Source organism: Phalacrocorax aristotelis, chromosome 17 (assembly GCF_949628215.1).
Source record: "Phalacrocorax aristotelis chromosome 17, bGulAri2.1, whole genome shotgun sequence".
NCBI classification, from domain to species: Eukaryota; Metazoa; Chordata; class Aves; order Suliformes; family Phalacrocoracidae; genus Phalacrocorax; species Phalacrocorax aristotelis.
The window spans coordinates 13027742-13604457 of record NC_134292.1 but is presented as its reverse complement, the minus strand read 5'-3'; the positions used below and the strand labels follow the sequence as shown (position 1 = coordinate 13604457).

The window sequence follows — 576716 nt, the reverse complement described above, 5'->3', positions numbered from 1 at the left end:
ACTCTGGGCTTCTCTTCATTTGCAGGTCTTCCCTTAGTGCCAGCGCTTTCCAAAATGTCTTTCCGTTGCCATTTATCATGTCTTAAAAATGTCTAGTATGTTTTTACATTGTCACTAAGGTTTTTTTCATTATTATTGTCCTTACATTTTTATTGATATGTTATCAAAATATGTAGATAGAAGTAAAGTTTACATTACTGCTGCCTATATAAAGATACATACGATCGACTATTCAATTAAATTGCCGTTTTAATTCTTCATCCCTAGTTTTTTTGTTTTTTCCTTCCTCTTCGTAATCCCCATAACTATTTCAAGCTTCTGCCTGTGTATATTTTTTTCTGGTCATTGTCCTAGATTTTGATTACACCTTCCCTTGCCTTTGTGCCCTTGCTTTTCAAATTTTCTTCCTGCCTTTCTGCATTACTTCAACCTTGCTCATTTTTAATATTTCCTTGTTTCCTCAACCTAACGGCTGCCAAAATTCTCCTCCTACTTGGAGACCATTGCCTCTCTTCATGTTTTATAACTCTCTTGCCTCCAGTAGTCCCTTGGCTTTTTCGTTTTCATTTGGCTGGACCAACTTTCTTAACTGTTTCTCTTGATTTCCCTAAGCCCTCTCACTTCTTCAGTTTCTTCTTTTACCCTGCCGCAAGTCTCTGCCGCTCTCTTTTCTTTCACATTCAAGCTGGATTTCTATTTATTAAATGGCATCACTTGACAAATTCTCTTTCTCCACCTCTTCTGGGTTGCTGGCCCTATTTTGCAATTTTTCTCTTCGGTGCCGTAATCCCCCACGCCTCTGAATTGTCTTTTTTCCTGTGCCCACTCTCATTCCCTTCGCTATATTTCTGTCCCCTTCACTCTGGGCTTTTCTTCATTTGCAGGTCTTCCCTTAGTGCCAGCGCTTTCCAAAATGTCTTTCCGTTGCCATTTATCATGTCTTAAAAATGTCTAGTATGTTTTTACATTGTCACTAAGGTTTTTTTCATTATTATTGTCCTTACATTTTTATTGATATGTTATCAAAATATGTAGAGAGAAATATAGTTTACATTACTGCTACATATATAAAGATACATACGATCGACTATTCAATTAAATTGCCGTTTTAATTCTTCATCCCTAGGTTTTTTGTTTTTTCCTTCCTCTTCGTAATCCCCATAACTATTTCAAGCTTCTGCCTGTGTATATTTTTTTCTGGTCATTGTCTTAGATTTTGATTACACCTTCCCTTGCCTTTGTGCCCTTGCTTTTCAAATTTTCTTCCTGCCTTTCTGCATTACTTCAACCTTGCTCATTTTTAATATTTCCTTGTTTCCTCAACCTAACGGCTGCCAAAAATCTCCTCCTACTTGGAGACCATTGCCTCTCTTCATGTTTTATAACTCTCTTGCCTCTAGTAGTGCCTTTGCTTTTTCGTTTTCATTTGGCTGGACCAACTTTCTTAACTGTTTCTCTTGATTTCCCTAAGCCCTCTCACTTCTTCAGTTTCTTATATTACCCTGCCCGCGCCGTGAGTTTGTGCCGCTCTCTTTTCTTTCACATTACAGAAGCATTTCTCATTATTAAGCGCCATTGCTTTACAAATTGTCTTTCTCCACCTCCTCTGGGTTGCTGTCCATATTTCTAAATATTCCTCTTTGTTGCCATAATTCCTCTCAGTTTTGAATTCGGTTATTTCCTGTGCCCACTCTCATTCCCTTCGCTACATTTCTGTCCCCTTCGGTATCGGGTTTTGTTAATTTGCAGGTCTTCCCTTAGTGCCAGCGCTTTCCAAAATGTCTATCTGTATCCATTTATCATTCAGAAAGATGTCTAATATGTCTTTACGTTTTCACTAAGTTTTTATTTACTATTATTGTCCTTATATTTGTATTGATAAGTTATCAAAAGATATAGATAGAATTGTGGTTTACAGTACTCAGTTTATTACTTACATAAATCAAAATAAATGTGATCGACTATTCAATTAAATTGCCGTTTTAATTCTCCCTACCTAGTTTTACAAAGCTTTCCTTCCTCTCCCTAATCCCCACCGCTATTTCCATCTTCTGCCTGTGTACCCTTTTCCCCGGTCACAGTCTTCCATTTTTCATTACACCTTCCCTTGCCTTCGTGCCCTTGCTTTTAAACGTCCCTTCCTGCCTTTCGGCATTACTTCACCCTTGCAAATCTTTATTTTTTGCCTTATTTCCTTCACCCACTTGGCTGCCAAAATTCTCCTCCTACTTGGAGACCATTGCCTCTCTTCATGTTTTATAACTGTCTTGCCTCCAGTAGTGCCTTTGCTTTTTCGTTTTTATTTGGCTGGCCCAACTTTCTTAACTGTTTCTCTTGATTTCCCTAAGCCCTCTCACTTCTTCAGTTTCTTCTTTTACCCTGCCGCAAGTCTCTGCCGCTCTCTTTTCTTTCACATTCAAGCTGGATTTCTATTTATTAAATGGCATCACTTGACAAATTCTCTTTCTCCACCTCTTCTGGGTTGCTGGCCCTATTTTGCAATTTTTCTCTTCGGTGCTGTAATCCCCCACACCTCTGAATTGTCTTTTTTCCTGTGCCCACTCTCATTCCCTTCGCTATATTTCTGTCCCCTTAACTCTGGGCTTCTCTTCATTTGCAGGTCTTCCCTTAGTGCCAGCGCTTTCCAAAATGTCTTTCCGTTGCCATTTATCATGTCTTAAAAATGTCTAGTATGTTTTTACATTGTCACTAAGGTTTTTTTCATTATTATTGTCCTTATATTTTTATTGATATGTTATCAAAATATGTAGATAGAAATACAGTTTACATTACTGCTGCCTATATAAAGATACATACGATCGACTATTCAATTAAATTGCCGTTTTAATTCTTCATCCCTAGGTTTTTTGTTTTTTCCTTCCTCTTCGTAATCCCCATAACTATTTCAAGCTTCTGCCTGTGTATATTTTTTTTCTGGTCATTGTCCTAGATTTTGATTACACCTTCCCTTGCCTTTGTGCCCTTGCTTTTCAAATTTTCTTCCTGCCTTTCTGCATTACTTCAACCTTGCTCATTTTTAATATTTCCTTGTTTCCTCAACCTAACGGCTGCCAAAATTCTCCTCCTACTTGGAGACCATTGCCTCTCTTCATGTTTTATAACTGTCTTGCCTCCAGTAGTCCCTTGGCTTTTTCGTTTTTATTTGGCTGGCCCAACTTTCTTAACTGTTTCTCTTGATTTCCCTAAGCCCTCTCACTTCTTCAGTTTCTTCTTTTACCCTGCCGCAAGTCTCTGCCGCTCTCTTTTCTTTCACATTCAAGCTGGATTTCTATTTATTAAATGGCATCACTTGACAAATTCTCTTTCTCCACCTCTTCTGGGTTGCTGGCCCTATTTTGCAATTTTTCTCTTCGGTGCCGTAATCCCCCACGCCTCTGAATTGTCTTTTTTCCTGTGCCCACTCTCATTCCCTTCGCTATATTTCTGTCCCCTTCACTCTGGGCTTTTCTTCATTTGCAGGTCTTCCCTTAGTGCCAGCGCTTTCCAAAATGTCTTTCCGTTGCCATTTATCATGTCTTAAAAATGTCTAGTATGTTTTTACATTGTCACTAAGGTTTTTTTCATTATTATTGTCCTTACATTTTTATTGATATGTTATCAAAATATGTAGAGAGAAATATAGTTTACATTACTGCTACATATATAAAGATACATACGATCGACTATTCAATTAAATTGCCGTTTTAATTCTTCATCCCTAGGTTTTTTGTTTTTTCCTTCCTCTTCGTAATCCCCATAACTATTTCAAGCTTCTGCCTGTGTATATTTTTTTCTGGTCATTGTCTTAGATTTTGATTACACCTTCCCTTGCCTTTGTGCCCTTGCTTTTCAAATTTTCTTCCTGCCTTTCTGCATTACTTCAACCTTGCTCATTTTTAATATTTCCTTGTTTCCTCAACCTAACGGCTGCCAAAAATCTCCTCCTACTTGGAGACCATTGCCTCTCTTCATGTTTTATAACTCTCTTGCCTCTAGTAGTGCCTTTGCTTTTTCGTTTTCATTTGGCTGGACCAACTTTCTTAACTGTTTCTCTTGATTTCCCTAAGCCCTCTCACTTCTTCAGTTTCTTATATTACCCTGCCCGCGCCGTGAGTTTGTGCCGCTCTCTTTTCTTTCACATTACAGAAGCATTTCTCATTATTAAGCGCCATTGCTTTACAAATTGTCTTTCTCCACCTCCTCTGGGTTGCTGTCCATATTTCTAAATATTCCTCTTTGTTGCCATAATTCCTCTCAGTTTTGAATTTGGTTATTTCCTGCGCCCACTCTCATTCCCTTCGCTACATTTCTGTCCCCTTCGGTATCGGGTTTTGTTAATTTGCAGGTCTTCCCTTAGTGCCAGCGCTTTCCAAAAATATCTATCTGTATCCATTTATCATTCAGAAAGATGTCTAATATGTCTTTACGTTTTCACTAAGTTTTTATTTATTATTATTGTCCTTATATTTGTATTGATAAGTTATCAAAAGATATAGATAGAATTGTGGTTTACAGTACTCAGTTTATTACTTACATAAATCAAAATAAATGTGATCGACTATTCAATTAAATTGCCGTTTTAATTCTCCCTACCTAGTTTTACAAAGCTTTCCTTCCTCTCCCTAATCCCCACCGCTATTTCGTTCTTCTGCCTGTGTACCTTTTTCCCCGGTCACAGTCTTCCATTTTTCATTACACCTTCCCTTGCCTTCGTGCCCTTGCTTTTAAACGTTCCTTCCTGCCTTTCAGCATTACTTCACCCTTGCAAATCTTTATTTTTTGCCTTATTTCCTTCACCCACTTGGCTGCCAAAATTCTCCTCCTACTTGGAGACCATTGCCTCTCTTCATGTTTTATAACTGTCTTGCCTCCAGTAGTGCCTTTGCTTTTTCGTTTTCATTTGGCTGGACCAACTTTCTTAACTGTTTCTCTTGATTTCCCTAAGCCCTCTCACTTCTTCAGTTTCTTCTTTTACCCTGCCGCAAGTCTCTGCCGCTCTCTTTTCTTTCACATTCAAGCTGGATTTCTATTTATTAAATGGCATCACTTGACAAATTCTCTTTCTCCACCTCTTCTGGGTTGCTGGCCCTATTTTGCAATTTTTCTCTTCGGTGCCGTAATCCCCCACACCTCTGAATTGTCTTTTTTCCTGTGCCCACTCTCATTCCCTTCGCTATATTTCTGTCCCCTTCACTCTGGGCTTCTCTTCATTTGCAGGTCTTCCCTTAGTGCCAGCGCTTTCCAAAATGTCTTTCCGTTGCCATTTATCATGTCTTAAAAATGTCTAGTATGTTTTTACATTGTCACTAAGGTTTTTTTCATTATTATTGTCCTTACATTTTTATTGATATGTTATCAAAATATGTAGATAGAAGTAAAGTTTACATTACTGCTGCCTATATAAAGATACATACGATCGACTATTCAATTAAATTGCCGTTTTAATTCTTCATCCCTAGGTTTTTTGTTTTTTCCTTCCTCTTCGTAATCCCCATAACTATTTCAAGCTTCTGCCTGTGTATATTTTTTTCTGGTCATTGTCCTAGATTTTGATTACACCTTCCCTTGCCTTTGTGCCCTTGCTTTTCAAATTTTCTTCCTGCCTTTCTGCATTACTTCAACCTTGCTCATTTTTAATATTTCCTTGTTTCCTCAACCTAACGGCTGCCAAAATTCTCCTCCTACTTGGAGACCATTGCCTCTCTTCATGTTTTATAACTCTCTTGCCTCCAGTAGTCCCTTGGCTTTTTCGTTTTCATTTGGCTGGACCAACTTTCTTAACTGTTTCTCTTGATTTCCCTAAGCCCTCTCACTTCTTCAGTTTCTTATATTACCCTGCCCGCGCCGTGAGTTTGTGCCGCTCTCTTTTCTTTCACATTACAGAAGCATTTCTCATTATTAAGCGCCATTGCTTTACAAATTGTCTTTCTCCACCTCCTCTGGGTTGCTGTCCATATTTCTAAATATTCCTCTTTGTTGCCATAATTCCTCTCAGTTTTGAATTTGGTTATTTCCTGCGCCCACTCTCATTCCCTTCGCTACATTTCTGTCCCCTTCGGTATCGGGTTTTGTTAATTTGCAGGTCTTCCCTTAGTGCCAGCGCTTTCCAAAAATATCTATCTGTATCCATTTATCATTCAGAAAGATGTCTAATATGTCTTTACGTTTTCACTAAGTTTTTATTTATTATTATTGTCCTTATATTTGTATTGATAAGTTATCAAAAGATATAGATAGAATTGTGGTTTACAGTACTCAGTTTATTACTTACATAAATCAAAATAAATGTGATCGACTATTCAATTAAATTGCCGTTTTAATTCTCCCTACCTAGTTTTACAAAGCTTTCCTTCCTCTCCCTAATCCCCACCGCTATTTCGTTCTTCTGCCTGTGTACCTTTTTCCCCGGTCACAGTCTTCCATTTTTCATTACACCTTCCCTTGCCTTCGTGCCCTTGCTTTTAAACGTTCCTTCCTGCCTTTCAGCATTACTTCACCCTTGCAAATCTTTATTTTTTGCCTTATTTCCTTCACCCACTTGGCTGCCAAAATTCTCCTCCTACTTGGAGACCATTGCCTCTCTTCATGTTTTATAACTGTCTTGCCTCCAGTAGTGCCTTTGCTTTTTCGTTTTCATTTGGCTGGACCAACTTTCTTAACTGTTTCTCTTGATTTCCCTAAGCCCTCTCACTTCTTCAGTTTCTTCTTTTACCCTGCCGCAAGTCTGTGCCGCTCTCTTTTCTTTCACATTCAAGCTGGATTTCTATTTATTAAATGGCATCACTTGACAAATTCTCTTTCTCCACCTCTTCTGGGTTGCTGGCCCTATTTTGCAATTTTTCTCTTCGGTGCCGTAATCCCCCACACCTCTGAATTGTCTTTTTTCCTGTGCCCACTCTCATTCCCTTCGCTATATTTCTGTCCCCTTCACTCTGGGCTTCTCTTCATTTGCAGGTCTTCCCTTAGTGCCAGCGCTTTCCAAAATGTCTTTCCGTTGCCATTTATCATGTCTTAAAAATGTCTAGTATGTTTTTACATTGTCACTAAGGTTTTTTTCATTATTATTGTCCTTACATTTTTATTGATATGTTATCAAAATATGTAGATAGAAGTAAAGTTTACATTACTGCTGCCTATATAAAGATACATACGATCGACTATTCAATTAAATTGCCGTTTTAATTCTTCATCCCTAGTTTTTTTGTTTTTTCCTTCCTCTTCGTAATCCCCATAACTATTTCAAGCTTCTGCCTGTGTATATTTTTTTCTGGTCATTGTCCTAGATTTTGATTACACCTTCCCTTGCCTTTGTGCCCTTGCTTTTCAAATTTTCTTCCTGCCTTTCTGCATTACTTCAACCTTGCTCATTTTTAATATTTCCTTGTTTCCTCAACCTAACGGCTGCCAAAATTCTCCTCCTACTTGGAGACCATTGCCTCTCTTCATGTTTTATAACTCTCTTGCCTCCAGTAGTCCCTTGGCTTTTTCGTTTTCATTTGGCTGGACCAACTTTCTTAACTGTTTCTCTTGATTTCCCTAAGCCCTCTCACTTCTTCAGTTTCTTCTTTTACCCTGCCGCAAGTCTCTGCCGCTCTCTTTTCTTTCACATTCAAGCTGGATTTCTATTTATTAAATGGCATCACTTGACAAATTCTCTTTCTCCACCTCTTCTGGGTTGCTGGCCCTATTTTGCAATTTTTCTCTTCGGTGCCGTAATCCCCCACGCCTCTGAATTGTCTTTTTTCCTGTGCCCACTCTCATTCCCTTCGCTATATTTCTGTCCCCTTCACTCTGGGCTTTTCTTCATTTGCAGGTCTTCCCTTAGTGCCAGCGCTTTCCAAAATGTCTTTCCGTTGCCATTTATCATGTCTTAAAAATGTCTAGTATGTTTTTACATTGTCACTAAGGTTTTTTTCATTATTATTGTCCTTACATTTTTATTGATATGTTATCAAAATATGTAGAGAGAAATATAGTTTACATTACTGCTACATATATAAAGATACATACGATCGACTATTCAATTAAATTGCCGTTTTAATTCTTCATCCCTAGGTTTTTTGTTTTTTCCTTCCTCTTCGTAATCCCCATAACTATTTCAAGCTTCTGCCTGTGTATATTTTTTTCTGGTCATTGTCTTAGATTTTGATTACACCTTCCCTTGCCTTTGTGCCCTTGCTTTTCAAATTTTCTTCCTGCCTTTCTGCATTACTTCAACCTTGCTCATTTTTAATATTTCCTTGTTTCCTCAACCTAACGGCTGCCAAAAATCTCCTCCTACTTGGAGACCATTGCCTCTCTTCATGTTTTATAACTCTCTTGCCTCTAGTAGTGCCTTTGCTTTTTCGTTTTCATTTGGCTGGACCAACTTTCTTAACTGTTTCTCTTGATTTCCCTAAGCCCTCTCACTTCTTCAGTTTCTTATATTACCCTGCCCGCGCCGTGAGTTTGTGCCGCTCTCTTTTCTTTCACATTACAGAAGCATTTCTCATTATTAAGCGCCATTGCTTTACAAATTGTCTTTCTCCACCTCCTCTGGGTTGCTGTCCATATTTCTAAATATTCCTCTTTGTTGCCATAATTCCTCTCAGTTTTGAATTCGGTTATTTCCTGTGCCCACTCTCATTCCCTTCGCTACATTTCTGTCCCCTTCACTCTCGGGTTTTGTTAATTTGCAGGTCTTCCCTTAGTGCCAGCGCTTTCCAAAATGTCTATCTGTATCCATTTATCATTCAGAAAGATGTCTAATATGTCTTTACGTTTTCACTAAGTTTTTATTTACTATTATTGTCCTTATATTTGTATTGATAAGTTATCAAAAGATATAGATAGAATTGTGGTTTACAGTACTCAGTTTATTACTTACATAAATCAAAATAAATGTGATCGACTATTCAATTAAATTGCCGTTTTAATTCTCCCTACCTAGTTTTACAAAGCTTTCCTTCCTCTCCCTAATCCCCACCGCTATTTCCATCTTCTGCCTGTGTACCCTTTTCCCCGGTCACAGTCTTCCATTTTTCATTACACCTTCCCTTGCCTTCGTGCCCTTGCTTTTAAACGTCCCTTCCTGCCTTTCGGCATTACTTCACCCTTGCAAATCTTTATTTTTTGCCTTATTTCCTTCACCCACTTGGCTGCCAAAATTCTCCTCCTACTTGGAGACCATTGCCTCTCTTCATGTTTTATAACTGTCTTGCCTCCAGTAGTGCCTTTGCTTTTTCGTTTTTATTTGGCTGGCCCAACTTTCTTAACTGTTTCTCTTGATTTCCCTAAGCCCTCTCACTTCTTCAGTTTCTTCTTTTACCCTGCCGCAAGTCTCTGCCGCTCTCTTTTCTTTCACATTCAAGCTGGATTTCTATTTATTAAATGGCATCACTTGACAAATTCTCTTTCTCCACCTCTTCTGGGTTGCTGGCCCTATTTTGCAATTTTTCTCTTCGGTGCCGTAATCCCCCACACCTCTGAATTGTCTTTTTTCCTGTGCCCACTCTCATTCCCTTCGCTATATTTCTGTCCCCTTCACTCTGGGCTTCTCTTCATTTGCAGGTCTTCCCTTAGTGCCAGCGCTTTCCAAAATGTCTTTCCGTTGCCATTTATCATGTCTTAAAAATGTCTAGTATGTTTTTACATTGTCACTAAGGTTTTTTTCATTATTATTGTCCTTACATTTTTATTGATATGTTATCAAAATATGTAGATAGAAGTAAAGTTTACATTACTGCTGCCTATATAAAGATACATACGATCGACTATTCAATTAAATTGCCGTTTTAATTCTTCATCCCTAGTTTTTTTGTTTTTTCCTTCCTCTTCGTAATCCCCATAACTATTTCAAGCTTCTGCCTGTGTATATTTTTTTCTGGTCATTGTCCTAGATTTTGATTACACCTTCCCTTGCCTTTGTGCCCTTGCTTTTCAAATTTTCTTCCTGCCTTTCTGCATTACTTCAACCTTGCTCATTTTTAATATTTCCTTGTTTCCTCAACCTAACGGCTGCCAAAATTCTCCTCCTACTTGGAGACCATTGCCTCTCTTCATGTTTTATAACTCTCTTGCCTCCAGTAGTCCCTTGGCTTTTTCGTTTTCATTTGGCTGGACCAACTTTCTTAACTGTTTCTCTTGATTTCCCTAAGCCCTCTCACTTCTTCAGTTTCTTCTTTTACCCTGCCGCAAGTCTCTGCCGCTCTCTTTTCTTTCACATTCAAGCTGGATTTCTATTTATTAAATGGCATCACTTGACAAATTCTCTTTCTCCACCTCTTCTGGGTTGCTGGCCCTATTTTGCAATTTTTCTCTTCGGTGCCGTAATCCCCCACGCCTCTGAATTGTCTTTTTTCCTGTGCCCACTCTCATTCCCTTCGCTATATTTCTGTCCCCTTCACTCTGGGCTTTTCTTCATTTGCAGGTCTTCCCTTAGTGCCAGCGCTTTCCAAAATGTCTTTCCGTTGCCATTTATCATGTCTTAAAAATGTCTAGTATGTTTTTACATTGTCACTAAGGTTTTTTTCATTATTATTGTCCTTACATTTTTATTGATATGTTATCAAAATATGTAGAGAGAAATATAGTTTACATTACTGCTACATATATAAAGATACATACGATCGACTATTCAATTAAATTGCCGTTTTAATTCTTCATCCCTAGGTTTTTTGTTTTTTCCTTCCTCTTCGTAATCCCCATAACTATTTCAAGCTTCTGCCTGTGTATATTTTTTTCTGGTCATTGTCTTAGATTTTGATTACACCTTCCCTTGCCTTTGTGCCCTTGCTTTTCAAATTTTCTTCCTGCCTTTCTGCATTACTTCAACCTTGCTCATTTTTAATATTTCCTTGTTTCCTCAACCTAACGGCTGCCAAAAATCTCCTCCTACTTGGAGACCATTGCCTCTCTTCATGTTTTATAACTCTCTTGCCTCTAGTAGTGCCTTTGCTTTTTCGTTTTCATTTGGCTGGACCAACTTTCTTAACTGTTTCTCTTGATTTCCCTAAGCCCTCTCACTTCTTCAGTTTCTTATATTACCCTGCCCGCGCCGTGAGTTTGTGCCGCTCTCTTTTCTTTCACATTACAGAAGCATTTCTCATTATTAAGCGCCATTGCTTTACAAATTGTCTTTCTCCACCTCCTCTGGGTTGCTGTCCATATTTCTAAATATTCCTCTTTGTTGCCATAATTCCTCTCAGTTTTGAATTCGGTTATTTCCTGTGCCCACTCTCATTCCCTTCGCTACATTTCTGTCCCCTTCGGTATCGGGTTTTGTTAATTTGCAGGTCTTCCCTTAGTGCCAGCGCTTTCCAAAATGTCTATCTGTATCCATTTATCATTCAGAAAGATGTCTAATATGTCTTTACGTTTTCACTAAGTTTTTATTTACTATTATTGTCCTTATATTTGTATTGATAAGTTATCAAAAGATATAGATAGAATTGTGGTTTACAGTACTCAGTTTATTACTTACATAAATCAAAATAAATGTGATCGACTATTCAATTAAATTGCCGTTTTAATTCTCCCTACCTAGTTTTACAAAGCTTTCCTTCCTCTCCCTAATCCCCACCGCTATTTCCATCTTCTGCCTGTGTACCCTTTTCCCCGGTCACAGTCTTCCATTTTTCATTACACCTTCCCTTGCCTTCGTGCCCTTGCTTTTAAACGTCCCTTCCTGCCTTTCGGCATTACTTCACCCTTGCAAATCTTTATTTTTTGCCTTATTTCCTTCACCCACTTGGCTGCCAAAATTCTCCTCCTACTTGGAGACCATTGCCTCTCTTCATGTTTTATAACTGTCTTGCCTCCAGTAGTGCCTTTGCTTTTTCGTTTTTATTTGGCTGGCCCAACTTTCTTAACTGTTTCTCTTGATTTCCCTAAGCCCTCTCACTTCTTCAGTTTCTTCTTTTACCCTGCCGCAAGTCTCTGCCGCTCTCTTTTCTTTCACATTCAAGCTGGATTTCTATTTATTAAATGGCATCACTTGACAAATTCTCTTTCTCCACCTCTTCTGGGTTGCTGGCCCTATTTTGCAATTTTTCTCTTCGGTGCTGTAATCCCCCACACCTCTGAATTGTCTTTTTTCCTGTGCCCACTCTCATTCCCTTCGCTATATTTCTGTCCCCTTAACTCTGGGCTTCTCTTCATTTGCAGGTCTTCCCTTAGTGCCAGCGCTTTCCAAAATGTCTTTCCGTTGCCATTTATCATGTCTTAAAAATGTCTAGTATGTTTTTACATTGTCACTAAGGTTTTTTTCATTATTATTGTCCTTATATTTTTATTGATATGTTATCAAAATATGTAGATAGAAATACAGTTTACATTACTGCTGCCTATATAAAGATACATACGATCGACTATTCAATTAAATTGCCGTTTTAATTCTTCATCCCTAGGTTTTTTGTTTTTTCCTTCCTCTTCGTAATCCCCATAACTATTTCAAGCTTCTGCCTGTGTATATTTTTTTTCTGGTCATTGTCCTAGATTTTGATTACACCTTCCCTTGCCTTTGTGCCCTTGCTTTTCAAATTTTCTTCCTGCCTTTCTGCATTACTTCAACCTTGCTCATTTTTAATATTTCCTTGTTTCCTCAACCTAACGGCTGCCAAAATTCTCCTCCTACTTGGAGACCATTGCCTCTCTTCATGTTTTATAACTGTCTTGCCTCCAGTAGTCCCTTGGCTTTTTCGTTTTTATTTGGCTGGCCCAACTTTCTTAACTGTTTCTCTTGATTTCCCTAAGCCCTCTCACTTCTTCAGTTTCTTCTTTTACCCTGCCGCAAGTCTCTGCCGCTCTCTTTTCTTTCACATTCAAGCTGGATTTCTATTTATTAAATGGCATCACTTGACAAATTCTCTTTCTCCACCTCTTCTGGGTTGCTGGCCCTATTTTGCAATTTTTCTCTTCGGTGCCGTAATCCCCCACGCCTCTGAATTGTCTTTTTTCCTGTGCCCACTCTCATTCCCTTCGCTATATTTCTGTCCCCTTCACTCTGGGCTTTTCTTCATTTGCAGGTCTTCCCTTAGTGCCAGCGCTTTCCAAAATGTCTTTCCGTTGCCATTTATCATGTCTTAAAAATGTCTAGTATGTTTTTACATTGTCACTAAGGTTTTTTTCATTATTATTGTCCTTACATTCTTATTGATATGTTATCAAAATATGTAGAGAGAAATATAGTTTACATTACTGCTACATATATAAAGATACATACGATCGACTATTCAATTAAATTGCCGTTTTAATTCTTCATCCCTAGGTTTTTTGTTTTTTCCTTCCTCTTCGTAATCCCCATAACTATTTCAAGCTTCTGCCTGTGTATATTTTTTTCTGGTCATTGTCTTAGATTTTGATTACACCTTCCCTTGCCTTTGTGCCCTTGCTTTTCAAATTTTCTTCCTGCCTTTCTGCATTACTTCAACCTTGCTCATTTTTAATATTTCCTTGTTTCCTCAACCTAACGTCTGCCAAAAATCTCCTCCTACTTGGAGACCATTGCCTCTCTTCATGTTTTATAACTCTCTTGCCTCTAGTAGTGCCTTTGCTTTTTCGTTTTCATTTGGCTGGACCAACTTTCTTAACTGTTTCTCTTGATTTCCCTAAGCCCTCTCACTTCTTCAGTTTCTTATATTACCCTGCCCGCGCCGTGAGTTTGTGCCGCTCTCTTTTCTTTCACATTACAGAAGCATTTCTCATTATTAAGCGCCATTGCTTTACAAATTGTCTTTCTCCACCTCCTCTGGGTTGCTGTCCATATTTCTAAATATTCCTCTTTGTTGCCATAATTCCTCTCAGTTTTGAATTCGGTTATTTCCTGCGCCCACTCTCATTCCCTTCGCTACATTTCTGTCCCCTTCGGTATCGGGTTTTGTTAATTTGCAGGTCTTCCCTTAGTGCCAGCGCTTTCCAAAAATATCTATCTGTATCCATTTATCATTCAGAAAGATGTCTAATATGTCTTTACGTTTTCACTAAGTTTTTATTTATTATTATTGTCCTTATATTTGTATTGATAAGTTATCAAAAGATATAGATAGAATTGTGGTTTACAGTACTCAGTTTATTACTTACATAAATCAAAATAAATGTGATCGACTATTCAATTAAATTGCCGTTTTAATTCTCCCTACCTAGTTTTACAAAGCTTTCCTTCCTCTCCCTAATCCCCACCGCTATTTCGTTCTTCTGCCTGTGTACCTTTTTCCCCGGTCACAGTCTTCCATTTTTCATTACACCTTCCCTTGCCTTCGTGCCCTTGCTTTTAAACGTTCCTTCCTGCCTTTCGGCATTACTTCACCCTTGCAAATCTTTATTTTTTGCCTTATTTCCTTCACCCACTTGGCTGCCAAAATTCTCCTCCTACTTGGAGACCATTGCCTCTCTTCATGTTTTATAACTGTCTTGCCTCCAGTAGTGACTTTGCTTTTTCGTTTTCATTTGGCTGGCCCAACTTTCTTAACTGTTTCTCTTGATTTCCCTAAGCCCTCTCACTTCTTCAGTTTCTTCTTTTACCCTGCCGCAAGTCTGTGCCGCTCTCTTTTCTTTCACATTCAAGCTGGATTTCTATTTATTAAATGGCATCACTTGACAAATTCTCTTTCTCCACCTCTTCTGGGTTGCTGGCCCTATTTTGCAATTTTTCTCTTCGGTGCCGTAATCCCCCACGCCTCTGAATTGTCTTTTTTCCTGTGCCCACTCTCATTCCCTTCGCTATATTTCTGTCCCCTTCACTCTGGGCTTCTCTTCATTTGCAGGTCTTCCCTTAGTGCCAGCGCTTTCCAAAATGTCTTTCCGTTGCCATTTATCATGTCTTAAAAATGTCTAGTATGTTTTTACATTGTCACTAAGGTTTTTTTCATTATTACTGTCCTTACATTTTTATTGATATGTTATCAAAATATGTAGATAGAAGTAAAGTTTACATTACTGCTGCCTATATAAAGATACATACGATCGACTATTCAATTAAATTGCCGTTTTAATTCTTCATCCCTAGTTTTTTTGTTTTTTCCTTCCTCTTCGTAATCCCCATAACTATTTCAAGCTTCTGCCTGTGTATATTTTTTTCTGGTCATTGTCTTAGATTTTGATTACACCTTCCCTTGCCTTTGTGCCCTTGCTTTTCAAATTTTCTTCCTGCCTTTCTGCATTACTTCAACCTTGCTCATTTTTAATATTTCCTTGTTTCCTCAACCTAACGGCTGCCAAAATTCTCCTCCTACTTGGAGACCATTGCCTCTCTTCATGTTTTATAACTCTCTTGCCTCCATTAGTGCCTTTGCTTTTTCGTTTTCATTTGGCTGGACCAACTTTCTTAACTGTTTCTCTTGATTTCCCTAAGCCCTCTCACTTCTTCAGTTTCTTATATTACCCTGCCCGCGCCGTGAGTTTGTGCCGCTCTCTTTTCTTTCACATTACAGAAGCATTTCTCATTATTAAGCGCCATTGCTTTACAAATTGTCTTTCTCCACCTCCTCTGGGTTGCTGTCCATATTTCTAAATATTCCTCTTTGTTGCCATAATTCCTCTCAGTTTTGAATTCGGTCATTTCCTGCGCCAACTCTCATTCCCTTCACTACATTTCTGTCCCCTTCACTCTCGGGTTTTGTTAATTTGCAGGTCTTCCCTTAGTGCCAGCGCTTTCCAAAAATGTCTATCTGTATCCATTTATCATTCAGAAAGATGTCTAATATGTCTTTACGTTTTCACTAAGATTTATTTATTATTATTGTCCTTATATTTGTATTGATAAGTTATCAAAAGATATAGATAGAATTGTGGTTTACAGTACTCAGTTTATTACTTACATAAATCAAAATAAATGTGATCGACTATTCAATTAAATTGCCGTTTTAATTCTCCCTACCTAGTTTTACAAAGCTTTCCTTCCTCTCCCTAATCCCCACCGCTATTTCGTTCTTCTGCCTGTGTACCTTTTTCCCCGGTCACAGTCTTCCATTTTTCATTACACCTTCCCTTGCCTTCGTGCCCTTGCTTTTAAACGTTCCTTCCTGCCTTTCGGCATTACTTCACCCTTGCAAATCTTTATTTTTTGCCTTATTTCCTTCACCCACTTGGCTGCCAAAATTCTCCTCCTACTTGGAGACCATTGCCTCTCTTCATGTTTTATAACTGTCTTGCCTCTAGTAGTGCCTTTGCTTTTTCGTTTTCATTTGGCTGGCCCAACTTTCTTAACTGTTTCTCTTGATTTCCCTAAGCCCTCTCACTTCTTCAGTTTCTTCTTTTACCCTGCCGCAAGTCTCTGCCGCTCTCTTTTCTTTCACATTCAAGCTGGATTTCTATTTATTAAATGGCATCACTTGACAAATTCTCTTTCTCCACCTCTTCTGTGTTGCTGGCCCTATTTTGCAATTTTTCTCTTCGGTGCCGTAATCCCCCACGCCTCTGAATTGTCTTTTTTCCTGTGCCCACTCTCATTCCCTTCGCTATATTTCTGTCCCCTTCACTCTGGGCTTTTCTTCATTTGCAGGTCTTCCCTTAGTGCCAGCGCTTTCCAAAATGTCTTTCCGTTGCCATTTATCATGTCTTAAAAATGTCTAGTATGTTTTTACATTGTCACTAAGGTTTTTTTCATTATTATTGTCCTTACATTTTTATTGATATGTTATCAAAATATGTAGAGAGAAATATAGTTTACATTACTGCTACATATATAAAGATACATACGATCGACTATTCAATTAAATTGCCGTTTTAATTCTTCATCCCTAGGTTTTTTGTTTTTTCCTTCCTCTTCGTAATCCCCATAACTATTTCAAGCTTCTGCCTGTGTATATTTTTTTCTGGTCATTGTCTTAGATTTTGATTACACCTTCCCTTGCCTTTGTGCCCTTGCTTTTCAAATTTTCTTCCTGCCTTTCTGCATTACTTCAACCTTGCTCATTTTTAATATTTCCTTGTTTCCTCAACCTAACGGCTGCCAAAAATCTCCTCCTACTTGGAGACCATTGCCTCTCTTCATGTTTTATAACTCTCTTGCCTCTAGTAGTGCCTTTGCTTTTTCGTTTTCATTTGGCTGGACCAACTTTCTTAACTGTTTCTCTTGATTTCCCTAAGCCCTCTCACTTCTTCAGTTTCTTATATTACCCTGCCCGCGCCGTGAGTTTGTGCCGCTCTCTTTTCTTTCACATTACAGAAGCATTTCTCATTATTAAGCGCCATTGCTTTACAAATTGTCTTTCTCCACCTCCTCTGGGTTGCTGTCCATATTTCTAAATATTCCTCTTTGTTGCCATAATTCCTCTCAGTTTTGAATTCGGTTATTTCCTGTGCCCACTCTCATTCCCTTCGCTACATTTCTGTCCCCTTCGGTCTCGGGTTTTGTTAATTTGCAGGTCTTCCCTTAGTGCCAGCGCTTTCCAAAAATATCTATCTGTATCCATTTATCATTCAGAAAGATGTCTAATATGTCTTTACGTTTTCACTAAGTTTTTATTTATTATTATTGTCCTTATATTTGTATTGATAAGTTATCAAAAGATATAGATAGAATTGTGGTTTACAGTACTCAGTTTATTACTTACATAAATCAAAATAAATGTGATCGACTATTCAATTAAATTGCCGTTTTAATTCTCCCTACCTAGTTTTACAAAGCTTTCCTTCCTCTCCCTAATCCCCACCGCTATTTCGTTCTTCTGCCTGTGTACCTTTTTCCCCGGTCACAGTCTTCCGTTTTTCATTACACCTTCCCTTGCCTTCGTGCCCTTGCTTTTAAACGTTCCTTCCTGCCTTTCGGCATTACTTCACCCTTGCAAATCTTTATTTTTTGCCTTATTTCCTTCACCCACTTGGCTGCCAAAATTCTCCTCCTACTTGGAGACCATTGCCTCTCTTCATGTTTTATAACTGTCTTGCCTCCAGTAGTGCCTTTGCTTTTTCGTTTTCATTTGGCTGGCCCAACTTTCTTAACTGTTTCTCTTGATTTCCCTAAGCCCTCTCACTTCTTCAGTTTCTTCTTTTACCCTGCCGCAAGTCTGTGCCGCTCTCTTTTCTTTCACATTCAAGCTGGATTTCTATTTATTAAATGGCATCACTTGACAAATTCTCTTTCTCCACCTCTTCTGGGTTGCTGGCCCTATTTTGCAATTTTTCTCTTCGGTGCCGTAATCCCCCACACCTCTGAATTGTCTTTTTTCCTGTGCCCACTCTCATTCCCTTCGCTATATTTCTGTCCCCTTCACTCTGGGCTTCTCTTCATTTGCAGGTCTTCCCTTAGTGCCAGCGCTTTCCAAAATGTCTTTCCGTTGCCATTTATCATGTCTTAAAAATGTCTAGTATGTTTTTACATTGTCACTAAGGTTTTTTTCATTATTATTGTCCTTATATTTTTATTGATATGTTATCAAAATATGTAGATAGAAATACAGTTTACATTACTGCTGCCTATATAAAGATACATACGATCGACTATTCAATTAAATTGCCGTTTTAATTCTTCATCCCTAGGTTTTTTGTTTTTTCCTTCCTCTTCGTAATCCCCATAACTATTTCAAGCTTCTGCCTGTGTATATTTTTTTTCTGGTCATTGTCCTAGATTTTGATTACACCTTCCCTTGCCTTTGTGCCCTTGCTTTTCAAATTTTCTTCCTGCCTTTCTGCATTACTTCAACCTTGCTCATTTTTAATATTTCCTTGTTTCCTCAACCTAACGGCTGCCAAAATTCTCCTCCTACTTGGAGACCATTGCCTCTCTTCATGTTTTATAACTGTCTTGCCTCCAGTAGTCCCTTGGCTTTTTCGTTTTTATTTGGCTGGCCCAAATTTCTTAACTGTTTCTCTTGATTTCCCTAAGCCCTCTCACTTCTTCAGTTTCTTATATTACCCTGCCCGCGCCGTTGCACCGCTCTCTTTTCTTTCACATTACAGAAGCATTTCTCATTATTAAGCGCCATTGCTTTACAAATTGTCTTTCTCCACCTCCTCTGGGTTGCTGTCCATATTTCTAAATATTCCTCTTTGTTGCCATAATTCCTCTCAGTTTTGAATTCGGTTATTTGCTGTGCCCACTCTCATTCCCTTCGCTATGTTTCTGTCCCCTTCGGTCTCGGGTTTTGTTAATTTGCAGGTCTTCCCTTAGTGCCAGCGCTTTCCAAAATGTCTATCTGTATCCATTTATCATTCAGAAAGATGTCTAATATGTCTTTACGTTTTCACTAAGTTTTTATTTACTATTATTGTCCTTATATTTGTATTGATAAGTTATCAAAAGATATAGATAGAATTGTGGTTTACAGTACTCAGTTTATTACTTACATAAATCAAAATAAATGTGATCGACTATTCAATTAAATTGCCGTTTTAATTCTCCCTACCTAGTTTTACAAAGCTTTCCTTCCTCTCCCTAATCCCCACCGCTATTTCCATCTTCTGCCTGTGTACCCTTTTCCCCGGTCACAGTCTTCCATTTTTCATTACACCTTCCCTTGCCTTCGTGCCCTTGCTTTTAAACGTCCCTTCCTGCCTTTCGGCATTACTTCACCCTTGCAAATCTTTATTTTTTGCCTTATTTCCTTCACCCACTTGGCTGCCAAAATTCTCCTCCTACTTGGAGACCATTGCCTCTCTTCATGTTTTATAACTGTCTTGCCTCCAGTAGTGCCTTTGCTTTTTCGTTTTCATTTGGCTGGCCCAACTTTCTTAACTGTTTCTCTTGATTTCCCTAAGCCCTCTCACTTCTTCAGTTTCTTCTTTTACCCTGCCGCAAGTCTCTGCCGCTCTCTTTTCTTTCACATTCAAGCTGGATTTCTATTTATTAAATGGCATCACTTGACAAATTCTCTTTCTCCACCTCTTCTGGGTTGCTGGCCCTATTTTGCAATTTTTCTCTTCGGTGCCGTAATCCCCCACACCTCTGAATTGTCTTTTTTCCTGTGCCCACTCTCATTCCCTTCGCTATATTTCTGTCCCCTTAACTCTGGGCTTCTCTTCATTTGCAGGTCTTCCCTTAGTGCCAGCGCTTTCCAAAATGTCTTTCCGTTGCCATTTATCATGTCTTAAAAATGTCTAGTATGTTTTTACATTGTCACTAAGGTTTTTTTCATTATTATTGTCCTTATATTTTTATTGATATGTTATCAAAATATGTAGATAGAAATACAGTTTACATTACTGCTGCCTATATAAAGATACATACGATCGACTATTCAATTAAATTGCCGTTTTAATTCTTCATCCCTAGGTTTTTTGTTTTTTCCTTCCTCTTCGTAATCCCCATAACTATTTCAAGCTTCTGCCTGTGTATATTTTTTTTCTGGTCATTGTCCTAGATTTTGATTACACCTTCCCTTGCCTTTGTGCCCTTGCTTTTCAAATTTTCTTCCTGCCTTTCTGCATTACTTCAACCTTGCTCATTTTTAATATTTCCTTGTTTCCTCAACCTAACGGCTGCCAAAATTCTCCTCCTACTTGGAGACCATTGCCTCTCTTCATGTTTTATAACTGTCTTGCCTCCAGTAGTCCCTTGGCTTTTTCGTTTTTATTTGGCTGGCCCAAATTTCTTAACTGTTTCTCTTGATTTCCCTAAGCCCTCTCACTTCTTCAGTTTCTTATATTACCCTGCCCGCGCCGTTGCACCGCTCTCTTTTCTTTCACATTACAGAAGCATTTCTCATTATTAAGCGCCATTGCTTTACAAATTGTCTTTCTCCACCTCCTCTGGGTTGCTGTCCATATTTCTAAATATTCCTCTTTGTTGCCATAATTCCTCTCAGTTTTGAATTCGGTTATTTCCTGTGCCCACTCTCATTCCCTTCGCTACATTTCTGTCCCCTTCGGTATCGGGTTTTGTTAATTTGCAGGTCTTCCCTTAGTGCCAGCGCTTTCCAAAAATATCTATCTGTATCCATTTATCATTCAGAAAGATGTCTAATATGTCTTTACGTTTTCACTAAGTTTTTATTTATTATTATTGTCCTTATATTTGTATTGATAAGTTATCAAAAGATATAGATAGAATTGTGGTTTACAGTACTCAGTTTATTACTTACATAAATCAAAATAAATGTGATCGACTATTCAATTAAATTGCCGTTTTAATTCTCCCTACCTAGTTTTACAAAGCTTTCCTTCCTCTCCCTAATCCCCACCGCTATTTCGTTCTTCTGCCTGTGTACCTTTTTCCCCGGTCACAGTCTTCCATTTTTCATTACACCTTCCCTTGCCTTCGTGCCCTTGCTTTTAAACGTTCCTTCCTGCCTTTCGGCATTACTTCACCCTTGCAAATCTTTATTTTTTGCCTTATTTCCTTCACCCACTTGGCTGCCAAAATTCTCCTCCTACTTGGAGACCATTGCCTCTCTTCATGTTTTATAACTGTCTTGCCTCCAGTAGTGCCTTTGCTTTTTCGTTTTCATTTGGCTGGCCCAACTTTCTTAACTGTTTCTCTTGATTTCCCTAAGCCCTCTCACTTCTTCAGTTTCTTCTTTTACCCTGCCGCAAGTCTCTGCCGCTCTCTTTTCTTTCACATTCAAGCTGGATTTCTATTTATTAAATGGCATCACTTGACAAATTCTCTTTCTCCACCTCTTCTGGGTTGCTGGCCCTATTTTGCAATTTTTCTCTTCGGTGCCGTAATCCCCCACACCTCTGAATTGTCTTTTTTCCTGTGCCCACTCTCATTCCCTTCGCTATATTTCTGTCCCCTTCACTCTGGGCTTCTCTTCATTTGCAGGTCTTCCCTTAGTGCCAGCGCTTTCCAAAATGTCTTTCCGTTGCCATTTATCATGTCTTAAAAATGTCTAGTATGTTTTTACATTGTCACTAAGGTTTTTTTCATTATTATTGTCCTTATATTTTTATTGATATGTTATCAAAATATGTAGATAGAAATACAGTTTACATTACTGCTGCCTATATAAAGATACATACGATCGACTATTCAATTAAATTGCCGTTTTAATTCTTCATCCCTAGGTTTTTTGTTTTTTCCTTCCTCTTCGTAATCCCCATAACTATTTCAAGCTTCTGCCTGTGTATATTTTTTTTCTGGTCATTGTCCTAGATTTTGATTACACCTTCCCTTGCCTTTGTGCCCTTGCTTTTCAAATTTTCTTCCTGCCTTTCTGCATTACTTCAACCTTGCTCATTTTTAATATTTCCTTGTTTCCTCAACCTAACGGCTGCCAAAATTCTCCTCCTACTTGGAGACCATTGCCTCTCTTCATGTTTTATAACTGTCTTGCCTCCAGTAGTCCCTTGGCTTTTTCGTTTTTATTTGGCTGGCCCAAATTTCTTAACTGTTTCTCTTGATTTCCCTAAGCCCTCTCACTTCTTCAGTTTCTTATATTACCCTGCCCGCGCCGTTGCACCGCTCTCTTTTCTTTCACATTACAGAAGCATTTCTCATTATTAAGCGCCATTGCTTTACAAATTGTCTTTCTCCACCTCCTCTGGGTTGCTGTCCATATTTCTAAATATTCCTCCTTGTTGCCATAATTCCTCTCAGTTTTGAATTCGGTTATTTGCTGTGCCCACTCTCATTCCCTTCGCTACATTTCTGTCCCCTTCGGTCTCGGGTTTTGTTAATTTGCAGGTCTTCCCTTAGTGCCAGCGCTTTCCAAAATGTCTATCTGTATCCATTTATCATTCAGAAAGATGTCTAATATGTCTTTACGTTTTCACTAAGTTTTTATTTACTATTATTGTCCTTATATTTGTATTGATAAGTTATCAAAAGATATAGATAGAATTGTGGTTTACAGTACTCAGTTTATTACTTACATAAATCAAAATAAATGTGATCGACTATTCAATTAAATTGCCGTTTTAATTCTCCCTACCTAGTTTTACAAAGCTTTCCTTCCTCTCCCTAATCCCCACCGCTATTTCCATCTTCTGCCTGTGTACCCTTTTCCCCGGTCCCAGTCTTCCATTTTTCATTACACCTTCCCTTGCCTTCGTGCCCTTGCTTTTAAACGTTCCTTCCTGCCTTTCGGCATTACTTCACCCTTGCAAATCTTTATTTTTTGCCTTATTTCCTTCACCCACTTGGCTGCCAAAATTCTCCTCCTACTTGGAGACCATTGCCTCTCTTCATGTTTTATAACTGTCTTGCCTCCAGTAGTGCCTTTGCTTTTTCGTTTTTATTTGGCTGGCCCAACTTTCTTAACTGTTTCTCTTGATTTCCCTAAGCCCTCTCACTTCTTCAGTTTCTTCTTTTACCCTGCCGCAAGTCTGTGCCGCTCTCTTTTCTTTCACATTCAAGCTGGATTTCTATTTATTAAATGGCATCACTTGACAAATTCTCTTTCTCCACCTCTTCTGGGTTGCTGGCCCTATTTTGCAATTTTTCTCTTCGGTGCCGTAATCCCCCACACCTCTGAATTGTCTTTTTTCCTGTGCCCACTCTCATTCCCTTCGCTATATTTCTGTCCCCTTAACTCTGGGCTTCTCTTCATTTGCAGGTCTTCCCTTAGTGCCAGCGCTTTCCAAAATGTCTTTCCGTTGCCATTTATCATGTCTTAAAAATGTCTAGTATGTTTTTACATTGTCACTAAGGTTTTTTTCATTATTATTGTCCTTATATTTTTATTGATATGTTATCAAAATATGTAGATAGAAATACAGTTTACATTACTGCTGCCTATATAAGGATACATACGATCGACTATTCAATTAAATTGCCGTTTTAATTCTTCATCCCTAGGTTTTTTGTTTTTTCCTTCCTCTTCGTAATCCCCATAACTATTTCAAGCTTCTGCCTGTGTATATTTTTTTTCTGGTCATTGTCCTAGATTTTGATTACACCTTCCCTTGCCTTTGTGCCCTTGCTTTTGAAATTTTCTTCCTGCCTTTCTGCATTACTTCAACCTTGCTCATTTTTAATATTTCCTTGTTTCCTCAACCTAACGGCTGCCAAAATTCTCCTCCTACTTGGAGACCATTGCCTCTCTTCATGTTTTATAACTGTCTTGCCTCCAGTAGTCCCTTGGCTTTTTCGTTTTTATTTGGCTGGCCCAAATTTCTTAACTGTTTCTCTTGATTTCCCTAAGCCCTCTCACTTCTTCAGTTTCTTATATTACCCTGCCCGCGCCGTTGCACCGCTCTCTTTTCTTTCACATTACAGAAGCATTTCTCATTATTAAGCGCCATTGCTTTACAAATTGTCTTTCTCCACCTCCTCTGGGTTGCTGTCCATATTTCTAAATATTCCTCTTTGTTGCCATAATTCCTCTCAGTTTTGAATTCGGTTATTTCCTGCACCCACTCTCATTCCCTTCGCTACATTTCTGTCCCCTTCGGTATCGGGTTTTGTTAATTTGCAGGTCTTCCCTTAGTGCCAGCGCTTTCCAAAATGTCTATCTGTATCCATTTATCATTCAGAAAGATTTCTAATATGTCATTACGTTTTCACTAAGTTGTTATTTATTATTATTGTCCTTATATTTGTATTGATAAGTTATCAAAAGATATAGATAGAATTGTGGTTTACAGTACTCAGTTTATTACTTACATAAATCAAAATAAATGTGATCTAATATTCAATTAAATTGCCGTTTTAATTCTCCCTACCTAGTTTTACAAAGCTTTCCTTCCTCTCCCTAATCCCCACCGCTATTTCCATCTTCTGCCTGTGTACCTTTTTCCCCGGTCCCAGTCTTCCATTTTTCATTACACCTTCCCTTGCCTTCGTGCCCTTGCTTTTAAACGTTCCTTCCTGCCTTTCGGCATTACTTCACCCTTGCAAACCTTTATTTTTTGCCTTATTTCCTTCACCCACTTGGCTGCCAAAATTCTCCTCCTACTTGGAGACCATTGCCTCTCTTCATGTTTTATAACTGTCTTGCCTCCAGTAGTGCCTTTGCTTTTTCGTTTTCATTTGGCTGGACCAACTTTCTTAACTGTTTCTCTTGATTTCCCTAAGCCCTCTCACTTCTTCAGTTTCTTCTTTTACCCTGCCGCAAGTCTCTGCCGCTCTCTTTTCTTTCACATTCAAGCTGGATTTCTATTTATTAAATGGCATCACTTGACAAATTCTCTTTCTCCACCTCTTCTGGGTTGCTGGCCCTATTTTGCAATTTTTCTCTTCGGTGCCGTAATCCCCCACACCTCTGAATTGTCTTTTTTCCTGTGCCCACTCTCATTCCCTTCGCTATATTTCTGTCCCCTTCACTCTGGGCTTCTCTTCATTTGCAGGTCTTCCCTTAGTGCCAGCGCTTTCCAAAATGTCTTTCCGTTGCCATTTATCATGTCTTAAAAATGTCTAGTATGTTTTTACATTGTCACTAAGGTTTTTTTCATTATTATTGTCCTTATATTTTTATTGATATGTTATCAAAATATGTAGATAGAAATACAGTTTACATTACTGCTGCCTATATAAAGATACATACGATCGACTATTCAATTAAATTGCCGTTTTAATTCTTCATCCCTAGGTTTTTTGTTTTTTCCTTCCTCTTCGTAATCCCCATAACTATTTCAAGCTTCTGCCTGTGTATATTTTTTTTCTGGTCATTGTCCTAGATTTTGATTACACCTTCCCTTGCCTTTGTGCCCTTGCTTTTGAAATTTTCTTCCTGCCTTTCTGCATTACTTCAACCTTGCTCATTTTTAATATTTCCTTGTTTCCTCAACCTAACGGCTGCCAAAATTCTCCTCCTACTTGGAGACCATTGCCTCTCTTCATGTTTTATAACTGTCTTGCCTCCAGTAGTCCCTTGGCTTTTTCGTTTTTATTTGGCTGGCCCAAATTTCTTAACTGTTTCTCTTGATTTCCCTAAGCCCTCTCACTTCTTCAGTTTCTTATATTACCCTGCCCGCGCCGTTGCACCGCTCTCTTTTCTTTCACATTACAGAAGCATTTCTCATTATTAAGTGCCATTGCTTTACAAATTGTCTTTCTCCACCTCCTCTGGGTTGCTGTCCATATTTCTAAATATTCCTCCTTGTTGCCATAATTCCTCTCAGTTTTGAATTCGGTTATTTGCTGTGCCCACTCTCATTCCCTTCGCTACATTTCTGTCCCCTTCGGTCTCGGGTTTTGTTAATTTGCAGGTCTTCCCTTAGTGCCAGCGCTTTCCAAAATGTCTATCTGTATCCATTTATCATTCAGAAAGATGTCTAATATGTCTTTACGTTTTCACTAAGTTTTTATTTACTATTATTGTCCTTATATTTGTATTGATAAGTTATCAAAAGATATAGATAGAATTGTGGTTTACAGTACTCAGTTTATTACTTACATAAATCAAAATAAATGTGATCGACTATTCAATTAAATTGCCGTTTTAATTCTCCCTACCTAGTTTTACAAAGCTTTCCTTCCTCTCCCTAATCCCCACCGCTATTTCCATCTTCTGCCTGTGTACCCTTTTCCCCGGTCCCAGTCTTCCATTTTTCATTACACCTTCCCTTGCCTTCGTGCCCTTGCTTTTAAACGTTCCTTCCTGCCTTTCGGCATTACTTCAACCTTGCTCATTTTTAATATTTCCTTGTTTCCTCAACCTAACGGCTGCCAAAATTCTCCTCCTACTTGGAGACCATTGCCTCTCTTCATGTTTTATAACTGTCTTGCCTCCAGTAGTCCCTTGGCTTTTTCGTTTTTATTTGGCTGGCCCAAATTTCTTAACTGTTTCTCTTGATTTCCCTAAGCCCTCTCACTTCTTCAGTTTCTTCTTTTACCCTGCCGCAAGTCTCTGCCGCTCTCTTTTCTTTCACATTCAAGCTGGATTTCTATTTATTAAATGGCATCACTTGACAAATTCTCTTTCTCCACCTCTTCTGGGTTGCTGGCCCTATTTTGCAATTTTTCTCTTCGGTGCCGTAATCCCCCACACCTCTGAATTGTCTTTTTTCCTGTGCCCACTCTCATTCCCTTCGCTATATTTCTGTCCCCTTAACTCTGGGCTTCTCTTCATTTGCAGGTCTTCCCTTAGTGCCAGCGCTTTCCAAAATGTCTTTCCGTTGCCATTTATCATGTCTTAAAAATGTCTAGTATGTTTTTACATTGTCACTAAGGTTTTTTTCATTATTATTGTCCTTATATTTTTATTGATATGTTATCAAAATATGTAGATAGAAATACAGTTTACATTACTGCTGCCTATATAAAGATACATACGATCGACTATTCAATTAAATTGCCGTTTTAATTCTTCATCCCTAGGTTTTTTGTTTTTTCCTTCCTCTTCGTAATCCCCATAACTATTTCAAGCTTCTGCCTGTGTATATTTTTTTTCTGGTCATTGTCCTAGATTTTGATTACACCTTCCCTTGCCTTTGTGCCCTTGCTTTTCAAATTTTCTTCCTGCCTTTCTGCATTACTTCAACCTTGCTCATTTTTAATATTTCCTTGTTTCCTCAACCTAACGGCTGCCAAAATTCTCCTCCTACTTGGAGACCATTGCCTCTCTTCATGTTTTATAACTGTCTTGCCTCCAGTAGTCCCTTGGCTTTTTCGTTTTTATTTGGCTGGCCCAAATTTCTTAACTGTTTCTCTTGATTTCCCTAAGCCCTCTCACTTCTTCAGTTTCTTATATTACCCTGCCCGCGCCGTTGCACCGCTCTCTTTTCTTTCACATTACAGAAGCATTTCTCATTATTAAGCGCCATTGCTTTACAAATTGTCTTTCTCCACCTCCTCTGGGTTGCTGTCCATATTTCTAAATATTCCTCTTTGTTGCCATAATTCCTCTCAGTTTTGAATTCGGTTATTTCCTGCACCCACTCTCATTCCCTTCGCTACATTTCTGTCCCCTTCGGTATCGGGTTTTGTTAATTTGCAGGTCTTCCCTTAGTGCCAGCGCTTTCCAAAATGTCTATCTGTATCCATTTATCATTCAGAAAGATTTCTAATATGTCATTACGTTTTCACTAAGTTGTTATTTATTATTATTGTCCTTATATTTGTATTGATAAGTTATCAAAATATATAGATAGAATTGTGGTTTACAGTACTCAGTTTATTACTTACATAAATCAAAATAAATGTGATCGACTATTCAATTAAATTGCCGTTTTAATTCTCCCTACCTAGTTTTACAAAGCTTTCCTTCCTCTCCCTAATCCCCACCGCTATTTCCATCTTCTGCCTGTGTACCTTTTTCCCCGGTCCCAGTCTTCCATTTTTCATTACACCTTCCCTTGCCTTCGTGCCCTTGCTTTTAAACGTTCCTTCCTGCCTTTCGGCATTACTTCACCCTTGCAAACCTTTATTTTTTGCCTTATTTCCTTCACCCACTTGGCTGCCAAAATTCTCCTCCTACTTGGAGACCATTGCCTCTCTTCATGTTTTATAACTGTCTTGCCTCCAGTAGTGCCTTTGCTTTTTCGTTTTCATTTGGCTGGACCAACTTTCTTAACTGTTTCTCTTGATTTCCCTAAGCCCTCTCACTTCTTCAGTTTCTTCTTTTACCCTGCCGCAAGTCTCTGCCGCTCTCTTTTCTTTCACATTCAAGCTGGATTTCTATTTATTAAATGGCATCACTTGACAAATTCTCTTTCTCCACCTCTTCTGGGTTGCTGGCCCTATTTTGCAATTTTTCTCTTCGGTGCCGTAATCCCCCACACCTCTGAATTGTCTTTTTTCCTGTGCCCACTCTCATTCCCTTCGCTATATTTCTGTCCCCTTCACTCTGGGCTTCTCTTCATTTGCAGGTCTTCCCTTAGTGCCAGCGCTTTCCAAAATGTCTTTCCGTTGCCATTTATCATGTCTTAAAAATGTCTAGTATGTTTTTACATTGTCACTAAGGTTTTTTTCATTATTATTGTCCTTATATTTTTATTGATATGTTATCAAAATATGTAGATAGAAATACAGTTTACATTACTGCTGCCTATATAAAGATACATACGATCGACTATTCAATTAAATTGCCGTTTTAATTCTTCATCCCTAGGTTTTTTGTTTTTTCCTTCCTCTTCGTAATCCCCATAACTATTTCAAGCTTCTGCCTGTGTATATTTTTTTTCTGGTCATTGTCCTAGATTTTGATTACACCTTCCCTTGCCTTTGTGCCCTTGCTTTTGAAATTTTCTTCCTGCCTTTCTGCATTACTTCAACCTTGCTCATTTTTAATATTTCCTTGTTTCCTCAACCTAACGGCTGCCAAAATTCTCCTCCTACTTGGAGACCATTGCCTCTCTTCATGTTTTATAACTGTCTTGCCTCCAGTAGTCCCTTGGCTTTTTCGTTTTTATTTGGCTGGCCCAAATTTCTTAACTGTTTCTCTTGATTTCCCTAAGCCCTCTCACTTCTTCAGTTTCTTATATTACCCTGCCCGCGCCGTTGCACCGCTCTCTTTTCTTTCACATTACAGAAGCATTTCTCATTATTAAGTGCCATTGCTTTACAAATTGTCTTTCTCCACCTCCTCTGGGTTGCTGTCCATATTTCTAAATATTCCTCCTTGTTGCCATAATTCCTCTCAGTTTTGAATTCGGTTATTTGCTGTGCCCACTCTCATTCCCTTCGCTACATTTCTGTCCCCTTCGGTCTCGGGTTTTGTTAATTTGCAGGTCTTCCCTTAGTGCCAGCGCTTTCCAAAATGTCTATCTGTATCCATTTATCATTCAGAAAGATGTCTAATATGTCTTTACGTTTTCACTAAGTTTTTATTTACTATTATTGTCCTTATATTTGTATTGATAAGTTATCAAAAGATATAGATAGAATTGTGGTTTACAGTACTCAGTTTATTACTTACATAAATCAAAATAAATGTGATCGACTATTCAATTAAATTGCCGTTTTAATTCTCCCTACCTAGTTTTACAAAGCTTTCCTTCCTCTCCCTAATCCCCACCGCTATTTCCATCTTCTGCCTGTGTACCCTTTTCCCCGGTCCCAGTCTTCCATTTTTCATTACACCTTCCCTTGCCTTCGTGCCCTTGCTTTTAAACGTTCCTTCCTGCCTTTCGGCATTACTTCAACCTTGCTCATTTTTAATATTTCCTTGTTTCCTCAACCTAACGGCTGCCAAAATTCTCCTCCTACTTGGAGACCATTGCCTCTCTTCATGTTTTATAACTGTCTTGCCTCCAGTAGTCCCTTGGCTTTTTCGTTTTTATTTGGCTGGCCCAAATTTCTTAACTGTTTCTCTTGATTTCCCTAAGCCCTCTCACTTCTTCAGTTTCTTCTTTTACCCTGCCGCAAGTCTCTGCCGCTCTCTTTTCTTTCACATTCAAGCTGGATTTCTATTTATTAAATGGCATCACTTGACAAATTCTCTTTCTCCACCTCTTCTGGGTTGCTGGCCCTATTTTGCAATTTTTCTCTTCGGTGCCGTAATCCCCCACACCTCTGAATTGTCTTTTTTCCTGTGCCCACTCTCATTCCCTTCGCTATATTTCTGTCCCCTTAACTCTGGGCTTCTCTTCATTTGCAGGTCTTCCCTTAGTGCCAGCGCTTTCCAAAATGTCTTTCCGTTGCCATTTATCATGTCTTAAAAATGTCTAGTATGTTTTTACATTGTCACTAAGGTTTTTTTCATTATTATTGTCCTTATATTTTTATTGATATGTTATCAAAATATGTAGATAGAAATACAGTTTACATTACTGCTGCCTATATAAAGATACATACGATCGACTATTCAATTAAATTGCCGTTTTAATTCTTCATCCCTAGGTTTTTTGTTTTTTCCTTCCTCTTCGTAATCCCCATAACTATTTCAAGCTTCTGCCTGTGTATATTTTTTTTCTGGTCATTGTCCTAGATTTTGATTACACCTTCCCTTGCCTTTGTGCCCTTGCTTTTCAAATTTTCTTCCTGCCTTTCTGCATTACTTCAACCTTGCTCATTTTTAATATTTCCTTGTTTCCTCAACCTAACGGCTGCCAAAATTCTCCTCCTACTTGGAGACCATTGCCTCTCTTCATGTTTTATAACTGTCTTGCCTCCAGTAGTCCCTTGGCTTTTTCGTTTTTATTTGGCTGGCCCAAATTTCTTAACTGTTTCTCTTGATTTCCCTAAGCCCTCTCACTTCTTCAGTTTCTTATATTACCCTGCCCGCGCCGTTGCACCGCTCTCTTTTCTTTCACATTACAGAAGCATTTCTCATTATTAAGCGCCATTGCTTTACAAATTGTCTTTCTCCACCTCCTCTGGGTTGCTGTCCATATTTCTAAATATTCCTCTTTGTTGCCATAATTCCTCTCAGTTTTGAATTCGGTTATTTCCTGCACCCACTCTCATTCCCTTCGCTACATTTCTGTCCCCTTCGGTATCGGGTTTTGTTAATTTGCAGGTCTTCCCTTAGTGCCAGCGCTTTCCAAAATGTCTATCTGTATCCATTTATCATTCAGAAAGATTTCTAATATGTCATTACGTTTTCACTAAGTTGTTATTTATTATTATTGTCCTTATATTTGTATTGATAAGTTATCAAAATATATAGATAGAATTGTGGTTTACAGTACTCAGTTTATTACTTACATAAATCAAAATAAATGTGATCGACTATTCAATTAAATTGCCGTTTTAATTCTCCCTACCTAGTTTTACAAAGCTTTCCTTCCTCTCCCTAATCCCCACCGCTATTTCCATCTTCTGCCTGTGTACCTTTTTCCCCGGTCCCAGTCTTCCATTTTTCATTACACCTTCCCTTGCCTTCGTGCCCTTCTTTTAAACGTTCCTTCCTGCCTTTCGGCATTACTTCACCCTTGCAAACCTTTATTTTTTGCCTTATTTCCTTCACCCACTTGGCTGCCAAAATTCTCCTCCTACTTGGAGACCATTGCCTCTCTTCATGTTTTATAACTGTCTTGCCTCCAGTAGTGCCTTTGCTTTTTCGTTTTTATTTGGCTGGCCCAACTTTCTTAACTGTTTCTCTTGATTTCCCTAAGCCCTCTCACTTCTTCAGTTTCTTCTTTTACCCTGCCGCAAGTCTCTGCCGCTCTCTTTTCTTTCACATTCAAGCTGGATTTCTATTTATTAAATGGCATCACTTGACAAATTCTCTTTCTCCACCTCTTCTGGGTTGCTGGCCCTATTTTGCAATTTTTCTCTTCGGTGCCGTAATCCCCCACGCCTCTGAATTGTCTTTTTTCCTGTGCCCACTCTCATTCCCTTCGCTATATTTCTGTCCCCTTCACTCTGGGCTTTTCTTCATTTGCAGGTCTTCCCTTAGTGCCAGCGCTTTCCAAAATGTCTTTCCGTTGCCATTTATCATGTCTTAAAAATGTCTAGTATGTTTTTACATTGTCACTAAGGTTTTTTTCATTATTATTGTCCTTATATTTTTATTGATATGTTATCAAAATATGTAGAGAGAAATATAGTTTACATTACTGCTACATATATAAAGATACATACGATCGACTATTCAATTAAATTGCCGTTTTAATTCTTCATCCCTAGGTTTTTTGTTTTTTCCTTCCTCTTCGTAATCCCCATAACTATTTCAAGCTTCTGCCTGTGTATATTTTTTTCTGGTCATTGTCTTAGATTTTGATTACACCTTCCCTTGCCTTTGTGCCCTTGCTTTTCAAATTTTCTTCCTGCCTTTCTGCATTACTTCAACCTTGCTCATTTTTAATATTTCCTTGTTTCCTCAACCTAACGTCTGCCAAAAATCTCCTCCTACTTGGAGACCATTGCCTCTCTTCATGTTTTATAACTCTCTTGCCTCTAGTAGTGCCTTTGCTTTTTCGTTTTCATTTGGCTGGACCAACTTTCTTAACTGTTTCTCTTGATTTCCCTAAGCCCTCTCACTTCTTCAGTTTCTTATATTACCCTGCCCGCGCCGTGAGTTTGTGCCGCTCTCTTTTCTTTCACATTACAGAAGCATTTCTCATTATTAAGCGCCATTGCTTTACAAATTGTCTTTCTCCACCTCCTCTGGGTTGCTGTCCATATTTCTAAATATTCCTCTTTGTTGCCATAATTCCTCTCAGTTTTGAATTCGGTTATTTCCTGTGCCCACTCTCATTCCCTTCGCTACATTTCTGTCCCCTTCGGTATCGGGTTTTGTTAATTTGCAGGTCTTCCCTTAGTGCCAGCGCTTTCCAAAAATATCTATCTGTATCCATTTATCATTCAGAAAGATGTCTAATATGTCTTTACGTTTTCACTAAGTTTTTATTTATTATTATTGTCCTTATATTTGTATTGATAAGTTATCAAAAGATATAGATAGAATTGTGGTTTACAGTACTCAGTTTATTACTTACATAAATCAAAATAAATGTGATCGACTATTCAATTAAATTGCCGTTTTAATTCTCCCTACCTAGTTTTACAAAGCTTTCCTTCCTCTCCCTAATCCCCACCGCTATTTCCATCTTCTGCCTGTGTACCTTTTTCCCCGGTCACAGTCTTCCATTTTTCATTACACCTTCCCTTGCCTTCGTGCCCTTGCTTTTAAACGTTCCTTCCTGCCTTTCGGCATTACTTCACCCTTGCAAATCTTTATTTTTTGCCTTATTTCCTTCACCCACTTGGCTGCCAAAATTCTCCTCCTACTTGGAGACCATTGCCTCTCTTCATGTTTTATAACTGTCTTGCCTCCAGTAGTGCCTTTGCTTTTTCGTTTTCATTTGGCTGGCCCAACTTTCTTAACTGTTTCTCTTGATTTCCCTAAGCCCTCTCACTTCTTCAGTTTCTTCTTTTACCCTGCCGCAAGTCTCTGCCGCTCTCTTTTCTTTCACATTCAAGCTGGATTTCTATTTATTAAATGGCATCACTTGACAAATTCTCTTTCTCCACCTCTTCTGGGTTGCTGGCCCTATTTTGCAATTTTTCTCTTCGGTGCCGTAATCCCCCACACCTCTGAATTGTCTTTTTTCCTGTGCCCACTCTCATTCCCTTCGCTATATTTCTGTCCCCTTCACTCTGGGCTTCTCTTCATTTGCAGGTCTTCCCTTAGTGCCAGCGCTTTCCAAAATGTCTTTCCGTTGCCATTTATCATGTCTTAAAAATGTCTAGTATGTTTTTACATTGTCACTAAGGTTTTTTTCATTATTATTGTCCTTATATTTTTATTGATATGTTATCAAAATATGTAGATAGAAATACAGTTTACATTACTGCTACATATATAAAGATACATACGATCGACTATTCAATTAAATTGCCGTTTTAATTCTTCATCCCTAGGTTTTTTGTTTTTTCCTTCCTCTTCGTAATCCCCATAACTATTTCAAGCTTCTGCCTGTGTATATTTTTTTTCTGGTCATTGTCCTAGATTTTGATTACACCTTCCCTTGCCTTTGTGCCCTTGCTTTTGAAATTTTCTTCCTGCCTTTCTGCATTACTTCAACCTTGCTCATTTTTAATATTTCCTTGTTTCCTCAACCTAACGGCTGCCAAAATTCTCCTCCTACTTGGAGACCATTGCCTCTCTTCATGTTTTATAACTGTCTTGCCTCCAGTAGTCCCTTGGCTTTTTCGTTTTTATTTGGCTGGCCCAAATTTCTTAACTGTTTCTCTTGATTTCCCTAAGCCCTCTCACTTCTTCAGTTTCTTATATTACCCTGCCCGCGCCGTTGCACCGCTCTCTTTTCTTTCACATTACAGAAGCATTTCTCATTATTAAGTGCCATTGCTTTACAAATTGTCTTTCTCCACCTCCTCTGGGTTGCTGTCCATATTTCTAAATATTCCTCCTTGTTGCCATAATTCCTCTCAGTTTTGAATTCGGTTATTTGCTGTGCCCACTCTCATTCCCTTCGCTACATTTCTGTCCCCTTCGGTCTCGGGTTTTGTTAATTTGCAGGTCTTCCCTTAGTGCCAGCGCTTTCCAAAATGTCTATCTGTATCCATTTATCATTCAGAAAGATGTCTAATATGTCTTTACGTTTTCACTAAGTTTTTATTTACTATTATTGTCCTTATATTTGTATTGATAAGTTATCAAAAGATATAGATAGAATTGTGGTTTACAGTACTCAGTTTATTACTTACATAAATCAAAATAAATGTGATCGACTATTCAATTAAATTGCCGTTTTAATTCTCCCTACCTAGTTTTACAAAGCTTTCCTTCCTCTCCCTAATCCCCACCGCTATTTCCATCTTCTGCCTGTGTACCTTTTTCCCCGGTCCCAGTCTTCCATTTTTCATTACACCTTCCCTTGCCTTCGTGCCCTTGCTTTTAAACGTTCCTTCCTGCCTTTCGGCATTACTTCACCCTTGCAAACCTTTATTTTTTGCCTTATTTCCTTCACCCACTTGGCTGCCAAAATTCTCCTCCTACTTGGAGACCATTGCCTCTCTTCATGTTTTATAACTGTCTTGCCTCCAGTAGTGCCTTTGCTTTTTCGTTTTTATTTGGCTGGACCAACTTTCTTAACTGTTTCTCTTGATTTCCCTAAGCCCTCTCACTTCTTCAGTTTCTTCTTTTACCCTGCCGCAAGTCTCTGCCGCTCTCTTTTCTTTCACATTCAAGCTGGATTTCTATTTATTAAATGGCATCACTTGACAAATTCTCTTTCTCCACCTCTTCTGGGTTGCTGGCCCTATTTTGCAATTTTTCTCTTCGGTGCCGTAATCCCCCACGCCTCTGAATTGTCTTTTTTCCTGTGCCCACTCTCATTCCCTTCGCTATATTTCTGTCCCCTTCACTCTGGGCTTTTCTTCATTTGCAGGTCTTCCCTTAGTGCCAGCGCTTTCCAAAATGTCTTTCCGTTGCCATTTATCATGTCTTAAAAATGTCTAGTATGTTTTTACATTGTCACTAAGGTTTTTTTCATTATTATTGTCCTTACATTCTTATTGATATGTTATCAAAATATGTAGAGAGAAATATAGTTTACATTACTGCTACATATATAAAGATACATACGATCGACTATTCAATTAAATTGCCGTTTTAATTCTTCATCCCTAGGTTTTTTGTTTTTTCCTTCCTCTTCGTAATCCCCATAACTATTTCAAGCTTCTGCCTGTGTATATTTTTTTCTGGTCATTGTCTTAGATTTTGATTACACCTTCCCTTGCCTTTGTGCCCTTGCTTTTCAAATTTTCTTCCTGCCTTTCTGCATTACTTCAACCTTGCTCATTTTTAATATTTCCTTGTTTCCTCAACCTAACGTCTGCCAAAAATCTCCTCCTACTTGGAGACCATTGCCTCTCTTCATGTTTTATAACTCTCTTGCCTCTAGTAGTGCCTTTGCTTTTTCGTTTTCATTTGGCTGGACCAACTTTCTTAACTGTTTCTCTTGATTTCCCTAAGCCCTCTCACTTCTTCAGTTTCTTATATTACCCTGCCCGCGCCGTGAGTTTGTGCCGCTCTCTTTTCTTTCACATTACAGAAGCATTTCTCATTATTAAGCGCCATTGCTTTACAAATTGTCTTTCTCCACCTCCTCTGGGTTGCTGTCCATATTTCTAAATATTCCTCTTTGTTGCCATAATTCCTCTCAGTTTTGAATTCGGTTATTTCCTGTGCCCACTCTCATTCCCTTCGCTACATTTCTGTCCCCTTCGGTATCGGGTTTTGTTAATTTGCAGGTCTTCCCTTAGTGCCAGCGCTTTCCAAAAATATCTATCTGTATCCATTTATCATTCAGAAAGATGTCTAATATGTCTTTACGTTTTCACTAAGTTTTTATTTATTATTATTGTCCTTATATTTGTATTGATAAGTTATCAAAAGATATAGATAGAATTGTGGTTTACAGTACTCAGTTTATTACTTACATAAATCAAAATAAATGTGATCGACTATTCAATTAAATTGCCGTTTTAATTCTCCCTACCTAGTTTTACAAAGCTTTCCTTCCTCTCCCTAATCCCCACCGCTATTTCGTTCTTCTGCCTGTGTACCTTTTTCCCCGGTCCCAGTCTTCCATTTTTCATTACACCTTCCCTTGCCTTCGTGCCCTTGCTTTTAAACGTTCCTTCCTGCCTTTCGGCATTACTTCACCCTTGCAAATCTTTATTTTTTGCCTTATTTCCTTCACCCACTTGGCTGCCAAAATTCTCCTCCTACTTGGAGACCATTGCCTCTCTTCATGTTTTATAACTGTCTTGCCTCCAGTAGTGCCTTTGCTTTTTCGTTTTCATTTGGCTGGCCCAACTTTCTTAACTGTTTCTCTTGATTTCCCTAAGCCCTCTCACTTCTTCAGTTTCTTCTTTTACCCTGCCGCAAGTCTCTGCCGCTCTCTTTTCTTTCACATTCAAGCTGGATTTCTATTTATTAAATGGCATCACTTGACAAATTCTCTTTCTCCACCTCTTCTGGGTTGCTGGCCCTATTTTGCAATTTTTCTCTTCGGTGCCGTAATCCCCCACACCTCTGAATTGTCTTTTTTCCTGTGCCCACTCTCATTCCCTTCGCTATATTTCTGTCCCCTTCACTCTGGGCTTCTCTTCATTTGCAGGTCTTCCCTTAGTGCCAGCGCTTTCCAAAATGTCTTTCCGTTGCCATTTATCATGTCTTAAAAATGTCTAGTATGTTTTTACATTGTCACTAAGGTTTTTTTCATTATTATTGTCCTTATATTTTTATTGATATGTTATCAAAATATGTAGATAGAAATACAGTTTACATTACTGCTGCCTATATAAAGATACATACGATCGACTATTCAATTAAATTGCCGTTTTAATTCTTCATCCCTAGGTTTTTTGTTTTTTCCTTCCTCTTCGTAATCCCCATAACTATTTCAAGCTTCTGCCTGTGTATATTTTTTTTCTGGTCATTGTCCTAGATTTTGATTACACCTTCCCTTGCCTTTGTGCCCTTGCTTTTGAAATTTTCTTCCTGCCTTTCTGCATTACTTCAACCTTGCTCATTTTTAATATTTCCTTGTTTCCTCAACCTAACGGCTGCCAAAATTCTCCTCCTACTTGGAGACCATTGCCTCTCTTCATGTTTTATAACTGTCTTGCCTCCAGTAGTCCCTTGGCTTTTTCGTTTTTATTTGGCTGGCCCAAATTTCTTAACTGTTTCTCTTGATTTCCCTAAGCCCTCTCACTTCTTCAGTTTCTTATATTACCCTGCCCGCGCCGTTGCACCGCTCTCTTTTCTTTCACATTACAGAAGCATTTCTCATTATTAAGTGCCATTGCTTTACAAATTGTCTTTCTCCACCTCCTCTGGGTTGCTGTCCATATTTCTAAATATTCCTCCTTGTTGCCATAATTCCTCTCAGTTTTGAATTCGGTTATTTGCTGTGCCCACTCTCATTCCCTTCGCTACATTTCTGTCCCCTTCGGTCTCGGGTTTTGTTAATTTGCAGGTCTTCCCTTAGTGCCAGCGCTTTCCAAAATGTCTATCTGTATCCATTTATCATTCAGAAAGATGTCTAATATGTCTTTACGTTTTCACTAAGTTTTTATTTACTATTATTGTCCTTATATTTGTATTGATAAGTTATCAAAAGATATAGATAGAATTGTGGTTTACAGTACTCAGTTTATTACTTACATAAATCAAAATAAATGTGATCGACTATTCAATTAAATTGCCGTTTTAATTCTCCCTACCTAGTTTTACAAAGCTTTCCTTCCTCTCCCTAATCCCCACCGCTATTTCCATCTTCTGCCTGTGTACCCTTTTCCCCGGTCCCAGTCTTCCATTTTTCATTACACCTTCCCTTGCCTTCGTGCCCTTGCTTTTAAACGTTCCTTCCTGCCTTTCGGCATTACTTCACCCTTGCAAATCTTTATTTTTTGCCTTATTTCCTTCACCCACTTGGCTGCCAAAATTCTCCTCCTACTTGGAGACCATTGCCTCTCTTCATGTTTTATAACTGTCTTGCCTCCAGTAGTGCCTTTGCTTTTTCGTTTTTATTTGGCTGGCCCAACTTTCTTAACTGTTTCTCTTGATTTCCCTAAGCCCTCTCACTTCTTCAGTTTCTTCTTTTACCCTGCCGCAAGTCTGTGCCGCTCTCTTTTCTTTCACATTCAAGCTGGATTTCTATTTATTAAATGGCATCACTTGACAAATTCTCTTTCTCCACCTCTTCTGGGTTGCTGGCCCTATTTTGCAATTTTTCTCTTCGGTGCCGTAATCCCCCACACCTCTGAATTGTCTTTTTTCCTGTGCCCACTCTCATTCCCTTCGCTATATTTCTGTCCCCTTAACTCTGGGCTTCTCTTCATTTGCAGGTCTTCCCTTAGTGCCAGCGCTTTCCAAAATGTCTTTCCGTTGCCATTTATCATGTCTTAAAAATGTCTAGTATGTTTTTACATTGTCACTAAGGTTTTTTTCATTATTATTGTCCTTATATTTTTATTGATATGTTATCAAAATATGTAGATAGAAATACAGTTTACATTACTGCTGCCTATATAAGGATACATACGATCGACTATTCAATTAAATTGCCGTTTTAATTCTTCATCCCTAGGTTTTTTGTTTTTTCCTTCCTCTTCGTAATCCCCATAACTATTTCAAGCTTCTGCCTGTGTATATTTTTTTTCTGGTCATTGTCCTAGATTTTGATTACACCTTCCCTTGCCTTTGTGCCCTTGCTTTTGAAATTTTCTTCCTGCCTTTCTGCATTACTTCAACCTTGCTCATTTTTAATATTTCCTTGTTTCCTCAACCTAACGGCTGCCAAAATTCTCCTCCTACTTGGAGACCATTGCCTCTCTTCATGTTTTATAACTGTCTTGCCTCCAGTAGTCCCTTGGCTTTTTCGTTTTTATTTGGCTGGCCCAAATTTCTTAACTGTTTCTCTTGATTTCCCTAAGCCCTCTCACTTCTTCAGTTTCTTATATTACCCTGCCCGCGCCGTTGCACCGCTCTCTTTTCTTTCACATTACAGAAGCATTTCTCATTATTAAGCGCCATTGCTTTACAAATTGTCTTTCTCCACCTCCTCTGGGTTGCTGTCCATATTTCTAAATATTCCTCTTTGTTGCCATAATTCCTCTCAGTTTTGAATTCGGTTATTTCCTGCACCCACTCTCATTCCCTTCGCTACATTTCTGTCCCCTTCGGTATCGGGTTTTGTTAATTTGCAGGTCTTCCCTTAGTGCCAGCGCTTTCCAAAATGTCTATCTGTATCCATTTATCATTCAGAAAGATTTCTAATATGTCATTACGTTTTCACTAAGTTGTTATTTATTATTATTGTCCTTATATTTGTATTGATAAGTTATCAAAATATATAGATAGAATTGTGGTTTACAGTACTCAGTTTATTACTTACATAAATCAAAATAAATGTGATCTAATATTCAATTAAATTGCCGTTTTAATTCTCCCTACCTAGTTTTACAAAGCTTTCCTTCCTCTCCCTAATCCCCACCGCTATTTCCATCTTCTGCCTGTGTACCTTTTTCCCCGGTCCCAGTCTTCCATTTTTCATTACACCTTCCCTTGCCTTCGTGCCCTTGCTTTTAAACGTTCCTTCCTGCCTTTCGGCATTACTTCACCCTTGCAAACCTTTATTTTTTGCCTTATTTCCTTCACCCACTTGGCTGCCAAAATTCTCCTCCTACTTGGAGACCATTGCCTCTCTTCATGTTTTATAACTGTCTTGCCTCCAGTAGTGCCTTTGCTTTTTCGTTTTCATTTGGCTGGACCAACTTTCTTAACTGTTTCTCTTGATTTCCCTAAGCCCTCTCACTTCTTCAGTTTCTTCTTTTACCCTGCCGCAAGTCTCTGCCGCTCTCTTTTCTTTCACATTCAAGCTGGATTTCTATTTATTAAATGGCATCACTTGACAAATTCTCTTTCTCCACCTCTTCTGGGTTGCTGGCCCTATTTTGCAATTTTTCTCTTCGGTGCCGTAATCCCCCACACCTCTGAATTGTCTTTTTTCCTGTGCCCACTCTCATTCCCTTCGCTATATTTCTGTCCCCTTCACTCTGGGCTTCTCTTCATTTGCAGGTCTTCCCTTAGTGCCAGCGCTTTCCAAAATGTCTTTCCGTTGCCATTTATCATGTCTTAAAAATGTCTAGTATGTTTTTACATTGTCACTAAGGTTTTTTTCATTATTATTGTCCTTATATTTTTATTGATATGTTATCAAAATATGTAGAGAGAAATACAGTTTACATTACTGCTGCCTATATAAAGATACATACGATCGACTATTCAATTAAATTGCCGTTTTAATTCTTCATCCCTAGGTTTTTTGTTTTTTCCTTCCTCTTCGTAATCCCCATAACTATTTCAAGCTTCTGCCTGTGTATATTTTTTTTCTGGTCATTGTCCTAGATTTTGATTACACCTTCCCTTGCCTTTGTGCCCTTGCTTTTGAAATTTTCTTCCTGCCTTTCTGCATTACTTCAACCTTGCTCATTTTTAATATTTCCTTGTTTCCTCAACCTAACGGCTGCCAAAATTCTCCTCCTACTTGGAGACCATTGCCTCTCTTCATGTTTTATAACTGTCTTGCCTCCAGTAGTCCCTTGGCTTTTTCGTTTTTATTTGGCTGGCCCAAATTTCTTAACTGTTTCTCTTGATTTCCCTAAGCCCTCTCACTTCTTCAGTTTCTTATATTACCCTGCCCGCGCCGTTGCACCGCTCTCTTTTCTTTCACATTACAGAAGCATTTCTCATTATTAAGTGCCATTGCTTTACAAATTGTCTTTCTCCACCTCCTCTGGGTTGCTGTCCATATTTCTAAATATTCCTCCTTGTTGCCATAATTCCTCTCAGTTTTGAATTCGGTTATTTGCTGTGCCCACTCTCATTCCCTTCGCTACATTTCTGTCCCCTTCGGTCTCGGGTTTTGTTAATTTGCAGGTCTTCCCTTAGTGCCAGCGCTTTCCAAAATGTCTATCTGTATCCATTTATCATTCAGAAAGATGTCTAATATGTCTTTACGTTTTCACTAAGTTTTTATTTACTATTATTGTCCTTATATTTGTATTGATAAGTTATCAAAAGATATAGATAGAATTGTGGTTTACAGTACTCAGTTTATTACTTACATAAATCAAAATAAATGTGATCGACTATTCAATTAAATTGCCGTTTTAATTCTCCCTACCTAGTTTTACAAAGCTTTCCTTCCTCTCCCTAATCCCCACCGCTATTTCCATCTTCTGCCTGTGTACCCTTTTCCCCGGTCCCAGTCTTCCATTTTTCATTACACCTTCCCTTGCCTTCGTGCCCTTGCTTTTAAACGTTCCTTCCTGCCTTTCGGCATTACTTCAACCTTGCTCATTTTTAATATTTCCTTGTTTCCTCAACCTAACGGCTGCCAAAATTCTCCTCCTACTTGGAGACCATTGCCTCTCTTCATGTTTTATAACTGTCTTGCCTCCAGTAGTCCCTTGGCTTTTTCGTTTTTATTTGGCTGGCCCAAATTTCTTAACTGTTTCTCTTGATTTCCCTAAGCCCTCTCACTTCTTCAGTTTCTTCTTTTACCCTGCCGCAAGTCTCTGCCGCTCTCTTTTCTTTCACATTCAAGCTGGATTTCTATTTATTAAATGGCATCACTTGACAAATTCTCTTTCTCCACCTCTTCTGGGTTGCTGGCCCTATTTTGCAATTTTTCTCTTCGGTGCCGTAATCCCCCACACCTCTGAATTGTCTTTTTTCCTGTGCCCACTCTCATTCCCTTCGCTATATTTCTGTCCCCTTAACTCTGGGCTTCTCTTCATTTGCAGGTCTTCCCTTAGTGCCAGCGCTTTCCAAAATGTCTTTCCGTTGCCATTTATCATGTCTTAAAAATGTCTAGTATGTTTTTACATTGTCACTAAGGTTTTTTTCATTATTATTGTCCTTATATTTTTATTGATATGTTATCAAAATATGTAGATAGAAATACAGTTTACATTACTGCTGCCTATATAAGGATACATACGATCGACTATTCAATTAAATTGCCGTTTTAATTCTTCATCCCTAGGTTTTTTGTTTTTTCCTTCCTCTTCGTAATCCCCATAACTATTTCAAGCTTCTGCCTGTGTATATTTTTTTTCTGGTCATTGTCCTAGATTTTGATTACACCTTCCCTTGCCTTTGTGCCCTTGCTTTTGAAATTTTCTTCCTGCCTTTCTGCATTACTTCAACCTTGCTCATTTTTAATATTTCCTTGTTTCCTCAACCTAACGGCTGCCAAAATTCTCCTCCTATTTGGAGACCATTGCCTCTCTTCATGTTTTATAACTGTCTTGCCTCCAGTAGTGCCTTGGCTTTCTCGTTTTTATTTGGCTGGACCAACTTTCTTAACTGTTTCTCTTGATTTCCCTAAGCCCTCTCACTTCTTCAGTTTCTTATATTACCCTGCCCGCGCCGTTGCACCGCTCTCTTTTCTTTCACATTACAGAAGCATTTCTCATTATTAAGTGCCATTGCTTTACAAATTGTCTTTCTCCACCTCCTCTGGGTTGCTGTCCATATTTCTAAATATTCCTCCTTGTTGCCATAATTCCTCTCAGTTTTGAATTCGGTTATTTGCTGTGCCCACTCTCATTCCCTTCGCTACATTTCTGTCCCCTTCGGTCTCGGGTTTTGTTAATTTGCAGGTCTTCCCTTAGTGCCAGCGCTTTCCAAAATGTCTATCTGTATCCATTTATCATTCAGAAAGATGTCTAATATGTCTTTACGTTTTCACTAAGTTTTTATTTACTATTATTGTCCTTATATTTGTATTGATAAGTTATCAAAAGATATAGATAGAATTGTGGTTTACAGTACTCAGTTTATTACTTACATAAATCAAAATAAATGTGATCGACTATTCAATTAAATTGCCGTTTTAATTCTCCCTACCTAGTTTTACAAAGCTTTCCTTCCTCTCCCTAATCCCCACCGCTATTTCCATCTTCTGCCTGTGTACCCTTTTCCCCGGTCCCAGTCTTCCATTTTTCATTACACCTTCCCTTGCCTTCGTGCCCTTGCTTTTAAACGTTCCTTCCTGCCTTTCGGCATTACTTCACCCTTGCAAATCTTTATTTTTTGCCTTATTTCCTTCACCCACTTGGCTGCCAAAATTCTCCTCCTACTTGGAGACCATTGCCTCTCTTCATGTTTTATAACTGTCTTGCCTCCAGTAGTGCCTTTGCTTTTTCGTTTTTATTTGGCTGGCCCAACTTTCTTAACTGTTTCTCTTGATTTCCCTAAGCCCTCTCACTTCTTCAGTTTCTTCTTTTACCCTGCCGCAAGTCTCTGCCGCTCTCTTTTCTTTCACATTCAAGCTGGATTTCTATTTATTAAATGACATCACTTGACAAATTCTCTTTCTCCACCTCTTCTGGGTTGCTGGCCCTATTTTGCAATTTTTCTCTTCGGTGCCGTAATCCCCCACACCTCTGAATTGTCTTTTTTCCTGTGCCCACTCTCATTCCCTTCGCTATATTTCTGTCCCCTTAACTCTGGGCTTCTCTTCATTTGCAGGTCTTCCCTTAGTGCCAGCGCTTTCCAAAATGTCTTTCCGTTGCCATTTATCATGTCTTAAAAATGTCTAGTATGTTTTTACATTGTCACTAAGGTTTTTTTCATTATTATTGTCCTTATATTTTTATTGATATGTTATCAAAATATGTAGATAGAAATACAGTTTACATTACTGCTGCCTATATAAGGATACATACGATCGACTATTCAATTAAATTGCCGTTTTAATTCTTCATCCCTAGGTTTTTTGTTTTTTCCTTCCTCTTCGTAATCCCCATAACTATTTCAAGCTTCTGCCTGTGTATATTTTTTTTCTGGTCATTGTCCTAGATTTTGATTACACCTTCCCTTGCCTTTGTGCCCTTGCTTTTGAAATTTTCTTCCTGCCTTTCTGCATTACTTCAACCTTGCTCATTTTTAATATTTCCTTGTTTCCTCAACCTAACGGCTGCCAAAATTCTCCTCCTACTTGGAGACCATTGCCTCTCTTCATGTTTTATAACTGTCTTGCCTCCAGTAGTCCCTTGGCTTTTTCGTTTTTATTTGGCTGGCCCAAATTTCTTAACTGTTTCTCTTGATTTCCCTAAGCCCTCTCACTTCTTCAGTTTCTTATATTACCCTGCCCGCGCCGTTGCACCGCTCTCTTTTCTTTCACATTACAGAAGCATTTCTCATTATTAAGCGCCATCGCTTTACAAATTGTCTTTCTCCACCTCCTCTGGGTTGCTGTCCATATTTCTAAATATTCCTCTTTGTTGCCATAATTCCTCTCAGTTTTGAATTCGGTTATTTCCTGCACCCACTCTCATTCCCTTCGCTACATTTCTGTCCCCTTCGGTATCGGGTTTTGTTAATTTGCAGGTCTTCCCTTAGTGCCAGCGCTTTCCAAAATGTCTATCTGTATCCATTTATCATTCAGAAAGATTTCTAATATGTCATTACGTTTTCACTAAGTTGTTATTTATTATTATTGTCCTTATATTTGTATTGATAAGTTATCAAAATATATAGATAGAATTGTGGTTTACAGTACTCAGTTTATTACTTACATAAATCAAAATAAATGTGATCGACTATTCAATTAAATTGCCGTTTTAATTCTCCCTACCTAGTTTTACAAAGCTTTCCTTCCTCTCCCTAATCCCCACCGCTATTTCGTTCTTCTGCCTGTGTACCTTTTTCCCCGGTCACAGTCTTCCATTTTTCATTACACCTTCCCTTGCCTTCGTGCCCTTGCTTTTAAACGTTCCTTCCTGCCTTTCGGCATTACTTCACCCTTGCAAACCTTTATTTTTTGCCTTATTTCCTTCACCCACTTGGCTGCCAAAATTCTCCTCCTACTTGGAGACCATTGCCTCTCTTCATGTTTTATAACTGTCTTGCCTCCAGTAGTGCCTTTGCTTTTTCGTTTTTATTTGGCTGGCCCAACTTTCTTAACTGTTTCTCTTGATTTCCCTAAGCCCTCTCACTTCTTCAGTTTCTTCTTTTACCCTGCCGCAAGTCTCTGCCGCTCTCTTTTCTTTCACATTCAAGCTGGATTTCTATTTATTAAATGGCATCACTTGACAAATTCTCTTTCTCCACCTCTTCTGGGTTGCTGGCCCTATTTTGCAATTTTTCTCTTCGGTGCCGTAATCCCCCACGCCTCTGAATTGTCTTTTTTCCTGTGCCCACTCTCATTCCCTTCGCTATATTTCTGTCCCCTTCACTCTGGGCTTTTCTTCATTTGCAGGTCTTCCCTTAGTGCCAGCGCTTTCCAAAATGTCTTTCCGTTGCCATTTATCATGTCTTAAAAATGTCTAGTATGTTTTTACATTGTCACTAAGGTTTTTTTCATTATTATTGTCCTTACATTCTTATTGATATGTTATCAAAATATGTAGAGAGAAATATAGTTTACATTACTGCTACATATATAAAGATACATACGATCGACTATTCAATTAAATTGCCGTTTTAATTCTTCATCCCTAGGTTTTTTGTTTTTTCCTTCCTCTTCGTAATCCCCATAACTATTTCAAGCTTCTGCCTGTGTATATTTTTTTCTGGTCATTGTCTTAGATTTTGATTACACCTTCCCTTGCCTTTGTGCCCTTGCTTTTCAAATTTTCTTCCTGCCTTTCTGCATTACTTCAACCTTGCTCATTTTTAATATTTCCTTGTTTCCTCAACCTAACGTCTGCCAAAAATCTCCTCCTACTTGGAGACCATTGCCTCTCTTCATGTTTTATAACTCTCTTGCCTCTAGTAGTGCCTTTGCTTTTTCGTTTTCATTTGGCTGGACCAACTTTCTTAACTGTTTCTCTTGATTTCCCTAAGCCCTCTCACTTCTTCAGTTTCTTATATTACCCTGCCCGCGCCGTGAGTTTGTGCCGCTCTCTTTTCTTTCACATTACAGAAGCATTTCTCATTATTAAGCGCCATTGCTTTACAAATTGTCTTTCTCCACCTCCTCTGGGTTGCTGTCCATATTTCTAAATATTCCTCTTTGTTGCCATAATTCCTCTCAGTTTTGAATTCGGTTATTTCCTGTGCCCACTCTCATTCCCTTCGCTACATTTCTGTCCCCTTCACTCTCGGGTTTTGTTAATTTGCAGGTCTTCCCTTAGTGCCAGCGCTTTCCAAAAATATCTATCTGTATCCATTTATCATTCAGAAAGATTTCTAATATGTCATTACGTTTTCACTAAGTTGTTATTTATTATTATTGTCCTTATATTTGTATTGATAAGTTATCAAAAGATATAGATAGAATTGTGGTTTACAGTACTCAGTTTATTACTTACATAAATCAAAATAAATGTGATCGACTATTCAATTAAATTGCCGTTTTAATTCTCCCTACCTAGTTTTACAAAGCTTTCCTTCCTCTCCCTAATCCCCACCGCTATTTCGTTCTTCTGCCTGTGTACCTTTTTCCCCGGTCACAGTCTTCCATTTTTCATTACACCTTCCCTTGCCTTCGTGCCCTTGCTTTTAAACGTTCCTTCCTGCCTTTCGGCATTACTTCACCCTTGCAAATCTTTATTTTTTGCCTTATTTCCTTCACCCACTTGGCTGCCAAAATTCTCCTCCTACTTGGAGACCATTGCCTCTCTTCATGTTTTATAACTGTCTTGCCTCCAGTAGTGCCTTTGCTTTTTCGTTTTCATTTGGCTGGCCCAACTTTCTTAACTGTTTCTCTTGATTTCCCTAAGCCCTCTCACTTCTTCAGTTTCTTCTTTTACCCTGCCGCAAGTCTGTGCCGCTCTCTTTTCTTTCACATTCAAGCTGGATTTCTATTTATTAAATGGCATCACTTGACAAATTCTCTTTCTCCACCTCTTCTGGGTTGCTGGCCCTATTTTGCAATTTTTCTCTTCGGTGCCGTAATCCCCCACGCCTCTGAATTGTCTTTTTTCCTGTGCCCACTCTCATTCCCTTCGCTATATTTCTGTCCCCTTCACTCTGGGCTTCTCTTCATTTGCAGGTCTTCCCTTAGTGCCAGCGCTTTCCAAAATGTCTTTCCGTTGCCATTTATCATGTCTTAAAAATGTCTAGTATGTTTTTACATTGTCACTAAGGTTTTTTTCATTATTATTGTCCTTATATTTTTATTGATATGTTATCAAAATATGTAGATAGAAATACAGTTTACATTACTGCTGCCTATATAAAGATACATACGATCGACTATTCAATTAAATTGCCGTTTTAATTCTTCATCCCTAGGTTTTTTGTTTTTTCCTTCCTCTTCGTAATCCCCATAACTATTTCAAGCTTCTGCCTGTGTATATTTTTTTTCTGGTCATTGTCCTAGATTTTGATTACACCTTCCCTTGCCTTTGTGCCCTTGCTTTTGAAATTTTCTTCCTGCCTTTCTGCATTACTTCAACCTTGCTCATTTTTAATATTTCCTTGTTTCCTCAACCTAACGGCTGCCAAAATTCTCCTCCTACTTGGAGACCATTGCCTCTCTTCATGTTTTATAACTGTCTTGCCTCCAGTAGTCCCTTGGCTTTTTCGTTTTTATTTGGCTGGCCCAAATTTCTTAACTGTTTCTCTTGATTTCCCTAAGCCCTCTCACTTCTTCAGTTTCTTATATTACCCTGCCCGCGCCGTTGCACCGCTCTCTTTTCTTTCACATTACAGAAGCATTTCTCATTATTAAGTGCCATTGCTTTACAAATTGTCTTTCTCCACCTCCTCTGGGTTGCTGTCCATATTTCTAAATATTCCTCTTTGTTGCCATAATTCCTCTCAGTTTTGAATTCGGTTATTTGCTGTGCCCACTCTCATTCCCTTCGCTACATTTCTGTCCCCTTCGGTCTCGGGTTTTGTTAATTTGCAGGTCTTCCCTTAGTGCCAGCGCTTTCCAAAATGTCTATCTGTATCCATTTATCATTCAGAAAGATGTCTAATATGTCTTTACGTTTTCACTAAGTTTTTATTTACTATTATTGTCCTTATATTTGTATTGATAAGTTATCAAAAGATATAGATAGAATTGTGGTTTACAGTACTCAGTTTATTACTTACATAAATCAAAATAAATGTGATCGACTATTCAATTAAATTGCCGTTTTAATTCTCCCTACCTAGTTTTACAAAGCTTTCCTTCCTCTCCCTAATCCCCACCGCTATTTCCATCTTCTGCCTGTGTACCCTTTTCCCCGGTCCCAGTCTTCCATTTTTCATTACACCTTCCCTTGCCTTCGTGCCCTTGCTTTTAAACGTTCCTTCCTGCCTTTCGGCATTACTTCACCCTTGCAAATCTTTATTTTTTGCCTTATTTCCTTCACCCACTTGGCTGCCAAAATTCTCCTCCTACTTGGAGACCATTGCCTCTCTTCATGTTTTATAACTGTCTTGCCTCCAGTAGTGCCTTTGCTTTTTCGTTTTTATTTGGCTGGCCCAACTTTCTTAACTGTTTCTCTTGATTTCCCTAAGCCCTCTCACTTCTTCAGTTTCTTCTTTTACCCTGCCGCAAGTCTCTGCCGCTCTCTTTTCTTTCACATTCAAGCTGGATTTCTATTTATTAAATGGCATCACTTGACAAATTCTCTTTCTCCACCTCTTCTGGGTTGCTGGCCCTATTTTGCAATTTTTCTCTTCGGTGCCGTAATCCCCCACACCTCTGAATTGTCTTTTTTCCTGTGCCCACTCTCATTCCCTTCGCTATATTTCTGTCCCCTTCACTCTGGGCTTCTCTTCATTTGCAGGTCTTCCCTTAGTGCCAGCGCTTTCCAAAATGTCTTTCCGTTGCCATTTATCATGTCTTAAAAATGTCTAGTATGTTTTTACATTGTCACTAAGGTTTTTTTCATTATTATTGTCCTTATATTTTTATTGATATGTTATCAAAATATGTAGATAGAAATACAGTTTACATTACTGCTGCCTATATAAAGATACATACGATCGACTATTCAATTAAATTGCCGTTTTAATTCTTCATCCCTAGGTTTTTTGTTTTTTCCTTCCTCTTCGTAATCCCCATAACTATTTCAAGCTTCTGCCTGTGTATATTTTTTTTCTGGTCATTGTCCTAGATTTTGATTACACCTTCCCTTGCCTTTGTGCCCTTGCTTTTCAAATTTTCTTCCTGCCTTTCTGCATTACTTCAACCTTGCTCATTTTTAATATTTCCTTGTTTCCTCAACCTAACGGCTGCCAAAATTCTCCTCCTACTTGGAGACCATTGCCTCTCTTCATGTTTTATAACTGTCTTGCCTCCAGTAGTCCCTTGGCTTTTTCGTTTTTATTTGGCTGGCCCAAATTTCTTAACTGTTTCTCTTGATTTCCCTAAGCCCTCTCACTTCTTCAGTTTCTTATATTACCCTGCCCGCGCCGTTGCACCGCTCTCTTTTCTTTCACATTACAGAAGCATTTCTCATTATTAAGCGCCATTGCTTTACAAATTGTCTTTCTCCACCTCCTCTGGGTTGCTGTCCATATTTCTAAATATTCCTCTTTGTTGCCATAATTCCTCTCAGTTTTGAATTCGGTTATTTCCTGCACCCACTCTCATTCCCTTCGCTACATTTCTGTCCCCTTCGGTATCGGGTTTTGTTAATTTGCAGGTCTTCCCTTAGTGCCAGCGCTTTCCAAAATGTCTATCTGTATCCATTTATCATTCAGAAAGATTTCTAATATGTCATTACGTTTTCACTAAGTTGTTATTTATTATTATTGTCCTTATATTTGTATTGATAAGTTATCAAAATATATAGATAGAATTGTGGTTTACAGTACTCAGTTTATTACTTACATAAATCAAAATAAATGTGATCTAATATTCAATTAAATTGCCGTTTTAATTCTCCCTACCTAGTTTTACAAAGCTTTCCTTCCTCTCCCTAATCCCCACCGCTATTTCCATCTTCTGCCTGTGTACCTTTTTCCCCGGTCCCAGTCTTCCATTTTTCATTACACCTTCCCTTGCCTTCGTGCCCTTGCTTTTAAACGTTCCTTCCTGCCTTTCGGCATTACTTCACCCTTGCAAACCTTTATTTTTTGCCTTATTTCCTTCACCCACTTGGCTGCCAAAATTCTCCTCCTACTTGGAGACCATTGCCTCTCTTCATGTTTTATAACTGTCTTGCCTCCAGTAGTGCCTTTGCTTTTTCGTTTTCATTTGGCTGGACCAACTTTCTTAACTGTTTCTCTTGATTTCCCTAAGCCCTCTCACTTCTTCAGTTTCTTCTTTTACCCTGCCGCAAGTCTGTGCCGCTCTCTTTTCTTTCACATTCAAGCTGGATTTCTATTTATTAAATGGCATCACTTGACAAATTCTCTTTCTCCACCTCTTCTGGGTTGCTGGCCCTATTTTGCAATTTTTCTCTTCGGTGCCGTAATCCCCCACACCTCTGAATTGTCTTTTTTCCTGTGCCCACTCTCATTCCCTTCGCTATATTTCTGTCCCCTTCACTCTGGGCTTCTCTTCATTTGCAGGTCTTCCCTTAGTGCCAGCGCTTTCCAAAATGTCTTTCCGTTGCCATTTATCATGTCTTAAAAATGTCTAGTATGTTTTTACATTGTCACTAAGGTTTTTTTCATTATTATTGTCCTTATATTTTTATTGATATGTTATCAAAATATGTAGAGAGAAATATAGTTTACATTACTGCTACATATATAAAGATACATACGATCGACTATTCAATTAAATTGCCGTTTTAATTCTTCATCCCTAGTTTTTTTGTTTTTTCCTTCCTCTTCGTAATCCCCATAACTATTTCAAGCTTCTGCCTGTGTATATTTTTTTTCTGGTCATTGTCCTAGATTTTGATTACACCTTCCCTTGCCTTTGTGCCCTTGCTTTTGAAATTTTCTTCCTGCCTTTCTGCATTACTTCAACCTTGCTCATTTTTAATATTTCCTTGTTTCCTCAACCTAACGGCTGCCAAAATTCTCCTCCTACTTGGAGACCATTGCCTCTCTTCATGTTTTATAACTGTCTTGCCTCCAGTAGTGCCTTTGCTTTTTCAATTTACTTGGCTGGACCAACTTTCTTAACTGTTTCTCTTGATTTCCCTAAGCCCTCTCACTTCTTCAGTTTCTTATATTACCCTGCCCGCGCCGTTGCACCGCTCTCTTTTCTTTCACATTACAGGAGCATTTCTCATTATTAAGCACCATCGCTTTACAAATTGTCTTTCTCCACCTCCTCTGGGTTGCTGTCCATATTTCTAAATATTCCTCTTTGTTGCCATAATTCCTCTCAGTTTTGAATTCGGTTATTTCCTGCACCCACTCTCATTCCCTTCGCTACATTTCTGTCCCCTTCACTCTCGGGTTTTGTTAATTTGCAGGTCTACCCTTAGTGCCAGCGCTTTCCAAAATGTCTATCTGTATCCATTTATCATTCAGAAAGATTTCTAATATGTCATTACGTTTTCACTAAGTTGTTATTTATTATTATTGTCCTTATATTTGTATTGATAAGTTATCAAAATATATAGATAGAATTGTGGTTTACAGTACTCAGTTTATTACTTACATAAATCAAAATAAATGTGATCGACTATTCAATTAAATTGCCGTTTTAATTCTCCCTACCTAGTTTTACAAAGCTTTCCTTCCTCTCCCTAATCCCCACCGCTATTTCGTTCTTCTGCCTGTGTACCTTTTTCCCCGGTCCCAGTCTTCCATTTTTCATTACACCTTCCCTTGCCTTCGTGCCCTTGCTTTTAAACGTTCCTTCCTGCCTTTCGGCATTACTTCACCCTTGCAAACCTTTATTTTTTGCCTTATTTCCTTCACCCACTTGGCTGCCAAAATTCTCCTCCTACTTGGAGACCATTGCCTCTCTTCATGTTTTATAACTGTCTTGCCTCCAGTAGTGCCTTTGCTTTTTCGTTTTTATTTGGCTGGCCCAACTTTCTTAACTCTTTCTCTTGATTTCCCTAAGCCCTCTCACTTCTTCAGTTTCTTCTTTTACCCTGCCGCAAGTCTGTGCCGCTCTCTTTTCTTTCACATTCAAGCTGGATTTCTATTTATTAAATGGCATCACTTGACAAATTCTCTTTCTCCACCTCTTCTGGGTTGCTGGCCCTATTTTGCAATTTTTCTCTTCGGTGCCGTAATCCCCCACACCTCTGAATTGCCTTTTTTCCTGTGCCCACTCTCATTCCCTTCGCTATATTTCTGTCCCATTCACTCTGGGCTTCTCTTCATTTGCAGGTCTTCCCTTAGTTGCCAGCGCTTTCCAAAATGTCTTTCCGTTGCCATTTATCATGTCTTAAAAATGTCTAGTATGTTTTTACATTGTCACTAAGGTTTTTTTCATTATTATTGTCCTTATATTTTTATTGATATGTTATCAAAATATGTAGAGAGAAATATAGTTTACATTACTGCTACATATATAAAGATACATACGATCGACTATTCAATTAAATTGCCGTTTTAATTCTTCATCCCTAGGTTTTTTGTTTTTTCCTTCCTCTTCGTAATCCCCATAACTATTTCAAGCTTCTGCCTGTGTATATTTTTTTTCTGGTCATTGTCTTAGATTTTGATTACACCTTCCCTTGCCTTTGTGCCCTTGCTTTTGAAATTTTCTTCCTGCCTTTCTGCATTACTTCAACCTTGCTCATTTTTAATATTTCCTTGTTTCCTCAACCTAATGGCTGCCAAAATTCTCCTCCTACTTGGAGACCATTGCCTCTCTTCATGTTTTATAACTGTCTTGCCTCCAGTAGTGCCTTTGCTTTTTCGTTTTCATTTGGCTGGCCCAACTTTCTTAACTGTTTCTCTTGATTTCCCTAAGCCCTCTCACTTCTTCAGTTTCTTCTTTTACCCTGCCGCAAGTCTGTGCCGCTCTCTTTTCTTTCACATTCAAGCTGGATTTCTATTTATTAAATGGCATCACTTGACAAATTCTCTTTCTCCACCTCTTCTGGGTTGCTGGCCCTATTTTGCAATTTTTCTCTTCGGTGCCGTAATCCCCCACGCCTCTGAATTGTCTTTTTTCCTGTGCCCACTCTCATTCCCTTCGCTATATTTCTGTCCCCTTCACTCTGGGCTTCTCTTCATTTGCAGGTCTTCCCTTAGTGCCAGCGCTTTCCAAAATGTCTTTCCGTTGCCATTTATCATGTCTTAAAAATGTCTAGTATGTTTTTACATTGTCACTAAGGTTTTTTTCATTATTATTGTCCTTATATTTTTATTGATATGTTATCAAAATATGTAGAGAGAAATATAGTTTACATTACTGCTACATATATAAAGATACATACGATCGACTATTCAATTAAATTGCCGTTTTAATTCTTCATCCCTAGTTTTTTTGTTTTTTCCTTCCTCTTCGTAATCCCCATAACTATTTCAAGCTTCTGCCTGTGTATAATTTTTTCTGGTCATTGTCTTAGATTTTGATTACACCTTCCCTTGCCTTTGTGCCCTTGCTTTTCAAATTTTCTTCCTGCCTTTCTGCATTACTTCAACCTTGCTCATTTTTAATATTTCCTTGTTTCCTCAACCTAACGGCTGCCAAAATTCTCCTCCTACTTGGAGACCATTGCCTCTCTTCATGTTTTATAACTGTCTTGCCTCCAGTAGTGCCTTTGCTTTTTCAATTTACTTGGCTGGACCAACTTTCTTAACTGTTTCTCTTGATTTCCCTAAGCCCTCTCACTTCTTCAGTTTCTTATATTACCCTGCCCGCGCCGTTGCACCGCTCTCTTTTCTTTCACATTACAGGAGCATTTCTCATTATTAAGCACCATCGCTTTACAAATTGTCTTTCTCCACCTCCTCTGGGTTGCTGTCCATATTTCTAAATATTCCTCTTTGTTGCCATAATTCCTCTCAGTTTTGAATTCGGTTATTTCCTGCACCCACTCTCATTCCCTTCGCTACATTTCTGTCCCCTTCACTCTCGGGTTTTGTTAATTTGCAGGTCTACCCTTAGTGCCAGCGCTTTCCAAAATGTCTATCTGTATCCATTTATCATTCAGAAAGATTTCTAATATGTCATTACGTTTTCACTAAGTTGTTATTTATTATTATTGTCCTTATATTTGTATTGATAAGTTATCAAAATATATAGATAGAATTGTGGTTTACAGTACTCAGTTTATTACTTACATAAATCAAAATAAATGTGATCGACTATTCAATTAAATTGCCGTTTTAATTCTCCCTACCTAGTTTTACAAAGCTTTCCTTCCTCTCCCTAATCCCCACCGCTATTTCGTTCTTCTGCCTGTGTACCTTTTTCCCCGGTCCCAGTCTTCCATTTTTCATTACACCTTCCCTTGCCTTCGTGCCCTTGCTTTTAAACGTTCCTTCCTGCCTTTCGGCATTACTTCACCCTTGCAAACCTTTATTTTTTGCCTTATTTCCTTCACCCACTTGGCTGCCAAAATTCTCCTCCTACTTGGAGACCATTGCCTCTCTTCATGTTTTATAACTGTCTTGCCTCCAGTAGTGCCTTTGCTTTTTCGTTTTTATTTGGCTGGCCCAACTTTCTTAACTCTTTCTCTTGATTTCCCTAAGCCCTCTCACTTCTTCAGTTTCTTCTTTTACCCTGCCGCAAGTCTGTGCCGCTCTCTTTTCTTTCACATTCAAGCTGGATTTCTATTTATTAAATGGCATCACTTGACAAATTCTCTTTCTCCACCTCTTCTGGGTTGCTGGCCCTATTTTGCAATTTTTCTCTTCGGTGCCGTAATCCCCCACACCTCTGAATTGCCTTTTTTCCTGTGCCCACTCTCATTCCCTTCGCTATATTTCTGTCCCATTCACTCTGGGCTTCTCTTCATTTGCAGGTCTTCCCTTAGTTGCCAGCGCTTTCCAAAATGTCTTTCCGTTGCCATTTATCATGTCTTAAAAATGTCTAGTATGTTTTTACATTGTCACTAAGGTTTTTTTCATTATTATTGTCCTTATATTTTTATTGATATGTTATCAAAATATGTAGAGAGAAATATAGTTTACATTACTGCTACATATATAAAGATACATACGATCGACTATTCAATTAAATTGCCGTTTTAATTCTTCATCCCTAGGTTTTTTGTTTTTTCCTTCCTCTTCGTAATCCCCATAACTATTTCAAGCTTCTGCCTGTGTATATTTTTTTTCTGGTCATTGTCTTAGATTTTGATTACACCTTCCCTTGCCTTTGTGCCCTTGCTTTTGAAATTTTCTTCCTGCCTTTCTGCATTACTTCAACCTTGCTCATTTTTAATATTTCCTTGTTTCCTCAACCTAATGGCTGCCAAAATTCTCCTCCTACTTGGAGACCATTGCCTCTCTTCATGTTTTATAACTGTCTTGCCTCCAGTAGTGCCTTTGCTTTTTCGTTTTCATTTGGCTGGCCCAACTTTCTTAACTGTTTCTCTTGATTTCCCTAAGCCCTCTCACTTCTTCAGTTTCTTCTTTTACCCTGCCGCAAGTCTGTGCCGCTCTCTTTTCTTTCACATTCAAGCTGGATTTCTATTTATTAAATGGCATCACTTGACAAATTCTCTTTCTCCACCTCTTCTGGGTTGCTGGCCCTATTTTGCAATTTTTCTCTTCGGTGCCGTAATCCCCCACGCCTCTGAATTGTCTTTTTTCCTGTGCCCACTCTCATTCCCTTCGCTATATTTCTGTCCCCTTCACTCTGGGCTTCTCTTCATTTGCAGGTCTTCCCTTAGTGCCAGCGCTTTCCAAAATGTCTTTCCGTTGCCATTTATCATGTCTTAAAAATGTCTAGTATGTTTTTACATTGTCACTAAGGTTTTTTTCATTATTATTGTCCTTATATTTTTATTGATATGTTATCAAAATATGTAGAGAGAAATATAGTTTACATTACTGCTACATATATAAAGATACATACGATCGACTATTCAATTAAATTGCCGTTTTAATTCTTCATCCCTAGTTTTTTTGTTTTTTCCTTCCTCTTCGTAATCCCCATAACTATTTCAAGCTTCTGCCTGTGTATAATTTTTTCTGGTCATTGTCTTAGATTTTGATTACACCTTCCCTTGCCTTTGTGCCCTTGCTTTTCAAATTTTCTTCCTGCCTTTCTGCATTACTTCAACCTTGCTCATTTTTAATATTTCCTTGTTTCCTCAACTTAACGGCTGCCAAAATTCTCCTCCTACTTGGAGACCATTGCCTCTCTTCATGTTTTATAACTGTCTTGCCTCCAGTAGTGCCTTGGCTTTTTCATTTTCATTTGGCTGGACCAACTTTCTTAACTGTTTCTCTTGATTTCCCTAAGCCCTCTCACTTCTTCAGTTTCTTATATTACCCTGCCCGCGCCGTTGCACCGCTCTCTTTTCTTTCACATTACAGAAGCATTTCTCATTATTAAGCGCCATCGCTTTACAAATTGTCTTTCTCCACCTCCTCTGGGTTGCTGTCCATATTTCTAAATATTCCTCTTTGTTGCCATAATTCCTCTCAGTTTTGAATTCGGTTATTTCCTGCACCCACTCTCATTCCCTTCGCTATGTTTCTGTCCCCTTCGGTCTCGGGTTTTGTTAATTTGCAGGTCTTCCCTTAGTGCCAGCGCTTTCCAAAATGTCTATCTGTATCCATTTATCATTCAGAAAGATTTCTAATATGTCATTACGTTTTCACTAAGTTGTTATTTATTATTATTGTCCTTATATTTGTATTGATAAGTTATCAAAATATATAGATAGAATTGTGGTTTACAGTACTCAGTTTATTACTTACATAAATCAAAATAAATGTGATCGACTATTCAATTAAATTGCCGTTTTAATTCTCCCTACCTAGTTTTACAAAGCTTTCCTTCCTCTCCCTAATCCCCACCGCTATTTCGTTCTTCTGCCTGTGTACCTTTTTCCCCGGTCCCAGTCTTCCATTTTTCATTACACCTTCCCTTGCCTTCGTGCCCTTGCTTTTAAACGTTCCTTCCTGCCTTTCGGCATTACTTCACCCTTGCAAACCTTTATTTTTTGCCTTATTTCCTTCACCCACTTGGCTGCCAAAATTCTCCTCCTACTTGGAGACCATTGCCTCTCTTCATGTTTTATAACTGTCTTGCCTCCAGTAGTGCCTTTGCTTTTTCGTTTTTATTTGGCTGGCCCAACTTTCTTAACTCTTTCTCTTGATTTCCCTAAGCCCTCTCACTTCTTCAGTTTCTTCTTTTACCCTGCCGCAAGTCTGTGCCGCTCTCTTTTCTTTCACATTCAAGCTGGATTTCTATTTATTAAATGGCATCACTTGACAAATTCTCTTTCTCCACCTCTTCTGGGTTGCTGGCCCTATTTTGCAATTTTTCTCTTCGGTGCCGTAATCCCCCACACCTCTGAATTGCCTTTTTTCCTGTGCCCACTCTCATTCCCTTCGCTATATTTCTGTCCCCTTCACTCTGGGCTTCTCTTCATTTGCAGGTCTTCCCTTAGTTGCCAGCGCTTTCCAAAATGTCTTTCCGTTGCCATTTATCATGTCTTAAAAATGTCTAGTATGTTTTTACATTGTCACTAAGGTTTTTTTCATTATTATTGTCCTTACATTTTTATTGATATGTTATCAAAATATGTAGAGAGAAATATAGTTTACATTACTGCTACATATATAAAGATACATACGATCGACTATTCAATTAAATTGCCGTTTTAATTCTTCATCCCTAGGTTTTTTGTTTTTTCCTTCCTCTTCGTAATCCCCATAACTATTTCAAGCTTCTGCCTGTGTATATTTTTTTTCTGGTCATTGTCTTAGATTTTGATTACACCTTCCCTTGCCTTTGTGCCCTTGCTTTTGAAATTTTCTTCCTGCCTTTCTGCATTACTTCAACCTTGCTCATTTTTAATATTTCCTTGTTTCCTCAACCTAATGGCTGCCAAAATTCTCCTCCTACTTGGAGACCATTGCCTCTCTTCATGTTTTATAACTGTCTTGCCTCCAGTAGTGCCTTTGCTTTTTCGTTTTCATTTGGCTGGCCCAACTTTCTTAACTGTTTCTCTTGATTTCCCTAAGCCCTCTCACTTCTTCAGTTTCTTCTTTTACCCTGCCGCAAGTCTGTGCCGCTCTCTTTTCTTTCACATTCAAGCTGGATTTCTATTTATTAAATGGCATCACTTGACAAATTCTCTTTCTCCACCTCTTCTGGGTTGCTGGCCCTATTTTGCAATTTTTCTCTTCGGTGCCGTAATCCCCCACGCCTCTGAATTGTCTTTTTTCCTGTGCCCACTCTCATTCCCTTCGCTATATTTCTGTCCCCTTCACTCTGGGCTTCTCTTCATTTGCAGGTCTTCCCTTAGTTGCCAGCGCTTTCCAAAATGTCTTTCCGTTGCCATTTATCATGTCTTAAAAATGTCTAGTATGTTTTTACATTGTCACTAAGGTTTTTTTCATTATTATTGTCCTTATATTTTTATTGATATGTTATCAAAATATGTAGAGAGAAATATAGTTTACATTACTGCTACATATATAAAGATACATACGATCGACTATTCAATTAAATTGCCGTTTTAATTCTTCATCCCTAGTTTTTTTGTTTTTTCCTTCCTCTTCGTAATCCCCATAACTATTTCAAGCTTCTGCCTGTGTATAATTTTTTCTGGTCATTGTCTTAGATTTTGATTACACCTTCCCTTGCCTTTGTGCCCTTGCTTTTCAAATTTTCTTCCTGCCTTTCTGCATTACTTCAACCTTGCTCATTTTTAATATTTCCTTGTTTCCTCAACTTAACGGCTGCCAAAATTCTCCTCCTACTTGGAGACCATTGCCTCTCTTCATGTTTTATAACTGTCTTGCCTCCAGTAGTGCCTTGGCTTTTTCATTTTCATTTGGCTGGACCAACTTTCTTAACTGTTTCTCTTGATTTCCCTAAGCCCTCTCACTTCTTCAGTTTCTTATATTACCCTGCCCGCGCCGTTGCACCGCTCTCTTTTCTTTCACATTACAGAAGCATTTCTCATTATTAAGCGCCATCGCTTTACAAATTGTCTTTCTCCACCTCCTCTGGGTTGCTGTCCATATTTCTAAATATTCCTCTTTGTTGCCATAATTCCTCTCAGTTTTGAATTCGGTTATTTCCTGCACCCACTCTCATTCCCTTTGCTACATTTCTGTCCCCTTCACTCTCGGGTTTTGTTAATTTGCAGGTCTTCCCTTAGTGCCAGCGCTTTCCAAAATGTCTATCTGTATCCATTTATCATTCAGAAAGATTTCTAATATGTCATTACGTTTTCACTAAGTTGTTATTTATTATTATTGTCCTTATATTTGTATTGATAAGTTATCAAAATATATAGATAGAATTGTGGTTTACAGTACTCAGTTTATTACTTACATAAATCAAAATAAATGTGATCGACTATTCAATTAAATTGCCGTTTTAATTCTCCCTACCTAGTTTTACAAAGCTTTCCTTCCTCTCCCTAATCCCCACCGCTATTTCCATCTTCTGCCTGTGTACCTTTTTCCCTGGTCACAGTCTTCCATTTTTCATTACACCTTCCCTTGCCTTCGTGCCCTTGCTTTTAAACGTTCCTTCCTGCCTTTCGGCATTACTTCACCCTTGCAAACCTTTATTTTTTGCCTTATTTCCTTCACCCACTTGGCTGCCAAAATTCTCCTCCTACTTGGAGACCATTGCCTCTCTTCATGTTTTATAACTGTCTTGCCTCCAGTAGTGCCTTTGCTTTTTCGTTTTTATTTGGCTGGCCCAACTTTCTTAACTGTTTCTCTTGATTTCCCTAAGCCCTCTCACTTCTTCAGTTTCTTCTTTTACCCTGCCGCAAGTCTCTGCCGCTCTCTTTTCTTTCACATTCAAGCTGGATTTCTATTTATTAAATGGCATCACTTGACAAATTCTCTTTCTCCACCTCTTCTGGGTTGCTGGCCCTATTTTGCAATTTTTCTCTTCGGTGCCGTAATCCCCCACGCCTCTGAATTGTCTTTTTTCCTGTGCCCACTCTCATTCCCTTCGCTATATTTCTGTCCCCTTCACTCTGGGCTTCTCTTCATTTGCAGGTCTTCCCTTAGTTGCCAGCGCTTTCCAAAATGTCTTTCCGTTGCCATTTATCATGTCTTAAAAATGTCTAGTATGTTTTTACATTGTCACTAAGGTTTTTTTCATTATTATTGTCCTTACATTTTTATTGATATGTTATCAAAATATGTAGAGAGAAATATAGTTTACATTACTGCTACATATATAAAGATACATACGATCGACTATTCAATTAAATTGCCGTTTTAATTCTTCATCCCTAGGTTTTTTGTTTTTTCCTTCCTCTTCGTAATCCCCATAACTATTTCAAGCTTCTGCCTGTGTATATTTTTTTTCTGGTCATTGTCCTAGATTTTGATTACACCTTCCCTTGCCTTTGTGCCCTTGCTTTTCAAATTTTCTTCCTGCCTTTCTGCATTACTTCAACCTTGCTCATTTTTAATATTTCCTTGTTTCCTCAACCTAACGGCTGCCAAAATTCTCCTCCTACTTGGAGACCATTGCCTCTCTTCATGTTTTATAACTGTCTTGCCTCCAGTAGTCCCTTGGCTTTTTCAATTTACTTGGCTGGACCAACTTTCTTAACTGTTTCTCTTGATTTCCCTAAGCCCTCTCACTTCTTCAGTTTCTTATATTACCCTGCCCGCGCCGTTGCACCGCTCTCTTTTCTTTCACATTACAGAAGCATTTCTCATTATTAAGCGCCATCGCTTTACAAATTGTCTTTCTCCACCTCCTCTGGGTTGCTGTCCATATTTCTAAATATTCCTCTTTGTTGCCATAATTCCTCTCAGTTTTGAATTCGGTTATTTCCTGCACCCACTCTCATTCCCTTCGCTACATTTCTGTCCCCTTCACTCTCGGGTTTTGTTAATTTGCAGGTCTTCCCTTAGTGCCAGCGCTTTCCAAAATGTCTATCTGTATCCATTTATCATTCAGAAAGATTTCTAATATGTCATTACGTTTTCACTAAGTTGTTATTTATTATTATTGTCCTTATATTTGTATTGATAAGTTATCAAAATATATAGATAGAATTGTGGTTTACAGTACTCAGTTTATTACTTACATAAATCAAAATAAATGTGATCGACTATTCAATTAAATTGCCGTTTTAATTCTCCCTACCTAGTTTTACAAAGCTTTCCTTCCTCTCCCTAATCCCCACCGCTATTTCCATCTTCTGCCTGTGTACCTTTTTCCCCGGTCACAGTCTTCCATTTTTCATTACACCTTCCCTTGCCTTCGTGCCCTTGCTTTTAAACGTTCCTTCCTGCCTTTCGGCATTACTTCACCCTTGCAAATCTTTATTTTTTGCCTTATTTCCTTCACCCACTTGGCTGCCAAAATTCTCCTCCTACTTGGAGACCATTGCCTCTCTTCATGTTTTATAACTGTCTTGCCTCCAGTAGTGCCTTTGCTTTTTCGTTTTCATTTGGCTGGCCCAACTTTCTTAACTGTTTCTCTTGATTTCCCTAAGCCCTCTCACTTCTTCAGTTTCTTCTTTTACCCTGCCGCAAGTCTGTGCCACTCCCTTTTCTTTCACATTCAAGCTGGATTTCTATTTATTAAATGGCATCACTTGACAAATTCTCTTTCTCCACCTCTTCTGGGTTGCTGGCCCTATTTTGCAATTTTTCTCTTCGGTGCCGTAATCCCCCACGCCTCTGAATTGTCTTTTTTCCTGTGCCCACTCTCATTCCCTTCGCTATATTTCTGTCCCCTTCACTCTGGGCTTCTCTTCATTTGCAGGTCTTCCCTTAGTTGCCAGCGCTTTCCAAAATGTCTTTCCGTTGCCATTTATCATGTCTTAAAAATGTCTAGTATGTTTTTACATTGTCACTAAGGTTTTTTTCATTATTATTGTCCTTATATTTTTATTGATATGTTATCAAAATATGTAGAGAGAAATATAGTTTACATTACTGCTACATATATAAAGATACATACGATCGACTATTCAATTAAATTGCCGTTTTAATTCTTCATCCCTAGGTTTTTTGTTTTTTCCTTCCTCTTCGTAATCCCCATAACTATTTCAAGCTTCTGCCTGTGTATATTTTTTTTCTGGTCATTGTCCTAGATTTTGATTACACCTTCCCTTGCCTTTGTGCCCTTGCTTTTCAAATTTTCTTCCTGCCTTTCTGCATTACTTCAACCTTGCTCATTTTTAATATTTCCTTGTTTCCTCAACCTAACGGCTGCCAAAATTCTCCTCCTACTTGGAGACCATTGCCTCTCTTCATGTTTTATAACTGTCTTGCCTCCAGTAGTGCCTTGGCTTTCTCGTTTTTATTTGGCTGGACCAACTTTCTTAACTGTTTCTCTTGATTTCCCTAAGCCCTCTCACTTCTTCAGTTTCTTATATTACCCTGCCCGCGCCGTTGCACCGCTCTCTTTTCTTTCACATTACAGAAGCATTTCTCATTATTAAGCGCCATCGCTTTACAAATTGTCTTTCTCCACCTCCTCTGGGTTGCTGTCCATATTTCTAAATATTCCTCTTTGTTGCCATAATTCCTCTCAGTTTTGAATTCGGTCATTTCCTGCACCCACTCTCATTCCCTTCGCTACATTTCTGTCCCCTTCACTCTCGGGTTTTGTTAATTTGCAGGTCTTCCCTTAGTGCCAGCGCTTTCCAAAATGTCTATCTGTATCCATTTATCATTCAGAAAGATTTCTAATATGTCATTACGTTTTCACTAAGTTGTTATTTATTATTATTGTCCTTATATTTGTATTGATAAGTTATCAAAATATATAGATAGAATTGTGGTTTACAGTACTCAGTTTATTACTTACATAAATCAAAATAAATGTGATCTAATATTCAATTAAATTGCCGTTTTAATTCTCCCTACCTAGTTTTACAAAGCTTTCCTTCCTCTCCCTAATCCCCACCGCTATTTCCATCTTCTGCCTGTGTACCTTTTTCCCCGGTCACAGTCTTCCATTTTTCATTACACCTTCCCTTGCCTTCGTGCCCTTGCTTTTAAACGTTCCTTCCTGCCTTTCGGCATTACTTCACCCTTGCAAACCTTTATTTTTTGCCTTATTTCCTTCACCCACTTGGCTGCCAAAATTCTCCTCCTACTTGGAGACCATTGCCTCTCTTCATGTTTTATAACTGTCTTGCCTCCAGTAGTGCCTTTGCTTTTTCGTTTTTATTTGGCCGGCCCAACTTTCTTAACTGTTTCTCTTGATTTCCCTAAGCCCTCTCACTTCTTCAGTTTCTTCTTTTACCCTGCCGCAAGTCTGTGCCGCTCTCTTTTCTTTCACATTCAAGCTGGATTTCTATTTATTAAATGGCATCACTTGACAAATTCTCTTTCTCCACCTCTTCTGGGTTGCTGGCCCTATTTTGCAATTTTTCTCTTCGGTGCCGTAATCCCCCACGCCTCTGAATTGTCTTTTTTCCTGTGCCCACTCTCATTCCCTTCGCTATATTTCTGTCCCCTTCACTCTGGGCTTCTCTTCATTTGCAGGTCTTCCCTTAGTTGCCAGCGCTTTCCAAAATGTCTTTCCGTTGCCATTTATCATGTCTTAAAAATGTCTAGTATGTTTTTACATTGTCACTAAGGTTTTTTTCATTATTATTGTCCTTACATTTTTATTGATATGTTATCAAAATATGTAGAGAGAAATATAGTTTACATTACTGCTACATATATAAAGATACATACGATCGACTATTCAATTAAATTGCCGTTTTAATTCTTCATCCCTAGGTTTTTTGTTTTTTCCTTCCTCTTCGTAATCCCCATAACTATTTCAAGCTTCTGCCTGTGTATATTTTTTTTCTGGTCATTGTCCTAGATTTTGATTACACCTTCCCTTGCCTTTGTGCCCTTGCTTTTCAAATTTTCTTCCTGCCTTTCTGCATTACTTCAACCTTGCTCATTTTTAATATTTCCTTGTTTCCTCAACCTAACGGCTGCCAAAATTCTCCTCCTACTTGGAGACCATTGCCTCTCTTCATGTTTTATAACTGTCTTGCCTCCAGTAGTCCCTTGGCTTTTTCAATTTACTTGGCTGGACCAACTTTCTTAACTGTTTCTCTTGATTTCCCTAAGCCCTCTCACTTCTTCAGTTTCTTATATTACCCTGCCCGCGCCGTTGCACCGCTCTCTTTTCTTTCACATTACAGAAGCATTTCTCATTATTAAGCGCCATCGCTTTACAAATTGTCTTTCTCCACCTCCTCTGGGTTGCTGTCCATATTTCTAAATATTCCTCTTTGTTGCCATAATTCCTCTCAGTTTTGAATTCGGTTATTTCCTGCACCCACTCTCATTCCCTTCGCTACATTTCTGTCCCCTTCACTCTCGGGTTTTGTTAATTTGCAGGTCTTCCCTTAGTGCCAGCGCTTTCCAAAATGTCTATCTGTATCCATTTATCATTCAGAAAGATTTCTAATATGTCATTACGTTTTCACTAAGTTGTTATTTATTATTATTGTCCTTATATTTGTATTGATAAGTTATCAAAATATATAGATAGAATTGTGGTTTACAGTACTCAGTTTATTACTTACATAAATCAAAATAAATGTGATCGACTATTCAATTAAATTGCCGTTTTAATTCTCCCTACCTAGTTTTACAAAGCTTTCCTTCCTCTCCCTAATCCCCACCGCTATTTCCATCTTCTGCCTGTGTACCTTTTTCCCCGGTCACAGTCTTCCATTTTTCATTACACCTTCCCTTGCCTTCGTGCCCTTGCTTTTAAACGTTCCTTCCTGCCTTTCGGCATTACTTCACCCTTGCAAATCTTTATTTTTTGCCTTATTTCCTTCACCCACTTGGCTGCCAAAATTCTCCTCCTACTTGGAGACCATTGCCTCTCTTCATGTTTTATAACTGTCTTGCCTCCAGTAGTGCCTTTGCTTTTTCGTTTTCATTTGGCTGGCCCAACTTTCTTAACTGTTTCTCTTGATTTCCCTAAGCCCTCTCACTTCTTCAGTTTCTTCTTTTACCCTGCCGCAAGTCTGTGCCACTCCCTTTTCTTTCACATTCAAGCTGGATTTCTATTTATTAAATGGCATCACTTGACAAATTCTCTTTCTCCACCTCTTCTGGGTTGCTGGCCCTATTTTGCAATTTTTCTCTTCGGTGCCGTAATCCCCCACGCCTCTGAATTGTCTTTTTTCCTGTGCCCACTCTCATTCCCTTCGCTATATTTCTGTCCCCTTCACTCTGGGCTTCTCTTCATTTGCAGGTCTTCCCTTAGTTGCCAGCGCTTTCCAAAATGTCTTTCCGTTGCCATTTATCATGTCTTAAAAATGTCTAGTATGTTTTTACATTGTCACTAAGGTTTTTTTCATTATTATTGTCCTTATATTTTTATTGATATGTTATCAAAATATGTAGAGAGAAATATAGTTTACATTACTGCTACATATATAAAGATACATACGATCGACTATTCAATTAAATTGCCGTTTTAATTCTTCATCCCTAGGTTTTTTGTTTTTTCCTTCCTCTTCGTAATCCCCATAACTATTTCAAGCTTCTGCCTGTGTATATTTTTTTTCTGGTCATTGTCCTAGATTTTGATTACACCTTCCCTTGCCTTTGTGCCCTTGCTTTTCAAATTTTCTTCCTGCCTTTCTGCATTACTTCAACCTTGCTCATTTTTAATATTTCCTTGTTTCCTCAACCTAACGGCTGCCAAAATTCTCCTCCTACTTGGAGACCATTGCCTCTCTTCATGTTTTATAACTGTCTTGCCTCCAGTAGTGCCTTGGCTTTCTCGTTTTTATTTGGCTGGACCAACTTTCTTAACTGTTTCTCTTGATTTCCCTAAGTCCTCTCACTTCTTCAGTTTCTTATATTACCCTGCCCGCGCCGTTGCACCGCTCTCTTTTCTTTCACATTACAGAAGCATTTCTCATTATTAAGCGCCATCGCTTTACAAATTGTCTTTCTCCACCTCCTCTGGGTTGCTGTCCATATTTCTAAATATTCCTCTTTGTTGCCATAATTCCTCTCAGTTTTGAATTCGGTTATTTCCTGCACCCACTCTCATTCCCTTCGCTATGTTTCTGTCCCCTTCGGTCTCGGGTTTTGTTAATTTGCAGGTCTTCCCTTAGTGCCAGCACTTTCCAAAATGTCTTTCCGTATCCAGTTATCATTCAGAAAGATGTCTAATATGTCTTTACGTTTTCACTAAGTTATTTATTATTATTGTCCTTATATTTGTATTGATAAGTTATCAAAATATATAGATAGAATTGTGGTTTACAGTACTCAGTTTATTACTTACATAAATCAAAATAAATGTGATCGACTATTCAATTAAATTGCCGTTTTAATTCTCCCTACCTAGTTTTACAAAGCTTTCCTTCCTCTCCCTAATCCCCACCGCTATTTCCATCTTCTGCCTGTGTACCTTTTTCCCCGGTCACAGTCTTCCATTTTTCATTACACCTTCCCTTGCCTTCGTGCCCTTGCTTTTAAACGTTCCTTCCTGCCTTTCGGCATTACTTCACCCTTGCAAATCTTTATTTTTTGCCTTATTTCCTTCACCCACTTGGCTGCCAAAATTCTCCTCCTACTTGGAGACCATTGCCTCTCTTCATGTTTTATAACTGTCTTGCCTCCAGTAGTGCCTTTGCTTTTTCGTTTTCATTTGGCTGGCCCAACTTTCTTAACTGTTTCTCTTGATTTCCCTAAGCCCTCTCACTTCTTCAGTTTCTTCTTTTACCCTGCCGCAAGTCTGTGCCACTCCCTTTTCTTTCACATTCAAGCTGGATTTCTATTTATTAAATGGCATCACTTGACAAATTCTCTTTCTCCACCTCTTCTGGGTTGCTGGCCCTATTTTGCAATTTTTCTCTTCGGTGCCGTAATCCCCCACGCCTCTGAATTGTCTTTTTTCCTGTGCCCACTCTCATTCCCTTCGCTATATTTCTGTCCCCTTCACTCTGGGCTTCTCTTCATTTGCAGGTCTTCCCTTAGTTGCCAGCGCTTTCCAAAATGTCTTTCCGTTGCCATTTATCATGTCTTAAAAATGTCTAGTATGTTTTTACATTGTCACTAAGGTTTTTTTCATTATTATTGTCCTTATATTTTTATTGATATGTTATCAAAATATGTAGAGAGAAATATAGTTTACATTACTGCTACATATATAAAGATACATACGATCGACTATTCAATTAAATTGCCGTTTTAATTCTTCATCCCTAGGTTTTTTGTTTTTTCCTTCCTCTTCGTAATCCCCATAACTATTTCAAGCTTCTGCCTGTGTATATTTTTTTTCTGGTCATTGTCCTAGATTTTGATTACACCTTCCCTTGCCTTTGTGCCCTTGCTTTTCAAATTTTCTTCCTGCCTTTCTGCATTACTTCAACCTTGCTCATTTTTAATATTTCCTTGTTTCCTCAACCTAACGGCTGCCAAAATTCTCCTCCTACTTGGAGACCATTGCCTCTCTTCATGTTTTATAACTGTCTTGCCTCCAGTAGTGCCTTGGCTTTCTCGTTTTTATTTGGCTGGACCAACTTTCTTAACTGTTTCTCTTGATTTCCCTAAGCCCTCTCACTTCTTCAGTTTCTTATATTACCCTGCCCGCGCCGTTGCACCGCTCTCTTTTCTTTCACATTACAGAAGCATTTCTCATTATTAAGCGCCATCGCTTTACAAATTGTCTTTCTCCACCTCCTCTGGGTTGCTGTCCATATTTCTAAATATTCCTCTTTGTTGCCATAATTCCTCTCAGTTTTGAATTCGGTCATTTCCTGCACCCACTCTCATTCCCTTCGCTACATTTCTGTCCCCTTCACTCTCGGGTTTTGTTAATTTGCAGGTCTTCCCTTAGTGCCAGCGCTTTCCAAAATGTCTATCTGTATCCATTTATCATTCAGAAAGATTTCTAATATGTCATTACGTTTTCACTAAGTTGTTATTTATTATTATTGTCCTTATATTTGTATTGATAAGTTATCAAAATATATAGATAGAATTGTGGTTTACAGTACTCAGTTTATTACTTACATAAATCAAAATAAATGTGATCTAATATTCAATTAAATTGCCGTTTTAATTCTCCCTACCTAGTTTTACAAAGCTTTCCTTCCTCTCCCTAATCCCCACCGCTATTTCCATCTTCTGCCTGTGTACCTTTTTCCCCGGTCACAGTCTTCCATTTTTCATTACACCTTCCCTTGCCTTCGTGCCCTTGCTTTTAAACGTTCCTTCCTGCCTTTCGGCATTACTTCACCCTTGCAAACCTTTATTTTTTGCCTTATTTCCTTCACCCACTTGGCTGCCAAAATTCTCCTCCTACTTGGAGACCATTGCCTCTCTTCATGTTTTATAACTGTCTTGCCTCCAGTAGTGCCTTTGCTTTTTCGTTTTTATTTGGCCGGCCCAACTTTCTTAACTGTTTCTCTTGATTTCCCTAAGCCCTCTCACTTCTTCAGTTTCTTCTTTTACCCTGCCGCAAGTCTGTGCCGCTCTCTTTTCTTTCACATTCAAGCTGGATTTCTATTTATTAAATGGCATCACTTGACAAATTCTCTTTCTCCACCTCTTCTGGGTTGCTGGCCCTATTTTGCAATTTTTCTCTTCGGTGCCGTAATCCCCCACGCCTCTGAATTGTCTTTTTTCCTGTGCCCACTCTCATTCCCTTCGCTATATTTCTGTCCCCTTCACTCTGGGCTTCTCTTCATTTGCAGGTCTTCCCTTAGTTGCCAGCGCTTTCCAAAATGTCTTTCCGTTGCCATTTATCATGTCTTAAAAATGTCTAGTATGTTTTTACATTGTCACTAAGGTTTTTTTCATTATTATTGTCCTTATATTTTTATTGATATGTTATCAAAATATGTAGAGAGAAATATAGTTTACATTACTGCTACATATATAAAGATACATACGATCGACTATTCAATTAAATTGCCGTTTTAATTCTTCATCCCTAGGTTTTTTGTTTTTTCCTTCCTCTTCGTAATCCCCATAACTATTTCAAGCTTCTGCCTGTGTATATTTTTTTTCTGGTCATTGTCCTAGATTTTGATTACACCTTCCCTTGCCTTTGTGCCCTTGCTTTTCAAATTTTCTTCCTGCCTTTCTGCATTACTTCAACCTTGCTCATTTTTAATATTTCCTTGTTTCCTCAACCTAACGGCTGCCAAAATTCTCCTCCTACTTGGAGACCATTGCCTCTCTTCATGTTTTATAACTGTCTTGCCTCCAGTAGTGCCTTGGCTTTCTCGTTTTTATTTGGCTGGACCAACTTTCTTAACTGTTTCTCTTGATTTCCCTAAGCCCTCTCACTTCTTCAGTTTCTTATATTACCCTGCCCGCGCCGTTGCACCGCTCTCTTTTCTTTCACATTACAGAAGCATTTCTCATTATTAAGCGCCATCGCTTTACAAATTGTCTTTCTCCACCTCCTCTGGGTTGCTGTCCATATTTCTAAATATTCCTCTTTGTTGCCATAATTCCTCTCAGTTTTGAATTCGGTCATTTCCTGCACCCACTCTCATTCCCTTCGCTACATTTCTGTCCCCTTCACTCTCGGGTTTTGTTAATTTGCAGGTCTTCCCTTAGTGCCAGCGCTTTCCAAAATGTCTATCTGTATCCATTTATCATTCAGAAAGATTTCTAATATGTCATTACGTTTTCACTAAGTTGTTATTTATTATTATTGTCCTTATATTTGTATTGATAAGTTATCAAAATATATAGATAGAATTGTGGTTTACAGTACTCAGTTTATTACTTACATAAATCAAAATAAATGTGATCTAATATTCAATTAAATTGCCGTTTTAATTCTCCCTACCTAGTTTTACAAAGCTTTCCTTCCTCTCCCTAATCCCCACCGCTATTTCCATCTTCTGCCTGTGTACCTTTTTCCCCGGTCACAGTCTTCCATTTTTCATTACACCTTCCCTTGCCTTCGTGCCCTTGCTTTTAAACGTTCCTTCCTGCCTTTCGGCATTACTTCACCCTTGCAAACCTTTATTTTTTGCCTTATTTCCTTCACCCACTTGGCTGCCAAAATTCTCCTCCTACTTGGAGACCATTGCCTCTCTTCATGTTTTATAACTGTCTTGCCTCCAGTAGTGCCTTTGCTTTTTCGTTTTCATTTGGCCGGCCCAACTTTCTTAACTGTTTCTCTTGATTTCCCTAAGCCCTCTCACTTCTTCAGTTTCTTCTTTTACCCTGCCGCAAGTCTGTGCCGCTCTCTTTTCTTTCACATTCAAGCTGGATTTCTATTTATTAAATGGCATCACTTGACAAATTCTCTTTCTCCACCTCTTCTGGGTTGCTGGCCCTATTTTGCAATTTTTCTCTTCGGTGCCGTAATCCCCCACGCCTCTGAATTGTCTTTTTTCCTGTGCCCACTCTCATTCCCTTCGCTATATTTCTGTCCCCTTCACTCTGGGCTTCTCTTCATTTGCAGGTCTTCCCTTAGTTGCCAGCGCTTTCCAAAATGTCTTTCCGTTGCCATTTATCATGTCTTAAAAATGTCTAGTATGTTTTTACATTGTCACTAAGGTTTTTTTCATTATTATTGTCCTTATATTTTTATTGATATGTTATCAAAATATGTAGAGAGAAATATAGTTTACATTACTGCTACATATATAAAGATACATACGATCGACTATTCAATTAAATTGCCGTTTTAATTCTTCATCCCTAGGTTTTTTGTTTTTTCCTTCCTCTTCGTAATCCCCATAACTATTTCAAGCTTCTGCCTGTGTATATTTTTTTTCTGGTCATTGTCCTAGATTTTGATTACACCTTCCCTTGCCTTTGTGCCCTTGCTTTTCAAATTTTCTTCCTGCCTTTCTGCATTACTTCAACCTTGCTCATTTTTAATATTTCCTTGTTTCCTCAACCTAACGGCTGCCAAAATTCTCCTCCTACTTGGAGACCATTGCCTCTCTTCATGTTTTATAACTGTCTTGCCTCCAGTAGTGCCTTGGCTTTCTCGTTTTTATTTGGCTGGACCAACTTTCTTAACTGTTTCTCTTGATTTCCCTAAGTCCTCTCACTTCTTCAGTTTCTTATATTACCCTGCCCGCGCCGTTGCACCGCTCTCTTTTCTTTCACATTACAGAAGCATTTCTCATTATTAAGCGCCATCGCTTTACAAATTGTCTTTCTCCACCTCCTCTGGGTTGCTGTCCATATTTCTAAATATTCCTCTTTGTTGCCATAATTCCTCTCAGTTTTGAATTCGGTTATTTCCTGCACCCACTCTCATTCCCTTCGCTATGTTTCTGTCCCCTTCGGTCTCGGGTTTTGTTAATTTGCAGGTCTTCCCTTAGTGCCAGCACTTTCCAAAATGTCTTTCCGTATCCAGTTATCATTCAGAAAGATGTCTAATATGTCTTTACGTTTTCACTAAGTTATTTATTATTATTGTCCTTATATTTGTATTGATAAGTTATCAAAATATATAGATAGAATTGTGGTTTACAGTACTCAGTTTATTACTTACATAAATCAAAATAAATGTGATCTAATATTCAATTAAATTGCCGTTTTAATTCTCCCTACCTAGTTTTACAAAGCTTTCCTTCCTCTCCCTAATCCCCACCGCTATTTCGTTCTTCTGCCTGTGTACCTTTTTCCCCGGTCACAGTCTTCCATTTTTCATTACACCTTCCCTTGCCTTCGTGCCCTTGCTTTTAAACGTTCCTTCCTGCCTTTCGGCATTACTTCACCCTTGCAAATCTTTATTTTTTGCCTTATTTCCTTCACCCACTTGGCTGCCAAAATTCTCCTCCTACTTGGAGACCATTGCCTCTCTTCATGTTTTATAACTGTCTTGCCTCCAGTAGTGCCTTTGCTTTTTCGTTTTCATTTGGCTGGCCCAACTTTCTTAACTGTTTCTCTTGATTTCCCTAAGCCCTCTCACTTCTTCAGTTTCTTCTTTTACCCTGCCGCAAGTCTGTGCCGCTCTCTTTTCTTTCACATTCAAGCTGGATTTCTATTTATTAAATGGCATCACTTGACAAATTCTCTTTCTCCACCTCTTCTGGGTTGCTGGCCCTATTTTGCAATTTTTCTCTTCGGTGCCGTCATCCCCCACACCTCTGAATTGTCTTTTTTCCTGTGCCCACTCTCATTCCCTTCGCTATATTTCTGTCCCCTTCACTCTGGGCTTCTCTTCATTTGCAGGTCTTCCCTTAGTTGCCAGCGCTTTCCAAAATGTCTTTCCGTTGCCATTTATCATGTCTTAAAAATGTCTAGTATGTTTTTACATTGTCACTAAGGTTTTTTTCATTATTATTGTCCTTATATTTTTATTGATATGTTATCAAAATATGTAGATAGAAATATAGTTTACATTACTGCTGCCTATATAAAGATACATATGATCGACTATTCAATTAAATTGCCGTTTTAATTCTTCATCCCTAGGTTTTTTGTTTTTTCCTTCCTCTTCGTAATCCCCATAACTATTTCAAGCTTCTGCCTGTGTATATTTTTTTTCTGGTCATTGTCCTAGATTTTGATTACACCTTCCCTTGCCTTTGTGCCCTTGCTTTTCAAATTTTCTTCCTGCCTTTCTGCATTACTTCAACCTTGCTCATTTTTAATATTTCCTTGTTTCCTCAACCTAACGGCTGCCAAAATTCTCCTCCTACTTGGAGACCATTGCCTCTCTTCATGTTTTATAACTGTCTTGCCTCCAGTAGTGCCTTGGCTTTCTCGTTTTTATTTGGCTGGACCAACTTTCTTAACTGTTTCTCTTGATTTCCCTAAGCCCTCTCACTTCTTCAGTTTCTTATATTACCCTGCCCGCGCCGTTGCACCGCTCTCTTTTCTTTCACATTACAGAAGCATTTCTCATTATTAAGCGCCATCGCTTTACAAATTGTCTTTCTCCACCTCCTCTGGGTTGCTGTCCATATTTCTAAATATTCCTCTTTGTTGCCATAATTCCTCTCAGTTTTGAATTCGGTTATTTCCTGCACCCACTCTCATTCCCTTCGCTATGTTTCTGTCCCCTTCGGTCTCGGGTTTTGTTAATTTGCAGGTCTTCCCTTAGTGCCAGCACTTTCCAAAATGTCTTTCCGTATCCAGTTATCATTCAGAAAGATGTCTAATATGTCTTTACGTTTTCACTAAGTTATTTATTATTATTGTCCTTATATTTGTATTGATAAGTTATCAAAATATATAGATAGAATTGTGGTTTACAGTACTCAGTTTATTACTTACATAAATCAAAATAAATGTGATCTAATATTCAATTAAATTGCCGTTTTAATTCTCCCTACCTAGTTTTACAAAGCTTTCCTTCCTCTCCCTAATCCCCACCGCTATTTCGTTCTTCTGCCTGTGTACCTTTTTCCCCGGTCACAGTCTTCCATTTTTCATTACACCTTCCCTTGCCTTCGTGCCCTTGCTTTTAAACGTTCCTTCCTGCCTTTCGGCATTACTTCACCCTTGCAAATCTTTATTTTTTGCCTTATTTCCTTCACCCACTTGGCTGCCAAAATTCTCCTCCTACTTGGAGACCATTGCCTCTCTTCATGTTTTATAACTGTCTTGCCTCCAGTAGTGCCTTTGCTTTTTCGTTTTCATTTGGCTGGCCCAACTTTCTTAACTGTTTCTCTTGATTTCCCTAAGCCCTCTCACTTCTTCAGTTTCTTCTTTTACCCTGCCGCAAGTCTGTGCCGCTCTCTTTTCTTTCACATTCAAGCTGGATTTCTATTTATTAAATGGCATCACTTGACAAATTCTCTTTCTCCACCTCTTCTGGGTTGCTGGCCCTATTTTGCAATTTTTCTCTTCGGTGCCGTAATCCCCCACACCTCTGAATTGTCTTTTTTCCTGTGCCCACTCTCATTCCCTTCGCTATATTTCTGTCCCCTTCACTCTGGGCTTCTCTTCATTTGCAGGTCTTCCCTTAGTTGCCAGCGCTTTCCAAAATGTCTTTCCGTTGCCATTTATCATGTCTTAAAAATGTCTAGTATGTTTTTACATTGTCACTAAGGTTTTTTTCATTATTATTGTCCTTATATTTTTATTGATATGTTATCAAAATATGTAGAGAGAAATATAGTTTACATTACTGCTACATATATAAAGATACATACGATCGACTATTCAATTAAATTGCCGTTTTAATTCTTCATCCCTAGGTTTTTTGTTTTTTCCTTCCTCTTCGTAATCCCCATAACTATTTCAAGCTTCTGCCTGTGTATATTTTTTTTCTGGTCATTGTCCTAGATTTTGATTACACCTTCCCTTGCCTTTGTGCCCTTGCTTTTCAAATTTTCTTCCTGCCTTTCTGCATTACTTCAACCTTGCTCATTTTTAATATTTCCTTGTTTCCTCAACCTAACGGCTGCCAAAATTCTCCTCCTACTTGGAGACCATTGCCTCTCTTCATGTTTTATAACTCTCTTGCCTCCAGTAGTCCCTTGGCTTTCTCGTTTTTATTTGGCTGGACCAACTTTCTTAACTGTTTCTCTTGATTTCCCTAAGTCCTCTCACTTCTTCAGTTTCTTATATTACCCTGCCCGCGCCGTTGCACCGCTCTCTTTTCTTTCACATTACAGAAGCATTTCTCATTATTAAGCGCCATCGCTTTACAAATTGTCTTTCTCCACCTCCTCTGGGTTGCTGTCCATATTTCTAAATATTCCTCTTTGTTGCCATAATTCCTCTCAGTTTTGAATTCGGTTATTTCCTGCACCCACTCTCATTCCCTTCGCTATGTTTCTGTCCCCTTCGGTCTCGGGTTTTGTTAATTTGCAGGTCTTCCCTTAGTGCCAGCGCTTTCCAAAATGTCTATCTGTATCCATTTATCATTCAGAAAGATTTCTAATATGTCATTACGTTTTCACTAAGTTGTTATTTATTATTATTGTCCTTATATTTGTATTGATATGTTATCAAAATATATAGATAGAATTATGGTTTACAGTACTCAGTTTATTACTTACATAAATCAAAATAAATGTGATCTAATATTCAATTAAATTGCCGTTTTAATTCTCCCTACCTAGTTTTACAAAGCTTTCCTTCCTCTCCCTAATCCCCACCGCTATTTCGTTCTTCTGCCTGTGTACCTTTTTCCCCGGTCCCAGTCTTCCATTTTTCATTACACCTTCCCTTGCCTTCGTGCCCTTGCTTTTAAACGTTCCTTCCTGCCTTTCGGCATTACTTCACCCTTGCAAACCTTTATTTTTTGCCTTATTTCCTTCACCCACTTGGCTGCCAAAATTCTCCTCCTACTTGGAGACCATTGCCTCTCTTCATGTTTTATAACTGTCTTGCCTCCAGTAGTGCCTTTGCTTTTTCGTTTTCATTTGGCTGGCCCAACTTTCTTAACTGTTTCTCTTGATTTCCCTAAGCCCTCTCACTTCTTCAGTTTCTTCTTTTACCCTGCCGCAAGTCTGTGCCGCTCTCTTTTCTTTCACATTCAAGCTGGATTTCTATTTATTAAATGGCATCACTTGACAAATTCTCTTTCTCCACCTCTTCTGGGTTGCTGGCCCTATTTTGCAATTTTTCTCTTCGGTGCCATAATCCCCCACACCTCTGAATTGTCTTTTTTCCTGTGCCCACTCTCATTCCCTTCGCTATATTTCTGTCCCCTTCACTCTGGGCTTCTCTTCATTTGCAGGTCTTCCCTTAGTTGCCAGCGCTTTCCAAAATGTCTTTCCGTTGCCATTTATCATGTCTTAAAAATGTCTAGTATGTTTTTACATTGTCACTAAGGTTTTTTTCATTATTATTGTCCTTATATTTTTATTGATATGTTATCAAAATATGTAGAGAGAAATATAGTTTACATTACTGCTACATATATAAAGATACATACGATCGACTATTCAATTAAATTGCCGTTTTAATTCTTCATCCCTAGGTTTTTTGTTTTTTCCTTCCTCTTCGTAATCCCCATAACTATTTCAAGCTTCTGCCTGTGTATATTTTTTTTCTGGTCATTGTCCTAGATTTTGATTACACCTTCCCTTGCCTTTGTGCCCTTGCTTTTCAAATTTTCTTCCTGCCTTTCTGCATTACTTCAACCTTGCTCATTTTTAATATTTCCTTGTTTCCTCAACCTAACGGCTGCCAAAATTCTCCTCCTACTTGGAGACCATTGCCTCTCTTCATGTTTTATAACTGTCTTGCCTCCAGTAGTGCCTTGGCTTTCTCGTTTTTATTTGGCTGGACCAACTTTCTTAACTGTTTCTCTTGATTTCCCTAAGTCCTCTCACTTCTTCAGTTTCTTATATTACCCTGCCCGCGCCGTTGCACCGCTCTCTTTTCTTTCACATTACAGAAGCATTTCTCATTATTAAGCGCCATCGCTTTACAAATTGTCTTTCTCCACCTCCTCTGGGTTGCTGTCCATATTTCTAAATATTCCTCTTTGTTGCCATAATTCCTCTCAGTTTTGAATTCGGTTATTTCCTGCACCCACTCTCATTCCCTTCGCTATGTTTCTGTCCCCTTCGGTCTCGGGTTTTGTTAATTTGCAGGTCTTCCCTTAGTGCCAGCACTTTCCAAAATGTCTTTCCGTATCCAGTTATCATTCAGAAAGATGTCTAATATGTCTTTACGTTTTCACTAAGTTATTTATTATTATTGTCCTTATATTTGTATTGATAAGTTATCAAAATATATAGATAGAATTATGGTTTACAGTACTCAGTTTATTACTTACATAAATCAAAATAAATGTGATCTAATATTCAATTAAATTGCCGTTTTAATTCTCCCTACCTAGTTTTACAAAGCTTTCCTTCCTCTCCCTAATCCCCACCGCTATTTCGTTCTTCTGCCTGTGTACCTTTTTCCCCGGTCACAGTCTTCCATTTTTCATTACACCTTCCCTTGCCTTCGTGCCCTTGCTTTTAAACGTTCCTTCCTGCCTTTCGGCATTACTTCACCCTTGCAAATCTTTATTTTTTGCCTTATTTCCTTCACCCACTTGGCTGCCAAAATTCTCCTCCTACTTGGAGACCATTGCCTCTCTTCATGTTTTATAACTGTCTTGCCTCCAGTAGTGCCTTTGCTTTTTCGTTTTCATTTGGCTGGCCCAACTTTCTTAACTGTTTCTCTTGATTTCCCTAAGCCCTCTCACTTCTTCAGTTTCTTCTTTTACCCTGCCGCAAGTCTGTGCCGCTCTCTTTTCTTTCACATTCAAGCTGGATTTCTATTTATTAAATGGCATCACTTGACAAATTCTCTTTCTCCACCTCTTCTGGGTTGCTGGCCCTATTTTGCAATTTTTCTCTTCGGTGCCGTAATCCCCCACACCTCTGAATTGTCTTTTTTCCTGTGCCCACTCTCATTCCCTTCACTATATTTCTGTCCCCTTCACTCTGGGCTTCTCTTCATTTGCAGGTCTTCCCTTAGTTGCCAGCGCTTTCCAAAATGTCTTTCCGTTGCCATTTATCATGTCTTAAAAATGTCTAGTATGTTTTTACATTGTCACTAAGGTTTTTTTCATTATTATTGTCCTTATATTTTTATTGATATGTTATCAAAATATGTAGATAGAAATACAGTTTACATTACTGCTGCCTATATAAAGATACATACGATCGACTATTCAATTAAATTGCCGTTTTAATTCTTCATCCCTAGGTTTTTTGTTTTTTCCTTCCTCTTCGTAATCCCCATAACTATTTCAAGCTTCTGCCTGTGTATATTTTTTTTCTGGTCATTGTCCTAGATTTTGATTACACCTTCCCTTGCCTTTGTGCCCTTGCTTTTCAAATTTTCTTCCTGCCTTTCTGCATTACTTCAACCTTGCTCATTTTTAATATTTCCTTGTTTCCTCAACCTAACGGCTGCCAAAATTCTCCTCCTACTTGGAGAACATTGCCTCTCTTCATGTTTTATAACTGTCTTGCCTCCAGTAGTGCCTTGGCTTTTTCAATTTACTTGGCTGGACCAACTTTCTTAACTGTTTCTCTTGATTTCCCTAAGTCCTCTCACTTCTTCAGTTTCTTATATTACCCTGCCCGCGCCGTTGCACCGCTCTCTTTTCTTTCACATTACAGAAGCATTTCTCATTATTAAGCGCCATCGCTTTACAAATTGTCTTTCTCCACCTCCTCTGGGTTGCTGTCCATATTTCTAAATATTCCTCTTTGTTGCCATAATTCCTCTCAGTTTTGAATTCGGTTATTTCCTGCACCCACTCTCATTCCCTTCGCTATGTTTCTGTCCCCTTCGGTCTCGGGTTTTGTTAATTTGCAGGTCTTCCCTTAGTGCCAGCGCTTTCCAAAATGTCTATCTGTATCCATTTATCATTCAGAAAGATTTCTAATATGTCATTACGTTTTCACTAAGTTGTTATTTATTATTATTGTCCTTATATTTGTATTGATATGTTATCAAAATATATAGATAGAATTATGGTTTACAGTACTCAGTTTATTACTTACATAAATCAAAATAAATGTGATCTAATATTCAATTAAATTGCCGTTTTAATTCTCCCTACCTAGTTTTACAAAGCTTTCCTTCCTCTCCCTAATCCCCACCGCTATTTCGTTCTTCTGCCTGTGTACCTTTTTCCCCGGTCCCAGTCTTCCATTTTTCATTACACCTTCCCTTGCCTTCGTGCCCTTGCTTTTAAACGTTCCTTCCTGCCTTTCGGCATTACTTCACCCTTGCAAACCTTTATTTTTTGCCTTATTTCCTTCACCCACTTGGCTGCCAAAATTCTCCTCCTACTTGGAGACCATTGCCTCTCTTCATGTTTTATAACTGTCTTGCCTCCAGTAGTGCCTTTGCTTTTTCGTTTTCATTTGGCTGGCCCAACTTTCTTAACTGTTTCTCTTGATTTCCCTAAGCCCTCTCACTTCTTCAGTTTCTTCTTTTACCCTGCCGCAAGTCTGTGCCGCTCTCTTTTCTTTCACATTCAAGCTGGATTTCTATTTATTAAATGGCATCACTTGACAAATTCTCTTTCTCCACCTCTTCTGGGTTGCTGGCCCTATTTTGCAATTTTTCTCTTCGGTGCCATAATCCCCCACACCTCTGAATTGTCTTTTTTCCTGTGCCCACTCTCATTCCCTTCGCTATATTTCTGTCCCCTTCACTCTGGGCTTCTCTTCATTTGCAGGTCTTCCCTTAGTTGCCAGCGCTTTCCAAAATGTCTTTCCGTTGCCATTTATCATGTCTTAAAAATGTCTAGTATGTTTTTACATTGTCACTAAGGTTTTTTTCATTATTATTGTCCTTATATTTTTATTGATATGTTATCAAAATATGTAGAGAGAAATATAGTTTACATTACTGCTACATATATAAAGATACATACGATCGACTATTCAATTAAATTGCCGTTTTAATTCTTCATCCCTAGGTTTTTTGTTTTTTCCTTCCTCTTCGTAATCCCCATAACTATTTCAAGCTTCTGCCTGTGTATATTTTTTTTCTGGTCATTGTCCTAGATTTTGATTACACCTTCCCTTGCCTTTGTGCCCTTGCTTTTCAAATTTTCTTCCTGCCTTTCTGCATTACTTCAACCTTGCTCATTTTTAATATTTCCTTGTTTCCTCAACCTAACGGCTGCCAAAATTCTCCTCCTACTTGGAGACCATTGCCTCTCTTCATGTTTTATAACTGTCTTGCCTCCAGTAGTGCCTTGGCTTTCTCGTTTTTATTTGGCTGGACCAACTTTCTTAACTGTTTCTCTTGATTTCCCTAAGTCCTCTCACTTCTTCAGTTTCTTATATTACCCTGCCCGCGCCGTTGCACCGCTCTCTTTTCTTTCACATTACAGAAGCATTTCTCATTATTAAGCGCCATCGCTTTACAAATTGTCTTTCTCCACCTCCTCTGGGTTGCTGTCCATATTTCTAAATATTCCTCTTTGTTGCCATAATTCCTCTCAGTTTTGAATTCGGTTATTTCCTGCACCCACTCTCATTCCCTTCGCTATGTTTCTGTCCCCTTCGGTCTCGGGTTTTGTTAATTTGCAGGTCTTCCCTTAGTGCCAGCACTTTCCAAAATGTCTTTCCGTATCCAGTTATCATTCAGAAAGATGTCTAATATGTCTTTACGTTTTCACTAAGTTATTTATTATTATTGTCCTTATATTTGTATTGATAAGTTATCAAAATATATAGATAGAATTATGGTTTACAGTACTCAGTTTATTACTTACATAAATCAAAATAAATGTGATCTAATATTCAATTAAATTGCCGTTTTAATTCTCCCTACCTAGTTTTACAAAGCTTTCCTTCCTCTCCCTAATCCCCACCGCTATTTCGTTCTTCTGCCTGTGTACCTTTTTCCCCGGTCACAGTCTTCCATTTTTCATTACACCTTCCCTTGCCTTCGTGCCCTTGCTTTTAAACGTTCCTTCCTGCCTTTCGGCATTACTTCACCCTTGCAAATCTTTATTTTTTGCCTTATTTCCTTCACCCACTTGGCTGCCAAAATTCTCCTCCTACTTGGAGACCATTGCCTCTCTTCATGTTTTATAACTGTCTTGCCTCCAGTAGTGCCTTTGCTTTTTCGTTTTCATTTGGCTGGCCCAACTTTCTTAACTGTTTCTCTTGATTTCCCTAAGCCCTCTCACTTCTTCAGTTTCTTCTTTTACCCTGCCGCAAGTCTGTGCCGCTCTCTTTTCTTTCACATTCAAGCTGGATTTCTATTTATTAAATGGCATCACTTGACAAATTCTCTTTCTCCACCTCTTCTGGGTTGCTGGCCCTATTTTGCAATTTTTCTCTTCGGTGCCGTAATCCCCCACACCTCTGAATTGTCTTTTTTCCTGTGCCCACTCTCATTCCCTTCACTATATTTCTGTCCCCTTCACTCTGGGCTTCTCTTCATTTGCAGGTCTTCCCTTAGTTGCCAGCGCTTTCCAAAATGTCTTTCCGTTGCCATTTATCATGTCTTAAAAATGTCTAGTATGTTTTTACATTGTCACTAAGGTTTTTTTCATTATTATTGTCCTTATATTTTTATTGATATGTTATCAAAATATGTAGATAGAAATACAGTTTACATTACTGCTGCCTATATAAAGATACATACGATCGACTATTCAATTAAATTGCCGTTTTAATTCTTCATCCCTAGGTTTTTTGTTTTTTCCTTCCTCTTCGTAATCCCCATAACTATTTCAAGCTTCTGCCTGTGTATATTTTTTTTCTGGTCATTGTCCTAGATTTTGATTACACCTTCCCTTGCCTTTGTGCCCTTGCTTTTCAAATTTTCTTCCTGCCTTTCTGCATTACTTCAACCTTGCTCATTTTTAATATTTCCTTGTTTCCTCAACCTAACGGCTGCCAAAATTCTCCTCCTACTTGGAGAACATTGCCTCTCTTCATGTTTTATAACTGTCTTGCCTCCAGTAGTGCCTTGGCTTTTTCAATTTACTTGGCTGGACCAACTTTCTTAACTGTTTCTCTTGATTTCCCTAAGTCCTCTCACTTCTTCAGTTTCTTATATTACCCTGCCCGCGCCGTTGCACCGCTCTCTTTTCTTTCACATTACAGAAGCATTTCTCATTATTAAGCGCCATCGCTTTACAAATTGTCTTTCTCCACCTCCTCTGGGTTGCTGTCCATATTTCTAAATATTCCTCTTTGTTGCCATAATTCCTCTCAGTTTTGAATTCGGTCATTTCCTGCACCCACTCTCATTCCCTTCGCTATGTTTCTGTCCCCTTCGGTCTCGGGTTTTGTTAATTTGCAGGTCTTCCCTTAGTGCCAGCGCTTTCCAAAATGTCTATCTGTATCCATTTATCATTCAGAAAGATTTCTAATATGTCATTACGTTTTCACTAAGTTGTTATTTATTATTATTGTCCTTATATTTGTATTGATAAGTTATCAAAATATATAGATAGAATTGTGGTTTACAGTACTCAGTTTATTACTTACATAAATCAAAATAAATGTGATCGACTATTCAATTAAATTGCCGTTTTAATTCTCCCTACCTAGTTTTACAAAGCTTTCCTTCCTCTCCCTAATCCCCACCGCTATTTCCATCTTCTGCCTGTGTACCTTTTTCCCCGGTCACAGTCTTCCATTTTTCATTACACCTTCCCTTGCCTTCGTGCCCTTGCTTTTAAACGTTCCTTCCTGCCTTTCGGCATTACTTCACCCTTGCAAACCTTTATTTTTTGCCTTATTTCCTTCACCCACTTGGCTGCCAAAATTCTCCTCCTACTTGGAGACCATTGCCTCTCTTCATGTTTTATAACTGTCTTGCCTCCAGTAGTGCCTTTGCTTTTTCGTTTTTATTTGGCTGGCCCAACTTTCTTAACTGTTTCTCTTGATTTCCCTAAGCCCTCTCACTTCTTCAGTTTCTTCTTTTACCCTGCCGCAAGTCTGTGCCGCTCTCTTTTCTTTCACATTCAAGCTGGATTTCTATTTATTAAATGGCATCACTTGACAAATTCTCTTTCTCCACCTCTTCTGGGTTGCTGGCCCTATTTTGCAATTTTTCTCTTCGGTGCCATAATCCCCCACACCTCTGAATTGTCTTTTTTCCTGTGCCCACTCTCATTCCCTTCGCTATATTTCTGTCCCCTTCACTCTGGGCTTCTCTTCATTTGCAGGTCTTCCCTTAGTTGCCAGCGCTTTCCAAAATGTCTTTCCGTTGCCATTTATCATGTCTTAAAAATGTCTAGTATGTTTTTACATTGTCACTAAGGTTTTTTTCATTATTATTGTCCTTATATTTTTATTGATATGTTATCAAAATATGTAGATAGAAATACAGTTTACATTACTGCTGCCTATATAAAGATACATACGATCGACTATTCAATTAAATTGCCGTTTTAATTCTTCATCCCTAGGTTTTTTGTTTTTTCCTTCCTCTTCGTAATCCCCATAACTATTTCAAGCTTCTGCCTGTGTATATTTTTTTTCTGGTCATTGTCCTAGATTTTGATTACACCTTCCCTTGCCTTTGTGCCCTTGCTTTTCAAATTTTCTTCCTGCCTTTCTGCATTACTTCAACCTTGCTCATTTTTAATATTTCCTTGTTTCCTCAACCTAACGGCTGCCAAAATTCTCCTCCTACTTGGAGACCATTGCCTCTCTTCATGTTTTATAACTGTCTTGCCTCCAGTAGTGCCTTGGCTTTCTCGTTTTTATTTGGCTGGACCAACTTTCTTAACTGTTTCTCTTGATTTCCCTAAGTCCTCTCACTTCTTCAGTTTCTTATATTACCCTGCCCGCGCCGTTGCACCGCTCTCTTTTCTTTCACATTACAGAAGCATTTCTCATTATTAAGCGCCATCGCTTTACAAATTGTCTTTCTCCACCTCCTCTGGGTTGCTGTCCATATTTCTAAATATTCCTCTTTGTTGCCATAATTCCTCTCAGTTTTGAATTCGGTTATTTCCTGCACCCACTCTCATTCCCTTCGCTATGTTTCTGTCCCCTTCGGTCTCGGGTTTTGTTAATTTGCAGGTCTTCCCTTAGTGCCAGCACTTTCCAAAATGTCTTTCCGTATCCAGTTATCATTCAGAAAGATGTCTAATATGTCTTTACGTTTTCACTAAGTTATTTATTATTATTGTCCTTATATTTGTATTGATAAGTTATCAAAAGATATAGATAGAATTGTGGTTTACAGTACTCAGTTTATTACTTACATAAATCAAAATAAATGTGATCGACTATTCAATTAAATTGCCGTTTTAATTCTCCCTACCTAGTTTTACAAAGCTTTCCTTCCTCTCCCTAATCCCCACCGCTATTTCCATCTTCTGCCTGTGTACCTTTTTCCCCGGTCCCAGTCTTCCATTTTTCATTACACCTTCCCTTGCCTTCGTGCCCTTGCTTTTAAACGTTCCTTCCTGCCTTTCGGCATTACTTCACCCTTGCAAACCTTTATTTTTTGCCTTATTTCCTTCACCCACTTGGCTGCCAAAATTCTCCTCCTACTTGGAGACCATTGCCTCTCTTCATGTTTTATAACTGTCTTGCCTCCAGTAGTGCCTTTGCTTTTTCGTTTTCATTTGGCTGGACCAACTTTCTTAACTGTTTCTCTTGATTTCCCTAAGCCCTCTCACTTCTTCAGTTTCTTCTTTTACCCTGCCGCAAGTCTGTGCCGCTCTCTTTTCTTTCACATTCAAGCTGGATTTCTATTTATTAAATGGCATCACTTGACAAATTCTCTTTCTCCACCTCTTCTGGGTTGCTGGCCCTATTTTGCAATTTTTCTCTTCGGTGCCATAATCCCCCACACCTCTGAATTGTCTTTTTTCCTGTGCCCACTCTCATTCCCTTCGCTATATTTCTGTCCCCTTCACTCTGGGCTTCTCTTCATTTGCAGGTCTTCCCTTAGTTGCCAGCGCTTTCCAAAATGTCTTTCCGTTGCCATTTATCATGTCTTAAAAATGTCTAGTATGTTTTTACATTGTCACTAAGGTTTTTTTCATTATTATTGTCCTTATATTTTTATTGATATGTTATCAAAATATGTAGAGAGAAATATAGTTTACATTACTGCTACATATATAAAGATACATACGATCGACTATTCAATTAAATTGCCGTTTTAATTCTTCATCCCTAGGTTTTTTGTTTTTTCCTTCCTCTTCGTAATCCCCATAACTATTTCAAGCTTCTGCCTGTGTATATTTTTTTTCTGGTCATTGTCCTAGATTTTGATTACACCTTCCCTTGCCTTTGTGCCCTTGCTTTTCAAATTTTCTTCCTGCCTTTCTGCATTACTTCAACCTTGCTCATTTTTAATATTTCCTTGTTTCCTCAACCTAACGGCTGCCAAAATTCTCCTCCTACTTGGAGACCATTGCCTCTCTTCATGTTTTATAACTGTCTTGCCTCCAGTAGTGCCTTGGCTTTCTCGTTTTTATTTGGCTGGACCAACTTTCTTAACTGTTTCTCTTGATTTCCCTAAGTCCTCTCACTTCTTCAGTTTCTTATATTACCCTGCCCGCGCCGTTGCACCGCTCTCTTTTCTTTCACATTACAGAAGCATTTCTCATTATTAAGCGCCATCGCTTTACAAATTGTCTTTCTCCACCTCCTCTGGGTTGCTGTCCATATTTCTAAATATTCCTCTTTGTTGCCATAATTCCTCTCAGTTTTGAATTCGGTTATTTCCTGCACCCACTCTCATTCCCTTCGCTATGTTTCTGTCCCCTTCGGTCTCGGGTTTTGTTAATTTGCAGGTCTTCCCTTAGTGCCAGCACTTTCCAAAATGTCTTTCCGTATCCAGTTATCATTCAGAAAGATGTCTAATATGTCTTTACGTTTTCACTAAGTTATTTATTATTATTGTCCTTATATTTGTATTGATAAGTTATCAAAAGATATAGATAGAATTGTGGTTTACAGTACTCAGTTTATTACTTACATAAATCAAAATAAATGTGATCGACTATTCAATTAAATTGCCGTTTTAATTCTCCCTACCTAGTTTTACAAAGCTTTCCTTCCTCTCCCTAATCCCCACCGCTATTTCCATCTTCTGCCTGTGTACCTTTTTCCCCGGTCCCAGTCTTCCATTTTTCATTACACCTTCCCTTGCCTTCGTGCCCTTGCTTTTAAACGTTCCTTCCTGCCTTTCGGCATTACTTCACCCTTGCAAACCTTTATTTTTTGCCTTATTTCCTTCACCCACTTGGCTGCCAAAATTCTCCTCCTACTTGGAGACCATTGCCTCTCTTCATGTTTTATAACTGTCTTGCCTCCAGTAGTGCCTTTGCTTTTTCGTTTTCATTTGGCTGGACCAACTTTCTTAACTGTTTCTCTTGATTTCCCTAAGCCCTCTCACTTCTTCAGTTTCTTCTTTTACCCTGCCGCAAGTCTGTGCCGCTCTCTTTTCTTTCACATTCAAGCTGGATTTCTATTTATTAAATGGCATCACTTGACAAATTCTCTTTCTCCACCTCTTCTGGGTTGCTGGCCCTATTTTGCAATTTTTCTCTTCGGTGCCATAATCCCCCACACCTCTGAATTGTCTTTTTTCCTGTGCCCACTCTCATTCCCTTCGCTATATTTCTGTCCCCTTCACTCTGGGCTTCTCTTCATTTGCAGGTCTTCCCTTAGTTGCCAGCGCTTTCCAAAATGTCTTTCCGTTGCCATTTATCATGTCTTAAAAATGTCTAGTATGTTTTTACATTGTCACTAAGGTTTTTTTCATTATTATTGTCCTTATATTTTTATTGATATGTTATCAAAATATGTAGAGAGAAATATAGTTTACATTACTGCTACATATATAAAGATACATACGATCGACTATTCAATTAAATTGCCGTTTTAATTCTTCATCCCTAGGTTTTTTGTTTTTTCCTTCCTCTTCGTAATCCCCATAACTATTTCAAGCTTCTGCCTGTGTATATTTTTTTTCTGGTCATTGTCCTAGATTTTGATTACACCTTCCCTTGCCTTTGTGCCCTTGCTTTTCAAATTTTCTTCCTGCCTTTCTGCATTACTTCAACCTTGCTCATTTTTAATATTTCCTTGTTTCCTCAACCTAACGGCTGCCAAAATTCTCCTCCTACTTGGAGACCATTGCCTCTCTTCATGTTTTATAACTGTCTTGCCTCCAGTAGTGCCTTGGCTTTCTCGTTTTTATTTGGCTGGACCAACTTTCTTAACTGTTTCTCTTGATTTCCCTAAGTCCTCTCACTTCTTCAGTTTCTTATATTACCCTGCCCGCGCCGTTGCACCGCTCTCTTTTCTTTCACATTACAGAAGCATTTCTCATTATTAAGCGCCATCGCTTTACAAATTGTCTTTCTCCACCTCCTCTGGGTTGCTGTCCATATTTCTAAATATTCCTCTTTGTTGCCATAATTCCTCTCAGTTTTGAATTCGGTTATTTCCTGCACCCACTCTCATTCCCTTCGCTATGTTTCTGTCCCCTTCGGTCTCGGGTTTTGTTAATTTGCAGGTCTTCCCTTAGTGCCAGCACTTTCCAAAATGTCTTTCCGTATCCAGTTATCATTCAGAAAGATGTCTAATATGTCTTTACGTTTTCACTAAGTTATTTATTATTATTGTCCTTATATTTGTATTGATAAGTTATCAAAATATACAGATAGAATTGTGGTTTACAGTACTCAGTTTATTACTTACATAAATCAAAATAAATGTGATCGACTATTCAATTAAATTGCCGTTTTAATTCTCCCTACCTAGTTTTACAAAGCTTTCCTTCCTCTCCCTAATCCCCACCGCTATTTCCATCTTCTGCCTGTGTACCTTTTTCCCCGGTCACAGTCTTCCATTTTTCATTACACCTTCCCTTGCCTTCGTGCCCTTGCTTTTAAACGTTCCTTCCTGCCTTTCGGCATTACTTCACCCTTGCAAATCTTTATTTTTTGCCTTATTTCCTTCACCCACTTGGCTGCCAAAATTCTCCTCCTACTTGGAGACCATTGCCTCTCTTCATGTTTTATAACTGTCTTGCCTCCAGTAGTGCCTTTGCTTTTTCGTTTTCATTTGGCTGGCCCAACTTTCTTAACTGTTTCTCTTGATTTCCCTAAGCCCTCTCACTTCTTCAGTTTCTTCTTTTACCCTGCCGCAAGTCTGTGCCGCTCTCTTTTCTTTCACATTCAAGCTGGATTTCTATTTATTAAATGGCATCACTTGACAAATTCTCTTTCTCCACCTCTTCTGGGTTGCTGGCCCTATTTTGCAATTTTTCTCTTCGGTGCCATAATCCCCCACACCTCTGAATTGTCTTTTTTCCTGTGCCCACTCTCATTCCCTTCGCTATATTTCTGTCCCCTTCACTCTGGGCTTCTCTTCATTTGCAGGTCTTCCCTTAGTTGCCAGCGCTTTCCAAAATGTCTTTCCGTTGCCATTTATCATGTCTTAAAAATGTCTAGTATGTTTTTACATTGTCACTAAGGTTTTTTTCATTATTATTGTCCTTATATTTTTATTGATATGTTATCAAAATATGTAGAGAGAAGTATAGTTTACATTACTGCTACATATATAAAGATACATACGATCGACTATTCAATTAAATTGCCGTTTTAATTCTTCATCCCTAGGTTTTTTGTTTTTTCCTTCCTCTTCGTAATCCCCATAACTATTTCAAGCTTCTGCCTGTGTATATTTTTTTTCTGGTCATTGTCCTAGATTTTGATTACACCTTCCCTTGCCTTTGTGCCCTTGCTTTTCAAATTTTCTTCCTGCCTTTCTGCATTACTTCAACCTTGCTCATTTTTAATATTTCCTTGTTTCCTCAACCTAACGGCTGCCAAAATTCTCCTCCTACTTGGAGACCATTGCCTCTCTTCATGTTTTATAACTGTCTTGCCTCCAGTAGTCCCTTGGCTTTCTCGTTTTTATTTGGCTGGACCAACTTTCTTAACTGTTTCTCTTGATTTCCCTAAGTCCTCTCACTTCTTCAGTTTCTTATATTACCCTGCCCGCGCCGTTGCACCGCTCTCTTTTCTTTCACATTACAGAAGCATTTCTCATTATTAAGCGCCATCGCTTTACAAATTGTCTTTCTCCACCTCCTCTGGGTTGCTGTCCATATTTCTAAATATTCCTCTTTGTTGCCATAATTCCTCTCAGTTTTGAATTCGGTTATTTCCTGCACCCACTCTCATTCCCTTCGCTACATTTCTGTCCCCTTCACTCTCGGGTTTTGTTAATTTGCAGGTCTTCCCTTAGTGCCAGCGCTTTCCAAAATGTCTATCTGTATCCATTTATCATTCAGAAAGATTTCTAATATGTCATTACGTTTTCACTAAGTTGTTATTTATTATTATTGTCCTTATATTTGTATTGATAAGTTATCAAAATATATAGATAGAATTGTGGTTAACAGTACTCAGTTTATTACTTACATAAATCAAAATAAATGTGATCGACTATTCAATTAAATTGCCGTTTTAATTCTCCCTACCTAGTTTTACAAAGCTTTCCTTCCTCTCCCTAATCCCCACCGCTATTTCGTTCTTCTGCCTGTGTACCTTTTTCCCCGGTCCCAGTCTTCCATTTTTCATTACACCTTCCCTTGCCTTCGTGCCCTTGCTTTTAAACGTTCCTTCCTGCCTTTCGGCATTACTTCACCCTTGCAAATCTTTATTTTTTGCCTTATTTCCTTCACCCACTTGGCTGCCAAAATTCTCCTCCTACTTGGAGACCATTGCCTCTCTTCATGTTTTATAACTGTCTTGCCTCCAGTAGTGCCTTTGCTTTTTCGTTTTTATTTGGCTGGCCCAACTTTCTTAACTGTTTCTCTTGATTTCCCTAAGCCCTCTCACTTCTTCAGTTTCTTCTTTTACCCTGCCGCAAGTCTGTGCCGCTCTCTTTTCTTTCACATTCAAGCTGGATTTCTATTTATTAAATGGCATCACTTGACAAATTCTCTTTCTCCACCTCTTCTGGGTTGCTGGCCCTATTTTGCAATTTTTCTCTTCGGTGCCATAATCCCCCACACCTCTGAATTGTCTTTTTTCCTGTGCCCACTCTCATTCCCTTCGCTATATTTCTGTCCCCTTCACTCTGGGCTTCTCTTCATTTGCAGGTCTTCCCTTAGTTGCCAGCGCTTTCCAAAATGTCTTTCCGTTGCCATTTATCATGTCTTAAAAATGTCTAGTATGTTTTTACATTGTCACTAAGGTTTTTTTCATTATTATTGTCCTTATATTTTTATTGATATGTTATCAAAATATGTAGATAGAAATACAGTTTACATTACTGCTGCCTATATAAAGATACATACGATCGACTATTCAATTAAATTGCCGTTTTAATTCTTCATCCCTAGGTTTTTTGTTTTTTCCTTCCTCTTCGTAATCCCCATAACTATTTCAAGCTTCTGCCTGTGTATATTTTTTTTCTGGTCATTGTCCTAGATTTTGATTACACCTTCCCTTGCCTTTGTGCCCTTGCTTTTCAAATTTTCTTCCTGCCTTTCTGCATTACTTCAACCTTGCTCATTTTTAATATTTCCTTGTTTCCTCAACCTAACGGCTGCCAAAATTCTCCTCCTACTTGGAGACCATTGCCTCTCTTCATGTTTTATAACTGTCTTGCCTCCAGTAGTGCCTTGGCTTTCTCGTTTTTATTTGGCTGGACCAACTTTCTTAACTGTTTCTCTTGATTTCCCTAAGTCCTCTCACTTCTTCAGTTTCTTATATTACCCTGCCCGCGCCGTTGCACCGCTCTCTTTTCTTTCACATTACAGAAGCATTTCTCATTATTAAGCGCCATCGCTTTACAAATTGTCTTTCTCCACCTCCTCTGGGTTGCTGTCCATATTTCTAAATATTCCTCTTTGTTGCCATAATTCCTCTCAGTTTTGAATTCGGTTATTTCCTGCACCCACTCTCATTCCCTTCGCTATGTTTCTGTCCCCTTCGGTCTCGGGTTTTGTTAATTTGCAGGTCTTCCCTTAGTGCCAGCACTTTCCAAAATGTCTTTCCGTATCCAGTTATCATTCAGAAAGATGTCTAATATGTCTTTACGTTTTCACTAAGTTATTTATTATTATTGTCCTTATATTTGTATTGATAAATTATCAAAATATATAGATAGAATTATGGTTTACAGTACTCAGTTTATTACTTACATAAATCAAAATAAATGTGATCTAATATTCAATTAAATTGCCGTTTTAATTCTCCCTACCTAGTTTTACAAAGCTTTCCTTCCTCTCCCTAATCCCCACCGCTATTTCGTTCTTCTGCCTGTGTACCTTTTTCCCCGGTCCCAGTCTTCCATTTTTCATTACACCTTCCCTTGCCTTCGTGCCCTTGCTTTTAAACGTTCCTTCCTGCCTTTCGGCATTACTTCACCCTTGCAAATCTTTATTTTTTGCCTTATTTCCTTCACCCACTTGGCTGCCAAAATTCTCCTCCTACTTGGAGACCATTGCCTCTCTTCATGTTTTATAACTGTCTTGCCTCCAGTAGTGCCTTTGCTTTTTCGTTTTCATTTGGCTGGCCCAACTTTCTTAACTGTTTCTCTTGATTTCCCTAAGCCCTCTCACTTCTTCAGTTTCTTCTTTTACCCTGCCGCAAGTCTGTGCCGCTCTCTTTTCTTTCACATTCAAGCTGGATTTCTATTTATTAAATGGCATCACTTGACAAATTCTCTTTCTCCACCTCTTCTGGGTTGCTGGCCCTATTTTGCAATTTTTCTCTTCGGTGCCATAATCCCCCACACCTCTGAATTGTCTTTTTTCCTGTGCCCACTCTCATTCCCTTCGCTATATTTCTGTCCCCTTCACTCTGGGCTTCTCTTCATTTGCAGGTCTTCCCTTAGTTGCCAGCGCTTTCCAAAATGTCTTTCCGTTGCCATTTATCATGTCTTAAAAATGTCTAGTATGTTTTTACATTGTCACTAAGGTTTTTTTCATTATTATTGTCCTTATATTTTTATTGATATGTTATCAAAATATGTAGAGAGAAATATAGTTTACATTACTGCTACATATATAAAGATACATACGATCGACTATTCAATTAAATTGCCGTTTTAATTCTTCATCCCTAGGTTTTTTGTTTTTTCCTTCCTCTTCGTAATCCCCATAACTATTTCAAGCTTCTGCCTGTGTATATTTTTTTTCTGGTCATTGTCCTAGATTTTGATTACACCTTCCCTTGCCTTTGTGCCCTTGCTTTTCAAATTTTCTTCCTGCCTTTCTGCATTACTTCAACCTTGCTCATTTTTAATATTTCCTTGTTTCCTCAACCTAACGGCTGCCAAAATTCTCCTCCTACTTGGAGACCATTGCCTCTCTTCATGTTTTATAACTGTCTTGCCTCCAGTAGTCCCTTGGCTTTTTCAATTTACTTGGCTGGACCAACATTCTTAACTGTTTCTCTTGATTTCCCTAAGCCCTCTCACTTCTTCAGTTTCTTATATTACCCTGCCCGCGCCGTTGCACCGCTCTCTTTTCTTTCACATTACAGAAGCATTTCTCATTATTAAGCGCCATCGCTTTACAAATTGTCTTTCTCCACCTCCTCTGGGTTGCTGTCCATATTTCTAAATATTCCTCTTTGTTGCCATAATTCCTCTCAGTTTTGAATTCGGTTATTTCCTGCACCCACTCTCATTCCCTTCGCTACATTTCTGTCCCCTTCACTCTCGGGTTTTGTTAATTTGCAGGTCTTCCCTTAGTGCCAGCGCTTTCCAAAATGTCTATCTGTATCCATTTATCATTCAGAAAGATTTCTAATATGTCATTACGTTTTCACTAAGTTGTTATTTATTATTATTGTCCTTATATTTTTATTGATAAGTTATCAAAATATATAGATAGAATTGTGGTTTACAGTACTCAGTTTATTACTTACATAAATCAAAATAAATGTGATCTAATATTCAATTAAATTGCCGTTTTAATTCTCCCTACCTAGTTTTACAAAGCTTTCCTTCCTCTCCCTAATCCCCACCGCTATTTCCATCTTCTGCCTGTGTACCTTTTTCCCCGGTCCCAGTCTTCCATTTTTCATTACACCTTCCCTTGCCTTCGTGCCCTTGCTTTTAAACGTTCCTTCCTGCCTTTCGGCATTACTTCACCCTTGCAAATCTTTATTTTTTGCCTTATTTCCTTCACCCACTTGGCTGCCAAAATTCTCCTCCTACTTGGAGACCATTGCCTCTCTTCATGTTTTATAACTGTCTTGCCTCCAGTAGTGCCTTTGCTTTTTCGTTTTTATTTGGCTGGCCCAACTTTCTTAACTGTTTCTCTTGATTTCCCTAAGCCCTCTCACTTCTTCAGTTTCTTCTTTTACCCTGCCGCAAGTCTCTGCCGCTCTCTTTTCTTTCACATTCAAGCTGGATTTCTATTTATTAAATGGCATCACTTGACAAATTCTCTTTCTCCACCTCTTCTGGGTTGCTGGCCCTATTTTGCAATTTTTCTCTTCGGTGCCATAATCCCCCACACCTCTGAATTGTCTTTTTTCCTGTGCCCACTCTCATTCCCTTCGCTATATTTCTGTCCCCTTCACTCTGGGCTTCTCTTCATTTGCAGGTCTTCCCTTAGTTGCCAGCGCTTTCCAAAATGTCTTTCCGTTGCCATTTATCATGTCTTAAAAATGTCTAGTATGTTTTTACATTGTCACTAAGGTTTTTTTCATTATTATTGTCCTTATATTTTTATTGATATGTTATCAAAATATGTAGAGAGAAATATAGTTTACATTACTGCTACATATATAAAGATACATACGATCGACTATTCAATTAAATTGCCGTTTTAATTCTTCATCCCTAGGTTTTTTGTTTTTTCCTTCCTCTTCGTAATCCCCATAACTATTTCAAGCTTCTGCCTGTGTATATTTTTTTTCTGGTCATTGTCCTAGATTTTGATTACACCTTCCCTTGCCTTTGTGCCCTTGCTTTTCAAATTTTCTTCCTGCCTTTCTGCATTACTTCAACCTTGCTCATTTTTAATATTTCCTTGTTTCCTCAACCTAACGGCTGCCAAAATTCTCCTCCTACTTGGAGACCATTGCCTCTCTTCATGTTTTATAACTGTCTTGCCTCCAGTAGTGCCTTGGCTTTCTCGTTTTTATTTGGCTGGACCAACTTTCTTAACTGTTTCTCTTGATTTCCCTAAGTCCTCTCACTTCTTCAGTTTCTTATATTACCCTGCCCGCGCCGTTGCACCGCTCTCTTTTCTTTCACATTACAGAAGCATTTCTCATTATTAAGCGCCATCGCTTTACAAATTGTCTTTCTCCACCTCCTCTGGGTTGCTGTCCATATTTCTAAATATTCCTCTTTGTTGCCATAATTCCTCTCAGTTTTGAATTCGGTTATTTCCTGCACCCACTCTCATTCCCTTCGCTACATTTCTGTCCCCTTCGGTCTCGGGTTTTGTTAATTTGCAGGTCTTCCCTTAGTGCCAGCACTTTCCAAAATGTCTTTCCGTATCCAGTTATCATTCAGAAAGATGTCTAATATGTCTTTACGTTTTCACTAAGTTATTTATTATTATTGTCCTTATATTTGTATTGATAAGTTATCAAAATATATAGATAGAATTATGGTTTACAGTACTCAGTTTATTACTTACATAAATCAAAATAAATGTGATCTAATATTCAATTAAATTGCCGTTTTAATTCTCCCTACCTAGTTTTACAAAGCTTTCCTTCCTCTCCCTAATCCCCACCGCTATTTCGTTCTTCTGCCTGTGTACCTTTTTCCCCGGTCACAGTCTTCCATTTTTCATTACACCTTCCCTTGCCTTCGTGCCCTTGCTTTTAAACGTTCCTTCCTGCCTTTCGGCATTACTTCACCCTTGCAAATCTTTATTTTTTGCCTTATTTCCTTCACCCACTTGGCTGCCAAAATTCTCCTCCTACTTGGAGACCATTGCCTCTCTTCATGTTTTATAACTGTCTTGCCTCCAGTAGTGCCTTTGCTTTTTCGTTTTCATTTGGCTGGCCCAACTTTCTTAACTGTTTCTCTTGATTTCCCTAAGCCCTCTCACTTCTTCAGTTTCTTCTTTTACCCTGCCGCAAGTCTCTGCCGCTCTCTTTTCTTTCACATTCAAGCTGGATTTCTATTTATTAAATGGCATCACTTGACAAATTCTCTTTCTCCACCTCTTCTGGGTTGCTGGCCCTATTTTGCAATTTTTCTCTTCGGTGCCGTAATCCCCCACACCTCTGAATTGTCTTTTTTCCTGTGCCCACTCTCATTCCCTTCACTATATTTCTGTCCCCTTCACTCTGGGCTTCTCTTCATTTGCAGGTCTTCCCTTAGTTGCCAGCGCTTTCCAAAATGTCTTTCCGTTGCCATTTATCATGTCTTAAAAATGTCTAGTATGTTTTTACATTGTCACTAAGGTTTTTTTCATTATTATTGTCCTTATATTTTTATTGATATGTTATCAAAATATGTAGATAGAAATACAGTTTACATTACTGCTGCCTATATAAAGATACATACGATCGACTATTCAATTAAATTGCCGTTTTAATTCTTCATCCCTAGGTTTTTTGTTTTTTCCTTCCTCTTCGTAATCCCCATAACTATTTCAAGCTTCTGCCTGTGTATATTTTTTTTCTGGTCATTGTCCTAGATTTTGATTACACCTTCCCTTGCCTTTGTGCCCTTGCTTTTCAAATTTTCTTCCTGCCTTTCTGCATTACTTCAACCTTGCTCATTTTTAATATTTCCTTGTTTCCTCAACCTAACGGCTGCCAAAATTCTCCTCCTACTTGGAGACCATTGCCTCTCTTCATGTTTTATAACTGTCTTGCCTCCAGTAGTGCCTTGGCTTTCTCGTTTTTATTTGGCTGGACCAACTTTCTTAACTGTTTCTCTTGATTTCCCTAAGTCCTCTCACTTCTTCAGTTTCTTATATTACCCTGCCCGCGCCGTTGCACCGCTCTCTTTTCTTTCACATTACAGAAGCATTTCTCATTATTAAGCGCCATCGCTTTACAAATTGTCTTTCTCCACCTCCTCTGGGTTGCTGTCCATATTTCTAAATATTCCTCTTTGTTGCCATAATTCCTCTCAGTTTTGAATTCGGTTATTTCCTGCACCCACTCTCATTCCCTTCGCTATGTTTCTGTCCCCTTCGGTCTCGGGTTTTGTTAATTTGCAGGTCTTCCCTTAGTGCCAGCACTTTCCAAAATGTCTTTCCGTATCCAGTTATCATTCAGAAAGATGTCTAATATGTCTTTACGTTTTCACTAAGTTATTTATTATTATTGTCCTTATATTTGTATTGATAAATTATCAAAATATATAGATAGAATTATGGTTTACAGTACTCAGTTTATTACTTACATAAATCAAAATAAATGTGATCTAATATTCAATTAAATTGCCGTTTTAATTCTCCCTACCTAGTTTTACAAAGCTTTCCTTCCTCTCCCTAATCCCCACCGCTATTTCGTTCTTCTGCCTGTGTACCTTTTTCCCCGGTCCCAGTCTTCCATTTTTCATTACACCTTCCCTTGCCTTCGTGCCCTTGCTTTTAAACGTTCCTTCCTGCCTTTCGGCATTACTTCACCCTTGCAAATCTTTATTTTTTGCCTTATTTCCTTCACCCACTTGGCTGCCAAAATTCTCCTCCTACTTGGAGACCATTGCCTCTCTTCATGTTTTATAACTGTCTTGCCTCCAGTAGTGCCTTTGCTTTTTCGTTTTCATTTGGCTGGCCCAACTTTCTTAACTGTTTCTCTTGATTTCCCTAAGCCCTCTCACTTCTTCAGTTTCTTCTTTTACCCTGCCGCAAGTCTGTGCCGCTCTCTTTTCTTTCACATTCAAGCTGGATTTCTATTTATTAAATGGCATCACTTGACAAATTCTCTTTCTCCACCTCTTCTGGGTTGCTGGCCCTATTTTGCAATTTTTCTCTTCGGTGCCATAATCCCCCACACCTCTGAATTGTCTTTTTTCCTGTGCCCACTCTCATTCCCTTCGCTATATTTCTGTCCCCTTCACTCTGGGCTTCTCTTCATTTGCAGGTCTTCCCTTAGTTGCCAGCGCTTTCCAAAATGTCTTTCCGTTGCCATTTATCATGTCTTAAAAATGTCTAGTATGTTTTTACATTGTCACTAAGGTTTTTTTCATTATTATTGTCCTTATATTTTTATTGATATGTTATCAAAATATGTAGAGAGAAATATAGTTTACATTACTGCTACATATATAAAGATACATACGATCGACTATTCAATTAAATTGCCGTTTTAATTCTTCATCCCTAGGTTTTTTGTTTTTTCCTTCCTCTTCGTAATCCCCATAACTATTTCAAGCTTCTGCCTGTGTATATTTTTTTTCTGGTCATTGTCCTAGATTTTGATTACACCTTCCCTTGCCTTTGTGCCCTTGCTTTTCAAATTTTCTTCCTGCCTTTCTGCATTACTTCAACCTTGCTCATTTTTAATATTTCCTTGTTTCCTCAACCTAACGGCTGCCAAAATTCTCCTCCTACTTGGAGACCATTGCCTCTCTTCATGTTTTATAACTGTCTTGCCTCCAGTAGTCCCTTGGCTTTTTCAATTTACTTGGCTGGACCAACTTTCTTAACTGTTTCTCTTGATTTCCCTAAGCCCTCTCACTTCTTCAGTTTCTTATATTACCCTGCCCGCGCCGTTGCACCGCTCTCTTTTCTTTCACATTACAGAAGCATTTCTCATTATTAAGCGCCATCGCTTTACAAATTGTCTTTCTCCACCTCCTCTGGGTTGCTGTCCATATTTCTAAATATTCCTCTTTGTTGCCATAATTCCTCTCAGTTTTGAATTCGGTTATTTCCTGCACCCACTCTCATTCCCTTCGCTACATTTCTGTCCCCTTCACTCTCGGGTTTTGTTAATTTGCAGGTCTTCCCTTAGTGCCAGCGCTTTCCAAAATGTCTATCTGTATCCATTTATCATTCAGAAAGATTTCTAATATGTCATTACGTTTTCACTAAGTTGTTATTTATTATTATTGTCCTTATATTTTTATTGATAAGTTATCAAAATATATAGATAGAATTGTGGTTTACAGTACTCAGTTTATTACTTACATAAATCAAAATAAATGTGATCTAATATTCAATTAAATTGCCGTTTTAATTCTCCCTACCTAGTTTTACAAAGCTTTCCTTCCTCTCCCTAATCCCCACCGCTATTTCCATCTTCTGCCTGTGTACCTTTTTCCCCGGTCCCAGTCTTCCATTTTTCATTACACCTTCCCTTGCCTTCGTGCCCTTGCTTTTAAACGTTCCTTCCTGCCTTTCGGCATTACTTCACCCTTGCAAATCTTTATTTTTTGCCTTATTTCCTTCACCCACTTGGCTGCCAAAATTCTCCTCCTACTTGGAGACCATTGCCTCTCTTCATGTTTTATAACTGTCTTGCCTCCAGTAGTGCCTTTGCTTTTTCGTTTTTATTTGGCTGGCCCAACTTTCTTAACTGTTTCTCTTGATTTCCCTAAGCCCTCTCACTTCTTCAGTTTCTTCTTTTACCCTGCCGCAAGTCTCTGCCGCTCTCTTTTCTTTCACATTCAAGCTGGATTTCTATTTATTAAATGGCATCACTTGACAAATTCTCTTTCTCCACCTCTTCTGGGTTGCTGGCCCTATTTTGCAATTTTTCTCTTCGGTGCCATAATCCCCCACACCTCTGAATTGTCTTTTTTCCTGTGCCCACTCTCATTCCCTTCGCTATATTTCTGTCCCCTTCACTCTGGGCTTCTCTTCATTTGCAGGTCTTCCCTTAGTTGCCAGCGCTTTCCAAAATGTCTTTCCGTTGCCATTTATCATGTCTTAAAAATGTCTAGTATGTTTTTACATTGTCACTAAGGTTTTTTTCATTATTATTGTCCTTATATTTTTATTGATATGTTATCAAAATATGTAGAGAGAAATATAGTTTACATTACTGCTACATATATAAAGATACATACGATCGACTATTCAATTAAATTGCCGTTTTAATTCTTCATCCCTAGGTTTTTTGTTTTTTCCTTCCTCTTCGTAATCCCCATAACTATTTCAAGCTTCTGCCTGTGTATATTTTTTTTCTGGTCATTGTCCTAGATTTTGATTACACCTTCCCTTGCCTTTGTGCCCTTGCTTTTCAAATTTTCTTCCTGCCTTTCTGCATTACTTCAACCTTGCTCATTTTTAATATTTCCTTGTTTCCTCAACCTAACGGCTGCCAAAATTCTCCTCCTACTTGGAGACCATTGCCTCTCTTCATGTTTTATAACTGTCTTGCCTCCAGTAGTGCCTTGGCTTTCTCGTTTTTATTTGGCTGGACCAACTTTCTTAACTGTTTCTCTTGATTTCCCTAAGTCCTCTCACTTCTTCAGTTTCTTATATTACCCTGCCCGCGCCGTTGCACCGCTCTCTTTTCTTTCACATTACAGAAGCATTTCTCATTATTAAGCGCCATCGCTTTACAAATTGTCTTTCTCCACCTCCTCTGGGTTGCTGTCCATATTTCTAAATATTCCTCTTTGTTGCCATAATTCCTCTCAGTTTTGAATTCGGTTATTTCCTGCACCCACTCTCATTCCCTTCGCTATGTTTCTGTCCCCTTCGGTCTCGGGTTTTGTTAATTTGCAGGTCTTCCCTTAGTGCCAGCACTTTCCAAAATGTCTTTCCGTATCCAGTTATCATTCAGAAAGATGTCTAATATGTCTTTACGTTTTCACTAAGTTATTTATTATTATTGTCCTTATATTTGTATTGATAAGTTATCAAAATATATAGATAGAATTATGGTTTACAGTACTCAGTTTATTACTTACATAAATCAAAATAAATGTGATCTAATATTCAATTAAATTGCCGTTTTAATTCTCCCTACCTAGTTTTACAAAGCTTTCCTTCCTCTCCCTAATCCCCACCGCTATTTCGTTCTTCTGCCTGTGTACCTTTTTCCCCGGTCACAGTCTTCCATTTTTCATTACACCTTCCCTTGCCTTCGTGCCCTTGCTTTTAAACGTTCCTTCCTGCCTTTCGGCATTACTTCACCCTTGCAAATCTTTATTTTTTGCCTTATTTCCTTCACCCACTTGGCTGCCAAAATTCTCCTCCTACTTGGAGACCATTGCCTCTCTTCATGTTTTATAACTGTCTTGCCTCCAGTAGTGCCTTTGCTTTTTCGTTTTCATTTGGCTGGCCCAACTTTCTTAACTGTTTCTCTTGATTTCCCTAAGCCCTCTCACTTCTTCAGTTTCTTCTTTTACCCTGCCGCAAGTCTCTGCCGCTCTCTTTTCTTTCACATTCAAGCTGGATTTCTATTTATTAAATGGCATCACTTGACAAATTCTCTTTCTCCACCTCTTCTGGGTTGCTGGCCCTATTTTGCAATTTTTCTCTTCGGTGCCGTAATCCCCCACACCTCTGAATTGTCTTTTTTCCTGTGCCCACTCTCATTCCCTTCACTATATTTCTGTCCCCTTCACTCTGGGCTTCTCTTCATTTGCAGGTCTTCCCTTAGTTGCCAGCGCTTTCCAAAATGTCTTTCCGTTGCCATTTATCATGTCTTAAAAATGTCTAGTATGTTTTTACATTGTCACTAAGGTTTTTTTCATTATTATTGTCCTTATATTTTTATTGATATGTTATCAAAATATGTAGATAGAAATACAGTTTACATTACTGCTGCCTATATAAAGATACATACGATCGACTATTCAATTAAATTGCCGTTTTAATTCTTCATCCCTAGGTTTTTTGTTTTTTCCTTCCTCTTCGTAATCCCCATAACTATTTCAAGCTTCTGCCTGTGTATATTTTTTTTCTGGTCATTGTCCTAGATTTTGATTACACCTTCCCTTGCCTTTGTGCCCTTGCTTTTCAAATTTTCTTCCTGCCTTTCTGCATTACTTCAACCTTGCTCATTTTTAATATTTCCTTGTTTCCTCAACCTAACGGCTGCCAAAATTCTCCTCCTACTTGGAGACCATTGCCTCTCTTCATGTTTTATAACTGTCTTGCCTCCAGTAGTCCCTTGGCTTTTTCAATTTACTTGGCTGGACCAACTTTCTTAACTGTTTCTCTTGATTTCCCTAAGCCCTCTCACTTCTTCAGTTTCTTCTTTTACCCTGCCGCAAGTCTGTGCCGCTCTCTTTTCTTTCACATTCAAGCTGGATTTCTATTTATTAAATGGCATCACTTGACAAATTCTCTTTCTCCACCTCTTCTGGGTTGCTGGCCCTATTTTGCAATTTTTCTCTTCGGTGCCGTAATCCCCCACACCTCTGAATTGTCTTTTTTCCTGTGCCCACTCTCATTCCCTTCACTATATTTCTGTCCCCTTCACTCTGGGCTTCTCTTCATTTGCAGGTCTTCCCTTAGTTGCCAGCGCTTTCCAAAATGTCTTTCCGTTGCCATTTATCATGTCTTAAAAATGTCTAGTATGTTTTTACATTGTCACTAAGGTTTTTTTCATTATTATTGTCCTTATATTTTTATTGATATGTTATCAAAATATGTAGATAGAAATACAGTTTACATTACTGCTGCCTATATAAAGATACATACGATCGACTATTCAATTAAATTGCCGTTTTAATTCTTCATCCCTAGGTTTTTTGTTTTTTCCTTCCTCTTCGTAATCCCCATAACTATTTCAAGCTTCTGCCTGTGTATATTTTTTTTCTGGTCATTGTCCTAGATTTTGATTACACCTTCCCTTGCCTTTGTGCCCTTGCTTTTCAAATTTTCTTCCTGCCTTTCTGCATTACTTCAACCTTGCTCATTTTTAATATTTCCTTGTTTCCTCAACCTAACGGCTGCCAAAATTCTCCTCCTACTTGGAGACCATTGCCTCTCTTCATGTTTTATAACTGTCTTGCCTCCAGTAGTGCCTTGGCTTTCTCGTTTTTATTTGGCTGGACCAACTTTCTTAACTGTTTCTCTTGATTTCCCTAAGTCCTCTCACTTCTTCAGTTTCTTATATTACCCTGCCCGCGCCGTTGCACCGCTCTCTTTTCTTTCACATTACAGAAGCATTTCTCATTATTAAGCGCCATCGCTTTACAAATTGTCTTTCTCCACCTCCTCTGGGTTGCTGTCCATATTTCTAAATATTCCTCTTTGTTGCCATAATTCCTCTCAGTTTTGAATTCGGTTATTTCCTGCACCCACTCTCATTCCCTTCGCTATGTTTCTGTCCCCTTCGGTCTCGGGTTTTGTTAATTTGCAGGTCTTCCCTTAGTGCCAGCACTTTCCAAAATGTCTTTCCGTATCCAGTTATCATTCAGAAAGATGTCTAATATGTCTTTACGTTTTCACTAAGTTATTTATTATTATTGTCCTTATATTTGTATTGATAAGTTATCAAAATATATAGATAGAATTATGGTTTACAGTACTCAGTTTATTACTTACATAAATCAAAATAAATGTGATCTAATATTCAATTAAATTGCCGTTTTAATTCTCCCTACCTAGTTTTACAAAGCTTTCCTTCCTCTCCCTAATCCCCACCGCTATTTCGTTCTTCTGCCTGTGTACCTTTTTCCCCGGTCACAGTCTTCCATTTTTCATTACACCTTCCCTTGCCTTCGTGCCCTTGCTTTTAAACGTTCCTTCCTGCCTTTCGGCATTACTTCACCCTTGCAAATCTTTATTTTTTGCCTTATTTCCTTCACCCACTTGGCTGCCAAAATTCTCCTCCTACTTGGAGACCATTGCCTCTCTTCATGTTTTATAACTGTCTTGCCTCCAGTAGTGCCTTTGCTTTTTCGTTTTCATTTGGCTGGCCCAACTTTCTTAACTGTTTCTCTTGATTTCCCTAAGCCCTCTCACTTCTTCAGTTTCTTCTTTTACCCTGCCGCAAGTCTGTGCCGCTCTCTTTTCTTTCACATTCAAGCTGGATTTCTATTTATTAAATGGCATCACTTGACAAATTCTCTTTCTCCACCTCTTCTGGGTTGCTGGCCCTATTTTGCAATTTTTCTCTTCGGTGCCGTAATCACCCACGCCTCTGAATTGTCTTTTTTCCTGTGCCCACTCTCATTCCCTTCACTATATTTCTGTCCCCTTCACTCTGGGCTTCTCTTCATTTGCAGGTCTTCCCTTAGTTGCCAGCGCTTTCCAAAATGTCTTTCCGTTGCCATTTATCATGTCTTAAAAATGTCTAGTATGTTTTTACATTGTCACTAAGGTTTTTTTCATTATTATTGTCCTTATATTTTTATTGATATGTTATCAAAATATGTAGATAGAAATACAGTTTACATTACTGCTGCCTATATAAAGATACATACGATCGACTATTCAATTAAATTGCCGTTTTAATTCTTCATCCCTAGGTTTTTTGTTTTTTCCTTCCTCTTCGTAATCCCCATAACTATTTCAAGCTTCTGCCTGTGTATATTTTTTTTCTGGTCATTGTCCTAGATTTTGATTACACCTTCCCTTGCCTTTGTGCCCTTGCTTTTCAAATTTTCTTCCTGCCTTTCTGCATTACTTCAACCTTGCTCATTTTTAATATTTCCTTGTTTCCTCAACCTAACGGCTGCCAAAATTCTCCTCCTACTTGGAGACCATTGCCTCTCTTCATGTTTTATAACTGTCTTGCCTCCAGTAGTCCCTTGGCTTTTTCAATTTACTTGGCTGGACCAACTTTCTTAACTGTTTCTCTTGATTTCCCTAAGCCCTCTCACTTCTTCAGTTTCTTCTTTTACCCTGCCGCAAGTCTGTGCCGCTCTCTTTTCTTTCACATTCAAGCTGGATTTCTATTTATTAAATGGCATCACTTGACAAATTCTCTTTCTCCACCTCTTCTGGGTTGCTGGCCCTATTTTGCAATTTTTCTCTTCGGTGCCGTAATCCCCCACACCTCTGAATTGTCTTTTTTCCTGTGCCCACTCTCATTCCCTTCACTATATTTCTGTCCCCTTCACTCTGGGCTTCTCTTCATTTGCAGGTCTTCCCTTAGTTGCCAGCGCTTTCCAAAATGTCTTTCCGTTGCCATTTATCATGTCTTAAAAATGTCTAGTATGTTTTTACATTGTCACTAAGGTTTTTTTCATTATTATTGTCCTTATATTTTTATTGATATGTTATCAAAATATGTAGATAGAAATACAGTTTACATTACTGCTGCCTATATAAAGATACATACGATCGACTATTCAATTAAATTGCCGTTTTAATTCTTCATCCCTAGGTTTTTTGTTTTTTCCTTCCTCTTCGTAATCCCCATAACTATTTCAAGCTTCTGCCTGTGTATATTTTTTTTCTGGTCATTGTCCTAGATTTTGATTACACCTTCCCTTGCCTTTGTGCCCTTGCTTTTCAAATTTTCTTCCTGCCTTTCTGCATTACTTCAACCTTGCTCATTTTTAATATTTCCTTGTTTCCTCAACCTAACGGCTGCCAAAATTCTCCTCCTACTTGGAGACCATTGCCTCTCTTCATGTTTTATAACTGTCTTGCCTCCAGTAGTGCCTTTGCTTTTTCGTTTTCATTTGGCTGGCCCAACTTTCTTAACTGTTTCTCTTGATTTCCCTAAGCCCTCTCACTTCTTCAGTTTCTTATATTACCCTGCCCGCGCCGTTGCACCGCTCTCTTTTCTTTCACATTACAGAAGCATTTCTCATTATTAAGCGCCATCGCTTTACAAATTGTCTTTCTCCACCTCCTCTGGGTTGCTGTCCATATTTCTAAATATTCCTCTTTGTTGCCATAATTCCTCTCAGTTTTGAATTCGGTTATTTCCTGCACCCACTCTCATTCCCTTCGCAATATTTCTGTCCCCTTCAGTCTCGGGTTTTGTTAATTTGCAGGTCTTCCCTTAGTGCCAGCGCTTTCCAAAATGTCTATCTGTATCCATTTATCATTCAGAAAGATGTCTAATATGTCATTACGTTTTCACTAAGTTGTTATTTATTATTATTGTCCTTATATTTGTATTGATAAGTTATCAAAATATATAGATAGAATTGTGGTTTACAGTACTCAGTTTATTACTTACATAAATCAAAATAAATATGATCGACTATTCAATTAAATTGCCGTTTTAATTCTCCCTACCTAGTTTTACAAAGCTTTCCTTCCTCTCCCTAATCCCCACCGCTATTTCGTTCTTCTGCCTGTGTACCTTTTTCCCCGGTCCCAGTCTTCCATTTTTCATTACACCTTCCCTTGCCTTCGTGCCCTTGCTTTTAAACGTTCCTTCCTGCCTTTCGGCATTACTTCACCCTTGCAAATCTTTATTTTTTGCCTTATTTCCTTCACCCACTTGGCTGCCAAAATTCTCCTCCTACTTGGAGACCATTGCCTCTCTTCATGTTTTATAACTGTCTTGCCTCCAGTAGTGCCTTGGCTTTTTCGTTTTCATTTGGCTGGCCCAACTTTCTTAACTGTTTCTCTTGATTTCCCTAAGCCCTCTCACTTCTTCAGTTTCTTCTTTTACCCTGCCGCAAGTCTGTGCCGCTCTCTTTTCTTTCACATTCAAGCTGGATTTCTATTTATTAAATGGCATCACTTGACAAATTCTCTTTCTCCACCTCTTCTGGGTTGCTGGCCCTATTTTGCAATTTTTCTCTTCGGTGCCGTAATCACCCACGCCTCTGAATTGTCTTTTTTCCTGTGCCCACTCTCATTCCCTTCACTATATTTCTGTCCCCTTCACTCTGGGCTTCTCTTCATTTGCAGGTCTTCCCTTAGTTGCCAGCGCTTTCCAAAATGTCTTTCCGTTGCCATTTATCATGTCTTAAAAATGTCTAGTATGTTTTTACATTGTCACTAAGGTTTTTTTCATTATTATTGTCCTTATATTTTTATTGATATGTTATCAAAATATGTAGATAGAAATACAGTTTACATTACTGCTGCCTATATAAAGATACATACGATCGACTATTCAATTAAATTGCCGTTTTAATTCTTCATCCCTAGGTTTTTTGTTTTTTCCTTCCTCTTCGTAATCCCCATAACTATTTCAAGCTTCTGCCTGTGTATATTTTTTTTCTGGTCATTGTCCTAGATTTTGATTACACCTTCCCTTGCCTTTGTGCCCTTGCTTTTCAAATTTTCTTCCTGCCTTTCTGCATTACTTCAACCTTGCTCATTTTTAATATTTCCTTGTTTCCTCAACCTAACGGCTGCCAAAATTCTCCTCCTACTTGGAGACCATTGCCTCTCTTCATGTTTTATAACTGTCTTGCCTCCAGTAGTGCCTTGGCTTTCTCGTTTTTATTTGGCTGGACCAACTTTCTTAACTGTTTCTCTTGATTTCCCTAAGCCCTCTCACTTCTTCAGTTTCTTATATTACCCTGCCCGCGCCGTTGCACCGCTCTCTTTTCTTTCACATTACAGAAGCATTTCTCATTATTAAGCGCCATCGCTTTACAAATTGTCTTTCTCCACCTCCTCTGGGTTGCTGTCCATATTTCTAAATATTCCTCTTTGTTGCCATAATTCCTCTCAGTTTTGAATTCGGTCATTTCCTGCACCCACTCTCATTCCCTTCGCTATGTTTCTGTCCCCTTCGGTCTCGGGTTTTGTTAATTTGCAGGTCTTCCCTTAGTGCCAGCACTTTCCAAAATGTCTTTCCGTATCCAGTTATCATTCAGAAAGATGTCTAATATGTCTTTACGTTTTCACTAAGTTATTTATTATTATTGTCCTTATATTTGTATTGATAAGTTATCAAAATATATAGATAGAATTGTGGTTTACAGTACTCAGTTTATTACTTACATAAATCAAAATAAATATGATCGACTATTCAATTAAATTGCCGTTTTAATTCTCCCTACCTAGTTTTACAAAGCTTTCCTTCCTCTCCCTAATCCCCACCGCTATTTCGTTCTTCTGCCTGTGTACCTTTTTCCCCGGTCACAGTCTTCCATTTTTCATTACACCTTCCCTTGCCTTCGTGCCCTTGCTTTTAAACGTTCCTTCCTGCCTTTCGGCATTACTTCACCCTTGCAAACCTTTATTTTTTGCCTTATTTCCTTCACCCACTTGGCTGCCAAAATTCTCCTCCTACTTGGAGACCATTGCCTCTCTTCATGTTTTATAACTGTCTTGCCTCCAGTAGTGCCTTTGCTTTTTCGTTTTCATTTGGCTGGCCCAACTTTCTTAACTGTTTCTCTTGATTTCCCTAAGCCCTCTCACTTCTTCAGTTTCTTCTTTTACCCTGCCGCAAGTCTGTGCCGCTCTCTTTTCTTTCACATTCAAGCTGGATTTCTATTTATTAAATGGCATCACTTGACAAATTCTCTTTCTCCACCTCTTCTGGGTTGCTGGCCCTATTTTGCAATTTTTCTCTTCGGTGCCGTAATCACCCACGCCTCTGAATTGTCTTTTTTCCTGTGCCCACTCTCATTCCCTTCGCTATATTTCTGTCCCCTTCACTCTGGGCTTCTCTTCATTTGCAGGTCTTCCCTTAGTTGCCAGCGCTTTCCAAAATGTCTTTCCGTTGCCATTTATCATGTCTTAAAAATGTCTAGTATGTTTTTACATTGTCACTAAGGTTTTTTTCATTATTATTGTCCTTATATTTTTATTGATATGTTATCAAAATATGTAGATAGAAATACAGTTTACATTACTGCTGCCTATATAAAGATACATACGATCGACTATTCAATTAAATTGCCGTTTTAATTCTTCATCCCTAGGTTTTTTGTTTTTTCCTTCCTCTTCGTAATCCCCATAACTATTTCAAGCTTCTGCCTGTGTATATTTTTTTTCTGGTCATTGTCCTAGATTTTGATTACACCTTCCCTTGCCTTTGTGCCCTTGCTTTTCAAATTTTCTTCCTGCCTTTCTGCATTACTTCAACCTTGCTCATTTTTAATATTTCCTTGTTTCCTCAACCTAACGGCTGCCAAAATTCTCCTCCTACTTGGAGACCATTGCCTCTCTTCATGTTTTATAACTGTCTTGCCTCCAGTAGTGCCTTGGCTTTCTCGTTTTTATTTGGCTGGACCAACTTTCTTAACTGTTTCTCTTGATTTCCCTAAGCCCTCTCACTTCTTCAGTTTCTTATATTACCCTGCCCGCGCCGTTGCACCGCTCTCTTTTCTTTCACATTACAGAAGAATTTCTCATTATTAAGCGCCATCGCTTTACAAATTGTCTTTCTCCACCTCCTCTGGGTTGCTGTCCATATTTCTAAATATTCCTCTTTGTTGCCATAATTCCTCTCAGTTTTGAATTCGGTTATTTCCTGCACCCACTCTCATTCCCTTCGCTATGTTTCTGTCCCCTTCAGTCTCGGGTTTTGTTAATTTGCAGGTCTTCCCTTAGTGCCAGCACTTTCCAAAATGTCTTTCCGTATCCAGTTATCATTCAGAAAGATGTCTAATATGTCTTTACGTTTTCACTAAGTTGTTATTTATTATTATTGTCCTTATATTTGTATTGATAAGTTATCAAAATATATAGATAGAATTATGGTTTACAGTACTCAGTTTATTACTTACATAAATCAAAATAAATGTGATCGACTATTCAATTAAATTGCCGTTTTAATTCTCCCTACCTAGTTTTACAAAGCTTTCCTTCCTCTCCCTAATCCCCACCGCTATTTCGTTCTTCTGCCTGTGTACCTTTTTCCCCGGTCCCAGTCTTCCATTTTTCATTACACCTTCCCTTGCCTTCGTGCCCTTGCTTTTAAACGTTCCTTCCTGCCTTTCGGCATTACTTCACCCTTGCAAACCTTTATTTTTTGCCTTATTTCCTTCACCCACTTGGCTGCCAAAATTCTCCTCCTACTTGGAGACCATTGCCTCTCTTCATGTTTTATAACTGTCTTGCCTCCAGTAGTGCCTTTGCTTTTTCGTTTTCATTTGGCTGGCCCAACTTTCTTAACTGTTTCTCTTGATTTCCCTAAGCCCTCTCACTTCTTCAGTTTCTTCTTTTACCCTGCCGCAAGTCTGTGCCGCTCTCTTTTCTTTCACATTCAAGCTGGATTTCTATTTATTAAATGGCATCACTTGACAAATTCTCTTTCTCCACCTCTTCTGGGTTGCTGGCCCTATTTTGCAATTTTTCTCTTCGGTGCCGTAATCACCCACGCCTCTGAATTGTCTTTTTTCCTGTGCCCACTCTCATTCCCTTCACTATATTTCTGTCCCCTTCACTCTGGGCTTCTCTTCATTTGCAGGTCTTCCCTTAGTTGCCAGCGCTTTCCAAAATGTCTTTCCGTTGCCATTTATCATGTCTTAAAAATGTCTAGTATGTTTTTACATTGTCACTAAGGTTTTTTTCATTATTATTGTCCTTATATTTTTATTGATATGTTATCAAAATATGTAGATAGAAATACAGTTTACATTACTGCTGCCTATATAAAGATACATACGATCGACTATTCAATTAAATTGCCGTTTTAATTCTTCATCCCTAGGTTTTTTGTTTTTTCCTTCCTCTTCGTAATCCCCATAACTATTTCAAGCTTCTGCCTGTGTATATTTTTTTTCTGGTCATTGTCCTAGATTTTGATTACACCTTCCCTTGCCTTTGTGCCCTTGCTTTTCAAATTTTCTTCCTGCCTTTCTGCATTACTTCAACCTTGCTCATTTTTAATATTTCCTTGTTTCCTCAACCTAACGGCTGCCAAAATTCTCCTCCTACTTGGAGACCATTGCCTCTCTTCATGTTTTATAACTGTCTTGCCTCCAGTAGTCCCTTGGCTTTTTCAATTTACTTGGCTAGACCAACTTTCTTAACTGTTTCTCTTGATTTCCCTAAGCCCTCTCACTTCTTCAGTTTCTTCTTTTACCCTGCCGCAAGTCTGTGCCGCTCTCTTTTCTTTCACATTCAAGCTGGATTTCTATTTATTAAATGGCATCACTTGACAAATTCTCTTTCTCCACCTCTTCTGGGTTGCTGGCCCTATTTTGCAATTTTTCTCTTCGGTGCCGTAATCCCCCACACCTCTGAATTGTCTTTTTTCCTGTGCCCACTCTCATTCCCTTCACTATATTTCTGTCCCCTTCACTCTGGGCTTCTCTTCATTTGCAGGTCTTCCCTTAGTTGCCAGCGCTTTCCAAAATGTCTTTCCGTTGCCATTTATCATGTCTTAAAAATGTCTAGTATGTTTTTACATTGTCACTAAGGTTTTTTTCATTATTATTGTCCTTATATTTTTATTGATATGTTATCAAAATATGTAGATAGAAATACAGTTTACATTACTGCTGCCTATATAAAGATACATACGATCGACTATTCAATTAAATTGCCGTTTTAATTCTTCATCCCTAGGTTTTTTGTTTTTTCCTTCCTCTTCGTAATCCCCATAACTATTTCAAGCTTCTGCCTGTGTATATTTTTTTTCTGGTCATTGTCCTAGATTTTGATTACACCTTCCCTTGCCTTTGTGCCCTTGCTTTTCAAATTTTCTTCCTGCCTTTCTGCATTACTTCAACCTTGCTCATTTTTAATATTTCCTTGTTTCCTCAACCTAACGGCTGCCAAAATTCTCCTCCTACTTGGAGACCATTGCCTCTCTTCATGTTTTATAACTGTCTTGCCTCCAGTAGTCCCTTGGCTTTTTCAATTTACTTGGCTGGACCAACTTTCTTAACTGTTTCTCTTGATTTCCCTAAGTCCTCTCACTTCTTCAGTTTCTTATATTACCCTGCCCGCGCCGTTGCACCGCTCTCTTTTCTTTCACATTACAGAAGCATTTCTCATTATTAAGCGCCATCGCTTTACAAATTGTCTTTCTCCACCTCCTCTGGGTTGCTGTCCATATTTCTAAATATTCCTCTTTGTTGCCATAATTCCTCTCAGTTTTGAATTCGGTTATTTCCTGCACCCACTCTCATTCCCTTCGCTATGTTTCTGTCCCCTTCGGTCTCGGGTTTTGTTAATTTGCAGGTCTTCCCTTAGTGCCAGCACTTTCCAAAATGTCTTTCCGTATCCAGTTATCATTCAGAAAGATGTCTAATATGTCTTTACGTTTTCACTAAGTTATTTATTATTATTGTCCTTATATTTGTATTGATAAGTTATCAAAATATATAGATAGAATTGTGGTTTACAGTACTCAGTTTATTACTTACATAAATCAAAATAAATATGATCGACTATTCAATTAAATTGCCGTTTTAATTCTCCCTACCTAGTTTTACAAAGCTTTCCTTCCTCTCCCTAATCCCCACCGCTATTTCGTTCTTCTGCCTGTGTACCTTTTTCCCCGGTCACAGTCTTCCATTTTTCATTACACCTTCCCTTGCCTTCGTGCCCTTGCTTTTAAACGTTCCTTCCTGCCTTTCGGCATTACTTCACCCTTGCAAATCTTTATTTTTTGCCTTATTTCCTTCACCCACTTGGCTGCCAAAATTCTCCTCCTACTTGGAGACCATTGCCTCTCTTCATGTTTTATAACTGTCTTGCCTCCAGTAGTGCCTTTGCTTTTTCGTTTTCATTTGGCTGGCCCAACTTTCTTAACTGTTTCTCTTGATTTCCCTAAGCCCTCTCACTTCTTCAGTTTCTTCTTTTACCCTGCCGCAAGTCTGTGCTGCTCTCTTTTCTTTCACATTCAAGCTGGATTTCTATTTATTAAATGGCATCACTTGACAAATTCTCTTTCTCCACCTCTTCTGGGTTGCTGGCCCTATTTTGCAATTTTTCTCTTCGGTGCCGTAATCCCCCACGCCTCTGAATTGTCTTTTTTCCTGTGCCCACTCTCATTCCCTTCACTATATTTCTGTCCCCTTCACTCTGGGCTTCTCTTCATTTGCAGGTCTTCCCTTAGTTGCCAGCGCTTTCCAAAATGTCTTTCCGTTGCCATTTATCATGTCTTAAAAATGTCTAGTATGTTTTTACATTGTCACTAAGGTTTTTTTCATTATTATTGTCCTTATATTTTTATTGATATGTTATCAAAATATGTAGATAGAAATACAGTTTACATTACTGCTGCCTATATAAAGATACATACGATCGACTATTCAATTAAATTGCCGTTTTAATTCTTCATCCCTAGGTTTTTTGTTTTTTCCTTCCTCTTCGTAATCCCCATAACTATTTCAAGCTTCTGCCTGTGTATATTTTTTTTCTGGTCATTGTCCTAGATTTTGATTACACCTTCCCTTGCCTTTGTGCCCTTGCTTTTCAAATTTTCTTCCTGCCTTTCTGCATTACTTCAACCTTGCTCATTTTTAATATTTCCTTGTTTCCTCAACCTAACGGCTGCCAAAATTCTCCTCCTACTTGGAGACCATTGCCTCTCTTCATGTTTTATAACTGTCTTGCCTCCAGTAGTCCCTTGGCTTTTTCAATTTACTTGGCTGGACCAACTTTCTTAACTGTTTCTCTTGATTTCCCTAAGCCCTCTCACTTCTTCAGTTTCTTATATTACCCTGCCCGCGCCGTTGCACCGCTCTCTTTTCTTTCACATTACAGAAGCATTTCTCATTATTAAGCGCCATCGCTTTACAAATTGTCTTTCTCCACCTCCTCTGGGTTGCTGTCCATATTTCTAAATATTCCTCTTTGTTGCCATAATTCCTCTCAGTTTTGAATTCGGTTATTTCCTGCACCCACTCTCATTCCCTTCGCTATGTTTCTGTCCCCTTCGGTCTCGGGTTTTGTTAATTTGCAGGTCTTCCCTTAGTGCCAGCACTTTCCAAAATGTCTTTCCGTATCCAGTTATCATTCAGAAAGATGTCTAATATGTCTTTACGTTTTCACTAAGTTATTTATTATTATTGTCCTTATATTTGTATTGATAAGTTATCAAAATATATAGATAGAATTGTGGTTTACAGTACTCAGTTTATTACTTACATAAATCAAAATAAATATGATCGACTATTCAATTAAATTGCCGTTTTAATTCTCCCTACCTAGTTTTACAAAGCTTTCCTTCCTCTCCCTAATCCCCACCGCTATTTCGTTCTTCTGCCTGTGTACCTTTTTCCCCGGTCACAGTCTTCCATTTTTCATTACACCTTCCCTTGCCTTCGTGCCCTTGCTTTTAAACGTTCCTTCCTGCCTTTCGGCATTACTTCACCCTTGCAAATCTTTATTTTTTGCCTTATTTCCTTCACCCACTTGGCTGCCAAAATTCTCCTCCTACTTGGAGACCATTGCCTCTCTTCATGTTTTATAACTGTCTTGCCTCCAGTAGTGCCTTTGCTTTTTCGTTTTCATTTGGCTGGCCCAACTTTCTTAACTGTTTCTCTTGATTTCCCTAAGCCCTCTCACTTCTTCAGTTTCTTCTTTTACCCTGCCGCAAGTCTGTGCTGCTCTCTTTTCTTTCACATTCAAGCTGGATTTCTATTTATTAAATGGCATCACTTGACAAATTCTCTTTCTCCACCTCTTCTGGGTTGCTGGCCCTATTTTGCAATTTTTCTCTTCGGTGCCGTAATCCCCCACGCCTCTGAATTGTCTTTTTTCCTGTGCCCACTCTCATTCCCTTCACTATATTTCTGTCCCCTTCACTCTGGGCTTCTCTTCATTTGCAGGTCTTCCCTTAGTTGCCAGCGCTTTCCAAAATGTCTTTCCGTTGCCATTTATCATGTCTTAAAAATGTCTAGTATGTTTTTACATTGTCACTAAGGTTTTTTTCATTATTATTGTCCTTATATTTTTATTGATATGTTATCAAAATATGTAGATAGAAATACAGTTTACATTACTGCTGCCTATATAAAGATACATACGATCGACTATTCAATTAAATTGCCGTTTTAATTCTTCATCCCTAGGTTTTTTGTTTTTTCCTTCCTCTTCGTAATCCCCATAACTATTTCAAGCTTCTGCCTGTGTATATTTTTTTTCTGGTCATTGTCCTAGATTTTGATTACACCTTCCCTTGCCTTTGTGCCCTTGCTTTTCAAATTTTCTTCCTGCCTTTCTGCATTACTTCAACCTTGCTCATTTTTAATATTTCCTTGTTTCCTCAACCTAACGGCTGCCAAAATTCTCCTCCTACTTGGAGACCATTGCCTCTCTTCATGTTTTATAACTGTCTTGCCTCCAGTAGTGCCTTGGCTTTCTCGTTTTTATTTGGCTGGACCAACTTTCTTAACTGTTTCTCTTGATTTCCCTAAGTCCTCTCACTTCTTCAGTTTCTTATATTACCCTGCCCGCGCCGTTGCACCGCTCTCTTTTCTTTCACATTACAGAAGCATTTCTCATTATTAAGCGCCATCGCTTTACAAATTGTCTTTCTCCACCTCCTCTGGGTTGCTGTCCATATTTCTAAATATTCCTCTTTGTTGCCATAATTCCTCTCAGTTTTGAATTCGGTTATTTCCTGCACCCACTCTCATTCCCTTCGCTATGTTTCTGTCCCCTTCGGTCTCGGGTTTTGTTAATTTGCAGGTCTTCCCTTAGTGCCAGCACTTTCCAAAATGTCTTTCCGTATCCAGTTATCATTCAGAAAGATGTCTAATATGTCTTTACGTTTTCACTAAGTTATTTATTATTATTGTCCTTATATTTGTATTGATAAGTTATCAAAATATATAGATAGAATTGTGGTTTACAGTACTCAGTTTATTACTTACATAAATCAAAATAAATATGATCGACTATTCAATTAAATTGCCGTTTTAATTCTCCCTACCTAGTTTTACAAAGCTTTCCTTCCTCTCCCTAATCCCCACCGCTATTTCGTTCTTCTGCCTGTGTACCTTTTTCCCCGGTCCCAGTCTTCCATTTTTCATTACACCTTCCCTTGCCTTCGTGCCCTTGCTTTTAAACGTTCCTTCCTGCCTTTCGGCATTACTTCACCCTTGCAAACCTTTATTTTTTGCCTTATTTCCTTCACCCACTTGGCTGCCAAAATTCTCCTCCTACTTGGAGACCATTGCCTCTCTTCATGTTTTATAACTGTCTTGCCTCCAGTAGTCCCTTGGCTTTTTCGTTTTCATTTGGCTGGCCCAACTTTCTTAACTGTTTCTCTTGATTTCCCTAAGCCCTCTCACTTCTTCAGTTTCTTCTTTTACCCTGCCGCAAGTCTCTGCCGCTCTCTTTTCTTTCACATTCAAGCTGGATTTCTATTTATTAAATGGCATCACTTGACAAATTCTCTTTCTCCACCTCTTCTGGGTTGCTGGCCCTATTTTGCAATTTTTCTCTTCGGTGCCGTAATCCCCCACGCCTCTGAATTGTCTTTTTTCCTGTGCCCACTCTCATTCCCTTCACTATATTTCTGTCCCCTTCACTCTGGGCTTCTCTTCATTTGCAGGTCTTCCCTTAGTTGCCAGCGCTTTCCAAAATGTCTTTCCGTTGCCATTTATCATGTCTTAAAAATGTCTAGTATGTTTTTACATTGTCACTAAGGTTTTTTTCATTATTATTGTCCTTATATTTTTATTGATATGTTATCAAAATATGTAGATAGAAATACAGTTTACATTACTGCTGCCTATATAAAGATACATACGATCGACTATTCAATTAAATTGCCGTTTTAATTCTTCATCCCTAGGTTTTTTGTTTTTTCCTTCCTCTTCGTAATCCCCATAACTATTTCAAGCTTCTGCCTGTGTATATTTTTTTTCTGGTCATTGTCCTAGATTTTGATTACACCTTCCCTTGCCTTTGTGCCCTTGCTTTTCAAATTTTCTTCCTGCCTTTCTGCATTACTTCAACCTTGCTCATTTTTAATATTTCCTTGTTTCCTCAACCTAACGGCTGCCAAAATTCTCCTCCTACTTGGAGACCATTGCCTCTCTTCATGTTTTATAACTGTCTTGCCTCCAGTAGTGCCTTGGCTTTCTCGTTTTTATTTGGCTGGACCAACTTTCTTAACTGTTTCTCTTGATTTCCCTAAGTCCTCTCACTTCTTCAGTTTCTTATATTACCCTGCCCGCGCCGTTGCACCGCTCTCTTTTCTTTCACATTACAGAAGCATTTCTCATTATTAAGCGCCATCGCTTTACAAATTGTCTTTCTCCACCTCCTCTGGGTTGCTGTCCATATTTCTAAATATTCCTCTTTGTTGCCATAATTCCTCTCAGTTTTGAATTCGGTTATTTCCTGCACCCACTCTCATTCCCTTCGCTATGTTTCTGTCCCCTTCGGTCTCGGGTTTTGTTAATTTGCAGGTCTTCCCTTAGTGCCAGCACTTTCCAAAATGTCTTTCCGTATCCAGTTATCATTCAGAAAGATGTCTAATATGTCTTTACGTTTTCACTAAGTTATTTATTATTATTGTCCTTATATTTGTATTGATAAGTTATCAAAATATATAGATAGAATTGTGGTTTACAGTACTCAGTTTATTACTTACATAAATCAAAATAAATATGATCGACTATTCAATTAAATTGCCGTTTTAATTCTCCCTACCTAGTTTTACAAAGCTTTCCTTCCTCTCCCTAATCCCCACCGCTATTTCGTTCTTCTGCCTGTGTACCTTTTTCCCCGGTCCCAGTCTTCCATTTTTCATTACACCTTCCCTTGCCTTCGTGCCCTTGCTTTTAAACGTTCCTTCCTGCCTTTCGGCATTACTTCACCCTTGCAAACCTTTATTTTTTGCCTTATTTCCTTCACCCACTTGGCTGCCAAAATTCTCCTCCTACTTGGAGACCATTGCCTCTCTTCATGTTTTATAACTGTCTTGCCTCCAGTAGTGCCTTTGCTTTTTCGTTTTCATTTGGCTGGCCCAACTTTCTTAACTGTTTCTCTTGATTTCCCTAAGCCCTCTCACTTCTTCAGTTTCTTCTTTTACCCTGCCGCAAGTCTCTGCCGCTCTCTTTTCTTTCACATTCAAGCTGGATTTCTATTTATTAAATGGCATCACTTGACAAATTCTCTTTCTCCACCTCTTCTGGGTTGCTGGCCCTATTTTGCAATTTTTCTCTTCGGTGCCGTAATCCCCCACGCCTCTGAATTGTCTTTTTTCCTGTGCCCACTCTCATTCCCTTCACTATATTTCTGTCCCCTTCACTCTGGGCTTCTCTTCATTTGCAGGTCTTCCCTTAGTTGCCAGCGCTTTCCAAAATGTCTTTCCGTTGCCATTTATCATGTCTTAAAAATGTCTAGTATGTTTTTACATTGTCACTAAGGTTTTTTTCATTATTATTGTCCTTATATTTTTATTGATATGTTATCAAAATATGTAGAGAGAAATACAGTTTACATTACTGCTGCCTATATAAAGATACATACGATCGACTATTCAATTAAATTGCCGTTTTAATTCTTCATCCCTAGGTTTTTTGTTTTTTCCTTCCTCTTCGTAATCCCCATAACTATTTCAAGCTTCTGCCTGTGTATATTTTTTTTCTGGTCATTGTCCTAGATTTTGATTACACCTTCCCTTGCCTTTGTGCCCTTGCTTTTCAAATTTTCTTCCTGCCTTTCTGCATTACTTCAACCTTGCTCATTTTTAATATTTCCTTGTTTCCTCAACCTAACGGCTGCCAAAATTCTCCTCCTACTTGGAGACCATTGCCTCTCTTCATGTTTTATAACTGTCTTGCCTCCAGTAGTGCCTTGGCTTTCTCGTTTTTATTTGGCTGGACCAACTTTCTTAACTGTTTCTCTTGATTTCCCTAAGTCCTCTCACTTCTTCAGTTTCTTATATTACCCTGCCCGCGCCGTTGCACCGCTCTCTTTTCTTTCACATTACAGAAGCATTTCTCATTATTAAGCGCCATCGCTTTACAAATTGTCTTTCTCCACCTCCTCTGGGTTGCTGTCCATATTTCTAAATATTCCTCTTTGTTGCCATAATTCCTCTCAGTTTTGAATTCGGTCATTTCCTGCACCCACTCTCATTCCCTTCGCTATGTTTCTGTCCCCTTCGGTCTCGGGTTTTGTTAATTTGCAGGTCTTCCCTTAGTGCCAGCACTTTCCAGAATGTCTATCTGTATCCAGTTATCATTCAGAAAGATGTCTAATATGTCTTTACGTTTTCACTAAGTTGTTATTTATTATTATTGTCCTTATATTTGTATTGATAAGTTATCAAAATATATAGATAGAATTGTGGTTTACAGTACTCAGTTTATTACTTACATAAATCAAAATAAATATGATCGACTATTCAATTAAATTGCCGTTTTAATTCTCCCTACCTAGTTTTACAAAGCTTTCCTTCCTCTCCCTAATCCCCACCGCTATTTCCATCTTCTGCCTGTGTACCTTTTTCCCCGGTCCCAGTCTTCCATTTTTCATTACACCTTCCCTTGCCTTCGTGCCCTTGCTTTTAAACGTTCCTTCCTGCCTTTCGGCATTACTTCACCCTTGCAAATCTTTATTTTTTGCCTTATTTCCTTCACCCACTTGGCTGCCAAAATTCTCCTCCTACTTGGAGACCATTGCCTCTCTTCATGTTTTATAACTGTCTTGCCTCCAGTAGTCCCTTGGCTTTTTCGTTTTTATTTGGCTGGCCCAACTTTCTTAACTGTTTCTCTTGATTTCCCTAAGCCCTCTCACTTCTTCAGTTTCTTCTTTTACCCTGCCGCAAGTCTCTGCCGCTCTCTTTTCTTTCACATTCAAGCTGGATTTCTATTTATTAAATGGCATCACTTGACAAATTCTCTTTCTCCACCTCTTCTGGGTTGCTGGCCCTATTTTGCAATTTTTCTCTTCGGTGCCATAATCCCCCACACCTCTGAATTGTCTTTTTTCCTGTGCCCACTCTCATTCCCTTCGCTATATTTCTGTCCCCTTCACTCTGGGCTTCTCTTCATTTGCAGGTCTTCCCTTAGTTGCCAGCGCTTTCCAAAATGTCTTTCCGTTGCCATTTATCATGTCTTAAAAATGTCTAGTATGTTTTTACATTGTCACTAAGGTTTTTTTCATTATTATTGTCCTTATATTTTTATTGATATGTTATCAAAATATGTAGAGAGAAATATAGTTTACATTACTGCTACATATATAAAGATACATACGATCGACTATTCAATTAAATTGCCGTTTTAATTCTTCATCCCTAGGTTTTTTGTTTTTTCCTTCCTCTTCGTAATCCCCATAACTATTTCAAGCTTCTGCCTGTGTATATTTTTTTTTCTGGTCATTGTCCTAGATTTTGATTACACCTTCCCTTGCCTTTGTGCCCTTGCTTTTCAAATTTTCTTCCTGCCTTTCTGCATTACTTCAACCTTGCTCATTTTTAATATTTCCTTGTTTCCTCAACCTAACGGCTGCCAAAATTCTCCTCCTACTTGGAGACCATTGCCTCTCTTCATGTTTTATAACTGTCTTGCCTCCAGTAGTGCCTTGGCTTTCTCGTTTTTATTTGGCTGGACCAACTTTCTTAACTGTTTCTCTTGATTTCCCTAAGTCCTCTCACTTCTTCAGTTTCTTATATTACCCTGCCCGCGCCGTTGCACCGCTCTCTTTTCTTTCACATTACAGAAGCATTTCTCATTATTAAGCGCCATCGCTTTACAAATTGTCTTTCTCCACCTCCTCTGGGTTGCTGTCCATATTTCTAAATATTCCTCTTTGTTGCCATAATTCCTCTCAGTTTTGAATTCGGTTATTTCCTGCACCCACTCTCATTCCCTTCGCAATATTTCTGTCCCCTTCAGTCTCGGGTTTTGTTAATTTGCAGGTCTACCCTTAGTGCCAGCGCTTTCCAAAATGTCTATCTGTATCCATTTATCATTCAGAAAGATTTCTAATATGTCATTACGTTTTCACTAAGTTGTTATTTATTATTATTGTCCTTATATTTGTATTGATAAGTTATCAAAATATATAGATAGAATTGTGGTTTACAGTACTCAGTTTATTACTTACATAAATCAAAATAAATGTGATCTAATATTCAATTAAATTGCCGTTTTAATTCTCCCTACCTAGTTTTACAAAGCTTTCCTTCCTCTCCCTAATCCCCACCGCTATTTCCATCTTCTGCCTGTGTACCTTTTTCCCCGGTCACAGTCTTCCATTTTTCATTACACCTTCCCTTGCCTTCGTGCCCTTGCTTTTAAACGTTCCTTCCTGCCTTTCGGCATTACTTCACCCTTGCAAATCTTTATTTTTTGCCTTATTTCCTTCACCCACTTGGCTGCCAAAATTCTCCTCCTACTTGGAGACCATTGCCTCTCTTCATGTTTTATAACTGTCTTGCCTCCAGTAGTGCCTTTGCTTTTTCGTTTTCATTTGGCTGGCCCAACTTTCTTAACTGTTTCTCTTGATTTCCCTAAGCCCTCTCACTTCTTCAGTTTCTTCTTTTACCCTGCCGCAAGTCTGTGCCGCTCTCTTTTCTTTCACATTCAAGCTGGATTTCTATTTATTAAATGGCATCACTTGACAAATTCTCTTTCTCCACCTCTTCTGGGTTGCTGGCCCTATTTTGCAATTTTTCTCTTCGGTGCCGTAATCCCCCACACCTCTGAATTGTCTTTTTTCCTGTGCCCACTCTCATTCCCTTCACTATATTTCTGTCCCCTTCACTCTGGGCTTCTCTTCATTTGCAGGTCTTCCCTTAGTTGCCAGCGCTTTCCAAAATGTCTTTCCGTTGCCATTTATCATGTCTTAAAAATGTCTAGTATGTTTTTACATTGTCACTAAGGTTTTTTTCATTATTATTGTCCTTATATTTTTATTGATATGTTATCAAAATATGTAGATAGAAATACAGTTTACATTACTGCTGCCTATATAAAGATACATACGATCGACTATTCAATTAAATTGCCGTTTTAATTCTTCATCCCTAGGTTTTTTGTTTTTTCCTTCCTCTTCGTAATCCCCATAACTATTTCAAGCTTCTGCCTGTGTATATTTTTTTTCTGGTCATTGTCCTAGATTTTGATTACACCTTCCCTTGCCTTTGTGCCCTTGCTTTTCAAATTTTCTTCCTGCCTTTCTGCATTACTTCAACCTTGCTCATTTTTAATATTTCCTTGTTTCCTCAACCTAACGGCTGCCAAAATTCTCCTCCTACTTGGAGACCATTGCCTCTCTTCATGTTTTATAACTGTCTTGCCTCCAGTAGTGCCTTGGCTTTTTCGTTTTTATTTGGCTGGACCAACTTTCTTAACTGTTTCTCTTGATTTCCCTAAGCCCTCTCACTTCTTCAGTTTCTTATATTACCCTGCCCGCGCCGTTGCACCGCTCTCTTTTCTTTCACATTACAGAAGCATTTCTCATTATTAAGCGCCATCGCTTTACAAATTGTCTTTCTCCACCTCCTCTGGGTTGCTGTCCATATTTCTAAATATTCCTCTTTGTTGCCATAATTCCTCTCAGTTTTGAATTCGGTTATTTCCTGCACCCACTCTCATTCCCTTCGCAATATTTCTGTCCCCTTCAGTCTCGGGTTTTGTTAATTTGCAGGTCTTCCCTTAGTGCCAGCGCTTTCCAGAATGTCTATCTGTATCCATTTATCATTCAGAAAGATGTCTAATATGTCTTTACGTTTTCACTAAGTTGTTATTTATTATTATTGTCCTTATATTTGTATTGATAAGTTATCAAAATATATAGATAGAATTGTGGTTTACAGTACTCAGTTTATTACTTACATAAATCAAAATAAATATGATCGACTATTCAATTAAATTGCCGTTTTAATTCTCCCTACCTAGTTTTACAAAGCTTTCCTTCCTCTCCCTAATCCCCACCGCTATTTCCATCTTCTGCCTGTGTACCTTTTTCCCCGGTCCCAGTCTTCCATTTTTCATTACACCTTCCCTTGCCTTCGTGCCCTTGCTTTTAAACGTTCCTTCCTGCCTTTCGGCATTACTTCACCCTTGCAAATCTTTATTTTTTGCCTTATTTCCTTCACCCACTTGGCTGCCAAAATTCTCCTCCTACTTGGAGACCATTGCCTCTCTTCATGTTTTATAACTGTCTTGCCTCCAGTAGTGCCTTGGCTTTTTCGTTTTCATTTGGCTGGCCCAACTTTCTTAACTGTTTCTCTTGATTTCCCTAAGCCCTCTCACTTCTTCAGTTTCTTCTTTTACCCTGCCGCAAGTCTGTGCCGCTCTCTTTTCTTTCACATTCAAGCTGGATTTCTATTTATTAAATGGCATCACTTGACAAATTCTCTTTCTCCACCTCTTCTGGGTTGCTGGCCCTATTTTGCAATTTTTCTCTTCGGTGCCATAATCCCCCACACCTCTGAATTGTCTTTTTTCCTGTGCCCACTCTCATTCCCTTCGCTATATTTCTGTCCCCTTCACTCTGGGCTTCTCTTCATTTGCAGGTCTTCCCTTAGTTGCCAGCGCTTTCCAAAATGTCTTTCCGTTGCCATTTATCATGTCTTAAAAATGTCTAGTATGTTTTTACATTGTCACTAAGGTTTTTTTCATTATTATTGTCCTTATATTTTTATTGATATGTTATCAAAATATGTAGAGAGAAATATAGTTTACATTACTGCTACATATATAAAGATACATACGATCGACTATTCAATTAAATTGCCGTTTTAATTCTTCATCCCTAGGTTTTTTGTTTTTTCCTTCCTCTTCGTAATCCCCATAACTATTTCAAGCTTCTGCCTGTGTATATTTTTTTTCTGGTCATTGTCCTAGATTTTGATTACACCTTCCCTTGCCTTTGTGCCCTTGCTTTTCAAATTTTCTTCCTGCCTTTCTGCATTACTTCAACCTTGTTCATTTTTAATATTTCCTTGTTTCCTCAACCTAACGGCTGCCAAAATTCTCCTCCTACTTGGAGACCATTGCCTCTCTTCATGTTTTATAACTGTCTTGCCTCCAGTAGTGCCTTGGCTTTCTCGTTTTTATTTGGCTGGACCAACTTTCTTAACTGTTTCTCTTGATTTCCCTAAGTCCTCTCACTTCTTCAGTTTCTTATATTACCCTGCCCGCGCCGTTGCACCGCTCTCTTTTCTTTCACATTACAGAAGCATTTCTCATTATTAAGCGCCATCGCTTTACAAATTGTCTTTCTCCACCTCCTCTGGGTTGCTGTCCATATTTCTAAATATTCCTCTTTGTTGCCATAATTCCTCTCAGTTTTGAATTCGGTTATTTCCTGCACCCACTCTCATTCCCTTCGCTATGTTTCTGTCCCCTTCGGTCTCGGGTTTTGTTAATTTGCAGGTCTTCCCTTAGTGCCAGCGCTTTCCAAAATGTCTATCTGTATCCATTTATCATTCAGAAAGATTTCTAATATGTCATTACGTTTTCACTAAGTTGTTATTTATTATTATTGTCCTTATATTTGTATTGATAAGTTATCAAAATATATAGATAGAATTGTGGTTTACAGTACTCAGTTTATTACTTACATAAATCAAAATAAATGTGATCGACTATTCAATTAAATTGCCGTTTTAATTCTCCCTACCTAGTTTTACAAAGCTTTCCTTCCTCTCCCTAATCCCCACCGCTATTTCCATCTTCTGCCTGTGTACCTTTTTCCCCGGTCCCAGTCTTCCATTTTTCATTACACCTTCCCTTGCCTTCGTGCCCTTGCTTTTAAACGTTCCTTCCTGCCTTTCGGCATTACTTCACCCTTGCAAATCTTTATTTTTTGCCTTATTTCCTTCACCCACTTGGCTGCCAAAATTCTCCTCCTACTTGGAGACCATTGCCTCTCTTCATGTTTTATAACTGTCTTGCCTCCAGTAGTGCCTTTGCTTTTTCGTTTTCATTTGGCTGGCCCAACTTTCTTAACTGTTTCTCTTGATTTCCCTAAGCCCTCTCACTTCTTCAGTTTCTTCTTTTACCCTGCCGCAAGTCTGTGCCGCTCTCTTTTCTTTCACATTCAAGCTGGATTTCTATTTATTAAATGGCATCACTTGACAAATTCTCTTTCTCCACCTCTTCTGGGTTGCTGGCCCTATTTTGCAATTTTTCTCTTCGGTGCCATAATCCCCCACACCTCTGAATTGTCTTTTTTCCTGTGCCCACTCTCATTCCCTTCGCTATATTTCTGTCCCCTTCACTCTGGGCTTCTCTTCATTTGCAGGTCTTCCCTTAGTTGCCAGCGCTTTCCAAAATGTCTTTCCGTTGCCATTTATCATGTCTTAAAAATGTCTAGTATGTTTTTACATTGTCACTAAGGTTTTTTTCATTATTATTGTCCTTATATTTTTATTGATATGTTATCAAAATATGTAGAGAGAAATATAGTTTACATTACTGCTACATATATAAAGATACATACGATCGACTATTCAATTAAATTGCCGTTTTAATTCTTCATCCCTAGGTTTTTTGTTTTTTCCTTCCTCTTCGTAATCCCCATAACTATTTCAAGCTTCTGCCTGTGTATATTTTTTTTCTGGTCATTGTCCTAGATTTTGATTACACCTTCCCTTGCCTTTGTGCCCTTGCTTTTGAAATTTTCTTCCTGCCTTTCTGCATTACTTCAACCTTGCTCATTTTTAATATTTCCTTGTTTCCTCAACCTAACGGCTGCCAAAATTCTCCTCCTACTTGGAGACCATTGCCTCTCTTCATGTTTTATAACTGTCTTGCCTCCAGTAGTGCCTTGGCTTTCTCGTTTTTATTTGGCTGGACCAACTTTCTTAACTGTTTCTCTTGATTTCCCTAAGTCCTCTCACTTCTTCAGTTTCTTATATTACCCTGCCCGCGCCGTTGCACCGCTCTCTTTTCTTTCACATTACAGAAGCATTTCTCATTATTAAGCGCCATCGCTTTACAAATTGTCTTTCTCCACCTCCTCTGGGTTGCTGTCCATATTTCTAAATATTCCTCTTTGTTGCCATAATTCCTCTCAGTTTTGAATTCGGTTATTTCCTGCACCCACTCTCATTCCCTTCGCAATATTTCTGTCCCCTTCAGTCTCGGGTTTTGTTAATTTGCAGGTCTACCCTTAGTGCCAGCGCTTTCCAAAATGTCTATCTGTATCCATTTATCATTCAGAAAGATGTCTAATATGTCTTTACGTTTTCACTAAGTTGTTATTTATTATTATTGTCCTTATATTTGTATTGATAAGTTATCAAAATATATAGATAGAATTGTGGTTTACAGTACTCAGTTTATTACTTACATAAATCAAAATAAATATGATCGACTATTCAATTAAATTGCCGTTTTAATTCTCCCTACCTAGTTTTACAAAGCTTTCCTTCCTCTCCCTAATCCCCACCGCTATTTCCATCTTCTGCCTGTGTACCTTTTTCCCCGGTCCCAGTCTTCCATTTTTCATTACACCTTCCCTTGCCTTCGTGCCCTTGCTTTTAAACGTTCCTTCCTGCCTTTCGGCATTACTTCACCCTTGCAAATCTTTATTTTTTGCCTTATTTCCTTCACCCACTTGGCTGCCAAAATTCTCCTCCTACTTGGAGACCATTGCCTCTCTTCATGTTTTATAACTGTCTTGCCTCCAGTAGTGCCTTGGCTTTTTCGTTTTCATTTGGCTGGCCCAACTTTCTTAACTGTTTCTCTTGATTTCCCTAAGCCCTCTCACTTCTTCAGTTTCTTCTTTTACCCTGCCGCAAGTCTGTGCCGCTCTCTTTTCTTTCACATTCAAGCTGGATTTCTATTTATTAAATGGCATCACTTGACAAATTCTCTTTCTCCACCTCTTCTGGGTTGCTGGCCCTATTTTGCAATTTTTCTCTTCGGTGCCGTAATCCCCCACACCTCTGAATTGTCTTTTTTCCTGTGCCCACTCTCATTCCCTTCGCTATATTTCTGTCCCCTTCACTCTGGGCTTCTCTTCATTTGCAGGTCTTCCCTTAGTTGCCAGCGCTTTCCAAAATGTCTTTCCGTTGCCATTTATCATGTCTTAAAAATGTCTAGTATGTTTTTACATTGTCACTAAGGTTTTTTTCATTATTATTGTCCTTATATTTTTATTGATATGTTATCAAAATATGTAGAGAGAAATATAGTTTACATTACTGCTACATATATAAAGATACATACGATCGACTATTCAATTAAATTGCCGTTTTAATTCTTCATCCCTAGGTTTTTTGTTTTTTCCTTCCTCTTCGTAATCCCCATAACTATTTCAAGCTTCTGCCTGTGTATATTTTTTTTCTGGTCATTGTCCTAGATTTTGATTACACCTTCCCTTGCCTTTGTGCCCTTGCTTTTGAAATTTTCTTCCTGCCTTTCTGCATTACTTCAACCTTGCTCATTTTTAATATTTCCTTGTTTCCTCAACCTAACGGCTGCCAAAATTCTCCTCCTACTTGGAGACCATTGCCTCTCTTCATGTTTTATAACTGTCTTGCCTCCAGTAGTGCCTTGGCTTTCTCGTTTTTATTTGGCTGGACCAACTTTCTTAACTGTTTCTCTTGATTTCCCTAAGTCCTCTCACTTCTTCAGTTTCTTATATTACCCTGCCCGCACCGTTGCACCGCTCTCTTTTCTTTCACATTACAGAAGCATTTCTCATTATTAAGCGCCATCGCTTTACAAATTGTCTTTCTCCACCTCCTCTGGGTTGCTGTCCATATTTCTAAATATTCCTCTTTGTTGCCATAATTCCTCTCAGTTTTGAATTCGGTCATTTCCTGCACCCACTCTCATTCCCTTCGCAATATTTCTGTCCCCTTCAGTCTCGGGTTTTGTTAATTTGCAGGTCTACCCTTAGTGCCAGCGCTTTCCAAAATGTCTATCTGTATCCATTTATCATTCAGAAAGATGTCTAATATGTCTTTACGTTTTCACTAAGTTGTTATTTATTATTATTGTCCTTATATTTGTATTGATAAGTTATCAAAATATATAGATAGAATTGTGGTTTACAGTACTCAGTTTATTACTTACATAAATCAAAATAAATATGATCGACTATTCAATTAAATTGCCGTTTTAATTCTCCCTACCTAGTTTTACAAAGCTTTCCTTCCTCTCCCTAATCCCCACCGCTATTTCCATCTTCTGCCTGTGTACCTTTTTCCCCGGTCCCAGTCTTCCATTTTTCATTACACCTTCCCTTGCCTTCGTGCCCTTGCTTTTAAACGTTCCTTCCTGCCTTTCGGCATTACTTCACCCTTGCAAATCTTTATTTTTTGCCTTATTTCCTTCACCCACTTGGCTGCCAAAATTCTCCTCCTACTTGGAGACCATTGCCTCTCTTCATGTTTTATAACTGTCTTGCCTCCAGTAGTGCCTTGGCTTTTTCGTTTTCATTTGGCTGGCCCAACTTTCTTAACTGTTTCTCTTGATTTCCCTAAGCCCTCTCACTTCTTCAGTTTCTTCTTTTACCCTGCCGCAAGTCTGTGCCGCTCTCTTTTCTTTCACATTCAAGCTGGATTTCTATTTATTAAATGGCATCACTTGACAAATTCTCTTTCTCCACCTCTTCTGGGTTGCTGGCCCTATTTTGCAATTTTTCTCTTCGGTGCCGTAATCCCCCACACCTCTGAATTGTCTTTTTTCCTGTGCCCACTCTCATTCCCTTCGCTATATTTCTGTCCCCTTCACTCTGGGCTTCTCTTCATTTGCAGGTCTTCCCTTAGTTGCCAGCGCTTTCCAAAATGTCTTTCCGTTGCCATTTATCATGTCTTAAAAATGTCTAGTATGTTTTTACATTGTCACTAAGGTTTTTTTCATTATTATTGTCCTTATATTTTTATTGATATGTTATCAAAATATGTAGAGAGAAATATAGTTTACATTACTGCTACATATATAAAGATACATACGATCGACTATTCAATTAAATTGCCGTTTTAATTCTTCATCCCTAGGTTTTTTGTTTTTTCCTTCCTCTTCGTAATCCCCATAACTATTTCAAGCTTCTGCCTGTGTATATTTTTTTTCTGGTCATTGTCCTAGATTTTGATTACACCTTCCCTTGCCTTTGTGCCCTTGCTTTTCAAATTTTCTTCCTGCCTTTCTGCATTACTTCAACCTTGCTCATTTTTAATATTTCCTTGTTTCCTCAACCTAACGGCTGCCAAAATTCTCCTCCTACTTGGAGACCATTGCCTCTCTTCATGTTTTATAACTGTCTTGCCTCCAGTAGTGCCTTGGCTTTCTCGTTTTTATTTGGCTGGACCAACTTTCTTAACTGTTTCTCTTGATTTCCCTAAGTCCTCTCACTTCTTCAGTTTCTTATATTACCCTGCCCGCGCCGTTGCACCGCTCTCTTTTCTTTCACATTACAGAAGCATTTCTCATTATTAAGCGCCATCGCTTTACAAATTGTCTTTCTCCACCTCCTCTGGGTTGCTGTCCATATTTCTAAATATTCCTCTTTGTTGCCATAATTCCTCTCAGTTTTGAATTCGGTTATTTCCTGCACCCACTCTCATTCCCTTCGCTATGTTTCTGTCCCCTTCGGTCTCGGGTTTTGTTAATTTGCAGGTCTTCCCTTAGTGCCAGCGCTTTCCAAAATGTCTATCTGTATCCATTTATCATTCAGAAAGATTTCTAATATGTCATTACGTTTTCACTAAGTTGTTATTTATTATTATTGTCCTTATATTTGTATTGATAAGTTATCAAAATATATAGATAGAATTGTGGTTTACAGTACTCAGTTTATTACTTACATAAATCAAAATAAATGTGATCGACTATTCAATTAAATTGCCGTTTTAATTCTCCCTACCTAGTTTTACAAAGCTTTCCTTCCTCTCCCTAATCCCCACCGCTATTTCCATCTTCTGCCTGTGTACCTTTTTCCCCGGTCACAGTCTTCCATTTTTCATTACACCTTCCCTTGCCTTCGTGCCCTTGCTTTTAAACGTTCCTTCCTGCCTTTCGGCATTACTTCACCCTTGCAAATCTTTATTTTTTGCCTTATTTCCTTCACCCACTTGGCTGCCAAAATTCTCCTCCTACTTGGAGACCATTGCCTCTCTTCATGTTTTATAACTGTCTTGCCTCCAGTAGTGCCTTTGCTTTTTCGTTTTCATTTGGCTGGCCCAACTTTCTTAACTGTTTCTCTTGATTTCCCTAAGCCCTCTCACTTCTTCAGTTTCTTCTTTTACCCTGCCGCAAGTCTGTGCCGCTCTCTTTTCTTTCACATTCAAGCTGGATTTCTATTTATTAAATGGCATCACTTGACAAATTCTCTTTCTCCACCTCTTCTGGGTTGCTGGCCCTATTTTGCAATTTTTCTCTTCGGTGCCATAATCCCCCACACCTCTGAATTGTCTTTTTTCCTGTGCCCACTCTCATTCCCTTCGCTATATTTCTGTCCCCTTCACTCTGGGCTTCTCTTCATTTGCAGGTCTTCCCTTAGTTGCCAGCGCTTTCCAAAATGTCTTTCCGTTGCCATTTATCATGTCTTAAAAATGTCTAGTATGTTTTTACATTGTCACTAAGGTTTTTTTCATTATTATTGTCCTTATATTTTTATTGATATGTTATCAAAATATGTAGAGAGAAATATAGTTTACATTACTGCTGCATATATAAAGATACATACGATCGACTATTCAATTAAATTGCCGTTTTAATTCTTCATCCCTAGGTTTTTTGTTTTTTCCTTCCTCTTCGTAATCCCCATAACTATTTCAAGCTTCTGCCTGTGTATATTTTTTTTCTGGTCATTGTCCTAGATTTTGATTACACCTTCCCTTGCCTTTGTGCCCTTGCTTTTGAAATTTTCTTCCTGCCTTTCTGCATTACTTCAACCTTGCTCATTTTTAATATTTCCTTGTTTCCTCAACCTAACGGCTGCCAAAATTCTCCTCCTACTTGGAGACCATTGCCTCTCTTCATGTTTTATAACTGTCTTGCCTCCAGTAGTGCCTTGGCTTTCTCGTTTTTATTTGGCTGGACCAACTTTCTTAACTGTTTCTCTTGATTTCCCTAAGTCCTCTCACTTCTTCAGTTTCTTATATTACCCTGCCCGCGCCGTTGCACCGCTCTCTTTTCTTTCACATTACAGAAGCATTTCTCATTATTAAGCGCCATCGCTTTACAAATTGTCTTTCTCCACCTCCTCTGGGTTGCTGTCCATATTTCTAAATATTCCTCTTTGTTGCCATAATTCCTCTCAGTTTTGAATTCGGTTATTTCCTGCACCCACTCTCATTCCCTTCGCTATGTTTCTGTCCCCTTCGGTCTCGGGTTTTGTTAATTTGCAGGTCTTCCCTTAGTGCCAGCGCTTTCCAAAATGTCTATCTGTATCCATTTATCATTCAGAAAGATGTCTAATATGTCATTACGTTTTCACTAAGTTGTTATTTATTATTATTGTCCTTATATTTGTATTGATAAGTTATCAAAATATATAGATAGAATTGTGGTTTACAGTACTCAGTTTATTACTTACATAAATCAAAATAAATGTGATCGACTATTCAATTAAATTGCCGTTTTAATTCTCCCTACCTAGTTTTACAAAGCTTTCCTTCCTCTCCCTAATCCCCACCGCTATTTCCATCTTCTGCCTGTGTACCTTTTTCCCCGGTCACAGTCTTCCATTTTTCATTACACCTTCCCTTGCCTTCGTGCCCTTGCTTTTAAACGTTCCTTCCTGCCTTTCGGCATTACTTCACCCTTGCAAATCTTTATTTTTTGCCTTATTTCCTTCACCCACTTGGCTGCCAAAATTCTCCTCCTACTTGGAGACCATTGCCTCTCTTCATGTTTTATAACTGTCTTGCCTCCAGTAGTGCCTTTGCTTTTTCGTTTTCATTTGGCTGGCCCAACTTTCTTAACTGTTTCTCTTGATTTCCCTAAGCCCTCTCACTTCTTCAGTTTCTTCTTTTACCCTGCCGCAAGTCTCTGCCGCTCTCTTTTCTTTCACATTCAAGCTGGATTTCTATTTATTAAATGGCATCACTTGACAAATTCTCTTTCTCCACCTCTTCTGGGTTGCTGGCCCTATTTTGCAATTTTTCTCTTCGGTGCCATAATCCCCCACACCTCTGAATTGTCTTTTTTCCTGTGCCCACTCTCATTCCCTTCGCTATATTTCTGTCCCCTTCACTCTGGGCTTCTCTTCATTTGCAGGTCTTCCCTTAGTGCCAGCGCTTTCCAAAATGTCTTTCCGTTGCCATTTATCATGTCTTAAAAATGTCTAGTATGTTTTTACATTGTCACTAAGGTTTTTTTCATTATTATTGTCCTTATATTTTTATTGATATGTTATCAAAATATGTAGAGAGAAATATAGTTTACATTACTGCTACATATATAAAGATACATACGATCGACTATTCAATTAAATTGCCGTTTTAATTCTTCATCCCTAGGTTTTTTGTTTTTTCCTTCCTCTTCATAATCCCCATAACTATTTCAAGCTTCTGCCTGTGTATATTTTTTTTCTGGTCATTGTCCTAGATTTTGATTACACCTTCCCTTGCCTTTGTGCCCTTGCTTTTGAAATTTTCTTCCTGCCTTTCTGCATTACTTCAACCTTGCTCATTTTTAATATTTCCTTGTTTCCTCAACCTAACGGCTGCCAAAATTCTCCTCCTACTTGGAGACCATTGCCTCTCTTCATGTTTTATAACTGTCTTGCCTCCAGTAGTGCCTTGGCTTTCTCGTTTTTATTTGGCTGGACCAACTTTCTTAACTGTTTCTCTTGATTTCCCTAAGTCCTCTCACTTCTTCAGTTTCTTATATTACCCTGCCCGCGCCGTTGCACCGCTCTCTTTTCTTTCACATTACAGAAGCATTTCTCATTATTAAGCGCCATCGCTTTACAAATTGTCTTTCTCCACCTCCTCTGGGTTGCTGTCCATATTTCTAAATATTCCTCTTTGTTGCCATAATTCCTCTCAGTTTTGAATTCGGTTATTTCCTGCACCCACTCTCATTCCCTTCGCTATGTTTCTGTCCCCTTCGGTCTCGGGTTTTGTTAATTTGCAGGTCTTCCCTTAGTGCCAGCGCTTTCCAAAATGTCTATCTGTATCCATTTATCATTCAGAAAGATTTCTAATATGTCATTACGTTTTCACTAAGTTGTTATTTATTATTATTGTCCTTATATTTGTATTGATAAGTTATCAAAATATATAGATAGAATTGTGGTTTACAGTACTCAGTTTATTACTTACATAAATCAAAATAAATGTGATCGACTATTCAATTAAATTGCCGTTTTAATTCTCCCTACCTAGTTTTACAAAGCTTTCCTTCCTCTCCCTAATCCCCACCGCTATTTCCATCTTCTGCCTGTGTACCTTTTTCCCCAGTCAGTCTTCCATTTTTCATTACACCTTCCCTTGCCTTCGTGCCCTTGCTTTTAAACGTTCCTTCCTGCCTTTCGGCATTACTTCACCCTTGCAAATCTTTATTTTTTGCCTTATTTCCTTCACCCACTTGGCTGCCAAAATTCTCCTCCTACTTGGAGACCATTGCCTCTCTTCATGTTTTATAACTGTCTTGCCTCCAGTAGTGCCTTTGCTTTTTCGTTTTTATTTGGCTGGCCCAACTTTCTTAACTGTTTCTCTTGATTTCCCTAAGCCCTCTCACTTCTTCAGTTTCTTCTTTTACCCTGCCGCAAGTCTCTGCCGCTCTCTTTTCTTTCACATTCAAGCTGGATTTCTATTTATTAAATGGCATCACTTGACAAATTCTCTTTCTCCACCTCTTCTGGGTTGCTGGCCCTATTTTGCAATTTTTCTCTTCGGTGCCATAATCCCCCACACCTCTGAATTGTCTTTTTTCCTGTGCCCACTCTCATTCCCTTCGCTATATTTCTGTCCCCTTCACTCTGGGCTTCTCTTCATTTGCAGGTCTTCCCTTAGTGCCAGCGCTTTCCAAAATGTCTTTCCGTTGCCATTTATCATGTCTTAAAAATGTCTAGTATGTTTTTACATTGTCACTAAGGTTTTTTTCATTATTATTGTCCTTATATTTTTATTGATATGTTATCAAAATATGTAGAGAGAAATATAGTTTACATTACTGCTACATATATAAAGATACATACGATCGACTATTCAATTAAATTGCCGTTTTAATTCTTCATCCCTAGGTTTTTTGTTTTTTCCTTCCTCTTCGTAATCCCCATAACTATTTCAAGCTTCTGCCTGTGTATATTTTTTTTCTGGTCATTGTCCTAGATTTTGATTACACCTTCCCTTGCCTTTGTGCCCTTGCTTTTGAAATTTTCTTCCTGCCTTTCTGCATTACTTCAACCTTGCTCATTTTTAATATTTCCTTGTTTCCTCAACCTAACGGCTGCCAAAATTCTCCTCCTACTTGGAGACCATTGCCTCTCTTCATGTTTTATAACTGTCTTGCCTCCAGTAGTGCCTTGGCTTTCTCGTTTTTATTTGGCTGGACCAACTTTCTTAACTGTTTCTCTTGATTTCCCTAAGTCCTCTCACTTCTTCAGTTTCTTATATTACCCTGCCCGCGCCGTTGCACCGCTCTCTTTTCTTTCACATTACAGAAGCATTTCTCATTATTAAGCGCCATTGCTTTACAAATTGTCTTTCTCCACCTCCTCTGGGTTGCTGTCCATATTTCTAAATATTCCTCTTTGTTGCCATAATTCCTCTCAGTTTTGAATTCGGTTATTTCCTGCACCCACTCTCATTCCCTTCGCAATATTTCTGTCCCCTTCAGTCTCGGGTTTTGTTAATTTGCAGGTCTACCCTTAGTGCCAGCGCTTTCCAAAATGTCTATCTGTATCCATTTATCATTCAGAAAGATTTCTAATATGTCATTACGTTTTCACTAAGTTGTTATTTATTATTATTGTCCTTATATTTGTATTGATAAGTTATCAAAATATATAGATAGAATTGTGGTTTACAGTACTCAGTTTATTACTTACATAAATCAAAATAAATGTGATCGACTATTCAATTAAATTGCCGTTTTAATTCTCCCTACCTAGTTTTACAAAGCTTTCCTTCCTCTCCCTAATCCCCACCGCTATTTCCATCTTCTGCCTGTGTACCTTTTTCCCCAGTCAGTCTTCCATTTTTCATTACACCTTCCCTTGCCTTCGTGCCCTTGCTTTTAAACGTTCCTTCCTGCCTTTCGGCATTACTTCACCCTTGCAAATCTTTATTTTTTGCCTTATTTCCTTCACCCACTTGGCTGCCAAAATTCTCCTCCTACTTGGAGACCATTGCCTCTCTTCATGTTTTATAACTGTCTTGCCTCCAGTAGTGCCTTTGCTTTTTCGTTTTTATTTGGCTGGCCCAACTTTCTTAACTGTTTCTCTTGATTTCCCTAAGCCCTCTCACTTCTTCAGTTTCTTCTTTTACCCTGCCGCAAGTCTCTGCCGCTCTCTTTTCTTTCACATTCAAGCTGGATTTCTATTTATTAAATGGCATCACTTGACAAATTCTCTTTCTCCACCTCTTCTGGGTTGCTGGCCCTATTTTGCAATTTTTCTCTTCGGTGCCATAATCCCCCACACCTCTGAATTGTCTTTTTTCCTGTGCCCACTCTCATTCCCTTCGCTATATTTCTGTCCCCTTCACTCTGGGCTTCTCTTCATTTGCAGGTCTTCCCTTAGTGCCAGCGCTTTCCAAAATGTCTTTCCGTTGCCATTTATCATGTCTTAAAAATGTCTAGTATGTTTTTACATTGTCACTAAGGTTTTTTTCATTATTATTGTCCTTATATTTTTATTGATATGTTATCAAAATATGTAGATAGAAATACAGTTTACATTACTGCTGCCTATATAAAGATACATACGATCGACTATTCAATTAAATTGCCGTTTTAATTCTTCATCCCTAGGTTTTTTGTTTTTTCCTTCCTCTTCGTAATCCCCATAACTATTTCAAGCTTCTGCCTGTGTATATTTTTTTTCTGGTCATTGTCCTAGATTTTGATTACACCTTCCCTTGCCTTTGTGCCCTTGCTTTTCAAATTTTCTTCCTGCCTTTCTGCATTACTTCAACCTTGCTCATTTTTAATATTTCCTTGTTTCCTCAACCTAACGGCTGCCAAAATTCTCCTCCTACTTGGAGACCATTGCCTCTCTTCATGTTTTATAACTGTCTTGCCTCCAGTAGTGCCTTGGCTTTTTCGTTTTCATTTGGCTGGACCAACTTTCTTAACTGTTTCTCTTGATTTCCCTAAGTCCTCTCACTTCTTCAGTTTCTTATATTACCCTGCCCGCGCCGTTGCACCGCTCTCTTTTCTTTCACATTACAGAAGCATTTCTCATTATTAAGCACCATTGCTTTACAAATTGTCTTTCTCCACCTCCTCTGGGTTGCTGTCCATATTTCTAAATATTCCTCTTTGTTGCCATAATTCCTCTCAGTTTTGAATTCGGTTATTTCCTGCACCCACTCTCATTCCCTTCGCAATATTTCTGTCCCCTTCACTCTCGGGTTTTGTTAATTTGCAGGTCTTCCCTTAGTGCCAGCACTTTCCAAAATGTCTATCTGTATCCATTTATCAGTCAGAAAGATGTCTAATATGTCTTTACGTTTTCACTAAGTTGTTATTTATTATTATTGTCCTTATATTTGTATTGATAAGTTATCAAAATATATAGATAGAATTGTGGTTTACAGTACTCAGTTTATTACTTACATAAATCAAAATAAATGTGATCGACTATTCAATTAAATTGCCGTTTTAATTCTTCATCCCTAGGTTTTTTGTTTTTTCCTTCCTCTTCGTAATCCCCATAACTATTTCAAGCTTCTGCCTGTGTATATTTTTTTTCTGGTCATTGTCCTAGATTTTGATTACACCTTCCCTTGCCTTTGTGCCCTTGCTTTTGAAATTTTCTTCCTGCCTTTCTGCATTACTTCAACCTTGCTCATTTTTAATATTTCCTTGTTTCCTCAACCTAACGGCTGCCAAAATTCTCCTCCTACTCGGAGACCATTGCCTCTCTTCATGTTTTATAACTCTCTTGCCTCCAGTAGTGCCTTTGCTTTTTCGTTTTCATTTGGCTGGACCAACTTTCTTAACTGTTTCTCTTGATTTCCCTAAGCCCTCTCACTTCTTCAGTTTCTTCTTTTACCCTGCCGCATGTTTGTGCCCCTCTTTCTTTCACATTAAATCTGGATTTGTCTTTGTTAAGCGCCATCGCTTTAACACACTGTCTTTCTCCACCTCTTCTGGGTTGCTGGACCTATTTTGCAATTTTCCTCTTTGTTGCCATAATCCCCCTCAGTTTTGAATTCGGTTATGTCCTGTGCCCACTCTCATTCCCTTCGCTATATTTCTGTCCCCTTCACTCTGGGCTTTTCTTCATTTGCAGGTCTTCCCTTAGTGCCAGCGCTTTCCAAAATGTCTTTCCGTTTCCAGTTATCCTTTCATAAATATGTCTAATATGGTTTTACATTGTCACTAACGTTTTAGTCATTATGATTGTCCTTCTATCTGTATTGATATGTTAATAAAATATGGAGATAGAAACATAGTTTCCAGTAGTATATTTATTACTGTTACATATATAAAAATACATACGATCAATATTCAATTAAATTGCCATTTGAATTCTCCATCCCTAGTTTTTTTGTTTTTTCCTTCGTCTCCCTAATCCCCATAACTATTTCAAGCTTCTGCCTGTATATCTTTTTCCCTGGTCACTGTCTTATTTGATTACACCTTCCCTTGCCTTCGTGCCCTTGCTTTTCAAATTTTCTTCCTGCCTTTCTGCATTACTTCAACCTTGCTCATTTTTAATATTTCCTTGTTTCCTCAACCTAACGGCTGCCAAAATTCTCCTCCTACTTGGAGACCATTGCCTCTCTTCATGTTTTATAACTCTCTTGCCTCCAGTAGTGCCTTTGCTTTTTCGTTTTCATTTGGCTGGACCAACTTTCTTAACTGTTTCTCTTGATTTCCCTAAGGCCTCTCACTTCTTCAGTTTCTTATATTACCCTGCCCGCACCATTGCGCCACTCTCTTTTCTTTCACATTACAGAAGCATTTCTCATTATTAAGCACCATTGCTTTTCAAAAGGTCTCTCTACACCTCTTCTGGGTTGCTGGCCCTGGTTTAAAATTTTTTCTTCGTTGCCATAATCCCCCTCAGTTTTCATTTCGGTTATTTCCTGTGCCCACTCTCATTCCCTTCGCTATATTTCTGTCCCCTTCAGTCTCGGGTTTTGTTAATTTGTAGGTCTTCCTTTAGTGCCAGCGCTTTCCAAAATGTCTATCCATTTCCATTTGTCCTTTCATAAGGGTCTAATGTGTTTTTAAATTGTCACTAAGGTTTGATTCATTTCTATTTTCTTTATGTTTCTATTGATATGTAATCAAAATATAGAGGACAATTATTGTTAACAGTAGTATATTTAATATTGTTACATAAATGAAAATAGATATAACCAAATATTAAATTAAATCAGCATTTTAATTCTCCATCCCTAGTTTTTCATATCTTTCGTTCCTTTCCCTAAACCACATCACTACTTCAAGCTTCTATGTGTATACCTTTATCCCCAGTTGCAGTCCTATAAGTTTTTACATTTTCCCTTGCCTTTGTGCCCTTGCTTTTAAAGTTTTCTTCCTGCCTTTCCGCATTACTTCAACCTTGCTCATCTCTAATATTTCCTTATTTCCTTCACCCTATTGGCTGCCAAAATTCTCCTCCTACTTGGAGACCATTGCCTCTCTTCATCTTTTAAACTGTCTTTCCTCTAGTAGTCCCTTTGCTTTTTCGTTTTTATATGGCTGGCCCCACTTTAAGAGTTTCTCTTGATTTCCCTAAGCCCTCTCACTTCTTAAAAGCTTGTTTTTCCCTGGTCGTGGCTTTATTCCACCCTTTTTTCTTGTAAATAAGGGATGATATATCTGCCTTTCAAATCACCATTTTCTTTTTCATTTTTTTTCTCTTCTAACCGCTTTTCTTTTAAGGTTTTCTACATCTCTTTTTTTTTTCCTCATTTTTCCATAGTCCTTTCACATTTTACTTTTTCTTGCAATTCTTCTGATTATTTCGCCATTGTGATTTCATACTGGGTTTTTTCATTACCCTAACACTCATTGTCTTTAACATTCTTTCCTGGGCTATTTTAATTTCCTTTGCTGTCTTTTAGATATACTTCTCTTTCTTTAGTGCCCTTGTGTCTGCGTTTTGCTGTCTACCTCAGTTTTCTCTTCCTACGTCTTAAGCTTTCTCCTTCTGTCCCTCAGACATTTTCTTCCTAAACGTTCTTTCTGAGCTTACTTTTAGCCCTTTTGTTTGTTCTTTAAATTATTATTTCTTTCCTTAGTTACCTTCCTTTTAAATTTTTCTTTCTACATTTCTGCATTAGTTCACCCTTGCTATTTCCTTAATATTTCCTTATTTCCTTCAACCTAACAGCTGCCAAATTTCTCCTCCTACTTTGAGACCATTTCCTCTCTTCATGTGTTAGATCTTTCTTGCCTCTAGTAGTCCCTTTGCTTTTTCAATTTTATTTGGCTAGCCCAGGTTTCTTAATTGCTTCTCCTGATTTCCCTAATACCTCTCACTTCTTCAGTTTCTTTTTTTATCCTGCCCGTGCCTTTATTCTGCTCTCTTTTCTTTCAGATTATGGAAAGATTTGTTTTTATTAAGTCCTATCCCTGTAGGAAATTCCATGAAATCTCCAATTTATCCATGTCCCAGCCCCTCCCTGCCCCTGTGATGAAAAGAAAACACAAGAAATGACAACTCTACTTTATGTCCTTACCTTGAAAAGAAGCTTCCTTCCTCTGTTGACAGTTAACACAGATATCCTCTCACTGTTCCTTGAAAGCAGGCTCCCCCTTGGGTGCCCATACTGCAAAAGGAAGAGGAAATCATTATACTCTTATAACACGCTCCATTATCCTCTCATTTGTTAAGAAGTCAAAAGAAAGCTGTCATCCCAATTGCTACGTAATGAAGTTTGTGCAGGAGAAGGCCAAGCCCATCCCCATAAACAGACAATTCTGCTATGACCCTGCTTTGCCATTTAGCTACAGCACCTACCATCAGGGTGCCCAAACCACTTTGTGAGTCACTAGGAAAATCAGATACAACTAGTTCACAACATCTGGTAAGTTAGGACATACATACACACACACAATGCCTTACCCCAAAACCATTCAGATAGCTGGTTTCCTCCCACACAAAACTCAAGTCTTTAGTAAATACACCAAACAAAACAACATTTACACTAAACAGAATAAAATCCTTACCCTCTGAAAGGGATTAGTTCACCCATGAAATATATACTCACGCCATCGACCCACGTACCACACTGCCTTGGGGTCAACCCTGCAAAGGCAGGGGGAAGCCTGATGCCCTAGCACTCTGCTCCCCTCTCTGCCCCTCCTGTCATGGAGAATGCTGGTGGAGATATCGGGGGGTGGGGGGAAATATCAGAGCCATAGGGACCTGTATGTCAAAAGAAGACCTGACTTTACCTGCAGGAATAAACAAAAGAAATCCTGCCAAAAAAATTCTAACCAAAACCCAGAAAGTATCAGAAGGTAGAAAGCTCAGAGACAGGACATTGTACCACACGGCAATTGAGACTGCTGACAGATGAAGCCACGAGAACAAGAGTTCCAGCACAAAAGAAGCTCCAGACTCTTGATCCCAATTCCCTACAAAGCCCCTTAGGGAATTACAGCAGCAGCAATTAGCCCATGAAAAACCAAAGCATCATGTCACAGTGACTCACAGATAAAATGGACACTTTATGGCTGCAGAAACTGGTGCTAAGCACACGATAGATAAACAAGAACAGGAGAACATCACCGCTATCACTGCTACTGGAGCAAACCTCATTGGCGACTTAAGGAAAAAGGCAAAAAGGTAATCACAGAAAAAGCTTCCATGCCTGGGACTGCAAGGAAAGACAGATCCCCAGCTAGAGATTGTTATGAGCACAAAGAACACACATCCTTTTCTCCAAGAAGTTCCAGGGAAGACAGCAACACCAGCCTGCGCTAGAAACCAGTGACTAGTCAGTGCCTCTGAGTAATCATGGCTGTGGCATACAGATGGACTGTGAAAGGACAGATGCAAAAATTAAGTCAGGGAATGAAGTACACAAAAGGTGCAGAAGGAGCAGAGACCTCAGAGCTCCAGAGCATACTTTTCAGTGTACCTTAATGTACTTCATGCATCCTGAGATGATATTTGTCTGACATTCAGCCCCATGGGTTGCTATGAGGCAGCCCAAACAGTTTATGCTATGTCTCTCATGACTTTGTCATGACCTCACATCGGCTGCCGAGACACCGAAACAGAACAGACCTCATCAACACCCAAATCCAATGGCAACACCCATCTAAGAAGGGCCAATTAATCCACCTCCCTTTTGCAACCATCCCCCAGTCCTAAAACTTTAGAACCCCCTTACTCTTCTCCTGACCTATCAGGGCAGAAACCCCACCCCTTACTGATAGCTCCTGCCCTGTACTTGCAGTCCTGAAGCCCCTATGTCTGCTGTTACTCTTCCAAGGTCTGCCCTGTGTTCTGTGAAGTCTGAAATTCCAGCAAAATAAGATGCACTTACAAAGAAAAAAACAAACCGAACACCATACTATTAAACCTTCTTACCAACCAATACAAAATCATACAAGAAAAAAACAAGTAGGACACAAGGGAACTTTCTAGCATAGATACAGCCAAACATTACCAAGCTCTAAAATCCTTACCACAAACAAACACCTTCACTTCCCTAAATATTAAAACACACCTACCCAAAGAGCTGAGACAGCTCAAAAGCCACAACCACTCAAAGGAACAAGAAAGTACCAACACCAGAGAAACCCAGGAATAAAAAAGCTCCCTGATTAGAGGCTGTGGCTCATATACCCCAGACCCACCCACCACCCTTCCCACAGTCACCTGGGAAAGGGGAGAGGTGACCATTAGAAAGTATAAAGTCAGCTGGAAGAGCAACAGGATATTTTATCAACTGCCTTAAGTTCACAGCATAGAAGAAAGTAGGGGGAAAGAATGTCATTGCTAGAGGCCAGGCCTGTCAGTAAGAGGGGTCCAGAGGGCCCAGCATTGCTTTTTAAAAAGCTCTGTCTACTTGTATCCCCTTCACTGCATTTATTTATTATTTTCCAGGTCTTCCCTTAGTGCTAGCACTTTTTAAAGTGTCATTTAATAAATTTCTATATTTTTATATATTTACTAAGGTTTTATTTATTATTGTGCTTATTATATTTTAATTTATATAAATTATATTTTATATATTATTTTATTATTATATTGATTGCTTTTGATATATAAATATGTTAATATATAATTACATATTTTATAAAAATCACCATTTTAATTCATGGTCCCTATCTTTTAATATTTTTCCTTTATTTCCCTAATCCCTGTTGCTTTTTAAATCTTCTTTCTGTGTACCTTTTTCCCCATTCACTGTCTTTATTTTTAATTATATCTTCTCTTTCCTTTAGTGCCATCACTTGCTAAATCTCCTGCCTATGTCTCTGTTTTAAATCACTGTTACTATTTCTTGGTTCTTTACTCTTAAGCTCTCGGCTTTTAAAGCTTTCTACTTGCAGATGAAGTATTTGTCTTCCCTTCAGCATCATCACTTGTTACATTTTCTTTCTCCACCTCTTCTGGTTTGCCTTCCCTATTTTTGATTTTTCCTCTTTATTTCCACCATCCCCCTCACTTTTTAAATGGTTCTCTCCTATGCCCACTTTTTTTCCCTTCACTCTCAGTTTCCATTGTTTTCTTCTCTTGCCTTAGTGCCAGGGCTTTTGAAGTTTTCTACATCTACTTTTATCAAGCCTCCATTTTAATTCTTTCTTGTCTGTCATGCACCCTGTTGGTTTTTAAATTTCGTTAGCATGTCTCCATTTTAATTGTGTCCCTATTTTCTTCCCATTGATTTCCTTAATCCTGTCTCTTTTATAATGCTCTGTCTACTTTTACCCAGTTCCTGTTTCTATTTGTTAATTCTTTCCTGCCTGACATGAACTGCATTGCTTTTTAAGTTCTCTTTGTATCTTTTTATCTAGGTAACAGTCGCTATTGTTCAATTTTTTACTCTCAATTCTTTTCATTTTTATGCTGTTTTTTTTTCTAGGAGTATTTTTACCTCATTTTCTGTCTGTTTTTCAATGTTTTCCTGTGCCACGCTATTTTCAAAATTTTTGTTCTATATCTACTTTTAGAGATGTTTCTACTTCTGTTTTTTTATTTCCCTATTTTCTAGTTGTTTCCTGTCTGTCCTGTGTCCTGTAGCTTTTAAATTTTCTTTCCTAGTCAACTTTTATCCAGTTTGCCGCCTCTATGTTTTAATTCAGTCTAGTCTGTCCTGTACCCATTCGCTTTAAAAATTTTCTCTCGATGTCTACTATTATCAAGGTGTCTAACCCTATTTTTTCTTATTACTTGTCTGTCCTATCAGATTGCTTTTACACTTTTTCCTATATCTACTTTTATCCAGTTCATTGTTTTTATTTTTTATTTCATTCTAGTCTGTGCATACCCTGTTACTTCTTAAAATTTGTTTCTATGTCTTTTAGTTGGCTGTTCCTGCTTTTTAATTTTTTCCTTTATTTCCTTAATCTTGGTGATTTTAAATTTTTTCTACATCTGCTGTTATCCAGTTCCAACCCCTATTTTTTAAATCTTTCTTGTCTGTTGGGTATCCCTTAGTTTTTCCATTTTCTTCCTATGCTCTGTGGAATAATTGCTGGAGGTGACTTAGAAATTAAACTTATGTTTTTGTAAAAGGTATAGCATTGAAGCAGCTTTCAAGGTGAAGTGCAGCTATGTGAGGAATCCATTCCATGGAAGTTCCCTAGTACCATAGATGTCAGCAATGCCAGGAGAACTTGGCATACTGACTCTAAGAGGAGTTGTCTGGAGGGTGGAGCGGTGTGGAGGCACCACAGCTAGGCTCTGTGATAAATGGGAACTCAAGGTACCATAGAGCTGATACGCTGCATGTTTGCCACCCTGGGCCAACAGTCCATCATACTTTTGACAAAATGCTGCCGTTTTGGTGACCTTTGCTCATTATAATTTCATTATGATAACAAAACACACCTCCATCCCAAAAGTTTCCCACCTCTAAGGTGCAACCACCCCTCACTGGGTAAGCATTTTGAACTTCTTCTAGTCTACATTTTTAGAAGTAAAGCAAGGAAATTCTACACCAATCATAATAAAGGTAGGTATGACTAGAGTCACTCAAGCTCCACCTGAAAGATAAAAAACAGCATAAAATGTATGAAGAGAAAGAGGGTGTTAGGGAAGGTGTCACTCTGACTTCTGGGGCCAGTCAACAGGCTGAGCCTCCCTCCCCCCACACTGGGGCACCTTTGGGTAAGATTAGAAACCTCTGTATAGATTCACTTTAAATCTCTAATGCATTAGAGTCACTTCATATTTGTTTTGCATAAATCTCTAGGGCATTGGAGTCACCCTGTAAATCTCTAACGCATAGAGTCCCTTCATACTTGTAACCTAGCAGTGTTACTCATATCTTTGGTATTTGTGTGCCTTGTACCCAGCAAATTTATCACCAGTAATCCAAAGAACCTGTGTATCTGTTGCTTTAATAAATTGTGCTATTCGTTAATCTAGCAATGATAGTCCTCATTGAACACAACCTGCCTTATAATGTTAAATTGGGCATCTGCCAAATTAGTTACTAACAACAAATACTCTGATCAGTGGTTACTTTTACAACCCTTAGAAAATAAACCATTGATCAGGTCTGAGACTGAACTTAGCCACACCTAGACTCCTCTCAGAGAAGTTTAGAAAGCAATGGAGTCCTGTCTGAACCTCATGACTCAACGGTAGGATCTTCCCCTAGCCACTCCTCAGACTCCTACTATTAATGCAAAAGAGGAGCCTGCCGCAGCTGCAAAGATTCTAGGGACAACAGCATACTCTGGGTAATAAAGAAAATTAATAAACTGCTCCATATCATGAAGGACACTATGCCATATGTCCCTGTTGCTTTCCTGAGAAATGCTAAAACTCCATATCTAGATGCATACAACGTACTCACCCCAACCCTTATTATAGCATCTCACTAGCAGGCCTACTAAGAGATAACATCAACAAGTTAAACAGTAAACAGCAAAACTAATTAAAAAAACTAAGAGTCTATCTTCAGTAAAGTCAGGAATTCCAGAAAAATAAAACACACTTCCAATGGGGGGGGGAAAAAAACCACACCATAAACCAAACAAAGTACATTGCTACTAAACTATCTTACCACTCCTAAACACCCAAAACAACATCATATGAGAAAAAAAAAAATTAGGACACAAGTGAAGTTTCCAGTATAAACGCTGCAAAACATTACCAAGCTCTGAAATCCTTACCTCAGACCCACACATCTAACCAAAGAGCTGATCACCTGAAGGAACCCAAGAGCACCAACACCAGAGAAACCCTAGAGCAAATTAAGCTCCTTGAATAGAGGCTGTGGCTCATATACCCTCACCCCGCCCACTGCCCTTCCCACACTCACCTGGGAAAAGGGTGGGGTGAACCCTCAGAGAGGAAAAGGGCAGCTGCAATAGCAGCAGGGAGTTTTATCACCTGTTTGAAGTTCACAGTGTGGAAGAAATGGAGGGGTGGGGGAAGGAGAAAAAAATAACGCCATAAAAATGCTTGGATCGTCACCAAGGGGTGGGTTCTGTCACTAAGGGGGTGTGGGGGGCAGTGAGGGGAGTCCAGCACCACCCTGCAGGACTGTTGCCAGGGGGCAGGGCTTATTGCTAAGGGAGGGGGGAGGGTGCAGTGTCAGCCAGCCATTTCTGGGTGTGGGGCCTGTTGCTGGGGGGGGGGGGGGAGCTGGCACTGGCCACCAGGATTGTTGCCATGGGGTGGAACTTGTTGCTAAGGAGGGGGCCAGTCTGGCATGGCACTGCCCTCCATGGTTGTCACTGGTGGCAGCCCCTGTCACTAAGGGGGGTGAGGTCAGATGGAGCCAGCATTGCCCCCCTGGCATGTCGCCTGTCACTAATGTGGGGGGAACCAGCATTGCCCACCCAGGGCTGTTGCCAGGAGGGAGCTGTTGTCTCTAAGAGGAGCATGGTCATGGGGGCCTGGCACTGACCCCCCAGGATACCACTAGAAGGCAGCATCTGTCCCTAAGGCCAGTGTGGCACGGCACCACTCTCCCTGGACATCACCAGGGGGCGGGGCCTGTCGCTAAGAGGTTGTGGGCATGGGACTCCAGCACTGCTAGGGTAGTGTTAGGGTTAGAGTTAGGTTAGGTCATCACCAGGGTGCAGGGCATGCTGCTAAAGGGGGAGCAGTGGGCCCGGCACGGTCCACCTGGTGCTGTCACCAGTGGGTGGGGCCTGTCACTAAAGAGGGGTGGGACCAGCACTGCTCACCTGGGTCATTGCCAACGGGTGGGGCCTACCACTAAGGTGGTGGGCCAAGCGGAGAAGGCAATGGCCAGCCAGGCCATTGCTAGGGGGCAGGGCCTGTCACTAAAGGGGGGGGGTAGTGGGGCTAGGCCCCACCAACCCAGCCCATTGGCAGGGGAGGGGCCTGTTCCTAAGGGGAGTGGGGCCAGTGGGAACTGTCACTACCCCAGGATGTAGCTAAGGGGCGGAGCCTGTTGCAAAGTGTGGGAGAAGGGGGGCCACGCACTGCTCTCCCTGTGTGATTGCCAGGGGTGGAGCCTGTCGCTAAAGGGGGGAGGCAAGAGGGATACCAGCAATGTCCCCCTGGCCTGTGGCAAGGGGTGGAGTCTGTCACTAAGGGGGGGCCCTGGGGAGCTCAGCACTGCCCCCTGCCCTGTTGCCAGGGGGCAGGTCTTGCTGCTAAGGGGGTGTGGCCATGAGGCCCCAGCACTGCCGTCAGCATGGGGCGTGGCCTCTCATTAAGGAGGGCGGCAGGGTGAGCCCAGCACTGCCCCCCTGGGTCGTAGCCAGGGGGTGGGGCCAGTCATTAAGGAGGGGTGGAGTCAGATGTAGCCAGCCCAACCCCTACAGACAGTCACCACAGAGCAGGGCCTGTCACTAAGTGGTGGGGCAGGGGGAGCCAGCACCATTCCCCCAGCCCATTGCAGGGGGCAGAGCCTGTCACTAAAGGGGCAGGGAGAGAGTGGGGCATGGCACTGCACTCCTCGGGTCCTCGTAAGGGCACAGGGCCTGCCGCTAGGAAGCTGAAGGACTTACAGTCCATAGAGCGCAACTTCCGGAGGACTGATGGGCACTTCCGGTGAGCTGGAGGACCGCGTGCCCATAGAGGGCGACTTCCGGAGGACTGACGGGCACTTCCGGTGAGCTGGAGGACCGCGGGGCCATAGAGGGCGACTTCCGGAGGACTGACGGGTACTTCCGGTGAGCTGGAGGACCGCGGGGCCATAGAGGGCGACTTCCGGAGGACTGACGGACACTTCCGGTGAGCTGGAGGACCGCGGGGCCATAGAGGGCGACTTCCGGAGGACTGACGGGCACTTCCGGTGAGCTGGAGGACCGCGCGCCCATAGAGGGCGACTTCCGGAGGGCTGACGGACACTTCCGGTGAGCTGGAGGACCGCGCGCCATAGAGGGCGACTTCCGGAGGACTGACGGGCACTTCCGGTAAGCTGGAGGACCGCGTGCCCATAGAGGGCGACTTCCGGAGGACTGACGGGCACTTCCGGTGAGCTGGAGGACCGCGGAGCCATAGAGGGCGACTTCCGGAGGACTGACGGGCACTTCCGGTGAGCTGGAGGACCGCGGGGCCATAGAGGGCGACTTCCGGAGGACTGACGGGCACTTCCGGTAAGCTGGAGGACCGCGCGCCCATAGAGGGCGACTTCCGGAGGACTGACGGGCACTTCCGGTGAGCTGGAGGACCGCGGGGCCATAGAGGGCGACTTCCGGAGGACTGACGGGCACTTCCGGTGAGCTGGAGGACCGCGGAGCCATAGAGGGCGACTTCCGGAGGACTGACGGGCACTTCCGGTGAGCTGGAGGACCGCGGAGCCATAGAGGGCGACTTCCGGAGGACTGACGGGCACTTCCGGTGAGCTGGAGGACCGCGGAGCCATAGAGGGCGACTTCCGGAGGACTGACGGGCACTTCCGGTAAGCTGGAGGACCGCGTGCCCATAGAGGGCGACTTCCGGAGGACTGACGGGCACTTCCGGTGAGCTGGAGGACCGCGGAGCCATAGAGGGCGACTTCCGGAGGACTGACGGGCACTTCCGGTAAGCTGGAGGACCGCGCGCCCATAGAGGGCGACTTCCGGAGGACTGACGGGCACTTCCGGTGAGCTGGAGGACCGCGGGGCCATAGAGGGCGACTTCCGGAGGACTGACGGGCACTTCCGGTGAGCTGGAGGACCGCGCGCCCATAGAGGGCGACTTCCGGAGGACTGACGGGCACTTCCGGTGAGCTGGAGGACCGCGGAGCCATAGAGGGCGACTTCCGGAGGACTGACGGGCACTTCCGGTGAGCTGGAGGACCGCGTGCCCATAGAGGGCGACTTCCGGAGGACTGAGGGGTACTTCCGGTGAGCTGGAGGACCGCGGGGCCATAGAGGGCGACTTCCGGAGGACTGACGGGCACTTCCGGTGAGCTGGAGGACCGCGTGCCCATAGAGGGCGACTTCCGGAGGACTGACGGGCACTTCCGGTAAGCTGGAGGACCGCGCGCCCATAGAGGGCGACTTCCGGAGGACTGACGGGCACTTCCGGTGAGCTGGAGGACCGCGGGGCCATAGAGGGCGACTTCCGGAGGACTGACGGGCACTTCCGGTGAGCTGGAGGACCGCGGGGCCATAGAGGGCGACTTCCGGAGGACTGACGGGCACTTCCGGTGAGCTGGAGGACCGCGGGGCCATAGAGGGCGACTTCCGGAGGACTGACGGGCACTTCCGGTGAGCTGGAGGACCGCGCGCCCATAGAGGGCGACTTCCGGAGGACTGACGGGCACTTCCGGTGAGCTGGAGGACCGCGGAGCCATAGAGGGCGACTTCCGGAGGACTGACGGGCACTTCCGGTGAGCTGGATGATTGCGTGCCCATAGAGGGCGACTTCCGGAGGACTGACGGGCTCTCCCGGGTGGCCGTGGAGCATCGTGAGCTGCTGGCCTGAGCACTGATGGCAGCTCCTAGTGCCGGGCAGGGCGGCCATTGCTGAGAAACCGTTCCAGTGGCAGGGAGCTTGGCATAGCCCTGGCAGTGCTGGCTGGCCCTGCAGCTGTCAGTTTTTCAGACCTGGTGGCACTCTGTCCCCAACCATGGTGTTTCTCTGCAGCCAGGCCCTCCCCCACAGGTACCAGGAGCAGCGGCAGGCCCGTGGTCGGGCCAGTGCTCGGTGGGGGTTGCATGGGGGCAGGGGGGGGTCTAATGGTGAGATGGGACCCGGGGGCAGGGGACAGCGCTTTACCACAGCAGCACTGAGGGCTGCGCAGGTTGCCAGCTCCCTTGGCTGCCACCCTGACAGCTCCAGTTGGTCCGGCCCCATATTTCAGCAGCCCAGTTAAACTGCTATTACAGAGCACAGCGAGCACCCAGGGAGGATCCCGTTTGTCTGCAGCTGCAGGGAAAAGGAAGGAGAAGGAGACTGAGCACCAAAAAGAGCCTGTGGCGGAAGGGAAGGTCGAGTCATGATTTCATATTTGGGATTAGAAACTCAGTCAGGAGGCCTGTAATTACCATCACTGCAATAAGACATTCAAGTAAACTGCTCCCAGCGAGTGCTCTGTTCCTCCTTTGTACTTGGAAGTCTCGGCAATGACGGTATGCCCAGACCTCAGTAACACATCAGTTTAATGTTGTTGTTATTTAATCAGTAAGAGGCATTAACAATGCCTGGTGAGTGTCCTAATGTTTTTAAAATGCAGTTTAACTGCATACTAACTCAAATTTAACTTGCACTGGTTTTTACCTTTATTTTAGCTCTACTTGGAAGTAATTAATAGGAGTGGTTTGGGGTGGGGGGAGGCATTCCCCCAAAATGGCTGTAGTTACATTCAGGCAGTTGTGGTGTCTGTTAGTTTCCTAATTTTGTTTTAACTCTAAATCTTTTAGTGTCGTTAGTTCCAGTCGGGAATCACCGCCTGTGAATTTTCTTCATACTTACATTTGAACACAGCTGTTATTTAATGGCTCACTTTTATTTTTCTTTATTTAAAAATCTAAAGCTTTGATTGCTGTTTGGGTTCGAAGCAGGAGTTATCACTGCCTCTGAACTAACTTACAGCACTGTTATAATTTAAGTGTTAACTGCTCACGAATTAGCTTTCCTAGTTCAATTTTCATTTTAGATCCTAAAACTTCCTTATTTTGTTTCTGATTGGGAGTCATTAATGCCTAAAATGGATTTAATATTGGCTGTATTTAGATTTAGCTATTAATGACTTGCAACTAGTTTTCTATATTTATCAATTAAAAAAGAATTGCAAAATATTTTTTTTTAATTACAATACAGATTAGGAATAATGACTGCCTGGTCCATTAAGTAAGAGCTGCAATTAAATTTAGTCATGACTCATCCCTAAATAATATATCCTTTATTTATTTGCACTCTAACAATTTAATTGTCAATTTACTACCCAGGGGGATTGACAAGCGCCCGTGCGTACCTCCACTTTCCTTGCGCCGGCTCCCCAGGGAACAGCCTCATACCCTGACCAGAGTCTGCAGCGGCCCGTTGTCATCCCAACTCCTTGCCATCGACAAAGCGGCCGCCTGAAGCGGCGGCGGAACCACTGCTGCCCAAGGGGGAAAGAAATTACTTGGTTAAAGCTCTCCAGGCTGCCTGCGTCCCATGCAGAGGCGATGACTTCAGCAACCTGTACACTGTCAGGGCCAAGCTAACAACTTGAGGAGCTGCAGGGTGTAGCTGTTTCTGCAACAGAGTAAGAGGCAAGAAAGAGGGGCCTGCTGGGTCCCTGGAGAGGCTGTAAATTGTGCCATGGCTGTTCTGCTCTTTGTCTTTGGCAGAGTTACTTCCCAGAGGGTGGGAGACAGGTATGTTTGCTCCATAAGTAGCAGTACTCGTGCCATGCAAAAGGCACTATAAAACAGCAATGACGAACAAGCATGGCCTATCAAGATGGTAGGAATAACATGGAGCACCTAAAGCATTAGCCAGGCAGGGCTTGCAACTAACCTTGTGTCACGGTTTAAGCCCAGCTGGCAACTAAGCGCCACACAACTGCTCACTTCCCCCCACCCCAGCGGGATCAGGGAGAGACTCAGAAGGGTAAGAGTGAGAAAAGTCGTGGGTTGTTCAACAATCACCAGTAAGGAAAAGAAGAAAACAAACAAACACCAAGAGAGAAAAATAAAACCCAAGAAAGTGATATGAATTCAAACACTCACTGCCAACTGAGCCATGCCCAAGCGGCCCCTCTCCAGCCTCCCCACTGGTTTTATTACTGCCCGTGACATGATATGGTCTGTCCTGGCTGTGTCCTCTCCCAGCTCTCCGTGACCCCCCAGCCCGCTCACTGGCAGGGTGGCACAAGGAGCAGAAGAGCCCCATGCACTGTGCAAGTGCTGCTCAGCAGTGACCAACACAGCCCTGCCTCAGCAACACTGTTTCCAGCACAAATCCAGAACACAGTAGGCGGGAGTATGGGGTGGGAAGTGGGTGGGGGAGTGTCAGAGTTTGGGAGGGGCAATGGGCAGGCGAGGGGTGCAGGCAATGCCCGGGTGGTGCAGCAGGGGTGGAGTGGGGAGAGGGGCCATGAGGTAGGAGGGTAGGGGATGGGGGGGGTCATGTCACAGGGATAACCTGGAACAGATAGTCCACTCTGGATAACTGACCCACACCAGGTAACACACAGCAGAAAACCCCCAGTGATGCCCATCAAACTGCCAGTATTCCACCCCAAATTTTCCTCAAATGGGGGGTTTGGTTTATTGGGTTTTTTCATTTGTTTGTGTTTGGTTCTGGGTTTGGGTTTTTTTTTCCTTTTCCATAATCTAAAAGCCAGGGGGGGTTGTTTTTTTTTCCAAAATATTCAATTCTGGCATTCTTTGGTGCTTTTCCACAGAATTGGTGACTTGCTTTTGCACATGAAAATGGGGGATTGGGCGGGGGGGGGTTTGTTGGGGGTTTTTGTTTGTTTGCTTATTTTCCCCCAGCCTACCTTGACTTTGCAGCTGGAAGTGGAGGCCCTGCAACAAAGTGAGGACAAGAAACAAGGGAAAGCAGGGCAGGCAAAGGGAGAAGAAAACACGGAAGTGGGTGCTTGTGAGGGAGAGGGCAGGGCACTCCCCACACGGCTAGGGCCCCCCGAGAAGCTGTAACCGACCCTCCTGGCATCCTGCCGCACATCCGGGTCCCACTGAAGGTTTTGGCACTGCTCGCCTTCCACAGCTGATGTCGCCGTCTCGGGAATCCCTTGCCTCCCAGGAGCACTGCAAAGGCTAGGGCCCTTGCCATGGTCTTACGGACTGTGAGCCCGTGTGCCTGCATGTGGCAAAAAGGGCTGTTCAGAGACTACAGTCTTAAAAAAAGAGGGCTACGAATCAACTACCTCCCTGAACTTCTACAAAGGTAAAGCCCAACTCACTGCACTCCAGCAGGTATGAAGTCAGACTTGGGGTCAGGTTTTGATTTCCATGTGGTTTAATAAGTTAATAGGTTCAGCCATTACACAGCAATGGAATTCTTCTTCAATATTTACAAAGGTGCAAGAACTTCATTCATTTAGTCCAAATTAAGTAGTTTTATCCTCATCTCTTAAACAGCTACACAATTCCTAGTGTTTTTTTCTCTAAACAATCTGGGGTTCAACAATCCACCCAGAGAGAAGGCAACAAAGTATAAAAGAGCACGCACAAGGAGGGATGCTAATTCAAATTCAGTGTGGGTACTTTTTCCAGTACCTGTACAAGCAAGAAAAGGTGGTGTGGAGCAGTCATGCCTGTAGAAAGAGCTGCGATATCGCAACTACACAAAGACCTTTTCCAGAAGTTTGAGCACCATCTGGATTGTTACTCTACCATGACACTCACCATGACCTAGGGGGAGGGAGAGGAAGACAATGCAAAAAACCCCAGAACATCCAAATGCCAGCCCCCCAACACTCGAGCACCTCGCCAGCTGCCCAGAGATCACTTCTCGGGAGGTTTGGCAAACAATGCACTGAGAAAAGCCACCACAGGAAGGAAGTGGCATCTCTGAAGACAAAAAAAGTGGAACAAAAACATTTGTAGCCTATGCTTTGCCATGCGCCCCATTCTAGTCTAGAAACAGCGCATGCCTGTGGCCCTCTTATATCGACTTGAAGAAGTTTTCATTATGGTCCCCTCTGCTGAACTGTGTTCTGACTAGCTCTCTACCCAAGTAGTCTCCCCTCACTCTCCCCCACTTTAGCCACTCTGCCTAAAAACCCATCCTCAACTACACAGGCAGCATAAGGGTGCTTGCAGGGGCAGAGGTTGGACTTGCTTGCTCAAGTCTGCCCCTGCAGAGGTCCATGTAAGAAATGTTTTGTGGCTGCTGCGGACACTGGTAAGGCCACTCTCCCAACCCAGCGATCAGCCCCATCATCCTCAGTCACGCAGCAGCGTGACCAGTATGGGCATTCACAGAGTACGCTCTCATTACAAGGGTGCACAAACACGTGTGTGATACCTCTGCCCTTGTACACACAGCTGTTCAGTGCCCTCTCCAAGTATTGGGACTCAGTCAGATATCCATCACACTAAAGCCTAGGGCACCCCCAAAACACTGAGCTTTTGCGATTCCCTTCATTTCTTCCTGCGCCCGTTTTCTCTCGCCTTCAGAGAACACCCTTCACCAGCCAATGCCGAGGGCTTTTTTGGATGGGAAGACTGTTAAAAAGCCTTACCAAAACATGGGGGGAGGAGGTATCCAGACAGAAATGTACTTACAAGCATACTTACAGCTAGAGAAATCCGTTTTCTTCAGAGAGGTAAAATTACACAGCATATGTAAGTTCTAGTTCAGCCAAAACAACAACAAAAAAAACCCACAACACACACACAAAAAAAACCACCCAAAACCAACCCAAAACATATACTTGGCTTCATTTACCAGTCACCGTTTCCATTTGTGTAGCCAGCAGTGAAACGCAGCATTTGGAACACAGGCCCTCATAAGCTGGTTGAACTCCTTCAGAAGCCTCTAGGCGTTCAAGCCCACTGCTCTGCCCCCACATATTTGGTCTGATTGACAAGGTGCAAATGGTGAGCCTGCCCTGAGACAGCAACCTGGCAACTGCAGATCATTTGAGTCTAATAAGTTAGATGGCGGCCCATGCCGTGCCCCAGGGTTGCTCCATGGTCCCGGCTGTTATGAAGCACCGCAGACCCTGCAACAGCACTGAGGTGATGACACAGGTATCCAGAAGAAGTTAAACAGGGAAAAGCAGGTTTCAAATAGCATATCCTCTGTCCTAAAGCCAGAAGTCCAAGCAAGGATTAAAGATAACAGAGATTTCTCTCAGCGGCAGTTCTGTGGGGAAACTCCCTGGGACTCTGTCTTTACAGTTTCCAGAGGCCAAAGACCTATGTGACCTTCCCTTTCCTTCCGAGAAGAGTAGGATAGAAGAATTGTTTCTCACACCAATAATCACACCTCCCCCACTAGGCAGATTCATTATCATTCTTGGCTTCCGGCAGCCGGGAAAGTCACCCGTGCTCGCATAGCCAGGGCTAACAAAACTGCTACTCGGGGGATGAAAACAACCACACGTGGGAGAACAGAAGCCACAAAGAGAAAGGATTGACACATTACTTAGGAGCATATCTGAAGTAAAAAACCTGATGTATTATCACGCCCCCAGTGATACTCAGGTGCCCAAATGACATTACCCACCGAGGCCTCCCCACCTTTTTTTCACCACAAAAAAAGGCACAAAACAAGGGAATCTGCTCCAACCTGCAGCTCATGACTTTAATAAGGCCATTTACATATGCACATGGCCCCTCCCACCCCCCAAAAGGGGAGCTCTGCTAGAAAAATAAAAGGTGGGGCAGCCCCCCAAACGGTTGCAGCACCTCCAGCTCCTGTCCGCAGGCTGGCGGCCGCCCCACGGCAGAGCAGGAGCGTGCCAGAGGATGGTGCCACATCTCTTGCTCAGGCTCTGCTCAGCCACGTTCCCGCTCTGTTCCGGCGCTGGGACGTGCTCCCCGGGGTGACAAACACCCCTGGTCCCTGTGGGCCCCGACTCTCCCCACCAGACAGCCCTCACAGCCACACCTGCAGGGTACCCACTGGAGACAGAGCCAGGAGCCTCCAGGCACAGGGATGGTCCTTTACCTTCAGAATGCTTAAGGACCAGCAGGCAAACCTGGGCCGTAGCATATCTGTTTAGCATCACGAGAGGATTGCAACAAGACATCTAAAGACCAAGAATCCCAACTATATTTCAGCATATTTTAAAAATAGCACAGAATAAAATGGAGGAATTCAGCCAGAATAAGGGATAGGATAATAGTTGAGCCAAAGCAGGATTCTAGGTAAACAGGTCAGCTCAAAATACAACACATCCTTTTAAAAGCTAGAGTGACCTGAACATTTAAAATCAGTATTTAGACCAATTCATAAGATTCTGAACATATTCTTAGCCTAAAGAGTAAACACTTTTGCTGGTGTTGTGTCCTGGTTTTGGTGGGATAGAGTTAATTTTCTTCACTGTAGCTGGTATAGGGTGTTTTGGATTTGGTATGAGAATAGTGTTGATGGCACACTAATGTTTTAGTTGTTCTTAATTAGCTGCTAAGTGTCGCTGAGTAGTGCTTATACTAGTCAAGGACTTTTCCAGCTTCCCATGCTCTCTGCACTTCTGAGGACAGCGCTCCACCACACTTATAAAACCAAAGGCACAAACATTACTAAGTTACATCATGCTACTTTGCAATTTGACCTCAATCCAGCCAACATCCTCACCTCCTAGGACTGTTCATCAGCATGCAGCTCTGCCCCTCCAGGACTGCATGCAGCACCTACAAGAAACAGAGGAAAAAGCATATGCCTTGTACATCCCCTACTTCCTTGGGATGCAAACATTTCATCAGTCCAGTAGGGAAGGATCGCCTCCTGCTCCTGCCCTCAATGAGGCAAGAAACTTAAGTAGCTTTCAAACCCACCCCCTTTTTCCTTCAGGGGTAGGATCCAGCTCTGGTATTTGAGGGACAAAGCCCTGATTTCACCTGTCTGTACTCTGCTCTGCATCTAGAATAAAACCCCACAAGAAATTTTCACAGCGCTTTGCTCAAGTTACCTTGGCAGTCTGATTTTGTGTGAGGTGACTGCACCATATCAAATCTAGACCCAACGTGAGAGCACAGAGCTGAACCCTGGTTAGCACAGGAGAAGATTACAAACCTCACAGAAGGGTTCACAGCCTACTGTTTAGCGTTCAGGGCTTACAGTTTATTATCTTAGGATTTAGACATTTCCACTTTTGTAAGTCATCAATACTGAATCTAAGCTATGAACTTCAAATCTTGGAACCAAAATGGTTTTGGGGGTTTTAAAGTATATGGATGATGATAGATTTTAAATCCCGATGCATGATCAGTAAACGAGTAAACTATAAACCCTGAAAAATACTGAGCCTCACAAAATAAACCACAACCCAAGTAAGCAACCCTCAGCTACAAACTCTAAAAAATAAACCATAAATGACAGACTCTGAACCCTCAGTTTTAAGTAAGAAACGCCAAAGCACATATGAGCAGGAAAACAGTAAAGAGAACCTGAGGAATTTTTGCCCACAGCTTTAAAAGTTTATCTACAGCAGAACAAGATCTGCATGGGAATGTACTTCCACTGAACCCACCTGCAACACCATATGCACTAATTCATCTGCATTAGGGACAATTAACTTAATATTTTGGGGTCCTCTCAGCTCCACAGGCAAACATCCAGAGACAGTGACGTTTATTACCAGCAACCAGCCCTTCCATAAGGAAAGCAGAACCTGCTAGGAGAGAAGCAGTTGTGACAACTGGTAATATTCCTCCTTGAGTCATTAACAGCACTTCTAAAACTTTTGCCTCTGGCCAGTAAATCCCACCCTAAAGACTAGCCAGAAAATGCTTCACAGAACAAAGACAAAACACTGCAGCTGGGGAAGTACTTCTTATGATGTAAAATCGTATTTTTTTAAGCCTGTTACCCACATTTTGAACATTTGTAGTTCAAGCTGCTTAACCACTTGGCACATCACTCAAATTGCCACTGCTTGGCAAATATGTGTCCTGCTCAGTACCTGCACTCAGCTTTGGTCTCAAACCCTTCAAATTCCACCCGTCCAGCCTCCCTCGTGTGCAACACAGCTGCAGGACTTAGCTGTGGCCAAGGTGCAACTCTGAGCTTGTCTTTTGTGGCTGGCCACAGATCTCTACAGAGCTCCCAATGGTGATGCTCCTTCAACTTCCAGGCTATACATTAGCACCTGCAAAAGGCAAGAAGTTAACGAGCAGCCAGGCAATTGCACAGCCTTCCCAGAACCAATCCCTACTCCAAGGCCTGTAATTGTTCTCACAATTAAGATTGGCTCTACACTGCTTTTTTCACCTCCTCCAGCTCCATTTCATTACCAGGATGTCACATAGCCCCCAAGGACGGTCAGGCTCACTTAGGTACCCAGTTAACTCCAGCCTTCAGTAGATGGTGGTACTCGGAGAAACTGCAGCACAGACTGAGACCACAATGCTCGAAGTGTTTCTCTTGGCATGAAATGCACGCACCCAACACAGAAAGGAGGAACGAGCAGTCATCTCTCACCTGCCCACCCTCTCACTTGCCACAGGAGAAGGAAAGCCAGGGTACCATCTGCCACTGTGCCCGAGCACTGCCCATTCAGCACACTGTCACCAGACACATGCCTCTCATCTATCTGAGAGCTAGGAAGACCAGCCACCCAGCGCCACTTCCCCAGCTCTCTGTGACCCCTACTCCACTTACAGTTCTGCACTACGTGGAGCCCTAGCCCTTCCTCCATAGCAAATGCTGGCATGTAACTGCCACAGCACCTGGTATTTGCAGTCAGACCTTCTGACTGCTCAGAAAGCTGTGTCTAGCCAAGACAGGATAGAAATCATGGCCTCTTAAAAAGTCCAGACACTGGAGGGACTGAGCTATCGGGAAACTGACCCTGGCCAGGACAGTGACAGTGACAGGGCATGGCTTCACCTCCCGCTCTCGAGCTGCCTAACAGGCAGCGCTGCGCCCTCTCCGCCGCCGGCGCCGCGGACCCGCGGGCTCTAGGACCCGGCGACCGGCGCGGGCCGGGGCACCGCGGCCTGCGCCCTGGTCCGCTGCCGAGGGCCCCCGGGCTGCCGAGGCGCCGTGCTGCAGCGCAGGGGGCGAGGGGGCGGGAGAGTCGCAGCGCACCCCCGGCCACCGTGCGCTCGCCTGGTCCGCGTCAGCAGGGGAGCGCCGAAATCGACGGGAGCGTGGGGGCGCCGCGGCGGGAGGGCGTCCTGATGCCCTTCTCAGGTGTGCCGGGCAGCTTCACCGCCAGCTGCTGCTGGTGCCCGGCGCCTCTGAGAGTCCTCTGGTAACTACCTGGCTGGGGAGCCGCCGAGAGAAGCGGGCGCTCGGCCGGCGGGGTGCGCTCGGAACCACCGCCGCTCCGGGAGCGCGGGCGGCGGGCGGGCCGCGGCCGCGGCGGTGCCGGGCGGCCCCTCCGCTGGGCTTCCTGAGGGGCAGCAAGGCCGGCTGGTGGCGAAGCCGCCGGCCTGGGAGGGGGAGAGGAGGTGCACTCCTCGTCCTTCGGCGGCGGCCTGCCCGACCTGATGGTGACCCTGAAACATGAGAAAAGAGAGAAAACGACTTCAGAGATTTGTCTTAAATAAACCAACAAACAGAAAGTCTCTGAAGAACTCTTCTGGATGAGGTCTGGATGAACCTTCAACCTTTGATAAGGCTACATTTTCTTTTGTTGACATCTGTGTTCTATATATATTCAATTGTACTTACATTTTTGCATATATGTACAGATAGGCATGCGCACGTATTCTCAGAGACCTAAGAAAGTCTTGCCTGTGGGAAAAGAAATTCTTGTCCTTTAACCTTGCCTTAAAAATAACTGAAAACTGTACAGATTAATTGTTCTACTTGGGAAATTTATAATTTTTTAAAAAGCAAGGCATTCTATCTATTGTTTTCTTAAAAACTGGTATCTATTTTTTTTCTTGATCCACTGCTTTACTGAGGTATTTAAAACATTTTAATTACCGAGAATAATTGTTTTTATGAAAATTACTGGCTCAGCCAGTTACCTGCAAAAATAGCTGGAGTTCAGTCAATCCTGTGAAGTTTCCGGTGCTGTTTAGAAGATAATTAATTTGGTTTTAGCTATGTAATACACCCTCACCCTCCCCCAAACCCCCAGGAGAAATACAGTATAATGGTCATGTTTTTTTTTCTCTGTAAGTTACGTATTTAGTGCATTAGTCTTCCTAAAAATACTTACTGAAGTTTTGTCCCCATGTTGGCGTTGCCCTTGGTTGTTGGTTTTTTTTTTCCTAACAGCTAGCATTCTGGTTTGGTATTTATTGGATTTTAGTCAGATTCTCACCCCTCTTTGCATCAACTGTGTCATTGCAAGAAGCCTTCCCTCATTTCTGGTAAGGCAAAACTGTCATTCATGTACCAAATTCTCCACTGCACACTGAGATTCTGCCTGTCTGCTTGGTGTCAGATGCGATGCAGACTACACTTCAGAGAATGTTATTTGTGACACTTCTAGTTTCTTACTTCTAAGTAAAATTTTTATTTTAGTATTTCATCTGCGCACAAACTGTGATAACTGGCTTTTCCTCAGTATTCAATACAATGCTGTCTAGATGTGTCTTGAATTCCATTGCTTTTCATCTGGCAGGCAAGTCACCAAGTGAGCCCGCTATTTTAGTTGCATATTGTGAATGGAAGTCATTCTGGTGTGGCATCTTGATTTGAGAGCAGCATTCCACAGCAAATCTGACCTACTTGCTTGGCTGTCTTTGAACTGACTAGTTTCTGCTGCTTGCAGGCATACTGAACTTTCCACACAAAACTCTCTGCAGATGGCTGAAATTATGTTGTGCTTTACAATCCATTAAATGATCGGTGCACAGCAGGGTAGTAAGAAGCAGCTGAGGGTCTGCTCCTTCTGGGTCCCTTGCCTTGCTAGTATTGTAGGTTTTTCTGAAGATCTGTTTCGCTAAGCCTAAACTACTTTCCTACTTCCTCTCCGCCAATCACTGTAATTTTTAAGGTCTTCATCCATTTTGTCACCAAGCAAATTGTCTGTCTATCTATCTATTTAGTTTAAGAGCTTATATGAAGTACTTTGTCTCTCATTCTGTGTGGGTGTTTTGCAAGCAGGCTGAACTTAGGCCTTGCGAAAGCCTTCAGAGATGGCAAGTATGCTACACTGAATGTTGATTCTCAGGCTTGCGCAGGTAGTGGCCAACCCATACCTCTTCAGGTCTGCACAGGCCCATTGAATGCACAGTGTGAATGGGAAAGCTGGGAAGTAGTAATAGTGAGTAAAGTTTGGCTGTGCACTAGAAATGTTGACGTCTGGGTGGAAGGTCATGCAGACCTTCTGGTTGAGATTCAAGTGGTCTGAATTCTAAGTCCCTAACTAGCTAAATATATTCAAAGGACCAAAACCAATGAGATGATAGAAAATGCAGGCTATGTGGACTTAAATAGAACTTAAGCCATCTTACCCTAGCCCTGTATGTACTTAGGGTTTTCATGACCTCATCACATCTTTTGCAAACATTTAAAAATCCCCAAACTTCAAACTTCAATTTTTGTGGCTTAGCCTGCTTTTGAGAACTTTGCTTCTAGACTTGTCTTTTTTTTTTTTTTTTTTTTTTTTGTAGCTATCCAGTTGTGAAAAAGATGAGTGGTTTTGATTTTGTCTAATAAAAGGAAATCAAACATATTCTCTTTTTGGATCGTTGTTGTCTTATGTAAGTACTTTGTACTGCGTGCCCCTGAAGAACATGAGAGATACATCACTGGTGGAGAGTTATGAAATGGTTTTGCTATAAAAGGAAAGTTCATCCTTTTAAAGTGTCACAGAAAGTGAGTTTGTGGTCTTTTGGGAAAGTCAAGGAGATAAAATGGATTGATAGAGTTATTTTGAAATCTTAATCGTAGTGTTACTTGTCAGGCTCAGATAGATCAGCTGTATTGCTGTCTAAGAGTCTGCAGTCATTTTCAAAGCATATTCCTTGTCAGCAAGGTGCTAAGGATCTCATCTGTCTTTAAGTTTGTTAGAAAGTAAATTTGTTTTACAATGCCTTAATAAAAGTAATGATGAAGAGTCTTTGTTTTGAGAGAAGAATAGCCCTGTTTGAAATCACTCACCAGACTAGTGGTATCTGTACTGTCAATTGAGCTCTTCATTGGTCTTTATATAATCCATACAAAATGGATTTGAATGACCCATACTGTTACACAGGTGGAAGCAGATGAAGGGAGATGTAATTCTCGAAATCAAACAAAGAAAGTAAAGGTTTATTTTGATGAACCTTCAGGTTTTTACCATCCTGTATCTTTTCCAGTGATTAACTTATTTTCGTTAATATTCCCATAATTCTATTTCTCACACTTTCTTCTTTATGGTTTGTAGGCTGTGGGCTTTTTTGTCCGTCCCTTGCTTTAAATATTCTGTCTCTGTTTCTCAGTTCATATTCTTATAAAATCAATTTTTATATATTGTGTTGTTTTTCTTTTCTTTTGGGGGAAGTATGGAACTTGACACAGAATCAGCAGTAGGTACAAATAAAGCTAAGGCAGTTCTGCTATTTGTGTCTGCCAGCCTCCTACTGCAGAGACATGCTGCACCCTGCAACAGAATACTAGAAACATTTATCATTGTGAAAAGCTGCCAACAGGAATCCCAAATTTTAGCTAGACAGCACCAGGCCAGTGTATTTGCAGCATACCTCTTTAGACACTGTTTTCTTAATTTGCTACTACCTTTCTCATTTCCATCTTTGTGTGCTTGTTCTTTGAGAAAACAGCCAAATAATTGTTGACAGCATGGTGTAAGGGAGACAGCATGGTGTAAGGGAGGCAGCCCTTTGTGTAAAAAATATTGTGGTTTTTTGTCATGTTCAAGATTTATTGCAGCATTGAAATCACAGCATACTACAGAAATGCTTGGGTTTTGCAAATGCATAAAAAACCCCAAACTGCAAACTTCAATTTTTGTGGCTCTTTTTCATGCAGAGGCTTTTGTGTTTGCATTCTACGCTGGCTGGAATTTCAGCGTGCTGTTAAACTTCGGTATGGCATAAGACAGGCCTGGAACTTTTTCAGTCTTTCCATTTCAGGAGACAGACATTGATGGAGAAAAAGCTGTTGTTGGAATTGCTAAGATCTGTGCAGAAGCAGGGTATGTTTCTTTGCTGTTTGAAAGAGTGGTTGTGTTTTAAAAATTGGTATTCTTCAGAATGACGGAGAGGCACCGCAGAGCGCATACTTAGGTTTAAGTGAGTGCATGTATTCATATTAACTCTGTTTTATACCTACCACACAGAAGGGAAGAGGAATGGGGTAAATACAACTGCATTAAAGTGGAAATTAAGTACTTTAAGTGGAAGGTTCTTTCTGTTTCATTATTTCCACAGAAGTAGGTTCTTCTGAAGGAACAAGAGAAATTAAGCCTCATTTTTGGCAATCTTGTAAAGCAATCCAGATATTAGAGAGAAGGAAAGTTGTGGTGAGTGCAAAATACTGAGTAGGGGTTATTGTTGGTATGTCTTTAAATACTTTTTTTTTTTTCTTTAGTATGGAAGTTCCTTTTAAGTTCTTTTACTGGGTATGCATACTTATGTTCGTTAGGGTATTTCTTGGTATATAAGCACTGAGCTTTGAGTTTAGTTGAAATTTTCAAGTGGCACATGGTCAGATTTTTGTGTTTGGACATTTAAGTTATGATGTAATGAGCTCTATAAAGGTAGTCTACAAACAAATAAGATATCCTTTACAGTGTGTTATTCTACTGGGCTAAAATCCATTATTTCCATTGATTTCCAAAACTGGAAGATCTTTTCCATGCATGGGAGATAACCCTTCAAAATGACAAACAATATTTAGTGATACAGTTAACTAGTACAAGGCACTGTTTGCTGTAATTAACAAGTTACCTTCTTGGAGTTTCTTGCCTGTAGACATAGGGGGTTTTAGATTTAATTTTTAAAAACAAAGGTGTAGTCAGGGGACAGACTGTAGAGGGTTAACCCATGTCCATACATTTAACATTGAGTAAAAGCACAATAATGTAGTTAATGAACAAAGATTATTCAAAAAATTGTTAAATGTTTCTGATTTAAATTTGATGGCATTATTTCTAGCTGGAAGAACTGTGAAAGGCCACAGTTATCTGTATGAGGAAAAAGGCAGTGTGCAGGAGAAAGCAGGAAGAGATGTTGCTCCAGGAGTGCCCCATGCATGGGGTTCTCACTGTATTTTAGCGCTGGGGCTAAAAACTTGGGGGGGGAAAGCATATTTAAGTTTTGCTTATTGAATGTTATGTTACAGACTTAGATGCAGCCATCAGCTGTCTGGGGACAGAGATACGTTTCTCTAGAAATAACTGCAGGTTTTTGGTGAGAGGCTGGGCATATGGCTATAATTTGTTTGATTTGGACCTGAGGCGCCGTTTGCCAAACTGAGCAGCTGTGGGACATGTAACTTGTAGGTAGTCCTACATGATGACATGAGGTTCTGAATAATAGTATTCTGGGTTCCAAATGCGTTTGATCACTTTATTCATGCTTGCAATTTGCTCAAATCAATCTATCATTAAACTCACAATCCAGCTGTATCGCATTAAGTCCCTGCTTAGCCAAAAAGTCTCTCCCTACCATTTTTAAAATACTTTTTTTTTTTTTAACCCCAAGTTAATTTACTGAGCAGCTGGTAGTGTGACTCCTGAAACACAATGGCAGAATTGACAGCAAAGGCTGACGCTGTGACATAGAAGGAGAAGTAAGAACTGGCGGAGGGTGCAGACTCAGTCAGAATTGCTGCCAGATGCTCCATTATGAAGCTACCCCCAGGTGTCAATATGTCGGAAATTTCACTTACAGAAGATCCAAATGGGTCTTAACTCTAATAAGCTCTACATAATTCTAATTTAGAACTCTAATAAGCTCTAATAATTCTACATTGTCTGAATTTTTTAAAGCAAGGATAATGCTTGACAGAATTCCTCAGTGGTACATCACCAACTTGAGTCCAGCGCGGATCAGCATTTATTAGAAGTTGGTCTTTAGTGGCTTCTTCTGCATAATGGGTACCTTTGCCCTCTTGTATCACTCTTCATTTTCTAGTGGCTGACAGAATAAGCAGAGAGGCCCAGAATTATATGAATTCTGGAAATTGAACTGTCTTTCAACACTAGGGAAGCTTTTCATTAAATTCAAACCTCAAAGTAGAGTTTTAGTATATTACCTGAAGCTGCTATTTTGTAATAATTGTTGTAAAGAAAGATAAGAATATATACACAATCACATAACGGAGTAATTCATTACAGTTACTACATGGATGGCTGCAGTATTTAATAATGCACAGTAATGCAGTGCAGTTCATTACAAAACATACAAGCGATTGAAATTACTGAAGAAATCTGTCTGAACAGAATACATTAATCCAAGTTATGATTACCCATGATACAAGTTGTTACTCTAGCAAAATATTGTTTCATCTTTAGTTGTAATAGTTGATGGTAATACTGGTTTCAATTCCTACTGAAATGTTTTAAAATAAGTTCTTACACAGTCACACTACTTTTGGTCACCTTGCCACGCTTTGATACCCAACGTGGGGGTTCAGACCTCAAAGGTTTATGTCACATGACAAGCGCAAGCTATATTTACCTCCTGAAAAGGTAGAGAACGATAGTGTATATCTGTGTAACAGTAGGAAATGGGGAGAAGCCTCACACAATGGACAGCGCTGTTATTTTGTTATGTGTTAGACTTTTGAAGTCACACAGGTGGAGATGGTTTAAGGCTCAATTGCGACGAAGTGGGCTGGTGCTGGCTGGCAAGCCAAAGACTGCCCACGTGCAGTCTCACTTTTCGGCTTGCCTGGTAAGGTTTCACCCTGCTGGTTGGCTGGTTGCGATTGAACATGACAGAGAATGTCGGTGTGTGAGAGGACTGCACTTGTAAAGATTCTGAGCTGTAGGTGAGCAGGTTGAGAAAACGTTTTATGTGCCTTTACTGAGGCAACGGTAGTAGCATTAAGCCTGATTCCTGGAATGCAGCAGAGACCACAGGTGGATGGGGAGCTGGCGAAGAGTTTTTGCGCCTTCCTGTTGAATAGCAACCAGCTCCGAGATCACGACTCCACGGGAGCCAGCTTCCCCACCTCCCCGCGTTTACCAAGCTGGCGTTCGCGGGGGTGCTGCCCCGGGCCCGGCCCCTCAGGGCGGTGCCGGCTAAAGCCCCTCGCTGCGTGGGGCGCAGGCCCCGTTCGCTCACTTCGCAGCGCGCAGCTCCTGGCTGCGGAGGACGGGCTGCTGGCTCGCAACCCGGGACTACAGCTCCCGGCGGGCCCTGGCGGCGGCGCGGCGGCGGGCGCGGCGTCTGAGTGGCTGGCGGGGCGGGCGCGCGGCGGCCGTGCGCCGGGTAGCGGGATGTGTGCGCGGAGCTCCCGTCGCCTCTCCGGCGCGGGACGGAGCCGCGGGAGCGACGCTGGAGGGGTGAGGCCTCCGGCTGGCCGCCCGCATGGAGCTGAGCAGTGCAGAGGCGGCCTCCACCCGGTTCCTCGGCCTCACTCAGCGGTACCGGAGGCGGGGGCTGAGCTCGGGCGCGACGCGATGCGGTGCGGCGCGGACTCGCGCTGTCGATGGCGGAGGGGCGGTGCTGCGCTTCCACCGGCCGGGGGGGGGCTGGAGGGGCCGCCGGAGCGGCGGCGCCGGGCCGGGCCGGGCGGCGCCGGCGGCTCCCGCGCGGAGGTGCGGCGGGAGCGCTGGGGCTGCAGCCGCATACCCTCGGGTTGCTGCGGGTGGCGTGGGCGGAGCCAGGCGAGTGCCTTCAGGGTCGATTTGGCAGCTTGTTCCGCGTTACGCTCCTGCGGGCAGATACCGCTGGGGTGGCAGCTGCAAGTGCCTGGTTGCCGAGTGTGCTTGTACCCCAGCCTGCCTCTTCAATGCAAGTACTTTAGCCGATAGTGGCCAGTAAAGCTCTAGGTGGTAAGGAGAAGGGAGAGCCCAAAAGGTATGCAGGCTATGTCGTTGTGATCATACAAGTGCAACCTGCAAACTCACCCCCTTCTGCCACTACCCCCCCCGCCCCCCAGGTAAAACGTTTTCCAGTGTCAAACTCCTAACACATAAAACTTGTGATTTGACATTAGGATCCTAAAAATACACGCCTGAGTTTAGATTAGCAAATATATTTAAACTTGCTTTGTTGTTCGACTTTCAGGACTGTTAAATTTTGTAGGAGCTTCTGTTGAAATGGGAAGAAGCTGCTCCTCTTTCCTCTTCCTCATTACTGTACGTTTACAGAACAGCACCCGTGTTCCCAAACAAATGGGAGAGGGAGGCAGAGTATAGTCTAAGTGCGGTACAAATGGGTAAAACCTGTTTTTTTTTTTTTTTTTTAATGGATGGGAAGGAAGGCTCATCTGTATTAAAACACTTGGCAATATTAGTAAATTTTAAATAATTAAGCCCAACTGGTCTGAGCCACTGGTAAACTAACCTAAGTATTTCAGTGCTGGCAGTTCATCTTAATAGGATGAAACTATTTTAAAACTGGCATAACTGGAGCAGCAGTGTTTTTCTGGTGTAGATCAGGTCAGGACTGAGGAAGGATGTAATCCAATAAAGAAAATTAATAAGAAAAGCTAATTTAATCACAGCATATTTTTTTTCATAATGTGGTATGTCAGAGAGTTGATCTGTACAAGTCTTGGTAGTAACCAAAAATGGAGAGCAAAAGAGCTATGCAGGCTAGAATTCTTAGGGGAATATGTGTGCTTATGCAAATAGAATGATAATGTAAATCTTCCCTATGCATAAATTGGGCCTAAGATGCTTAACATTCACATGTCTGTGTAGCATTTATGCCGATGTGAGATCCTGTTTTAAGTGCTTGATATGAAGCAGATGACAAGTATAATGTGAAGTAGAAATGTGATATGAAGTAGTTAGGTTGAGAAGAAGCAGAGATTACCTATTGGGTATAATTCTGATTTTTAAAAGGACTGCTAGCACATTTGGAAGTTAGGTGAGTTCTAGGTACTTCGAATTGGGATGCAAATGGATAAGAATATTAATATTAAAACACTGTTGTTTTCATCGGCATTTTCCTCAGATACACTCCTGTTGTTGAAATAGCAAGAGCGGTGTCAGAAGAATGCTTTTTATACCAAAGGGTGTGGTTTGTGGTGAGATGATGTATTTCCTGAAATTATTGGAATGTAGTTTGTGGAGAGGACAGGAGCATAAACATTTCAGGTGCACAAACTGTTCTTTTTGCTTTTCCTGATCTTGTCTGCATTTTCCATCTATATCGCATGGTCTACAAAAATAGATTATTTCTCCCATGAGACTTGCTTGCTCTTGGTGTTCTTCTCTGCATCATTTGATGAATATACCCTATCTCACTGCATCTGTGTATCTCTGTACCCTCAGCAGGGATACACCTTAGGTAATTGGGCTGGAATGGAGTCCCATGGGTTCGCCTTACAAGGCATGGGTGGATATCACGTCTTTCTCTTTCACCTGTGTCGCCATAGGTGTCTGTGACAGTGGGATTGCTCTGAAGGCTGGCTGTGGTATTGCGTTAACTCTTCTTAAGACCTGATGAACAGTGGTGTGAAGCCTCTGCCACTTCCCTTGCAGAATGTGACAGTGCTGTCTCCTTATTTTATGCATACTGCTGTTGGCTACTGTCTGCATGCTTATTATTGTGTCTATCATGCAATGGCAGAACTCTAAAACAGCCTTCCTCCCTGTCATTCTGTGGCCAGCAAAGCTGGTGAAATGTGCAATGTTGGAGTATGCTGGAGTGCCTCCTAAAGGCAGCTATTTTATGGCTTGTCGTCATGGAAATGCAAAAAAAAAAAAAAAGTCAAAAAGTCTAATAAGCCCACTGGGATTGTTTAGATCAAGAATTTTTTTGAGAATCTGAAATAGAGGACACATGCGTGTGATAGAAACATAGTTTTGTAGACTTCACACCCGTTGTGAAGAGCTTTGTGTTTGCAAGTGCAGGTAAACCATAAGTTTGTGGATCAGACGGTCTCCTTCAGTATCCTTTCTCTCACGGACATCAGGGAGTCTTTATGGTGAACCTTTCTTTGGGCTAATCGGCCTCCAGAACTTTGCCAGAAGCAATACTGAGCATACCTGATAGAGTGTGGAGGACAATCATTTTTTCCAACTTGAGGGGAAAAAAAAAAATTATGGTGGAACCAAAACTTAACTCTGCACCTCACTTTATCTTTTGTTTTGTTGTGAGACACTGGTTGAGAAATGTTACTGCAGTAGTTATTGTTGGGATGTATCTTAATAATCTTAGTCTTTTACCTTAGCCTGCCTCTTCAATGCAGTGTATTTGGTCTGCTCTTAATTTTGCCACTATGTTTTGGACGCTGCTTTGTAGGCTCTTTACCTGGGCTGCCAGGCATATATCTTAATATACGCTTTGAGTTTTTGTATTTCTAAATCAATGGCTTTCACATTGTGTCCTCCTTTAGCTCGATAACCCGTATTTTGTTACATTAGTGCATTAATGTGTTGTATACCTATATCCGTTTCTTAGTTATACAATGTTTGGTTTTGAATCCTCTTTTCATACTTTACTTTTTTAAAGCTTTTTTGTTAGCTTCTGATTTTGTTATCTCTGCTCTACATTAATGTGCTCAGATCTCAGCATGCTTTCCCTGATAGAGTTTAACTTTCACTCAGCTGAAATATCACCAAATTAAGGTATAGGACTTAGTTTGTATGTATGCAGATAGTTCTAAAATGCCCGCATAACTCCCTGGGTTTATTATGCAGGTAATTCAGGAGATGACATTTTCCTCTGGTTTCATGCATTTTGAGGTTAGCTTTGCCACGAGGCAGAAAAGTAGCTTTATAAACCTCAGCTTGCTTTTTCTTCTGCTTTGTGGCGCTATCACATGACTGATGAAAGTCTCTAAAAATTATCCAGGCAGAGATGGTTCCATTCAAAGCACAGTAGGCCAGATGCTCTTTGCAGTGACTTTCTAATTTGTATTATATTTATGTTTGGGGTTGTCCAGATGTCAGACAGATAAACAGTGACCTGGCTTTCCCAAGGCTTGAAAAGATTTATTGTACTACTGACTGTGGTTGGATTTTTTTTTTACCCGCTCATTGAATTGTTGTCTTACATACATTTCTTTTGATCAAAGACTGAATTTCAGAGCTCAGCAACAGCAAAATTTCTCTTGACTGCTGTTTCCATAACATTCTGCCACCAGTACTGCTGGTGATAAGTGCTCATTGATCGGAGTTGCTTTTACAGTGGTTTCTAAGGCAACTAGCACACTAGCCACAAAAATGAATATTGTAGAACAAAAGTAGCACACAAAGAAAATGCTAGCATTACCTGATTTTTCTGTAAAAGTGAAAAAGGAAAAAAAAAAAAAGACCCACAATGCCTTAAAATATATTGCAAATGAGGCATTCAATTTGTTCTGTGAATCATCTGCCAAATTTAATGTGTATCTCAAAATGCAGGAACTCTAAAAATTGCATTCGATGTATTATTATTTCCTAGGTTTTATCTGAGCTTCCTAAATTCTCTCCAAGATGTGTGAAATGGCAAAGGGTCACTTTCAGCCTGTACAAAACAAAACTTCAGAACTCTTTGTTCTAGCTGGAAGAGAAAAGAAAATCTGATGTCTTTCTTTTCATCTGTATAGAAGCTAATCTTGAAATACTTTTACGTTTCTCACTCTTAGTAACTGCAGAGAAAATTTGTTAGCCAGATTTATGTGTTTCCTTCTGAAAGAAAAGATGAGAACTCACAAGTAATAGCTTCAAAAGTTTTCTTTACTGCAAACCATACTGAAGTAAAGTTTGGGGTTTTTTTAATACTTCTCCTCAGATGATGCAAAGATGGAAGATGATGCATTTGCAATAAAATCTAAAACATGCATGATTTCTTGTAAATGGCATTTAAGAGTAGGATGAGAAGAGACTGTCCAAATACACTTCAAGTGAGTGTGTCAATTAATGCTACAGAACCACATGAAGTAGAAGGTAACTGTAACAGAAGAGGCGTTGAGATGTGCAGGTCACAGGTACACTCAGTCTTTTCACTACTCTGGGCCATCTTGTCTGTGTTGCGGCCTCAGAGGAGCAGCTGTAAGTGTGGTGCGCTACAACTTCTGTGCAACAACGTGGCCGTATTGCATGGCAAGGTTCGCTCAAAGGTCCAACAGCCGTGGTGGTAGGTGTATAAAAGTATTGGACATGAAGTCCTCGTGGTGTGTGATTGCTTAAGATTTGAACCTACTTCTGGATGCTCAGACTTACTGACTTAAGAACAGTTTCTTCTGTTAGTCTCCATTAAGATTGTTTCATCTTTTTCCAGTTGATAAGGCTCTGAAAATTCTCGGTGTCACAAATGTGAAAAGATAGGTAGGGATGTGCTGCTGCAAACTTTGAAAATTCCGTCTTCTGGGCATGCTTTTCTAAGGTAGCAGCCTGAAGTAGCCTTACTCACTGGAATTGACTCTTACTGTGGCTCACTTGTAATTTGTGTCTCTAAGGTTTTAATACTGTTTCTCTTCTCATTTTTCCTCCAACTGCTTTCTGTCTTGCTGTGGAGAAAAAGGAGGAGTTACTGTTGTTACTTCAATTAGAGTACAAGCTGTGTGAACTACAGGCTTTAACATTTGTTTTTTTCATCCCAAGTATGTTAAGGCTCTGAAATACTTATGTCTACAAACAGCACATCATAAGAAAGATCAAATTGTAGCTGCTTTGATGACAAGAGCTCTTAGATCAGAACCCAAGCCCAACTTCCTCTTGTATCACAGACTTTTTCCATTTCTGCTGTGCAGATTCCTGATACGGGAACTTAACTGTTTTCCTGGAAGGTGGGTCATGCCGATTCTCTGGAAAGTTAAGAGTAATAACTGTCCCCAGTCAAACATAAGTTAGTGGTGCCAGCAACCACAAGCTGAAAGCTTAAGTCATTGTATTTGTGTTTAGGACAGAACACTTCCAACTGAATGATTATTTGGAGCTTGTAAAAATTGCATCTAATGTGGATTAGCCTCATTTTTTGTAGGCAGTTTTCCTCAAGTCACTCATATTACTGCTGCTGTGGCATGTATGTGCCCCCATAGGTGTTGGAACGCAGACTATGGCTTCACTTTCCTTCAGGGGTCAAACTGCCTGCATATGGTCATTTTTGCTTAGGAAGCAGTATAGATGTGTTTGTGTGACAAGGGATCTTGCTGAAAGGCAGCTGACTGAGAAAGTACATGCTATAGGTTACCTGAAGCAGTAGTGTCATCTGGAGGTTTTATTCACATGAAATTAGAAACACAGCTTTGTTGTTGCAGCAGCTAACGTTCCTGCTTCAGTGTTTGTGTCATTTAAAATTACTGTTATTGTCATGTTCTTATCCTTCCTGCATAATTTACGTACTGGAAGAGAATACTAGGATTATTTTGGTGAGTTTTTTATTAGATACCTCTGTTTGTATTCCTTCTCCTTGAGTAATGACACGAAATCCAAGTGGACAGAACTCAGAAATAAGAATCATGTTTAATAAATGCTAAGTACTTATAAATACAAATCCAGATAGAAAGCTGTCTAAAAATTAAAATGTTTGAGTCCAGTGTTGCAGTATCTCCTACAGTCAGGAAGTGTGTATGAGGCTGTTGCATTAAAATTTAGATATTTCCTGTTTATCGATGTAACATTGCAATTTACAGTACTGATAATTCTCAGAAAATTTGTTATTGCCAGACAGAGGGTTTCTTGTTGTTTTCTTTTGTTTGGTGGTTTTCCATAAAATTAAAATACTTTATTTTCATTACTCCTGACTGAAGGGTGAACTGTAAGTTTGGAATATGATGGAGGGATTGAGCTGCTAGCCCTGGTACAGACTGGGTAGTCAAAGATTATGTTAAATTTGCATCTAAATCTTTATTAAGCATGTATTTTTAACACGTATATCCCTATTGCAAAGGCAGGAGGCTTAGTGTTTATAGGTAGAGAAGGTGTTTGCTATCTGTCTTGACCTTATGAAGCACACGGTGATGTGCTTAATGTGTTTTGATGGTATGAGATTATATGTGATAATGCACGTAGAGTTTGAACTTCATGTTGCAGGATTACTTTTGCTTGCTTGACAATTTTATCTTTGTTAAGATTGGTGGGGGGAAACCTATGAAATTCTGTTCTTTCCTTACACGTCTGAATTAAAGTAATTGTTTAGTTTCTCTTCGTGTGTAGGGTAAAAAAAAAGACTCTGAAAAAAACAGTAGCAAGGTACTAAGCACAAGCTTAATGAGTATAGTGCAGTCATCCTGTTCGAGGCATTAAATTTACTGTAGGTTTTTCTTCCCTTAGACTAAATGCAAATTTAAAATGTGGTTGTAAGCCACCACCACTTTGGAACTCTGATCACGTCATGACCAAATATTTAATTTAATCATAGCTTTTGCTTCCAGTCAGGACACAGACATTTCCTTTGGGGGTAATATGAAAGCCAGACTGCAATGGCTGCTACAGATTGTGCACGTTGTAGGGACTGTTCCCTGCAGTAACGAGTTTATGCACTGCAAACCTTGTTTAGCAGGAATGATATTTGATTATGGCAGGGAACAGCGTTGCAGGAGAACTAAGGCTAGTTGACTTGTGTACACTGATGAAGCGTTTCTATTCCAGCTCTGTCTCTGAAGATCTGGGTTGCAGACGTGGAGAGTTTAGCAGAAAGCATTATGGATCTGTGGAGCTTGTAAGTTTACATAGCCTGTCCTTTAATTTTAGCAGCTTATAATGCAGAGCTCAAATAATTTTCATTTCCAGGTGAAAAATTGGATCTAGTTTGGAAAATGTGGTTTCTAAGCTGGACTTGCAAGTTATAGGGTAATAAAAGAGGCTTCAGAATAGATATGTTAGACCTGTGCTAGGAAATCTTTTTACTGCCTTATTTATGAATACTTCATCATAATGGGACAGGAAGCGTTATATAAATATTGTGTTTAATCCCCTGATGGAAATTGAGCCTTTTTCCCTCTTGTAAGCTGAAGACTGCAAAATATTAGGGTAGTATTTTATGAGGTACTTGCAATTATATGAATTAAAAACTGTGTGCGTACTCGTGTGTACATATATATGTACACATCTGATTTTGTGTGTGCATGCCTCAGAGTAGTGGGAGATGTTTTAAAAGTAAAAGAACTAGCCAGAATAAGGATATTGAAAACTGTTCACAGAATCACAGACTGGTGGGGGTTGGAAGGGCCCTCTGAAGATCACCCTGTCCAGCCCCCTGCTTGAGCAGGCACCCCCAGAGCAGGGGGCACAGGACCGCGTCCAGGCAGGGTGTGAATGTCTCCAGGGAAGGGACTCCACAGCCTCTCTGGGCAGCCTGTGCCACTGCTCTAGCACCCGCAAAGTAAAGAAGTTTTTTCTCATGTTTAGCTGGAACTTCCTGTGTTTCAGTTTGTGCCCGCTGCCCCTTGACCTGTCATTGGGCACCACTGAAAAGAGTCCAGTCCCATTGACCTGACACCCACCATTTAGATATTTAGACATATTGATGAAATCCCCCCTCAGTCTTCAATCCCCCCTCAGTTCCCTAAAATCTTTCAGTTATTCTGCATTTGCTTCAAATTCAAAGGTTAAGTTGGTGCTTCGTTTTTCTCATACATAAATTTATTCTCCACTGTGAAAATAACATCATGCCAGCAGTTAAAGTAACATCACTCTGGGTACAGGACCATAATTAAATTACATAAATTAACCATAGGAAAACAGAAGTAGGGAGGGGTAAAGAAACTGAACTCCAACTACCTTACTGTGGGAAGAAATCCCTAATTTTCTACTAGCTATAGTTATAATTTAAAGTTCTTGGATAGTATATTTAGTAATATGTGTGTAAAATTGGTGTAAATTGATGGCTTAGTTGCTGGAAGTTGCATTGCAAGAACACCAGGTTGGTTTTGGGTTTTTTTTTCCCTTTCCATACATTCCACCTATTGGATGAGGTGTTTTAATCGAAAACCCAAGTGAACTGCTTTCTGCTAAGAGGCTCTGTCATTACTAGTACTCAGATTCTTTTGCTGGAAAAGAAAAATTTATTGGTAATTTTAAATTTACAGTAAGGTCACACAAATGGTCTTGACTTTTGATTGGTTTTCTTATATTTCTGCTAGTATTTTATGAAAGCGTGGGTTTTTTTGTCTTTTGATGTACAAATATGTAATGGTGTGTGTTACTCTTCTAAATTTCTAAATATTTAATATTGAACCTTCCACAGCAGCATCTCAATTGCTCAATTATTTCCACCTTTTATTTATTACAACACAATTACTTTGTCTCTGCCCTAAACACTTTTTCCTATGTGTTTCCCACTGGTGTAATAAGACCAGTTGTCCACATAATTTCTCTTACAGTTTATACAAGGCAACAGGATGTGTTGGAGTTTTTGCCATGTTAGTTTATTCTGACATGACCTCAGATCACTTCAAAGCAAGAAGCAGAGAGAACTTCAAAATGTTGTCATAACTCTTCCACCAAGTAAATGGAAAAAGTATTATCCTGGAATAACATGGATTGCTAGAGGGAAGCAAGGAATGATATACCTTTGCATTATTGTTGTTCAGATCCCATTTCATAAGTTTGGTATGATATGTCACAATCTCATTTTTTACAGTTTTGAGAAGAGTAACATGCAATATCGTTGTCAATATTCTCCTCCTCTTCTCTTGTAGGCATCCTAAGCAGTGTTGCTGAACGTGCCAGAATTGTCATGTTATCCTATGTTTTACTGACTTCTCAAGAGCTGTTTTAACAACAAAGATAGTTTCGGTGTTCTGGGAATCCCTGGATTCCCCTATAAAAAGACCAGGCAGTCTTCCCAGAGTATTCACAAAACTATTGAAGTCTTCAACTGGAAACAAACCATATTTTCTGATGTTAATGCTGGAAGCAGACCAGGACATCTCCTCTACTTTACGTCGTTCAGTATTGTCACTGAGTATTATGTTTGGAGATTCTTGCTGCTCTCTGTCTCTGGAAACAAATAAATAAAATGCAGTAAAAGACTGCTAGTCCCAGTGATACTGCCAACAGGTAGAGTTTTAGGCTTAGCAGAGCTGAGAAGATAAGAATCGTCATGCCTGTAAACCCATTGTTTTGAAAGGAGCAAGCTTCGATGTCAATTTCTGGAAACAGGACAAGTTCCTCTCTAGGCATTCTGTGTGTTGGTGCAGCTAAAATCTGAGACAGGAGAATTTCTTATTAGTATTGGGATCTACCAAAAGGGTGAACTGCTCTCCTGTTTATGCCTCCTTAGAGTTATAGTTGGGTCATTCCAAATCTGTAGTCAAATTAGTAATAGCTGTGCTGATCCCTTCTCTGTGGGTAGTCATATGATGCCTGGGAGAAGAAACTGTAGTAAGCTTTGATTGCTGATCATATGGCTATTTTTAGAAATAGAACTTCTATCTTAAACTCTCTTATAGCTTATATCTAGTGATGCTGATGGAGCCATTCAAAGAGCTGGACGGTTCCGTGTGGAAAATGGCTCCTCTGGTGAGGTAAGTGGCTAAAGATACTCATAGAACGCTGAAAAAATAATTCAGCTTCAGTTGTTCTTACCACTGAAAGATGTAGTTGCAGTCAATTACTAAGAAGGAGAACTTGAAAAATGCTAAAAATACGAGAATGTAAGAATCTGAGAGGAGGGAGATGGTCGGGTTTTTCTCCCCAAAGTCTAGCTTAGCTCTTCTTTCAGGAGTATGCAATCTCAACAATTTTATTTTTCAAGGGAAGAGCTGGTATTTTGTTTAGCTTTGGTAACATTTTTCTCACCTGATCACATTAGAAGAAAAATACTTATCCTCTGAATAACACTTTGCAGTCTCTAGTTCGTTACTTTATATTGGTGTCCTGATGATACTACTATGTTCGAGCTAACTTTTGTGATTTTAAGTTTTGGTGTGATGAGGTTATAGCTTCATTTTCCACACACCCCCCTTAGTTGTCTTTTGGCAGCTGTGCTTATTTTTAAATAAGAGATAAAGAAGCCAAGTGGAGCCTGAGAGCATAATTCCCTGCAGATTCCTGTGCTGTTAAACCCGCACTGTGTTCCTGCAACAATTCCAGTGACACTTAGGTTTCTACTTATCTTCAATTTTTATCTTCCTTTGCAAAACTTTTTCAGCTGTAAATATCTTAATATTGAAGGACAGAAGACCTCATATTCTTGAAATATATGTAAAGCCTTGGTAAGCTTGTATTGAGCTAATATTAACATTAAACTATTACTGATCATCTGTTTACATCAGCACTGGGTGCAGAGTTTAAAGCAATCTAACTATTCTGCATTGCTTCTCTGTGGGGTCATGTTCTGTACACAGTCTTTTTAGTTCAGTTTCATGCAGTTCAAAAACTGATTAGCTTGTATCACAGAAAGATTCTCTGAGTGATGAATTGACACATGGTGGATGGATATGGAGAGTGGCTTTTTCTCTGCATAAGTTAGTTCTTAGTGGAAAAGGACTTGAGGGATGCTTGGGAATTTACCTTAACTGGCCAATCCGTAAACAACACTGAAGAACTTCCAGAGTGTGCTGTGGTCTAGTGAGGAGTCATTGATGATTATTTTGGGAAGAACTGAGAAAATGAAACCTGGAGGCAGAATTCTGTTTATTAATTTTTAAGTTTTATAAGCACTGGTCTTCAAATTCCACATTGAAATATTTTCTTTTCAGTGGAATACTAAGCTATTACCTGTAACGGTGGTACAATAGGAAAAGACTGTAGTTACTTGGAAAGAAAAGAGGGGGAAAAGAAAGGAGAGGGAGAAATTTTAGTTTCAGCTGCACAAAAACTGATTTCAGAATCATTCTTTGCTTTTTAAAAAACAGTATACAACTAAAACTTCTGGCGAATCAGCCACTCTGACTGGCTTTTGTCTATATTATGTTCTCCCCCTTTTTTTTTTTCTCTTTCACTTGGCATTTGATCTAACAGCTCCCAATTCTATTTCAGAATACAGACTACACTCCGGGTACGTGGCACAGAACAGACGTGCATTTGGAAAACCCAGAGTATCATACAAGATGGTATTTCAAATATTTTTTAGGGAAAGGTAATTACCTTTTTGCAAATAGATTGAAGTTTTGATCAAGGAAAATGCAATGTAGCTTTCAATTGCTATTATTTAAATATGGAAAAACTATGGTATTAATTTGGTATTAATACATTTTCTCTCCTTTATGGGAAACAAGTTCTCATTTCATGTATTTTAACCTGAAGACAGAGGATTGGTTCCTCTAAGTGGTGGAACCCCTACTACCAAAAAGGGATGTTTTGAAACCCTTCTTGGCCTTGAAGGCTGTACCTGTCTCTTGGGTTATTGGTTTGTTTTTTGGTTTTTTTTAACACATCTGTATATAAATACATAGTCGTTTATGTATATAAGTATATATTTTTACATATGAATACATATATTTATATATTTATACACGTCTCTGTGTGTGTGTGTCCACATGCAAATGCGTGTTTGTGCATTCTTTACGGTTGATAATGCTTCTTGTTTTTCCCTTACAGTTCATCAAAATTATGTAGGTACAGATGCAGAGAAGAACCCTTTCTTTCTGTCTGTTGTACTGTCTGACCAAAATAATCAGCGTGTTCCTCAATACCATTCAATACTCTGGAGAAAAACAGTAAGAAACACACACTTAATTGCTTCTCTGACTTTTTTTTTTTGTTTGCTTGTTTGCTTTGGATATATTTATCATACACCTTTTTGATTTCTTCAGGATTTCAGTATTTAATACATATATTAATTGTATAAAATAAGAACATATAATTCTACCATAGTAGATAAAACGAAGCTAGCTTTGTAGATAACATTATACTAAACTTTGACAGAAATCTGTGATGGCAGATATTTGTAATTGTTCTTACCTGCAACTCTGTTATTTTTAGAAATATTGCCTATATTGTTCTTAATTACGTCCTCTGATGAATTTAGGCAACGACTTCATACTGCTTTTAGGATTTTCTTATACAACATTAAGAAAATAGGCAGGTGTGATACTGGTTTCACTAATAGTGTTTAATGAATTATTTTTTTCACTTAATGTTCCATAAAAGCCTTTTATCCAACCAATTGATTTAAAACTCTCCTGTAATGATGCATGGGTTGTTGTTGTTGTTGTTTTTGTGGTTTTCTTTTGTTTTGGTTGGGTTTTTTGGTAAAAAGAAATAGTTTGTAATGTCTGCTAGTTTCAGCAGCCCTCATACCACTTGCCAAAGTAGTCAAAACTTAAGTAAAAAAAATAATTTTGCACCATCCATGACTTTTTCAGCTTTTCTTCTTCCCCCCCATCCCCCAACCAGTATTAAATATGGCTAAGTAAAACTAGAGTGGTTTTGTTCTTTGTTTTTTTTAACTTAACTGTTTTTATTAATATACCTATTTGTATATACAGAAAAAGTCAGTATGTCCTGTAATATCTCCTAGCTTTTTTCTTTTTAGGGTACTCAAAAAATATGTCTCCCTTATAGTCCCACAAAAACATTATCAGTGAAATCTATATTAAGGTACGTATTTAAAATAAGTTATCAGTTAAGATATTTGTCTCTATGCCTTTTCCTGTAATTCAGAATTTGTGTTGCATGGTTTTCATGATAGATTTATAAAACAGGTTTACAAACCTTAATCAATGAAGGCAGCAAAACGTGGTTTTAAAGCCTGTTCTGGAATAGACAAAGTGACAACTTAAAATGGAGAAAAATTCTTAGCACTTTTTCTTCTGCAGAGGGATTAGTTTCAAGTTAATTGGAAAACAGGTGCTAAGTGGAACTGCAGTGGGTGAGAATAAATATCTTTTTCTATTAGATAGACAGTATACAGACCTAAGGAACAACAGATTTTGACTAGAGGGGTGGTTGTTACGTGGTCCTAGCAGGAGAAAGCAAACAGGGAAGAAACCAAGAATTATTTATTCACTTGATTGTCTCCATGTAAGTCTCACTATGGGTGTGTTACACACACTGCCAGTGAAGCCAAGAAAATTCCTTCCCCCAGCCAGAGTGTGTATGGGCTTGCTCATACTCTGTCCTGCCTCTTTTGTGACAGGGGAAAATATAAAGTGAGCAAGCCCAACATCATTTCTATTTCCTTCAACATTATAATCAGCTGAAATGTCAGAGCACCTGTTTGCAAAGTGTTAATTAAAATTTAATCTGCAGTTTTTACGATCTAAGTGTGGTGTGTTTACTCACATCCCTCACTGACATCGTCTTCAAACGCATCTTCTGTAAGGATTTTTTCCTCTTCTAGAAACCCGCAGAAAGTGCCTTCATTTACTGAGCAGGTAGTGTGTACCAGATAAATAGGCAATCTGCAGATCTTCAGAACCTTTGATCTGTATACAGTATGAGTGAATGTCTCTTGCTTGGTTGAAGCTGGTCCACTGGATAACACTGCCAGTTCCGATGTGAGAAGAGAATTCTGGGAACAGGGCATGTGTTGTGATGAGAAGTCAGTACCACCAGATCTGGATTTTCCTACAACTGTACAAGATTTGTCAGAGGTCCCAGACCACTGAATTTCAGAGAGGCATTGAGCCTCACTTCTTAATTCTGATTTCCTGGGCTGTGGCTCTGGTTTGCCATGTCAAGATGGTAAGTTGAAAACCCTTGAGATCTCTTTCATCTTATTCATCAAGATGGGCTAAAATCCCATCTTCTAACTCCTACAGCACTGGCTTGAATAGAATTCGTAGTTGTCAGTACTGCATGCTGTACCTGCATAAGCACCTTATCTCCCATGCCTGCCTACCAGTCACTGAAATATGTCGTCCTAACATCCCTTTCTAATCCAGCCTCTCCTTCCACTCTTACCCACATTTACCTTTTTGGTCAGGCATCCCAGAGTGGAGAAACTTTGTCTTCTGTTAGCTAGGGTTATAACTCTCTTGCTAAAATACCATCGTGTTCCATCCTGTGATGCTCCAGTATTTTACAGAGGAAAATGCAGGCTTGTTTCAGACCTTGTTCCCCACTTCTCCCAGGGTCTGTGTCACCTCTGATCAGCTGGATAAATGTCATCTGCTTTTGCTTCCTTGGGCTTGGACTAAAATCTCTTCCCTGACTTTTCTTTTGCTTTTACAGTCCTTGAGCCTTCCCTCCTTGAGCCTGATTGATACTCCTTTGACATTTCACCCTGTTCACAGCCAGTGTGAGTCTAGGTACAGCCTGTCTTAAAGAATTTTGCTTACATTTACAAACTTGTTTTTTCTAAATTGATTGGAATATTTTAATCCCTTTCAAAAGGAACTAAAGCAAATCCTGTCTGCATTGTGATCTAGCATAAGCAATGATGGAAAGGTGCATAAGATTTGACCTCCCTGTTGCTTCACTGTACCCCAGACAGACTGCATTTGGCACTCCGTGACATGCGGCACAGTTCTATATATTAGTGCTAGGGGAAAAAGCTGGGCAAAAATAATAGTAAATGCAGAAACACGAGTTAGGAAAAAATGCTATAAATTAGATATTTCTGTTTATTGAGGCAGTTGATCTTGCTGCTGACTGACTTTTTTCTGGTTTTGGATTTTTGGCATGTCAATTTGCTGCTGAACTGCTTGTTTTTCATTTGACTTCCTTTGAGTTATTTTAGAATAGAGAGAGGAAAAGCTTACAAAATAGAATAGGTTATTGAGTTCTCCTAAAATGCTCACAATTATTATGTATAAAGCTGAAGTGAAGGGTGATGGAACACCATACAGAAAATCTAAACCTGATCTCCATACAGGGTCTTACTAATTTCTGGTTTTAAAATCCAAAAGAAGTTCAGGAAGCCTTTAAGGTTCATATTGTGGGAAAGAAAATTTTCCACATAAGAGAGTCTCTTCGAACAATTCCTTTTGTAACCAGTTCTAACTGCAACCGGTTAGTGGTTCAATGTTGAAATGTATACTTGCCCTTCCATAAAGCAGTATTTAATTTGCATTTCAGTGCTATGAATCTTGACAAATTTGAGAAAAGCCCAAGGGAAATTTTTCATCCTGAGATACAAAAGGTAGGAGGTGACTTCTTTTTTTTTGTTTACTTGCTTTTCGTTATTACTTTCTGGAAAAATAAGTAATTAAGTGTAAATGCTACTTGTTTATTTCTTTCAGTAGCAGGATAATAATGATGGGTAGGGTTACATGATACTACAAAGTAAGCTGTGTTTATCAGTTGAACTGCCCACTTAAAAACAAAACTTAAATATACAAGGATGTTACAGTTTTATATGTGTTATCTTTAATACCAGTGTGCTAAAGATATTGTTTTGTTTACAGGATTTATTGGTTCTTGAAGAGCAAGAGGTAAATATAAACTTACCGCTCACAGACCTGGTCAACGAATACAGCTTCGTATTTGAAATATTTGCACTAACATGCTTGTAACAACTACTTATTGCAGTAAAAAGAAATACTGTTTTTTTGCAACATATGAGATCAAAATAATTTTAAGCACCAACTTAACATGTCATGTTAATAGATCACCAACTTAGTGTATAATAAAAATCATAATCTGTGATCAAAGGTAAATTATTAGGTATCTAGGTATCTGCTACTTGAGCATGTAATGGAGGTGGTACGAAATGTATAGTTCATGTGTAAGATATATACAAAGGTACATATATAAAAGTCTTTAGAGAAAGAATTATTTTAGGTCTTTTGATTGCCTGTTTATTATGTAATATTTGGGTTTATTTCTCAGGGATCTGTGAATTTTAAATTTGGAGTCCTTTATGCTAAGGATGGGCAGCTTACAGATGATGAAATGTTCAGCAATGGTGGGTTTTTCACCTCTTTGTTAATTGTTTTTTTATCCGAATAAAAAAATGTAGGATAGTGCCTACACATGGAAGCTGGAAGGAAGGTGATGGTTATGTGAACAGTAGTTTTGTTAGGTTTTCATGTTTGCGTTGGGTGAAAAATTGCAGCATAGAATCTTCTGTTTCTACAAACGGTTGCTATAGGGAACGTACTTTTACAACTTGGAAGATATTGAAATTTATTTTCTAGAAATAGAACATGCAGCATAAGATTTAGAAAAAAGGAAGCAGTTGAAGGAGGTGACTCATGTTACCTGCAAAAAGTCACTATTGTTTCTAGTTCTTTCACTCTTATGTTTTTGCAGCATGATCACATTCTTCTATGCACTTGAACAGTGTCTTGGAGTTAGCAAAAGAAGTCACTGTTTAATGTCACATGATGATGCCTATTCTGCAAGGCTGGGGTGCTGTTTCAGTAAAGGTAGAAGGCTTGGATGACATGAGGAGAAACTAATTCAGCTGAAACTTTGGTGCTCATGTCCTGGAAGCAGGACCCGTTTCTGTATTTTGATTATTTTACTACAGGTGTTCTATTACTACATGTGCTTTTCTGTTGTAATATTTCTCCCTTCCACATGTAGAAACTGGAAGTGAAAGCTTTCAAAGATTTTTGTCTCTCTTGGGTGACACAGTTACTTTGAAAGGCTGGACAGGCTACAGAGGAGGACTGGACACTAAAAGTAAGAACTCATCTGAAGCAAAAAAAGTGGGGTGGCTGCAATACAAATGTTTTTGCTTATTGCATGTGCATATTGTATATATTGTAGGAATAATACAATCCCAAAACAAACTTCCTCATGTGCATGCTAAATGCTCTGCTTCACCAGGAAGAAGTCAGGTTAGCTTAAATCACTGGTATGGAGTGCAGTTGAAGAAAAGTATTTATATGAACTGTATTTTCAAGGTGAACAGCTTCATTTCATATTGGAATGGGGTGAAGAATATATGTTACTTGCTTCCTGATAGGGCATCATGGCGTCAAGAACCGTGTGTGTTTTCAGGAGGCTAGGTAGAGGACGTCATAGGTTTTAAGTGTGTGAATATGCAGATTACGTTGCAAACTCAGGTTTGGGCCCATGTAAAACATGCAGTGTGAATATTTCCTGAAATGGATCAGAAAAAAGGATGACTAAAGAAGGTTTGGTAGAAGGATCCAAAATATCTTTTGATCTTTAGAAAACTTAAAGGACAAATCCCTGTTAAGAGTGTTGTCTTCCCTTGCAGATGATACAACAGGAACCTGTTCCATCTATACGGTTTTTCAAGGGCATGAGATTATGTTCCATGTTTCAACAATGCTACCATATTCTAGAGAGAACAAGCAGCAGGTACATGTCTCTCTCCCCCTCTCTCCCCCCCATTTATGTATTAAATCGCTAACTCCAAAACTTCAAAATAAGGGATTTCTTGCCTGTTAATATTTTAGAAATGTAAGTCTTCAGACTTGGTATATTTTTTTCCTCAGTATTATACCTAAAGCTGAAATTTTCATGATGTTTGTTAGAAGGTAATGCATCATATCATCTCTATTAAGGTATAAAAGACACTTGTGAAGGTCAAAATTGACTGAGAAGTGATTGAAAATCTATTATTCAGATGACTTGTAGAGCTTCACTGCTGCAATTATCATTACCTCAAAGAATTTAGGAAGGCTGGAAATTAGACTTCTGTGTGAATTGTCAGAACACTCCCATATATAACACAACTCATACTCAGGTAGCAATTCATGTAGCTTGAAAGAAATGCTCCTTGTGAGCATGTTAATGGCAAGCTTTGTGCATTTGCTATAAAGCACTGCTGTTGTCCTGCCACAGAATGACTAGGTGGGTTCTTGGGTACTTATCCAAATGTGCTGTCATCCATTGCTTGAACCTTTCCATGTATTATATGATGAAAAAAATACTTTATAATTACATGCAATTACCTATGCATCACATATATCTACCCAAAGTTACTTGCAAATTGCTTGTCTTACTATTTCCTTATTTAAGCAATAATTATATGATATGTATTATTATAATAATATAATTAGATTCTGTAATTATACTGTGCTTTTTTTATTTCCATGTCACTTTTCTCATGCTTTTGCCTTTGATTGATGACAAGATCACAGCAGAAACCAGAGGACAATCAGGACACTTGTTGTTTTTAAAGAATAACTCAGCATCAGGGTTCCCCCCCCCCTTTTTTTTTTCTCCCCAAGTGGTGGAATTGCCTTTTTTTTTGGAATGCTAGGTGTTCCATTCCCAATTTGTGACTATTAATTATGGAAATTATTAACGCTTTGCTAACTTAAAAATATGCAGTAGCTGCTGTTTTAGCAGTTGCCTTGTGTGTGCACTATGGAATTGCTAGGTTTACTTATAGCTAAGTAACAATTTTATATTGGCTTCAATCATATTGACCATAATTTTTCTGTTTGCAGTTTAGGAATGTTGTTTTACCATTCTCTCACAGAATTGTTAATGTATTTATTTATGTCTTTTTAAGTCATTGTGTCTGTATTTCCCTTTTTTTTTTCCAGGTAGAAAGGAAACGACATATTGGAAATGACATAGTCACTATCGTATTTCAGGAAGGCGAAGAGTCTTCTACAGCATTCAAGCCATCCATGATTCGCTCTCATTTTACACGTATCTTTTTCCTTATATTTTCTAGTGTGGGTTTTGTTTTTTTTTTTTGGTTTGGTTGGGTGTTTTCTTTGGTTTTGGTGGCTTTGTTTGCTTGTTTTTGTGGGTTTTTTTGTTTGGTTTTGGTGTGGATTTTTTTGGGTTTGGTTTTTTTTTTTCCTAAGATAAATATTACTTTTAATTCTACGCTAAGTCCTTCCTGCATGCTGTTTATGGAAGTGATAACTATTTTAGGAAGACAGTGGCATTCTTGCATTCTTTACCTTGAAATGCTTGACTAGGAGTCAAGCTCTCTAAGTCTGCCTTGTAAAACAATTATGTTGAACCATGTAGAAGATAAGGTAAAAAGCAAGAATGTGACTTTTAAAGTGTGTTTTTATTGAAGGCATTTATTTGGAACACTTTGCAAATGAAATTTCATACATTTTCATAAATTAAAAAGTCATTAAAATATTTCTGTTAGTCGTATGAATTAATTTGGCATTAACTACTGAATATTGCCTTTGAATGTTTAGATGCTGTTTATTTTAGGTATTTGTGTATTTTAGATCAGTGTTTTTCAAATCTTTCAAACCATAAACCACACATTGTCCAGATTTTTGGCAGCCTGTGTTTTTCAAACTTTTAGTTGAAAATATTGTGAAGACAATATGATTCAAAAAACCAGCTGCCAATTGCTTGGGATTATCATGGGGTCACACTAGTGGTCCATAGATCCCAATCTGGCATCTTTTAGGCTAGGTGGAATGGAATGAAGAAAAATGGATGGAAAGAAGAAAACTCTTATTTCTATCCATGCTCTGTTGCTGAGTTTTAAAAAAATGATTGCAAAGCTTATGACATCTAAACCTAGTTCTCGGGCTGACTAACTGTTGTTAGAACTTTCTTGTTAGTTTCATCCATGGCTGGTATTACTTTTTAGATTTCAGCTCTTAATACTAACCTCTTTTATTCTAAATGGAAGAATTTACTAGAACAAAAAGAATTCCATGTTTTTTAAAAAATAAATCTTTAGATATCAGAGGAACCTAAATATTGTTAATAAGAAATGTTTACCAAGTCAGTGTAGCTCTTCATCAGAGTGTGAGCATTAGTAAAAAAGGAGTAATTCTTCGGTTATTGTTGGGAGGACTTGTTATGATCTAATTGATACACCCCACTCTTGGATTTTTGACAAACATTTTGAGGTTCAACTGTCCTTGGTGTCATAATGAGTTGGAGGGGCAGATGTGCCCCGAATCCGTAAGGACGTGTTATCTTTTAGGTTATTTTAAGTAATCCACAGCTGGCTGATGGAGTCCTATCAGCTTCCTGATTGTTTTCAGTTGACAGTAGACAGGGATAAAGGTGTCCGCCAGAAAACTGTGGGCTGACAGATGTGGTAAATCTCAAAGCTCACTGAACCTGTACTAGTGCTTCATACTCGCTTTCTTACGTACCTCTCTTTTGTTACTTCTACAATGGGAAAAATCAGCATATGTATATCCCACTGTGCTGTCCTGTCCTATACAGCAATGACAGCTGCTCTAAGGGTTTGCCATGTGTCCTCTGTGAGGTAGGACTGAGTTACCCAAATAAAGGCATCCAGCACCAGTTCAGATGTCCCAACGTATCTCAAATATCTGTCCCAGTGTGACAGATATGACTCAGGACATACAGGAGATCTGTGCCCCGTTTGGAATAGCAGCTGGAGACTAGGCGATATACTTTCAAGCATCTTAAATAGCACTGGATACTTACGTTGAAATAATTGAATCCTGTCATAAGTCTTTTTTTTATTGTGCAGTCTCCAGTAGTGCTGATCACAGCTATTGGCAAAGGTCTCGTTATTCTATCTGGAACAAACCCATACAGTCAATGAAGTTATTCAGACTTACACTTTCTTTGACACTATTTATAAGGACTGAACACTTAGAGATGGTGTTAAGGAGATCTATCAAAGCAAGAAGCCTCTAATTGATTCCATAAAAATATCTTGTAAGGCAACCATAAGGATTTCTCTGATTTTGTTTGTTTGTTTTTGCCCAGATTTGCCCAAAGTTATGAATCAAGACTGGTAATAATTTTTGTGTACTTGCCCTTTAAATCTTTCTGTCTATTTTCTTATAATTTTGGTAGCTAAATTATTTCATGGGAATCTTTTCTTCAGTGGAAGTTTTGGTATACATGAAGTTCAGAATCAGTACTTTTTTATCAACTGAAAGAATTTTTAATCACAAGTCTATCAAGCGCATGCAAAACTAAATAGCAGGTTTTATACTTCATATAATGGCAGGAAATCTGTATTTGTGGTACTAACTCAATTTTTAGAACTGTTGATCAAACACGATAAAATTTTGTATGGGCCCTCCTTTATAAACAATAAAATGTGTATAGTCTAGAATATTTTATACATTTATGTTGATTAATATATTTTACCTTTATTAAATCTGTGATCTGCTGCAGGAAAAAAAAGTGTATTAAAATACATGCGAGCTTCATTAGTACTGGATTAACTTCCTTAACTGCATGGCAGATATTTTTGCCTTAGTGAGATATAATGAGCAGAATGATAGTTACAGGTAGGTGCTGATTGTAACAAATAGTTTCTCACTGAATTTCTGATGGTTTAGAGATAACAGGAAAACATTTTGTATTGTCCACCTGTCTGTATGCCAGGAAGCCAAATGAACTTATGAAATTGGAGAGCAGTATGGACCTGGATGCAGATGGCTGTAAACTGGCTATGAATAAGTTGCATGTTTCTAACCATCAGAAAAAAAATGACATTCTGGAACAGGCATAAACTAAGGAGGCAAAACAAAACCACTTTTTAGATTAAATGTAGCAAAATGAGGGAAGATATGCCTGGAACATTCTGACCTGATGAGATCAGTGACATAGTGACCTACATGTATGATGAAAGTTAATTAGATGTGATGTTGTAGCCGTGGACTGCGGATCCTTACAAGTCTGCCTTTGGCTGTAGTGAAGCGAACCAGTTCATTTTTAGGGATCTTAGTAGAGTACCTGTAAAGTTGGACATCACATACTTAAAACTTGGTGGAATTTTGCTGGTAATGTGTTCTTCATCTGTTTTTCAGTTAGCCTTGGGACCCTCACAGTTGGAGTCATATATGCTGTCCAAGTCTGAGTCTGTTAGGTCTCACCAGAATCTGAAAAGCAAGCGTTTCTGCAGCCTCGTGCCTAGGCTTTAATGAACAAAGTGGCTTTAACCAAATAGTTAATCCCAACTATTGTCTTGAGGTTAATGGTGAGACGCCAGAGATATCTGTTAGTCTTGAAAAAGCAGAGTAGCCATGGGGTGTCATTGTCCGAGCCCATGGGAGGAATTCACCTTAGGCTTGAACCAAATAAGCAGTAAAGAGAAATGAAAGAGCCAGCCTTTAGCTAACAGTGTGTGCTGTAGTTCTCGGTATGGGACATAGACTTACCGCTGATATTTCTCCCTACAAAGTACTACTAGCAATGTCTGTAGGGATCCCTCTTCTACTGAAAGTATGCTAAGTCATTTACTACTTAGATGAGGCCGAAAAGAAATGGGAGAATTGCGCTCTTTTTTTGGATATGTGCCTGAGGAGAGGATTGGTTAGGTTTGAAATCACTGCCAGCTCAGATGCTGAAGTCTTTCATGGCTAAAGAATTTATATTAGGAAACCAAAATGTTTGGTTTATCTAGCACCTGAAATGAAGTTTCAGGGCATGAAACTAAAATTATGCCTCAAACTGAAATGTGTGTGCATGTGTCTACAACGCTCAAAGCTAAAAACTTTGCAAGATGGAAGGGTGAAGTCAACATTTTAGGCTTTGAATGCAAATTTCTAATGGCTATGTGAGCCTGCATGACGTTAATTATTATCTAGCAAAATTTTAAACTGTTTGCAAATCATTCTACCTCATATTTGCATTTGAAGCTGAAGGTTGACAACGTTGGGCCTGCTCCTTTGAGATGAACTACTAGTTAGCTTGTAGTGGAAAGAAAGAAAGAAAGAAACTGAACTTGGAAATGGCTTCCAGGAATACAGCGTCCTTGGGTAGATCAGTTTTACTTCCTCCTTCCTTGACAATTCCATAACTCTGAGGACTCAGGCAGATTTTAAAAGAGACCAGCAATATCCCTGGAACTGATCACCTGGCACTAGTGCATTTTTCTGAGCAACCCATGTCACGTTGACAGCTAAGAAATATAGTAGAAGTGTAGAAGGCATTTTTTGAGCCTCTCAATGCAAAAAACAGACCACTGATACCAGCCATGGTCATGGTTTCAGAAGCTGCTGCTCAGATCCAATCACATAGTTCCAACCACTCCAGCATATGTAAATTCTGTCTTGCTTAGGAAGTGTTTTGTACTTCATAGGCTGAGCAATCTTCACGGTCATCTAAGAATTTGTTGTTCTTGCTGCAGTATAGGTTACTGGAACTTTTTGTTTTTCAAAGACAGAGGACTACTAAGCCTTCTTGCCTAGCTCAGAAACTTGATTGTTAGCAGTAAGAGTTTGGTGCTTTTTGTGCAACTGCAATTCCACCTACTCATTTATGAACGTTACTTAAAATCATCTGCAGTGCAAATGTGCAAATGCACAGGAAAGTGAAGGCAAGAAGAAAATGGATTAATATTAACGAGATTTCTTCAAGAGAGCTTGCTGCTAATCATGCATGCTTTCTCCTATCTTACCTTTTTCTTTGAGTCCCTTAACACTTGGAAGTCTTTATTTTGGGGCATGCTGGAGGAGAAGGCTCACGCCATCCATGTTGCTCTTGATGTGGATTATGAGATGAGCAAAGCATGTATATGCCAAATAGGTGCAGAAGATGAATGTCTACAAACTTGGGTGCTTGAGGTGCATGTATATCCACAGCATCTCAAAATAATTTTTCACTAGAAATAACTTTGTTTTTCAGTATAGCTAAGAAACTTAAATCTTGCCTCAATAAGATGAATCTATATTACTATGTTTCTCCAGCATGCCATTAAATCTAGCTCCAGAGAAGAATCCCAACAGCATGATACTTCAGTTTGCATCTGTGGGGCTCTCCCCCCTTATTTTATAGCTAAGGTTTGTTTTGGAAACTGTCTGTAGTGTGGTTAAAAAAAGGAGTTGTTTTATTTTGCTCTAAGATTTTGTGAGCACCTTCTTGCATTATTTTTTTTTCAAGTGATTGTCCTCATAGATTCTGCTCTTCAGCATTCCCAAGTTTGTGAGAGGCAAAAAACATGTTCATAATTCCAAGGTGAAGTGAAAGCTCAGTTACTACTTTCCTTCTTTTCTTCTTGCTTTGGGACAGAAACCTGGGCATACCTCCCTCATTAGCCTTTAAGAAGTGAATGTTTTCCTAATTGTAAGATAATATTTGGTAGATGGGCTAGCCATGGTAAATGTCTTTTACACTGCTGTTTAGTTGGGAAGAAAATGAGTAGCAGTGAGTAAGATAAATTTGTCTCTCTCACTCTGAATAACTGACTGCTGTTACTAGATCAGTCTGTCTTATTCCTTAGTTGCTTCATTCTGCCGGTCTTAACACATCTTCCCATAGTGCATACCATGCAGTATTTTTATGCTATATGACAGACACAATACATTTTTGAATATTTTAGCTTGGCCTAATTACATTTGTTTCTGTCACTTCACCTTAGGCCTGCATGGGACTCTTGTTCCTTCTGTTATTTTGTTGTGAAGGTGGTCTTCCAAGTGGCCAAAATTTCAGTCAAAATAAATGGGATATTCCAGGCTTTTGAGACAGGGTTTCTTGTTTCATATGCAATGCCACTGTGATCAGTCTGACACTGAATTTCTGCTTAAAATGACTTTATATCTTATGTCACTCAGGAAGTCTATTCTTTTGGTAGGTTTTGTTGTGGTTTTCCCCATCTTAACTCATTCTGCTTTAGCCAAGGAACATTTCACACCCTGTGTAGTGGTAAATGATTATTTTTTACCTGGATGGAATAAGATAGACATAGGTCATCTCAGAAATTGTGTCTCGAATCTGTGAAACCAGTATTAGAATGATCAATATTCATGCAGATATATTACTGTATTTCAGATTGTATGCACAGTTTCTAAGCTTTCATAAAAAGACTGGATCAATCCATTAGAATCCATTTGACTCAATACTAGCCAATCACTGCTGGTGTTCTGAGCAGGCAAATTCTGACTGGTTTGTATAACAGTAGAGATGGGTTAAATCTATAATTTTACTGCTTAACTTGCTGCAATCTGTGTCAGCTGCAGATGCCACTTGGAAGATCTTTGTCTGACTGCTATCTTACAGTGAAGAAAATTGTGCAAACTGTCACTTGAAATACCAAGGAATGATTACTTACCTTAAAGAAGCTACAGCCTGCTGAGCATGTTGTTTGCATGGTTTTTGTACCTGCCATTCGTTTTGCTATGCCAGATTCCTTATGGATCAAAAGAACTCAGCAGGTCCAGCTGTCATGGAAGTCACTGTGACTCTTTCTTCCTCAGTGAAAATGAATTTGGTATTCCCAAGATACAGATTCAGCTGTAGTAAGCCATTGTTATTCAGAAAGAATCAAATATTTCATGTGTGTGGTGGATGCATAGGTAAGGTGAAAATACATAAGGAGAACGTATTTTGAGGGCGAAGAACTTTTCTTTTACACCTTTTTGAAGAGGACTAGATTTTGCTAGTGCTACTTAAAGCGTTGTTCAATGAGTAGAACTGTAAAGTTCTGTGGCCATTGTTAGTGTCCCAGTGTTAGTTTCTGTAAAGAAGCATAATTTTGCCCTATTGGATAATTCCAACTGAATGGGTGGCTTTTTTTTTAGACCCATGGTAGTTCTTACCTGAGACATACCCAGAAAAGTTTCCAGTTCTTCTGTTTTGAACAGTGTCTACAGAAACAGTGGGTTTTGAATGTGACTTTCAAGATAGATAAAGGTTTTTTCTTTCAATAGGCTGAAAATATTTTCAGAAGAAAGTGTTCCCCTCTTTGGGCCTCCCCTTCCATCCCCACCTGTGTTTACAAATCACCAGGAATTCCGGGATTTTGTGTTAGTGAAATGTAAGTCAGTTTTTCTTTTGCTAGAAACACTGTTTTAATAAGTGCTGTAATAAATTGAAAATCATGATGCTTAAAATATAAAGACATTTCCTTGTGTATGCTGCTGTTCTGTGTAGATTTGGTTTTTTCCCCCAAATCTGTAGTGTAGGTAGGATGTCAGTTCCATCAAACTGTTCCAGTCAGATTAACAAAAAACTGGATTTCTATGTAATTATGCTTCTCAGGCTACTAGATGCAAACTGACTTTTACATTTACAGAATGTGCAGAGATATTTAGCTTTGTATTTTCTTAGAGGACTTGGAGATATGAAAGAATTTATAATCCTCTTTGATATTTAGTAATAGATGGTGTTAGGTTAGCAGCTCTGAAAACCTGAAAATATAAGCTTCTCTGAATGCATGCCACATAGGTACCTGTCAGCACCTTTAAGAATTTTTTAATTCTGTAATGGTTGAGTTCCGGTTTTCATTGACTCTTACTTGCCCTTCTAAATCAGTCAGAAAGAAATCTTTGAGAACCTGCCATGGTGATTACCGTTAGATGCTTACCTGACAGGAACTTGACTAATAACTTATCTAAATTGGTTTAGTAATTAAATTTATTAGCAGTTTGTCTTTAATTTTTTTTTTATTAGGAAGTTATTGGGATGCCTTGTAAAATTCTACTATTACTAATTTTTCTCTTTTAAGCTTTAAGGGATCACTATTCACTAAAAAACGTGCAGAAAGGAGGCAACTCTAAATTACTAAAGGGAAAACAGGTATTTTTGTACAGAGGCAAACAAGGGTCAGTGGAAGTTGTCAAAGATCATTTACGTAATGTATCTTCTTTTCCATAATATTTTAGTAATAAATGGGGAAAAAGCCACCTTGGAAACACCAACATTTTCTCAGAAACGTCAACGCACTCTAGACATGCTGATCCGCTCTTTATACCAAGACCTGATGCCTGATCTACACAAGGTAAATGTAAGTCAGAAGTTTCTGCATCCCTCATGTGCTTTCCTGTTTTCACTAGTAGATTGAATGTTTTGTTGGTTTAAAAAACACTAATCCTGATGAGCACTGAATTGCATACACTAGGCTAAATACCAGCTGTCATATAACTTGTTTTGCAGTTATATGAAAGCTGACAGACAGTCCTTTCAATACAGGACTCTTCATGCAGTTGTTTAAACCAGGTGTGAGGAGAAGCATGACATGTCATACTTTGCATAAGCTTACCTGTGGCAAGGGAATAGGAAATTTAGGCTCTGCAAATACAGGTCTTGGCCTCGTCACCTGTCATGGTTTAGCCCCAGTCAGCAATTAAGCACCATACAGCCGCTCACTCACTTCCCCCACCCCAGTGGGACAGGGGAGAGAATCGGAAGAGCAAAAGTAAGAAAACTCGTGGGTTGAGATAAGAACAGTTTAATAATTAAAATAACGTAGTAGTAGTAGTAATAATAATAACAACAATAATAATAATCTAATGAAAAGGAAAACAATGGGGCGAGAACAAGTGATGCAACCGCTCACCACCCACTGACCAACACCACCAGTCCCCAAGCCATGATCTCTGCTTCCCCTGGGCAACTCCCCCCAGTTAGTATATTGAGTGTGACATCATATGGTATGGAATATCTATTTGGCCAGTTTGATCAGCTGTCTTGCCTGTTCCCCCTCCCCTTCTGGCTTCTTGTGCACCTGGCAGAGCATGGGAAGCTGGAGAAGTCCTCAGCTAGTGTAAGCACTACTTATCAACAAATAAAACATCAGTGTGTTAGCATCATTATTCTCATACTAAATCCAGAACACAGCTACAGTGAAGAAAATTAACTCTATGCCAGCCAGAACCGTGACATCACTGTAAAAACTTCACTTACTCATTCCATTATGTGTAAATTGTTACCCTAGAGTAACAATGAGATGTCTTCATCATCTACAATGAAATTTTATTCTTAAGGTGATTCTTAACTAACTAAAAAGAAGTTCAATACTTCTAAAGTTAGCGAGGTGCTATTTGTTTCCTAATGTTTATTTTTCTTCACTAAATAGATCTGCGTAACCTTTTTTGTCCATAAATTCATGTCTGCAGTCTTTGTTACGATTGTGTAGAACATGACATTGATAAACTATGACAAGTTGGAAAGTAAAGCAATTTCTGTTCTCTGAGAAGCTATAAAGTTAGATTCATCACTACAGGAAAATAAAAAAGACAAAATTTAAATGATATCACACTAAGTTAACTCAGATTAAAAGATTATGAAAACTTTTGGTTCACTTTAAAAAAAAAAAAACATTTTCTGTTTTAGAACATGCTCAATAGAAGGTCCTTCAGTGATGTGTTACCAGAGTCCCCAAAATCAACACGAAAAAAAGAGGAAGCTCGGCAAGCAGAGTTTGTCCGACTTGGTCAGGTAGGATCAATTTAGAAGGTATGCACCTACATTTACAAAGACTGTCACTCCTTTTGTTAGAATTTTATTAGCTTGCAGAGTTACATCTGGTCTTAATGCAGTTCTCCCTGGTCAGAAATAGTTTTGTAGCATTGCATTAGTTTAAGCTACATTAAGGCAAAATATGAATAGAAGTATTTATCTGTAACACCTGAGGTAAATGACACAATTACAAATATTTATAACATACATAAGCTAAAGGAAGGTTGGAAAAATCACACCTTAGGGTCAAACCTAAAAGTCCTTTCCTGACTTCATGCAGCAGATGCTTTATGCGTCCAAGCAGAAGAGCACTATGTCTTTTTCTGTGCTTTGGAGAAACGTAATCTTTCATGGATTTCCTCTATATGTTTTATTAAGATCAAATTTCTTAGAAATTATGTACCCTGCCTTAGGCAGGAAGAAGTTTTGACAGTCTTTCTGCTAAGTCAGAGGCTGCCACACATTTTTGAACATACCAGATGCTGACTCAAATCTTCTGTGGGCTTACTGACATTTTGACTCAGTGAGGAGTAAAATTTCCTAATGACTTAGGCTGGTTTGACTTCACAGTTCATTGCAGCAGAAAAAAAGACAGTGTCTATGCTCATCAGTTCCCCTGTCCCTTCTTGATCCCAGAGTGGTGACATGGTTCTGCTGCTTATCTTAAGAATACCTATTTTCTGAGCTGATGTAACTCAGCAGGAGTTAACAGAGCAGGAAACCAAAACAGAAAAAAATGAAGCAAAACAAACAATTAACCATGACCACCACCACCAAAACCCAAGCTTCCTTCCCTTTTTTTTTTAACCTAGTAAGCTAAAGAGTAGAAGAGTGTGAGAAGTTCCAGGTCCGGGTAAAGGTAGCAAACAGAGCCAGATGGTTGAGAGCTGGTGCAAAAGAATCTTAGGGCTCTTAAAGCTTCCACTGGCAGGGCTGCAAAGTCTAATCTGTGCTTTGCCCACCCTTTCCCCAAACACCTTGAAATAACTAGTGACTGTCGGCAGATGTTTTTAAAAAAAAAAAAAAAGAGAGAGAGAGAGAAAAAAAATGAATGTGTTTGTAATATTCAGGCAAAAGTAACCAATGATTTATTCCCCAAGTTTACCAGGTAGTTTACAGAGGCTAAAGAAAAACATGGTTATTGAAAGCATAGAAATTTATAAGCCTGATCCCCTCCACCTCCCTCAAGGTAAACGCTGATAAGATACTCACGTAACAAATCTAGTTGGGACCCATTTCTTAAACAAGACTTCCGTCCCTGGCATGGTCTTCATCAAAGGGAAACCTAATATGTGAGTGAAAAACTCATAGATACTTGTTTGTGTTTTTCTTGGATGTTCTTTTCACATTTAAATCTTTCTCTTCCAAAAATAACTTTCCTCTGAGCTACAAACTGTAAGCTTGAACACATTTCAACATGCCTTCCAAGTAGCTCTAATAGTTCTTGCCAAACTCTATGAACATGTCTGTCCCTTCATTATAGTCAGCTGAGTTTTTAGATGGTAAACAAAACTCACTGACTGGCTCAGCAGTATATTTAATCCATTTATTTATTTCAAGGTGATCTCTACTGACTGCTGGGATGAAATTAAAATGTTAATGCAATGAGGTATTTTGTGCATCTCTAAGCTGACAGCCCTGCTTAATGCAAATGTGCAAATGATGCGTGCAGCTGATTACTGCCACTTCACAGAGACCATGCATGATGGTAGGCAAATCGGTTTAGGTAATTTCTAAACTTTGCGCTGAAGAATGCTGTGACAATTCCATGTGTCATCACTTTATAGGAATGCTGCCGTAAAGGTTAGCAATTACGGTGTTTAGGATACCTTAAACAGACTTATTGTGTGCCTCACTGAAACTGTGTTTATACAGTATGTCTCTAGGGTCCTTAGCCCTTTCAGAATCAGCTTGCATCTAGTTAGTTCTAGTGAAGAATTTGCAATACTGTGACCGTGTGTCCTCGGCACCTCTGGCAATGTGTATATATAGTTTGACTTAGTGGTTTTTTATGAAGTTTTGCAAGTATATCTTGCAAGCTTAATGTAACTGATAAAAGGATCCTCTATCCAGCTAGCTTATCGAATGAGTTGTGTAGATGACTAGCTTGTATGATTTGAGATGGAGGCTGTTCTCCGTTTATTATATTTGACACTTCTTTTCTGATTTTTGAGTTTCCATTTAAAAAAAACAAACAAACAAACAAATGCAAAACACCCCAACCAGCATATGTTTTGGCTGAGGAGATATCTAACAGCCCTCTAGTGATTCATGCAGACTTTTGTTCAGGATATACAGAATTCTGCTTCTTTGCTATTCAGTTTAAATTCCAAACTGGAGTTACTTTGTAGTCTCCAACTGTCTTCACTTTATAGTCTTTAGCTTGGGTATTGCTGACAAAAACTCAATTTAAATAAAACATCTGTTTGTATTAGGCATTGAAATTGAAAACCACTGTGAAAGGGGATGCCACAGCTAACTTGGCAACCACAAGCTTTTGTAAAAAGGAGGTGAGTGAACCCATCTGTCTGAGGAGTTATGAAAAAGTTAAACGCTATAGAGTATGGCATTGTATATCAGTTTTGCATACTGTTTATTTACTTTTGTAATTATATGCTGTAGCAGCAAAAATGAAATGGATAGTGTCACAGTGATTCTGCAGCTAATATCAAATTAATAAAGGCTGAGCCTGCAGGCAGAAGCACTTCTGAAGTTAAAGCAAGTGCGGATATTTTTATACCTGAGAATATTTGATGAAAAAGCCATTTTCCATATGCAGTCATCTTTTATTTTAACTTCATCAAGTTTAAAACAAAATTCAGTTGTGTTTCCTGTAGTACCAGATTTTATTCAAGGGAATTAGGGAGTGAAAAATGCAAACCACACTCCTCTGCATGCATCTTATATGCAAAAGCTTCATAAGCACTTCTGAAATTTCAGAGACTTCAGCTAGTATTTAAATTGGGGGAGGAGGGACAGACTCTGGGAAGTAAGTACAGAGAACACGTGACAAAAGAACAATTTGGCAGAAAGGCAGTTTTAAATGTACCATATGCAAGTGACTAAACATCACAAACAGAGCCATAAAATGTAAGGAAGTTGCATACGCATGGTGGTACATATGTTTTAGGTCTATAGTTTTTGGTTTTTGTTTTGTTTGTTGTTTTTTTTTTTTTAAACACATATTGAGTATTTGTGGGGTTGCACTGAGTATCAGCTGCATGTGTTTTAATTCCAGTGCTTCAGGAGTGTGCCTTACACTTATGAGTCTCCAAACCCAGTTAATATGGAGAGTATTTCCTATGCAAGAAAATCAAATAAATCTTGATTATTTCAGTTTCAAAAAATACACTGTTTCAAATGTATCCTGCCAAAAGCATTTACGTGTTTTGACTTGCCATTGTACATCACATTCTGTGTCTGTGTGATCTGTATTTCTTAGTGTACTTAATATGCATCCCTTATGTTACTTCATAGCCTTGGGAATCTCAATCTTTCTGCAGTAATTTTCCTCATGAGGTTGTCTGTGCAGATTCTTGGGGCCAGTCCTTGCTGGTTTCTACAGATGCTGGCATCTTGTTAATAGACGGTTAGTAAATGATCCAGTGTTCTTGTGTCAATTTTTATGTATCTGACCATTTTCTCAAATGTATGTTCATAAACTCTGTTCAGGTGTTGGTAGGTCTTCATTACAGGGATAGTTACCAATCCAAGTGAATTTATTATGTTTATGTAACCTAGTTGCAAAAATTCTCTCTGTGCCAGAATCAAGCCATACTGGGGAGCCAATGTTAATGCAGATATCTGAATGTTTTGTTATTTCAGATGTTGTTTACTTGACCATCTGAAAAGATTTATTAAGTCACATCCAAGCTCAAGGAGTGCTTAAATGGCTTGTCTAGATTTCTTAGCCTTTGACGGTAGTGAGCATGAAGCCAAAGGCTCATGAAATTCAACATGAGCAAGTGCAAGGTCCTGGACTTGGGGAGGAACAACCCCATGCACTGGTACAGGTTGGGGGCTGAACAACTGGAAAGTGGCTTTGTTGAGAAGGACCTGGGAGTGCTGGGGGGCAGCGAGGTGACCCTGAGCCAGCACCGTGTGCTTGGCGCCAAGAAGGTCAACGGTGTGCTGGGGTGCATGAAAAGGAGTGTGGCCAGCAGGGCGAGGGAGGTTATCCTCTCCCTCTACTCTACCCTAGTGAGACCACATCTGGAGTACTGTGTCCAGTTTGGGTCCATGTTCCCCGTCCCCGGCCTCAGTTTAAGGAGGACAGGGAACTGCTTGAGCAGGTCCAGCGGAGAGCTGCCAAGATGATCAGGGGACTGGAGCATCAACCTTATGAGGAAAGGCTGAGAGACCTGGGTCTGTTCAGCCTGGAGAAGAGAAGACTGAGGGGGGATCTCATCAATGCTTATAAATATCTGAAGGGTGGGTATCAAGAAGATGGGGCCGGAGTCTTCTCAGTGGTGCCCAACGACAGGCCAAGGGGCCACGGGCACAAGCTGGAACATGGGAAGTTCCGCTTAAATATGAGAAACAACTCCTTTGCTGTGCGGGTGCCAGAGCAGGGGCACAGGCTGCCCAGAGAAGCTGTGGAGTCCCTTCCCTGGAAATGTTCAAAACCCACCTGGATGCAGTCTTGTGCCCCCTGCTCTGGGTGTGCCTGCTCAAGCAGGGGGGTTGGACAAAGTAGTTTCCAGAGGTCCCTTCTAACCCCTGCCATTCTGTGATTCTGTGATATGACAACGAAAGCCTGCTTCTCCCCTTGCAACTGTGTGGCTACCTTGACCCATTATCTTCTGTATGCCACATAAGGCCAGCGGGACTGAGGGAATTAAATTATTTCTTGGTGATAATTCTCAAACTTTCCAAAGGAAGGTCCCTTTTAGGCTTCAGTTGCATAATCTGGTCCGTGGCAGTGATAAAACTCTGTGTGAGGAAGAACTGGCTATGATGCTGTGGTATATGTAGCGGCTTTATGCAGGTTTTTTTCATTCTTGAAAGGAAAACCCAAGGCTTTTATTGCAAGAAAGAAATAGGTCAAAACCAGTGACCAGCAAATTCTAGCAGGATTTTGAATAAATATGTGTGTTTCTTTTTCAGATGGTCAACCGTCAGTGCAAGTGTTTGATAAAACTCTCCAAGTAAAGCAGATGCACGTGTTAGAAGCTCTGGATCTTTTGATTGCCCGAACAGACAAAGGTGGGAGAGGTCCCTGTTCTTTGATTCTCATATGAGTGTGGCTGGTGCTGGGTATGTGTGTCTCATGAGGCGATTGTGTCCATCAGTGGCAAGTATATTAGATGCCACTAAGGGAGCACATACAGCAACTGCAGTTATTTTCTGAAAGGCTGGGTGGGGTGGGAAATCCCTAAATGCTCATTCATGCTTCCTTCAAGGCAAGCCTGACACTGGTCATATGGTCTTTCTTCAGCCACTGTTGGAACTCGACACGCTTTGGAAATCTCCCTGACTGCATTGTATGTTTATTCAGTTGCGTAAAAATGTGGGGGAAATTACACTGTCACTGTTTTACCAAATGTATTTTATTGGTATTTATTCTGTTAACTGTCACCACATCCTAGTCCTATAGAATGTATTTTCTTGAAGGTTTGGGTATAAAAGAACTTAAATGTTATTTGGTCTGACAATGTTTTTTTTTTAGCCTCATTTGGAAACATTAAAGATGCATAAAATGTGCACTTTTTCAGTGGTTTTAGCCAAACTTAGGGTAAAACATGGTTCCTTTTGTATCACTGGGAGTTGCCCAATTTGGGAGCACCTGATGAAACACACCCTGGGACCTTAGAGGACTGGCTCAAACTACCTCAGAGCCATTTGCAGGTCTCTCAAGACACCTGGAGGGTGGAAAAGGAGGTTGTATTTGAAGCTTAATTTGTGAAGCTTCTAGAAAAGGTGGTTATATTTAATTGTCAAAACATTGTACCGTTTTGTTAAACCTGAAGAGAGAGATGTAAGCAGGCATTTTGAGGTAGCAGAACAAGGTGTTGCTGGCATCAATTCATCATACTTCAAACATAGTCTGATATAGTCTTAGTGAAAGACTTTATCTAAAAGTCTTAGTAAAATCTAAGGACTTAGTAAAAAATTGCAGGGATTTTTAACTCTTGATATGGATGCTTTCTGAAGCATTTAGTGGAAAATTCTTTCATACGCACTACAATTCTGGCCTTCTATTTTGTTTTTGCATATCATATTGAAATTAAGATCTGGGATGGAGTAAAAATCATACTTGCCTTTCATTTCAGACTACACCTCAGCAGCAAAAACGAGAAAAATAATGCTCATACTAAAAAGCATGCTCATACTGGGCTTATAAACTGGGATCAAAGACTTTATAGGTTTTCATTATAAAATGTTACATGCTACAAGGTTAATTTTATTAGCTTAACTATCAGCAAGAGTTTATTCAGGTCTTCCAAGAGAAGGCGTTGAAGAAGGTGCCAATAGAGCAGGTATCAATGACAGCAGCACAAATTGCTTTGGTAGCAATGGCCTCTGTTCTAATGCAGACACAGTTAAATCTTACACTACAGTGGGGTTGTCTGGGACATCTGCTGGTTAAATTTGTCCTAGTAATGAGAGGCAAGGCACAGAAATGGATCTGTTTTGTCCTCCAAACAAATAATTTTTTTCCTCCAGCTTCATTTTCTGAAATGTCTAGACACAAGGGTGAGGGGTGGTGAGGAGTTGCTGCTTTGCTTGGAAGAATCAAGTCTGTAAGAGGTTAAAAAAACCTAGATACTCTTATAGGTAGCCACAGAAAAATCTAATGCTACAGTGGGGTTGTTTGGAACATCTGCAAAAGAACTAGTATTGTGAAAGAGGAGTGATGCATCCCAGAGGACACACCAGTCAAAGAGCCAGAGCTATTTTAAACAACAAGGAAAGGTGAAGATTTGTCTGCTGAAAGGCAGGCTTACTGTCAACCCGTGGGGTTCACATCTCGTGGCCTATGGGGATTTAAACCCCCATTCCTTTTTAAGAGCATATCAAACCTATTTCAGTGAAGGCAGTGGTCGTTGTTCTGCCTTCATAGTGAAATGCCTGCCTGGGAAAGAAGTTATCGTGTGTTATTCTTTGCTGCACACATGTAGCATCTTCACAACTATAAATATGTTTGATGGAAGCATAAAAGATCTTCTAAAGTTTGGCATAACCTCCAAAAATAACAGTGCTTAATTTAGGTGGTAATACTTGCACCCCCTATGTCTGCCTGTTCATAACAAATTCTTGATTTGAAGAATACAGATGGGCAGAGAATGGCCAGAAAAAGTTCTTGAGTTTTGTTTTGGGTACACAGTTCAGAGTCACATGTTGGAAGGGAACTCAGGGATCATCTAGTCCAACCTTTCTAGGAAGGGCACAGTCTAGACAAGATGGTCCAGCGCCCTGCCCAGCCGAATCTTAAGAGTCCAGTGTGGCAGCATCAACCACTTCCCTGGGGTGATTATTCCAATGGTAACTGTTCTTACTGTGAAAAATTTCCCTCTCATGTCCAATCCGAATCTCCCCAAGAGCAACTTGTGTCCATCCCCCCTTGTCCTCTCTGTGTGACTCCTTGCAAAAAGGGAGTCTCCATCTTCTTTGTAGCTACCCTTTAAGTGCTGGTACATGGTGATGAGATCCCGTCTGAGCCTCCTTTTCTGAAGGCTGAACAAACCCAGCTCTCCCAGCCTATCATACAGCAGGCTTCCCAGTCCTCTGATCATCTTGGTGGCCCTTCTCTGGACCCCTTCCAGCCTGTCCACATCTTTTCTGTACAGCGCGGACCAGAACTGCACACGGCACTCCAGGTGTGGCCTGACAAGCACTGAGTAGAGTGGGATAATGACTTCTGTATCTCTGCTGGTGATGCCCTTTTTGATGCAACCCAGCATCCTATTGGCCTTTTTGGCCGCAGCAGCCACTGTTCGCTCATGTTGAGCTTCCTGCCCACCAGGACCCCCAGGTCCCTTCCCACAGAGCTGCTCTCCAGCCAGTTGGTTTTGGAATTGTCTGCATCACCAAGAACGTCTGTAAAGTATCTAGCTGAAATAGTAGCTCAGGTATGAAGACTGAACACTACAGTTACCACTGGAGGAGCAACTACTTAATCAGAGGTAGAATCTGGGAGAAAATGGTAGTAAATGTAGAATAAACTTTTTTCAGTCTTGAACAGCTGCACTAGAAACCATCACCCATCTCAGTGCAAGTGATGGCAGTCATAAGAATTACAGCTGATTCTAGATCAGGAAAGATTGCCTTCTCCAGCTTGTGTCAATAGCTGCTTTAGCTTAAAATCAAAGTTGGTACAAATGGAAGAGTTTTTTAAGGTGTAGAGTATTATGTATGTAATGGTGTTTGAAAACACTCACAGGCAGGTCCAAGAATTGTGCAGTAGTTGTAGAACAGTGGGTGAACACGGAAGTCCTTGATCATATTTCTTGTTTCGTAGCACGAAAAGGTTCCATGAATTTGAGAGCCACTCTTGATTCCTTTCCTAAATAAAGGTGCCACAAACCTGTTGGGGACTTTAGATTGACAAAAACGACCAATTAGTTGCTAGGCAGCAAACACAGCCATTCAGTTCTGGGTGTGGGATTATAATTTGCACTTCCAAAGAGTTGGCAACAAGCCGTGAGAGTTTCTGAGCAGATATCACATAATGATAAGCAGTCATTGCAAAGGTTGATGACAGGGCTAGTACTCAGTTAACAGAAAACTCTCATAATACAATGATCACGAAGTGTTGTATTTCTAATACTGACTCTGCCTTATGCCTCTTGTGAAGTGAAATCAGAGCCTCCTATGTGTTTTTGTGTTGATTTCCCTAATCCTGTGGGATGCTATCAAAAGTCACTCTTGTTCACTGAGAAAATTTTGATTACAGATTGCTACAGAGGCCCATCCAGTTGCCTCTGCAGCTATCTAGCTTGTACTTTGGCATGTCACTATCAGATGATCGTCACTAGCCAGGCCCAAAATTATTGCATCTAGCATGGAAGATGTTAGCTGGTCAGGTGCCATGGGCAAGGATAGTTTCAGAAAAGTCAAGGAGATTCTTGGATAGAGTGAGAAACACCTTATAGGCAGCCTTACTCAGCAAAAAGAGAAAGGCTTTAGAAAAGAGCAGCCTAGTATTACCAGGACTTAAAGCATGGGCTAGTTGATTTGCTGTAAATCTACAGCGTAGTTTATCTTTTGGCAGCTTGTTTGGTGTTACAAACATAAGATGCGCGTTTTCTATGCCTTGATGTTTGTCTGACTAGTAAGATTTGTCCCCACCACAGAAAACGGTATTTATGATCTTTGCTTGTTTGAGGAATTTGCTGGATTCTGATGCCAGATTCTTCAGGTTGTTATGTTTGGAATAACTAACTGAACACCAAAGGCAGGAGTCATTCCAAAGAGAGGCTGAGTTGATGGGAGCAGTAACACTGTGCTTGGGCATTTGACTTACCTCATGTTTTATGGCCTTCTCTCCAAAAGTGTGTGAATGTTGTTTGCCATTCTTCTTCCACTAACTCATTCATGGAAACACAGATTCTTGTGTGCACACATTCTTGGAAAGAGAGGGATTGCATATTTTATTTTTTTTTTTTTGTCAGTGTTGACAGTAAGAATTTGTTCTCTGAGTGGGATTACTCAATGTTTAAAATTGCAGCAGACTTAAGGAAGCATTGCATCTTCTCTTCTCTTACGCTTGCTATGGGAGAATGAGGTCATGCAGGGGCCAGATGGCATGATTCATGTTGTTCTCTCAGAATTGAAGCCAGCACCATGATTCTGCTTTTGCCTTTATGGCGGGATCCACATCAACTCTATATTAAGAAAGCATGCTTAATTTTTCCAGCCATACCAGCTAATCTAGTAAGAGAGTCCACCTTTGTCAGAAGATCTTGCCTTGCTTGCATTTTAAGAAACTTGGTTTCTTAGATAAAAAACTACTCTTAAGTTGTATATTTCCTAACTGCAAGTTGCATCATTTATTTATGTGTTTTAAATTTAGGGGTTGTAGATTCCACTCATATCTACCTTTGTGGGAAACAGATTTAGCCATGGAAGTAGATACTGTATTATTTTTGCAGGTGGAATATGCCTTGAACCTAACTAGCCTACCTTTGAAGAAATGATAAGCAAAACCAGTGTGCATCCCAAAGGGTTTCAAACTCTTAAGGATGCAGTTATCAGCTGCTCAGCTGGATGGTTCCAGCTTTTAAAGTTAACCCTTTTACTCTTGCGCTGTAGTTTATATCTATTATATTTTCTCTATCTTGCAAAATTTTGTATATTTGTGAAATAGCATGCCTGTCACTGTTTTGGAGCTCTTACATGATTTTTTGCTGCAGCACCACTTGATGGGAAGCTCAAGCTACTGAACTGAAGAGGTTGGTTACTTGAATTGTAAAGCCTAGAGAGTTCATAAGCAGTCTTGTATGACATTTTGACTCATCCCCAGAGATGCAGTATGCTTTGTTTATCTTTAATTTGTTTGTTAGGTGCCGCTTCTCTTTGGAAGTATTAATTTCGAACTACCACCGTCTTTTTTAACTTCTTGTTTCTTGGGTCTCTTTATCTTTCAGGGAAGGACTCTCGTCTCCTTGTCTTCAGACTCAGTGCTGTCCAAAACGATATAGAAAGAAAGCAAATGATAAGGAGCAAATACGACTGCAGAGAAAATAAACTGGAGAGAACAAAAGGTGATTTTATTATCCTGTGTTAAAAACATCCACTGTGGTATGATGCCTGTAGTTGCCAGGGGCTTATTAGCTCACTTGAGGAAGCTGTAGGTGTTCACCTTTAGTTTTTTCTCTGGACAGTCAATTCAAACTTTAAGCTTATATGTGAAAATAAGTCTGGTATAGTCCAGCATGACAATTTAGAACTTTGTAAAAATACAATGTTACTTGGCAATCGCTGCTGATGAAAAGCTCAAGAGGAAAATAGATATGTTGCTTTCAGGATTGAGGGGTACGGGAAGAATTATGCAGGGATGTGAGACTGAAATAAAGGGCATTTAAAGGTGAAGGAACACTAGCAAATCTCCATGAAATAGTAGTGCTTAGATTAGTTTGGGTGTTGCCGATTATTTTAGTAGGCATAAACATCTTCTGGTCTTCAGAAGCAGGCTGCTTTGGAAAGCTGGAACCTGCAGAATAGTGAAAATCCCTGTATTTAGTCCTTACTTGCAAAAGGAGTAAGGGGAAAAATAGAATTCAAGAGAGTTGTAGCCTTTTGTCTTTTTCTAGAAGTTAAGGTTATCCTATTGGGAGGTTTGTAATTCTGTGTTGCTGAGCCCTGTAATACTAATCATCGTACAAATACAGAACAAAAAAAGCAAACCCTACCCGAAACACTTAAAATCTAGAGTATTATTTCCTCAGGCTGCCATTTGTATGCCATTAATACTCACCATGGCAGTGAACTGAGGATTGTTGTGGCTATTCGGAACAAACTACTTCTCGTCACAAAGAAGTATAATCCACGCGACAGTTTAACCAGCAGCTCTCTGCTGTCGTCATCTGAATCTCCAGTAGAGGAGTTCCAGTACATCCGGGTGCGTGTAATCTAATCACTAATTACCTTAACAGACTGGGTAGCACTCATCTGGTGGTGGTGGTAAGACAAAGAGCATGCATTTTCTTCTTCCTGAACCTCCAGACAAATAAAAGTGAGAAGCTGTTTGATGGAGTTCCATCGTGTATATGCCAAAGAAATCTTTCAGATTTTTTTAGTTAAGTTTCTCCTTGTTTTTATCATGTTTCTGTGCTTAGAGCACATCCCTTTAAATTCATGGAGTACCTGCAGCACCCTCGGTAGAACCTTGAAAAAGAGAATAATTCTATTATTTATATTATAGGAAATATGCCTTTCTGACCCTCCAGTGGTTATGACGCTGGTGGATGGACCTACTGGAGACAGTGACAATATGATCTGTGTAGCATATCGGCATCAGTTTGATTTAGTTAATGAGAGTACTGGGGAGTCCTATAGATTGCATCATGTTGACACAAACAAGGTAAGTTTTCAGCATTGAAACTAGATTTTTGCAGAACCACACTGAACATAATTCCTTGCAGACTCAGTGCACCCTGTGCTGACCTCATAGGAGTGTAATTTATGGAGATCCTCATGTCTCTTACTTTTCAATTCTATAACCTCTGCTTTAGGACACTGAGATATTTGTTCCTTTTGGGAGACTTGGTAATAATCACTCCTAAAAGAGGTAGTTGTAAGGCATGACACACTGGGGAAGAGCCTGTGTTTCAGGCTCTGGAATATTGCTGTCAGTGTAAGTTCATTTTTCTCTTTTCTTCATCAATAGTTTACATTTTGCTTTTTCTTTGTAGTCTCAGCGTTTTATTGTTTAAGAAATGACAGCAAAATAACCTCAGTTGTTGGCAACCAGTATCTCATTCAGATTTGCTTGTTTGTATGTACTAAGGCTAAAATATTTACATGTAGCTTTTAGTTCTATTCAAGAAACTGCTGCCCAGTCAACTCATAAATTAGTTGAATCTTTCTAACTAGGACATAGGGTTGGGATTTAAGCAAATTGTCCTGATTTTCAGAAAAGACCTCCAGTATTTCCTGCTGCTGGGAAGGTACAGATCTTCAGCATCTCTGAAAATCAAATAATTTCAGTTGTTTCTAAATATGAATGTGGACATAAAGCTTTAACAGCGCAAAATCTTCCTTTTTTTTTTTTTTTTGGTCTAATCTTTTTGTTGTTGTTAACTGGCTGTTTTGCTCATAATGAAATAAGGGACTACTCTTTTCATTTGTTTGTTCTTGTTGATAGGTATTTGTATCTCTATTTTTATTCGGATCTGGTGATGAAGAGGTTTGGTACTCCTAGCATGGGTGGTACAGCACTGGAAATCTGTCTTAATCTGGATGAGGAGGAACTACAAGTAAAGAACGGGAATGGAGAAGTACACCCCCTGCTCCTCTTCTCCCCAGGAATACTTACATTCTTTGAGAACACAAAAAGCAGACAATTAATATTAGCTGAGCCAGTGATTTTTGTGAAGCGGGCAGAGCAGAAATGGCTTTCAGTCACTACAAGGGATGGGTCAAAATGAGTTTGGTATAGATATATAAACTTCCAGGTCTGTTTAACAGTTCTTGACCTCTACAGTAATCTTAAATCAAGAGGTGACCATCTAGCTGATTGTACAAAGGAAGGTCAAAGAACTGCTGTTCATGGAATCGGTCTCCAATCCCTCTCCCTGCCCAAGCAGTAAATGTTGTGGTCTGGGAAGCATTTGTCTAATGTTATCTTATGTATTTCGCTAAAAAGGTCTCATTTCCTGAACAGATACCATACCTTTTATGGTTGTTTTCAGTTTTTCATCTAACTGTAAAAGGCAAATACAGAGTTGAAATATGAGAATCTGTGTAGCCTATGCTATGTAAAATTACTGTGGTTTATCCAGCATTGGTTCTGAGTTTCTAAATTCAGCATGTTCAGTAATTCTTAAGTACACCCCTATTATTGTGTTAGTGGTTTTGAACCAGTAATTGGTGCATCTGATCTTTCTGCTAGTCTTGATGTGCGATGGAGTCTTTGGATTTCACTTTTTTAAAAGAACAGTTATTTTTAGCATATCATGTTGATTTGCAGCTGTCCTGAAATCACCCCATTCCCCACAATTTGTAAGTTTTTATTGCTTCTTACTGCGGGTGTGGTATTGAACTGAATACAAAAGATTGCCATCCTGAGAGCATGCTGAAAATTAGTCATAAAAGAAGCTGCATTTGAAAAATTACTACTTTTGTTTTTTTTTTTTTATCTGTAGTTGTGCACTCCCCCAACTGATTGTATTGCTTCTGTGTCAAAACCTGGTTGTAATAACCTCAGTATCCTCTGCCTGTTCATTATTCTTTCTCATTTTCATTGCAGGTTAATTTTGTTGCAGCTATTGATGTATATGAAGATGGTGAAGCTGGTTTACTGTTGTGTTATAACTGTAAGTATTTAGGGAAGACCAAAAATGATAATACTTCAACCTGCATATGTAATTCTTTTTCACTGGAGTCTAAATAAATTTCAGTGTTTCATGGAAACATGTATTTCAATATACGTACTTTTGAATTTAAATGTGTATTAGAGAGACTAGAAATTTAAATATTGTTTTATTGCTGGGTGTGTTGAATTTAGACGTACTAGCTGTTAGGTTTTAACTTCAGATATATAGATGTGTATCTCTATATTTATAGGTGTTACCACCTTATTCACAAAAGTCCTATTTCTTCAGATCTAGCTCATTCTTTAGGTAGCTGCACACTTCTTAAAAAAAAACTTACTGTTGAGAGGTCACAACTTGAAAACTTAACTGTTTTCAAGACATGTACAATTTAGCATTCCACCCCTTTTTCCATTCTGTCTTTGTGCTTTTTCTTATGCCTACTTCTTGGCACTGTTGCATTATTTCATTGTAATTTTCTCAATCTCCTTTTATAAAATGGCCTTGGATATAACACACATGTGCTCTTCTCTGCAGTACACAACTACTTTTTTCTTCCAATCCTCATGAAAATAGAAGCTCTTAGCATGAAGCAGCCTGTATGAGGCAGTGCTGAAGGTCAAGGCATGGCTTTCTCTGTTGCAGAAGGCGTGTCCTGTTTGCCTTTTCAAAGTGAACATTGATGGAGACAGGATAAATACACCTATGTTCCAGCACCGGCTATCAGATTGGTACCACTAAGCAAGTTTTAAGTATCTCTAAACTATCTCTTTCTAGGCTTTGTGAGACCTTACTGGTTCTGGTAGCTTGCCAGATCCTACCTGGTTCTGGTTCATTTAGCACTGCGTCACAACTAAAAAGCCATCTGGCAGAGCATAGTAAATTCCCACCTATATTTCTACATAGAGTCAGTTCCCCTCTAGTAGACCTGTCACTGGGCCAAAGCTAACAAACTTAGCTGATCTTAAAGTTACAATAAAGGTGCTGCACAGGCGTGCAGAAACTTGAATTGCTATTTCTAGTACAGTGTCACAGGGGAAACCTACATTTGTTCTTTAGAGAGTGTTATAATTCTGAAAGTATCATCATAGAACAAATATGAAAACACAGGATTTGGCAGTGTCCTAAGTTTGTATTTAGAAAAAGACCTGTAATACATTTCTGGAAATAAACTTGGATTCAGTCTAAAGACATCAATTACAGGAAGAAAAAACCAACAGAATTTTGCCTGAAAAATAGAAAAGAGCTGGAAGCAGCATGTATTTGAGAGTGTCATAGATGTTTACCTGGAGCCCCTGGTACACTCATATGAGCTTGTCAAGAAAAGATGATGATTGCAATTGAATCTCCTCTTTAAGCTTTCTTATAATTTGCGGATGTGACTTCTCAAGTTCTGAGCTTTAATAGATGTTTGATCAGCACTAGTGCATGTGTTTAAAGAAAAATCTGTTGGTAGTGAAAGGTTAAGTTCCCCATTGTCCAGATCTATGAAATGAAAAATTCAGAATTGCATTGCCAGTAAGAAGCTGTGTAAGCCAGCATTTATGTCTGACTCTTTAGAAAGACTGATAATTTCAGAATCAGTAGACTAGAGCAGCTAAGAAGTAGGTTCACAAGTTACGTGATTAATGAAATCTTGGTGTCTGTAATATCCCATGTGTGTAACAGTCTTCAAAGAACATAAACTATGCTAAAGTATGGCTGCTTGAAGGGCAAAGGTACAGTTCTGCTGACACTGCTTTCTGAATTTTTCTTGCCTATTCCTCTAACCATAGACAAGGTAAGGAACTGGTAACTGTTTCAACAGAGTAATACTTACTTTCTGAAATACGACAACTTATTAAAATGTAGGCCTTTTTATTTTGATCTTTCAGATGCTGTGTTCACAGAGAAGCACATTTCCCTTATCTGTTTAGATATAGAGAGGCTTCTACATATATGTTTGATTATGTATATTATGCCTACACTTCTGCAAAATCTGGCGATAAAGTTGGTGTTTGTCACTTGTAAGGTGATGGATGCTTTTTCTTTTCTTTTTTTTTTTTTGATACAGATGTTTGCCAATACAGAAAGGTATATCCTTTCAATGGAGGTTCTCCACTGATCCAGCCATCAGCGTATGACTTCCACTTCAGCTGGAATCAAGTTCCTTATGCTGTTGGTAAGAAAATATCTCTTTTTACTAGATGGCTGGTTTTTTCCTTACTATTTAGGCTTCTGCTTGGCTGTTAGTGGAATTACAGTATGTGTACTAGGAGTAAGCATGTTTACATTCATGTTGACACTTCAGCTAAGTTTCTTCATAACGTAATTTTAAAAAGTGGAGCCTTGGTGCCAAGTTCTTTCTCTGCTGAGCTTTTTTTTCCTCTTTTTCTGTTTTTCATTTTTCATTCAGTCTACATTCTGCCAGGTATGGAGAGTGAAGTTTTCTTGAGGCTTGATGTAGCTTAATGTCCATTAGTATGTTAGACAAGCCTTTTCATAGGAAAGGGAGATGTCAGAGGAGGTCAGATACTCAAGAACAGTTTTCATGGAGCATCCAAGAAACACTTACATTAACTGTTTTTCCTTGCCAAATAATTTTTGTTTCATTGCAGTCTGTGCTTTCCCTTATATCCTTGCCTTCACTACTGATTCCATTGAGATCCGATTAGTGGTGAACGGGAACTTAGTCCACACAGCAGTTGTGCCTGAGCTTCAACTTGTAGCATCAAGGGTAAGACACAGGAAAATCACATTTGACTATTTCTGTGATAGGTTGGGATCTAATTCACATAAAAAGTTGCTGTGCAGCCAAAAGCGAAACAAACCAAAACTGAAACATGTGCTACTTGATCTGTGGTTACTGTTCATCTGCGTGCTCCTAGTTTATATGAAGTGCAAACAGAATCAGAATTGATCTCACTGTACTTTGTCACTCACAGTAATGCAGATCTGAGATATTTGACTGTTTATGGGGCAAATGCTATCTTCAATATCACAGATGTTCCCTCCACTTACAGTGGGATAACTTTTCCATGACCAACCCTAGTTGACTTAGCAGCAATACAGCAATAGTGGCAACAGAACATAGGGGACAAATGTTTGAGGATGGTTAAGAAAGTCTCACTCTACTAATGATGAGTTGTTTGTCATTTCAGTCAGATATTTATTTTAAAGCTACTGCTGCAGTAAGTGGATCATCTGACAGCAGCTCTAAGGAAATGAGTTCAAGGAGTTCTCCTCAAACACCGACAGCTTATGAAATGCCAGAATGTCCTCTTTCTTCTCTAGAAGGTAACATGGTTTCCAGGCAGCTCGAATAATGATCTCTAATCATCCCAACAGCTGTCGCATCTCAGTGCAGCTGATCTTCAGTAAGATGAAATTGATCAGGTAAAAGACATTGAGTTCCTAGCTAAGAGTCTGGAAGATAGAGATTTTCTATTTATTCACAGATCTGAAGCACTTGGCTGAGCTTTTACTCCATAGTGTCTCCTCTGAATGCATGGTAGCACTGTCTTGAAGAAAGCATTTCTGCAGGAGGGAAGGAATTAAGCTTCAGTAGCTTAACGAATCTTTGGCGATATGGCCAAGACTAATAATGCAAAAAGAAGTATAAAATGGTTGGAAAACTTTGAGATTTCACATACACTGTTCGTTTAATTTTAAAAAAGCTAAACTACCACTGGAGGGTTAAAGCTGCTTTTGTGAACCGAAAGTAAGAAGTTTTAGCCTCGAAAGAGCTTGCCCAGTCAGCGTAGTGTAACGTGATCTGTGAACAATCAGTCTATAGGGGAACAATAATGGAGAAACAAGGGAACATCAACTAGATAATGCAAGATGTATGTTTATCTTCCTCACTCAAATCTGCTGCTGCACTGCTGGCAGAAGGGGAAAGGAGAAAGGAATCACAATTTCAGTTTTTAAAAGGCAGTGCTATTCGATGGTAAATTGTTGGGTTTTTTTCCTCTAGGAATTAGGAGAACGCATAGTATTTTATGTCACCTAAGAAAAGGAGCCATAATTTAAACCACTTGGGATCCAGGCTCCAATAGACATGCAACATACTAAAATACACAGGGAATATTGGACAGAGTGCACAATCATGGTGTAATAATCAGAATACCAGCCTCAGGGCATGTAAATTTACTTCCCAGTTTTACTGCTGGGTTCATCATATCTCCAAGAGTCAGTCAGTCTTTTTCTCTCTTAGAGAGAGAGGAATACAGAAGGAAAAAGGATGTTATGCTTGTACAATAGAATCAGTTCTTAATACTTCCAAATGAAAAGTTTTACAGAAAAGTTATACTCATTATGTTGGGTGCATTTTAACGCAGAGCATCTTTCAATATAAATAGGTTAGGAGGAGGAAGAAATAAACCACATTCTGTGTTTCAGGTGACGTTCCATGCAAAAACCTGTACAAAATTCCTCTCAGTAATCTGGTTGGGCGAAGCATTGAACGACCTCTGAAGTCACCTTTGGCTCCCAAGGTCATCACTTCCACAATATCCAGTGGCATTGCCTCTCTTCCAGTTACTCACTCACTGTCCTTATCTCGTATGGAAATTAAAGAAATTGCAAGCAGAACACGAAAAGAATTGCTGGGTAAACTATCCTCATTCTTCAGTGTACATATCAATTGCCAAGCATATAACTTCTAATCTTTGGACCATCACAGTCAGATTTGTAACATCAACCAGTATTCATAAATATGTAGGATAAACGAACAAATGAAACTGTGAAAAAACATTATTTGCAAATAGTCTAGCCAGCGCCTGATCACATTTAAAGTGACCGTATTCTAAGCCAGGCAGAAACTATTTAGGTAATAACGGAAACCAGTGACAGATACCTTAATGTTTTCATAAATGCTTTATTTTCTGTTGAGAGTATTAAGTCTTTTATTCCTTTATTGAGGCCTCTTGGATGAGCCTATACCCAAGACAGAAAGTGCACAGAAGAAAAAAAAGGTTCCTCGAAGACAATCAGACCCCAAGCAAGGAGCAGTAAGATCAACTAGTAGCGACAGGTAAATATACTGGCTTTAGAAGGAAACTAAGTTAGACTGTAAATGTTTTTAGAATTTGTTGTTTTTCAACCTGGTCATGCTTATCTCAGTTGGCCTGGGGCTGAGACCTTTGTATACCAATGTGCATTTCATGCACAAAACCATGTGTTTTTTAGAGTATCTGAATATTGTAAGTACTGAAATGATTATACTTTTTGCTAAAGACATGTTAAGGTGCAAAACAAGACTAAATAGTTTTTTGTGGGGACCTGCCATTGTTGAGCCTGTCATTAGGATTTGGACTACTAGAGCTGCACTGTGCAGGCTCGCTTGCTGTTTTCTTCATATGCTTTTGTGTTGCTATTTTCAGAATAAATTTCGTGAAGAAACACCATAGCATTTGTCTGTTTGGCTCTGCTTACCTGATGCCACTGCCAATTTCTCTTGTTTTTACTGTTTTCATAACCCGTGTTTGTATAGAGTAGAGGCAGAATTCAGCCAAGATACAGTAGACTGAGATGGACAAAAAAATCTGCTGCGATGCAAAACTGTGTTTCATTTATTTCACTCTTTGGAAATTATTTGGGTGTGGGCTTCATTAACATTGCCTTTTGATGATTTTCAGTAGAGTAAAATGGAGAGAAACTCAGTTTTAATGTTCTGTCTCTGTCTTCAGGATAACTTGATTTAATCTAGAAATAGCCATTGATCCTACTTGCCCTGATCTGTGTATTTTTTAGTAACTTTTGTCTCCCTCTTTGCAGGATAATATCAAGTTCTTTTGAAAGCTATTCTGAAGGACGTCATCTTTCCACTAGTTCAGATCCCGATACTTTAGCAAACAGGGAGGAGAGCTTACCATCTAGCTATCCATTTCAGCTGATTTCTTTATATGATGAAGACATCATTGATTTGAAGTGAAGATGGTCCTAAAACCTTTCTTCCTTACTTCACGTTTTCTTACAACTCTGTGAGCTCTATGGGAGTGTCAGAAACACTGCTTCTAGTGGTAAAATGTGGCTGGAAGTATTCGGTGATTAATCTTTATAGAACCCATGTCGTTCTGGCTAGCTCAGCCTGATTTGGTGATGCTTGTATCTTTGACGTAGGTATGTTTTCTTTTCTCAGTTAATGAACCATTACTTTTTGTGGCATTCTAACTGTAGTGAATCAATGAGAGCTTTAGGCTGAAACTGAAGTAAATAAAGTGTTATTTGTTCGGAGTTGCTTATAATTTGAGATACCGGAATGACATCCAGCTAAGTTAATCACTATTACTACTATAATGAGTTGTTTTACAACAGTGTATGTCATGTGGGAAGAGTAACCGTATAACATAAGACTCCTATGGTTTTTCAGTCTTTAAAAAACCAAACAAAACAACAATAACAACAATAAGGCTTGCAGGCAAGGTCTTTCCAAACAGTGCAGTCTGTCCTTGAAATGATGCAGCTGTGGTGTGCTCACTGAAGAATCAAGGATGTTCTATAAAGATCAGGTAAGATATGAAGATGCTGCTTTCTTTGCTCCAGCCTGTCCGTGCACATTTTTTAAAGAAACTTGAAAACTGTTTTGGCATTAAGAATCCTTGAGCAGAGAGACTTTTTATAGAAAACACAAACTTTCAAAATATTCCGTAAGAATTGGAAGTTAAAAACAACAACAAAAAAAACCACCACTAAAACCCAAAACCAACTGTATTTCTCCATCTACTGGAAAACTGTTATTGTAGTGCACCTACAGGTTTTCCCATTACAGACAGAAGAACCAACCCCTGATTTTCTTTCTGACTACCCAAAGATTCTTACGTAGGCATCAGCATTAGCTGTTGTCTGCTCTTGCTCCAAGAGTCTAAGTCATTATTCCAGATAATCGTATTTTTCTAACTGGATCCAGACTGAAATTTCACTGCTAAGAAGCTAGTTTTCTATGATGAAATAGTCATCGCAGATCTTTTGTTATGTTAAAAGGCAGGGTTTCATTTTTGAAGCTTGATTATTTTTTAACCCTTTCCTCTATGCCAAAAATAAATTTTAAAAAGTATTTTGAAAGGGTTTTGTTTTGTTTGGTTTTTTTGTTTGTTTTTTTTTAATGAACGTGTGATGCTTCCAGGCTTTTATATATGAAGATTTTTGCTTTATCAGCAAGTATTTCTTGTTCTATATGTAGAAATACTTCTGTATCCTTGATTTTTATTTTGTAATGCCATTCATGTGTCATTATTTCACTTTCTGTCCAAGCATGACCATCTGGAGATATGTGCCTTTTTTCTTTGGTCTGTCTGAATGTAAAGCTGTTTTTGCAAAGTATTTTTTGCCCAGTTTATCGTATAGAATGGCTTCATTGCTCCACCTAAGAAAATATGCAAGGCCTTATCTAAAAAGGGTCATTTCTTACTCTCAACTGGAGTGGCTGATCAAGGAAAGAAGCAGTATTTTCAACAGTAATTAATCTAGGAGCAGACACAGTATTAACCAGTGGCTACTATTATTTTAGTGGTTTTGCACCCATAGATGTGTGGGGTGAACCTTAGTAAGCATCTAAAAGGAAGTGCCAGCTCTAAGTCTTTGTAGTTCTTTTTGAGAATGTTATTTCCAGAGATTGTGTTAATTTACCCTATCCTATTTATCTGGGCAGCTAAGGTTTGAAAAAAATCAGTCTGAAAGTATCATGTGGTGCTTATCCTCCTGGAAGCTGTAGACACTTCTGTGGACTGAATCCACTTTAGGGAGTACTGCTTGCACTTAGATATTTTTAGGAAGCAAAAGCACCACCTTTTTCCATAAATGGATTCTCAATGTAGTATTTTAACTGGAAACTTTGCTTTGCACTGTTAGGATATCAGGTTTAAATATATTGTGGATGTTCACTTGTGCTATTCTAACATGATTTAATATGACTGAACCATAGCTCAAGAGCAGTTGAAGCAATGTATGGAGATTTAAAAACTTGTCTTGAAGAACCTGAACAAGCACATCTTTAGGTATCCTGAAAGAGAAGCCTTGGAGATGGGGCACTAGGGAGATCAAGAAGAATGAGGAAAGCTTGAGAGAAAGTTTGACCACTGGCTATGATGGTAGTCAGGATACATATAGATGTGGCATTTGTGGCATAACCAAGACATGACTATAGAAAGAGGGGCCATAAAGCAAGAGTTACTTCTTTAACCAGCACCACAGAAGTGGCTATGAAGTATTGCCGTAAAGTAAGAGAGTGTGTGAGTGCATGTGAGAACCTTTGAAGGTCTGCCTGTAATCGCAGCATTGATGACATCTAGCAAATACTAACAAAGAGCAAAAGGACTGTAAGGAGTCCAGATTAAAGTTGATTGCTTAAGCTAGACAAAAACAGATCAGTAGCTTCATGGTACTTATCTGGAACAAGATGTTGGTATAGTTTGATGAGGGAAGGCAAGCAACTGCTTCCCACCACCACCTCCCACCTGAATTTTATGCTATAGCTTGACTTAATGGGTCAGGTACACAGGTCGCAATGGGAGCTACCAGACCCATATAGGATAGAATCTGAACCCTTGAAAAAGATTACCTGTCTGCATTCCTAATGTATGCAGTAAGTGCCTTAACAAAGCTGCCACGTCTTTAGTTTTTGCTTCTGTAATCAATCAGCATGTCTTGCAGGGATGTAGGGATGATATTAGACCTAGCAAAAGAAGTTGGGAGGGATCAGGCAACATTAATTTGGTTTATATGACACCTAGAGTAGTAGCTGAGGCTTTAGGGTCATGTATATGTAGTTTACTACCTACTTACTGTATGAGAGCAGCCCGGAGTATAGGTAGAAAGCAGAGAACATGGTAATAATGTTCTGATTCTGTTTGACACAAGCCACAAGAACCAAATTATATGAAGGTCTTTATCACATTTATTGTATCAAAAGAATGTATCGGACAATAATGTGAAATTGCTGGCACAACTGGACAAACACCCACTGTACAAGGACATAGCTTCTGTGGACTCTTATCAGTCTCATCAGACCACCATGAGTTACATGCCTCTTAGTGTGATGAATTGACATCCTGTGAACTAGCTTCTAGCCATTGTTTCTCTCAACATATTATCTTAGATCCATACCATTCAGACTGCTAATTAAAATCAAAACAAAAGCCAACTGGTTGTATTGATACATAAGCTCTTGTGCATCATTTATAAAGGGCAAGGTTTTTATACATCTATGCACCTCTCCTACTTCAGACCAGTGTCAGATGATAAGACTTGTTGGAAGGCTATTGGGATAGACACAGCTATATTGTCGTTTAGTCCAGCCTTCAAGACATACTGTTTCCCTTCTGCTTTTCCGGCATGTACATGCATCTACTCATTAAAACTTAGAAAGTAGTCTTGGCCACAAATTGTAGCCGTTTCCACCCTAAGCACAACCCTCCCTACTTTCACATGTTACGTTAAAGCTGCCTTTAGTCTGCAGTCTTGGTGTTGGCTGACCGTCTCGTGGATGAGAGAAAAGATAATCTTTGAGTCTGTGGCTGTGTAAGATGGGTGGTGTTCTAATAGAGAGGAATACTGAAAAGTCTTGCTGCAGATGGACGGTAGAAATTCTGTGAAGGAAGAATTGTTACCAAGTTGAACACTGCCAGCCAAACTAAGCTCAACTGAAGGCCCATTCTGGACTCGTAGATCTTTCTGCAAGAAGTGTTTTCTATCCCAACATGCTGGATTTGTTGGAGGAGGTGGGGCTCTTAACCCCTGCTGGCTAATGGTAGTGTTGTCACTTCAGCACTGTGCCTCCAAGTCTGACTAAATTACAGGAATGTTGTTTACTTTGGTGCAAGCACTAGACTGTACAGGCAGTTAACTTAGAAAGTACTCCTGCATCCTCACCAGCATAGGGAATGACTCATGGAATCACAGAACAGATGAGGTTGGAAGGGAGGACGGACAGATGGACACAGGCATGCACATACAAATGCAGCTCTGTGGCTGAGGCTTTGATGAGTCCTTCCCACAGTCTATACAGGTTGCACTTTAGGAACTGATGCAGGCTAACAACCACGGTTTTTTTGTCCTGCTTATCTTCACGTGGCAATGCAGTACACATAGATTTTATAAATGTTTGAAAGTAACAAAACACTATCTTCCTCCTAAGGAGAAAGACCCACGTGCAATTTGAGAGGGCTAGGTGCTATTCATGGTAGCGAGAGATCTGGACTCTACGTTGAATGGATGTGTGGATAGCTTCAGTTTCCTGGTTTGCAAGGACAGTAGGGCTGTTCTGATTACAGTCCTTTCCTGTTTTGGGGCTGTTTTTCTTGTTTTGGTTTCTTTGTTTGTTTTGCTTGGTTTGGTTTCTTAGGGTTTGGTGGGGAGGGGTGGTTTTCTTTGGTGTTCGGGGTTTTTTTTTGGTTTTGTGATGCGCAACATACAGGATGCATGTGGTACCCAGAATGAATAGCAAGTTTGCTGTCTGCCTTCATGTGACTATTTCTATACATGTGCAAGGATTTGTACTAGAGTGGTAGATTAAAATGTGTTAGGGATTCTGTTTGTTTGTTTGTTTTTTAGTACTAGGCCAGTCAACTGACTAATACTTATAGAGTTCTTAATAGGGCAGGGGACAGGTAGCACCCACACAGGAAGAGCAGCACTATTACATAACCAGTTATACAGGGTCAAGGTTGCTGCTCCTGACATTTACTTCCTGCTGTTCTACATATATTTGATCAAGCCATGGATTCAAGCTCATGCATTTTTTCCTAAAGGTGTGGATCTGTAACTTGTGCTTGCAGATGCAGCAGCTTTCCGAGAGCTGTTGGCTGGCTGCATTTGAGATATATCATCCTTTGGGTTTGGATTTGGGTTTTCAAATATCTATATAAAATATATATTAAAAAATATATCACACATACACACAAATATATGTGTATACATTTGCAATTTCTACCATAAGTTTTAAGGGATTAAAAGTGCTAAATATATAGAGGAATTAAAAGTAATGTGCTCTTAAAAGGGGGGGGGGGGGAGTCCCATTTGCAAGTGATAAGAATCATTTTTATTGCCTTCTGTGTATGAAAATGAGTACCATACTATTGCTATTAAAAATTTGAGGCCATGGTTCATACGTGCAGTGCTTGCTAATTCTGTTAAAGCAGTATTTTCTCAGATAGGCTTTGTGTGAATTTGTGGAAGACTAAATTATACCCTCAGAACCTAATATTAACAATATGGAAAAGCTCATGTGACAGTATGCAGCAAACATTTGTACTTGCATGCAGGTTAGAAAGTATTTTTACTCTTACTAGTTGAGCACAGCAACTTCACCAGCCTGTATACTGTCTATCTGCGTTGCTTTGTTGCTGACCTGCAACTGACTCCTGTTTACTACTAGAAATCATGATGTTAGCACATGATTTGAAGAGAAAACTTAAGAGATTTTCTGTTGATTTCTTTATAGCTCTATTAGGTATTTATCTCAGTAAACAGAAAACGTTATGTCTCTAAAGGTTTATGCAAAAAGTGTTATCAACCTGGAATGTCATTTTAATCAAGTCTTTGAATGTTAGCAGACTGCTTTGTAATTTAATACTTGTATATTGTTAAGACTGTTGCTACATTTGTGATCAAAAAAACTACCTACCACTTGTCTTAACTGCCAATGTATTACCATTGTTCTTAATGTCACATTAGAGTGTGTGTGGCTTGTGTTTTAGATGTGACATCTGAATAGAAACAGCCCTGTCCCAGCTGGAACCTTTTTAAGTGCCATTTATCACCTTTGTGAAAGAGTAACAGATGATTTATTCCTTCATCTGTAATAAATCATAAATGTGACCTCACTTCTTTCTTTCACACATGCGAAACTAATGGCTTCCAAATTTGGTTATCAGACAAGAAATTTAAAACATTGGAGGTAGTATGCTACTGCAGACTGCTCTGGATTACTGTTTCCATTTGAGTTCTCTAGAAATTTTGTTGCAAATATGTCATTAAGTGCTGTATAATACCTGTGAGACTAGTGTCTGTGGCTTAAGCATTACCCATCTTTGCCAAGAACTGTAATCCAGCATTGGTTTGTGTTTCCAGCCATCTTTTAGACTGGGAGACTTGTTCCAGTTGGAGATCTTCACCCCTTAAATTAACATTCCTGGCTATGTTTTATAAAGGTGGGAAAACTAAGACTACATTCTCACTGTCTCCAAGACCTTGCAATTCCTTTTGAAGAAGCAATGATCTTTTCTGAATTCTAAAATACATCCTCCTAAGAGCCATCCCCTTCTTGTGATTTCAATGCATTCCTAGCTAACTTGAGAGCAATTGGAAGAAAAACACTAGCTTAACACTAACAACCATAAAAGCCAAGCATTTATCTCCAGCTGGGACCAAAACTTATTCCATGGTCAGGCATCCCAGGAACAGTAGCAGCAACACAAAGGTCAAGTACTGCAATCTGACATGAACATTAGCCAGGCTACATCATTCATTTCTTCACTCTAGCATGTGTCATAAGGGAAAGGTAAAGTGGAGCAAGGAAATTCAGTGTATTTATTTACAAAATTAGAGCTAAATTTACATCTTAGAATGTTAAATCTACTGGCCAGTATCTTTTTTCGTACTTGGCCATTATAGTCGGTCTACACCAGGTGAAAGAATATGGAATCAAAGGAAAAAAAGTACATCCAAAACGTGCACAAGGGGGATTTACTACAGGGAGTATACAGACGTGTATGCAGGTTCCCACAGATTTTTTTTCCAGAATGCAGATTTTACAAAATTCATTAAAACCTTTTAATGGCAAGTTTAGTAACACAGTTGTCTGCCACATGATCAAGTTAGTTTCAACCACAGCACCATAATTCATGATATGAAAGTTTCTTATCAATGTAAAAAGCCTTGGGCTTACGATCTTCTGAAGTAGGCCTCAATTTGTTCCAGGGTCTGTCCTTTTGTTTCAGGAACATAAAAAGCTGTAAAAGTTACATTGACGCAGCAGAAGGCAGAGAAGAGCCAGAACGTGCCATAGGATGTTAAGAGACCCTGAGGGAGGGGGTGGGGGAAAAGAAAAAGCATTATTACAACTCACTACTGTACAGCTGCAGTTCTGTACTGTCAGAAGTCTGTGTCTCAAGGCTCTCTCAGGAGTATCTTTAATAAATACGAAAAGAAACTTCAGATTGTAACTTACGATGCTTACTATTAAATCATTAAATTCTTTGGTTACCAAGAAGGCCATAACCCAGTTTGTTAACACACAAGCACCACTCGATATGCCTCTAGCTTTAAGTGGGAAGATTTCAGAGATCACTAGCCATGGAACAGGACCCCAGCCAAGGGCAAAACCTGCAATTACAAACAGAAGAGAATAAATGCCAGTTAAGTACAAGCGATGCCCAAGTTAGTCAAGTAAGGGGAATGCAGGTTTCACTAGATTCTTGGATGATTCCAGTAAAACAGTACCTCTACCAGAAGAAAAGAGAAAAAGTTATTTTAGGGTAGCATAATAAATGCTAGTGCATTTTACATCAAATGAATAACAAGTATATTCTTAACAAGCAGAACTTCTCACGACAAAGTCTCTGAAGTGATAAGCTTAAAAACTGACCTTGCTTCTAACTGCTGCTGCCTTGTACCTTTACAGTATTCAGTGTGGCTCAGACGCTAACTAAGACTGGGGTTTTTTTCCCATTAACAAAGGTAAAGCAGGCTAACCTAAGCAATTACTACTTACTATTAGTACAAGGCGTTATACATTCATTTTCCACAGAATTGGCTTAACTAAGCTGCTAGCTGTCACAAGGGTTGTGAATGCTCAGCCAGACTTTGCATTATACACTGAAAACATCTGTCAAAGACATAACTCATTTCCATTCATCAATAACGTGACAAAACGGAACAAAATTGTCACATTCAGAAAGTTTTGGATTTCTGTAATGGCTACTTCGAAGAAGCCTATTCCACTTACCAGCAACAAAGAGCCCTAAGCTCACTATGGCAAGCCAGGATATGCTGCTTTCTGTTCCTGGGGATGCTGAACTTAGCGTGAGCCATAAATCGGAATTTGATGAGTTGTTTCGATTTGGAAGGACCATTTTAAAGTAAAGCCCAAACAGTGCAGTACTGAGAGCCATGATTATCCCTGGAAAGTAAGCAATAACCAAGTTGTCACTAGTTGCCTCTTGGGTATTCCTCTGAGAAACAGGACATAGTTGGTCAGCCAAATACAAGATATGCTGGCCTTCAGAGAAGTGTTTCTTAAAAAATACTGTTCTTGGAAATGAAGGCTGGCATTCAGGAGTGAAACATGCTAGACAAGCGTTCTAAACACTAGCCAAACGATATAGTCTTGACAGCAGTCATTACTATTGAGCATGCAGCACAACAACTATATCAAACAGCATTAGTTTTCTTTAGCACATTTACTTGTAAAGCTAAAATTTTTAACTGTAGTCTTGTGTAACTAAACACCACAGTGTGCCATGAAAGTAGCAGCAGGCATGGGGAAATCACCTGGAAACAGCCACTTGTTTGACAACTTGGGTATGAGACTGTATCGTGACATCGAATCTTATGAAGTAGAAAAATTATTGCAGTACTAAGCACTGTCTCAGTGACATAGCTATTTCAAAATAAAAACTGGCCTGGCAAGAAGACAAAAAGCCATAGGAAGTTTTAAGGGGTTCCACCTACAACATATATGTAACATGACAGTTTCCTCTTATGAGTTTAAGTCTATAGTTACACCAAATTATAAATATAAAGCAGAACACTTAAAAATGCATAAATTGCCATACTTAATTCCCCCAAAAGTTAAGACAGGTTTTAGTACTATATTTCTTTTTCTTACTGAACAAAATTCAGTAACTTGTTTTACCAGATATGTAAAGCAGCACTTTTCGTCCAGTTTTATCTATGATAAGTGCAGCCACAGCAGTAAAACATACTTGTATGGACCCCACAACAACAGAAGCCAGTCTGCTGCCCTGAAATAAAGTAAGAATTAGGGAGAATTTGCCTTTCAGGCTGATAAGAGGATAACAAGCATTACAAATACATTTGTTTCTTGAATCTGAAAGAAGACAAACTATGTGACAGAAATTAACTGGGGGGGGACGGACAACAGGGGAGGGGAAAGAAAAAGAAAAAAGACATCAACAATTAACACAAAATACTGGTCTCTTAATAAACTTTAAAATAAGGCACAACTTATTCCTAGAGCTTCACTCTCTCTAAAATGTGGCATTTGCAACTCTGCTAAAAAAAAAAATTTACACAGGAAGATGACTATTATAGAAATTTCTATCAGTATCAAAGTTTCAGACCAGCAAAACAACACATAATTCCTCCCAAAAACCCCAGAACATTCAGGTATGCCAGAGTAACACAGTCAAGAGGGTATCTAGAATCCAAACAAAAAAAGCCTACTAAAACCCAAACCCTGTTATTTATGACACAAGCAGGATCAAGTCAGTTTGTTATGTGTTTTAGACTTACTATAGCACTGGCTAAGCTGAAACTATTACAGACATCTGTCAGTTTGGAAACACATCTATTACCTTGAAGTCTGCATCTTCAAAGATAGTTTCTGCATAAAACATAACTGCATTAATGCCTGTTACTTGCTGGAAGAACATTAGAGCCACACCAGTAAGAAGTGGCCTGTAGATCGAGGGGTTCTTAAATTCAGAGACATTCAGGCCCTGTTAAAAGGATTATGCAATGATTTGGTGAAAAGTTTAATCTTTTAAATCAAAGAGCAAAAACAACAACAAAAAACCTCCTCAGAACATTTCAATCTGTTCAAACTCAGTAAACTTCCCACCCCTGCTTTAGCAAAACTGAGTACCTCAGCAGTAAAAATGTGAACATTTAAAGTATCTGAGAACTCCAAAAAAGCATTTTTCCCCCTTTTCTCAGGTTCTACAGACAGAAATTGACAGTACTTTGTAGAGAAAGTAAACATGAGTGAATCTACAGATTGCAGAAACCGAACTTCAATTATTAGACCTGCCTATTATGCACACATCTCACATGAGGCTAAATGATGCTTTTAGAGAAGCAAGACAAAAATGCATTCATACAACACAAACAATAGGAAATTAGTGTTAGAGGTGTTGAACATTCCTACCAAATTTCTAAATAAAGCAAGAAACTAGATAGCTGTCATAAAATTAAGATCACAAACTCGACTGATACTCCTGTACACTGATGGCAGCCAACAGCGATAGCAGCAGCAGCTGAAAGGTAGAGGAAAAAGATTCAAAGAATCTCACTTGCATGTTGAGTAGTATTTGTATGAGGTTTCAACCACCCTCTGTAGAAAAGGCTATTAACTAAGCTTTGGTAAAACTCTCTTATTTACACTATATGCTTTCAGACGCTATCTCCGTACAAGTTTTTTAAGAGTAAATCAGATTCTCATCACCTCTTCCTGAACACTAGCTTCAATCTGCCTACATTCCCATTCATGGTCCGCATGTGGTCCCCGCAGAAAGCGCAAAGAAGCTATGGCTTCTGAGCGTTTGTTGCGATTCAGCAGAAATCTTGGTGTTTCAGGCATGAAGAACATGAACAATAGCATTATGCAGGATGGAAAAGAACACACCACTGCCAGCCAGCGCCATTTTAGTGTTATTCCTGGGTAAGAAAAAGGAAAGAAAGAGGACGATGAACATCAATTAGTTGTACAAACAAATTAATATTTACATTCAATTCTTCAGTTTAGTTCTTTCATTACAAGTACTAATTCTTATTTGAACCTAGAGGCCTAAGCCCAATACCTGCAACGTAGGCTCCCAGGATGCCAGTCACCACCATCAACTGAACACAAGAGCCAAGCATACCACGGACTTTAGGATGAGATATTTCAGATATATACACCTAAAACATGGGGAGAAAACATCTAATAATTGCTTCTATCCAATTATGGATCAAGGACTTGATAAGTAATTAATTTCTGAAAAAACACACAGATGTATTTCCTCGTAACTCCCCTCCTTAAAAATAGCCTTGATAAAATAGAGTGAGTAGAAAAGTACCCTCTCACAAATGTATATTGGCATTATGAAAAACCCTGGATAAAAGGGAGGACCTAAGCCAGAAGAATGTTGATGCAGTATCAGTATCCCAAAGGGGAATAAACTTGCATTAGTAAAAGCTTCTTGTTATGCATATTCAACAAGAAACACGTCATCACAAAGTATTCTAGAGCTTGGAACAATCTCTGCACAAACATGTAGCCTAAGCCACACATAAACCTGCAATGAAAGTTTCCATTTGCACCCCTTAAATTAAAAATTTATTTCATTCTCCATGAAGTTCAAAATTGACAGCTCATCTTAACACAGACTATATGAACATCATCACACCTCATCTAATATCTGGGATCAACTTAAACTTTTCAGCTATTTTTTAATACGTTGGCCCCAAGTCAACAGATATAGTTTAGCTGCGTACGTAAAAAAAGAAATCCCTCATGTTTATACACACAATTCTTTCTAAAGTCACAGTTCTTACTTTTTCTGGAAGGAAAATAAGTAACCCTTCTCAAGAATAACTTAGAGCTACAAAACCTTGGTATTACACATGACACTCTCCTCCCTCATCACTGCAAGTCACATAGATCTTTTACTGTTGGCTGTAGGTTGAGGCCTTTACATATGGGAACTTAGGGCTCAGCTCCGTGAAACAGAGATGAGTCATTTGTGAAGCAGACAGAATTTCTCCAGAGATATCAACACAACAGACTAAGCAACCAAGCATCCAACAACAGAGATAGTTGCAAAAGATCATAATTTATACCCTAGCACCCTGAATCTTTTTTAGATTTTATTTTTATAGCCATCCACATTGATAAAGAACACGCATTTATTCCATACTTCACTATAAGTATTTCTTATCCTTTGATTTTTAGTTTGCATCTCACTTCAAAAGCTAGAAATTCTGAAACCAACAGAAAAGAAACAAACTTGAATTCTAGATGGTTTATTTAACACTACTCAGCTAGATCCAAAGGGTCAAATAATACAAAAAAAGCCAGGCAACAAAAGAATGATTTATCAAGGAACCATAAAAAGCTTTAGGTTGGAAGGCACCTTTAAAGGTCATCTAGTCCAACCCCTCTGCAGTAAGCAGGGATATCTTCAACTAGATGAGGTTGCTCAGAGCCCAGTCCAACCTGACCTTGAATGCTTCCAGGGGTGGGACCTCCACTACCTCTGGGTATCCTGTTCCAGTGCTTCAGCACCATCATTATAAAAAAATGTCTTCCTTATATCCAGTCTAAATCTAGCCTCCCTTAGTTTAAAACCATTACCTCTTGTCCTGTCACAACAGGCCCTGCTAAAGAGAGTGCCCCCATCCTTCCTACAGTCCCCCTTTAAGTACTAAAAGGCTGCAGTAAGGTCTCCCCGCAGCCTTCTCTTCTCCAGGCTGAACAACCCCAACTCTTCCAGCCTGACCTCACAGCAGAGGGGCTCCAGCCCTCGGATCATTTTTGTGACCTTCCTCTAGACCTGCTCCAACAGGTCCATGACCTTTCTGTGTTGGGGGCTCCAGAGCTGGACACAGTATTCCACGTGAGGTGTCACCACAGCAGAGTAGAGGGGCAGAATCCCCTCCCTCGCCCTGCTGGCCGCGCTCCTTTTGACGCAGCCTTCTGTGCTGCAAGCGCACGTTGTTGGCTCACGTCCAGTTTTTCATCCACCAGTACCCCCAAGTTCTCTCAATCGTCCCCCAGCCTGTATTGACTCCAGAGGTTGCCCTGACCCAGGTGCAGGACCTTGCACTTAGCCTTGTTGAATGTCATGAAGTTCACATGGGCCCACTTCTCCAGCTTGCTCAGGTCCCTGTGAATGGCATCCCACCCCTCAGGCACGTCAACCACACCGCTCAGCTTGGTGTCATCTGCAAACCTGCTGAGGGTGCACTCAAACCCACTGTCTACGTCACTGATGAAGATATTAAACAGTACGGGTCCCAGTACGGACCCCTGAGGGACACGACTCATCACCGGTCTCCACCTGGACATCGAGCCATTGACCATGACCCTCTGGATGTGACCATCCAGCCAGTTCCTATCCACCAAACAGTCCACCCATCAAATCCGTATCTCTCCAGTTCAGAGAGAAGGATATTGTGGGGGACCATGTCAAAGGCCTTACAGAGATCCAGATAGATGACATCCGTAGGTCTTCCCTTGCCCACTGGTGTAGTCACTCCAACTCAGAAGGCCACTGGGTTGGTCAGGCAGGACTTGCCCTTGCTGAAGCCATGCTGGCTGCCTCAGATCACCTCCCTGTCCCCCGTGTGCCTTAGCATAGCTTCTAGGAGGATCTGTTCCATGATCTTCCCATGCACAGAGGTGAGGCTGACACACTGGTAGCTCCCAGGGTCCTCCTTTCTATCCTTTTCAAAAAAGGGGTGCAATGTTTCCCTTCTTCCAGTCCCCAGGGGCTTCACCTGACTGCCATGACTTTTCAAATGCCATGGGGAGTGGCTTGGCAATGACATCAGCCAATTCCCTCAGGACTCTTGGCTGCAGCTCATCAGGTCCCATAGACTTCTGTATGTTCAGGTTCCTCAGCTGGTCATGAACCTGATCTTCCCTTACAGTGGGAAAGGCTTTATCCCCCTGGCCTCCATCCTGCAGTCCATCGACTTGGGAGGGGTGAGGGGAGAGGGTACCAGTGAAGACTGAGGCAAAAACGTTGTTGAGTACCTCAGCCTTCTCCATATCAGTACTGCACATATATTCTTGAATGCATGGGAAACGTTAATATTCAGAAGATAACAGTTAAATGGTATCAGAAGGCCCTATGTGGCTTTATCCAGGATCAGTGAGCAGCCAGAGTTCATTTGCAAAATCAAGATGTTTGGTGAAATAGAAGACGTTTAGAAGCAGCTGGTAATAGGAAAAAAAAAACCACACACAACACCACCAGACCAACCCCCTCAATGTTATATATGAGGAATTTGAAGATATAAATATTCTTAGACCATAGGAGAACATAAACAAATGCAATCAAATAAAGGACTAGTAATCTGAAAGACCACATCACTGTACGAGGAATGCGTAGTACAAAAGTATCACTAGAAGAAACTACATTTGTTTTATTTATATTTTCTTCACTATGAAAACCAAGCAAAATAGGATTCTATAAAAATCAGTTTCTTCAACTGCCTTGGCTACAGTTATTCAGTTACTTCACTCAAGCCACCTACAATACTGGTACGGAAAAAGAAAGAAAAAACCCACAAACAAACACTGAAAGCAAACATACCTGCACCCACACCCAGAAAAATGCCTTACTTACCGGAACAACAAGTGAAGTAATTCCACTGGCTAAGCCTGTCAGCATCCGTCCAAAATAAAGCATCCAAACATTCTGAGCAGATATAATAACTATATATCCAAAACTATATGGTACCGAGCACAGCATTAGACTCAGCTTTCTCCCAACTTTATCCACAAGATAGCCTCCTAGTATTCCTCCAGCAGCAGCTCCTAACGTTACTACTGACTTCAAAAAAAGAAGTAAAAAATAAGTTATTTTATATATATATATAAAAATAAGTAACAGGCAGCAAATTGTTTTAAAATCCTGAAAAGTAAATAGCAGCTTCTAAAAAATATGCAAGAGTATGCAGGTGTTTTGAAAATCAAAATAAACATTAACTTCTTAATCAAAACATAGTCAAGAAACACTACTCACCACAACTGAACAGCAAGTAATTTTCATATTACATACAAAGCTCTTTCAATAAAGAGAAAAAAAAAGCAGCAGTAATTGTTTCTTAATCTGTTGACAAAGCTGTCCACTCACAAACAGGCCTTTCAAGCTGTTTTAAAGCCCTAACGAATTTGTTATCTTGACTAACCTGAAGTCCAGTCTGTATCCAAAAATGAAATATCCCGTCTTGATGGACTGCACTAATTTATTAAAAAAGTTTATTTCCTGTGGTCCCTTAACAGGTTCAGCTGAGAAACATGAGAATGGTGAGAAGATTTTAGCCCCCAAATCAAGTTCGAATAGTGGCATATGCTAACTGAGAGTAATCAGAGCATAACAGCACTGTTACTCAGGAAGAATTTGAATCAATTACTGAGTTTAGAAAAAACCTGGGTTTCACTACTAAGACCTGCGTTTACCCTCATTCTTAAAAGGATTAAGCCCCCATCACATAAGAAGCATCTTCTTGACTCACGCTTTCAAGTGAAATCGCATGTTAATGCATCACACAGAGACTTACCCCAAACCACGAGGCCTGATTGCCATCCAATCTTAATTTAGGATCGTTGATTTTCCTCAGCTCTGGAATAACAGGTGAGCTATAGCCTAGCACGAAGCCAAAGCTAAGCGGTCCCAGGACAGCAGCGAACGTGGCCAAGTACAGCTTCTTGTTCTGCACTCTGAGGCAGAAGAGGCCGACAAGGATCACGCCGTCCCCACCTCCCGGTGCTGGCCCCAGCCCCGGCCCCGGCCCGTGAATAGGGCCAGTAATGCTCGGGCGGGCCTGGCAGAGGGCTGGGCCCCGAGCCCGCCTCGGCCGCCCCAGGCCATCGGCCGCGGCCGAGCTCTACGGCAGTCAGCGCTGACCCTGAGCCCGCCCGAGCGGCGGGCCGCGGCACCCGCCCTCACCTCGGGTCCGAGTCCGAAGCGGGATAACCCAGCAAGTAGCGAGACTCCTCTGCAGCCATGCCCCGCCCCCGGGAGCGCCGCCGCGTAGCCAGCCCCAACCACTGCTCCACGGGCAGCCGCCACGAGCTGCGCGGCCGCCGCCCAGGCTGTGCGGGCAGCGGGCCGGCCTCCCGACCGCCGTGCCTGTCGCTGCGCTCCGAGACGCCACACCAGGCGGAAACAGCTCGAGCGGGTCGGTGGGGAGTGATGACGTCTAGAGAGTGCGCCGGAAGCCGCCGGAGTAAGGAGAACAGTGGGTTGCGGGGAGCGCCTTCCTTCCGGGTGCCGGCCGGTTCGCCCGGCTCAGGAGCCGCGGCGCGGGGCTAGCCCGGGCGTGGCGGAGGCGCTCAGTCCCGTCCGAGGCGACCTTCTGCCGCGGGTGCCCGCAGTTTGTGGTGCGGACGGCGGAAGTGCCGGGAGCCTGTCCTGCTGCGGGAGCGATGGCCTCAGGGAAGCCCCGGCCCGTGCCGGGCTCTGGGGGACCCCGCCAGCCGTGGCGGCTGCCTGCCGAGGGACGCCCCGCGCCTGGCCGCCGTCTGAGGTGAGCGCCGCGGCCCACGGGACTCGGGCGAGCGGCGCCGGCAGCAGCGGCGCGGAGTCTGCGGTCCTCGCCGTGCCTTTTGCGTGCGGAGGTATATGGGAGCGGGCGGGGGGAGTGGGTCGGGATTGCTGGCTGCGCCTAGAGGGGAGCCTTGCGCACGAAGCTCTGAGCACCGGCTTCGGGGCCTCGCAGCAGCCCTTGATTTCGGTGTTAGCTTCACGTACTGAATACAACAAACGCCTTAGAGCTCACCTATTTTTAATTCATAGGGACCCTTTTAGAAAGTTTTGTTTCTTTTAAAGAGAACACATGCCTGTTAGAACGGCAAATATATTCTCTGCCGTATGTGCTGAGGAAAGCTGGTAAGTTTTGTCAGCAGTAAGGGTTACCGTATGAACTTGTGGCTTGATAGGAGCGGCTGTTTCCGTGCATTTGACACCTAGTACCGTCTTGTGTTTTTATCAACAATTGCATGCCATGTGCGGCCTTTCATAGTGAAGACTGTACTTTTTGGTACTACTATGCCATGTTCAGAGGTGTACTCGCTAAGACCTTATTCTGTGAAGGTAAAACGCCTGTATAGAAATAAACATGTTATTGGCTCCCACTCAGATTCCCCAATTCTTTGGGTTTGGGAGCTTTTGTGAATTAAATTCAGCCAGTTATCTCATGAATGGATTTAGATCTTCTAGAGAAGATAAATAATTATGGCTTTTTAACTGTTTGCCCAATGTTTATCTTGTTAATCACTTGTCCAGGCTTATTGTAGGAACCTGAGATGCTGCAGGATAGTATGAATGCATGCAGATCGTGTAGTTCAGGAGGTAGTATTTGAAACCTTCAATTTAGTAGATAACTCTTTTCATTGGAAATACACTGAGAAAGTAGGAAAAAACCCCAGGAATTAAAAAAAAAAAAAGTGTTTAGGTCAAAGCAGTGCAAATATGTCAAAACTGATACTAGACCAGCACAATCCCTTTACATAAGCCAAATGGAAAGAAGGCTAACATATCCTTGAAGACAATTTTTCAGACATCTCTCTCTATCCTCTTTAAAAAAACTATAGTTACCTGCTTTGTGTTTAAAATAGTTCAGGACAAAGGTATGAATAAGTTCTGTCAGTAATTAGCTTATCGCTCTGCTTATATGCTTTGGTTTCTTCAGTAAAATCCATAAGTAAACTGTAAGACAGTGTTTATTTGCTATAATAGGTTTAAAACCTATAACCTAACCCTTACCTTATTGGATTCAGGATTTGAAAGTGTTAACCTAGAACAAGAAAGATGCTAACATTCGTAATGAATGCTAACATTCACTAGCTCCGTACAATTCACTTCAAAGTCTGATGTGGGACAAATGATAGTTCAAAGTGCATGCAAAAGCTTAGTCCTAACCTAATGAATATTTTAGAATGTGTTTGGACACTTCAGTCTATCTGTTAACATGCCATTTGGAATACTGATGTACCAGTAATAAAGATGTGATGCTTACCTTGTTTTGTGAACAGAACTAATACAGTATTTTGATGTATCACAGGTAAATTTTTCCATAACCTTATGGAGAAAAAGGACTTTGAAGCATGGCTTGATAACATTTCTATTACATTTCTTTCTCTGACGGACTTGCAGAAAAATGAAACTCTGGATCACCTGATTAGCTTGAGTGGAGCAGTCCAGCTCAGGCACCTCTCCAATAATCTAGAGATTCTCCTCAAGAGGGACTTCCTCAAACTTCTTCCATTGGAACTTAGTTTTTATCTGTTAAAATGGCTTGATCCTCAGACCTTACTCACATGTTGCCTCGTCTCTAAGCAGTGGAATAAGGTTATAAGTGCCTGTACAGAGGTGTGGCAGACTGCATGTAAGAATTTGGGTTGGCAAATAGATGACTCTGTTCAGGATCCTCTACATTGGAAGAAGGTTTACCTAAAGGCTATTTTAAGGATGAAGCAACTGAAGGACCACGAAGCCTTTGAGACATCCTCTTTAATTGGACACAGTGCCAGAGTATATGCACTTTACTATAAAGATGGACTTCTGTGTACAGGTAGGAAGGACAGAAAACCTGGAATCTTAAAATTTTTTGTGTACCCCTGCCCCATATGATTAATGACAATTTGCTTTTCCTATACCAGACAGCTTATTTTCATAGTGCTAATGCAGTTTAAGGTGATTCAAAATTACCTCTTTTTTATTATTATTTCTGAAACACTTGGCACACTAATAAACTCATTAGTCACTTTAAAAGGAAAACAAGGAGACCAATTTCTTTGGTGGTTAAAAAACCAGTAACAGCAAGTATCATGCATCAGATTAGTAAACCCATTTGAGAAGTACAGATATGTTAGTTATGGTCTTAGAGGATAACTTCCAGCTAATGGGACCTTGTCTGGGCTATGTCATCACTGCAGTCTCCCAAGGTGTGGCAGGAAAAGTCTGTCTTCTTCCTTGAAACAAGACAATTTCTCCGATGCAGTCTGTAAGCACTTTCAGTTCTTAACAAGTGCTTGTACAAAGACCTGTAAACTAGATTTAACCTTGCTACTAGTCTGACTTGCACATTGTAATGATAATTTCAGCTTCTTCCCTGAAGACGAAGACTGCAGACTTCAAGATTTCAGTTTGAACTTAAAAGTACAGCCAGAACAAATATGAAACCCTAAGTATGAAAGAATAGTAACAAAGTTACAATGAACTGCTGTCAGAGCATATCCCAAGGATTTGCCAATCACTTGAGATGACAATGCCTTAGATTAAGTTGGGAATACTGGCTAAGTACTCCCACATTTGTTGGTACGTTAAATGGTTACTAGAAACCAACAACTAGACTCTAGCCAGTCTTTCACGTCCCTACTCAGCAGGGAATGTAAATACACAGCAAGCAGCATTGTCAGACTTTCTGAAAAGTGGCACACTTTGGTGATGGAGCCAACAGGAGAAACAACAGGTGTAAGGGTGCGGGGTTTTATTCTGCTCTCCAAAGGCAGCAGTCTGGACTTATTGTTATGAGGTTTGGGGTTTCTTTTTAAAAAAAAACTTCGGGGAGAGAAAGGAAACTGCCAGGTGACGGGGCCTGGTATTCATCTGCTGTCTTTCAAGAAATTGGTGGACTCCTTTCCTACCTAAACAAACTAAAGCTTGTGGTATAGTCAGTGGCTCTGCAAACCTCAGTGTGATGTATCATGTCAAAATTGCATGTGTCTGTTTCAGTAGACACTGTCAGTCAGAGGCAGTGCTGGAATCTGTGGAAGGTGCTAAAAGGGTATGAGGAAACTGGAAGGCCAGACATCTAGTAGCTTGCTTAACATGAAAACAAGAGGCTTTGCTGTAGTGCTGAGACTTAAAATGAGGGCTTATTCCCCATTCAAGCAGCTTGAAAGTACTGTTTAATGAGAAAAAGTTTAACAAGGGGAAATGCAAAGCCCTGCACCTGAGGAGGAACAACTCTGTGGCACCAGTATAGGCTGGGAGTCACCCAGCTGGAAGGCAGCTTGGTAGAAAAGGACCCAGGGGTTCTGGTGGACACCAAGTTGAACATGAACCACCAATGTGCCCTTGTTGCAAAGAAGGCTAACAGTATTCTGGGCTGCTTTATGAGTGTTGCGGGTAGGTTGAGGGAAGTGCTCCTTCCCCTCCACTCAGCACTTGTGACTCCACGCCTGGACTACTGTTTCCAGCACTGGGCTCCTTAGTACAAGAGAGACATGGACACACTGGAGAGTCCAGCAAATGGCCACGAAGATGATGAAGGAACCGGAGCATCTCTCACATGAAGAAAGGCTGAGAGAGCTGGGACTTTTTATCCTAAAGAAGAGAGGGCTCAGGGAGGATCTTACTGATGTACGTAAATACCTGAAGTGAGGGTGCAGAGAAGATGGAGCCAGGCTCTCTTCAGTGGTGCCCAGTGACAGGACAAGAGGCAGTAGACACAAGCTGAAATACAGGAGGTTCCCTCTAAAATACTTTTTTACTGTGAGAGTGATTGAGCACAGATTACCCAGGGAGATTATGGAGCACCCATCCTTGGACATATTCAAAAGTTGTCTGGTTATGGTCCTGGGCAGCCAGCTCTAGGTGGCCCTGCTTGAGTAGGTGGGGTTGGAAGAGTTGACCTGCAGAGGTCCCTTCCAACCCTAACCATTCTGTGTTTCCATGAAAATACTATATTTAAGACAAACATGGAAGATAGCTATAGGACTGGAAATATTTACTCTGCTTCCAACTATCCTGCTCTTATATTCTAGGATCAGATGACCTGTCTGCAAAATTGTGGGATGTAAGCACAGGTCAGTGCATATATGGTATCCAGACACACACTTGTGCTGCAGTGAAGTTTGATGAACAAAAGCTTGTAACAGGATCTTTTGATAACACAGTAGCCTGTTGGGAATGGAGCTCTGGGGCAAAGACACAGCATTTTAGAGGACATACTGGTGCAGGTATGTTGAACTTTTCAATTTGTAATTTCACCAGTCAAATAACATACATCATCCTCAAACAAATGATTATTTCAGTTAGCTCTTTGCATGATAGCTTGGTTTTTTTAGGCTCTGTCCCAAGTCACTTTTTTTTTGGGGGGGGGGGGGGGGGGGGAATGGCCAGAAGAGATCTATATCTTTTTGCCCTTGAATAATGCCAAAGCTTAGCCATGTAGTGTTTTGCATTTGCATGGAAATAATACTAAATGCCATGGTTCTTCAGTACTTTCGAATCTACCAAAAAGATACAACAGGAGCACATGGCAATAGCAGTTCTTTATATCCCCAGACTGGAGATGGGCTTACAGCAAGGAGCACAACAGAACCTGGGAACCTATTACTTGCATTTCCCTCATAATTAATGTCTCTGTCCTCTACTGCAAAGTAGCCTCAACTCAGCTTAGATTTGTTCACCTGCGAGTAATGAGATGTATCAAATGGACTAATCCTGCTGGGATTGATTTACTACAACTCTTAAAATAGGAACTAGCTTAAGTTACGCTTTGCCATAATCAAACCATAAAGGAACCACTGATGTACCTAGAATGTCCTCAGTTGGAAGGGACCCACAAGGATCATCAAGTCCAGATCCTGTCTCTGCACAGGACAACCCAAAATTCACACCATATCTCTGAGGGCAGTGTCCAAGTGCTTTTTGATTATCACCAGGCTTGGCACTGTGACTGCCTCCCTGGGGAGCCTGTTCCAGTGCTCCACTACCCTCTGGGGGAAGAACCTTTTCCTGATATCCAGCCTAAACCTCCCCTGACCCATCTTCCTGCCATTCCCTTGGCCCCTAATGCTCCGTTAGGAGAAACGCTCAATTTGGACAAAAATCAGTAATTTTGCAATGTAAGCTTAGGAATCCAGAGCAACAATTCACATATACAATTGAAGAAAACAGTTAAAGCCACAGTAGCATATGAATTTAGAGGCTATATGACCTAGTTAGTGTCTCACTTACAGAAAAACACATGCATTGAGACTGGTATTCCTTATTAGTACCCTCTTTACTTGTAGTTTTTAGTGTGGATTACAATGATGAACTTGATGTTCTGGTCAGTGGCTCTGCAGACTTCACTGTGAAAGTATGGGCCTTATCAACAGGAACGTGCCTGAATACCCTTACTGGACACACAGAATGGGTCACTAAGGTGGGAATATTGATTTTTAATTCATCTTGCAAAGCGCTTAATTTCAATAAGTTCATAATGTGTTCTAAATTTCTGTTTCCTAATACTAACTGTGCACCTAGGTGTAGAATCTGAAGAACATCAGGAAATGTTGCAAGATAACAGTTCAGCAGAAAAAAATACTTGAAACTATAGTTAAACCTTTCAGACCATTGGAGATATTTCTGTTCCAAAGCAGCTGGAATAATATTAGGAATCAGTGTTTGATTCAAATACTGAATAAAAACAATGGTTTTGAAAGAAAGCTACTTTAAAAATTATGTAGAAAAATTTATAACCAAAATCTAAGCATGAAATTTGTTCTGAAGCTAAGAAACAGTATTTCTCTTCTGAGTATTTCAGAACTTGGTCAGGGAGGAGGTGATTCTAGAGCTGAAGTATGCATCTTCGCTTATTATTACAGTAAGTTGTCACTAGTAGGAACAAGAAAAGTGTAAACTGTAGTTTCCCTTCAGTTGCAAGAAGTATTTGTGTTGCCTTTATACAATGTCAATGAAGTGAAAAATGCAAGTAAAAGTTTGGTGAAAGACCATCAGCATAAATCATTACATCCTTCAATTACAGGTCGTTCTGCAGAAGTGCAAAGTCAAATCTCTTATGCATAGTCCTGGAGATTATATTCTTCTAAGTGCAGATAAGTATGAAATCAAGGTATGTACCATATACCATACATATATCATTTTGGTACCCAGGGAAATAAAATGCTTGCGTGCTTCACTGAAGTTTACAAATAATAAAGACACTTTTCTCCCATATTTCCTGCTTGTAAAGTTGCATACAAGACATGCAACCCTTTGGAAGCTAACTTTTCAATGCTTTCCTTCTTGTTTAGATTTAAATGATAGCTCTACACAAATGGTAATGCAAAAAGTAAGTGCTTTCAGTGAATGCCTAATGTGCTAACTTGACAGTGGAGGACTTAACTGCAAGTGCTGTTACTGTTGGGGTCTTTTGGGTTGGATAGTGCTGTAAATAGTTTGTGACTATGGAGCTGCTTCCTACCTGAAACATCATTACATTTCTGTCCAATTGGATGATTGATTTTTTTGCTGTTCATTACAGCACCCATCTTCACTGGGATTCTTTAGGCTAGAAGCAACACATACTGCAACAATACTGTAAGACAAGTCACTTACAGAATTGATGGTCTTACCTAAATGAGATAAATATTTCTGAAAAAACATGCACACATTTACACAATGCTTAAAGAGCCTGGCTCTGTTCATGTAACAGTTTCTAACGTGAATGTTTTATGGTCTTAAACTGTTTTAATTGTAGATTTGGCCTATTGGAAGGGAAATAAACTGCAAGTGCTTAAAAACACTGTCTGTTTCTGAAGACCGCAGCATCTCCCTACAGCCCAGACTACACTTTGATGGTAAATACATAGTGTGCAGTTCAGCACTAGGATTATACCAATGGGACTTTGCCAGCTATGATATTCTCAGGTAAATCTTTCAGTTTAAGACTCAGTCTTATTTAAATAAATAAGAAGTAGAACATATTAGTTTTAATAACTTTAGATGTAGGCCAAAAGAATCTTGATAAAGATTCTGCAAACATCATATTTTACACATATTGCCAGGTTTAATTCTAATTTATCATCTGTTAATACAAATCATTTGATTACTGTTTTGGCTTTCTTCTTTCATATTTTCATTCCATAAGCTGAAGAGTTTTGATACAGACTCAAGTCAGACTGCAGTGCTGCAGTTGTGAATGTGAAACTGCAGTGACTAGAAGTTAATGTTGCCATGGAGACTGCTTTGCAGAGAACCAGGCGGCCATTTCTGGGAGTCCTTTGATGAGACAAGAAATTAAAGAGACTCTTTTTCCTTACAGCACTACTGATCTGTCATTCTCAATAATGCTGTGGAATGATAGTAAAATCTATCAGTCTGCAGTAAGGGATCAAAGAGGATCGTGTTCTGTTTCATTAAAAAGAAAGAGGCTGTTAGAAATGGTGGCATCAAAGAGTGTAATTTATTAAAGAAAAAAATTGCATTTTAGAACTGTTAGCAGACACTTAATTGAAATGGCCTGAATTTTTGTAGAGTATCTACCATAGGAAGATCTACTCCAAAAGAAGTGCTTTTTATCAGTAAAGGCTAAATTAGTAATTTCACCTCTTAGTCTACCTTCCCGTCTTTCAAAAGAGAAAGATGTTCTTTTACTGCTAAGAACAGATTTTCATCTCTATACATTTTCATGCCTCAGTTTTGTGCTTTATGCAATGCTATGATTAAATGCTCAGTCAGTTGTGGAAAACTTACTTGCTCTCTTCAGTTTCTGTTCCAAGTTTTATTTATTAAGGCAAAACTATCCTAAAGGTGTAGGGGAACTAACAAATACTTTTATTTCTCCCTAAGGTGAAAAATGCTTAACTTACGCTAAACAGCATTGTTCTTTTGTGTGTATCTGGAAACAAGACTTTTTTTTTTCCTTGTGCTGTGCAGAATAACTTTCAAACCGTAACCTTTACTTATGTTCAGGAGGGTCTGCCCTGAATGCACAAAGCCAGAGCTGAAACCACAGGCCTGAGTGCAGCTAAGTGTTCAGTTGCTTAATTTGAAAAATTTCCATCCAGTTCTTTCTAAATCCTTTCAGAATGATGAGTTTAGACACTTACTTTCTATGGACACTTAAGAATTTGTTTTAGTAACACAGGTTCATGACTACATTGTGTCAGAGTTTCTAACAATGTTGTCTTGTCTTCTAGGGTTATCAAACCTCCTGACTTCTCAAATGTGTCCTTGCTGGGCTTCGGAGAGATATTTGCTCTACTGTTTGATAACAGATACCTGTATATAATGGACTTGAGGACAGAAAAACTGATAAGCCGCTGGCCTCTACCAGAGTATAGAAAGTCAAAGAGAGGTTCAAGCTTTTTGGCTGGTGAAATGTCTTGGTTAAATGGACTAAATGGCCAAAATGATATGGGCTTGGTTTTTGCCACCAGTATGCCAGACCATAGTATCCATTTGGTGTTATGGAAAGAACATGGCTGAAAAACACACATATGCAGAATCTTCAGGAATATATGGACTATCAGCAGTGTGTCCATAAAATGAGACTTTGCATGAACCAAAGTTGCACACCTAATGGTATCATCATGCAATGCACAATCATTTACTTTTATCTGGGCATTTGGGAATGGGTTGTTTTGGACATAATGCAATACAGCATGCTAACAGTATTCACCACAAAATTTTGTCTGTACTTATGTTTAAGCACACCTGTTTGGGCTCTGAAGCATAGCTCGTAATGTTTAAACCATTCAAATCCACCATCAGGTCTGAAATGAAGTATTGCTTGACCTGACTTCTGACCTATTTTTTATCATCTAAACAGAAGGTGAAGCTACTATTTTAGAACCATAGGCTTTTGTACATGTAACAGCAAATACTGATTACAGTGCATGGCTGCTTAACCCGGATGAGAAGATAGCAAACTCTTTCCCTCTCCAGTATCCAGTATCCAGTATCCATTCTCTTCACAATATTTTTTCCTTACAATAGCTTTAAATACTTAGCCTTTGAAATAAAAGAATCAGGTGAGTCCTTTAACTAAGATCAGATGCTAACAATAATTTGTTAAGTTTGGGAATATGTCAGTATGAACTCTCCTCAGCGAGAACGAGCCAACTTTTCATCTAGCTGACCAGAGCTTGTCATTGCAGTTAACCTTAGAGAACCTCTGACAGGATGCATCATATTTGCTGATGGTGACTCAGAATGGCTTGATCAGTTATAGTCCATATTTCCTATAGTTTATGTGAGAACATAACAGGTAGGTAGAAGTACAATGAATGGGAAGACGATGTTCAATCTCTACAGCAGGAGTCACCCTCTTACATTAAATGATGTCTAGCAGCCATTCACTTTTTCCAAAAGTTGCAGTTAATATAATCATGCCCTTAACATAGTTGCTACATTTAGATTGGGAAAGCAGGGGCAGACACCAGTGAGCCTGCCGCATCTCTGGGGGAAAAAATACTAAAATCTGAAGAAAAGCATAGTAGAAAAAGGTCTTTTGCTTTTATCATCGTAGCAGACCTGATGTACACAGGTTAACTATTGAATAGCAAGTACCTATCCACATACTTGTGTGGTATTTGACATGTGCTTAAAAGCTGTATCTATGACATCATATGCTCTAGAAATGTTTTAGGTTGGTTTCTCCTCCTTCCTTACAATAAAATCTCCCCTTAATGTCTATTTTTTTTATACACGCCTTGAAAACAGGAGTTTTCATGAAGATTGGCTCATGTCCTTGAAAAGATAAAACTGCCTAGCATTACTATTGTTAGTATGATTTCTTTTTTCTTCCCACTATCCAAAGAGACCTAATTTCATACTTCGTACTGAAAAAAGGCCAAGGTTCCCAAATGCATGCTGTCTAAATTACACCAACGGCAGGGCACTTTTTGTATGCAAGAATCAGTTTTTCAGTGATGTGGTAGGAATTGCATGAAGTCACGGTGGAGCAGTCTCTCCTGAATACAAGGCTAGAGTCTTAAGTACCCGGTTTTCCACATTTATTCATACGAACCTACATTGAAAATGTGTTTGTAGTCAAGGATTTTATCAACTGGAAGCTACTTCACAGCTCTCTATTCAAACCACGCTCACTGGGGCTCAAATGGTAATGTCTTAGAGCTTTTGTGTCTTAGCCAAAAGTGAAGAAAACTTACATGAAACTGCAAGCTTTCAATAACTTGTCTTGAAACCCAGTTTTCATCATTCTTAACACAGGAGTAACTATCCTGTGTATGATGTGTGCAGTAACTCAGCTTATTCTAAAGGGGCCACATAATGACGGGCCACTTACTTACAAAACATTGCATTAGCTTAGAAAGATTACTTCACAGCAGGCTTTCAGACAGTAACGTGCCAGAAATATACCCAAATCAATTAAATATGCTGTGAATGTTTGAACTGCAAGATCAGTGGAAAATGGGCTGGCCTGCCAGGCTCAAAGAGTGGTCATCAGTGATACGAAAACTAACAGGTAAACAGTTTGTAGAAGTGTGCTTCAGGGGCTAGAATTGATTGATTACTTCATTACTGACCTTTATGATGCACAGTCCACTCTCAGCAATTTTCCAACAATACTAATTTGGAGGGAAGGGGAAACCATAGGAAGGGGAAGCAGTCACTATGCAAGAGACCAGTGAATGCTATTCTGAGGGTCCGCAACAAGCTGGACAAGTAGGCTGACAGCTATCATCTCAGCAAGTTTAACCAAAGCAAATGCACCATCCTGCACCTGAGACACAATTGCCCCACACAGCAGGCTGGCTGGATCCAACTAGATGGAAAGCAGCTTTACAGGCAATGACCTGGGAATGCTGGTGCACAGCAAATTGACCAGGAATCAGAATATGCCACTGTGGCAAAGGCCAACCGTATGCTGAGCTGTACTAATACGCGTATAGCTAGGAGTTCAAGGGAGGGGAGCCTTCACCTCTGTTCTGCGCTCAACGCCACATCTAAGGCCAACATTGAGTTCCCTAGTACAAAACAGACTAACACACTGGAGCAAGTCCCATGAGAGGCCACAGAAATGGACCAGGAGGTGGAGCACAATATGTCTGAGAAACCGTGAGGGCCGAGGTTAGCCTTCCAGCAGGCATGGTGGGAAAGGTAAGGTGGCGGTGAGCATGGGGTGGGGAGGCACCGCCACTGTCTCCAGCTAACAATTAAGAAGGTATAGAGAAGACAAAGTCAGCCTCAGCGCAGCATCACACAGCAGGCTAAGGGCCAATGGTCACAAACTGCAACAAGAGAAATTCCAACTAGCTCTTCTTCACTGTGAAGGTAGTTCAAGGCTGCAAACAGGTTGCCCAGAGAGCGTGTGTGTCCAGCTTAACTAGACAAAGCTCTGAGCAAACCCTGTTACCTTACCCTGCTTTGAGCAGGGCTTTGGCCTTCAGAGGCTCCTTCTAAGTTACATGAGTCTAAGAGTCTAAATAGACCTCTTGCCAAGCAAGACAGTACCACTGCAGCAGGCACCTTTGATGTTAATACAGCTGCCAGATTTTGTTGATACAGACTTTGGGAGATGCTACTGCCACTGTGAAGCAAATAGTACTGTTTGTTAAAAGCTGTGAAGTGGTAGTTTGAAAGGGATTCTGCCATAAGTATTTCACCAGTTGCAGAAAATTTTGAACTCCAAATTCTCCTTTTCTGCATTGTCCCAGAGTATGCAAGCAGGAAACCATGATGAGACGCATCCACTACATACTACACTGCTCTACTACCCTTTTAGTTTTATAAATTTTTAGCCTGTTACATAGCAGCTGATGCTTACTATAAACACAATTAGCAGACAGTTATTTACAGACTGTCTCTTGAAGACTTCCAAGTAAAAGTTCCACCTGGACATTTACTAGCTAAGGATACTAATCCACTAATGACAGTGCTCCTTAAGGGCATAGGTATGTGCCACCACAAAACAGACGAAGGAATAAAAGCATGACCCTGCTGTAGAAATTAAAAAAACAAACACGCATACCTGCTCTCACGTGCACACTTCTCTCTGTCACACACCAAAGTGTCACACTATCACTGCCCCCCCAATGTCCCTTCATAGGAAGATTCTAATACATTGCACTGCACATAGCTTTGAGGGCTTAGCAAAGAGAAAAAATATGAGTGAAGTAGTGAAACTACAGTAGGGAAATGTTTTTTTTTTTTTGCTTTGCTTTCCATCTGACCCTTCAGAAGTTAGTAACTACTTGGCACTATTTCTAGATAGAAGTTGGAGAAGATGCAGCTTGTGTACACTTATGCCTGCGTAAGGAAGCAACATAATTCAACTTACCCATCGCACAGAGGACTAAAATCCACTTGATGTCTAATTTTCATGAATGAAGAAAGTTTGCTATGAGGCTTTAAGGTCCCAGAAAAAAAAATCCAAAACTATTATGTATCATATGTAGTTGTTCATCCAGCCATCTTTCCACCTGGAAATGGCCACCTTTTCAGTTCACAATAGTTGTCATCTTCAACATCAATCTGTATCCCTTGCCTTTGTGTCAAAGCTTTCTGGCAGAACTCAGCACTTACCACTTAAGTAACTCAGAACAGCTGTGGGATCAACAGAGGGGTCAGATCACCCTTTTTCTTGAACTTACATGTATCAAAAACCCTGTTGAACAGTCATTTGGGTCAACAAAACTCCAACAGCTATGTTTGGTGTTAAAATACATCACCACTTTAATAAACATGATGTCCAAGAATATAAGAGGTTCATTTTTTTACAACTGAAATTGGTAGATTTTTCTTAATTATTTTCACAGTGTATTTGTTTGCCTTTTACTTAACTTGATACATTCAAATTTTGTACTCAGTGACATACAAACGACAAGAATTAAGCAACGTTACCACTAATAATAATGGCTGTAGTTGTAGTTTTTGTACATAGGTTGAAAACTGTTGATAGCCATTTGCATTACTTGAATCAGTTGAGAAATACTGATTCTGGTTTTTTAATTGAAAAAAAACTCATTTTACATTTTCCAGAAGAAGTAACACCACCTGTATTGATCCTTGGTATCATTAAATTACTCATGGCTGTGCTAAAAAGTCCCATTTCCCTTAAGAAGAAATACCTCTAACAAGAGACAGTTCCAGTGCTGCAGCTGGTGTGTTTTCTTATCCTGCCTCTGTGACTATAATGAGTTACAGTGTTAACACCAATGTAGCTCTTCATCTGGGAGATGCTGTCCCCAGCCATCGTTTACCATGCACCACTAAAAACAGCTGTATTTTTTTAATCCACGGAGAACTTCAGATTTACAAATAACCAAAAATGAATTAATTCCTTCTTCAGGTAGTTTACAGGTTCACTGTACTAACTGAAACATATATGAAGATGGGGAAAGAAGAAGAGCTGGAAATCAGTAAATTAACTTTCTAATTTCTGCATGGTGACTTCACAGGCCTTAAATAATGCACTTTCATAGTTATATGCATGTAAAAGACCTGTCTTCTCACTATGCCTCAGCACTCACATCTGAAAAAGTTACAGTAGAGACTTCACCAGAGGAACCCAGTTCTTAACCAGCACATGGTCACTGTGGTCTCTCACGTTGATTCAGTTCACAAATCAAGTGCGTTTATCTTTGTACAGTACATAAAAGGGCCGTTCTCCTAAGTCTCTGTAAGTTGTAAACTTCACGTGGAAGTGATTCTAATACGACCTTTAAATTATATCCTCTGCCTCTCCACCACATGGGTAGCTCTCCACTTTCCCTCCTTATAACTGAGGTTTCACTTTTGAGCTTACACTACGGTTTGAGATAGCACCTTGTTAACATTCATGATTAATGATGAGTTATATCTCCAAAGCGTTGTATCCCTGGTGAGGGATTCTTTAGGAAGGTTTCCTTGAAGGGGCACCCGACAGTGATAAATGAGGGCAACATCCATGGGAACATTCACACTGGTCCCATAGGCACGTAGGACAGAGTGGACTGAAGTCTGAATGACCTTTCGTGGATCAATTATCATTTTCCTGGGATTGATTACCTCTTTCCTGTCAGGCTCCCTGTGAACATGCTGTAATATGTTAACACCCGGCACAGTATTCCAGGCTGAAATGTTGAACACATCAGTAGATATGGTTTCAGGAAAGATATGGTTCTCAAAGAGGAAAACGCCAGTGCCTGGGTTTTGCTCCTGAAGGCTGCTCATCATTGTTTTCCAGTCTGGATGCTTAAGGGGAAGAATTATTTCATCAGCATCATTAAGAACCACAAACTTGCTCCTCCGCATGTTACGGTATACACAGTCATTTAGAGCTGTGATTTGTCCATAGTAGCCAATGTCTTTTGCATCCATCGAAAAGTGCCATTTAGAAGAAACCTTGAAGTGTGAGTCTATCGGCCAAGGAATTATCTCTACAGTTCCCTCTTCCATATAAAATTTCAAGACTTTCTCCATCAGATAGCTGCAGTTGTTCTTATAGATCATCACTTTCTGTACCCCAAGAATCTTGTACATTTCCATACTCTGTATAAACTGCAAGACGTTGTTGTAATTTCCAAACATGGCAGAGATGCATACAGTGAAGTCAACAGAAAAAGCCTCAGCCTTGCGGTTTTTAATTTCAAACCTTTGCAGCTGGTCAATGTTTCCGTGTGGAGACTGATGAATTGATACATGTGTTGGATCACAGCTTTCAGGTTCCAAACAAACAATATCTGCTGCACCGTACGGGAATCCAAATCTATCTGAGTGAACATCAGTTTTTGCTTTGGATACATATATCTTTCCATCAGGCTGACAGCAGAACCAGCAGTATAGTTGTTTTACATCTTCATGGTGAACAATCCCAATCACACGAGTGGCTTTGCTTTCTCTGTCATCAAAGTATGGGGATATAATAAAAGTTCTGTTATCTTTTAATGGTGTTATTGTGCTATTGGTCATTTTCCCTCTACATCTGCTACCTTCTTGAATTATTTTTGGCAGGTGAGATAGTCTCTGTAACCTAAGATAAGAAAGTGTGACCATTGAAGTTAGAGTAATAATGCACACAGCAGCAGCAAAGTAAGATTTTTTCCCACCACACAACATTTTGAATGTATCTAAATGTGGATGCAAATTTCTTTGTCCTTGCACTTTATGCTGCCGCATCTGCAGAAAAGAGAATATGTAGTATGAGATAATATTGACTCATGATCATTGCTCAAGAATTTCACAAACAAGATGGAGGCCAAATCCCTATTGCTCCGCACTGACATAATCAGAGACCCAGCTACTGTGTTTTTATGAAAAATCAATCACAGAACACACCTGTAACGGAATGGGTGATATTGTATGTGAGACTGGATGCCTCTGTATGCCAGATGTGTGCAAGAGTTTCTGTACATGGAGGGTTCTGTGAGAGAATTTGATAGAGGTCCATATACAGGAGAACAAGGAGCCATTACTCATCATTTCCGATAATCCAAATTTTAGAACATCCAATTAAACAATTAGGCAGTAATTTTTTAAGCAAAACAAAAGCTTACACACACACACACACAGTGTGTATGTAAATTATACACAAACCCTCAACTGGACTTCCCACAGACAAGTTTGGGGCAGATATATAAATTAAATGTATACAGAATTGATCAGGTTTATAAAAAAACATGGCAGCTGGGGATTGCACATGATGGTCCAGATACAATCTTTAATGAATAAATTCCCTAACTTGCAGCTCACCACAGATGAGACAATACATACAGAGGAACGTCAATTAATAGAATTCAGCAGAAGACAGGTGAAATCTGTGGGTCTATAAAACTTATTCTCAGTTACCACCTCTACTCTGCTTAGCACTGCATAAGGCAGGGCTTGCAGGGAAGGTTGCCTCATATTATACTTGCTAGAAGCCTGTGCCTCCTCAGACTGCATTAATCCTGGCATGGTTTGGGGTTCAGGTCTTGAACTCTTGCTGCTCCAGGAACAGATAAGGATCCCTGAGTACCTGCAGGGCCAAAGTCTTTAGCAGCACTCATGTGCTAGCAAGTGTTAATGCCTGACAGGGAGCTCAAGGCACTCTCAAGCAGTAATTTCTGCAAGTGCAGCTCAGATTAAAGTTTTCTTTACAAATTCACCTTTGGGCATCCAGGTATAAACATAAACAGTAAGGTGACAGCAACTCTCTTCAGAGGCCTGCTTGTACCACAGAGATTCTTGGAGGAATGCCCCAGATTAATCAAATTCATGTTAGATCAGAAAAACTGCACTGCCAGAAGAGAACACCCCTGACTGCCAAGCAAGAAGGGTGGGGTAAAATGTCAAGATGGAGTAAACTGACTCTATTGCACAAGATAATGAAAATGTTTCTAATAGGCACGGCATTGCTGCATAAAGCCAGGTGATGAGAAAAACACATCATACCATTAAAAGACCCAGATGCCCAGTTATATATTTTATAGCTAAAACGTAGCAATGTCATAAGCGTAGCAGATATTGGAAGATCCTCATATTTCTTGTGCTTTCATTTACTTCTCAAGACTCTTAAAATCACTTGCTTAAGTACTTAGTAATCTAAGTATCTTCAGAGCGTTTGCACATGCTAAATATCTAACAATACTTTTTCCAAAGCATATTACTCAGTCTATTATAAAATAATAATTAAACCTAATATTTCATACTTTTCTCTTGCATTTTACACATAGTGTAAAGCTATTTTGAGAGCCTCTATCTTGATACTGTTCTGTGATAGAACAGAAAACTAGCATCTTCAAAGAAAAGTAAGAAAGGTACGTAACTAGAAAGAAGTTAAATCCATAGTTTTGATCCAGGTATCACACTCAGCAGCTTCATAACTTTGGAAACGCCTAAATTCACTGGCAACTTCACTGCTTGCCTTGAGAATTTCCCCTACCGTCTGGTTTTTGTCTTAAACACAGTATTTTCTAGCCAGTAAAACCTAGCTTCTAGGGTCACAACGTACCCCTTAAAATGCCCCATGTGCCAAGGTTGCTATGATTTATAGCAGCCTTGCCTACCTACCAAGAAATTGCTTTACAGACCAGAACAGTCATAGGGCACCAGAAATCTCACCACTTCACACTAGGCACAAAGCAGAACAGCAGCAGCAGGCAGTATAGACTCTTCTGTCTCTGAAATGCCCCCCAGAAGTCCTTAAAACTTAGAGCAGAACTGCAAATACATGGTAGGAGCCTGCTACTGTCATACAGCCTTCTGCTGGAGATCTGTGACTCAGAACAACTCAAATTTTACAAGTCTTTTTATTAAACATTCTGAAGTCAGACAAAATGTTTCCCCTGGGCATTCTTATTCCCAGGTTGTTCCATATTTTAGCATTCTTACAACATAAAGTAGGTCACATTTTTCCTCGGTCTTATCTATGACTTAAAATACTGTTCTGTCTTCCAGTATAGTTTTTAACTAAAGAAATATCAAAACATCAACATTAAATATACCATAATTTATTACCTGTTATTTCTTCTGCTTTTGCTAGCTATAAATAACGAACAATTAAAAAAAGACATCTTTTCAACTGTGTTTCAAACAGTGAACATTCGAAAGGAAAAAGTACCTTTTGAAGCAGATAGCTGAGTGAAGTTCTGTTCAGTCCTCCATTTATTTTTTTGCTAAGATATAATCTACAAATTTATTCTTACCAAATAAAAACTTAATTATTTTAAAGCTAAATTGCAAGAATCGTTCAATACCAAGGAAAAAAATGCTGGTACGATACCCAAGGCGCTGACACATTTTATTTCAGATGGTTGGTGTTCTTTAAAGTAACAGCAGCCACACCTACAAGAAAAACAAGTTCTCCTTCTCTTGAGCAAAGCATACAGTTGCCTCCCAAGAACTTAATTTAAATTACAAACTTGAGTGTGGAGGTGTTGAAGCAAATCAAACCTAGGGGCTCGGGTGATTTTTTTTAAAGATACTTCAGTTTCATTCTGGAAATTAACTCTGCATGTTGATATATCTGCAGTTCACACACATACTTAAAGAGAACTAGAAAAATATATCTGTATTTCTTGGGCAATCTTTTTTTAGTAACATACTATAGGCCTAATTAAAATATGTAAATACAGATTCTGATAAGGAACTGTGAGAGAGATCTGAAACAACAGCAGGTTCTAGAAGCAGAGAAATAAGCGAAAATAGAAGTCAAGACACACCAGAACACAGAATCTTAAAGAAAATAAATATGTAATTATTTGAGGAGTGAAATTATTTTCCTAACATGCGACTCATGAATTTTGATCCCCTGAAATTAACAGCACAAATATGTAGTTAGAAAATACATAGTCATATGAATTAGGAACATTATATTTTGTCACTACAGAGAGTACTTGACAGATTTTAACTTCAAAAATATGCTTCCAGCATATTTAAGAGAGTTTATTTTATAATAACAATAATAAAAATTAATTCCAGTTTTGTGCCTTCTAATTCCAACTACTATTCAAGTAGAACATGATACAAATTATGCAGATCTGCTTTAATACTAGACTTAGCTAATGGTTTCAATGGCTGCTTTGCACCAGTTTGTTCTTTTTCAGTATTCCCCTTAATAGTAGAGTCTTTCTTCCTCCCTATTGTATTTATGGACTGCAGACATATCACCTCCTAGTCTTCATATTTACTACTTTTTCATTAAACAACACAGGCTATTCCAATACCATCTCATAAGAAACACTATTCCTTGACCAGTTGCTTCTGTACAGTTGGCCCAGTTTCAATTAATCTCTAGCACAGGAGGCCAGAAATCTCTGTTCCTTGTCCATTTGTCCATGACAGTGATAAGCCCTCGTCATTGCTGGAAATTTTCTTTCTTAACATATGCTAGGATTATATTTTTTGCAGACGCATCACACTGCACAGACATATCTGAGCTTGTCATCAGCTGAAGATTAATAAATCTACCCAGTCTTTCAGCCAAGTGCAGTTACACAATATGTTTTCTTCTGCAGCAAGGTCGTAATAAAGAGCTCTTGTCCCAGTTAGAATCATAGATTCATTGAATGGTTTGGGTTGGACAGGACCTTTAAAGATCATCTAGTCCAACCCCATTTGCTGTGGGGAGAGGCATCTTTCACTATATCAGGTTGCTCAAATTATCATATTTCTACTTATTTCTTTTGTGATGCTCCCTCTACAATCTACTTTAAAATCTTGCATGTGACCAAGATTGCACCTAAAAATTTGCATATACTTAAATAATCTTTTTTTTCCTTCTTAAACCAAGGAACCACTCATTCTTTCTTTTGCCACATTGTACCACTATGCTCATGACACATTTATTTAACGCCCGTTATAAGTCCTTCAATAGCTTGTCTGTCTTCTAAGACTTTTGGAATGGAAATTATCACCTTCCAACTGGAATGTTGTTTTTAACTTTGCTGTAGCACTTCTATTTTCAGACCTTCTTTTCCATCATCTTTCTTTAACCCCCCCCCACAATTAGCACTGTCCTTACTAAAAGGTGTAACGAAGTACTAATTTAGTTCAAGAGCCATTCCTAGGTCATTATTTATATCCTCCACATTGTGGCCTTCCTTTGCAATTTGTTCTCTTTGCATTGAGACAGCTGAAGACATTTAATGCTTATTTCAGTATCCTCACAATGTCTATACTGAGTTTAATTTTTGATAACTCTCAGCTTATTACTTTATCTCCCGATCTAAGGTGCGGATAGGGGGCAATTGACAAGAGGTGATTGCAAAGTTTCGGTTGTTAATATGCAGTATTAAATTCAGTAGTATAGGAACAATAAACAGCCTAATCCTTGGTTTACCCAGGGTCTAGCTAAAAAGCAACCACTAATAAATAACCTTAGTGATTTATTATTTGTGGAAAAAGTTATTTTCTATCCTCTGCTTTATGGTTTTAGCCAAAAGTAACAACACAAACCACTGGTGCTTAAATAAAAATAAAAATTCCAAGGACTAACAATCATTTACCATCTTTACATAGAGTGCCTGTTGCTAATCTTCTGACAGCTTATCTTTTTCAGAAGGACTCTCTGAAACACCAGTGCCCTTCCTCTCTTATACAACCCAAAGTCAGAAGCACATTGTTTGAAGGATTTATCTGAGGGCAGTATTATCCCACTATTCGTAAAAGATTGCTCTGTGGAATAATCGCTGGGGGGTGACTTAGAAATTAAACTTATGTTTTTAGAAAAGGTACAGCATGGAAGAAGCTTGCAGGGCAGGGTGCGGCTGACAGGTAAGAAATCCATTCCACGGAAGTTCCCTAGGCTCGTAACCTTAGATGTCAGCAATGCCAGGAAAACTTGGGGTACTGACTCTAAGAGGACTTGTCCGGAGGGTGGGGCGGTATGGAGACACCGTGGCCAGGCTCTGTGACCATGGAGCTGGGACACTGCACACTTGGCCGGGCTCTGGGATAAATGGGAACTCGCGGTACCATGGAGCTGGTACGCTGCACATTTGCTACCCTAAGCCAACAGTCTGTCATGCTTTTGACAAAATGCTGTCCTTTTTATCATTATAATACTAAAACACACCTCCATCCTGAAAGCTACCTGCCCCTAAGGTGCAACCACCCCTCACTAGGCAAAGCAAGGGAATTTTACACCAATCATTATGAAGGTATGTATGACTAGAGTCACTCAAGCTCCACCTGAAAGGTAAAAAATAGGATAAAAGAGGTTAAGAGAAAAGGGGTGTTGGGGAAGATCCTATCGCATATCACTCTGACTCCTGGGACCAGTCAATGGACTGAGCCTCTCCCCCCCCCAATTGGGATGGCTTTGGGTAAGATTTGAGCACTTGGCTATACCAAGTGTTTCCCTTGGAAAACTTAGAAACCTCTCTATAGCTTCACTTTAAATCTCCAATGCATTAGAGTTGCTTCATATTTGCTTAACGCACGTGTAGCCTAGCAGTGTTACTAATTTTCCTAGTATTTGTGTGTGTCTTGTAACTATCAATTCTATCACAAGTAATCCAAAGAACCTGTGTATCTGTTGCTTTAATAAATTGTACTATACATTAATCTAGCCATGATTGCTCCCATTGAATGTGACCGGCCTGGGCAGCTGCCAAATTAGTTACTAAAAACAAATACTCTGATGGGTGGTTACATCTACAGTCCTTAGAAAACAAACCGTTGACCAAGTCTGAGACTAAGACTGGACTTAGCCGCACCTAGACTCCTCTCTGAGAAGGAGTTTAGAAAGCAAGGGGGTCCTGTCTGAACCTTGTGAGTCAACAGTAGAGTCTCCCCCTAGCCACTCCTCAGACTCCTACTATTAACGCAACATGCTCTAAAAAAAATTAACCTGGCCAAACAAAGAAGGTAAGCCAGACCAATTTAGTGTTGTCATATACTTAATTTGTGCCATTAGAACTGACAACCCACACATTTACCTGCACACTCTCAGACTTCTGTTATAATCTGCTCTACATCCCTAAGCCAAATCTCTCCTACTGTAAACAATTAGACTTTGTGTCCTTTGAAAACAAAAATATCAGGCAAAATAAAAATTGCATGACAACATTTAGAAGACGGTAATTTCAACTTTTTGTCTTTCACACTGTACTTGTTTTAGCTGGGACAGAGTTAATTTTCTTCCCAGTAGCTAGTAAGGTGCTGTGTTTTGGATTTGTGACGAAAACAGTGTTTAAAACACACTGATATTTTAGCTATGGTTGAACAGTCCTTACATAGCACCAAGGCCTTCTCGGTTTCTCATGCTGCTCCCCCCATCCCCATCGCAGAAGTAGGGCAGCACAAGAAGTTTGCAGGAGACACAGCCAGGACAGCTGACCCCAGCTGACCAAAGGGATATCCCACACCATATGACACCGTGATCAACAATAAAATGTGGGGGAAGAAGGAGGAAGGGGGAGACATGCAGCATTATAGCATGTCTTCCCAAGTCAGCATCACACATGATTGAGCCCTGCTTTCCTGGAAATGGCTAAAAACGTGCCTGCTGATGGGAAGTAGTGAATGAATTCTGTATTTTACTTTGCTTGTGTGCATGGCTTTTGCTTTACATCTTAAATTGTCTCTATCTCAACACATGAATTTTATCGCTGTTGCTCTTCCAATTCTCTTCCCCATCCTACTGCTGGGGGTCAGCGAGCGATCAGCTGTGTGGGGCTGAGCTGCCTACCAGGGTTAGCCCACAACACACGCTGAAACCACTCTTTCAAGGAGTCAGGCATTTCTTAAATCTAAGACCAGACTCCAGGCTCCAGATGAAGACTTCAAAAAACTGGGTTGTACAATTAATATATACCTTTAACTTACCGTTAAGCGGTTAGCACCAGTATCGAAAAATAATGCTACAGCTCTCCACAATCTTATTTGCTATTTCTCGAGCGCAAATAAGCTCCCGAGCCCGCCGAGCCTCTTCTGCAAGTGATGCCAGTTACAGGGTCCTGGGCAGGAGCCGCAGCCCGACGCCCGCCTCGGTCCCAGCGGTGTGACGAGACGCATAAGGCGGCAACAGCGCGTCCTCCCCCCTCCCCCCTCCGGCCCGTGGGCTCGCCTGCCCCGGCGCTGGGGGAGGGCAGCGCCGCTGCCGCCGCCGCCGCAGCCCCGTGCAGGCATGACTGCCAAAGCGGCGCGGCGCTGGGCGGGCGCTACCGGAGTCCGGGCGCCTCCTCCCCGGCTCCCTCTGCGGCGCCGACGCCAGCAGCCGCAAGGCTGGCCCTGTGCCGGCTGCGGCCGGGGAAGAGGCGGGGACGCTCGGTCCTGTCACCTGCCGCCCGGAAAGGTGTCGGCACCTGCGGGCTGGAGCGGGAGCGGCGCGGGGAGACACTGCGGGTCGCGCCCAGGCCCTGCGTCCGGAAGGGGCCCCGCCCACGCAGCGCTCGCCCGGCGCTGAAGTCTCGGCGCGCGGGCCCGCCTCGTGCCGGTACCGGCTGTCCGCGAGGGCCAGCGGGCAGTGGCCCCGCCAGAGCGCGGCCCCGGGAGACTGTCCGGCCAACAGCGGGGTGTCGGCGGGGCGCGGCGGGAAGCCCGCGGCGAGCAGCGCTCCCCGGGACCGGCCGCTCTCCGCGGCGTTACCCGCCGCACGGCCCGCGCCTCTGGCCGCCCCAGGCGACTTGCGGCCGCCGGCGTCGCGGGCTCCCCGGGGCAGCTGTCGAGGAGGCCCCGCCCCGTGGGGCGACGCGGCGGCCGGCCGCGGGACGCTGGCTGGGCCGTGTGGCAGGGCCGCGGCGGCGGGGGCCGCCGGTCTGCCCCGGCGGGCCGGCTGAGCCTCCTGGGGAGCAGGGCCTGCCTGACCCGCGGCTGGGGAGCGGCGTTCGCCGCCGCGCCGTGCCCCGGGAGACCCTCCCGCACAGGACATCGCGGCGGCTGGGAAACGCAAGCGCAAAAGAGACCGCGGTGGTGCTGCGCCCCTTGCCGTACCTTGCTGGAGGGGGTCTCAGGACTCGGCCCCGACTTTAAGTGCCAGTTACACAAGTCTAACTTATTAAATGGAGAAACACAAGTAAGCCATTATATTTTCAAAATGCAAATAAATTCTAAAAAATTTAACTGATTTTATAATTACATAATGACAAAATCCAGTCATTCACAGTAGTACTTTCACTTCTTAGATGGCAACCATTAGGTGAATCAGTCCTACAACAAAAGAGCATGTTGCCATTCATATGAGTTCTATGGTGGCATGTTTTTTTCTGGTGGTGAACGCCGTGAATTGTAGACCTTTGTTCCTGTAAGTAGCAGATGATCCTAAATGTACAGTGCATTTATTGCTGTGGAGAACATAGCATTAAATGCCTATTGCAACACCTTTAAATTTCATTATTGTGCTTAAAGTTGTAGCATACCCAACACAGTTAACTTTCAGAGTTAAAGATGTGTAACAGATTTCCAAAGGGATGTATCCCTGATAAGAGGAATGTCACAGCAATTTCCTGCAAGGACATATAACAACAAAATCAGGCTCTTCCCAACCATGTGCAAATATCTCTAGAAAACAATGGACTAAGGCCTCAAGCACACTTCTTGGATGAAATAAATTTTTCAATTTTGAAAATCTCTTCCCTGGATACATTGATTCAGTTCACAAATCAAGTGCGTTTATCTTTGTACAGTACATAAAAGGGCCGTTCTAAGTCTCTGTAAGTTGTAAACTTCACGTGGAAGTGATTCTAATACGACCTTTAAATTATATCCTCTGCCTCTCCACCACATGGGTAGCTCTCCACTTTCCCTCCTTATAACTGAGGTTTCACTTTTGAGCTTACACTACGGTTTGAGATAGCACCTTGTTAACATTCATGATTAATGATGAGTTATATCTCCAAAGCGTTGTATCCCTGATGAGGGATTCTCTAGGAAGGTTTCCTTGAAGGGGCATCCGACAGTGATAAATGAGGGCAACATCCATGGGAACATTCACACTGGTCCCATAGGCACGTAGGACAGAGTGGACTGAAGTCTGAATGACCTTTCGTGGATCAATTATCATTTTCCTGGGATTGAAAACCTCCTTCCTGTCAGGCTCCCTGTGAACATGCTGTAATATGTTAACACCCGGCACAGTATTCCAGGCTGAAATGTTGAACACATCAGTAGATATGGTTTCAGGAAAGATATGGTTCTCAAAGAGGAAAACGCCAGTGCCTGGGTTTTGCTCCTGAAGGCTGCTCATCATTGTTTTCCAGTCTGGATGCTTAAGGGGAAGAATTATTTCATCAGCATCATTAAGAACCACAAACTTGCTCCTCCGCATGTTACGGTATACACAGTCATTTAGAGCTGTGATTTGTCCATAGTAGCCAATGTCTTTTGCATCCATCGAAAAGTGCCATTTAGAAGAAACCTTGAAGTGTGAGTCTATCGGCCAAGGAATTATCTCTACAGTTCCCTCTTCCATATAAAATTTCAAGACTTTCTCCATCAGATAGCTGCAGTTGTTCTTATAGATCATCACTTTCTGTACCCCAAGAATCTTGTACATTTCCATACTCTGTATAAACTGCAAGACGTTGTTGTAATTTCCAAACATGGCAGAGATGCATACAGTGAAGTCAACAGAAAAAGCCTCAGCCTTGCGGTTTTTAATTTCAAACCTTTGCAGCTGGTCAATGTTTCCGTGTGGAGACTGATGAATTGATACATGTGTTGGATCACAGCTTTCAGGTTCCAAACAAACAATATCTGCTGCACCGTACGGGAATCCAAATCTATCTGAGTGAACATCAGTTTTTGCTTTGGATACATATATCTTTCCATCAGGCTGACAGCAGAACCAGCAGTATAGTTGTTTTACATCTTCATGGTGAACAATCCCAATCACACGAGTGGCTTTGCTTTCTCTGTCATCAAAGTATGGGGATATAATAAAAGTTCTGTTATCTTTTAATGGCGTTATTACATTTTGAGCAGGTTCTCCCCTACAAAGCTGAGCTGCTGGACTGTCAGTTGTTGCCTGGGGGAAGGGTTTTCTAGTTATGTTGTTCTGTAGCTGAGGATCTTTCCAGGAGTAGAGGAAAATGGTTGCAAATATAAGAATACAGGCAACAACAGCACAACTATTTTTTTTTCCACAGTGTATCATTGCTGAATTCCACAGTTTGGAACTTAAGAGACCTTTACACTCTGTCTTCTATTCACTTTCTCTAAAACAAAAAAACACACAAAAAAGCACACTTTCAGTGATTTGCCAAAAAGAAGTAATGCTTTGTATTGAACTGTATTCTCTGAAACTCAATAGTTACTATTTTGATACTTCAAACTTTAGTATGAGGACCTGACTTTTCATACAGGTTTGGAGGAAATGGAGAAATTAGCTTAAAACTCTTCACTCTGAACTTTATTATATTTTACTCTACAATTGGGCTCAGGTCAACAGTTTGCGCTGTTTTGGTATGCAGTAATGGTAATATAGTGTAGTTTGAATCACTTTGAGGCCTGGAAGAAATTTTATGTTAGTGCAAACCCACATTCTTTGTCTTTTGGTATTCTAAGTAGCTTGTAAAACTACAGAGTTATCCTTTTCCTGCTTCCTAAAAAAAAGGTGCTCTGAACACAGATTCAAACTGCATTCCTTTGTATTGGGTAGGGGTAATCCTGTCACAGTCTTCGTGTCCTGATTCCAAGTCACAAAGATATTTTCAGAGCCTAGTAGGATCCTATGGCATTCAACGTTATCTAGGAAAAGAGGTTTGAAAAGAATGACCTTTTCACTTGTTGAGGTGGCTGAGATTACCTTAAATGTAAATTGCTTTTGCAGCTAATGGTGCCAAGTCTCTGGCATCTAAGCCGGCAGTTCTAAGCCAGCAGTTGATTTCAGTAGGACTTTGTGTGATTATTGTGACCCTTCATTGGGACCACATGCACTACTGAGCTTTTTAATCTTGCCATGGAACCTTCACATTCTTTGAGATGTTACCAAATTAGACTACAAAGTAAAAATTTTCAGTATACAATCACAGCTCAATATTTACACATTTACAAACCGTCAAGCAGACGGAAAGCAAATGAAAAACAAATGAAACCAAACCTTTATTCTATGAGGTGCCATGAGGGTGTGATATAATGTGGCACACCACAACAACACTTCAAAACAATTAACCATTGCCTGTACCATTTGTAGGTGTTCTGTCCTCTTTAGTATACACTCAATCTCAGCTGAGTAACAACTGCTTTCTAATTATGCACAAAATTGCCACTTTAGCTACAGCTCTATTCTGACTTCAGAGTACTAGGTTTGAAGAACACAATGAAAGGATTGCTGCCTGGGTGTAATATGCCAATCCAAGATGTTTCTCATCTGTGCTTTTTCTTTTTTTTTTTCTGCCTCAAAAAAATATAAGCAATCATTTTGAACGATGTATAATGACCCATTTTCTGAAGTTAAGATCTTGTGTTGCTGTCTGCAAATTAGCATGTAAGCTGTACATCTTCCCCTTTCATGCAAGTATTGGCATTTAGTACCTCAGCCTTCTCCTGATCCTCAGTGGTGATGTTCCCCTCTGAGTCCAATAGAGGACGGAGATTCTCCTTGGTTCTCTTTTTGTTGTTAATGTGTTTGTAAAAACATTTTTGTTATTCCTTACAACAGTGGCCAGGCTGAATTCTAGCTGGGCTTTTGCTTGCCTAATTTTCTCTCTGAAAGACCTAACGAGATCCCTTTACTCTTCTTGAGTTGCCTGCCCCTTCTTCCAAAAGGGGTAAACTCTCCTTTTTTTCCTGAGTGCCAGTAGAAGCTCCCTGTTCAGCCAGGCCGGTCATCTTCCCCACCGGTTCGGCTTGCAGCATTTGGGGATGGCCTGCTCCTGCGCCTCAAGACTTCCTTCTTGAAGAAAGCCCAGCCTTCCTGGACCCCTTTGCCCTTCAGGAGTCCTCCCAAGGGACTCTCCCAAGCAGTGCCCCGAACAAGCCAAAGTCTGCCCTCCTGAAGTCCACATTAGTGGTTTTGCTGACCCCACCTTCTTACTTCACCAAGAATTGAGAACTCAATCATATCATGGTCGCTAAGCCCAAGAAGGCCTCCAACTGCCACATCCCCCACCAGTCTTTCTCTGTGAACAGCAGGTCAAGTGAGGCACCTCCTCTAGTAGGCTTCCACGCACTCCAGGAACCTCCTAGACTGTTTCTTCTCTGCTGTGTTTTATTTCCAGCAGACACATGGCAAATTAAAGTCCCCCATGAGAACAAGGGCAACCGATTGTGAGCCTTCTGCCAGCCTCTTGTAGAACACTTCATCTACCTCTTCATCGTGGTTGGGTGGTCTATAACAGACCCCTAGCAGGATATCTGCCTTGTTGGCCTTCCCCTTCATCCTTACCCATAAGCACTCAACCTTAGCATCACAATCGCTAAGCTCTACACAATCGAAACACTCACTAACATATAGAGCCACCCCACTACCTCTCCTTCATTGCCTATCCCTTCTGAAACCTTATAGCCATCCATTGCAGCACTCCAGTCATAAGAGTCATCCCACCATGTCTCTGTGATGGTGACTGTCATAGCTATGCTGCTGCACAATGGCTTTCAGCTCCCCCTGTTTGTTGCCCATACTGCATGCATTAGTGTAGATGCACTTGAGCTGGGCTATTGATTTCACCCCCAACCTTGGCATGCCACCCCTAGGCTCCTCTCTAGTGGGCCTGGCTATACCCATTTCCCCCTTCAAACCTAGTTTAAAGCCCTCTCAATGAGCCCTTCAAGTCATGTGCAAGAATCCTTTTCCCCCTTTGAGATAGCTGAACTCCATCTGCCGCCAGCAGGCCCGGTGCAGTGTAAACCTCCCTGTGATCAAAAACTCCAAAATTCCACCGATGGCACCAGCCTATGAGCTACGTGTTAATGAGGTTTGTTTTCCTTTTTCTTTCCGTATTCTTCCCGGCCACTGACAGGATTGAGGAAAACACTACCTGTGCTCCTCATGCTTCAACCCAGTGTCCCAAAGTCCCTTTTGATCGCTCTTGGACTTCTCTCCACAACCTCATCACTGCCAACCTGCACAACCAATAGCGGGTAGTAGTCAGAAGCCGTACCAGACCAGGGGGCTTCCTAGTAACATCTCTAACCTAGGCCCAGGGAGGCAGCAGACTTCCCTGCGGGATGGGTCTGGTCAGCATACTGGGCTCTCAGTTCCCCTCAGAAGGGAACTGCCTACAACAATTACCCTCCTTTTCTTCCTAACAGAGGCAGTCATGATGCATGGGGCTGACCAACTCTCCCCAGGCAACCCCCTGGATGGATCTTCACCTCCATCCATTTGCCTGGCCCTCAAGTTCCAGAGCCCGTATCTGTTGCGTAAGGGCAGCTGGGAAGGCGAGGGAGGCCGGGAGGGGATTCGCCTGCCGCCCCGAGCAGGGACCTGTCTCCGTTCCCCCCGTCGCTTAGGTTCCCTCCTTCTGCTTGGTGGCACAAGGGTAGGGGACCCTCTGCTTCTTGTGGAGCCTCCATCCACTGCCTTGGCCCCAGGGATGGTAGGCTGTGGCTCCAACAGTTTGTCTCCCTCTCACACTCTCTGATACTCCTTAATGTTTCCACTCCCTCCCTCAGCTCTGTCACCAGGCTGAGCAGATCATCCACCTGGTCGCACCGCAAGCAGCTGCTGTTGCTGCTGCCCTCCCATGCGAGCGCCAGGCTCAGGCCCTCCCTGCAGCCGGAGGCCTGGGCAGCTGCGTGTTTGTGTGGGGGCCGTGCCTGGGTCGTCACCTTCCTTCTGGCAATGGCTTTTGGGTGAGTGGAAACCATGGCTTGGCCTCTCCTGGGGGGGCGATGACCACTAGGAGAGTTACCCTTTAGAGCCAGGAAGGGGACTGTGCCTTGCCCGCACGCCATGCCCATGCAAACTGACACATAATCTGCTGTGCCACACCCTTCTGAGGCAACGCGCCCTCTTTGTCTATATATATATAAAAGTAGGGCTGCATCATCAGTTATCAGCTTGCACCAAAGTTCTTAAAATACTTACTATTATTCCTATTTTTGGATATTGTTATTCCTATTTTTGGAATCAAAACCATTTACAATCACTAACACGCTGCCTATTAGAAAACTAAGAGACAGAATATTTTAGAGTGAAGTGATTTTTTTTCAAGAGCGTTAATTGGGAAGTGGGATTGAAAAATGCTTACAGAAAACTTCAGGAGGAAAAAACCAACACAAAAGAAAAAGAAGCCAACAACAACATGGAAAAACAGTTAGTTCAAATTCTAGTTCTTGGGTTTTATCCACAATTGCTTTTATTTACCTTTTTTTTCCTCTCTCCCCACTTTGGAGGTAGGAATTAGCTGTCAGTGTTCTCTTGGAAGAAATCAACAGAATTCTTCACAGAGATGGGAGAAGATCTGAAGATCAAGAGGCATGTAAGAAGGACAGAGGACAGAAGCTTTAATTAAGTTGTAAAAGTAGAGTAGTTTATGGGTCCAGTATTCCCATCCAAGAGAACAACAAAGTGACTGAAGAAGGCAGAGAAAATCAGAGAAACCTGATATAAACTTTTCTGGGAAGGATGATTCACTTCACAAGAGATGGGACAAATTTACTAAAGGGTGAGATGAAACAAAGCACTAATAAAGTTCCTGATCATTATTGTCTGTCACATTTATTTACAGAAATAGAGGGTCAAGGGTTTTTTGTTGGTTTGTTTTGTTGTTTTTGGGTTTGGTTTTTTTTCTTAATACAGATGCTGAGTGCAAAAATCATTACACTGTTCTGGTGAAATATGTTTTAAGCTGTCAGTCTTACACCAGGCAGCAATATGTCTTAAAAATTTCCTGTTAAATTAGGCTTGGGAAACTTACATGAAAATTGCATTTTTAAGATTTAAGAAATATTAGAAAACTAGTAGTCTCTTCCTGCAATAAAGACCTAATGTTAAAATCCACTCATGGCAAGTACTCTTTCTTTTGGAACACCACTACTTTCTAGATTCCTGTGTATCCCTCTGCACAGAAGTCTCCACCTTAGTTTTACATGCACATAACACAAAGCAGGACGTTCATGCATGTTACACAAAGCAGGACATTCACTCTAATGTTCCCTTGCATCTCACGTCTTCTAGGTGAAACAATCTGTTGTCCATTTTTAACTATGTGCAAACAAACTTTTGATATTGTTTTTCTTCACACATTTTGTACGCACACATTAACCAATTTGGGAAATGCAAATTCATCCTAATAGCTTATTTTTAGACTAATAACAATGAGTAGTTTTAGCATGCCAAAAGCATTATTAACCACTTGAGCTGGAAAAAAATAAACTAGCGTTTATATTAGAAACCAGAGGCCTCCTAGGGCATGAACAGTGACTGTGAGTAAAACTTTACAGACGCTAAGTCCCTTTTACATAAGGAAGTCTATAAAAACTACAGAGACACATAGAGATCTATATAGTCTGTTTAAATAACCTACTGTTTTCTCCTTAAAGAATTGTTTAGTTTCTGGAAACCTTCGGTGGTTGCTAACCTTCATCCCATTTCTGTGTTTCATCTTGACCTGTTCAAAGGGAGATTAGTTGATACATGAACTTTCCAAGAAAGGGATGGCATGAGTTCCTAAATATCAAATATGATTTTGGGATCAAGCTTTTGCCACCTCTTTCAGAATCCACAAGCTGCAACCATTAGCTGTTGTCTACTGAACTTTGTGACTAAAAGTGCTGTTTCTCTTTTTCTAGCGGGGATGGGATCATTAAAAGATACAGCATCTCAGCTATTGTCAGAGCAATAATTTTGACCAGAAATAGCCAGTGTCATTCTGAAAAAGGACTATACATATGGAATTTTTAAGATATACTTATTGTGCAGCTTTGTACTGTCCTTTGTTCAAATGAACATACGTTGGCAAAGCCTCACTTCATGTAAGACAACATTCCAATGTTGAGAAAATGACTGCTGTTTCACCATGTCTGATATCACTATGGTCTCTGTTACTGGAGAAAATATTTTGTGTACTCTGAAAAATATCACTCCTTTTTAAAAGAGGAGTTTTAAAATATGTCAGCAACTCTGGACCTTCCCCACCTGTTTAGGTTAATACCACTTGCAGCACAGAAAAGAAACCGGAAGACAACTTTTTACTGCAAGGTACATTATATCAACTTATTCTAGTTCAAGAAACTTATTCACACAAAACAATGAGCCTTGCTTTTAATAACTGTTTTAGAGAAGCTTTATAAAACACTGTCACCCGTTTTGCCTGGAATAGTTAGACAACACCTCAGTATTTTTCAGTTGTTACGTAAAGAGAAAATAATGGAGTCCATGTTTGTTATGTGCAGCCTTGGTATTTCACCAGACTGCGCAAAATCATGCCCTCCTGAACACAAGAGGAATCAAACAAGTGTGTTTACTCACAGATTCAAGCCTCTTTTTCTTGCACTTCGTGCTTTCCAGTGCTCCAATTCTGCCTTACGCTTCCACTGAAATGAGAGACCTTGCAACCTTGCTTATTTCCCAACATCTGCTTCCTCTACAATTATACTAGAACTTTTCACCGTCTGTGGGAAATCCCGTGACTTGGTTAGCTTCCTGTACGGCAACGCAGTTTGCTTTCTTTTCTGTCATTTTCTCAGATAAACAACTTTGACTTAACCGAATGATACATTCTTCAATTTATGTTTATACCATTTCAGCCTCTCAACAGTCATATTTGTTAACTGGGAGAATGATAGATGATAATTTTCCTATATGGTGCCTGTGTGTATGTTCTCGGAGATTTCTCTAGATCAGGATTTAAATACTTCCCATTAGATCAACTGTAACCTAATGTATTTCAACAGTCAAATCTTAAATAGCCCACTGTGTTTTTCAGAGAAGGTTTTGGGTAAGCTTAGTCCTCTTGTTAAGATTATCCTTTTCACTTTATAATGACACAAACTCAACACAGCAATTGTGTGCACAGTTGTGAGACCAGAATATAAAACTTAGTATTTGTCCTGGTTTCAGCTGGGATAGAGTTAATTTTCTTCATAGTAGCTAGGATGAGGCTATGTTTTGGCTTTGTGCTGAAACAGCGGTGATAATGCAGAGGTGTTTGAGTTGTTGCTGGGTAGTGCTTACATTAGTCAAGGACTCTTTCAGCTTCCCGTGCTCTGCCGGGTGCACAAGAAGCTGGGAGGGGATGCAGCTGCGACAGCTGACCCCAACTGACCAAAGGGATATTCCATACCATATGATGTCATGCTCAGCATATAAAGCTGGGGAAGAAGGAGGAAGTGGGGGACGTTTAGAGTGATGGCGCTTGTCTTCCCAAGTAGCTGTTACACTTGATGGAGCCCTGCTGTCCTGGAGATGGCTGAACACCTGCCTGCCGACGGGAAGTAGTGAATTAATTTCTTGTTTTGCTTTGCTTGCACGTGTGGCTTTTGCTTTACCTATTGAACCGTCTTTATCACAACCCATGAGTTTCCTCACTTTTATTCTTCTCATTCTCTCCCCTATCCCAGTGTGAGGGGAGTGAGCAAGCAGCTGCATGGGGCTTGGCTGCTGACTGGGGCTAAACCACAACAGTATTTAAACACATCAACTTTTAATCTACCACAGCAGTCGTCTGAAACAGTAGGTGGATATAACTTGAGTCAACACTTGATTGGCCAGTGGAGGTGTATTAATAGTTAACATAAACACTAACTTAAATGGGAGGTGTGGACCTGGTGGGGAGACACTCGAGAGAACAGAACTATTTGTTTTTTGGGCACAAAGTGGATTTTCCTGCTTTATAAGCTACTTCGAGAGAAAAACTCTCCCTTTTAATAGGAGCGTGGTGCTTACAGTTTTTATTTTAAATAACTTTTATTTCTGTGGAAAGGTGCATATCTTCAGCTCTCTTAGAGGGAAAATGGGAAATTGTAGAGGTGGCTTGATTACAGCTGAAGTATTTTGAAAGGGAAATTCAAATTTTAACTACTCAGCAATGGCAATTTGTGACTTAGGAAAGATCTGGCACAGAGAGCAAGGAAGGCCTGACTGCTGAACGGGTTAAGCCATCAGGGAGCAGGAACACTAGAAACAGAATGACTCCATCCAACTGAGGAAACTCTCCCTTGCTGATAAGATAAGAAATACCATAGTAACTGTTGTGTAACAATTGATCCAGCATAAGAGGGCTTAGCAGCCACCTTTGGCCAGCAGAGCTGACAGAATTTTGTCGGTTAAGTTTGTCTGCCAACTGTTTTCCTAATAATCAAATTCTAGTACTTTCCCTACACTAATAATTTGCATTTCCGTAACTCGAAAGGAAATTAAATACTTGGCTCTACCTTATCCACTCTGTTGTGTTTTATAGCATCTTGCACTTCTTGCGTGTTTTAATTGCATGAAAAGTTCGTTAGGCAGTAATGACAAAGGAATTTCACAACACTAGTGGCACATTCTCCTTTCATGACTGCAACGAATACATATGAACTAGAGAGGAAACCTTGGCAGAAACAAAAGTGACATTAGTTTATACCTGTATTATACAAAATTATCAACATGAATGAAGTAACACAGCTGGGCAGCAGCTTCATTCTCATCTTTTTCTCTGGTATTCATTGTGCCTTTTATTTAAACAAAAAAAGTGTGGTTTTTCTTACTAAATAACCCGTTTCAGATAGTTAAGCAACTTCTTACCACCATTCTGTCATTGTTTTCTCTTCCTATACGAAACAGGCCACTCCTTCCTCATCCCGTCTCCCCACACATCTGTTCTTGCAAAATCCTCCTATGCCACTATGCAGTTTTAGAAGTGTTTAGTATTTTTGCTGGGGGAAAACACACATTTGTTTCCCTCCTCCTCATTGTTTTTTCCTTCAGAAAAGGCATAAGCTGGGCCTAGAATTCAGAGCAGCTGTGGATGCCTCCATTTCTCAGCCTAGAGACAATCACACAGTGTCAGAGAGCAATGACGGCTGGCAGCTCCACAAGCGACAAGCAGCTGGGACCTGAGGGGGAGAAGACAGCTGGCGGGGTAGGGTCTTCAGCAGCCAGGGCCCAGTCCCTCAGTACCTGAGGGAAGTGAGCAGGGCTGGCCACGCTCAGGACCACAGCCAGGGTCAATGCCCCATGCAGCCCACCCGGCAAGTCCGCAGGATGAGACAGGTCTGAGGCCAAGCTGGGAAGCCGACCCGCGGCTCAGATCAGGTCCAGTGGCTGCGGGGCAGCTCCATGGGGACAAGGCAGGACCAAAGCCAGTCTGGAAGTCAGGGGCTGGATCCACAGGGCGTGTGGGGCACAGGTCTGAGAGACTCTTATGGCATAGCTGAGGCAGGGGCTGAAGGCCCAGAGCTGAGCTTAAATGGGCTCCCGAGCCCACAGGCAGGGACATGGGCATCCCAGGTGGGGCTGGTCAGGGCCATTAGGGCAATTTGTAACCACAGGGACCTGACAGAATGCTTTAAAAAGGTACTTCCTTTTTAACTAAGGTAAAAACTCAACATATATGCTCATTGCATAGGCCAGTTACTAAAAAAAAAAAAAACCAAAAACCAAAACAATGAAACCAGAAACACCACCAAGCCATCAACACTATGGCAAATCAAAAAACTTATTAGAAAAAAAGTCCTTTACATTTACTTTCATAGAACTGTACCACAACACCAGGGCTGCATCAATTTGCCCTGGCACTATGGATTTTTCAAACAGCTTGTGCTTATGCCTGGAGTCCTCTTCTCTTTTTCTAAAGGAACTGTGTCACCTTCTATACTTACCTTGGACTTCCAGTCTCTTCAGTGAAATCTCCATTCTAGGAGGTCTCTTCTCCTGGCCCTTTTTGTGATCTCAGGAGATTACCAAGCTGAAGGAAGGGTGGGAGTCAGCAAAAGGCATGTGTCTCAGTCTGATCCTTTGTGACTTTTTGTAAATAACCAGCAGAAAGAACCAGCGCATTGTTGATTGGACTTTGTACCAGTATGTCCCTCTTTCCTGGCACAGCTTTCCTTGGAGGCTACATTAATTAACTAGAGAGAGAGGAATGTTTGAACACATTAAAAAACATCCTGAAATACACTGACAAATTTCCAGTGCTTCTGTGGAAACAGAAAGTTCGCCAAGCATTTCTGTTTATTCTGCCCAGTAAAAAGTCAGAGAGAAACAATGACATTCAGAGACAGGTAAGAAGGGAGACTAAAGGGTTAACTTAAAGACACAAAGGAATCACTTGGCCCATTCACCTTAAAACATAGGCAAAAAAATTAGTCCATGAGAAAGATTTACAAATTAATAACTGGAGGAGAAAAACTGAAAAACAACAACACCCCCCCTCCCCCCCTTAAGGCCCTTTCTTCTCTCACAGAATCCCAGGTTGGAAGGGACCTCAGAGATCATCTAGTCCAACCTTTCTGGGAAAAGCACAGTCTAGACAAGATGGCCCAGCACCCTGTCCAGACGACTCTTAAAAGTGTCCAACGTGGCTCTCATTCCCCTTTTCTCAGTTGAAAAATTCAGCAAATTTATAACAGTTTTAAACTGAGATATAATCACCACCCAGTGATCTCTTTAGGGCTGATGGAGCCCTACGCCCTTCACAGAGCAGGCCAAGGTTGGCAGCTGGGCACAAGCCTGTATGAATTGTGTTCACTGTCTGTGCATGCCCCACCTCACCTCTCCCTTTCCATAAATATATGCACGGGAAAAAAAAAAGCCGTATTGCTTTAGCAGGCCACCATGCTAGAGACTTAAAATAATTGCAACCAGCAGTTTAAAGTCCTGTTATAAACTGCAGACTATACAGGACACTGCAAAGTACCCTTAACCTATGGTGTGTTAAGACTCAGTGTAGACGTGTGTAACCAGAGAACATATATGGTTATTGGAATTGTAATCTGCACAGTGTAACCTTGCTACAGACTACATTCTTGTCTCACAGGATACATATGTTCCTTACACTTTTAAATATGAGTGGATATATGGATGCTAAAGAGTAAAAAGGGTCAAGCAAAGAAACCTGACTGAAAGCCATGCACATACCCACAAATGCTTCGCTTGTACAGCACATTCTTGCCTCATTTCTGATTTTGCTTTGCTCTTTCTGGTCTGTTTTTGTCCAATATATCTGTTTGATGTAACACCTGAACCACCTTGGAATCTAAAACTCCTGCTACCATTACAAAAAATTACAGAAAGCTTGACCTCAATATACCTTCAGGATTAAGATACACTTTCATTAATAATTTATGTAACAAAGGTAAATTATGAAAAAAGCCTCTTCCGCCTCCTGCAAAGCTTCAGATGGGCACCAGATAAGAGGACAGGAGAGAATTACCTTGCAGTTTGAATAATACTTAGTGGCAGGTACAAGATTTCTTGCTGCTTCTTAGAAGGGATCTGATCCCAGTCACTAATGAAGACTGGCTATCAGAAAACACCAAGCCTGCTTTTCACCCAGCCACTGTTATTGTCCCAGGACTTCCTGATCTTTTTATTTTCAAGAACCAGAACAGGATTTCCGTGGTCTTCCACATATAGTTACACCAGCTGAAATCTTATCAGGTTCCCAAGATTTGGTAAGTCAAGGACTGTGCTACCACTTTGCCATACTTTTGCACCAGAATTTTGGGTAAAAAAATCCTCATCCAATAATAAAGCTCAATCTATGCAGAATAAAACTCATTGAATGGTAAGGAAAAGAAACAGAGGAAAGCAAATTTTTTTTTTGCCCTTCAGCTCTATATGAAAACAAAATGAGCAGGAAAATAAAAATATTAAAAAAAAAAAGAAGCACAAATACCAGCCTCTCTATGTTGTAAGGATTAAACAGAAACAAAACCATCTAGGGAACCAGCCACCATCAGAAATCTAATTAACAGCAAAAATTGAATAAATCACAAGAGACATTACTAAAATCACAAGCATTAATAGAACAAAATTCACACAAGCCCAAATCCAGTATTCTCTAATACCAAATTCTCTAATACCAAAGCAACCTTTCAGACACAGAAGAATTCAGGGGTGGGAATCAGTGTGCAAACACCTTCATCTAGACTGCCTATATATCATAGTGCTAAGATATTATAGTGAAGGTATGCCTGTCCCAAAACAAATCATCACTGAGAAAGAAGCTCAGCAAGCTTACGTGGCTGCAGGGGAAATCACAAGATACCAGCATGCTGGTTTCAACAGCCATTAGAATAAGGCCAGTTTTATAGAGTGATCTTAAGTATTAACTGACAGCCATCATCCGAGTTCTCCCTGGGTTGTACATACCCTGCCTTAGCATCAATTCTTTTTTTTATTTCCTACCTTTTATGATGCTGCAGTATGCTCTGTTGTCCTCACTCCAAAGTGAAACACTGTCTGAAACAAACGTGCTTCTGCCACACAGTGTCCATGAGTCAGGGGTTGACACAGAAGGTGGAAGCTCTGACATTAAAAGATCTCCCCCTCTTTGCCTCCTCAGAGCACAGAGGGCAGCAAGACAGAGGCAGCTTGATTGTCTAAGGAACTGGATAGCCACACATGTTCCACAGGTACTTCCCTTAACAGCTAATCAGCACATTCTCTGCTTGGGAACTGCTAGATCTCCTCTTGGCATTTCTGATTTTACTGCTAATTGAAAATAATTATCCTATCAGATTCACAGTCGTCTGCACCTCTGGAGATGGACCATACCCATAAAAGATTACATGAGCATGAACTCAGGTGAGGTATTAAAAGAAGAGCAGTCAGCCTCAGGTCAGGCTAGGCCATGCTGAGAACACTCTCTCTGCTATCTGTAGGGCTTTTATTAACACTAGCAAGCTCCTGCCTCTAATCTTGGGGGAAGACAACTCTGTTGTTCCCATGATACAAATTCAGAACAACTGTATGAATCTGCTCAACCTACTTTGTTAGAGATGAGTAACCACTATCCTCTTCTACCTGGAGACTGCTCTAGAAACTTGAATACTGAATTTGTGTGTTACCTTATAGTCTTTGACATCTCATGTTAGTTCTTTAAGAATTACATGTCTGAACTATAATGCGAACATCTTTGTTTATGCTGCTCTAGGACCCAGGAACTTCTGCCTGGCTGTGGAGGGATTCAGTGATGCTTCTGTAGAAAAGAATCTATGCAAAACAGTTGTTCTGGTTTTGGCTGGGATACAGCTACCTTTCTTCCTAGTAGCTGGTATAGTGTTGTGTCTTAGCTTTAGTGTAAGAATAAGGTTGTTAACACACTGATGTTTTAGTTGTTGCTAAGTAGTTTTCAGCTACTCAGTAGCTGAAAATGAATGCAAAAAAAAAAAACCAAACCCAAAAAAACCCCTCAGTAATTTCAGCCTCCCATGCTCTGCCAGCAAGAAGCTGGGAGGGGACACAACCAGGACAGCTGACCCAAACTTGCAAAAGGGATACTCCATACCATATGGCATCATGCTCAGTATTTAAAGTGGGGGGCAGTGACCACTGCTCAGGGGTGGGCTGGCCACTGGTTGGTGGGTGGCAAGCAATAACATTGTACATCACTTGTTTTGTAGATTCTTTTATCATTATTCCCCCCACCCCTTTCCTCTTCTGTTCTGTTAAATGGCCTTTATCTCAAGCAATGAATTTTACTTACATCCCCCCTCCCCCATCCCACTGGGAGGGGAGGCAGTAAGCAGCTGTGTGGTGTTTGTCCGCCTGCTGGGTTAAATCACAATGCTGTATTAACTTTTATTAACATTAACAGATACAACATATAAGGTGTTAAACTTCACACAGTGATCCAAAAAATGGCTGCAAAAAAGGTGTTTTTAATGACCTACTAAATAACTTTTATAATTCAGTAGCTGTGCTAAAACATGCTCTTACTCTGCCACCTGCACTCACAAACATACCCTCTTTGAGGCTGGTAGGTGAAAGAAAAACTATTCCCTCCCCCTCTTCCAGCTGTTGAAAGAATTAAAACTATTGCACTGCTAAACAATGCCGACAGCACTAGTCAGACCTCCAAGTATGCTGTAATTAAACGCAGCAAAGAACATCTTGTAATCTAAAAGGAACTGTTGTTTGGTTTGGTGTTTTTTTTTTTTGAATCTTCACCTCACCTTCGTAGTTTTGCACCAGCTAGTTGCCCCTTCCTTGCCTGCCATTTTTTTTGTCTTTTTACCCCATGAAAGAGTATGGTGTTACCCTCTAAAAGACAAGGCATACATTCATTGTGTTCATGTCAAACAGCTTCACATCAATAGCTTTGTATTATTACAAGAAACGGTAACCATTTTGCTACAACTAACTGCCAGAGTTTCTCAGGTGTTCCTATTAGTTAAAAAATTCATCATTATATTAAGATAGCGGTGTCAATTAAGAAATCATATGTAAAATAATTAGCTAGTTGGTTTTTTTTTTTCATTCTGCAGTATTGGATACTTTTCTCTATACATACACTAGAACAAATCTGTTTGTTTTCTGACCTTGCTTGTTTGTTTTATATTCAGTTATATCATGCTTGCAAACCCAAAGCATGGATCACCTGAAGCAAGTAATCACTTGGAACATGATCTACTCTTCCTTAAAGCTGAAAGGCTGATTTCTGGCAGCAAGAGCATGGCTACAGGCAAAGTCCAGAAATATAAAGGATACTTCCTCCAATTCATTACTATCTGCACTTTCTTATGCACAACTCTGTTTTAGTTGACGCAAAATGGGTGTCTTCATCCTTCCTAATAGGCTTATCTGACTTGTTCTCACATCTGAGATCCCCTGAGAAACTTTGATTCTTTTCTTTTTTCTCTACTCGCCCCCTAAGGAAAGGTCTCTTACATTTTCAGACTTTCATAAACAAATGTTCATAGTAATAGATCACAGCTAGGGAAATACCACAACAACCATTACTGATTTCAGAAGAAAAAAATAATGCATTTTACCAATGTCATCACTTACATACCTAGCACAACCTGACATCTAAAGCAGGAACTAACTTGTTGAAGATTTCATTTTGGTTTTTCTCTCCCAGATTACAAAACAAGAGGCTTGGACATAATGAGCATTTAATGAGCTCTTCGGTACTCATGTTTGAGTGTTGTATCACAAAAGCATGTTACCTTATAATGAAATACTGCAATGAGGAAGTAGTCCTATTTGTCCCCTGCAATTTGCCTCTATAACGATAATAATGACAATCTGCAATATAGTGATAATTGCTTTTTCCTTCCTACTGTGCTCATGGTTCACTTTCTATCCTGTTGCCTATGAGGAGGAGAGCAATTCCAATCAATTTTCCCATTTAAACTGATGCTATCAATGAAAAGAACCATTTGGTAGATGTAAGCAACACTTATTGATGCTTCCTTTATAAAATATTTACAGTGAAATTCTGGACGTGACCCTGGAGGAAAATTGTATAGATCCAAGTGATTGCCAGGACTAAAAGTAATAAAAAAGTCTTGCAACAGTCTTCCTGTTTCTGGGGGATAACAGGAAAAGGAGTCAAATTCAGGAAAGGGCATGTGCCTTCTTTTTGAGCTCCAAAAGCTGCCACTGCAAATGAGCTGCTTCTGCTCTCACCTTTGCATTAGGTAACATTTAATTACTTTATCTCTCAGGCAACTACTCATGAAATTATGTTTCTGCAGAAATTAAAGCACCTTCTTTGCTAGTCATAACGTGGAGCTTATTTACATTAAATGTGGAACGAAGTACTTAAAAAGTCATATACTCCACCTTCCTCTGCAATGAGCAGAGACATCTTCAACTAGATCAGGTTGCTCAGAGCCCAGTCCAACCTGACCTTGAATGCTTCCAGGGGTGGGGCATTGACCACCCCTCTGGGCAAACTGGGCCAGTGTTTCACCACCATCCTTGAAAAAATTTCTTCCTTATACCTGGTCTGAATCTCCCTTCTTTTGGATTAAAATTACTACACCTTGTCCTGTCACAACAGGTCTTGCTAAAAGGTCTGTTCCCATCTTCCTTATAAGACCACCTTTCAGTATTGAAAGGCCGCAATAACGTCTCCACACTGCCTTATCTTCTCCAGGCTGAACAACCCCAACTCTCCCAGCCTGACCTCACAGCAGAGGGGCTCCAGCCTCTGACCTCCTGGTTCCCTGACCTCTGGACCTGCTCCAACAGGTCTGTGTCTCTCCTGTGCCGAGGACTCCACAGCTGGAAGCAGTGCCCCAGGTGGGGTCTCACCAGAGCTGGGTAGAGCAGAGAATCCCCTCCCTCGCCCTGCTGGCCGCGCTCCTTTTGACGCAGCCTTCTGTGCTGCAAGCGCACGTTGTTGGCTCACGTCCAGTTTTTCATCCACCAGTACCCCCAAGTTCTCTCAATCGTCCCCCAGCCTGTATTGACTCCAGAGGTTGCCCTGACCCAGGTGCAGGACCTTGCACTTAGCCTTGTTGAATGTCATGAAGTTCACATGGGCCCACTTCTCCAGCTTGCTCAGGTCCCTGTGAATGGCATCCCACCCCTCAGGCACGTCAACCACACCGCTCAGCTTGGTGTCATCTGCAAACCTGCTGAGGGTGCACTCAAACCCACTGTCTACGTCACTGATGAAGATATTAAACAGTACGGGTCCCAGTACCGACCCCTGAGGGACACGACTCATCACCGGTCTCCACCTGGACATCGAGCCATTGACCATGACCCTCTGGATGTGACCATCCAGCCAGTTCCTATCCACCAAACAGTCCACCCATCAAATCCGTATCTCTCCAGTTCAGAGAGAAGGATATTGTGGGGGACCATGTCAAAGGCCTTACAGAGATCCAGATAGATGACATCCGTAGGTCTTCCCTTGCCCACTGGTGTAGTCACTCCAACTCAGAAGGCCACTGGGTTGGTCAGGCAGGACTTGCCCTTGCTGAAGCCATGCTGGCTGCCTCAGATCACCTCCCTGTCCCCCGTGTGCCTTAGCATAGCTTCTAGGAGGATCTGTTCCATGATCTTCCCATGCACAGAGGTGAGGCTGACACACTGGTAGCTCCCAGGGTCCTCCTTTCTATCCTTTTCAAAAAAGGGGTGCAATGTTTCCCTTCTTCCAGTCCCCAGGGGCTTCACCTGACTGCCATGACTTTTCAAATGCCATGGGGAGTGGCTTGGCAATGACATCAGCCAATTCCCTCAGGACTCTTGGGCTGCAGCTCATCAGGTCCCATAGACTTCTGTATGTTCAGGTTCCTCAGCTGGTCATGAACCTGATCTTCCCTTACAGCAGAAGGGACTTCACTTCTCCCAGTCCCTGTCTTGCGGTCCATCCACTCGTGATGTGTGGGAAGAGGGATTGCCAGTGAAGACTGAGGCAAAAACGTTGTTGAGTACCTCAGCCTTCTCATCGGTTGCTACCAGTTTGCCAGTCATGTTCATTTGGGGAATACGCTGTCTTTGACCTTCCTTTTCTGGCTGACATACCTGTAGAAGCCCTTATTATTCTCTGTGTGCCTTGCTGAGTTCAGCTCAAGCTGCGCCTTGGCCTTCCTGACCCCATCCCTACACAACTGGGCAATGTCCCTGTACTCTTCCCAGGACACCTGTCCATGTTTCCACTGCCTATGCATGTCCTTCTTGCCCTTTAGTTTGACCAGCAGGCCTTGACTTATCCATGCTGGTCTCTTGCCTTCCTTTCCCAATTTCTTACAGATGGGGATCTAGAGAAAAATGATACATGTAATTAGACAAGTTATCAAAGATGATGGACACTGGTCAACATTTCCACAATGGATCTTTTCCAGGAGAAAGTTCTACTGAACATCTGGATTGCCAGGCTATTCCTGTGAGCTGTGGTCAGCATTTCAAGGTTCTGACTGAACCTCAATTTCACCACTGAAATCAGAAAGGAAATTTCAGATTTTAATACCAGAAGATATTATTACATGTGTCTACCCTGATATACTGTATAATGCATGGCAGATAATTTTATTAGTGGATGAAATATTTTTTCCTGTTAATTTCAATGGGTGGAGTGGAGAATCCAAGTTTAAATATAAGTGCAAAGAAACTTACCTTGCTATCCTAGTCAACCTGTAAGTTTTGCAGTGATAAAATAAATTTCTTAGGAAAACAATAGGATAGGTTTGTCTCTCCTTTGGACTTTCCAAATCCCACTTGAAAGAACTGCAAATTTGCATGGTTTTTCAATCTTCTGTTAGAAATTTGGATTCTCTAGTATTTATACTATTAAATGGCTACACAGTGTGCACTATGAACTCTGTTCAACTGTATTACCATTCATTCACAAATAAAACATGCTTGCTGCCTTTGAGCTAAAGTGTTCCTTCTATAGCTCTGCTATTCTCTTCCAGAGTATTTTTATTGTTAACAGCATACACACTCTGCATGTTTTTAAACTTACAACTAAATGCAATTGCTGTTGAAGTAAGCAACCTTTTTTTTTACATTAAAGTATTTAATTAGTGAAACAATCATTATCAATGTAACAAACTGAAAAATACGGCAACTTGATACAAGACTGAGGTAACAAAATACTTTGCCAAAAACCTAGATTCCAACACCAGGGTTATTATAGGTGAGACAGTTCACAAGAATTTTAGAAAGAATCCTTACACAAACGGCATGCAGTGGACTGCTGGAAAATACAGCCAAAAAATAGTGCAACAGTTTTCACACAAAACAAACCAAATGTTGAAGTTGGTTTACATTATAATGTGACAGATATGTCGCAATTTGAAAACTACTGTCTTTGCCTCATTTTAGTGCTATTTGGAAAAACATGCATTTTGGCACTGAATTACATCAAAATTGCACATTAATAAATTAATAATATTGCCTACATACATTTTATATCTTCACAATTCTGAAAATAGTAATTCTGAGATAATGTTTATTTTTACACAACCATTTCAGTTATTCTCTTTGATGGATGAAACCTTGTATGGTTTGTGGTGTTTTTGTGAAAATGCTGTATTAATCAAGTAATGATATGCAATATGTTGTATTTCAATAGCAGCTTTCAGTTCACATTAAGAGTACCGGATGACAGCAAATGGTACCAAATGACAACACAAAAACTCAAATCATCAGCTACAAACTGTTTAATACTTAAACTAATTTAAAACTGATTTAAGACATTTTAATAATATTCTTGCACCGCCATAATTCTGATTTTATATTGTGCAGCAATGTCACAACTGTGTTATACTGAAAATGCTTACCTGACTATTGTGTAAAAGTATTATTTGCTAAGTTCATCTTTCTTCTATATAACGCTTTTTACATTCAAATGACAGTAGTGTGAGGGAATTCTAGTTACTTTTGACATATTTCCAAATTCCAAGGTTTTGAGTAGGATTTGAGTTTGAGGACTGAGTAAATATGAAGGGTTTAATTTCCCCACAGATTCATCTTCTGCCAGTGACAATTGACTGGGTATAAGAATCATTCATAAATATTGCCTTTCATTCATGCCACACTGTTTTGGGGCCTATCATGGTTTCTGGCGAAGATGCTTCCATTCTAGTTGGGAATCTGTTTTACAAGCAAGTCAAAATGGACCCTTTTGTAACTTCTCCAACCGGCTCTATGCCTTGCAATTTTGAGTAAAAGTATATTTCTGAAGTCTAGAACACTCTACGTCTTGTACATACAATAACATATATAGCACTTCAGAGACACTTAAATTCTAAAAAACATTAAATTCTGAGTGTGTACAGGCTCATTCTATTGCTACTGTATCAGTCAGCACTGATTATTTTCTTCCAAGGGAGGCTTGTTAAACTGAAAATTGTCACAACATCAATTAGTTTATGTCAATTGCAATACGCTGGAATAAATGTCATGAGTCCTCACTGGTGTTCACTTCCACTACATGGCATTAGAAAGGAGCAGGCGTTTGCTTCTAATATAAGTACATTTCATGCCAATAAGTGTTCCACTTTAAATTTAGCTTATATTTAAGATGGGTCAGGTTATTCCCTTTTAAGGGGAAAGGGCTACTAATAAAGTAACTTTTAAAAAAAACTCTTTACCTCAACGGTTCTGTATTGGTTAGTGTATCATCATTTTGGTCGCTGTTCTGCACATGGTTCAAACCCTGTGAAAGCTAGTAACACACAACACACATGGTTATGTGGCACATTCGCTAAGATGGCAGTCTGTTAACACTTGCATCTTCATGAATCATGTCACTGATAACTAATCACGAAAGTCCACAGGAGCAGAATAATTCAGATTATACCATATTCTAACAGTCTGAAGTTGTTTATTGGTGATGGGATTTTACCACATTCAAAACCTTCTACGCTGTCTCTAGTGGCATTGGATGCTCTGCCCTTGCAGATACTTATGTTTTTCCTAGTTCAAAGTTGCCTTAATTTAGCTGAAAAGGAGAAAAAATGGTATAGATATATTTTGCATTACCACTCTTTTCACCCAACTCGTGAGCTATCAAAGAAACTTTGTCAACTTTACATACGCTTTCACATGTCCCAGGATCTAAATGCAGTTGTCGTTAGGAACTGGTTTTCTTGAAAGGCTGGTACGTATTCGGCGTCGTTCTCAGGATTGTAACATGAACACTTAAAATAACACCAAAGTTGCCATTGACCTACATTTAACAATACAGGTATTCTGTTGTTGTTAGAGAAGTTTCAAAATAAAACTTCAGAAAATCATGCAAGTCCACAGAATAAATACCCCTAATGCCCAGAGACTTGTTCTAATATAGGCTTTGTTCAATTAAATGGACTTTCATTTTTTTCATGGTTTGTAAGCTAGAGGTTGCTTGCAAATTTCTCCTCTATGCAATCTTAGGAAACTCAGAAGAGGTTTTCCAGTGATGGATGAAGTCTAAATACTGATGCCTTATGGCAAAAGAGTTTCAAACAGAAAAAGTGCTGAACTTAGCATGGGAACAGAAAAAAGACTCTGACCACAGGAGTGCTAGGGCATAGAAGGGACACAGCTCTGGATGCAGTTCTTTCACAGGAGAAGGCTCAGTTACATTCCTCCGCTGGTGTGGAGGCTTCTTCATACTTGCTCCACTGTCAGACAGTCTTGCCTAGCTATATGTTATAAATATGCATCGTGTACTGGCAGTGAGTGGAGCCGAGTCATCCACAGAAAGACAGAACAGAAACAATGATATGGAACCATTCTGAGGAGCCAGGGCCATGTGATACATAACAACCGGTTACCTGCTTGCCTGTACCAAGGGATTTAAGATGAACAACATTCAGATTGAAGAAAAAAACAAACCTGTAAGCAACTCCGCCCCTACTAAGAAAATGAAAGATGACCTTTAGGATGACATAAATTTAAACAGCCTTAAATCCATTGTCAGGGCATTCCTGAGTAACATAACTGAATAAAAAGAAAACCAACTGTCCTGTGCCAAAATACATTTTTCCCCAAATAGCTCAAATGTGAACAGCAGAATTGTCCAGAGATTTGATACAAAATCTGAGGCAGCCACATTGCCAAGCAAGTCAGTGCACTTAGATTATAAAAATGTTGTTCCACAATCTTCTATTCTAATTGACACTTTGCAGCAAGTTAACACTGTCAATCATTCTGTGCATTAGAAAGAATTGAAACCCAACATGGGCCAAATATTCTTCAGTCACACAAAGCAGCTTAACAATAAAAAGAACCATTTAAAAAAAAAGAATAGGCAGAAGATACGATGCTCAGTTTGTTGTCAAGCATCAGTTCATGGCAGTCTCTGACCTCAAAGAGTTGAGGGCTCTGAAATCCTGCAGGAGTCAGGATTAATCTTCTGTCCATCTACCTTGTCTGCTTTCACTCAGTGCATGAGACTATATCTGGTCCTAAGGACAACATTCACTTTCTGCTTTTAAAAGCTGTGTCAGAATCACTTTCAAGTTACATAGGAAAGTGCTGAAATATTTGTGGCTGGCTCATGTCAGGAAAACTGTTCTCCTCTTCCTCCTTAGACAACAATAAGCCTGTTTCTTCAGTTTGGCACTTGAAGTCGCACCAGGCAGGAGAGCAAATTATTCAAATGACATTAGATTAGCAGGTACCTGCAAGAGAATATAAATTATACAGCAGTATAATGCTCCTGAGCCTCTTATGGCACTGGGAAACTGCAAGGTTACAAAATAGAGCGGGCTAATAATTTATTATCCAGTGTGAAAAGTGTTATCTGTCCCAAACAGGCCCAAAAGAGGGCTAACCCTATAACTGAAAGGAAAGACAAAGACTGAAGTTATTTTTCTAATCGTGGACCAAATCCAGCCAAAGTATTCTAAGAAGTCATTAATATGCATGGGGGGATGTGTGTGTAAAGAAGATTCTTCAGCTGCATCCTGTTTTAGGTCCTATATGGATCAGCATCTTATTAAAGTAACCTTTGGAAATCCTTTTAAGAATGAACATTTTCCTCAAGAGAAGAATGAGGCTGCTCCATGACGGACAAACATAGCATTTTATAGGACCCTCTCTCCAATGGCAGTCCAGTCATTTGAGGGAATGCTAGCATGTTTGCTGTCTTCGTCCATGAGAAAGCCCCTTCTGAAGTAGAGATGGGGTTACCTCACTCAAAGCAGTGAGCGTAGAGGTTATGTGCTGTTAAGGTAACCAAATGTATAGCTAGACAAATCCTGATTTGGTGGGAATTCTGTAGTTTTAAATAACTATGTCTGTCCCCACAGGACTGTGTGTACACACAGATTGGAGAGAGATATCTTTTCTAGTAACGATTTTCTGGAAAATATGAAAAAGCGGGTAGAAGTAAGTTTCAAAACCTTACCTGAGGCTTGTTGCTTTTGCATGCATCATCCAAATGCTTATGCCATAATATTGCATGAAACCTTGAACCGGTCTGGAACTTGTAAACATTGCCTACAAAAATGAGAAAATCAAAGGCTCTACATTTGTGGACAGACACGTAGTTTCAAGGGATTCTAATTTCTGTGCAGAAGCCAAAGTTCTGATGTAAACTGTTAAATTAATTTGCACCTCAAATGCTCAAACAGGATGTTGGTCACATAATAGAGACCACGTAAGGCATGTTATCAAACAATCCTTGGGTGAAGGGAGTATGAGAACACATGTGGACTGCAAAGCTAAGAGGAGTGTGTAAGCAGAGAGGCTGAATTATAGCCACAGAAAAGACCACTTAGATCACATCTAATTTACCTCTGGGTTTTGTCTTATTAAGACTGTTGTGGTTACTGCCAAACCTCTTAGGAAGTTTTTGATATTTGTGAACTTAGTTTTCTTCAATGTCCTATTGGGAGTTTCCTCTAAGCCTCGTTGTTTTGTGAATTGTTTCTTGCAATCAAATACTTTGTGCATTTCAGTCAACACCCAATGGATTCACTTCAGACAGTAGATGCAAATCCATGTCCAGCACCAAAGTTGAAAATGTGAAAAGTGAAGGAAGCCTCAAAAATCTTTATGTAACCACTCAAAATGCAAAATAACCAGGGGCTTTCTGATCTTTTGAAGTTTTTGAAGTTAAGTCAAGGTGCAAGAGTTATGGCACTTCAAAATTATTTATTAAAAAGTAATTAGTAATTACTTAAAAGGCTTTCTTTTTGGTAAGTGGTTTGATGTTTGAAGAATTTTCGTAATATTTTAATTTGCCTAAGTGTAAGTCAAGATTGTTATTGACCCATTTTTAAGAAAGCTATTCGGAAACTTGGAGATCAGGGTATGCAGGCACATGGACATGCAGCATTCTTGTACTCGTTGGGCAATTTCTGCAAAACTTACAGTAACTGTCAAGATACAGCATTACCTCTGTAGGCACCACAGAAGCACCACAGCATATTGTAGAAATGTGTTCAATTTAATTTGTACCATCCTTTGAAAATTCTGTATTGAAAATCTCCCTCTTCAGTCTTTTTAATGAGTGACACTGCAAATTCTATAATCTACAAACTCATTAATAGAGATTAATCTATTTCCTGTCACAGAAACATAATGCAGACAATGTCCATCCTGCAACATCTACCTTTGTCAGGGTTATTCAGCTGGAAAATATCAGGATGCTCAGGGTCATCAGGCAGTGCCACCATCCAGCCCACAATGGAGACTTTCTTACCAGGTGAAGATTTATACTGAAAGAGACAGACAAGTCAGTCACAGCTGAGACTGCACTAGGGATCAATTTCTGACTGTAAAAGTTGTGCAGATATATGGCTTAGGCTGGAACAGCAAGTACACCTCGAACACCCTTCCAGATCTGCTCATGAATACGCAATTTTTGTTTTTAGAACAAATTTAAAGCTTACGTGTTTTCTTTCAGTGCCTCTTAAAGATTTTGCTCCAAAGTACAGAAGAGTTGATCCTGAAAGCATAACCCAGTATCTAGTCCATGAGGAGAGCTGAATCAGAAAGGAAAAATATTAGGAAAATATCTGCATATCTCCGTCATTTCAAAAATCTATTCACAAGCAAGTCGAAGTGCTACCAAAGTTAATTTCAGAAGCCAGGAATGGAGAGTTAAATAAAGAGTGTCTCCCGGTGTAAATCAGCCCATCTACCTAAATTTGGATGGATGGCTGTGAACACAATCCATCTCTCTTGGGTATCTCATAAAAGTGTCAGGACTGATTGCTTCCCAGCAAAACAGTGTGCTGCCTTCTACTGGACAGATCTTAGACTTCTGCATCTGATCAATAAAATTTATTGAGATGACATCTCCCCAGTTCTCCAAATCTTTCAGCACTGAACAGTAGGGTTGCACATAAAAAATATCAGTGAACTCTACAGGAAACAGAAAAGTACCAAATGTGTAGGACTAGAGCCATGTGAAACCTATGAATTTAGGTTAAGTATGAACTACCATGACTTTGCTGCTAGGGGTGGATGCCCAGCAGCCTTCCCATTTCACCACGACACTAAATTTCTGCCCTCACAGAGATGCATGCTGATTTATAGAGCTGCTTTACTCTTGCTCTGCTTTCACAACCTACAGACATTACTTGCAAATGCAGGGAGACGCAAAACTGCTGTAGATCAAATGACATACAAAGGCTACAACCTTGTTATAGCCCAGTTAAAACTTTGAACAGAAAATGATTTTACAACTGATAATAACAAGGAACACTGTTTTGCGTGCTATCAAGCTGCAGGTGTAATCTAAATTAAAACTGCCACTACTGAATTAGAATCACAGGAATAACTAGAATTAGAATAACTTACAGTAGGTTTCTTGCCTTCTTTGAGCAATGTTTTTCTTCTTAATGGCCCTTCCATAGTAATGGCTCCCGTTGAACTACCTAATGTGCAGCTGCAGGCCCCTGTTGGGCTGGAGAGACAAGACATCGCCATATGTATTTGAGCAGACAAATAAGGACAAGAAGCAAGCAATAGAATTTAGCTCTAAATATATTTTTCCTGCATTGTCTTATATATATTGTATCACCTGACACTTGACTCTATAATATGTTATTTTCTGGACCTAGAGATCAAATAGGAACCAGTACCTTTGAAAAACAGCAAATCAATGAACGGTTCTATTCTGGGGGCTTAGACATGAAAAAATAAAACAAACCCAAATAAATATTGAGGCCCAATGTCACAGGGAAAACAGGCAATTTTCTATTTTATTCTGGTAAATTCAGGAATTATCTGGATTTCTGGAAACTTATGGCTTAAAATTTTGGCAGTAAGAGCTCCCACAAATATAATTTTATCTGAAAATAAACTTTAGCTATCAAAAAAGAATGCAGGAAATTACCTTGGCTAATTGGAAAAACGTTGGGAAAGCTATATTAAAAATGCCAAATAGTTTATTGTACAGTGATTAAAACATTTTTTCCTTTCCCAAGACGAACATAGAGCTTCCCACACACAACAGTGAAAAAGTGCTACAACTGAAAGAACCCAAGTACAAGCTCAGTTAGAAATGTAAACAGCCATTAAGAACATAACAACCAAAGAATCATTGGTAGGTGATGCTCTGTTAGAATTATCTGCTGCTAACCTCTCTTCATTGCCATGTGATCACAGCCCTGATATTCTTATAAGGGCCAACGAAGTTTACCAGAGCCAACTAAACCACGCCTAATAGCCAATCGAAGGAAAATTACATGTGTGTGATCTACCATTCAGTTATGGAAGGAACACTACTCTGTCTATGAACAAGTATGATGGCGTCATAAACACGTGCTGGTGACAGCGATATATATACACATTACCACGACCTATGCAAGAACAGCACTTCAAACTGGCAGGTGCATCTTCTTCGATCAAATGGAATTATCTTGTCTGTGCTAATGTGTATTCTTGCCAATTCTAGTTTCCTGATAAAAGCAGTAGAAGACTCCAGAAAAGGAAGAACGAACGCAAGCATTAGAGTTACCTGACGGTGGATAAATGCAAATATATTTTAGGGAAGAATTCTTCTTTGTGGATTTAATAGGCTTTTCACATTTTTATCTTCCTATGTTTTGTATTTCTAGCTTGTATACATTCTTGAAACAAATCTACCACGGACATCTTATGAGTATTTTCCAGAAGCACGTGTAATAGCTGAAATACTGTTCCAAAATTTATTCCTTTACTTGTTTATAATGCATGCCTTTTTATTCCTCTCTAACTTCTTCTGACTTGTGCTGCTACTGCCTGTTACTAGTTCAAGTAAAACAGCTGTACTTAACATTTGCACATTATGTCAACTTTGCTACATTGGCTGCAGCAAACTAATTTATACAAAATAAAACATAACTGGATTTAAACTCCAACTAAATCTCAGTATTTCCAGAATACTGTTTCAGGGCCCTATCTTCTTTACTGTTCATATATACCACTTCGCTTCCTGCTATCACCGAATTTATCAAGTCCAGGTCAGGTACAGATGCAATGAATGACTTTCATCCCTCTAACTATAGACAGTTTTCCACATCACCTCTCTTTGGGCTGTAAGTGGATTACCAGTTTCCTAAAAGTCCATGTCTTAGTGACTAGCAACACTGGGAGTGCCTGCTACATATGGCCTTGCAGATGTTCCCTCTCTTACAAGGTAAGAGGTCCAAGGTAACACCTCTTTACCGTACAAAACCAACACATCATACTACAGCTCTCTGACACAAAGAGATGTTATGGGTAGCTGTCCTGCAAATCAGAAAATAAATTGGGAGAAAAGGTCAAAAAGGTATCCTTCTAACAGCATTATTTGTCACAGAAGGCAAAGACAGCCTTCATGACAAACCTGCTTCCGTAATGTCATAAAACCCAAAGTAAACACAAGTTTTCTGCAATGTGGAAGCCAGATATAATTAATCAAATCAATAGCTAAACTGAATTTTATCTGAATGGGCCCTACCCCTGCTTTAGCATTAATAGGGACTTTTACACACAGGAAGGGAAAACTCTGTCAGTTGATATGGTTGTACAAGGATGCTTTTGGACACAAAATACATTACACTAGGAAAGTGCAGAGACCCAAATGAAAGTTTAGTACCATACACTGAGCAAGGCAGACCCTGAACTGTACCTGTAGACACAGCTTCGGCTCCTAGGAGAATTCCGGATCGGTACCCTCCAGTTAGGCCCCAGTGTGGCATATAAACGACCCCTGTTTGTGAATGCAAACATCTGATGAGGGAAATTCTAGTCTGAGACTTCAACAGATAGGGTTTGGTAAACATGACAGAGAGAGTTCCAAATCTTCTCAGGTCCATGGGAAGAAAACGACAAGAACTTTACAGTGTTTATTTCAAAAAGTTTGCCATTTTTCCTAACTAATCAGTAATTTGATAAAAGTAACTACTGATTTAGGGCTTACCTATATTAGGGATCATTCGTGAATTTCTTAGCGAAGTCTGTAGAGCACTCAGTGAGTGTACATGAAGACTAACTCACCTTTCAAGCCCTGACGGCAGCTCCTCACTAAATTCTGAGCTTTCACTGCTATCTACAAAAAGAATAGTACAGAGAAGGAGTAAGAAAACCTCCTGAGGGAAAATACAAGGCCAATGTATGCGGATCACGAGAGTAATCTTTATATAGTACCATGGAAATTGCTTACTCAAATCATGTTTCAAAGTTGAACTCTTTAGAGTTCATGGTAAAATCTAAAATTGGAAGAGGCTTACATGAGCCTTCCCATTTTTACCTCACTGATGAACAAAGTCATTGTTAACTGCTGCATTTAATCACCAGACATCTATATGTTACTTTAATTTTCATTATGCTGCTTTTCCTTCAAAAGTTGAGCACTTCAGGAACACAGAATCCAGTTTCTTTGTAAGCCAATATTTCTACCACAACATCTGTAAGTTAATTAAAGTTATCAGACATTATATTGTTTGTTTTCAACAAGCAAGCACACCTGTAAGAGGGTATGTCACCTGGATGCTGCTGCTAGGAGCCATAACACATCAATACGATGCTATTCACAATGACAGTCCCTATTTCTCCTCCAAGCCCATGACTGATTTGTCCCTCCTTCCGCAGCACAGCTATTTAGCTCACAGTTTTATTTTGCCCAGGACTGATCTTCTAATGCTCAGCATAACCCAGTATGCCTGTATTTTTCAGAAGTTTAGAGATCATCTCAGTGTCAAACTCTTCTTGGTCAAGTAACCTGCTGTCCTTCACAGTCTATTTCCTATTCTAGAAGTAACCTGAGTCACTTAAAAGGTGGCATTCTCTTGCTTACAACACAGATTCTTGATCACCACATTTTTATTATAATAATTTTTAAATATAATACCATAATGTAATTGTCATCATCCTCTTTCACAGTTCTTTTTACGTTTCTGTTGAAGTCTTAGAGAGCACAGCTAAACTATTCTCCCATCTTCTAAAACATATCGTTAAAGTTTTCTTTGTGAAAAGGTAGCTTTCAAAATATATATCCACTTTTCAGTAACACTTTTTTTTTTTCTGGTGAAAGCTGACAAACTGATTGTCTTTGTATAGGCTCTGTGTCGCATACAGAGCATGTACAAAGACAATCTTCCTTCATGCCATCTTTACCAAAACCATCAGTAAGTAACCGAGGAAAGTGGAGATAAAGTTGACTAGGTAGCTGAGTAGTAGTTCTGATCTCCTTTCTTCCATAAAAGGGTCTGGTCTTTCCCCAGGAGCTAATGATCTTCCTAATTCCCTACTTTGGGGTATCTCTGAGAGTTTCCAGAGCACTGGGACAGAAAAGCAGGAATGTCAGTTCCCCGAACAGACTCTACCTATGGAAAGGCCATTGGTGAAAAGTGAGTTCAGTGCGTGGCTGCGGGCCGGGCTGTGCGACTCCAGGACGCTGTCATCCAGGAGGTGGCGCGGCTTCTCCGTCGGGAAGGTGGCGCTTTTACTCTCCACAACACTGAACTGACACATCATGCTGGAGAATTGGAAAGAGAAAAATGCAAAACCCCTCTTACGTCATTTAACAGTGATCCTTGGCTCCTGATACTTCCACTCAGACTTTGCCTTATCAAAAGGTTATTAAGTAGCAGGCAATTAAATGTTACTGCTCACACTCTGCTGTACATATGCTCCTTGACTACCAAAACAAGTTTAAAACTTTACTGGTCTTTGTAAACAACAATTATTAAATTTCTGCAGGTGGAAAGCTTTCACGTTTTTCTTCTCTGTACAAAACCCAAACACCCTGGGTGGAGGCAAAGGTAGAAAACCAGAAAAAGCAGACCCCAGCTAAGTCACTGCTAAGTGGTCCTTCATTAAGCTGAACTAACACATCAACACTCTATGACCTTGGACAAGTTACATGAACTTTTTTTTTCCCTAACCTGTTAACTGTGACATTTGGTAGATGCTGAAACCTTGACTGGGGAGCAGGTGCTCTCACTTAGCTGGGTAAATAGTAGAGAAAAATGTTTCTAATCCATATTACCGATGTAAAACACGTCACAACTTTCCTGAATTATACGGTGTGCCAAGCAGCTTGTAAGTTTCCTTAGATGTATTAACAAGATGTTTAAAAAAACAAAAGAAAAAAAAAAAATCAGTTATGCACACCAGGAACCCACAGACCAAAGTGGATACACAGCTTTCAAGTACTGCCAACCTCTGGCACTAGCAGAGAACAGAGTCAGAAAAATAACAGCGTGTCAAGAGAAAACCTAGAGAATACACAGTAAAGCCTGAAGCACTCTTGCAATCCAAGAAATGGAAGGGACAAATACCAGAGTGTTCTCAAATACCAGTGTTCTGCTGCTATCTTAAACCTTTGGGATGCAAGAAATTGCCTGGGTGTGAGACAGCCTGGAGTACCCACTTGTTTCCCAGGCTGTGACTCTTCCTGTGCCTTGGTACAGGAGGCGTAGGTAGACTTGCTGCTACTGAGGCATCAGGACACGTGGGTCTCCTGCTGAATTTCATAATTGCTGACACATCAGATGGACCTAAAAGACAGAGATTATTTAACATTGAATTGATGCAAAACCCAGAAATTTCATGGGCTAGTGTGTTTAGCCATAGATTGAAATGAATTGTTACAGATAATCCAAAAGGCACCATTTCTGAAGAACTGTTTCTTGTGCGTTAGGGTTACACCATCCATTTCTGTTATGAATTCATCTCTATATTCTTGAACTGTCTGGAAGTAATTTTTAAAAGAGCTTTGCACATACTTTTAACAATGAACTCCTACAAAAAGTCTTGGCACCCTTAGAGCAGCTGGATGTGCCAAAGTGTAATATGCAGAGCCATAAAGTCAGTTTGTACTTCGGGTGTGAGCAGGAATGCTCGCACATGTTTTGAATTTTGTTCACAACTCCATGTTGTGAATAAACTGTAAACAATCTGCTCATACTGACTCACAGCTTAAGCATGTAAGAGAAAGCAGGGGCTTTTCATGTATCTAATGGCCAGACAGACGCCTTACTTCTCAATCATCTATGAGCTCTAGAGATGTCTCACTGCAATTAGTCTTCCTCTCATTTTACAGATTTTATGAGGCCTCACAGAAAACATGGACAAGCTGCTCTTGTTCCAGTTCCTTGATGCTGTTTGCAAAAGGCTGGCAGTTAACTTTGCAATACAGTGAAAAACAACATGGCCTATCATCATCCCCAGTGAATGCAAGGCTATTCTTGGCTTTGCAATGAACAGCTGAGATTTCACTTTTAAATATTTTGTCATGGCATTTATGCTTGTTGCAGAAGTGGGAATAGTGGTCATGAAAGTGGCCGTCTGCCCCATATCTATCCCAGACTTGGTACAGCTCAGGTAGCAGCGAAACAGACTTCCCCCCACATTACAGGAACCACTTCTTGGAGGCTCCAGTGACCTTAGCTTAGTCAGCTTCTGGCCTCTAACCTAAAAGCACCTGTTAATAGATCAACATGGACAGAAACTTTGTGATGTGAAGAACCACATCCAACTATCATCAGAATCCCTACAAAAGTGTCTGACCTCAAATTAGTGATAAACAAATAGAAAAAAAAAAATAAACCCAACCCAACCAAAACCACAACATTCCAGGCCACAATTTGACAAGAGGATGTGAAGATACACTCATAACAGAAATGGTTCTGAGGGGGTGGTTAGTCACTGGGACAGTCTCCCCAGGGAAGTGGTCACAGCTCCAAGCCTGCCAGAATACAAAGAATGTCTGGACAATGCTCTTAGTAATATAACTTAGATTTAGGCAGTCCTGTGAAGAGCTAGGAGTTGGACTTAATAATCCTTATGGGGTCCTTCCAACTTGAGATATTCTGTGATTTTGTCTGTTATATGGGCTACTCCATCTCTCTGAAGCACCGAAGCTATTCATCAGTTTCCTCTGCCTTGAATTGAGGAGACACAAGAAGAAACAGGAGAACCAGTAATGAGTTTGTCCTAGTAAGAGGCAAAAAACCCCCCCAACAAATGGATGCAAGATGCTTTACTGCCAATACCCACTCTGCAATATAGACTTATATCAAGTTGTATGAAATACAGTAATTAATTCAAAATTACATGTATTTTTATTTCCCTGTAGCCTAGACTCAGGAATTACGCTATGAACTGGGTCATTACTACACAGAATTGCAAAGGTTTTCCCCTAGCAGTAAGGGGAAAAAATCTCATCCACAGTGTTCTGCACATTTGAGCAAACTGTTCATTGTGCTGTTTAATTAACAATTAAAGGAGCCTCAAGACAAGCAGAAAGAGGAAACTGCTTCTAGCAATAGAGAGAGGGGAACCAAGTTCATTAGAGGAGCCTTCAGTAATATCATTCATCAGATCATCAATTTAGTGGGAGAACAAAAAGAGAAAACAATTTTTAATCCTATTTTCTACCTCACTCCTATACACCTTCTTAAAGGACAGCATTTTTGCCTGCCTGTCTTTCCTATCATCACGCAATTGAGAATTTGTGAAACATGACCAGTAGTATGAGTCACTGGTGTATGTGGCTTCAGAGAAGGTCTTATGCTTAAAGGCCACATGCACTTGAAAAAAAAATAAATGCACTTTTAATCATTACTTGGCCCACAGATTCAACCAGAACCATATGGCTGGGAGGTCGGAAGAGGGCTAAGTACAATGTTCTGCTGCATTTTCAACTAAAATTTTGTTGCATTTGGGCTATAAGATTACATTAGAAGCTTTCTCCCTAAAGACAATAGGGTTCATCTTCCTCCTCTGCCATGGAGGCTAAGCACAAGTTACAATATAAAAAGTATGAATCTGAGCACAATTAGGTGGTGACTAGCTTACTGTAAAAACTGTTTGAATTTGTATTTCACCATAAGGTCTGAGAACCTTGCCTGTTGCATTACTAGCAAGAACATATATTTCACTAAAGTCTTTTACCACAACTTTTCCGTATGAATCTTTAAATTTACACAGAGACAAACAAAATGCTTTCAGAAGGTTAAGAAATTATTAAAATTTCTTTTAATTTAAAACCTCCAGCACTTCTGACAAACTAGGTACACAAAAAGGAGTTTCCTCTACATGCTTTGTTTGTAGTACCTTTCCATCAGGTATTTGTCAACCTGTGAACAGTAAAATACTTAGGGCTACGGAGGTGTTTACTACCTGCTAAGAAGCTTAAAATATATTGGGGCTGAGACCCAGTATGAAGACAGTGGCAGCTGAAAGAGAATTTTCCTGAAAATTATGAGCATGTATCAGCAAGAGTTTAGCCTGAAACTCAGCATAAACTTCAGTGTTAACGTGGCCACTCTGAGGCTACTGTCACACCTTGTCCCTTCATTTGGCTGCAAGATTGGTTCAGCTTTCTATTGCTTCCTGTTGTGCCACTCAGCTCTTTCTCTCTGGTGCCAGTTCTAAATCCTGATTTACATTAAGTTTTTTTAAGTGGATGACATTATAGTTCACTGAGAGCTACTGAAGCATTACATTTAACAAACTGTTGAAACTACCGCCTCTGAAAGAGTAGCAATCTCAAGCACAGCCCCAAACAGTTACCGGTACGGTGTAGTGCTTTTTCACACAGACACTATGCCATGTGTCAAAATAACTGTTAAATTTTCTAATATGTAAGAGTTTAAAGGTTTAAGTTTCTCACCGTAGAGAGTGTCACAGAGCTGAAAGCAGTAAGACTGTTCAATTAATCTGATTTTAAGACAATGCTCATTGAAACAAAGCACAGAGATTGCACCCAAACTACTTAGATAAAGTAGTTTGGGTTATCTAGAAAAAGAACAGCAAAATAACAAGTCTTGTGCTGACGCAATCAAGCCATTACAAAATTGAAGTCAGTTGGATTTGACTCCAGGTATTTTAAAGTATTTATAGCTTTAAATGTTATTGTATCAAAACCTACAAAAAAAAAAAGAGATGTTGCCTACCAACAAAGATAGGTCTTCGAGAGTTTTCACTCTACACTCTCTTTTTTTTTGGAAATTAGACCCCCATTTAGGAAGCATGGAGTGAAATTTGCACTAATATGAATAGAAGACAAAAATATTTAAAGACCAATCATTATAACTTGATTTTAGCAAGAGTTTTTATTACCTGGACAGCTTCAGAACAGAAAAAGTTTGTTCAAAAAAACTCTGAAACAAATGATGTAATGTGTCTAAAAGGATCGCGTATCTCAGACTGAAAATAGGATTACAGAATCAGACTTCAGTTCAGGTTAAAATACTACCTCACTAAGGTGAGATGTGTCAAGGGTGACAGAATTTGTGGAAATAGGTATAGGAGCCTTACAACTTGAGCCAACAGTTCCAGCCTGGCTTCCTTGCTATTATACATGGCAATCACAATTGCTTTCATCTGTCCCGTGAAAGAAGGTAATGGACTTATTCTAATTCCTAGTTAGGTGTCTTTAGTGAAGATCCTGAAGACAGAAAACAGAATGCTTTGTGGGATAAGATGCAAGACAGAAATACCAGCTGTGCTGGTATTCCTCTTTCTGGAGTGGCCATTTGCTATGTAGTTCTGCATCTTCCTCACCTCTGAGGCAAGAGAGGAAATATGTACAGTTTGACTCTGTAACCCTGTGCTAAGGTGAAAAGAATCTGAGCTTAAAAACCTTCACAAAGTCTTTGCATGGGCTCTGCTCTCACATGTCTATAAAGGCAAGCTGGAGTTCAGAGTTCTCGTTAGACAGGACCTGTGCTGCAGGGTACGCTCAGTTCAGCAAGAAGTCTGGGGTGCAGAGAGCGTCAGCGTGAGTTAAGGGGCACAGGGGAGATGACCTCATTTCTGTAAAGGGGTAAGAAACGAGAGAGCCTGTGCCACCAAGGATGGCAAAGTGGGTAAGTGGTACGATACTGATGAAAACTGCACAGACCAGGGGATGTTTATGGACATAGCAGACTGCTGAGCAATTAGTTGGGGAAGCTATGCCTGATATTGCTGATAACAAAATTCCAATACTTAAATTCATTTGAGATTGAGTTATTTTGCCCCTTTTTTTTCCAATAAGTGAAGTCATCTGCTACTGCTAACTCTTGTCTTTACTCTCCTGGCTCCACTCCTAGTGCATACTGTTACCATGATTGCTATTCTGTTATTTTGCCTTTCATGGAGACAAAGCACTCTTAGCAGGATTTTCCAGTCAGCTGGCATGAACAAGGGTTAGTTTGGTTTTCATTATTTCTCAGCATCATTTTCAAGACTATGCTGACATGCACAAAAATAATGTATAAAAATATTAAAACATTATTAAAAATTTGTTTGCGTTAGGGAACGTGAGACAACTCCATCAGAGTGAGCTGAGTGCTGTTCAGAGATCTGTGGCAAGAACATTCGGAAAAGTTTACACATATCCCAAAGGACCTCACTGTTTTTTCCTTTGCATAATTTTTCCATGAATAATCCTTCAAATGTTATAAATGAATGTTACTTTTGCAATCCTTCAGTAGAACATGTGAACATTTACAGTCTCCAGAGCGTTTAAAAAAAGCAACAGGGTGAAGGAGCTACAGTTCACAATTTTTCTCCACTAAAAAATCTATCAATAAACCAATACTAGTCATCCAAACATAAAACTGAAAATGAGTTGCATATTATATGCTGAAAAACAGTGTGATTTTTCAGGAAGGTAAAACAGTCTCAACTATTTGCTATTTTTCGGTGAGCAGCTAAGAAGTAAAACTGATAGTTACCAGCTCTGTTTCTAAAACTTAATAAAGACATTCCAAGCCACAGACTCTCTAGTTAAACCTTTGCTGTAAATTTTTACTGTTCTGTTGCCATTGTAACCAAAGTCAGTTGGTGATAATTCAAACTTTCAAAAAGAAAGACCTACTTACAAAAGATGCAATAAAGAACCTAAGAAGAATTTTGTGCACAGAATAAAGAATGATGCAAAAAAAATTAAATCTAGAATGACAGCTATTGTAAAAGCATAGTTTTAATTTTCAGAGTATTGTTTTGCAACTCAACTAAAGCCTACTAATGCACACAACATGCAAAAGACACGTCTGTTATGGCTCCTTCTCAGGCAGAAGGCAACTAAGAACAAGAATCAGAGTCTTTGGCTACACCTCTCCGTGCTCCCCCAGGCCCCTCCACCCCCCCAAAACAAGCAAACAAAAAAAGGGACATTTTGGTCAGACAAACTGAAGCCTGCCTGCCCTCTTTGGAAACAGTATGCAAAGGCCTGTTGCTGCACAGGTCAGGAAGATGATTTCAGTTTTTGAATGAAAGTATTTTTTTTTCCCTAAAGAACTATGAACTATTTCTAATACCATGCCCTGGGAGTAAAGGGAACATACAGGATTCTGTATTTCTGCCACATGATCCCTGTTGCTATTAGTGTCCTATTTTAATCTCCACCTCCACTCTGTGTAACAGCAAAAGGTACGGATACATTTATAAAAAGTAATTTGGAAACCTTATTCTGCAGTGCATTTTTTTTTTTTTACCCTAAGGACAATAACTGGTATAGAATATTAGTCTGCCTACTTTGGCAATCAAGAATTTCTAATTCTAGAAATATCATAGGAAGAGAAAGAGTAATTCACTGTTACTTTCCAGACTTCATAGTTTTAAACTTCTGCAAATCCTCATTCTCTTCATTTTCTGCATTTAAGAAGAATATGCTAAGTCTAGGGAAACATTCATTAGAAAGATTAAAATTGCTGCAAATAAACTGTCTTGCTTTGCTGCACTGTCTTTTCCTTCTCTAAGTGTTTTTCTTTCACTGACAGTCCAGATGAACCACAATTTTCTCAAGTGCCTTCTACTTCTCACATGTGTAAAGAACATCCTGCTGTTTACATTTTCCTTCAAATCATTCTCACTTTCTTTAATTTCTATACTCCACTTATCCAGCTACAGCTTGTTCTTCTTTCTCGATTCCCTTCTACTTCTCAATGATTCTTGCTTTATTACAGCCTTTAGTGGATTTTCAGGTGAAATGTGCAGGTTTGCTTTCCTAAATAATCAGAAAACAGCTTTAAGAAGTCTAACAACAAACTTCTTCATTCAGTAATCCAAAAAAGTCATGACATGGACATTTCCTTCCTCCCTCAAACTCAGCTGATTTGCTTTGTGCAAGTAACCTCCCTTCCCAATTTTCTTAAACAAGCAAACAAAAAAAAAAACGATTGAGAGAAAGAGGCCTGAAGTACGTGGTATTCTTTTGCTTCACTTTACTTCCAGGTTCTATTTTTCAGAACCTATTTTATGTTTACAGGACTCCAAAACACACATATTAGGCAATGTATTAGAAGATGTTTCTTCAAAGCCCTGTCTCATATGTATCTCCTCAATTCTGTAACAAGAATGGTTTGGCCCAGGTCATGGTGGTTTTTTTTGTTTTTTTTTTACAAATGCTACCACCTACCAGTGCGAAGAATGCTTGGAGTAGATAGTGTGGTTGTCCTTTGATGTAGCCTTTGCTTTATGTTCACATTTGTACTAACAAAATCCACTAATTTAAAGGTTAATTCCAAAAGCATAGTTCGCAGTGAGGGAATGAACACTGCCATGTATGTATGTCAATCTTTTGCAATGTCTATCAGCAACAAAGATTATGAAAAAGAGAACTTTCAATCACACAAGCATATTAACTTATACTTTTCCTTCCCATGAATTTAAGCGTAACAGTGAATCATACTGGGTTGCTATTTCAGGATACTCATGTCCCTTAATGGGCAAATACAGCTTAGGCGCAGCTCTGTTCACCCTGTCTCTGTTGCTGTTATCAAAAACTTGTGTGTGCACGCGAGGAAATAGTTCGTTCTTCCATGACCGTTCAATTCTGGCTTACTTATTTTGCTATAATTGCCAGAAAGGGACAAATTAAGTCATCTGGACACAGAAGGGAATTTGTTGATGTTAATATATGACGTGTCAAAACGTACAAAATGGACGCAGAGGAGTGTGCCCAGTAGTACTCAATCTAGTATCTCCGAGACTAGGACTGTAGAAATATGTTAATAATGTAGTGAAAGATGAAATTACAGTACAGGCACGATCACAAGTTCAATATAGTTAGCAAGGACATCAGCAAACCAGACAAATGCGCCAGAAACCTGGGGCACTTTTGGATGTGCCACTCTATCAAGAGCAAGTACAACTAACCGTATTTCTAATGCACTTCTGACTGCACAGTAAGCACACTTGAGTGTATTTCCTTCAAATGCTTCCTGAACAGAGGTGATACTTCCAATGTCAGGTGTTACTCCTATGGAATCACGAATTGTCAGCATTTTTACTACTTATACGGCACCAGTGGAACGTCAAATACCCTGACTTACACTTCAGCAAAAAACGCTTAATTTCTTGTAGTGGGATCTGCAGGGTCGTGCATGAGCTCGGATTGGCAGCGAAGACATACCCATTGTGAGAGCAGAGCTCCAGGGAAACTGAAGTTTGGGTTCAACAAGATACACTAACCAATCCATCAAAAAACCCCACTTTTTACAGAAATTATTTCAGGTGACTGCTCTGAAGGAAGAGACAAAAAAAACCAAAACCCAGAGCAGAAAAGCCCCTTGTCCTCTGTTTTATATGTTCTTAACATCCCTAGGGAGTAATAGCTTGGTAGTTAAAATAAGCATCAGTAAACACAACATTAAAGAGACTTTTTTAGTAAGGAAGTCACAGAAAGCAACAGAAAGTGATAAACTTAAAAACTGAGCATGATCACTCTCTCCCTGATAACTTTATATTTGCTTTGACAGAATATTCTACAATTTTTGTGAAGCTTTGGTGTGTTAAAAAAAACACCACAGTACAGTAATTCTGGCTGGATTTAATAGTTGATAACAACACGTAAATCACACACATTTGTCTGGTATTAATTTCTTTCAAAAATACTCAAATGAGTTGTAAAAATTTGTATGGAAAGTATCCCAGAAAAAGAGACTGGAAATGGGTATAAATTTGAAACTAAAGAGCAAAGTTTTCTGGATGGTCTGCAAACTTTTGTGAAGGAAACTTAGTTCTTCCATTTCTACCTTAAGTACAGTGTAAGAAAAGCAGACACTATGCACATGAAGCAATAACCAAGCACTTGCAGGAGGATTAGACAATCCTCATTTCCACAGAACGACTGGCTGCTAAAGCACTTAGCACAAACTATTTATTAGTTGCCAAAGCAACCAGTAAAACAAATGGCAAAACTAAATGTCAAACTCAGTGTTTACACGGAAAATGACGGTGTGGGGTTTTTACTCTAAAATGCTGGGACTGCTGTACAGACGTCACTAGTGTAGTATACCTGCTTTCAGAGTGTTACAAATGTGCAAACACCCCAGTCTTTCCGCTGTTTCTACATTTTTAACTCCTACATATCACATACTTTACATCTGATAAATCTACTGCTTCTAAATGAATTAAAATAAATGTTAAGAGTTCTTTGGCACCACTCAAAGCTGAATCGACTCAGCACAATGGGCTGAATTTTACCCCAATAACAAAAAAGAGAATACACCTGTTCCAGATCAATTATTCCCGATTCCTGGTAGGGTGGTAACATAAAACCCCTGGTCTACTTATTCTCTTCTCAGAATTATACCAAGACCTACTTGGAAGAAATAAAAGAAATAAAAGGAGGGTGTGAGGGTCCATCCCTGACTATTGCATACCGAAAACCCCAAAATAAGGGCTGCCCACAGCTGAGGCGTGGCTGTTGCTAAAAAGGACATCTAAATGCTAACTTTAATGAAGGACTTTGTTAAAAATCACAGAATCATGAAGACTAGTCTTTGAGTCGCTTAGATTTAGATATAATTTTCTGGATATAGTAATTATTTTATAATTATTTTATCTTTTTGTATTGTTTTCCAAAACAGGATAAACATAGTATATTTTGGAAAACAAGTAACCGTCTTCTGTATCTGATTAGCACTGCACCCCGAACTTCTCAAAATAGCATTAAGATGTTAAAGAACATGCATAAAATTTTCTATACTGAGCTATACTTGGTGTGCAAATTCTAAGGAACTTCAGCTGCTTAGAAGGCTAACTTATTTACCACATATTACATTAAATCTTTTCTTTTGTTCTGGGAAAATGTATTGAGTTATACCTTCCAAAACAATCTAATAGCTGTACCATAAATGCTGGGCACCTCCTAGCCAACACTGCAGGAACACAGATGTCTTTTACAGCTAATTCAACTGGAAACTGTGAACAGTTAGCATACTATAAGCTCTCCAGCTACATTCTGTCTCTCTGCGTCTCTGTCTCTCAAACCATAGTAAGGCAGAATGAACAGACTTTAGTTGCTGCCAAGGAAGTTGTGTGAATCACACAGTTCCTGAAAGCATACAATTAAACTGTTTAAAGCTCCTTTTTAAATGCTACTTGCAAGAGACAAGAATCTCTGCAGTGTTATGGAAAGCATGAAATCTTCCTGTAAAAGCACTATTCACTATTATATATGCATTTGGTAATTAAATGAGACCATCTTAGCCACTAATATACAAAACATAGCTTGTTGTGAGACATTCACTTTAATCAGATGTGTGCCTCCTGTTCAAATTTACTGGAAAACCAGTTGGCAGCCGAACTGGAAAATGGACACATGGTTTTCTCCTGTACTTTGCAAACAGAAATATTGAAGGATTTAACTGTTTTTATTGAGCCTCACACTCATAAAGATATTTTAAGGGGAAAAAAAGAAATACACAATGTCCCTGGCTAGAATAAACTGCTAATCTTCTTTTAAAAGAGAAAACTGAAGTTGGGTAGAACATAAAGTCATAATACTGGGAAGGAAAATCCATTTCCATCATCAGCACAAGTAATTATGCTTTAGGACATGAAGATGACACTATTCCCTGCACTAAAGTCCTTTACAGACTTTAGTATTATTACCACAATATTGAGCATTTTGTCCATATTTGGGAACACACAGCAACCTATAAGGCGGCAGTAGGTCACACACAGAACTCAACTAGACTTACTGCTATTAGTAACGTATTAACCTTTTGACTCGCAGAACTGAAAAGGATGACTGCCCTTATGGGCCAAGAACCTTTATTTTACCTTTAAATCACTATGTTTAGACTCCTATGCCTTAAACTATTGACTGGAACATTAAACTACTGCCTAAACTATTTTGAGATTATCTCTTACCATTACAGCTTTCTGATGGCAAAGGATTTACTCCTGGCACACAATGGCTGAAGTGGAAATAATCTCAAACTACAATCTGAATCCAAATCAAGTTGACTCAAATACCTTCAAAAGTGCTATTTTTAATTCTGCATGGTCAAATATCTCATTACTGATATTTCAGTATTTTAGCTCGGAATTATTCAAGATGAATGTATGGCTATGTTTCTGTTTATTAGTGTTGTGAAATAAACAATTATTGCCTTCATGCTTAGTTAAGTTTCAATTTGAATTCATGCTAACTTACTTAACTAACCTTCTCTAGGAATTAATTTTTTTTTTTTCAATAAAGTGCACTGGATTCCCTTTAGTAGCGTTTTTGTAGCCACATAAGTGCAGGTTGCTGAAAAATTCACGTGCATATTACAAAATGCTGGTGGCATTCACTGTCTAACTGGCAGTAAGTGATAACTCTCTAGCTGAGCAAAAAATACAGCAGCCCACAAGCATGTCAGGCTTTTGAAGGAAACACTAACAGAAGTATGGAGCAATAGGAATGACTCTAGACTTGGTTTCGAGTCATATTAATCCTCACTCTTAAAAAAAGCAACCTTACAGAGCATATAGAGGCACTGCAGATTCAGAGGGGGAAGTTCACCCTCTCCTAATACTGCCAGATACCATACGATCACATATTCAGTTGAGTAGGTACTACTGAACATTGTCCCGATCAGTATTTGTGGACTCCAGCTGAGCTCACTGCAGTATGAAGCCGTATTACTTGCCTGGCTCAGGAGAGTACAAAGCTCTTGCTTCAAACTTTGGAACTGTATTTTTAATCGCCTTCTGTTACAGTTCTAATAAAGTCTAAGTCCTTGATTAAGAATTACAGAGTATTGGTGAGGATCACATACTATGCTGTTATGACTGACGTTAGAACTTCCACAACTATCCTAATGAAATGTTAATATCAAAAGCCTAGTGTAAAGCATTTAAACGTGAGCAATAAAAAGTGAAAGCCAGAAAACAAAAAGTTCAATCCTATGTCTGCTTTACATATGTAAGATACTATCATATGAAAGGGAATGACTTAGTTTTAAGTTTCAGCCATGAAAAAGCGAATCCTCACAAAAGCAAAATCAGATATCACCTGATGTGGTGGGTTGATCCTGGCTGGCTGCCAGGTGTTCACCAAGCTGCTCTATCACTCCCCCTTCTCTGGAGGATAGTGGGGAGAAAATAAGATTAATAAAAAAACCCTCATGGGTCAAGATAATAAAGAAAAGCAAAGGCTGCATGTGGAAGCAAAGGAAAACAAAAAATTTATCCTCTACTTCCCCATCAGCAGGCGATGCCCAGCCACTGCATGGGAAGAAGGGCCTAAGCACTTGCAGCGATTACTTTGGAACACAAACACCTTAATGAATGTCCCTCCCCCTCCTTTCTCTTGGCTTTCACTGCTGAGCAGATGTCATATGGTGTGGAATATCCCTTTGGATGGCTGGGGTCAGCTGCCCTGGCCGTGCCCCCTCCCAGGATCTTGCCCAGCCCCAGCCTCCTGGTGAGGGGGGAACGCTGGAGAGACAGCCCTGATGCTGTGGGAGCACTGCTCAGCAGTAGCCAAAACACGGGTGCGCTATCAACACCTTTCCAGCCACCAACACAAAGCACAGCACTATGAGGGCTGCTCTGGGAACAGTTAACTCCATCCCAGCCAGAGCCAATACATATGTCTCTACAAAGAAAGCTTTAAGAAGTCCTTTTGCACTTACCTAGTAACAACAACAACAAAAAAATCCTGCTGTGAACTACTTCCTTGTATTTTATACAACAATTAATAATACTGAGCATTGACGAGGGAGGGGGAGAGCACCTTACTGAAGAAATGTTTTCTTCCAAGTTATTATTACTATAGATTTTATTTCTTTTTCCTTAGAACTGTATGGACTGAAGACCAGGTCAAATGTTTATCTGACTCCGGGAATATCATTCATGATCCCACAGAAGCCCAGAATGGTGGGGGCTGGAAGGGCCCTCTGGAGCTCATCCCGTCCCACCCCCTGCTTGAGCAGGCACACCCAGAGCAGGGGGCACAGGACCGCATCCAGGTGGGGTGTGAATGTCTCCAGGGAAGGGACTCCACAGCCTCTCTGGGCAGCCTGTGCCCCTGCTCTGGCACCCGCACAGCAAAGGAGTTGTTTCTCATGTTTTTCAACTCGTGCCCGTTGGCCTGCTGTTGGGCACCACTGAAAAGAGTCCAGTCCCGTACTCCTGACACCCACCCTTCAGATATTTATAAATATTGATGAGATCCCCCCCTCAGTCTTCTGTTCTCCAGGCTGAACAAGCCCGGGTGTCTCAGCCTTTCCTCATCAGAGGTCAGTCCTCTGATCATCTTTGTTGCTCTCCACTGGACTCTCTTGACTTAGTTCCCTGTCTTTCTTGAGCTGGGGGGCCCAAAACTGGCCGCAGCACTGCAGGTGTGGCCTCACTGGGGAAGAGCAGAGGGGGAGGAGAACCTCCCTCGCCCTGCTGGCCACGCTCCTTTCCATGCACCCCAGGACACCGTTGGCCTTCTTGGCCCCAAGGGCCCGGTGCTGGCTCAGGATCACCTCGCTGCCCCCCAGCACTCCCAGGGCCTTCCCAGCAGAGCCGCTCTCCAGCAGGTCACCCCCAGCCTGTGCTGGTGCGGGGGGTTGTTCCTCCCCAGGGGCAGGACCTTGCTCTGGCTCTTGTTGAATCCCATGAGGTTCCCCTGGGCCCAGCTCTCCAGCCTGCCCAGGTTCTCGCTGGATGGCAGCACAGCCTGCCGGCGTATCAGCCACCACCCCCCCAACCCTGAGACAAATGAGAGGCTCCCTATAAATGACTGGCCATTTGACACTTGCAGCCAACATGAAGAGCTGGGAGGCAGAGGAAAAACACCTGTATTTATTCTTCTCCTTTCATATTTAGCATCTTCCTTTTTCTTTCTCTTTCATTCCCTTAGCCTCTCTCACATTTGGTGAGAAGACATTCTGAATGCCAAATGAAATTGCTTGTCAGATGTGGTCTGGACCCCTTTGGGTTTTTTACATTCACACATGGTTTAACATAATGAGACAGAAAATTGGCTTTTCAGGATTAAGAGATTTAAATAGAACAGCTTTTGAAATAATGGCTGCTATAGTAGTAAGTACCTTTCACATAGTCTGATGTTTGTGCAGCTTCTATGAACAGTTTATTCATAGAAATAAACTGTGTTGGTACAGTAGTAGATTTGTTTTGGTAGACTTATGGATGGTTTTTAACATGTTGCTAAAAGCTATTACAAATCTTTTGTACTCACACTTTACACAATGAATTTGTCCCAATTTTATGTGTTAGTTCACACAGAAACCTGGAAGGAGGATTTCCTATGTTATTCACTGCATTGATTTGTTTGTACTAAAAGAGCGCTTGTCCTTCTTCACTTACTAAATAATAATGAAAATGCAGGCATTTGTAAAAAATCAGTCTAATTTCTGTTCCTATGCTAACAAACACCCTGTGTTATCCCTCAAACTGCAATTGTTAATGTACAAGTCAGCAATCTTTACTGATGACTCATGGTGCTGATAATACCTCTGAATTACCAGGTCTGGCTTCTGGACAAAGCAGCTCACAGCAATACTACTGGAAATCATGATCCCTCAGAGGACTCTGATATGGTAACACGGTTAATGGAAGACTTGGTATTGATACTGACAACGTTGGCAATTTGCACTGGTCAATTCCAGGGATTAATTTTAGACACACTGTGCTGTAGCAGGGTTTTTAATCTCAACAGAGGAACTCCAGTAGGTTTAATGCTACCTATTAAAAATGTGAAACCTACTAATAAATCATCTTAAAAACAGTCCTCTCTGCCACCCAGGTAAACCTGTTTTCCAGAATGGCAAATAACAGCACACCCCTCCTCCACAATCGCTGCCAATGAAGTTTTACTTCTGAAATAAAATTATTTTAATTCATTTAAGATCAATGGATTTGTTTTGCCTAGTCATATGAATGCTGGTATGTGTGAAATCAATCTTGATATGTGGAATATAATTTGTTACTGTAAGAACGTCCAGGGGTGAATATCATAAAGGAAGAAAACTATTTAACACAAAGGATGGTGCTGACCCAAGTACAAGCTGGCTATGTAGAAATGTGCAATAAACCCCAGATCTTTCACAACCACCAGAGGAGTGGTGTTCTGGACCAAGGATGTTCTGAAACTGGGCGTATGCATGGAAAGGGGTCACAGTCTCTGTCTCTGACAGCCCTTACAAGATAATTCTGTAACTGCAACAAAAGCCCATATTTAAACTGATTAATTCCTCTGATATAGAATGGGATTTCCCATATACTTCAGTGGAGGATTCCTGTAGTTAAAACTATTTCCTTTCTCAAATTTTCAAATGAAGTTTTATACCTGCAAGATCTTCTTTGGAGGAAACCAGTCGAGGAGAGCTGTTACCTGGCTCAATTCTTAATGATAATCTGGAAAAACAAGTTTTTAGAGAAATTAACAAAAAATTTTCTCAATAAAAGTTGAAGAAATGGAAGAAAGTAATTATTTTGGCAGTGGTAAGCAGGAATTTTACTTTGTTGGAAGTAAAGCTGGAAGTACTTATTTATTTGTTATGGAGCAAAACAATACATTTTTAAAATTAAATCACTACCTGTTAGATCCAAGAGAGAAACTGGGGGGGATGTCTATGAAAACAGAAATGGAAATTGGTATTGTATACTACCTATCAGTGTAAAAACATAAGTTCAAATAGTCTTTCACCTGAAAAAAAACCACCTCCAAAAGTTAGTAAATTTAGATACAAACCTAACAGCAAACACTTTATTCCCTCTGTGCATGAAAAATGCATTTATTCTGTTACCATGTGGAAATGTGCACTCAGAAATAGCTATTTAGAAATATTAGTTACTATGACTTACAGAAAAGAAGCATAAGTGACTACCACCTAATAGTAAAAAAAGATAATTAAAAGAAAGTTATATTATATGCTTCTCTGCCTCACTTCATGTGTTTTATGATGCACTCACTGCTGCCTCATCTCTGCACTCCAACACATATCTTGATCTTCCAGCGCAAAGGACTTCTGCCACCTCTCAAGTTTATGCACTCTTAACTTGACATTCAGGGGTCCTTTGTTCTGTACCAGTTTGATGAAAAAGTATGGAGGACTACAATGTTAAGTAAATTTTCACGGAACATGCACAAAACCAAAGGGAATTACTGCTCTTGTTGCACAGCATTAAACATGCAAAAAAGTTGCGAAGGTTTCAAGCTACAGACTGCAGTACTCCACTGTACCCAAACACCAATGAAAGTCTCTTTAAATTTATATAAAAACATGCAAAGAGATGGGGGGGAAGGGAGAGGAAGGAACCTATGACAGCCTTTCAAAATATCACATATACCTTAACTATCATGTTCCTTACTACCTTGTCTTTCATGCACATTGGCTCCTATGGGGAATATCTTCCAGTCCGTTCTCCATGGTATTCAAACGTTGTCGCCTACGTTTCAGTGTGAAGTTAGTTGACAAACCTATGGTCCCTTTTCATGTTTTAGAATTTCCATTCTTCTGACAGTACTAGATTCTTTTAAATATTCGTGATATCCATGACCAGGAAGTGGCAACATGCCTCTGAGAAGCCAACGACGAGAAAGTTACAATAACGTAACTCAGTGCACAATTCAAATGTTAATCATATGGGAATTGCTTTCAGTATGGAAAAATGGCAAAAACCTTAATGAAGTCTTTCCCTGTAAATAGGGCCCTATTGTGTGAATTTATCTTCCATGCCTGTAGAAACGTTCCAGTTGCATCCCTTGCACAGTCATTACTTCTTTGTTAATTTTTAAGACTGATCTGTTCCTCACTACATTAGACATTTGTTGTTCCCATGCTGTGAGCTTGATTTTTGCCTAGCAATCTTTTTTTTTTTAAAAAATTTGTTTTTAGGAATCTCCTGCAGAACTGTGCTATTTACAGATACTGAGAAATTTGGGTATTGAACTCATTATATTGAGTTAGCTCATGTTTGACAAACCGAAGTCCTTATGTAAAAGAGAACACTCATTTCAACTTGTTTCATGTGACAGTTGCTCTCCAAAGAGAAGCAGACCACCCTTCTCGTGCTAACCTGTCACTGTTCCACAACTGCTGATTTCTTTCTTTTCTTTCTGTCTGCACAAGGGAGCTGTTACCTATCCTACCCCACATGTGGTAACTGCGTGTTTTAGTTTCTGCCACCTTTGAGGAACTAATACCTGATGCTCTTTCCTTATACTGTTATCAGATAAATTAATCAATTTTATTAATCCCCTGTGGCAACAGCCACAATTTATTTGGTTACTATGGAAACATTTGTGTAATAAGCCCATTGCAAAAATGTATGACTGCAATTCATTCCCTGTAAGCAAACAGATTTCCCTTTTACAATGATGTGATTTGTAATGCATTACTCCTGAAGATTTCTTGCTTTGTTAGACTAAAAGGAATTTAAATCTATATGCAAGGATTACAGACTAGACTCTTATTCTTAAGAATGCTGAACTGAATCGTGCTCATTAAGCAAGTTATATTTCAGGTAACTATTTACAGAATTAGGTATTTTTCTGAGCAATTGTGGCAGAACTACCTCACACATGAGGAGGCCACAAATCACTTGTCCAAATTTACTTATTTTTCAAATTGACTTAATTAGCTTACTATGTTTCAAGCTCCAAGACACAGCACAGGTGAAATACTGCCTGTGAGTAGGTACGAATGGGGAAGTGCCATGACCTGCTTTCAGACTTCAGGCAAGAGCATTCTTATACCTTCTTTAGTGACCAGAACATCTGACAAAAGCAGTATCAACTTCATGCAGCTACTTGTACTGTACTATTTCTCTCTTTCTATTAAAAAATATTCTTGTAAAGAAGAAAAGGGGAACATACAGCAGAAAGTGAGACCTAACACCTTTATGCTTTTAACAAGGTTTTAGAAAGAGGCATGGTATCATTATACAATTGATAAAGCACCTGTGGTATGTGCTGCACTTAAAAGGTCACTGACAGAGCAACAAGTGTCTTCAGTGCTACAGAACACCACTCTCCACTGGTCACGTCTCTAGAAAATGTGAAGTTAGATAATGTTGTTTATCTGTTTAGTTATGTTAAAGTACACTCTGAAATCTTAGCCCTTGCTAAGTCTCTGACAGTTTGCTCTTTGACTTCAATAATGCCAGAATTCTGTAATGTTTTCAAAATAACAAAAAAGCTATTTAGCTATTCAACTTAGGAAAATACAAGATGTATTAAAAGAACAACAAATAAATATAAGCCTAAATTTGACTTTTAGTAAACAATAAAATACTCATGCTGACATGTTTAACAAAATATTTAAAAAAAACTGTGAGAAAAGGGACAGTATTCTGACAATGAGATGTCATTCCTGGACCACCTTCTCTCCTCTTCCCTCTCTTCCCCTGAAGGCTGGAAACAATCAAAAATATTTTTATTTCAAAGAAGAGATACTGACAGCCAGTACAATTTCAGCCAGTCTCGGCTTGTTTGTCACCACCCAAATTAATTTTTGCAAATCCTCTGACAGTGTATTTTCCACGGCGAAGCACAGGTTACATGCATACACATGCATGCTCACCTGCTCTCACCTTGCTACGTGTGCATATTGTTATGCCAGCAGCATGAGCAATGTCTTCCAAATAGCACTGAGTTGGAATCTTTGGCCCCTCAAAGGCTTAGTGTGATACTATCAATAGGTCTGTCCAGACTTTGACATTTGATGTGCTTACAACCAACATTCATCATTCACATCCATCACACACGAAATCATATTCTCACAGCTCATTGCGCCCAATGGTATGCACTAGTACTACTACTAGTAAAAAACTACCTTTGCTCCAGCATGCCTAATAAACCACTCATAAAGACACGCTCTTTTTTGTGTTTGCACCTGTATATGATCAGAAATTCATCTTGTAAGTCACTATATTAATCTAACACCACAGCACTGTTAGAAGGTTTTTTTTTAGGAATTCTTTTCAAAAACAAAATCTTTGCTTTATCATGGTGAGGACGCCTAGTCTTAGTGCTGACATAAGAAATTTCAACACTCCAAAATTATACAGCAAGAGTCCAGCTAAGAGACATGCCAGGAAAAATCCTGGATATCAACCTCAGATACTGCCCATTAGAAACTGAAATTCCAAAACTGAGTTAGTATTAACAATATAAGGTGAAACAAAAACTAGAAATAAAATCTACAGAAAAAATCAGCACAGAGATTTACTGAATTAACAAACCACCAATTTACTTTTGGGAATTAAGACAAAGCTTTTAAAGAACAAGGCATAGGGAGAGTATGTGAAGGCTTTGTTCTTGGATAGTAAAAACATGATGTAAACAATTTCTTTTTGTTTTAAAGCCTGATACTCAAAATATTTTCTGGAACATGTTAGGGCTGGTACAGTCTGTAAAGTAAGCTGGACCACCATCCCAACCTAGTCTTAAATTACACTCTGCTACTGAGTTCTGCCATATAGCTCATTTAAGAGTAACCTTCCCGATAAGCAGGAAAAGAGGAATGTAAAATAATGCACAAAATAAAATAGGTAGCCAGTCTTGAACATAATTCTGTTTCATGGGAGTATGCTCTCCAGTACAGGATAAAACTACTGTTAGTACAGTAAATCTACTTTGACCCAATTCTTCTAATACTAAGCACGTGAATGAAGACAGAGAATAGCCTTACATGAACAAGAAATCTAGCTGCTCCATCTGCATGTTCAACAAAACTTATTCATCTTTCTTGAGACAAGGATGATCTAAGTTGCAATAAAGCAGTGCAGTCCTCTAAGCTGTCACTCAGGACATTTCTGACCAGTGTTTGTGTACAAAGCTGAACAGGTCTGACATAGCTGGAACATTTTGGGCTGCCTGTGTAGTTCTTAAACAGTAGGTCCAACAGTTTCTGGAAACTTCACTGTCCCCAAGAGTGTCCTGTGGAAGAGGCAGCCAAGTCACGCCTATAGCTATTGATCAGTACAGCCACTGGATCACTAGAAATCTCAGACAAATAGTGAAGGTTTTCCCCTACCCCTGTCTTTGACAACAATTCTTGGTGGAAAACGTCCAGGGGAATATAGCGGCCTGGGAGGCCTATCTAAGATGGACTGTGGCCAAGGTTCACTGTTGAAGTACTAATATTTTAAGCACCTGCCATACAATTCCTGTTACCATAACACTAAAACAATATGGTGTAGCTGGCCTTCCCATAGCATCCTGCCTACCTGAATCTAAATTTGAAATTTTTCTGTAAATCATCTTACTAATATATTGGAGTATCAGTGTCTTGCCCAATATGCTCTGAAGAACTGAATTGTATGTATAGACGGCAGCTTGTGGAATGGGATTCCAATCCTCATTGTGCTGTCCAGATAACACTGTAATACAAATCAGAGTCTTCAAACTGGCTTTACTCGAAGAACAACTGTGGCAAATACCAAGGCCAATGTAGACCAAGAACAACTGTGGAGAATACCAGGCCTGACCTAACAATTCCAAAAGTTCATTAAAAAAAGTTGTTCTGGAGCCACTACAAGGCATGGCAGGTTAGGAAAGGATGTAGCATGATGCCACACTGTCTGGATAGTGCTGTCTAGCTCAGGGAAAAAACACATACCTGGGGACAAACACTCTCTTCAGATCACTTCTTACACTCCTGGAGGAGGAAGATGATCCTGCTGCAGCTGCATCATGGTACCTGTGAAGCCCAACAGCTGCCAGTGATGCCCTGAGATAACAATGATTAGCAATATATTTTGGGTATAACTGGAAGGGATCTTCCCGTTTCTAACTGGAAGAAAGAATGATGCTCTAGGTCCTATTATTGCCCCCTTAGTCTTGTAACTAGCAAATGTTGTAATTTCTCAGCTTCTGCAGAGAACAGTGTAAAGGCTGAGCAAGAAAGATCTATTATTTTTAGGATATGACATCATTGTCAGGGGTTTTCTGGAGTGTTCCTACTTACTGACAAGCACAAACATAAAGCAAGCAATTGGACTGACACAAAAAGTTGTAGAGAAAAGCTTTGTTTACATAAAGTGGCTGCCAAATGTTCTTTTTCAGTGTAATTGAGGCTCTCATTTGGCGGGATGTTTGTTGGGATCCTGCCAAAACATTTTGGGGCAACTATCTAAGCTTCTCTCCCTGACAGCCTGGTACTGATACAGTCCTGTTCTCCTTGCCAAAGGACAAGCATACATCTCTTCACAGAATCACAGAATAGTGGGGGCTGGAAAGGACCTCTGGAGATCATCCTGTCCAACCCCCCTGCTTGAGCAGGCACACCCAGAGCAGGGGGCACAGGACCGCATCCAGGCGGGGGTATGAATGTCTCCAGGGAAGGGACCCCACAGCCTCTCTGGGCAGCCTGTGCCCCTGCTCTGGCACCCGCACACAAAGGAGCTGTTTCTCATATTTAAGTGCAACTTCCTGTGTCCCAACTTGTGCCCGCTGCCCCTTGGCCTGGTGCTGGGCACCACTGAAAAGAGTCCAGTCCCGTCCCCCTGACACCCGCCCTTCAGATATTTATAAGTACTGACAAGATCCCCCCTTAGCCTTCTGTTCTCCAGGCTGAACAAGCCCAGGCCTCTCAGCCTTTCCTCACAAGGGAGATGCTCCAGCCCCTGATCACCGTGGCAGCTCTGCGCTGGGCTTGCTCCAGCAGTTCCCTGTCCTTCTTGAACTGGGGGGCCCAGAACTGGCCGCAGCACTGCAGGTGTGGCCTCACTGGGGCAGAGCAGAGGGGGAGGAAAACCTCCCTTGCCCTGCTGGCCACGCTCCTTTCCATGCACCCCAGGACACCGTTGGCCTTCTTGGCCCCAAGGGCACGATGCTGGCTCAGGGTCACCTCGCTGCCCCCCAGCACCCCCAGGGCCTTCCCGGCAGAGCCGCTCTCCAGCAGGTCACCCCCAGCCTGTGCTGGTGCCGGGGGTTGTTCCTCCCCAGGGGCAGGACCTTGCTCTGGCTCTTGTTGAATTCCATGAGGTTCCCCTGGGCCCAGCTCTCCAGCCTGCCCACGTTCTCGCTGGATGGCAGCACAGCTTCTGGTGTATCAGCCGCTCCTCCCAGCTTGGTGTCATCAGCGAACTTGCTGAGGTTACACTCTGTCCCATCATCCAGGTAATTGATGAATATGTTGGACAGGACGGGACTCAGCACAGACCCCTGGGGAACACCACCAGCTACAGGCCTCCATGCAGACTCTGCCTCGTTGATCATGACCCTCTGAGCTCTGCCGTTCAGCCAGTTCTCTGTTCACCTCACTGTCCTCTCATCCAACCCACACTTCCTAAGCTTACCTATGAGGCTGTGATGGAAGACAGCATCAAAAGCCTTGCTGAAGTCAAGGTAAACAACATCCACTGCTCTCCCTTCGTCGACCCAGCCAGTCATGCCATCATAGAAGGCTACCAGGTTGGTCAAGCATGATCTCCCCTTGGTGAATCCATGTTGACTACTTCTGATAACCTTCTTTTCCTGCACAGCACATGCCTGGAGATGGCCTCCAGGATGAGCTGCTCCGTCAACTTTCCAGGGATGGAGGTGAGGCTGACTGGCCTATAGTTTCCCAGGTCCTCTTTCTTGCCCTTTTTGAAGACTGGAGTGACATTTTCTTTCCTCCAGTCCTCCACAACCTTTCAAAGATGATGGAGAGCGTACCTCAGAGTACACTAATTCTGTCCCTGGCTCAAAAAGAGCTGTCACTGGAAAGAGAGAGAAGAGATCCTTCCCCACTCTAAAATGTTAGCACTCTTTGCCTTTTCAAGCCTTACAGTTTCTTCTGGCATGGGACCAGAGAATGCTATGAAACTGAAGATCCATTAGGGAAAACTGAGATGAAAATGTGAAATCAAATATTCAAAACAAAATCCAAAAAGTTCTTATCAAATACAAAATGGAAGAGGAACGAGAGTTCTCTTTAAGGGTAGTTGTGATGAGTTTTGATGAATATAGACTTTAATTTAAAGCCTTATTCTGCTGAAACAAACATGATAGAAAAAGGTCGAAGTTCTCCAATGTATATAAACTTCAGCAGCTTTACTAAGAATAAAATTCTTCCCTCTTCTTAAAACCTCTGAAGACTTCAGACCAGGTTTTTTTGCCATAGTGAAGCCTAGAAAGAAAACTGCTAAATTTGATTGAAGTATTCTCACAAGTAACTATGTCAAAAGAAAAAAAAATAAGATTTTCAAATTTAAACTGGAATTACTCATAGTTTTTCTGAAAGAATACCTTGTCTGAATGGTTTTACTCTTAAGAGTTATTCTCTCAGGAAAAGCGAAGTTCCACACAGATTTATCACTAGAATCCCATTCGGAGGATTTGGCTGAGGAATAGGATTGTATGCAGAGTGGCCTGAACAGAGCTGAGTGGAACAGCTTTGGCAGCTGGAGTTATCACCAACTGCAGTTATGTTCAAAACTGAAGAGAAAAGACAAATTGGTTGACTTGTGCTATGCTCAGATGTGGGTTTTTTGTCTCTGTTATGGTGACATCTTTTTCCCCTGAACTGTCTCTGTAAGATTTTGCATGTGTATGCCAGCAATACCAGCTATTATTGCAGAGAAATGTAGAATGGTTATGGTAGGTCATTCTTTATGCTCATATGTACATGAACCCACACTGGTAATACACAGTGTTCTGATTCACTGAACCTGCTCTTTTCACAAACGCTAACTGGTAGCCTTGCTTTCATTAGCTGATGAAGTTTCACCTTAAAATTAGTTAAATTATTTGTTTCACTACTCCGATTAAGAAGCCATTCCAGAATTCCATTACTCTGATGGTTAGGAACCATATTTCAACATTTCGCTTCTAAATTTTTGTATTCATTTATTCTAGTGCTACCTTTACAATTTAGTTTAAATTACTCTTTACCCTCCCTATTCTCTCCCAATTGTGTTTATACATAGTGATTCTATTACCTGAACTTCTGCATTTCTAGGCTAACGCCAAACACAGTTCTTTAAGTCTGGTGTAACAAGACAGACTTTATTCACCTGATTGCACCTGCATTTTTTTAAACCCACTCTAAGCATGGATGGCCAAAATTGCATACAGTACTCCACATAAGGTCTCACCAGCTCCTTTTGAAGCAGTATTAATGATTTAATTTTTAATAGAAACACTATATTTGATAGGGAGTAGGGATGAATTTGTTGTTTCATGGCTGTATCTTGCTGCTGACAGATGTCTACTGATCAACACCACAAATTATTGTTAGAATAAATATATAACGTTTTGATTTTTGTGTCACTACCATTTTAGTCATCAGGCCATCTGACTCTTCCTTTGTGATATCCATACCATCCTCTACTTTGATGAACCTTTCCAACACTGTTTTATTAGCATATGGTCTAAGCACACACAAATTCTGAGACAAAGCTCTTAACTGAAGTGTTTAATAAAACCAGTAACAAGACTGATTTTAAATAAGTTAATTAGCAGTCTTGCTCTCCAAAACATGTTCTAAAATCTTTCATGCCACCATCATATTACTCAACATCTGCTTGCCTTGAATACTTTTAATTCTGTTCACCTAAACAGAGGTACTATATTTGTCAATAGCTAATTACATAGCATTGCATCTACCTTGGTTGAGTTATTTAAAACCTTGGCTGCTAGACCAATGATTTAATGTGCTAGTTCTTTCAGCATTATTGGCCAGGGATTATCACCCTCTTTAACTGGAGCACATTCGCATATTGACCAACGTGCTCTATGGTGTCCATTTCACACCATTGTGTGCCTTGGCTCTTCCCCACCTCTTTTGTAAGCATTCCTGTAACATGCTTAAACCCCCAAATTGTCAGGTTTATATCTTAAGTAGCAGCTTATTAAAAATAGTAATTTGAAATTGGAAAATGTTTTAAATATATTATTTACATTAGTATGAGTCAATCCTGGACATCTTGGAGATGGCTTTAGGGTTCCTGAACAAATTCCTAGGATACAACCATCATGTAATAGAATAAAGACTAGACGTTCATCTGCTTGCAACTTCTACAAAGATATTTCATTTTGCAAATCTGGTTAGAGTCATAAAGGAAGACTGTCATTCTGGATTTTACTCAGGCATCCTGGTATTATCAGCTCCATTAATAAACTATTAAGAACAGCAGATAAACCCCAAAACATCTTCAGCTAATAGCTTTTTGTTCAACTCTCAATCAAACGAATAGCCAAATGATCTTTCCATTAAATTGCCCTAACCTGAAGAATAGTACTTACTTATAATTGTCATCTTCTACAAATTTCTGAAGTTCTTCAATGTAACGGACAGACTTCAAATATTTTTGCACATGGGGCAGTGTAGTAAGATGATCTGTGGAGTGTTCAAACAAACAAACAAAAAAGATGGGACATTCACATCATCCAAAATTCATTATTCTTTCAGGTTTGTTTTTTTTTCTGGTTCTTATGGTTATCTTAATAGAAACAGATAATTTTAACCTCCCTAAAGAATACATCTGGCAGAAATATTACTTTGACTCTGATACGATGTTAAAGATTTGATTGAGCAAAAGTGATGCTCAGTCGTTAAAGAAAACACAGATGCATTTCATCATCATGAAAGCTACTGGATTTTATCATATGCTATCCCACAAGTGGAAAAGAGTTATTTGCTGCAAACCCTCCTTGAATTTTCTGTTCACTGTTCTGGGGGAAATTAAAGCCTGCAGCCACAGCTGTTAGTGATTCCCACGTGAACATGAAGCGAAGAGATTTAAAAATTACAATGCTGAACACCGAGAAAGACAGGCACTAAGTTCAGATTGACAGAAAAATCCTTTGACGCGTGGTGCATAGACAGGAACACACCTTCTGGTGTCTAATTTTACTTTTATGCTCTTGTAAAGACAACTGTTTTAAAGGCACCCATTATTCCAGAATGTTGTTTCTTCAAGGCTGTATTTTAATTTTCATTCTTATTTTAACAAAACCGCTCAGAATTAATGCATAGCAATGCAGGAAGCCACCAAAACTGTAAAAAGGAAAGGGTCAGTGAAATAATGAGGTTTCTTTGTCATTCAAAGTAGTCAAAGACAAAATGAAACTCACAATAAGAACATGATAGCTGAATAATCTAGCTATTCAGAATCATATATTATTATGCCTAGTCCTTACCTTTACATACTTTATAATGCTGAAGCTGACAGCAAAGCACAAGGGCTGGGTACTTAAGCATACACAGGTAATTTTTTACCTCATTTTCTCACAATATAACATTTACTTTTTTTCTGTTCAGAACTCCCCAGAATTGTAGCATTTAAATGTTCTGAATTTATTTAATTGTATAGCTGCTCTCAAGGTTTTCAGCTTGTTTCATGTTTAAGCAATGAAAAGTCATGCTAAGTCACCAACAGTATGCTCAGTATTTGTCAAGACCCCAAAACCAGCACATTTCTTTACATAAGGCTTCACTGACAGGCTAGAATTGCAGAAATGAATTTTAGATTAAAATCTTGTTAACAAAAAGAAGCAGCCCTCTCATGTTCCTCACTTCATCAACAAGTGAGGTATGTGGAAAAGCCTAACACACAATTTAACAATTGTTGTATAGATCAAAATATTTTAATTTTGTTCTGTAAACATATCATCAGGATACTAACAGTAAAATGATAACGAAATTAACACATTCTACATTCCAAAGACATCATATGTACTGCAAAGGAAAGGAAAGATATGAAGATAGTTCTCACTGCCTGCCTGTGGTGGAAACAGAATATAGCCCAAATAAAATAGCTGTACTTGAAAGTACAGCTTTTGTAGTCCACGTGTAGCAGTAAACGCTGCACAACTACTGTTACAGCTCTTACAATTTAGAATACGTGCTTATTTGTCTAATTTCCTGGTAAGAGTGAAACTCCACAGAAGTGGAAGCTACATCACTTACTAGCGTTCATCTCTACCAACGTTAGCCTTTTGTGTTGCCTTTACACAGGGCCGAACCCCTGTTTCACAATGTTGTACTAAAGAAATTTTAGTTAAGGCTTAGTAGGTATAATGAAATTTACCAACCATAGTTACAGGAGACTTGCAGATCAGCTATTATGCGGAGAATATTGTTCATTTGATTGGATCTTTGTTCATTCTCCATAATGCTGCCTGAAGCGGGATATGCAGAATCAATGTAGATTAAATCCAAGAGATATATTCCTGAAACAAACAAATCAGCCAACCATTGATCTAGCGTTTCAAACAGAAATAGTTGCATAATTTTTAATGAATATAACAGCCAGCAACTATTCACCCCCACTGTGCTCTGTGCTCATTACACAAAGGAAGGCTTGGGATTTGCATGTTGAAAAAACTTCATAATTAGCACTTGAGTTCTATTACACCTCTTTAAAAAGGACAGGAAAGATTTTGCTGATGTGCAGTTATATAGGCTGATGTCTACTATGAGCAATTTGCAGGACCATAACAAGGGCACTAAAAAGAAGAGTGACAGATGCCACGAACCGCTGATGTCGGTACCGGCAGTCTGCATGGAGCTCATGGCAAACACAGCAGCTTCTGGCCACAACGGAGCTTAGCACTGCACTGCAGTGCCTTCCAGGTCTGCCACTATTTACTACATTAAGATATTACTGCGTATTTTGGCTGAAACTCAAGGCTGCATCTGCCAGAAGACAGAAGGGGATGATCTTTAGGTTTTCATTATATAATGACTTAAAAAAGCATAAAGAAAAGGTTTTTATTTATTAATTTCTTAATTTAAAAAATGGAGGTGTTATTTGCCTAGGCCCCGATTTCTCAGTAAACACTGAATGATGGTGATTATTCTAGTTGCCAAAATGCTGATTGTTCTTATTTGTTTGCACTTTTCCAAAACACCGAGACTAGACAAAACGTCATTTTTGGTTGGTGAAGAAGCATATTATATACAGAAGTTGTGTGCAGCAAGACGTTAGCTATTTTCATCGTCAAAAATATACCTATATCCAGTGTTTGGTAGGCAGGTATTTTGCAGAGTTAGCCTCTGTTGTATGGTACTTTTACCTTTATACAAGAAAGAAAATGGCAGGATTAAGGCTGAAATGAATTCAGGATACAGCGCAACATTTCCTGCATGGTACTCAACGGCTTTTTATCAACACACGCCATTCTGATTCACACATACCATTATGATTTGTAGTGGGCTTCTTTTATAGCCCCAGAACATTTAGAAATCAATCACAAAAAAAGGAAAAATACTGACTGGGAAGTACATACAACATACAATCATCACTTTGAGAAAACTGAATCATCACTGAGGCTGCAGAGAAAGTTTTAGGTTTTAACTCTGGAAAACTGAAAGATAATTCTGCAACAGTCTTGCAAAACTCACGAAGGCTACTATGAAAGCATAATGCAATGCTCATTAATTTCCTCTGGTAACTAACTGAATGCATTTAAATGAAGATGAGGAAGAGAAACACTTGCCTTTTGTGAGTATACTATAATCAGTTTTAGTATTTCAGTGATATGAATGCATGGAAGGAGTACAGAGGCGCTGAGTGTGCATGCAAAATTGATTTATTTTAGGACTTCCAGTTATGCTCTCTGTTGATCAGGCCTTGGGTGCAGATTATAGGAAGGAACAGAGTTGTAATTCACAATACTTCATCTCTTCGGGAAGTGGAATGGTTATTCTGCTGAGGCAGAGTTATAACAATACACTTTGTCATCTCCAGTGTGTCCTTGGCCCCCTGGGCACTCTGTGACTAAGACCTCTTGAAATAACTGAGGGCAATCACCATATAAAGGAGACTTGCTGCTCTCTTTTGCCTCTTCATGGAGCCATGAGACAGCCAGACATACCCAAACTAGACAATATAAGAAAGTGCAGCTTCATCCATTCTTAACATAGGTTTTACTCTTTTTTTTTAATTTAAAAAATCCCATAACTACACGGTCAACCTGCAGGAAATACAAAGTGCTTAAATTTGTAATCATATAATTTTGAACACAGGTTTACAAGCAATTTATACAAAATTTACACAAAGTCCTTGCCAGTAGTGATAAATAATAATGAAGTGGATGCAACCCAAATACTGTAATACCATTTACAGTAGAAACCTTTTATATACAGTTTTCAGTATTCCTATTTCTACTGATAAAGCGCAAATCAGATGCTGCTAGATGTGCATTTTAAAGGGGAAACCACATTTTAAACAGTGAACTTAGAGCAAAATATAACTAAGCCCTAGCAGGGCTAAATCAATCTTTTTGCATCTCAAAACTTGATGATTCTGTATGAATTAGTAAAAAAAAAAAAACCAACCCCAAAATCCTATGCACAATGATGTGTCGCTTGCTACGATTCTACTAAGCACTCCAGACAGCATGAAAGCTTGGACCAACTGAGGCAACTCAAAGCAGTAGTCCTTTTTCACACATGATATAAAGACAACTGCCAGCTAAATGTACGGACACATTAATCAGTTTTTTTGAGTTGATACAAAACACGGTCAAACTATATTTTGTAGCTACATATTATTCACCTGTTTTGAGACAAGGGTCTATTAAAATCCACTCTTATCAGCTCCTTTTTCTGTGTACCTTGAAATATCATGGCTGTTGATGTCAAACATTGGTTAGCAACAGATCATGTTCCATCAAGAACAATTTTATTTAAAAACAAGCTAAGCAGCTGAAACGACACTGTCAGAAGTTTCTACTGAGGCAGAATCCACTGGAAACAATAGCACATGGCAACTGTAATGCCTAAGCCCTTGAGACAGCTTTGTAATTACAGCTTTTTCAACAATTCACCTTAGCATTCAATTCACATACTCCTCTAATAGTTCAGGAACAGCGCTTTCAGAATACGCTGACACTTGCTTTTCAATTCCTGTGAACTTTGGAAAATGTCTTAAAACATCACAGAACACAAACATTAATTGAAAATTAGAAAAGCTATGAATAGTGTCACAGAAGTCTGACTCAACATCTACATCCTCCAAAAATATCCCCTGAAACACCTTCCTCCAAATCACAGAAGAAATCAAAACCAAACTAAAAGCTTTAAAAGCCCACAGTATTAAGATCCCAGAAAACTAAGCTGACGTGAGCCTTGATTTTATAGAGTGTTTTTGGTGGAAATTCAACTGGTAGAAGAAAATAAGTAGATTAAAGAAACAAAAGACTATATTAATCCTCTATGTATGTGTTACCGACTGGGTTAAGAAGTGTGCTCTTATCTGTTTGCAAACCACCTTATGTACTAGGAGATACTAAGTGATCTGTGGAAAATACTGTTTTACTATTAGCTAAATATTACACAAATATTGTTTCAGATAAAAATGACCATGTCCTAGGAGTAATAACTTCCCTCTTTCTGCACTAACTAGATATAATGATTTTTTAAAACATTCTCAGAATTCCCCAAATTAAAGTTCCATCCCAATAACATAACATTTATTCTTTCTTCATGCTATTATTAATTGACATACATAATTCCATTTCTGATCTCAGTCTGCAAAGAAGGTGGATGAAATTAAAACTCAGGAAAGAAGAATGATGAGATAAATGTTTGTAAAAACATATCACATCTATAAACTCTAAGACCTCTTTATGGCAGTACAACGGTGGGTTTTTTAGAGAAGAATTAGAATCTTAGAATTCCAATCTGGTGGCATTTTATACACGCTTTGTGCTGGCACAAATAATCACAGGATAACTTAGGTCAGAAGGGACCTCCAGAGGTCAGTCTAGTCTAATCTCCTGCTCAAAGCAGCGCTACATCAAAGCTGGAAAGGGTTGCTAAGACCCTTACAAGTTTAGGGATGAGGACTCTCTGATCAACTTAATCCACTTCTCCTTAACCATTCTAATAGTATTTTTTCTTTTTGTTTATATCCAGTCGTCATTTCCCATGTTGCAAGCTCTGACTGTTGCCTCTTGTCCTTTTGCTGTGCACCTCTGAGAAGAATACGGCCTGTCTTCTTTATAAGCCACACCTCCCTGACAACAAAATGTGTAGCGAAAACAATGAATTTGACCCACAGGGCTGGAGGATTGTCCTTCATTTTGCTGCCAAATAAAATAAGGAGACTAACAAATGGGAAATTCTACTGCACAGAAATACACTAACACACTCTCATGCACAAAACAAAAATTTATCATCTGATTATTGGGTGAAATCTAGAACCTGACACAGGTTCTTCTACAGCATTAAAATTACCAGTTTGAAAAACTGAGTAAGAACAGAAAAATTGCATGTTCGGAACAACAACATAACCTAGAAAATTAAATCAGCTTCAAGAAGAAAAAGGTAAGTCAGCCTAAGAACTTGAAACATGCTAACATTTCTGGCATTTCAGCAAATCCATTATCAGGTGAACATAAGCAACCTATAATCTAAATCCTCTGGCACAAGACCACTGCTGGTATCTTCCTGATTGTTTACTGTTGGTTTCTATTCCACCCATCAAACTCAGCTGAGAACCTGTCAGGAACACAGGATAAAATTTCAGTTCTGTAGAACTGCGCTGTAATCTGTAGCAACAGCACAGCATTTCACTGCATCTCCTAACATGTGCAGGATGGTCTCAGACACCGAATCTGCCTGTGAAACTCTGCAGGGAGGATGGAACCTGACCCATTTTATCCTTTCCAAAAACAACCATGGCTTTTCAGGAACATCTTTATACCGTTTCTGTAAGCGCTGAGTACAAAACCATTGCAAGTTTATAGTTGTTACTCCAGTTCAGAAAATACATACAAAGGATGTTTTTAGTTCCTCTTGTTAGCAAGCAGCCCAAAATAAAATGCTCATTAGAGAAAATATTTTTGTGTAAGCGTATTTTCCTCAGACTGCAAATTATAATATTGTCCAAGTCTTGGGACTCATATTCCCAGTACCTGATTGCCAAGAGGTCTCAGAGACTTGATATTCCTGTGCTATTGGCTCTTCCACCTCTGCTGAGGTCATCCTGAAGCTCCTAACATATAAATCCCCAATTCTTTCTTTGAAAGAGATAATTCTTATTTCCAAAGCTTAGAAGAAGGGTTAGTAAATGCAGTATCTTTTGAAAGCATGATGATATACAAATGAAATAGTTTTCGTAAGTCAGTATTCAGAAAATTTGCTAGATGTTGACACACAGTAGAAAAAACCAAGCATCACAGACATCTTTGCCTGGTTAAGTGCTGCTATTTTTTGGCTGTGTAATTTAGTTAAAAAGACAAACAGCATAAGCTCCTAGTCTCAGATGTCATTCACAAAACTCTTACTGACCTCAGTGGCCCTGGAAGGGAAACCCTTTATGAATGCAGGGATAAAAAGCTGTACAAAACATACTGAGTCTGTTGTGAATGCTGTATTCAAATAGACTGAATAGAAATCACTGTATGTGCTCCATTCGGGGATCACTGCAGCTATTGCTACAGTGTCTCAAAAACATTACTTCAGTCTGATTTTTCTTGAAAGGATTGCTCAAACATTTAGGGTCAGCTAAAAGGCAGACTTTAATTTAATATATTCCTAAACTATTACATGAGCTGTGCAGGGAAGTTAGTGCTTCTTTTCTGCATAACAAAGAAAGGAACATTCTTTTGAGCAGGAAAATAACTTGTGCACCATAAAAATCTACCCTATATCCACATTAGATTTTCCACACTGTTTTTTGAGCACCTTTATAATTAATGGCTCCCCCTCTGCCCCATGTTTTCTTGCCGTGTTTGAAAAAAGCACTCTTATTTTCAGGAATATCGCTAGTGGGCTCATGATCTAGCTTTAGAACATTACATTTTCTTCATAAATTCCAAGCTACTAAAACAACAGAAAATGCAACTATGCTAGTCAAACACTATTTTTTAAAAGGGAAGGAAAGCCACTACGGTGAAATGCATGGAGCACACCTAAGCAACACACTCATGAGAGAATTTCAGTATCCTCACGTTAATTACTGATAATTATCAGATCTTTGGAAGTGTATTAAGTGTGTGCAGTGAAACCAAATTATTTTCCTATAATCTCCTGGTACTAAGTATGCCCCAAACTTACTCAGATTAAAAAAAAAAAACAATCCACCCTGGAAATAAGATTTCCATCTAGGAAAATACAATTTTTTTCCTGAAATTAAAATGTTCTTATACGTTCTCTAGTAATGTCTCATTACTACCATATTGAGCTAGAAGTTACAGACCACCTGCAATAGTCTAGCATATTTAAGAAAAGCCATGTGGCTTACTAAGGTTTTCTTCTTCACAACTTATGAAGGAAAATAAAACAAAACAAACAAAAACACTCAGACAGACCTGACGATTTTGTTAGATTTTAATACGTACCAAGTATCTGCATGAGCAAAATCTCATTCACACGTTGAGTACACCCCATTCTTCACTATTACATAGTTTTATAGTTCAGATTCAGTCTTGCCATGGAATTTTTCATATCTCAAGCGCCATCCAGAACATCTCCATTAATGGTTCTGCTCTGAGACTTAGGAATACTTTATGGAAATTCCTTGCAAGGCTTCTTCTCACTAGTGCTGTGCTTGCTACATACCTGTTTCCTCAAATCTCTGCTACCTTAACAAGTAAGTGGCTCACTGGGTCACACTGGATTATGTCCAGCATTAGCCAGAATGCAAGTGCCTACCTAATTTTAGTTCTTAGCGTATTCATTCACGCATTCTGGAAAATCCTTCTACTGCTTAGGGAGAAATGGGTGAAGAAACTATATGAACTGTCATTCAAAAATTAAGAAGTAGACACAGAGGCAGTGATAAGCAAGAACAAACTCGGTTCATTATGAGCTGTTAATGCTTTGCTAGGAAAGCATCAGGCCATGACTAACTTGCCTCTCAACCCCCAACGACCTGTGAATTTGGACTAAGAATGAACCATATCCCTGTCAGACCCACTGACACAATAGATTTGAGTGCTCCAGAGGCCAAAGGTATTTTGAGAGCCCCACCAAAACCAAAAAGTATGTTTAGTCCTTATAAATGAGTGGAATAGACTTGGATTAACACCTTAACGACATATAAGCCAACTGGAATTTCCAGTCACACTGGAGTGAAAACAAAGAAAAAAGATGCTTAGAATCAGGTTCAAGTTTTACAGTCTAGTTTAACCTAGTTCACCAGCCCAGACCAGACCTTTAAAAATTTTCTTCCCCTATTAGAAGTACTCTCTCTTGAAAAAGCAATATATCTCATAGATAAACATATAGTTTATAAAGGAGAGGTTCATATGACTCAGACCATCTTAATGGTTTTAACTTAAAAGCAAGCTGCGGTTTAGTACCTTCCTAAAACCACTCTGAGCTTGTCTTCATTTCCATCTCTACATGTTTCTATCTCTAGAAAGACAGAACTGTGTATCATTAAAAGTTATGTATGTTTTCAATAACTGTTTCATTTTTCCTAACAAAAATAGTCTCAATTTTTGTAATCTGTATTATTAGTTTGGGGTTCTGGACCTATGGATTAAGTATGCTGATATGCTTCTACTTCTCTCAAGTACAGTATAATCCTAACCCAAAAGATGAGCAACGTTTAAAGGAAGTGATTGAGTTTGCTTTCTGTGTATGCTTTGAGTACAGCTCTGTTAACCTACCTACAGCAGTATACTTTTGCCTCTGTCCACATGCTTAGAAACAACAGAAAATTATATTTTAGTTTAATAATATTAGCTGAAAAGGCCAGCATGGTTAGTTTTGTACATTTATACATTATTGTGGACAATATTTTAAATCTACAAGATCACAGCCGATTTCCCAATACACTGCCTACTGGTAACTGTAACAAGGGCTATTTCTGATGGTCGCTGGTGCTCGCTGCCATTTTACGTTAAAAATCCTACAGCATTGCTCTTTCCATTTACCACTCCTTACGTTGCCTAATTTCCTCAGCTTTGCAGGAAGACTAGCAGTCTCTGCCAAGTAAGTCAGTGTACTGCACGTACATATACACCATAAGTAAACTATTCAATGACCTGAACTTGACTGTTAAAAAAAGTATCCTAGAAGAAATCATCTCTCCCTTGGGAACAAGGCTTTTCCCAGTGTGGCCTGAAGACAGCTCATCCCTCTTCTGTATGCTCATTCCATTCTCTCTGGTTTCTTGGTTTAGATTTGTCTGGTCTTTGCTGTTTCTAAGAGTGCCTGGATTAACAAAGTATATACAAAAGTGGAGGGGTGGCGGGGATAGAAAAAATCAAAGACTTCATCTGTTTAGAAGACAATTTCCTACAGATTTGTCAAGATCAGCAACTCCTACTCTTCCTTTGTCCTTTCTCACTCTTGTGAAAATTACGGGTACACATACTAATTTATTACATCTCATAGTAGATTTTACACCTCTGGGATTTCACATCTCAGATTTAACACACCATACTAGAGAAACACAAACCAGATAAACATAAGTAGCACCTTCATCCTGCTTGTATCTGCATTGTTTCCATATTCCAATCTTATTTACATTTTAAGGGGGCAAAATCAACCATCCAAACCCCAGTTCCTATTTCTTCTAAACCTACCTTTTACAGGAGGTCCAATCGTACTGGGAGCTGCTTGAGCCATCATCCAACACACGAGAGTTACCAACATTTACACACTGCCAACACAGACCAGGCACCTCACACATCCGAATACAACCCCCGTACTGGAATGGCTCTGTAGCAGTCTGATGCTGCGTAAAACCAGATTGAGCGACCAAGATTTCTCCATGACCTGGACATCCTACCTAGATTTAGATTCCATGTAGCAGCTCTTCACTGTCCCCTCTTGTCAACTGCTGCATCACAATGTAGTTAGGGTAAAGGCTGTAAAAATTCTATTTGCTCAGAGCCTCTATGCTGCAACTTATGGCAACTTAGTTCAAGGCTACTTTCTAGCTATTTTGAGCAAGTTTGCAGCAATTCTCATTGGTATCAAGGGTATAAACACCCTCTCGATCTGTTTCAGTAGCTGTGTTTCTTCTGAACAAACAGTAAATTTTCCAGGACAATATATGGATGAGGACCAACGACATACATGAACAACAAAAAGGAGGGGGATGGGGGGAGCTTAGCACAGGTCCTGTAAATTCCAAATGAAAGTGTAAGGAAATGGGCTTTTTATGGGTAGTGGGGTGCAGGAAGAAAGAAACTAAACTGATGGATGCCAATAAAAAATTAAACTGAATTTAACATGTTGGAATGTAACAGAACACATTCTTTGTAAATACAAATCGAGCTACACCTTTTCAATGGTATTGTTCTCCCTCCCTCCTTTTAAAGCAAGAGGATGATTAGGCGGTTTTTTGGGGAGTTGATTTTTTTTTTTTTTTTAGCGTTACCAGCCTTCATCTGGGCAGCAGCATTTTGAACTCTTCTATATATATGATGTGATAATAGGAATAGATGAGAATCAGTTTATTTTGCTCAGAGGAATCACAAAATTATTCCCTTCAGCAAAAGACTTTAAGACCTGCTTCTCAAAGGAAAGGCTTGGGGTTGCCATATGCCAAAGAAAACACACAGCACTAGCTTTTCAAACCTTGGCTTACATTTGTGCTACTGTGCACTGAAAAAAGCTTGCTAAGATGTGAAGCCATCAGGATATTTTCCAGAGGGTGAGCTCATGGGCAGCTGCTTCCACAGGCAAAACATTTTCCAATGATACTGACTTTTCTCCATTGTTACTCGAACTAATTTTGCAGCTGGATATTGTATGCCAACAACACAGTATTCATTAGTTTATGGTATAATGGAAATAATAACATAGACTAAGGAAAAGCATGGCCAAATAATCCAGGACTAAATTTATCAGTGGAAATCACACTGTGTAAACGGGACTGATTATTTTTAAATTGGCAAAAAGAACTGTAATACCTAGCTCTTAAATTTTTATTGCAGAGCTCAAACAAAGCATGAATATTACTGACAGTTTAAAGACCAGGAAACTGAAGTACAACAACAAAGTAGCCTTGAAATGCACTAGTCAACGCCACCCAGATCAAGGATCTTGAGTGCCCCGTCCACCAGACAACAACTTCCAAGGCTACATTTTATTGAAAAAGTATTTATGGAAAACTGCAGTGTTCAGCAGGATGCAAACCTAGGTCTGTGTATTTGTGTCCTGATTCATAACTAAGCTTCTCCTATTATTTTTTTACTCAATACTCAAGGCTTCTGAGAAAGAGAAAATAGCACTGAGACAGATAATAAATAAGCATACTTCGGAGTTGATGAGTACAAACAACATGCTCTTAAGCAAAATAATCCCAAGCCTTCTGAAGTCAGTGGTTACTCAGCTTCACCCAGTTCTGATGAACCTCAGCTCAAGCATATAAGCTTTAAAGTTTTCATGAACAGCTATGGTGTGTGATTTGTTCCTCATTAAGGCAGACTGACATAACATGCTATGAAAGACAAAATACTTTCAGACCAGTAAGTCACATGTACAGAGTTATACCAATGAGAAAAGGTGGGATGGTACTACTTTAAACCACAGTAGCAGAAACAAATGGAAATCTGGTTTTTTGCCTGGAAGGCAGAAAATCTGGGATTTTCTGTTCTGTCACAAAATTCTCTGACCTGAGCAAGTTATTGTCATCCTCTATTTTCCACGAGTTCAGTGAGAGAGACAGCATTTCCTTGTCAGAAAGACCTCATGAAAATAAGTATTATGACTAGGAAGACTTAACAACAGCGGGGCTTAAAATCCTTATAGGAAATATGTAATGATGTGTAGCCTGTAGAAGCAGCAGCACCATTTATTCTTAACAATTCAGAATTTCTAATCTCTTTTGGGGGCTTACGACAATTTGCAGGCACAAGGTGTAATTCAAAGCTTACAGTATCTAAAATTGCCTCACAAATACACACTGTGGCAAAACTGACTGTGAGAAAAACACTGGAGATAAAGACTGAAAACTTGCATCCTTATCAATTTTTCTTTTTACTCTTTTTTTATAATGGATATAAAACTATCCTGTGAAATAGTAGGGCTAGCAAACCCAAAATTGCATGGTTAAAGCACACCACTACTGTATACCTGACATATACTTTTTAGTGCATAATGCTCTGCTAAGGGTCAGTGCAATTCTGCAAATAAGTTAGAAAACAGCTACTGTATGGGATTTTTGTTAGCCAGACATTCACTACTTTGTTGCAAAGAATAATTAACTGATGGAGAAGTATTTCAGATTAGCCTGGGGACTTCAATTTGTTATTCTTACTTAATATTTGTATCAAGTACTATAATAATCTTCCACATTTGTTTAGTAAATTGTACTGTTACTATGACAACCACACAAAAACACATGCTATAAGGGGGGGGGGGGAAGTTAAATGTTTTAATGAACAAATTTAGTTCCCTACTTATCATCACATAGACTTTCTAAAGAGATTCACAACCCAGAAGCCCCTGAATGCACATATGCTGCAGTGTAGCACGATGTCTGGGTATAGAGCATTCTTTTAGTACAGGAAGCAGTGTCTACAAGACACGCAGTAACTGGCATGCATAAGAGAAGGGAACCTATGGAAAGTAATCATTTTTCCTTTTTTCTACCCCGAAGTTGAATAATGACACTGGTTTGATAGGAAAACCAGAAGAGACAAAAATATGTTTCCAATATACAGTCAGCTCTATTTATGAAAGCCTTTTCCCACACACACTAGTGTGGTTGTATCATACTAAATAAAGCAGAGGACAGAGAGAAAGCAACTTATCAATTAACTAAGTGGTAGAAAGTCCAAATCACTAGTGTCAGCAGTCTGTAAAACCAAAGACACCATTCTTAGGAGATTAGCTCATAGAAAGAAAAGCCAACAGCTTTGTGGTATCACTGGTTTCAAGACGACTGGATATTTTCCATGGACTACAGGCTGGAAAATTTTTCTACAAAACCAAATATATTGGTTAACCTTGGTAGGACTTGGAGTACTCTAAAAACAACTGAAGGCAAATCTTTGCCAAGGCAACAACATGTGATTTGTAATACGTATTGCTGGCACAGTGGCCAAGTGAATGGAATCACTCACAGGAAAGTAAAGGTGGGATTACGACCAGGTTTATCACTCCTCTCTGATGCCAGCTAGACAGAACATAGCATCAGCATCACACACAAATGCAGAACTATAATGAGGCTGAGTCAAGTAGACAAAAAACTTTCTCAATTAAAAATATATTTTTAACTTCTACTTACAAAGTTCCAAATTCCAGAACAGCCATTCTTGCAGTTTTCTGGCATCTCCCCTTGCCTATCATCAGTTTAATGAGAGTATGAATACTCACAAAGTCTGCCCTCAGCCTCCTCTTCCCCAGACTAAACAACCCCAGTCCCATCAAGCTCTCCATGTAAGACTTGCCCTCCAGACCCTGCCCCAGCTCTATTACCCTCCTCTGGACACACTCCAGCACCTCAATGTCCTTCTTGTCCCGAGGGGCCCAAACCTGAGCCCAGCATTCGAGGTGGGGCCTCACCAGGGCCGAGCACAGGGGCCCCATCCCTGCCCGGCTCCTGCTGGCCACACCAGTGCTGACACAAGCCCGGGGGCTGGTGGCCTCCTTGGCCACCTGGGCACTGCTGGCTCATGCCCAGCCAGCTGTCAGCCAGCACCCCCAGGGCCTTCTCCGCCGGGCACTTTCCAGCCCCTCTGCCCCAGGCCTGGAGCGTTGCCTGGGGTTGGTGTGACCCAAGGGCAGGACCCGGCACTTGGCCTTGTTAAACCTCACACAACTGGCCTCAGCCCATGGATCCAGCCTGTCCAGGTCCCTCTGCAGAGCCTTCCTGCCCTTGATCAGATCGACAGTCCTGCCCAACTTGGTGTTGCCTGCAAACTGACTGAGGGCACACTCGATCCCCTCATCCAGATCATTGATGAAGATATTAAACAAGACTGGCCCCAACACTGAGCCCTGGGGAACCCTGCTCGTGACTCTCTTCAGAGTGATACACAGCAACAGGACAAGAGGTGATAGGGAAATTCTGTCTTCGTATTAGCAAAAATTCTTCACTGTGAGAACAATTAAACATTGGAGTGGGTTCCCCAGAGGAGGAGTGCATCTCCCCTTGCTGGTAATATTCAGATTTGGCTTGATAGGACCCTTGATAACCTAACCTATGGCCCTGCTTTCAATGGAAGGCTGGACCAGATGATCTCCAGGGATCCCTTCCAGCCATGACTCTATTATTCTATGGTAAGTGTGATAAATATGCTAGCTTATGCCTACACGTCGATTATTGTAGGACAGTTTGGAGTACAGCAGTTATATGGACTAATTTGTTGTAGCAAGGCTATGCATGTACAGGCAGACAACTGACACTGATTTTAACTGTGAATAAAGCAAGTACTTCAAGCAATCTCTTATTATGAGATACATGCAAACTGACCCTATAAAAACAGCTAGACACTGCACCTTGTTTTGGCTCAATCAACCCCAGCAACATCAACTAACAAAATTTAAACTTGATATTGGTAGGATACACATTTAAATACGTTGTAAAACTAGTCTGGTGAATAAGCAAGAATGCATTAATAACTCTTTTAATTAGAGATAATCAATGCCAACATTGTACCTGAAACAGCATTACATCTTATGCTGAGCAAAAAAGCACAGTATGCACAGCATGCAAGCCTGCAGTATTTTTTTACTTGAAATAGCAATATATCAACCCAAACCCCAGAGATGTTCTGTACCAGGCTGTGTTCTAGATAGATTGTATGAAACTTCTTAATTGAATCAAAATAACTTCTCTCAGAACAATAATCATTCATATGTTTACGATGCAAACATCAATTTCTCTCTTTTCTGGTTTCAGAACCAGAAAACAGTACTGGAACACCACATTACCGCTCTGGGCTTGTCTGTACCTGGAAAGCATAGACAAACTATTTTGGAATATTTACTCTGGAACAGATAGTCTATTACAGGCCCAGCATTCCTCAGGAATGATCACATCCAAATTGAGACATTCACTGGAACAACTACTTCAGTAGGTTTCCAGTGTAGACAGCATTCATCTGAATAAAACTTAGGGATCATTCAGGCAAATGTACTCCACGGATTCAAAAACTGTGTCAATATAACACCTATACATAGCATACCTCTAATATTCAACTCTACCTCCATTTATCAAACACAAAACCCCAAATAATTGAATAACTGGAGCAAATGTTCTGAAAATTATTTTACTTCCTAGCAAACAAGAAGAGGTAATTGCAAACAACAAATGTTGTTATGTACAATTTGTTAAAAAAAGTTAAAATAGTTGTAGTCTGTTATCTCTGTCAGAAAACAACCTAAAATCAGTTTATATTTTTAAAAAAGACAATGCTTCCATAAAGTATTAAAAGATTTATTCCAGCTGAACTTAACAGTAATGGCAAATATATTTTTTAAAAATGGATAACAATAGTAATGGAAACTACACTCTCATTGTTATATTATGCATGTGAGTACAAAAGCAGTTCCACTCAAAAGCAACAGCTTCAACAATGGGATATAATAAGCAACTACATTATTCCTCCACAAGTTCCTTGAAAAGCATGAGCATCTTTAAAATAAAGCATTCATTCAATAAAAATCGAAACAAAATTCCAGCACTGATACAACTTTTAATTCCACCCTCTGCCAAGAGCACCTCCTATACTGCCCTGTTTCTTTTGGCTCCTTCTTTACCTAAAAAAAAATAGTGATCACCAGCTCCAGTAAAAGAGAAAGGGTTCAGATCACACTGCCTTCTCAGAAGCTGCAACGCCTGGTTAAGCCTTAGCTGCTAGCTTGAATACATCAACTTTTTAGATATCCCTGATCTGACCTACAAGGAGAAAAGTAACTGTCTAGCCATCTATGGCTTTTAAGAAAGCAACATAACAAATTTAACTTTAAGGTAGATTACAACACGCTGTTTGAGGGAAACATTGCTTAGTAGCATGCTTTCTTATAAAATGCAATGTTACTATGTGCACAGAGGTGACAACCAAACAGAATACAGTTCATTTTCAAAAAGGTTTCAAAGATAAATTCTTTGTATCTACGTGGCAGCGGTGAGGCCACATCTGGAATGCTGCAGCACAGACGTTCTGCACCTCTGTTCAGGACAGTCGTTAAATGGGAGAGAGGCCAGCACAGCACCACCAAAATGGCCTGGGGGCAGGAGCACTTGGCAGATGGACAGGCCTAAGGAACTGGGCTTGTGGAGCCTGGGGAAGAGATGGGCCAGAGGCACAGTACCTAATTGTGGTTATTTCCCTAACAAAAAGGAGTGTGTGTGGGAGTTGTAGAGAACAGATTTTTCTCAGAGATGCACTGTGACAGGACAAGAAGCAACTGACACAAGCTGCAGCAGTGGAAATTCCAATTAGAATAGGGAAAAGAAAAAAAAAAAACTAAAAAAACCACAGCCACTCCCCCCAAAAATCACTTTAAGAGGGGTTAAGCACTATACCATTGCCCAGAAAGGCTGTGAATCCCCATCTCTGGAGGTTTACAAAAACTCAGCTGGACAAGGTCTTGAGTAACCTAATCCAGTTCTTAAGTTAGCCCTGCACTGAATAGGAGGTTGAACCAAATGACCTCCAGAGGCCCCATTTCTGTATGATTTTTTCCTATCCCCTGCAACTTGCTGACGTGGCTATGGAACTGGCCTGCACACTGTACTATGTGCATGCTGACAGAACCATAGATAGAGAATACCAATTGTGACAGATATTTCAGCAGATTATGCCCTTACTAAACACCATACTTTTTACAGTAATATGACAGTGAAAAATTCTATTTCTAAAATGTATATTTAGGTAAAACGTAAGTACACTGTGGGAAATCATTTCAGCGCATGCAAACAAAATAGCTGCACCGTACAAGAACATATTCTTTCTTAATACCGTGAAATTAATTTCACTTTTGATGTGCGCATCAAGAAGGAATCAAAATTATTTTTACAACATTTACAGGAACAGCACTAAAAAGAATCTAAGTAGGAAATTAAATGTTAGTCTACTCCTTTCACTCTAGAGGTCAAAGTTAGTCAAAAACCAATCCCACATTAAACTTCCCTCTCAGTTTTCCAAGTCAAAGAATAAAAAATGTGCATCTTGTAATGAAGTGCAAGTGTTTTGTTACAGGAAAACTGTAACCAGTATCAAGGAAAACCAACATTTAACAGAGACTTACCTAAAGAAAAAAGACGCATCAAATGAATAACAATACATTTTACCAAGACAGCTTCCTCAAGCTACTCATGTGGGTGGTTCATCACATTGATTCTGGTCTAACTACGGCCACACAAAGTGTATCATGTATCTAGACCTGCTTAGCTCCCATGTTAGAACTCCCATTAATGAGAGCTGTAAGAAATGAGGAAATATTCATACAGCAACCTGATATTTGCCCACATCTGCAGTCATTACTACAAGAAGAGCTGTTTTCTTGTCTCTTATTACCTCTATAATTATTTTTAATAAGTAAATCAGTCTGTAGAAAATACACAAAAATCCTTTCCAGGATGTATAACAGCTTACTTCCTTTCTACTAAGCATTTTTGCTCGTTCACTCTACCCTAACAACCTGCATATATTTGTACATTCTGAAATGCAGACCTTAAACTATTTTGAGATGTTCAAAAGTATCTTATACTAGATGCTGTATTGCAGTGTTATATGTTAAAAGTGAAAGATTATGAGAATCGAACAGAAGAAGGGAAAGTAAATACAAAGCACATTACTGAAGATTCCCTGGATGTATAAAACAGAAAAAATTTACTTTTTTTTCACTGAAGTTTTCGCTGAGAAAGCTGGTAAACTGGAAGCTGTGAGCATTCTAGTTTTTGGACAAGTTTACAAAGAATCCTTCTCTTCCCTGGACCAAGTGTGTGACAACGGCCTGTTCCTTATTATAGCTCTATCCACCAACGTGATTGTAAAATGCTTACGGTTTTTTTTAAGTCATGTCTATTTTATGTCTTGAGTCATAAGAACAAAGATTAAGAACAAAGCCAAAGCACAACATAACTACATGTGCCTCAAACTGTTCAACCTAACTCTTCAATTCTTTATTAACAACCACTAAATAAGAAAGAGTAAGCTTGGAGTTAAGTATTTTTCACCAAGTAATAAATTAGTAAAAAATGTGGTGAATAGAGTTTATTTCACTGAGTAGTTCTGGATGGAAGGTTTTATTTTCCTGAGCTTCATTTGCTAATCAGAAGAGTAATTGTAATTTGCTCTTTAATCAAAAGCTCAACACTGAAATGTCTACCTCAGGCAGAGGTAACTGCTAACTTAACCTCTGCTAACTTAAACCATTAAATTGCATTTCCCAGAAACAGTCTTTCTGGGAAAGAACATATGTCATTAACAAAACTACCGATTCTTTTAATTGCGGTAGTATTACTTCCAGGAGTGTTACAGACATAGACTAGCCTTTTCAAACTTCATTAACCTTCCCATGGTTTCTCAGGTCTACCATGGCAGCATTTATTTGTAGAGAGTCCTGCTCTCCAAAGAGACTTTAAACTAAACTAATGGGTAACATCAGTACTGTTAGGAATACAAAGAAAGTAACAGTGACTTAATATGACAGGCGTTTTCTACTAATGCTTGGCAGAAACAGCTGGAAATACTAGTGCTTCCACAGTGACATTTCAGCATGGTTAAAAATTCACAAGTTTTAAAGTAAATGAAAGTAATATAATTTCAGTGAACTGACTATTCAGTCTGACAGCTGATTTAAAGTGCTTCAGAGAAAAAAAAACTCCTAGGAGACATTCTTTCTTACCTTTTGATATAACAAATCCTCAACTGACCTGCCTACCATCATGTTGCACCTCATGCAAACAAAGACTCACTGACCTATATAAAGTTTTGCTCTTTTTCACTCAAGCACACTGGTGACCTCAAAAGAAAATCTTTTAGAAGCAGGGCTGCTAACCAAAAGGCCATTCAAGAATGTCAGTAAACATTCCAGTCTTCTCAGAAAGTCACTATCACATGGAACACCAAAGAAACCTGTTTAACTCAACTAACTCATTTTCAACCATTCCTCTTATCTGCATTCAATCAAAGAAATAAAACATTATCATTGCTTTGTACTTAGCCATCCCAAAACTAAAAGAAGGAAACAATCCCATGGTGTTTCCTAAATAACCTCACCCTGATAGATCACTGGAATTAACCATTCCACCTTTGTCACTATAGCAATGAAGTCTAATATAGAAAAAACAGACGAGTAAGCACACCATAAACCAAGCAACTTTCAAAATAAGATACCAGTGTGTGAAAGAAAAAAGTTACCAGTAATTCAGCTGGAATTATGTTCAGGGTTTTAGGCCCCAAATCAGCTCTGACTGATGAAAATCATCCACTGAAACACTAAAATATTCTGAAGCTGTCTGGCACTTCCTAGCAAAGCTTTCCCTCTGAGCAAATCAGATTTTCTCAAGCGTACTGCCAATTTTTTTAAATTCTTCCCCCAAACCCAACTAGTTCCTAATGCTTTTCCCATGAATCAGGAAAAATATATTACAGAAGATTAAATATTGTAATAGTGATTCATTTCAACATTTTAAAACATATGTCATCCAGTATCAGAAAACAGAATGCTTCGAAAAAGAATACAGGAGAGAAAGGCAAAGGTACAATAGTTGTTTTCCAGATGTAGCTTCCCGTCAGCAGCGAGCTGTGGTTTAGGGACTTCCTGAGACAGATCTTGTATAAACACTTTTGTGTTTAAGTCTGGGTGGTATTTTTCCTTTACAACATTTCTTCTCTGAGTCTGCCTCTTCACTTTTTCTTTTTCCTGCTATTTCTCCACACACACTTGGGGTTTTTTATATTTTTGGTTTCAAAAGATCTTGTGGCAAATGAATTCAGCAACTGAACTGCACTGTCTGAAAAACTAATCAGTTTGATTTCTCAGATTGTCTTTTTAAGATTGGCTCAATCTTATCTATTTTGTTTCCCTTGAGCTTCTGATCACTGACTCAAACTTAACTTCTGTGACCCGCTGTTTTACAGTATTTTCACTAGTCCTCAAAGCCAAGTCTAGCATTATACTAGTCATTGCTGATTGAATTACTGTAAGTGAAGACAACTGTCAGCTTTCACAGCCAAAAATAACTGGCTATTAGTATCCTACTATTGGTAGGATCTGTTGTCCTTCAATCACAGATTTAAATATAAGCTGATCTCTGAGATTCTCAGTATGAAAAACAAATGGAACAACTACGAAATGGTTGGAAAATCACGTCATCCGGCCTAAAGCCTTTAACAAAGGCAATGAACTCCACTTCATAGTATTACAAATCCAAGTAAAAGGCATTCACATTTGGTCCAAGCAGAATGCCCACAAAAAACCTAATCCCATTTTTCTCCTCAATCCTTCCCAAGGGGCAAACACCTAGTGTTACCCAAACAATTCAGATATCCTATGAATACTTGGCACGCCCAAATAAAAGCTCCCCATCACCTATTAAGTTGACACAACTTTATTTTTCCCAATAGACAAAACTGCAACAGACTGAAGAAATAAGGCAGCTTTGTCATACACAGTTTGGAATGAGCCATATACAAAACTTCCCAGGTACAGGCTATTTAGACAGCTTTAAAAAGACAAAAAAAAGCACTCAGCGCCTAATCAGAAGGTTGATCTGTGTAATAGGTTGATTCTTATTCAGGAAAGAGGACAATCAAACAAGTAGGGTTTGGCTATTTTTGATCTTCCAAATATTTTTATTGATAACACCATTATCCGTAAAGGACTATTCATGACTATATAACCATGCTACAAGAGAAGTCCCTATTTAGCCTCTTTCATTGGGTAAAATTTTTAGGCATTTAACTGCACTTATTTAGGTGCCCTAAAATCAATGGAGCTGAAGCATATGTTAAAGAGCTTAAAAGTGGTTATGGATGACTTATAAATATGGTCCTAAATAAAGAACTTTATCCTTGGGAAACCTTGTATTTCCAAAACGCTTGGTGCTCTGGGATATAACAGCAAGTTAGAAACCTGTGTTTTTCTACAAGAGCAAGGAATCTGAAAATGTTAATTTTAAAATGAAAATTAAATGCTCAACTCAAGCAGTAGCCTAGGTAGGGAATCACCTTCCTAGCTCTTTAAGCAGAAATTAAGAAAAAAAATCTTTCAAAAATGAATAGAATTATCACATTCTAGTTCAATTAAATTAGCTTCTTCAGTACGAAACTAATGCACTGGAAAAGCTTTGCACTTCTTTAATCTCAAGTATCCAGACTATGCTACTTAATAGCACTAACATGACCACTTCAGTCCCTAGGTTTCTGTCCTCTTTCTTTAGATACAGGAAGGAGTAAGCTTTTGAGTTAAATTAGAAAATAATAATATAACAGTAACTAATAAGAGGTGCTAATAATCCCTGCAGGAATCCCAGGCCATACAGTAAAGGTACGAGAAACTTAAATAGCCTAAGGCATACTGAATTACTAGCGTAATATATTTAGATGTGTTTTCTGACATAGTAGACATTCATTTTTATGATAGAAATAATTTATTATTAAAACAGCCACTACCTGTCCACATTTTAACTTGAAGAGAAATAGAGTTTGTTTTAATCTAGTATCTTTAAATGTCTTTATTTGTTCTTTGATTAATCTAAGTGCTCTGTTATTGGTTTCCTCCACTTTTTCAAAACCCAAAGATATTTAAAACTGCTTGAAAAAGCTATGAACGCATTATTTCAATACGGTATAGCTTTCTAAAGATGCCTATGATGAACAATGACAGTAAAATAAGAGTTTGGTTTGCCAAACTGTTGATAGACAGTAGCTAAAAAAAAAGAACATTTTTGTATTGTAAAGTTTCACTTTTAATTTTGATAATTTCTTTGCAAGATTCTGAGCAAGTTATGAATACATCTTAAAGACAAATTTTACATTAATTTTAAAAATCTTTTTAAAAACCGGAAGTGACAGTGAATGACCAGAAGAATTCTACACAGAAAGTTCCGTAAGAGCAAATTTTTAGAGGTTCCAGGGAAATAGTAAAACTTCGCACTAATCAAATGAGAAACATGCTCTAGATTACTAATACTAGTAGCAAGCAAAGATTAAAAAAAAAACCCAAACAACTAGTGTTCTGCCAAATTATGGATTCTTAATCTGCATTAGAGTACTTTTCAAAGCTTGCTTGAATTTGGACAGTTTTGTTCTCCTTTATTTCTGGGAACATACCGTTTCCTGACAGAAATGACCTAGGAAGTGGTAAAAGCAGAGAACGTGTCTGCTACCCTGAGCACGGCAGCCTCGCTCTATGTCTCTCTCTCTCAACATTAACGATGACCAGTCAGTAAAAGCTAGTGGAGACTACTCCAGCGCCTGCTGACAAGTACTCCATCTCTCTGCACCAGAAAGCACGCCGTAAGGACTGAAGAGCAGGAAGCAGCCCCCCTTCCCCGCCCCCCGACATTTTGTGGAGGAACCCTACGCGCCGCCGCGGTTTTACATCTCATTTGATCGAAAAAACCCAAACCCATATTCCTCAATCACGGCCTCCAGAACATCCTCCTAACGTTTCCACACGCAACGGACTCGGAGCGCCCGCCGAGTCACCAACAGCGGCCCAACGCGCGGGCCGGGCCGAGCGCTCCCCCGTTCGCAGCGGCGCGAAGCGGCGCGCGGGGCCCGCGACGCGCCCCGGCCCGGCGCGGCCGTTGTGGGGCGCCGCGAGCAAAGCGCGGGTCCCCCCGCGCCGCGCGCCCCGCCCCCGCCGCCAGCCGTGAGGTCACGGCGCGCGGGCGGGCCCCGCCGGCCCCGCGGCCCCGGCCGGCCCCGCGGCCTGCGGCGGGCCCGCGGGCGGCTGCCGTGGTGGGTCCCCGGGGCCGGTGGGAGGAGGAAGAGCGCTCGCCCAACCAGAGCGTGTCAGCCTTTTCCTCCCCGCCAGGCTGTAAGCCGACCACAAAGGAGCTGGAGTTCAACTGAGGCTGCCGCAGCCTCGCGCGGAGCGGTGGATCCCTCTCTTCAAACCCGGAATGCCGAGCTCTCCCCTTCCACCGAGAGACAGTCCCGCTGTGCCGCCGCAGTAGCACGGTGCGAGGCGCGGCTTAGCCCGGGCAGCCAAGCTGTGAAAAATCTTGAACAACAGCGAAAAGGGAAAGAACGAGTGCTGTGCATCACCTCGGTACTTCCTTGCTAGCTCCGCTGTAGCATACAAAGCTACCCAGCTGTAGCCTTCAGGTCACCGAGGAGTCACACTTCTGAAACCGCTAAGTGAGATGTCACAACTCCCGTGGACGAGCTGTTCTGAAAACCTTTGGTAAAAGCACGCGAAGGACTGAAGAAAGAAGCCAAAGGAGACAGGGTAAGAATGGGTAACGCAGATGGATCGCGTTTGAAGTGTGCAGCTGGTTTTGTACGTCCAGGGTCCAAAGACTGGTTTGCAAAGCCAGCCAGCCGGACTATCGCATGAGTGAATGTAAGCTTGTCGAAGATACTACTGCTCCCTAATATAAAGCGGCAAGCCTCGTTTTCCCTTAAAAAAAAAACCCCAACAACAACTAAAATATAGTTGTAAAAATAGTTGAGACATTTTATGATGCCAGGCAGTGAAAAGACTTCTTGCAATTACTTTCAAGAATACGAACTCTTCTTTTAATCTTTACTCCTGCATGTAACCTTGGGCTTCGTGCTTCCTCAAACTTGCTGAAAATCCATATGCCTTTCAACAAACTTTCGACGACATACTGATTTCTATGATAACTTTTCTAGAGGACTACCTGTATTAAAAATTATGGAGGCTCCATTTAGTCTTTTTTTACACTCATGTCTGATCAAGGGGATACAAGAGTTCCTGGAACTTTAACAGAGTCTATAAGATAAATATTTGAAAGTTTTTGCAAAAATCTCATTTAAAAAAAGAACCTAGCACTTATGAGTACCTTTCTGTAAACATTAAATATTTAGTATATGATCTAACTACTGTTTTTCATGGGAAAAATGAATAATTTATTAAAATGTGAATCTCTTTAAGGGCTGTTCTGTACAATGTGCATGCACGCATATAAGCACACACAGTATGAGCACTTTTTGGTAGTGATTGGATTAAGTGAAAATACGGCGAGGCCGCTGTTAAGGGAAGTAACAACAAAAGCAGTGCTCTCTCAATAATTACATTCCACATCTATGACAAATTCACTAAAGCACAAAGAACAATCCACAAACAACATGGCTAAAATTCTTGGTAATCCAGAAAGAAAATTTGTACATCTTGGAGCAAAAAAAAAAAAAAAAAAAACCTATCTTTTGCCAAAACTTGAAAAAAAAGTTACATGGCAGCAAAAGATAACTAATCTTTTGAAGTTTGCAGCGCTTGATAGTATTTCAAAACAAAAGTTCTCCAAGAGCTAATTAAGGTACTCTCATTCTGAAGTGTTGCTTTAGTCATCCAATCCCCTCAGTGAAAGAAGTATTTCCTTTTAAGAAGAATTCAGCAGTGCTTGAGTCAAAATTTCACCACAATTTTAAGTGGACAGAAAAGCCAAGTATAGAATGCATTATCATAAAAGTATATACAGTGATTCATTGTTTTCTGTCAGTGTGGCACTGCTTACAATGGAATCAAGTAACTAGTGGCAAAAACCCCCAAATCATCTCCCCTGTAAGTTAGAGTTAAATTTTCCAACTTAGTTTTATATCATGTTTTCGTAACTGAAACTGCATGCTATTATGTGTCAGGCCTTCCCTATTCCCTATTATATTTACTTTAAAACTTCAAACAAAACTTTAAAGCTTTTCCTAATACATGTGGCACGCAAACTTCTGTGCTGTATTTTCACTGTGAATTGCTGTTTCCTTTTACAAAACAACAAAGAAAAAAATCAGTGTTCAGGTTTTCCCCAGCAGTACTCTTCCTCTAAAAATCAAACTACGTGAATTAATTCTAAAACAAAACCTGTATCAGTAGATGTCCCTCTCCTTAGAAAAGAGCAAAAATTAGTAAATCACATTAAATATGAAGGCTGCCTGAAAATTTGAGAGGATGGATTAATGTAATTCCATGCAAGAGAATGTCTGGGAGAAGGAGTAAGAACAGAGCATGAGCTCTGAGGGGCAGGGAGTAAAAGCAAGCAGCTCCAGAAAATTCATGCTTATCTATCTTATCACAATGGTGTTGTGAAATCCAGATCATATTACTGGCCTGGTGCCTAGAACATGCCAGCTAACTGTAAGTCCACAAACACTGACTATCAAAGGACCCTGCAGAAGCAAAAACTAATGTTTGTTAGCAAAAAACCAAACCCTCTGATCTACAGCAGGATTTTACATTTTTGACACCCTTGCTCCATTTTGCTTTTACAATCCAATTAAAATGTAAAACTGCCCTAACCTAAAAACCCCTTTTAATATCAAAGACAAAAGTGTCGAAGAATCAGTGAAGATTTGTTGCTACTTTTTAATGTTTATTCTTTAGAAAGAACAATTAGCAAGCTATGTGAATTCACAATCAAATAAAAAAAAAAAATTATCTTTTCAAGAATAAATGCTGTAGTAGCTAACACTATGCCTTTTGTCAACATGCCTTCATTTATATGCCTAAATGCTCGAGGAATCTGCACAAAAGGTACCGTAGCATGTAGGTACGTAGGAAAAGCCAGCCCATCAAATGACTGCTAGCCTCATTATATTAAATATGGCCAGCAAACAAGAACTGATTAACCCACAGAAGTGAATTTTGCAACAGGGCAATTTAGTGCAGCAGAACAAACTCATCTGTATGTAGGATATCACTGCTACTCCTTTCTTCTAAGTCAAAACAACTTTACAGGGAACTGTCAGAAAATATCAGTGTTGTGCAAAAAGTGTGTATCTCATCCTTCTTATATATATATATGTGCGTGTGTGTTTTCACCTATCTAGGTATTTCTAAAAGGCTCTGAAGTATCAGTTTAATTATGGTGCATTCAATTCTGGCATGTTAGACCTGCACACACTCTTACAGATTCAGCCTCTGGACTGTAAGCCCTTGAGTCAGAGAAATTTACAAGGATGGGAATAAATTGTGACCGTTGGACCTTGTCTATCCAGTCTTTAATGAGATGAAAGTCACTTACTACCAAAAAATGATTTAAAAAAAAGAAAATGACACATAAATAAAACCATATACAAAAAATAGAGTGAAATAATAAAAATAACCCCCCAAATTCTGGAATTAACTTTCTAAGGGGTATAATACTTCGGGAGCCTTTTTAAGGAGGTTGAGTGACAATAGCAGAAAATGGTAGCAGTTTGTTGTAAAAACAACAGTTGTTATCCCAAAGATAAATCTTAACTGCAGAGTATGATTTTATTTTGACAGCTTACTAGGCACTCCTGCTTAAAGGTAAAAAGTCATAGGAAACCTCTTCCTTCACCTTGTTTAGTCATTTTCATAACTGAAGCCTGATAAACTAAAAAAGCCTCCTTACTCCTGAGCTGCGACATAAAAGCCACTAAAAATCTACTCTAACTTTCTGAAGTGAGAATTCCTGCTATCTTCATCATATACCAGGTTCTGATGCATCAGCTCCTCAAACCAAATCAGTAGTGTTTTTTCTTAATTAGGTTATTTTTGCAATAAATTCAACTATGCCACAAGTCAAAGTTACTGAAGTCCCCAGAAATCTCCTTGTGTAACGTCCTCGTTTTAGCACAGAAAATTGCCTTCTCTGTAAAGCATTCTCCAAGGGTAGACACAGTGCCACATGTCACTTGTACAAAAGCTGCATTTATGCAGCTCAGTGCATCACACTTTGATACCTACAGCGCTCTGGCTTAATAACAGTGACTATAGATAGAAAAACAAGAACAGCAGCAAGAAATTCTGCTTTTACCTACTGAGTTCTTTTACATTCCTTATCTGTAGGAGTAGCCAATGCAATTTAAGGTACAAAACTTATATTCTGGTATGAAATTCAGCCAATTATTTTCCACATTTGTCTTAGTTTAGGTTTTCCACAGATCATTATTTTGCTTTTGTACTTCCCCAAAATACTATAGTACAGGTGATATCTTCCTTCAACGTCAAAACAGTTCCTTGAACAGACTTCCAATCCAAAGTAAGGCATAATAAAGTTCGGTGCTCAGCTACCATCCATTGGTCTTCCTATAATATCAGCGCCTTTTTTTTTTTTTTTTTTGCAGAACACTGAAAAGTGTAGGTGTAGAAAGAACATCATATGAACTCCCAGAGATAAGATACCAACCTCTCAATGGCTGAAAGACGCAACACTGCAAAAAACCACTTTAGATCTAGATGCAACAGTGTTGACTATATATACTCAGGCTTTCATAAACACCTTTCTTTCCAGAGTAATACTGCAAATGTCTATTTTGTGAACAAATTTAATCCAACAAAAAACAGCCACAGCATTGAAAGGCCACTGGTAGCATTTTCAAGTAAGCGTAATGATACTTCACTATGTTATTACAAGTCATATTTTTCATCTGATAGAAACATACCTTTGTCATTTTTTGTACACAAAAATCCCAAGGATAGGTAAAATATTTCGTAAAACCTGAAAAAGACAGTTAACCAGTCTATTTTGTAAAAATGAGATCCTCTTAAGCATGGCATCAGAGCCAACAAATAATGAAGAGAGGTATACATGTTGGAATATCCATGATGAAATGTGTATTTTGTTATAAGTAGCTTAAAAAAAAGAAGCCATAGTGCTGACATTGCTATCTTTAATGCTTCCTCTTAAGGTAAGCTGATTAAAAACAAGAAGTGAACATTTGCCAAACAGTAACAGTTTGTACGTAGAAATATTTTTAGCTTTATCATTTCAGGATCATGAAAGCAATTAAACTATAGGATGTAAAACACCTGTATAATTTTACATGGTAAAATACTCATATCTTGTTGAAATATCACATATAAATTTCAAGATATTTGTAACAATTGAAAGGTAATATATTGTGACTAACCAAAAGTCCCATATAAGCGTGACAGAGTACCTGACAGAAAAATATTTCAAAGCGAAGCCAAAGAAATATTTTATTTGCTTTTTCCCTTTCAGTGACAGGAAAAAACAATCAAATGCTGAAGTATCTGATACTCCTTTCAGAAAGTTTATTTCCTCTTTTTTTCCATCAGATCATGGGAACATCCTCAGTTGAGAAAAGAATGAATGAGCAAACAAACCAATTTATTACCTACTTCCAGTTATAGACATAGATAAGCCAACATTTGGTCTACAAACTGAGAGTTTAACCAAAGCACTTATGCTGGCTGGGAGTATGAAAAATACTATGACTATAACCTACACAACAATGCCGACAAAAGTTTTCATACAGGTGCGGTTATACTGGCAAAAGACAAACCAGAAAAAAAATTTGCCTGAATAAAGTAATAATTAACACCAAGAAGGGTACACATACGCAGAACTGGTTCTAAGTGCATCTGCAGTAGGGCAGTTTTGTCCCAACTCAACTCCCATGAAAAGTGCTTTTCTGAGTACACAAGCCTTGAACAGCCAGAATCTAGAAATGAAATTACTTCAAACTTCCATACTTTTTCTAACTAGAAGTTCTATTTGATTAAAATAGCACATCTTTCTTTTTAAGCGTGCTTCTCTCATTTTTTGTTTGTATGCTTGTTAAATTTTTGTCAATGTGCACGAGGATAAGAGACAGACATGCTGTATTTCCAGTAATTAAGAAAATTTGCTCCAAACCTGCAAGCATGCTTTTATATAATGCAGTTTTGTGCAGTGGCAAGGTTGAGAAGTCTACAGGAACCTAAGCAGAATTTTGCACTGGGGACAAATATGGCCCCAGCAATACAGCTCCCTCCCCGTCCACTGCAGAAGAGCTACTGGGAGAGGGAGAAAGGAAGAGGGGGGCCGAGCCAGAGCAACAGGAAGAACTGAATGATCGGCAAGCAATGGCACTGGTTCGGTACAAAGAGTATTACCAATTACCTGGCAAAAGTGCAAACAGAAAAAAACTGAAAGCTACCATGCTAGACATCAAATAAAAGACCTTCCTCGTCATGGGAAGGAATTCTGATGTGCTCAGAATCTGATGTTCTCCTACGCAAAAAGGAGAGGAAGATATTAAAAAGCATTAAATCAGTCCTTAAGATTGTTTCTGTGGCTCCCCCCCCCCCCACTTTCTCCAGCGAACTTTTTTCTCCCCAAAAGCATGTTGGTTGTGAACTTCATTTGAATCCAGCTGCAGAGAAGGAGAAATGCCATTTATGTTATGTGGTCCATCACAATATACAACTAATGGGCCTTATTCTGAAGGATTTCTTTTAACTGAACAAGTACAGACAATACAAGACTTAAGAGATCACTTCTTAAACAGACCGCAGGAAAAAGGACATCTGAAGACAGTATGGTTCTTGTTTCTATTTGTACAGGAGCATTCTCTTACCAATGCACCTTTCCTTCCAGTGTTTTTTCTTATAGGAAGAACACCTTAGAAAAGGTGACACGCAGGCAAGATGAGAGAGAAGCATTTCAGCACGTTCTAATAATCATGCTGATGTCATTCATGATGGCTTAACTTCTGCAAACACTGGAACAGGCTTCCTGGAGAGGTGGTCAATGCCCCAAGCCTGTCAGTGTTTAAGAGGCATTTGGACAATGCCCTTAATAACATGCATTAACTTTTGGTCATCCCTGAAGTAGTCAGGCAGTTGGACTAGATGATCACTGTAGATCCCTTCCAAGTGGAATAGTCTGTTCTGTTTTGAAAGATATTTGAACAGATACATTAAGATGAGGTTACTGAATTCTGTTCCATTTTTTTCTTAAACAGTTCTTAAAAAATTGGACAAAAATCAAACTGTTGTATGTTGCTCTGTATTTCTTCAGCCTGGGAAAGAATGTGCACCCCAAATTCTGTGCTCAATTAAGAGACGTGAGATACTGTAACAGACACATGTGAACTCTGAGGAAAAAATAAGCTTCTTTTCAGTGGCCACAATAATTAGGTTTTTTTGGGGGGTGGGGTGGGTGTATTTCAATTCAAACAGTGAAGTAAAACCCATTTTACACCTATATGCGAGAGACATTTGCAAAAAAGAGTCCATCTGTACAGAAATATGAGGCCTGGAAAACTGCCTGGGTTTCCAAGTGTGACCTGCTGTGCAAATGCTGGTTATGCAAGTTAAAGCTGTCTGGGGTAAATTTATGTTCCCTGTTCTCCACAGCTCCAAATAACATTCCATTACTTATAGGAACGATGTCAAACTCCAAACTTTTATCTGACAGGTTTTCAAGATCCTTGACAAGTTCTGTAAAGGACAATTTGTTTCTGTTTGCAAAACGAAAACAAATTTATTCCAAATAAGAAGCTGAGGCAAAAATGTATATCCAAAAACGTTAAGAAAGATCAAACCTGGTCACTTTTGTTTGAATCATTTACAGAAGCCTCTATGGTTTATTTCAAAAAACCAGAAAAACGTGAATGACTGACAACCATATCTCTTCACAGTGTGAATAATTATTTAAGCATGTACATCCACCATTATCTGCAGCTGCCTAGAATCATAGAACAGTTCAGACTGGATGGGACCTCACCTTTGTCTTACAAAGCAAGGCTAATTTCAACATTAAATCAGGCTTCTCAGAGCCTTGCCTAAATCAAAACTTGATTTATTTCCAGGAATGGAGATTCCACTACCTCTTTGGGTGACTGCTTCAGTCCTTGGTCACCCTCATTGAGAAATTCTTTTTTTCTAAATCCCAAAGTGAATTTTTCCTGAGACAATTTATATCCATTGACCGTTATACTTTCACTGAGCGCTTCCAAAAAGAATCCATCTTCTCTACAAACACCAATTAAGTAGCTGAAGACAGCAGTAAGATGTCTCCTTCACCCTCTCTTCCGGAGGCTAAACAAACCTAGCTCTTTCTGCTGCTCCTCATACATCATATGCCTGCCAGCCTCTAGCTATCCACGTTGGTTGCACTCAGCTGGACTCATTCCAGTTTCTCACAGCTGTTACTATCATCATTTCATGTCATTTAAAAAATATCATTGTACTAAAGATGACCAAGCAGTGAGGTGACAGTTATTTAAATGCTGAATGGTTATTCCATGTGAAATGTTTTATAAGCAAGAAAAATGATGGTAACACCACCTTGGTTTTAAAAAAATATCAAGCAGACTTTATACACTGAAAAAGCTCCATACTGCATTTTCTTTAAGAAAACTAGGTTATATATACACATGCCTATTAAAATTCAACAACAAAAAGCTCTTAGAAATACACGATAGCAAAGTGCTTTTCAAGCAGCTGATAAAGTGATTTGTGACAAGGGCATTCCTGGCAGCAGTGACAATGCCAAGCTCATGTTTCCAAGACGACTGTTGCCTATGAAGTCCTGGTATTGACTTATTTTTTAAGAGATTGTGATGGCCTCAAGTTTCCAGCTTTGATATGAATCTGCTCTGAGAATTAAGTTGGCATAATTTCATCAAAAGGATACTGTTGCAGTATGCCAATAAATGCTAGTAACTAATTTTAATAGCTGGGGGTCATCTTCGTCCCCCATGCACACATGCATGTGTTTTTCCCCTTCCAAGAAGGGACTACCAAGCGAAATGATCTGGCTGATCAGTGTAGATCACAGATCAGAAATGATCAGTGTAAAGACAGTGTCTCCAGTGAGTCACAATAAATATTTTAGTTGAACAACAACACATTTTACTGCCTATGATATTTGGGCAGTAGGGTTATTAATTCATAATTATTAAGGACTAATGTAGAGTAAGTGGGTTGGGTGTTTTTTTTCCCCGTAAACTATGAGGTTCAGTTCTGCTGACTACAGTAAAATTGTTACATTTCATCTAAGCTACATCTGCTGCAATATACATGCAGTTATAAAATACTGCAAATGAGCTATTTGATATTTTTAGAACTTTTAGCAGCACATACTAACTTATATTCTGTTTACATTTAAATATTTTATTTGTAACTGTAAGAAATTAAAACGTAATCCATATTTAAATGAAAACACAAACCTTGGAAACTTTTGTGGTACTTGCCTGGGAGAAAGGACTCTTCAAATCCTGGTATTTATTACTCAGTTTCTTGTCGTTCTTGGCAGCCTTTAGATAAACTGGCAACTAGTAACTACAGCTCTGGCCATAGAATGATACAACTATTCCCCATGATGTCTCCTTTAGCCAACAGAAGTTCATGCTGGACAAGAAAAATATCTCATGTATACACAGACATACCAGTTACTATGTAATACTTCCTAAGTTTTAGAACAGATTATCATTTGTAAGTTTTCATTGATTTCTTATTTGTAACTTACTGTTAAATTTATTTTAAAACAGATTTTAAGAAGTTCTTTGCAGAAGAGTATTTGACCAGAAGCAGAGGATCATGATGACAAAATTCATCTGTTTAATGCTAATAGCTGTTGTGGGAGCTACTGCAAGCAAAACACAAGAATTTGAAGGCAATGAGGAGGAAACAGAACAAGAATTCATTTATATGAACAGATATAAGCGTTCCAGTGACACACAGGACAAATGCACTTACACCTTTATTGTACCTCAACAGAGAGTTACAGGTGCCATTTGTGTTAATTCTAAGGAGCCTGAAGTTCTACTTGAAAACAGGGTAAATAAACAAGAATTACAGCTACTTAACAATGAACTTCTTAAACAAAAGAGACAAATAGAAACTCTCCAGCAACTGGTAGAGGTGGATGGTGGGATTGTTAATGAGGTTAAACTCTTAAGAAAAGAGAGCAGAAATATGAATTCTCGTGTCACACAACTCTATATGCAGTTATTACATGAAATTATCCGAAAACGTGACAACGCCTTAGAACTTTCTCAACTTGAGAATAAAATTTTGAACCAAACTGCAGATATGTTGCAGCTTGCTAACAAATACAAAGACTTGGAGCACAAGTACCAACATTTGATGTCAATTGCCAATAATCAGTCAATAATAATTGCCCAACTGGAAGAACACTGTCAAAGAATGCCATCCATAAAGCCACTGCCACAAACTCCACAGCCACCAAATAAAGTGTACCAGCCTCCTACTTACAATCGCATAATTAACCAGATATCTACTAATGAGATTCAGAGTGATCAGAACTTAAAGGTTCTGCCACCTACCTTACCAACCATGCCTGCAGTTACTAGTATTCCGACTTCAACTGATAAACCATCTGGTAAGTAATATTATTGATATATTACATTAGTTTATGCTAATATGCAGTGGGCAACATTTTAATTGTAATATCAGAAATGCAGACAGTATTTATTTAGCGCAATAAATGCAAGTGAATTATTTGGAACTAATTGAGATTTCTTAGATCTGATGTTGTCTGTGTATCTATCTTGCGTATTTTTAATATACATTTTGTAGTACAAACACAGAAAGACAGCAAAAAAAGAATTCTGAATGTCTAACAGATTCAGACACAGTAGCCCCACCACAGATCTTTCTCGTTACTTTGCCAAGACAAACCCACAATTTATGAAATGTATGAGATAGAGCTGCAGAAAAATCTTACTAATCAACAATCACCTGAATTTTATTTACCTGTGCCCAAGACTGAACTGCTGTAATTCACAACATCTAAACGGTTTTAACACTTTTTGTGTAAACATTTATGAGGTTATTACAAGTTTGTTGATCTAGCATGTGATAATTTTTGTGCTTGTGTAACTTAAAAAGAATTATGTATCAGCTCTGTACCTCACACAGGGTGCTTGTGCTCTAAGGCAGGAGGAAGGGATATTACACAGCCCTCATTAACAGTCTTAGGAGTTGTCCCATAAGCAAGATGAGAGGCATCTGAAACCACATTAGAGATCAATTAATTTACATGATCAAGAAATGACAGGTAGAGAATCCAGTTTCACTTACGGTCCCACATATTTGAAAAAAAGAATTCAAGCAGTATGTGTCCCATACAAGAGAAGTCTGTTCTTCAGTGTGTGGGAAACACGTACTTGCTTCAGAAAAAAAGAGATGGGACCCATAGACATCTGAAACTAGAAACTAAGACTTGAAACACAGTAAGGCATATGAACTGTACTTAGAATATATTTCAAGACTATCTGCAACATATTCCAAATGACACTGTCAAACTCTTTAGAATTATCAAATAATGCAACTGCCACATTTGGAAAAAAAAAACAAAGACAACAACAACAAAAGACTTATTTCTCCATGGAGAAATATCTACAATGGAAGAAACTTGAGCAGGTGTTTCAGTCTGAAGCACAGCCTCTAACACACTTTGCTACAAAGAAGTTATTTCACACTATTGCCAGAGATGAACTCACCAAAGCTTGCATTGTGGCATGCAGAATCTCAGCCAAAAATATGATGATTCTAATGTTCTATGTGTATAAAAAAAAAAATCAGGAGAAAATCACATCTATTACAATTTCGTTGGTGCAGCACACTACAGGATAGCCTCTTTAATTATTACATTTTGCCTTTGATCTCAAAGTAGGTTAGTATAGTATTTCCCTATCTTTCTCTAAGTCAAATATTTCAAGCATTCTTTTAAGACCTTTCCCATTCCTGTTACACTCTTCTGAAAACTTGTTAAATGGTCCGCATCCTTCTTGAGCTTTTAAGTACCCAAACTGGAGCTGAGGCTTCACTGTCACACAGCAGAACAGAAACGTTACTTCATGTGCGCAGAACTTTTGTTGATCTATCCTCATAGATAATTTTCCTCTTTGCAAAGTAAAACATTGACTCATGACCAACTTGCGACCCTGTAGAACCCCTAGATCTTCACCTGAGGAAGTGCTGCTTACCCAGCTGTTTTTCATGTTGATCTCCGGAGGTCCCTTCCAGAGTCCATGATTCTAAGACAAGATTTGACATCTCCCACTTCCCCCTATCTGCATAATTTATCAGAAAAAGAAGTTTCACATTTCTTCTGCACAAATCCATTCTAATACTGATTTCTCTCTTTATTGTCTCTTTTGCAGCAGTTCTATTTGTTCAAGCAAATTTCCAACAACTGAAGTTAAGCTAGTTAATCTTTCATTTCCAGGGTTTCCTCCTCCCCTCTCCCCACCTTTCTTTTTGGGCAAGGACCATGTAATATCTTTCCTCCTCCCCAGAATGTTCTCTCCACTCGAAGCACACCTCAGACAAAATCCTCCCCCACAGTTAATGCTGTGAATGAGTAAATGATGCTTCAGCCAAGTGTCTGGAATGAGCTAGGAAAAACCCACAAACACACACACACCCCCCTCCATACCCACAACCAACATCCCACAAACCAAACAAACCCACCATGACAACTGCCCAGCGACTGGACAAAAATCCACCTATATTTTATCCGAGCCTTTCTGTACTGTTTCTTGAGTTCTCAGTCTTTGCCAAAGCTCCTGGCTGTACTAACCACCTGACCATAGCCAACCTGTGCAATGAAAATCAAAGCAAAATGGAAGAAAAATATTAAATGCCTTCTCAGTTCAATCTGTTGACAGCTCTCCTTCCTCAAAGTAGCAGACCAATATTTTCCCTCCATCACAGACTTACTACAATTTTACTACTCTCAGTAGCTTTATTTCATTTTGTACATTTGTCCACACTGCAGGTTTTTTGGGGGCTTTTTTGGTTGTTTTGTTGAAAACAAACAAACAAACCCCACAAACAACCAGTCACGCCTAATACTTTGAGCTAACATCTACTTGTCTGAGCTTTCTTTGTATTTTCAAAGCTACTGGAGAGTTCATGATGTAGCCAGGCCAGTTTGTTACCATCTTCCCAAGCCGCCATCTACAACAGCAAAATCCATTGCAATGCCCTCAGAGACTTTGACAAACTCTTTGCTTGGGCTGTCTAAAGCATCTTCTCTGCACACTCTCTGAATGTGCTGAAGTGTTATATTAAGTTCATTTTCTTTGTTTTGCTGCTCACTCTCCTTTCTTATGAACTGTGGCCTCCATTATTTCATGATCAAGATCACCTACACTGCTTTCCATTGCACATTTTCAATCAGTTCTTCCCTACTTACTAGGGTTGAGTCTAATACATCCAGTGGTTGTTTGTTTTTTTTTTTTTTTATTTTCTCTATTTTAGGTATCTATGAAAAACCTATCCTAACAAATTCCAAAAACTTGCTATATATTTTTCATCTGCTGTATCTTCACCTAACAGATAGCTGGCAGCTGGTAACTCACTGGAAGAGGTAGGCAAGAAGTGTCAGAAACCAAACAACATTTAATTATGTACAGAAACTGCACAGAAAGTGACACTTAAGTTACTTCACTTTTTTTAAACAATCTGGTTTTCCTTTTCATTTGTATTAAAAATTTTAAATTAATTAAAAGCTACATGGATCCAAGCTTCCAGTTCCCCATGAAGCACTATGTATGATTACTGAGTCTCTCCAAATCCATAAAAGACACATTAAGAGCTTGAAACATGACATCTCATTTCTGTAAAACATTATGCAGTGTGAAAATATCACTGCAAAGCAGTATTAGGTTAATCTCTAATTCATGAGAACAATTACATGGACCTGTTGGAGCAGGTCCAGGAGCAGGCCACAAAGATGATCGGAGGGCTGGAACCTCTCCGCTATGAGGACGGACTGAGAGAGTTGGGGTTATTCAGCCTGGAGAAGAGAAGGCTGCAGGGAGACCTTATTGTGGCCTTTTAGTACTTAAAGGGGGCTTATAAGAAAGATGGGGACAGACTCATGATAGTTTAAAACCATTACCCCTTGTCCTAAGAGAGCCTACATTCAGACCAGGTATAAGGAAGAAATTTTTCACGAGGAGGGTGGTGAAACACCGGCACAGGTTACCCAGAGAGGTGGTCAATGCCCCATCCTTAGAAACATTCAAGGTCAGGTTGGACGGGGCTCTGAGCAACCCGATCTAGCTGAAGATATCTTCAAAGTAAGATATGTTCAAAGTAAGGTCAAGAATAAAATATGATTAAGAATCCAAACAGAATTAATGACTGTGGAATACTGAAATTAAGGAGATGCAAGACAAAGACAGGGTTGGGAAGAGTAATCATGTGGTTTGGGTTAGCAAAATTATAGACACAATTTTAAAAACTTATTTCACATTCTTCAGCTTGGCACGGATGAGTGCAAGCCCAAAGCAATATAATACACCTCACACAATCAGTTATCAAACCCTATTCTGGTCTTTATATAGCATAAACGTGTGGTCTCTTCATTATACAGCTGTGTCTCCATCCTATACATCCAATACCGCAAAAGTATTTTTGTAGTTAAATGTGCTTGTGGCAGTAAACAGGCACTTTTCACATGACAAAGGTTCTACTCCTCAAAGGTCTGTTTGACTAGGTGATTTTATCAAACCCACCTATTTGAAAGCCAGGATGCTCTCACTTTTTCAAGGGAAGATAAGATGACCCTTGTTTGTAAAGCTAATACTTCAGAAGATTTACACTATTATTATAAAAGCATTAATTACAAGACAGATCTAATACGAGAAAAGGACAGTTGTTCTTACAACAGCATATACACTAGAGGAAGTTTACACAATTGCTGCCCAGTTGTTTTTTTAATGTAGGTTTTTTCCTCCCCCCCAATACCTGTTATTGCTGGCCAACCAACGATATGACTGGATGACGGGCACAGCTGCATTTACCTCAGTCAAAAAAAACCAGGAACCAGAATCGGAGAGCATAATAACTGCCACAGAAATTAATATAATCAACTTACAGAGAGTTCTATACACATCACTTATCATAAAGTGCTCACCCTTTTTCTACATGAATATTTTTGAAACAACCTACTTCATAAATTACTTCCAATGCAAAATCTTCAGAGCAGTGGGCCTTTCTGTAATGACTTTATATAGTACTAGCACACTAGACCGCTATGCCTACACTCAGAAGAAGGTACTTAGAACAAAACATTATTATGACTATGATCTAAAGCAAGACAGTCACTTAGTAGTAGTCATGTTTGAAGTGCTTCCCTACCTGCTATTATAAATTTACTGTGTAGTGTGATTTAAATGTACAACTGAATATTTCCTCCATATTCACAAAGGTAAGCCAAAACGACTAGCCAAGTAACAAAAAAAATAATGTGCCAGATTTGAGAGGCAAGGCTTAGAATAGCGTTTTGTAGAAATCTACTAGGAATATTTGAAGTGTTGGATATTTCAACAGAGACATCATAGTCTATTGACTCTAAGATGATAAAAGCTGATGACTGCATAACATTAACATTGGCAGTAAATCATAAAAACATGATGTAGATTAATTTAAGAACCCCAGTCTCATAATAAAATGTTCTAGAGAAAATAAACTGAAAGAATGCATTGTAAAATGTGGGCATCATCATTGGACATAAAGCAATTTTAGAGATGCCTACTTTGTAATAGACTAATTTTTCTGCAAGGAGTAGTGTCATGCTTTGATCCATACATTTCCCAGAAAGTCTTATTTTATGAGGCATAAAAACCACCCCGATGTTCTTGTTGCTGGTTATTTGCAAAAATAAAGGAAAATGTAAAAAGTACTTAGTTTTGATTCTGAGTAGAGAATCAGCAATTTTATCCATGTATCATTTACTTAAAATTCTTATTTGTGCATTCTTTTTTCCCACTCATGTATGAAAGAATAAGTTGGGTAAGTTTATTTCTGTCAGCAAAGTACTGAACATGTACACAACACTGAAATTCTACAGAAAAATAAAAAATAATTTAAATAAATATCAGTAAATAGCCAGTAAGTCACCTAATGTCAACACCAGAGATTGTCCAAAATAACTACAATTGTATTTTACTCCATTCTACTAAGCAAAATATGAATTCCAAATAAAATTTCCTATACTTCTATTTAGGAACATTGCTCCATAGACTTGCCTGAAAGAGCTAAAAACCTAATAAAAGACTTCAGGATAAAATGGTTTAGCTGTGACACTAACAAATAATCCTTTCTTGGAATTATTACACAGAGGTTTGGGTAATAATCCCAACAACTTTGCATGCATTAATGCTTAACAACCACAAGTTTTAATAAGCCAATGCCAAAAGCAGTTTCTAGCATCAAAAAGTTTAGCCCACAGGGTCAATAATTCAAGTAGGTCTGAAACAATAATTTATTGAAGTGTAGAATTCTACACACAATAGGACAAACACTATTGTGTGAAGCATTGCTACGTTCCCTGTATAAAACAGACTTACATGAATAGCTTATCAAAATGTTCTGCTTTGAATAAATTTGCTAGTGCAACGTTGGAAGATGACTAAACACAAGACAAATGAAAGCTGAACTTGAAAACTGAATGAACTTGATTCATCATCCTTACCCAACAAATCAATAGATCTTTTCTGAGAACAAAACATTTAGCAGCCAGTTATACCAACTATGAAATGTATGTTTTCTTGTGCAATTGTTATAGAAGACATTATTTGTAGAAAAACATGTCCACAAACCAGTTTATTACACACTATCAGATAAAACTTGCACATAAACGTTTTAACCCCATGCTGCATTATAAAAAATAAGGTTAAATAGTTAAATAACCAACAGCAAACAGTAATGCTAAGGTGTGTATGCTCATTTTATATGGCACACACTTTTAAAAAAAGGCATTAGTAGTACACAAAAATAAACATACATAAGACAGGCAATATATGTTCATACTGATAATTAGGGCTTAATGCATCATATGGTTTAAACTGATATGTCCTTTAGGTGAAGCAATGCAGTTTTTGTACCATCAAGTAAAATCTTTGGATAGGAGCAGTGGACAAAATTCAAGTAAGAAATGCTGAAACATAATCTGAAAAACAGGGCACAGAAATATTAGGCCTATACATATATATATATATATATGTATGTGAGCCCAAGCCAAACATGTATATGCTTCCGCACAAATATTACCACTTAAACAAACAAACAAAAAGATACAAGCACTAGAAAGTTGGAGTTTTAAGAAGATTTTATATAATAGCCTATCAGAAACTTGGAGACACAAACGACACAAAATAACAGATTATAACATATTATTCAGAACGATACATCCATGAAAGAAAGATGGCATCATTGAAAGTGCTAAAGTCATGACCAAATGAGGAAATAAGAGAAGAACATGTCAGGTTAAATATAAAGACACATTAAAATCTTAAGAATGACTTGCAAAAGGAAAAAAAGCATAATAAATCTGATTTCTAACACATTAGGAACAGGAAGCATGACTAAAAGCTTACAGGGAAAGATAAAAAGATGGATGATGACAAATCTCAGACTACACACCCTCAAAATTTTGGAAAGTTAGTATCTGACAAAAAAACACCTGTCATGGAAAAGTAGTAGCAAACTCTGCTTTTAAGTATTTCTAATAGTTCATCTTCATCTTAAAGCACTTTCAGAGAAAATAATCGTGTGCAGCAGAGCACTGTTGCCACGTGGCCTACAAAGAAACTGCAAGATTAGAAAGCTGTAAATACTACATCATATACTGCTATATACATTGTTTTTATGAAGACAGGATCAAAGGATCAGTGACTGACTATTTTTGGAGTTCCTTCAGTAATGACTTTGAACTGACACATTCCTTTTTGTTTTTAATAAGCGCCACTACATACACACTGTGATAAAATAAAGAAGAGCTATTTAAATTACCAGCATTCATTACATTTGTCTTCTTCCACCTCTCATAATAAGCCATGCAACTGTGTCACAGCATACTGCATCTACCTCTACATGGCCAGAAATCTGAACAGTTAGCCACAACAGAAATGGAGAAGGGGCTCAGAAGGAGCACCCTAGGTACAGTCTGTGAATGTGACTAAGCAAACTAGAACAATACAGTGTGGCCACAGACCAAAAACTTGGATTACCTCCTCCTTTTTGATTATCAAGTTAAAAATACCAAAACCACTCCAACCTCCCAAAACAGAGGTTGCTTCTATAAAACAAATTTATTACTAACTCATTTACTGAATACAAGGGTAGCTCTACCATTATCAGTGCTGGACAACGAATTATGAAAAAGAGCAGATGAACTGAAATAATTTAAAAGATAAATTGCTCTTGATAGCAACATATGCTTCAGTAAGACTCATCATGAGATCTGACAAGCCTTCCTCCTTCAGTGTGCAAAATACAGAAAACAACATTTTAAAAAAATATATCAATCAGACAGGGGTCGCTAATCCTCAGGATTCAGGATTCTTGTTGACTTCACTCTTCCGATTAGGTGACGTAAGGCTAGCAGAAAAGCTGCTGGGGGAGCCTATCTGCAGATATCAACACGGACTCCTAAATTGTTTATATCTAAATTTCTCAGATTCATTAAAATGGAGTCTGTCTTCCCATTGGACAAAATTTCTTTAAAAATCATGAATGTAAGATACTTTCTTTGAAAGTAAGCTCTTTATTGACGCTACTAAAGGGAAAAAATGCATTCTCCTTCTGAAAATAGGAGAGCATCATCCGTAATTTCTGTAAATGCAGAAGTATTTTAGAAGTCTTCTCATTTATCTACAATTTAGCTTGCTGTATAAGTGGGCACTTCATGTTACAAATCTTGATTCCTATTTTGTATTATCATTTATTAAGGTGACAACAGTAACACCTACATTCTTTATTTATGTTGCCGGTCCCATTGTTAATGTCTGTGCCAATGCTGTTTTTGGGGATCTAAAAAGCTGAATTTCTCAAAAGACAGAAATGAAATCAAACTTACCATTTTGTCTTCTAAAGGAAATTAATATTAATACTTATCTATGGAGGCATTCATATTTAATTTCTTTGAAGATGTAATCAATGTTATAAGCGCAGCTGCCTTAAATAAAATAGAATTTAAAAAAAACAAAAACAAAAAACCCAACCTACCTTTACCATTAATTCATTGTGAAACATTCCAGAAATAAAGTTACAATAAATGGATGTTTGAAAACGCTTAGTGGACACTGTACCGTCAGTAAGAGGAAAACCAAACACACTACTCAGCAGAGCAAATCTACTGTAAAAAAGCTACCAATTCAAATACCGCCCTGCACTGAAGGTATGCTCAACTGCATTTTGAGTCACAGTCCTTCTGTCTTGACACAGGGCCCTGGAGAGACTGCCTACAAGCATTAGAAGATGGCCACGATACAAGCTCCATCTATCTTGTAAAACCAGAAAACACAAACCGGCTTATGCAGGTCTGGTGCGATCAACGGCACGACCCTGGTGGCTGGACAGTCATTCAGAGGCGGCTGGATGGGTCTGTCAACTTTTTCAGGAACTGGGAGACATACAAGGTTAGGACAAGTGAGCAGTTTAATGTTTCTACCCAATAAAAATTACTGGTAAAGTTAATTTAAAGGGTGATTTTAGAGCCCGGTCAACAGCTTACTTAAAGGAACTTGTGTGCTTACCCTTCCAGAAAAGAAAGTCTCTATAAAATAAGTTACTGTGGCTTTCTACTTAAGAATACACTCAGATTTACCTCTAAAACAGGTACATGACATTAATATGCTTCTCTTTCTTCCTTTACAGCAAGGATTTGGTAATATAGATGGAGAATATTGGCTCGGATTAGAAAATATTTACTGGTTAACAAATCAAGGCAACTACAAACTGCTCATAACAATGGAAGACTGGTCAGGTCGAAAAGTCTTTGCTGAGTACGCTAGCTTCAGACTGGAGCCAGAAAGTGAATATTACAAGTTGAGACTGGGACGCTACAATGGCAATGCAGGAGATTCTTTCACTTGGCACAACGGTAAACAGTTCACCACGCTGGACCGAGACCATGATGTATACACAGGTACAAGGTCCCCTTCAGTTACCTTGCTCTTTTTGCGCCCTGCCGGCCCCCCATTCCCCCCCCCCCTTTTTTTTTTTTCTTGTTTTGTTTTTTTAAAAGGAAAAATACTTATCGTGATACAGATACAAAAAAAGAGATTACATTTTTAGAGATTTGTTGATTAGTAACTTAAGAAGCACAAATTGATGGGTTAAGTCTTATACATTCATGGAAATATTTGTCATTTACACTAAATAAGGGTCTGTAAAATATGCCATGGGGCGTTATTTGAGACAGCAATGCAAACAAATTTTCCAGCAAGGGAGAGTACCACTAATGAGTCTATCTGTAGAGCCTAACTACAGAGCTGCTTCCCAAAGAAGCTTAAATTCACCTTGGACCACATGGTATCTACATGTTAAACACAGTTTAAAAAAAAATTAGTTTGTGCTTAGCTTGCTTGCTGGCTGTAAGGTTTTTCATTTGCTCCCAAGACTGAATTGGAGCCTTCTTTTGCAGGTAACTGTGCTCACTACCAGAAGGGAGGATGGTGGTACAATGCATGTGCTCATTCAAATCTCAATGGAGTGTGGTATCGTGGAGGACACTACCGCAGCCGATATCAGGATGGTGTTTACTGGGCTGAATTCCGGGGGGGATCATATTCACTAAAGAAAGTTGTTATGATGATAAGACCTAACCCCAACACATTCCACTGAAATAATTCTTCCCTTGGTTTGCTTCCTTGTTCTAAAAATCACGTAAAGCTGTATTATTATCTGGGATTATCTTTTCAGAAATGAGGAATGTAAGATATTGTACATTTATTGCTAAGATGTGAGGGCTTGTATATTGTATTTTCAAGAATCATTCCAGGAAAAAATAGCTGAAGAAAAAAAAAAAAAGGAACTGAAACGACATAACATTCAGAAAACCTCTTGGTAATAAAAGTAGTTATATTAAGCCTTTTAGAACTGGCAGTGTAGATGGACTGTAGATAAACTTTAGTTTTTATTCCCTGTAAATTAAGTTTGGACGGTAAAAATACTGCCACAACATTTAAATATTTGTGTGTTATATTATGTATAAATATTCTCAAATACAGGAAATATTACGAACTGTACAGTAAGAGTTTTATTATTATTATGAGCAATCATTTGACACAGGAAATCATATCCTTTGAACTGTGTAGCTGGTATATGTACATTAGTGTGGTTATTCTAATTTAATCTTTGTTAACTGCCATGAATAAAGTTAGTACTATATAATTTGATTTTGAGAGCAGATACTCAAACCATGTCGTGATAAATCCAGTCTCTCCACTTTGAGCATTTTAATTATCTGCTCCTATAAATCAGAATTCAACTTTGATTGAAATATTTTAGATTAAAAACACTAATGATTTTTCTTACCAAAATGAAGTAGCTACTTGCATATGGAAATTCATCCAAATTTACAACAGATATAATATGATGTATAGCCAACAAGTTGTATTACACCACAACTGTCACAGTATTTTGTACCTGACTTCAGTTATTACCTTCTTTGTAGCCTCTGTAATCAGAAATGGCTGGATATAAATTAAAGGGACTATCCAACTTTGCAGGCAAATGGTGGATACCAGTACATAAGCTATTTGATATCCTTAGCCAGTAGATGAAAATTATATGAAGTTATCTGTAGCCAAGAGAAGATACATTTACCATATTTCACAATTATAACGTATTACTGTCAAATTATTAAATAGATTTACTCATCTGTATTTAGAGGTCAGTCACAACTATGAAATGCTGACTGGGATAATTCTAATAATCTTCTGAGGTAGGTTTCTAAATCAGATTGTTACAACACCCATTTCAAAACTGCAACTACTACAAAAAATATGTGAAAGAATGTATATAAGAGGGAGAGCAAAAGCCTCTAGAAGTTCAATACGCTTTTCAGTAAGTCTGTAATACACTTACTGTGCGTTTGTGTGCATGTGCTTGCACACTCCTTCCCTTATTACCTCATCACTTCTTTACAACAGTATGATGTGCATTAAACTGACGTGTCATGTAGCATGTGTTGTATATAACTGAAAGTAGGGTTTTTAATATATTAGATTACCCCTGTAATATTGTAATCCTTTAATAAAGCAACAAATGTTATTTTGACATGTTCAGATTTCATCCAGTTTTAGTTTCAAAGCAAAGAATAATTACTTAATTTCACACCACTCTGCCTCACAACTCAAATCAACTGATATGCAACTATTAACGTGTGTGAAGTGTATAAATATTGCAACATCAAAAACAAAGCAATTTTCAGCTGAGAAAAACACTAAATTTCCACACATGCCAAGGAGGAAGAACTTTTTATAGGTCATATGAAAACCCCTAAATTTTCAAACATTATTCAAGCTTTATCTTCCACTGGTTTACCTACTGGACTCTGGAATATTAAGTTTTAGGTAAGAAATATTAAGTGCACCTACTGGCTCTACAGCCTGGCCACAGTCCTCTTAATGATTAGGACTGTGCCATTAAGACAGTAAAATTCCTGCTGACATCCACAACTAACCACTAGTTTTGTCAGAAAAAAAACACAGCAGATTGACGCCTACCTTGGAAGAGTCACTTATGAGTTCTTCAGTGTGCGTGGTGTGTATGCACATCCAACTTACTGTATGTCTATACTTAAATAATCAAAACTTCCTGGAAATACTTTAGCATAGCAATATCCTTAGGTCACAGTCATACTCCACCCTCTTCTTGCACTCCTTTGGTAACACACCACCAGGGCACATCCAGGTAGAGCACAACATATAACCCACAGAGTAAGGTACAGGGGTAGGAAAACAAACAATGCATTAGCCATATGTGTATTATTTTGGAAGAACTTCACGCTGCCGGCAATTAACCTCTCTGGAGTGTTTGCCCACTTTTAAAACATGAGTCACTATGAACATTACCTCCCTACACTCACAGGTTGCATGACAAGGACTATCAGAAGCCCTATGAAGACAGCAAATGCAAGATACTCTTCCAAGTGCTGCTTCGTGCTTGGCTTGGAGAAGGAATGCACAGAACTTTAGGTATCCATTCTGCAGATCTCAGGAGTGAGCTATTACAGGTGCTTTTCTGTAGCAGGATATATGGCTACAGATACATCTCCATAGTATACACTCATGACAGGCTTTAAACCCACGTCCAGGCTGACTGTCTTTTGTTAAAATAACTATATTCCTTAACCTTTCTACCTAAAAGGTGAGTGATTTACCTAAAGTCTTGTCCGTGTAATGAAAAAAAGATTATGCACAAAAGTCAGTGTATGAAGACCTGTTTTAACCCTGGAGATACCACATCTGAGAAAAGAACTTAGGCAAGCTAAATTCTTAAATAAGATTAGCTGTGCTACACCCCTCCTCCCTGGAAAAGAATATGAGGAAGAAAAAGCCTTTTAAAGAATGCTTGATCATAGGGACTTCACACACACCTTCAGCTAATGTGATAGCACTTGCAGATGCTATTTTCAGTGAAAGGTGAAGGACGGACTATATAACGGTGGGCTTGAGTAGTTAACCTGTAAGGAAAATAAGCATCACATTAAAATACAACTGAGAAACACAGTCGTTAGCTAGAGGAAAACTGCAACTAGCATCACAAGAAACCATCAAATTCTCATCTAAAAATGGGTGAAGGACAGACATAGATGTAGGGTAGACCCAAACCAAAGCAATAAAAAAACAACCAACCCAACCCTCTGGTCTGTTTTACAGAGAAATTTTAATTTAAAGTCTTAATCTAAAACAGTCACTTCTCTCAAAAGCTCAAGATGCCTCTTTCTCTTTTCTGAGGAAGAGAAATGATATACAGAGAAACAGACTGAGTGCTGAAGTTGCCTGGATGTGAAGAGGCTGAATTATCTACCTAAGAAGTATCCTGAGATTTTCTGCAGTCTGTAGCCTTGAAGTTCCAGAAAATAAAGCATTTGACTGACATGCAGTACTTGTCACACACAGTAGTTGAGGATGGAAGAGACCTTTGGAGATCATCTAGTCCAACTCCCCTGCTCAAAGCATGCTCATCAAGGGCAGGCTGCTCAGAGCATTATCCAGCGAAGCTTTTAATATCTCCAAGGTTGGAGACTTCACAATCTCTCTGGGCAACCTGTTCCAGTGCTTGACCACGTTCACCATAAAAATTTATTTTTTTTTCCTTAAGTGGAACTTCTTGTATTTCCGTTTGTGCTCGTTGCCTCTTGTCCATTCACTAGATACCAGTGAGAACAGTCTAGTTCCATTTGCTTTACAGCTTCCAGTCACATTTTTAGACACTGATATTTCCCCACTAAGCCTTCTCCTCTTTTGGCTAAACCTCAGCTCCCTCAGACTCTCCTCGTGACAGATGGTCCAGTCCCTTAAGCATCTCTGTGGTCCTTTGCTAGGCTCACTCCAGTATGCTCATGTCTTGTACTGCAAAGCTCAGAACTGGACACAGTATTCTAGATGTGGCCTCACTGGTGCCAAGTAGAGGGAAGAATCACCTCCTCTTGACCTGATAGCTTCGCTCTTCCTAATGTAGCCCAGGGTGCTGTTGGCCACCTTAGCTTGACACCTACCAGGTCCTTTTCAGACTCGCTCGCTTTCCAGCCAGTCAGCCCCTCAGCCTATACTGGTACATAGCGTTACCCCTCCCCAGATGCAGGACCTGGCAATTCCCTGTAGTGAGCTTCCCGCGGTTCCTGTCCGCCTATTTCTCCAGCCTGTTGAAGTCCCCTTGAATGGCAGAAAAATTGTCGGGTCTATCAGCCTCTCCTTTCAGTTTTGTATCACCTGCAGATGTGCTGAAGGAACACTATGTTTCATTGTTCCAGTCATTAATGAAGGTATTAAACAATATCAGACTCACTATTGAGCCCCAAGGCATGCTGCTGGCCAATGGTATCCAGCTGGACTTCACGCTGCTCATTACAACGCTTTGAGCCCAGCAGTCTAGCCAGTTTTCAGTCCACTTCGGTATCCACTTATCTAGTCCATACCAAACCACAAGTTAGTCACTGAGGACTGTGGGAAACTGTCAAAAGCCTTATAAAAGAGGCAAGAACCAGGATTTTAGGTGATAGGGCAGCGTGCATAGAACAAGAAAGCCTGGTGTATCTACACACTACACTAGATTTAACAAGTTAATTAGCAAAAAAAAAAAGTTCAAGAACAGAATACATTAGAAAATGGATGAGACGAAGACTGTGGTGGTGTATCATTGGCCAAGAGATGTTCACAACAAGAATTGTGGCTCAGCCGGCTGACAAAGAACTAAGGGTATCTCACACATTCAAACCAGTTGGGGGTGAGAAGGAGGGAGAAGAAAGGATGCAGAAAACAAGGTCCAAATGAACAAGAAAATATGCTCAGTTGTACCTAATTAGTTAGTTCCTATCATATTTAAAAAGTCATATTTACATCATAATAAAATAATTTGCAGAAGTATTGTAGGGCACTGTTTTAAACATACAGATTTACTGAAGTTAAAGGCATTGGAGAAAGGTGTGTCTGTTACTATGCAGATTCTATTCAAGAAAGGTATTTAACAATTGGAACTTTGCTTGGCTCAGTGTGGACTACTCAAGGAAGACAATATCATAATTTAGCTAAGGCTTGGTCAGATAAGCCCTCTAGAAAAGGGAAAAAAACCACCCAACCAACTAAACAAGAAAAACCAAAACCCACTTCCCAATGTTTAATGTGGCATTTTTTGCATAAAATTTGCATAAAATAATTTTAAACAAACGCAGGGCACATCAAAAACAATTAAACACAGGGAATTTGGAACTTATACAGTGAAGTAAATGATTGGCAAGTATATTGGCAAAAATCAGATTTGCAAAATTTCACTACACCTATTTTGTTTTCCAAATTCACACAACAGAATTCAGTTTGCACTAGATCCACCATTTCACTACTATAAACTCTGAAAGGTCAGTTTTTCCCATTTGTCTAATTACTTCTAATCCTTTCAGTTACATTCTTGTTTCATCAGTCCCCAATGAAGTACATCTCTGACAATACTACGCTGCCTAAAAACCACATAGAAAACATTTTCCTATCATTCGCAAAAGCCCATCAGGGGAGTTTATATAGCAGGAGAGAACTGCAGCACAATGGAGAAGAGTTCTAACAGCTTCAAGTTCTCCTGTACTCCTTCATTTCAAAAAGTACTGTAGAAATAGTGCTGCGACTGTAAACCTCTTAAAAACTCAGGTTACTCTTCTGACTTTTTGAAGTATCTCTATCTTTTTCAGAACAATAAAGAAAATTCTGTTAACTAATACATTATCTGCACATCAGGAACTAAACAGTGGGGGCCCACCTACAGCATTCAGACAAAAAGCTATCTCACCAGATTTCAGTTACTTAAGAAGACAGCTCGTTACTCATATTTTCATAAAAGTTCTTTCATGAAACTGTTATATTACAGTTTTCAGCATTATCCCCAGTGTTATATTCCCCAAGAAATACAACAAAACAAACCTCCACCACTCAGTGAAATCTGTAGATTGTAAGAGAACATACTCGTCTTTGTCCTTTCTATAACATACAGATACAACCTAAAAGATCACCTATATCATGAAGACATGAAAAAGCTATAGCTAGTCACTGCACCCATGAATTCTCAAAACAATGTGACTATTTTTCTCTTAGATCACACTGGCTAAAAGCTTCCCAATCCAGACCACAGCCATGCCAATCTCATGATTTTTTCCTCTTTTTTTAAACTTTGAAGATCTGCCTGAAAAGAAAACAACTGTTGGATGTTTTAACATAGTAGTTGTAAACATAGTAAGGAATATATGAATCTCTCATATTATAGCTTGAGGTTGTAAACATACCAGCTGTTGTCTCCTGAATTCATCTGGTTACACAAAGGTTCAACTGCACCTCTTCGGAAGCAGGGAAAACCTTACTTTAAAAGAGCAGCAACGCTGCTTAGTCTTTGCAGCCACCAGGGAGAAGCTCTCTGTGATGTACGAAACCTGAAGTACAACACATGCAGGAGGACAGGAAGTCTAAAGGAGGTTGGCTAGACACCAGCAGGAATTTCAGATTCAACCCTGTAACTCAGTAACATGCGGATTTTTTCCTTTCACTTTCATTACCTATGCCTTTTATTAGGAGTTTTGTCCATTTCAGAAATATTTTCACTTTAAATTTAAACTGGCTTGTAGTGATGTCCCAATAACTGGATAGTACTAAAGCGTTTCTTACACAAGGCTGTGAGCCAATCCTATAAACCAGAGTATTTGGTCAACTTAAGCAGCTGTTTAACTCCCCAGCACCTTCTCCAGCGCATCTCAAACAATCTCGGGCTGCCCCAGACGGAATGAGAACTGATATCCCATAACTAAGTAACTGTCTCGCAGTGAGAGACAAGAGGTCTACAGAATGAAATGGGAGCCCCACGGACTCTGAAAATCTTCAGAGACTTCGTCACTCTTGTTCAGTGTTGTAAGTTCATTATTTACCCCTAGCATAGGTCTATTAATCTACTTGTTCGTTTCAGCAGACACATTAAAGAAGCTTTTCTGTATCTAATATTGTCTCCCCTGAGAAGACACTTATTCACCGAAACAAGTCCCCTTTGAATATTCTTTTTTGAAGAGCTAAACATTCATTCAAACCTGAAATTATTTTCAAAGAAGTTTCAATAACTCATACCAATTTTTCAACAGTTTTTTTAAAAGTATGGCCATTAGGGATGGCCTTCAAATTTATTTAGTAGGAAATATTTTACATAAGCAGTGCTGACTGTTATCCACAGGAATGTGTGCTAGGACTCACACTGTTCAACAGATTCATAAGTGACCTGAAAATGGGAGTGAACAATGGAGTAAAAATCTGCTGATGATATTAACTAATTGAGGGGAGCAAACAAAAGGGCTGACTGAGAGGCACTACAGAAGGATTTATGAGAAGGACTGCTTGGACAATAAGACAGGAAATGAAAAATCTATGGAGAGTGATACATACAGGGGAAAAAAACCCCACTCCTGACTTTGCATATAAAACAAAAACTGCAAATAATCTCAAGATCTTGCCTTTATTGGCAATTGTCAACAGTTCCTGAAAACAACTTGCTTTTTTGATTGCTTCTAAACTTTGACTGAACAGAATGTTAGGAATTATTAAGCAGAACACAAAAAACTTTCTGAAGTCACTGTATAAATCTAACATGCACTTTTATCTTGAATTTTGCGCGCAGTCCACATGCACTCCCTTCCCTAAACGAGGATACAGAAGCAAAACGCTGCCACAGAAGGCTGTCAAGGATGCCAAGTAGCATCTGTAATGATCAAGTAATCCAAAGATGCTTCCTTTTGGAAGAGAGATAACTGAAGATTTAGTGTAAAGACAGCAGAGATAATGACTTAAGTCCGTAAGGTCAGGAGTAGCCCCAAGAAGGTACACAAACCAATACAAAAGCAACCATCAACTGTAAGCACTAACAAAACTGTTGTCACACAGAAAGGCGTAATGCAACCAGGTTGTGTGATATGAAGAGTCTGTCCAGGTGACAATTTTGAACGTGCCTGAAATAAATGGAGGTGAGCTCTGGCATGCCATGTAGACATAGCCTTTTCTGACCTATGCAAACAACCCTGACGAGAAGATTAGCAGAAAAGATAGAGCATGTTATGATTTTAACCTTTTCCAGAATTGAACCAAGCCTGAATTAAAAGTTCACTCCTTCCAAAAAGGATGAAGGCAGTTAATAGACTAACTGGCAGGAGAGCTGTATATGTATAGTACACAAATGCATGAAAATTTTACAGTCTTCAATTTACGCCAGCCTTCCACTTAATAAATACAGTAAGTAAAATATACCCAGCAATTTTTCATATCCCCTACATCCTAACTTAATAAACTGCCTTTTTGGCTTTTAAATCAGGCTGTCCGTGACAACATATTTGTCAACAAGGCTTGGCGCATCTGTTTTCTTCTCTAACAGTCTCTTGGTAAAGAATGAGAGCAGTTCTACATATTGCAATCTGGAAGGGATCTTACCTTTACAGATGTATGCACCTTGCTTGGGGATGGGGGTGGGTGGGGCAGACAAACAAAAAGACCCAAACAACCAACCTGTCCACCAAACCATTTAAAATAAATGCAACACCATGTGTGATGGATTTCTTCTGGAGTATATGCACTAAATCAACAGAATAAACAGCGAAAAAGCCAAAGGGACGAAGATTCTAAAAAGCTACTGCAAACTAGATTAAGCTACTGATGGGTATAAGTGCTTACACATCCATTCGAAGGGTTTTTTTGTAGTCCCTTGAATACTTTAAGATTATAAATAAGTTTCTGCTGCTAAAAAGCCTATGCAAGAAGTAGTGTTTCTTCCTCATATGTTTTTGAAATTCTGTGAATACGTCAGGTTTGCTCATGCTAAGTAAGAAGTGTCACAATGATGAGAAGCCTTCCAGGAATACAACACGGTTCTCTAAGAATTCCTAGAATAGGTAAATTTTCTTCTCATATGTGTGACCAATTGTAGAACATTAACTGGAACTCCTATGTCAGGAATAAGAGCCATTCCTAGTACTTTAGGTAAAGGTGTATTTCACGTTTGATTTTGTGGAGTTCATGAGGCTGAAGCACAAGGCAGAATGATTTTAGATGAGGAAAAAAGTTGCATTTGAAGTGGTGTTTGTGGTTATACCAATACTTTACAATGTTTAAGACATTATGGTGTATTCTGTTGCTTATAACTTTGTCAAACACTAGTAACTTGGGCTGAATATCTGTGATGGAAATTCCAGACTTAGTTTGATTTTTTTAAAAAAATATTTTTTTTCTGGAAGTCATATTTACAGAATGTTTGAAACAATTACTTCACCAGGACCGTGCTTTGCATATGCTACAGAAAAAGCACTGTATTTGTCTTTTCTTGGGCATTAGAAAACAATCACAATAAATTATCTTAATATTTCTATTACATCGATTACAGAAGACGTGGTTAAATACTTCTTCATGGTTAAATATTTCTTTTACAAAACCCATCACTAGAAAGACATTCTAGTGTCTGAATTGCCTTGTTTAACAGGTTTTTGCAGTGTTCCTCAGGAATGCTAGCACAGTTCAGTAATGGGCAGGAACTACGAGTTAAAAGAGCTGTTGGGGAAATAGTGACATAGTGTGTCTACATGAATAATACAAAGAGATACTGAAAAGTCAGACAACTGAACTGACTATTCAGTTTGTATCTCTTTTCAAAGTATTTACAAGAATGACACAAACCAACAACTACAGTTTAGAGATACTGAGTTATGAGGTACCTGAAAAACAGTCCAGCAAAAACGAAAGCTACAGGAACAAAGCGTTAAATCATGCTGTACTCAAAGACACTTCCGAAACCCAATGCTTTTGTAAATTTTGAAGACATCAAAAGGACAGTAAACAAAGACATACGTGTCATTTCAGATGTCAGTAATGCACAAAACTCCTACAGGTCAGAGATCATGGCTGAAAAATCTCCACCAGATCTAATTATCCTAAGTATCAAATGAAGTGAACCATACCATCTATGTATAGCGTGTTTCAGGCACACAACATGCTACATCGCTGTTGTCAGTCAAAATGTGATACAGGTAAATAAGGTAATTGTTCACACTCACCTAAATATGGAATAGTAGGAACCATTTTTAGGCTTCTGATGTACTCTCGTGTCCTTTTATAATTATCTTCCTTAGACAGTAAATAGTCTAACTTCTCAAAGGTGGTCTTGTCTTTGCGATTCAAAAGCTACATAGAAAAAAAAAGGAAGATCATCAAATTTTAGAAGACAAATCTGCACAGACAACAACAAATAATAATTTGTTAAATCACCCACAGTAGAGGAAAGCATAGTCAAGTTAAGGTTAAAATCATCACTCAAACCAGCATAATGTTTGAAAATGTGCTACCTGCAATTCAGCATAAGCCTTAAGCTGTGAACCAATATGATACTTCTGGATAGTTTGTCAAGGATCCACATATCACTACCTCAGAATTTTTAATAACCTCAGCAACAGTAGATTTTTAAGAAGAAAAATATGTCATTATACATTCACCAACATCCTCATGGTTTATCAGAATTGCTACAAATGCTCTTGAATTTTAAAGTAGAAATGGCAATGGAAAATGCTCTAAATAAATGCAGATTGTGCCATTTCAACAGTGCCTTATGAAAGTATGATAAAACTTTTTGGAAAAAAAGTATAAGGAAAGTAAATCACTATGATACTTAAATCTTTCTACAGAAAATCTTACTACAGAAAAATCAGAAAAGTATTTAGCAATGCAAAAGATCCTAAGTGACAGAAGACTGAAAAGTAAGACAAAATATGCAACTGTAGCTATAAAAACACATTCCCTATTTCAGCTCTTTTTAGAAACACCAGCAATATTTTCAAGATTATTTTAAAAGCCAACTGAGTCAGAACAAGTGGAGAACTATAGCACTGCAACGCTGGCTTCTTGCAGTTGTACTTCCTGACAACAGACAGCTGTTCCATAGACCACTACTTAATACACCTCTTCCTCTGTAAAATTCCAGCTCATGTACCACAGAGTTCATAAGCCTAGCTGTTCTGTTTCTAGAGGACTCTGAGTCTGCACATTGTTATAAAAAACTACTGCTTCACTCAGCCTTGCTCAGAACAGGATGGGCTTGACAGGAGTCATCAGTAAAACACCACTGTAAATGGGCCCCAAGGCCCTTCGTGACTCTGAACAGCGCGCTCCACATTATAGTTAAATAACCACCGTTAACAAAAACTGACATAAAAGGTACAGGAATGACAAGATTCCAGAATAATTTTGCTGTTTTCTTTCTAAACAGCAATGAGAATTCCTTGAGGCCCTTACTCTGCACTGTATTGGATTTTTGAACTACTGTGCCTACAAAGAGCCTTACACCTCTTTAGGTCTAAGTCCTGCAATTAATTATTCAATTTTCCCTGTTCAAGTTCCAACTTCATCAAGCTGCTCAAAACAGCAGGCACTTACATTTTTACTAGACTATAGCCTAATCCTGAGCAATCAAACCATAAAAAAGTTACAGGCATTTAAAAGATATAATAAACTTAGGTAAAAAAGTATAGCCATCTTTATTTATCAGTTCTGAAGACTTAATGTGATCCACATTGGGTGAAATACTAAATTAATGAGAATTACCTAATCCTTTGTATATTTAAGGATTACATACAGCAGGACTATGTTTTACTTTTGTATTCCACTTTAAAGAAATAGCAAAACTTAAAGCAAATTTAAATGAGAAATTCTGCCCTCAAGATGCCGAATTTCTGAAAGCAGAATTATCAATGCTTTTAATTTCTGTAATAAATGAAAATTGAAATGCATTGCATATAGTTATTCATTGCAATAATGACAAAACTAATGCTTCTGTATTTGTAACAGGTTTTTAAAATTCCTTTCCTTTTAGGCAATGTATTAATGACACACACAATGTTTTTGGGTAATGGGATACTGATACACTCTATACGAGGGTCTTCCAAGACTACTTATCAACTAAAGTCCTCTTGAGCATATAATCAGTGGCTTCTAGAACAGACAGGAAAACAGGAAACTCTTATATTAAAAAAGATTGTTTAAAAATATGTAGCCATTTAAAAACTCTACTTACACAAAACATGTAACAGATCACTACTTCTGCTATGACGGTACCACAAAAACAAGAACATAAAGAATCTTCTTCCGGAGCATGCAATTCAACAACTTGGAAAAGTTCAGAAAACCTCAGTATTCAAATGGGACAGAAAAGACAATGGTCAAGGGATAACTTACAGCCCAGGTTTTGGTCAGTCTGAAGATAGGCGCGCTTTGCAGTGCTGACACCACGGACATAAGAGAATGAAGGTTATTCAGTTCTAGAAGCTTCTGAAGAAAGGGAATAACAACTTTTAGCACATCAAAAAGGGAACCAGGATTAATTAATCTCAAAGTTGCATTAGTAAAATACAAATTCTTTCCATTAATGAAATACAAAGTTGTCATCAATGACTGCAGACAACATTATGCAATGCTGTCAACGTGCAAAATTCTTAAGACCACTTAAAAAGTGTAAATTTTCCAAATATACCCCTGAAAACAATAGACATTTCAGTTGTGAGAGTACAAATGGTATTTAATTTGAATTTGTTATTTTCTAAGGTTGTTCCTTCAGGAACAGAAAATATGAAAAAATTATTTTATGCATTTATCTTGGAAATGAAAAATTTAATCAAGCCAAAAACATCAGCCAAAGATGCTGATGACCCTTTCAGAATTAATATGACTTTTTATTTTGTAGGCTGTTTTACAGGACAAATATTCCTCAATTCAACATATTTTAAATTCACTCTGTGTTGACAATTACTCAAAATCCATTATCTTAAAAGAGACAATACTTTGGAATAAAGCTGTCTTCGATGATAAAGTTTCCTACAACACAGTTCCAGAAACACAAATGAGAACTGCTGTCACGTAGCTTCATTGTAAATCTTACAAAGAAGCTGTATTCATCCTTGATTGATCAATTTACTCATTGCTCAGGAGCATTTGAGGAAGATCTGGATTTTATTGAGGGAAAAGGGAAGGGGAAAAAAAAGAAAAAGAGGACAGTGTTTCCCTTTTCTGCGGGGAGGGGGAACCCCCTCTTATTTCTAAGAACAACCTCGCACCTCCAAGTTGACCATGCTCATAGTCCTTGGGCATTTGTGCCAGTAACTTAGATACATTCTCTTCTGCATAAGCACAAAACCACTAAGTAAACTGATTGGGAATATTCACAATACAAAAAATTGTATTACATGGGAAATATGATTCTAATTATCTACACACACACCCACCCCCAATTTCACACGTACAAGATTAGCACTCAGGCCTGTGATCCAAGTGCTGTCTTCTTACTAATATCAGTGGGTGTCACACAGGGTCATACAAAACAGAATGACCACAGGTCATGAAGCAGGAAAATATTTTTCAAAATAAATATATTTTTTAAAAAGTTAAGAATGACTTGTAAAATGCAGTGCTCAAACTCATTAGAACAACTGAGCTCTCACAGTTGTACTTTATACCAGCAACCACGTGTTACAAGTAGGAATACAAATCTCAACAGCTGCTTTAGAGATAAGTTTGAATGGGGGGAGACAAAAATCAGAACAGTTTACAACCACGTTCAGTGTTGGCAACATGTAGCTGGCCGTCAACAAGACAAACCACTTTTAAACTTGTTAGGCAAAGGTACAAGGCAAGTCACACTGAAGTGGGTAGTTGTGTTTAGCCATGAAAAAACCAATAGATGTCATACCTTTATCTTATTCATGTGGCACAACACCGCAGATATGTTAAAAAAAGAACGTTACCCTTTTTAATCCAACAGCGGTTCATAGGAGTAGTGCAAAAACAAACAATAAGGAAATAAGATTTTGAATGATAGTACAAGAAAATTGCACTTACCTTAGCTATTTTCACAAAATGGCTCAATATTTCTGCCCTTATTTTTAAGGTCTGTGCTGTTAGTATTTCTCGTACAACCCAAAAACTGACCTATAAAGTAAACACATGTAACTGAATTTATTACATGAAATATTTGTAAACTTTCATGATGCTCCAGGGAAGGAAACAGGGTAAGGAAAGAAGAGTTCTGATCCCATGAATTCTCATCTGTATAGCTATAATTACTCAAAAGCCTTACCACTGGATATAAGAAGTAGGCAGAGAAGTGAGGCAACACTAGGATAACTGAATGAGCAAGTGAAACACAGAAGAAGGCGGAAAAGAATTATTAATGTTGTACTATGATACATCGACAAAAATTACTAGGAACTAATAAATAGGAACCAATAGCCTACAGGAACAATACAAAAATGTGGACAAAGCAAATGAAAACAGGAACTACCATTTTAAAATCTTAATCTTAATTTAGAAAAATATTAATTCATGGAAGGAGTTCTATTTAACTTTATACTCAAAAACAACTGTCAAACAGTACCTGTTCATCACAGTAATCAAATAATTTACCTGGTTAAACCTCCTAGTAAAGGCAACAATATTTGGAGCGAGGATATGTTTTTCTTTCTTATTCCATCCACAGCTGGCTAGTTCCTAGGAAACACATTTTAAAATTTCCTTTAAAATCTAGCAGATAACTGCTAAAACCAATCCAAGGCACTGATTAAATGACAATCTAACCAAATATGTTTGTGTTTTCCTGATAAACATGAATGATGTGATTAGTATATTGTCCTGACACTAGAAAAAACAGACATAGTTATTAATATAAAGATACATAGAGACTAAGCAATCAGCAACAACTGATGTCTCTGAAGTGTCACTCTGCATTGAGTATTTCAGTCCAGGGTTCCCTTGTATAAGCAAATCAGCAGATACACGAGTAAGGACTTTGCTAGTATATAATCTTATCTGGTTCAAAACTGAAGCTAAAACTAAACATCAATTAGCAATATCAGGGGTAGTTAAAGAGTACAAAATTCAGCTGCAAAACTAGAGTGGTAACCTAGCTATTATTCCTGAATGCCATCCTCATTATTACAGTTGGTAAAACTTTCGTGAATACACCACGGTTTAGCATATTAAATCTCTAATTTTTTTTAACTACAATGTGAGATCTAAAGCATTTGAAGAACACAGTTTTGGAACCGTAATATTATTGTTTACAGTATTTATAAGCTAATTTTTAAAAAACCTGAAATCTCCGTACGTGATACTTGGACCAAGAGAACCTATCATTTGAAAGAGGCTGGCCAGTAACAGTCTTAAGTCTGAAGGTCTTCTGGTCAGAAGGTTGGGGTTACAACTCTTTGGTTAGGTTTGGGTTCTGATTTTTTTTTCTGTTTTTTTTTAAGCCCTAGGAGTTTGGCCAGAGTTGACTGAAGTGTGTCATGTACTTAAAAATACAGATTAGTACTTTGGTGCTAATAAAGAAAAAAATTGCTAGCAGGCTGCATAGTTCAGTCACAGTATATGAAACAAATTTTTGAACGCTCTTTCATTACGGTGACTACTTCAAAGTGAACCCAGTTCAAAATAGTAAAAAGAATCACCAATTCTGTAGTATATCCATAACCACAACTAATCAATTTCAATGCATAATAAAATCCCAGTGCTCTATGTCAAAAAATAATCTTTCACCTAAACTGCAAAATAAATAGTGGAAATTCCTGTGGGAAGTATAAACAGAAGAGTTAAAAAGCAGACTAATGATTTTCTCCTTAAATAAACTGTATTAAATTATGCATTAAAAGAAATTTGAAATTGTAACTACAAATTTGATTTAGCCAGAAAGAAAGTGTCCATTTTCCAATAGTTATTTCAGGCAGCTCCAAATATGTTTAGACAGCCTGGCTCTTTTTAACTACAGATTCAGGTTACCACATATCTATACAGTCTTTATATTCAGATCTAACAAGCAGTAAATACATACATACTAGAAATGAGTTCTCCGTTCTAAATCACTCTTCTGTTTTTAGAACCACAAATTTCAAATTCAGTCAAAATGTTGTTAAGCTTTCTAAATGTACGCTATTAACTTTAGACGCCTTCACATGAAAAGGCAGAGTCAGCCAAAGAGAATTCTGCCTCTGAAAAGCACTTTGTACATTCTGATAAATGGAACACACTCTCGTGATGTGGAGGTCTGTATGTTCCCGTCTGAGTACCAGGAAAAGGATTTCCGATTCCAAACATATTTTGTATCTGAATCTTCCAGCATTTAAGCCTTCTCCAGATAACAATGCTAATTTGCATCCGTTAAGACACAGATTCTCTACATGATCGCTGCACGCCTGGTCTTAAGAGTCTGGAAATTATAAGTTTATGTGGAAAAATCTCAGTGTCTCTACTAGGGACTGCAAAATTCACATTTGTCAGAAAGTGGAAGAGGTCAGTAACCTAAGGTTATTAAAGAGTTGCCAGAAGGCTAGCAAGCAACAATGGAAAATCCTGAGCACGGTAAAATCATTTGACTCTGTTTAAAGTTTTCACTGAATAAGAAGGTTGAAAGAGTAAATGATTCAACATGTCCCTGTTGAATTATTTTTCTACTGCTAAACTGTACTGTGTTCTAGTATTACAATTCCATCTTTTTGTATGGAAGGATGCAGGCAATTTCCTTGATCCACACAGTCACAAGAAACTTTCCAATCAAGCGTGCAAGAAAACCCTGAAACTTGTGGAGATTGTGATTTCCAGGACTTTTGGGAAAAAAAAAAAACAAACCACCAAAAAAACAAAACAACAAACCCAACTAAATAAAGTTCCATAGAAATCTAGAATGTAAGTATAGTTATTTTTGCTAGAGAACAAAGAATTGTTAATCAGACGTCCTCTTACTGAGCTCTTGCAAAGTAACATGCAAATGTGGTTTTTTGTAATAGCTCAATCGAAAAGCAGACAAAAGCCTCAGCAAGTGCTAGATTTAAAGGATGTTTGTGTGTTTGACATACGACTTGGCAACCAGAACTCCAAAATCTTGTCTTTCCGTCCATGCATAGGCTCATGTTAAAGACTAAAACCTGAAGAAAAAACAGCATGACGCTCTTTCCCCAAACACAAAATTCAACAACTCACTGAAGCAGCCAGCCAAATGGTTGCTGACCAAGGGAGCCTTCTCTGTGCACAGCTCTGCTGTGGAAATTAGCTACGTGACATCTAGCAAACCGTTTCAACCTCTCCATGCTTTTTTCACGCTCCCTTTCCAGTTTCCAGGAAACGGAAGCATTCACACCTATTCACATGCCAGTGTATTTACCACCACTTCTGCACACAAAAGCTGATTCTGCAGAGTAACTGTGACCACCTTGCACAAGCAAGTATGAAAGGAAAAGTAGGGACCATAACTATGCCTGCATCATAGCCAGGGACATAATAAAATGGGTAAATCATGGAACACAAGTTTCAGCCAGGATATTGGCCCTTCCTTCTCCCCAGGACACCAGAGGAAGACTCTGACAAGGTAGAGAGTCCCAGTGTAAAATGGCAGGTGACCATCTGCCCATCAACAATGCAACCCTGCAGGCCTCGAAGGAGTAGTTTATCAAAGGGTATCCAAGCTTACGGACACTGAAGAGCAAATACACCAACTGAATTTAAAAGGCTACCAGGCCTCAAACGTAGACAGTTACAGACTATACATTAATATGTAATCTGACAGGAAAATTTTAACTTTCTTCGTCTAATAACTTACCTAATAACAAGAGGTAGATAGATGACAAATACAGACTATATCTTGCTTTAAAAGCTAGTCTTTCAGCTGGCAGAATTTCAGGATAGAAACAGTTCCTTATTTTTGGCAAATGAACAATTAGATTATATTGGCAATTCTAATAAGACGAAAGTCAGAAAATACAATTAAAAACTAAGAGTTTATGGCAACTGCTACTTATACACAGGCAGAAGCTGCAAATACGACATGAGTGGGTTTTTTTTATGATTTGTCTCTAAGTTACATCTATCTGCCAATCAGAGTAGCGCTTCAGGAAATTTCATTTCCAAAAGGCAAAATGAAGCAATGACAAAGGAAAAGAAGAACAGCAAATGAGCATTTTGTTTTGCTATAAAATTCTATGGCACAGGTATTTCATAGCAATTAAAGGAAATGCAAAATTCACTTTAAATATCAACATCTACAGTTTTGTATTTTATTTTGTATTCCTTCCTCTCCTCAGAGTATCACACTACCTCTGCTTTTGGTGAAACCTCCATTTTGTTCTGATGCTTTTCTTAGCAAAATTTTCTTATTAAAAAGTATCTATGTATCTATTTGTAAATACTAGTATTTTTGTGGTAACAGATTTTTCTCCAGGTACTGCTGATTTCTTTTTCTATTGTTCATTTGCCAATTTTTTCCCCACAGTAAAGAAGACTCCCCAGCTGTCTGGAGAACATGTAATTTCAGAAGCATGAATGTGTTTTCAGCTATAAAGCTGTCTTGATGTTCTCGAAACAAAATTAATTTATCTGACAGGAAGGCCAGACAGCAGATAAGTGAATTATTTTCTTTTCTATACTTTCTCAAAATAGAAGGCTGCTAATCTCTCTGAATGACTGTAATATGAGTTGTTTATTAGTGAACAATTTAGATGGATTGAACTTCTACTAAGAACCTTTTAAACTGGACTGTCCTTTCTGATGTTGTCAAAAATTCAGTTCTGCTAATATTATAGGGTTTTTTTTCCCCTTTATGTATTCATTATATTCCACCTAAGCACAAGATGACAGTAAGCCATAATGGATCTAAGGGCATGTTCTTAAGTAACTTGAAGCTGGAGACAGCAATTCTTGCACCCTTTGCAGAAAAGATACTTGTTTCATCAAAATACCAAGATAACGTATCACTTTTATGCAAATTTAACATATTCTGATAACTACTTTCATTATTTTTGAAGTTAATGTTTTTGATTTTCAACTGTCTATGTTAACTTTGATTGCTTTTTCTCAACAGGCCTCAAGTTTCTTTCTCTGTCTTAAAAGGATAAAAAATTAAAGGACATTAATACATTACCTGTTAAGGATTTGGGCTGATTTACTCCCTCAGAATTGAATCTTAAACTTAACAGTACAAATTAAAAAGTTTACCAAGTGGCTGATGCAGCCTAAAACAGGTTATGACTAGAGGCATAAATCAAACTCTGAAGTCAGATGTGAACCGAAAAGCAGAAGGGAGAGTAGAGAATTTTGATATTTGATAAATTTATCCTGAAGAAACACTCAACACAAAGCAGGACAGGAAGACTCCCAGAGTAGCACAGTCATCTCTTTTAGCAATAGATAACAAATCAAAGTAAATCAGGCAGGGTTACAGATTCACAGTGCTAACAAGGAATAAGCCTAGAAGAATATTAATGCAGTGCAAGGAGTTGAGCATTTTCGAACAAAAAAAGCATTATTTAAATGGTTACATTTCCTCAGGCACTGAATTCCGAAGATATAAAAAGATAGTTTAAGAAAACCTACCTCAGGCTGTATAGCTTTAAATACTGGCATGTCCATCAATGTAATCTGGCTCTGCAATAAGATAAAATTTTAAATAATGTACTACAAAGAGCTAGCAAATATGTATTTACATCTGCCCTTTCATAACCACAACCCATACAGTCACATTTTCTCCACAGACCAAAACTGACCAGTCCAAAATTCGGCCTCCCCTGTCCAGGCTGACACATCTCAAGCAGAAAATCCACCATCCTGAGTAGCAACATGACATTACATCCTCTTATATTTACCAGCTGTAACTAAGTGAAGGTTTTCAGTACCTGCAGCAGCCTAAGAGGAAAAACCTGTGTTTGAGTCTTGCTCTTTGGGCCCTTTACTGACATAACAGAAATGGCAGGAGGAATTATTTGCCTTTCACACAGAAAGCAGCATACATTTTACATTCACTGGGTTGAAAGGCAATAAAGCATTTCAATGTTTTAATTAGTTATGATTGGAATATGCTTTAAAGGGGTCATACACAGATTTTCCATCACTGATAAGTATGCCTGTTAACAGTGTCTTCACTGTTAACACTGTTTCAAAGCAAATTATTTTGGAAAAAAATTTAAAAAGCATTTATAGACCTCTTTTACCATCTGAGTGGTAAGATACTTGAATTGCTTCAGTAATCGAATGACATTATATATTTGGAAGTTATGTAAGTTACATTCAACCAATACCTACTTCGTTTATACTGTGAGTGTATAAACCTACAGAGCTTTGAACTTTGTAATTTACATGATTTAATGTGTAAAAGGAAGTGTCAAGGAACACTTTGGATCCTTCTGCAGCAAAGCTTCTCTGTTGGCCATTTTGTTACGCTAAACCCAAAATGGCAAAAACTTGCTAATCCCCTCTCAAATTGCTCATTTGAACCCACCAATTAAGAAAGGTAACTATTTAATTATAATTGTAATCAGGGTTCTACTATTAGTATGATTCCTCAGACATGAGCTAAGTTAGAGGCCCATGACATTTGACAGACAAAAAAAATTTTCTTCCATAAATGGTTAATTCACACTAACTCTCTTGCTTTTATATTATACTAAGTCAAAGATTTTGCCACAAAGCCCTAGCTGAATACTCTTAGCAGCACTCACTTTTGCTATTTATACTTCTGAGTAATGTTTGGGTACTTACAAAATCATGTCATTAAGATCTCACTCTGCTCCTAGGAAAACTATCGTTACAAATACCTGTTTGCACCTTCTTGATGTCTCCTAGTAAGATGCATGGCAGAGGCTCCAAAAAGCTGACTCTAGGCCATATTGTATGACATTAATAAAGAAGTTTTCAGCAAGAATTATTAATCATTTCAGCAAGACATGGGTTCAATCAAAACCACCAAAAAGGTTAAAACAAATTTCAGTAGTATTGACAAGCTGCTGGTCATCTTGTTATATATGTGATTACCACCAGGGAATTTCTCCTCTGCTGCTTCTAAATTTTAAAAAAGGAACACAACAAATTAAATTTAGAATTGACCTTAACTTGGTGCCATTCCCTTTCCCTAAATATTTATATTCATTAGAGCAACCCCATCTTCTATAGATCTCTGCCCTGATGTCCAGTAACCAAATTGTACTAACTATAGTAAACCCAGACCTGTGGGTTGTTTTTTTTTAAGTTCTTCTGAACTGTTTCAAGTTCTTTGAAATGGACTACCAGAGTCTTGAGTAACAAGAAATGTTATGTATCATTTACTGGTTGCTATATTTACTGTAAAAAGAAATTATTTGCTTCTCTGGATGGAAAAGAAGCAGTAAACATTACTTGAGCTGTTAATAAAAAGAGAGGATCAGGGTAAACCAATGCAAAGGTTTTAATGTGGCACAGAGAATAGCTGCTATGGCTAAGAAAGCCTTGGTGTTAAAAGTTTGCGTGACCATATTAAAATCAACATCAAACAACAAACCAAGCCCAGACAAACAGCCCTACCACTAGGGTTTACATATGATCTTTTTCAAGCCTCACCAGCAGTCCTACAGACACACATTTCAATTTTTGGTTTCTTTGGGGGTTGGTGGGTTTTTGTTTGTTTTCTTCGTGGCTATGAGTGGAACTGGAGAGAGAAAAGCAACTTATAGAAGTTTGGACTTCAGAGTTAAGACATGTAATAATGACAAAACTGGGTGTGTGTGTACACACGCACACGTGTGTGTGTGTGTTTTTAAAGCGTACCGTTAAATTAAGACCCTCATCAACAAGCTTCCATCTCAAACTAACGGCATTAGGATAAAAGAAAACTGTTGAGTTGTAAGTTACAAGCAACCTTACCTTCATTTTATAAACACAGTTCTGAGATCACCATATTTTTGCTGGTGTAGACTACACACTATGTTCTGGGCTGTCTTTGGACTTGATATTCAGTCTCCTCTGATGAAATTGGACATCTCAATTTTTGTCTGATTTTACAGGCCTGTCTAAACTGTAGCTCTGTTCAATTCTGAAGGTAGTCCTTGGCCATGGATCATCTGAACTTAGATGAACAGGGATGAAGTATCAGGCCATTTTTTAACTGAGTTGATGCAGATTTATCAACCAAATATTTTTATATTTTTACCTAACAATGGCTCTCACCTGTGAACTCTGTATTAGTGTTAAAAAAGACTCATTAGAATTTGTTCCAAAGTGACAAAGTTACAGGAATACTGTCGGCATATACCCAGGACTTTTTTGTGAACAGGTATTAAACGATCTTACGCCAAATGAGGGAAACGTCATTTTGATGCCCAGAATATTAACAAAAACATTGAACTAGGCTCAATAGCTTTCATCCTCACTTCTTCCTGCTCCCCAGTAAATTAATATATAATTTAAAGACAAGGGGCCAAGCACAAGAACTGTATTGGACTTCTGCCAAAACTGCAGTTCTGCTTTCAGTTTAGTACTGAAAACTTTTCATTAAGGAATGCAAATTGTTTCCTCTCTACAAGCTTCTTTCGAGCTTTTAAGAAACTGACTTTTCAGCAGAAAAGATGAGTATTTGTGGTTTCAATTAACAAGAAAAAAAAGAATCAAAAAAAGAATCAGACTGTGGATAACTAGTATCTTTAAAGCTAGGCTAGGGTCTTCTAAAACACAAGAAAAAATTCAAATCGCTTTACACAGAAAAACCAAATACGTTGTGTCAGGTCAGTACTGCATGATTAAATCCCAAGACATGTTTATTTTGTTCAAGTTTGTATAATCAGATATTTGCTTTCAAGAACATAGGAAGATCATGTAGAAGATTTTATTTTAAGAAAAAAGTTTTATGTATTTTTTCATATCCTGCAAGCCCTGAATATTATACAAGCTTAAATGCAAAGATAACATTTCTACTTACAGCAAATTCCTCAGGAGTTACTTTCAACACATCAAATACAACTGCATCGTAGCTTTTATTGGCATAATCTGAACTTCGCCCTTCCAGAGAATCTGAGCTGCTACTACCCTACAAAGAAAAAACAGTAGGCTTATCTGCAGAATGATGAATTTCATGTCAAATTCAGAAAATAAATGCGTATAAATATTAAGAAATTACAAGAAAATGTATGAACTTCAAAAAGCTTCAGAGACTGAATTATAAAACTTTGTTTAGCATGGATCACGAATGTTTCGAACTAACCTTCCTCTGCAAAAACTATAGTGACACACAATTTTAGCTCTATGAAACTACCCGCTTTAGAAAGCCATTTTAAAAATTATAGACTAGATAAAAGAGCTGTCACACAAAAGGAAATGTGTTGGGATTTTGAAGATTCATGTTCAATGGAAATTTTTTAATTAAATGTGCAAGGTAAAGGGTGGGTAGATTGAAATCATGGTGCTCTATCCATAACATTATAAAAAAGCAAAAACTGACACTGAAATTTAACCCAATGCTAGCTCCAGGGGTATTTTAGCACTGTGTCTTGCCTGAAAAATTGGTGCCCTGCCTTCCTTTTGAAGTTTTGAAGGTACTTATGGCTCATTTTCCTTTCTTCAGGAATAATGTGATTTAATAATAATAATAGCATTATTTATCTATACTTATCTTAAGCCTACATACTGAATAAAAATATTAAAATCTTACGCCCTTACGTCACTGATGTTATCTATTTTCTAGAAGAACACTGCTGTCAAATAAGATGTTTTGGCATTTAACTGTGACATGTAATCCTCACTTAAAACCAACTTGGTAGCAAAGAACTAGAAGGTGGTAAATGAGATGCTGATTATTATTTTCTCCCCCTTCAAAGTATCAGGGGAACTACTGACTGGAAGCCTGACATCCATACTGGGCAAACCCAAGAAGAGAATAAAGGGGAATTAGCAGAAACAGACACAGGCATGCTGTATCAGGAAATTGCCAAGTTAGTATTTAGAAAGAGAAGCACTGCCTCAGTATCTACAGAGATGTGGGTAAAGGAACATGATTAATACAAATACAGTCTTGTTGGACTTCCAAAAGATTTTTTACATGGCTCCTCACTCCAAAGACATTAGGAAACTCTGCAGCCCTAGCACAGAGACTATCCTCACAATGATAAATTATTAGTTACAAGACAGTAGTTACAAGCACTGAGAGTATGGGAATCAGCTGAGAATTGTGCATGGATAAGTGATGATTATTATACATTCAACAACCTGGAAAAGACAGTGAACAATGAGATGACAATTTGTTGATGACTATGGATCTTAATTTTATTTATTCAGTGCAGTAAAACAAAAAACAAAACCTGGCAATGAAAAACTGAAAAGGGACTTCACAAGATTTGGTCAGTCTGGAAAAGGAAAAGAGAAGATATGTAATGGAGTATGAATATGCTCCTTTATAAATGACAGTGCACCGAAACTTGGAATACATAAGCAGTACTAGCCTCTTAAAAAGTATATCAAAGAATAGGAACAGTTCAGAACAAGGCAACAAGGATGATCACAGGTATGGAATGGCTTCTTTACAAAGAAAGACTGGCTACGCTAGAAATCTTCAACCTGGAAAAGAGGCAGTGGGTTGTGGGGAGGAAGTACAATAACCAGCAAAGTAAGCAAAAGGAAAGGCAGGAATGGTCTCTCTTCGCTTCATCTACAGTAGAAGGGGTTATCAGTTAAAATTACAGATAGATTTTAAATGAATAAGAGGATACAGGTTTTCACACAGCATACGGTTCAGCTGAAAAACAGCTTGTTATGGAATTCTGCATAAACTTAAATATTACACAGGTTCAAAGAGAGAACTAGGTAAATCTATTGAAGACAAATATGCTGAGAGAGAGCAAATGGGACCTTCCCCTAAGGAAGTCCCTGGGTTGCAAACAGCTGTGGCCAGGGTGGTACCGGTGGGATGTTTCCTGTGCCCTTCTTCAGGCATTTGCTGTTGGCCACCATCAGAGGCAGAATAAAGATTAGAAGAATCTTCAGTTTGACCCTAGAGACTTCTTATACTCTGATCTATGACAGATATTTCTATTCTGAGAAAAAGATGTGCAAAAGTATTTTTTTATTATTTTGAGAAGGAATTTCAAAATTGTGTGCTTACATACCCAATTCAAGATTTCACCCATCCTGAGAGAATGAAAAACTACTGTTAGTCTGAGAGCATTTATACTATGTTTGAGAGAATGATCTTCTGCAGGACACAGCTGTATCACGTATTTTTGTTTTGCTATAAGATTTTTAAAGATCAGCTGACTTGTTTAATGAAAATCAGGACAACTGCTTTGATAGATCAAGTTGAGTGTGCAAAAGGCATCACTATGATGGAAAAACTTGCTTCATACAACTCTTCGGCTCTCTTAAGATAGGAAGTAGAATTTTTCAACTAGGGAAGAATTTCATCAAAAAGTTACCTTTTAAAAAAGCAAAAAGTACCTCCACTTATAATTTAAAATGTGTGCTTCAGTGGGCAAGCTCTACTGTAGCTTATTTTTAATACTTCATCATAATAGTACATGAAAGCAAAAAAAAAAAACAACCAGATAAACTCTCTAGGGTAACTAATTCCCACGCAGTCCTCACTTGGCTGGCGGGGATCTACAAACACAGGCTGTTAGCTGGGCACAGTAGCTTAACAGGGAACTAAGCATTTTTTGGAAACGGCATGACTGAGCCACCTGGTCTCCAAAGGATGCAAAGGGTTAAAATGAGCAAAATCTTACAGAGCGCTTTCTTCCTAGTAGACTCATAAATCCCCCCAAAAATCAACTGGAATAGTTCTGACTGGCTCCATTGAGATGGTACATTACATTGCTCTTAACTCATTAATAATAAACAGCTGCTCTAAGTTATGGAGTTACAGGTCAAAAATGCTATTTAAAACTAATCTAAATGAGTGATCATCAACAACAACAATAAAAAATAGGTTGTGAACACTCAGAACTATGAAGTGTTCTAAAATTACTCTGTTGTCAAATACTACACCATTGATAAGAAAAAGGACAGATGTGACTGATAGCATAAAGGGCTTCTGTGAAAGTGAAACAAGCCAAAATTACCATTTTGATGCAGGAGCTAACAAAAAAACCAAGGAACCATACCTCTGGAGTGGCAGAGGTTACCATCACATTGGCCATGAGGTCATTCCTTTTATACATGCTCTCCCCAAGACGCAGGAAGTTTCAGCTCAGCCAGCACTGGTGGGACAACATGATGAAAACAGAATTCCTGCAAAGCAAATATATTCATGCAAATAAATAAATAAAAGTTTTAAAAAACAACAAGAGATTTCTTTGTTCTTTGTCAGAGAGAATAACTTCAGAAACAAGATGATCTTAGGAGCTAGATTCTCCTTTCTCTTTCAGGTGCCAGCTATGAAGGAGTATAATTGAACATCACTAAAGCCATGCCAAGTCCTTATTCCCACTTTCAATCAACTGAAGAAATGTGGCAGGAGGGAAAAAGGTGTATTATTTGTCATTTATGTTGAATTACCTTTTACACGAAGTCCATGCTAGGCAGTGTTCATCCAGAAACTGCAGGTCACCATAACGTATTTTAAAATAAGAAAACCAAGCTATTACCTCAATGAAAAATGGTGCTTCCTCACTTCTCTCTGCTCATCACTTGAATTAGTCTCATAACTGGTGATTTCAGTCCCACTGTATCTTTCTAATACGCAAATCCTATTTGCAGCTGCTTAGGCCTCCAGTAATATCTATACAGACAGGTGCACCTGAAAGCATTTTACGTCAGGCCCCAAAGAACAGAAATTGTCCAGAGAAGAGAACCGGATAATATCATCCTTCTTAGTTGGAAGGATGAATCTCAAGGATCTCAGCTAATCCAGCAACAGCACTGTCTGAAGCAAGACTTTCTCCAAACTGGATTAAGCAGACAGATGCGGTTCCAAATTGGCTTAGGACTTCACATATATAATATACCTTAAGCTTCCTCCAGAAACCAAAAGACTGGACTGCAAAAAATCTGAGTATGTGGTACCATGAAGAAGCTGCCTCTACCTACTTGGGTCAAATAATCCCTTCCAGAAGTACAAAGTGTTTAATGAAAAAAAAACAACAACCCACTACAACCCCCTCCAAACCAAACAAAAAAACCCCACAACACTGCAGTTCTGAATTAACAAAGCCATTGATCACAGCAGTAATACTCGTATCTAAAAGAACCACCCATCTTGAAATAAAGCACATTCCTGATAGCATATGCCTGAATATTGGACAGAGAAAAGTATTAATTATTTATAAATCTCTATCTCCCTGATATCAGGAAATCCAATTTAATCTTCTTGAATATGTTAATTTTTAAACACTAAAGGATAGGCACCATATGGACATAGGTGGATATATAATTCCACAAATCTAATTAAGCTGCACCTCATTCAGAAAAAAATAAAATTTGTACATAAATAGGCACAACTAAAGTGAGAACACCTGTCATTATTATAGACTTAAATCAGATAGCAAGGGTACTCATAAAAGAATTACACAGACATTTTTAAATAAAATCATTCACCCAACGACAACAACAGATTTCTTTCAGGCACAAGAACATTCCTTTTGGTCAAAATGTTATGTAAGGGGAAGTGAAGGGAATCCTACGCAAAGCAGTTTTATTTGCTCTCTCTCTGTCCAGAGGAGGCCACAAAAATGATCCCAGGGCTGGAGCCCCTCTGCTACAAGACCAGGCTGGGAGATTTGGGGTTGTTCAGCCTGGAGAAGAAAAGGCTGCGGGGAGACCTTACTGCAGCCTTCCAGTACAGGAAAGATGGGGACAAACTTTTCAGCAAGGCCTATTGTGACAGGACAAGGGGTGATAGTTTTAAACTAAAGGAGGGTAGATTTAAGACCGGATATAAGGAAAAAATTTTTTACAATGAGGGTGGTGAAACACTGGCACAGGTTGCCTGGCAAGGTTGTGGAGGCCCCATCCCTGGAAACATTCAAGGTCAGGTTGGACTGGGCTCTGAGCAACCTGATCTAGTTGAAGATGTCCCTGCTCACTGCAAGGGGCTTGGACTAGATGACCTCTAAAGGTCCCTTCCAACCCATAGCATTCTATGATTCTCTATTTTCAAATCTATGCAGCAAAGGAAATTTGACCGTAAGATTAGCTATTTCAGAAAATCACTCAGAAGGCTTTTTCATGTCACTTAAAAAATTGTCACCAATGGATATGTCTGGTTGGTCCCTGTCATGGTTTCAGCTGGGATAGAGTTAATTTTCTTCACTCTAGCTGGTATAGTGCTGTGCTTTGAAATTAGCAGGGAAAAAAAATCCTGTGGAGATAACACACAGATGTTCAGGCTGTTGCTGGGTAGCGCTTATACTAGTCAAGGACATGTCCAGCCTCCCATGCTCTGCTGGGTGCACAAGAAGCTGGGAGGGGAGGGGGCACAGCTAAGAGAGCAGATTCAAACTGACCAAAGGGATATTCCATATCATGTAACGTCATGCCCAGTATGCTACCTGGGAGGGGCTGGCCAGGGGAGGGAGGGAGCAATCGCGGCTCGGGGACGGGCAGCGTCGGTCGGCGGGTGGTGAGCGGCTGTATCGTTCGTGGTTCTGCGTTTTTTTCCTGTTTTCCCTTTCCTTCCTTTTCCCTTTTATTATATTAACATTATTGTCATTATTATCATAATCATTTATCATCATCATTTTATTGTAATCATTAAACTGTGCTTATCTCAACCCACAAGTTCTTTTGCTCGTCCGATTCTCTTCCCCATCCCACAGGGGTGGGGGAGGGGTGTGAGCGAGCGGCTGCGTGGTGTTCAGTTGCCAGCTGAGGCTGAACCACGACAGTCCCTCACACTGGTCCTCTGATTACTGCTGCAAAACTGAAGAATTAATGCATTGTTCCTATAGATGATACTGTTTGGAGACAAGATCTTCTGTATTTATCTGAAATGAAGTAAAAGTCAGAACCAAAATTCAGATTCTACTCTCGAACACACCAAAACCAGGCTTCACACAGATGCTCTATTTGGTGTATTTTGGGCATCCATACTACTAGCTTGAAAAGTTAAAGCTGCCCTTTCCTTAATGGTTCAATGACAATAAGCACAACTACAGAGTACCCAGAGAACCTGCCAAATCCTTCAGTTAAACATTCAACATAACACATTATGATCTTAATCACTGAAAATTTTGTCAGCCAATACATCATAACGATATATTTGAAGTTTATGTTCATTGAATCATGAATCAGAGTCCACATAATCTCAAGTCTAAGTCTTACATCATAGACAATCTTACAGGAATAAATTAAGGCACTCTTAGGACTACAATGAAATGGCTGATTAAGTGAAGGAGGGGACAGCCGTGGATGTTTACAAGCCTTACTGAAGTTAGAGTGTTCCAACACGATCCACTGCTAACATTCTTTATAGAGGAGGTCTTAGTACAAGATCTGCCTCTCACTTTGTCAGGTAAGCAATGCTTTGCAAGATTCAGATCTGAGAACCCAAAGGGAATCTTCACTGATAGCTTGCAAAGATGGGCATAACGAAAGCTAACTCAGTTCAGACCTGCAGGATTGCACAGAAGAGACTGCTGAATCCAAACACCTGTCTCATCAAAAGAAAGAAGAACTTTTCCTCCCAGCTTAAATAATCAGCATTATGCCTATGGGGTGAAAACTAAACCTCTTGACTATTTCTAATTATTAAACCTAAATTGGCTGCTAGGGACAGGTTAAAATACAGACACCATATAACGCTGTTGCACTGTGTGAAGAACTGGCAGTGTTGCAGAAAGTTAACACACACTTTAAGCATGCTGCTGGCAGACAGCCAGTAAATTTTTTTCAGATACAGCATGCACACACATGCTAAGAGCAGAACTATTTGTGTGTGTCTGCACGTGTGTGTGCGCACACACAAGAACCAAGAACTGCTTACAGAAATACCAAGTCAGCTCAAGCTGAAAACCAACCAGCGTGGCTGTTCCATCACCCTCCACAGCACACACAGATAAACTCCATGGCAACCGCTGCCACAGCACTCTTTTAGCAAAATCTGCAGTTCCTCAAACATGCAGCTAGGGATACAGCCCCATCTCCTTTTGCATCTTCACCCTTTCCCACAACACTCCGACCACACAAACAGGAAAATGCTGGAAAAGCAAGCAGCTGAGAATAAAAATAACCTCTTATTTTACTTCCTTGAGAAAGATGAGGTCTTCACCCCACCTGTCATCCCTACAAGGCCTTACATGACGGACAACAACAACTCGCACCGTGTTCTCACGGGCACGCATGAAACAAATCGGTAACTGTTTCAAATAATGCCAGAATCTCCTCAGTTAAACTAGTCAAGAAGCTATTTCCTTTATCTTGTGTCCTGATAAGATGAACTCGTATTTTGAGCACTAACAGACTGCCAAGTATTTCTAGGTCTGGAGTTGCTCCTGTTAATAGTCCTTAGAGATACTGAAGTGGAAAGCAATTTTCATCATGTAACTTCTTTAAAACGTGGCATTTACATCAAGGCCACAAAAATATTCTCATCTCCTCCTTCTGCCTGCCTTTCTGACTAAGCTTTCCAGTGTGGGGGGGCTCAAAAATGCTCTGAAAGGGGAAAGAAAAATCCCATATGTGATCTTGCATCCTGTCCAAGCTCAATTTTTACTCCAAGTTTTAACATTCACTAAACCAAAAAGAGACAAAAGTGCTTTAATATCTGAAACCAAAAGCACTAACATACTTTTACCTTTCAACATTTAGTACATAGAAAAAGCTTGCAAGGTTAGATACTTTCATTCTATAAAGGACCAAAATAGATTTTTTCCCCCAAAAAAGTGTTTCAAATATAACACAAGCATTAAAAATGCACTGTTTTTTCCTATGTGCACAGGTTTCTCCAAGACTCACATCTCCTATGAAAAAGTACCTCTATACACACCCATTTGTTTTGCTGCCTTGAGGAAAGTCATGGGGAGCAACCAGCCTTTTAAGTCAAATTCACAAAAGTTTTTGTTCTTATGAAATCACCAGGTGATTTGAAGTATTTCCACACCTGCTATCACAAAAGGTATTACACTGCAAATTAAGTAACACTACGCCTACTGTAACAAAATGCTGTCAGACAACATACAGAAAGATATTAAAAACAATTAATATAAAAACTGCTCCCCTATACTTGCAATATTTCACTCCAACAAGATTAAAAAGAAGTTTCTGAAATTTTTAAAATTATCAAAGGTCCAATATGTTGGCAATAAAAGGTAAAAATCACCGAAATGACAATTTCTTTTCACAGCTTTTGCTTCTTAAAAATTCTTTCAACTTGGTCAGGTTGATCATTAAAATGACACATTATACAAAAAGTGCTAAAAAAAAAACCCAAACAAAAACCCCCAAAGAAAACAGCTTATCTGGTTGTACAGAAGGTTCACAGGTATGTGGTGGCAGATCTCATTCATAGATTGCCAGAAGCAAAGTGGATAAATCAGGACGCAAACATACATACCACCAGAGGCTGTTCTTCTTTGCCAACTTAATAAACCCATTTAGATATGTAGTTCCCTCTGAAGCAAAAGTGAAGACAGTGCAAGAACATCTAAACTGGAAAAAACAAAAACAGAAAACAAAACCCCACCATCAAAAGTAAGCACAAAAGTAACCCCTATAGCCATTGTTTTACCAGCATTTACTAAATTTTGCCATGTATGGCACTGAAGTGCCATTCTCTGCAAGCAGAAATGCAAATTTTACACTTCTGTAAGTAATATGCATGTAATCCAGTTGCAATTACCATAAATTCAATCTCATTACTAGTTATATAACTCACAAGTCACTAAAAGACACTCAAGCACTGACACTACCTCTGGCCAATGAAGTCCCTGTGCCTTAATTTCTGAGCAATCTGGAGAATTTACTAACTGTTCATACTTGTCTCAGCAAATATTAGAATAACCATGTAGGCAATCACTAATGACCATTGTTCTTATAGATTTTCTTGTTAGAGGAAAAAAATATTGAGCTAGACAGGCTTTTGATCAGACTTGGTACAGCCATTCTGGACTCCAAAACTTAACTACCCTAGCTGATTTCAAACCCAATTTACTTACTACTTTCATCAGTTCATTATGGTTTTCCTAATACCACTGAACTATGAGGAGACAGCTGCAGCATAATTTTAAGAAAACATACTTCGGTATTCTACCAGAAGATAACTGTTCTTTCTTAAGCTTAAATTAGCTGCACAACTGGTTCAGTGAAGACAATTAAAGGGCACCCTGTTTGGAACCAACTTGGCTGGAACCAACAAAAGTTACTAGTTGAGTTGGGTTTTTTTTTAATTTGTTTGTTTAAAATAAATTTAGAAACTGTTAGTTCCAGTTGGAAGGGGCCTACAAGGATCATCTAGTCCAACTGCCTGACTACTTCAGGGATGACCAAAAGTAATGCATGTTATTAAGGGCATTGTCCAAATGCCTCTTAAACACTGACACACATGGGGTATCAATGACCTCTCCAGAAAACCTGTTCCAGTGTTTCACCACCCTCTTGGTAAAGAAATCTTTCTTAATATCTGGTCTGAACCATCCTTGACTCAACATTGGAACCATTCCCATGCATCCTGTCCTTGAATCTAGGGAGAATTGCTCAGCACCTCCCTCTCCACACCCCCTTCTCAGGAAGCTGCAGAGAGCGATGAGGTCACCCCTCAGCCTCCTTTTCTCCAAATGAGACAAACCCAGAGGCCTCAGCCGCTCCCCAGAGGACAGGCCTTCCAGAATTTGGTATCAAACATCAGAATGGTTAGCTGCCATCGACCAGGATAAGAGAATAAAGAATACTGAAAGAATCTTACTTTCTACCTCCAGCAATATCAACAATATACTATTCTACTTCACTGGCAACTGCCACAACCTAAAGACACATTTACGATAGACCATACAGAGCTCCACACTCAATTCTGAATTGTTTTTCATCATTGCACTCATTTTCCTCTTTCTTCATTCCAAAACTATTCCTCCAGATGTTCATCATTAGAATGTTTCTTTCCTTGATGAACCATGAACAAAGTCATATTCAGACACTGTGGGCGTACAGTACAAATGAGAATATGTTAGCACTATTAACATACTAGAAGAGGAAAATAGGACTGTATTAAGAAAACAGAATGAAACAATAATGTGGTTATATTTGTGCCCCTGTGCTTGCATTCAGTCACTAATGTGAAACTTGCATCACCATCTACATCACATCCAGCTTCAGCCTAGATGCTTGTAAGGGGCGGGGGAAGAAGTCCCATCTTTTTGTGTTACTGCTAAATGAACAGAAAAAGGCAATTAGCAGCAAGGTATCTAAAATCGTGTGTTGCCTGTTCTCCACATCTAGATGTTTACGTACCTTCCTCCCCCTGCCCTGCTATGCTTCCTTTGTTTACTATCATCATTTTAATATTAAAAACAGAAAAAATTTAAATTTTCAAAATCCTTCTGAGTCTGAGCAATTTACAGCTGCTTTGTCATTGCAGTGACAGACCAAGCCAGTCTGGAAGGATTTCTAGAGAATTTCTTTAAATATTTCAAAGAAGCAGCTGCTGAGTGCTAAGTGCATACTTGCTAACCCAAAGAAAAGCTAATGCACAAACCTCAGAAGCACAGAGCAACACTGGTGTAAAACTATTTTATTCCTGACTGACAGCATCCCCTCTGAAAAGCTGAGTACGTTCAAACACTACATCCTATCTTCACTTTCCTGAGTGCCCCTGTCCAGGCAAGTACCACCCCTCAAACCCCATTTCTCAACACCTCGCATATGATTTCTGCAAAGCGGAGAGGAAAATGACCACATGTCCTATGGTAAAGGCAGCAATGATCCATGTGCACCCCACTTCCTTCAGAAAATAGCAATCTTCTGTATGCATTCTCAGCCCTTCCATGACATACAACGCATGCACATATGAGACTGGACAGTTGAGTTGTCTAAATAGTCACGTTTTATATGAAAAGGTTCTTTTCATTTCAAGAGTCCTTTTGAAATAATTCAACATTAAACCTTAGTGGCCATTTTATACAACACGAAAAATTCTGAAGTATTCAAAAGACTGGATTTAAATAATAATTGCCTACTAAGAGTTTAGTAAGAAAAAAAGCAGTTAGGCTACAGAAGATTAAAAAGCCATTACATTTATGACTAGAGATCCTCCTAAGAGAAAACTGTCTTGTGTATTTTCAGTTTTCGTTTCACCGGAAATTCCTTAATATATTTATTATGCTTTAGGCAACAGTACCACCTATTGATAAAATAAGCCATGAACAATTTAGTAGTTTCATGCACATTCTTTTCTGAGAAAATTCTTACTCTAGTTAGTAAAAAATAATGAAAGCGTAATGGAAATAATACTTCAGTACATAAATCCCTATACTGAGCTGTGACAAGATTAAGGGATGATACACCTTTCAAAGGGAAGCAGCACCCCAAAGTTTAGTGCCACACCAGTCACTGTTATGCTACCAGCACAAATACAGAAGTTGGGCGGAACTAGCAAAGTAAGCGTGTCCCAGATTTAGCATCGCTAGACCTCTCAGTCTTCAATAGATTGAAAGGGAATTTTAAGCAAAGCCACTGGAAACATTGTTAAGGGTTTGTGGATTAACTATGTATTAACCCCACTGATTTAGCTGACCACAAACTGAAGTCAAGTATTCTTCAATAACATGCACCATTCCTGAGAAAACAGGCTGAAAAACTGATTCTTGCAGCACCTCCCAACAGCTGCCAAGGAATCAAGTCTAACTCATGGAAGAGCAGATTCAAAGTTGACTTCTCTTACTAGAATTGTCTCAACTCTTCCACTTCTTTCCGTTGCTTTCCGTTGTCATTGTGAACATGACAAAAATGCCTCTCAATTAAAGCAGTAATTTCTAGTGAAACATTGCATTCTGATTTAAATTTCTAGTTGGAAGTTTCATACTTAGTACCAGTCTCAAGATTAGAAGACACCCTGCCTGTCACACTAAGCATCATTAACATATTTTGAAATAGTATAGAAACAATAGATCATACAGAGGAACTATTAAGGACTAGTATTTGCAATATTTGCCACAAAAGCATAACAGACGCTGTGGCTTCTGAGTGTTCCATTAATAATAAGCTGGTTTTGTGTTCAAATGTTAGAAGTCAGCAGGAGCATCTCACTTGTTCTACTATAAATGGGGAAGAAAAAAAAAAGTTGCATTTCTTAAATGAAAAATTATTACTATAAAGCTACTCCAAAAAAAGAAATCTAACATCCTTTGCTGCCACTTGGAATATCTCGTTCTGTGTCAACCATAAACACCTGTGGACTCTCCTCTCCAAACCTTATTTAACCAAGTTTTAGAACACTTCAAAGTTTTCAACGTTCCACTAGGTGGCACTGACTCTTAACTTACTACAGGCCTGTTTTCAAAATCTCCTGTCTTGTTTTAATATGTAATCATAACTCAGAAAATAATATGTTCTCACCTTTGAGAGATTACAAAATGAAAATGGAATAAAGTGCTTTCTAGGTTTTAGGGGGGTTATGCAATTACTCTGAGAACCTATTTTACAGCATCCCTTAGAAAAATAATGGAAATAAATATAGAGAAAGCACCACGATTTGGTTGATGTGAAGTCAGTCAGAAGACAATGCTAGATTTTTCTGTACTGTCCTAAGTCCTGAAGAACAGAATTTACTCAGGGTTGGCCAAAATTTACCCCTCACAGCCTTTATAATTCCAAACTACTTTCACACTTGTACTAAATTTGCCTTACCATTTTGGCTGACAAAGCAAATATTTTGGAAGAGATCTGCAAAGTGTAGGAGACTGCAGTTAGAATTACTACCTTGCCTGTGATTTAATCTATACTCCAATGATTAAGATGTTCATGTAGGACCGTGATAAATATTTCCTCTTTAGCATGAAGCGTTATCCACCACAACTATTGCCATGTTCCTTCACTGCTTCACTTGCATAATGTTAGTTTAGAAAGCCTGCTGTCTCTCTCGACTCTGTAATACCCACAGTCTTAATAACTATCTTTTCACCGAATTGCTGAGGCTGGAATGATTCTCTTGAGATTACATAGTCCAGTGCCTCTCCTCAAGCAGGACAGGCTCCCCAGGACCACGTCCAGTTGGGCTTTGATTATCTCCAAGGATGATGCAACTTCTCTGTGCAACCTGTTCCAGGGCTTGATCATTTTCACAGTGTTTTCCCGTGTTTAGGTGCAATTACATGTACTCTATTCTATTTTAATTTGCGCCTATTGCCTCCTCCATTCACTGGTTACCAGTGAAAAGATTCTGGCTCCATCCCCTTTACACCCTCTCACTGAGTACTTCTATACATTGGTGACATCTCCCCTAAGCCTTCTCTTTTCCAGGCTATGCAGCCTCAGCTCTCTCAGCCTCTCCTAATATGAAACATGCTCCAGTCCCTTAATCATCTTCATAGGTCTCTGTTGGACTCATTCCAGTAAGTCCACAGCTTTCTTGAACTACGGAGCCCAGAACTGGACACAGCACTCCAGATACGGCCTCACCAGAACTGAGTAAACAGGATGGATGGCTTCCTACAACCTGCTAGCCATGCTCTTCCTGGTGCAGTCCAGCATGCTTTTCCACAGTATTGCAGCAGCCAACAAATAAAAAGCAAGACAAAAGTGAAGAACGCCTTAATTGAAGACAAATAGATGAAAGAAATTCCCTTTTCTTCCCCTTTCCATTTTTCATTGAACTAATGCTGCACACTATGGTGGCAGAGATCGATTTACAATACTCCTAGGACCCTTCATCACTGACCAAGGAACAGGAGTCTTTGTGTGAGGTGCAGTACATACAACACAAACAAAACAAGAAGTTATACAGAGCTATCAGGACATGGGCAAATAGCATAAACCATGCAAATGATAGACTTACAGACTATAAGAATATAAAAGAACAGAAGAGGATTACAGTGTGACACAAGCACTTCTGAGTTCTGAAAAAATACTGCAGCTTTATTTCTTAGGAATAACAGGGAGCAGTAAATTGGGAAACTGAAGCAAAAGCTTTAATGACTATTCATTTAAGTGAATAAAATAATGGTCGCTATCCAGCACCACTTCTTCAGGTCTGAATCTTTTAGGCTGGTAACTAGAAAACTGCTGGAATTTGTGAGTACTTGATGAGGCCTATTCTGAACATTCTTGACAAAGGGGATTACAGTTCAATTAGAAGAACACTCTGTATGGGTGGCAGGGGAAAGGCAAGAGTGGGTGAGCAGAATCAGTATGCTTGCTGTATAGGAAAGAGATTCTCAGAGAATTTAACTGTTTTAAGTGCCTATGTATATGTAAACAAAGATTAAATGTTAAAAAAGATAAAACTACATGAACAAAGATCAATGTAAACAAAGATGTTCTACGGGGGACTTCAATTCTCCAGATGTCTGCTGGAAATAAAACACAGCAGAGAAGAAACAGTCTAGGAGGTTCCTGGAGTGCGTGGAAGCCTACCAGAGGAGGTGCCTCACTTGACCTGCTGTTCACAAACAGAGAAAGACTGGTGGGGGATGTGGCAGTTGGAGGTCATCTTGGGCTTAGTGACCATGACAATCATATCAAGAGTTCTCATAACCAAGAGTTCTCAATTCTTGGTGAAGTAAGAAGGCGGGGTCAGCAAAACCACTAACATGGACTTCAGGAGGGCAGACTTTGGCTTGTTCGGGGCACTGCTTGGGAGAGTCCCTTGGGAGGACTCCTGAAGGGCAAAGGGGTCCAGGAAGGCTGGGCTTTCTTCAAGAAGGAAGTCTTGAGGCGCAGGAGCAGGCCGTCCCCAAGTGCTGCAAGATGAACCGGTGGGGAAGATGACCGGCCTGGCTGAACAGGGAGCTTCTGCTGGCACTCAGGAAAAAAAGGAGAGTTTACCCCTTTTGGAAGAAGGGGCAGGCAACTCAAGAAGAGTAAAGGGATCTCGTTAGGTCTTTCAGAGAGAAAATTAGGCAAGCAAAAGCCCAGCTGGAACTCAGCCTGGCCACTGTTGTAAGAGATAACAAAAAAAGTTTTTACAAATATATTAACAACAAAAGGAGAACCAAGGAGAACCTCCATCCTCTATTGGACTCAAAGGGGGACATCATCACTGAGGATGAGGAAAAGGTTGAAGCACTAAATGCCTTCTTTGCCTCAGTATTTAACCATCAGACCAGTTATCCCTGGGGTATTTATTCAGCCCCCTGAGCTGGAAGACAGGGACAGAGAGCAGAATAACCCCACCCCCCCCCATAATCCAGCAGGAAGCAGTTTACGGCCTGCTGAGCCACCTGGACACTCACAAGTCTCTGGGGCCGGATGGGATCCACCCGAGTATACTGAGGGAGCTGGCGGAAGAGCTTGCCAAGCTACTCTCCATCACTGACCAGCAGTCCTGGTTAACAGGGGAGGTCCCAGATGACTGGAGGCTTGCCAGTGTGACACCCATCTACAAGAAGGGCTGGAAGGAGGATCTGGGGAACTACAGGCCAGTCAGCCTGACCTCAGTACCGAGGAAGGTCATGGAGCAGCTCATCTTGAGTGAGCTCACCAGGCATGTGCAGGACAACCAGGGGATCAGGCCCAGTCAGCACGGCTTCATGAAAGGCAGGTGCTGCCTGGTGGATGTGGAAAGGCTGTGGATGTTATCTAACGTGACTTTAGCAAAGCCTTTGACACTGTCTACCACAGTATCCTCCTAGAGAAGCTGGCAGCTCGTGGCTTGGACGGGTATACTCTTCGCTGGGTAAAAAACTGGCTGGATGGCCGAGCCCAGAGAGTTGTGGTGAACAGAGAGAAATCCAGTCGATGGCTGGTCACGAGCAGGGTTCCCAAGGGCTCAGTTCTGGGGCCCGTTCTGTTTAATATCCTTATCAATGATCTGGATGAGGGGATCAAGTGTGCCCTCAGTCAGTTTGCAGGCAACACCAAACTGGGCAGGACTGTCGATCTGATCGAGGGCAGGAAGGCTCTGCAGAGGGACCTGGACAGGCTGCATCGATGGACCGAGGCCAGCTGTATGAGGTTTAACAAGGCCAAGTGCCGGGCCCTGCCCTTGGGTCACATCAACCCCAACCCCAGGCAGCGCCCCAGGCCTGGGGCAGAGGAGCTGGAAAGTGCCCGGCAGAGAAGGCCCTGGGGGGTGCTGGCTGACAGCCAGCTGGGCATCAACTTCTATAACCACGTAAACAATTACCCTATGTTAACTGGCAACTACTTCATGAAAGTGAAACATGAACACAAACTCCATCTCAGCAAATTCTAATATTACTATATAAAATGAGGAAAAAAGGGAGAAAGTATTGCTGCATAATGTCCAAGAAAACAAAGTGCAAAAATATTTCTAGCTTAGCAACAGTAACTACAAAAACAATACTTGACCTTAATGAAGAACAAATAATAAATATAAAACCCCACAAGTTAAGGAGCCAGTAACATCTTGATCCACATCAAGAGAGAGCTGCAGCTCTCTCTCCAGCAGAAGTCCTCCCTCAAAAGTCATCACCCTTCAAGCAAGTCTGCTGACTTGCATAGGTTAGAAGGACAAGATACATATTTAGGAGAGCTATACTTTAGGGGAATCTCAACAGAACAGTCACAGGAGAAGAAATATATATCTGCTGTATTACAGTATAATACTATCACGACTCTAACACGACTCTAGGTTCTCTAAACATAAAAGAAACAACAGATGCTTCTGTAATCTCTGGTATCAAACATAAGTGAAAATAGGAAAATACCTGCTACTTTAATTACAGTTGCATACTTACAGTGGAATAAGGTAGCTCTGCACTCACTCAACCCATTTTGCTGTACACTGCCATCAGTCCATTGTTGGGTCCAGCTCTGGCTATTCAGCAGGCTTATCTCTTGTTTAAAAGCATGACATTCCTGTAAAGTAACAGGAAACAGGATTATTGTGACATTTATTATACAACTCAGTTCTTCTCAAACTGTGCGTGCCTTACCTGAAACACGCACCCTGGTATTTTTATTCTTAGCTCTCCCTCCCAGCTCTGGTGGCTAGTTCCCCATTCTAGTTTCACTGCTATGTGACAAATTCCAAAACTCCAAAGAACATGCCACAGAGGGAAGAGCGACATATTAGAAATTTAATAACTAAATATTCTCCAAATATGTACCTGTAACTCTTCCTCACTCTGTCAGTCAACACAACGTCCAAGCTGATATTTGTTTGCCTGTTGGTTTTAATCACTTCTTTCAAGGTGCTTTATGAATCGTAAATGCTACTCATTCTCACTTTTTTCCCCCCTCAAGACTTAACTAAACAAAGCAGAAAGGACACAAAACCAAATACAATCATTCTTTCTCTGTATCAGCAAATTAAGCCCCAGCCCTTCCACCAAACATGATCATCAACAAATGTGAGAAAATACTGTTTAGGTAACTAACTTTGGTGATATTTAGACGTAGCCCCGCCCTTTTCTCCTCTTTTGCCTTATACCAACATTTGTAAGGACTAATATTTAAGAAAATTATGTATGAAATAAGAAGAATCGTCATCTCAGAGATAGATACTTCATTTGGAAATTGACATGAAAATCGCATTAAAACCGATGTTGCTTTGATAAAGTTAAAAATTGCAGATCACAGTGTTACTACTGTGCCTCTCCTATTGTTAAGGAACATCACTTACAAAAATGTATATCTTCTAGTCTTTAAATACATGTAATTCCTACTGGCATCAGAGAAAGCTATCTTTTGCTGGAAAAGTAGTATTCTCTTCATACACTCAAGACTCACCCAAACTCTGAGTACACAATCAACAGGCTCTCCCTGCATGAGCAAATGATCCGAGTTCATAAAAGGATCAAAATGACAAGTTATGAATGAGTTAGCATCCACTTAGGTAGTTCAGCCAAAGTTACAGACATAATACATCTTCACACCGCATCTCAGCTTTGTCAATCAGGTTTGCTCCCTGGCAATTATGTTTTTGTTTTGTGCATGTGGCTGTGCGTGCACTCTATTCTGTCTACTTCTTTCACTCTGAATGGCTCTGGAAACTAACTTTCCAAGTAAAATTTTGATAAGTCTGAAAAAACTGCCTTTGCAAACTCTGTGCTGGCAGTCTCTAGTGTTTCTGAACTTTCCAGTTAGGCAGCATTAATTCTTCCTGTTTCTCCACCTCCCCCATGCTGTTAATAGTCAAAGGTCATTTGGTAGTGAAGACAGATGTCAATTAGGCAGACAGAAAGAATTTATCAGGAACAGACACATGCCACCTGATGTCAGCAAAGTCCATGAAAACATTAACAAACAGGGAAGAAAACTGCCTCTTGTTTCAGAAAACAAATTCGGCTGAAGACTGTATCTAGCGTATTGCTCAGGAAACAGAACAATCATGACATAAAGGCCAGCTGAAAGTTAGGCTTCCATTGACAAAAAAAATAAGACAGTTCACAAAGCAATGAAAAGCAGTGAAAAGACAAGAGGCAAAAGAGACAAGGCACAGGAAGGTAAGTCCCCATCTTACGTTAGAAAAAAAATATTCACAATGAAAATGCTTAGGCATTGGAACAAGTTGCACAGAGCGATTATGGAATCTCAAAATTCAAAACTCGGGAAGATGCTGAGCAACCTGCTCTGAAGTGGCCCTGCTTTGAGCAGGGATTTGGACTAGATTATCTTTGGAGATTGCTCCCAACTTACATTATTCTATGACTAGAGTAATTCCTTATTCTAAAAGCTGCGTGTTTTCTTCAACATCATCTCAGTCCAAGCGGGAGTCTATGAATACCTAAGCATACTGTTCCATATCCCACCCTAAACGTCTAAGTTTTGCATAGTTGTTCAAGAAGTGTTTGGACAACGCTTAGATATATGGTTTAACTTTTAGGTTGCCCTGTGTGGAGTCAGAAGTTGGACTCGATGATCCTCGTTTCATTTGTTTGTACTCTGAACATAACAGCAGCTGTACCAGGAGAACCTACTCATCTGTGCAGCACAGCTTCTAAACCCCATACCGGTTCATAGGTAGAACGTACCGAAAAACAGAAGACGAGGGAAATGACGTAGCACTACTTCCTCAAAATATTTTTTCCAGTCGATCATGATTTGCAGATCGGGGACTTCCTAAGTCACAGATGAAAATCTTCACACCTAATATTATCCCTAGACTTCCCTCTCAGGAATTACCAGTTGCTTTCTAAACATAGAAAGTTTTTCTTCAAATCTTGGAGCATCTACAACATCCTCTAATGAGAAGTTCAGCAGTTCATGAGAAAATTAATGTTTTTGTGAAAAATGCCCACCCTGAAGCTTGCTTTTTTTAGTCTTATTTTATGCTCTCTGGTTCTTGTATTAAAGACAACAAGTTAAAAAAACCAATCTCACTGTTCACCTTCACAATTCATGATGCTAGAAAGATACTGTGCCCTCTCTCAGACATCTCTTGTAGGCTGAGGGCTCCTAGTCAAGTTACAGTTTACTCCTTGTAAGTCAACCACATCCTTCTCTTCAGCCCCACTGCTCCTCTCCACAGCTTCTCTAATTTTCTCACGCCCTTTTGAGGATGGAGACAGAAGAACATCACACACTGTTCAAGATATACACCTGCTGTATACCTGTTCTTTGGTCTTCTCTTACAAATCCTTGCCACTAACACTTTTCTGATCACTTTCATGCTCTCACAGATATATCTCTTGCCTATCTTGAAGAGGCTGACTGCAGCAAACATTTCCCTTTTATGCTCAAGACCCTCCTTGATCCTGCATTTAATCGACCAGGCTGATCTTGCTCTTTAAGTGTCTCATCACAAATTCTTAAAACATTTTCACTGCTAATTTTGGGACACTCAGAACTTTTACCTTCCTCTTTAAAATGAGGATATCAAAAATTGTGCGTTATAATCCAGTATCGTGCTCACCAAATGCTTTAGAACTTAAAAATCTTCTTCCTAATTCTGTTCACTACTTCCTTGTCTGGTTATTTAGAGATAGAATTAACCCTTTTCCCTGTAATGTTGCTGAGAGTTCTTGTTGCGTTGCTTACCTATTCTGACCACCTGCACCATTTGCAGGATGTCTGCTCCTCAAAACACATTCCCTTGTACTTTAGATGAAGCCTACAGTTCCTCTTCTTCAATATAAAAATTTCTTTGACCTTCATACAAACTCTACTGAAATATATAGCACGCCCAGTGGTCTACTTCACCCTGTTCAGATTGACTGTCTTAACTGTTGATGTTTTTAACAAGTTGCGGCATTTTCAAACGTTAACCATGACATTCACAAATCTATTGCCAGATCACTGATGAAGCTGTGCACTGTCAGACCTATCGCAACTCCCTATAGATGTATTCTTCCTAAAAAATGGTTCTTTCATAAGCTGCTAGTACCGATATATATCGGATAGACAGTAAACTATCCATTTATCTTGTTTGTTACTAAAAGGATAATATATCATTTTTTTTTTAAGCTGAATATCACACAGTATTAGAGTGCTTGATTAAGTTAATATATTTATCATTTTTACCTAGTTACCTTGGTCAATTCAACCTACAATTACATACAAGAACAAAGTTAGGTTTGGTTAGTAAGACAAGTTCCTCATAGCACTATGTTGCCTAACTACCCCAATATTTCTGTTCTTCAACATATTATTAAGTAAAAGCCATTCTATTTTCCCCTATTATTTTGTTTGATATGGGTAACCAAGGAAATATTAAGGAATAAGTTTCATGGAGCACCTGCCTTTCATTCGCTCAACACAAGAACTTGCTGTCTTCAAAATCAGGACTGGCAGGCCAGTGATCTCAACTTGTAACTAGCAATTTAAGAAGAAATCTGGTTCTCAGGCTTTTAAGTTCTTTATCCTCAGAAGACACTGTCTGACATTTATTATCTGGGAAATATTTCACAGTTCTTATCTGATGCGACATCCTGTTTCTTATAATAAGAAAAAAAAATTGTTACACAGACATTAATGGTTTTCCCAAACTTGCCTAGCGATAGACAAACACATCGCTAGGCTTCCTCCAGAATAGGCACCAATTCTTCCTTGCTGTCCTGAGCTCTGGTAAGTGCAACTGGCTCCAAAATCTTTGGTTACTTTTTCATCTATGGTACTTCAAAAATTCCAACTGCTACCTAGTTCTCCCAGTCCCATTGTTATATATTTATTTTGGCTTTTAAACACCTCCATTTTGAAAGTAAGTCAGTTTGAGCTGCTGATGAGAAGTGTTACTCTCCTTAAGCATCACAGGAATGGAACACATGATATTTAAATGGGACGATCTCCTGTTGAATCCCCCCCATTCCATATGAGCTAATCCCCCAAGTATAATAAAAAGTGGGAGCAGAAATTTGCAGAATAGAAGTTTTAGACAGAGAACTGTTGTTGAAAATGGAAGTTTAATTTCTAAAAAACATTGGTTTTGGCAGTTGAGAAAGGTGAGCTTTTCCTGACTGTCAATACAATTGACTACTTTAACCAAAGAGACTGAAAAACTAAAAATAAAACACAATTCGTTTTCACCATTGTTAGTTGCAGAAAACACTAAATGGGATAGAAAATATAGCAAATATGGTCACTTAAAGACTTTTTTTAAAAGAATAAATTTCTTGCTCTCGTAGTCCAACAAAACTGGTGCTTCCTTTGTAAGTTTGCTTTAAAGATATTTTACATTTGTATACATTATAAAATAAAGTATCTTTCATTTTCTAAAGTGCTCATTAGTAATGTTTTTAAATATACTACCATATCCACATGTAAAGTTTGATTACAAAATGTGCTGGAAATAAAGTTTACATGGACTGAAAAGCAAAGCTCGTAACTAATGCTCATCTTGATCTCCAGATGTCACCCCTTTACTAAAATAAGTAGACAGAAAAATTAATAAAATAACTTGGTTAAAAGTAAGAGTTTTCTAATATTTTTCTTCAAACTGGTGCTACAAGATGCAGGACGGACAACATACAGAAAACGAACAAACAAGTGCACGTAGTTCTGTCCTTATTACACACTCTTCCTGTCCTTCTCACACACGAAGAACAACTACTAGACACAGCATGAATGTTCAACATGGAAACAATTCTGACTTTAAAAGCATCTGTTGGACGTAAAAGGGAGATTGCTACGTTCAACTATTAGGTCTTTAGGTCAAGGAGTATCTTTCCACGCTGTAAGGGGCACCAACGCAGATTTAATTTTTTTTTTTTCAATAAGTCAAGATACTACACACGTTCCATTTTCTTGGGTTCAGAACCACAGACTACCGACAAAAGGCACAACTGCGAATTTCACCAATGGTTCCTTCCCCACCACATGCCAAAACCTTACACATACTGAAGCCTGCCAAAGCCAGACCAAAAGTTATCTGAAGCGATCTGAAAACAGATCTCAGCCAACCAAGGCTGCGTCTGCACAGCATCATTCGTGATATGCAAACAGCTTTCAAATTTATTCCAAGAGTCCAGTGGGGCGGATATGGCCAAACGCAGAAAAGTAACTACCCCCTTCCGTGACGCCCTCCAAGCTTCGGAAATCCAGCCAGCTGGTGAAATACCTGCACGGGCGGCGTGCACGGAGAGCTGCTGCTCCCGGGCCCGGAGGGGCGCGGGGGACCCGGGCGGCCACCGGCGAAGGCAGCGCCCGCAAAAGCCGGTGGTACAAGTGCCCGCGAGGGCTGCCCGGCCCAAGGCGAGAACCGTGCGGGGGTGTCCGCGCACCGCCGAGAGGCCGTTCCCGAGGGGCTGCCGGGCCATGCCGGGCCGCGTCCGCCGTCGGAGGGCCGCGCGGCGGCCAGGCGGGCGCTCGCAGAGCGGGCACCGGCGCCTGCCCCGGCCCGAGCGCGGCACGGCGCCCGCGGGGAGGGGCCTCGCGCGGGAGGCCGCGGGGAGGGGAGCGGAGCGGTGCGGCCCCCCCGCCCGCACACCTGCCCGCGGAGCCGCGCCAGAGGCCGCGCGGCCCCACGCCACCGCCGCCGGCAGAGACGGGCTGCGCCCCGCGCCGCGCCGGGCTCGCTGGCTCTGCGGAGTGGCGGGAGCCGCGGGCTCCCCGCGAGCGGCGCGGCGCGCCCCGGGAGGGTGAGCTCCCAGCGGGGCCCGCCGCCGCAGAGCTCCGCCCGCAGCACACGCCCGAAACGGGCACGGCGGGGGGCTGCGGCGGAGCGGCGCGCGGCCCGGCGCAGCGGGGCGGGGCAGCGCGGGCGCAGCCGCTCGGCGACGGGGGTGGGGGGGCGGCCGGGTCCCACCTGTCCCGCCAGGCGCGCGGCGCTCGTCCATGTCTCACCTGTCTGGGGACGGCGGCCGCCAGCGTCGCCCACGAGCCCGCCCAGCGCGGGGACCCCGCCAGCACCGGGGCGCCCTCAGCACCGCAGGCCGCCCACCGGGCCGAGCCCCCCGCCCGCCACCGCCGCCGAGGACGAGGCCCAGGCCGGCCGAGGGGGATCGAGGGGAGGGGACGGGGCGCGCCGGACTGACGGTCCCGCCAGCCAACCGCTGCTCCGCACGGGAGCGCTCACCAATCGGCGCGAACCGGGGCGGGAGCGTGCGAGCGCGCAGCCAACTGCGCAGGAGCCGCCACCGCCCGCAGGTGCGCCGCGCCGCCCCCCCCTCCCCCTGCGCCGGTGGGCAGGGGCTGGGGTGACGGGGGGCGGCAGCCGGGGCTGGGTTTGGAGCAGGCAGCGGCTGGGGTGACGGGGGGCGGTGCGGGCTGGGGCCGGGGCCGGGGCTTGGGGCAGGCAGGGGCTGGCGGTGACGGGAGGCGGGCTGGGTCAGCGGCCGGGCGCCGGGGTGTCCCTTCAGCGGGGCGGGCCCGGGGTCCCGCTAGACCGGTGGCGCCCGCGCAGAGCGGCGCGCCCGCTCCCCCCCCCCCGCCCTCAGTAGCGGCGCCGGGCACCGGGCGGCCCGTTCACGGGCTCCCGAGGAGACGGGCCTCGTCTGTGCGCAGAGGCGGAAGGTGGGCTGTCCTGCGGCCGCTCGTCACCCGCTGCGCTGCCGACTTCGCCTCGCCTTCCCAGGACCTCAAAGGACATCTCAACCACCCAGACCAAGCCTGCCGTCGAGTTCGCGTACAAGCACGGGTGCTGGCGTCCCCTGACAGTGACAGTAATGCGTTCTTCCAAGGCAGTTAAATGGGGCTTGGTGGGCTTCTTGAAGACACTTGAAAGTGTGAGCATTTCCACCAACTATGTACGGCTAAATTTGCCACATGCTAAATGCTTTAACTCTTAGAAGTGGTACAGTAACATTCGGTGCTTGAAGCTACATAGAAAAAGGAAGGTGCATCTTTCTCTGGATTGCGGCTCCCCTAAAAGCAATATCAGTAGGCGGGTACTCTGCAAGCATCGCTATAGGGAAATCATTTGCTCTGTGAATTGGTAGCTACCTGCAGGATTGCTTGCCAGGCCATCGGACTGAGCTGAAGGTTTGTGTATGACAGAACGAAAGCCTAATGAGGTTACCCAGAGGAAGTTTTGAGAGACTGCATGATGTCCAGAACACATTTAGAAGTTGTCTTTCCAATCTCCTAGTTGCTAAAGGTCTTCAAATGACTGTCAAATCCAGAGCAGTTGAAACAGGCATCCCAACTGAACATGTATGAGCTTTCTTTCCAAAGCAGAAAGATTCATTTTGAGAATAAGCTACAAAAATAACTTCACAGATTTGGGGTCTGCTTGTGAATATTGATGCTCACGACTCCAATATCTGTATCAAAGCCAAATGCACTATATGGAAAGGTATTTTCCCTACATTATTATCCTTGGTCCCAATTCAACCCAGAATGGCTGAAGAATTAAAATTCATTTCATATGCATCTCCAATCATTTCATAGGCATAGACTATTCTTTACTTATTAGAGTTTATCCTTTTGGTACTGCTAAGCTACATACACTTTCCTCTAAAACTTGTAGCATCAGCTCCCACTAGAGCAAGGGTACAGGATTTGCTAGCAAAATGTTTTTCACTCTGCTCTATATCACTATGCTGGGACATAAAAACAGCAGTCACGGGGTACAGACCTCTTTAAAAAATATATATGTGAGTATTTCTGGTATTTCTATAAGGATTCAGAAAAAAAAAACCCTGATAGTTACTTCTTTTCCTAATAATTATGAGATTCTGAGTTTCCAAACTGATGCTTTTAAGTGGTAATGTGTGCTGCCTAGATGGGTCTTGTGGATTACAGCAGGAGACCCTGTGAAATCCTGGATATAAACACTGCCCTGCTAAGAATGGAGTTACTCATCAGCTGCTCCCGTTGAGGGTATCATAATAAACGAAGATTGGAAACTTCTTTTTTAGTTCCCATGTCAGGTTTCTGCCAGGTACAGCACCTTAAATTACTCCCTCGTAACAGAGTCTGACGGGCTGGCCAGCACCCTCTGGTGGGAGAAAAGTGCATAGATGAGATTTAGGGTTGCACTGTACTGAGTTATTTGGAAAGGGTGGCAAAATGCATAGCCAAATAATGTCACTTCAGACAATGCCATTAGCCATATAATATCACAAAATTTTAATGAAATGTTTCTGTCTATAGTTCAACTGACATTTGACTGACTATTCGATTTAAATTGTTCCTGAATCCACGCACAATACAATTGTCATATGCTATTTCATATAGTTAATGAAATGTAGCATCTATGGGATCAGGTTCCACTTTTCCTGCATGCTTATTGCTGAAAGAAAATAAATTCTATGATCTGTCATGTTCATTGGCTACTCTAGCTTCCCCTAAAGCTGTTTTCAAGAAGTTTGCATTATGAAAAGTTAAACAATGTGGAGTGTATCTGCATGTGCACAAAGATCAATTGAACAGAACTGTTTGGGTTTGTTTTTTAAACCTAAACCATTTCTTTTCCTTAGCCTTCTTAAGATAAGTTCTTTACAAAGTCTTTTGTTTTCTATCTCCCACTTTGCTAAACGCAGTCATCAGGTCCAAACCCCTGCAATGGGGCTTCTGCAGTGAGATCAGGTCGCTCAGAGCCCTGTCCAACCTAACCGTGAATGTTTCCAGGGATGGAATCCCTGTATCCCAGGTATCCATGACCTCTCTGGGCAACCTGGGCCAGTGAGGCGGTACCTCATTGTCCTCCTTGTAAAAAATTTCTTCCTTATACCTGGTCTGAATCTCCCTTCTCTTAGATTAAAACCATCACCCCTTGTCCTGTCACAAAAGGCCTTGCTAAAAAGTCTGTCCCCATCTTTCTTACAAGCCCCCTTTCAGTACTGGGAGGCCGCAACAAGGTCTCCCTGCAGCCTTCTCTCCCCCAGCTGAACAACCCCAGCTCTCCCAGCCCGGCCTCGCAGCAGAGGGGCTCCAGCCCTCAGAACATTTCTGTGCCCCCTCTGGCCCCACTCCAACAGCCCCGTGTCTGTCCTGTGCTGAGGAGCCCGGAGCTGGAGGCAGCGCTGCCGGGGGGTCTCACAGAGCGGGGCAGAGGGGCAGGACCCCCTCCCCCGCCCGGCTGCCCACGCTGCTGGGGAGGCAGCCCAGGGCACGGTTGGCTTCTGGGCTGCCAGCACCCGTTGCTGGCTCGTGTCCAGCTTTTCATCCCCCAGCACCTCAAGTTCTTCTCCACAGGCCTGCTCTCAATCCCTTCATCCCCCCGCCTGTATTGGTACTGGGGATTATAAATTTTTATAAATAGCATTAATAATAGCATTATAAATAGCAAAATATCAAAATGCATCTAATAAAATTGTCAATAATTAAATTCAGAATTAATATTCCATTTATAGTAACAGAACTATCTGTTACCTCTTGAAGGGTTTTGAGAGAACCTGTGTCAAAGTGTCTACTGCTGCTTTTTGGTTCTACTATCCCCTGATATTTATCCCATCCTCAGATAAGGCTTTGCATGGGAATGACCACATCTTTCCTTCTGCTGACTCTGCTACATAAATGGTAATTTCCAGCAAAGGAGATATATAGCAGAGCCCAGCAATGTCCTGTAAATCTGTTTGTTATTTAAAATTATGAACTATTAAGTAGTTTCAGTTACCAAACAGGTTTTTGTGTGCATTTGTCTGTCAGTGTTGCTTGAAACTGATTTAGAGAATACCTTTTTCAGGCTTTACCAAATTAGTACTTTGGAAATAAGTTACTTTAGTTTATGCAATACAATTCTTTTATTGGATATCTCTGCCGAAATAGCCTGAAGTATTTTCCAAGTTATGAGGGACAAACTCTAAACCAGCAGATAAGTTGAAGTTTAACCACACGTACGGTTCTATGGCACTGTAATTATTGCCATGGATTGCAACTTTAAACAAATATGAACTACCCAAGGTCAATGGTAGATAGAACTAGATGAAGTTAGAATCATATGCAGCAAAAATGCAGCCTAAGATTAGCTAGAAAAAATGGAGTTAAAGAAAAACCTGAGTAATTTCTAAGTGTTAAGTGTGAAGAATAGCAGAATTATTGATAGTCTAGAGACATTTTTTAAATCTTAAAAGAATCTGATATACACCACCACAATTTCTTTTATTTCCACATCTTCATGTGGACAAAACAGAAAAAGAGGGATCCTTTGAAGCTACCAGCCAGTTTACACAGGCAATTGGCCTACGTCGTCTCAACTCTGAGCACAGTGGAACCGTTATCAGAAGATTTTTCCTCTCTGTAAAAGGAAATAAACCAACCTTAAGAAAGCCTGTTCAGATACTGTGAAGTCTTCTGATGTGTTATGAATGACTCTTGAAGTGACAGGCACTGTGTTTTACACGGTGTGAAGATCTGATTATTTCAGCTTTATTTGACCACCTTGACAAGTTTTGACTCATCAAACCTACAAAGACACATTTCTAATCTTGTCACTGTGGTCATATCCTTCCATCGTTTTCCCAAGCCTTCTCTTCCAAAAGCAACTGCGTATCTTCACTTCTAAGGGCTTTTCCATTGATCCCCAATACATCTATTTTCTTGTCATCACATTTCACTTACATCTAGCCAGGGTCACTGTCCTTCGCCTGCTTACTGTGTTTTCAAACAAGCACCTTTGTACTTTCTCTGATACTGCCTCACATTGATGAATTCTCCATCAACCTTGCAAAACTGCCTCGAAAAATCATCCCTCAAAACCCGCCTTTGATTCAGTGCCAGAAAAAGTCCCCTGTGGGTGACTGCAACTTGCCCCTCTGACCAAAATCCTTTTATCTTTTCCTCTCCTGTCTACATCTGTTGTCTTTTGTTCTACACACCACAAGACTTCTGGGGAGGTCATACAGGAACGTGTCTGTCTTAAACACGAGCCTGATTTATAGTACCATGCAGTACAGACGGACGCTTTTTCAGAGCTCTGCACTGCCTCCGTAAGCCTTCTGTTGCACTCCATCACACAGGAGATCTTCCCTGATGCTGTTTTACCCTTTTTTTTCTGATGCCAGAACTTAAAGAGGTTTGAGGTTTGGCAAAGGGAGGTCTCTTGTGCCCACTCAGCATTATTGGCTCCTATACACGCAGTTCTTATGTCACTAGAAGAAAAGCTCCTTTTGCACAGTGGACATACGAGTATGAGCCTTCATAAAAGTGCAACTTTTCTCTAATGCCCTTGACCAAACTCCACTACATTCAGGGACAGCTGACCAGGACCGGTAGTTTACTGCTACCCATAGTGGCCTGTTTACATTTTGCTAGTGCTGCATTTTTGTGCTTTTCAAAAGAATACAATTTTAAAATGTACCCCAAAAAAAGGCACGTTAAAGGAAGTAATGTTTTCTTTCATTAACAATTTAAGTTATTTTTATAATTCACAGTGCCACTCGTGCTATAGGGCACACCATCCAGATGCTATTGCACACCTTATGCAGGCATGTTGCTCTGATGGTGCGAAGACATCCCATTCTTACAGAAAACCACATTTCCAGAAGCACCTGATATGAACCACTTCTGTGTGAAAGTTCCTAGTTACTTCCCCTTTGTCCATCTCTCCCCAAAATTTTAGAACAGCGACTGTTCTAAAGGGTAACTTTACCTGGAACTCCGTAGCTTGGATTGTACTTGCACAGCATTGTGAAGAAAACACAGCACGTTTGTTTTGCTTGACTAAAGCAAGTACAAAGCAGCCAGCTGTATCAAGGAGGAAACTCAACACTTGTCTTAAACAAAAATAACAGAGTGGGGCCTGTGGCTGGTGCCGCAGCGCAGCCCCTTCTGCATACTTGCAGACTAAAAGTGATTTCCACAAGGTGCCCAGTGCTGTGTAGCATCTGTACCAGCATCCAGTGCACAGACTATCTGCTGTAAACAAATCTACATCATCTACAATGCCGTTGTTGAGGACTGTGTCAGGTCACGCTCTTCCCAACTCACAAGTCTGCAGAGGAAACTGCTAAAGCTGCTTGTATTGCTGGTCTGCGGGAGGAGACTTACCACGGAGGAAACGGCAAATACTTTCTGAAGGAGCTTGTCAGCAGCTTGGCTCTAAGAGTTAACTGCGAGTTCCATGGACACAACCTCAGTGCATCTTATGTCTAACCTCTGCAGCTACCTGACAGGATGAAGGAACTCCTCTGACTCAAAACGAAACAAAAGGTCTGGAGGGGAACGTACAAAGCACGCTGTGTTCTGCCTCTCTGCTCTTCGGGTAAAAGCAGCCTTACATGTATTCCTCTCCTGAGAGTCATGTCTTGTTTACCCCATTCTGCATTACTTGAGTTTTCAGGCCTTATAAGCAAGGGGATTCGAACAGATGCTTTGCTAAAATAGTCAGCCATCCCGAACCTGCCTGTAGGGTCTCAGGGGACCGACCGACCCGCCACAGAAAACCCCATTCCCCAAACCCAAAACCTCAGAGCCCGTCAAGATAACTATATCCTTCAGCTGCATTAGCACTATATAAAGACACCCTTTGCTACCATGGGAGTTTAAAACTAATTTAAATTTAATTCAGCTTTTCATAGAACAGAAGTCTTTGCTAGCACACATCTCATACACATCGAAAAACTGGCAACAATGTTGGCAAATTTTAACCGAATTTAATAGATTCAGCTGTGTTTTCATGAATATAAAGCAAAAACTCTTTCTGCAAGATTCCATTTGTCCCAGGAGGGCTAAGTGGATCTCAGCAGATCTCAGGCAGTATACGGCTCAGCTGAGGACACATCAACTCCCCCGAGAAGCTGTGTGTTACGAAGGCACTTAGAGTTGTTGACAGCAGCTGCCATGAAAAGTTACAGCTGCGCTATCAGCTGAAAGTACCTGAGCACTTGCTGCCTACCTGGTGCTAAATTCAAGCCGGTGGGCTAGGAGGAGCACCCTCACCTGCCGAGAACAGCATTAGCTCTACGTTACATGTGGCATAACTCAAAATGCAGATGCCGCTGTGGAAATTAAACACTACCTCCCTACCCAACTGACCTGCCTCTGGCTTGACGCTAGAATTGCCACCGCCTGGCAGGTTTTTGTTTTGCTTTGAGAGCTGGAAAAGGTTCTGGAGCACAAAACTCAAATGATCATCTGTTCAGAACTAAAGCAGCAATGCTGGCAAAAAAGAGGAACTTCACGAGTAATTCGTCTCTAAAGATTTTTGATTCCCGGTTGGTGCACGAGTATTAAACTGCAACTTTTTACAATACTTCAGTGAAAGCATCTAAAATGCAAGTCCCTTAGTAATTGAATATCTAAATGTAGACACCGACACCACAGATTTGCTCTAGAAGCATTTTAATTTACAAACAGCAATTCCCATTGACTTTATACCATAAAAAAGGCAATTTACAAGCAAGAAACAAATTCATCAGAACAAAATAAAGCAGCACTGAAATATTCATGTCACAAATCTAAAAACAAAGTGAATACAAGAGTAAAATATCATTTGAATAAATATTTTAAAATTCATGCTATAAAATAGCTTAATGGCAAGTTATTAATTGTTACAGCATCAGCTTAGCTAGCTTCATTTACTTCATATGGTGATGAAGTGTGGAGTTGTGAGGTTACTGGTTTATATTGCAAGATAATGACACAAGTCAAGTCATTCAAACTGTTCAATTATTTACCATTAAAAACAACCATACAAATAAAAGTTATTTAAAAATACAATTTTCAGTCAAACAACTGACTGTTGTTAACAGTCAGTTAAACACTGTTAAAGTCGTGCAAGAGCTCTACCTCTAACCAGACCGACCACCGGGGGCTTGCAACGCAAGTCCCGCAGCTGAATTCAGAGCACGGGTGGAGGGGAGACAGCAGTCGCTTGCATCTGCCATAGCGGGCGGGAGTTACTTAAACTAGACGAAACCTGCTCGGTTACCGACACTTGGCTTCACGTCCCCTGAAGAAACACAGGAACGCGCCTCCCAGGATTATTTGCTTGTTTAGCTTTTTTTTTTTTAAAGTGTAAACTTGCGTAACTTAGTTAATGCTGTCACAGGGGTGTGCAAGTAGTATTAAATCTACAATATTAAACACAACTATTCTGGCACTTGTTAAAATATATGTAAAATGCACACAGATCATAAACTTTGAACATTTTGAATGACTTTACTAAACTTCCAATTCAATCACTGAGTATTATGAAATTTACAATTCATGAAATAAACAGATTCATATAAAGAATTTACATAATTCCCCAAATACTTTCAAATATAAAATTTAATAAATAACCCTGACCAGTCAAAAAGCACCATTCAAGGGTAAAACTCCCTTGGAAAATAGATTAGGTGTTGCATATTTGAGTCCCTTTCAATGGTTTCATGTGAAACCTGTTTAGAAAAATGACGATAAAAGAATCACAGTAAACTAATACAAAAATTCAAATAAGATATATATATATTTAAAGGTAAAGCTCATTCAATCTTTTCCCAGCCCTTGATTTTATTCCTGCTGTTCTTCCCATTATTCAGCCTAAACATATTAAGAGGCCTCATTGTTTTGTCTAAAAGTAAACCAAAGGCTGCAGCATAAAACATGAATTTACGCTTGGGAAGACTGCATTAAGAACTATCAGTTTAGGCCTACAGTATATTCTGCTGAACAGTGAATTGACAGTATCCTTTATGCCATTGAAAGGTTTCACACTAAAAAAAGTAGAGCCAATCTTGAGGCCTTATCGACCAACTGGAACTTCAAATATACTGTAAGTATTTACAAAGCTGTTTTCTAAACGTATTTACAAGTTTAAAAGAAATAATACGGAAGATAACTGATCAAGAAAAACTAAAATAACTGTTTAAAACCACAAACATTAGCAAAGGTATAAAATCCTTTATTTTCACAGTTTGTCATAATACGTTAAACATCTAGAGGAAAGGACACTGTCACGGTTTTCACATTTGTCTATAATTAAAAAGGTAGATTAAGAAGAGACTCAATTATGAACCAGCCTATATAATTTCATGATTTATTTTGCTGTCAAATATTTCTTCACATATTTTATTGACTTCTGCATTTATTGTAAATGAAATGTGTAACAGCTCTGTGCTAACTTAAAACTGTACAGGCACAAGACCCTGCACAGTACTTCCATCATTTACTTAAAATAACACAGCATACTCTGTTCTGGTGGACTTGTGAAATGAACTTCAGTCAGATAATGCTTCATGTTCCATGACAATGTTAGCCCTGGCATACCGTTATGTGACAAGGCACAATTTAATTGCTGTTGCCAGGTTTGAAGTTCGTTTTCTACCAGAGTCACACACTTTGTAAGTGTACGTGTAATGCTCGATGATGTTTATGCTCCCCTACGTATGCATCCTTTGAAGCACTGCTGAACTTTACAGTACTGTGTTATGGCTTGATAATTATTAACACTGCTAGCAGTGGAAAGGGTAAATGGCGTATCAACACGAATAGGAGCAAGCAGAACTTGCAAACTGCTGAATCTTGATGTTGTAGAAAAAGTGATCATTTCCTGCCCCTTAACAGTCCCGTCACAATGTTTTGAACCTGAACCTGTACAATCAAAGTGATGGTTTTTTGTTTATTTTTGTCAGAGACAATTTTGGATAAGTCACTCTTTGGTAAACTCAAACCATTTTAACACATTTACAAATACAAAGAACTAGATTTAAATAATGTTAAGATTGTGACACAAGGAAATTCAAGAAATATAAAATTAGTACCCATATCCTGCTATCCTCAACTCAAACTTCCATGGAAAAAGTCACACCAAAGGCACCACAGCACAGGTCCAAGATAAAGGGTTAAAAATAACTGTACATTTCTTGGGTTTTGCATGTCTCAAACTTAATTTATCAAAACACATTTTTTTTTTCATTTAATTACTTAAAACAAACATTTAGAAAAAAAACAGTATCAGAAACACCAACATGTTTTTAAGTGGGTAAACATATAGACTACCTTCCCTAGACACAGACATATACTTTCCCTTACTGGAAACAAAAGTTCTATTGTTGCTTCAAGGAGAGAAACATCTCCCCACCGTCCGCCTCTTTAGTTAGGCAATTTTAGGACAAAGAGGCAAATCATGTACTCAATTTAACTGAAACTGCTCCAATGGAGCAGGTGGGGTTTATACTGTAAATCTGTATTTAGTGAAATTAATTCTTATTGCAGACTGTCACAATATTAAGAACTAGTGTATTTAATAAAGCTACTGCACAAATATGCCCCAACTTCACAGGAGCCAAAAAGGCTTTACAAGATAGCAAACCTACCTTTTTGCGCTCTCGTCATTTACTTTCTAAATTTCAGGAGTTAAACAGCACGTTCACAGATGTATTTTCAATATTTGCTAAACAAACATAAGGCCCAATTATATAAAACCTGTATTTTAAAGAAGGAAGTGATTAATTTAAATCTGTTCATCAGGTTAATTTTACACAGTAGCGTTTGCCAGTTCATGCTTTTGTGGTCTCTCAAGCTACTGTGTTTTTTTGTTGCGGTTTGTTTGGGGTGGGTTTTTGTCTGTTTGTTGTTGGTTTTGGGGTTGCGTTTTTTTGTGTGTGTGTTGGTTTTATCTTTTTTTCTTTTGCTTAACTGTTACCATTAGATTTCACATTTTATAGATTATAGTGACGTAAATAACGAAGTTAGCACCATATTAAAAAAAAATTGGTGAAACAAAAAGATTTAGAGTATTTTTAAAGTTGTTGGTAGTTCCTTTATGCAGAAAACAACCACTGAAAATAGCAGGGAAGCCATAGCAACTCTGTAATACTCACACATGAAATAACAGACATATTGCTCGAAATTCCCATAGAGTATTTGTTTTTTTTATACAAAAAAAAGTACAAATTCCAAGTGCTGACATATCACTTGGAGGTTTAAGTAGGAAGTCAATGTGCACCTGAAAACGGCTCTCTCTGAAGAGCCCTATTAAAACACTGCTTGGAAATACTGTAGTTTAAACTGCAACATCTCTCTCAGGTTTTAACCAACCATGAAGAGTGATGAAGTTAAATTTAATTACCTGGTATGGTTCTACAGTACGAAATGAAGGTAGATTCTGAGGCCAGTAAAAACACATTTAAAACCACAATGCTACTTTTAGGTTTGCTTTTTTATATATATATATGTGTATATATATATAGATATATCTATCTCTATATATATAAAAAGGTCAGCACCACAGGTTGTCCAGCTTGCATTCTAGACAACTAACAAAACCCCTCAACAATTTAACCATAATTTAATAGATTTATGGCATTTGGTTTACATATGTTATAAAGCAAAGCTATTAAAACAAGGTAATTCACTTTGCTCACTTTTGCACACAAATTAATAGTTTAATAAAATGAAAACCAAACAACATTCTTTTAAAACCAAAACCATCCTCCCAAAGTCTGAAGTCCTAAATCCTAAGCAGAGAGGAGACCTAGCAGTTGAAAGCGGTACATGGTATAAACCTTGACATATTTTTACATTCACCTCAACCAGAATAGGAAAAGTGAAAGCAAATTTATATATATAAAGCAAATTTATATATATAAACAGACTAACTACCAAAAACAGTTAGTAAAAGCAAACAGATTTCATCATGACACACGGAAGGAATCACAGCTATAATATTCTCTCTCCCCACTGCTGTGTAACTCATTACCAGCAACAGGATTTAGGAAATAAAATAAGGGAGATTACAGCTTCTTGGTGTATCCAGCAGAGCTGCCCATCTTACTCTAATATCTTTCTCCACTGGAATTTGTGTCTTGCCAAGATCAACCAGTAGGGAGACTTTAGCAGACTCTTCCTGTCCTTTCCCCAGCACACTGTCTTTTATATTTTGAGCATCTTCAAAAGTAAAAAAAAACAAATGCGAACAACCCAGCCTCCTTCAAAAACAAAGAATATTTACGTAGTCTTCTCCAGAAACCATTTCAAACTGATTTCCAGAAGGTCAGGAAAATTAAAAGGCTGTTATACTTGTACTGAGGATTACTAAAAGAATAAGAGATTTAAAAAATACATTAGTAATGTGCTTGTTTGTGTTGCACTTAGAATGTAATATTTTAATCAGATGTGTTAGACATTGCATGAATTTCCATACTAGAATCCATAGCTTCAGAAGCTGAAGCATCATTATCTACTTTTTGTTCCATAAATGCTTCTGTTCTGTCTGGAGACTCCACCCTGTTTCTTACCTCTGTTACCCCAGGGTGATTTTTTCGCAAGTGCTGGTTTAGCGTACCCTGGAAAGGAAAACATTTTCCACAGATCTCACAGCGAAAGGGCTTGTCATCTGTGTGACCACGAATATGATACTCAAGTTGGTCCTTGCGGGTGTATTTCTTCCCACAAAACTTGCACACAAAAGGAGTTATTCCCATGTGCAGTCGCATGTGTCGATCAAGGCTCCCTTTCTGGTTGAAAGACTTTCCGCAGTAAATACAAATTAGCCTCTCACTGTACGGATACCAATGACCTCTTGCATTTCTTTCCCGAGGACTATTTTCATATCCTGGGTTACTCACAACGGATTCACCATCAGCCCCTTGCACTAAGCCCTGAACATCACTATGCAAGTGACCAGAGGATACCCGTTTTTGGCGTGCGCGACCCCCTCTGAAACAGCCCAGCATTGACCTTGAAGGACTCGTATTGCTCAGGCTTCCAAAGGTTTCGGAAACACCTGTAGCCTGTGACGAGGCATGGGTAAACGAATAAACATGTTGTAAGACAGACCCATATGAACCAACATTTACTGCCACCACTTGCTCTCCATCCACCATTTCAGTATGATAGCCGTCATCACCAAGGGAAGAGCTATCAGAGCAGCTTGGCCTGTCAGACTTTTCCATTTTAACTTTCACCTCTGCAATCTGACTTTCTCTTACTATCAGGTCTCCTTGCTCATGATCACCTTCAATCTGAATCTCATATTCAGAGATACTCCCACTGCTTCCTCTATCTGAATGCCCTTCTTCTTGCAGACGACTACGTAGAGTTTTGCCTGGAGTAGTTTCCATCCTAAGATCGCTGCCTGCTGTTGACTGTCGCACCTGAGAGCAATACGGAGGAGATATCTCAATAGGATTGGCAAAGTAGCTGCTGTCTTTAACTCCATTGCGGTTTTCTGAGTTTTCTTCAGCACCAACAGTGACAGAGTCAACGTCACCAACACTGATCTTTGAATGAATACTCTCCAGTATCTGTGTGCACTTATCAATGACGCACTGCATCTGTAGAAAGCTAGCTGCAGTTAGAAAACTAACAACATCCTTCAGCTGTAAGGACATCCTTCCAGTGTAACAAAAAGAAAGCAACTGTTCAAAAACATTGGGATTTTTAATAACTGATATTGATAAGCCACTCATGGTGCTTAGTGCTGAATGGTCACGGAAATACGGAGAACTGGCAGCTAAGACAGCTTTATGGGCTCGAAATGGCTGACCCTGGATATGCACAATTATGTCACATAGCTTTCCTTGCAAGCGGAGTTCGTTTAACTGGCTCAGAACAGTGTTGCTGTACTCGGGCACATCAAACTGAATGAAACTGCTGCTGTCCATTTCTACTGATGTAAAGAGTAATCTGAAAGAAAAATGAGAAGATTTACAACTGAGAATACAGAGTTTTCCATTTCAAAAATAAATGTTTGCACTTTTTAAAGTTAAATCACCACTTTGATCTGTTTAAGGTGTGTTACAACAAACAGTTGGTATAAATACTTGATATAATACAAAAAGTAGAGTCTTAATCTACCCGTTTCTTGCATTTCTATAATTTGATTTATCCCACTGCATCATTCACAGTTCAGTTGCTCACAACACATCACAGGCTCCATGGGACAGTCTATGTCCTAAAAGGAACTTCGCAATTTCACTCCTTGGTAAGAACTGCAGTACAATACCCCCACCCTCTCAAAAGAATATTAATTTCATAGTCACTAGGTAAGTTAAAGACTTCAGAACCTTTGTAGGTCTTCAAGCCAGACACTAAAAATGATTGCACGGAACTGCACTGTTAAATTGCCCAGGAATGATTTTTGGAAGGTACTTCATGAGGTTTGAAAAACCTGCTAAAGAAAAGCCACAGACGCATACGTGCGTGTGTGCATATACACACAATAAAATATTTTAAAAACCCCATTCCTTAGGTCTAGATAGGTCCAATTTATTTCAGAGGAGACGAATATACTACACCAGTGGCATTTCTATTTAAACATTTACCTTCTTAAAAAATAATCTCAATGATGATTTCAGAAAAGTAAAAATCAATCTTTCAATATTCACATCACAAAACAAGGAAATCCTAGTGAAAGGAAACATTTCAGTGTGGACTCAATTCCAAACTGTTTACCGAGTATGCCAGAGGTTCCCAGACAATGATGAATTTGTGCCAATATGCGAGGCAGCATTTGAAGGAAAAGTGTTTGAGCCACCCATGAACTTTCCCTTTTTTTTTAAATGTCCTTTTGTGATTTAAATTTTTTTTCATAAACCATGATGTGAACTTTGAAGCTCATCTGACACAGCAGTGATTTCCTAGCTAGAATGATCTGACATTTAAATTCTAACCTAACTCAAAAGACATGAGTACTCAAACTTGCCTGTTACACTGGGAAAGGATGTTCCAAGAAGCTTTAGAGAAATGTATACATTTCAAAACATGATCTAAAGAAAAGCACTGAACCAATTTTTCATAGACTATTTTAATAAAAAGCACAGACACACACTTGTCCCCTGGTGAGTGTCTATCTGCAGCAGACATCACCTTACATTTCCAAGACTGGGCCCCTAATCAAGTACCCAAGAATCTTCAGACTTTTATTGCTATTTTTGTTCTTATTAATGCAGAAGTCTAAAGATATAATATTGCCACCATACCTGCTTTTCCAATTGAACAAACAGATCTGAACATCATCCATTGACTTCTGATGCAGGAATCATGTCCAATGTATCACAACATACTAGTGGATTTTTTTTTCTATTTATGTCTTATGTTACATGCTGTAATGGGACATACGAACAATTTGAATCAAATTATGAAAATTCAGACACTCTAAAAACAAAAGCAACAGGTAGGAATACAGTAAAAAGCCTACAAGGAAGAACTGGAGCTATATCAGCTGTCACATAAAACTAATAATCTTCACAAATGGAACTTCTTTTCAGCAGAGAAACAAGACAGCCAGCTTCCTGACTCGACTAACATTACGTCTGAGTTAGAAAACTGTCAAAAACTCTCACAGTTTATCAGGTTATCAGAGTTGCTAAAGATGTTCTGTAAGATACCAATGTGTCATAGATTAAAATGGGTAAACTCGACTTCATCATAATTTTTACAGTTGTAATGTAAAAGCGGGGGAGAAGATGTTTTATATGCTCTTATATCTGATGAGAGAAATAAGGACTAAAAGATGGTTGACTGAAGAGATATGCTCGCAGCCATCTATACAAAGATAGCTTTGGCAGGACAGTTCTTTTATTCAGTGAACAACGCTACGAAATGATTCAGAGCTTGTGAGCTGATTCAAGTCACACATAGGTCAGAAATCAAACATAACAACAAACAAACAAAGCCTAGTCTAACAGTGGAGTACTTAAACAGGCAGAATAACCTTGCTATTCTGAGCATCCCAGCAGGTTGTGCAGAGAACCACCGTTCAAGTCCCTGGCAGATGCACTGACTCCATGGGAGAGACAGAAGTCTCAGCAGTTGGGATACATGTTTGTCACCTTCCCTCTCACTTAACAGGGCAGCAGGCTTCCCTACAAACCCAACACAGGTCACTGCCTTTAATCTGTGGGGCTTATGAGCCATGCACAGATGCAATATCAGGGCATTCCTGATGAAGCTTCTCTCTGCGAAGTGGAGGAAGACCTTTTGTTGCCCTGAAATGTCATGACTTGACAAGTTACCTAGGTTGAGGATTGTGTACAAACTACAACACCAGTCCCCAGCAGTGATAATTTGTCATTCCTGCATCATTTCGGATCCTTAAACTAGGGAACCAGACCTTGGTCAAGCCTCCCTCAAATCCCATCAGAAATTACTAATTTTTTTTTGCATCTAGAATGTAAAGGAAGTTTGCCATACATAGAAAGTGGCCCTCCTCCTTGCCCTAAGGGCTTGTACTCAGCAAAACGGAGAACTTAGTCCTAGACAAAATATTAAAATACAAACTGTTACCACCAGCATTAGCCCAGACAGAAGGAATGAATTAAGGATAGGCACCTGAGCAGAAAGAAGGTAGACATTTTATGCTTTGCCACAGAGAAAAAAAAAAAAGTTCTTTTGATCACGGCACCTTAGCATCTCTAGATTAATTAACATGCCCTAGGACATGGCCACACATTGAAAATGGACTGTGAACACACACCAGAGAAATCATGAGAACCAGGAAGAGAGGGACACCAAGAGGAAGGGGATCCTCAGCGATCCTTCCACATCACAACTCTGTTAGAACATCTAATTTTCTCCAAAGGCATATATACCTACAAGCAATTCTACATCCTTGTTCTCAGAGTTGTTTCATCTTTCTTTTGGGAAACAAAGCAGCTTATTTTCCTTAAAACGTTAGGAGTAAACAGCACGAACCCTGGCAGTGAGGGGAGAGGATGATGGAGTTAAAGGTCTGTAAGTGTGGCTGTCAGTGCAGCAGATGAGCAGTAAAAAACAGAAATAGGGACCAAGGGAACATACAGTATTGCTTTGAAAGCAAACACACAGATCAAGTACACAAAACACAGCCCAAAGCAGTGGACAACAAGTTCGTATACCCCTCTGCTTTTTAAAAAGAAAGCGAACAAGCTACAGCAGGCACTTGTGACTACTTTTCCACCTCAATTTCTTCCTTTGAAGACACACGCTTCCTGTGATCTTGAAAACATCTGTAGAAAGCTGGGGTTAAATAACAAGAATTTTGAACAACAGCAGCACTTGACAGAAGGGAACCCTTCTTTCGCTTTCAGCCAAACTCTGAGATCTCTAGTTGAAGAGGTCCTGGAAGTGACGAGGTTGCCAACGAACACCGTGTTCAGGAGCAGGCAGGACTGTAGCAGGAACAGCACTGAGAGTGCAGTAATTTTGCTGGGGTCAGCACCAGGACACCCAACCTTCCTGCATCGATTTGGGAAGGCAAGACCCGGGGAAAAATCTGGGCATTACAAAAGTCAGAGAAGCAGGCACCACTAGCAATGTTTTACTGATGAATAATGGTTAGAAGAACAATCTTATTTATTCACATAAATCCCCGATGTCACTATCTAGAAAATAAAAGAAATCTTCAGATTATATTCCCATATACAAGAAGGTTTTATGTTATTTGTATGCAGAATGAAGTTAGCAGTTCCATAATCAAATTCCAGTCAGATTAACCAAAACATTGTTCAGCAGGGTACTGTACCATAATACTACTCAATTATTCATCAAGGTGAGCAGGCCAGTAGCTCTTTCAAGACAATATGATTTATGGCTGAAGTATTTCTGAAACAGTCCTGGAAGATCACTACAGTTTGAAAAGCCTAATAAGAAACACCCAGTTTTTTAACAGCTTCCTCCAAGCTAAAATGTCTCCCTAACCCCTTCTCTTTTGGGGTGGCAAGTAGCATTAAACTGAAGCAAAAAGATACTCTAGGAGACAGATTACCTTTGGACACATCCACTCTATGCTCTGAAGAAAAAAAATTATCACTATAGTTAACCAGACAGTAAAAAGGAAGCTTTGCTCCCCAAAGCAATGACAACATAACAACTCCAATTCATATAACAAGTCTTTACAGAATTAGCAGAAGCAAATAAAAAAAAATTAATGTGTAGTCAGAAGTCATACCCAGTGCCTTCCCCGATATTTCAGCACATATGGGGGTAACCTGTGTTCTTTAGGTCCAAGACCACAGTAGAGTATTTCAGAATGAAGACAATTTTATTTGTGTTATGCATTTGTGGGGGTAGTAAGAGCTACGACAATTCACGGCAATGTTAGGTACTCTCATTGTTAAAACATAATTAATTTTGTCTTCCTTTAGCTTCCAGCCCTGACTGTGGGATAGCGTAATGTTAGGTTAAAAGTCCCTGTAAAATTTATGTCCACCTCTGGGCACCTGTCTATCAACAGGTCCTCTCCTAACCTTCCTGCATAAGTAGATCAAAGTGTTTAAGGTTTTCATAGGTGTTATATCTCCAAGAAATTGGCTGAAGGATTTCTCGTTGTAAAGCACAGGCCAGAGCTGGCCACTAAGTTCATTACATCTTAGGAGCGCTCTGTCTTAAGCCTCCTGTCTACTTCTGCGTGTGAGTGGATCATCTCCTGCAAAAGAATCATACCAATTCTCTTTGCGTCTGCATTACATTTATTCATGTAATAATATTCATGTAAGGGTCTTATATACCCGACACAGACCACAGTATGAATTCACTAGTAGTGGATCGCTACCCTGTGTCTTCAAACAAAAGTGTTCATTGAAGTAACCTGTGAACATGAGAGTGATATGCATTTAACATTTCTCATTAGATTTCAAAAGAAACTTATTTACAAATTATGTTCTACGAAAGCTCTTATTTAATTTGAAAAAAACAAGAATAGACGGTGACAAAACACATTCGGTATTTAATTTTACTGACATCATACAGTAGCAGCAGGGAAGCATCATATAACTACAACACGAAGCTGTGTGTCTGCCAGCATCGTATTAGTTTCTGCTTTTAAGTCTGCACCTGTTTAATTTCATTCACTCACTGAGGTATGATTTGCATTCTCATAGACACATGAATGATACTAATTATGCTCATTTTAACTCACACAAAGGTGTGAGAAAAGATCCCTTGCATTTTTGTTAGTTGGCTGAGCAACATGGGGTCCTTGGGGAAAAAATAGACGTTACAAATCATTACTGTTGTAGCATGTGTCTGAGAACAGAAATACATAGAAAAGTTGGGAGGATCATAATTGAAATCAAGACTAAACCAAAAAAGTGCTCCAGACACAGAGAACGGATGCTCTGTACATTACTGCTCAGAATAAAGAGAAAAAGCAGGAGAAGAAACAGGTATTTGTATAAATCAGTGCACTCCTCCCTTGCATTTTGTAGGATTCGGTATTTACTACACATGTTGTGAGAACTTAAGACACCATTGCAAAAATGTGTCATAATCCAAGAGAATTTTAACCTAGGAATGTAATCCTATCAGCTGTGATCATGGAAGTTTTAGGGCCAAAATCCTTATTGCTCTCGCTCCTTTCAGTTTGCATTTGCCTTAGTCTTCAGATTACAGCAGCCACAATAATTAACGCTGGCTATACCAAAGGAAAACTGCAATCAGGTGCGTCAGTCTAGGGGCAATTCTAAGACAGTCCTCTTTACATAATGTTTGAAAGCAGGGAAGAAACTGATCCTATAATCTTTTACCAGTTTATACCTCTCATAAGTCAATGTATAGCGCCCTTGGATGGCCTTATGTAGCATGACACACAGCACTGCTGCTTCCCTGCAAATCAGGGCCTGACGTACGGTAAGCTTCCCTACAGCTAGAAAACAGATTTTAATATCACAGTAATTAAAAAAAAAAAAGCTACTCTCCCAACAGCTGAAATAATTTTGTGCAGAATTACAACATGCTTATAATAATATAAGCCATACTATGTAAATACGTAGCATTGTTTTATGCATCAATTCTTCCTAAATTCAAGCAGCCATTTTCTTAAGAACTCTTCAGCCTTTAAAGATCATGAAGGAGACTAAATTATTTTATATTTATCTCAAGTGAGATAATCAGATACTACTGTTTGTTATAGATTTAAAAATCAATGGCACTAAAGGTTTTTCCAAAAACACACAGAGTAAATAATAAAAATAGAGCCTTCTGTACTTTCAGCTCATCCATGCGGTCTATTTGTGTTCTATACAACACACTGCCAGAGGCATCCTCCTGGTGACAGAAAACATACCTAATGACACACTTCTCCATGTAATTTATGCACTAAAATCATATACATATATTTATACATTTAAAACAACTCCTTTAAACCACAGAAAGGATGCCTGGGGGAATGTTTCCACTTGATACTTAAGGGAAGACTTGGAGCTTAATGGAAGGCATATATAAAATAAGTCTTCATGTACTAACTAGATTTTTCTAAACTTTGACTGCACTACATAGAACTAACATCTAAAAGCTGTTTAACATAACATTTATCACAAGCATCATAGCAGCTGAAAACTTTACTCTTTCTGAATTTGGTGGCCTAGATGTTATCTCGTAGCAGTAATTCACAAGCACGTGACTGTTAACGGAAACCAAAGAAATTAATGATACAAAGCAATAGGCTTTAAGGTTGCTGGTAAAATTGCCGGTATCTGCTTGACAACATAAAGTGATAGTTTCATCCATTTCCTTTCAAAGCATCCCTTGAATGGAACATTAAACAAGCACGGACCTACCGCTCAAGTATTTGTCATGTCAAACAAGATCATTTCCTAAATCGCTCTTATTTGTAGTCCTCTTTTGTGAACTCTTGGTTTCCAGTGAATTACAAAGCTGAATTCTAGAAGCATTATTATCCATAGAAGAATAAATTGAACAACAACCTTTGCTTATGCTGATTTGTATTCTTTGTTTTTAAACTCAGTGACATATATTTAAGCTTAGACACACTGCAGAGTACAGCTAGAGAGATTGCTGCATATAAACATGAAATGTTGATATCTCAGAATAAATAAATGACTGTCATGGACACAGATGTTAGTTTAACAAAGAGTTGACACGCAGATCCTAAGAGATGCTGCAGCACAACAGAAAATTCTGTTGATATTTCTGTTGCAGCAAGAAGCTTCATTTTGTTTGCAGCTTCTCCAATAGAATAAAATGCACTTAATTTACGGCATCTTTTACACCTACAGTGATCTCCTTTCCAGCTCAGTTCAACACATCATTCTGTTAGACCTGCCTCTCACAGGTAAATAAAACTACCAGTATGATAAAAAACAGCTAGCATGAGCCTATGCTTACATATAAACTCCCTGCCCATACTTTTGTTAAGCTCAGTACTGTTTTGAACAGTCTACAGTATAGTTGATTCCTGATTCAAAAGCCATCTAAAAAAAAAAAAAACCCAACAAACCAACCCTAAGTAAGAACTAAGCTACCTTTCTAGTAGTCTAATAACACAGTAATGCAAAAGTTATAGAAATGACCATGCTCCTCAAAAATAAATGCCTATGGAAGCAATTAGTTCCTTTCTTAACAGGATTTCAAATCCTCATTCCTCCAAATGTTAACCATTCACAGACCACTCTATAGATTTAATTCACAAAGTATGTTACATTCTGGGAAAGTCTGAACTAAGCTTAAAAAAAGTGCCTGTTAGAATCAACAGAACAAACTCGATTGGCCAAAACTTGAAATAGTGTTTACCTGTAGTAAAGCATACAATAAAAGGTGCATGTGTCTTATTATTCATTGGAAAACAGCTTCGAAAAAAAGTCTGCTTCACTTCTATCGTAGACTAAAATGCAGAATCTCTTACAGTAGTGAAGACTACACATCAATTTAAAACTTCATTGTATTACCTGGTAAAAATGCAGAAAAGCCCCAGTTTCCTCAGAAGCTGAAGCCAGTTAGTACACGCTGTAATGCAGTTATTAAAAAACTTAGTTCTTGCACACTTCCATCAGTAGATAGTGGAACACTGTGGGGGAAGTCAATGCCGTTATTCCCTCTCTGCAGACAGAGAGGCAACAGTTTACTCAAAGTACTAAACAGCCACAGTGAAATCAAGAGTGTAACTCATGTCTGTCAGGCAAGCACTCCTCAAGCATCACAGAACACAATCCCACCGTTTGCATGGGCGAGCAATACATTAAACCCCTGCGCTTTTTGCAGAAAATTTTTTACTAATTCAGACTTTTGCGTAACAAAAATGGAAAAGGATTTATTTTTACTTCACCAACATTCACAACATGATGAATACAAAACCACTTGAAGGAGTGGATGATATCAACATCAAAATTAAAACCAGTTCATTTATATGTATGTATATATATACACACACGGCGCGTGCGCTAATACCAATAACGCTACCAGCCTATTCTCAATGCTTAGTATGGTGCAGCAGGGAAACTACTGGAACTGCATATTTAGCATTTCATAGAAAAAAAACCAGGAGCCTCTTATTTGAGCAAATACCCAAAGAAAGCAGTTGTGAAACTGAAGTCCAAGGGCCACCTTGGTCCCTTATTCTCAGACTGTCTTCCCCACAATTGCTTGCCTGTACTATAAGTAAAAATAAAACAACTATTGATGCATAAACAAGGTTTCACGCAACAATTAGAAACCTCAATATAAATAACCTCTAGATTTTGGCTCTAGAAGTCAAGTTACTACAGAAGAAGTTATAGGTACGTATCTATTACTGAACTCAGAAGAAAAAAAAAAAACTACTCAAAGGCAAACTGGAGATAGCCAAGATCAGCAAAAGCATCGTGACAGATAAAACAAAGGGGCATATTTATGATACATACTTTAAATCAGCAAGACCTTACAAGCAATGATCACAAACTGTTATTTTGCTCACTAATTTCATAATATGCCCATTATGTAATCCTAAATAGTTATTTTCCATATTTTCTGAGTATCTGACAACTTTGAGATGTATGCTTTGAGAAGCCACTATCAGTATAAAAATCCCCACCTGACAGCATGAGGCCAGCACTGTGTATATACTCCCAGAACTTTAACAAATGGAGAGGGAGGGCTTTTGTACCTTCTGCTATTACAACAACAAATTATTTGCTACCATGGTAATACTGGGTTTGTATTATGCATTTTAATCCATCTACCTCTTTTTTTTAAACCTTAGTCACTTTTCGTCAAATTACAGCTTTTTTGGCTGCAATGTTTCTTTTAAGCAATGAAGTGCCTATATTCTCTAGATATCAGCAACATTTTTTGTGGTAGATTTAAAGCAGCTCTGCAGAACCCATTTTCATAGTATCTTCCCAGTCCGCTACTTCTGATAGACGGAACGCTCTGTAGCTCTCATGGAGCGGGCGATGAAGCACAGGCACATCCTGACTGCACATGTTCAGAACTCTGTAACATGTCACAACTGTAGCACAGCTAATCCGATGCCACCTTTCTTTTCCCCTAGCAACCAGGCTCTCCCTTATCGGCGTTTCTGAGGCTGTTCAGGCTCGTTGCAAATTCACTCTCAACTTCGGCTTATTCTAAAACAAACCCCATCCGTATATTATGCGCACCTGCGGGGATTCTGAAAGGCCTCTGCAATTACGGAGAGCGGGGCTCCGCTGCAACTTCCAACTCCTCTAACGGAGCAGCAGCAGCTGAAGGCTTCGCCAACTTCTGGCAGCGACACTACGAACGGCGCCGGTCCCAAGCCCTTTCAGCCAGCCCAGCCCGCTGTGCCAGCTATTTCACGCCCTGCTGGGGCTGAGAGCGGACCGGGACACGGCGCGCCCGCCCCCCCGCCAGCGAGCCAAAACCGCACCAGGGACGCGGACTCAGGTTACGCGACGGCAGTTTCTGCGAGACGGCGCTGGGAGCGGAGCGGCCCCGGCGGGCGGGGGGCGGCCGCGGCAGCAGAGCCGCAGCCGCAGGGCCGCCGCCCCCGCCCCCCGGGCCCACGCCACCCCCGTCGCGGCGCGCCCCGCGGCAGACAGGCGGCCGCCGCTGCGAGCCCGAGCCCGCTGGCACGGGAGCGCGGCCGAGCCCTGCGCGGCGCCCGCGCCGCCGCCCCTGCGGGGCCTGCCGGGGCGCCAGCCCCCCTTCCCCGGAGCGGGAGCGCCGCGCCGGCCCGCCCGCCGCTCACCTGGAGCCGCCGCTGTCTCTCACATGGCGCGTCCCCGGCCCGGCCCGCCGCCTGCCCGCTCCCACCGCCGCTTCCCGCCCGCTCCCGCAGCTGCGCGCACCCGGAACTGATTGCCCTGGCAGAGCTTCCGCTTCCTGGTGACGTGCCCGGCGGCGGGCGGAGCCGCCGCCCCGCCCCGCCCCAGGGGCGGGGGCAGAGGCTCCGCGCGCAGCGGGAGCGGCGGCGGCAGAGCCGGGCCCCTCCCCCGCCGCCGCCGCCGCCCGGCTGCGCTGTGGCCGAGCTGCGCGGTGCGGAGCCCGCCGGGCCGGGGGCGCCCCGCGGCCGCATCCTCCGCGCCGCTGGGCCGGGGTCCCGGGCCCGCCTCGCCGGGCGGCACGGCTCCCCGCCCGGCGGGGCTTTAGCTGAAGCGGGTGCGCGCAGAGGCCAACGCGCTCCTAGCATCAGGATGCCCGGTGTTTACCTTCGTGACATCACCTGCATTCAGAAACGCGCCCGCGGGGGGAACCTGGGGAAACGAAAGCAAAAGCGCCGGAGGGCGCTGGGAACAGCCCCGCGCTTCTGGGAGGGCACGAGCGATCCCCGCGTCCGGCCGCAGCAGAGGCTGGCAGCAGGGGAGCCCCCGGCTGCGCGGCACCACCTCTACTGAGCAGCGTAAGCGAGGACATGAAGAGTTCACCTGTGCTATGCTGCCCTTAACTTCGAGAAACTACTTCAGCAAGCGTGCACGTATTTTTTGAGCTTATCCTACATATGCTTGTAATTCACATAGGGCACCAGATCTCTGTTTTACCAGACAGTTCATGGACTGCTGGACAAAGAGTCAGGGCAACTAGTGCCAGCAGGTACCGCTGGGACATCCACATGGCCTAACTTTGGGCATCTTATTTTGTCTTCTGGAGGTATGTCTTTCTATAAAAGATGTGGAAGACTGTCTTCAGAAATTAGGCATTGGATGGCAATCAGATAAAGTAGCAACCTGCAGGAGCATCCTGGCCAGGGCACAGATAACAGAGTGAAGTAACAGACAAACAAATGGTATTTGTTTACTCTTGGAAAAGAAAATAAAATTATTAGTTCTGAACACAAAGAATGCTTTGATCTTGTTCTTACGTGCATTCAGTAAGCATAACCAACAGCAACAGGAAAGGAATTTGCTTGTACCATATTCCATCTAAAGTTGCTGAAGACCGAGGAGTGCAGTACACAAATATTGATTTCTCCAGGAATTAGTTGAACATGCTTTAAATGAAAGCGAGCTCATTTTTTGTTTAGATAGCAAGCACAAAGCTGCTGAGTCAGAAGCATCAGCTGTGACGGTTCCATGAGGACTAAATAGATGCATGCTGGACAAAATGAATTATTCAGTAAAAGTACGTAAATCTAGTCAGGGAGCTGAGGAATCCTCACAGGCAGATAATGGAAACGAATTATTTTTCACAGTATGAAATTTCTTTCATATATAGACAAGAAAAATTCTACATGCTATGTGTATCTACTGCAAATTTACCTGTAGGCTTTCTGGACATGCAGTGGCTGCTACCATCAAGTGAGTGTTCTGGAATTTTCCTATCAGCCTGTACATTCTGTATTGTAACTTCTGGAGATCACCATTCTGCAAAAAGCAGTTAAAATAAAACCCGTTTGACAATCTGGACTAACACAGGAACTAGTTACCTAAGCACCAAAGAAATGGGCCCAACTGCACAAATTCATCAACTTACTGTATTATCAAACTTTTTAGTTTAGTGTTTTCTTAGGCTAGGCTGGCATGTTCTCAATACTTCAAGAAGACACATTACTAGATACACTTTTTCTTTATATATTTAATAAAGTTATATATCAACAACTTTTGGATTTGTACTTTTGTTTGAGCACTTATCATTTTGGCAAAAGTGAAATATTAAATACTAGTACTAGACATGCATTCCTTTCATTCAAGCTTAAGAAAACATTTACAAAGTTGACAGATAACATTTATTAAAACATGTCATACAAAAAAGGGGCGTGGGACTCTTCTATAAGAAGAAAATATTGAACAGTAACATTAAATTAAAACCATGCTGTACAATTAGGACAGCAATATTTAGACAAAACTATCCAACCTCTGCGATACAGGCATAACATCTCACAAAATATCAAGATATGCAAATTTACTATTATAAATGACTTGTTTAGAATAAAAACTTATAGCTCATTAAGGAAGATTCACTTGACTTGCATAAACAGTTACATTTCTGGAAGAAATATGGAATCCCATGAATAATTAAAAAAAAAAAAAAGGAGCAGCAATCAACAGACACAGGCTTCAAGCAAAAATCGGAACTTACAATTTAATCACATTAAAAATATACCATTTTGTTTTCCAGCATCTTCCCCTAGGGCACTGGCAGTTTACAGCTTATAGCTAAAGAAGCCTAGCTATCCAATGAAGCATTTAAATACCAAAGAAACAACTTCCTTTGTTGTTTTGAGAAAGGTTCTAATTCTTTTAAAACACTCAATATACTGCTGTAGGCTCTCATAATTCAGAGACAGGTCACCTTTCCGGCACCAACACAGAAGTGCTGAGATTACAAGACCTGATGTGCCTCCATTCTTTCAGGCTCAAATATACAGGGACATCATCACGTGTTCTTTTTACACCAAGAAACCCAATACATCAGCCTCTGATCATCCGCCTTGCTTTTGGTACGGGGCAAAGTTTCTCAACCCCAGAAACACCTCAGATGAAAAAAAACTACAACCAAAAATTCTACTCACAGTACCTTCTAGAGACTACCTGCTCACCCATACAACAAACAAGGTCATGTTTAAAAGACAAAACAAAACAAACAAACCCAACAGTGGTGTGTGAAATAGGAACCTCCTCCCTCAAAAGGATCAGATATACACCTAAGCAGAGATCTTAACCCTGCTAATAGTTGAACTTTTCAGAATGGCAGTTACACAGATTCCACGGTAATTAACATCTTAGTTACAAAATGGAATGAAAAGGAACTTAGCTGTAGTATCATTACATGTTCTTACCACTGATAGGTCAATGAATGGCTTTGCAGTAGCAGGAAATTCTGAAAGCCTCCTGTGTGTACGACGATTCTGGTTTTCAGAAGACATTCACTTTACTACAGCCAACAGCAAGCAATATGAAAATGCAAAAATGTTTCTAAGCTGTATCATTAAAGGTGATGAAGCATAAGGGAAGATTAATGAAATTTATCATATACATATGCATTCATGTTTTTTTTATATATATATATATATGGATTGCTTCCCTCGTCCCCACAAACAAATAATTTCCTGTATCTTGAACAAGACCACTCCATTAGCAAAGATTAAGCAGCTACATCTGCACATCTTGGTTTACTCTGTACAACTGTATTGGCCATAAACTGCAGGGCGGTATGTGGCAAGAGGCTGCACACTGCCCTGTGCTAGTCAGAACAGGTTCTAGCCTGCACTGAAACTGATGTAAACAACCCCTTGCATGCCAAAACTTCAACCAGAGGTGCATGCAGTGCCTCTCCTTAAACATATTTAAGAAAGTGGCAGCTGCTAGCAAGAGGTGCAGGGAGACAGATAAGGAGATACTCCTGGGGAAGAAACACGTGGAGATACTGAAGACCTGCTCTTGGGGAAACACATGGAGAAGACTCTGAGGACATGGATAGGGGCACACGTGCTCACAGAAGGGGGCACGCTCCATGCCTGAGGAGGTTAACTTCTGAGGGACTTTGGACCCTAGGTAAGCCATGCCAGAGCAGGTACTCCTCTGAAGTAACCACGACCCACAGGAGACCCAAGCTGGAACTGGCACATCCCTGAGGGGACTATGGCCTGGTGTCACCATGAACAGTGACACCGACCTGCCCAGAGCAGCAGAGGACGCCCATAAGATGTGAAGCGCATCAGACAAGCCAGTATGCATATAAGCCCAACCTCCTGCGTGATCTGTCACCTCGCTACAAGAACTGGCACGGACCGAGCGCAACTCTCGATGAGAACAAGGGAAACAGACTACAAAAGCAGGAGGAGAGGCATTAGACTTAAGTTGAGCCTGAGGAAGGGGAGGAAAAATGTCTCCTTAAGTGTTTAAGTAATTTTTTGTAACCTTTTTTTCCTCTTCAATACCTGAATGAGTGATTAGAATTTTGTCAAAGGGCAATAAATTAAATTCAGGAAAAACACCACAAGTCAACTGTTTTGCCTGTGTTAAGCAAAAGTAAGGATTTTAGACATGTATCTCGAGCTTCCCTTAAATCACCAATCCTCTCAACTAGATCTCATAACAATCACATCAGTATTTTCCCAAAATCATTTGTTTTCATGTAAATTAAAATCAGAAAGCCAAATGCTACAAAATCAGAGAAGCAACATTTGTTGGACTTTCAAGACAATGTCAAAATATGGGGCAAAACAGTAATAAGCAAATATTAAAAAGTTACTATTCATGCTAAGTCATTAAAAAAGGACATGGTTCTATAATATGATCTACTGGACCTGTTATAAAACCTTTAAAGTGTCTCTCGCAGTACATTTTAAAGCTTTATTTCAAAGTAACTTAACTGCAGATAGGAGTAATGTTTAACTTCGAAACGTCCCGTATAAAAGTCATTCCAAGCTGGTAAAAGAAACAGTTTTGCTGGCAGCTCTGTAGGATGGCCTGGGTTTAACAGAAATAATTTTTTGCTTGACCATGGTTTTCAGCCTGGCGTTTCTGACCAGCCTTTTCTATGGTTACATGGGAAGAGGCACCCTTAACCTTTTTATGCAACACTGAAGTGATGACTTGAAAGGGGTTGAGCACTAATGTAATATACAAGATCATTCTTGAAATGAGTATGAGAATACCTTCCCCCAAATGTGATGATGGTACTTGCAGAAATGACACCCTGTATGTAATAAGGCCTTGGAGAATGGAAAAAATAGGGCCACTGAGTGCAAGAAACCTTTCCTCTACACTCATGTAAACAGGCAAGCATTATAATTTTTTTTTAATATTAAAAAAGACAGTGTTAGCAGTGTGGAAACAAACGATAAAGGGAATATAATTTCTAAGTTTAAAAAACATACTTACAAAGTTTTATGATTTTTTTTTAAATACAAAGTGCTTCTATACATTAAGCAGGTTACAGTGTTAGTGAGCAAATCCCTGTTTAGTTACCTTGATTACAAGGGTTATATATGGCCACCATGGTATACTGTAGAGTTCAATTAAGTGCTAAGAATAGGAACTCTGTGGTGCTGACCATTCATGCCCATTGCCAGCAATGGGTTCATCTTATTTGGGAATATCCGTTTTAACAAAATTCCATATGAAAAATATCTGAAGCATTAGAAGATTAAGAATTAAGAGCCTCTTAAAAAAATTAAAGTTTGTAAGTAGAATGCCAGAAAATAAGTTACAGTAATTACAGCCCACTGAGTAGTATACCCCCAGCTTGTACCAGACATTCATGTTCAGGACACAGTTCGGTTCTATCTTAAGACAATTTGTAACTGGGAGTTCAAAAAAAGCATCTAAATAGTAATTATCTTTGTGTGGTTTTGCTTCACCATACAGGGTCATCTGTTTAAGTACGTTATCCTGCATATTGCAGTATCACAGAATCACAGAATGGCAGGGGTTGGAAGGGACCTCTGGAGATCATCTCGTCCAACCCAATCTAATACATAAATTGGGGCCAGACAGGCTTTGGCCTTTGATGCTGGTTAACTCCCCCCCCGACCCCGTTACCAGCACTATACTTGGACATCACCTCTTTCTATTATAGTCTACATATGCTTTAAAGGCTCTTTTCTTTTTATATGTTTCAGTAAACTACAAAGATGGGTTAATTGCTTTTGCATAGGACTGCATTAAGCATTCAACCCCAAAATCCTTTTGCCACCTTTACAACTCATGCATTCACTCTACCTGCAGAGCTGGCAGCATCCCTCAGAACTACAAACGCTCCTCCATCTGTCTCCAAGAATGAGAGCCCAGCATATAGATCCTCATCCTAATGAAGCAGAAGTGCCACTTTCCCAGCGAAAATCCAGACTTCGGACATGAGCATGGTACCATGTTCTGCAGTACCATTAATAGATCCAAAGACCATACTTCCTACTTTTTTTTTTTTTTAACACAAGCAACTTCATTTGAAGAGGTAAACAGCTCTGGCTGCTTGTGATCATGCGAAACCAGTCACAGTAGTTCAGTACCAAGAATCTATATTATAGTTCTTACTATCCAAAGAGCAAAGAATTAAAAAGTATAAATACCTATCAATGACTAAATCATTTTCCTAAAGCAGGTTCCTAAAACTAGATAGAAGTTCTCAAAGATGTTCTTGTACCAATAAGTCAATTCATAAATCCACAGTTTGGTACTTGCTACTGTAGTAAGCCACAAAAATCTGAGCAGAAAACTACAGTTTAAATGTTTGATTGTTTTTTGGTTAAGTTCCAAATGTTACACCTTTTTTTTTTTGACAAGACATACTTATTACACATACTCCCGCAAGCTCTCACGATATAGCAATCAAAATCAAGTCAAGCCAAGAATCATACAGCATTAGAACCTAGAGGAGCAAAGACAAATTAGGCTTAATACAGATTGAAGTTTATACAGTGCTCAACCATATTTAAGTGCTTTACAGACTCTAAAGAGAAATCAGCACAGAATTAGACAACATTTGGATAAAAAAAAATGGAAGACATAAAAGAAATCTAAACTATCTTTAACACAGCCTTTCATTAAGCAATACAGCAAAGGCTATTTAATGACATAGACAATCTAATGATGCTTGTTAAGTATGTCAGCAGTCTCCAGTTTGAGGTGGAATTCTAATTTTTTTCATTAAAATGTGAATCATGTAACCTGGCTGGATCATCCTAGCTCTCTTTTTCATTAAGTAGGGCTACTTAAAGTCCTCCTTCGTGCAAGTATTTGCAGGATTTGAGTCAATTTAGAGCTGGGTTTTAGTGTGAATTTAGAAGACTTAGAAAAACAACAGGGCTTGTTAAGTACTGCTGTGATTACAATCGATGTCAAAAAGACCTTACAGACCTCATTTTGCAAGCGCCTTTCAGATTAACCATTTGCACTTCGCACATCGAACACCTAGAGCAATACTGTGGAAAATAAATAGAAGTTTGGTCTGCTTATACCAGCATAATAATTGAAACTTGTTTTTTTTTTTTTTTAGAATTTACAATAGCAAGTACCAGACATTATTTGCATAATTAGTTTATTTTGCTTACTCTACTAAACAAATGTAATGACTAATGTCTTAGTTCATCTCAGAAGTACTCTGCTCAGCTTTAGAAGCTTGATATGACTTGGTACAAGAGGTCACATGCCGATGAAAACTGTCCCGCCACATAAATCTTTTCCCACAGATGTTACACTCATATGGTTTTATGCCTGTATGAATTTTCATATGGCCTACAAGATGGTGTTTCATTTTGAATTTCTTACCACAGACACCACAGCCATAAGGTCGAAGACCAAGGTGCATACTCATATGCCGATCTCTCTGACTTTTGTGTGTAAAGCTTTTACCACACTGACAAGGATACAGCTTATCAGCATGCGAGAACCCAGTGAGGGACGTTTCTTCTTTAATTCCCGTAGCCATTTCAATGCTTTCACCGTAGCCTGCTGCTATCATAAGATCCTGTCTGTGAGCACTTAAATTTCCATCTGCCCTTTCACCAGAAAATTCTTCCATAGAAGAGCCGTAGAAGTCAACTTGTTCATCATAATTACTTTCATCTGCTTGTTCATCAAATTCCGCTTCCATCTTTTTGTCACCTATATGGAAGTCTTCAACACCTGAAGACTGGATTGAGTGATCTGCCTGAATGGTATTCATGGATTCAGAAACTTGGTGTTCATCGTAAGGATTATCAACACCTTCACAGTCTTGTTCAAATCTTTCTGGTTTCACATGGATCCACCGCTTGTGAGACATGATGCTGGGCTTGCTATACATAGGTCTGGTATACTGATACTCTGCACTGTCACTAGTTCCTTCTTCACCATCCTGACTTGTCATTCCAGTGCTAAGTCTGTCATGTTCTGTTGAAGAATTACTGGGAAGGTACTCATGTTCTGTCAGTTGACATGACAGTTCATCTTTAGAGCTCTCTTCCTCATTTTCACCATCCCTTAGTTCCTGAACTTTGTGGAATTCCGTCTGTCCTCCAGAGCCAAGTTCAAAGGTTTCAACAAGGCCATTGTAACTACTGCTGCTCGGGGACTGATGATCACTGCCATGGTTCATCTTCTGGCACAGAACGGTTGGATTCCCCTCTAACACTTCAGTGCATTTATCCACTACATGCCACATCTGAAGGAAACTTGCTGCTGTCAAATAACTAACAATTTCTGGAGCAGGCATTACCAGCCGACCCGTATAGGTAGACAGAAGAATGTTTTCAAATACTCTGGGATTCATCACATCAGGCAGGACTATTCGCCTGCTGTTTTTTAGGAGAACCTGATCGCAGAAGTAAGGTGAACTAGCTGCAAGAACAGCTTTATGGGCTCTGAAGAGATGGCCCTGAACTACAATGGACACATCACATAATTGTCCTTGCTGGCGCTGCTGGTTTAACTTCTGCAAAATGGTGCTAGAAAAATCTGGAAATTCCACTCGAAAAGAGCTTGACCCAGACTCCATTTCATTACAAATTTAGTGTTGCACTGCAAGAAAAAAAATAATCAGAAATTCTGCTTAGTAAAGTATTGATCTTTTCATTTCCTTCTACACTTTCTTTTTTCTTTAACAAAAAACACTTAAGCAGACTCATTCAGAACTCAGCCCAACATTCTCTGGATCCTATGTCACTGCTGTACTTCTAGTTCTCCTACCCGACCTCACTTCTCTCTTTTCTGAAAAGTTGTACTGAGGCCACAAATTGCAAGGCCAGCACATTTTGCTTTTTCTTCTGTCTAGGAAGACTCATCAACTATAGTGGGAGCTACTAGCAGCATGCCACCCAGGTAAGACAGATTAAGCATTTCAAGCATGCATTTAGGATAACAAAAACAGTTATTTGATGAAATTATAGCAGTAGTTCTAACTCCAGGATGTCCCAGAGTTTATAACAGCATATGAAAGATTCTGCATTTCAACGGCCAACAAAATCATCTCATCAATCCCCTAATGAAGACTGACTGTACTCTTACGGAATATTCCACTTTAAATGAAGTTTTCAAAAGCTAACATATTGATTCATACAGTGACAAAGGCAGCGCATATAGAACCCTAGTGAGAATGAGGCTTATAACGCTTCTAGTGATATTTCCATCATTTTATTAACTGAAAGGTGGAATAGCAACATCTTGTACAGCTGTGGGGCTATAACCTAATCTTTTAATTCTGAGCTTTTTCAGATGTTAATGCAACATTCCTTACTTCAAAAAAACCTTACAGAATTAAAAATGTTAATCAGGAAAGTCATACCTCTGCTGTACAGAACTTTTTCTGCATGTACCTTATATATTTGTAATGATGCAACAATTCATGCTAGAAGCTGAGCTAAGAGCTTACAGATTTTAATGTTTGTATTCCCACATGATCCAGATGTCTTATTACAAAGTTAAGTCTTTTAAGCAGGAATAAAATTTTTTTAAATGCCTACTTTAAATTTTAAATTGAATTTGAGATAAATTTGCCTGTTATTATCAGTAGAAATAACGATGGAAATTTAAATGCAGCTACAAAAGACCAACATTAACTACCTAAGTTAAACTCGAGCAATTTTTCCATTTGATAATGTGTAAATTAAATACAATGGAATTCCAGAGGAGTCCTGGAGTAGCAATGTTCCTCTGTCAAGTTGTTTCTCAGAAGTGGGAAAGTGTCAAAGTTTTAGCAGATGGCGGTGCACACCTCAGAGAGAACACTTAGTAAGTTAGCAGATAGCATATACATACAGAATTTAAAGCACTTTGTTAATAAGGTGCAAAAATAGAACCTGCATTTCAAACAGTTGGAGGACTCTGAAATTAAAGTACTTCTATGCAAATATGGCATCAAGAAAAGATGATTATGAGTCCCTACTAGAGAGAGCCTATACAATAACCATAGTACTTTCCATACAGTTATGTAACCATCGACAGAAAACCGTTCATTTGGTGCACTGTGTTAAAACGCTGGCACATCGGCCCAAACGTATGACTGCTAAGTGCAGAAAAAGCAGCAGTGTTTGCTTACAAAATGCAGACTACACAGGAGTGATTATGTAAATCACTCAATGTTTAATCAACAGCTCATGGTTACATAATCCCTCCCTTACCGTTTTGATCTGTTTTCCAACTCATATTCTTGACAACTCTCCCCCACACCCCCAAAAAATCACTGTTCCATCTCCAAAGTTTCAACGCTAAAAAAGGATGACAAACATATGGAGCATAGGTGATCCCTGTCATCTTACATAAAGGTGACTAGGGTTTCCACAGAGAACAGAGCACAGGAGTCAGAAAGCCATCAGGACTTTCACAGGCCCAAACTCCTTGCAAACATTGAAACCGGCATCTTCTGCAGAACTGCGAATATTATGCTTTTAGATTTCCTTTTAGCTTTTCACTAGAAGCATGGTATCAATCCGACTCTCTTACGAAGGTCTCTGAGGAAAACAGACTGGGAAGAACAATCTTCGTAACCATAAATAATGACAGCAACATAGTCAAAAGAAAAAAGGTACCCTTTCTGACCACAGTTTCCTTCTTTCTTCAAATCATACACTGATTTCCAGTGCTGGGTAGTGGGAAGGACTGGAAGGACTAAAGAAAGCTCCCACTGGAGGACAGTCAAATAACTAAAAATGTTGTAGTTGAGCACCATAACTTGCTGTATACAGTCACATGCACTTTCACATTTTCATAATGCGGGAACATGTGCCAGGGGAGGGTTAGGCTTGATATTAGGAGAAGGTTCTTCCCCCAGAGGGTGGTGGAGCCCTGGAACGGGCTCCCCAGGGAGGCATCACACACCAGCCCGGCGATATTCAAGAAGCACTTGGACACCGCCCTCAGAGACACGGTGTGAATTTGGGGTTGTCCTGTGCAGGGACAGGAGTTGGACCCAATGACGCTTGTGGGTCCCTTCCAGCTCAGGACTTCCTATGATTCTATGATAAATTGTTACTGTTTCACTGGCTGAAACAATTGTTTAACCTAAGAGGTGTTTACCAACTACCTTGGGACCCTCAGATTTAAGATGAGAATCAGTCATAATTTCAATTAAAAAAAAAAACAAAAACCCCCACACTTGGTGGCACAAGGTAGTTTTCCTGCAAATACTGCCGCCCATAAACCATGGGTGAGCAGTTACATTCTGCTGAGACAGTATCCAAGGCGTATCAACTGAGGAGACAGCCTAACACTTGCAAATCTAGCACACCACTTTCAAGTGCTTTGACCAACAGTGTTAAGAAAGAGGAAAGCCCTTTATATCACAAAGCGTTACTCTCCAGAGAGTCCTCACCTTCAGCCCTCACAGCTTGCTTTGAGTATCTGACAAGCTAAAAATGATTGTGCATATCCTTGAACAAGCTTCTTGAGATGTAGTCCCAAAAGTATATGGAAATTTTCATGTGAAGGTGCAAAACAGAAAATAGCTCAGTTTCCCCACCTTTAAAGTGAAATAAAAAGTCTAGGGACAGTAATCGACTCACCCCAAGTGAATTACCACAAACTGTCATACCTCAGGTATCAAGGTGGAATTTGGATTGAATACTACTACATTTATAACCTAGCTGTCATATAACCACTTTTAGCTGGTCCAGGAACAATCCGTATGATTGTCAATATAAACTGTTCAGTAGTCTGAATGGTTCTTAATGTAATAAATCCAATGGAATATTAGAAACAGCAGAATTTAAAATTACTTCCTTGGAAAAGGAATCTCTGAAAAGCTTGCAGTTCAGCTGATCTTTTCCAAGTTAGCACCTACATAACAGCAGGAGACCACCTTTAAGTTTACTGTCTTCAGTGCTCCTCAGTTTTTTTTCTCAAAGCATCAGTCGTGCTTTGTACCCATACAACCAGTCCGCTTCAGGAAACCAAATCAGCAACGGCGGTTTTTCCAGAGAGTAAGAGAATACTATGCCTGCCAGTTCAGTCATTACTTTTTCTTTCCATTTTACTTAAAACAACTTGGCAACATTATTTAAGTATTTTAAACAGTTATGTTACAGCTGGTGTACGTTATAAAGTATATACTTCTTTTAAACAATCAGATTATTTTTTTATGCAGATGCAGTTCTTTACCTGCTTTCAGAACATTCTCAGATTTCAGACTGTTTTTCAATACTTTCCTACAAAAAACGATAAGCCTTCAGGATACGTTCAGCTGAAATGTAAAGAAACACATCTACAGACCTTATATAACTACTGCTTGCCACCTTTCAGCAGGGACTCAGCCACCACAGAAACAATTCCGGGTGGGAGCAGGGCTTGATATATTTTCAGTTCTGATGAAAAACAAAGCCAATTAAATGTAAGTAAAACGTTTTCTATTAGTAAAGCCAAACACATCAAGAGAAATTTGGCTTTTTATCAAAGAGGTTTTACTTCCTCTTTTTACAGTCCACTCCGTTTCTGCATTTTCCGTATCCCAACTAATAACGAACAAAGTCCTTCTATTTTAATTAATACAAAAAAATAGTCCCCCCGGTAGAAGACCGAGTGAAACGTACCAGGCATAGATTATTTAATTAAACATACAATTACTTTCAGAAGCACTAGCCGGCAGTTACTTCCGATATCCGAACGCAGAGCTTCTGAAGAAATTCCCTTCTTCCCTCAGAGCGCTGCCGCCACCAGCTGCCACGGCCGCCGGCGGGCCCTGCCCGGAAGGCGCTACCGACCACGGCGGCGGGCCCGGCCAGGCCCCGGTGCCGCCACCCGCCGTGGCCGAGCAGACCCGCCGATCGGCTCCGCCCGGAGCAGCGTCAGGAGCGGGCCGGGCGCCGCGCCCACCTCCCGACCGCCCCCCGCAGCTCCTTGGGCCGCCGCGAAGAGCCGCCCCGGCCGGAAAGCGGCGCGGGGGCCTCGGACGCGGCGGGGAGCGGGCAGGCCTCCCGCGCCGCGCCACGCCGCCCGGGAGCGGGCCCGGCGGGAGCGCGGGCCCCCGCGGGCCTCCAGCGGCAGGGCCTCACCTGCGGGCCGCGAAGTCTCTCGCATAGCGGGACGGGACGCGACGCGACCCAGCCTCAGCGCTCGGTGCGCCCGGCACCGCCTCCGCGCCCCAGCCCCGGCCGACGCCGGAAGCAGCCCCCCTCCCCTTCCTGTGGAGAGCTTCCGCATCCCTCTCACGTGACGGCCGGGGCCCGCCCGTCTGCTTCCTGCCCGCGGGGCGGGGCGAAAGGGCGGAGCCCGGCGGGGACGCCCCGCCCAGACCCCACCCCCGGGCCCTCCCCGGCGGTGGCGCGAGCGGCTGCGCCCGTTCCCCGGGGCGGCGGCGGCGGCGCCCCCTGCTGGTCCCGCCGCCCGCAGCGCCGTCCGCAGCGCCGAGGCGGGGCTGGCGGCGCCGGGCGGGGCAGCAGCGGCGGGGGAGGGGGGTCCAGGGGGGTCCAGGGGAGTCCCGGGGAGGGGGGTTCCCGAAGGGGGTCCCCGGCGCGCCCCCTCGCTGCTGCGCGGGCGGCGGCGGCCACGGCGGCGGCCACAGCGGCGGCGCCCTCGCTCCTCGCTCCCCGCGGCCGCGGAGCCGGCGGCGCTGCCCTCCCGCGGCCGCGCGGCCGCGCGGCGGCGCCCTGCGCGCAGCCCGCCCCCGCCCCGCGCGGGCCGCGCCCGAGAAATCGCCCCTGTGCCGCGGGCGGTGCGGCGGGTCCCCGGCGGGCCCTCGGGCGCTCCGCGGGCGCGGGCGCGGCGCTCACCCGCCGCAGGGACGCCATCGGCGGGCGCTGCAGCATCGGGCTCCCGCGGTTCCGTACCGGGATTTGACGTAGCCGGGAAGGTAACGGGCAGGCGGCAAACGCGGGTGTCGCTGCAAAGGGCAGTCGAGGAGAGACGGAGCACCGGCCTGCTGCGGCGTGCGAGCTGCTGAGGAGCGCAGGAGGAGCCGAAGATGCGTGGCATTCACGGGAGGAGAAGTGGACGATGATACGTGCTTGCGGTGGTAGCACGGCCCGGGGGTCTCTGGGCACGGCGCTCTGACGGCGCGCACGGCGAGGGTCGGGATGCGGGCGGTGAGGCGGCGGGCGCCGAGCCTGCCCCGCCGAGCGGGGCCGCTGCCAGAGAACAGATTAGTCCCACAAAGCTAAACCTAAACTAACAATTGGGAGTAGCGGCCGAGGAGTGGGTTATCATTTCATCAAAATTTCTCAATTGTTGAAAAATATTGTGCAAGGCTGGGACGAATATATGCCCTATAATTTCTTATGAACAATGTGGAAAGCATTCTCTTTAATGAGCACCAGGTCTTTCAAACAAGGTGTTTGTGGTACACAAGAACAGAGGCATGGCCCAGCGAGCCATCACGAGCAGGTTACTTTACACGTTTCACAGGACAAATGCAATCTAGTGCCTTGAAAAGGAACACAGGAGACACATTTCGGAGCAGAACCATAATCTTCCCCAGTCCAGCCTCCCTTTTAATTTTTTTTTCCCCTTGACAAGTTAATGTGCTTTGCGGGAAAGGGTAACAAATTATAAGATGCAATTTTGTAGGAATTTATCCATAAGAAAATTTTAAGTTTCCTTTCACCACATTACTAGCTGTCTCAGTATGCCTCGAGGCATTATTTTTCTATTTATCAAAATACATGTCTTTATTTTAAAGTTAAGACTTCTTACAACTCCTGTAGTACTTCCTGTAATTTTCTGAGCGGGGTTTAACACATGTGTGTCAGGAGGGACCGAATCCCTAATGTCTTCTGCATTCTAAATACATGGTTTTCACATTCTTTGGGTCCGTTTCTTTGCATTAATTAATGTGGCATTTGCCTTTCTGATCTCTTGGTGATCCAGAACCAGGAATCACCCAGCAAGAGCTCCACGTGTAGAAAGGCAGCACAGGGTGAATGTGGAGCAAGCTCATCTCTAATGAAACCACAGTTAATAAGTTGATCTGTGTAAAAGCGGGTGATGTTAGTGTATGTGCACGGGAGTTGCCATTTACATACCGGCAGAGGAGAAGTACCCTTCTTGGCCTGCCCTCAATCTACTGGTATGCGTGAGAGACGTAAGGATGGACAGATGATATGTCCTAGTAAAGTGCATCCTTTTCCAAGTTTTTCCTTCCTTTCTAAACTATCGCAATGCGAGGTTTAGATCAATATTATTTGTAGAATTCTTTCAAAGATTAAATAGTTAAGAAACAGATGGTTCAGGAACGGCTCCTGAAGTTCTGTGTGTTGTTGCTACACTGGCCATGAGAACAAAGTCTTAGAGCTGAGTCAAACTTCAAGTCTTTACCAAGGCAGGTAGAAGCGGTGAAAGTGGTCCCAGAGGGCTGCAGGGGCAGCTGCTCTGCTCATTCTGACTCCGCTTGTGGGCAAAACTACCAGGCGCCCCGGCATTGTTTTGCAAGGTTGAGGCTTCTGCCCCGTAGGTAGGTTAGGAAAAGAAAGGGAGAAGGTGTCTGTGAGAGAGCAGGCAGGGTGGGAGGCGTGCAGGAGAGCGATGGCGTTCTGTGTGTGATAGCTTTGCAGGTGCCTGCGTTGTGCCAGCAGCATCGCGAGTGTGTGCCAGAGGCGTAAGGGAGATGTGTTGCATCGTTTGCCCAGGGACACATTCTTGGGTTCTCAGACAAGCTGTCAACACTCGGGTTGGTGACACTGGTTTACAGATGCGACTGGTTTTGCATCTTGGGAAACGGGGTTTAGACCAATGTTGGGTGTGTAACTACGGGCTGTACTGGGGGGGACAGCAAGTCAAAGCAACAGGCTGGTCAAGAACGTAACTTCTGCCATCGGTTTCAGTGAACACTCATCTCGGAGCTTTAACAAGCAGGGGAAAGCAGGCTGACGTAGCTTTATCCCAAGTAGCAGCATGAAGGAAAAATACTCTCACGCGTGATGAAGAAGGACCTCTAATTTAACTCAGAATGAAACACTTAAGTTGATTGTTAAGGGACTTCTTTCTTCCTTTTTTAACTGAAGTTTAAGTGCAAATGTGCATTCCCTGCTCATTCTCCAAACTTAACGTATAAGGAAGAAGTCCCTTTTGGGGTCTTCAAGCAAAGTTTGTGTACGATGGTTGAAGAAATACAAAGGGCGGTAAGCTCTATCCTCCAATAGTAGTCTTTGTCTGGGTGTTAAGGTATGCATTCAGATAAGCATTGTTCCATCTATATTGTCAGAATGGAGAGGTTGGTTTAGTGATGAAAAGCCAGAATGTATTAAGCTAGAGTTTAAAGAATACTCACACAGCACATTGTGTATAATTTCTCATGCTACCCAGAATCTGTCTACTGAATCCTGGATGAAAACTGGCCTTAATGACAGTGACTGGGGGGGCTTGGTTTCTGCAGTTCACTTCCAGCTGCACTCGCTTCAGAAAGCAAAATTGAGCACAGGGAAATAAAGAAGTAGCGAGAAAGTCACCAACATCACATGCAGCACACTGAGGAGAGAGTATACTGCCACGCCGGGATTGTGATAACGCATAATTGCTTGAAAGATTACTTTATTTCTATGGTTTGATTTGGGAGTTGATGTATTTTCTAATATAAGCAGTCAATAAGAATAATGTTGTCACCACAAGATTTCCCTGAAGCTCCTCCTGTTCCTTTGTTCCGCTGATGCTCTCCACCTGCGCATTTTCAGCACTGCTGTAGGCACTACGAGGAAGGGACCACCAGAGAGCAGGGCTTGATCCCGCTGTCCTAGCAGGGCCCTGGCTCTTCACTCGTGTTCTCTGCATGCGAAGGACAGGTACCTGCTCCGCTACGTGACAAGCACTGTTCCACGGTCAGAGCGCTCAATTGGCCGTGCAGCGAGCACACACAGGAACTTTTCAAAATTTAGATGAGATTCCGCAAGAGCGGTTTACAGGATGAAAATAGATCAAAGACTTACTTTGAACTCTCCAAACAAACCTGTGGCCTTCATGATCGTGTTATTGTTCCAGCATATTAAGGGAATTCATCACTCAGCAGCTAGCTGTTCTATTTCTATCAGGAATAAAGCCTCCAGACAAAAAGTTAACACAGTTTTGGACAGTGTCTTAAGATAGCAAGAGAAGCAACTGAATACTAGGCATTTTTTTTGGAAATTAAACTACTGGAATTTTGTGACTCTAGCTCTAAGAAAAAAAAAAGGGAGTTCAAGTATAGCCTCTGTTTGTACTAGCTGGTCTGTCATTTCTCTCGTGGTTGTTAGGGATGCAGAAGACCTGTGTTGCTTCTCTGTAGGAACCTGGTGAGCTAAGCCAGGGTAGGGCCACTTCATGTTTGTTTTGGAAGTTTCTCCTTCAGTTCAACTTTGTTAGAAAGAACACATGTCAAAGTCTTCTTTATAAGTGAAAATCCAGGAAAACAATTTTCAGTCTTGGAGATATCTGGCATAAGCAGTGACTCTCTACACTTCCCAGTCTTGTCCTGTGTAGATTCTCTGAGTTTACCTGAAAATAACGATTATTTTAACTTCAGCAGCACGTGTAGCGCTTGGCGTTCCTTACAAAATGGTCTTCCAGGGGGAGAAGGTGCAACTACACGCATATGTGACGCTACATGTCAGGGAGCTCAACGTGCCGGCGACGTGTCTGTTGCCAGTTGCCCTCGCCTCTCGGTGGCAAGTTTCAGCAGCCTGGAGGGGGACGGGCGGGAGCTCAGGACGCGACCTGCGTCCCGCCGGCAGCCGCTGCAGAGGGCTGCCCTAAGCTCCCTTGCTCGGAGGAAGGGTGGGTGCGTTTGACCCTGTTGGAGCGGCTCGGGGCGGGGCGGGGCCGCGCGGGGCGGGGCGGGGCCGCTGCCCGGCTCGCCTGGCCCAGCAGGTGGCGCCCGAGGCCGGGGCGCCTGTTCCCCGCGCGCACGAGCGTGAGCGCACGTGACTAACCCTGAACGCGCCGATTCTGTCCTCGGAACAAAGCTTCGAAAAATTAATATTTATTCTGTTTAATCTTTAACCTTCTTTTTAAAGAGAACAGACGATAATCTCTGGATTTTTAAACGCCTCATAAAGACCTCAGCTGGGTTCGACTCATCACTGAAATGCAGCAACCTGGAGAAATGCTACATTCAGGCAAAATACGTACCAGGTGTATTTATAACGGGTCCTGCCCTCACGCCATAAGGGAACCTGCATTTGCCTCCCATTTTCATTGTCAAAGCTCTAAACCAGAAACTTGCTGTACTGTTATAGCAAAAAAGCACCAGCTGTTGTGGCCAAGGTCGCGCTCAGTAGCATCACGCTGATTTGGATAATTCACAAGCTGTGGAAGTCTAATCCTGTGTCTCCTTAAAATTTCACCCAAGATAAACCAACAGAGATTTTCTTTGACTTAGCTCGATCGAGAAAACATGTTAAAAGACAGAAGGGAAGAGAGAGAGGATGCTGTTCCACAGGGGCTAAATGAATTCTTTGAGACAGAATGTATCTGAACAAAATTTGGTCTGTGCCTGTATTTTCAAGTCTAATAGTGCACATTCACAGACTTTAAGCCCATATCCCTCCTACATTAACAGGGACCCTAATACAATCATGAGAAAGGGAAAGGTGATATTTAATATGACACAATTATCTGGTTCTTTTGTAGTCATTATCAGAATATGTTAGCAAATTAGCAATATATGAGAATGATAAGCTGTAGGGCAAGGAAGTTTTGAATGAGGAAGGACCTATTTTCAGATGAGATTTGAAAAGCAAACAATTACATAATATTGCAGCTGCTGCAGAAGAAGAACCTCTAGCACTTACAATGGCAAGGTAGGGGAAAGAGAAAGCCTCAGTACCAAAGATGGACAGATAAAAACAGGGGCAAGTGAAACAAGGTACAGGAGAGACAGTGTTTTGGAAAACCTGAACTTACAAATGAGCGCAGAATATGTCAAAAATAGCTTAGGATCAAATCAGATAAACTAAGCTGTCTCAACACAATATAAAATCCCTATACTGAAATTTGAGATGTAAATAGATAAAATCCAGCATCAGGACTGTACTGCTCCCTGGGTGATTAGGACATGCTGATGGAAATTTGGCTGGGAGGAGCAGGAAACCATCACTGATTCCTCCTACCACCATGTAGGTTGAGTAAATGACACCTTAGGACATGACACCATTGCTAAGTTTTGCTAAATTTGTCTACTGCTTTGTGGAGCAGCCCACTATGATTCCACTAGAGGAGATGCGCCTCTTGACTCACTAATGAGCTGTGTGTATGACCTCAGTCAGAATATTATTGTCAATGAGCCAGTCTGCAACACAGACCAAAATGTATTTGTGCTTCACATTTTTCCAGGGACCTTAAAACAAAAAAATTCTGTAAAAGGAGAGGGTTTTTTTAAAAATAATATAACAATCCGCCCACCCACCCCTCCCAAATACTTGTTAAAAAGAAATTACAATCGACTCTCAAAGGGTAAAATGTTTCCAGGTGGCATGAATGTTATTCGAGGTGCCCTACTGGACCAGAAGAAAGCCAGAGGGGCTGGACAGCAGGCTAAAGGCTTTTTCAGTGTCGATGAATGATCAAGAGCATGCAGAGAATTAGATTAATTTTTTCCATCTACACTTTTTTTGTGAACTTTAGGGAGGTTTCTACACTAAACTAATGTTTTATGAGGGATATACTGAAAAAAAATCTCTCTTAATCTGAATTGCCTATGGTCCCACAAAGAGCTGCAGAACAGAAAGAAAATGAAAAATAAAAAAGTGCCAAAACCAGACAACCTTTTTATCAAGAATAATGAACAAATTCGGACATGAAATTCATTCTTTACTGACTGCAGTTGCAACCTGTTTCATGAAACAGCTTCAGTATCAGAAGAACACAAATGGCAAAATGTGATGCCGATTTTTAGGCAGTTTGGGAGAAATCTGGAGAGCTACAAACCCATATGTCCGAGATCCATATTTCGAAAACTGGTAGGAACAATAATAAAAATGGTTATTAAACACACAGAAAAATATGTCTCAGTGAAAAATCAGTGTATCTTTTCCTCACAATACTATTAACATTCTCTGAAGGAGTCGTTGAGCACAAGTCCCATACAGTCTTGGATTTCCAAAAACCATCTGTCAAGCTCCGTCACAAAAGCTTTTCAAGAAGTTAAGCAGGCAAGGGACAAGAGGAGAGACCAGGTCTTTCCACGGATAAATACCTGTTTAAATATGAAACTAAGATAGAAATAGTTGGTTGTTTTTCTTAATGGAAGAAAACCAGTAGTGGTGTCCAGCAGGGGTCTGTGCTGAGGCATCTGTCACCTGCCAGGTTATAAATTGTATGAAAGGGTTGAACAGTGAGGTGGCAAAGTTTTCTGACAATATTGAGTTAATCAGGGTAGTTTACAAAAAAAAAAAAAAAAAAAAAAGACCCAACAGGCAAGGGATTTAGAAAGACTTCATGATACTGAACAACTTGTGACAAAATCTTGCATATAATTTGAGATAAAATTTCAGTGGCACCCATCAGGAGAAACAAATCTCATGTAATTATGGACTCTGCAATAACAGTTAATACTGTGGACGCAGATCAGAGATTATAATAGATGGGTGTTTGAAGAATAATGCACAAAGCAGAATCAAGACCCCTATGACCAACAGGAGGTTGGAAATTCTGAGAAAATGAATAGAGAATAAAAGAGAAAACACCATGGCATCTTGTCCTTGTGTGCGATCTCAAGTCTTGAAAAGGCACAGAGGATGCTGGCAAAGGTGTTCAGCAGTAATGAGTGGTTTCTGTATGAGTGGGTAAATAGATCAGGATGCCTTTAGCTGGACAAGGAAAGGAATATACCAGAGACCTGTCATGCAGTCCGTACAGAGGTCACGTTTGGCTTGGGACGCCCACGGGCTGCTGACAGCTGAGGGCTGCAGCTGGGTGCTGGGGAGCTCTCCAGCATGTGTCTGGAAGTGACCCACTGGGTGCTGTGAGCCCAGACAGATGTTGGTCTGGACCGGTGCAAACATCCTAAATTACTGACAGGTTAATGGCAGGTTTTAGAAATAGGGTCAGTATCTAATCAGGTTCAAAATGGAGCTGGTAGGAGTAATAAATAAAGCATCACCTGTACAAATCCAGAGAGACATGGAGTTATGTCTCAATCAAAACCGATAAAACATTCATATTGTTATGTTTGTAATGATGATTTCTTATTGTGATGTTAAAGTGACAAGAGCGTTCCATGGTGTACCATGAAACTGTCTCCAGTGGGAACTGCACTCTGTGAAAAAAGTAAATAGGCAAAATGGCAGGCAGGGCAAGTGGCCTTGCTTTTGATCGTTAATGCTGATTTTCCTATACTATTCACTGCTCTCAGAGGGAGACAGCAAGGGATTGAGACTGCTACAGGATTTCATTTTGGTTTGACACTGTCCCTTTAAAATTTCATGTTCACGCAAAAGAACATGTCAAAGTGACAGCTAAAAGCTGACATTTAAAAAAGTGACATCTCTCTAATGTCACTTCTGTTACTGTTTTTGATTTCCCATTGCCCTATAGGATAATTGCAAACAATACTGAGAACAATTCAAGTGAACTTCGTTATCTTTTGAGAGTGCTACTGAATCACTTTCCTGCGTGATGCTTCATTTAGTAAAAAATGGGCCTAAGCTTATTGCAGACTTTTTTTCTTCCCACCAGTGACTGTGAAAATTGCTAACTAGAAATTCTTCTTGGTGCTTAAATCTGACAAACTATGTGCCCCATCTCTGTGGGCTGAGCTCTGACTGGAATTGGCCACCTGCATAGAGCAGGCTGCTCTGTGGTGGCCCCACAGCTCGAGCAGAGCTGAACAAGTCCCTGCTGTACCAGATTGCCCTGAGCAAGCCATGTAGTCTCTCTGAATGTCAGCTTCTAACTTGTAAAACGACAACCAACCCTCTCACTACTGAAATGAGGAGGCATATACTCAAATGCTGTCTTCACCAGGAGGGTTTTGAGATGGGGTTTCAACAAGGAAATTTTATACATGAGGACTGGAAAGGAATTTCAAATATTGATAGTGGAGAGGGCGCCAGTAGAAGGGCATTCAAAAAGCATAGCAAAACTAGAATTCTCGATTATAAAGAACTACTTTTGCAAATATTTTCAGGTCATCCTCCATCACTGTCTTCCTAATGTTTATTGATGAAGAGGCAATATATTCTGCTTTTTCAGAATGTATAGAAGCAATGTAATTTACCTCAGTGTTTTCTAGCAGTGTGTTTGTAGGTGGGAAACCTCTGTAAACTATACACCTCTTGCATTCCTATTTCATTCCATCTGTCTCTTTTTCTTCTAAAAGTTGATTCTTGGTTATTAAGAACCAGCTCCTGTCAGCAGAAACTTATTGTGGGTTCAGCTGGCTGGGAACATATGCGTACATACAGTGTTTTGAGAGCTATGACAATTCTTTTCCAGAGCAATCCCAAGGCAGGCTGTAAACCCTGGTAATCTAATCATGTCACTTGGTGGCAGAGGGCTATGTTCAATCCACAGTTTAGAAATAGACAGCAGGCAAATACAGATCATCACTATGTCAGACTTTCAGAGTTAGTGTTATCTAATGCTAATATCATAGAAATTGTTCAAAAATGAGCTCTTGGATCAGAGTTAAACTCTGAAGAGTTGCCAGCTAGATGGACATTATTCCTAACTTGGCACTTCAACCACTAAAGACACAAGGCGAAGATGCTGTGATCCTACTACTATACTTTGAGTTCTATTGTAATTGGATTTGTCTAACACAGGGTTGGTCCATGGGGAATCTTACAGTCCCCTTCCAATTTATGCAGGATTGACAATATTTCTAAAAATCAGAAAGTAAATACGAAGCAGCCTAATAGCCTTCAAGTTTACATAGTGTGTCCATTCAGCTGATGCCCAAAATAAGTCATAAGCACGTATTGTGCTTTTAAATTTATTTTTTCAATTTTTGCAGCACACAGCTGACAACTGCTGGGTCTGTACTGCTCCTTGCTGCAGTCTTGTGGACTGAATCTTCATGCTAACAGCAGGTGGAAGGTTTGGGGCCAGGGGCAGAGTGTTGCTGCATGTGCTTTTGACAGAGCGGAATAACAGGTTTTGCTTAACATTTTGTATGTCAGAGAGAAAATTCCCATCAAGAAAGCAGGCTCTTGTGTGACTAGAAAACGGTTCTTCCAACTTCGACAGGCTACCAAGCTATCGATAACATTTTAAATGGATTTTAACCAAAGTTTCTTATATTTCCTTGTAATGTCTTCTGAAAGTTGTCTTTGTTATCTGCTCTACCACTCGCTTGACCAAAAATTCTTTCTGATCAAATTAATGGGGATGATTATCTCAAGACATCATGCCTTATGGTTTTGCAGGACAAGTAATGAATCATCTGTTCTGGACCAAATTCCAGATGCTGGCTGCAGATGCCAACACTTTCAGCTCTGAGTCAAAGAGAAAGAAAAGAAAAAGGAGTAGTTTATTGGAAAGTCTTTTTATAGGTGCTTCTGAAATAAGCATTGCCAGGTACAGTTCTGCTGCTCATGCCACCCGTCAAGAATTCCTTCAATACAATTTTTCAGTCAAGATGACAGAAGCAAAAACTCTTTCCTTATTTACAAGCAGAAAACACCTGGTTTGTTAAAGAGCAAGTTTATGCCACCTTCCATAGGTTTGTTTTTTGTGTGTTTTTTTTTTTTTTTTTTAAATGACAAAAAAATATGTAGTTGAGAGATCAAATGGCAAACAGCTAACTGAAGCGTATGTTCTGGCCTGTGTAGGGGACACTGATCCCACAGTTAGAAGTGCGAAGTGTTGCAAAAAGTGAATAATGATGCATAGAGCAGATGTGAGAGAAACTCACAAAAAAAACCACTCAGCCCATCCTTCAGTAGCACAAACACCAGTAGAGGCTTCCTTGGCTGCCCTGGCAGTCCCTGTTGCATGTTCAGCAGGCAGACGAGAGGAGGGAGGATTCAGTTTCCTTTTGGTTGGGAGTCAAGTAATCCCTATTGGTAGGCAAGCTATTCAGGTACAGCCTCAGTGTTACCACAAGGGTAATCTAATTTCCAACATAACTGATTGCACAAACCACTTTTATAGGGATGTATTTTGGAATTTCTCTCTAGACTACCACAGCATTAACTCTGGACCTTGCTTGACCTGCCAGATAGCTTTGCTAAGCATTTGGGTAGGAAAACAGCCACGTACTCCACTTTTTAAGTGACAGATTCCTGTAAAGGGTCAACAGCACAAATGCAATTGATACCTGACTCAACAAGCTCCATCCTTTGACTGCAACAGCACTGTAATTCCCCATCAAGAAGCCCACACCAACAAAGCTCACCATTCAGAAGATATCCTCACTAATGCCAGGTCATTCTCCAAACTGGGGCCTCAGTGAGATGCTTAAAAGCTTCTGCTACTCTCTCTGCTAAATTAGTCAGGTGCTGATGATTATTCACCTGCCAGACTCCTCTCCCATCCTTTCCTTGAAACAGACTCTGACTCTGCATTGTCTAATAGAAGCCAGCTGGAATGGGACACATGTCTGATATAGCTCTGAACGAAGGAGTAGAATTCTGATATCATGATGAAGAATATAAAATCAAACCCTCTTTTTCTCCCTCAATTTTGTAAGCTACTAAACTCTCTTCTTTAGATGGATTTTTTAAATCTCTATTTCTACATTTATGTGATACAGATACTTAAACATGATTTAAAAAAAAAGCATTATCCTCTGTCCCACTTGATTCTTTGCCAGTCAGGAAGTCTTGCATTTTCTTTAAGGCATGTATCTTACATTTCTCTTTTGCATAACACTGTCAGCAAAAGGTCTGGAATATTATATTGGCTCAGCATTCACACTGAATTAGCACTGGCAGTTCCTGTTAGATTCAGGATCCCATAGTGCCGAGTAATGAATAAACAGAGGATGTTCCTGCCCAAATATTTGTTGAAAAAGAGATGGCAGCTGGCTGCAGCACACTCAGTGGATGGAATAAGTGGGAGAAGGGCATTGTGGTATGAGGAATATATGATTAGGATTTGAAATACAGGCAAAATCATTCTATAGGGTTAATAGACAGACAGCACTCACTTCTCATGTTAGTATCAGACCTGTTGTGCTGTGAACTGCTGTAATTTACTTTGCAGGACTTTGGGAATTCACAGCTACTTGTGCTAGCTTCTTCTGATCTCCTGATCCTGCATTTTCTTCAGAAGAAAAACCATGTTTTAAAAGATAAAATATGCCTGCAATGCCTGTTATGATTAAGCATGAGTGTGGCCTGAAAAGCATTTTGGATTTCCTTCATGTAGCCAGTTCTGCAGTTACCATGTAAACGCACTGACTCCAGGAACAGAGCTGCCAGGTCAAGGATATTTTATTAAATCAAAATTTATGTTTTACAAAGGAGGCAGATGGAAACAGCATTAGCTTTTTTTTTTTTTGTATGCTTTACTTTTTCCTGAGGTTATAAAAGTTTGGATCAAACTCATTAATATAAGAAAGTATATTACCATTTTTGGCACTTTCTGGTGTTTCCAGACACCTGTAAATAGTGAAGCTTCAGTTTGGGATCTGTGGCCATGACAAAAATATAAAAGCCTTGTGGATACCAAACCAAATGCTAGAATTTTATTGCCTATTACTAGCATGTCCAAGTTTACTTTGCATTTTAATTGCAGCACAAACAAGGGCCCTAAGGCTAGTGGTTGTTATACCCAGTGATTGTTATAACCAGCATTAAAATGGGAATAATAGAATTGTAAAGTATTACACAAAAATGCAGCTTCAATTAGTGAGATATTTGTGTTAAGAGGTCCAACTGAAGAGGTTTGCTCATAGCAAGGGGCACTGGAGCTTGCATATTTGTCAGCATATATTTGGCCTCCTTCCTTTCCCTTGATTTTGGTGGATGCGGTGCTAATACTGTTCATATCTTTCAGAAGTGGGTGTTTGATAAATATGTCAAACTTCCATCCAGGTCAGTTTTGTCATAGGTGTTTTTGGTAGCTGGTTTTGTTTTTTCTGGTGCTTACTAAATGAATACACCGAGAAGGCAAGAAGCAGAACATTGACTAAAAAGCAGTTTGGCACCTCAGCTGGCCTCTTTCTTTCACCAAGGATCTTCTGCAGAGATAAAATAACTGGCCCAACTTACAGAGTGGTTATTCCTTGGATACCAATTGCATGGAGGCTGCAGGTGGTTCATAAGCTTATCTCTCTTCATGTTTTTTAAAGAAGAATGAAGTTAATTTAAAAGAATATTTGCCTGTTGGCTGTTCCTGCTGTTAGCAGCCTTTGGGGATGTTGCCTGGTTGCTGCTCATGTGCTGAGTCCTGATGATCACATAGGTCTCTAGGGCCCACTGAGGTCAGCAGGAAACCACAGACGGTGTCATTCCCAGAGCTTTGGCTGTACCATCCCAGAAGCTTGTGCTGTTGAGGGGACCCTTATTTTATTCCCACATGGCACCATCTGGCCACTCTTGACATTGAATTGAATGGTTGGAAATTTTTGCTTTTGCCTACTTTTAAACCATCCAAAAATAATGTAAAGCATTTCCTTTTACTACTGGAAAATAGAAACACTATATCTGTACGAAAGAAATTATTTTGAAGTGTGATGCTTGTGATCTCCAAAGCCAAATGCTTGAAATACTCCTTTTGTGTAATAGCACCACCAACTGCTTAGCTCTTTAAAGCAAATGCTCGTTAAATCCTCTCATTGTGGAATCAAATCCTTTTTAAGTGTTTCTTAAAACTAATAATAAAAAAAAGATCCCCCCACCCCCAATTAATTTTCCCGGAAGGGAAAGGATTTAAAACTCTTTGTTGCTTGGCATAGATTGCTGGACTAAGTTGGACTCTCTGTGAGATATGAGTTAAGTCTTTGTGTCCTGGCATGCAGTTGCACTGATGTTATTTTACACTGCTGAGAGAGAATACTGGTACTAAAAAATCACTGTTACCTCTGACTTTCACGAATGGAATCTGGACCCATGACTGAACTCCAAGTTTAGAAAAATCATGTGCTTCTCTGAAGCTGTGCCCTTTGGTGTGAGGTGTCAGTCATTACGGACAGCTCTTCGTCTCATAGGATCCATTAATTTTCACGCTGAGACAGGCAATTCATGTACAATTACAAAATGAAAAGATGAAGGGCATATACTATTGCATTTCGTTAGAGGCATGGAAGTTTTCATTTGTATTGGGGCAGGTGTATTGAGCTAGCAGTCCAGATCTATGTTGCCACATTTTCATCAGTGCCCAGAGAAAATAATTTCATGGCTTATATACAGTGTCTCCTAATGGTCTGGTGGTCGCTAATAGAAGAGGAATTTTTATTTACTTTTTCCCCCTGCTTTCCCCTCCTTTTCTTGCTAGGACATGGCTTTATTGGTTCTTCCTATTTGGAACTGCTCCTCTTGTGTCTGGCTTTTTAAGGTGCACTGAATAAAAGTTGTTTAATGCAGTGGAGTACTCTACAGGCAACCACGGTAAATTTGATGATAAAGAGAAATTCAGTGTAACACTGCCAGCATCAACTTGTTTCCATATCTGTGTCTGAATATTGGAAATGTGCACTTGTAAGAGGTTATAAAAGCCCTGAATGAATTTGAATCAATATTGTAAGAGCTGGTCCAGTGAAAATTAGTAACTCTAGAATTGCTGCAAATCCACACAACCCTCCCCAGCTCAGATGATGCCTCTGTTAGATGCTTACTAGCAGACTGTGCAAGGTTTATGGCACTTGCAGTTCCAAGAGGTTGGAGTTTGGACATTATATGGGGCATTTCTATGGCCTAAAAATCCTCTGCTGAAAACACTATGAAATCATGGACTTGTTTAGATTGGAAAAGGCCTTTAAGATAATCAAGTCCAACTGTTAACCTAGCACTGCCAAGTCCACCACTAAACTATGTCCCCAGGCACCACACCTAAACATCTTTTAAATGCCTCCAGGGATAGTGACTCCACCTCTTACCTGGGCAGCCTGTTCCAATGCTAGATAAATCTTTCAGTGCAGAAATTCTTTCTAACATCCAATCTAAACCTCCCCTGGTGCAACTTGAGGCTGTTTCCTCTTGTCCTATTGCTTGTTACGTGGGTAAAGAGACCAACACCCCCCTCACTACAACCCCTTTCAGGTAGTTGTAGAGAGCAATAAGGTCTCCCCTCAGAGTCTTCTCCAGATTGAACCCCCCCAGCTCCCTCAGCCGCCCCCCAGCACACTTGTGCTCCAGACCCTGCCCCAGCTCTGTTGCCCTTCTCTGGACAAGCTCCAGCCCCTCAAGGCCCTTCTTGTCCCGAGGGGTCCAAACCTGAGCCCAGCATTCGCGGTGGGGCCTCACCAGGGCCAAGCACAGGGGCCCCATCCCTGCCTGGCTCCTGCTGGCCACACCAGTGCTGACACAAGCCCGGGGCTGGTGGCCTCCTTGGCCACCCGGGCACTGCTGGCTCATGCCCAGCTGGCTGTCAGCCAGCACCCCCCAGGGCCTTCTCTGCCGGGCACTTTCCAGCTCCTCTGCCCCAGGCCTGGGGCGCTGCCTGGGGTTGGGGTTGATGTGACCCAAGGGCAGGGCCCGGCACTTGGCCTTGTTAAACCTCATACAGCTGGCCTCGGTCCATCGATGCAGCCTGTCCAGGTCCCTCTGCAGAGCCTTCCTGCCCTCGATCAGATCGACAGTCCTGCCCAGTTTGGTGTTGCCTGCAAACTGACTGAGGGCACACTTGATCCCCTCATCCAGATCATTGATAAGGATATTAAACAGAACGGGCCCCAGAACTGAGCCCTTGGGAACCTTGCTCGTGACCGGCTATCAACTGGATTTCTCTCTGTTCACCATAACTCTCTGGGCTCAGCCATCCAGCCAGTTTTTTACCCAGCGAAGAGTACACCCATCCAAGCCACGAGCTGCCAGTTTCTCCAGGAGAATGCTGTTGGAAACTGTGTTAAAGGCTTTACTAAAGTCCACAGCCTTTCCCTTGTCTGCTAAGTGGGTCACCCTGTCATAGAAGGAAATGCAGTTTGTCAGGCAGGACCTGCCTGTCATGAAGCTATGACTGGGCCTGATTGCCTGATTGTCCTGGTCGTGTCATGTGATGGCACTCATGATGGTCTGCTCCATGGCCTTCCCCAGCAACAACTGACAGGCCTGTAGTTCCCTGGATCCTCCTTCTGGCCCTTCTTGTAGATGGGCATCACATTTTCTAACCGCCAGTCGTCTGGGACTTCCCTAGTTGGCCAAGACTGCCAGCTAAGGAAATGTTTTACTATACCTATTGTACACCGTACAAAACCCTTGACATGGGGACCAGTGTTTCAGGGGTTGGGCAGAGGGCTTTGGGGAGCTGGATGCTCTGCTCCCCAGATGCCATGGGAGGCTCCTTCACTCCACTGCTCGGTCACAAGGAAGGGCTGAGGCCTTTGAGTCCAGTTCTACACCAACCTTCTAGTAAAAGTAAATTTTTGCTCTTCTGAGGAAATTTTACCTGAAAAGGGAACAGAAACAGCTGTCTTTCAAGCAGCTGCACCCTGCATTTGGTATACCATGACATCTCTAGTGGGATAATCTTTGGGAAAGGTGAGTTTGCACTAGCACAATTGAAAAGACAGAAGCTCTTAGGTCTGCAGGACTTTTGTAACCTGTATAAAAGTCTGTAATGGTACTAGAGGGCATATGGTGTATGGCTTTAACCAGGCCTACTCCATAGCATTCCAGGCCCTGTGCCAGCAGTCAGTATGTCCTCTCTCAGAGGAGAGCGAAGAACCATCCTTGAGAGGAAACCAAACTCCCCCCTGCCCTGGGGAGATGGTGTGTGATGCATCCCAGTGCCCAGGACTATGTTTAAGACAGCAATTTCAAAACACTCGCCATTCTTTTACCAGGTCCTCTTTTTTCCCCCCAGTGCATCAGCTGTGAGCCGAAATGCCATGTATCAGTAATTATGCTTTTAAAATTTAATTAAGTTGTAAAAAGTCCTCCAATTATCAAGGTATAGGTTTGATTGCTCTATTTTATTTGCTTCTTCAGGCAAGCTATTGAGATGTTCTGGCAAGGCCCACATTCCTGGATCTGGGCCTGAATCGCTGCTGTCCTGCACAGTATGTAAGTGCCAGTACATGTATAGACCCCATGTGACTCAATGTTTTTTCAGTGGTATATCTGCCTTGAATAGATAAAAATGACTTGGAAAGGAGAAAAGGAATTAGGTCTAACACTTCTGATAGAAAAACCCTTAACATTTAACCACAAACACATTGAAATATATAGCCACCAGATTACATGTCTTGAAATAGCAAAATCACAATGCCAAAGGAGAATTTTATCATTAGGTTTTGGCCGAAAGCAGAAGGTTGCAATTATTTTAGGAAGGGTTTAGCACTTATATGCCAAGTTCTGAGTACTGGGTCTGATATGGATGGTATCTAGGAGTAGGTTTCAAACCACAAACAATTTGGAAACAGAAATCTGAGATAAGTCCATAGCTCTCATTCTTTTATTTCCCCCCCCCCCCCCCCATCTTGATTATTCTAAGCTTAGAGACCATCACTTTTCTCTGTTGAATGCTTTCTTTATATTAGGGTGGGTTTTTTCCACCTCTGTACTCGCTGCTGTAATTCATTAAAATAATTTATTTTTAAGGTGGTTGGTTTTACACTTTTTATGTTATAATGAGAAATATAATGTTCTAATAAGTCAACTGAAAGGGAGTTCTTCCTTGACATTTGATGGGCTGACATAGGTGTCTATCCAAAGTATACTTATTTTGATTTTGAGACAGAGATATTCTGCATCACCTTCTGTTGGTGAACAAAACACCTTTATCTATAATTCTTACAGTAAGCACAATGGCTTTAGCTGCACAATGATAGTGAAAAAATATATTTAGGTCTGTCCCATATCGTTCAGATACTCTGAGGGTTTGTATCCTCATTTAACGTAATAAAATGACAATAGTTAGTACCTTGAAGTACGAGTCAGACTTTAACTAGCAAACTACTCAGAAGTGCCTCTGGTACCTGTGGATTCTATGTAGATGCATAGAAAAATTTCCTTCTCCAGGAAATTTGGGTTTTGATGCCACACTCCCTGCCCAGATAAACCTCTTACTGATTTTCAGTGCTGAGGAACTTGTCCTACAGACGAAAAAGGGAGCATATTTTTTCTTTAATCTGAGTCCAGCCTCTTCATAGTTTTAAAATTTCTTTTTCAAGTGAGAAGAAAAAATTTACACATCTGTAATTATGCAGGGCAGTTCATTTGCCTGTTGTTAGGTTTGTGTCTTACATTTGTATAAAATTTTATTTTTCAGCAGACAGGCACTGTCACTAAATCCATTGTAGCACTATTGTTCAGAAATACACCAATCCATTAATCTCCATGTTATCTTATATTATTGCAAAATTTTAAAAAATCAGAGCATTGATGCAAGTCTAGGAAATAATTATGTATGTATCAAATATTTATTGTTTGCTCATAAAAAAGGAAATGCCACAATGATAAGATAGATACACTTTACAATGTAACAAAAAATTATATGTAAAATTTTATAGCACTAATCAAGAACAGGAAAGAATTGAGTTCCACGACACCTTTAAATTTTAAACGGATACACATTGCAAAATCCCTTGAGCAAAACCTAAATAATACATTATAAAGATATAAATTTCATTCTGCTTCTCCCCAAAAAGGGAAGGCTGTGTGTTGAGAAGACCAACCTGTGTTGAGAACAGACTCCAACAAGGATGCTTACAGAAAACAAACCAACCAAACAAAAACCCATTTATGATTCAGCTATAGACTTGTCTTTATTGTACTTATAAAATATACATAGCCTTTTATTGAATTGCCTGCTGTCGAAATCTGCAAGAATTTTATTGCTTTTTACTGTCCTGGAGAGGAATAAAGCAGCAGCCTCTGTGTAATTTCATAAGAAGCAAGGACAGTAAATCTAATTTTGCTGGATATGGGATCGATGATAAAAAATCATGCAATGACCAAAATTTAGAAGTTTTGGAATGCACAATATCTGTATGTTTCTCCTAATTTGTATTTTCAAAACATTTCTTTTATATTTATATCTGAACACATTTCATATTACAGTGCACTGTATGAGCTATTTTAAGCTTTGTATTTATATATTTCCCATGATAAGTATATTAGGCTGTTCCAATATTAAATCAGGGTTTGAGTCTGTGCACTTTACAGCAGTATCTCCTTTCTTTCGCTTTGAAATGGGGTGTAGTTGACTCTGCAGTATGATGGGAGTAAGGGGGACTTGGCCATTTAATTAAATCCTTTCCTTGCTTTTTGTTTCCTTTCCTCTGAACTGAAAGGAATGAAAGCATGACACCCCCAAACTGTCTCCAGAGAAGCCACTATCCTGGAACTTGAAAATCAGGATATCCACTCTGATTCTGGATGATCCCAAAACACTTCGCAGTTTAAAAGTCTGATGCAGATCACACCTAAATTCTTGCAACTTTGATCACTGGGAACTGAGGAGGTGCACAATCAACCTGTTAAATTAATAACTTTTCAGGACAGAGGGTCAAGAAGAAACAATAATCCCACTGAAAGTTTTGAATGCCAGGGGATATGAAAGGAGAGAATTTGAAGAAGGAGCAGTAGAAGGCACTGATGGCTGGGGAAAAAAAAGATCTTAGCACAGGACATATGAGTAAGAGACTTTCTGTTGCTGTTGCTACCAAAAAACTACAGTACCATTACCTCAGTTGCAATAAAGTGTGGAATGGCCTGTGAGCAAGATTTTCTTGTACTGTAAGCTGAAAAGTCCTTCAGTCATAATAAGACCTGACTGTGAGTCATAAACCTGTTGCTATCTAGAATGCTGAAAATTGTGACTCATCTTTTTATCCAAATTATGTTTGTAAATGCCATTTGAGTTAGAATATTGTAGAGGAAAAAATATCGTGCAGATCTTACGTGGCAAAAAGGTGCTACTCAGTAAGATAAGCCAAAGACTTGCAAATTCAGATGTTTGCAATCTGACGCATGAAAAAAAAATCAGATTTATTTAACCAGGGAAACAGAATTTTAAGGTACTACCAAGTCAGCACTTGTTTGGCATTTTGGAATGGGATCCAGCAGAGCTCATGCCTTCCAGTTAGCACCAGGGGGAGTGCATGGGACCAGGGCACTGGGGCAGTTCTCACCTGGAGTCATCCAAGGTGCTCTCCTGGTAGCTGGCAGGTGTGCTGTTTAACATGGATCGGAGGAAGAGTGCTAAGATGCAGCTAATGGGGAGCAGCTTGCTCTCAATTCATGGCAGATCTGTCATTGTCCATGTATAGACATATACATATACATAGTATATGTAAAAAAACATGTGAACAGTTTTCTGGAGCCTGGCACTCCCTCCCTTGGACTGAATTCTTGAAATGACTGTTGAAAGTTTGGCTCTGGGAACAGTGCTGATAACGTTCAGTTTTCACGATGGACTCCTGCTGCTATAGTCTTCTACCACAGGGAAGCTGAGGCAGCTCGGGTGATCACACAGAATGAGTCTACAAAGCCCTCTCATAAACAGTGGCTATTCTGAATGAGCGTCCTTGAAACCTGTCAGAAACAGGTCCTAGAACAACTTGCCAGTCTGTTGAGTGTTGCCATTCTAGAAATGAAATTACTGCTGACCTTCTACAGGTGTACAGCTGGCTGTGGTGCTGCTTATCAGGTTTCTCTGAGTGTGGCAGTGCAGCTTGTTGAGCTGAGGAAGCTCATTATGTTCAACAGTTGGGCTCTTGCACGTGCACTTCTACTAGCTCAAATAATTGCAGTAAAAAATCACTACACTGTTGCTTCTAGATTTGCATGTTTTCCTATTTTACCAATATCAACTTTAGTCTTTTTTTGGAGGCAATTTTCTGTGGCTGCATGAAGCAACTGGTGTAGTTTAGTGTATTTTCAAATGGGTTAGAAATGTCAGCCATGTGCAGTGATTAGAACTCTGTGAGAAACCTTTAGTCTTGCTCAGGAGGCTATTTACAATAATTTTTTTGTTTACAGGGAGAAAAAAAAAAGGTATTATTATGATGCTGGGCTGTCCTTCTTAGTCCATGAAATAGAAGAAATCTTCCTGGAAAATTTTGGTCTAATTAATTGTCTTGCTCTAGTTTCCTTATCTCTGCAAAGGGCATTCTGCAAGGAGAGTTCTGAGGTTATATGCATTTTATTCCTGTATAGGAATGTTGAAGTGATTTTGGTCTCCAGAAGATTTTACAAGTATGTGTTCTCACATTTGCTTCTATTTGTTTGCTGTTTCTCTTGGAAAAAAATGCTATTCATTACTGTCATGTAAAATAGTTATTTTGTAAAACACAAACAAACCTAACAACTTTGGCAACAGTTAACTTTGTTTGCATATAAAAATAGTGAATTTCATCCTAGGGAGAAACCTGCAGAAAGTTCCCAAGGGAGATAGTTGGTTTTCAGTTGAGTAAATAGAATAAATTCTCCCTAGGGTGAATTTGAGTATCCTCACAAAATTCACTAAAAAGTTAGTGTCTGTATGGGAAAATCCATTAAAAAAAAATCTATAAAGCAGAGAAACGTTTTAGCTCAGCTTTAATACAGCAATCGGGGAGAGCATGCATCTTTGTTGTCAAGATGGTGTCTTTGGCAAATATATCATTGCCCTGCCTGTCACTGGTGATGGACAGAACACATGTCTTGGGCCGGCAGCAGGCCCAACTGCTGTGTGAGCATGCAGGGTGCCAAAGGGCATGCTGAGAGGCTGAGGAGAGGTAGGCTCTCCTGTCCCACCCTGTTCCAGTAACAACTGAAAAGCACGTAAACTGTAAATGTGGCTAAAAGCACTTTGAAATTCAGTTCTAAATTATGGTTGTTGTTATAGAGATTTTCTGAGGGGGAAGAAAGAAAATTCTGTCGTGTGTCTCAAAAAATGTGCCTTGTTCTCAGACATTTCTTATTTATGCAATGGGTCTGCTTTCTGTCTGAATTTCTTTTGTTGCTTTTTGGTTTTTTTTAAACTGCACAGGCACGTATGGGAAGATGCTTACCTGGGGGCACCATGGACAAAAAGAATGTTAAAAAAGGGTTTGGCATCGCATGCTGTATCCTGGTATTATCGAGAAGCAGCTTGATGCCAAATGGCTGCAAGTAAACATGTATTTAGGAATAAACTGATACCAGGCTCCTGCAAGAATAATTTGTTATCAGATGCTGGCTCTTTAAAGCTCTTAGATACTGGATACCTGCAAAAATTCAATTCATTCCTTCTTGTGAAACAAATCTTATTTTAAGTGTTTTACTGTCTAAATTCTGTCATGAGGCCAGGAATGAGACATAGAGCATTGTATTAATACTGACACCATCTCTTTTCTTTCAGCAGCCTTGATGAAAAAGGAATTCTGAGGACACAAATGGAACTTAGAAGTCTAGTCACTGGAGGGAAAAAAGCAATGTTAACCTTTCCTTAGATATGTAGCCCTGAGAATTACCAACCTTCAAGGGGCTGAAACTTTCGCCATGGCACCAGCAGTGAGGGTCAGAAAGGGTCAGTCCTGCAAAAATCACCTGTATGAATGTATCCTTTGAAACTTCTGCTTCATTCTTAAAAGCACGTCTCTGCAGAACTGCACAGGCGGTGGAGTATGCTGGGAGCTGCTTATGCAGGGCCTGCTCTCTACATCAGTGTGCTGTCTTCCCAGACCTTACGGGCAGTGCAAACAATTTCTTTTTTTTTTTGTAAGTTTTTCTAGAATGTGAGAAACTGCCTTTAAAACCAGTCTGCTCGGGGAATGGTGGTGGCGAAATTTTTGCTTTTGTGAGACTTGCACCTGGCCTACAACTATCCTGTACATGGGGAGTTTTTCTAGACATCTGCCTGAGTCCTAAGCAGGGTAGCATACAGACACTGCTAACCGCAGTAACTTCACTGATTAACTCAATAGATCACTCTCGCTGTGCTGGAATCAATGACAGTGGTTAAAGGTCTGTCCAATTGCTGTTTTTCCAGTAATGAGTTTATAACAAAGCTGCCACCAAATAGTTTAGTGTCATGTGTTTTCTCCTTTATTGATTTCAATAAAAAGGCTAATTTGGAGATATGCTGGATTGTCATTTCTGGGTGGAAGGTAGTTAATATAACTAATGGCATTGCTGCAGCACAATGGAAACATCAAACCTGCTTCACTCATGGAAAACAGACTCGGTTTTTCAGAACAAAGGAGGATGTTCCAAACGCACATCCTAGGCTGGACAAGATGTGGCAGCTGCCAGGATGCGTGTTGATTGAACTGTGCGTGAAAAGCACAGCCAAATTGGTCAGCATCTTGCTCGTCCTTGGTTCTAGAAAACCAGTGGCTTTCTCCAGGCCTTGTCTGCATATTGCCGTGCTGTGCACATGGCAAGAATGCGGGCCCGCTATCATTCTCAAGGACTACATCAAGGGACTGGGATGTCCAGGCTGCTGCTGTGCAGAAGCCTTGCTGCAGGCACATCTATTAAGCCTTTCTGGCATGTCAGGGTTTCGGCCGGTTTTAAAGCAGAGAAGCAGCCAGTGCCTGGCACCTTGCTGAGGCCCTGGTGCAGTGGACCTCAGGCAGGGACTAGCTCTTCTGAGATGGAGCTCCCGTGCCCAGCGAGTGCTGTGACTGCTCCACACGCAGGGCCTGGCTCTAGTGGGCCTTAATGGCTGGAACTGCTGCATCTTTCAGATCAAAACTGCTCTTCGTGCTCCTAGACCAAGGCAGCAGTAGCTGGATGAAGCACTCTCTCTGCAGAGAACTGCTTAATCCTCTGAGCCAGGAAATTACAGAGGGCCCCTCACTGCAGCTGGGGTGGTTCCTTCACCTTTGCATGCTGCTGGCATTCAAAGGGATTATTCCTTCCTGGGCTCACATTTCCTTGGGTTTAGATCCCAATCTGTTCACTGCATCCTCTCGTGAGTGTTAGGATTATGAATTCTTATGCTTTTCAGACTGCCATGACCAATGCTTAGGAAAAGGCTGCCACAGCAGAAGTTGATGCAAGAATTGCCACAGTAGTTTAAGAACACAGAACTTGCCCAGAGTAAAAAAAAAACTTTTAGTGTCAGACTTTGTGGTATGTGGCTTTGAGCCATTTGAGATTGTGCCTTTAGCTTTTTAAAGAATTCTGGCTTTGGAAATATTAGCCTAAGCAGTTCTGAGTAATATTTCGGGAAAGTATTATATTGGCTTTAGCTACTATAAGTCCAGCATTAGTAACAAAACTCCAGTTAAATACCTGATGAAAACAAAGCCATTCTCAAAAGACTGGATCTGTTTAAAAACAGCATCCACTTTGGCTATATTAAAGGTTCGCTCATTTCAAAAGAAGAGGATTAAAGAGAATTTTTTTTTTTTAACAAACCAGAAGAAAACCTGTTTAGCTATGATGTCTTCTAAATACTAAGCTTCATTCAGTGTGACATAATGGGAATATGCAGCTGCCTGCTAAAGACTCTGTGGTTTGCAACCTGGGTTTCTCAGTGCCATGATGAAAGGTGAATTAGTCCCAGTACCAGCTACTTGAGCAACAGTTGCTTACAGCCCCAGAGCCCAGGCACACTGCAGCCAGGGGAAGGACTCCCGGTGATTTCCACAGGGCTGGAACTAAGCCTGTGGTGACGAGGGCATATCCTAATTTCCCCTCTAGACTTGGGGCAGAGAATGCACCCAGGAGAGCGGGCGTTGAATCATAACGTCCACCACTCTGCCCTCCCTCATCCCCTCACCAACCCTGGACCTTCAGCTCCCCCCTCCCACTGCTACCAGACCCCTCTCTCTTAGGGAGGTGCCAAAATCGGATTCCCTCCCTCTTTTCCTAGCCTGGGGTGGAAGAAGCAAAGAGGTTCTTCCTTCTCCCCCTACCAAGTAAGCGGAGCTCCTGGAGCTGACAGCCCTTCATAACCTCCCTTATGTGTGGGTGGAACGAAGGGCAGACCCCTGACTGACCGTCAGCCCCTGGGAGAAAAGCAGTCAGTGGAAAACCAGCATAATAACAGTGCTTTCTCCTGGCAGCACTGAAAAGGTACTCAGAAGTGTACCTTCCCCACTCTGACGCCAGGGCAGAGGTCCCATTTCTAGCCTTGGTGCAGTGTACCCTGAGCAGTAGTAAGAGCTGTTTTTGAGGGTTACTTACTGACAGTCCAGCACTGTGATCTATGCTTTCCAAGAATGAGATGAGAACATGGACCTGAGACAAAAATCTGGATTGGGATGTGGTTTTCTTGTCTTGTATCACCGGAACAGGAAGACTTTCTCTGTGACTGAACACACACTGGGGTGTGGAGCTCAGGGACACAGGAAGCTCTTCATATCAGGATTTTAACAAGAGCCACATATATATTGTTGATAAAGACTCTTGTGGAAGACATACCTTTAAACGGCAGGTAGCATGTGATTTAATACAGATCAAGAAAGATATGATGTCTCTCCTATCTCTTGATGCAGAGCTCCTGCACTTCCTGCGAAGTAGATGGTGCAGGCAGCTGGGAGGTATGGAGGCTGGATCCAGGATAATGGCTTCTGAGATTATATGGTACTAAAAGAGACTCTTGTACAGCGTGCCCAAGCCTTGTTTTCAAGCAAGGGTATATCCAGTTGCACTAGCCTGTAGCTTTTGCTTGTGTTGTAGCTTGACATGACCATGTGACGGTATTATGATGTGTTTCCTATATGTTTAGATTTCGTATGTTGTATGTGCACATCTGTGTACACATGTGACCACGCTCACGTGATATAAAGATGAATAGCACACGGAGACCTGCTTTCTCATTTCACCTTATTTTACTATTACGTAAGTGGACACAAACATATGGGTGCGTATCTCCAGCTTCCGTGGTCTGATAGGAGAGTTCTTAAGTTTTCGTCTTTGCTTATAAATAAAATTGGTAAAATGACTGTGGTTTAAGATGAAAAAACACAATGAAAGCTGCTCAGCTGAATGTTTTTTGGCACAATATGAAGAAAAAAAAAGATGCTGGCTTCTCTTTCAAATAAGTGCTGTGCTCTGCAGAGCAAAGATCAAGCCAAAGTTCACGTTATCAGCTCCCGTACCTCACCTGGGGCTCTGTTATTGATAGGTCTGTCATCCTCCCTAATATTGGAGGGGTAATAGCAGCCGATGATTAGGCCACTCTCGAGCTATTAACTACATTTCTTATCCCTTTTATAAGAGCTTCTTAGTCAGCTGGGAAACAAAGGCTGCCTTCAGTGAACAAGAGCCCAAATTGTGGGCCTGCATCCTGCAACCTGAAAGACACAACTGTTGCACTTAGAGGAGCCTCCGAAGGCAGCGAGGGGGTGGATGTCAAAGGTTACCCCATGGTGTTATCTGAAATGAGCGGGCTCTGACTGCCTCTCGTGCTGACAGAAGCTCACAGAGAAATTACAGAAAATTGCCTGTTTTGTCAACATTTTCTCGGGAGGTTTAGAAAAAAAAAGGACTCTAGTTTCAGAGAGTTAAAGGGGCTCAGTCAGCCTAGAAGTGACTGACAAACACTCTATTATTCATCTATGTAAAAAAGTGATATTTTATATCATTTCTCTGAGTGATTGTTAAGTGACTGGATAGTGACATTGACATGCAAGATAATCCCAGTAATATTTCCAGTTCTTGTTTGGAGTCAGACTCATACATTTGTCAGCATTAACGATATTCAAAAAGCAGTGGTGATGAAGAGCCAGCTCCCAGTACAAACCCAAAACACTGGGAGGGATCTGCACCCTCAGATTTAGCACAGAGTGGATTGGAAATAGTCTGTACTGTTGTGGAAGAAACAGGCACCCAGCCTCCTTAACCAATCATTTCACCTTGGGTAAAACTACAGCTATGACCAACAGAACGTCTGCCACGCTGCAGCTAGAATAGCTTTTCCTGCATGGCTCTTGTTTTAACCTTATAGCAGATTTTTTTCTGTATAGAGTGCTACTGAGTTGGAAATATTTTCGCAAGAACGAAACAGCTAGTAAGCTTGAAAAGAAAATGGTTTTGCTAAACATTGGTTATGCCAGTGATGGATGGGTGCGCTGTGAGAGACCGACCTGTAATCCTCATTGCTTTCCCACAAAATGTAGAGTCTTGGTCACTCTTGCCTCAGACCCATTGTAAGGAGACTGCCCTGTGTAGTTTAACTTCTGTGGTTCGTTGTAGGTATCATGGGGAAGAAAGGCATGTTTAGCAGAGTAAAATTCTAGCTAGTCTCTCTTATCATAAACCTGACAAGTAGCCATGTTACAATGTAAAGCTGATCCCTGACATGTCATGTCTTCCAGCATTTATTCGCACTCAGGGTAGTTGTTGGCATATGCAAGTGGGTATCTATCATATGGCAGTCAGTGCCAGCTAGTTGCCCAGTCCTGTCTCTGTGAGAGAGGCTGGAATTGCAACGCTTCCCCTCAGCCTTTTGCATTAAGCAGAGCCGATGTTAGCGGTGGCTTCATGAGGCCCATGCAGGCTATTTACACCTTAGCTGAATTGATGTCTCTTAGCTACAACTCATAAAACCATCAATAACGTGCCAGATTTGTAGTGTCACTGCTGGTCAGTAGGTACTGTCAGATTGCCAGAGAAAATGTTACAGAGCAACTGAACTAAAAAGGCAATTTGGAATAAATACACGTGAACTTCCTAAGGGACACTATCTGGGATCAAGTATGAATTTTATAATAAATGTGGCTTTGAAGTATTCTACTGACATACTTTTTGAGAAAATATAACTTCATATTATGATAAGGTGCCTTTGGCATTGTTGCTGCTGACAACAGAAGGCTTACAGTGAAGGAAATAGCTGGAAAAGCACATCAGAGATGTGTCCAGACCAGGACTGCACTCTTGGAGTGCTCGCCAGGTGCTAATGGCATTCGAGTAGGTCTGCACAGCCAGTGCAAATTAAGATCTCTGGAAGTGCAGATAGTGTAGATGTAGGGTGCCTGGGTGCCCTCAGACTTAGAGAGGAGTGAGAACATACTTTGGCTGCTGGCAAGAAGGAGAACAGATGCTTTGGGAGAGCAAATTATGGAGAGAAAGTGAAGCCCTTAGTCAAAGGAAAGTCGTAAATAAAAATTAGGCAAACAAACTAAAAACTATTGTAACTGCATTACTCAGATCCAAGTTCTCGGGCTACTCTGTCCACCTCTTTCCATGTTCTTAAAATGATACAATACAAAGATCAGTGAGTCCAGAGACAGGCAACAAAAAGGGTTCAATTTTACTGTAAATAACTTGGTTTTGTTTGGAGACGAGATGAAAAAGAGAGAATGTAATAAAGAGGAGTCAAAGAAGTCCACAGAAAATGATGCTCTCACATTTATCCTTCCTCATAATGTAAGAACAAATGCAGCTGAGGACAGGAAAGGCTTTTCTCAGTGTCGTCCACAGGATGCTTAGCAGGTGCTTAGCAGATTTTAAACAGTGAAAGAAATTATATCCATGGTTTCTTTCACATCTTTAGAGATGTTTAAAACTGTTGCTTCTGGTAGGACAAGCACAGAGCAGTATTTCAGGAATAAATTAGCACTGCAAAAGAAAGTCAGATGAGATACATGGAGTGTCCAGCTGCCAGAACCGAATGGAGGGGAAGATGCCCTCGCTTTGCCTCTCCTCTCCAATTTGAATTTCTGTCTTCCATTGTCTCTCATATGCTGCTTTTCAGACATGAAGAAGGCTGGGTACCCAGAAGCTTATCTGACCCTACTGTATCAGCTGATATAATGAAAAATACAGTCTTGAACTACAAGTCTTTGCTGTCACTATTCTGTCCAGAGAAGAGAGCTCTCTTCTCCTCACTTCCTCCTTACCACACAATGAAAGTTTTTTCAGCCACCTCATCAGCAGGGTAGAAAGGGGGTTTTATACTCTCGGCATTTCTTCATGAATGCCAGCTGTGACTGCACAGCAATTAGTCACAAAAGGAAAGGTAGAATTAGATGGTATTTTAGGGCTCTCTCCAGCAGCTAGGTTATAAACAGCCTAGTATTTATATACCTGCATTAAATAAGACAAACTGCTCAGTCACATGGTTACATTATCACACTTCAGGTAATTGCTATGTATCAGCAGAACCAGCATATCTAACTCTGCACTCAGTGCATTGCAACTGCAAACAAAAAAATATATTACTTTAAATTTCCCCCATGAGAAGAAACTAAAGTGTTTCACCTTGTGTTTGTGGTGTTACTGATGGTTTTACTTCAGTACCTGGGGTATTAATGGGGGTGCAGGAGCTGCTGTCGGACAGGCTGAGACACCCATGGAGGGTGGGGAGGTGCAGGGCAGGCGAAGGGTGGAAGACAGTGACCATCATTGCCAGCCACTCTTCTCAGCTGAGGCCTTCGCACCAAGCCACGTCTGCTCTCTCTTGGCTTGCTGCAATGTGCTGGTTTTGCTCTGCAGCACATGGAGAATATTACTCCAATTTAAACACCATTAAGAGCTCAAAGAACATTTTACATCCTCATAATTTCAAAAATAGCTTCCATTGATAATGCTTCTCTCTTGTTGCCAGATTTTCCAGGTAGATATGTAGAAGAATAGAAGAATTAAATAAAAAGGTGGGAGAAATTGTGTAAATGTCTTTATCTCTGTTGGTTAGTCATTGTCTACACCTTGCAGGGACTCAGTCATTCATATTGAGCATACTGATTTGAAAACGTATGGCTTTCAAATCTCTTCAAAACCAGGGATTTTGCTGGAAGAATACTGTATGTTTAAGCACTGCATTCAGAGGGAACGGCAATTACGACCCATTTATAACAGTGGTGATGTGTATATGATAAGATGTCAAGAATATGCTCAGAAATGTGATACTCTGTACATGAAATCTCCTGGTTCGTTTTATTCAGGGACTACGCAACTCACCTTGTGACCTCTGCAGTAACATTCTTGGCTCTTTCGGAGCACCAGATGTCAGTTCGCTAGTTAACCATTTTGCTTCTCTGTGCGGCAAGGCAGTTCTCAGCTACATAACGTGTTCTTTAGAGAAAGCAAGCAAGAGGAAGTTTCAACAACACATGATCATTTAATCTTTTAATTTTGTCAGTACCAGTGTTTTGCTCTGAGTCCATGGAAGCTGACATCAACTGTCAGAGATCTAGGTCTTGGGTGCTGCTGCTGCAGGACTAAACGTTGCCAGCAACGTTTGGTTATAAAACTAGAAACCCAGATGTTTGGCTACTTCATATGCAATTAATATTTAGTAAGCACTTCTGATTGCCCTCTGTCACAAAGTTCAAATCATATAAAATTTCTTGCATGACAGGATTAGTACGGCAATCCTTAAATTTTCTCCCTCAGGTAACCTGTGTGTTAGTACTTCCTTTCACATTTGTTTGTCGCCTGACACGTTTTGGATGCTGGGATAATGAATAATAAAAATAGCAGCTCTGAAGGCAATATAGTATGCTGCAGTCCATTAGTCTTTGTTCATCTTTGCAGAGGATGTTTTAGTTAATAAAATATATCTCACACCAAAGTCTGCAGAGTAAGACTTCTCACACATCTGGGCTTTTACAACTTGTCTTCAGAGTTGTTTCCATCACATCAAGTAGTTTGTGTGTGCTTTTACAAAAGTACTCTTACATTATTGTTTTACATTACGAAGTCTGACACAAGAATAAACAAAATAAACAGAACTGGCTTCTGATGGTGACCTCTTTTGGATGTGATCATTTCAAGTAATTATTTTTAATTGCTTGAGTAGTTATGTTGAAGAGAAGGGCTAGGATTGAAAAAAACAAAAAAAGAAAAAAATAAGGAATGATAAAACACGGAGTCTGTCTAGGCTTAAAAACCGTGGCCACAGACTGCAGCCAAAGGATCCAGCATAAATGTGATTTTTACTTGGTTTGCTTCTCGCTTCAAAAAAAGACAGGATGGGCGCTTGGTGTTTTGGGGAAGAGGAGGAGACATGTGCCCTGAGGTGCTCCTCTTGCCACCCAGCCACTAAAGATCACCTGTTTCCAAACAGGTTACACCATCCTTGTACAGTGGGTTTTTCATGATTTTCCAAGGGTCTGAGGGATCCTTTCCCATAGGATGGCTGGACAAAGAGGGCTTGCACACCCTCATATGAGACAGGAGTGTTTTTATGGTGCTGCACCTTCATCGCTCCGCCAAGAGTGTGGGTTTCCCTGTACACTTTCCGTGCTGTTAGCTTCAGTGGCTGATGGAGGACGTGGTAACAAATCCTCATAATCTTCAAACACAAGAAGTATGTGTAATGCATCCACAGCCCCCTCATGTTTCCCACAACAGTTGAGAGATGGGAAAGCAGTTAGACTATTGCTCTTTTTGTAATGACCACTGATTCATTCCTGAAGTGGATTTTGTTTCCAGCACTTTCTCTAGGTGTATCCCATTCCCTCCCTGGTCCCTCTGGGCACACTGAGGGACCTACTGACTGATCCTTCCCAGCTTTGCTCCTGTCGCATATCCTGCTCACGTTTTCTATCCTGAGAAAGGCAGCAACAGTGTCTGCAGCAGGAATAGCCATGAAGTCCAACACTGGAAGACCCATCACAGATTACTTGATTTTCTCCTGCATATGCTATGCGGATAAGGATTTATGATCATTGTAGACTTGTACAAATGTTAGAATTTATATTGGCAGCCAAAGTAATTCAGCTTGCTCGCATCGCCCAGGAAGATCCAGAAATCTTCGGTTAGAATCAGCAGCAAAGAGATTGCAAAATTAAGCATTAATGGACTGTGGGAAAGTCACTGTTAGTATCCCAGAGCTACCACTGTCTCCCAGAGAAATGACAGCCAAGCTTGTTAGCAGTGTGAAACAGAAAACTGTTCACCTCTGTCTCTTTTCCCAAATGCAGCAGTTCCTAGATTGCTACTCCTTAGCTAACCCTGGTACTGGGGGCAGCCTGTGTCGGGACAAAAGGGGTGAAAGTAACACGGCGGCTTTTAGGTAGCCCCTGAGAGGTATCCAAGCTGGAATTGCCCAATTCAATTGCAATCTTAAGTTAGCTCTATTTACTGATAATGAATTAGTTTTATTCATGACTCATGGTTTTAGCTGAGATAGAGTTAATTTTCTTCACTGTAGCTGGTGCAGTGCTGTGCTTTGGACTTAGTATGAGAATAATATTGATAACACACGGAGGTTTTTAGTTGTTGCTGGGCAGTCAGGACCTTTCCAGCCTCCCGTGCTCTGCCGGGTGCACAAGAAGCTGGGAGGGGAGGGGGCACAGCCAAGACTGGTGATCCAAACTGGCCAAACAGATATTCCATACCATATGACGTCAAGCCCAGTATATTAACGGGGGGAGTTGCCCAGGGGAAGCAGCGATTGCGGCTCGGGGACTGGCGGTGTTGGTCGGCGGGTGGTGAGCGGTTGCGTCACCTGTTGTTTGGGTTTTTTCCGCCCTCCCAAGGTTTCGCCTCTCTATCTTCTCTCTTTCATTATTTTCCTTTTCATTATATTATTGTTGTTGTTACTATTACTATTACTGTTTTATTTTAATTATTAAACTGTTCTTATCTCAACCCACAAGTTTTCTTACTTTTGCTCATCCGATTCTCTCCCCTGTCCCGCTGGGGTGGGGGGAGCAAGCGAGCGGCTGGGTGGTGGTTAGTTGCTGACTGGGGCTAAACCATGACAACATGTTTTTTGAAGAGGGTTGTTTTTAACCCAGGTCACGCCAAAGATTCAGTTTACAGTGCAGTCTCATAGACAAGTACATTAGAACAAGTGAGGATGCAGGAAGGGAGACCATGAGTGAGAGAGTACGTGAGAAACATCTCAGCCAGCCTTCCTGGCAGGGGAGCTGCAACATGCAGGTTTATTCTCGGAAGGTAGCATTTGGACATCACCATTGTGTGAATGTTTTGGACTCCTGTGACACGAACGACAAGTGTCAGTATGTCCTTGATGTGCCCTGCAGAAGGACTGATATACAAGCAAATGTCTGCCTAAGAAGATACGTGGCAGAGCAAAGGAAGCACAGGCAGCAGTTGTGCTGGCCAGGTGAATCATGTGTATTGCTTTACAAAGGTTGTAGGGGACCGTGGTAATCAGCTGCCCCAACCTCCCACAGAACATAATACATGGGACTTCTTGGAAGTCTTCATGTTGCAACTGAAGAGTTCAATTTAGTAAGAATACAAAATCTCTATAGAAATGAAGTGCTGTTAGGGGACGTCCACTATAACTCTCAATATGGTACTTAGCTTTCCTCACAGTAAAAGGCAAAAAATTCTGAATTTTTTCTCATATTTGGGATACAATTTCTCATATTTGGGATACAAAGATATGCTGAATGCTGCCTTTTCTGCCTTATCAGACAGATCACCGTTTCCATTGGAAACAGGAAAATTTTTAGAACTTTTTGTGGGCCTGCTACATACAACCCCCCCATCAGTGTCCCAATTACAGAAATATGTGACAGATTCTGAGCAACAGGCAACAGCAAACCATTGTCTTTTGAAACCACTGAAGTTCAGAATTCAGCATTCTACCAGCATCCTACTGGCAATATTCAGTAACATGTTTTGTTTGTATAATTCTCTTCCCTTCTCTCCCTTAGTGTATTCTCTCCATTTGGAACACTTGCAACCTTAAATTATTCCGATTTCTACCTTCTGTTTAGTGAATTGGGCAGTGCTACCTTTAGAATTTTTCATGTACAGGAAGAATCTGTCTGTAGAAATAATGTGAACATGTTCACCGGCACCCCATATTATTGTGTATGATTTTACACGAGGACAAGATTCTTTAATGCAATGTCAGAGAGTCTAGTAATATTCTCGATAACCACAAAGTCATACATGTAGTAAAGTCGTGACACTCTTTTGAAGACTGGACTGTCCCTCTTTTACTTCTCAGCAATGGTAGTTTGGATTTACCTGCTACAGAGCACTGGGGGGTTTCACTGCAAATATTTCTTTTTTTTTTTTTTTTAATAGAACCTTTAATGTGCTCTAAAAAGTCTTTCTAACCTGAGTTTTCTCTCAGTGTTATTAATTTTTTTATTACAGATCTTGTTATTTTCAGGGTTCCCAAAGGACCTATTAACAGCAGACTTTTATGGAAAAGAAGCATGGTTAAACTGGTGAAAATAACTGTGCACAAGTCATAAGTAAGTAATATAAGCTGCAGCAAGGATACTGTGTGTTGTTTTAATTTCCAAAATAGCAACAGTTCAGACATTTAATTGCATTTTTTATTACTTTTTTTCATAGCTGCCTAGTGTAAAATATGTTGCCAGTAATATATAACTGCTAACAACTTTTAAGTTTCTTAAGCTGGCATTAGATTTCTTATCCTATTGGAAAGGAAGGTCATTTAATGTACTCTTCATCATTACGAGGAAAAAAATGTGGATGGGGGATGTATATCTCTGGCTTTATGTTCTTATAATGTCAGTATTACCTGAAATCTTTTCTGCAGTAAGAAGGAAATAGGACAGTGAATTATTTATGTCTTCTCACAGTCTTAGGTATGTAAAGGGAGCTTTTCCACCAAAGGGATTTTATGAGGAGCCAGATTATCTTAATTTTGCAATAACTGACTCCTAGTGCCATGGGCACCCAGACCCTCCAGTCCCTGCCCCCACCCCCTGGTGCTGTGCAATAGCGGAGCACTACAGTGTCGATGTGCCCCCTGCCCAGGGCTAGGCTAGTGATGTTGTTCCTCTTGGAGTTTCACAGCATGGCTGGCAGGTCCTGCGCAGCCGCGGCCTTCTGCTCCGAGGAAGAGTTGTGCTCCAGTGTCTCTCCCCGTTTCTGATCATCTTATGATACGCAGTCAGGAGACCGCAGAGCAAGTCTGATGGAGCATGGCAGGACATGTCTTTTCCCCTAGACATGGTGGTGAAAGTTCATTAGCTGACAAATGTCTCCTTATTTTTTTCTCTTTCCCTGTTGTTGGCTTCCCCCCCCAAGTAACATTGATAGGAGAGCCTTTCATGTGCCCTGGACATTCAGCTAGTACCAGTTCATCCCCAGTATGAACTCTCTGGTAAAGGCCCTTTAGGGTTGGAACTCCCTTTGAGATTTAGCTTTATATCAACCTACAGTATCCTCTAAGATCCTGCTTGTTTTGGAGGACCAGGAGGATCGCAGCCAGGTGCTTGCCCTAAAGCTTTGGCTCAAGCATCATATTGATCTATTTGATCTGAAATTAAATAAATATTGAGGGGCAAGGGGGGGGAGGGTGCAGAGTGAGAGAAGGAAGTAGGATAAGGCTTCTTTACCAGGCTGCTAGTTATCCAGCTGTGTACCGACATTCAGCAGCAATGGACTTTGCTATCACCATTTGAAAACAGCAGATGTGTACAGTTCATGGAATATTTGAGAGACAAGAACAGTCCCCCAACACTGAGTTTGTTTTCTCCATGTACACAGGCTGTAGCCCTGAGTTTGCAGAATAGTTTGTTGAATTTTGACAGGCAAGGGGTCATCAGCACTTTTTACATCTGGCTTATAATTAATATAAATGGGATGACAGAAAATCATTTACCTTGTACTGTAAAAAAGCAGATGCAAGATGCTGCCCTAACAGACAGACATGTAGGTACCTGGGAAGACAGCAGGAATTCACTTGTTATTTGAATTAGTTTCAACTTGGTTTAGTATTTAAAAATTATTACTAAAGCTGTCATAATTTTCTGCTCCAATACTGCAGCCTGCTTTCCTAGACTTCCTCTTCCTTCTCCCCTGCCCAAACTGCAAAGGTAATTTTCACCTGAGCTCTCTATTCATCCTTCCTCTCTTCACTGCCTCAAATGTGTGCTCCCTGACTTCTCTCCATGGTCCATCACATGGACAGCATCTCGCTGCCATAGCCCACTTGCTGTTCGGTGGAAAGCTACCTCCAGTCAGTCAGTCTTGTCAGTCACTGCCCACACTTTCCTATTTTCAAATAAGCTTTCAAACAAAAATGTCTCCTCCTGCGCTGCCCCTACCTTTATCCTACTGTGCCTACCAGCTCTTACTGTGTAGGTATACAGACTGTAACAGTGCTTAGCTTGGTCCCTAATATTAACCTTTACAAATATTAATAGCCATAATAGCTTTTAAGGATGGGAAACTGAGGTAGACAGACTAAGGCACCATTCTGCTATGTCTCTAGCCATATTACGTCATCTCTCTATCTATTTGCTGGGCCATGCCAGAAAGAGGACCCTGGCACTCCAGCCCAGATGGTGTCAAATGGCTCATGTCTGTGTTGTTCATGGCTAGCATCCTTTGGGGAAGAGCATGCCCATCCATACTCTGGAGAAGTCGGTCACGCCTCCTCTGGGTGTCCCATACTCCCAAAACACCTAATTGTAATTTCTGTAGTAGTGAAAGGTGTGGGGGCTTAGATAATTTTAAAAACATTGCATACAGGATGAATGTTCTGTGCCTTGTGGCATGGCAGAAAGGTGGGTGGAGGCTTTTGGGGTAGTGTTAGAAGCCTGTCCTGGACAGAGGCAGGGAAATTTGCCTCTTTTCATGCATAACTGCTGCCTGGAGTATCCCTTGTGTGAATCACTCAGCCAGGTCTGTTTGGGTTACTTCAAGGGTGGAACTAACTGGCTAACTAGAAAGGAAACTAAGTATGAAGTATCATGACTGAAGTACGGATTATATAGACACTAGGGACTACAATAACTAGAGAGCAAGTGAGACTGGTAGGCTAGGCACAGGCAGGACTAATTCCCATATCTAGAAACAATCTGACCATTGTATTTAAATTCCTTCCTTCCTTCTCTGCTTCATATCTTGAGTCTTAATGCTGTGAAAGAGATATACAAATTCTCTAAGGTCATAGCAAGGTATTAACATCAGCTACCCATGCATCTTGCCATTCTCTCTTCCTCTTTGTCTTCCATCCACTAACTCCTTTCTAAATCGCTGACAGTATGCTAGGGAGTCGTTGTACTTATTAGGATCCAGTAATGCATTACACATTCCTCCATGTGATGCACTTCTAATTATTCCCTTGGGGATTATTCAAGCAATACTGACATTGGGAATATACATTACAACTGTTCAGGTTAATGGCCCAGTGATTCATTAGACAAGACATTCTTGGAAAGTAATTGATTGCATTAATTGTTTCACTGAACAGTGTGAACCACAGCTGCTACGTGGCCTTCCCAGCACTGGCCCAGAGCTTCTGCCGTGGCAGCATCAACGGGGCAAGTTGTTGCTGGCTGTTGTGCTGTAGGTGCGTTAGATCTTTTTGTTTTCCTTTGCCCAAGGCTGTTCTCTGCTGCCTTTGTCACTCTTTAACTCTGTTTCTAATTCCTTCAGGAGATCTGTGATGTCACCTCAGAGCAGAATAGGTGCTGGGGCGTGGGGAGGGACATTCAGCAGGCAGTGCTGGAGGCTAATACTATTAGGTTACTGGATAGTTGCATTCAGTGGGGTTGAAAAAAATGAGCATTTTGCAAACCTTTATTATGCTCAAAACAGCAAATGACTTGGTGAAAATCATATTGCTCAGAGTGAAAGCAGCTATGATTTAGATGGCGCTCCCAACTGCAGTGGTGATGAAGACTAAATGGCCTGCAATAATGACAGATAAAGGACAATGTCAGGGACTGGTATGACTGTCTCTTATGTCATGTACCCCATTTTGCACATGGTAATATTCCCCTTGCTTTTGCTGCAATGAACTAAGGAACACAAACAATAACAATACAGCTCCTATTATACCTAAGATTTAAAACAGCATGTTGGCCCAGGCAAGCTCTTAGTTTTCCTACCCTTCCTGCATCCGCTATGCTTTGCAGCTTGAGCTGAGACACCTGCCTTCTTGGGTTTGGCTTTAGGGTTAACACTAGTAAAGGCAATGGAGCAGGAACTTCAAGCCTGTGGGTGCCTGGGTGGGTTTCTGCAGGATCTTCCAATTCGTGGTTCTGGTTGTCTCTGCTCAGAGATTTATAGCCACCCCCTTCCTAGGCTGGCAGCACAAAAGCTGACATTTGCATTGAGTAGCATCAAGACTCTAGTTCCCCTCTGGGGGGTGACTCATCCGAATAGCTTTGTGCAGGCGCTCTGTGTGTCTGTGTAGCTCTGAGGGCCTCTTCTAATGGGTCAGAGAAATTTGCTAGAGCAGCTGATGCTGAAGTATGTGCATGGCACTGTACGGAAACATCTGCTTTAGTGACGTAGGGAATTGCTGCACCCCGGTGACAAAAGGAAGGTTTCTTTTTGGAATTAGCTCATCATAGAACACCTTGTCCCAGGATGAAGAGTAAGAACTCCCCTACTTAGGGAGCAACAACTGGTGCTTTGTTCTGTGTTGCTCTGAGCACACAGATGGCATGGCCTGGGCAGGGAATAGCCGTGCTTACAAGCAAGCGTTCTGGGACGGCATCACATGCACGGCACACCTGTGTGTAACATCCCTGACACGTGAAGGTCACCTACCACACAGACAAAAAGGCTGTTACAGAGAGGCACAGAGATACTACTGAAAACCAATGCAGCCACCACCGTGCTCTATTTGCAAGAGGAAAATATGTGCCAACAACGTAAATATTTGCTGGAGTAAAAGCAATGCAAGCCATGGCTGCATACCTCTAGGTGAGTTATGCATCCCTGCTTATTAACCCATGATTATGGCAGTGGTGATTGTGATTTTTCCAGTGTCTGGCCTTACAAAACATAGAATGTATATCAGGCAACCTAATTTCTGAGCATTTTAGGGTCAGACCAGAGAAATTTGGCAACTTCTAAGACAAATGTAGCCCAGGAGGCTATAAATTAAGGTTACAAATTATAGAAGACTTGGTGATAAGGAATACGCAGTTGAAAGTGTCATAGATAGTAACCTTTTGTAATTATAGTTTGCTTAAATACTCCCTTGGAGACTTCATCATTATAATTTACTCTTGCTCAGAACATTATCTTTGTGAGGAGTCATGGTGATTGATTACTTGGTGAATATCTGAGCAGTCAAATGGGGAACAGTTGGGTAACTTCTAAGGGAAGCAGAATCCCTAAATCCTGCAAATTCCTGACAGGACAGTCCTCTAGATATTGTGTACCTGATCCAACCACTTCACCTGGCATATAAATAATGTTGCTATAGCTATTTATGAAACCTGCACACCTTATAGAGAGCATTGCCCACGTGTTTGAACACTGCTCTGCTACACACATAAGGAAAGCAGTCTATTAAAACAGAACCCAAAACCAAACTGGAGGAGGCTTTGGAATTTAAAACTGTAGTTTCTGAAATGCCTCATTGTAGACCGTTTCTTTCATGAAATGACATATGAAACTGTTTCTTGCTAATGGAAGAGAAATAAAGGCTAATGGACAGAGCAGTGGCCTAGAAGCCAGGCCCTAATGACCACTGGGGTGCCCAGCCGTACTGGACCGAACCAAAAGTCTGTGGTCCTGTTTCTGACAGTGGCTGTGGTGGATGTTGAGGGAAGACCAGAACAGGCAAACAGCGGTTCTTCCCAAGGTGTACCTTCTCAGGCTGCAGAGATAGTGGTCTGGGGACATCCCAAGCTGGGGCAGGGGATCAGGACAGCTCCTCTTGTCTTAGGGCCCCCATAGCTGTTCGGGGTCTGGAAGAACTGGACTCTTCATTGCTGCTGGGTGAACACATGTGTTCGTGTGTACATATGAAAACTCCATGTATTTTTCTGTGGGACATGCAGAGGGAAGTAGTCTTCCAGACAGGTGCAGTAAGACTGGCTTTAGAGAGAATGAAATAATTACCTCAAATAGTCTGAATTTGGAATATAGAATATATATTTGTAGTATGAAAATGTAACATCACTGTCAAAAAACAAATACCACAAAGAGCATACCATTGTTTTTTGGTGACTGAAGAAAGTTATTTGGTACTTTGGAATCAATAAATTTGGCCTAAATGATGCAGCTCAAGGCAGTCCTAACTAATCATTGTTTTTAAAAGTATATAAAATTAAACAAAAAGCTTTAAAAAGAGATATCTTAGACACAATATCAATATCAGGGGAGAGTAAAATCTTCTTTGAACTTCCTGCCAACTGCTAGTCACTTACTGAAGTTTTATAGCATTAGCTTAGTAGTGGCAGCCTTCTGTATCTGTCACATCTTGTTTTATTTGCATCAGAGGCTATAATTATATTCATACAAACTTTACCGTATTTTAAAAGCTGAAAGCAGCCCCTGATTTATGCTCCCTACAAGGCAATTCTTTCTCTTCTGGATGTAATATGTCACAAAAGAGTGAAGCTGCAGCATTGCTGCTATCCCTCTACCTCCTCCATGCATGCCTTCAGGATACTGCAGATACATTAAACAGTGACAGCAAGCCCTGGCTTCTTTCCCCTCTCATGCAATGCTCACACTCAGGGGTTGCCTGTGCCTTCACAGTAGAATTTGTAAGTAAGTGATGACTTCTCAGAAATGCTAAAACATGTTCCTGAGAACCCATACATGCCTAGTCCCCCGTGCTCGCAGGAAACCCCGCTGCGGGCACAGCAAGGCCCACAGGGGTAACCGGTTACTCCATCCCATTAGCAGAAAGGCGAAGAAAATGAACAAACAAGCATAAGCATGGATTAAAGGCCAAGAGAAATGGCATAGGGCTGGGGACAGTGCTGTGATTGCAAAGAGGCTGCAGGTTTACATTTTAAAATATGAGGAATGGAGAGCGTATCGAGGCATTGCAAACCCCTCTGTCCTCACCCTGTCTGCTTTTGGCTAAAGCAATGACGTCCTTGTTTGATCTGTAGCTTCACTCATAAAACTTCTAAAATAAATTGTAGACAATAAAGCTTTTCTAAGAGGGCAGACTTGCAACACCAGTGCTCCCATTTCAAAGGCACTGGTGTGAAGAATTTTGCCTCAGAACTACTGAATCTTCCTGCAGTATCCCTTACTTCACTTTTACAGAAATTCAGCTGCACACCCTGTCAAAATGCCATTAGCTGACTAGAAAGATATGGCTTTTGGCTAAAAGATTAAAATGAAGATTTATGGCCTGTGATGCTTCTCCCTAGGGTCATTCCCTAAACTTTCATGTAGAAGGAGTGGGGTGACAGTCTCCTTCCCGTATGTATGTTTTGGTAACCTTTTCTTCAAGCTTGTTACTTATTGTCTCTTAAAACTCCTTTAAAAAGAACTTTCTGAAAACTCGTAGTGATGTCAGTAAGCATGAAGCCAGCTTTCAGTTGCTGAGCAAGGGCTTGTCTGAGGTTGGCTGGTATGTAAGAAACAAACATTCAAAAAGGAAAATAAAAAAGAGCCTCTAGAAAAAGTCTGAGACGAATACTCACAGAATGTATTTCCTATGCACAAATATTGCATGGGTTCAAGTTTCTAAATGAATCGGGTTTTTACATTTCTGTAGAAACAACTGGGGAAGGAAAACCCAACCTCAGAAGCCATTCCATCAGTTACAATGTGCGGAAATGCCAGGCTTTGTGACTTTTTGCTCCTTTTTATTTTACATCAGTAACATGGGATTCATGGCCTAACCAGCTCTCATAATGCACAAGTGGCAATCATAATAAAGGCAGAATTCAGGGCCCCTGAGCAAGACAAAGGAGTCCCTGGATATTTGTGGCACAGGAAGCAAAGGCCTTGTCCTGAGGTGCTAAATAGGTACGACAAGGAGTGAGAGTACAACTGGTGTTGCTTGACTGAACAGGGCCCGAGGACCACAGAGGTTAAGGCTTGAGACAGTCAGCTGCAATCAAGGTCAAATCCAGACAATTTCTTTCAAATCTGAATGAGACCTGAAGTAACCAGCCCAGTACTATGGAGAGGGTGCTACTGGCCCCATAGCAGAACTCACACCTGTCTCCCCACTTCAACGCTCTTACCACAGAATCAGCCATGGTGTATGCATACGTATGTGTGTTTACTGGAAAAGAGAGCTTTTCCAACTGTGGAAGAAACAGGGAGAAAATTTCAGCTTGATTTCAAAGACAGACTCTCACGTGCTGCCTTCCTAGACAGAAACTTCCAAAATCTCAGTAGCAGATGTCTCCAACCTGCATGGCTTATTGGCTTGATCTGAATTTCAGAAGCTTCTGCCTTCTTTCTTCCTTAGCTGCTATTCCTGGTTGGTATTTGAAGGACAGGAATTACCTTGCTTTATGCATTAGAAACAACCTGAGCACCTGCCCTGTGACACACTGGCATTTTGGAGCGCAGCATCACTTCTCTGCTTTTGCTGATGTTCAGTCTCACAGAAACACATCCACAAAGCAATGTCTGCAGCAGTAGCATAGAGTTAAAATTCACTGAGTGACACAAGAAACCTTAGAGGGATTAAACTGCAGAGAGTTTGCTCAATGTTTTTAAAAACTTGGAAACAGTTGGTAAAACTGCATGATTTATCCTGTGCATCAGCTTTCCCTTCCTATATTTCCTATTAAATGTGACAAGCCTGATAAAGGCATGATTTTATCTGTGATTTCTGTGCATGTACAGAAGTGAACATATGGTTTCTCGTGGGCACACTTAGGGGCCAGTTAACCATTTACAAGGAGAAGCTGCTGATTTGAGTGTGGTGTGAGCAAACACCCTGCCACCGGGCAGCGAGCCCACGAGGCTGGGCCTGCACACAGCTACCTTATATTTACCCATGATCTTTGCATAAGTCACTGTTGAAGGAATGATTGGCCATGTGAGAAGGATGGCCAGAAAAGCAAGGTTTAGATCTGTTTGGCAGGTTTCTTCTGAGATCATGACAGAAACTTTCAGGAAGAGAGCAGCACTGGATGTGCATCGAACCCCTCACGTTTCTCAGCTACCACGGGACCTGAATTACCCAGCATCTTCCCTGGCAAAAAGTTCCCTTCTGAAATCCCTGTTCTTGCTTCCAGCATGTCATTTCCCCAGCAGATTCCCAGACCCTCCACGGATGCGATGAGGTTTCTGAGGAAATGCGGGTCGCGGAAAGCTGCAGGAGGAGCAGGCTTCTGGAGCCAGTGCCCAGCGAGCAGGGCTGAGGAATTTACAGCCCTTCTAATGTTCACACTTTATTTCTCTCCACGGTTGTTGTTATTGTGCAGCCATGTGAGCCTTCTGTGTTGTGTCAGCCAGAGACCTCGGACACAGAAGGAGAGTACTTTCCAGTGCCTCGTTCGTTGCTATTATTCTGAGTTTCCCATCTCCGAACTCGGGGAGTATTTCAGATCCCTCGCAGGGTGTATTGATGTCATGAGTTCAAGTGTTCTGGCTGCAGTGAGCAGGGGATTTGTTCTGGGGGGGCGAAGGTGTGTGCGGCTGCCATCCATCCTGGAGGGAGGCATAAACCAGAGCCAACCGACTCTGCAGCCTGGGCTTCGTGCTCGCTGCTGACCTTGGGACAGGGGGAGGGGGACTGACAGCCCCTTGCTGTTTCACTCTACCGTCTTAAGACAATACGCATTTCTGCATTGCTCATAAACAAATGTATCTAAAACACCACACTTTATATCCACTTACAATTCTGAATACCTTTCCATTTATCTAAAGCTTGCTGAGGTGAGTTCCTATAAGGGAAGACTTATTTCATTTCCATGAAATGTTTATATTTTCTGGGAAGTTTCTCTCTCACCTCTTTAAATTTTACTGCAGTTGGCGTGCAGCCTGCAGCAGGGTCCTCCCAAGGAAGCTGGTGAGGCAGGGAGGTTCAAGAGGGACTATAAATTTCAAACTCTCTGGGTTAGAATAATTTAAGTGCACCAAGTTCTTAACCTTAAAGGATCAATACTGAGTTTTTTTTCCTCTTGTAGTGCTGTAAAATTCAAGCTAAGAAAAAAAAAACCTAACAGAAAAAAAAAACCAAACCAAAACCAACCCCCCCAAAAAACCCAAAACCAAAGTAAATAAAGATTGTATGTGAACAGGGGATTGATCCTGAGCTATGTTTCTGGAGTTTCAAATTATATTGTCAGAAGGACGTCTGTTTTGGCTGTTCATGAGAATAACCATCTTGGGAAGGTTTTCCTTACAAAAAAATATAAAGACCCATGACCCAGTACTCATCCTTGCAAAATGGATGTAGTTCTCTTTCTGCATCTAATTTCTTTGTTTAAAGCCCAGAAGGGACTTGGCCTTTTCAGCACTGATTTTTGGAGTGGATTAGGGCTGGCAGACATGATATGTCCCCATGGGTGATGAGACTGTGGCTGTACTGACCACTTTTCTGCATTTCACCCTGCTACAATTACATTTTCTGACTTGTTTGCTGAGTGTCCAACTTAATATCAAGAACATACAAGCAGTCATTATGTCTTGTATGGCATTTGTATTAAAGAAGGCATCGACTAACTTCTTTTCTTCTCAAAATATTAATGAATTGCCTCAGTGAAAGCTCTAGCAGTATATACAGGCATCCATATTTGATTTGGGAAAAAAACCCCAATACCTTCAAATGTGGCTTACAAACTTTTACAAAAAAACACACAAAGAATCCCGATGCAGTATCAAATCTCAGATGTTGTTTATCCAGCAGGCATGTAAGTTAAATGCATCTTAAAAGAAAGATTTAAATACCATATCCTGCTTACTATTTCAGGCAGAACTTGGGGTTAGGATTTTCCATATTTTTCTTGGTGACATCACAGGCACCTAAACCAGCTTTTAAAATTTTATTTTAGCAGAATATGTGAGATCATCAATCTAATACAGGAAATCGAGGACCCTGACGTCAATATTTGACAAGTCAGCGCAGGAGAAGCTGTTTGATAAAATACAAATTCTTGTTTAACCTATAACCCTACACACAGTCTCCAATAATAATTTTTGGTCGGAAATGGTTCTGTCCCATGACACTCCCACAGCCTCCAAAAATCACACTCATCTTTTATACTCACTGAAGACAAAGATTCTTCATCGAAGGTATTACTAGGCCTGGCTACATCGGCTGTGCTGTGTCCGATAGCTGTGCCACAGGGGGAGCGCAGGGCGCGCTTGCGGGAGGTACCCGCAGCTGCCTCGGGGGGGATGCTGCCGAGTCCCCCTTTCCCAGGGGAAGAAATGACAGGGGACGGAAAATGCCAATACAGGCTACATTTATGCTGGCATTTAGACCCTTTGGGGCGCTGGAATTCATTCATACGTACCGCTGAACTGTCCTTGGCGCGGTTGTCCTTAGGCCAGCTAGCGTTCTCCAGTCAATTCTCAGGCACGGTTTGGAAGTTTACCCAATTTGGGAGCCATTCCCACTATGCATTTTCCATGTGCCAATGTTTCTGCAGACTGAAATGAATAGTACAGACCCTGGTGGCTCTGTGCCGGCTGTCCTCAGTGCCATTGTCTCTGGTGTTTTATTGACGCATGTGTGGCCTCCCTGTCTGAGATGGAGGCTCCTGTCACACACAGCTACCCCAACCCGAATGGACCCTTGCTTGGTTTCATATCTGGCACCACTGAGAAACCCTTGATCAACCAAACCTCTCAGTGGAAAGTCCCCTGGCATGAGAGACACAGCTGCCAGTCCAGCACAGCGGACTGACTTGTAGTGTGGTGCTAAGTCACTTACCCTCTTGTTCCTCACAGGCAGCCCCATAATAAAAATGGGGCACCTAAACAAAGAGAGCAAAACAGAGTTACAGGGTATATTTTGGGTCTCTCCAGGAGCAGCCCTGTAGAGAAAATTCCTAAATTAATCTTCTGGATGACCTCACTTGATCTGGGATTACAGAGATGAAGCTCATTTTGGCATCTTACCTAGAAACTCCTTTTGTAGATGCCGAAAACTGCTCAGAAGAAATAAAGGGTACCCTATGTGATAGAGACAAGGCTTTCTATGTAGAAAGTATCATCTTTATGAGCTAGATCCATAGCACAAAACCACCCAGCGTGCACTCTACTGGGCATTTTACGTAGCCTGCAGACCCACCTGCCTGCCAGCTGCTTTTCCTGGCAGCACTCAGTACTGTGCCCCGTGAAGGTGGAAGTTACACGCCACCTCACCCGCGCGCTGGGCAGCAGCCGCAGGTGCGCAGTAATGATAGCCGGCGGTCGTGCTTCCACCGCGGCCGCTCTCCGCAGGCTCAGTGCCTCCAGAACCACCATCTCAGTAAGGCACCTTCTTTTTCAGTGCCAATCCCAGCTTTGCCAGGCTTTAAGAGGCATAACTGAATCCAGTTTAATCTCTGTAGAAGTCTGGAAACAAACTGTACCGACACCTCTTGTCTTCTAAGGACTTGGAATACAGGGTAGAAGTGGCAGGGTTTCTCCTGACAGAAACATTTAAATTGGGAGAATTCAGACAGCACTGAGAAAGGGACAAAAGACACCAGTGTATTAGATTTAGCTATTGTTTAGTAATCCTATCCTGTATCTTTTCTGCCAATTTTTTTCTGGCATAGGTTGTAACTCCCAGAATCATCTCTGGGCAGTGAGATAAACTATGAATTCATACTCAGAAATTCCCCCTTGACTTATGAGAGGACTTTCTGAGGAACAAAAAAATATCAGAGGTAGAGCAGAGTTAGTGTTCATGGTGCTTCTGGTCATGTCAGCTTCAGGTGAGACTGGTCTTATCTGTCATCGGCCAGCTGAAACCAACAGAGATCATTCAGCAGCAGTAGGATCCACTGTTGGCTCCCCAGTGTGCATGCAGTGACTGCCTCTGTATTTTAACCACAAAAAAATACCCCAAAATGTGTTCTAGCTGAGCATGTTCAAGCCTGCCACGGCCTTTCCAATAGCTGACTGACAGCATATCAGGGCAAAGGTTTGTAAAACTGCAGCCTGCTGTTCTGCAGGAGCGTGGCAGGAGCTGAAGCAGAGATCCATGCTAATGTAATTTGTCCTCCCATAGCTTTCAAGATAAGAAGGGAAATGTGGTATTGATTTACCTAGTAAAAGTGACACCCCTCAACATGAGGAATCCATCCCTGCTTGTCACTCAGTGCTGCTCTGCCTTTTTGGACAAGGCTGATTGGATGTGTGAAGTCATTAAGCAGAAACATATTGCGCAGCCTGACTATCAGACATGGCTTCAGAAACGGCAGGTATCATACCAGTTTAAAGAGCATATGAAAGACCAAATGGCACTTGGCAGTAAGCTGAAAATCAGACTGCAGGAATGTATGCAGATACCTGAATCTAAAGAGGCATATTTATATTCCAGGACATAAATTCCATGAGATAGTTTAATTAATAATTAATTCAAGCTGCTTCAAATCTATATTTTTTTATCCAACAAACCTAGGGAATGAGATGCTTATGAGCTTATACTATGAAGAAAAAGCTTAGGAAATCTATCCACAGCTAATCACATAAGGAAGGGAAGGGGGTCACTGGCTCTTGCTTCATAAATGTCACAGTTTCAGGTGTATCCAGTAAATAATTAAGGCTGATAACGGCCAGCCTAGTAGTCAGGTTAGTAGTTCCTCCCAGGGCCTGGGGGCTTCCAGTAATTAAAGCCCAAGCAGAATAGAATGGATATTTACCCTTTGTTGATATTCAAAAGGGCGAGAGCTAGAACTGTGTCTGGGACTAACGCTAAATTAGGTTGTCTGTAGGGCAAGGTCACTCAGTGTCCCGCTCATCCTTCCTCTCCTCTTCCTGTCTGTCTCCATTAAACTCTTTATTAAAGAGGAAGAAAGGAGCAATGTCTGTCTGTGAACTTATCAGGCAGCAAAGCAAGGAGGCTGCAGCTGGCTCAGGCTGAACAGCCACAATAGGCTCTATGAGGAAGTACCTGAAGGTAGAAGCTGGTAAGCTCTATACTAACATGGAAAGTAATAAATAAGTGGGATTAGCCAGGCCTATGAGCCTGGCAACAGCCACGGGAATGATCTGCATCGGCTGATATGAGGTTCAGTCAATAAGGCGGCAAAAGGCAAAGTTGTTATTGAAGCTGATCACCTGGGTTATGAAAGATGCTTGTCAGGTATCTGAGATTTTTAAAATTTTTGTTATGAAAAGACATAGAAATCTGTAATTGAGGGTTGATGTGGAATGGGAATTTATCCTGGGGAAGGCTGGTCTATATATTTCCCCTTAGCATTTGCTAGTGGCTGTGGCTGGGCAGGGGATGGCGGAGCAGAGGGAGCCCTGACTGCTCCGCCAGAGCTGTTGCAGTCTCTGGGTAGGGCGGCCGCGTGAGCAGAACAGACTCAAGTCTGTCATCTGGTCTGGTACCGTCTGCCACTTCGTTCAGGAAAGCAGAATGTCATTAAAATGCACAACACGGCAGAAATTAGACGTGGAGTCTGGAGTGGAAAGGGAGAGTTTTTATTTTCCTTGTGTTTGACGTTGTAGCTGAGGCTGGATACGTTATTCCGGTGTCTTAGTTCAAACACTAGATATGTGAAAGAGCAACAGAGAAAATCACTGAGGTATGGAAGTATTCTGAAAAGTGTGCCTTGACCTGTTGCACACCAGTGCAATCCTCCTGGTGCCTTACCTGCCCAGCAGGTTTGCCTCTTGCTTGGCAGAGCCTCGGGGCCGGGTCCTCCTTCTGCAGAGCTCCACAGCAGCAGAGTCCCACTGCAGGGCAGGCTCCTCTGTCAACAGAAAGGATTTCCCTGATGTTTTACTGTTAAACAAAGTATTGATAAGAGACTTAAGATGGGACTTGTTCGGGTATTTCCCATCTTCCGTTGTCTCTTGCAGCTGCCATCTCCTGTCATCATAGTCATCTTAACCATGCAAAGCAAGTGCTTGCGGCACTTCTGACACCAAAAAAATAGTGATCTTCACTGGTAAATGTCCTTATTAAAAAAGAAACCACTTTAGTCTTTCTAGTTCACGCTGGGTAGACCCCCTGCTTCAAATTATTTTTCAGCTAGGAAAGTAATGATGTAACTAATTACGGACTGTGGTCATTATAACTACAGTGAGAAAGCCTGTTCAAAATCCTTTTCTTTGCAAAAGAGATTTTCTAGGATAGTTAACAACAGTGCTGCTTGCAGAGTCTTTGCTTACCTGAATGTCTCTCTAGCAAGAAGAAAAAGAGAAAGGGACACAGGGGAAATATTATTGTGAGCAAGGTTATTCCTAAACTGAATATTTTTCACACTCATTGGGAGGCCCAAGGATCTTAGATGAGCAACAGCTTAAATATTCTTGCATACAACTTACTCTAATAGCAGGTTTCCTTTGCAGTGGCAAATAATGAGAGCTCCAGAGCAAAATGCAGAGCGTTCTCTCAGGTTACCTCTGCTGTGTGATCTAGTATAGCAGAACGAGCAATGCAAACAATAAATAATGACAGAATCAAAAAGCATGGAAGCCCTTTTCCTGTAGCAATATATATCTTTTAGTGAAACACTCTGATCTCACAGAAGTAATGCACCATTATGCCCCTGAGGCCACTCCTCTGATTCCACATTTTATGGACTAGCTCTTTATTCCTAAATTCAGCAGATGCATGGCTTATAGCTGGTCCCAGCATGGAATGCATCACAAGCAGCTTGTCTATTACAAGTGACCTGCAAAAGAGAAGAAATAGTGTTTGTATCCTCTGTAGCGTTTTTAAGGCTGAAAAAGAAGACTTGGAAGATTTCTTTTTTTTTTTTCTGGATCCCGCATATTGCTCAATATTAAGTACCTGGAAAATAAAACAACCCTGAAGACCCATTGTTCATTTATTTATTTATTTTTCTTTTGGAGGGCTGGAAAGAGAGGATGAGTAGTGGAAATCCTTGGGAAGGACTCTGCTTGAACAGTAAGGCAACTAGAATTTATCTACAACTGCTCTCTGGGATTTTGGCTGAATAATCCTCCTCACATGGAATTTTAAAGGCTTTACTAACAGTATGATTTTTAAAATAATCTGTTTAAACTGCTGTGGAAAGTTTTATAGGTTTTTTTTTTTTTCAAGATTTCTGGTCAAACAATCCTTAGTCTTTTCCTTTTTAGTAAAAGATTATTGTATTGCTTGTTCTTATAGCACAGCATACACTAAGTAACCACAGAAGCCTTCTTATGTCCTTAAAAATGGTCTATTGTACATATGTCCTTCCAGATTACAGACTCTTCTATCTAGTGATTGCTTTTGGGGTGCAGTGCTGGGCTGTGTGCCAGGTTTAAATTAACTAGGTGTCATAGAAGTAATGCACACCCTATAATTCCAGGTAACATCTATCCAAATTCCTGAGATAACAGCAGACAAATCTGTGTGTGTTCACCTAGATATATACGCGTGTGCGCACACACACACGTATATATGCATCAAGTCACTGCAGAAGGGTTTTGCAGTACATGGTCCACGTGATGGTTAGAAACATAAGCGTTCCAGACCAGTGGAAACTAAAGGTTCCAGCTGCCACTGCCCAAGAGCTGGGCCTTTGCCTGTCTTGACTGTCAAGTGCCCGTCTCCTCTGGAAATGAGCAAAAGTTAATTCCTGATCACTTTTGGGTTGTGCTTCTGATTGTGACTCGGCCACGAGCAGCAAAGCCTGTCTCCTGTATGCGAGGTCATATTGCTTTTTGGCAGGTGATACTGAACTGGCCATGGCCAGAAGCATAATAAGCTCCAGGAGGACCTAAGCAGTATTACTTCAGGATCTTTCCAGTATTCTTCATGTTGCTCCAATCCTGGAATTCTGCAGCTTAGTCATAACAATATAGATTGCTTCAATTGCTTTTTCCAAATTTTCTTCATCACACCCTTGTCCATTTTGTTCCCAGGGCTTATTTACAACTCAGCTTTCTCTGTGTTTTTGGACAACTATTTCAAACAAACATTCTGGAGCTGCTCAAAGCAGACACCGATCTCTGAGGGCCGTGCTGAATGAAAGAGGAGCCATATATGCGTATGCCCTAGTTAAACACCACCTGCATACTGTGTCAGGTCTCAGTTGTGGCATCACATAGGGACTCTGATTTCCACTGTAGACTGACTATTCTGTAACAAGACACCAAAGCATGTGGCACAAAGCAGAGCTAATATTTTCTTTGTCTCTTGTTTTCTTTCTGCTGGCTCCAGCAGCCTTCTCTGGCCTGCCCACAAAAACCAGCTTTGTATGTGAAGACACAGCAGTCCGGTGGTTTGCCTCTGTAATTCCGGCATGGAGATAAAAAAAAAAAAAAAAAAAGGAACAGTAAGGAGCCGTGAATTAAGGAAAACATTATACCATGGTATGTTTACTGAATGAACATGTGCACTCTAAACACTATAAAAAGTATACCCAGGTTTGATAACAGACAGGCATAATAGAGAATCGGTACTTTCAGTTCCTCCACAGGAAAGGCTGGAGTTGTGTTCTGCAGTTAAGAAGCACTGATGGTATAATGAATATTTAAAGAATGGACTTGTACTTTCTGAAGCTAAGTTTCTTAACTCCCATTTCCTTATGAGGAAGTCAAACCACTCTAAAAAGCTTTGTATTAGCGGGTTGCCCAACTTGCTACCTATGTCAAAGAGAGTCTGAAATTCTCTCTACTAGTGTTTTTGCAGAATGTGTACTGCAATTCAGAAAGCAATACTGTTTTAAGAAAGATAACATGATGGGGAAGGGTGAAGCAATGGAAGGATTGGCTCCCAGGTTATAGAAGAGTCTGGGTCTCAGTTACCTGAAACCATACAGGCATCCAAACACAACAGGACTGCAGCAGGAAAAGGGAGGGAGAGCTGGTTTCTTCCCTGGAATGGAATGACATGTCTCAAACTAACACTTGGCCAAGAAGCTTTATTATTGTTGGTGTGATTTCAGGTTATAAGCAAAAAGCTCTGAGTGCTGATGGGAAGGACTTGCACTCTTTCTTCATGGTGCTTAGAATTTTAAAATAATCCCTTGAAAGAAGAGCACAACTGGAATCACAGTTGAATGTGTTGATTCTTCACCCTGCAAAGTCTACAGAGAGCCTTACTAAAAGGGGAAAAATCGTCTGTGTGGCCTTGAAACCTTATATAATGTTTCTGTGTTGGGCCAATAAAAAATATCCTAACCATTATTTTGTCTGAGCTCAAGTCTTGAAGGAAATGTTGGGCTGAGTAGGAAAAAAGTTCTACTGTTACAGCTCTTATAATTCTCAGAGCTTTCCCCCAAATACCCCCTACTTCCAAGCCCTGTCTCCAAACACTCAAACTGTGGAAGTGATAACCTGCAGACTTGGCAGTGTACATGACATTTTACTAAGGGAGCTTACACAAATATTATCTCAAGTGAAATGAGGGTTTAATTCTATTATCTGTGGCTTTTCTTTCCCTGGGGTCAAAAGTACAGAAAGTGGTCATGTTGTCTTTATAGCCCAAGAAACAAAAGACCTGTTTTTAAACCAAATAATTAGTCATCCAGAACTAATGTCCCACAGCACTAACCACTAAGGGGGCTTTAGCGTGATCTGAACCAGTTTGCAGTTCTCCAGACACATCATTTCAGAAGTGCTGGTAAGAATGCGTTGCAGGGGATTCTCCTGAGATGGCTGACACTACAGTCAGGGAAACAAGGAGCGGGGACGCGCAGGTACTGTGAAGAAACCCTACAATAGCCTATTTCTTGAAGAGTGCTGTTCCTTGTCTTACACCGAAAAATTCCATTCCTGATTGCTTTGTCTTTACATTGTGCAGGTGTGCGGCTGTACACGGCACGCCCTTGTGACAGCTGTGTCCACTGTGGAGAGCAGAGAGCAGATCCAGGGTGGTGCCTGTAGAGCTCAGATATGAAGAGTGTGTGATCTAGCATCCTACAATGCATCTTAAATTCTGCAGCTGTGATCAGAGCTGTTTAGAAAAAGAAACCTCTCATTCTGGCACCCAGAACTGGGATTGGCATAGATCTGCTCTTTGGCTTTGACTAGTCACTTGCTTTTAGCAGCTCTTATGCAAAACAAAAGGGGTCCAGACTCAGTTATCTGCCTTTTAAACTGTTCATGAACCAGATTTGGGGATACTGAAATTTGCAAAAGACTGAAAAACACCAGAGAATACTTTTTAGCTGTGGAGCTAAAGCCTCAGTAACTGCAGTGACTGAATCCTGTCTGCTCCACTTTTGCTGAGGACGTGGGCTCCAAGGAGCTCGCAGTCTAGACAAAAGACACAAGAAAGTGCTGGAGCACTATATTTGCTATACACTGTTTGGCCCACTGCTGTAGTGTTACTTCTCTCCAGGTAACGTGTATTGCAGGAGGAATGACACAAGCTCTCTCTGACCAGGATTTTGGCAGTGGATCAGGTCAGAGGTTGTGCAAAAGAGCTTTTGGGACTGGCATAACCTGAGGCAAAGATCTGGGAAGGATGCCTGTGTCAGTAACGCACACATCCATCAGCTTTGCCTCTGCTGCTAGGGGACGCTGCAGAAGAGAGCTGTGCAAGCCTTACTCCCAAACAGAATGGAAACCCTGGAAGGGTCATAGTAGTCATGACATTGGCTCAGGGACTTATGAAGTTAATAACTTGCTACAATTCATGTCCCAAGCCAACTCTTCTAGCTAGTCACTTATTTACAAGCAGTGCCCACAGCGCTGATTATTTTTGCTTAGAAGAATGACTCAAATCTAGCCAAAGCTTTCATAATGCTTCCATCCTAGATTTGCATTGCAAGGCTGAGAGCTGGATATTCTTGCTCACTGCAGGTTCTCAAGGAGGATGTGCTTGCTTAGTTTCAAATTGCTTACTATTTTCTCCTAGAAATCCCTATTTTCTCATAGCATCCCCTGTGGCTGCGTGTTGATTGTCCAACAAATTTTACATCGACTTTATTGTACTGGTTTTGGCTAGGATAGGGCTACTTTTCTTCATAGTAGCTGGTATAGTGCTGTGTTTTGGACAGACGGCCTTGATAACGCACTGATGTTTCAGTTATTGCCGAGCAGTGCTTACACAGCATCAAGGCCTGCTCTGTATCTTACACTGACCCACCAGCGAGGGGCTGGGGGGGCACAAGAAGTTTGCAGGGGACACGGCCGGGACAGCTGACCCCAGCCGACCAAAGGGATATCCCACGCCATATGACACCGTGCTCAGCAACAAAAGCTGGGGGAAAGAGGAGGAAGGGGGAGACGTCTGGAATGATGGTGTTTGTCTTTCCAAGAAGCCTGCATGTGTGATGGAGCCCTGCTTTCCTGGCGACGGCTGAACACCTGCCTGCCCACGGGCAGTAGTGAATCAATACCTTATTTTGTTTGCTGGTGTGCGCGGCTTTTGCTTTACCTGTTAAACTGTCTTTATCATAACCCACGAGTTTTTGCACTTTTGCCCTCCCGACTCTCTTCTCCATGGGGAGTGTGTCTGTGTGTGTGAGTGCATGGCTGTGTGGGGCGTAGCTGCCTACCAGGGTCAACCCATAACATTTATATGACACAGCAACTCACCTCATATCACTTGTCACGTGAAAACTGCAGTCCTCTCTCACGATTCAAGAGATACTCTCCACTTCCTCCTGCTCCCAAAGTCATCTCGGACCCTTCTTTCAGATTTTTTTTTCCTCAACACTGTGCTGGGAGCTCTGAATGAATGCAAAAATCATTCTTTTAATGAAGAAGAAACTGAAAAATGTGGTTTTGTTTACAGCATGTGCTAGAATAATCAGATCCAATGGTACTGCTGTGGTAGTTACAAGTGAAACAGTCCTTCACCCTGAAAGATACTATGCAGACTCTGTTTGTTCAGATGGTACGCTGTCCTTTTTGTCTAAAGCTATTACTTAAATTTTCCACATAACAACTTCCCAAAGATGCCTTTGAAAATTTCTAAAGACAACATGTACTTAATACTTTAATATAAGCAGGTTTGATTCAATACAGATTGTTCAGAAGCACCAAATATCTGTGGATGTATCTTGGGTTGTATCTAAATCTGTACTTCCGTGCATAGTTTTGTGTCTGAAAGCAATCCCAAGCTACACGGTCTGTGAAACAGCACAGGGAGCTTAGTAGAAATATGAACCATGTGAACTGTGATGCCACTAAACCACAGATCTTCCTTTTGTCTGTTTTGATAGCCCTTGATCCTCCAAGGACGTGGAAGTATTTTCAGTCCAGCAACTGAAAAATATGGCCACTTTGGATTCTGGAAAGAAAAACATTCTGTTTAAATCCATCCCTCTATACTTTTGTTTTCAGACACTGTCTGTCAGTCTAGCCTTTGAAATTAGCACAAATACCCATGAGAAATATAATCCTGCTCAAGGCTCTGAATCAAATACATTGCAGCCGATAAATAGTTGCCCTTTGACTTCCAAATGATGTTTAATCTCTGAAGCAGGTACAGTAACCTTGGATAATCTGCTCATCAGTTTTCCAGGTTAAATAAATGGATATATTAGTTTCCTCTAGGTTTCATTGTTCTATAATAGCAATGGGAACATAAGATCAGCACCACAGAAAAGAGCCAAGAACTGCCTGCTACCCTTTGTGGAGTCTATTAACGAGACTCGGAAAAAAGGATCTTTATCACCCATAAAGTGACTCTATGCTGCCCAATAGGCATTTCTGGGGTGAGGAAACTCTGCTATAGGTGTGTTATGTCTACCTTGATCAGATGTAAAAGGCTAGCATGTTGGCTGTTGGACTGAAATAACGTGCGTAGCCTAGGGCCACAGGAGACAGGGAGGCTGGCACCTTTACTCTGCTTGAGCTGGGAATGGCATCACTGAGTTTGCCCATTCGTTGTCTGTATCCCAATATCCCTGACATTGCACAGTAAACTGTTGGAGACTAATTTACTTGGAAGAAAGCACAGAAAAATAACATGATCGCTTCAGATGTTTAAAGAACCAATATAGAGAAGATTAATTAGAAGAAACTTTTACATAACTTTGGGCATGCTCAGTAGAAACTTCTTAGGAAATCAAAATAATATATATATATATTAAAAATACTTCTAAATACTTCTAAAATTCAGATTCAGTTCAGTATTAAACGTGCAGTTGACAGAACCCATTTCACAGTCTATAGAACTCATGCAGCTCATTATTTTAACGCTTTTAAGGTTCTTTATTACTTTTCAAAGCCAATCAAGAAATGAAAATGAAGCTCATCTGGTACAAACTGTTCCCAATGAATCCTTAAGGACACCCCAAACTCTGCGAGCCTCTGTGCTCATGAGACGGTGTCCTGTTGACTTATCTTTTGGTAGGAAACTGTTACACGTTGTTTTGAATGCAAGTGACAATAGTCACCTTGGCTTCCTTGTCATATAAATCATCAGAACAATTGGAACGTGTACAATTACCTGCCTCAAACCCATATTTATGTAGGACAGGCAGTCAATGGGGAAACTGTAAAATTCATTGTTTAATGCAATTTACAGATCATTTGGAGAGATGATTTATGGAATTATAAAGGTCTGACATTTGCTGACCACTGAATTACCCTTTAAATTATTCAATACTTTGGAGATTATTTGCTGACCTGCTGTGACCTAACCTGAGTTGACCACTGCAGCAGCGAAGAGCATTGCCTGCTGCTGCAGTGCAGGCAGGTCACATGCAGATTTTTACACCCTGTTTGTAGTAAAAACAATTCATTAAGTCCAAACTGGTTTTGCAATATTAAGCTATAAAAAAGCATTAGAGTGAAGGTCATATCAGGTCAAGGGTCCCCACGTCCTCTTCCAGAAAGAGAGCAAGCTGCCCACACCTCTGCTTTATTGAGGCTGAAATCAGGTTAGGTCCCTGTTTGCCAAATAAAACAAGCAAAGCTGGGCATTTTTCAAAAGCTGGTAGAGGTACACCATACTTCTGTCTCTCGGAGCAGGCAGTAACCGTCTTAACCTGGCTACTAAGGTGGCTTTGTGAGAAAGCAAGCCGATCAGACATGCTTAGTGGCAGTAACGGTGGCGCTAGCTCTATACTCCAGAAGCACTTGCTCGCTGCAATAATAGGTGGTTATGGCATTTTTGTACTTTTGTTTGACAAGTAGGTCTCTGAAGCCAAAGAAGAAAGCAACAGAAACTTCCCAGCTGTTTTTGTCAGTGTAATACTTAGAGATTAAATAGTCTGTAACACTTAGAGAAAAAGAAAATTTAAAGTTTTGTTATGAATTTGAGGCTACGTTAGAATGAAAGTGCTTCCTTGGCACATCATGCTAAATAAATGAGGTTGATGGGGGATTGCTTTTCAGGGAGGCACTGAAATGGTTAGAAAATGAACAAATGTTTAGAGAGATTCGTGCAGGATTACCAATCCTGATAGAAGCTGTCCACACCTCACACACAACAGGGAGAAGTTAATTGCAGAGTAATGTCTATGAAAACATGACAAGCTAAAGCTGGTCTAGGCGTATGGGTGGAAAAAAGCTATTGTGTAAGAAGCATTTTGGTACAAGTGAAGAATCCACCACAGCTGTACTGGTGACATTTACACATGTTGAAAGCTTGCCCAGAGTTACACTTGCCCAGTTAGCATAAGGAGAAGAGATAATTCTTTTCAAAGTTCTGATAAGCACTTTTAAGAAACTATTAAGAAACCAAGTTACCAAGTTCCAAACCGTGACCCAAAGCCTTTCATGCAAAAACCTAAAGGTCCCCTTTTTTTTTTGTTTGATTTTACTGATGGAATAGTTGGGTTAGTTGTATGAGTTTCCTCGTAGTTCCCAAGGAGAGGCACTTCAAAGTGGGACAAACTGTCCTGTGAAGTTGTGTGTAGTGACCTGGCAAAGCTGCATGAAATGAATTGTGCCTCACAACTTCCATAGAAAAGGGAGGAATCTCCGCGTTTCCCATGAGCATGCTATAAAACAGTGGTTCATCTAAAGCTGAAGGGAAGAGTGCACAGAATAAATTCCCTCCTAGATAACTTAGAAGAACATGCTCTTTACACCGGCTGTCTCTCCCTGCTCCACACTTTGTCCATTTTTGGAACAGGCTCTGCTGCTAAATATCTTGATCTGCATTACACTTACTTAGTTATAGTTTCAAAAGTCCTCCAAACACATAATCTACAGGTATTTGGATTTCACAGAAGCACGAGAAATGCTTTCCCCCTCTTCCCATCCTTGCCGCGCACTATCTGCAGGGGAGATTGCTGACACTGTGAACAATAACAAGGACTAGGGAGTTCTTGGTCTACGGCTGCTCGGGATGTTACAAGTAAGAACAACCACAAAAGCAAAAGGGCTAGAAGTGCTTGGGACAGGGCGCTTTCTATTCACCGGAAAAATAATGACAGGCAGCTACTGTCAGAGCTTCTCAAGTTGCCGTGCTAGCCCAGCCCGAGAGACAGCAGCCTCCTGGTTTGCAACAGATGCAGTCGGGTGCCGCTTACCCAGGGAGGCAAGGCAGTGTATGGCATTAGACTGGGTTAGGTCCTGAATTTCCCTTAGCTGCTTACATGATGATACAGTGAGGGTGCCAGTTGCTTAAGACAAGTCAGGTACAGAGAAACACAGGACCTGTAACATTTCCTATGCCAGGTCACCCTAATCGATAGGTTTACCTTGAAAAAGGATGAGGTGTTAGAAAGCTTGATTTCCATACTAAAGCAGTCAAGGTACTTTTGGGAGTCTGGATGCTTACTTTCAAACTAAGGTTCCTTGGGGCAAGAACAGGATCTCACTATGCTGGTACACAGCAAGAGGAGCCTGCCTGATCCTGCCCAACCCGTACGAGCTACTTAACCACATGTAGTTCTGTGCAGGTGTAAACAGGCTTTGACACTTGTGAGGACGACACCTTACTAAAAGCAAGCTTTTAAATCAGTTTATTCTGTTGTAGCCTATGTATTGAGGAAAACAATGAAATGCAAATTTCTGCAGTGTAAGACCAGTTCTGACTGAAGGAACAAGAACTAGTAACCTCACAGTACTGCTTACCAACACAAAACAATGGCTTTTCTTCTAAACTTGTGGCTTCTAGAGACCATTAATCAGCTTGGGTTGGAGTTTCACACTTTGTCTTTAGGCATTGTGTAAAGTAAATACTCCTCCTTTAACTCTGAGATTTGTATAGTTAATATGGGTAATGTCAATCTCTCGTAATGTAATAGGCGTACCCTGTCCTTTGACACTCAGTGGCTTCAGATGCAGGTGTTCTGTTATGGCCCACCAAAACCTGAGCTAATATTTCCCTCTCTTTAATGTATGATGCCATTGCACAGTCTGAATTTGAATCTCTCTGTTCCACATTGAATTCGCACCTAGCCTAAATGTAAATATCAGAGACACTTGCATGCGCACATTTCACCCATAGTTTGAAATGCAGCTGCATTTGGTACAGAATATTATGATTTTTTTAAACCCAACAATTCCCGCAGTCTTAGGGAAGCACAGCATATATAAAAGGCTTCTGCTAACTTCTATCAGATTGATTATATGATTAAAATTGTCACAGCTATCATACATAGTTGGGATATTGTTTTTTTCAGGTATATAGCTTTAGTAGATTCTGAAAAATATTGGATGTAATATAAAGAACATAATTACAGTTGAATTAAAAATAAAATATTAAATAATTGTCAGATTTACTGAGAACTATTTTTCAAATGAAGTTTTATTTGAATAATAAGTCCAATTTTTATTTTAAAAACATTGCCTTTGTCCAACTTCGCAGTGGTGACAGCACGGTACAGAGTTTAGGTCTCCTTTCCTTCTTTCCCTGTGCATCTGAGGAAGCGGGCGTTGAGAAGCTGGGGTTGTAGGTGACAGCTGTTACGCAGAGAAGATTTATTTCACACACCAGCTTTGGCAGCATCTGTGCTTTTTTTTTTAATCCCTTCTCCTTTTTAAAAAACACTTTGCAGTTCTGTTTTGCTTGTGCCAGTGTTGAGGTAAGTCGGGTGCTCGCATTTCTTTGGCCAACCAGTGACAACGTTGCTGTTTCCTTTGGTCAACCTCTAAGGACTTAAAGGATGCGTCTAAGTTTTTTGCTCATTTCTCATTCTTCCTGCTTTTGTGACCCCGACTTCGGGGTCACAGGGTTATGGCATTTGCCAGTAACAGCACTGCTCTGCGTCCAGTACGACACTGCCTGCGTGAGCCCGTGAGTGAAAGCGGGTGGCTGCTGCCTGGACTGCAAATTTTGTAACGTTTGCTTAGCAGGGCTACTGTCCTAGACATGCAGCCTCCCGTGGTCCTTTCCTGACCATATATTGTAAATGCAGGATCTAAGCCTTCTGCACTTGCCTTTCCTGTGCCCCTTCTGCACAGCCTAGCCAGCGCGCGCTCTGGAGCAAGGCTGCCCTAGGCAGGGTTCTCCTGGCTGGTCTTCTCCCTGGGTGGTGGATGCTTTAGCTACCTGCTCGTCCCCGAACACTTTACGTGTACAGCAGTGAAACTGGTGAGCTGTTAAGTGTTTTCCTCTGCTGAATTCATCAGTGTGAAGAATGCTCATCTAGATGGTACTTTAATATTACCATGAACTGTAATCAACAACCCCAAATATGCTGGAGTTCCCAAAAGTGCCACTCCCATGCAATCTCTACACCTTTAGGGACTTCAGGACTGGTGAGTGTGTATTTTTGATTTCCTAGTGGCTTTAGAAAGCAGAAAATGCAATTTTTTGCAGTGAGAAGTGACACACTGATTTCACTAACTGTTTTCTTTTTTCTTTGTTTTCACTGTGACATCAGAAAGCAAAATCCATGGGCTAAACTTAGGAGCCCACGAGAAAAAATAATTTATCAAGATAAACACCTGCTTTGAAGTTTATTTAAAATTTTTAATATGACTTACCAGAGGACCTGTGCCTGTCCCCTTTGCAGGTCTCCAGTTGAAATATTGCTCAGCAGGGAGAGGCTGGAATGTCACTACAAATCCTGGACTATAGTCAGCGTTTTTTTTTTTTTTCTCCTCCTGCACTAGAATAACTTAGTTTCTAAGAAATTAAGTTTAATTTAACATACAGTTAGCATAAACCCTCTTTGCTATATTTTCTTCTTAAGACCAGTTATGTGCAGGGGCTGAGGGTCTGTGGGATTATGTGTAGTACAAGGTACCCTGATCAATCTTGCCAATGTTCAGGATTAGTAACTGACAGTTCAAACGCAATTAAACAGTTCGATTTTGTCTGTGCTATCTGTAGTGTCAGTGTTGGTATAATAGCTAGCCAACTGCAGAACGAAACAGCCAAGGGTTCTAACTCACCGTTAGGTGGTGCCCCTGCCTTTTATTAAAAAAAAAAAAAAAAAAAAAAAGAAAAAAGGCACACCACACAAAAGACTCTACTATCCTCATTTTAATTATGCAAATAGGAACAGCTCTAAGAAAGAATCTGTAGGGGAAGATTAAGTTCTAATGTGGGAATAAATGAAATATTTTTAATGAAAGAGATCTTAGCTGTTGAAATGGTTGGTAGAGAAGAGTAGCTTCTTGACTTGAGCTCAGTTGTGGCACTGTCTGCCAGACCTGGAGGATGCGTTGCCGTTAGGTTTGCCACTGGCCCTTACCAGGGCACCTGCATATATCTTACGCTTAACCTTCCTCACGGCAGCTTATGCCCACTGCAGAAACCCAGCATCTGGGAGGGTCTCTCTCTCACCCACATTTTACGTCCCAAAACGTGCTTTCTTCTGCATCACTGCCTAAGCTTATGTATTTATCTGCGTTATTTTGGGTTTTGCCAGTTTAACAGGATTCAAAACAGGGCAGGTAAAGAGACTTGTCTTAAACCCGCTGATAGAAATGCCACAGAATAAAATTATTTCTTTACCTGTATTTCTTACTGACTTATTTTCACGTTGTTATTGTCTGCCCCCTTGCCCAGCGGTGACAGGGTATGGCTATTACTCAGTGGACCAAATGAAGCTCATGATGCAATATCTCTTGTTGCGAGTAACCCGCACCGTTCAATGCGATGTCTTTTTGAACACCATCTGTAGACAGCTGGCATTGTTTGCTTTGTTCTGAGGCTCAGCTCATGGGATGAGGTGAACGAGCCGAAGACTGAACCCTTGCTAGTGACCAGCTTTGGAATGAAATTCAGAGCTGCTGACCACCTGATCACTCCTTTAATCCCGATCCCACAAAGGCACCTGAACAGCTAGCTCAACTGAAAGAATTTTGGCTGCAACCAGGGAAGGTTTTAAGAAAACAAATGGTCTTTGACTTAGCTATTTTTGTTTCAGCTGCTTCCTAGCTGAACTCCACTGTATAGCTTAGAAAAACAGCAGGTGGGGTAGAGGTACTGTTCAAGATACATGGGTCTGGCTTGGTTTAGACCTTATTTTACCTTTTTGAGAAAACAAGCACCCCCTGTTTCCTGTCCATGGATCCAGGACATTCTGACCAGCTCGGCAAGAGCAGTTGGTAAGAGCAAAAACCTGGGGAGGTGCCTGGTACTCCTGGGTTCCAGCAAACCCAGGAAAATCAACAGCCTCATTTCTGCACATCAGCTTTTTCATTAGCATAATTGAGAATAATGAACTGAACCAGCAACCCCAAGGTTGACTAATAACTGCAGCCTCTCTGATGATGAAAAGCATTCCATATCCTGTTATTAGCAGATCAATGTGAATAACTGGCAGACATACAACAAAAGCCACTGGTCACAGAGATTTCATTATAGTGTTCAAGTAAAATTTCAACAGCCACATTTTTATGATTTAAATATTATCTCTTTTATTTAATGTCTTGATTCAAAATTACTATTATTTTTATAGTTTGCTTACCTGCAATTACAGAAACCAGAACCCTGTATTTGCCCTATCCTCTTATTTCTTAGGCTTGCATCACTCTCACTGTTGTGATTGCTGTTATAAAACCTGCCAGCCCAATGTTGAGAGACTCATCTTGGTATCAGGAGAAGCAGCTGCTGCTGATACCGTGTTCTCCCCACCTCAGTGAACTACCCACCCTATGCTGGCCTCACTCTCCTGGAGGCTCTGCTCAGGTTTAACCAGTAAGCTGCTTAGTAAGAGACATTTTCTGCATTTCTTCTGGCCTTGCTGTCAGGGAAAAATCACTTTCCCTCCTGCGCGTCTGCTGAGCATAAAACTGTGGTATTCACCTGGAGTGAGGGAACAAAACAGCTGTCATTTTCTTTTTGAAGCAGAGATCCAATCACCTGCAAATTCAAAGAAGCTGGCATTGGAGATTGGTGCTTTCTCCACTTAGCAGGTTGTTGGAGAAGGTATCTGGCTGAACGGGCAGCTCCTGTGCTTCACCTCACACCTCCTCAGTCGGCAGATCCAGGGGCTTTTGCACTGGCTTTGCCGAGGGAGCTGCATAAGGAAGGAGGATTCATTCCGCGTGTGACTGCGCCGAGTGCTGCTGCAGATGGTGTGCATCGTGGGAGTCTAGGGACTGGAAAGATGACATGAGTTTGGATCGGGCTGGTCTGGCACACACATGGCAGGCTTAGCACTATGCTGAGCTACAGTGCTCGGGGAAGTCCTCGTGCTGGAATGAGTCCTTTCAGCCCCCTCCAGCCCTGGCAAAGCTGGTACCTACAGGCATGGGTGAGGAGCAGTGGAAAGAAGTATTCTGAGATACCATCCCTTTTATCTGGGTACTTGTCCCTCCAGAAGCTTTGCAGGATCTGGCCATTGTCTCAGCATTTTATGTGCAGTTCATGCTGGCCATTCTCCTGACCCTCACCCTGACTGGAGTGAGGTGAGGGCTGAGTTGGGGGTGATTTATCCCGCATTTTTAAAAACACAACCTGTTCATTTTGGGGGTGATTTCTTTTTCCCCTTTTTTAGGTTCCCAAAATTAATCTAACTAATGTGGGAAGTACCTTGTGCTAGGAAATCTGCAGATGGAAGTATGTTTCTGGTGCAAGTTACCTTCACTGAACCTGGCCCTGACCTGTAGATTGATTTTGTGGCTTGACCTTGGACCAGCCTCCTCACCACAGGCTTGCCCGATGGTCTGGACTCTTTGCTGACACTGGCTGCCATCCTTGGGCTTGTCCTGCTCCACCCGCCTCGCTTAGGTACCCTAGGACAGGTTCTGGCTGAAAAAGTCTCTAACTGGCCAGCCATGCTGTCACACTTGGCTCCCATCCCTCAGCAAGCAGCTGGCCTTTGCTACTTCTTGACACCTGCCGCATTTCTAATCTGCATCATGTCGTCTCCAAAATATGCATGCTGTGTAATCAGCTGTGTGTAGCTGATACTATCTCTGACTTCTAAGTCTGCAGGCATATTTTTAAACAAGCTTCCAAAAACTACATTTGATGTTTCTGCCTGATGCTCGTTCATTCTATTTCAGAGTTTCCTGGGAATCCTAACTCAGATTTTGCCCCAGGAAGTCTGCTGTGCTCATGCTAAGGTGAGTGGCTGCTGTGCCTCAACACCCTGGTAAGACTGTCCCTTTGTTCCCTGAGTATGGCGGAAACAATACTCAGGAATGTGGTCTGTGCTTGCTTCTTTTCTTGCATGTCATATTTGGAGATGAACTTTTAGACTGTGTCAAACATTAAAAAAAAAACAACACAACCCAAACAAAAGCTGCAGTCATTGGTGTAGGATTTTCTTTCTTGAACCTTTTCCAAAATACCTAGCTGCATGTTACTTCATCTGCAGGTGAACAAGAACATTCTCTGGGGCAATAGCACTCTCCAAAGACAGAAGCAGTTGCATTGTTACTGCATGTCCTTAACAGGAGGATGTGAATCCACCCTGACGACAAGTGAGACAAGAAAGCTGCTTAACAGGAGGACTCTGTGAGTTTGCTGTCAGTATTACTCTCAGCAGTCCAGCTTCAGATCTGACCAGAGCCTGAGTAGAGCTCCTCACTGTAGATGGGGAGAGACTCAACTCACCAGATATTTTCCTTGTCTGGAATACCAGGTTTCTACTAAACGAGGGCATGGGGGGCAGCTGAAAGGAAAACAAACTACTTTTAGATAAGCATGGTGCGATTAACGTTTGGCTTGTGTTCCTCTGAAGTTCACTGTTTTCCTTTGTTAAGCCTAATTGTCATCCAAGACAAGTTCTGAAATTTGTAAGTTGAAATTGCCCTTAGCTTCTGTGAAGATGGGCAGTTATTTATCCTGTTACTTACCTTGCTTTTGACCTTTCTTCCTCACTATATTTATTTGGCCTGAATAAAAAGCTGACCTTGTACAGACTGCCTTTCCATCTTAATTTCATCTGGTACTGTAGGCACCTTGTGGAGCTATTCATGCAGACGCTAATCCGCACTACAGACGCCTTATCAGCTATGTGCCCTGGGCAGGGAGGAGAAGGCGTCGCAGGAGAGTGCTGGTGGAGCTACTCCTACCATACAGCCTGCAGATAAATTTGAAAGTGTGTGTGTTAGTTAAGCTCTGAGTATCTTACCTAGACTTTGTGTCTAGAACTTTTCACGGAGCAGTACATGGATATTTGGTTATTAAAATCTAACCTGTGGCTCTCAGACTGCTGGGTGTGTGGAATCTGCTTCTAAAGTCACATAGGCAATCAGTTTGCACCTGTAAATCAGCCAGTCCAGGTGTTTCCTCGGTGCTTTCAGCCTTTCCACAATTCAAAGGGCTGGCATAATTTGCAGAGTCTTTGACTTATGAACAACCACGTCCTGGTGGGTTGGAGGCGGAGGAAGCAAGAAGAGTTTCTGCCAGCGTCCCTAGGGCCTCTGGGTCCCAGGAGTGACCTGCTGAGCGCTCAGGAGCGCTGGTGGGCAGTGAGGCGAAATGAACACAAAAGGCTTTCTAGCAGGGAAGAGCCGCTGTGGCCAGCGGACCAGGAAACTTCCCAAAGGCTGTCTAACACCAACAATCCCAAACTGAAAGACATGGGCTTGTTGAAAAGGTAAGTGTCCAGAAGGGATGATGGTAAGAGAAGAATGTCCGTGGCCACGGAAAACAAAACTTCCCAGGGCATAACAATACTTGAAATCTAGTCTCTGTCAAGAGGGCCACATACGCCTTGAAAGTGGCGAGGAAGCCTTTACCTGGTTAAGTAATCTTAATGCCATCCCCGACATGTTGGAGAAAGGTGACATTGGTGTGCAACTCCAGGAGATCCAGCTCCAGAGGTGCTACTAATCTTTACAGAAAACTGGTCTGAACGGGACAGGGATGTCCCGGGTCTCCTGTGTGTCCATCAAGGCCCACAAAGCCTCAGGTCTGGGCCGCCTTCTCTAAAATGTCACACAGGTGGTCTAGCTGTCTCTCTGTGTTGTTTTTCATTGTTTTTTGAGGATATGATAATGATGCAATGAAGTAGATGAACCTTTTTTTTTTAAAAAAGCATTAAAGACAGTTGCTATTTACTTCTAATTAAAATAATAACTTTTTTTTTCCAAGGTCAGGTTGATTGCCAAATTGGTTCATTATAGGCCCCACAGATGGTAGTTTGTTGCACATTACTTCTACTAACATGCTATGAAATCTGTTTAAAAAAAAACAAAAAAGCTAATAAAAAAATGAGTGGGCCCTATAAAACATTGAAAAGGAATTTTTAAAATGTTCAAAATGAAAAAATTCTAAAATGAAAGCTTTTCTACAGAAGTTTTCATCCCTGGAGTTGAAAAACCTTGGCAGAAAAATTAAGGTTCATCAGAATAACCTTTTTGACAAAATGCCTTGTTACAACAACAGTTTTTCTAAGAAGCACCGCTGAGGGGGCCTGTGCCCCTGGTGGCAGAGACAGGCCCCGCGTCGGTGGCCGCCCGCCCCTCCAGTGTGTCTTCTGCTCCTGTAGGCCTTGGCAGGAAAGGAGAGAACTTGTATCAAAGGTTGGCTTTCTGTAGGCTGACTGCGCTGCAGGTTGACTTGATGGAGTAGGAAAAAATCCACCTCTTGTGGAAATTTTTAACGTTCAGACATAATATATTGAAATGTAAAATGCATTCAAATTAGAGACTAGGTGTAACAGCGTTAGTGGCTTACCGCAGCTGGAATTCAGTGCTGAGCAAGGGAACCCAGCGCAGGCCTGCTCTAATTTGGATCAGATGGCATGCCAGAACATGTGCGCTAAATCTGGAGGGTTTTCTGCGGGTATGGTAGGGGGTAGTCTGCACCACAATAGCAGCACAGATTTGCAGTGGCCAGCCCTGCTGTCTTCCATGAGACCTATGTATTGAATAGATAGGTTGTCTCGGTAAATAAAGATTGATCTCAGTGGGTTGGCCTAGTCAAGCAATTGTGTGTAAATAAACAGAAGGAGTAAAATATCTTCTCCATTTACCAAAAAACCTGGGCCGTCCTGGAGCGGGGCTGGAGCAGGCTGGCGGGGCGGCGCAGGAGCCGTGTGCTGGGGCGGCTCTTGGTTGTGCCATGGCAGACAGCCCAGGACGCACTGCTTTCCAGTGCCGAGGAGCGGTGCGGCGAGGCTGGTGGCTGCTGCCCTTCAGCATCAGCAGCTTTTTCAGGGAGGTGTCTGTGAGCAGGCCCGGGTCAGGCCACAGCTTCTGTGACTGTTTTACGCCATCACGGGCCTCTGAGTGTTTCCCAAGACGCGTCCCCGCTACGCTTCACGCCATGGCAGCTCCGGTCTTGCATGCATTTCCCCTCACTGCTCGTGTCGGCCTGCAGTCAGGCAGGAAGGCTGAGGGAGCCTCTGACCAAACTCTCAGGTTGCTGGGCCTGAACTTGAGCGCAGCTGTTTATTTTGTAAAGATAATCTGCGCTTCTGCAGCAGAGCCACTGCCCATCCTGCCAGGGCTGCGGCACACGGTGCTTGCCAGCTCTCCCGAATGTTTTGCCCAATTCTGATTTCCATACAAAAATGTCAAATACTGCTTTGAATTACCAGAAGGTAGAGGGAAAACTCTTCAGTGTCACTCACAGGGTTCTGTAACAGATATGAGGTGTATGAGTTCAGACCAGTCGCTGTTTCACCAGTCTCTATGTAAAAATATTACAGTTGGACAGTATTGGGCTAGGCAAGGCAGAAATACTAGATCTGAGTGTTTTTGGCAAGGCAAAACATTCTGGGGCTTTTGCTTTATTTTGCTGCAGAAATGTAAAGTCAATATCAGCAGCCTTTCACTCTGTGTGGCTGAGATTTTGTTGTCGTTGTTTCTCTTTGATTTTCATTGCGGTGTGTGACTTCTGCAAAGGACCATCTGTACTGTGCACTGCCTGGAATCGGAGTTGTTTTCGGTACACTCCCAGCACAGCTACTGAACACAAACTGTGAGGCAGCACAGCAGGAGCTGTGCAGTGACCTGCGATCAAAGGGAGATGCTGCTTTCCTGGCCCAAGTGCCAAGTGATCTTGTTTTAACTTAAGGATGTCAAAATAATATGGAATGAAATACGTGAGGAATGATCTCCCATTGCTCATGGAGGGGAGGAGGGATTCCTTCTTGCCTTCCTGCAGAGTCCTGTCAGAGCCAAGTCCTGCTGTGGGAAGGTGGGGAAGGAAAAGGCAGGAGAAAGAGGAAGGGCAGGGAGGAATCAAATGGAGGGGTGCTGATCTACAAAGAGAAATGGTGCCGCTGCTGAAGCGCAGCTACAGGGGAAGTATGTCTGAAGGGAATCACCCTGCTCCGGGCTCATGCAGGGCTGGGTTTTCAGCAGTTAGGAGCATAATAGTTTAGTTGCTGCTGACAATTACACCTTCTTCCCTGGTGTTGCGGGCGAGGATGGCCTTTCTGACCGTAGCCTATGTGCTTGAAAGTGAGCTTTTTGCCCATTCACAGGCCGTGGCAGGTGAGGCTGGCAGAGGGGTTATGCCAGTTGCCTGTATACTTCATGTCTGTGCAATATCAATAGCAGGTGGTGCAGGTTCACAGCCTGATTCAGCTGCCAGAGGCTGCAGCAGGTGCAGTCAGGTGTCATCAGGGCAGACTCTCCCTATTGCTATCTCCTATCAGTATTTTGTGGAGAAAACAGAAGAAAATCGGCCCACATTTTCTACGGCCTCCAAGAAAAAATAAATTTCAATGTGAGGTTCCTGGGAAAGGCTACCAGAAGCATGCCTCCTTCACGTACCACTGAAGAGGAGAGGCCTTGCTCCAGGATCCAGCAGCCATATGAAGCACAAGTGCAGTGCATTACCAAGAGGAGCTGCTCTTGTGCATGGCTTCTGGCTGGCAGTAAAGCTTATTTGACAACGAGACTCCCGGGACAGAGCCACTTTTACTTACAAAGGCCTCTCATGTATTTTGGGGTACTGACAAAGAACATAGTACAGAACAATATGGGAACTAGGACTGTGACATTTCAGATTGAAAATTGCGTAGAAATTAGGTTCAAATTAGAAGATTCCGCACTTACCAGTGCCCATCTGCTGGAGCCCAATCCCTGAATTTCAGGCATTGCAGTGCAAATTCAAAGTCTGTGTGAAAACCCATGGTATCTGTTCATCCTATGGATGAGGCTGAGGCAGTGCTAAAGCAGCTGAAGCCACAGTACAGAGGAGCAGCAAACACAGGTTATGCTTGTGAATATGGGACGGTCACCATTCAGCTAAGACATTAATATGGAAATTGCAGTTAATAGAGACATTCCAGTGAGGTGAAAAGTCAGACTTGGGGTAGACTGCATGGATTTGGAGGTTCCTTCAGTCTTATCCATCTATCCTTAGCCTGCTCTGTTTGGCCTGGGTTTTGCTTGTATTACAGATAGAGGTTGAGGGCCACAAAGTTAAAAGAAACTAGCAGCGTTAGCTATAAGCGTTATGACATATGCGGGTGGAAATTGAACCCTTATGGTTATTAGTGCAAATTTATTCTTTTGTGGTTTACTGCAAAAAGCTGTAGGAACAGACAGCTTTTTACACACAGACCTGTTTAAAGAGTAATCTAGCCACAACAGACAGCTTCCTACTTGATTCTGACAGTTCTGGAATTCAATCTTCAGCTCCATCTCTGCGTTTTTTGGAAATGCTCTTTTGTGCAAATGAAAATTTGCTGTTTTGAGACTTTTTTTATGGCTTCCTTATCAGGCCAGTAAGCAGAGAATAAACTAATTTGTAATGGGATCACATTACCTGCTATTGCACTCTCTGCTGAGGTGTTGTGGGACATGTACTTACTTCTGGCAGGTTGCTGGCTCTTGCTGGCTGTTTGTAGCTCATGCCCCAGCTGAAGTAAGCAACGGCATTATCATTTAGGCAATTCTTGTTTCTGCTCAGGAGTCTTGAGCGGTGCTAGAATAGTAATAGTGCATATATGCAGTAAAGGAGAAGAGTTTTAGAGAGTAACTACTCATAAGAAACACTGAGTGAAGAATGATTTTGGACCCCCTGATAGTGCTTTGACACAATTGCTGAGCTTGGTTGGACAATTGGGCTTTACTGCTCTCTGTAGGTTCTCTCAAGAGGCTGAGAACTGCCCTGACATGGGGGCAGTAAAAGAAACTCATCCGACTAAATTTCATATAGTGCTCCACAGAACGGCCAAGTGCAGATATATCTAGCTGAGAGCTACATGTATGTGTGAAATGGGAAAAATCTGACCACTGTCCCTACCCACAATGCAATAAACCTCTCCCACTAGCAGAGCACAAGACTTTTATGCTTTAATAGCTAATTACAGGCAGGAGATTCATTCAACACTATTGATAACATATTACTACTTCCACTTGATACTTGTCAAGAAAATACCACACCTGGCTTGGAAAGGAATTTCACCACATCCACTGAAATGGGAGAATTGTAAAGTATCCCCATGGTAAATAAACATTGGTATCAGAACCTGAACTAAATATTTTAATTCCTTTTTTGCATTTTATGCCTGATTTCTTTAGTTAATATGAGGACTCTAGAGAATAATTTCCAGCAAATAATTTCTTTGACAAATTTATTCTCACTTTCTGCCTGTGAAATACCATGAATGTACTGTGTTTTTTAAAGACTAACTCAAACACTTTTCCATCTTTTGTACTAATGATTATACGTATTTGGAATTCAACCTATGCTGCTTAACAGAGAGTGGTCAGACAGCCTCTGCGGTGCTTTTACATTTTCTTTCTCACAGAGACTGAGTTAAGAAATCTGCTGCAAAGACTTGTAGCATGTGAGCATGGAAGCTCACTTCCACATAGTTTGGAGTTCCCTCATCAGAAACATTCTTGCTGGTTTGACCGTTTACTCCACGTGAATTCAAAAGGGGAATGAATGTGCCTGTGGCACATGAACTTAGAGTATGGAAGGATGGCTTTGGAGTGAGTTCCCCACCCTTCTCAGCACAAGTGTCAGCAGCCCTGCAGTCCTGCACTTCTCCACGATGGAGCGTGTCAGGCTTGTGGGAGTGGTGATGAGCCGGGACCGTGCTAAGAAGCTTGCAATGAGCTTCTCCTGGTGAAATCTGCATCAGTGCGGCTCAGCCCTTGTTACCAGAGGATAAAATGCTGTCTTCAAAGTGCTGTTTAGTGTAGGAATGCTGTGCAGGCCAACCATTTTCTTTGGAATGGTCTTAATACCAGGCTTTGCCATTTTCCAGAGGGGCCCATCAGTTTGTACCCTCTGCTGTCTTTTTGCAGGACTGGTGTCAAGATTGTTGAGACTATCTAGAGTTTCAGCCTTTGGGGAAAGATATTCAGCTTCAGACTGGGAGAGATTCTCTGCATTGGAAACTACTTCATTCATGCAAAAGGAAGGGATTGATAGAACAGTATGCAAAGACTATGTGTGATGGCCCAATGTGTGGCTGCACCTTGGGAGAAGAAAAAATAAAAGTTGCTGAAGTTTCAGCACATTGGCTTACTTGGCTTTGAGTTTAACTACTCCTTTCCTTGATCTGGGATTCCTGCTAGCTGTTAGTATAACCACAGCTGATGCTTGTGGTAGACTCACTGACTCTGCCTTCCTTGGTCTCAAGTATCCCCTGTAACTTCACCTTTATTCTGCTAAATAATACAGCCCATTGTCTGCAGTTCCCCTCAAGACATTTCAAGCAGTTCTTAGTGTCAGCTGTAATTCTGTCAGTAACTCAATCCAGGATGGGCTCTCACTGTTTAGCAATGCTCTTGAACTCTGTAGCTCCTTGGAAGCAGTTGCTAAATTAATGTAAACAACGCCCTTGGGATAATAGACGGTACTACTTTTTTATTTTTTATCTGTAAATAAAATAAGACTCATTTCCACTGGGAATGCAACTGGCCTGGTAACATGATCCCAGCCTGGGCTAGCTTCAAAGTCCACATTTCTTTATCAGAAGAGGAGTCAGTCCCGAACATGAACATAGTGATGGTCCCACACTTGGAAAGAACAGCAGATGGGATAAAATATGGGAGTAAAAATATGGGATGAGATGTCATATTTTCTTTTCTTGAGAGGCCAAGGGTGATCAGTAGATGGTTTCAAGAAAACAAAGCATGTGCAGAGATGCCAGCACTTCTGTGTCAGCTGCTGGGCATTATTCCTGCTCACCCAATTGTTGACAGATTTAACAGCTTGGATCAGCAGCTACAGAACTATCCTCCTGTCAGCTTTCTGTGCGGGATGAGTGGCCTCTTCCTTGCCAGTCCTGCTCAGGCTGGGAAGGAGTGAGACTTGCCCAGGCAGCCTAGCTGAGACTCGGGAGGTGCAGACCACAGGCAAATGGAGTGAGCCTTGTGCTGCCCTGGCACATCACTGAGCTCTTGCAGTCAGGGAGAGGCTGGGGGAGGCAGATGAGCATGGCAAGGAGATATAGTCCTGCCCCTACCTCATGTTGCCAATATTCAGCCTGTTCTCAAATGTTGTGTAATATCTAACCCATTACTATAGATATATAGCTATGGACATAGAAAATGTGGCTACCTGGCTACCTGTGTTACGTAGCACAGTAATAATCTAATGCCAGGATAAAGGTAACACTTGTTTATGATTTATATGTGCCGATGATGAAATTGTGCTTGCAGTCACATCTCTGTATGAAGGCAGCATATAATACCTACGGAAGAGACCTATCGTCCCTTAACCTGAGCAAATATATATTAACCCCATTGGCTTTAGCAAATTACTCTGGAGTGACATAGTTCTATGTAGGAGCAGTATTTGGCCTGCTAGGCGCAAATCACTCCTGATACAAGGGCCCAGGCTTCCACCATCAAGTCTTCAAATGCTTTGCAATAGTGAGAACAAAACCAGGTAAATTTCTCCAGTCTTATGCTACCTGAATGACACATTTAAAATTGATTTTAATTTTATTGTGTAGAATGTGTGTGCTTTTGCAGGGTCCAACACACTGGGATACTTTGGCACTTGCACGGTACGGGCATTCCCTGTGGCTTCCTGTGCGCCAAGGCAATTCCATATATAGAAACCTAGAATTAGCAGAGCAACCTTCACCATGGTGTACTGTTGTAAATCTCCGAGTTAGTACCAGCATGTTACTTAAACCGAGTTAGTTGGTGACTGCCTTTTTGTAACGCAGCAAAGTCAGGACTAGCACAGGCAATAAGAGTTAAAAACAAGCAGAAAAATGCAGATTTTCCCCCCCTTTTTTATATTCTTTTTTCCCTGTTTCCTATTAGTTGTAATCTGACTGTCTCCTTGCAGCTGATGGGTCACATGGCAAAACTGAAGTCTGGCATGGCATCAGTGCCTTGATCTCTTGTATGGAGGAGATCCCTATCATAGTTCTCTGTGGTATGTTCAAGGATGTTCTTGCTGGCTGCTTGAAATCACTGGCTCTGTTGATCTGGTTCTTACTCTGTATTATTTAATAATTGGTTGACTTTTTTCAAATAGAGCCCTGCCCTCCTTTTTGTTGTAATTTTTTTGAGGTAATCAAGGGACATGTTGGTTTTTTTTCAAATACAAGGCAGACAGAAGCTGAAGTACACAGAAATGGTAGGCAATGTAAACAGCTTGGCAGATTTTGATATTTGCCTCAGAAAGTCAAAGCGGATAATTTCTGCAATCAAAATTACTTGTATTTCTTTGTCAGATGCAGTTGATTGTGAATGTTTTGCCTGTCTCACATAGAATTTTTTCATATGATTGTAAAAGACATTTGGAGTATCATGACGCATCAAAGCAAGCTCTCAGCTTTACCAAAAATCTCCAAAATCACTCAAGCTTTTAATGTTTCCTTGGGGTCTCACTCATCAAGTGTAAACTATGGCCCAGAGGAAGCACGTCAAAAACTGTCCTCAGTAGGAAGTTAGGCTGGGAGGGAGAGGAGAGAGCTGCCTTTGAGCAGAGGAAGCGTCCCCTCGATGAAGTGGGCTATTTCTGTTTCTTTGGGCCCATTTGGCTCATTGTAAAACTAGTGCAGCTGTGGGGGTCTCATGTGACAGACATACAGTCTTCCATGGAAACAACCTATTAATTACTGTTACTGAATTATCTGAGATGCTGGGAAGCCTCTTTCTAGGTTTTTATTTCATATTGTGGGTGAGATAAAATTGTTTGGGCTCTGAAACCAACTCTATCTTCTATGCTATATTCTGGTGGCCTGGTATATAGTGCGTGAGTAACATACAGAGAGAGATGAACCTATGCTACTGTGGGCTTTATGACGACAAAATGTTATCTTTATCTCTGTCTGTGTGCTGTCATGTGCTCAGTGGAAGCCAAGACCCCAGGGTTTTTTCCCAGCCCTGCATTTGGGTGAGACAGCCTTGAAAATGAAGGATTCAGACTTTGCACTTCACATTTCCTTTTATATATTAACATAGTATCTGTACTCTCCAGCAGTACTTCTGGGGCAGTCAGAAGCTACCACACATGGCTTTCATTTGCTTCGAGAAGGTGCTGCTGCATCCTGGCTAAACAAAGCACAAGCATGTGACTCACAAGTTTCGAGGTAGTCTAATCCCCCTCTTCCTTTTCACTAAAAAAGTAGGCATGGAGTTATAACTGAAACACAAATACTGGTCTAAAAAGTCTTCTTTCTATTTGAAATTTATGCTGCAGGTCATCAGTTTGACACCTGGGACCTACCAGCTTAAATGGATGGGCAGTAGCAAAGGCTCTTGTAGATCTTCAAAATACATCTGTTTTCAGGGTACAGAAAGCTGTTCCGGGGCAGGGAGGGGAGAATTCAGGGGAATATAGCTGACACTGAAGGAGGTCTTATCTTTGGCAAATGTAGTTGTGTTAGGGTAAGTAACACCCTGAAACCTCTCCATGCATCCCGTTTCTCAAATGCTGGAAAACACGATGCCTACGCATACTCAGTACAGTGCGTGAGCACTTACTGAAAGCAGATTAGAAAAAATTTTTTATAACTTCCTGAGAAATTGCTCTCCCCTTCAGTAAGTTTTTACAAGTGTCTTGGATGGAATTTTTAGGATTTTTCAAGGTTCTTGAGACGGTTAATAATACTGCGCAGGGCCTCAGGGAATGAGCAGGATGATCTAACAGGTTGTTTCTATCTCTTATTTCTGTGTCTCTTTGATTTAAGGATTTTCTGCATTTATTGGCTGCTGCTTCTCTTGGCCACTTTTATACACTGTCTAGTGATTTTACCAATCATAGGTAATGGCAGAGGCTACTTGAAACACCACGTTGTCATAGAAACACAATAGCATCTAGTTGGGTCTAACCTCTCTCTCTCCCATATCAGCCCCCATGGGAAGCAGAAATTCAGGCCTTAAAAGTTAATCAATTTGATGTGAAGTTTTAGAAGTGATTTTCTTCTGGTTGCCTGGGTTTCCTGCTGGATGTTCTCCTGCAGATTTAATTATTTACACTACTAATACTATATTAAAATTACAGCAACTAATTATTAGCACCAATAATGCTGTAGTTACCAGAGCCATCATAACCCCTATTATTACTCTTATTGTTATTATTATTGTTTGTTTGCTCAAAAGACTAATTGGATTCTTGTTTTAGTCATATACCGATGCAGCCATGGAGGGAAACTTTCAGCATAATACTGGAGATGTGAACCCAGAGAGACCTGGGCGAGACCTCTGGGGACGAGAGAGGCTCATGAATCCTGTGCAGGAATGTGCCTCTCAGCCAGGGGCCCAGGCACCAGTGCCTACTTGGCTCTATTACACTGAGTCACATTTCTTGTGTTCGCAGCCGCTAGTCATAATTGCTTCCCAGACCCCTGCAACCTCTGTTTAGCATACAGTGCTACAGCCTCATATTTTGAGACGTATGACAGTTTTTTCCTCTTTTACTGATGGTTTTCAGATTTTTGTTCCTTTTCCGGGAAAGCGCTGGCCATCACGTGGACTGCAGCCTAACACAGGCCCTTTACGAGTTCCTTGTCATGATTCAGTGATCACTTCAGTCTGTAGAATTCTGTTATTTTCTCCTCTTACTCCCATTTAAGAATGGCAAAATCTACAGGTCACAAGGGAAGGAAAGCACCTTTATAATAGAAATGCTGGGGATCGCTGTTCCTACAGTATTTGTCTCTGAGAGGCAATATGACTTGCAATAATTGGGTGAACAGAGAACAGTAATTTCAGATAATCTTTAATAATTAGCAGCTTCAAGGAATCCATGGGAACCAGAGCTTTTTTGTTGCATTCAGTCCTTGTGAGTGGTGATGTTTGGATCAGTTTACTGACGTTGCACACCCTAGTGAGCACATTCTTGGGCATCAAAGAGCAGGCTAGTGCAGTGATACTTCAAACTGGGTGGAAAAAACCCCATACAGCTATTGTTTTAAACTGCCATTACTGGTTACAAAGAGATACCAAAGGTCTATGCTGGGCGAGTTCTGCATCATTAAGAGCTGAGCAGATCCAGGCCCGTGGCAGATTGTGTACTGAGAAAGGTACGTTATCAGAATCGCCTGCTTCTTCCAGTTGCTTTTCTACAGCGAGTGCTGCTGCCAGAGAAGGCTGGAGGAGAAAGAAAATAATGAAGGATTTGCAATACAAATGGCTTCTGGCAAACAAATACCTTGTCTCAGCTCACTCATAGATGACATCAGACCTTGCAACCTCTTTTTTGTCGTGGTCTATGGGAATAGGAAGTCTTTAGGAATCTTACCTAAGAGTTGGCTTTTACAGAATTTGCTTAAACTCTAGGCCAGTAGTTCCTCACAGTGAGAACGCTGACAAACTTATGTCTAGTTAAACAAAGGAATTCAGTGAGGAATAGCCCTCTAAGAATGGTTTATGCTGCAAAAGCTTAGTCTTGCCAGGGCAGGATTAGGAAATCACAGATGCGACTGTAGGGCCCCCGCCTCCTGTGCTCCCATTATTAGATCAGGCTGTAACCTTTCAATACAAAAAATGGAATCAGTGTTATCTCTCAATCTGTAGGAGACAATTTTAGAATATAAATGGAACATAATCAGCAGTCTCAAAGTATAGAGAGAGCTGCCTGTGCTTGAGGAGAGTCTTAAGCAATAACTGATGCAGGAAGAACTCCTGACATACTTCCAAGGAGTGTTTTGTTCAGGACCAACAGCTCGCAGAGGCTACCTGAGCTTTTCTAGGATGGAGCTGTGCACAGCCAGTGAGAAGAGTGCTGAAGGCTTGGACATGATCAGAACCTACCTGATCATGCCTCCTTAGTGGGAATGCTGGGAACATGCTTCTGTGTCTGGGAACGGCACGGAGCCCAGGGCCCTACTGTGACATGTTAGTGCTGAGCTTTGCTGACAGTCTCATTTTTGTAACAGAAATTTATATGTTTTTCTTTTGTAAACAGCCACAGCATTGATGTCCTTGGCCTTGTTAAACTGAGTTTGCCTCCGTAAAATCTGTGTGTAGTTCTTCTGGAGCTCGCGGTTCATCTGCCCGCTCTATGCTTTTATGTTTCTTTGAGAGCTCCTGTTACTTTACTCTTCCCTTCCCTCTCCTGGCTAACGTGTTTCTGACCTGTACCAGCCTGTATAAAAACCCAGAGAGGAGAAACACTCTCTGCTCTCTTTCCATAAACTGGTAAACTTCTTCCTGAGGCTTCACAACCCTTTGGAAGCACACAAAGTACATTTCATACTTTCCAGGTACAGTGCATGAAAATTCTGCTAAGTAAACACTATAAAGTAGGTTTTGAGAAAATATTAGTCACCATTATGCAATTCCAAAACCAAAACCACAAATAAAGTGCTAGTATATTTTGTTTTATTGGTTGTGACTGCAAATACTGTGTACACAAAGGAAACCTTTGAAAACCAACCAGCCTACAATTGTATGCATTTTACTCTTACAAGGCAATTTGTCTAGTAATCTCAGTGTTAATTTTTTTCATCTGGTATACACAGCTGATCCACCGGACAGTGTTTTCTGTAACGCGTCTGAAAGATCCACAAAAGGTGGTGGTTTTTTTTTTTGCTTAGCTCATTCTCCATGTTTTTAAAAATATTCTTACCTGCCCTTCTTTTTTGTCTTTTCTATTAAATATAGCAAAAATTATGTTTTCATACGCTGTCTTTTCACTTCAAAGTTTAATGTACATACAAGCAATGTGCACTCCATTAAAAAAAAAAAGTACAAAGTATCTAAATCCTAACTTTTCAGGCCTGCCAGAGCTGCATCTGTTTAAACATGTTACTTATATGCGTGTGTACAGTACAGGAAGCTGGAGTGCTTTTCAGAACTGCCTGGAGTTGTATCTTTTTTATTCTTCTCTTTCTCAAAACAATTTTAAATCTACAAGAAAGGTCAGGGGAGGTCACGGTTCCTGACCCAATGCTGAACTGAGGTTGCCTGTACCGTCTTTTTGATGCTCCGACCAGGGTCACTGAACTGGGGGTTATTATTGGCTCCCTGTGTCTATGAGGCACAGCCTATCCCAAACAATTTTTAAATTACCACTGGCATGAGACTGTCAGGAAGGATAGTAGCTGGGAATGTCTAGACAGTGCCGCCAAGACAAGCTCCCCTATCGTGGAGACACCGTGCACCGAGGGGGTCAGGGAGAGGGGCCGGGAAACTGCCCCTGGAGCCCCCAGGCTGAAAGACAAAACTCCCATCATGCGCCCCGCAATTTGCTCCAGGGGTTTAGCCAAGGAATTTAAGATAAGGAAATCTATAGGCCTTACAACTGGGAGAATTTCTAACTGCTTTATTGCTTTCCATAGATTCTAAAGCCAGCTGTCTGCTTTTATGAGCTCTTTAAATCACACATCACAGTATGTCTTAGCTTCAGTCACACTAAACTGTCTCTGAATTTATACTGATTCTCTCTTTAGAAATTAACACTGAGGTATGATTTTAAGGTTGTATCAAAGAATTTTAATCCTTCTGCAAACTGCGGCACTTTCCAGTGCAGGTCAGCTCTCTTTTCCCATGTGTAAAGCACAGAGAGGTCATGGGAGTCTTTAAAGGGTCTTTTTCCTGTTCATCACCCTGCTTAAGCAGAATGCTAGGGAAGAGAGAGATTAAATCCACTTCCTGACCTTGCCAGCTCAGTGTCTGTGGTTTCACCTTGGGTTTCACTGGGTTTTTTAGGAAATTTCATCCAGAATGTGCTGGCAACTTATTTAATAATGATATCTCAAAATTTATTAATATCATAATTCACACATTAATAAACATGATATTATTTATAATAAGAATACAATAACTTTGAACTTTATACTGAAGGATATTTTTAAGAGAAAAATGCCCTGATCAGTCACGTTAGATTGCACCTAGTATTAAACTTCCACCCAGATTTGAAACAAAGCTGAAACAAAATTTTGAAATAGACATGATTAATATTAATTACATTTTTGAGAAGCTTTTTATTTTTAAAAGCTCTGCCTTCTGACAGATATTGAACAGATACGGTGTCTGTAATAGCCAATTTAGCTGCAGAGAGTAGAGGTATCTGCCATAATGCTGCAGTTAGTAAAGAGCTGCTAAAAGCTGAGCTGTGGCTGCCTTTTGGAAGTGGCTGACGTGACCTTATACACAGGGACTTTAGACACATCTGCCCACCTGCGCTGGGACAGCCCTGGTCCTGCCCATCTGCACCACCGGTGGGACACCTGCCCGCCTGCGCTGGGACAGCCCTGGTCCTGCCCATCTGCACCACCGGTGGGACATCTGTCCGCCTGCGCTGGGACAGCCCTGGTCCTGCCCATCTGCACCACCGGTGGGACATCTGTCCACCTGTGCTGGGACAGCCCCGGTCCTGCCCATCTGCACCACCGGTGGGACACCTGCCCGCCTGCGCTGGGACAGCCCTGGTCCTGCCCATCTGCACCACCGGTGGGACACCTGCCCGCCTGCGCTGGGACAGCCCCGGTCCTGCCCACCTGCACCACCGGTGGGACACCTGCCCGCCTGCGCTGGGACAGCCCCGGTCCTGCCCATCTGCACCACCGGTGGGACACCTGCCCGCCTGCGCTGGGACAGCCCCGGTCCTGCCCATCTGCACCACCGGTGGGACATCTGTCCGCCTGCGCTGGGACAGCCCTGGTCCTGCCCATCTGCACCACCGGTGGGAAACCTGCCCACCTGCGCTGGGACAGCCCTGGTCCTGCCCATCTGCACCACCGGTGGGACACCTGCCTGCCTGTGCTGGGACAGCCCTGGTCCTGCCCATCTGCACCACCGGTGGGACACCTGCCTGCCTGTGCTGGGACAGCCCTGGTCCTGCCCATCTGCACCACCGGTGGGACATCTGTCCGCCTGCGCTGGGACAGCCCTGGTCCTGCCCATCTGCACCACCGGTGGGACACCTGCCCGCCTGCGCTGGGACAGCCCCGGTCCTGCCCACCTGCACCACCGGTGGGACACCTGCCCGCCTGCGCTGGGACAGCCCCGGTCCTGCCCACCTGTACCACCGGTGGGACACCTGCCCGCCTGCGCTGGGACAGCCCCGGTCCTGCCCACCTGTACCACCGGTGGGACACCTGCCCGCCTGCGCTGGGACAGCCCTGGTCCTGCCCATCTGCACCACCGGTGGGACACCTGCCCGCCTGCGCTGGGACAGCCCTGGTCCTGCCCATCTGCACCACCGGTGGGACACCTGCCCGCCTGCGCTGGGACAGCCCTGGTCCTGCCCATCTGCACCACCGGTGGGACACCTGCCCGCCTGCGCTGGGACAGCCCTGGTCCTGCCCATCTGCACCACCGGTGGGACACCTGCCCGCCTGCGCTAGGACAGCCCCGGTCCTGCCCATCTGCACCACCGGTGGGACATCTGCCCGCCTGCGCTGGGACAGCCCTGGTCCTGCCCATCTGCACCACCGGTGGGACACCTGCCCGCCTGCGCTGGGACAGCCCTGGTCCTGCCCATCTGCACCACCGGTGGGACATCTGTCTGCCTGCGCTGGGACAGCCCTGGTCCTGCCCACCTGCACCACCGGTGGGACACCTGCCCGCCTGCGCTGGGACAGCCCTGGTCCTGCCCATCTGCACCACCGGTGGGACACCTGCCCGCCTGCGCTGGGACAGCCCCGGTCCTGCCCACCTGTACCACCGGTGGGACACCTGCCCGCCTGCGCTGGGACAGCCCCGGTCCTGCCCACCTGTACCACCGGTGGGACACCTGCCCGCCTGCGCTGGGACAGCCCTGGTCCTGCCCACCTGTACCACTGGTGGGACACCTGCCCGCCTGCGCTGGGACAGCCCCGGTCCTGCCCACCTGTACCACCAGTGGGACATCTGCCTGTCTGCGCTGGGACAGCCCTGGTCCCGCAGGGCCTGTTAGTCCGTCCCTAGGGTGCCCAGCCGCAGCAGCCCGGGCACCAGGGATGCCCCAGCTTGCCCCTGGGACACCCCGTGGGGGTTCTCCTCCCCATCAGTCACCCCCAGGACCCGCTGACCGGAGATTCAGCACTGGCTTTGGTTCTAGGGTTGCGTTGCAGCCGCCCCCTTCCACCGGTGGGAGAGAGCCCGGGTGCCCTGGTGAGCGGTGCTGGTTGCGGGTGCAGCAGTGCTGCAGCCCCAGCTGGCTGCTCGCTGGGCCCCATGCCTGGCAGTGGGGAGGCAGCCCTTTCCCCCTCAGTGGAGGCTGGAGGCTGGCTGTGCTGGGCTCACCTCAGCAGGAGTGGGTACCCTGCAGCTTTGCGTCCTGATTACTGATGTAAAAAACTCCTCAGAAAATCCCATGTGTTTCTCTGAAGACAGTTGAATGGTTATTACTTCCCTAAGGAACAGTAAAGCAGTATGAAAACTGGAGCCCTTTCCCTTTTGTCCCGTGCTGATTCACCATTTTCCAAAGGGACAATTTTCCTGCTCGTCCACGTGGCCCCACCATCACACTCTCTTACAGTATGTTTGGGCTAGTCTGTGTTTCAGTGGGAAAAAGGCTTTCCATTCACTTGCATCCCAATATTTGATTTCTTAAACCCACACTTCACTTATATTTATACTGTAAAAGATATAACATATAGCACCTAACACAGCAGAACTCCGAGTCCTCGTTACCTTAGGCACATCGTGGTCTGGCACACAGCAGACTTGGACACAGAGCAATAAGGACGTCAGTCTGCTTAAAATGGAGCAGCAACTTCATTCAGCGACCTGTTGGGAAGCTCACTCGCCTACCGAGTAAAACCTCATGTCGGTGTTCTCTGTCACTGAGTAGAAAATGGCCTAATACAGCCAAAGCCAAACTTGCAGCATAAATTAATTTACATTTCAATCGTTAGCTTATGTGGAATTTAATAACAAAAGAAAAATAACCCAAAGAGATGATACTACACATGCTAATAAACTTTAAAAAATCAGCAGCATTAGGGAAATGACAGTCCTTTCCTTGCTCCCAGCAGTGATCTCTCAGTTAAGCAATTATCACATCCGCGCCTAAGCCACTGACCGAGGATTGCATGTGAATTTATGGAATGACGGGAAAGATGCTTCTGCTCACCCGCTGCTGCCCTTTAGCCCATCCAGAGCATCACTGAGGGCCCACACGCTGGGAAGTGGTTTACAGTTGCTAAGCTTGTCACAATCCTCGAAGGTCACAGGTAAATGTCTGCTTCTGAGGTTGCAGTTTTACAGCAGGTCCTAGGACGCAGCTGTGATGCGCCTCTGTGCTGCGTCCCACAGGCTGGTACCCCAGGGGCTTTCCCTGGCATCAGCTGGCTCTGCCTGGGGCAGCACCGGCGGGAGCAGCAAGGAATATAGCCTGCTGCAGCCTACTGATGTTCTAGGAAAGAGGAGCTGTCACACAAAGTTTGAGGACAATTTTTACCTATTCCTTTTGCTGAACGATATTGGAAAATTAATGCATATAAAGTAATGCACTTCACATTCCCTGCATAAGATCAGCTCCTTTCTATGGATACAATCTTTTTCTTTTTATCAAGAGTCCTGTTCCTCCATTAGTTTAGTCAATTTTTTAAATGCCCCTCAGCTGTTGGGGAAAAAGATGCTGTTGTGCCCTTAAAGGGAGTTAATCAAGAACAGTTGAAGCAAGTTATTTAATGCTGGTTGGCTTCAGGAGTTAGCCTCCATCTGCTGGGATTTTCAGCCTGGGTAGGACTACAGGTCAGTGTATCTTGCATCTCTTTTTCTTACATCCTGTAATAATTGTGTAGTAAAACAGGTATTTTTCTAAAGTTATATTTGCCTGTGAATAATCCTGTTTTAAACCAAGCCTTTTCCCCATGAAGTCAAGTATAGCTTTGTGTGGCAACAGATCCCATTTCAGAGGGTGCAAGAAAAATTGATCTGCTTCCCTAAGGTAAATGTTTGCAGGGAAGTATGTTGCTCAGATATGACCTGCCTGTTACTGCTTCAACCTGTTAAGATTGGGATGTAAGTGCACATGAAAATAAGGAGTCTCGCGACTGCTCACCCTGACAGCTTCTCTCTGGTCCCTCTGAACTGGGCTAGGCCCAGATGTGCCTGACTGCTTGCTTTGTGGGCTGGTCACCTGGCGTCATCTCAGACTTTCCTGAGTTTTATGGATGAACTGAGTGACAAACTACAGCTGGACAAATTGACCGAACACGCTTTGAGATACTGAGGGTGAGCCACAAAGCACGTGAAGGGGCAGGATTTAACTTGTGCTTAGCCAGCTGGGATAACTGATATACAGGATAGTTGTTAGCAAAGCAGCTGAGAATGAAGTGGAGCAAGAGCCCAGCCATGAACAAAGATTCCCCTGAGGTCCCATAAGCATTACCGTGAGTGATGTGAATTGTGTAACCTGTGACAGTCCTGTTAGTTTTGCTGAATGTATGATACCTGCATATGGCATAAAAATGTATTTTCACAGAAAAGGTAAGGTAAGTTAGTGATGCAAGTAGATGATGTCAAAATTTGTGAGCAGAAAAACGGGTCTCTTGTTTAAGGCGTGGGGTATGGTTTTGATGCTTGCCTTTCGGGATACTCTTCTGAATATTCCAACTTGCAAAATGTTGTTGAATGTTGAAATGCAGCAGCTGAATGTCTAATTCAAAACAGAAAATTTAGACTGAGGAAAAGGAACCATGTTAGCCACACAAAATACAAACAGAAAACACGTGCATAAACAGTGCTCCCCAGGAATCGGTCAATAAGGTATCCCAGTATCTCTGGCCCCTGGACTTTGCTCACGGTATCATTATGGCTCTGTTTCCCCCTCATACTTCTTGCAACTGTCTGCTATAGACCTTCCTAGCTTTTAATTATTAAAAAATGTATTTTAAAGAAAAAACGGTAGTGCTTTGGTTGTTCAAACAATTTAACTCCCACTGTACACCAGTTAGAGAAGCCCAAGAAATAAAATTATTGCTGTTACAGAACAGCATGGATCAAAGTCACTGACTTTCACCCAGTTGATGGGAACACCTGAAAAACTGAGGTGTCGAGTCTATTCTTCTGTTTTTCAGGCAGTTTTTTTCTGACTCCCCACAAGATGAAAACTGGTCATTTTCCCTGTACAGAACCTGCCCATTTACATGTGTTGCACCCAGAAGGGTTAACTCTTTCCAGGATTAAATGTTTTCTCACTTCCAAAGAACACAGCAAAACATTTGAGGCAAAAGCACAAGAACTGTTACTCTCTGTGGCCTACAGATACTTCCAGTTTCAAAAGCAGAGTAAATTCCCCCAACAGAGCTTTTGGGACTCTTGAACTGATTTACTAAACGACCAGGTCCTTGCCTTGCAAAAAGCCCTCGCCAGTAGTGTGCTGTGCAGTGCTGCGCTTGTCTGAAGGCACTTCCCTGCAAGTCCCTGGTACATTACCTCAGGTAATGCTCAGTAGCTTCTGCCAATATTTGTAATCGGGCTGCAGAGCAAGTAGTTCTTCCATCCATGAATAGTGCGAGATTGTAGCAAGCCTTTCGCACGGTGGAAGTCACAGGCAAGACTCCTCGGCTGTATCAGCCCACAGTATTGTTTGCTGTTTCTATCCCTGCTGGAGAAACCCCTCATGCTGCTTTTGGCTGGGATAGAATTAATTTTCTCCATCATAGCTAGTATGGTGCCACGTTTTGGATTTGTGCTGGAAACAGTGTTGATACCCAGGGATGTTTTAGTTGCTGCTGAGCAGGGCTTGCACAGAGCCAAGGCCTTTTCTAGTTCCCACCCCACCCCACCAGTGGGGGGAGTGCAAGGAGTGGGGAGGGGACACAGCCAGGACAGTGACCCCACTGACCCAAGGGCTATGCTAATCCATATGCCGCCACGCTCAGCATATAGAGCTGAGGGAAGAAGGAAGGACAGGACATTTGGAGAGATGGCCTTTGTCTTCCCAAGTCACTGTTGGGCATGATGGAGCCCTGCTTCCCTGATGACAGCTGAGCACCCGCCTGCCCATGGGAAGGAGCGAATTAATTCCTTGCTTTGCGTTGCTGGTGTGCGCAGCTTTTGCTTTACCTGTTAAACTGTCTTTATCTCAAACCACAAGTTTCTTCACTTTTACTCTTCTGGTTCTCTTCCCCATCCCACTGAGGGGGAGTGACTGAGCGGCTGGGGAGGGGGCTGAATTGCTGGCTGGGGCTAAACCATGACACCTGTGTTCTGGAGAATCTCATTTATAGCTAGCAAGGTAACCTGAGAATAACAAAAGTACCATGATCCAGCACAAAGAAATTCACCAAGTAAGAGTGCAGTTTAGTCTAATGAGCTAAGTTTTTACATCCCAGCTGTGTCAGGCATTAAATGTTTCTATTTAAAAAAAAGTTGATGTACAAAACCTGAAAAGAGGCACCATCTTTAAGGAGAGAATTCCCACTGTCACAAGGGAAATGCTCTCAGGTGTGTGGGGTGGGAATGGAGGGAATACTGGATTTGCCCTGGTGCTGTTGAGGAGCCTGGAGTGCTCTCCCTGTTGGGCTCAGCTCCAGGATACCGGTAGGATCCGTAGCATGATGGCTGTGTCTGACCTGCGGGTAAGCTCATGGCGAAGTGCAGAGACTGAAATATTTAGGTTGATTCTTCTCACCTTGTCTTTTCCCAGATATATATGTGAGGTGTACGAGTGAACTCTTGGTGTAGATGCAAAGAGAAGCCTATGCTTTGCTTTGTAGGAGCTTCATCCCAGCTATAAGCAGACAGAACTGTGATGCCAGGAGCGAAGGGTGGGCAGTGGGGTTGATCAGAGGCAAGAGAGGAGGCAGGGATCACTGGGGCTCTTTAGTCTGTGGGACAGGGAAATATCTTTACCTTTCACATAAATTCAGATTCAGTAACATTAAAGGCAAAAAATTTGAGTAAAATCGAACCCTTTTAAAAAGCTGTGTTATTAACCCACGAACTCAGTGCCACCAGAAGGTCCTGGGGCTGAAGACATTTCAGGAGTCAGAGGAAGATTTGAAAGGCATGTGGATAGCCAGGACACCCAGACCGCAAGAGGAGGTAAAGACCTCCTTCCTCGGGCCGTAAACCCGACTGTCTGCTGGGACCTGGGAAGAGGCTTCTCTGTGGGACAGTGCTGGGGGGCTTCTCTGTACTGGCTGTGATGGCCAGCGTTGAAGGGAGCAACTGCTGATCCCACTTGATCTCGTAATTTTTATCTACCTATGGCAAACACCTCAAAACTCAAGGCAAATTATTTGTGGACCTAAGGAAGAATTCAAGTTAGTTGTCATTCAGTTACAAAGCACCCCTACCTGCAACAGCTGATACAAAGGAACCTGTGATAAACCATCCCAGAGCCCTTCCCTGCCCAGGGAGCTGAGAGACCGACTCTTCTGCTGGTCCTTTCATTCTTTTCTTTGGGTTTGTTTTTTTTTCCTCCCTAGGTTTCCATGTTTTTGTTTATACACAGGTTTACTGTGTCGTTGATTTGATGCATGAATAATATACTTGATGGGATAGATATGTGAGTATGTTCTCTTTCCTCGGAGGCTGCAGCTTGCCCTGATTCGTGTCATCTCCTGGGCAAATACCTCAGCGTTACGGTTAGCTTGGAAATTCACTGTGGACATTGCAAAATAATTGTGGCAAGTAAGTGAAATACAGCAAGTGAGAGAAAATGAGCATTTCTCTATAGGTTTCTCAGTCACGGCAAGAAGCAGAAAGCTGCAGGTTTAGTGTTAACAGAATTTTGAAAATAAAAAGAAATCCTTATAATGAACATACAGAATCAAACGATAACATTAGTTTGTGTAAGAACAATTGCTTTTAAAGTATCAATTTGGGAAGACTTTCACAATAATGTCTTATGTTTTGTACATAAAGTCACTTGCACACCTAAATACAGACCAAGCCTTTAAAGAAAAAAACAACCCTGTTGTATGTAGGCTGAAAATATTCAGTGAAAAAACCTTAAAAAAATAAACACACTTGAATGGTGCCAAATTTTAATGATTTTAAGCTGCAACATTTTTTCTATTGTTTTAATGTTTTTTTTTCTAATTTTCTGATGTATTGATTACTGTTAGCTCACAGTAAACTAAAGCTGAATGTGGGCACGTGTATAAAATTTTTGTCTCTCTACATAGGCTGCAAAGTAAATACTTTTATTTTTGCCTAATCAGATCCACAACAAAACGTTCTTATTGCAGTGATAATTCAAAATTGGGGTCTCTTCACGGAAGCACAGTACTGTACTGTGTAGCACTGCCATAGTGTCATTTCACTTATCTGTGTTGGACTTCTGCATTCTGCTTTTGACTCTTTAGAGTAGTTCAGTCCATGATGATATTTATATTTTATGAAAAAAAATTGAGGCTTCAGATAACTAATTTTCATTTTTTTAAATCATAAGAGCAATTTCTGTTATAATACAGATAATTTTAAAAGGCTAGCAGTTAGGAATTTGCTACAAATCTAATCCATACTAATTGTATTGAGTGTGACTGAAGGAACATAAGTCCTATTATTAGCATGTTTAATAAAAAGATCCTTTGGATTCTTCCTGTGCACGACTATCAAATCTCTTTGCATTTAAGATTTTACTTTCAAGTCTAATACACACTTCAAAATAATTTGTGTTTACTGATCTTCATAGTAAGTTGCACTCAGCTTTAAATTTAAATTGCATGATGCAGTTTAAAACAAGGTGACCAGAATCTTGTTAGATCAAATGCAGACTAAATGCTCTTAAATTAGACAATTCCCCTGAATTATTAGGGATAGCAAGTGTCAAACTCTTGCCCTCTTACCCCTCTCCAAACTTAGACGGCAGGGGCTGATTTCAGTGTGTAATAGGAATGCATCAGGGAAATGAAAGTAAAAAGCCTATGAAACTGGATGTGCAATTTTGACACCTGGTCATTCGAGAGCAAGAATTCTGAATATAACGTTAGTGCAGTAAATCAAGGGATTTGTCACAGTTTCTTGCCATGCTGATATTCCAAACAGGAACACTCGCACTGCATGGTACAGAGAAAGTGCTTTTTAAATAAACCTTTTTTTAGCTTTTCATCACTAATCAGCTGTGATTATCTGCGTCTACCTATACGACTTGTCTTAAATCACACTGCCTTTACTCAGAGAAGATTTTAAGCTCTGAGAAGATGAATTTGATTAAACTTGTGTTTTTTAAAATACTAGACAAACAAAAAAACACTTTGAGAAGAGCAGTAAGAGTTAAAAAGAAAAATAATGGAACTAAATATGCTGTTCTTCCCTTAAATAGATGAGTGAAGGGAGAAAAAAATATTTTTAAGATATGTACAAATGTAATTTGAATTACAGTGGATTCTGTGTTGGATTACTTTCTGTTAGCTAATACAGAGTAAAATTCAGCAGATAATGTATTTTTAAAGTTTCATCTCTTTGTCCATGCTGTAGTTTAGCAGATCAATTAGAATTCTCAATAGACGATTTTCAGAGCATTCAATTTCTAAAATCTCAGCATTCTAAAACATCTAAATAACATATTTGATTTCTAAAAATAAAAAACACTCATATATTAATTTACTGGGAGGGAGAGCAATAATATAGATATAGTTTTGGCCCTAAAGATTTTTATAGCTACGTTTTTTTCATTAAGCTTTAGTTTTTCAAACAAGATATATAAAGTATCTGTTTTGTCTCTCAGTCTTCAATCTGAATTTAATATTCATTCCTGATGAACCAGATTCTTCAAGGTCTGTAATAAGCTGATTCTTTGTTAATTTTAACATGGGTGAACTTAATTTTTCAGTGTACAAAGCAGCTTATGATAAGTACTTGTGAAGTTCAATAGAAAACCCAGGGAGCAATATTTATGAAGAAATGTGGCCAAATGCATTTAAGATGCAGAACATTTAGGACACTGCTAACAAATAAACCCTTTTCTATTCTCCGGCTAGCTGCAGCAGCTGGTGATTTTTCAGTTTACAGGTACAGTATCAGTAGCATAGCATTTATTTTGTGACAAAGGAATATAAGTTGCCTTGGAGATTTTTAATTAACTCTTCTCCTGTAGATCTGCCTGCTTATCATTTCAGTAGTTATTTAAGCTTCACATCAGATTTTGGATATTGTTCTTCAGAAATGTCTTCTTAATCTCCCCAAATTATCATTTCAACAACAAAAAAAAAAAAAACCAAAAAAACGTTTCCATAATGCATCACTCATTCCACTTTTTAAAAAAGGCACAGTTAGTATTTACAACCATTAATTCAGCCTTGAAAAGCAGACAAATCCTGAAGAGGGGAACCTGGATGAATTCTGCAACTAAATCAAATGAATATTCTTATTCTGAACATGAGAAGTCATGGTGATTACTCTCCTACTTTTAATCAGACTAAGATACTTCTGAATCACTTTTTATGATTTGTTCTTGTCAGTAAACTAAGGTGATTAGGTAATTTTTTGAGGAGTTGGGATTACTCAGACTGATTTATTTAATGTAGCGTTATCAGTCTAACAAATAGATTTACCTTGCAGAATCTACTTAACTTGCCCGTTGCCATTTTGGAATGGCTAATTCTCACAACCGAGTGAGTAAAGAGATATATATTTTAAAAAAAAAAAAGAGAGAGAATAAAGCTGGAAGGGGCAGAAAGTGCTGCTTATGACAGTCAGGCCTCCAGATGTCAGAATTTTTTTCTCTATACTGTTCTTTTTAAAAGTATGAAATTTACTATCATCAGACCTGTTAATGTCATTCAACCAGAAGCCGAGTTGTAGGGGCTTTTTTTTCCTCTTTTCAGATGAATTATAAATGTCATAACCGCTTCCAAGAATATAGAATCAGAAGCCGTTTCTACCCTGAAAATGGAGGGATGAGTTTAAGCAAGTATGATTTACAGATACAGGGTTAATGCCATAAGCTAGAGGGAGCTCCGCTACAACGAAATACAAAGGTTCGGCTTCATTTATCAATGTGCTTTCCTGGCTTTGTCTGCTTCTGAACATAAAAGACCCAGTTTTATTGCAGATATTATCTACACCATTCTGTGATATGAACGTTATTGTTTAAACTGTTGCTGAGACATAAAACAGCCGAAGCCCTCTACCAGCACCATATTTATGCCAAACCTTTTGATAAATACACAGTTCTTTTTGTTCGCCATCACTGTCTTTGTCTTCATCTTAATACTCAGCCATCTTTAATGAAAACGCATCCTCTATAAATCCAGAGCACAGATATGCTTCAGGAACTGATCTTGTACCTTAATTGTGCAAGTTAATGTCCATCAGTTGTGCAAGAATTCTGGGCAAGCCCCAAGCTCTGCGTCTGCAGATGCTAATATCCTCCTGTGTCAATTATTCTACAGCGCTCTTTCCAAAGTAATTTACACCTCAAATTCACCCTCCTGACAACCTGTTTTATTCCACAACTGGGCTTAAAGAGTGATCAGCAAAGTGAGGTTAGAATGACCTGCTTTTAAAGGAAGCGTGGCTATTATAACTGGGACATTAATAATCTGTTTGCTTCTATTGAGCATCTCGGAGACAAAGTAATCCATTAACAGTCCCCATAATTCTATAGTAAGGTTGTTACCCATTCTGGAGTATTGGCTAAAGGACAGTATTTGTTCACTGTTATTATTAGACACGATTTCAGTATAAGAATTATAAGAGTATAAGAATAATAAGAGTATAAGAAATTTTGTTTATTTGCATCCCTGCCTCGCCTCTGTGCACTGAAATTTCCTAGCCTACGTTTTAGGTCCTTCTTTCTTACCTCCTGGTCCTTGATCTAAGCAGATGGTATTGCTCTAGTCATGGAGATAATAAGAAAGCACCTAATATCTTCTCATTGATTTTTGTAAATGAAATACCACTTCACAGAGAAAGCAACAGCTGAAACCATCAGGGCTGGGTCATAGCTGTGTGAATGAACTTTATTTTTGTCCATATTGGCTGTGTAATTCATGGTGAATCATTTATTAAATGAATTTTGTCTCCTTCCTGTTTGTGGAATACCCACAGGCAAATTATGACCTTATTCCACTTTTTAGAAACCATATTATTGTTTTCTTCTGCGGATTTTAAAAACTTTCAAATGTAATTGACCAACTCTCTTGTCCGTCTCCATTAGCACAATGAAATGCATTGGTTAGGCACAGTAGTCTCCTGTCAGGAAACAGGAGTAAGCTCTTCAGACAACATTGCTGCAAATGTTCTCCAGTATAAATTTAAAATTGGGTTTCCAAAGATGCTGCAAACAATACTTCAACATTTGCTGTGTATCAACATTCCTGAGCATAAAATCTAGTAGGCTTAACCTCCCCAGAACAAGGCTTAGAACTGGGCCTGGTGTTGGTCACCTGAAATTCAAGGGAAGCATTTTTTTTTTTCCAGAAAACCACTTTTACCTTTGTTTCCACCAGGAGAAAAGATTGTGATCCAAAGGGCCGCATGAGCCTGCAACATGGCCTCTTATTCTGGGTAACTGGAGTGGCACCACCCTGTCATTTCAAACCCTGCAGCAATCACTGGCTTATAACAAAGCTTAGGGGTACCCAGTGCATTTGGATCAGTGGTGGCAGGGAGAAAATTGCCCGGCTGAAACCCCTGCATCAGTAGAGCTGGTTAGTTCCTTGTAGCCATAAACCAAGTGACTGCAACCTTAAAGCAATATGTAGGTATTAGTCTTACATAGGATTCATTTTCTACTTTTAATGCTTCTTCTCCAACTTCTGAAGAGTGCCTGAATGAGAAAAGCAGGATGTCTTTGTCTCCAGTGTCTTATGGGAGACATGGGACTTTTTTCTGCTCCTTTTATAAGTCATGGCAACTTACTGAGTTATTCCTTACACACAGGTATATCGTTGTGCAGCATTTTTTATGCCTCTGTGCTTTAAAAAAGAAGTCTGAATGTAGGAATATGTGGGGGAAGCTAGAAGTGAGCATATGAAACCCGAGAGATTAAAGTTCTCTAAGAGGCTGACAGAAAATTGCATCTTATGCAGACACAGACTCCTTCTCTTCCCAGGAAATTAGGTTGACTGATACTGTTGTTAAAAACCAATGGAGACTTTCCTGAGATGGTTAAAATAAGGAAGTTAAATGGGGACTCAATCTTGGACTGAGCCGCTCGTGTTGGAGTTACCACCTCTATACCAGCCCTTCGTAGAGTGGAAATTCAAGTGTTACGCTGGTGCACTTTCCTGCTTCCCGCAGTGGCTGGGGTTGGGACATCAATCCTGTTACATACACAGGTGTCCAATGGCTGCAGAAAGAAGGGCAGCTGCCATTATGCGTGGGAAAGGAGACCTCCAATACGTCTGTGCCTCTACTGAAGTTGTGTGTTTGGGATATTAAGCTCCGCCTTGTGAGGATCCTCAGTAAGATTATTGGTCTCACAGGACTGGGTCAAAATCTTATATAACCTAAGAAGTCTATCCTGAGAAATTTAATAACGCTATTGTCGTCATCATCATCATCATCACATGCTGTGCTCAGGTCTCTGACATTACTGAGGACTGCTGTGCATAATTAAATTACGGTTCTACTTTGCGGTGTTTTCAGGAAAGAGGCTTCTGAGGCCAGATCAATAAGATACATATAGCAGATCCATTTTGTGTTACAGGTTTACAGTATTGATATAGAAAAGAAATAAAGACCTGCCATGGCTTGTCAGGAACATAATTTCAGAAACTGAGGCGCAACAAGAACGATACAGAATTAGAGTCTGTATCATCCCTATGTTAGCAGGAGCAAGGTGTCCCCTAACAGCTTTTCTGCCTTTCTTTTTTGCTGTGTATCTCTTTATAGGTTTTCAAATGTATTTATTGATAGAAGCATCGTTTTCCAGGGGAATTTCCTTTTGCATTGCCACCAAGTCAGGCGCCTGCAAGCAAAAAGGGGGAGATGTGTTCCTTTTCCAAGTGTTTTGTCTCATTATTACCCTGACCGCACACCTGTATATCCACAGTAAAGCACTGTTTTTGCTGAAAAGATGGCAGTGGTGAGTAAGCTAGAAATTTCTGGATGTCCTACTTCTTACAGGATATTTAAAGGAGAGCTACATGCTTCACTGGCAGTTCTTGAGTAACCTGTCTTCTTATCTTCACTGCCTCATGCTTGTGGACCACACCCCAGTTCCTTTGATAAGCAAAGCGAGAGTCACTGAAAATCCTTCCTACTGGCTGCCACAAAAGGGATGCTTAGATGAACTGGCAAAGTCCTGTATGCGAAAACTAACTGAGAATCTAATAGTTACAGATTTGTCTTACTGATATGAAGATGCTTTCATTTCTAATTGAAAACACAAACTTCATAAAACGTTGTTTTAATTGGGCATCTTGTTCTAATCTGAACCAATAAGAGTATTCAGACTTAAGTAGCTTAGGCTGCTATCAAAACTGACCAGATGGATTTGCCAATCTAACCAACACCTCATTCATTTTGGAACTCCCTGAATTCCCCTAACACTTCAGAAAACATCGTTGGCTGCAGTCAGCGTTGTAGAAGTGGTGATGTTGGATTTCCCCTCGCTTCTTCTTTGTATCTTTTGAGCCTTAAATATGCACTAATTACAGGAAAAACCTGATCAGAGCACTGGGGGAAATTGCTTTGCAGAAAGCAGCTTGTTTTGATCCCTAGCATGGTTAACACTATTATCCTTGGCCATTTATCCTCACTGATAACCTGTAAAGGGCAAAGACTAAGCCAGGTTCTGATATAGGGAGAGTCAGTCTTCTTTTAACTTGAAGTTCATTAACAAAAGCCATGGTTTATCAGGGTGTAATCTTATCTTGAAAACAATAAGAAAGAACAATAATGCCTTTCGTTGTCTTTGGATCTCCATTGGTAGTCTCAACAGAGGAAACACTACATTTGACCTCACTTGCAGCACTGCAAGATCAGAATAGCAGGGCTGAGCTTGATTCAGACCTCTGCTGACACTGTCAGCTATGCTTTGGTATTACAATGATTACAAATTAGATCGGACTTGGATGCCAGGGATCAAACAGACAAAAGGTTAAACCAGTTTCTGTAGCCCTCAGTAGATAAGGAAAGCTTAGACTGCCCTTTCCTGGTCTCTTCCTCTACCTGCCAGCTCAGGGGGCAATCAGGAACCCATAGTCTGGCACAGCCCTTGCAAACCCTAGCCTTTCACCTTGGAGGTAACAAGACCCTCGCAGGGCATGTCAAAGTGATACTCCAGCCCAGGATAGTGACTGCTCGTCCAAAAGAGCATGAGGTTTTGTGCAGCTAAGGAGTATGAGCTTTGTGATAACCCCTCACTCAGGTGAAGCCTGGAAGGTTTCATGATCAGCATTCAAGCCAATGAAAAAAAACATTAAATACCTACTTGATGTGCTATGCATTATGATGAGGTGGAAAGAATGTAACACTCATGGCATTAGTTCCTGAACTGTTTGGTGATCCTGAGTATAATTACCAGGCAGTCTCCGGGATCAGGCGGTTCTTCTGAATATATATTACATTCACTGTCCAATTGCAAAGTAGATCTGATGCTAAATGGGCCCTTGTAATAAAACGATGCCCTGTTTTTTGAAGCCTTGGCCAGTGGAATTCAAACAATCAGAAAAAAAGAAACCATATCCAAAGCAATTCTCTTGTTCTTGGGTAAAAAGGAATAAGAGACTGTGATGTGCTTTCACGTGGGAGTGGTACTGTCTCCATAACTGTAGTGCGGTTGTGTATTGGTTTGGGTTTTTACCTTTGACATTTTCAGTCACCCGGGAAAGAAGTGGTGTCCCAGCTTTGTGAAAACTTTGCTGCTCAGCAGGGAAGTAAAACTCAGCGTTTTACCAAGCAGCAGCTGTTCGGGGAAGAGGTAGGCATTTTTACAGGGAAGATCAGATCTTGCCTACCTTATTAACTGATGTCTCTGAGTGGGAGTCTTGGCTTAGTAAAGGGCACAGGGTCAGGGTCTCAGCACTGTTCTGCTCCCACACAGGCCTTTCTGGATGCTGAGTGGTACGGCTCTGCTCCTGATCCTGGTGGAAGGTGATGAAAGTTTTAGCAGTGATGTTAGCAATTGCAGGACCAGTCTTTACAGTTGCCTGCATATGGGTCAGATCTTCACCTTGTGGGGGTTAATGGAAAGACTATTATCTGCTTCAGTGGGCTCCAGAGCAGGCTCTGGATGAGTGGCAGATCCTTCTCAATAAGTATGCAAGAAATGTTTATCCTTCTGAGAACTCTGACTACAGAACTGGCATTAATTTGCAGGTCAGGACATTTGTTTCCAGCAAAGTGCCTGAACTTGTTTCTTAAAGGATTTTGATTTCTGTAGCACAAAAGGAAAATACTTCATAATCTGTAAATATCCTCAAAGATCACACAAGAAAAAGGACTTATTTTGAAAGTATTTTTTCTTTCCCTCTCTCAACTTGGAATAACTTTCCAAAGTACGTGTCCTAAGAGAAATACCTTTTGGTCAGAAGTTGCAAAACAAAAGTGGTGCTTTCCCAACAAGTCAGGGCTGCTTATGCAAATGTTTACCAACATCTGTCCTGAGACTATGTAATCGTTCTCCTGTACTTCCTTAAAAAGATAACAGAAAGGCAGAATGTGGTTTCTCAGTTTTGTGCCTCTGATAACCACTGAAGCCTTTTATCGAAGAAATTCTCTCTTGAAAATGGTTTTTGCTCTATTTTCTATTTAATAGTAAATATTTCAATATTAAGAAGTTCTTACTGGTCTTCTGAACAGACATGCCAGAAGCAATTCTTAGAATGGGTTATCAAAGCACAGACGCTAGCCATCATTTTGGTGTCACAGTAATGAATGGATGGGGGAAGCAATATAGTCTGAAAGGCTTTCTAAAAGGTAATTTTAGAGTTAGTTGTTTGACAATCTTCAGTTTGTTTTCTGAGTTTGCTGAAAAGTCCTGCTCAACACCTTTGTGAACTGCCTTAAAACAATAAAAGAAGCTTTTAAACTGTGTTTGTTTCTTTGGCATATATGATACTGCCTTTGCCTTCTGATACAACCACTTGGGATGCAGCCTCGGGTTTCCTGTCATACTAGCACCTAGCAGGTTGCCATAGTGACAGACATAAGAAACATTACTTCAGAAATGTTGCTTTATTACAGTTAAAGTGCATTTTGAAGAAGGATCAAATTTCAAGTTACTCCCTGTGTTTTATATAGGAATAAGTAGAATTATTGCCTTCTACTAATAAGAATTAGTTTGAACCTGCCCATCCCCCAGCATACATTCAAAAGTATGTTCCAAGGTACTGTATGTGCCTTGCACTGCTTTTAAGTAAAACAGGCCCGTATGCCTCTCTGTGTCTCTCTCCCAGTAAATGCACAAACACTTTGCTGCTTTGCTGTGTTCAAAATTGCCTCCGCTTTCAGACTGAGAAGTGCTAAGTCACTGCCGCCTCTGACGTGCTGAATCTTTTATTTTTAAAGAGCGTCTCACTTCAGACTCCATCGATTTTGTTCACATTAATGTAGAAGAGACACAGAGGGGGACATCTGGGGAGATTTCTGAAGTATTCCTGACTATGTTACGTTCCAACAAATTAATCAAGTAACAAGCACTTTGTAAGCAGCAGAGCTGTCTAGCAGGCCTGTGCTGAGCAATCTCTCAGATCTAAGATGGGCTTCCCCACGTGAACTCGAAGCCTATGGAGATTCAAGCTGAAAAGCTCATCAGCCATCCTCTCCCCCTGCAGCGCAGGCTCTATCACACAGCTGGGGCAGCCCCGGGGCTATCAGCATCCCACCTCTCCACTGATTAAACCTATCCCCACCATTTTGCCTAGTAAATAAGATTAAAGGATGCGCTGGTGAGGGGGAGGAGCTGGGGCACAGCTTAGAAACAGGTGAATTGAAGGTTTGCGGGAGGAATGTTCAGCCCCCTGCGAGCCTTCCGGCCACAGGGCTCCCCTTCCCAGCAAACACAGGTGAGCCGGTGCCAGGGTCTCCTTTCAGACACAGCCAGCATGTGAAAGGCATTCTTCAATAAAGCAGAAAAGCCTGAAGTATTTAATTTTATATATTTGAAAATGTACATAAAAGATGATGTACAGTGCTGTACAGGATCTGGTTCTGCTCATCCCCTTGAGAAGCAATTGCATTGCAGTGCACCTGGTGCAGGCATTCGTGAGCGCAGAGACATGTTAAATCTTCACTTTCTTGAGAGTTATACCTTTCCATTCCCTGGTAAGCATCACTTTGCTGTACACAAGTGATAAGCAGTTAAACCAGTTTGAAAGTGCAATTCATAGCTCATGACAATTGCTGACCGTGCATTTAAAGCCCTATTCTGAACCAACCACAAAAAAAGCCCATATTACTCCCGTGGCTGATAGTTGTCCTGCCCAGAAGCTCCTTTAGAGAACAGTTGGCAGTTACTAATGCCATTGTGATTAGTTGATTGACTTCCTAACATGAGAAGACTACAGGACAGAAAGATGCTACTACTTTTTAAACAGAGCTTATATTTATGACTCAGATTTTACAGCTTGTTCTTTGACATCCTTTCTGTTTCTGTAACTCACAGGCAGAAATTGTTTCTTTTGTGGCAGATAGCTGCAAAGGCTAGAGGCAGTATTCACGTCCTATGCTCTTGTGCATCTAGTTATATTTATGCTAATAGTTTATACTAACAGTATAGTCACAAAGTAAAATGCTCATTTCAAGCCCATCCAGCACACTCCTTCCAAAACACAGCGTCCAAGTCAGATTCCTTCATAAGAGAATAGCCTTACTGTTCTACCAGCTCCTTCCTTCCCGGCTGCTGTGACCCCTTGTCCCTGGGCTGGGAACTCTAATGAGTTACTCTAAAATTCCCTCAGTGCACCCCATGCCGTGAATGTTAATGGTCTTCCTATTAGGGAGATTAGAATTCTTATTTTACTTCTTGTTTATTCCTTGTTTTTCTACTTAAGCATACGTGGCTCTATTTCCATTTATTTAACACAGATCTTCAATTACTGAGACAAGCCACAAGCACTAGCATTGGATGAATTCTCATTTTGCGTAACGTTATTCTCCTGCCCATCACTTAGTAATTGGGCAATGAGGTAGATTAAAGTGTAATGCTCCAGGTGTGCTGTGACACTAGAGAACAGCAAAAATAATTAACATGGGGAAAACATCCCTATTTTCTTGTCTGGAAAAGACTGAACTTCTCTTCTATTGAAACTTTAAAAATAAGAGTGAAAATAAGAGCAGAAACCTGGCATGGAGAACTGAAGACCACAGTTTCTTTTTGGCGCAGGCACAGTGATCGTAGTGGGAAGTGTCTGCAGCTGCGATTGTAGGTGACCATCAGTGGTTCCTCTGGGGGGTTCTCCATGATTTGAACCATTCTGTGGATGAGGTGGACCCAGAGCCTAAAGGCATAATTTGCTGCAGCTTGCGTTAAAGCCTGTGGGAGAAAACCTGTATCAGAAGGAGTTACAGCATCATCTTGCTGCGGAGAGGAAAGGGTTTGGCATTAGGAGAGACGAGGCCAGCTGAGGATCCAACACCTGAGCTTGAGTTAAACTGTGCCCTGGCTTTTCTCAGGTGTGGGAAATGGGCTGAAAGGAAGCAAAATGTGACAGACTTTATGTCTGATGGTGTTCTGCATACCCTCATGCAAACGCCTTTTCTTTCTTTATATCCCTGCATGAAACCACACACTTGTGGTTTGCTGTGTAATTAGTTTTGGTGCTGAGAGAAGACAAGAGAACTTCTTGTTAGATGGATTAAAGGGATCTGTGCTCTGCACCATTTGAGTGACAAGAACCATGTCAGACCAGTCCGCTGTCAGGCAAAAAAAAGTGACAGCGCAGACTGAGCGAGACAAGTTCTCCCACTTACTGAGTGGCAAGAGGCAGGCATCAACTAGCCCGTCAAAGAGCAGCCACAGGTGACTGGGTCAAAACAGCCGGGGCAGAGCCGACAGCAGTCAGTCCTGAAAGCAAGCAGCATGATTCCTCTTTGGCTTAGCTGAAGGTCTCCTGCTGAGACTTGTATCTTCCCACCAGGAGAATCAGAACATGCTTTCAGGTCTAAAAGGGGGAAGGGGAGGAGGCTGGCATCAGCTTTGAACAAGCATTTCCTAGGTTGTAGCCACCCGTTTGGAACAGTGTTTACGTGCAATGAGCGTTAACAGTAATTCTTGGAGAGTCTGGGTCTGTTCAGCCTGGAGAACAGAAGGCTGAGGGGGGATCTCATCAATGCCTATAAATATCTGAAGGGCGGGTGTCAGGACGATGGGGCCGGACTCTTTTCAGTGGTGCCCAATGCCAGGCCAAGGGGCACAAGCTGGAACACGGGAAGTTCCACCTGAACATGAGGACAAACCCCTTCCCTGTGCGGGTGCCAGAGCAGGGGCACAGGCTGCCCAGAGAGGCTGTGGGGTCCCTTCCCTGGAGACATTCACCCCCCGCCTGGACGCGGTCCTGTGCCCCCTGCTCTGGGGGTGCCTGCTCAAGCAGGGGGTGGGACAGGATGAGCTCCAGGGGTCCCTTCTGACCCCCACCATTCTGGGCTTTTGTGATTCTGTAAAAGAGGATGGAAAGTAAAATATGATGAGAAAAACAGAGCTCCCTTTTCTTGTGGCACAGTGTCAATGTATCTGAAATCCAGCTTCCAAGTCCACCAGCAGCTGAAGCCAGAATAAGCAACGGGGGAAGGAGTGAGAGATTCCCTTTTAGTTTTCAGTTCCCAAGAGTTCTGCTAACAACAGATGTTGGTACAGCAGATAGCATGGGAGCACCACAGAGAGGCTGACTATCCACAGGGCTTGTGCTGCTCAGGCCTCTGTAAGTCCCCATGACTGTGGCCCAGCTCAGTGATGGTCTACCTGGATTTCTTAATCCTGCTGATTGCATTAAGATTATTGTCTGAAATAGCTGGTTCCAAGCTTCAGACTCTAACAGCATGCCAGCAGCGTCACAATTATTCAAGACCCATATCCTTCAGATAACGCAGAAGTCAGCTGGTGAGGAATGACCGCGCTAGATTTGGATTCATAGGATTAATTCCATGCTGGAAAAATCTTCCTGTCCTATGGAAATCTGCCTTTGTTCTGAAATCTGCAAACAAATCAAATCTGCCTAATCTGTCTCTAGCCTGTATAAACATATATACTGTTTAATGCAAATTTTACCGAGCATGAAAACCAATACCTTGAAATTACATGATAAAGAACAGCCCATGAAATAATGGAGTTCGTTGAACAATTTCGTTCCCAGGGTCTGGGAAAGGGACACAGACGCTCTCACCCAGCCACCTGCACCGGCTAGTGCAAAACGGGCCTGGGGCTGGGTGTGGGCATGCAAGTGCTTCCCCCTTCGTCTCGCGCAGTACTAACGCTGCACCTTCCCCGTGGCGTGAGGAGTGTGCCCAGCTCTCCGCAGGGCAGCTCGTGGCGCTCTCTCCCCACCCACGTGTGCAATTACAGGCACACACTACTATGTCAAATATGCGGCTGTAGCTATAAAAGTATCGACGGTGCTTAGGCTGCAGATGTGCTGTGACTGCATCTGACCATGTGGGCCAGCACCGGCTCAGCGTTACCTCATGTTCTGCAGAGCTTTGTGATCTTTACCTGTTGTGAATCATCTTATACCTGGGCTGTCAGCTCCTCAGGGTAGATAATAATGATGGCAGCATCAGCAAAGCTGCAGTTTAGACGGGTTCATGTGTGGCTGAAAGATGTGTGCCAAAGCAACGGTGAAACGGTCGTGAAACGTCTAAGGAGTAATAGGGCGAAAAGGGCAAAGAAAGCGATTTAAATGCTCGGGAGAAGAATGAACAGCTGTGTAATACTGATGCAGGAGATGAGGAAATAAATCATTTGGTGATGATCAGCAAAATAATGGCATGAAAATAACCAGCAGGGTGACCACAAAACCAGACATGTGCAGAGGGTGAGGCTCAACATAGCAGCATCACAGCCATTTGATCAATAGTAAGAGTGCTGAAGTTGAGAATTGCATGCAAAGCTGTCAGGGCACATATAAGCCGTAAAATCTACAGTCTCTGGTTACAAAGTGACAATTGTCTTTTTTTTTTTTCTTCTTTTTTTTTTGCACCTTACTCTATGACTGTGAAATGTGGACAAGTTAATACAAGAACATCAGAGGAACTAGAAATCATTAATCAACAATACCTCCAAGCTATTATGCTTATAAGTGTCAAGACAAAATCATGAGTAATGATTTTCTGCAATAGATTTTCACAAATTGTTTTAAAAAAATACTTAGAAAAATATCAGCTTTTCTGGACTGCACTTTTTTCCTAGCTGAAAGAAACAAATATATTAAAATATATTATACCACAGTGATATTTTAATGGGCAGATATAAAATGCAAAAAAGGGATGGAAGATCTAGGAAGAAGATCTTGTCTATAGTGTCTCAGAGCTCAACAGCGGCAACAGCTCAGTATGGCACCCTGAGAATGACTTTCACACGTTGGCTACAAACCAGAGAAGAGCTTCTGCATTCGTTTGCTGTGTCGTGAAGCAGCCTGAAAATGAACAGTCAGACTTTTTGGGTGTCTTGCAACTCACAGAAGCCTTTGAAAAACTGAAATTCATGACAGACAACCGCCACCAGAACTTCTTCTTTTTCGTGCATTCTCAGTGCTTTGGGGTGTCTCTAACTTAAGAACATCTTTCAGCTTTTCTGGCCAGGAACTCTAACTGAAGGCATGCACGCATATGATATTTTCCTGTCACTTAGGGTATTTGCAATATGATGGATGAACATTCAATGCTTTGAATACATCCTGCTTCTGTTACGTCCTTTTTATCATCTGAAAATAGAACTTCTTATTAAAATTTTCCACACCAGGTATGTCTTCATTGCATTTGAGATGAACAAACACCTCAGGAGAAATAGTATCAGCATGAAAGGTCAAAGCGGTTGCTCAGTAAAATGTCTTAAAAGAATCTTAAAAAAAATTGAGATAGGACAGACAAACTTTTCAAAACTCAAATAACTGGGAAATTTTCAGCCCACTTCAATCAAATGATCTTACATTTACATTATCACCTGAAAGAACACTTAGCTATTAGCGTTCTGTGAGTTTCAAAGCCTGCATTTTATACTCTTAAAACTGAGAAGGAAAAGGGAAAGCTGGGTGCAATCTTTCGTGAAGAGGCAACCGCGCGTGCCCAGCGGGTTTGGAGATGGGGCGGTGGCTGCCCGCTGCCGGTGCCCCCCGTGGCAGCGCCGTCGCCCAGGGCACGGGCCGGCAGCCGCAGCCTGACCCCGGCGGGAGCCCGGGGAAGCAGACGTGCTGCTGTCTGGCACAGAAGGCGTGTGCACAGCGCGGGCAGCGGCCGGCTCCCTCCCACGAGAAGGCCTTTGCCAGCCAGGCACCCCAACGGCCCCTTCCGTGTGTTCCTCTCTGGGAAAGGTCACTCCTTCACGCCATACCGCCGTCAAGGAGCGCACGTCCTTATCTTGACATTAAAGAAATAGATTTAATTGTCAGTCCTCTTAAGCAAGCGTTTAATTCCATTCTGTGGGGACTAAAGACACTCTTAAATAATTGAGCGGCTAAGAGATTGGTTATTTCTGTTTTCATTGCCCATATTGATTTAAGTGTAGTTAATCCTTTCAAACACCCATGTCACACAGGGCCTGATGGCTCTCTTTAGGGCAATATTGTTCCTCTGGCTAGATTATTTGACATCAAGCATTGTAATGTCACAATAAATCCTTCATGTGGGCTGTTCTTTTCAAAGAGAAGTACCAGATGGGGACTTTGCCTCTTACATTAAACTCTTGGTTTTACTAGTCAGAAGTTGGGCTTGTGAATAATTTTCATTAAATTTTCTTTTGTGCCTCATAAAAGCTACCTCTGCAGCAGTGACATTAAATAATAAGAAGCCCAATTAAACAGGCATGTGGACATAAAACAAACCAAGGTGTTCCCCTCACTGCAAATTAAATATAGTTGTGTGTAAAATAATCTCATTTGGGATATAACCCAATACAGAGCTTGTGGAATGGTTTTTACAGACAGAAGTGGGGATGGCTGAAGCCAAGAGCCAACAGACATGTTTTACAAGTCATTGCAACTTTTCTTACTTCTAGTTGAGTCCTAAATCTGTCTGTCTACCTTGAGCTCCATCCAATTAGTTGAGTGATAACTCCACTTGTTACTTAGAAATGGATCCAAATGGACCCAATAAATATCCGTTCTCTGAAACTTCCCTTGGTTAATGCAATCGTCTTTGTTACCTCCTTTACTGTGCTTTTCATCACCACAGAGCCTTTAGAATAACTCTGGCATTAGGTGACAGAGGAGAAGGGAAAGGCAGAGTAATGCATGAATTTCCCTTCAAGCAGATCTTACACCTTCGCCCATGCTGTTCACATGGATGACTGCTCTGTGAAAGAGTTTTTAACATTTTTGCTTTGCTTGTCTGGTCTTTGCTTTGGTATTAACTGCATGTACTGTCCCTCAGGGGTCCATACTGGGACCAGTGTGTTTAGTACCTTCATCAATCAATGACATAGATAGTGGGATCATGTCCACCCTCAGCAGGTTTGCAGATGACACCAAGCTGAGTGGCGCAGCTGACACACCTGAAGGATGGGTTGTCATCCAGAGAGACCTGGACGAGCTGGAAAGGTGGGCCTCTGAGAACCTCATGAGGTTCAACAAGGCCAGGTGCAAGGCCCTGCACCAGGTTTGGGACAACTGCTGACACCAATAGAGGCTGCGGGGTGAAAAGATTGAGAGCAGCCCTGCCGAGAAGGACTTGGGGGTGCATGTCAAAAGAAGCACAGCCAGCAGGGCGAGGGAGGGGATTCTGCCCCTCTACTCTGCTGTGGTGACACCTCACCTGGAGTACTGCGTCCAGCTCTGGGCTCCTCAGCACAGAAAGGTCATGGACCTGTTGGAGCAGGTCTAGAGGAAGGTCACAAAAAAAGATCCGAGGGCTGGAGCCCCTCTGCTGTGAGGACGGGCTGGGAGAGTTGGGGTTGTTCAGCCTGGAGAAGAGAAGGCTGCGGGGAGACCTTACTGCAGCCTTTTAGTACTTAAAGAGGGACTACAGGAAAGATGGGGACAAACTTTTTAGCAAGGCCTATTGTGACAGGACAAGGGGTGATGGTTTTAAACTAAAGGAGGGTAGATTTAAGACTGGATATAAGGGAAAAATTTTTTATAATGAGGGTGGTGAAACACTGGCACAGGTTGCCCAGAGAGGTGGTGGAGGCCCCATCCCTAGAAACATTCAAGGTCAGGTTGGACTGGGCTCTGAGCAACCTGATCTAGTAGAAGATGTCCCTGCTCACTGCAAGGGGCTTGGACTGGATGACCTCTAAAGGTCCCTTCCAACCCAGAGCATTCCGTGTTCTATGACTGCCTGTTTTCCTTCTTTGGTTTAGACTTATTTTGAGACTACTTAATGGTCAACAGGTAAAGAGCCTGCACGGTACTTCTTTGACTCTGTCTCCAGAGAGTTTACTGTCTAAATACAGAAAGTAATAGCAGGAATCACAGAAACACACAACATGGAGGCTAAAAGCACCTCTGGAGATCATGTAGTCCAACCCCTCTGCTCAAGCAAGACCAACTAAAGCAGGTTGTCCAAGACTGTGCCTAACTGGGTTTTGATTATCTCCAGGGATGCAGACTGCAACCCCTCTGGGCAGCCCACTCCAGTGCTCAGCCAGACTCACCATTTTTTCTTATGTTTGAATGGAATTTCCTGTGTTTCAGCTTAGGCCCGTTGTCTCTTGTCCCTTCATTGGATGCATCTTCACTGCACCTTCCCATGTGTTTATACAAATGTGTATAAGATCCACCTGAGACTTCTCTTTTCAGGCTAAACAGTCCCAGCTCTCTCAGCCTCTCCACATATGTCGGATGCTCCAGTCCCTTAATTATCTTCATAGACCTTTGCTGGACTTGCTTCAGTATCATGTTTCATTTATGATATTCATTCAGTTTTATGAAACATTTATGTTTCTTGTACTGCAGAACTCAAAACTGGGCACAGCACTCTAGACGTGGTCTCACCAATGCTAAGTAAAGGGAAATAATCACATCCCTTAGAGTGAGGGCAAAAGGCTCTGATACACAGACGGCAGAACCACCGCAAATGTCATGGTGTAATTGTGAACCTCTCCTCCTGAGTTACATTTAGATCGTTTTAATGGTAGCGAGGAATATAGCTAGAAAGAAGAAAAGTTTGATTCTTTAAAGATTGAAGACCTGGTTCAGACCTCCTTTGTGAGCACTGTGGAAAGCAACTTCAACATACTGCGACCCATGAGCCAGTACTTGGGAATCTGCACGTCACATCTACTAAACGGGAACATTCAAAGTCAATGAAAATATTTAAATTCAATCTTCTTATTTAACAATTAGTGCATAATTCTTTTTTTTTCTAAGGCCAGTGGAATCAAAGAGGGTCAATTTCCTCACTGGTTTAAGCCTTCTTTCCAGCCTGTTTTCTTGGGTTTTTGCAAATCCCTGTACAAATGTTCCCCGATAGTGCTGCTTCCTGGGTGTATTCCTCTGTGGGGGTGTGACTGCAAACAGATCCTTCTCCAGGGTCTCCGTTTACATTCACCAGTCTGTAGCGCTTGTTTCTGTTGCATTGATAATCACTTAAAATGGAACGTTGAAATCCTTTATTTTACCTGAGTACTAATGTACTTCATCAGCTCCAGTGGGAGCCCTGGAAGTTTGTTGACAGCCTTTCTGCTTCCAGGATAATTTGCATCCATTATTTTCCCATGTTAGCTATTTCTGAGTGAGCTTTGTTCCCTGGCTATGACCCATATCTTAAACTTTTCTATCCATGAACAGGCTGGGCTATCGAGATGCAAGAATGGCTGCAAGTAGGTGAGCTCAGCTGCGGGCAAGATTTATGGTATTTTTCCTTCCTGTGGTGATTTTACTGTGAGCTGCATTGTGCAGGTAAGAAGCAGCAGCATGACAACTCGGAGAGATGCAGCCATTATGTACCTTTTCATGCCACAAACAGAAAGGCATTCAATTATCAGCACTTCAGATGTCTAGATAGCCATGAAGCAGTTGAATATGTTTCCAGTACTAATTATTTTAGCAGTCTGATCAAAACCATCTATACTGCTGATTCAGTATGTATTCAGAATGCATTTACTGCCTTTTCCTGCCTGTTGATATAACCCAGAATTTACCACGATGTTCACAGTGTATTTTACATGTACTACACCACATTTCTGAACAGCAGGCAAGCTGCACATGGGTGGGTGGTTGCTGTTGTAGCTTTCTGCTGAGTGAGGTCCAAGGCCGGCTGATTCCAGGCAGCTCAGAGCGCAGCAATTCCCCTGGCAGGGCTTTCTGCAGGGAGGAGTTCCAGAGCGGTGGGCACATTGCCCTCCACCTCGGACGCACCTCTGGGACCGCCTCTCCCCTCCCTCCACCCCAAAGGGAAAGGTCCATTCTGTACTACAACACTATTTCTGCCTGGCTCTTTCTAACTTGTTTTTAAAGCATTGGCAAATTCTCACACCTCGCCCTCCACGCCAGAAGTGACCAGGGTGTGGGTGTACCAGCCTGCCCTGCCTCCTACGACCGCTTGCTGTTTCCACAGATCGCAAGCACAACTTTATGCTGCCCAGTTAAATGGTTAGTGTCATGGAGGGATGCACTCAGGAAGCACAGCATGACTTTCTGATGCCACTGCGGCAGCGGGGGACAGGGCTAACAGCAGGATTAACCGGCCACAGTGCTCGTCTCACTAACTAGTGGGTACAGGCTGCTGCCATTTTCCTCTGGATTGATTTTATCTGAATGTAAGGTAATGTTTCTGTGGGCATTCTTGATAATTAGCCAAGAGCTGTAAAGTCCCAGTCAGTTCAGCTGACATGGCTCTCTCCTTTGCTAATTTAAGTTTTATCACAGCATTGCTTTGGAAGCAGCAATAGCAGGACCAGGGCTCATGGATTTCAATCTGTACTGTGTGGAGTGGGTCACTCTAATATTAAGGATCTTGATGCTACCTGCACCAGCAACCTTTATATTAACCAAGGAAAAATTATTCTTTATTTATTAATAAGAAATTCTGCTTTTATTGCTGCTTTTCTAGTAACCAGATGTGTATTTGAATTTCCTGAGTTTAATGCATCATCTGGCTGAAGCATCTGGATCCACCTCATTGTGTAGCCTTTACTGACAGAAAATATTTTGGACTCTCAGCTAAAAGGAAACAGAGAGAATCAGCTGGTGGTGTTCAGCATGCTCCAGAGCCCGTTGGATTGTCCTCAACAACTGCGCTAAGCTGATCTGAAGCAGAGGCAGCTGGTAGCCCTGCGAGATACCGGAGCTCCTTTCTGACCCCAGCTCAGGCAGAACGCTGTTTTTATACACCTCTGAGCAGTGAATTCTCACTTAGGCTCACTCAGGAGGCAGAAATGTTTCTGTGTACGGAACTGGAAGCCACTGGTAAAGCCTGCAAGAACGATGGGCTCACATTTCTGCGGACACCTACCAAAACAAAACCTGTAGTTGTAGCTGCAGATGGATGTATTTTCCTTTATCCTCACAACAGTGAGTATTGAGCAGTAGGAAATCTCTTGCAGCAGTGTTTTTTATTGTTTTGATGTATCTGGGCCTGTCATTGGTGCACAACCTCCATGGAAAAGGTCCCTCCCTTTTCTGCCATTTGAATGATGTTTCCCTTCAGGGGTGTTCTCTGGAAAGTCAAATTATGTGTTCTGTGTGGTGTAGCGTACAATGAATGCCTTGAGCTCCTCCCCTTAAGCAAGTTGAACAATCCCTGCAGACCCATGCAGGCATCGCAGACCTATTCTTAATATTCCAGAAGTTACTTTCACAATTGGTCTGGTTACATGGTATGTTGTGTGATAGCATTCTTCATCTGAGGGAAGAATGCGCTGCTGAGTGGTCAGACAGCGCAGGTATAGAAAAAGCCACCCTCAGTGGCAGAGCAGAGCACCTTGATCTGATTGCGCTGAATGCCCTAATGTCAGTACATGCATGGAGAAGACCTGCTGTGTTCGTTCAGTGCCCTAAATTAACGTGCTGAACTGGTCAGTGAGCAGAGACGTACCTTGAAGGTGATGCAATGGTTGAGGTGGACAGTTGTTGGCTGAGATGGACAGTCAGGAGCTCAACCTTGTCTGGAAACCTTCTCGGCATGGATGAAACTTCCACAGGCATATCGCACTGGATTCCTGCTTTTCTTCCACGGTGTGACTAACGCATACATTTTTTACGGAATCTGGAATGTCACATGGTTTATTCTTTTAGCACAGCACTGCATTTTCACTCTCGGTTGCACAAGACAGACACTGTTTCCTTTCTTTCCCAGTTTTGCTGTTACTTTGAGGGCTGAGGGTTATTTTCAGGATTACTGTCAGATGCAGGATTAAGTCAGATTTAATATTTGAAAGGTATAAAGTGGTGTCCAGAGATACATGGAGGTCTTCAAGGAAGAGAGCAGCAGGAAAGGAAGGATGCTTCATACAGTGGAACTAGTTCCTAAGAGTTCCACAGTGAAGTACAGTCTGCCCTTGTATTGGCTTTTCTGCATGGGAAGTGGACTCTTGGGCCTGGGTACGTGGTACTCTGCAACCCCAGCTTTTCAAACGTAAACTCTGGTGGATATACAGAACTCTGCCAACAACAGAAAGGTTCCTGGGTGAGTGCACAAGCCGGACTGCGAGCCTTGGTGCAGCCCGCGGCTTTGCTCACATCAGCCCTCTCTTAGCATCGCTGCATTAGCTCTCGCTTTCCTGCTTCGCACAGACCGCTGGCGCACTTTGAACGTTGTTCTCACGCTACCAACATTCAGAATAAAAATGTTATCTCCTTCTTCAGCAGGAGCAGCTTCCATTCCCATGTGTTAATGAGGTTAAAATCTGTTCCCTCTAGATTGTTACTCGTGTGTCACGGCTGCGCTTCTTTCTAAGTAGAAAGATGATTTCCAAGAGCAAAAATGTGTTGGAAAACCAAGCAGAAAAGGAAACTCTGCAAACCCAAGTAAGTATGTATTTTAGACTTTGTTTCTGTGTGCAAGGGTACAGATACTCATTGCACTAGTAGGTTACACCAGGTCAGTTTCCCAGTTGTTCACTGGATAGTTTGCATAAAGACTCGATGTCTATTACTTGTCTGCTCGGGGTATTTACAGCATAGCAGTATGCGCAATGCTTTTTTTTTTTTAACATCTTGATTGCCATTCTTCCATTATCTTGCCACAGAGCTGCCCTAAGCTCTTTCTGGGTGGTCATAACAGATCTAGGATCTGCAGCAAGGCACAGATAAATGTGCGGTTCTGTCCAGCCTTTCTAACGTACATTTGATGACTTTTTTTCACAGTTAATTTTAAGAAATACATGTTACTGTCAAATCCTGTCCTTATTAAGTAAGAGTTTACATATTTGGTGCATTTTTAAATGACATTTTAAAGAAGTTTTCTTAAGATTATAATGGAGACAGTCTGTCAAGAATGCAGCGAGCAGCAGCGAAGGGGAGCATTCCAACGGCATTACCGAGGCCCTCTGCAGCCGCACACCCAGCATGCAGGCTTTGCTTCGTTATGCCTAGAGGTGTAAGAATAGCTGTGAACAGCTAATAAGAATCAATGCTATTGGAGACATCTGTTTCAGTTTTCATTTTTCAGTGTTATTAGTGCTTATTGGTACAAGGCTCAGGAATGCAGCCAATCCCTTTGAAGTGAAGTGTATTGTAAGGCTAGAGGCATTGTGAGCCTTGTTGATGACCCTGTGTGTAACCTTTCAATTAAACATCTGTAATGCACGGAATGAGAGAAGGCATCCTTAAAAGAGAGTACTGGTATACTGAAAACCACGTTGCTGGCATTTTAGTATTCATTTTGGATTTTATAAAATAATCTCCAACCAAATAACAGGTTCTTCGATTTTCCAAGATTTTTTAGCTTAAAAAAAAATAATCTGTGGCTCTGGTCATCTGAATATACCACTGTTCTTTTTGTTATTAATATATAATAAAAATCCTTAATCCGTGCACAGCAAAAGTCACCAGAGAAAGGATGGCTGTTTTCCCTAAACCTAGAAAATAAGACCGAGACCAGCGAGGGCTGAAGTCAGCTGCCAGCTATGTCCTGTTTTCCTCCAAAAACCTGTCCTCATCACATGCACCTACAACAAAAGCCGGGATCAGGAGGACAATCTGATTTGTCAATAAATTGATCTGCATAAACTCTGCAGATTAGAGTGAGGTTTTCAGGGAGGCATTTTGCTGTTCCCAAGGAGGTCAATGCAGCCTTGGGAGAATCCTGTCACCGGTCAGGCTCGGAGGGGCAGCACAGCATGGTCTGGTGGTCCTGCATGTGCGGTGCTCTCCGGAGGCACCTCAGTGCAGAGACTGGGTCGATTAACGAGATCGTCCCAAATGCAATGGTAACGGAGTGTGGGGAAAGTTGAGAGAGAGAAGCTCCCGCTATTTTGAAGTCAGAGCTAGCACATGTTAAACCCATACGTGGGAACAGTTTTTGAGCCCCTCTGGCATTCTGATAAGGCAATTCCTAACACCACGTAGAGAACCCTGTGAAAGGTACTTTTGTCAAGACACAGATGAGTGTATCAATCTGCCAGGTGGTTCATGCTGGGTGACAGGTGGTCGCTGCTCACTCACGGAGGAGAGCACAAAGTTTTGCTAGTCCTTTGCACAGATCCAGCAAGTACCTTTTGGTATTTACCTTACCATGAAATGATGCAAGTCCTCCCTCTTAATTGCCTTGAGAGAGAGCAAGTGGCAGCGCCTGCCCACTTTTCCCGCATGGTGTATCTGGGCCATGGAGGAAGCTGGCGTTCAAATGGCACGATCTGACCCCGGTACCTGGCACATCGTAGTTAAAGAGACCTAGTGCGACTGAATGCAGTATTGTCAAGTAAATGTAGATGAACAGAACTGGAAACAGCCTTATGGCATGAGACAAAGCGGTACAGTAGGTGAACGATGGCAGTGGTACCTTCACCACTGTTCTCTGCCTCTCATTAGCAGTGGGGATGATTAGCTTGGGTTTTTCAACAACTGGTGTGAAGTTTGAACTCATCAACTTGATTTTTTTCATAGAGTGATTGATACAATTATTTAATTGTACTTAAATGGAAAGAGTTTAGCAAGAATCAAAACGTAATAAAAATGGGCCAAGAGGGAGATGAGAAAAGTGGCAGAAGTTAGCTGGCCTCAGAGATGAGACGTTACAGCCTACACATAAGTGGGACAGGAATTACTTAGGATTGTAAAAGCAGGAATGATGGAAGGAATGAATAATGGCAAACCTTGGGCTGGCAGTGAAATCTGCTGGGCTGTGAGAAAGTCCATAAGCAAAGGGTGGAGTACATCACTAAGGACATTTGAATCAACTAGAACAAGGTAGAGTAGAAAGTGTCTTCTGAAACAAATACCTTAGTCCTTTGGGGTGAGATACAAGATGTTACAATGCCAATAAGTCCAGCCTGTGTTTTAGAATAAGCCACCAACTTTGCTGTTGGGACATAGCTTGGCCGCAGCTGTAAAGAGGACAAAAAGAGTGGCTTTGGGGCTGTCAGACGTATGCAGGCAAGGTATGACAAACCGGCTCCAGAAACTGGCCATGAGACTGTGAAGGTCTCCTGTGGTGAAGCAGCAAACTGATGTGTGTAGGGGCACCACCAGGGTGTCAAGGTTTTTTTGCTAAGTAGGGCCTTTGGGGAGACATTTACAGAAGAAAGCAGATGATCTGAGCAGAGGCTGAGGAGTGGTACCAGCTGGATCTGCCTGTGGTGCCCTGAAGGCAAGCATCCTCAGGTCTCAGGCCTGTGGGTGTTGTAGCTCATTTCAGTTTTCTGCAACGTTTACCTAACTGTGAGAGCATGTGAGCAGTGCCAGATCTGTTCTCTACTCTCAACTTTAGCCAAGAAACACATCTTTTCTGACGCCTGAAGTTAGCCTGGGACATGACACAATGCAGCACCCATCTTCAAAGCTCTAGTTAAGAATGTCACGCCTGCATTACATTGCACTCATGCTATTTGAGATGGACATGGACACTTCCATTGCGTTAAACGCCACCTTCTGTCACCGTTGTGTGCACAGGCTCCTTCTGAGGCCAGTCTTTTAGTCCCAGTGTGCAAAAGCCTCTGGCAGATGACTGCAGGATGCCGTACAGGGACAGCTTCGGTGATCATCGATAGTGTAGACTTACATTCACCCTGCAGCTCCTGTCAGAAAAGTGACAGACACTATGGGAAACCGAGGCGCGTTTGAAGGACCTTGTTCTCAAAAGGAGAGTAATTCACTGAATAAAATTATATATGTGCACAATATTGCCTGACCCCCTCCCACCCTTGTTTAAAGCAATAGGATCAATATCAGTGCTTACATAAATCCATTAACTTAATAAAATTCATGGAAGCGGACAAATGGAAAAAGTTAAAAATTACTTTTAGTGGCTCCCTATGGGTTTCAGGTAGCAAGACTGTCGGCACCGTTGAAGGCCACGCTTGCAAAATTCGGATGTGTTTGCTTGCCTGTACGAATGTGTGCACTGTAGAAAATGCTAGCATCTACAGGGAAAAAGGTAACAGGACTCTGTTTGGGTGGGGAGCCTTTGATGCTGAAACCAAGTTTGATGTGAAAGATCTTTAACAAAAGTGGATTTTTGAAAGGGTTGTTGGCTGGGTTGCTTTATTCACAGAAAATGGATTGGGAGAGCAAATGAAAACTGCTGAGTCCTTACGTTGCTTTCCAGCATGGTTCGTCGAAAGGAAGAACAGTGCATTCTTTATCATTTGCACACGTCACCAGTGAGAAAAAAAAAATTAAGCTGAAACCACAATAACAATGGCAATTTTTAAAGAAACAAAACAGCCCTGATTATTTTTTTTTTATTTATGTATGTAGGAACATAGCCCATATTATAACATCGTGGCACCAGGAGTGGAAGCATTTCTTGTTCTAATAACAATAACAGATGTTGCTGAAAACAAAATTTTGCTCAAAGACTCAACTGAGATCATTTTGTTGTGACAGAATGGAAATATACAGTAGGAGCTGTAAACGTTTCTTAACGGCTCATTGCATTCAGATTTCTTCAGAGAAGATGCAGACATGATGAGAAACAAACTGGAAATCTGTGTCCTTCATCAATAACAGAATGAACAATAACAGAATAAACAATCAAACCAGGAAAATGTTATTCTTAAGGGGAGAATGGTGCAAACTGGAGCACCGTTTGTAGAAATACTTGGAAATTTTTCACCCAATTTCTGAAAAATGTTTAGTAGCTTCTAGTCTTCCAAAGTACTGGAACATCTATGTCCTTTTATCTTGTCAGGGACACCCTTTCTGTGGTGTTTTTACAGAAAGTTACTAATTGGAAGGTGCTACTTTAATTTTGTCTAATTTTTTGATCAGCTGTGGCTCAAATTTCTACATTATATATCTGTGTTTGCTGAGACGGGAATAAGGTGAGTACCCGGTGACTGTTCTGCACTGGATGGACAAAATAGCATGCAGATTCAGTTAGAGCTATACAACAGCACAGAAAGCATTTCTATCGTGCTGCAGAAATAGAGATTTGTTTAGCAGTTGTCCCTATTCAGTGCGCGCTTGCAGGAACCCTTGAGTAGCAGCAATAGCAACAAATCAAGTAAAGCTACCAAGGGAATTTTTCTTCATATGGAAGGAGTAATCTATGACTTTTTTTAATCTTCTAGGCACCGCTGAATTGTTGTTTCCCAGTACAGAGAGCAAGGATATGCTTTCAGCCAGGAACATTTTTCGCTAATAATCCATGTAAGAATGCACTTACATTTTCTTCACCTGATGACTAGTTACAAAGAAACAAGGTGGCACATTGGGACGGTGGATAGAAATGTGGAACAAAGAAAACTAGCCCACCGTGAAAGTGGAAATAAGAAAACTGCACATTCCTATGCCTGGGGCTTCTTCGCACCTCAGTATCCTTAATTATGTTCCAGGGTTTTTTGGCATTCCTTCTATTTGCATTTAGATCTTTCATCAGGAAGTTAATGTTCTCAGAGCAAGTAAGATCTCAAACCCCATAAATCCTGATGTTTAATACGTTAACGATATAGAGATAAGTATTTAATTTTACTTCATGCATGACAGAGAAGCCAATGACAAATAGCACTGAGTAATATTTATGAGTTCCATGCCTGAAGGAATAATAAGCACCTTAAATTATTGTAAATTCTGACAAGGCACATACATTGAAGACTTTATAAAACTTTATACTTTATGCATGTAACTACAACACCGCTCTTCTCCCTGCCACAGTTCAGCTCCTGATACTTCCAGCTGTTGTGATCGCAGAGCGGTATCTGCCCAGGCTGAAACAGCCTGCGGGAATGCCCCTGACTGCCCTGCGTCACCCTGCTCTAGCCTGCAGATCCCAGCTGTGTTCTGAGACGTGCCGTGGTGTGGGCAACAGGGAAACCTGCCAGAGTGCTATGGAAGTAACATGAGGTTATTACATGGCCACCGTGGCTGGAAACAAAATAGGGTGGGTCTTTCCTTCTTTTCTTTCATTATTGGTATATTAACGTTCCATGTTCTGCATCCCCCCCTCTGGAACACAGTTTGCAATCCTTTCCCACCTACAACACCAAGAAAGGTTCCTTTACCAGGGAGCTGAGCTTGTCTTCTAGGAGTGTCCAGGAAGCATATAGCACCTAGTTTTAGGAAACTCCAAATTCCTATACATTTCCTTTAAAGCTAATCAAACAAAGACCTGGTAGAGCATTTCTATGCATCGCTAACTATTCATCTTCCTGAGTTTCTCAAGGTTTAGCTGCAGTCGACTGTGGTGCTTGAAATGGGCCGACTGGGCTGGTGAACATCTCACTTGCTGAATGACCTTACGCATCCATGAGCACAGTAGCAATTTCTGCAAGCATCTTAAAACAGTTCAGCAATGAAGAACGAAGAGCTACAGGAACAGAAGACGGACTATAGCAAAGGAAATCTATAGGAAGTCACTTAATTTCTTGGATTTTCAAGTGCACCTTATAACTGGATTCAAAAAAACAGTCACGAATGTACATGAAGGTACCACTTCCTCTGTCTGTATTTGGCGCTGAGAGCGGTGGCAAACTGAAGCTGCCTTGGTAGGCAAGGACATATTTAGAGATACTAATGAGAGAGGGTGACAACCTTGTGCAAAATGACACAGTTGCCAACTGCTATCAGTACCACTAGCTATACACTGCAAGTCTTAAAAGATGCTTTCAATGTACTGTTCAAAGACCATTGTAATAAGGGGTCGCTGCCAGAATGAATGGAAGTAACCTGCTGCATGAATAGAAATGGGTTTTTCCTCTGCTCAGAAAAAAAAAAAAAAAAAAAAAATGGCAGGGGAACAGCAGAGAATTGGCTACTTTAACTCAAATAGTTTTTCTTTGAAATACATGTAGAGCAGCAGCAATGGTTGGCACATAAACGGGCACAACTGTGTGACTGGGTTTCATGACATCATTTAACTGAGCATGATGAAATGAAAGGGGGTAGGAGGTGGGAATTTTCCTGTCTGGAGTCATGTTTAGGCTGGTAAAGAGGTAGTTCCCTCATCTCTAAATACCACGTCTGACCACCCACCCTTTGTAGCACTGCACCGCATCAGTGCGACCCCTGCGCAGCCCGCAGACTCTGCACAGACCGACGTACACGGCCTGTGCACTGGAATGCTCACTTCTGCCTGCAGAATTTGGGCTGGCAGGAAGTGTAGGAGCAGAACTAGTGTCCCAGTCCCGCTTGGCAGGACTCCCTCCTCCCCTCGTCATAGTAAAATCAAACTGCTTGTTGAAAAAAAAAAAAAATTAAACAAACCTTAAAAAAGCCCACAACAATTCCCCAAAGCAAGCGTCCTTTTTCCTCTTTTCCTTAAGGGCAATTTACACAACCTATACCTTGGATGGGACCTCTTCCAACAGAAGCTGAGTTTTGTTTTTACTCCGTTAATCAGGCATGGCAGGAAACTGTTACCAGTTGTGCACAATGCATCTAGTTTCTTCCCTTCTCTGTTCCAAATGTGCTTGGATTTATTAAGGTACAGAAGACTTTGAGAAATGCGATGTTGTGGGCTTGCCAAAATAAACCACAAGCGATGATGAAGCAATAATGTATTTAACAAAGTGTCATGGAAAAGACAAGCTGCAAAATCTATTTGCTGGGCTGCTATCTACACTTCACTTTCTGCAGCTGCATAAAACAGAATATGTGTGTTTACTGAGTGCTCTATACACACAGGACTGCTGCATGAATTCACCCAAGTTCATGTGCTTCACCCAGATTCTGATCTTGGCCACAGTTCCTTAAATCCTGGTACCAACTGATAAAAATATGTTGGGTAGAGAAATCTTTGGTCACATCCATCCTGTGGTAACAGCAACAAATTATTCTTGCCAATACCTTTAGGAAAGACCTTGTGAGCAAGATGTGGCCACCCGGGAAAAAAAAACCTTGAAATCTTCAAATGCCAGTTCAGACACTAGGACACGACTGGACTGTCAGAAGTAGCGTCTCCAGGAGATGCCTCCCTGTAGGCATTGTGTTCACTTACTACGGGTATAACAGTCGCAGTGATGGATGCTCTAACATTTACATTTGAATAGGCAATGGGACCCACAACTGTTATTTTTAGAGCATTCTTCTGGACTCTAGTTTTGTCTTATCACAGCACAAGGCTTAGAGGGAAGCAAGAATTGGTACTAAAAGTAGAAAGATACAAAAAGTTTGACTCTTGCAGGAGAAGAGACAGCAAGTATTTTCTACTCTGTCATGTAACAGGTGCCTGAGTGTGTTGGTTTGCCCCTGCCTTGCGTCAGACATATGCATAAAACATCTATGACACCTGATTAAAAATGTGATTTCAGTTATGCCAGGCCTCAAGGCTGTAAACTGCACTTGCAAAAGAATCCTAGGTTGTGTCATTTAATTCTCCTTTTGATTTCCTGTATCCTTTTTTTGGCTATCTATCTGTTCCAAAGTAAGATACTGACCTTCACTGAGGGGCGACCTCATCGTGCTCTGCACCTTCCTGAGGAGGGAACGTGGAGGGTGGGGGGGTGCTGATCTCTTCTGCCTGGGACCCAGTGACACGATGCGTGGGAATGGCTAAAAGCTGCGCCGGGGAGGTTTAGACTGGACTTGAGGAAGCGTTGCTTTACTCAGGGGGCGGCCAAACACTGGAACAGCCTTCCTGGAGGGGTGGTCAATGCCCCATGCTTAATATCATGCTTTAAATTCTGGTGATCCCTGAAGTGGTCGGGTGGTTGGACTAGATGATCCTTGTATGTCCCTTCCAACTGAAATGTCTATTCTATTCTATTCTATTCTATTCTATTCTATTCTATTCTATTCTATTCTATTCTATTCTATTCTATTCTATTCCATTCCATTCCATTCCGTTCTCCTCTAGGAAGAGGACCCTCCCTCTGCCTGCACTGCACTGGACTATGTCACTGTGTGTAACGCTGTGCCACAGGGGCAGATTTCAGAACTAGCCGTGCGGGCTGCACATGGTGCCAGGGCTTTTGCGGGGTCTGGGGCCTCCAGACTCTGTCATGCACAACACTGCTGGTGACGTCTAGACACCATCGCTGTGCCTGCTAGCTGCTTCCTGGGGAAAGCCGTCGTGTCCCTGCAGCCGCATGCGCCGTGCCTCCTGCCAGCACTGGTAGTGCCATCCCACTGCTGGAACCCAGGAACCAAGTTTCTAGAGGGAGGTGATGATACCCGGGTCACGTTGGCACAGGTCCTTGTAATGTTGATGCACAGGGGTACAGTGAGACATGGTTCACAGCTCCCTTTGGATAGCACTGTGGGATGCACGGTGCAGCAGGGGTTTGAGGGGCTCGGCTGAGGAAAGCAAGGAGGACCTGTTATTGAGCCGGACTGGTTAATGTCGCAGTGTGTGCTGGCTGCTGGGCTGACACAGCAGCAAACCCAGCCTCTCCTCTCTGCCTGTTGATTTATTTCTGCACTTGGCATCTTCCCTTTCAAGACTGGCTTTCTAAATATCAGATATAAATATAAGTATCTAATCCTATTAATGTATTTTTAATTCTATTTATAATTGAGCAGTGGAGACTGGCTGTCTCTTGCCAGCTATTACTGTGCTCTGCATTTTGGGTGAGAGACATGTACATAAAGGGTCTTGAACAAATAGTAGCATTCTGTTGCGCTCAGTGCCCATCTGTAAGTAATTTTCAGCTCATTCTAAGGCTTGATCTAATGAGTGTGCTGAGGACACTCAGCAAAAATAAAACAAAATTCAGAAAGTTGGTGAAACACTGTTTTTCTTGGCAACGGGAAGGAGCATGGACTGCCATGGGGAGGTGCCTGGCGAGCGAGGGAACCATCCTCCCATTGCCAGCGGATGGGCATCTGCAGGCGAGTGCCTGGGAAAGCTGGGACTGACTCGTGGGAGCGGGACCAGTACCTGGGCAAAGGCCACCTCTGCTCAGTGCCGGCAGAGCGGGCTGCCAGCCCCCCGTCATGTGCCGGGTGGGGATGTGCTGCCCCAGGCTCCGCTTCTCACTCTGTTAAGCCAATAACTGAAATGTTTTCTAATGCCTTTAATGTGTAACTAATACAGACAGTAACACTGAGTTCTTAAATTTAGTAATGCTACCAGGTGAATGAGTCTTAACATAGATGGGAACCCATACTGCAGAAAATTGCAAATATGGAATGTAATAACCCAATTAACAATAACAACTCTTGTGCCAGGGCAGCAGAACCTCTAATCACACTGCTGATTCAAAGTGCTTCTATGAGGGGAAGAAAAGGTAAATAAATTACAAAAAGTCACACAGCATCAGGAGCCCTGAATCTGAGTTTCTGTTCACTCAACCACATCTTTCAAAGCCCTTTTTAAATGTTTTCCTCTTTTGTTGAAACCCTCAAAAAGCATCTTACTGAGATCAGGGGCTGTCCAGGGCATGCAGATGTTGAAAGGGGGTCTGGGTGCCTTGAGCTTGCAAGGTCAGAATAGAGACTGTAATCATCCAAATTGTTCTAAAAATAAACTTGGCTCCTTGCTTGCCCCCCAAACCTCCCCATTCCTACTTCTCTGTCTCTACTGATAGTGCTGCTTCCACCCACTCTACACAAGCGAGTAACTTCAACAAGCAACAAGGAACAGAACTAGAAATACAGAAAGAAATCCTGGAGAATCTCACAGGGAACTTTAGGCTCAGATGGTGTTTCATTATCAAAAAGAAAAGCTGTCCAAGGGTAATGAGGGGAAGGGCGAGAAGCCAAGAAAGTAAGTTCTAAAAAATAAAGTCAAATTCAGGAGCCCCAGGGAACTAAACTGAGCTGCAGAGAACTTTTTTTTTTTCTCCAGAATAAAAGGTGATAACCAAGTATTTGTGGGAGAAGCTTTCCCAGACTCCTGTTGTTTGCTTTTCTGCCATGATTGTTGTGTACTTATTTTATACTGCTCTTTGGTCAGTGCTTTTTCAAGTCATTCCTCTACCACCAAGCTGGGCTGAGCTCCCAGGATGCCTCCACCAGGATAACAAAGAGAAGGGAGCCCTTTCACGGGGACGGACTTCCAGAAGCTCTACTCCTAACTCCTTGGTTCCAACTTCTTTTTGCTGCCCTCATTGTTTTCAGTGCTCCTGACTTAATTTAACCTGACTAGAACTGGCTTGCTGTTTATCTCTTCTAGGTCATTACCAGAAATAGGCCAGAGCCTCAGTGGAGAGAGTGTGGCCGTAACAAGCCCTTTTCAGCAGGACGGACAATAGCGGCTTCCAGGCTGTGGGCTGTCGGCAGGCGCAATGAGCAAAATGGGTGCTTTAAGTCATAACGGCCATTTGGCGATGACACACTTTTCTGATAAATTACTGTTTATATTATTAAGTCTTATAACTTTTGCCCTCTTCTTGTTTAGCAAGATTAATTCACAGGCCTTCGCTGTTTCTGAATTATTGGCATCACTGAACAGTGTCAGAGCAGTGGAGATGTCAGGGTATCTTTTTTCTTTTTTAGTATCAGGGCTATATTTTTTCTTTTTTCACGAGGAGTTTTGTTTCAGCATAGTATTTTCAAACTACAAGCTACTAAGTAGGTGGTTAGGGATCAAAAAGCTATTGAAAAATGAAAAATTTTCTTGAAAAAAATTCAAAGCAGAATTGTGGAGGAAATGGATGGAACAAACAATGATATTTTTGAGGATAAGCAATGGTGATTGCACTTCTCGGCAGTGGTTCAATCAAACTGATAACGATCAGACATGCGTCTGATCAGATACAAGTCATTGCGGGAGCTCGCAGTGAGTTGGAGCCACTCGGCCTCCCTGCCCCTACGCAGTGCCAGCGCGCGTCCAGGACATCCCCTGCCTCTTGGAACAGCCCTGGGTGGAAGCTTGGGCTGTGCCGGTCAAGGTCAAGTACTTCAGAAACTGCCAGATCCTGTGTTGCTGTCCAAGGCTGCACGTGGGGACTCACTGGTGGGTGGTGGTAGCCGAGGGGTTGATATCAGGGCAATAAATCCACATTTGGGGCTGTTGTCTTCTGCTATGCAAGGTCAGGTCCAGGCCATGAGTCAGACAGTTTTTACTAGCCTCCATGTAATTTAAGAAAAATGAATAAAAAACCCATAAAATATTTAGTTTGTTGGAATTGTTGCAAAAAGAGTTTTAAAAGCTTTGCTTAATAAGGATGCATAGCGCTCTTGCCTTTCTTTACTGGTTTAACAGGATGAAATGAGGATGCTGTCCCTCTCCAGCCTCTGTTACAATGACTGAGTTACCTGAATGTAGTTTTTTAAGTGTTCAGAGCAGGCTGGTAACCCAGCGAGGTTTAAATCTTACAAGGCTGTATTTCTCTACCCTCCAAACTGATGAAAGTATTTCTTTGGGAGGAGAATTTTCCTGCACTCCCAAACAAGTGTTGCAAGAGAATATTTAAAACATTGCTGTCAGTGCCTTCTAGCACTAAACCTAATTAAGTTTCTTTCATGTCTTGGAGGACTGCACATGCTTGCTTTCAGGAGGATGGCAAAGCGCCGGCACTGCCAGGAGATCTGTGTCAATGTGTGAGGTACCACTGCAGTAAAAAGTAAATGCAGTCAGAAATTGGTAGCTGGTGCTTATAATATAGACCCAAGGAGCTAAGATTGACATTTGCTGGCAGCAGGTTTGTTGTGGTTAAATATCTTTTTTCTTTAGCCAAGGAAAAATACTCACAAAAAATTACTTGATCCGCAGCAGAAGAATAGGATTAGCATCAGGAAGGGGTGTCTGGTGGCAGGCCTCCATGGTACGAGCCTCCGTCCCTGAATGGGATTCATTCTTCCCCAGCTGAGCTGGTGGGAAGTTCTTGCTCTTACAGGAAAGTGCTCAGACCACTGCAGTGGTGTTGTTTTTGCTCTCATGTTATGCCCTTTTGCAGGGGTCAAGAGTTCTTCCATAAAACTCACTCCAGGCTATAGGTCCTAGCATAAGTAGCCTATGTTGCCTGTCCTCCCAGAAGGGGGTTTATAGATGGGGTTCCGGAGCCCTCGTGAAACGCTTGTCAGCCCAGCACTGTTTGCTTATTCCAGGTTCACTGGAAGGAGACCTCGCTTCACTCTTCAGCCTGTCGTGGCAATTTTTTTCACACATTTTCTCTATCTTTTTTCCATAGCCATCTCTCAGTGAGATCTCCCCACCACTGCCAACCAGCTCTTCCAGGCTGTGCAGTCTGGCACAGAAAGAGACAAAGCCAGACTGAGTCATTTACAAAAACAAGGCGCCGCCCATTATTTTAGCACACTGGAGTGGACTACTGCTGGGAGATCTCGAGTGCCAAACAATAAATGAATCCTCTCCGGTTAATCGTCACCCCTGCCAATGAGACGGAGGTTGGTCGCTCTTGCAATAAAGGACAAAAGTCTTTTCTTCTGCTCTTTGTTGCCTGTAACAAAGCTGGTTGGATGCAGCTGGGATCAGGCCCACAGCTGATGCTCCTCTCCCCCGCCCCTGGGCCATTCCTTTCAGCTCAGCTGGGGTAGCCTGGACAATAGGGAAGCTGTGTTTGCTGCATCTCGGGATGTTAGGTCTATAGTTTGGACAGCCCAAGAATATGCGTGTATTCTCCCCATTGATGTTCAGGGGCTTGATACCTCTTTGTTTGGTTTGTTTTATTGAAAGGTAAAACGGAAGAAGGGATAAAGCCCCCGCTTAGAAATATAGATGCATGGTGACATAAAAGGGACGAGAAAGGAACATTTCAGACACGAAACCTGAATCCACACTCTTTGCGGAGGAGGCGGTATGGGAGGGGAGCTGTTATACCAGCTGTGCTGCCCCACTGCAAGATTTCCTCAGGCAGGATCCTTTCCACAAAGCAAAACCCTGGTCCATGTTCAGATAACAGGCTGCCCGGGTGTAAGATGTCAAGATAACCTGCCAGTTCCTCCTGGCCTCTGGCAGGCAGCTCTCGATGCAAGAGTGAACAGGCTGGTCTGACTCAGCTGCAAGCAGACAAGCGATCAGAAAATGATGATCAGAAAATAGTGCTCTCTGTTTTCCGGTGTTGGAACTTTGCTTCCCCAATGTGTTTGATGTAGGTGCATTGAAAGTACAGGATAATTTTTTCCACGCTCTGTGCTTTTGTGGTTACCTTCCTCCCAGCTTGGGAGCCAGCAGGCAGATCCTAGCACGTCCATTTTCTACCCACTTGTGCCTCCGAGAGAGGCAGAGCTCGCTGTGCAAGCTACGTCTGTCTCATTAGGACCTAACCCTGTTACCTGCCTCCCCACACTTTGACCTGCTGGGCCTTATAGGAAACCACTGTACAGCATCCTCATTCCCATAAAGCATGCTGCTACCAAGAGCATGCCGGCACCTAGCTACCTTTCCCATAGTTCTTCATCTGTGGTGGCTAAATTAATTTATGCTGCATGTCAATCTAAGCAGCTGTCTGTGTTCACATCTGTACTGGACACCTAAGGGACAATGCCAGTGCTGTGCGTCAAATAAAAATACGCCCTTTTGCAGGTCGTACCCAAGGAGCTGGGGAAAGGCCAAAACTGCAGTGGTCTCCTTTCCCCTTCTCCCTGCTGCTGAGTAACTGTTTTCTTGCCTTCAGCGCAAAGCGTAGCGGAGGCTGATAAGCATCTTTAAAGAGATCATTTAAGTCGTATGTACCTATGCACACAAATACAACTTGAGACAGCACAGGCAACATCACATTCTCTGGTGTCTAATGTTAAAGATATGAATAGCTCTTAGTCCATTTACTACTTTGGAATAATGTATTTCCTGATTTTTCAGGTGTCATTGGATCATCGATAGCTATTGTGTTCTATTTGCATATCAATGTTTGTACTCCCTCCGCAAAAGATGCTCACCTAGGAGCCTGTGGAAACTGAATACATATTCAGGACTCAAAACAATTTTTGCCTGATGTATTCAAACACAGCAGCAGAATTTCATCACCTACCTCACCACCGAATTCTTTTCAGATCTTATCTTTTCTAGTCATAAGCTAAAAAAGATGCATGATACAATATCCTACCAGTGCTGCAGGGGATGTGACTCCATAGGTAATTTGTGAGATAGATGTTGGGAGTGTCCCTAACTAGAATTGTTTGAGGATAAAATTACTGAGCACGGTGCTGAAATGGTGGATCACCCAACGGCCTGGTCTAGGATTTCCAGAGGGCTTCTAGGATCTAGGCGCCAAAATGCTACTGAATATCAGCTAAAATTGTGTTTCTAATTCAATTCCCTGAAACTCAACTAATCCTTCCCCAAACATTTCTTTCAGCTTTTGGATGGTGATTACATTAAAAATCCTACAGACTTTGATCATAACAGACAACATTGCTATAGCAACCAAGGTATGAAACACTAATAACTGGACAGAGCGAAAAATTCAGTGGCATCCCTGATGTACAGAGGGTAACTAGATCCAGGGGAAAGTCCTACGCCTCTGTGCCAAACCAGCTCACGCTGCATGGATGCTCAGGTTGAGAGCAGAAAAAGGAACATGTGCGGTCACAGCCAAATTCTTTCCCCATAGAGGGTTTCTTTTATGGTTCTGTTCTCAGTGTTCTAAGAGTGGCAAGAGAGGAGGGGAGGTTTGGCGATGGGGTCTGTGGCTGTAATCTCAGTTTTCACTGAAATACTGAACATGCAATTATTTTCAGAACCAGCCTCTTCTTAGTATGTGGTCTCTCATTGAATAATGTTAGTTCTCCCCTAGCCTTGCACTGAATTCACAAATAACTAGGGCTGAAACCTGACTGAAAACCATTCCAAGTTTCACCAAAATCCAAGGAAGAAAGAGTTAGGCCATGGAAGCATTAGAAGAAAGGAAAATAGTTTGTGTTGGGTTCCATGGCAAGCTCTATTAAGTGCCACATTTAAAAAGTTAATTTTTTGAGGTTCAAGGTGTTCCTGTGGCTCAGCTCATTGCCTATGTGTTGTCCCCTGTTTGTCAGCCAGCCACATGGCAAGGGTTTAGCTTCCTAGTGAGGTCACACGCAAGAGCAGGATGCAACTAATACAATGGTATCATTCTTTAGAACTCCATACATGCATAAAAAGTTCACTGTGTTCGATTATAACATAGTGCTTTATAGTTTTTTTATTGCAACTTAAAACTTTATTCAAATGACACTTTTGAAAGGGAGAAAGATTACAGCTACTGTCTATGGCATCATCTGGTAACACTTTATTACTAGTGGATTATATACAATTCTTCATAGGAAGTTATTAAAGAATAAATTGCTCTGTAATAGGATGTTATTAAACCACTGAAAATAGATTCTTAATGGGAGATTTTTGCAAATTAATATTTCAAATAAATGCTTTAGCTATATACTATATACATGCTACTGCATCTTTTTATATTGGAGTCAACGTTTTTGAAGTTTAGACTCTATTAAAACATTGAACTGCTGTTTACTACCTCAGTGGCATGTGAAATAGCGTGTTCAACAGTCATCAAAGCCCACATGTGCTAGTACTATCTCAGCATCCATTTTTTGTGTCCATGCTTGAAATGGCAGAGCACAACTTCACACCACCCTCCCAGCTTGTTTGCCTTTTACACAAAATTTCACTCTTGCATAGCAGCTGTTCACGGGTCTGGCCCCGTTAAGCTCCATGTGAAACACGTTGCAGGATAGGGGCCGTTGCTCTTACTTCCTCAGGGATGCTCCACTGTCTGTACCATTTCCCTTCAGCTTTGTAAGGCTTCGGAGAAGCCACCTGGCTCAGCTTCACGGACTCAGGTGCTGCTGGTAGCAGAGCCACTGCTGAGTGGAATAAGGCCCAGCCCAAGTACTCATTTAATACCTAGCTTTATAAAGGGCATTACCGTCCACAGAGCGCCACAGGCACTGCCGCGCACAGCCACAGGTGACCTGGGCAGGCAAACAGCTGATAACAGAGCGAAGAGACAGAATTAACAAAGTGTCACATTTGCAGATGCGAGTGATGGGGGAGAATATCCACGTGGCAGTTTAGGTGCTGGCCCGACGCTTCTTGAAAAATCAGCTACTTCACATGCTGTGTGATTTTTAATGTGAATTGTTCACCTAGGTGCAGTCGTCATAGATTAGATCGCTAATGATACCACGTCTTTCTACTGTAGCCTCAGAGTGCCGAGAGACGCCCACATGCTATTACAATGCAGGCACATGAAATACTCTTGATGTCACAGAACAACACTACGGTAACACACAGGACTGAAGAGTCAAAGCTCCCAGATGGCAACAGAGGTATCGTGGAGGGGTCGGGTATGTCCCTGGAAAGGGCAATAGGCTCAAGCAAGGTATCACCCCAGCCAGCTTCTCGGAACAACCTGCCTCGGTGTGTGACGTGCCCAGTCTCCTTCTGGCCCAGTGGGTGCATGTCCTGCGTGCTTCCCAAAGCCCGCGGGACTCCCGAGCACCAGCACGGCTGGGTGAGTCGGCCCGTGGGCACGGCTACAGGCACCATCCAAGAACAAAACCAATGTTGTTAGCAGGTATAGCAGTTTGCCTTACTGCTGCACATTCTGTAAGCCATAAAGACTTTGGGAAGAAACACATTGAGAGTTACAATAGTGGTGGACTGGAAATTAACAAATATTTTATCTGTTCTCAAAAAGGGCTCACTGCACTAATTGCAGCTGAGAGTATTCCTGACATCCACGCAAATACCCAGTCTCTTCTCAAATTCTGATATACTTTGGCCTCAGCTGCATCATATTTTAATGATGCAAAGTTTGAAAGAAACAAAAAATAACCTACTTTGATAATAGAGAGGGTTATCTTGTTCTTAGCACATGTGAAGAGGATGGGCAGGCGGTGTTTGTTTAGTCTCCACACTGGTTCCTTTCTGTACCTGTTTAGAATAAATAAATCTAAAGTTTCTAGACTTGGTTACACCAAAAAATAGTCTGCAAACACTCCAGCACAGCAGAAAATACAAATATTAGGTGGGAACTCTATGCAAAGAGTATGGACACTTAGAAATGAACATTTCCCCCCTTCCTCCCCCTCAATTTTACTTGTGGAAACTGAGTACATGGACACATGGAAATTTTATTCATGGCTCTGAGTGACACAGGCTGTTCAAAGTGAGCTTGATGTGCTTGATATGGTTGAACAACAACCTTTTTCATCAGAGCTGCATTTCTAGGGACATCACAGACAGCAGCTTCTAAGGCAAGATGCGTATTGACCGACTGATAGTGAGCACAACAGAACCTGAGATGGCAACAACCGACCGGCTTACATGGTACATGCACTTGCACTTCTGACCTGAGATCAAAAATTACTGCAGTAGTGGATGAGTTGTGTGAAGAACATAGCTCAGATATGCTGTGATCGGGGCGGAATTTTGGAAGCCACCCTTTGTCGGAGGTACGCCATCCAGCAGGACAGAGGGGCCCAAGGCTGCTTTCTTACCAACAGCATTGCAACACTAACACGAGCAGCTTCCTCAGATGTCTCCAGGTATGTTGAGAACTTAATGTACCGAATCACAGAGCAAGTCAGCACACCCATTTTGAGTCATGAGCCTGATGCCCCCAAGACGAGGTTACCCTGGAGACATGCTGTTTTCTGATGTTTGAACAAGAGCCAGGCTTTGATGTGTTAGAGCTTTGATACCCACATCAACATGAAATCAAATGACAAGAAAAATTTCGAGATTCATATCGGCTTATTATGGCAGCTTTTCATAAAAATCTCTGGTAGAAAGAAGTGTACACATGATGTTTATATACATCAGATGCACAGGCCAGGAGACAAAGGTCTGATGCAAAACTGAGGTGTTAATGGCAAAAAACCAAGCACTACCATGCTTGGAAGTAGGAATGATAGAAATGAGGACATTTCTGAATCCCTTTTCCAGACCGGACTGCTGGTCTGGGAGTTGCCGTCTCCTTTACTTGCCACCACAGATGACAACATGAGTCTTTTTAACAAAGAGGCAAGAAACGTCAGTTGGTTTCCTGACAGAGCATCACCAGCATGCACTGTGAGCCTGGGACCTTTTCAGTTATGGCTGCTGGTTCCTTAGAGACGACAAGACCCCTGGTACAGATTTACTTCCCGAGTGTAGGTATGGGGAGGGAGCGCCCAAGTCCAAACCCTTTGGTTTCTTCATGATATTGAGAAGAGGTGAGAGTTACTGTCTGAAATTATCTGCAAAAAGCATTTGCCTGAATTTGAGTTTTCCAGCATCAGGAAGGCTGACAGAGCCATTAGGCCAAGAACCGCTGAACTGCAGGCTGCAAGTGAGCAGATGAGCAGGTCAGTAATACCCCCTTCCCCAGGAGGCACGTGGAAGGAAAGATAACAAAAAGTGGGAGAGGGAAGGGGAAAGAGCCACTGAAGAAAGGCAAAGGATGTTCGCAGGCTGAAAAGAGCAACACCAGAAGTCACCATATGAAAGTGAGCCAGTTCAGCCCAGCAGTGGTGTCTCTAGCACCAGCTTGGCTCTCCAAAGTTTGTTTTCCATGTTAAACAAAACCTTCCCTGCAAATTCACCTGTCATTGCTCCTCCTGTGGTTACTTTGGTAAATGGGTCTTGACTGGAGGGGCCATGCTTGCTAGAGACAGCCTGATTGCTGCCATAAATATTCTTTCTTATTCCTGTATCAGGAAGGAAAGGACTTGCCCTGAATTCTTCCAAGCTAGTTATCTGGAGAATGAACTCACACAAAAGCCAAGCTGTGCAAGAACAGGAGTGTGCCAATGATTTTTCACTTCGCAGGGTCAAAATACTGGAGAGAAGGCTGCCCTGTGGACCGCAGTCCTGGCCTCCATCAGCACCCGTAGGATCGACCGCAGGGTCCTTGAAGGCATTTTGCATAACTGGAGGGCAAGATTTTCCTTTTGCTGGCCACAGTGTTTGTACAAGAAAGACCTGCATGTCTGATTGGGAAGAAAAGAATATTTGTACCTCATATATTGGAGAAATTGTTCAAGAACAGTTAATCCTTGTGAAAATCTTGCTCTGAAATGCTGCCAAGAGCAGTGGCTGTGTTGTTATCTGCCATGTCAATGCCAGTCTGAGCAACAGCTTCTTGCCATATAGCGTGGAACTTGGGCATCTGACAAAAATAGTAGGAAGTTTTTCTTTGCGGGACACAGTGGTCTCTGTTGTTAGCGCTGCCGGCCTTTCCTCCACCGCAGGCATTTTCTCGTACATGCTGTGTAACTGTGGAAATGCTGGTTTCGTGATGTCCTACAGGTGGAGCACATGCGGCGGTTTTTTTTCAAGTACGCCTTACCTGGAAAACCGTTTCACACTGTATGAACATATGCATACCCCATGCGTCTATTTTCTCTCGCTCATCTTTTCGCTGATCACCGTGTGTATCCTACATTCATAATCAGCCGTATTCTGCATCGTTCAAAGCCAGGTTCTTCTCAGCCTGTTGCTGTCAGACAGGATGTGCTGGTAAACGCTGCACACCTCCGTGACGATGCCCATCACTTCACAGAACCCTGTGCTTGCCCTCATGGCTCATTTTTCACACTGCTAGCAGCCATAACAAGTCTGAAAGGTAAATGATGTGACGATTCAAGTGTAGAGAGAAAGATTGTTTGATTCTCCTGTAAAATTGGAAAATAAATGCCACAACCACCTTTTGATTGTCACATATAGAAGGCTTTGTTCATGTCACAGCCATCCCAGGCCCAGAAGGACAAAACATGCTCTTTTCTTTTTAAACTGGTGCTTCCGTTTTTTCCCCCAGCCACCCATACAGTCCTTACTTATAAACTTCTTTTCAGTAAAAGAATATTTTTAATTCATTAAACATTTCTCTGCCCTTTCTTCTGATTGGAATAACTAGTTATGCTCTTTGGTAGCCTTTCTGAGAATAACTCCCATTCCTTGAATCGTAGCGCCTGTAAACGCCGCCTCCGACGGGAGCCCATCGTGCGGTGGGCAGCCATGACTGCTCTGAAAGTTGCTGCAGGAATTAACTCCCTACAGAGTCTTAAGGAGAATGTACTAAGGATATTTTTTCTCTAATTCTTTCTATACCTAGTAAACAATGGCTCTCTAAGTACTTGCATGTTATTCTCAGGTTGCTGTGTACCGTATTAGGTGGGTTGTTCGTAGCTCCTATTTTTAGGCCCATTTTAGGTTGCTGTCCTGTTTGCTTGGGGCTCAGTGGCTCGGCTCCACTCCTCTCTTGCCCGGGCAGGGCCAGGGGGGCGGCCCCCACCCCACGCTCGGCTCCCACCTCACCGTGGTGCCGCTGCCTAAACCACGTGCCTGGTGCCGAGGGAAAGCCCAGGTACGGGCGCCACGTTCGAGACCGTCGCTGCGGTATCGGCGTGTCACTGGCGGGGCCTGAACAGCCAAATGGATGCGGAAAAGCTGCCTCACTATCCAGGGGATGCGACGTACTAGCTCCGGCCTCCATTCTGCCCCAGACACGGATCTAGGTCAGGCTTTGATTTGGCAAAATGAGAGATGGATATCTTCTATTTTGGAGGAAATAAGGTGTAAGAAATCCTCAGAGTGAAGCAAGAAGAGGGCTTTTTATATGGCTGTAAGGCAGAAAAGCAACAGGAATATCAGGACACGTATCTGCCACACACCATGGTTTTGCAAGAGCAGGTCTGGGGGAAAATTGGTCTTATTCAGATATTCTTAATTTTGATTCAGAAATACTAAAATAATGATTACATAGCAATGTCATGTTGGGTAAACTTTTAATTTAACTTTCAATCGTATTAAAATATTAATGTTACCATTGTTTTTTCATTAGTAAAAGGTTTAATCACTTGTATGAGCATTGGTTCAAAACTAACCATTTAAGACTTTTTTTCCTGACCTTATGAAAGTTAGATTTTCATTCCAGTCTGTCAGATTTTTCACTAGAATTAAAAAAATCCATTTTCCTCCAGTGTTATAAGGTAAAGTTTGGCAAAGCAAAATAATGATGATTGATAAAATATTATTCCATTGCTTTGATTAAACCTGTTCATTTTTATCTACTTAGTCTGTGGAGGTTTGTTTTTCTTCCTGTGGTGTAATTGTTGCTTTTGGTACAGAAACACAAATATTCCAGACTTGCAGATGCCAGCTCCAGCTTTCAGAAGCTCCTGCCTGACAGCTAATGGAGGTGCTGCTGCGTTAGCCGTACTAGCAGGAGCAGCACAGACTTCCTTACCCCTGTGGAATGGTTCCTTTTGGGGCAGGTAAATAGAATAACGTACGGAAAAGCAGCATCCGGTAAAAGCAAGGACTGGGGAATCTGGGCGGGTTTGTCACAGGGCATAACAGAGCCGAACTGTGAAGTCGTGGCCACCTGGAGGTGGGTTTTGATGGCCTGGCTCTTCAGTGTGCCCCTTCGAACAGCTGAATGCTGCTGCATGTTTTGAGCAGATTAGAAATGAAAAAACGTACAGCATTCTTTAATGGAAGCTGAAAATTGCTGAAAGCAGTAATAGGTTTGGTGTGCAAGTTTGAATAATGGTTTGAACATGTGAATTAAGGTCCAGAAATTTACCGCGATTCCCTCAGGGCCAAGTCTTTGCAGAGGCTCTATGCAGAGATAAGCAAGGTACCATGAGAATGAATTCGTGCTTTTTGTAGGTACGGTAATTTGGGCTAATTAGGGCAGGCTCAGCACCACCCCGGTGCAGAACAGAAAGCTGTACAGAAATTCAAAGGAACTAAGCTGTCAACTTCAGTGAGTTCCTCATCCAAAAGACCTCACTCACAATCACCCATGGAAAAAAAGCTACTTGCACAGGCAGGCCATCCTGAAAGCATCCAGATCCACGAAAAAATATTTCAGTTCTGAAGAAGGTGAGATGTTTAGAGCTTCCTGCCAAAACTCCCTAGTGATGCTTGCAGGGTATGTAGGCTGCTGACAAGCCCCACAGTAGAACTGCTGCCGAGTGGACGAGAGAGCTTTGCGAACCCTGGGATGGCTGCCTCCGCTCAATGGAGGCAGAGAGAAACGGAGTTCACTTCTCATCGGTTCTGCCCAGCACCCAAGCCCAGCAGTGCTTGGCCATGCTTCCAGCAGTACCTGAAAGATGAAAGACTAAGATCTGCCCTTGGTTACGACACTTTCCTACAACCCAGCCCAGCACAGACATCAGTAATGTCCCCTGGGGCTGCCTGAATCATCGCCGCAGCACCAGTATCTGACACTTTGCTTTGCAAAGCATTTGCTGCTTAATGCCTGTCTCTGCTCCAGTTCCCACTTTGTTGAAATGACGAAACCCTGCACAACATCAGCCTGATACGGCTCCTTTCTCCTGGAGAGGATTCATTTGCTGTATTGACAAAGTTGCCAGGTATGTGGAAGGGGAAGGGCTAGGGCTGTGCTCACATGCTCCGAAAGCAGTTGAGAAACCTGAAAACACAGCACAATCTGATGTAAACAAACAAGTTCTGCATATTCTCCTTTCCCAAATATTCAGAAGTCTTAAAAGAATTGGGCGTGTAATTGAAAGTAGCCAAAGGCAGCTTTATCCTGTGCTACCAGCACTTACGCAGCCGATCACCCAAAGTTTCACTTGGCAGGTTGACAGGGTTATGCATTTTCACATGGGTGAACAGCTCTCTAACAAAGCATTGCAGCCCGAACAACGCTAAAAACCCACATTGTCTTGTTCCGCTGATGCTTATGTCAACAGGCTGGAAGAGAAATTTTCATTCTTTCTTTGCCCCAGTCTCTAGTGAAGCCCCTCGCCTGATGGAATGGCTTTCCAGCACCAGGAGCCTATTTCCTTTTACCTCTTGAACCTTGCTTACTTTTTATTTGAGAGGCAATAGGAGTGATCTTTCCCATGTAGAGTCCCTTGTACTCTTTCCCAAGGTCCTGGTAAGCGCTTCTGAAGAAGTCGTCCCTGATGTCACGGAATCCCTCTGTCAGGAAGGGAGCCTGAACCAGCAGCTCTTGGCAGGCGCACTTTGTCAGAGAACTTGGCACTTGAAGGGGACGCAATGGTTCTGAGAAACGAGGAGCATTTCCCTGTAAACCAAAGCGCTCTCAGAGCTACTGCTCCAGGGAACGGAGCTGGCGCCAGAATACCAGGTCGGCTTCCTTGCATGCTAAGACCTGCACTTTTTTCTCTTATGGGCCAGAGAAGAAAAATCATTCCATGAAAGGAAAACTCAGAATGCAACACATTGCTGAGCAAACTAGTGAAGAAGGGGCTAAGTCAAGCCTCTTACAGTTCTGCATTTGAGGGAACAGAGAAAGTTGTCCCTTCCACCATGGAAATTCATTAGCTTTCTTAAAAAATCGTGAATTTCCCATCTTTTGAGAAAAATTCTCACTTCTGATGACTTTGTTCCTGGCTAAAAATAATATTTTTTTTTACTGAAATATGACAAGATAAACAGAAAACCCCATCATATCGGCAGAAACTACACAGTACTAAAATCTGACACTTTTTTTAAAAAATGATTTTTTATTATGAATTTAGTCAGGAGAATTACTCTTGCTGTCTGAGCTCAGCACCTCAGATAGTTTCTTTAGGATGGAGCTCTCACAACATTCACCCACTCTTCTATTTTCATGTGTTTCTAAGTTATGCAGAGCAAGAAGGAGATAGCAGATACGTTAATTAAAATGGTGATACTGGTGGAAAAAAAAGGAAAAAAAGAAAGCAAAAAGGCTCTTCACACAGTTGATTTTTACTTTAAAAAGTGTTTTCTCGATCATTGCTCTTGTGAGAGACAGAAAAGTCCATCTACAATACAAATCGTATCGTTTACCAAAACCACAAATGAGTGCATTTCTGGTTCCTTCTGTGGCAAGCTTTGACGTCGAGTGGTAGTCCCAGCATGGAGACAAATTTATTTATTCATTAATTTAATATATTCAATAAACCAACCAGCACACAGACTTATTCTTTACAAGTAATTAGAATGTATTACAAGCATACAAATGTGCCTAAGATTGAGAACTTGGGTTATAATCTAATGAAAATATTGTCGCTGAATTAATTTCCTATGTGGTGCCAGAGCCATGGAATAAGAAGTATATTGAAAGTCTTCAGAGACCTACTGTCAACAGCCTAGCACTACCTCTATTTTAAGCTGGAGAAGATTAGATTTCAAAAGCCTGTTCTTTTTCATGCATGTTCTAGTTGTCTTACAGGAATCTTCCACGCTCGAAATGCCTCGCAAAAGTTTCAGAGACTTAAAATGTGAAGAAACAGACAATTTCTGCTACAAATGTCATTAAAATACAGTACTCTCACAGAAATGCAGTTGCAATGCAGACTTACCAGGAACTTGAGGCCATTGGTCCTCTCTGTGCCAAGTTGCAGTCTCACGAGCTGCAGATTGCATCACTGCAGCAATTGGCGATCACGCTGCATCTGCTGTTCTTGGCTGCAGATGTGGTCTCTTTCTGTCAGACCTGCAGCAGCAGAGTGTGCCAGCAGTGCTCAGAAGGCCACTCCTGCTTCAGTCCTTCCAAAAATGATCAGATTTCATAGTTGCCTAGCATTTTCATTTTCTAAGCATTTTGCAAGCTAGCGACATATCAGCGAGAAAAGGAATATTTTTAAGAACGGGACGTGTAAATGCAACAGCTCAACACATACAAAAAGGTTTGGCGCAAACCGGGACACAGACACAGGCCGTGCTTGCTGGTGTTCTCAGGAGAATGGCTGCAACCCGGAAGCAGAAGCGTTCATGAAGTACAGCCATCGAGCCTCATTCTTTGACTTGCCGTTGGAAGTCAGACAGGCAGATGAACTACAGCTGGGACGTTGGCTCCAGCCTCCTGTTTCAGCCAGCTGGTACAGAGGGCCAAGAGAACCAAGCAGAAATGGCCCTGCTTGGGCACACATTTTCAGATACAGGCTGCATCACAGTGTCAAGCTGCATCTCTGGTGCATCCCTGGAGCTGCCAGCCTAGTAGCAACCCGCCTTCAAACGCAGCTTTGTTTCCTTCTACCTAGTGCACAGACCTCAGGGCTTCTCTCTCTTTATAGTAATGAAAACAAGAGATTAGGTTATCCCAGTCATTGTGATAATTTTTTTTAGTCACATATATTTTGCATGCTTCAGTAAGCAGCAGGTTTCCACTGCTGTGTCCTGCATGAAAGGCTATTGCCACCGGGAGTATAATTACCTGGTTCCTCCTCTCAGTCCTAAAGCAAAAGGTTTTTGCACAGCACTAAGGTGTCAGGAAAGATCAAGGGAATGCACTGGGTTCACTGGGAGCACTTCTGCTCACTGCTTATCAGCAGCTCCTTATCAACGTTAATCTGACAACACAGGTGTGAGGGAATGCCCCAGCTGGGACAGATCACTGGTAATCTGATCAGGAGTAACCCATTGTGTTCTGCTGGACACCGGTTTACTTGTAACCAGTTGAACAAAGGAACAAATTAAGCAAGCCTGATTAAGCAGTGTTGGTAACAAGGGAGGTGTGGTGGCGAGAGCTGCATGTCTCGGCTGTCTGTGGGTGTGCAGCTAATAACCATTACACAACACCCACAGACACGCTCCCTCAGGGGGAGAGGGCATGGTAATTGTAGAATGGGTGTTTAGAAGGAAAAGACCTTTCATATCCCATGTTCCTCATTTTAATAATACAGAGTGCTGCGTTGTGAAACATCTTTCTTAGACGAGCGTTAAGCGCTGAGACCCACGTCCTCACCGAGCCCGCGCAGCTGCGTGCACTTCTACGCTCTACCTGGGGAAAGGTCCTGTCCCGCCTGGTGGGACTTGTCCCCAGGGCTGGGTTCGGCAAGGCCGCGGCTGAAAGGGTCAGGCTCTGGCTGGTAACAAAGCAGAAGGCTGTTCTTCCCACGGGACTCCCCAAACGCCTCGTACAGAGGCAGACATCAGTGTGGTGTAGGGTGTGCTCTGCAGGCCCTGCCTCCGTCGCCCTCCTCATCCTCACCCCAGCTCCCCCAGGGGTCCCACACGTGCCCCCGCGCCCCACCGTCCCAAGGGAGGGGGCAGCACATGGGCCCTGCCCGAGGCGCCAGCTCTGCCCGGGTCCCGCCCGCTCCCGGCAGCCGCCCGGGGTCTCCTCCACCGCCGCTTTTGTCCAGAGCAGCCGCTGCTGGCGTGTCCGGGCCTCTGCTGGGAGCCTGACGGATGCTGCCGCTCCACCGAGCCCTCGCTGGCTGAGAAAGGGGTGGGCAGCCCACGTGCGTGGTCTTGTGGGCAACTGCACAAAGCCAGGCGGCATGTCTGGCTGCGGCAGGGCCAGAGGACCAGACGGCATCCTCACCGTGTGCGGCGAGTCGCTGCAGGTCTCCAGCATCCTGGCCGCTGTCCTTCTGACTCCGCGTTGTTTGGCCACTACCATTACCCAGCTTCTCAACTTCATTTTGTCGCCTCTGTCTCTTCACAGTTCACAAAATGACGTCTTGAACACTGAACTGAAGCAGCAGAAGAGACGAAGAGCGTATTTTGGGGAAGAACTGCGTTGAGGCTGTGTCATGGTCCTGATACTGCAGAGGGAGGTTGATTGTTTATGCAGGAAATAATATTTCAGGTAGAAAGCTGTAAGAAATCCTTCAGCGACTTACCCTTTTCTACAGTAATTTGTACGGAAAATGGCTCAGCTTTGACAAAACCACTTGAATTCTGCATAAGCCTTTTTAGAAGTGAAATATCACCGTGTATGGAAAAGCGTTCCATTTTTGGAAGGGGAGGGACAGACAAGCACAAGACAATGAGAAAAATCTGTGTGTCGCTGACAGCCAACGCGAGCTGTTTGAGCACTGGAGCCAGGCTTCTGGGCTCTGCTCACAGCTCCGGCCTGTCGCGCTCGGTGTCAGCTAGCAAATGGTTGTCATAAAAGCATTGCTTTTACCTGCCTGTCTTCCAAAATCCTTCCTTTGGACATTGACTATTCCAGGGTCCAGTCAAACCTTCACTAGCTGCTGCTGCTAGGAGTGGATCTGATATTCACTGACAGTTAACCGGTGGCTGGCACAAGTGGTGAGCAGGAGGGTTGCTGAGCGAGGAGATGTGTTAGTCACCTTCATATTTCCTTGTGGCCACACTATCCAAAAGGCATACAAAAATATCACTCCATTTCCTCTTTTTGGCTAAAGACGAGAGAATGCGATGCCCTCTTACTAACTAGAGGTCAAAAGTTTATCAGTTAATGTAAACCCAGAGGGTAGAGAAGAGCAAAAGGGTAAATCCAGCGGGTAGAGAAGAGCAAATACTGCACCGAGAGCCAGCTAAATGCGCGTTGCTCTAATTCATGTTGTGTTTTACGTGATTCTCTGCTCAGTAGTATTGTCTCACCTCTGCAGTTTGGGGCACAGCTCTGGTTGTGTCTGGTATCCTGGTATCATGTCTTGCTCACCATGTGAGGCTCAGAGAGCCTGTGCTCTGCAGAAGCAGTGGTGCCAAACCCTGGGGCTCAGTGCAGCGCGCTGACGAGCTGACAGTGAAGAGTGAGTCCAGCCCCAGCCGCCATCGGAGGGACCTGTCAGCCCCAGGTGAGGACCTGCGGGCCGAGGAGATGGATATGTGCAGATCATTTCTGAATTTAAGGTCTTCCACAGGTACAGCCAATGGTGTGCTTTCGCTTCAACCAAGTGATTCATATTTAGTTCTCAAAGTATGAGAAAAAACCAGCTTGAGAACGTAAATGGTGGCTGTTGCTTTGATAAATACTACAACCCAAATTCATTAGTGGGCTTTCAAAGAGAATTGTTTTGTTTTCCCATCATAAGTAAACAAAGAAATAGCATTCTCTATCATCTCTCTCATTTCAGAACGTACCTGCTGGTTCTAGTGCTAATTACCACGTTCCTTCTGTGATGGAAAATAGCCCCACAGCATCTTAACTGCAAAATCTGGTTTTCAGGAAAGAATGGTTTTCTGAGAATGTAAAAATGTGTTTCATTCTTACTGAGTAATTTGTTTATATTTGAATATAAATAAATGAGAAGCAAGTATGCTATTTATTTAATAGCATTTAATGTACAATCATTTTATACTCATAATGTTTCTTTTATGTTATTGAAAATATTGATAAACCACTAGATATTCATTCGTTACACCATTTCCAAGTGCACAGAAGGATGAACAAATGTGTTTTCATTATAAGAGGTAATAATAATTAAGAGTGACAGCACCTTATCCTCAGGATCTGCCTCCCAGCAGCAGTTTGGCTGATAAAAAACCAGAAGTTAAGATAAGGCAGCAATTATTAAGACAAATCTTTTGAAGGGCTGTTTGAACTCCTGTGTCCAGCAGATAATCTGATTTTACAAGGTGCTCTGAGGGGGGGTAGGCTGCATGGGAAGCAGTACCCAGGTGCAGGCCTTTAGCCCTTTGCACCGGCATTTTTACCTCTAGCCATTTCCCTGGTTGCTTCTTCTTTTGTTTGCTACAGCTGTGGCGTATAAATCAGTCTTCATTCTGTCTCGCTGACACCAAAGAGAAACGCAGCACAAACAATGCAGAACACCAAGCCCCAAATGTATTAATCATCTTTTTTTTTTCTTTTTTGCTGATCCCTTTCACCTATCTTTTTTGGGAGATTCAGAAATGGCTATGGGCAACTCAGTAATTCTTCCTTCATAAATATTAGATGCACGCAGAGCATGAATATTTGAGTAGCTAACTCTGACTTAGGTGAAACCAATTGCTAATGGCAATTCATTTTTCCTTAGTGACATTCCACCAATAACAAGCGTGAGAGGGGCCAGGATGATGCAATTTGGAGCTGGACAGCAAAAGGGAAAGGTGCCGACTGGGAACAAAGCTGCTTTATTGATCAGACCTTCAGGTCGAACTCTGGGCTATGTATCCTCCCTTACCTTGGAGAGAGTCTCAGGAGAGGGATTCATGCTCAGCAGTTAGGTGCCTATCCTTAGGAACGAAATATTGGAAAAAAGTTTTAAACATGACCTATTTTTGTTGTGTCTTTGGGCTCTTGACGTATTGTGCCCTGTGTGATGTTGCATGCATGATGAGCAAACTGCAGTGGGAAAGACCAGGCGGTTCTCTGACAGCCTCCACCTGGGCTGCACCACATCCCCACTGGAAAAACTGTGGCTTGCCATGGGAAAGGGCAGCTGGGGCTCCTGCAGCCCAGCCCCAGTTCCTCGGTGCATTCCTTTTCTCCCACTGACCCTTGCAGCCTTGTACTTACAGCATAAGTCAGACTAAGCAGCTGTTCCAGGGGACGACACTGTCATTTTGGTCCTTAATGGACTTTCTCAAGCCAGATGAACTCACCCTGCCGCATAAGGGCTGCAAAGGATGTGCTGAAGCAGCGTGGCCGGCAGCGGGGGCTGGAAACAGGGCTGCCCCTTTTGGTGATATCAGGTTAGCTGTAAAACTGTATGTTCTGATTTTTTAATAAAAATTAGAAATTGTGAGTTTATGCCTGGGGCATAGAAGAGAAAGGTAGTGCTTCTGGACCTGGGGAATGGCAATGGGTAATCAGATATGACCAGTTCAAACCTCAGCTGAAGTTCACGTTCATGTTTACATGGCCCAGGAGACACCAACATGTATCTATCATTTTATATTGGTCTCAGATTTGCCATTACTAGAGGAATACTTCATAATCCATTGGCAATACTTACACACATCAGTCTATTTAGGCATGCAGCGCCCCTTGCACGCGTTTTGCCCCAGGAGAAGATCCTGTTAGCTCTCTCTGAAATCACCACAGCTGCCACACGCCGTTTTGCCAGGGCTTCTCCCGCATCAGCCGGCGCCGGGGCAGTGCTGGTGGTGGTGCGGGCACAGCAGATGCTCCAGGCCCTGCACCGGGGCCCGGCCGGCGCCAGGCTGGCCTGCCTGCCCGCGCACACACGCGCTGCCCGCAGCCCTCGCCTGGCCAGGCTGGCAGGCCGCGCCGCCCGGCTCCAGCGTCAGTCCGCTTCCCGCTCCAGACCTGCCGCGTTTCAGTCGCCGGAGACACCAAGTACCGCCTCAGCAGGAGCCTGTACAGCAGCACGTGGGGAGAGCATCATTTCGGAGGCACGCAAATACGACACGTGCCCCTTTGGCCATCGGAGGTGACTCGCTGGGGCTGCTGGCTGCACTCCTGCCATCCGTCCTGGTGAGCCCCCCGACCTCACGGGCCTGCTGACCACGCCAGGCAAGCCAGGGCGCTCAGGGACCCGCAGGGGCCCGGTCCTTGGGCAGGGCTCTAACACGAGCGTGGTCCGTGTGCTGCCTACACAGAAACACCTGGCAGCAGAGTCGACTTTCTGAGCCCAACCGCCGAGGATACGGGCACTTGGTTTTCCAGTGCGACCGCGCTGCAGCAGGGCCCAGCAGAGAAGCACAGCTGCTCAGCCAAGGCAGGCTGTTTGGGTTGGCTCCGTGTCCCCACGCGAAGCCAGCCTGGAGGGGCAGGCCCTGCTGAGCAGGGGCCCAGCGCACCGGGCCGCAGCGAGGTGGGCGGCCAGGCTGTCCTCCTTCCCCCGCACCTCTGCACCTCCTCCTGCACTGCTCCCCCAAGTCAGCAATACCACTGGCATTTCACTTAAGGATACATGGCGTTGGTTAAGATAATAGAATAATAACCACACACCGACTTCTCTGTCACTTAAGCGAGAAA

At 40.8% G+C, this 576716-nt stretch overlaps 8 protein-coding genes and 1 long non-coding RNA gene across 50 annotated transcripts; 4 read left to right on the top strand and 5 right to left on the bottom strand.

Annotated features, from left to right (window-relative positions):
- The first annotated feature begins 156824 nt into the window (after positions 1 to 156824).
- Positions 156825 to 217301, top strand: GARNL3 (GTPase activating Rap/RanGAP domain like 3). 10 transcript variants are annotated; one of them, XM_075111955.1, is made up of 29 exons: positions 156827 to 157080; positions 171430 to 171499; positions 174234 to 174308; positions 175765 to 175864; positions 176326 to 176444; positions 177263 to 177327; positions 179749 to 179812; positions 180078 to 180104; positions 180502 to 180577; positions 181201 to 181299; positions 181844 to 181947; positions 183144 to 183252; positions 185765 to 185810; positions 190173 to 190279; positions 191127 to 191242; positions 192577 to 192681; positions 195138 to 195212; positions 196180 to 196291; positions 197809 to 197907; positions 203292 to 203408; positions 204093 to 204265; positions 204569 to 204727; positions 206615 to 206681; positions 208732 to 208839; positions 209276 to 209394; positions 209819 to 209954; positions 211059 to 211268; positions 211581 to 211692; positions 212436 to 217301. In XM_075111955.1, exons 1-29 carry the CDS (start codon positions 157007 to 157009, stop codon positions 212590 to 212592), a joined length of 3000 nt encoding a protein of 999 aa, XP_074968056.1. In that variant the 5' UTR covers positions 156827 to 157006; the 3' UTR covers positions 212593 to 217301. The 10 variants fall into 10 exon arrangements, with proteins under 10 accessions (XP_074968061.1, XP_074968056.1, XP_074968055.1 ...); XM_075111954.1 differs by having other exon boundaries at positions 191127 to 191248; XM_075111958.1 differs by having other exon boundaries at positions 156828 to 157419; positions 191127 to 191248.
- Positions 217302 to 218987: 1686 nt separating this feature from the next.
- Positions 218988 to 228525, bottom strand: SLC2A8 (solute carrier family 2 member 8). Of its 7 annotated transcripts, none has more exons than XM_075111974.1 (10): positions 228278 to 228519; positions 227889 to 228048; positions 226952 to 227158; positions 223418 to 223517; positions 223063 to 223274; positions 222194 to 222337; positions 221512 to 221620; positions 220603 to 220776; positions 219835 to 219980; positions 218988 to 219677 (listed from the first exon to the last, which is right to left on the bottom strand). In XM_075111974.1, the coding sequence occupies exons 1-10, from the start codon at positions 228334 to 228336 to the stop codon at positions 219540 to 219542; spliced, it is 1449 nt and encodes a 482-aa protein (XP_074968075.1). In that variant the 5' UTR covers positions 228337 to 228519; the 3' UTR covers positions 218988 to 219539. The 7 variants fall into 7 exon arrangements, with proteins under 7 accessions (XP_074968075.1, XP_074968079.1, XP_074968081.1 ...); XM_075111978.1 differs by having other exon boundaries at positions 227889 to 227950; XM_075111980.1 differs by having other exon boundaries at positions 218988 to 219980; positions 228278 to 228525.
- A 4-nt stretch (positions 228526 to 228529) lies between these two features.
- Positions 228530 to 238826, top strand: FBXW2 (F-box and WD repeat domain containing 2). 4 transcript variants are annotated; one of them, XM_075111998.1, is made up of 7 exons: positions 228530 to 228857; positions 230394 to 230903; positions 233101 to 233295; positions 234355 to 234488; positions 235092 to 235178; positions 235806 to 235975; positions 237247 to 238826. In XM_075111998.1, exons 2-7 carry the CDS (start codon positions 230414 to 230416, stop codon positions 237533 to 237535), a joined length of 1365 nt encoding a protein of 454 aa, XP_074968099.1. In that variant the 5' UTR covers positions 228530 to 228857; positions 230394 to 230413; the 3' UTR covers positions 237536 to 238826. The 4 variants fall into 4 exon arrangements, with proteins under 4 accessions (XP_074968099.1, XP_074968101.1, XP_074968098.1 ...); XM_075112000.1 differs by having other exon boundaries at positions 228530 to 228948; positions 230486 to 230903; XM_075111997.1 differs by having other exon boundaries at positions 228530 to 228948.
- Positions 238827 to 241722: 2896 nt separating this feature from the next.
- Positions 241723 to 264395, bottom strand: LOC142065644 (beta-1,4-galactosyltransferase galt-1-like). 10 transcript variants are annotated; one of them, XM_075111983.1, is made up of 3 exons: positions 264164 to 264395; positions 259888 to 259971; positions 241723 to 244171 (listed from the first exon to the last, which is right to left on the bottom strand). In XM_075111983.1, the coding sequence occupies exons 2-3, from the start codon at positions 259963 to 259965 to the stop codon at positions 242816 to 242818; spliced, it is 1434 nt and encodes a 477-aa protein (XP_074968084.1). In that variant the 5' UTR covers positions 259966 to 259971; positions 264164 to 264395; the 3' UTR covers positions 241723 to 242815. The 10 variants fall into 10 exon arrangements, with proteins under 10 accessions (XP_074968084.1, XP_074968083.1, XP_074968086.1 ...); XM_075111982.1 differs by lacking the exon at positions 264164 to 264395 and adding an exon at positions 260832 to 261691; XM_075111989.1 differs by lacking the exons at positions 241723 to 244171; positions 264164 to 264395 and adding exons at positions 252479 to 254631; positions 260832 to 261131.
- Positions 261604 to 272628, top strand: LOC142065648 (uncharacterized). 4 transcript variants are annotated; one of them, XR_012663466.1, is made up of 4 exons: positions 261604 to 263424; positions 266776 to 266920; positions 267026 to 267092; positions 268853 to 272628. It is a non-coding gene; the product is annotated as an uncharacterized LOC142065648 (long non-coding RNA). The 4 variants fall into 4 exon arrangements; XR_012663467.1 differs by having other exon boundaries at positions 261648 to 263424; positions 266851 to 266920; positions 270394 to 272628; XR_012663465.1 differs by having other exon boundaries at positions 261653 to 263424; positions 266851 to 266920.
- Positions 272629 to 272651: 23 nt separating this feature from the next.
- On the bottom strand, positions 272652 to 423615 carry RALGPS1 (Ral GEF with PH domain and SH3 binding motif 1). 5 transcript variants are annotated; one of them, XM_075111965.1, is made up of 22 exons: positions 399655 to 399828; positions 393171 to 393291; positions 384878 to 384972; positions 379491 to 379617; positions 376319 to 376426; positions 372970 to 373020; positions 368017 to 368100; positions 367453 to 367542; positions 365797 to 365889; positions 363627 to 363753; positions 311356 to 311493; positions 309565 to 309658; positions 299674 to 299741; positions 284533 to 284659; positions 283484 to 283635; positions 282156 to 282207; positions 281788 to 281868; positions 279492 to 279597; positions 278579 to 278671; positions 278299 to 278404; positions 277090 to 277181; positions 272652 to 276361 (listed from the first exon to the last, which is right to left on the bottom strand). In XM_075111965.1, the coding sequence occupies exons 4-22, from the start codon at positions 379545 to 379547 to the stop codon at positions 276332 to 276334; spliced, it is 1749 nt and encodes a 582-aa protein (XP_074968066.1). In that variant the 5' UTR covers positions 379548 to 379617; positions 384878 to 384972; positions 393171 to 393291; positions 399655 to 399828; the 3' UTR covers positions 272652 to 276331. The 5 variants fall into 5 exon arrangements, 4 of the variants coding, with proteins under 4 accessions (XP_074968066.1, XP_074968068.1, XP_074968067.1 ...); XM_075111967.1 differs by lacking the exon at positions 384878 to 384972 and adding an exon at positions 280496 to 280594; XM_075111966.1 differs by lacking the exons at positions 384878 to 384972; positions 399655 to 399828 and adding an exon at positions 423542 to 423615.
- Positions 333023 to 355126, top strand: ANGPTL2 (angiopoietin like 2). Its single transcript, XM_075111973.1, has 5 exons — positions 333023 to 333595; positions 342571 to 343424; positions 352289 to 352482; positions 352721 to 352991; positions 353490 to 355126. The coding sequence occupies exons 2-5, from the start codon at positions 342620 to 342622 to the stop codon at positions 353687 to 353689; spliced, it is 1470 nt and encodes a 489-aa protein (XP_074968074.1). The 5' UTR covers positions 333023 to 333595; positions 342571 to 342619; the 3' UTR covers positions 353690 to 355126.
- On the bottom strand, positions 407018 to 425258 carry ZBTB34 (zinc finger and BTB domain containing 34). Of its 5 annotated transcripts, none has more exons than XM_075111970.1 (3): positions 425049 to 425258; positions 414600 to 414722; positions 407018 to 413304 (listed from the first exon to the last, which is right to left on the bottom strand). In XM_075111970.1, the coding sequence occupies exons 2-3, from the start codon at positions 414638 to 414640 to the stop codon at positions 411783 to 411785; spliced, it is 1563 nt and encodes a 520-aa protein (XP_074968071.1). In that variant the 5' UTR covers positions 414641 to 414722; positions 425049 to 425258; the 3' UTR covers positions 407018 to 411782. The 5 variants fall into 5 exon arrangements, with proteins under 5 accessions (XP_074968071.1, XP_074968069.1, XP_074968070.1 ...); XM_075111968.1 differs by lacking the exon at positions 425049 to 425258 and adding an exon at positions 423542 to 423622; XM_075111969.1 differs by lacking the exon at positions 425049 to 425258 and adding an exon at positions 421284 to 423361 and having other exon boundaries at positions 414600 to 418186.
- A 587-nt stretch (positions 425259 to 425845) lies between these two features.
- Positions 425846 to 438433, bottom strand: ZBTB43 (zinc finger and BTB domain containing 43). Of its 4 annotated transcripts, XM_075111994.1 has the most exons (3): positions 436694 to 436885; positions 435804 to 435850; positions 425846 to 432230 (listed from the first exon to the last, which is right to left on the bottom strand). In XM_075111994.1, exon 3 carries the CDS (start codon positions 432205 to 432207, stop codon positions 430813 to 430815), a length of 1395 nt encoding a protein of 464 aa, XP_074968095.1. In that variant the 5' UTR covers positions 432208 to 432230; positions 435804 to 435850; positions 436694 to 436885; the 3' UTR covers positions 425846 to 430812. The 4 variants fall into 4 exon arrangements, with proteins under 4 accessions (XP_074968095.1, XP_074968097.1, XP_074968094.1 ...); XM_075111996.1 differs by lacking the exons at positions 435804 to 435850; positions 436694 to 436885 and adding an exon at positions 437468 to 438433; XM_075111993.1 differs by lacking the exon at positions 435804 to 435850 and having other exon boundaries at positions 436694 to 436850.
- Positions 438434 to 576716: the final 138283 nt, after the last annotated feature.

Coding starts and splice junctions, on each gene's coding strand:
- GARNL3 (XM_075111954.1), top strand. CDS start 157,007: ATGCCCTTCTCAGGTGTGCCGGGCAGCTTCACCGCCAGCTGCTGCTGG. Junction 181,300..181,843: donor AGGAGGACTGGACACTAAAA/GTAAGAACTCAT, acceptor CTTCCCTTGCAG/ATGATACAACAGGAACCTGT. Junction 183,253..185,764: donor GATTCGCTCTCATTTTACAC/GTATCTTTTTCC, acceptor ACTGCATGGCAG/ATATTTTTGCCTTAGTGAGA.
- SLC2A8 (XM_075111980.1), bottom strand. CDS start 228,336: ATGGCTGCAGAGGAGTCTCGCTACTTGCTGGGTTATCCCGCTTCGGAC. Junction 222,338..223,062: donor AAGCTAGTGTTCAGGAAGAG/GTGATGAGAATC, acceptor TCCTTTTAACAG/GGCCTGAATGTCTCTGAATT. Junction 221,621..222,193: donor TTGAAGATGCAGACTTCAAG/GTAATAGATGTG, acceptor ACTTTATTTCAG/GGCAGCAGACTGGCTTCTGT.
- FBXW2 (XM_075111998.1), top strand. CDS start 230,414: ATGGAGAAAAAGGACTTTGAAGCATGGCTTGATAACATTTCTATTACA. Junction 230,904..233,100: donor AGATGGACTTCTGTGTACAG/GTAGGAAGGACA, acceptor CTTATATTCTAG/GATCAGATGACCTGTCTGCA. Junction 235,976..237,246: donor GCCAGCTATGATATTCTCAG/GTAAATCTTTCA, acceptor CTTGTCTTCTAG/GGTTATCAAACCTCCTGACT.
- LOC142065644 (XM_075111983.1), bottom strand. CDS start 259,965: ATGAAACACAGAAATGGGATGAAGGTTAGCAACCACCGAAGGTTTCCA. Junction 244,172..259,887: donor AATTCTTTAAGGAGAAAACA/GTAGGTTATTTA, acceptor TCTTTTCTGCAG/ATGCGGCAGCATAAAGTGCA.
- ANGPTL2 (XM_075111973.1), top strand. CDS start 342,620: ATGATGACAAAATTCATCTGTTTAATGCTAATAGCTGTTGTGGGAGCT. Junction 343,425..352,288: donor TTCAACTGATAAACCATCTG/GTAAGTAATATT, acceptor GTCTTGACACAG/GGCCCTGGAGAGACTGCCTA. Junction 352,992..353,489: donor AGACCATGATGTATACACAG/GTACAAGGTCCC, acceptor CTTCTTTTGCAG/GTAACTGTGCTCACTACCAG.
- RALGPS1 (XM_075111967.1), bottom strand. CDS start 379,547: ATGTATAAAAGGAATGACCTCATGGCCAATGTGATGGTAACCTCTGCC. Junction 376,427..379,490: donor TAACCTCTGCCACTCCAGAG/GTATGGTTCCTT, acceptor TTTTCTTTGTAG/GGTAGTAGCAGCTCAGATTC. Junction 311,494..363,626: donor TCCTACTATTCCATATTTAG/GTGAGTGTGAAC, acceptor TGTTTGTTTCAG/GAATATATCTCTTGGATTTA.
- ZBTB34 (XM_075111970.1), bottom strand. CDS start 414,640: ATGGATGATGTTCAGATCTGTTTGTTCAATTGGAAAAGCAG. Junction 413,305..414,599: donor TTGTTCAATTGGAAAAGCAG/GTATGGTGGCAA, acceptor TTTTTCTTTCAG/ATTACTCTTTACATCAGTAG.
- ZBTB43 (XM_075111996.1), bottom strand. CDS start 432,207: ATGGAGTCTGGGTCAAGCTCTTTTCGAGTGGAATTTCCAGATTTTTCT.